The sequence below is a fragment of the Schistocerca gregaria genome, chromosome 8 (assembly GCF_023897955.1).
Source record: "Schistocerca gregaria isolate iqSchGreg1 chromosome 8, iqSchGreg1.2, whole genome shotgun sequence".
In the NCBI taxonomy this organism is placed as follows: Eukaryota; Metazoa; Arthropoda; class Insecta; order Orthoptera; family Acrididae; genus Schistocerca; species Schistocerca gregaria.
Window position 1 is genome coordinate 223,055,774 of NC_064927.1, and position 576,716 is coordinate 223,632,489.

Genomic DNA, 576,716 nt, shown 5'->3' on the forward strand with positions numbered 1-576,716 from the left:
CTTTTAGGCATTTATTCGTGAGTGACATCCTGAAAATTTGAGCAGGGAGAACAAGTACGTAGGACTGTTCAGTTTTAAAAGTTTGTTACTTTTGAAGAAAAATTATGAATTGCTTAATTAATTAATTATCCAGTACAGTATAGCATATTACTGATGTTATAAGGAAAATTGTAAACCAATTTTTGTGTTTTTACGAGTCTCCTGTACATTAAGTCAATGACTTGAAACTGTATGTTACGATACTATGAACTTCCATTCTGTTCTATTCTATTGTTGCTAGTTCATATTTTATCATGTGTTACAGTACTGAATATTGATTTGGACCTATCTAGATTAAACCTATAAGCATGGGTTCCCTTATTCTAAACACTTTCCGTTCCTGGGTTAGATGTTATGTTACTTAAACAATGCTGAACATTCTCAGATGAAATCTCGCATGTAAGATCTTAGTTATCACTGCTGAGACAGTTTCAAGAGTTTACTGAATGTGTTTATATTAGGTCAGAGCACAAACTGGTAGCATTTTTGTTTTGCTTGGTGGTTTTCTGGTTAAAATGGGTTTATTAGTGATGATCATTTTTTTTATTTGTGGTTCACTGTTGCTTTGAGTTTACATATTGTCATCTGGAGGGAGTGATTGGAGCTGTGGATGCTAGAAATTGTAGTGCCAAGTGGAGAACTGAAACATTCCTGACATATCATTCTGTTTGAGTTCAATACAGGCATGACAGCAACATTCAAGAAGACCTTCATAGTTTTATGAAGATCATTTAAACACATTAACCCACAATGGTCCACATCAGTCTGCACGAGAATTGCTTAATATGACAAACTGTGGTAATTCTACTATTGTGCAACAGTTTTCTACAGGGGAGAAGGTTCAAAAATCATGTGTGTGGGTACCGAATGCTTTAAGCCAAGATCACAAAAATCAGCAGCTAGCCATATGTGCATCATTGTTTGCTCGTCATCAATTGGCTCATGAACAGCACCAACGATTCCTAACCTGTATTATTACTGATGATGAGAAATGATGTCTTTACACTCATATAAGGAAAAGAAAGGAATGGTTTAGTGGCAACTCCCTGTAAAAAGACCTGCTTGCATCCACAAAAGATAATGTTAGGCATCTAGTGGGACAGCAATGGTGTGGTGTACTAAAAATTCTCCTCGAGGTGTAACCATCACTACTGACATTTGTTGTCAACAACTGAGACGTCTTGCAGATGCAGTGCAAGGACACCGGCCAAGAAGAGTGCGTGAGGTGATGCTACTCTGCAGTAACTCCTGTCTGCATTGAGCTATTCTGACAAACTATACAGTGCTTGTGATGGAAAATAATTCTTCACCCACCTTATTCAGCTGATCTTGTGTCTTCAGATTTTCACCTTTTCCGCTCTTTATCAAACAATCATCAAGGATCTTCCTTTCTGGATGAAAATGCACTCCAAACATGGCTCGATGAGTTTTCTGCCTTGTAACCACATCATTTCTACTTTTGAAATTGAAAAGTTACCCTCCCATTGGCAGGGTGTTGAAAATAGTGAAGGGGAACATGTATAGTTAAAGACAGCTTGCTACTTACCATAAAGAAGGCACATCAATTTGCGGACAGGCACAGTTAAAAGACACTTACATAAGAATCTGGACATTTCAGGCCGAGATGCTGTAGTTGGTAGCCATGTGTGCTTGTGGTGTGCTTGGTTGTGAGTGTGGATGGTGTGTATCTCTCTCTTACTGATGAAGGTTGTGGCCAAAAGCTTTATGTAAGTGTCTTTTATTGTGCCTCTCTGCAACCCGCCGTGTCTTCTTTATGGTAAGTAGCAATCTGCCTTTTTCTACTTTGTTGATATTCCACATGGAATTTCTATTGTTTGAAAGAGAATATATTATTGATGACTTAAGTCTCTATTGTTGGCATCTGTTGTGTTTACTAAACTTATAGAAAAATGTTGTGAACTTGTGCACCAGTCCAGCAGTTGCCAAAATCAACATATTCAACAATTTTTGAACACAGATAGCACTGTCTTTTGTACTGTCTGTTGCTGATTACTTGGGCAAACTTTTAAGTAGGGAAGTATTGTATGACTAATGTTGCCGAACAAACAAAAGCTTGTGACAGAGGGAGGAGAATAACCCCCAAACACCACATACTTTTTCTGTAGGCTCTAATTTTTTTCTCAGATTGTTTTTCAAATTAAAACATATCATCAAAAGGAAATGATTCAATTTCAGCCATATTGTGAACAGTTTCTGAATACCACATGGAAAATGACACAAAATGTTTCTAGCAGTCAGACATAGTTGAATCCTGCAACAGAGGGCTAAAATGGTTACTGCCTCCTTGGAAGTGTGGTAATGACACAGCACACAGTCATTCTCAAAACTTGGAGACTGCGTCTTATAATCTGTACTCAATCAGAATTCAAGTATATTAAAATCCCTAAAAAAGTTTTCTGATTCTGGCATTACTTGCCCTCACTCTTAAAATACTGTAAATTTTTTTTTCTTACATCTTCGTCTGATGAAATGGACAGAATACAAGATTACCTCTATAGTTTATATTTAAAAAATAAGGAAAAAAGATTAGAGTGTAACATCCAATTAACAGCAAGGTTATTGGAGTATATATTTGGAAATGGAGTGGTCATGAAAATTTTAGAGAAGAAAAGATGTTTTATTGATATTCTTTTTGTACCTTTAATGAAGTGTTTTTTGTAGTCTTCTTGATACTAATGCCATTAATTATTGATAATTGACAGCAAAAATGCCTAAGTTACATGAGTCTGTGGCGATGATAGTGATGTGATTGATACCAAAAACAAGACTATGGCATAAAATGTGTTTTCTGTTTTTCTCAAGACTGTTATCTTTCCTGTTTTGTATTCCTTTAATAGCGGAGTGTGGACACACTGCTATGCATGTGTTTTTCTGTATCGGCATATTTAGTGAGCTAGAAAAGTGTTTCAGTCTCTTTATTGTTGTGTGTGTACTTTGTATGAAAAGTATACCTGAAGTAACCACAAGTGGTGACCCTGAGCTGAACAGTTTACCTTTTACGTGTACAGAGACACATATGTGCACCATTATGGAGTCCATCATCTCCATTAAAGAAGAGCTTCAGGCCTCACAACAGGTAATCAACTATGACGTCAGCTCCAGCCATCGACAATCATATTCATGTGGGCATCAGGAATTCAGAAAATTCCACTTTTCTGGCCAACCGATTCAAAAGTGTGGTTCATGCAACTCGTCGCCATTTTTGGCTCCCACAACATCTACACTCCTGGAAATGGAAAAAAGAACACATTGACACCGGTGTGTCACACCCACCATACTTGCTCCGGACACTGCGAGAGGGCTGTACAAGCAATGATCACACGCACGGCACAGCGGACACACCAGGAACCGCGGTGTTGGCCGTCGAATGGCGCTACCTGCGCAGCATTTGTGCACCGCCGCCGTCAGTGTCAGCCAGTTTGCCGTGGCATACGGAGCTCCATCACAGTCTTTAACACTGGTAGCATGCCATGACAGTGTGGACGTGAACCGTATGTGCAGTTGACGGACTTTGAGCGAGGGCGTATAGTGGGCATGCGGGAGGCCGGGTGGACATACCACCGAATTGCTCAACACGTGGGGCGTGAGGTCTCCACAGTACATCGATGTTGTCGCCAGTGGTCGACGGGAGGTGCACGTGGCCGTCGACCTGGGACCGGACCGCAGCGACGCACAGATGCACGCCAAGACCGTAGGATCCTACGCAGTGCCGTAGGGGACCGCACCGCCACTTCCAAGCGAATTAGGGACACTGTTGCTCCTGGGGTATCGGCGAAGACGATTCGCAACCGTCTCCATGAAGCTGGGCTACAGTCCCGCACACCGTTAGGCCGTCTTCCGCTCACGCCCCAACATCGTGCAGCCCGCCTCCAGTGGTGTTGCGACAGGCGTGAATGGAGGGACGAATGGAGACGTGTCGTCTTCAGCGATGAGAGTCGCTTCTGCCTTGGTGCCAATGATGGTCGTATGCGTGTTTGGCGCCGTGCAGGTGAGCGCCACAATCAGGACTGCATACAACCGAGTCACACAGGGCCAACACCCGGCATCATGGTGTGGGGAGCGATCTCCTACACTGGCCGTACACCTCTGGTGATCGTCGAGGGGACACTGAATAGTGCACGGTACATCCAAACCGTCATCGAACCCATCGTTCTACCATTCCTAGAACGGCAAGGGAACTTGCTGTTCCAACAGGAAAATGCACGTCCGCATGTATCCCGTGCCACCCAAAGTGCTGTAGAAGGTGTAAGTCAACTACCCTGGCCAGCAAGATCTCCGGATCTGTCCCCCATTGAGCATGTTTGGGACTGGATGAAGCGTCGTCTCACGCGGTCTGCACGTCCAGCACGAACGCTGGTCCAACTGAGGCGCCAGGTGGAAATGGCATGGCAAGCCGTTCCACAGGACTACATCCAGCATCTCTACGATCGTCTCCATGGGAGAATAGCAGCCTGCATTGCTGCGAAAGGTGGATATACACTGTACTAGTGCCGACATTGTGCATGCTCTGTTGCCTGTGGTTCTGTCAGTGTGATCATGTGAGCATGTGTATCTGACCCCAGGAATGTGTCAATAAAGTTTCCCCTTCCTGGGACAATGAATTCACTGTGTTCTTATTTCAATTTCCAGTAGTGTATTAGATAATGGAAAAATTTACTCCTCCAAATTGCAACTGGACCTCATGGTTTGTAAACAGCTGGCTGGTGTGTTTGAAAAACAATCTTTTGCTGTTCTTCAGTGCACTGTCTTGCAATGTTTTGTGCTGACCCCAGAATCACACATGTACAAAAAATCATGGAGAGTGAGGCAGTAACTGGTACTTGCCCCTCCCAAGTGCTCCCTCACTATGTTCACTGTTAGGACAAGGCTTGCTATCTGAGCAATCACTGAAGCTTTTTTGGTTCCAGTGTTTGTCTCCATATGTCCGGGCAATATTGTTAGCTTTTCCCATCCTTCTCATTAGTGGCCTAACATGGAAAACAGATTTTGTGATGATTGCTTATACAGCTCCAACTTTGTCTCAAGTGAAATCTGAGGTTATTGCTGATAACCCCATACCAAGCATTGCAGTCTCAGTTGTTTCAAGCAACACTGTTTCTCCACCAGTGCCCACTCTGATGATGGAGCTGTCGTATGGGCCATCTCATCACTGAACTTGCCCGTCTTAACACCAGGTTGCAGTGACAGGAAGATGCTGTTCATCTGCCTCGTAATGACAGCCAGGCATGCAGATGGTGCTAGTTTCATAAACATTTTGACAAATCATCTCAACTTTGTACCAAACTATGCATTTACCCAAACTTCCTAGGTGAGTGCCAGTTGGCACGCGTATTTGTGAGCTCATTTAAAGCATCTGCAACAATAGAACTGTACCCATGACAATGGGATCACAGAGACATTTTGCAATGGACAAGCATGCTGGGGAAACTTTGTTAGTGCATTCAGGGTCTGAAATTAGTGTTTATCTCAAGTCACATACTGTGCGCCATATTAGCCTTACCCTGAAGGTAAGGAACTGTGGCGGGGGCAGATATTAAGTAATTGGCCATGCAGACATTTTTCAGTGCAACACTGCATTGTTCTCACGCAAGCTAACACTGGCACTCTGTATGTCATTACTGCAAGCTTGTATTTCAGGTATATGAGCCGCAAGCATGTGGCAACTCTCCTGAAGTTTTATTACGTCAGTGAAAGTATAAGTCAGCATTATCTTATGTGCCATATGTGTGTGTGGTCTTTATCAATATGGAAACAGTTGATGTGGTACGGCTGGGTTGATTGTCGTGGACATCTTCAAGTGGTGGAACCCGGCGGCATCACTCATAATGCAGTTTGATGTAGCAGAGATAGGAGGAGAGCATGACAGTTTAGCAGACATTAATGCACTAAATCTGATGCGACAGAAAAATGATGCAAAAAGTCAGTGCCTAAGATTGCACCTTTGACATCAGCAAACAAACATCCTGGTGGATTGTATCTTACCACTGAAATTCAAAATCAACTGCACTGTTCCAAATGTAACAATGTGGGAACTGTCTTACAACAACAGTGTTGGAGTGCCTTTGATAGAGAACTGCTTGCAATTTTTCTGCCATCAAGCATTTCAGACTTTGGCTTGAAGAGCACATATTCACAGGTTTGGTGATCATATATTACTCATGCTGTTTCAGTGAATTCCTGACCTCAGCTCACCACGTCAATCCAGTCACACGGATTTCAGTGTGCAGTTCACCACTGAGATCCAGCACATTGCCACCATGCCAACATTGTGGCTGACTAACTGTTATGGGATTGTGCATCACTCACCGCCATTGACTGGGGTGCCATGACCATTGATCAAGAATCTGACCCTCTCCTCCTGCAGTATCTTCAGTATACATCATACAATGGATTGCATCTGTAGCTCCTTCCTCTGCAAGGTTCTGAATGAGGAGATTTTATTGCAGACCTATGCCCTTCAGTCCAAAAACAGGGGGGCTGATTGTGACGATTATAGCAATGTGGTCATCCACTGGAAGCAAGACTACTGCATTAAGTATATTATCTTTTCTGTTTTGTATTCTTTGAGATGTGGAGTGTGGACAGTCTGTTATGTGGATGCTCTTTGTGGTGTTGTTTCCTTATCAATGTGTTTAGTGAACAATAAAAATGTTTCAGTTTCCAAACTGTTGTTTGTGTACTTTGTATGAATAGTATACCTCAAGTACCCACAAGCCAAACACACATGTTAATTAGTTCATTTCATGTTCTAGTGAAACATTTTTACAATTAATTGTAATGGTGTGAAATAAGCCATTTTATATTTACATAACACATTTTTGTGTAAATAAGACTAGATTCTGACTTATCATTTAAAGTATTTTTTTTATTAAAAGGTCAGAGAAAGACAAAAGCATACCAACTTCAAGAGGACCATGCTCAATAAAACACTGCAGTTTCAATTAAATCTTCAGGTTGACAATAGCTTTGCTTCTTTCTTTTTTCTTTAATGTGCAATATTATGCCTTCCTTTTCTACTACATGTAATGTATTTCATGTAACATCCCCAAAATATTTTGTCTTTATAAGACAAAATGAGGTGTGCAAAAAGGGATTAACTTCATATATTACACACATAATATCACATATTCTGAAAAATAATAAACAGTAGATTTTCTGAGTTAAACAGCTATTCTGAAAATATTGAGATTGTATGTTTCCATTTGTTTTCAGCTTGTGTATTGAATCAATGAACTGCCAAAATCAAAATCAATAGAATTATCTAACCTACCCCTGCTTACTGCTTCACACACACACACACACACACACACACACACAAATGGTGGTAATCATACTCTCTCACTTTGTCTTTGAATTGTGGGCAGTAGTTCTTTTCTTCATTGTGTTCTGGTAGAAGCATTAGACAATATGGTTCAGGGCCACTAGAGGTTAACAGAAGTGACAGTTCCAAGTGATAGTAAATTGTAAAAAGAAATGTTTCTGAATGGTATTTATAAGAATTTTAATAGTAATAATTTTTTAAAAAAGTCTACAATTTTACAAAATTTTCATACAATACACATATTCTATGAAGCAGTGAATTATTTACATTTTAAATAATGAGTTTCAGCAACAGGACAATGTACCTGAAATAAATAACTTTCACAAAGTTCAAAATTTTGGATTGTCTGGTGCCAGATAGCATTAGTATAGTAACTATCAATCAATCAACTAATGTGTTTATGAGCAGTATTGAATTCAACATAGTGCACAAATGCACTCAAATACTTTTCAAACCATTTATTATTTTAAATGATAAATTATTACATCCTGATTCAACAGCAAGAGAGATCAAAAATAATTCTTTCATTCGTACATGGAACAATACATTTACAAGTGTTTTCCAGTTCTTTGTTGACTGCCAACAGTAGGTGACACCAAATAGTACTTCCTAATTTTGTCTTTATAATGATGGATGTACATAGGATTTAAATTACTTTGTCCATTATCATGTAACAAAATTGATTAATGAACAATTAAAAGATCTTTATACATATGAGAATGTCTAACATCAGCCTTATAACAAATAACATGAAAAATAAAATAAATGACTATTATGGTAACAGAAAGTAGCTAGCAAAAGGCCAGCACATACAAACTAGTAAAACTGATGAACACACATTTTCTGTACATGTGAATGATGACTGAGGAGTGAATTATGCATATCCTTGCAAAATGTATATTGGCATTTTAGAAATAATTCACCAGATGGAAGATACTCCTTTAATTAGTTCATTGGTAATTGTTTTGTGGTAGTTTTCTAGTGTTTTTTTCCCCACATTATATTCCCTGGACAAACATTTCTGTTTTAATCTAGATGATCTGTAATATTCGGGAGTAGATGTTGTGAATGACAAAACGAGCCTCGCAGTTTTCATAAAAAGTGATACTATTGATTGGTATATAACAGATTTGATTATCGTAGGACAGGTTAATAGCTCGTTATTCTTCCTGCAGACCATACATGAATGTTTTATACAATGGAAAGTCACACAAATTTATATATACATTACTCATAATATTAAGAAATAAATGTATGTCAGAATTAATAACATTAAATTGTAAGCACGATAGTAAAGCACATAACATTGAGGGAATTAATCCCTTAATGTGAATGGTAATTATCAAACTTTATTTCAAAAATACTGTTCATTAGACAGTTCACAGAATCTTCAATTAGGAACCTGATGAGAGTGATGAGAAGATGAAACATGTACTGTTGAGCCACATGTATGGTTTGGCAGTGTAGAGCTGCAGGAGGATAAATCAGTATTAACCATTCTGTGTAATTTGGCAGACACAGCAGTGGGGGAACCAAAAGAAATCTTCGTAGAGCTGATTACCACTTCCTTCTAAGGCCACCAATTTCTTCTGGACATACTGTTGCTGACAGCGAGACGTGTAACCATTGGGTATGGTACAAAGACCATTGCACTGGTTTGACCTGAAAAATGAAAGTTTCATCAGATATATCTGTCTTAGGTGAATTAATGAAGACTGTAGTTCTCTACAGTGAAGTTTTTATCTGTGACAAAACAGACAGTGTGTCAGAACAGAACATAAAGTCAGGCCCTCGCCTTTAGCTAGCTGTACTCCTACTCAGTGAGCTATCTTGACATGTCCTCTTGTCTCCCTCAGAATTCCAAACTGTTAGTTAAATTCCTTGTGTATTCCAATCTCCACTACTGGCATGCAGTTTTAATTTTGCCAAACTTTTACTTTAGTGTGTATTTCCCTACGGAGTGGAGGATCAATTCCTGACATTTAATGTTTCTTCAGTATAAGTATAGCAAATATAAAAGGGTTATTAACTGAGATTCACGTTGTTTTTAAACTCCATTAAAAAATAATAATAATAAAAAAAACAATTCTCATAGAAAAAATTTAAAAAATCAATTAACATAATTCTTAAAATTTCAGTGGCATCATACTTAAATTTTACTGAGAACTATTTTAGAACATCATGAAATATTTAGACAAATATGTTAATATGTTTCCATTTAGACTGGACCAACATGGTCTTTCTGTTAGAATGTACACTGAAGTGCCAAAGAAACTGGTATAGGCATGTGTATTCAAATACAGAAATACATAAACAGGCAGAATATGGCACTGCAGTTGACAACACCTATATAAGACGGCAAGTTTCTGGCACAGTTGCAAGATCACTTACTGTTGCTACAGTGGCAGGTTATCAAGATTTAAGTGATTTTGAACATGGTGTTATAATCTGTGCATGAGTGATGGGACACAGCATCTCTGAGGAAGTGATGAAGCGGGGATTTTCCCATACGACCATTTCACGAGTGTACTGTGAATATCAGGAATCCAATAAAAAATCAAATCTCCAACACTGGTGCAGCCGGGAAAAGATCTTACAAGAACAGGACCAGTGATAACTGAAGAGAATCGTTCAACATGACAGAAGTGCAACCCTTTTGCAAATTGCTGCATATTTCAGTGCTGAGCCATTAAATAGCATCAGCATGTGAACCATTCAATGAAACATTATTGATATGGGCTTTTGGAGCCGAAGGACCACTCGTATAGCCTTGATGACTGCATGGCACAAAGCTTTACTCTTTGCCTGGGCCCATCAATATCGACATTAGACTGTTGGTGGCTGGAAACATTGCCTGGTCAGCCGAGTCTCATTTCAAATTGTATCAAGTGGATGGACATGGAAGGGTACGGAGACAACCTGTTGAATCCGTGGATCCTGCATGCCAGCAGGGGACTTTTCAAGCTGGTGGAAGCTCTGTAGTGGTGTGGGTTGTCTGAAGTTGGAGTGATGTGTGACCCCTGATGTGTTTAGATACAACTCTGACAGGTGACACGACAGATACGTAAGCATCCTGCCTGATCAACTGCATCCATTCATGTCCATTGTGCATTCCGACAAACTTGGGCAACTCCAGGAGGACAATGTGACACATGTCTAGAATTGCTGGAGAGTGGCTCCGGAAACACTCTTCTGAGGCAGGTGTACCAGTTTTGTTGGTGCTTCAGAGTATATTCCATAATTGGAAACTCTATTAACAAATGAATTGTTCTGATGTTAAAATTATAATTTCTTAAAAACTGCATTATACTGAGATGTTCATATTAATTTGCATAATATTTAATGGTTCAGAATTTACATTGCATACTGAAGGTGCAGAATGTTTATGGCTTCAATCTGTTCAATTTATGTTTTTTGTCTCATGCATAAAAGATCAGTAGAAAATAGAGCGTTAGCAATATGTATTATGTTTAGGAGGCAAAATGGGAAATGTGTTAGAGATTACAGAAAAGATAATCTTTTTGCGAAGGATGATGTCCCTGCCCAAAGCTGAGACTTACACACAGGTCTCCGTACCCACAAGCTGGGTGTAACGATCATCCACCTCATTGAGGTTCACCACATACATCCAGTTTCCCTGGTTGTTCATGGCAGCTTTGGGCATGACAAATTGCTTTGTGGTTGGGCAAAGTTGATCCTGAGAACCACTGCCACTCTGACGGCGAGATCTTGATCCACTTCTTGCTGCATTGTTTCTGCTGGTGGTGCCACTGCTGCTACTGCCAGTTCCAGGTGAAGTGGCTGTTGCCTCTGCTTTGGAATTGGATCTTGCATATCTGAAAATGCCATGTTAAAGATTTCATGAGTGGTAATTTTCATAAATAATAATTAACAGCATATTCCCACTGTGCCTAGTTACACAGATCCATACAATCTATTTCCTAATCCCAAAGAATTTTATTTTCATTTATGTATTACAAATTCTATGAATCCATATAGTGATAAATCACGTGGATGTGGAATGAGTCAGTTTACATCTTTATAGATGTACAAGAAACATTAATACAATGACAAAAGTGTTGCAATCTGATGACATAAGCTTAAAGGGTGAACAAAAATTAAATAGATATAGTTCAGATAAACATGACATGAACTACTGAAAATAAATTTGGTATGGAAGAAAGAAAATCCATACACTGATCATCTTAGGCAGTGAAGACAAATTACAGCTAACATAATATAAACAGGGACTAGAATATAAAAATAGAAAATACAATAACAAATTACAAAGACAGTCATTGATTAGGCCTACTCTGCAGATACTCACCCAGAGAGTAGAAGGACTTATCCATAAGGTATTTGCTTAATTTCACTTAAAATGTAGGTGGGGAATTAATATGGGCTTTGATAGCAGATGGAAGAGAATTGAAGAGTTTTGTGGCAGAATAATGAACATCTTTTTGTATGATACTTAGCTGTTCTAGGTCTCTGTGTAAATTATTTTTAGAGGTTGTATTGTGATTATGGTATGCACGATTGGATGTAAAAAGAGAATGGTTATTCAAGACAAAAATCATCAAAGAAAATAAGTTCTGATATGTGGTTGTTAACATTTGGAACTTACAGAACAGGCCTCTGCAAGAATATCTTGGATGAATGCCACTCATGATTCTAAATAAGGTGCACTAGCATTTTTTTCAGCATTAAAATATGCAGAAAATGAGTTCTGGATGGCACAAGGACAACAGACTTGTACAGGTTTAACCAACAGATGATTTCCAAAGATGTGATATCTTTTCATTGTGATATAAGAAAGAATTCAATATTTCTTATGACAGCCATGTCAAACATTATAGACACAGAATTACCGAGGAACAAGGAATGGGAATGATTTAAACGGTGAAAGATACAATTCATGAGTTTTTGCAAGTTTGAGTTCATTGTTTCCAGACTGCCTGGTATTTGTATGGATAAATCCACTATAGCTGTTTTGTCATTAATGTTATGATAAGGCAACTGACAATGGACTAATTGTGTGTGGAAACAATGCCATTCATTCATTTCACTTCATTCAGGTCATGTAATTGTGGTGCATCTTTTTCGTATAATGTTTTTTTATAGTCAATGATGAGCGTTACTTGTGCTAATATTTTATAAATTGCAGGTTTAAATATTTGTACCTTTCAGAGAAGACCATGTGACAAATATATGGATCCAGAACTAAATTTTCACTCTGCAGAGAAGTGTGTGCTGATATGAAACTTCCTGGCAGATTAAAACTGTGTGCCGAAATGAGACTTGAACTCAGGACCTATGCCTTTTGCGGGCAAGTGCTCTACCAACTGAGTTACCCAAGCAAACTTGTGACGCATTGTCACAGCTTTAATTCTGCCATTTCTTGCTCGTGTAGGGCAAAGGTCATGAGTTCGAGTCTCATTCCAGCACACAGTTTTAATCTGCCAGTAAGTTTCAAATATGTGGATGTAAATTACTGCCAGAGTCAGCTCAGTACATGCACTGCCTCCTTTCCAATCAAAGGCATGAGGAAAAACTTAACAGAAAAACCTCTGTTATCTCATGGGTGCCAGCCAGTCCTACGTCTTGATCCCAATATGCAACATTCTTGTTGATATGATGCCCATTACTTAACAAAGAGGAATTGCATAATGAATAGTTCTAGTGACCATTCCTGGTTTAACTTCCTCACTTTACTTTGAAACTGTGCCAGTACTATGGAATTAATGGGTTTCACTGTAAATGGAGCAATATGAGTTTAATCTCAAATAAGGAAAGTTGTCTTTCTGCTGACAGCATAGGCCGTATGCAGATTGTATGCGTGTTGTCTTTTCCCCTGCTCCTATGATGCAAGAACTGGTGCATAGAGTGTACGTTTAGTGGTTTTTCTTTTGTTCATGTATTATACTATGTAGGTGTGATATGACCAAGAAAACTACATGTTGAGTTAAATTGGGATTTTTTTAAATTCATGGACTAGGAGGAACATGAGCATGTGTAACAAAATTACCTTGCCCTTAAATTCATATCTCCTGTGATTATAGGTGTGAGAGCAAGTCTTTTTTAGGCTTTCCCAGGTGGAATGCTTTAAAAGCCATCCCGATAAATGAATTGTCACACAAAAAAGAAGTATGTTTGAATCAATGTAACATGATTCATCTGAATATTACAGGACTAAAAACTAAAATTAATGAATTTCGTATATGTGTGCATGATACAGAATGTCGAGAATAGAATGCTAAGTAAAAAAAAGTAGTTGTGTATGTGAAAAATCACAACAAGTTCAAATATATGGAAACCAGTACTGTCTGCTTAGGTCATCACCTGGGTGCCTGTACTTGTGAACTTTGGTTGCCAGTGACGTCTTTTATAGTTATTATAATTTATAAATCCCCATTGGAAAACTTAAAAATATGATGAGGAAGATTTGAGTTATTTTTATGCCAGCTGGCAGACAAAAGAAAGGAAGTGATAGTATGTGGGATTTTAATATTAATTTTCTGAAAGATTCAGATAAAAGAAATTATTTGGAAATGTAACTTAACATTTGTGATCTTGAGTTCAGTTATTAATTTTCCCATTGGCATTACGCATGAAATCAGTACACTAGCAGACAATATTTTTGTAGCTGATCATTTAATTATATAAATGTTTATCCAGAAGTGAATGGCCTCTTTGACATCGACGCACATTTGTTGTCATTGTGGTCTTCAGTTCTGAGACTGGTTTGTGCGTCTCTCCATGTTACTCATTCCAGTGCAAGCCTCTTCCTGTCTCCTTAACTACTGCAACTATAGCCATTTGAGCCTACTCTCAATATTCATCCCTTGGTCTCCCTCTTCAGTTTTTAGCTTTTAGCCCCCCCCCCCCCCTCTCTCTCTCTCTCTCTCTCTCTCTCTCTCTCTCTCTCTCTCTCTCTCTCTCTCTCTCTCTCTCTCTCTCTCCCCCTCCCCTTCAGTACCAAATTTATGATCCCTTGATGGCTCAAGATATGTCCTATCAACTAATCTTTAGTTTTAGTCAAGATGGTCCATATATTATATTGTTCTCCAATTTCATTCTTTACCTCCTTATCAGTTACTCGATCTATCCATGCGATCTTCAGCATTCATATGTGGCACTATGTTTAAAAGGCTTCTATTCTTTTCATTTCTGAACTGTTTGTCATACATGTCACACATTTGTACAAGGCAAACTTTCACATAAATACCTTCAGAAAAGTGTTCCTAACACTTAAATCTAGATTAGCTGTTAACAGACTCCTCTTTTGAGAAATACTCTTTTTCGTTATAGCCAGATTGCATTATCATCCTCTCTACTTCAACCATCATCAGGTATTTTTATTTCCAGATAACAGAACTAATCGATTGGTTTTAATGTCTCATTTTATCATTTTATAAACTAATTCCTTCAGCATTGCGTGATCTGGCTACATTCCATTGCCCTCGTTTTACATGTCGATGTTTATCTTATAACATCTTTTCAAGACACTATCCATTCTAATCAGCTGCTCTTCCAAGTCCTTTGTGATCTATGGCAGAATTACAATATCTTCAGAAAATCTCAGTTTTTATATTTTCTTCCAGAACTATAATTTCCTCTTTAATTTCCCCTTGGTTTCCTTTACTGCTTGCTCAATATGCAGATTAAATAACATCAGGGATAGCTACAACCCTGTCTCACTTCTTTCTCAACTACTTATTCCCTGTCATGTCCTTCAGCTCTTGCAAAAAAAGGGGGCCATTGTACATATCTTACCTGATAACAGTGATGTGATATGGAAAACAAAGTAATTAATGAAGAGACAACAGAAAGTTTCAAGGAAGCCTTGTGGGAAGCTGATGGAGGGATATGCATAACATGACAAATGTTGATTCTAAATTTATCATATTATAGGTGAATTTTTATAAATCTTAAACAGCTGCTTTCCAAAGAAAAAATAATGTGTGGTGCTGACAAGAAATGAAATAGCATTAGATTCCAAAATAAATCAAAATATCATGTGCTCTGGAAAGGAAATTGTATGAAATTGTTAAGACAGATGGAAAGTGGGACTGATTTTATATTGCAAGAGTTATTGTGCCGTCTTAAGGAAAGTGATTAAAAACATGCTTTGTAATGTCTGCAATTAGTAACCCAGTTAACAAATAAATCTATGTGGGCAATAGTAAAAAGAAAAACTAGGAAATCAGTTAAAGAAAAGAAAACAGAAAAATAATGAATGATAGCAGTCAGATAGCAATAACTAATTCCTGGAAATATCTCAGATCACCGTCATGAACAGTTCAAGGGATAAAGCAATAAAAGTTATACCACATAGGCTACATATGGCGAACCACAATCAGCCCATGCTATGCAGAAGAAGTTAAGAATGTATAAGGCGCAGTAAACTGGAAATGAGATGGATGAATAAAGTAAGTAAACTGTTTATTATTTGAAAGTAATCACCATAATTATTAATTTACTTATTCCACTGTGAGTCAAGAGTGTCATGGCCTTCATAGAAAAATGTTTGCATTGCCTATGTTAGTATGATTGTACTCAGGCATGCACCTCTTTGTCTGAAGCAAACTGGCTGCAATGAATCTTGTTCTTCAGGGTTTCAAAAATATGGAAATGGCATGGGGAGATATTGAGGATGTGTAAGGTCTTCCAAACAGCCCTGTTCTCTCCCCACGCAATTCCTATATTTTTGGAGCCATGAAGAACGGCATTCATTACCATCCATTTCCTTCAGATGGTACATGCCTAGCTACTGCCGTAGTTCCATTGCACTGTCTTGTCTTACTTTGGAATCATGGTGATTACTTTTGAAATAATAAACAGTGTAGCTTACTTACTCTTTTCCACCTGTCTAATTTTAATTTGACAGCCCCTTATAATCCAGCCATTGAAATCAAGTGTGCGATTATGAGAGACAGAGATTGAACATAATTTAGGATAAGAATATCACTTTAAAAAACAATAGCATAAGAGAATAATTTAAACTGTCAGCATGTTGCCAAATTTTTCACTGAGAAAGTGTACTATAATTGTAAAACTGACTCATTCTATATGTATGAGAGGTGAGTGGCATATGATCCACAGAACATGGAAATAACTAATTCCATAACTTAATTTACAGGCAGTTTAGTTCGTGTATAACCTACTGATGGGCTGTGCTGCAGTGCCGGTATGCAGATATGATGCAGTGAGGAAGAGGTTACTGAATTGCAGGTAAGTTAAAACTTATTATTGCCGTTTTATGATTCCTCAGTTTTACTGTCGCGCATCATCTTTGACCACATTACAGTTACTTTGATATGGAAGCTTTAAACAACCAGCAAACAAAGCTATCTGAATGGACATCCAGTTTTTTCAAAAAATTATGATTGGAAATTCTCCCTAGGGGATATTGAAGCACCAGGCAAGACTTAAGTGTGCTTGAAATTCATGTCCTCTTACGGTCCTAGCATCCTTTTTTCGTAGCTCATAGCTGGGGTTTCTTGTCAGAAAATTCGACACACATTCAGCTTCACGGCTGCTCCAGCGCTTACGATTAGGCAATCCCTTCGACACCTCTCACGTGAGGTTTGCCTGCTTCAGGCTCCACATGGTGTGGCAGCAGTGTTGAACGTTGTCAAGAACGTCGTCCTGTTCTCATCGCACCGCGAACTGTCGTTTTCGACGGCGAAGTGTGAGAAAAATCATCACCCCATGGCAAGGCGTGGTTTCATCGACGTACTTTATGCCTCCCTCTGTGGTCGTTTCGCGCCGATTCTGAACGGAAGTGTGTCTCAAATGTTTTCCTCGACCACCCATAGGAAATCCGCGTAATTTCAACGCTGGGTGTCGCGGTTCTGACCTACATCATGGAAGCGTCAAAAGAAGGTGTGAAATGTGCCTAAGAGGGCGGGTGATGATTTTCCCATCGTGCGACACGTCTACGATGGCTTTGGGTAGAATTGTGGTGTAATTTGGTGCCAGTGTGGCAACTCACGTTACAGCTGGGTGAGCTTCTGACCTCTGGCCTTTTCTTGCATATTTCGATACTTTGCTGTTGACAGTGTCGCCGAGCCAAAGGGTGACGTCACAGGGCGCCAAGCATCTGTACAATTACAAAGAAAGGTTGTAGGCACCTTTGAGCCAAACTTCAAAGTTGTGTGTTGGAATTGGAGGCAATTACGGGATTTGGAAACAGTGATACTTTAATTTTGTTTCGCAGTGTAAATATTGAACGTGTGGAGGCCTCTTATTTACTGGAGGTGTCGGGAAAGATGCAGACACGATGGCCCGAAAGCAGAGATTTGCGGACACTGTCAGCTCGAGGAAAGGCTTCCGTCGTGCGGAGGGATCAGTGCCCGAACTACCAGCGCAGGTGGTGTCCACGAATCTCCAGCAAACCCTGCTGTCCGCGTATCTCTGGTATTCGTTTCAGGTATACTGGGCGCAAATTTCACAGATTTTTGTAAGAATGCAAAATTTTACTGGGTAGAAATTTCATATATTTGAAGAAATTACCCACTCACACAGAGAAGCGTATACTTAAAATTCTCACTTGACACGTTCAGGCCGTTGCTGCGAAGTGTTTCTCGCTGTGGGGCGACGCATGTACCCGTGTTTTCCTTAATCGCGCTACTTTTCATATTTCTCACCGTGTGGCGGTGGTTGTATTCAAACGTCGTAGACTATTATTTTAATATACTGAAATTTGATTTTGAAACTGGCATAAATGAAGTATTCGTGCGGCACGCGTTTCTCAACCATGTACAATAATGATATGCATCTAGTGACTAACAACTGAATCCTAAAACGGCAACTAATTTTAAAAGAATTTTGAGGGTGTAGTTTTCCTGCGCAGTAACTAAAAAATATACTTAGATAGGCAGCAATATCTTAAAATGTGCTTAATACGAGGGTCACTCCAAAAGAAATGTACACTGTTTTTGTAAAAATACAGTTTTCATTCTGCATGTGTGAAAGTTTTACAGTGTGTAGATACATCCTTCCCGCTTGTTTTCAAACTTAGTTCAACCTGTTCCCGTGAGTGGCACCGTCACAGCATGTCTTCAAGATGGCTGCTACACTTGACGTTCGTCAGAAGCAACGTGCTGTCATAGAATTCCTGAGCTGTTGAAACGAGATAGTGGGAAACATCCACAAGAGGTTGAAAAAGGTGTATGGAGATGCTGCTGTCGATCGCACTACAGTTAGTCGGTGGGCAAGCAGGTTACGTGATGAAAGCGGGCACGGCAATATTGAGGATTGTCCTCGCAGCAGCAGGCCTTGTACTGCACACACTCCAGACAGTATGCAGAGTGTTAACGAATTGGTGACTGCTGACAGACGCATCCCAGTGAACGAATTGTCACGCTACGTTGGGATGGGGGAAGGAAGTGTTTGCAATATACTGAAAGTTTAAAAAGGTTTGTGCCAAGTGGGTTCCCAGGATGTTGACAGTGGCTCATAAAGAAACAAGAAAAACAGTATGCAGCAAACTTTTGGAACAGTACGAGTATGGTGGAGATAAATTTCTTGGAAGAATTGTGACAGGTGATGAAACATGGCTTCATAATTTTTCACCAGAGACGAAGAGGCAATCAATGGTGTGGCATCATGCAAATTCACCCAAGAAAAAAATTCAAAACCACACCTTTTGCTGGAAAAGTTATGGCTGTGGCGTTTTTCAGTTCCGAAGGACTCTTGCTTGTGGACATCATGCCAAGTGGAGCCACCATAAATTCTGATGCATATGTGACGACACTGAAGAAACTTCTAGCTTGACTGAGTCGTGTTCAACCACATCGGCAAAAGCAGGATATTTTGCTGTTGCACGACAATGCAGTGCCACATGTCAGTCAAAAAACCATGGAAGCGATCACAAAACTCGGACGGACAACACTGAAACACCTACCTTACAGTCCTGACCTGGCTCCATGTGACTATCATCTCGTTGGGAAACTGAAAGACTCTCTTCGTGGAACAAGGTTTGAAGATGATGACTCCCTTGTACACTCTGTCAAACCGTGGCTCCAATAGGTTGGTCCAGAATTTTACCGTGCGGGTATACAGGCGCTGGTTCCAAGATGGCGAAATGCAGTTGAGAGGGATGGAAATTATGTGGAGAAATGAAAATACTGTTCCTAAGGGATGTATCTACACACTGTAAAACTTTCAAACATGTAGAATAAAAGACGGATTAAAAAATAGTGTGCATTTCTTCTGGAGTGGCCCTCATATTAGTTAACATTAGTTGATGCTGGTGAGCCGGCCGGGGTGGCCGAGCGGTTCTAGGCGCTACAGCATGGATGTGTCTGATGTCCTTAGGTTTAAGTAGTTCTAAGTTCTAGGGGACTGATGACCTCAGATGTTAAGTCCCGTAGTGCTCAGAGCCATTTTTTTTATGCTGGTGAATTCGGTCGTGAGCTTAGTAAAGTTTGCTGCTTGCACTTGGAGCAGAGCGGTAAGTAGCGTCGTCACTACTGGGTTTGAGGGTGTGAGAGGGAGAATGTTCTTTCCTTCTTCCAGTGCTGACAACTGGCAGGTGGTGCTACTCGTACCCATCAGCTACTGTGTTACATATTTCAATCGTAAGTTACATGCATTCGTGAATGCGCATTATTGAGACTGTCATCTTTGAACACTGTACATATTTTTAGCAAGGAATACGAAATTAAATTTGAGTAAAGCTATTGCAATACGACGAGAAATCAGAAGAAAAATGACATTAAAAACACTGAATAAACATTTGTGATCGTGTCATCTATTGCATAGTGCATTTAAATGTAAGTATGATTTCAATTATTAGTCAGCCTTGACGGCTCAAACGTACTAATTTCATTAGGTTTCCAATTAATAATAAGACAGGCCCATATGCGGCCATAGTTGCTGCCACATAATGTCAGCAATGTAACGGTCCTTGGGGAAGAACGTTTGATGACCACTGTTTTAACGTTTTGAGAGAGTACATAAAATAGTTTTTCTCTAAATTAATCACAAATTATGTTAAATCTCATTTGTTCAGAAAGCAGACGAATCACACAAAATTGTATTCACAGCTGTTTGCCGCACTTGGGTGTTAAGTAAGACACCATACGTTTGTGTACTGCTGGTACAATAATTGGTATAGTCGAGCGTGAGCCACAGGTAATACAAGCTGCCCGATGGGAGGATCTAGCGCAGTGACCGTCAAACGTCTTTGCTCAGCAGCCAATACTGACATTGCGATGCGGCACCTCGGACCGCATATGTGCCGAGTTTATTATTAATTGGTAACCTACATAAATTAGTATGTTGTGAACACCCAGCAGACAAGCTGTAGTCAGGCCGCGAAAAGTTGGCCGCCGACCGCGCTGTACTTATCGCTAAAAGTTGGCGCCACTCGGAAAAGTTCGACTGCTTTCAGCTTCATGTTGTTGCCATCCTCAATGATCCCAGAGTTGTGACACTGTAATATTTATCTGACGAAGTGTTATTGTGTTGTCTGTGTAAGCGGATGATTAATTAAGAAATTGTCTTCTTTTTCTTCTTACTCTTCTTCTTCTTCTTCTTCTTCTTGTTCTTCTCCTCGTGGCGTTTCTTAGCCTTTTCAAGTTTCCTCCATTCTGCCCTCTCCAGTATCTATCCTAAGGACACGTCCAAGCCAGGTTGTTCTCCGAATTTTTGGTGTTTCCAGAAACCATTGTTATCCTGAACTGCCCCATAGATCTTGCGCAGAATCCTGCTTCCAAAAATGCTGAGCTGCTGCTCATCAGTACTTCTTTGTGTCCATGTTTCCCATCCGTACGTTACAACAGTAACATAATTGTAATTATCTTTGAAGGGACTATGGAAAATTGGAAATTGGAAACTTGTGCTAAGGTCTTATGGGACCAAACTGCTGAGGTTATCGGTCCTTAAGCTTACGCACTACTTAAACTAACTTACTATAACGACAACACACACACCCATGCCCGAGGGAGGACTCGAACCTCTGACGGAGGGAGCCGAGCGGAGATTGACAAGGCGCCCTAGACCGCGCTGCTACCCCGCGCCGCATTGGACTATGCAATATCAGACACGATCACATATGTTTGCTAACTGTTTTGAACGTTTCTTCTACTCATTGCGTTTTATTGCAACAGCCTTCGTTAATTTAATGTTCCTTACTGCAAATAAGTGCCGCATTTGAAAATGATTGTGTCTGTAACGCGCGTTCACGAATCGATGTTAGTTCTGTGTCAAAATTTATACCGTACCGAAGTCCGAAGCGACTGGAAAAAAGCACATGCGACTTCTGTGTACAAAAAGGGCAAAAGAACGAACGCGCAAAATTACAGACCAATGTCCCTAACTTTAGCCTACTGCAGAATCCTTGAAAATATTCTCAGTTTGAATGTAATCAATTTTCTTGAGACCGAGAAACTTATGTCCAGGAATGAGCATGGTTTTAGAAAGCATCGCTTACGCTTTTCTCGCGTGATACTCTGCGAACTATGGATGAAGGGTAAGATCCAATATTTCTAGATTTCGGGAAAGCGTTTGACACGGTGCTATTCCTGGCTGTTAAAGAAGGTACAAGCCTATGGAACAGGTTCGCACACTTCTTAACTCACAGAATCCAGCATGTTGTCCTCGACGGCGAGTGTTCATCAGAGGAGTGCCCCAGGGAAGTGTGACAGAACCGCAGTTTTTCTCTATCTGTGGTTCTTTGCTGATGATGCTGTTGGGTACCGTGAGGTGTCAGAATTGTGTGACTGTAGGAGCATACAAGATGAATTAGACAAAATTTCCAGTTGCTGTGATGAATGGCAGCTGGTTCCAAATGTAGGAGAATGCAAATTAATACGGATGAGTAGGAAAAGCAAACGCGTAATTTTCGGATACAGCATTAGTAGTGTCGTGCTAAACATAGTCACGGCGTTTAAATATCTGGGCGTAACGTTGCGAAGCGATATGAAACGAAACGAGAACGTGAGGATTGTGGTAGCGAAAGCGAACGGCCGACTTCTGTTCATTGGAAGAATTTTAGGAATGGTTCAATTGCTCTGAGCACTATGGGACTTAACATGTGAGGTCATCAGACAGCTAAACTTATAACTACTTAAACCGAACTAACCTAAGGACATCACACACCGGCGGCCGATGTTGGCCGAGCGGCTCTGAGCGCTTCAGTCTGAAACCGCGCGACCTCTACGGTCGCAGGTTCGAATCCTTCCTCGGGCAAGGATGTGTGTGATGTCCTTAGGTTAGTTAGGTTTAAGTAGTTCTAAGTTCTAGGGGACTGATAACCTTAGATGTTAAGTCCTATAGTGCTCAGGGCCATTTGAGCCACATCACACACTTCCATGCCCGAGGCAGAATTCGAACCTGCGACCGTAGCAGCAGCGCGGTTCCGGACTGTAGCGCTTGGAACCGCTCAGCCACAGCAGCCGGCGAAGAATTTTAGGGAAGTGTGGTTCATCTTTAAAAAAATATGACTCTGACCACTATGGGACTTAACATCTATGGTCATCAGTCCCCTAGAACTTAGAACTACTTAAACCCAACTAAGCTAAGGACATCACACAACACCCAGTCATCACGAGGCAGAGAAAATCCCTGATCCCGCCGGGAACCGAACCAGGGAACCCGGCTGTGGGAAGCGAGAACGCTACCGCACGACCACGAGCTGCGGACTCATCTTTAAAGATGACTGCATATAGGATGATAGCGTCACCCTTTCTTGAGTACCGTTGGAGTATTTGAGATCCGTACCAGGTCGGATTCGAGGAGGACATCGAAAGAATTCAGAGGCAGGTTGCTAGATTTGTTACTGGTAGGTTCGAACGACACGAAAGTGTTACGGAGATGCTTCGGGAACGAAAACGGGAACCCCTGGAGGGGAAGCGACATTCTTTTCGAGGAACACCATTGAGGACATATACAACACCAGCATTTGAAGTCGACTGCAGAACGTTTCTGTTGCCTCCAATATACACTACTGGCCATTAAAATTGCAACACCATGAAGAAATGCAGATGATAAACGGGTATTCATTGGACACATATATTATACTAGAACTGACATGTGATTGCATTTTCACGCAATTTGGGTGCATAGACCCTGTGAAATCAGTACCCAGAACAACCACCTCAGGCCGTAATAACGGCCTTGATACGCCTGGACATTGAGTCAAACGAAGCTTGGATGGCGTGTACAGCTGCCCATGCAGCTTCAACACGATACCACAGGTCATCAAAAGTAGTGACTGGCGTATAGTTACGAGCCAGTTGCTCAGCCACCATTGACCAGACGTGTTCAACTGGTGAGAGATCTGGAGAATGTGCTGGCCAGGGCAGCAGTCGAACATTTTCTGTATCCAGTAAGGCCCCTACAGGACGTGCAACATACGGTCGTGCGCTATCCTGCTGAAATATAGGGTTTCGCAGCAATCGAATGAAGGGTATAGCCACGGGTCGTAACACATCTGAAATGTAACGTCCTCTGTTCAAAGTGCCGTCAATGCGAACAAGAGGTGACCGAGACGTGTAACCAATGGCACCCCATACCATCACGCCGGGTGATACGCCAGTATGGCGATGATGAATACACGCTTCCAATGTGCGTTCACCGCGATGTCGCCAAACACAGATGCGACCATCATGATGCTGTAAACAGAACCTGGATTCATCCGAAAAAATGACGTTTTGCCATTCGTGCACCCAGGTTCGTCGTTGAGTACACCATCGCAGGCGCTCCTGTCTGTGATGCAGCGTCAAGGGTAGCCGCAGCCATGGTCTCCGAGCTGTTAGTCCATGTTGCTGCAAACCTCGTTTAACTGTTCGTGCAGATGGTTGTCGTCTTGCAAACGTTCCCGCCTGTTGACTCAGGGATCGAGACGTGGCTGCACAATCCGTTACAGCCATGCTGATGATACAAGGCCGTTGGGATCCAGCACGGCGTTCCGTATTACCTTTTTGAACCCACCGATTCCGTATTCTGCTAACAATCATTGGATCTCGATCAACGCGAGCAGCAATGTCGCGATACGATAAACCGCAATCGCAATAGGCTACAATCCGACCGTTATCAAAGACGGAAACGTGATGGTACGCATATCTCCTCCTTACACGAGGCATCACAACAACGTTTCACGAGGCAACGCCGGTCAATTGCTGTTTGTGTATGAGAAATCGATTGGAAACTTTCCTCATGTCAGCACGTTGTAGGTGTCGCCACCGGCGCCAACCTTGTGTGAATGCTCTGAAAAGTCATCGTCGTGTAACTATTTTAATGGCCAGTAGTGTATGTTTCGCGTAGGGGCCACGAAGATAAGATGCGAGATATTAGGGCTCATACGGAGGCACATATACAGTCGTTTTACCCGTGTTGTATTTGCGACTGGAACATGAAAGGAGATGACTGGCAGGGGTACGGAGTATCCTTCGCCACGCACCGGAAGGTGGATTGCAGAATATCGATGTAAATGTAGATGTAGACTGGTACGACCCACGCAGTCCCGCGAGTTACCGACAATGGAAGACACGTAGTAAAACATTCCCACTGTTGCAGCCTCTAAACCAGCAGTGGCCAAGCTACTTACCCCTCTGCCCTGAAGTAAGCGGCCAGTTTTACTTAGCCCACGACCGAGTTCACTAATGTCAGTTAAAATAAGCACATCTTTCAATATTACTGTCTCTGTAAGCATCTATTCTTCTTACTGAGCAGAAAAACTGGACTTTTAATAAGCTCTTAACGTTAGCTGATGTTTTTGGATTAGGTTGTAAATTGCTAGATACATATTACACTACTGACCATTAAAATTGCTGCACCACGAAGATGACGTGCTACAGACGCGAAATTTAACCGACTGGAAGAAGATGCAGTCATATGCAAATGATTAGCTTTTCAGAGCATTCACACAAGGTTGGCGTCGGTGCCGACACCTACAACGTGCTGACATGAGGAACGTTTCCTACCGATTTCTCATACACAAACAGCAGTCGACCAGCGTTGTCTGGTGAAACGTTGTTGTGATGCCTCCTGTAAGGAGGAGAAATGCGTACCATCACGTTTCCGACTTTGATAAAGGTCGGATTGTAGGCTATCGCGATTGCGGTCTATCGTATCGCGACATTGCTGCTCGCGTTGGTCGAGATCCAATGACTGTTAGCAGAATATGGAATCGGTGGGTTCAAGAGGGTAATACGGAACGTCGTGCTGGATCCCAACGGCCTCGTATCACTGTCAGTCGAGATCACAGGCATTATATCCGCATGGCTGTAACAGATGGTGCAGCTACGTCTCGATGCCTGAGTCAACTTATGGGGACGTTTGCAAGACAACAACCACATGCACGAACAGTTCGACGACGTTTGCAGCAGTATGGACTATCAACTCGGAGATCAAGGCTGCAGTTACCCTTGACGCTGCATCACAGACAGGAGCGCCTGCTATGGTGTACTCAACGACGAACCTGGGTGTACGAATGCCAAAACGTCATTTTTTCGGATGAATCCACGTTCTGTTTCCAGCATCATGATGGTCGCATCCGTGTTTGGAAGCGTGTATTCGTCATCGCTATACTGACGTCCCACCCGGTGTGATGGTATGGGGTGCCATTGCTTACATGTCTCGGTCACCTCTTATTCGCATTGACGGCACTTTGAACAGTGAACGTTACATTTCAGATGTGTTACGACCTGTGGCTCCACGCTTCATTCTATCCACGCAAAACCCTACATTTCAGCAGGATAATGCACGACCGCATGTTGCAGGTCCCGTACGGGCCCTTCTGGATACAGAAAATGTTCGACTGCTGGCCTGGCCAGCACGTTCTTCAGATCTCTCACCAGTTGAAAACGTCTGGTCAATGGTGGGCGAGCAACTGGCTCGTCACAATACGCCACTCACTACTCTTGAAGAACTGTGGTATCGTGTTGAAGCTGCACGGGCAGCTGTACTTGTACACGCCATCGAAGCTCTATTTGATTCAATGCCCAGGCGTATCAAGGCTATTATTACGGCCAGAGGTGGTCGTTCTGGGTACTTATTTCTCAGGATCTATGCACCCAAATAGCGTGAAAACGTAATCACATGTTAGTTCTAGTATAATATATTTGTCCAATGAATACCCGTTTATCATCTGCATTTCTTCTTGGTGTAGCAATTTTAATAGCAAGTAGCGTATTATAAAATACAGCTGAAATGTGCGGGCAACAGGAATACCCGATACGGGCCGCAGTTTGACGACCACTGGTCCAGAAGGAGTCACCGTTGGTACACGCCAGCGTAGAGGAATGAGAACTGTTGACTACCCCTGGAACACTGACCTTGCCCACCACTCGTGGGGCGCGGGCGGCGGCGGTGGTGGCGGCGGCTCGTAGTGCGCGACGGGGACAGGCACGTGCGCGGGCTGCAGCAGCGCCGTGGTGTAGAGGTAGGGCGTCGCCAGCAGCTTGTAGCGGCGGTCGGGGTAGGGCCCCGAGGCGTTGCCCGGGCCGGCGGCTCCGGCGGGCGTGACCAGCTGAAGCGGCAGGTAGGAAAGCGCGGGCACCGGGCCGTACGGGTAGCCGCGCGGCGGCGGGCCGTAGGGCGGCGGCGGCGGCGCGGGCCTGCGGGCAGCGGGCGCCGCGTCCCTCTTACTGCGGCGCGGCGGGCGCGTTACAACACAGCCATCACACAGCACAGCACAGGGCGTCCGGTCGCGTCGCTTCTGTCGTCGCGCTCAGTCACTACCAGTGTCCCGATTTCTAGCCAAGTCGGCCTCTACTATAGGGCGAGGCAGAAAGAACTACCCGGTTTGAGAGGCAGCGTGCAGAATGATGGGGGACACGACTTTGAATAGTGCCATACGTGCCGTTTTCAGTGTAGGCCAAGGCTCCATCAGATGAACATCGCGTTTTTGTTGTTTCGAACTGGCAGATCGCCAGTGCCTTCCGCATTCCCTACGCTCTCGGTCTACGAGACCCTGTTCCTATTTAGAAAATCATATATCCGTGGGTTTAGAATTTTCGAGACACAGATTCTGCATTGAAACGTACACCTGAAGGTCGACGACGTACTGCCACAGTCCTTGAAAATGTTCTGCACTGAGAGGCTCAGTTCAACAATCTCCCCGACGTTCTGCTAGAAAGCACGCGTTAGCCTTACAATTATCTGATCGAACTGTGAGGAGAATCTTGCATCGAGATTTGAAAACGCATCCCTAGAAGACTGTGTTGGTTCAAGAAATGGAACCTCGACAGTGCCCTTTTACATGATGATGTTTGGTTAGTGGGGCGCTCAATTGCGCGGTATCAGCGCCCGTACAAATTCCCAACCTTTGCTCAGCCTGATCTCGCCACTTTTCATGAATGATGATGAATACAACACAATCACCCGGTCATCTCGAGGCAATCATACCGATAAAATATTCTGTGTTTGCGACACGTTTTTTTGCTGGTCGTTCTCTCACGTATCTTTCGCTTTCTTCTTGATCCCTTGCGTAGCGTGTTACGGAGTGTTGACGCATATTATTTCATGAATGAAAAGTAATGCCTCCAACTTCGTTAAATGGGTTTAGATGGGAATATTTTAATAAATCAAACGCAGAAATAATCCTTAGAATGCAATCTTTAATTACCAATATTCAATTTCCACATAATCACCAGCCAATTGGATACATTTCTGCCTACGATGAACATGTTTTCTGCAGCCGTCACGGAAGAAGTCGATATTCTGTTTCCGGAACCACAATCTCACAGTTCTCTCAACGTCTTCATCAGAAGCATAATGATGTTCCATGATTGACGGGAGAAAGTCGTCACCTTCATTCTCGTAACGCGAGAGGAGTTCCTGGCAATTTTCAAGTCTGTGCGCTTTCATTTCAGAAGTCAGCATCCGGGGTACCTATCGTGCACAGAGCTTCCGATAGCAAAACAAAGCAATAATGTGACCCACACGTTGTTGTGAAATGCCGACTACGCTTGCAATTTGTCTCTGAGTGATACGACGGTCGTCCTGAATCAATCTGTCAACATTTTGTTCGTGAAACTCGGTAGTTGCTGTCACAGGACGTACAACTCTGTTTGTCACGCAGGTCAGATGTTCCCGCCTCATCATCTTTAAACTTACTCGCCCAACGACGCACACTCACATCAACACCATCACCATAACTGGTTTTATTCTCTGATGACTCTCCATTGGGATCTCACCTTCTGCTGTCAAGAATTCAAAGACTCCACGTTGCTTAAATCGCATTGACCGACAGTCTGCGCACGGTTCCATACGTTACACTGTAACAACACAACCGTTCAGTGCTAAGGCTTCCCGCCAACTGTAGCTGTAGAGAAGAGGCTACGGGTCCAGCCAGTACCTGCCGCATACCAATGCTGCCAACTGTTGAAGAGCTTCGAAGGTGGACGCATTACTTTTCAGTCAACCCTCGTATTTACAAATCGTATTAAATGGAATTTGTAGTTATGCTGTTTCTGCTGTTACAGGGAATTTGGGATCATATACGCAGGAAATTTGCGAATCATACATACAGGGAATTTGGAGATTTGTTGTTCGGCTATCATGATACTTTTTAAATGCTATCGTAGCCCCTCTCGTGCCACAGATCCCAGCGGCGAAGAGGACGCCTTTATGCAGCTGCAGGTTAAATGCGCTGGTAAGGCGATTTGCGGTATGCGGGGCTCAGGCACAAAACTACCGCAATAATAATGATAATAATAATAAGCGTCTGTACTGGTCAGGGCGTCATTTAAGTTTCGCGGAAAGGGAGGTAACAACAAAAGTGGAGGAATACATAGCGCAGTGTTTACTTGAGTGTTAAATTTACGATGAACAGAGTATAGTACGAGGCAGTCGTGACTACTGACGGTAAGTCATGGAAATGAAGGAGTAGTCGATTGTATGGAATCAGCACAGTAAGATGGGCCGACGTGGAGGTGTAACAGTATGGTGGAAATGAGTTATCGTGCTTGAACATGTCCTGATCACACCGTAAAAGTGGCTGCCCGATTTGTGATGTACCTAGCGGATTGTGCGAAGTTTCAACAAGGAATGGTGTACCACTCGTAGCCATGTATCACGGCTTAAAAACAATTGTCGAAAAAAGATAGTAGCCAAATATTGGCACCGGAGAAGTGCGTCACGCCTTGTCAATCACAGTCGATTCCAAACCCGATAGGGAGTGTTGCTGCAGTGAATGCAGGCCCATCTCAACCAATTTCCGAGTGAACACTGCGAAGGGAACTGCAGACAATGGGCATCTGGAGTCGGGTACCTCGCAAAAGGTCATTGCTTAAGCGGCGCATGAAGATTCACTTCTCCAGTGGACAAAATAACACAGAAACTGGACAGTAGCTGGCTGGGTGCGTGTAGTGTGGTCCAACGACACACCATTTTGCCCCTCTTTAAATGATGCGAGGCGTTGACTGCACAGACGGCGTATTGATGCTATTAACCAGCAGTGTACGGAATGCGTAGTTCAGATTGCAGGTTATTCTGTGCTCTTGTGACGGTATTACTCGTACCATGACTTGCCCCTACGCATTAAGATGACGGTGAACATGGACCAAGACATGTGCTTCAAAATTCTCCGTGACCAATTGTTGCCCTTTCTTCTAAAGCTCGATGATGAGTATGTTGTGGAGATTCCCGTTTTCCACTACTATGACAACTGTTGTGCTCACAGGGGTGCCTAGCACATTCCTGATTTACGAACACTCAGCCATTTTATGCCATTGCCCCAATCCCTCTGATAAATTACTCGATCTTAATATCCAAGGACCCGTCTAGGGCTATTTGGAACAGCGGGTGAAACGTAGCAATCAAAATCCCCGCATTTTCCCATCTCTAAATACTATAATCATCAGTGAGTGGCTTGAGTTGAGTATGACACACGTGAACCAACTTGTGAACTCTCTTTTCAGCGATTTGAACCCATTATCAAAAGCTAGAGGTGGTACTACAGGGTATTAGCCTGAAATCTCCTGAAAGTGACTAGCTTTTTATTTGCTCTATTTACCTCTGTAAGCGCCCTGGTCTTTCTTATGTCATTTTCGTGATGTCTACGCGACGCAAACGATAGTCGCAGCGTAAAGATCGCCAAAAATTTTCCTAACTAGGTTACGCGAGAGCAACGTTGGCTTTCTTCGAGATTCCCAATTAAATTCTCGAGGACGTCTCTTACAGTTTAGTATGGACTTTACTGACATGTTAAGATTTTAACAGCGCGTCTCTGAATTCTTCTAAGTCTGCTGTAATGCCGACCCGATAGACTCCAAATGGTCACATTAACGTCGTGACTCTGATTTCCGCCACTGATGATGTGCAGTTACTCGGAACTCTTTCGACAAATATACCTCTCCCATTCACCTTATCTGCTACGGACGTTACGTATTGTCCCTGTTTCATATCACTTCTTAATATTACTCCTAAATATTCAAGCGATGTGAGGTTCTCCAGATGTTCACAGCTAATATTCGGGTCTCTCTCTTTGTTATGGGCATTACGTTGCAAATATCCACACTTAAAGCACGCTCCCATTCATAGCAAAAACTGAAAAATTTGTCCAAGTCTTTGTGCATTTCCTTACGATCGTCTTTGGTGATGTATATAAATCTGTTCTTCAGACGACACTTAACCATGAGTGGCGGAGCCAATATTATATACAAATTTTATTACTATTACATTCCTGGATGTTGAAAGTGACAAACAATCGTCGCTATCCCTTCGTATGATTCCGACATAGTGTGCTTGTATCATTATGGTTATTGAACGAGATGTATGTGCGAGAAAGTAATCTTTATAGGTCTGTCAATTTTAAGAGTATATCTTTCTTGAGGATTATCTCTAAATCGAATTTGATAATACTGAACCGGAGAAAAGATGATCTGCAAGCTTTCTCCTTTGCAGATGATTTGCACTTGTTTGGAATCTTCGAATGAGCTTTATTCTGGCACGTGCTTTCTGTACAACTACATCTTCTAAATTGTCCCCAGTGGTTATTAGATTGAATATCTGAGGGTGTGTGTGTGTCACGAAGATCCTCTCATAAAAGGTTTCTGTCAGCTACGTTCTTCAGTAAAGTCACCAAGAAAACACTACCCGGTGAAACGAAGGGGGCTCTAAAACAACGTACTCTATTGACGTTCTTGTGAAACTGTTCCTGTATGATTAACAGGTTTGTACGTGAAATGTAAACAAATCGTGTGGACTAGTTCAAGTATCATCATTTTATAACGCTGGTTCAACAAGCGGGGTTTATGATGAAACTATGCCTGTCAGATCACATTTGGCCTAGTTTGCCATGCGTGCAATTTCATTTGCTACCCTCACTTCATTTTTCCTCACAGAAAGCGTCGCAGTTCATATTGCTCCAATAGCAGCTGCACTGCATTCTCCGTGTTCATCATTAGTACATCCAACCGCCAACAACAGAAAGAAGAGATGTAGGCTAATCATCTGAAATTCTCGCATTTCCTCGTAACTTTTCCAAAATTTAATTTTTTATGTGAGGGCTATATTAGAATTTTACGGCCTCGTTCTGACAAGAAGAACTGAGCACTCCATATCACGATTGAAGTCCCAAGTTCAAAGAAACTCATTTGCTTCTTGCTCTGGAGTCAATAACAAACATCAATCCTTTGGATACGTTTTTAAAATTTTTTGTCTGATGTCAGTGCGGTTATTTTAACGCTGTGGTTTGTGAAAAGCTTCTCCATAAGGACAGTTATTTCTTGACGGTCAATTTTGGCCTTTTGCTTTTCCGTTGTGAATGTGCAGCAATGGCAACTTCAGCTACATTAGATAACTACGAACCTTGACCGGCACCCGACAGCAGGCATTACTGTGACCTCCATTTAGATGAGTCGCTATGATGTTGTCCTACACCTACTCACAGGCTACGTCGGACCTTCAGTGTACATTTTAAATTCGCTATCTCTGAATATTCAGACTGCGTGGAGATCTAGCGGCTTTACAATACTCGCTGGCAGTCATAGTTGATTTACAATGGGTGTCATACGATGTGGGCCTGTTTGATAACATTAAGTTTTTTCTCATCAGTGTTTTCTCACAGTCTTTTTTAATTGTTGTTTTACTCATACTGGACAAAGTCTGCCCTCAATAAACAATTAGGAAAAAAAACAGAAGCTCAAGTGGTGGGTGGAGGAATTGGGGTACATATGCGAAGTTTCACTAAGTTGTGTTTGCTCTGTTGCGAGCGACCTAACTGGCACTTTAGTAGTAATAATTTTCTATATATTATGCTGTAACCTACTCGTTTTATGCGGCCACTTTCCAATTGCCTTTCTTCTATTTTCATTTAAAATAATGAGGCTAGTGTGATGAATGAAGTAATTTTTTCGTTCCTCAAACCGCGATTGCATTTCACATTCTTTCTCTTGAACTTATCACTTTAATTGCTGTTCTGAAATTTTCACAGCAGTTGCCTGACCGTTGACAGTTATGCCGCATACAGGCCCCTCAAAATTTTAATAATTTATATCTTAGTGCGCCCGTAATAGAGCAAGTACAACTTCGTACAATTTCACATATCTACCGCAATTCATCTACCACATGAGCTTCCATATTTTTTGTTCACTATTTATTTGGGGCAATCATTCTATATTCTCGAGACTGTCTAGCAGAGATCTTAGTTTAAAATAGATGCGCAATTCCCCATGTGATGGCTATGTCTTCCGCGTCGTCATATACAGTACTCCATGCAGTCAGTAATGTTAGCACGTAAGTTGTATGTAAGTAATACAGGAGAGGGTGTTTAGTGATACGTTATGTCATGGTAAATAATTAGTAACGTCAAACAAGACACATTTAAAGCAGTAATGTTTTATCAAAGAATTTAGCTACGTTTGATGTAGAGCTGTACACACACACATATATATACAGACAGTTTATCAAAGAATTCACCTTTGTTATGCATAAAGAGAAAAACAGATTAATTTGAAATGAGTGAGACTAATACTGTTGTACACGTTATAGTACAGGCAATTTTACTTGCGTTACGCATAAGATTTGAAAAGAGAAATTACATTCACAAAGGTGCTAACGCACCTGTACAAACATCTACATAGCACACATATATTACAAAATGAGATATGAGTTGTAAGCAAGGGTAGAGAGGAGATATTCATAATTACGATACCTGTAATTGAAGTCATCACGTGATTCATCAAGGAGTAACGTATTATAGTCGTAAGCCCATTGTTCTATCAGGTAACGGATCAGCTGCCTGCAACAAAGGAATATAATACACGACTTAAATTAGAAGACTGTTAGTGAAAATTTATAATAATTTTGTGTGATTTACGTAACTATATTGCCCATCCCCATTTATATATAATTTTATTCTCTAGTCATGGTATGTTTATTAGCCATCTGCAGACAAGCGATGTCTCTGGTTATGTACGTAATTATCTGAAAATCACCCGCTTCGCTTGATCTTCTTTTGCATTTATTTTCTGAATTCGAAAAAGATGTGCAGTTAATCACCTCATTTGTATAGCAGATCTCGTATTCAAAGTGTATTATGATAAACTACATTAGATGTTTTGCTTAGGGTGCAAAGATGAAAACGTTTTGTGAGTATTCAACAAGCGAACACGCTATGTATTGTTGTCTGTAAGAGAAACACGATGTTATTAAATTCATTCTGCAGTATTGGAATATTTGTCATTTTGCTATTGATATACGTACTAAAAACTGGAGCCTTTTTAAACTAAATCGTTAGTTAGTTGAAACGAATGGAACGAATGATGACTTTCCTTTTCCTTTTCTGGTTGATACTTCCGGCTCTATGATGTTTAGAAACCTTTTTGCAATCGCATACCGGGTACATTAAGCGAACATAAGTATTTTGTTGGAGAGTTTAAGCTTTCTCCTTGGTTCATCATTGTAGCAATGTATTTAAATTTTTGTTATGTGCTGAACTCAATGATCTTTTTGTTACACCATCTCATTTTAAAAAGTTACAGTGAATAACAAAACGGAGCATCAGTTTTTTTTAAAAAAAAGCTTTAAATAAAACTGGAATTAATTTTTCGTAGGAAGAAGGCCTAATTTTACAAAAAGGTTTAAAGTACAATGTAGCTCCTAGGCTAAGAGACTCTCCAATAATAGATGACTTTGTGCTTGACCTTCAAATTGGCCTAAACAGTGTTAAAGTAGATAAGGCCCACAAGTTAGGCTAGCTCATGAATATAACATCATAAAAAAAGAAATGGCAGTGAAGAGTAGCATTTGCACCAGAGAAAAGAAAGTGATTCATAATATCAATCGTAAACTGAAAAATAATGAAGCTTTTATAACTAAAGCCGATAAGTGCAATACAATTGTCGTCGCCTATAAAAATGAGTATGTAGATAAAACGTTATAATTTTTGAGGAAAATGGCATCACCGAAATTAGTGCAAATCTCATCTTTAACCTGCAAAGAGAAATTCGGAAGTGTTTAATAATACTAAAAACATGTTCGGAAAATGGGTAATGAATATGAATCCAAAGCTTCTCGTTTTAAGAAGCCAGTTTAAGCTTCGTAAATAGCATAGGAAGTGTTCACCAGACGTAGCTAGGCACTTACAAGGTAAACTCAAGGAATTTTTTACATTTGACAACGATTTTCCTTTAAAATAGGCAAGATCTGATTAGTAAAATGAAAACGCTCCAATGCACTCCTCGTACTAGGTTGGTATCCTTTGATATTACAAGTCTGTACACGAGCGTTCCTATTGACGTGACACTTATTGCTCCATAGAAAATTAATCAGATGCAAATTACAGAACTGATGAAGTTATTAAAGGTAAAGTAAAACAATTATTTTACTTTTAACAGTAGATTGTATGTTCAATCCTTTGACCTTGCGATGGCTAGTCCCTCAGGTGGCATACTAGCTGTAAGTACGATATTATGCGCGTTAATTTTCACGTTTGATGGAACTGACCAAGAATTAGATTTATTATTTAATACCTTTAACGGCTTCCTCCAGAAAATTAAATGTGCAAAAGAAATTCAAAATGAGAAAGGTGGTCTCAATTTCCTTGATCTGAAACTGCGCATACAGAATGACAGTGTCACTTTTGATATTCATCGTAAGACAACCTACTCTGATAATATTATTCCATCAGATTCTTTCTACCCACAGGGTAATAAAGTTGCGCTTTTTCGTTCAGCAACAAATCGTGCTTTAGCAAAGCCACTTTCCCCGTAAGATTTTCAGAAAGAAATTAATTTGATTAATACTACTGATGACACAAATGGTTATAAACAAGACATAGTCGACCAGATACTTAGTAACAAAAGTGCAAATAAAAAATTTTCGACACTAGATGATAAACTGAAGTGGAATGAAGAGGAAATGACAAGTTCATTTCGATTCCACTTATACTAATATGTCCTACAGGACTGGCCGTCTTCCGACTGGAAAATATGGTTGTAAAGTTAGCTTCTCTACTAACAATAGTTTGAAGAAAAATTTAGTACATACATTAAAAACAGGACAAGATCCTTTCACAAATTCAGGCGTCTATTAAAACGTCTGTAAAGACTGCCCTAGCTGTTGTATAGGGGAGACTCGTAGAGCTATTAAAGCCAGATTAAGGAGCACCTGTTGAGTAAAAAAGGGAGAAATGTTCATAATTTTTCTTTTGTTGAACATTTACATATTTCACCGTTATCCGAGGGAATTATAAGAAACCGTAATTTTACGTATGGAAATAAAAGGCTGGAAACTGAATTTATTAGAAGAACTTGAAATTTATAAACATCTTGCTAAGAGAGACGGTAACATTTTGAACGATCTGTTGCAACTCGCGAGTAAGCATTTCCTTTATGGCTTTAAACCGCTGTTCACGGTTACATAACACGTGTTCACAGGTCACCGCTAACATCGGCGGATGTGCCGTTTTCCTCAAAATACTTCCCCTCTACTGTTGATCTAGTTACATTTCATATCACTGGGTTCCATTTTTGGTGGCCTTTTCAGTACAAATTGTTGCAGTTGGTAGTCCAAAAAATTATATTCTGTAATATAGTTTACATTTTTTTTCTGTGAAAGCCTCCGTACAGTTAAGTAGAAGATTCTCATTTTTAGGTTGTAATGTAACTTTGTCCATTTCATTCTCTCCTTCACCTTTTTTATTACAGATGTTGTAATAGAATTCTTCTGCACGCTAAGTTTACGTGCAGTATCACTCTGTCACATAAATGGTTTACAGATAATTTTAGTTTTAATGTATACCTCAAAATATTACTTTAATTATTGGCCTTATATAAGAGATGGTCAACGTAAAATTATGTTATTTAACACCGACAAGACGCAGTGCTTACGCGCATGTACAAAGCGCTCAATGCATTCCAATTTTTCCTTATCGCTTAAGCTTCCATGATGTTAAGAGGAAGTCCTTTTTAGTGACTTTATTATACCTCATATTTGCTCTTTTTACCCCTCGTATTTGTAACAATAGTCCTTTATAAATAGAACTATGTCTTCTGCACGCTGAATTATACGTACAGCATTACAGTGTCAGTCAATGTATTAGAGATTTTATACGTAATGTATTCCCTTAAATTTATTGCATTATTAGTAGCTTTGTATAAGAAATTTTCTTTCTTACTTTAATGTGAAATGCTGTTACTTAACACAAGCCAGGCATAGTTCTTACGCGCTTGTATTTAGCGTTCTCTGCATCCCTATTTTTCCTTATCCACTGTTAGTCTTACAGGTGCAGGGATACCTGTGTCTCTCAGACATTGCAAAATTCTGCAGAACGGCTTATAAGAGGGCATTCTGCGCTGTGGATACTTTTCAGCGTAGAGGCAGAGGCTCTCAGGCTACGTCCATTTACTAAATCATAGCAGAATAACTTATCCGCCATTTCACTTGTCGAGTAGTAGGCTTCCAATAGTGGTCGAAGAGAGAAAATGTAAGTGTAGTACACCAATTATAGGTATAACCAGCGCAATAACAATAAACACGTAACTGAATCTGTCTTTGGAAGAAGGTAAAATACCATGACACGTACCCATTGTTGACAGTGCTGTGCAATAAGGCACACAAACACGGCGAAAACTAAAATAGACTACAACACGACTCTAACCACAAAACTGACTGAAGACCAGCTAAAAGTAGGTAGAGCACTGTGAGCAAATGGCTCTGAGCACTATGGGACTTAACATCTAAGGTCATTAGTCCCCTAGATCTTCGAACTACTTAAACCTAACTAACCTAAGGACATCACACAACACCCAGCCATCACGAGGCAGAGAAAATCCCTGACCCCGCCGGGAATCGAACCCGGGAACCCGGGCGTGGGAAGCGAGAACGCTACCGCACGACCACGAGATGCGGGCTATGCGATTTATTTGTCAACGGTTAACGGTACATCGCTGGCGCCCTTGTCTGATTGTAATTGTGGTTGTATTTTACTTTACATTTGATTACAATACAACGTTCAGTGGAAGCCAGAGATCAAGGCACCGAAGGACAAAACGGTGAAAATTTTATCGTGACCTTTTTGAATGTTGCTACCTTCGTATTTTCATAAATAACTTTATGCGGCCCATGGAAAACTTATATCAGGAGGCTGGGACCGGAGTTTGGAACACGATGCTACAGAGTATAAACGTATTTTGTGGATGGAGCTTATCGTTGGTGAACTGCACATCTAAATACGATCGTTGACTTAAAGTAGAGCCCTGAAAAAAGTGTGAACTCATATGATGCTCGGTGCCAGTCCGAGCGCTTCACCGCTTCAGTCATATTATCTGCTCCTTGTGTAAATGTATATTCAACAACTTTCAAAACGATGTTTATGATTGATACTAGTTCACATTTTAGGCGGCGATCGAGAGAGCCGACATGCACTGTTGAGCCAAAACATTATGCCTATTGCCCACACAGAGAGACTGATCACCATCTAGTGAAGCTGCGGGTATTTTACTCGGCGAGGAAAATATATAAGTGGAGGGGGTATGAATGGGGAATCATTCTAGCGACGGTGCACACCGCAAATGGGGTAATCCACTGGCATAAACGACGTTGACGAAGGGCAGTTTGTTAAGGGCTGGCGCTCGAGAACGAGCATCTCGGAAACGGCGAAGGCGGTCGGCTGTTCGTGTATTGCTGTCGTGAGCAACCGTGGAAAGTGATATAAGAATGTGAAACTATGAGCAGACGATAAGATGCTGCAGGTACACAAGTTGTCGCAGAACGAGGTGGTCAGTGTCTTGGCCACCCTGTGCAGCAGTGTAGGCGGTAATCTGTGGCAGATCTGACGACGCGGTACAATGCCGGTTCAGCCACACGAGTTGCTGAACACTCTATTCAGCCAACATTACTGAACATGGAGCTGGGTATCTTATCACCCTCTCCATGTTCCCACGTCGACTCAAAGTCATTGTCGATTACGACTGTACCTTGGTTAGTGGGGTCGCCTGGTCGGATGAATTGCGTTTATTGTTGCATCAAATCGATGATTGTCCGCATATGCCATTATTCAGAAGAACAGCTGCTCGAAATATGTACTGCACCATGGACACACTTCGATGAGTTAGTATTGTGCTATTGGGGGATAATTCACCCGGACATCTACGAGATCTGTTTTAGTAAGAGAAGCCACCGTGACAGCTGTGGACAACGTGAAAGTTTGCTGCGGATCATCTGCATCGTTACATGCTTGATGTTTTCCAGACGAATAACTGTCCACCTCATAAATTACGCTAAAAAATCTGAGGAGCGTGGTGTCTTGGACGCCAAATCTGCCTTCTCTGAACATGGTGGAAAATATCTGGGACGCTATAGGGCACCATCTCCGCATCCACAAAGCACCGGCCTGTAATTTACGATATAAGCATAATCTGTATGTAGACACCTGGTCCCTCACATCTCAAGGAAATTACGACAGACTTGTCGAATTCATGCCACGCAGGATCACCACTGTATTCCGTTCCAAAGGTACATCAGCACGCTATTAAGCAAGAGATCATAATGTTTTAGCTAATCAGTGTGTTTTGTCCGAGGTACACCGTTACCAGATGGAAGTAGCGCCTACAGCGTAGATAAATGTAGCAGCGCAACTGCTGCGCGGGTTGCCTCATCGCACGGCGTTCCGTTGCAGCTGGGCTGTTCATTTACACTCAGTGCCTCGTATAAAACGGAAAGCAAAAGAAGCAAGGAGAAGTTAACTAGAAAACAATAGCATTACAGTTTCAGGCGAAATAAGCCTACTGAATCAAAGTTTGGCCGCAGGAATATACACTTGGTCCCGATAGTCTACAAAATGTTTGTTTCAAGGGCTAGGCCATAAAACTGTCAAATGCGTTTCTAAATAAACGCTTGTAAAATGAATGTTTTATAGAAGGCTAGTATCTACTGGAATCAAAGAATGTCTCCTGAGAATCGTAGCATGAAGGTGACTGATATGAAAGTTCAGACTTCAAAAACTTAATGAAGGGTTCTCTGTTAATTTTTTTAATGCGTGTAATTTCTAATCTCTGAGGGCATCTAGAAAGCTACACCACTCTCTCATGCCACAATCCTTGAGATACTACTTGGCGGTCGCGAATGGATATGACGTCGGATTGCATGAATAAACCGAAAATATTTCAGGAAGACGTGCACAGATTGCGCCTGGTTCATATAGCAGGTTCCGTAGTGCTACAGATGTCCTATGGAATAGCGTGCTTTCATTTCACGAATGGCGAAGAAAAAGTGGAAAACTTTTCTTTAAAAACGTTCTGTCAGTACTGAGAGCCGCACAATGTCTGTAGTGAAATTTAAGAGATTGCGGCACATACGGAAGCACACAGATATCCATTCTTTACACATATTATTTGTAAATGGAATGACAAACGGGACAGTAAGGACGTAAGATTTGGCTTTAACGACCCTTAGCACATAGTGGTACTTTGCCCAAAAAGCTGGCCAAAATTCCACTTTCCAAATGGGAGTAATTGCCGGATGCATAACTTCTTGCGATAGTGTGACAGATAGGGTACTGCCTAGGCAGTGTGTTGTTTGCTTATTGCGTAGTGATACGCGGCAGAGCTAGTTTGTATTTACGTCGCACTTACAGTGCATTTGAAGCTTCTCTACTATCATGAAATAGCTCTGTGGTGGTGAGTGTGTTAAAGTTTATTTTCACTTGAATTGAAGTGAAATGCAACATGGATTCCGAAGATTCTGGCATGTAACGTTATTTAGAATTATTTTCATTCGTATTATTTACTACTTTTTATTAGTAATTGTTCTTTTTGTTATAGTTTAGGGTGTTTCCTGCACATTTCTTAATACAGTGAGATAGTAAAATCATTCCTCTACCAGAAATTTTAAAAAAAGAGCCGCTGAATACAACAGATTGATTTTGTACTATCTTTTTACGTTAATGAATTGCCAGTTATAAAAAATGCAATCTCCGAAAGGAATTCTGAGGCAATTTGTTTTTATCCGAGATTCTTCTAAAGTCAAAATTACAAGAAAAGTCCTGTCTGTCCTTATCAAGAGATGTTTCGAGAAAAGTTTGTAAAAAGATTGAACTTTATGGGAAATTATATTTTATCAGATCCTACCTTCCCTGATGAAGAAAAGAAAGGTTTTAAATACAACTTGTCTTATGTAAAGTTACAATTAAAGAAACAATGGCTTGCTTCACACAAAGTCGAAAGTACCTTCTTAAAAAACAACCATAATTGGCTGCAAAGTACCATAAAATTCCATGTTGCAAAATTCGAGTTGGTAGGCCATCGAAGTCGTAGAGTTAAGCGAGCGTAGTAAAGGGAGTAAAACACAGCTATTGAAAACAATTTTGGAATCGCAGAATTAACGAGTCCTAGTCAAGTGGTAGCTCTGAGAATCTGGAAATTTTAAGGTTCCAAAGTGTTTAAAGATATTACTTCATCTCTCACACGAAGAGCTAAATTAAGACAAGTATTATATCAGGGTTGTGGAGACTTAAAAGCAGAAAAACGGCTTTCATTTATCCAAGCCTTGTCAATCTGTTTGGAGGCCCCGCTGATAAGGGAAGAATACTAAATAATCCGAACAGCTGATAAGAAGGTCTGTCTCTGTTGCAGAATCTTTCGAGAGGCTAAATAGCAGTGCTGCCCTGTGACTGAATCTTATCAGGTAACTGCCACATGTGCGGAGATTCAACTTCAAGCCTTGCTTAATCATACACGTGAGTGATTAATATTATATCTGGCAGAGGCTTCAAATGACGTTCCCAATGATGACATAAATGCATTGGAACTTATCTATAAATGGGATTATGATGATTCATAGCAAATTCAGTTTAAACAAAAATTTGAAAACAATCACTAGTATGATGTGAACGTAGTTCAGTCACCTTTAGCGCCTCTCCAACTTATTAGTAGCACGGATAGAGACATTATTGTTTGAAATAATTCTACACCATTATCTCTTCGCTATTGCAGACCAGTAAGAATTAAATTTATTCATTAAGCAGCTGATGTTACTGATAAAGTAATTGTTTATATCAGTAGGCAAATTGGAACATTACAAGAACCGAAAATTGCACGAACAGGGGTGATTTAGCCACGAAACACGCATTGCTGAATACTGTGGTAGATGCAGAGGTATTCAACACAACATCAGAGTCAGCATCGACAACGAGATGATACATTTGCAAGGCTTCAATGACTTTCCAAAAACCAAAGCAGCCAATACAGTTATTGAGTTCGGCCTGCCTATACTCCATGCTTGAATTAGATTTTTCGAATTTTCTTGCATTTTACTATAAACTAAACATCAAGAAGTGGCAAATCTTTTCAAAAGAGGAAAAGAAACTTGTGCAACAGAGAAACAAAATCAGACAAGTAACGTTTAAAAATCGATTGGCATTAAATGAAGAGGTCCCTAAGCAATGCTGTGGGAATAGAAATTAAGGAAATGCGAGTAGAAGATTTTTTGAGGACCCTGAAATCTCAGCAGAAATAACAGATGTAGATCTGAACCTCATCTATCGTTTCAGGGTTGTTCTAGAATCTATTTCCCCGTGGACATAAGACAGAGATAGACAAATTTTCTTCTTTTACTGTTAAAACAGCAAGACTGTATGCTGATTTATATCCATGGTGTCCTTTGTCTCCCACTGCATTCAAGATTCTGGTGCCTGGCCCAAATGTCGCTGAACATGCCCTCCTACGCGTAGGCAGTTTATCAGAAGAAGCAGCCGAGCCTTACAACAAGTACTTCCGTTTGAACCTTACAACAGGTACTCTCGTTTGAACAGACAAACGTTTGCCAGGAAATTCTCACGTGAAGAATGCAATCTGGAAATAATAAATAGGCTACTACTAACATCTGATTCATTAATAACAGATACGAATCCGAAGTCAAATAAAACCAGTAAATCTTCCTTAAAAGAATCATTATATTTTGCTGGTTTTAGACGCAAGATAATTAGGCAGCTCCTTCGAGCTCAAAATTGTGGTGAAGAGGAGTCCCCAATAGGAACAGACTGCTTATATGAACAAGACTGGGGGGCAACATCTGAATAATACATAGTGTTGTAGCTAAGAAATAAGTAATCTAATAAAAAAACCATAATTTTGTTTTATTTCACGTTATAAAATGTGTAAACACAGTATTAGCCTTCAGATATGTTCTCTAAGGTCTTACAGTACAGAAAAAAATCAAATACTAATTTTGACCAACTTTTTGCATGAAATACCCTTGTGTGTGTTGCCCATAAATTCATCAGAAGTTGAACAGTAGTTTGTATTGGGGAAGGAATTCGGTTGTGTCCTTGTAAAGGAAACTTCTCCACATTCTTCCTAAGCGACTTAAGAAAATTATAGATAAACTAAATCTGTATGGCTGGATGGGGATTCTAACAGCGAACACTAGTCCAGTATGTTACCAATGCGTCACCTCGCTCGATTATCTGCGCAACCTCCAAGAGGCACCCGTTACTAATGCTTCCTAAAAAAGTTTTTGTGTTGAAGACTCAGTTTTCTTGTGAAGTTCATGAACAGGAGTTAAGAGAACGTAGACTGTGTATTTAATTGGGTAAAAGAAAGGTAGCGGTGTCATCAATCTGAAGACTGGTTTGAAACCACAGTGCTTTACTAGATATGGTCCTGTTAGAGTTGACGTGGCGTTGCCTTCCTCCGCCCTGACTTACACTGCAGGGGGCCCGTACAATTTAGAGACGGAGCCCGAACCAAGAGTCATGGCTGTAGGTGAAAGAAGTGATGAGTGACACAAAAATCCTACAACTGACAAGGTCTAGAACTCGACACCTTTATGTTCACAGTCTGGCATTTTATCAGTGAGCCACTAAGCCAAACACGTATTTGGGTGGAATTTGTTCATTTACAACCACCATTGCAAAAATATAGTGAATGATATAATAGGATTCCCCGAAAAATTTCATTGTAGCTTTCTGAAGTAATTTACTATAGTTCTCGCGACAGTAATTAGATTATGAAATAACGTGTGCTCTAATTGGGCCTGCAACACACATACACTGTGCATATTTCCCACTGCCGAGCTACGTATAGCTTCCCTTCTCGGAAGTGAATTAATTGTGGCGTTCCAGTCTTGCTGGTAGGAGTAAGTTGTATCAGATGGTTCAAATGGCTCTGAGCACTATGGGACTTAACATCTGAGGTCGTCAGTCCCCTAGAACTTAATACTACTTAAACCTAACTAACCTAAGGACATCACACACATCCATGCCCGAGGCAGGATTCGAACCTGCGACCGTAGCAGCAGCGCGGTTCCGGACTGAAGCGCCTAGAACCTCTCGGTCACCGCGGCCGGCTAAACCATTAGGAATATGGAGTTTGCCCAGAAGTAGTTTCTGTTCAGAATAAACAATACTGTCACTTCTTAAAGTATCTGCCCTCTTGATTAACCTTGTAAGTTTGGACGTTTTACGCCCACATATTATAGCATTTTTCGTGTGGATCATATCGACATGTAACTATTCTTGCAGTGCATCTCTGAATTCGTTCGATGTCTGTTGTTATGTCAACTGTATCAGGACACCAGATACGGAAGCGATATTGTATAATTGGTCGCAATAGCGTCTTGTACCCGAGTACTCGATATCGTTTATAGATCCACTGCACCTTCCCAGAAACGTTTCGAAATACCTAAGTCTCCTATTTGCCGTACCTAAAGTGATTTTTAGCATTAGCCCCATTTACAGTAGCAGTGTACTCTTCCAGAACGCTTCCAACAAATGCCTTCTACCCACTTTCCTTAAAAATGATTATACGTGATTGTCCCTGTCCATATCGCTTCTTATGTGATATGCTCACGATGTTTACTACTAACCACGTTATGGGATATCATCAGCTTCTTTCTCTTTATTATATAATTTGTCTTAGATTTACCCGTATTAAAAGAGAGCTGCCTATCGTCACGTTAAGTGAAAATTATGTCTAACCCGTATTGTCGAATAGGACAACGATTGTCCAATGACGGTCCTATTCTACGTACAACAGTATAGTCAGAGAACAATTTTACGGTGTTTCTAATCATATCTGATAAATCGTCTATGTATATTAAAAACATTAGAACTCTCTATTACTCTTTCTTGGCTCACACCCGTTGTCACTACCGTATCTGTGGAACACCCGCTATGCAGTACAACGTACTGGATTGTGTTAATCAGATATTCCTCGAGCCAATCAGCATTTGCGAAGATACTCCATATGATCGTGTCTTGCAATACACGATATAACCCCTTTGTTGCTATTCCCAAGGGGCAGTCTGTGAGTCACCATCGGAATACCAATTCTCAATTTCTTTAGTATCCAGAGTCATCTGTAAAAAGAGGAACAAATAATATATTGTCGAAGAAATCTTTCCAGTCAACCAACCAGAAAATATGACTGTGCTGTTATGCACTAGCAACTGAAACTACAGTAGCAGCAGCAACGACGACGATAGCAATAAAAACAGTAACAACAACGATTAACCAAACTCGTGATCAGGCCATCACCATACACCGAGGTGACAGAAGTCAGGGGATAGCGTTATCTACATATACAGATGGCAGTAGTATCGTGTGCACAAGGTATGAAAAAGCAGTGCATTGGCGGAGCTGTCATTTGTACTCAGGTGATTCATGTGAAAAGGTTTCCGACGTAATTACGGCCGCTCGACGGAAATTAACAGGTTTCGAATGCAGAATGATAATTGGAGCTAGACGCATGGGACATTCCATTTGGTAAATCGTTACAGAACTCAATGTTCCGAGACCCATAACGTCAAGAGTGTGCCGAGAATACCAAATTTGAGGCATTACCACGGAAAACGCAATGGCCCACGGCCTTCACTTAACGATTGAGAGCAGCGGCGGTTTCGTAAGTTGTCAGTGCTAACAGACAAGCAACACTGCTTGAAATAACGACAGAAATCAATGTGGGACGTACGGCGAACGTATACTTTAGGACAGTGCGGTGAAATTTGACCTTAGTGGACTATGTCAGCAGAAGGCAGATGCGAGTGCCTTTGCTAACAGCATGACATACCTTGCAGCGCCTAACCTGGGCTCGTGACCATATCTATTGGACCCTAGACGAATAGAAAACAATGGCCTGGTCAGATGAGTCCCGGTTTCAGTTGGTAAAAACTGATGATAGGGTTCGAGTGTGGCACAGACCGCACGAAGCTATGGACCCAAGACTGTGCAAGCTAGTGGTGGCTCCATAATAGTGGGACTGTGTTTACGTGGAATTGACTGAATCCTCTGGTCCAGCTGATCAGATTATTGACTAGAAATGGCTATGTTCGGCTACTTGGAAACCACATGCAGCTGTTCGTGGACCTCATATTCTGAAACAGCGATGGAATTTTTATGGATGACAATGCACCATGTCACCGAGCGAATGATTGGTCCACCAGTATCGCCCGATATGACGATATGAATTTCATCGATCAGTTTTGGGCCATAATCGAGAGGTCAGGTCGTACACAGAGTCCTGCATCATACTAGGAGGTATCTCGTGACTTTTGTCACCTCAGTGTATCAAATCACACTTATGAATGTTAGGCCAGATTCACCCAAGAAGGCATGTGAAGTTCACAGAGCAATATAATCAGCACTTCCTCAGGAGAATCTTGAAAGTGTAATGGCAAAACAAATAATATATTCGCAGCTCAAACACGGACATCGAAAACAAGAAGGACAGTTGAAACGTTACGGAGACTTTCTGAAATCTTAGTTTAAAGAGTGCAAAAATCGACAATGCCAACTGGGAAGCTGCTGACCCCGGTCGTCTGAAGTGACAACGGACCGCTTACGATGTCTCACAATACTTCGAACAACAGTTGAGAAGACTAATATCGGAGAAAGCGGAACAGAAGGAAAGAGCGAGAACATTTCATGACAGACAATCTGTAGCAACTCGTACTTGGCGTGGACGGAATGGGTTCTCTTCGTAGTAGAAAAAGGGATTCCAGGGATGGTCTCCTCACCCACTCGCAAACTCATAAAGGACAATGAATCTAGCTGAATACAAAAATTCGCGTTAGCGAATCAATGCCTACGATTATATATGACAGATTTAAACCTTTCACTACAATTTTTCTCGGTGTGGAAGACATTAATATGTGGTTACTTCAGTTAATATCATAGTCAAACTTAACAACATGAGAAAAATATTTTCCGTTATTTTGTTTTCAAACGCGGGGAGGGTATCTACCTCCGGGGTTTCAGAACATGATTACGCACGAACTACAAGATATGGAAAACAGACACAAATAAATGGATAGAGCATTTCACCATATTTTTAACCCACATTACAGGAGTTCAATTGGACACTGTTTGTAACGCCGCGAACGTCATCACACACGTACAGTTCACTGATATGAGCCGCGCGGGGTAGCCTTGCCGCGGTTCGCGCGGCTCCCCTCGTCGGAGGTTCGAGTCCTCCCTCGGGCATCGGTGTGTCTGTTGTCATTAGCGTAAGTTAGTTTAAGTTAGATTAAGTAGTGTGTAAGCTTAGGGGCCGATGACCTCAGTCTGGTCCCATAAGACCTTACCACAAATTTCCAAATTTTCATTGATATGATTTGTGCGGGAAGACACGAGAGCAGCCGACTTTGCAAATCAGTTCGTTAGGTTGCCAATATACAAGAGTGAAGTAACTCTAGCGGTAGAGCCCCAACAATGAAATCTAAAGGAAGCGCAGCCTACAGGGGTAATCTGTAATTATAAGAATTCTACAAATTCTTAGCACGCTTAGCTCTACCAGTCGGACATTGTTACAGAGGAGTGACGTGCAGCACAGTCCCAGTGGTTCTCCGATAACCTTTCGTGGGACGCGTACATTCCAATGGTAGTGATAGGGCTGAGATAATATAAGAGACACTCAACTGAAAAGGAGGGAGATGGAAAAAGATCAGTAAACTTTATTATTTCAAAAGTAATCGCCATAACTGTTAATATATTTATCCCGCCTTCATGGAAAAATATCTGCGGTTTCCAGTGGAGCCACGATTGTATCAAGAGCTAAACCTCTTCCTGCTAAGCAAATCGACGACCACGAATGTCTTCGTCCAGGGCACCCAAAATATGGAAATCGCATTGGAAGAAATTGGGACTGTATGGTGGATGTGTAAGGGCTTCCAAGTGAAACTTCTGCAGCGTAGTCGAAACAACCTTGGGAACATATGGACCGGCCCACAAGTTTCGCTGGGAAGCCCTTACACATCCTAATACAGTCCCTATCTTTACCCATGCGATTTCCATATTTTTTGAGGCCGTGAAGAAAGACATTCGTGGCTCCAGAGTTGCTCCGGACAATAATGGTTCCACAGGTAACATGAGCCACACCATAGATAACAGCATAATGGTAAGACAAAGATCTAGCAACCAGATTTTAAATTGTCGGACATTTTCAGGGGCAGATGTGGAATTTGGCCACAATTTATTGGTTATAAACTGTAGATTAAAACTTAAGAAACTGCAAAAAGGCAGGAATTTAAGGAGATGGGACCTGGATAAACCGAAAGAACCGGAGGTTGAAGAGTGTTTCAGAGAGAGTAGTAAGGAACAATTGACAAGAACAGGAGTAAGAAATACAGTGGAAGAAGAACGTGTAGCTTTGAGAGATAAAATAGTGAAGGCAGCAGTGGATCATGTAGATAGTAGGTAAAAAAAAAAAAAACACAAAAAAAACGAGAGCTAGCAGCAATCCTTGTGTAACAGGAGAGATATTAAATTTAACCGACGAAAAGAGAAAATATAAAAATGTAGTAAATGAGACAGGCGAAAAGGAATACAAACGTCTCAAAAATTAGATTGACAGAAAGTGCAAAATGGCTAAGCAAGGATGGATAGAAGACAAATGTTAGGAGGTAGAGACATATATCACTATGGCTTAGATAGATACTGCCTACAGGAAAATTAAAGAGACCTTTGGAGAAAAGAGGACCATGAATATCAAGAGCTCAGATGGAAAACCAGTCCTAAGGAAAGCGGAGAAAACAGAAAGATGGAAGGAATATATAGAGGGTCTACACAAGGGCGATGTACTTGAGGGCAATATTACGGAAATGGAAGAGGTCGTAGATGAAGATGGAGTGGGAGATGATATACTGCGAAAAGAGTTTGACAGAGCACTGAAAGACCTAAGTCGAAATAACGCCCCGGGAGTAGTAAACATTTCATTAGAACTACTGATAGCCTTGGGAGAGCCAGCCATGACAAAACTATTCCATCTGGTGAGAAAGACGTATGAAGCAGGCGAAATACCCCAATACTTCAAGAAGAATATAATAATTCCAATCCCAAAGAAAGCAGGTGTTGACAGGTGTGAAAATTACCGAACTGTAAGTTAATAAGTGATGACTGCAAAATACTGTCACGAGTTCTTTACAGACGAATGGAAAAACTGCTAGAAATCGACTTCGATGAAAATCAGTTTAGATTCCGTGGAAATGATGGAAAACGCGAGGTAATACTGACACTACGAATTATCTTAGAAGATAGATTAAGGAAAGGCAAATCTACGTTTCTAGCATTTGTAGACATAGAGGAAGCTTTTGTCAATGTAGACTGGATTACTCTCTTTCAAATTCTGAAGGTGGCAGGGGTAAAATACAGGAAGTGGAAGGCTATTTACAATTTGTACAGAAAGTCAATGGCGGTTCAAAAATGGCTCTGAGCACTATGGGACTCAACTGCTGTGGTCATTAGTCCCCTAGAACTTAGAACTACTTAAACCTAACTGACCTAAGGACATCACACACGTCCATGCCCGAGGCAGGATTCGAACCTGCGACGGTAGCAGTCACACGGTTCCGGACTGCGCGCCTAGAACCGCGAGACCACCGCGGTCATAAGAGTCGAGTGGCACGAAAGGGAAGTAGTGGTTGAGAAGGGATGAGACTGGATTGTAGCCTATCCCCTATGTTACTGAATCTGTATATTGAGTAAGCGGTAAAGGAAACAAAAGCAAAATTTGGAGTAAGAATTAAAATCCATGGAGAAGAAATAAAAACTTTGAGGTTTGCCGACGATATTGTAATTCTGTGAGAGGCAGCAGAGAGCCTGTAAGAGCAGCTTAACGCAATGGACAGTGTCTTGAAAGGGGGATATAAGATGAGCATCAACAAAAGCAAAACGAGGATATTGGAATGTAGTCGAATTAAATCAGGTGATTCTGAGGGAATTGGATTAGGAAATGAGACACTTAAAGTAGTAGATGAGGTTTGCTATTTGAGGAGCAAAATAACTGATGATGGTCGAATTAGGATATAAAAATGTAGTGTGGCTGTGGAAAAGAAAGCGTTTCTGAAGAAGAGAAATTTGTTAAGTGTCGGGAACTCTTTTCTGAAATGATCTGTATGTATTGTAGCCATGTACGGAAGTGAAACATTTACGATTAACTGTTTAGAAAAGAAGAGCATAGAAGCTTTCGAAATGTGGTGCTAGAGAAGAATGCTGAAGACTGGATGGGTAGATCACGTAACTAATTAAGAAGTACTGAATAGAATTGGGGAGAAGAGGAATTTGTGGCTCAACTTGACTAGAAGAAGAGATTGATTGGTAGGACGCGTTTTGAGGTATCAAGGGATCACAAATTTAGTACTGGAGGGAAGTGTGGAGGGTAAAAATCGTAGAGGGAGACCAAGAGATGAATACACTAAGCTGATTCAGAAGGAAGTATGTTGCAGTAGTTATTCGGAGATGAAGAGGCTTGCACAGGATAGAGTAGCTGCTTCAAACCAATCTCTGGACTGAAGACCACAACAACAACAGCTAACAACAAACATTTTTCCAAAAAGGCATTGAGCGCCTTGTCTCACAATGGGATTAGTGTCTTAACAGTCATGGCGATTACTTTTGAAATAATAAACATTGTTCTTCCTTTTTCAGTGTTTCTGGTTTTTATTGGGCTGCCCGTTATGCACTGAAAAGAAGTGGTAGACCATGCTACAGTGTTTCAGTATGTCTGGCGAAAACTGGTGCAACTGGACCACAGAGCTGGTGGTTGGTCTGATGACTAGGCATAGGCTGGGCCCAGCTCGTGAACGCGGCGGCAGCAGCAGCCGTCACGGCTTCTGGGAAACGGACAGGCTGCCTTTCACTGAGGGGGCGGCAGTCGCGTGCCGTGCCGGCCGGCGTTCCGAGAACCTGCCGCACCGGGAGACCGTAAATCCAATCGCTGACTGACACAATGCGCAACACTCGAATCGAGTCAGCACTGCGTGACACCCAGTTCAGGACGCGCGGCGCATCAGTGTTTCACAGCTTTTATTTCAAACTTCAGTCATCAGACGTCTATCCGATGATACTGATTTGTCTCGAGTGGTAGTGTCGGAAGGTTAGGTTTAATTTCGAGGGTACGTCAGGAAGAAACGATCAGTAGTGCATTCTTGCTGTGCAGATTGACTTTGTGTCACCAGTTTTCTCACTAGTTTAACGGGACCAGCCACGAATTTCTTTCCTGTTCCAGTCCCTTCATCTCACAGTAGTGTACCAAACGTTCTCAAATATTTGTTCGATGAATTCCAGATTCTGCCTCCCCTGCAGTTTTTATCCTCTAAAGTCGCTCAACTTCCATAAAAGCTATTTCTTGGTGTATTAACACATTTCCTCTCATATTATCCCTGCTTCTTGTTAATGTTTTCCACATATTCCTGTCTTTGCCGTTTCTGTAGACAGTCTCATATTTTTTTAGACCACCTAATATTCAACATCCTTCTACAGCACCACTTCTCAAACGCTTCGATTCTCTTCTTTTCGGGTTCTCCTCACTGTTCATGAATTGCTTCCATACAATGCTGTGTTCGAACTGTACATTCTCAGAAATTACTTTCTCAAATTAATTCAGATTTTTGACGCTATTAGACTCGTTTTTGTGATGAATGCCCTCTTTGCCTGTGCTAATTTACTTTTTGTGACCTCCTTGTTTCGTCCACCTTGGGTTATTTGGCTTCCATGGTAGCAAAATACCTTCACTTCGTTTACTTCGTGGTACTCAGTTTCGATGTTAAGTTTATTGTTAATCTCATTTCTGCTACTTCTCATTATTTTCGCCTTTCTTCGGTTTACTCTCTTTCAAATTCTGAAATTGTAAAATACAGGGAGCGAAAGGTTATTTACAATTTGTACTGAAAGCAGATGGCAGTTATAAGAGTTTGGGGACATGAAAGGGAATCAGTGGCTGGGAAGGGAGTGAGACAGGGTTGTAGCTTCTCCCCGATACTATTCAATCTGTATATTGAGCATACAGTGAAGGAAACAAAAGAAAAATTCGGAGTAGGTATTAATATCCATGGAGAAGGAATAAAAACTTTGAGGTTCGCCAATGACATTGCAATTCTGTCGGAGACAGCAAAGGACTTGGAAGAACAGTTGAACGGAATGGCAGTGTCTTGAAAGGAGGGTATAAGATGAACGTCAACAAAAGCAAAACGAGGATAGTGGAATGTAGTCGAATTAAGTCGGGTTATGCTGCGGGAATTAGATTAGGAAATGAGACACTTAAAGTAGTAGAGGAGTTTTGCTATTTGGGGAGCAAAATAACTGATGATGGTCGAAGTAGAGAGAATATAAAATGTAGACTGGCCATGGCAAGGAAAGCGTTTCTGAAGAAGAGAAATTTGTTAACATCAAGTATAGATGTAAGTGTCAAGAAGCTCGCTGATGTGCGGCAATTGAGTAGCCAACACAGAGCACAGCGAATGACTGCAGCACTGACATTTCTGACGCGTTATCAGGCAGATGGAAATGAATTTCTTGATGAAATTGTTATTGGTAATGAAACGTGAGTATCTTACTTTATCTCAGACACTAAGCTCTAATCATTTGAGTGGAGTCATACGTCATCGTCGAAAAACGGCGAGGACTCAAAGAAATTCTGCCAAAACAAAAACGCAAAGCGACCTTTTCTTTGTGAGATCGTGAGGGTATTCCCATGGTGGATTTCCTGCTGAATGGCACTGGTATCAATGCAGATCGACATTGTGACGGCCTGCGAAAATTACGGCGTGCAATCCAAAATCGCAGGCGTGGAATGCCCTCTCGGGGTATTAGTTTTCTTCGCGGCAATGTCCGTCCTCGCACTGCTGTTAGGACCAGAGGTCTGCCGGTTGAGTTTGGGAGGGAAACTGTTCATGCGACAGTCCGAAGCATACTACTAGTGATTTCTACCTTCTCGTAAGGTTCGAATTGTTAGTTGGCGGGAAACATTTTGGAAGTGAGGACGAAGTCAAGAATGTAGTGAATACTGGCTTACTATACCGGCGGCACTGACTATGATACAGAAATTATAAAGTTCACGGCCCGATGTGGCAAATGCTTAACGGAGGTGATATGTAGAGAAATAAACTAAGTTTCAATTTTAGTTTTGTCCATAGCTGCATGGAAGCGAGGTCGTTGGTGTAGCTTAATAATTTAAGAGAAAATTTCATCTCAAGCGTGGTTGAGCCGGTGTATTCTCTTAAATTGGTAAGTAATGTATCTTCTGTTGGTAAAAATTATTTCTTGAATACTCTTGAATGCATTATGGCCAAATGATCGTTACTTTGTAACATACAGTATTATTCCTGGCCACCCGTGTGTTGTAGCCCTGTCCGCATTCGTAGTCGTCTTGGTCAGTTTCCAACTACAAGGGGAAGGCGCTGCTTCTTCGGTCTGAAGACGATGGACCGGTCTCTCCTTAATCCTTCTAAACTGGTGGTGGTCGGAGTTGAGTTGGTTGATTTCAAGAGCGAGAAATTTTCCATGACGATCGATGTTTTGCAACATATTTGGCAGTAAGGAGCACATTACTGAAGCTCTGTAGGCGGTATTGGGAAATGGCCAATGAAATAATCTCACGTGGTGCTCCCGATTCTGACTGATTGCCTGGCAGGTCAAGGGCGAAATAATTTCGTGGAGTGTTTCGGGAGGTCGCGTAATCTAGGAGTCGAGCGGCAGCACTCTTATGGTCTAGATATACATCTACATCTACATGACTAATCTGTAATTCACATTTAAGTGCCTGGCAGAGGATTCTTCGAAACACCTTCAGACTATTTCTCTACCGTTCCACCCTTCATGAGAGTGTGGGAAATATGAACGCTTAAATATTTCTGTACGAGCTCTGTTTTCTCTTATTTTATTACGATAATCATTTCTCTCTCTGAAGGCTGGCGTCAGTACATTTGTATCGCATTCAGAGGAGAAAGTTGGCAATTGAAATTTCGTGAAAAATCTTGCCTTAGAGAAAAGTACCTTTGTTTTAATGATTGCCACCCCAACAAGCGATCATATCCGTGACACTCACTCAGCTTTACCGCGATGATACAAAACGAGCTACACTTCTTTTGACTTTTTCGATGCCCTTCCTCAATCCTGTCTGGTAAGAATCCAATACCGCACAACAATTCTAGCAGAGGACGGACAAGCGTAGTGTAGACAGTCTCTTTAATAGATCTGTTGCATCTTCTAGGCGTCCTGCCAATAAAACGCAGTCTTTGGCATGTCTTCCCCACAACATTGTATAAGGGATCGTTCCAATTCAAGTTGTTCATAACTGTAATTCCAAGGTATTTAGTTGAACTGACAGACTTCGTATGTGTGTAACTTACCGTGTAACCGAAATTTAACGTACTTCTTTTCGTACTCATGTGGATTACCTCACACCTTTTCTTATCCACCCACCGACACACACACACACACACACACACACACACACACACACACACACACACACACACACACACAAAATATATAATCATTATGCAGTTAGATTTTATCTTCTGATGACTTTACTAGACAGTAACTGGTTTGGACCTTCTCGTGACTTTAGTAGACGGTAAATTGCAGCATCATCTGCCAACAAACAGTCTAAGAGAGATGCTCAGATTGTCTCGTAAACCGTTCATATAGACTTGGAACAGAAGTATGCTTGTAACACGTTCTTGGGGGACGCCAAATATCATTTTCGTTTTACTCTATAATTTTCCATCCATTACTACATACTTTGACCTCTTCCACGAAATCCCGAATCTAGTCACACAACTGAAGCGATACTCTATATGCATGCAATTGGACTGGAAGGCGGTCGTGAAGAACAGTATCAAAAGATTTCTGTAAATATAGAAATATGGAATCAGTCTCGGATTCCCAGTAGGTAGCACTCATTACGTTATGTAAATAAAGAGCTAGTTGTGTTTCACAAGAAAGGCATTTTCTGAATCCGTGTTGCCTGTGTGTTAATAGACCTCTTTGTTCGAGGTAATTCGTAATGTTCGAACATTGCATATGCTTCAAAATCCTACTGTAAATCGATTTCAGTGAAACGGTTATACTGTTCATCGGATTACTTCTGTTTCCTTTTTTGAGTATTAGTGTGACCTGTGCAACAACTGTGGAAGTCTGGTACCCTCTGGGGTGGAAGTGGTGTTTCCGCGTTGTATTTCAGAAGTGAGAAGACGGTAATCCTCCGTGTTCAGCAGTGTTGTTTTATACAGTGAGAGATTGCGAAGGTGCGTTTCCGTGCGCAAGCATGGATTTTCGGGTTGAGTTATTCCGGTTTTCTAGGCGACTTTTGCCTCTGAGTGGGTGTGCAGACGTTCAGTGAACAGAGACATCGTTTTAGATTGTGGCGCCAAGTAGCTAGCTGGACGGTGGGGTTTGTTAACGAGACGAAGTTGTGGAGGTTTCCCTTGACTCCAATCAATTAAATTCCTCTCCGTAGAAATCTGAGTGGGCTATTTTTGTGTCGCTCTTCGCCTGTTGACTTTGAACTGTATTCCTGTAATGTTGTTGTGAAGATTATCGGCGGAAGTTGCTAGCAACCACTTGGAGTCAGTGTATAATCTACCACCGGTGAACGTATTCCACGCCAGTGGCCACATCTCGTAATCTTTCTGAAAGTGGTGAAGCTGCTGCAGAGCTTTTTACAAGGGGCGTTTAATGAGTAATGCAACACATTTTCTTTCTAGGCATATTCAAAAATGCGGAAATTGTGGCACATTTGGAAAATTCCTGCTTGAGCGCCCGTAGCTCCCCCGACAGGTGGCAGCAATATACGTGCTCTTCAAAATGGCACCTGTGAAGGAGGGGCGTTCCGTGCAGGAAACTGTATTTTAGTTTTTTTTGCGGAAAAGAGCGTCGCAGATACTCATAGGCGCTGGCAGAATGTCTTCGGAGACCTTACAGTAAACAAAAGCACGGTGAGCCGTTGGACGAGGCATCTGTTGTCACCATAACGAGGTCTGCAAACCTGTCCGATCTCGCGCATTCCAGCCTGTCGTACGCAGCCGAGATACACTTACCCAGGAAATTGAAGAAACATCTTCAACTTGTTCGTCGCCACAAAGTTGCAAACTAACCTCTCCATGAGAATGCAAGGCCTCGCACAAATCGGCACACCCGAGAGGAGCTCACAGAACTTCATGGACCGTTCTTCCTCTTTCACCCTACAGCTCGCATCTCTCACCTTCTGATTTCCATCTGTTCGGTCCATTGAAGGATACACTCCGCGAGAAGGAGTACGCCGATGATGGGGAGGTTCATTGCAGGAAGACGTTGGCTCCGACGCCCACCAATAGAGCGGCACAATGCGGGCATACTTGCTCTTCCAGTAAGGTGGAGAACGTCCGTCACACTGAACGGAGCTTATGCTGAAAAATAGGATTTTGTAGCAAAAAGAGTGGGGGATAATATGGTCTATCGGAATCCTGAATAAAAACAACGTGCTTTAAGAAAAAATATGTCTTGCGATACTTATTGGACGACCCCCGTAACTATTATTTTTGAAGTCGTGTCTCCCGGGTGAGGCGAGGCTGGCGTCCCAAATTTATAAACATTTCCGATTATATATGCGGAGCAATACGTCTCATATTCGGCAGCCAGAAAGTATTCTTCTGTAATTTGTTGACAACACCGGGAAATGAGATGAAACCGTTTTCTCGTTCCTTGATCCTTATTTCCAGTACACATTATTGATGTGTTGCTGGAACAAATCACATCGCTTAAATGTCTCAGCGTGTCATAACGAAGCGACATGAGGTATGACCTACTTAAGAGTACTGCTGAGTGTTTAGGAAAGAAGGAAATAATGTTAGGGGTTTAACGTTCCGTCGACAACAAGGTAATTAGAGACGAAACACAAGCTCGTTCCGTATCAAGGATGGGGAAAGAAATGCGCCGCGCCCTTTCAAAGCAACCATCCAGGAGTTTGCCTGGAGAGATTTTGGGAAGTTACGGAAAACCTAAATCTGGATGGTCGGACGTGGGTTTGAACCGTAATCCTCCAGAATGCAAGTCCGATGAGCTAACCACTGCGCCATCTCGCTCGGCGCTCAGTGTTTGAGTACTTCACCAAAAGAGCAGATAGAAGGGATTTAAGAGGCTAGATTTATTCAGTTAATACGAGAACTTTGTGGAGATGTTAAGCAGTTTTACATGGAAATATTTGGAATGAGGCGCCTTTCTATTCACTAATCGTTCTTGACAAATTTAAAGAACCAATGATTTAAATAATGAAATCTGCACCGGCTACGTAATTTTTATGGTTAGCACAACGCGTTTCGAGAATTCATTTTCAAGTGCATTTGTGTGCTCGAATATGTTTGGTGACGTTTTCACATGTCATTTTCTGCCTCTCTTACGTGTTTTTAAGTTGCAATCGGAAAATCGGATCGGACAAAATGAATCTCCGAATGTTTTTAAATCTTAGTTAGAAATGGTATTCTTGTTTCTCTGCTTTTAGGTATTCTGCCTCCTCCGTTACACAGAAAATCACACTTACGCAAATCATCACTTACACTGTTTGTTTACGAAACATGCTACAAAAATATTACGACGCCATGCTTTCACAAAGAGTTTGTACACATTCAGAGGTGTAACAGTGTTTTTGGATTATACCTATATAAGGTTGTCAGTTATAACATGTATTTTTACCTCAAATGGGTCAAATGGTTCAAATGGCTCTGAGTACTATGGGACTCAACTGCTGTGGTCATTAGTCCCCTAGAACTTAGAACTACTTAAACCTAACTAACCTAAGGATATCACACACATCCATGCCCGAGACAGGATTCGAACCTGCGACCGTAGCAGTCGCACGGTTCCGGACTGCGCGCCTAGAACCGCGAGACCACCGCGGCCGGCACCACTAATGAGTACTGAATTGTCGATTACTTTTTTTTGCCTAGTGAGGAAATGTGCATACTTATGAAGATTACTGCAGTTATTATATGCAGGAGAAAGATTTGAAATATTAATTGATTCAATATCTAGTTTGTCACTGAGAATTTTTCTCCTTGCTTTTTGTAGTGCATAATAATTTCGAGCTTCTCCATTAAATTCATTGTGTAAAATTTTTGGAAGTGGTGAAGTATTCTAAGATCTTCTTCCATGTTTTCGAAGGGTGTCCAGTGTTTTTTTTATATGTGTTGCTATTCCTGATTTTGTAAATTGGTTGTGTGCGTAACAGTTGATGTGTTCAGTGCATCTAATCTGAAAATTCCTGCCGGTTTGTTCTAAGCAGTAACTGTTGCAAGTTTTACATGTTATTTTATTTCGTGAGTCTGATAATTTACCGTTTTTATTGTTTAAAGTGTGGACTAATTTCTGTTGTGGTTTCTTTTTATGTGACGTAAGTAGGTTTGCTATTTTTTGAGAAATGTTACCTACTTATACTAGCCATACATTTGACTGGATTATTGTCATTTTCACGATTTTGAACTTATATATTACTTTTATTGCCTGGCTAGCCACTAATAGCATTTATAAACACTCACAGGTTCATTTTATCCGATTTTCCGATTGCAGTCTAACCTCGAAATGACGCAAGAGAGGGAGAAAATCACACATGCAAACACCGCCTAACATATTCCTGTAAACAAATGCATAAATGCACTTGAAAATAAGAATAAATTCTCGAAACGCGTTGTGCTAAGTATAAAAAAAATAAGTAACTGGTGCAGTTTTCATTATTTAAATTATTAATAACACAGTTGCAGGCTTTCCTGATAAATCGAATGTGATGAACGAAACTGAAGAACCAACATTCAAGACTAACAATGGAACGATTCTATTGTCACCACGAAGGGAGTCGTAGCGCAGTGGTTACCACGTTGGGCTCGCATTCGGGAGGAGAGAGATTCGAAGCTCTATCCGGCCATTCAATTTTAGGTTATTTATATTTTCCATAAACCGCGTAAGGTAAATGCCGATATAGTTCCTCTGAAAATGACACAGGCAATTTCTTTCCCATCTTTCATCCAGCTCGTAAGTAATATGAGAATAGCAGTTACACTTCTACCATTTACAGGAAGTGCTAGCAATAATGCGTAAAACAGTGATAGTGGGAACGCTGTGACATCACTAAATGGAAGTTATGCAAGCTTCAACTCCTGCTGATTTCGGATCTCACGTTGTGTTGGACACATGGACACGCCATCGTTGTACGGTCTAACCTCATTTTCCTATGCATATTTGTAGCCTGTTCTACCAGAGACGAGATGTTCAATAGTCGCAATAGACATAGTTGACGAAACAAAACTTTACGACTAATGTCCGTGCCGAATTTGAATTATGCCTGTGGCATGTGACGCATTGAGGAAAGTATATAACCGGAGCAGAGACGTAAGGGGAATCATTCTAGCGACGATACGGGCCGCAAATAAGGAAAACCATTGACAAAAGCGACTTTGACGAAGGGCATATAGTTATGGTCGTTCGCATGGGAACTTATATTTTCGAAATGGTGTACCTGATCGGCGCACTACTGGTCAAATGTTGCAGTCGTGAGGTTCTGTGGAAAGTATGAAATGATAATGAAATCAAGACCCTAAGCTGTCGACAGGCGTTGATATACACCAACGGGGACCATTGGAAATGTGTGTCCCGACCGGTACTCGAAACTGGGATCTCTTGCTTACATGACAGATGCTCTATCCATCTGAGCCAGCGAGGGCTCAGAGGATAGTGCGACTGCAGGAATTTATCCCTTGCACGCTCCTCGTGAGACCCACATTTCCAACTTACTGTCCACACACTACATTCGTAGTGCCCTTGCCCATTACACTCTTTAATCGCGGCAGACAATCTGTCGTAAAGAACAGATATCATCTTCCTATCTATGGAAAGTGGTTGAAAGACGGTGAGAACATTAGTAGATGACAAGGTGTTGGACGTCCACCCCTCATCACAGAACGTGGAGATTGGAGGCTTGCCCGCTCTGCACAGCAGGATAGGCGGCGATCTGTGTCAGATCCTCAGGCAGAGTACGGTGCTGATGAGGGCACAAGTGTTTTGGAGCACACTGTTCAGCGCACATTTGTTAATACGGGATCGTGCATTAGACGACTCGTACTTGTTTCCAGGTTGACCCAACAGCATTGTCAATTACAAATGCAGCGGGCACAGGATCATCGAGATTTGAGCGTGGATCAATGGAAAGGCGTCACCTTATGTAACGATCGCCTTTTTTGTTATACCAGGTTGATGATCGTGGCCAGATACGTTCTCATCCAGCCAAAGGCTGCTCGAAACGTGCACCGCCCCACAGCAGCAGGCCGATGGGGCAGTACAGTAAGGTGACAAAAGTCATGGGATACCTCCTAATATAGTGTCCGCCCTTTTTTGCCCGCCGTAGCATAGCAACTCGACGCGGCATGCACTCAACAAGTCGTTGCACTTGCCCTGTGGAAACCTTTAATAATGTTGCCACTATATCCGTCCACCATGGCAAAAGTACTGCCAGTGCAGGATATTGTGCACAAACTGACTTCTAGATTATGTTCCGCGAATATTCGATGGGTTTCATGCCGGGCGATCTGGATGGCGAAATCTTTCGCTCGAATGGTTTAGAATGTTATTCAAACCAATTGCGAACAATTTGGTCTGGTGACATGGAGCATTGTCACACACAAAAACTATCACTGTCTGGAAACATGAAGTCCACGAATGGCTGCAAATGGTCTCCAAGTAGCCAAACATAACCGTTCCCAGTGAATGATCGGTTCAGTTGGACCACGTAAACACAGCCCACATTATTATGGAGCTACCACCAAACTGCACAGTTCCTCATTTACAACACAGGTCTATGGCTTCGTAGGGTGTGCGCCACACTCGAAGCCTAACATCAGCTCTTACCAACTGAGATCGGAACTCAACAGACCAGGCCACGGTTTCCCAGTCGTCTACGATCCAACTGAAATGGTCACGAGGCCAGGAGAGGTGCTGCAGTCGATGTCGTGCTTTTAGCAAAAGCACTCGCATCAGTCGTCTGCTGCCATAGCCCGTCAACGCCAAATTTCGTTGCAATGTCGTAACATATGGTTCTTCGTACATCCCACATTGATTTCTGTGGTTATATCACACAGTGTTACTTATCTGTTAGCACTGTCAAGTCGACGCATACGCCGCTGCTGTCGGTCGTTAAGCGAGGGCCGTCGGCGACTGCATTGTCCGTGCTGGGAGGTAATGCCTGAGATTTGGTATCCTCGGTGTGCTGGCATAAGGTGTCGCCACCATACCGGTTGGCAAAGATGAAATGCGAAGATCGATAGTAGACGCTGGGTCAAACACGCCGATCACGAGAGAGGCCAGAGACACAGTCTCAGGCAACAGACCACCAACGCCCTCTCGACAGCATGTATTTAGGCCACCGCCGCTGACCGGAGAGCTTCACTGACTCACTAACGCTTATTCCAGTTTGGCATCTGTCAGTTCGTCATAGAGCGCGCTCAGTTCACGTCACAGGCTACAACAGTACATAGCGACCAGATTAGTGACTATAGCGGGACTTGTACTTTCCCAACAATGAGACTAAAGTCTGTATTGGCAAGATTACCTATATTGTCTGAAGCGGACTGTTGCTGATGAGCTTGTAACACAACAAATGGACTCTATTCAAGTTAAGTATCCAGTACAATTACAACTGTGTCGTTAGAAACGATGAAGAATCCTGGATCGGACAAATGCCTGTATGAAATTGGTCATAACCTTTTCAAAGGAAAAATCCTCAGAATTCGGCTTAACCGATGTGGAGAAAGCACGGGAAACCTAAATCTGGCTGTACCCATGGAGATTTGAACCTCGTTCCTCCCTAATGAGAGTCCATTTTCTCAACATCTACACCACTTCGCTCAGTTCTACAATGAAGGTTACAGTTTGACATGAATAATTTCTGTGATGAACGTAGTGAAAGTGGCGGATGAAGTCGAGCGAACTCGGCAGACCTTTTCCATGTACATGAGCTTCGCTCTTGTGACCCAGTTCGGGTCTCCGAAGGTCGTTTCTATTACCAAAAAACCTTGACGTTTATTACCAACTCAACTGCTGGCCAAAGAAAAACTGAAAGAAGAAATTTCGCCTGCAGATTGCCTATATTTTCAGTTGGCGTTCCCACATGCTTCGAAAAGTCACCTAGCATATTCTTGATCATATTAACATATGCTAAATCAAATCCTTCTTTTTCGAGGGTGTCTCGATATAGATTTCATTTTAAATTGAATTAAAAAGTTAATCTATGAAACACAGACAAAGTTTAAATGATATTCGTTGCTCCATTATCTGCAGAGTATGTGACTATCATAGATCGAGACAAAAATGGCAATTAGAGGACAATGAAACAAAAAACAAATATTCTTATTAAACACAGGTCTGGAAAATAGCTGTTTCCCTGATACGATCTATGTACAAATGCAACATTATTAATGTCTAATGCTACAATTTGAATGATGATTCTTATGGTAAAAGGATTTTTGTGTGATACACGCATGATGATACATCGTCCGGGAATGCGTAGCACGAATCTTCGACAACAAGTGTATCGGTCGTCTCCAGCCAACACCGTGGTCTCCCAGGTCCCCGACTTGAAACCGTTGGACTTCTTTTTGTGTGTGGGGATATTTAAAAGCTTTGCAGTATTCTAGTTTAGCCCTGTTGATAGTGTCAATGAACTCTAGGAGCGCATTGTGGGTGGTTGCCAATGCATTCGGAACACGCGTGGGATTTTTGGATGTGTACTGGCATCGATCAGGAGACACGCAAAAGCCTGTCTCCACATGAACGGTCGCCGTATGGAGCACTTGCTGTAATTGTGTTCAAGTACTCAGTCGTAGTATGACGTACCGGGAAAACCACTGGTTTCGGACCTATGTTTATGACGATTATTTGCTTGTTTCATTATTTGCTTGTTTCATTGTGCTCTGTCGCATCTTTCTTGTGTACCTCCAATGACCAGACACCCCGTATACTCGTTCACGATTTACAAGCGGTGCATCGTGCAGTAGTCATTTCTAAAACCAACTTGTCCCTTTGCCTAATTCAACTCCGTAAGGATAAAAACTTTAGCGTATCGTAGGTGTCGAGAGCATTAGAGATGGAACACTAACTTGCTAGAAAAATTCTGGTGTACAGAAGTAGCCTGACCTGTTTAAGAAACTATCCCGGTATTCCCCTGAAGTAATTTAGAAAAACACGAAATCACATTTGTTGTACAAAAGCTGTACGTACCTAGTACCTAAGAACGCACAACCCTGCCGCTTATCTATTTGCAAATCGATATGTGATGATACCAATAAGGTTTCTTTTGAGTTGTGGACCATGATATTTCATCAACGGTAAACGACGCTTCGGCGTGAAACAAAGATCATTGCCAAGTTCTCACTTACCTCTCTTCCAGGAGCCATTGTCAAGGTGCGTCTCTCTTCCAAGGGCACAGCCATGCTGCCACTGACCGTTGTTTGAAGGACCAACATCAAGGTGCAACTTGCCAATGGCATTCAACCGAGCTCGAAACGTCGGTAACGTTCGGTTCAGAAAACTGAAGAATTTATTTGTACAGACACCGCCAGTGAACAGATAAATTGATAGATCTCCTGTCACAATGTCTCTATAATGACTGAGAAATAAATTGTGTTTCATCACAATCCGTTCCGATGAGCACGCAGCACTTTACAGATATTACCGCAATACTTTGCTCTTTGCCGCGTTTGCGGTACAAACCGATTCGCACAGAAAGTTCGAATGCCTCAAAAAATTGTATATTTAAAATTCCAAACAAATTCCCAAAAACAAACTTCTTTCAGCGGATTCAGATAACAGAAGCTATTGTACAATCACTGATCATGTATTTCATTCTCCAGAATCACCTGAGGTACAGGACATTTATCAATGACAAGAAATTACAGAAATACCTGCAGATTTTTCGATAAAAATTCTTCGTCGAATTTTATTTTTCATTAAGTAATTCCTCTATAGGAAACGAGAGCAATTTAGTTTATTTTTTATCAAACCTTTTATGCTTAATTCAGTCTGTACGAGTAAATAAAGACTGCCTCACAGCTTACGTGTCTGCCTTGGCAGAATATATTTAAACGCAAGACAATACGCTAACCATCCTCGTCACACGTCGGGCTGCATACATGTGTATTCGTGAGAGGCCACAAACTGCTTTGTCCTCCAAAAGACACGGGTCTCAGCCTGCATTGAAGAGTGCCGAGGTGCCTACGACTCAGGCACAACATACAATGCCGATACAAAAATTAGTATACCCTTATAGAAGTTTCCAATTCACTCATTATTTATTGTTGCAGCATGCGTGTGGAGTACATGAAATGATTACATTCACAGATCAATTGCACAAGCGGTTCCGAGGCACGAGGTATCGACCATGCTGAAACACCGTTATTGGTATGCGGTGTAGCCTACTCGGTTGCAACGCAGGCGCTAACTTTGGCATCCAGCCGATAGTAAATGTGCTGAATACTGTGCTGGGATATGTTATTCCAGGCCTGCTCCTGTTCATGTAGTTCTGTAAGAGTTGTTGGTTGACGGGTCTCACGAGTTACTTCTCGCCCAATCAAATCCCTTACGTACTCGGCTGGAGACAAGTCCGGAGATCGTGCTTGCACGCCCTGCAGAGCACGTTAAGTTTTACGTTCAGTGTGTGGGCGAGCATTGTCCTGTTGGAACAATACGTCACCCACCTGTTGCAAGAACGGCAAAAGAACGAGTATAACAACATTCTGGACGTACCTAGTGCTGGTTAGCATCTCTGAGTTGTAGCTTATCGCACCCCAGAGCATAAGGCCTGGGACGAAGGCAGTATGTCTTGGACTCTATGAGAGAGCTCTCTATGAGACAGCGCTCACCAGGTCTACTTCGTGTGCATACACGACCATCACTTGTGTGCAGACAGAATCTACTTTCATTGGTGAAGACCACAGCGTGCCATTCTATCTTCCAAGTGTACCTCTGACAGCACCAGTCGAGCCATGAAAGTCGATGCTGTGGCGTGAGAGGAAGACGAGCTAGAGGCGTCCGTGCCCGTATTCTGACTGCTAATACCTGGTTCGCAACAGTTCGTGTTGACACGTCAGGATTCACAAACTCGCTTATCTGTGCTGTGGTAGCTGTACGATCCTCCACTGCTGCTCTTACAATACGACGATCCTGGAGGGCGTCTGTACTGGGTGGACATCCAGAACCTTGTCTTTGGGTGTGAGAATATTCACGTGATTACAGATACCACCAACGTTGTACAACGCAGCACGTCCAAATTGTGTAGCAATTCTCCGAAAGGACCGTCCGCCACTCGGAAGGCCGTGATTTGACCTCTTTCAAACTCGCTCAGTTGGCTGTAGGAAGTAGGAGTGCGTCTTCCTAGCATGGTTGCCCTCTTGCTTCACACATTTTCACCGCACTGTGCCTTGTGGCTGTGAGCATTCACTGTTAAAAGGTTGACACAGATGGCGCTGTGGTAGCTACGCCACTGTGCTATCTGTTGGCGGACGATGTTGAAACCATTATCAATATGTCTACTATCCCCCATGTGGCATACGTCGTCATTGGATCAAAATCAACGTCGTCTTTCCAGGTGTACTATTTTTTTTCATTTCAGGCAGTGGAGTTCAGGACTGTGTTACACATCCACCTTTGTAATTCAAACAGTTCCGAAGTGGACATCCAATTGCCCAGTGAGGATATAAGCAGATACACCGCTATTCTAGGCCAGTTAGTTAGTTAGACAGAACCTCAAGTCAGCTCCAGACTCATCTAAAGTCGCCACCAAGAAAGCCAAACTATACAATTATACTAATAAAAAAATAAACCTTGAATAATTAATAATCCTCATACATCATCGCAGATTTCGGGCCCATTCTTAATGTATGATTCGCTCATGGAGTTATCGTCGGATGATTAGTTTTATTTCGAAGTTCCCCGAAAACTAAATGCAAAATAACATCTACTTACAAATTCACTGAGAAAATAGACAGTAATAAACAGATTCCTGACATGTTAAGGAACAGAGTTCCTGAATACTATTTCTGATGCGAATATTTTGAAAGAATTTAATTATTTGCTAAAGATGGGAGCAACCTCTATGTTCAGATGAATAATTCAAAGGGCTCTTGTTATTCCTCGAGGATGTGGTTTGATAGAAAGACGACCGTCTTTTGATGGTTGGCGCCAACACAGGATATGAAACCTCCGTGGAGATCGCGCGTTTTCACTTCTTCAGGTGTCATCGGGCAGTCTTGGCCACTGCCCCTCCAGCAGTTGTTATTGGCACTGTTTGATGAGGTTGAAAGCTCAACAGAATGTGGACATTACAAGGTTATAAAACTTGAGAACGCTATCGCCTTAGCCGCAGTTTGTCAGATTCTCTGCAGACCAACAAGCAAAACGTCTCAGACGTGAAAGCGCTGTGCTCTTGGCTGTTGCCGCCTGCAGTCCGCCTCTTCGTTACTTTACGCAGAAGGTATGTCACACGAGTATAGCCGGTCACCAGTTACACTCGTGGCGCGACCCCCGGTATTACTATGAGACGACACTCACTGCCATACGATAAGTAGTCATCCAACCATCCCGCTTTTGTCACCTCGATCGTTACCTCATGAGTTCATAACTGTCTCTAACATGCTAGGATTCTCAGGTGAACTCAGTTGTCTCCGTTGCTTTGATAATCCACGTGTCCTTTAATTCCTTTTGCTAATTATATACACTACTGGCCATTAAAATTGCTACACCAAGAAGAAATGCAGATGATAAACGGGTATTCATTGGACAAATATATTATACTAGAACTGACATGTGATTACATTTACACACAATTTGGGTGCATAGATCCTGAGAAATCAGTACCCAGAACAACCACCTGTGGCCGTAATAACGGCCTTGATACACCTGGACATTGAGTCAAACAGAGCTTGGATTGCGTGTACAACTGCCCATGCAGCTTCAACACGATACCACAGGTCATCAGGAGTAGTGACTGGCGTATAGTTACGAGCCAGTTGCTCGGCCACCATTGACCAGACGTGTTCAACTGGTGAGAGATCTGGAGAATATGCTGGCCAGGGCAGCAGTCTAACATGTTCAGTATCCAGAAAGGCCTGTACAGGACCTGCAACATGCTGTCGTGCATTATCCTGCTGAAATGTAGGGTTTCGCAGGGATCGAATGCAGGGTAGAGCCATAGGTCGTAACACATCTGAAATGTAACGTCCTCTGTTCAAAGTGCCGTCAATGCGAACAAGAGGTGACCGAGGCGTGTATCCAATGGCATCCCAAACCATCAGGCCAGGTGATTCGCCAGTATGGCGATGACGAATACATGCTTTCAATGTGCGTTCACTGCAATGTCACCAAACACGGATGCGACCATCATGATGCTGTAAACAGAACCTGGATTCATCCGAAAAGATGACGTTTTGTCATTCGTGCACCTTGGTTCGTCGTTGAGTACACCAACGCAGGCGTTCCAGTCTGTGATGCAGCGTCAAGGCTAACCGCAGCCATGGTCTCCGAACTGATAGTCCGTGCTGCTGCAAACGTCGTCGAACTGTTCGTGCAGATGGTCGTCGTCTTGCAAACGTCCCCATCTGTTGACTGACGAATCGAGACGTGGCTGCACGATCCGTTACAGCCATGCGGATAAAATGCCTGTCATCTCGACTGCTAGTGATACGAGGCCGTTGGGATCCAGCACGGCGTTCCGTATTACCCTCCTGAACCCACCGATTCCATATTCTGCTAACAGTCATAGGATCCCGACCAACACGAGCAGCAGTGTCGCGATACGATAAACCACAATAGCGATAGGCTACAATCCGACCTTTATCAAAGTCGGAAACGTTATGGTACACATTTCTCTTCCTTATACGAGGCATTACAACAACGTTTTCCCAGGCAACGCCGGTCAACTGCTGTTTGTGTATGAGAAATCGGTTGGAAACTTTCCTCATGTCAGCACGTTGTAGGTGTCGTCACCGGCGCCAAACTTGTGTGAATGCTCTGAAAAGCTAAAATTTACATATCACAGCATCTTCTTCCTGTCGGTTAGATTTCGCTTCTGTAGCACGTCATCTTCGTGGTGGAGCAATTTTAATGGCTAGTAGTGTATGCTGATTCCCTTCGTTCACTGATTGCTATCTTGCATGTAAGTAATGTTAAATGGTCAGTGAAGGTTGTTTTCGGTTATGTGTTTATGAATTTTAGTAGAACAAATTTTGCTGCTAAACTTTAATGTTTTATTAGTAGTGTTGAATCCCCTGTCCACCTTCGTCAGTCTCCTAATCAATCCCGTGTAATTAGGAACAATGTTGATTGCTTTTCGCAGTCGATACAGAGTTAGATATCAATAAGCTCTCTTTCTCTCTCGGCCTCAGTCTTCTGACTAGTTTGATGCGATCCGCCGCGAATTCCACTCCTGCGCCAACCTCATTATTCGGAGTAGTACTTGCACCCCATGTCTTGTAAGATTTGTTGAATGTATTCCATTCCCTGTCTCCCACCACAGTTTTTCCCTTATACACTTCCATCAAGTACCATGGAGGTTAGTCTCTGATACCTTAACAAATGTGTTATCATCCTGTTACTTCTTCTTGTCAGTGTTTCCCATATGTCCTCTCTTCACTGATTCTGCGCAGAACCTTCTTATTCTTTGTCTTATCACTCCACCCAATTTTCAACATTCTCATGTATCACCACATTTCAGATGGTGTTCTGTTCCTGTTTTCCCATTGTCCACGGTTCACTGCCATACAATGCCCTGCTCCAAACGCACATCCTCATAAATTTCTTCCAAAATTAAGGCCTATGTTTGATACCAGTAATCTTCTCCTGGTCAGTTGTGTTAGTCTGCTTTTTGAGTCCCCCCCCCCCCCCCCTGTCCAAGTTGCTGCGGCCCGGAAATTCTGTGGCGATCAGTTTACAACCGGCTGCCTAGCGATTAGGACAGTGGGAGCGGGGTTACACAAGGTGACGCAGCAGCTTCGTGAAATTTTTAAAAATGTGATCGTTTTACGAACTGATTTGTTAGTTTTATGTTTTTCCGACTTGTTTGGTAGCTACAAAAAAGTAGCGACAGCTTCGTACATATTGTGAAAAATGGTACAGTGGCTTTCATCCGAATTCAGTCACTTCGCTATTCCTACTAGTGTGCGGTATATTTCCACATAGGCATTTAACAAACAAATGATATTACAGTAAATAAAAATGCTTTTTCATAATAAATATCAACTACGGCATTTAATTTCTCAAGTGACAAAAGAATACAATCTTTTTTTAAATAATATTTCACAGTTTTCAACCATAGTGTGTAATATCTAGTGACAACGTAATTGTTCTTAAACCCAGAAATAATTTGGAGATAAATACTTCATGGGATAACCCTCTCTTTTATTATCGCATTCAAGCGCTCTTGCATGTTCAAAACGATTTTTGCAGTATACCCAAGCCCAATTAGTTCGCGTTTATCTTCTTTTGCAGATCTTCTTTCAAATATAATGTAATTCTTCCGGCCCCTTTTTCCATCCAAATTCTGTATCGGGTTAAGGTCGGGTGACTGAGATAGTGTCTGAATAACTTTAGGACATCTGTAAATAAACCTTTCTTTCACAAGATAGGATGTGTGTTTAAGTTCATTAGCTCAGGAAAATTTGAGTTTAGCTTTAATCCCCAAAGTTTCTTCACTCCTGTGCAAATTTTACTTCGTGATGTTGGGACGTATCTTCCAGTTTCGCGTGATGTCAATAATAGTAATCTCTCGCACAGTTCCACACTCCGCCCACCTTTTTTTACAGTACGTTACAAATGTTTAGCCTGTAACTCATAATCTGGCTTTCCGCTCACCATGCTACTTCCGCCTGTTTAAAAGACGTTGAATTTGTTCTCATTGTTAAATATAATATGTGACCTATTGTTAACGTGGTCGCCTGAGTCCTGAAGCATTTTGCGTCGGTCCATTTTGTTCACCGAGCGAGGCGGCGCAGTTGTTAAGTTGTTAGCACACTGACTCGCATGCAGGAGGACGACAATTCAAACTCGGCATCCAGCCATCCTGGTTTAGGTTTTCCGTGATTTCCTTAAATCGCTTCAGGCAAATGCCGGGATGGTTTCTTTGAAAGGGCACGGCTGACTTCCTTCCCAAATCCGATGGGTCCTATGTCCTCGCTGTTTGGCCCCCAAAGCCAAATCAACCTACCAACCAACATTTTGTTCACGCATGGCTTTTTCTTCGTCACTCTTGCGTTGTGCCCTTCTTCTTTAATAACCCTACCGACAGCTGATTTACTTATCTGCTTTCCACGTTTATGCAGCAGCTGAATTGTGACGGACTTAGTCGAGCAATTCGCTTAATCTCTCTTATGATTTACCGCCTTAATTTTTCCATTTAGTTTTCCTGCCTCCTCTTTCTTTTAGAGACGGGTTTTAAGTTATCAGCCTTATCAAAATGTCTTGTGATATCCCCAACCGCACTTCTTAGTATATTCAACATAGTAGAAATACTTCTGTGACTGCAACCCTTTGCACGGCGAAACATGACAAGTTATCATCCTTGAAAGGTTGCGTAAGTGTACTTGCATCCTATTGCGACCGTTTAGAGTACGCGACAACACAGAATAACCACAAGGGAATCGACAGGGAGAAAGGAGTCTATAATACCACACAGCGCGCGTTATATAAGAAAACTGAAGTCATCCTCATAGGTGACCGAATAAATGAGATTCAATCCTTTAAGACCCTTCCAATTAATTATTTTCAAAAATACTTTTATTAAAATTTTGTGGTAATTGAAAGACGCAGTGTTATTTGAAAGCATTCTGTCTTGTGACCAAAAGCATTTTTGTGTACGTTTGATATTTAATCACTCAACTGACATCGAAAATTATTACAAACAGTGTGTGACCCAACATTAATGACCGCATATGCACACAAATTTTCGATTTCTTTCTGCAAGGTGGGTAGATTACAGCAGATGATATGGCTCAAATGGTTCTGAGCACTATGGGACTTAACTTCTGAATTCGTCACTCCCCTAGAACTTAGAACTACTTAAACCCAACCTAATGACATCACACACATCCATGCCCGAGACAGGATTCGAACCTGCGACCGTAGCGGTCGCGCGATTCCAGACTGAAGCGCCTAGAACCGTTCTGCCACCCCGGCCGGCCAGATGACATGTAGGGCCTACATAGGTGTCTATTGTAGAATATCGTGGCGTTTGGAAAAGTCTAGAGAACATCTACACTCAGAAATAAAGAATGTTGGACTGACTTACGTGAAACCGTAACCACGCTTTCCTCATTGGCTGCTAGGACGTCTTCAGTATCGCGCACTTGCGAAAGATGCTTGCGCACCAACTGTGGAAACCAGAACGACAGAAACACGAAAGGTGAGCGTTGCTGCGGCGATTATCATGTACACGTTAAGAGATTGTGGCTTTGAGAGCCCCTAATGAGATGCGGACGCAGCGCGAGGAGGAAGGTTGCGGGACGACTGGTGAGAGCAGTGGCGAGATGCCAGCGGCGACTCCCCGCGCTAAACTGCATGTCCGCGCGGAGAAAGTGCGGTAAAGCACGCGTCACTTTCCTCGCCTCCGCCTATACGCACGGCGCCCCGCTTCCCACGTCACCTGCTCGCTTCGTCATGGCCGAATTCTGGACTGCTTTTATTCGTGGCGTATAAGCGACGTCAGCGCAGCAACTACTGTGGCGGCTTGACCTTACACTGTAAACAACAGACGAGCATTCGACCAGTCAGTTGTGATCAGGCAATTTTAATTAGTGGGAGAATGACCGCAATGTGTCGACGTAGTGTCGCAAAACGCAGTGGAGCGACGTCTATTTAATTGAGGATTGAAAATGTCCTCGCCGGCCGGAGTGGCCGAGCGGTTCTAGGCGCTTCAATTTGGAACCGCATGACTGCTACGGTCGCAGGTTCGAATCCTGCCTCGGGCATGGATGTGTGTGATGTCCTTAGGTTAGTTAGGTTTAAGTAGTTCTAAGTTCTAGGGGACTGATGACCTCAGATGTTAAGTCCCATAGTGTTCAGAGCCATTTGAACTACTTGAATTTTGAAAATGTCCTCAAGAATGTTTTGGTGAGGAGGAAAGTGTGTGAAAACCTCTATCGCACGCCTTGACTCCAGGGAAAAAAAGAAACAGCTCGTGGGCGTTTATAGTGACTTGATTGAAATGAAAATGCGGATGATTCTTTTCCGGAAAAAAGTTATGACAGGTAATGGTGAAACTTTATGTGTGTTATTGGGTAGGGTCTGCCTTTAGCAAAACACAAATTTTGTTTTTTAACCGAAACATGTTCACTGCAGTTGCAGCATCTTCAATGGGCTTTTATTTTCCATCTGCTAGAGATAAAGAGTGTTCTTTGCTGTTTGCATACATGTAGCTATTAGTTCTTAAATGGTAACTACAGATATTTGAAAAAACACATAAATTATGAATTCATACCTTTTTACCACTTGGTGTGGGTTTTCTGATGTGTTGTGTTGTGTTTCTACAGTGACCGTTTTGCTCAACAGTTTGTCATCTGCAGCCACTTATACCTTAAAGTATATAAATTGTTTAAGCCAAAATTACGATTTGAAAACTTGTTACTTCTGTGCCTGAAAGTCTATCTTCATAATGTTTCACTTACATTTTCTTTTTATTAATCTTCATCACTGTCAAACACTATATATTGAGTTGCCACTGTCACTGTTTCAATGTAAAAACAAACATGGCGGGCAGTGGAACAGTTTGAAGATATAAAAACAAGATGGCTGACAGTGGAACATCTGAAGGTGTTCTTGGCGGCTGAGTCTTTCACAGGTGTCTGTGATTTTGTGTGTGTTTGGGGGGGGGGGGGGGGCTGTGTTGATGGGGGAGAGGAGGGGCGAGGTCTCTATAGGTTGGTCTTGTCCAATAGTACTTTGAGCAGAGAACAGAGTACCACTGCAGAGAGCTGTGTATTCATTTATTACTTGTTTGCCTTCCACTATGGCTATTTGTATCTGATAATTTTCTTCAATTATTAGTTTTTGTGGGCGGCTGTTGCTGTATTTTAGAATTTTCAAATCCGTATTGATGTTTGTTGGGTGCTGTTTCTTGTCCATGAGGTGTTCAGTAAATATGGAATGACAGCTGTTAGTTTTTAATGCTCTTCTGTGTTCTGTGTATCTGGTATTAAAGTTTCTACTTGTCTGCCCTATATAAAGTGCTTTGCAGTCCTGGCATGTTAGTTGGCAAATACCAGATGTGTTGCGTTTGTTGTTATCAATACTCACCTTCCACAAGAACGACAAAGGGCAGGATGGGTCTTTGAAGGTTCGCCAAGGCGGAAGTAGGTGCGACTTCAACAGCAACCCCGAAACAGTTTTTCAAACAGTTTCACATGATTATATTGTACTCAACTGCAGGGAGACTATGTTAAAAAAATCATTTTAACTGTAATTTTGTCTTTTCTCAATTTATGATTAATTCAGTCTCGAAACTTTTTTGACTGATGGGGCACACTCGCTCTACGCTGGTGGGCTGTAAAGTAACCATTTTCAGCAACACTGAGTTTGCTGGCTTACTACATTACCCGCATCGAACACCTGTTACATTCTACAGACTGTGCAAACTTTATTTATTTGCACTGAAGTGACAAAAGTCATGGTATACCTCCTAATATCGGGCTGGACTTGCTTTTGCCCGGCATAATGCAGGCTCGACGTGGCATGGACTCAACAAGCCGTTGGAAGTCCCCTGCAGACATACTGAGCCCTGCTGCCTCTTTAGCCGTCCATAACTGCGAAAGTGCTATCGGTGCACAATATTGTGCACGAACTGACCTCTTCATTATGTCCAATAAATGTTTGATGGGATTCATGTCGGACGATCTGGGTGGCCAAATCATTCGCACCGATGACATGACACAGTCCATTCCATGTAAACACCGCCTACACCATTATGGAACCACCACCAGTTTGCACAGTTCCTTGTTGCCAACTTGGGTCCATGGCTTCATAGGGTATGCACCACATTCTTACTAATTGAAATCGGGATCATCTGACCAGGTCATTTTTTTCCAGTCATCTACGGTCCAACGGATATGGCCACGAGCCCAGGAGCAGCGCTGCAGGCGATGTCGTGCTTGTTAGCAAAGGTATTCGCGTCAGTCATTTGCTGTCATAGCCCATCGACGCCAAATTTCGCTGGATTTTCCTAACAGATACGTTCATCGTACATCCCAAATTGATTTCTGCAGTTATTTCACGCATTGTTGCTTGCACTGTAACTCTACACAACAGCCGTTGCTCTCGATCGTTAAGTGAAGGTCGCCGGCCACTGCGTTGTCCGCGGTGAGAGGTATTGCCTGAAATTTGTTCTTCTCGGCAGACTCTTGGCACTGTGGATCTCGGAATATTGAATTTCATGACGATTTCCGAGATGAAATGTCCCATACGTCTGGCTCCAACTACCATTCCTCGTTCAAAGTCTGTTAATTCCAGTAGTGCGACATTAATCACGTCGGAAACCTTTTCACGTGAGTCTCCAGAGTACATATGACATCTCCGGCAATGCACTGCCGTTTTATACTTTGTGTACGCGATATTACCGCCATTTGTGTTTGTACATATTGCTATCCCATGACTTTCATCTTCTCAGTGTATTTGTCTGTCATGTTCCGTAGGACAACGCAAGCTACAGCTGCTTGTTCATGGAACGAGCTAGTAGATAATTTTTTGACCCCCAGTGATTGCTGCACTACATTTCGGGCGTGCAGCCGCATAAATTCCATATTTTCTACTAATATCCCGGCCGTATACCGTTCGGCCGTATACAGTTCGGCCATCTCCAAGTAAGCATAAAGACTTACACTACAGCACTCGAACTCGTCGAAAATTTTACCTGGGTTCAGAACAGTTTTATCACTTGCATCTATAGATGTTCGTGGAGTTACCCTACAACTCATTGAACTGTGTAGATGGTATGGCATAGGCAAATCAGATTTTCTTTGTGTGGTGGCCACATCGATACATAGTGCAAAGCTTTGTCGTGTTGAGACGTCTTCACAGTAAGAAACTGTTATTCGAAGCTCCGTCGTTAATATGGCGGGCAAAGATCTGGATGACGCTGCTATAATGAATGTATGTAAATGATTGAACTTTGCACCCACGCCGTCTTCGGGCCAGTTACAGTGTCGAACGCCCGCGGCGTTTTGCGTGCTTCCGCTGCAGTTCACCTTGCTCATCGTTTCCCGCTCAATGGAGAAGTCTGCAGTTCTGACTCGATTGTCATTTGGTCCATATTCGCAGGACTGCCTGCACATGGATGCCACGTGTGGGGTATCCTGCGACGCAGGCTATTTGGCAACGGTTTATAACAGCTGATGAGTCGCGGGACGATCGTCGTAGTGCCGATGTTCGCTGTCGACTCGGAGGCTGTCTCCGATGCCCGACGACCTTGCATTGCAACGCCACTTTGTTTTGTCTTATAGTCAGCAGAGTATATTTTTGACAGGGCTATTCTCCGTCTCTAAGTGCTAGCATGTAGAACGACAACGTACGTTGTTACTGGTAAATTCACCGTTGGCGCAAGTTATATTTGGGTTATATTTTTTTTTATTTTTGGATTTCAGGTAATGACAAATACATTTAGTCTCTCAAGCGATCATTGTTCAACGATTGCACGACCGGTTCTTTGGCAATAACCTAGTCAAAGTCTCGACCCATTCGTCTTCCTTCAGCAGTCAACGTTATATAAATTTTGTCATCCCAACTCACTTCGCCATGCGCGACAAGGTCAAGGTCGACAAAATGTTCAAATGTGTGTGAAACCCTATGGGACTTAACTGCTAAGGTCATCAGTCCCTAAGCTTACACACCTCGTAACCTAAATTAACCTAAGGACAAACACACACACACACCCATGCCCGAGGGAGGACTCGAACCTCCGAGGGGACCATCCGCCATGACTGCAGCGCCCGAGACCGCTCGGCTAATCCCGCGCGGCGGTCAAGGTCGAGTCGCAACGTTGGAAAAACCTCGGCGTCACTTCTGCCATTTCGTCAAGCCAGTGGGCCACTTTCTTGGTCGTGATTCACCAACCAGACGGTGTCATGGACATCTACGGCCATTTGAAATAGACACAACATGCAATGTATCGCAGACTCGTATCCAGTTCCACGGCTGGAATAGTTGTCGGCAAAGTTATCAGGAGACCAGTATTTATCAGACGTCGATTTGCACGACGCATACCTGCAATTGCCGTTGGATGCCGCTTCTCAGAATTTCATAGTGGTCAACGACCCCTCTGAGTCCCACCAGTGTAATCACTTGCCCTTTGGAATTACGTCTGCGCCAGCAATTAATGAACTTTATATGGAGCAGTTGATTCATGACATTGCCTGTTGCATAAACTACCTCGATGACATCTGGGTCACACATTCTACACGACAGGAGCAAAGTACTGGCAGAACTAGACGAGTAACTGAACGAGAATGACACAGGAAATGAAATTCGAACAGAATTGTGTAACATATTCCCTGATTAGGCAAACTAAATGAAGCATATTTAGCTCTGATACACAAATGTTAATTTTACTCCTTGTTTTTTCAGAGTGCCTTTACTATAGTACAAATGTTGAACTATGTTCTTTGTTTACGTATTTGCAGTAAATACTTAAAAAATCTGAATGACGCATTATGGATCCATCCTAATCATGTTCGTTAATAACGCTGTTGAGATGAATACAAGTATCCATCGACGCCAAAACTCTTGTGCCTACTCTTCGAAACAATTTAATGTATAAAACAACACACGTAATCCGAAAATAGAGCTTGTAAGTGTGTCGTGCTATGTTAAACCTTAGAAATAACATAGCTTGTAACACAGGGTAGTAATAATGAACATGCCTTAATTTTGGGTGACTCTTCTAGGAACATACGCCTTCGAAATTTTAACAGTTAATCGTAGATGACACGAGAGAAATTAAACAATGGAGTAACGCAGTCACAGACGTGACCGGATGATCGAACTTCAGCGCTGCGGATAGTATGCAGTGGTAGTTCTGCAGAAGATGGAGAAAGTAGATTGCACGCCAAGAGGAAAAGAAAACAGAGTGACGTCGTGAATGTAAAAATACAGCAACAAGCAAGCTGACCGAAAAGAATGTAGGAACTGGCGCCAGTTTGGATTGCAACGCTCCGATACAGGATGTGGCCCTGGCAAGTGACCAACCTGTGCTCTTGTCTCATTATCCTGCATCAGTATTGCTCACACTGTGACTGAATGGACGTTCGAGGTGATGCTAAGCCAGAGTTTCATCAGATTACACCTGTAACCGCTGAGCCGTTGAAAACTGACAAATAGTTCTCACTGGTACAATTACCATTACACTACAAGAGGCAGGGCATTCAATGATGCGTGATTTCTCACCAGTTCACTACTTTCATTTGTACAAAGATATCACTGATTACTGTAGAATAATGTTATAATAGTAACTATGTTGCAAGAAATCCGTGGTGGTCAGATTGTCAGCATTTGAATGTTTGTGTTGTGATGTACGGTGATGAAAGCCCGCTGAGCAGCTGGTCCTTTTCTTGCTGCAGGACAGCAGAATGTCGGTTAGTTTCTTGTTGAAAGGAAAAGTACAGCAATGCCTGTTCATTGTACAGAAAGGCTAAGGTCTGATTTTGTACCCCGGTTATACTGTTATAATATTTCATTCTGGGTTCAGCATCAGAAAATAATTTCGTGTTTGACCAACTCAATCTTATCCTATTCCTAAGATTTTGGTGTTTGTTGTGCTGGATGGTAGAAAGATAATTAGAGAGCGACGCTTAATTTGGGCTTTGAAATTAGTTAACTTTTTCAAGAGTGACATTCTGGCATTCGTTAACAACTCCACTGGTGGGTTAGTTTATAAAATTAATTTTGATGCTGCTAGTCACGATTTTTATTTATTTATTTCTTGCACGACGCGCTTCAGGAAACGATTTCCACTTTGAAGTTTGTTTATACATGTACGTGTTATGGGATTTGTGCGCGATGTTTTAGGCATGTGAGATGCTGTTTTATTGTGTTGCATTTACTGTAATAACATGTAGCCGTACACAATTTTGTTATAAATAATGGATCTTGATAAATAGTTGATGGCGAATTTGTAGAAGATCTTCTTACTTACGGATGCACTGTAGTTCATTTATGCAAAAAATCACACACATTAAACGTCACTCACTCAATTTACGGTGCACTGTAACCCTTAAAAACAGCAAATGTACGATAAGAAACAATCAAAAAGATAGTTTATGTACAGTTAATAGAGAGAGTACTACAGATCTTCCACAGAGTATGTACACTCTTCATTCATGCAGACAGCATTTTTCGCAGTTAATGTGAATCGTTATATGCTTATGTATTAGTTATAAACATACTTATGCCTGGATATTACAATTTTATTGCTTACTTAGGGATAATACAGGGTGTTTCAAAATGAATATACGGTTTTTAAGGCTTTGTAGGACATATTACATTCACCATAGGAGTATAAGTAATACACCAAATGAAAGAGAAACACAAACAGTTACAATTATTCATTGTGAACACCGATCACACATCGAATCGATACGCGAGCTGTTAGCCGCGCGGATTGGCCGCGCGGTTTGACGCGCCATGTGACGGTTGCTCGGCCCTTCCCGCCGGAGGTTCGAGTCCTCCCTCTGGCATGGGTGTATGTATTGTTCTTAGCATAATTTAATTTAGTTTAAGTGTTGTGTAAGTCTAGGAACCGATGACCTCAGCAGTTTGGCCCCTTAGAAATTCACACACATTCGAACATTTTGCGAGCTGTTCCGAAACCTTGATCAATTTGTCAGGAGCAACTGTTGCAATAACACTGGTGTCGGAGGCACATACACGTGGTCGCGTCAGATCGTGTGTGAACGTTGAGGTCATGCATAAAATGCTGTGTCAACCGGCCCCTTGCGCCCAATCCACCGATCGGATACAACGTCGTTTAACCAGTTGAGCACTGAGTTATGCCAGCACACAATCTTGCTCCCAAATAAAGATGTGTTGTTCAGCTTCTTCCCATTGAGGCACGGGCCATGTCTGTAGCACATCAAGATAAGAAACATCAGTTACAGTTGATTCACCGGAAAAGAGAGGCCAATAAACTTTCCGTCGAGATATTTCTTGGGGCTAAGCGTGAAAGACTCGCGCTCGTTCAACACGTTTATCAGTCACTCTTTGCTTCCATATTCTTCCCATGGCGCACAGGTATATAAACAAAACTGTATGCGTTGCTCTTTCATTTGGTGTATTATTTACAACCGTAAGTTGAACGTAATAAATGCTACAACGTCTTAAAAGCGGTATGTTCATTTTGGAACACCCTGTATTAAAGCAAGCGAAGAAATTCACAGACTCACTTTCAGTTTTTCATTAAATATTTTTTGTTCATATTTTTCGTGATGTACATACAGGTTGTAACGGATATAAGTGCAGATATTTTTATACGAGGTAACTTAATATATACACACATCAGAGTGCTAGTTGTTTTTTTCTCTGCGTCGAACGGTTTTCCCTCAAACACTTCACAAACTTTACTACCTGATGTTTTGTGCACAGCTGTAACGGGCACTACGTAGTGGACTACTCCTGTCGGTATAGAATAGCCGTTCTGCGTACACGCATCCACGCTGCAGCTCCTGACATGTCGCCCAGCGGGAAATAAACAAATAAACATTAATGCCTTGCTCTTATCACATATGCTTTGAGCTACTACCTAACCTAAAAACATAGAATTCGTAATAACTATAACTATTAGCCTGCAAATGAAATAAATAGTCTGTATCGGCACCTGCACGGTCAGCAAGATGGAATGATGACTGAAAGGGCCAATGTTCGATTCCCAGGCGAGCCGGAAATCTTCTCTCCACTTGGGAACTGGTTGGTGTGTTGTCTTCATGTTTGTGTCGTCGTAACTGACAAGGAACTCGTCTCCAACATGCTGTTGCATCGTTTTTCCGTTATTGAAATGGTTGAATGGGGTGAACCAAAAGTCAATAAATTGAAATAAAAATTACATAAACACTGATGTAATGTTCTTCAGTTCACTGTCCTCAGTAACCAGTAGAAATATCTACCCTTATACCCTTCACATCCTTTAGATCTCCAGGTCTTCTAAAACATCCGTTTCATGACCTTAATTTAGTCGGTAGTGTATTTTTTACATTTCACTCTACTTTTCAAATGGGTGTCCTGGATTCCGAATATGTGTGGATGTTACTGATGTTGTGAACTGAATGGTGCGTCCAATTAGGCCGATTCCTTTTGTCGGTCCGCATCAGAGAGCAAAAATACTCAGGAGAACTTTAGAATGTATTGTATGAGAGATCTCTTTACGGGAAAATGTTACTATTTCCAAGTTTCGTTCGACAAGGCCGTAACATTTTTGTAATGATTGACAAGAATACTGAGAAACTGAGTGATGTGCCTAATTTTATCGATTATTTTCGGTAGTCCGTCCACTAGAGGCCCAAAGAACTCGAACGATCTTTAGAATGTATTGTGTGAAAGACCTGTGGGCAGAAATGCTACTGTTGTCAAGATTTTTCATCCTTCGAACTCTTCTCTGAGATGACTGTGAGATTCATTCACTCCCATATTGTCATTGCTGGTTTCTGAGCTGGATATACCATTTCGAATTTTCGACGAGGAAAATGGTAATTTCTGGCACGCGCCGGCAGGATATTGTTGTCTATCGAGAGGTTACTTATAACGTTCAGCACGGAAGTTCTCCAGTGCTACCAGACGGAAGAAACTGTAACAATTTCTGAGAAACTTCATAAGGATTAACGTCGGCTGCCAGCAGTACGAAATATGCTCGTAATTGATTGTTTTCGTGGCGATAGCGTTTTAACAAATTTCCGTTATCCTAAAGACCTATCACAGAAGTTTTGAGCGAATATAAGCTTATCTTTTTTCCAATTTTTGCCAGTCAGTTTGCATTTTTTAAAATCGAAAATAGTCTGCTGCTAATCACACAACGAATAATGGAATTAAAGAAACCTACATATTACCCCTTTTCCACTTTTTTTGTTGCATAAGGGCGGCGACACAGAGGCGCACGAACTCTAGAAGACATGCCCACCCTCCCCTTCCCCCATTTCTCGTTTCCGCCCAGCTCAAGGAAACCCCGCTCCCCATAAGTGTTAAACAGGATTAAATCTTTGAGTCCTGTAGACATACAAACACTCTCACGTCCATGGAAACTTCCACAAACTATTCTGTCGCAGTTGGGGAGCATTGTTGAAGGAACAACGAGTATCATTGTAGTCATCCAGAGAAAATACAACTTTCGTTTCTTTGGGAATGAAGTGAGTCAAGGACATCGATAGAAGAATAATTTTTGTCACCCATTTAGCTAATAAAAGTACTTCGTTTTTTTGTTGATGGCTGGTGCTATCAGCTCAGTTATTCTCCCAATTCTCGAGCATTGGTTGGCAAATGTTGGATGGTGCGGTAGAGAACTACATCAGAAAAACACAAAACAATGTTCTTTGTAAAGGACTACTCAACAACATGACCGATCGAGATGGTGGGTCGCAGATCTCTGAGCGGAAGGCAAAAGTAGGTACTGGGCAACACGGTTGTCTCCTTACTCTTTAGAAACAGGCCTGAGGCATTGCCCACTGCTGTTAGTGTGTCTAACCCAACACGGGACACTTCGTCTATTGGCACTAGGGACGATCTTCCTGAAAGGTCTGGACAAGAGCAGGGGGTGGGATTGCTTGTCATTACGAACTCCAATATTAGTCAGGTGACTGAGCCCCTAAGGGGAATACCGTACAAGTCAGGCTAAGAAGGCCAGTGTCCAATCTGTTTTCAGAATGATGTGTTCACTCTGCAGCGGACTGTGCGCTGATGTGAAACTTGCTGACAGATTAAAACCGTGTGCCGGACCGGGATTCGAACTTGGGACCTTTGTTCAAATGACTCAAATGGCTCTGAGCACTACGGGACTTAACATCTGAGGTCATCAGTCCCCTATAACTTAGAACTACTTAAACCTAACTAGCCTAAGGACATCACATACTTCCATGCCCAAGGCAGGATTCGAACCTGCGACCGTAGCGGTCGCGCGGTTCCAGACTGGAGCGCCTAGAACCACTCGGCCACACCGGCAAGTGCTCTACCATCTGAGCTACCCAAGGACGACTGATCGGTTAGAAGAGAAGGGGCTTTCGTCCGAGATTTCTGTCGGCAGTGACTGAGCGCACTGGGTGGAACTGGCTGCAAATTGTGGTCCATGCGGGTACTAATGACGTCTGCCGCGTCGGTTGAGAAGTCATCCTCGGTTCCTACAGGAGTGTGGCTGCTTTTGTGAAAACAGCTAGCGGCAGATTTCACGATCAGGGCACGTCTTAACAGGTCAGGTGGGCACTACGCGAAGGAAGCAGCTACAAGTATAGTAGAGTACGTGTGAATTGGACATACGGTTTTTTTTAGAACAAAGAAATCCCTCCACAGGTCGAATAAGATATGTCCTAGTTTCAGACAAGGAAGAATATCAGCCCTATTAATTAAGGAGTGTGACATTCGTCATAGCAAATCGGAGAAAGAAAATGTTAATATAGTATTAGCTAGCTCCAGAAGCTTCTGTGGAAAGGTTCCAGAGCCAGTCTCGTTTATAAATGGCTATAATGCCCTCATACTACTGGCAACAGAAAACTGGGCGAAGCTAGATGTTAACACCACTGAAGTCATGAACTCCGATTGCAATGTCGCAAATACAGCCGGGACGCCGGTAGTAGAGTCGTGTTTATAGTCGTAAATAATGCAGTAATGGCTAGTAAGATTAGTACAGATTCCGAATGCGAAAAAATGTGCATGAAGATTAGTGTCACATATGGGTGAAACCTGGTAATCAGATGGTTTTGCCGACCCCCTGCCGCAAGAGTAGTGATAGTAGAACATTTGATGGAAACCTTGGAGAAGTTTGCGCATAAATTTTCTGGTCAGATTACAGTATTTGGGAGAGATTTGAACTTACCAGCTATAAACTGGTAGATGGATGGATGATTTGAGGGAGGAGACCAAACAGCGAGGTCATCGATCCCATCGGGTTTTGGAAGGATGGCGAAGGAAGTCGACCGTGCCCTTTCAAAGAAACCATACCGGCATATGCCTGAAGCATTCTCGGAAAACCTAAGTCAGGATGGTCGGTCGCGGGTTTGAACCGTCGTCCTCCCGAATGCGAGTCCAGTGTGCTACTCACTGTGCCACCTCGCTCGGTAGACCTGTAAATGTAAGTGATTTCGGCGGGTAGTAGGTATACGGAATCGTGTGAATTGTTGCAAATGCCTTATCCAAAAATTAATTAGAACATTTAATCAGAGAACAAACTCGTTAATGTCACATGTTAGAAACCATGATTAAAAACAGAGCTGAATATTTCGACTCAGTTAACGTATAATAGGAAATCGGCTCACAGAATACGGTGGTGATTAAAAATGCAGAGAAATTTGGGAAGATATTTCTGCCTAGTAAGTGATGCAGGAAACAAGATTTCAGGTTACTTGAGCATTTGACATGAAATGTTATCTCTGAGACTAAAAATGTTGAGTATAAACCGACAAGGTTGAAGAGTATTTTACAATATAAGAGTATTGTAAAATACGCCTTAAGGAGATATATGCCGAGGAAAGCTGTGAAGGTTTGGAAAGACAATCAGAAACTGAATGAAACCAAAATTAGCGAAAGGAATGCCACGCATGTAGCATTCAACCAACTGCTTTAAAGTAATATTCTATGTATCTATCTTACAGAAAATCCAAATTAATTTGGGTTCTATGCTAAATCAGTAAACGGATCAAAACCATTTGTCCAGACACACTGTGAACAAATTGGCATCGAAATGGAGGATGCCAAAGAAAAGGCTGAAACACTAAATTTCTTTTTCCAAAATTGTTTCATTGTAGGAGGTCGTACTGCGGTTCCCACATTAAACGCCAGAATGACAGATATTCAAATAAGTGACAACGGAGTCGAAAATCAGCTGAGTTCATTTAACAGAGGAAAAGCGACTTGACTTGATAGGACATGTATACGATTGTGCATAGAGAATAAGAAAGAATTTGCTTCTTGTCTAGTAGCAGCGCACTATAGGTCGTTGGGGGAGCGTAGCTTTCCCAGCGGTACGAAAATTGCGCAGGTCGTTCTTCTTTTCGAGAGGAGTTGTCGAAAAGACGCACAAAATGAAGCCCTGTATTGCTAATGTCAATGAAAGAAAGGTACATGCTTGAAGGGTGATAGTAAAGATCATTCCGAACGGAAAACTTTGTATGGGGATATGCCCTATTCCGAATAGTTTCCGAGATAGGACACGTTTAACGTACATTGTTATTTATTTTCTGTGTTATTCAGTACATTGTCATTGTTTACAAAGTATCACTGTAGTCTAGAGGAAATCGTGACCAACAATTTGATATAGGACCCTTTCGGTCTATGGAAAACTACCTCAAACTGGCCTAAAAAACTACCTAAGCTAAGCGCATGCACGTCGCCCGAAGTTTTAAGTATTCTCTCGCTCTCTTCGCGCACAAACTATTGGCCCTAGAGAAAAAGTGAATAGGACCTTTTTTTAGGAAATTTAATGTAGTTAAACTTTTTACTGTGATACGCTTTCGCTAGAGGTCGCGGTTTTCGAGTTATTCAAGAAAACGTAAAAAACTGATGTTAAAGGTGTTATCTCACGTAAACCATTCGGAATATGGTGTTTTTCCACAAGAAGTTTTTGTCCAGAATAAACAATACTGTCACTTCTTAAAGTATCGTGTCTCCTGATTAATCTTGTGTTATATGTTCGGACGTTTTACGCACACATATTATGACATTTCTGGGACAGAAGCCAGATCGCTCTCTTCATCCACGAGACCCAGAAGGCAGTAAATAACGACACCCAGGTCGATGTCGTTTTATTGACTATCAGAGGGCGTTCTATACAGTTCCATACTCTTGACCATTGAACAAAATACCAGCCTACTGAATATCGGTTCGGCTTTGTGGTAAATTGAAGAATTTCTAGCATAGAGAACGAAGTATATCAAACTTAGGGAGATAAATCTTCAGATATAACTACTGCTTCGGGCGTACCCCAAAGCAATATAAATGACCTTGCGGATAACGTCGAGCGTGCAATGAGGTTATATCGTATACACAGGTGCCGAAATGCTTTAAAATTGGTGAGAAATACAAGAAGACCTGCAGAAGATCGACGCTTGGTGCAGGAAATGGCAATTGATCCCCAGCATATACAAATGTAACGTAATGCGTGTAAATAGGAAGAAAGACCCGTTACTGTAAGATCACAGTCGCTAGAAGCAGTCACACTAATCAAATATCTGATAATATGCGTTCGAAGCTACTTAAAATGGAATTACTAATCGCAAGAACGGCAGATGTCAGATTGACATTACTGGAAGAATCCGAAGGAGGTAGCTTACAAAACTCTCGTTAGACTAATCCCTGAATAGTGCTCAACTATCTGGGATCCATACGGATTGAATTAATAGAGGAAATAGAGAATATACAAAGAAGAGCAGCCCCTTTCGTTACAGGTTCATTTAGCAACTGCGAAAGAGTCACGGAGATGCTCAGCCAACTCTACAGACGCTACTAGGTACGTGTTGTGCATCACAATGTGGTTTAGGGTTAAAATTCAGAGAGTACCTTCCTGGAAGAGTCAACCAATATATTTGCTCTTCCTATGTATATCTCACGCATGTAGATTCGACTTCACACGGAGGCTTATCAAGAACCTTTCTTGTCGCAGACCAGTTGTGATTGGAACAGTCAAGGGGGAAGGCGACAATGGTCACGAAGTACCCACCGGCACACAACAAATGATGGCTTGCGGATTGTGCTTGTCGATGTAGATGTACATGCAAAACACTAAGACGGAGCAATGACTAGGAAAGTAACATAACAAATTAAATTTGAGATGGCGCTGAAGGAAATCTGTAATACCCCTATTTATTATAAAACTGGATGTTTGTTTGTATGTTTCATATTTTCTTAAAAATCACTTGTTCGATTTCATCCAAACTTGGTACAATATCAGTTACTGTATGGAAAGAACCATTGTGGGGGTACGGATCACGCACCTTTCAAATGGGTGAGGGCGGGGGTGAAAAAGCAGTGCAGCACACAATGTGCGGACACCCAGACTCTAGTCGTTCCGTGTGAGAGAACGAGAGCACTTAGTGACGTGCAACAAACTTTACATATATTTTCAAACCCTTACGAGGCTTTTTTCACTCACACCTCCCCCAAAAACATAAAAGAAAAAGTTTATCCTTTACTACGTTTCTGCTGTTCGTACAGTGAAGCTGTCTCATTAGACATGGTCTTTTATTTATTGCTTCTTTAGTAACAACTCTATTCGCAACTTACTTTGCATATAGTGTCAACATATATCACTGGATGTACTTGCAAAACTGTAACATTTTACGACGCACAGTTCAGGAGACTAACGTCGTAAGGATTGAGCTGCGTGAAAACGAAACTGCACGTTGAATCGCTAGAGGTTCAGGTGAAATATGTAAAATATATGCGAAACATATGGACATAATGTGTATGCAGGCAATTCCTGGATCTATTTTTACCAAACTTGGTACACGTATTACTTATTATTTGGAAAGAAATACTGAGGGGTTAAGAACGAGGAACCTTCTATTAGGGTGTGATGCGATATGTGGAGGGAGAAGGGGGGAGGGGGTGAGGGAGAGACGAACAGACAGACAGGTGGAAGAAGGAGATGGGCACAAATATAGGGAAGGATGAGATGTGCAGAGAGAGGGAAAGGGATAATGGACAGAGAGAGAGGGAAGAGGAAACTGAGAAGAGGAAATGGATAGAGAAAGGGAAGAGGAGATGGTCAGAGAAAGGGAGAGGAGTAGATGGACAGAGAATGGATAGAAAAGGAAACGGATAGAGAGTAGGGTATGAAGTGGATAGAGAAAAAGGGGAAGAGGAGATGGACAGAGAGTAGGAAGTGGAAGGGGGATAGAGACAAGGGGAGAATGAGGTGGAAAAAGAGGGGAGAACGAGAAGATTGACAGAGGGAGGGGGAAGAAGGAGATGGACTATTAGAATTGGAATAAATACATACCCAGGCAACGCCGGCAACACAGAGATAATAGTAAAGCAGTTTCTAAGGCTATCAGTTCCTGGAAATAAATGGCATTGCCATATGTTATATATTTCTCTGTGATTTAGCCAACGCACTTTGTTGCAGTTGCAAAGATATATTTGGACAAGTGTGTTTGTTTGCGCTAAGGCAATGACCTGTTACTGGTGGACTGTTGGTTTTATCCTGGTGTTTCGCACTTCACTTTGTTGTGTGTTTCTTTTTCTGTCTGAAGGTGAGTTTGAAGTTGCCGAGATAGCGGACCTTGACGACCGTTTGCTAATCAACGAGAACTATTGACGCACAACAGTGAGCGCGCAGCACTGTGTCGACAGCGTCTCCGCAGTGCATGAATGATAGTTTTATACATTAGTTCTAGAAAGGCTGACTAACAAATGAGACCAAGTGGAATGTCTTTGCAACTAATAGCGCGTAGCTTGTCTTTTTGATGTATCAAAACATTAAGGGATAGAAACAGTAATTTCTGAGAGTGAGTTGGAGGTAGAACACCTCTTATGTTAAGTAAAGTCGTTGTTGACGGGTTATTCAGCCGTCTAACTAGAAAGACTTTCGTTCTTCGCCCACAGTGCTAATGGAAATGGAGCTTCATAGACCGCTTTTGAAGCTAAGCGTGACAAAGAAGCTGAGATAAAAAAAAAAAACCGTGTACTCTGCGAGAGAAAGTTTGCTAAGCTTCAGGAGACCAATAACAGGATAAATAGTAGGATAAAAAAGAACAGCAGGCTATAGTTAAAGAAGTAAGGAAGGATTGCTCAAAAGCATTCCGTGAAAGACGTTGTTACAGCTTGTCACGGTGCTAAGACGTCACCAATTGCAACAAACAGCGTCCGAGACAGACATAGTTTTTGCGAAAGAGATTGAGCACTTTTAGCGTAAATAGATGCGAAGATTGGAACCATTATTTGTAAGAGGGCACGATAATCTCGTGGTAGACGGTTTAACGTTAAAAGACACAAGGAGAAGATGAAGTGAAATAACGTGCTGTAAAAACGAGAGAGAGAGTGAGTGCTTGTCGGAGTAATCATTACGTAGGAGTACATTATACATAATTAGTGTCGCCTCTACAACTTCAACGAGTGACTGGCAGGGATATTGTGTGTATATCTTGTCCCATAGCTTTTGGAGTACTCTGTGTCAGTAACGTCCATCTCCGACTCTTTAAAGAACCCAATTTTCATGTATAAAACAACTTCAGACGACTGATTACTGTAAGAACGAGTTAGTGTGTTAAATGTTTGACGTCAAACGTGCAAAACCTTTATGGTTTTGAGCTATTCGTCAACAGAGTAATCAAAAAGTTTAGAAAAGGTTTGAAATAATTTTTGAGGTTTGTTGGAAATTGCTAAGTACTGTCATTGTCAAACTCTGGATGGGTGTAGTCTACGTAATTTGCACTCAGTTTCAAGAAAAGTTAGTTTTTCGCACACCTCATTGTTTATGACGTCGTATCTTCTGAACTGTATGTCATAGGATAATATAATTTTGCAGGTACATTCAGTGGTATGTGTGAATACTATCTGCAATGCGTGTTACGAACAGAGTTTTGAGTAGTAGCAAATAAGTAATAGACTAAAACATCGTGCCTAATGCTGAGTTTTTGCCGGATGAATAGCGAAAAATGTAGTATGCGATAAATTTTTTTGTTTAATAACTTTGTGAGGATGTCAGCGACAAAAAGTTTCAAAAAGATTTGAAATGTGTGAAGTAGGTTGGAGTCGCTAAGTGCCCTCATTCTCCAATACTGGAAGGGTATGTCCTGAGTAGATAGCGGACCATGAGTTGCACTGTCTCAAGGTGTATACACGGTTTACAACTTTAATATATGTCGTATTGTGTTAAAGCTTTAACGTGCGATTATGTATCTTAATGACTAGATTATGGTAGATTTTTAAATAAAATAAAAAGAAAAGCGTTGCCATCAGTTCTTGACCCCTTAAGAGGAGTGATGGCAGCGTACAGTTTCTGAGCAAAAAACATAGCACATTATCTCAATGTGACACTGTTGATAATATGCTCGTAGAGATAGTGCTGTAACACTCGGCGCCCACGTTACCTGCCGGTGCTTTTCAAGAGAAGGCTGTATGCTGGCAGCGCGTTTCAGCCTCTTCCTTCTCTCTATCGTCATCGACAACGTAGACGTGACACTGAACTCTGCTCGCATACAGAACAGTAACCTACGCTAGACAGTTAAAACACTAGCTCTTCATCAAGGGAACGTGAAATGTTGCTCACATGAGATGACTGACGACTAGGCGGCTTAAAATCCTTCCAGGGATATTCCAGCCAACATTTCCATACGACTTTGCCTACAGTTACTTTCCGACTTGGCGCGGGCACATTGAAGATAGGCGCTATTGGTTCCACACGTACGTCAGATAGTCACAGATTTTTAACCACTACCTCGAAAATAGAACGGTTTAATATTTTGTTTGTTTATATGTACTTGGCCGTAGTCCTCGTACACAATGAAATCCGCGCGCCATAATACTGTAGCACGCCACTAGAAGAGCCAGACACATGGGTTGGATGAAAAGTGGTGGCAGCATTGTTATGATTCATACCAGACGTTATTGGCAGACTTGCACCGTATTACATGTCTTCAAAATAACCGCCCAGCATCTAGATCATTTTCCCCGTCACAGATGGAATGCGTCGCCCATCGTCAGCGCGTCCATCTCTGTCGATATATCGCAAGGACCTTCCTATGGCACGGATGTTGTCTTCTCTTGTGTTGTAACATATGACACGAATAGGTTCCATTATTTTGACGAACAGGTCGTGATCGCACGGGCTCATATCTGATGAATATGGTGGATGTTCCAGTATCTTCCATCCCGACGTACCGGTAGCTCCTGCGGGAGGAAGGTGATGTCGCAAGAAATTGCACTGCTAGGCTGCAGTGGCCGTCTGTTAGGGCGCTTGAACTAGCCTCCCACACTTTCAGACAGTACGCACTGCAACGGACTCAAACACTGCTGTCGCCGCTCCCTGCACTACTTCAACTGACGACTTGGTCTCATCTACAGACAGCGAGCATGCCATTTGGCGAACATCTTTCATGTTACAACAGTGTTTCCATTACTTTTTAAGCTACGTTAGTAAAATGGCGCAGCTCGATGATAAAGTGGGGTATTGTGCAGTAATTCTTTTCCTGCGTTTGAAGAACATCGCTGCAACAACCCATGCTGAGTTGGTGGAAATTTACGGCAGCAATCCACTGTCGTATTCCAGGGTGACAAGGTGCTACAGACAGTGTTGTCGCGTAAGTCTGAACGACGAAGAATCGGGAATCGCGAGAGAAATGGAGACCATGGTGCTCGATGGCCGGTAGCGAAGAAATGTAAATCAGCCATGAACCAGTTTTGAACATCTTGAACGGGATTTTGGATATGACAAAAGTTGTCGCCCGCCGAGCTTCGCGATTGCTCACACCCAATCAAATCGGCCGCCGATCCGAGGCTGCAGAATAAAAACTGCAGTTTTGTCATGCCAATCCAGATGAAGCTTTTAGCCACCGTGGACGAGATCTGAATGCGCCATTGCGACTCCGTACAGAAGAGCAACGCGAGCGTTGGGAACATGTGTATTCATCACGACCGAAAATGGCTAAGACACAACCATTATGTCAAGGTGATCATGAGTGTTTTTGGGACTGCCATGGTGTGGTGATAACAGATCGTGCCCCTAAAGGGTAAATCGTCACGGGTGTGTTTTCGCTCGAGCTCATTTTGTACAGGATACAATCAAACCTGTTGATTGTTTGGGCTATCGAAATTTGCTTCATGCTCCCAGTATTCTCCTGACATGGTACCCAGTGACCTCTCGGATGAAAACTATTTCGTAGCAGTCGTTATAGGATCACAACGAGGTTATTTTCGAGATGGGACGTCTCCCGTACAGCCTAAATAAAGACTTCTACAAGCAAGGTTTTCGCCAAGCCATCGTTTGTTTTTGGGGAAAATGAATAGCATTAAAGGGTGGATATGCAGAGAATATGTTGACTGGAATACTCTCTTTCAAATTCTGAAGGTAGCAGGGGTAAAATACAGGGAGCGAAAGGCTATTTACAATTTGTACAGAAACCAGATGGCAGTTATAAGAGTCGAGGGACATAAAAGAGAAGTGGTTGGGAAGAGAGTGAGACAGGGTTGTAGCCTGTCCCCGATGTTATTCAATCTGTATATTGAGCAAGCAGTAAAGGAAACAAGAGAAAAATTCGGAGTAGGTATTAAAATCCATGGAAAAGAAATAAAAACTTTGATGTTCGCCGATTACATTGTAATTCTTTAAGAGACAGCAATTGACTTGGAAGAGCAGTTGAACGGAATGGATAGTGTCTTGAAAGGAGGATATAAGATGAACACCAACAAAAGCAAAACGAGGATAATGGAACGTAGTCAAATTAAGTCGGGTGATGCTCAGGGAATTAGATTAGGAAATTAGACACTTGAAGTATAAAAGAGTTTTGCTATTTGGGGAGCAAAATAACTGATGATGGTCGAAGTAGAGAGGATATAAAATGTAGACTAGCAATGGCAAGAAAGGCGTTTCTGAAGAACAGAAATTTGTTAACATCGAGGATAGATTTAAGTGTCAGGAAGGCGTTTCTGAAAGTATTTGTATGGAGAGTAGCCATGTATGGAAGTGAAACATGGACGATAAATAGTTTGGATAAGAAGAGAATAGAAGCTTTTGAGATGTGGTGCTACAGAAGAATGCTGAAGATTAGATGGGTAGATCACATAACTAATGAGGTACTGAATAGGATTGGGGAGAAGAGAAGTTTGTGGCACAACTTGACTAGAAGAAGGGATCGGTTGGTAGGACATGTTCTGAGGCATCAAGGGATCACAAATTTAGCATTGGAGGGCAGCGTGGAGGGTAAAAATCGAAGAGGGAGACCAAGAGATGAATACACTAAGCAGATTCAGAAGGATGTAGGTTGTAGTAGTTACCGGGAGATGAAGAAGCTTGCACAGGATAGAGTAGCATGGAGAGCTGCATCAAACCAGTTTCAGGACTGAAGCCCACAACAACAACATGCAGAGAAGGACTGACATCGCTACCAAGGTCCGTTGCGGCAGCTCGGTTTTTTCGAGGTGGCAATTAAAACCTTATGACTACCCCGCACGTGAGTTGCGTCACGTGACTCTGTGGTGCGAATCGAGAAACCGTTCCTGTACTGGGTACATGGGCCTTCACGAGTCCTCCGCGGTAGTGGGCGGCTGGCGGCTATCGGGTTCATAGGTCGCTGCCCCGAGCGTGGCCCGCGGCGGCGAGGCCGCCGTATGAAAGCGAATGGTGTACGCGGGCCGGTATAGGTAGGTAGTCCCGAGCTTTCTCCGCCACATCTGGGTCAGCCTCGGGCACGCACTGCCCATCTGCCGACGCACTGCCCTCCGAGTCTGCGGGCCGCTCCTGCCACTAGGTCAGCTGTCTGCTAATATTAGACATGACTACTTTCATCACAGTCGTCTACAACTGTGTTGCTGTTGTTGTTGTTTTTGTCTTCAGTCGGAAGACTGGTCTGATATAGCTGTCCTCGTTTGAGTGTCGTACTGTAGACTATATCCATTTGAATCTTTTTACTGTAGTCAAGCTCTGGTCTCTCTTTACAATAACTCCCTACCGGTCTCTCAATCTAGACTCCATTACCAAATTTGCTATTGCTTGATGGCTCAGCGTGTGCCCTATCAATTGGCCTGTTCCCTTAATCATATTGTGCTATAAATTTCTGTTTTTTCCCAGTTGATTTCGTACCTCAGAAATGGTTGTTCGATCTTCTGTAAAATCAATTTCAAAAGCTTCGTATCTTCGCAAACGTCGATGTCACCTGACATTTTAATTAATTGCTGAATAATTAAAACTGTTATATAGGAAAAGAAATCCATCCTGAACCCGATCTCATTTTTATGCAGAAGTCTGATAAGATAAACTCCGTTTAATTTCTGGGAAGCGGACGCCACAGCAATGTCAGTAGCGTCAAAAGACAAGAGAGGCGCGACAAAAGAACAGAGGCGAGAGTACTAAATGTGAGAGTCACGACGGTGAATGGTACGAGAGTGTTATACAAACATTGAGATATACTGAGATAATACGACAGAACACTGAGGGCTCAAGACGGGTGTGACAATTGAGCAAGAAAATTATTGAACATTTTTTTACTTTAAAAACGTGGTGGACAACGTGAAACAATGTGGCGCAGTCAGTGGTAATAGTATATGATAACAGTAGGTGCCAGAAACAAACTGGAAAATTTCATTAACCAAGATTCAAGTTTGCCTGTCACAGATTCTCTCAGTAACTTTTCCTGGCAGTCGGGTAAGAAAAATCACGTGAACAGATACAAAAAATTCTACATCTTCATCTACACATATACTCCGCTAGCCACCAAGCGGTGTGTGGCGGAAGACAGAATTCGCGCCGAAGTCATATTTGCCCCCCTGTGTTCCACTCGCGGATCGCGCGAGGAAAAACGACTGAACGCCTCAATACGAGCTATAATTTCCCTTATTTTTGAATGGTGATCATTGCGCTATTTGAAAGTTGGAGGTTGTAATATACGCTCTACATCCTCGATGAAGATAGGATTCGTAATTTAGTGAGCAGCCCCTTCCGTTTAGCGCGTCGTCTATCTGCAAGTGTGTCCCAGATCAAACTTTCTATGAGATCTGTAACGCTCTCGCGATGGCTAAATGTACCAGTATTGAATCCTGCCGCTCTTGTTTGGACCTTGTCAATCTCTTGAATCAGACCCAACTGGTAAGGGTCCCACACAGACGAACAATAGGAATGGACGAACTAACGTATTATAAGCTATTTCCTTTGTTGAAGGACTGCATCGCTTCAGGATTTTACAAATAAACCGCAATCTAGAGTTTTCCTTACCCGTTACTTGCGTAAGCTGATCATTCCATTTGAGATCGTTTCGAGTAGTCACACCTAGATACCTGACGGATGTTACCGCTTCCAAAGACTGGGTATTTATTTTATACTCTTACATTAATAGAGATTTTCACCAAGTTATACGCAGTAGGTTACACTTACTGATATTGAGAGAACTGCCAGTCATTACACCACGTATTTATTTTTTGCAAATCCTTATTGATTTATTCACAACTTCCGTGTGATACTACTTTCCTGTAGACTACAGCATCATCGGCAAACAGTCTAATGTCGCTGTCAATACCTTTAACCAGATCGTTGATGTAAATCGTAAAAAGCAGTGGACCTATTACGCTGCCCTGGGGCACACCTGAAGTTACGCTTGTTTCTGTTGAAGTCACCCCGTTCAGGACGACGTACTGCTCCCTGTCTGTTAGAAAACTTTCTATCCAAACGCATATGTCATCGGATAGACCGTAAGCGTGCACGTTTTGGAGCAAGAGACAGCGCGGAACTGAGTCGAAAGCCTTTAGAAAGTCAAGGAATATGGCATCATCCTGGGAGCCGGTATCTAGAGCCTTTTGTATATCACGCACAAAAAGGGCCAGCTGTGTCTCGCATGACTGCTGGTTTCTGCAGATGAACTTCTCAGAGTCTAGAAAGGTCATTATGTCTGAACACAAAATGTGTTACATGATTCAACTAAGCATATGAAAACTAACACTTGACAGCTCATAAACGATTTAATAAAATAACGTCACATTGTATATGTCGACACATTCCAGGATTTTTACTGGTGGAATACGTAGGTTCCCATGCCACGGCAAAATAAAAGCCCAAACTTTATGCTTGCGTTCTCTTGCTGTCTGAATCTATAAATAACCATTTCCTGCGCGCCCATCTCTGCTATCCTTGTCCCATATTATAGTCATCTCGGCCAGTTTCCATTTGATGGGAAAAGTGTTTTTGTCCGGCATGAAGATGATGCGCCAGTCTTACTCTAATCCTCTTGAATGGCTAACGTCCCGTCGAAAGCAAGAAACGAACAATTAAATGACTATTTTGGGGTGCAAGAAGGAGTCATGTGTCCTCTGGAGCAGAGCTAGAATTTTCCTAGTGTACTTCAGAAGTTGGGAGAAGGTTATCCTTTCGTGGGCAACCGTGTTATTTCTTGCAGTACGGAAATTTGATAGTATCCAAAAGTGCGGTCCTGTTAGTGTGTGTCAGTAATCCTGCGCAGACGCTCAATTAGCAGAGACCTCAAATTAGGTTGTGCAGGGAAGTAGCTAGTTGTACGATGGTCTTTGGAGAACGATTCGGACTTGAGGTGGTTTTCGTTGAATCCTTTATATTCGTGTCGACGGAAATTTTAGTGTAATATTTTTGTGTGATTTTCCTGTTGATTTTGGACTATAATCCTGTTTTATTGTTGTCGTTATTATCGGCCGGAGTTGCTAGCGATCACTTGCTGACTGCGGTGAACATTTTCCGGTCCGGTGGTCGAATCTCGGAATGTTTCCTAAAAGTAGATAATAACCGGTGAGAGGTTTAACCAAGTCAGCGGATCAATCCGGGGCTAGCGATCGTTATTTAGAATGACAGATAATGTAGCAGAGCAAATGTTTAATTCGGTCCGCCAATAATCGTTGCCGGCTAAACCCGCTGAGCAGTACATCGCGTAATCTGACTCGCGCGCCGCCACGGACGCTCTGAGATACGAATTAAGGGAACATTTCAGATTGTCCATCATCCACATTTTGCTTCTATACGAGGCGAGGCTACAGACCAGACAAATAACTTCAAAAAAGACTTCCTAACACTTACATTTTCTTCGGTGTTATCATTTCTTTCTTTAACGACATTATATATTATGCTACAAGACCGTGGCGCCACTGTGTCCGATTATATTATTGATTAAGGATCTATTTCGAAGTTCAGGCCCACCCAATGATCATCTTCCTTTAAGGGGAAAGGATTTCTTTGTTCCTTTTAATGATGGAAGTGTAGTTTTCTGGCTCCTAAATTCCTCAGAATATATTAGAACTGTGCATTTGCGCGATCACCTCGATCAAAGTATTTGATGTGTAAAAAAGTTCACGGTGGACTTGGTACTTCAAACTCGATTAAAATCCAAAGAAGGACGAAGAGTTATTTGTCTTCTTGGCTGAATGCCAACGGAATACTACCGCTGTCCTCAATGCTACAGATTGCCGTAAAACTATGTCTATTACTGAGAGATAGTATATACCGGTTCTTAAACAGTATCTCACAATTGTACTGAGCTACAGTAGAACACAGTGACGCTTCTGCAGAACTCTAGCCTCATCGACGAACTGTAGAATTTGGCTCCAAGAAAATCTGGGCCACCCAGGTTGTACGTATGCTTAAACTAACAAAATGGCGTACCGCTGTGACCAATTGTTAGCGTTATCGGTTCTTCTACATTCAGGCTGACAAAATATTGTTGACATCTGTATTTGGCCACCGTGTTAAGAACTCAGAATCGTTTATACATATTATAAAGCAGATGACGGTGGGCCCAAATGAAGACGTGGTATACCGGTTTCTGAAGGTATCAGTAGAAGATACATTAAAACTATTGTCCGCTCATTTCTCCCACGAAATTTTAAAATTATTTCGACAGACCTCAACGATCAGTTATTTTTTGCACTATGGAAATTATTATGAGACGATTAATAAAATTTCCATTAATTTGTCACTGTCACCCGCCATAGCTAATTTTTAATGGAGGATTTCGAAGAAGTTTCACCATGCCGATACACTGTGAGACTCTGCAGTAATTATCCACCATACGAACGGTATCCATCCAGCCATAAGATATACAGCAGAGATGGAGAAGCACGGGAAGTTGCTTTCTTAGATGTGTCAGTCAGAAGGAAAGCAGATGTACGACGCCACAGTTCTTGTATCGAAGATCGACGCATGGAGACCTACTGTATATGTCAACGGGTGCAGGTTTCATCATCCGGGTCATCCTAATACAGAGAGGCAGGACTATCTCGCCTCAGGTATTAGTCATCTAACGGCGATGTTCAGAAGGAATGGGTATTCTGTCGTTGATATTAAGTTAAGACTGTCGAGGAAAGCAATACACGATGTCATTCAGCCAAGTCAGGAATACCATCACATAGCACTACTTCCACCCTACGGTACAACAACTAGCAAGACACAGTCCTAAGCAGGCAAAGAATTAGACCAGTCTTCTGGCCTTCCAGAAAAGTTGCAGAAATGTTGCAACCTATTAAGATTCAGCCTGAGACTACGAGAATTTTATAATATTCCTTGGCATATTCCACTTTACGGTACAACAACTAGCAAGACACAGTCCTAAGCAGGCAAAGAATTAGACCAGTCTTCTGGCCTCCCAGAAAAGTTGCAGAAATGTTGCAACCTATTAAAGATTCAACCTGAGACTACAAGAATTTTATAATATTCCTTGCGAGTGTGTCAGCCGTTACGTACGCCAATTTGTAAGAACTACTGCTGATCGCTGTGTTAAACATGTGCTTCACCTTGAGTATAAGAATTTTTAAAAACCAGCAGTAGCCGAGCACAGTCTGCTAAACAGACACGAGATTATGTTTGAACAGACTAGAATTATAGCTCATATATCAAACTGTTAGGACTCTGATCAGGGAAACAGCGGAATGTAGACTGTAAGGTGTGAGGACGGGGCGTGAGTCGTGCTTGGGTAGCTCAGATGGTAGAGCACTTGCCCGCGAAAGGCAAAGGTCCTGAGTTCGAGTCTCGGTCTGGCAAACAGTTTTAATCTGCCAGGCAGTTTCATTTGTAAGGTAACAACTTCAATAGAGACTCTGACTATGCACTTAGCAACAAATGGAAGATAAAGGAAGAACACCGAGGAAGACTTCTCATAGGTTTCTGCCTGATGAAAGTTGTAGCAGTGCAAGAGACGCTGGACATTGTGAGGTAACAGGCGAGTTGTGGCGCCCTGAAATAATCTATGTTCGGAGTTGAGGCGCCTGCACAGGGCACAGGACGCTCGTCAAAGCCGCGGCTCGTTAGCAACTGCGTGATGCCACACAACAGCTGGACTATGTGGTGCCGAACGTTAGCCCGGGTCCAGCGAGCGCGTGGCAGGGAATTCCATGGTGACGCTGTGTCGATGAAGGAGACAAGCTGGGAGTGCCAAAGATGGCGGACTTGGTAAAACCATCATGGCCGACATTTCACAGTTCGTATAGAAATTAATAGTAGCCAGATGAATCATGATACCTCAAAAAGAAACATGTACATTACTATTATTTGCAGAACGATTCTGATGATGTAATCAGATTTTTAATATTTTTATTAGTTTACAGTTTAGTATCTACAGTAAATTATACAAGTAACACCCAGCAACGAATTTCCAAAATATAAACGCTACATCCGATTTTGTCGATCGCTGTGTCTTTAGAAAACTATTAGTGTAAACCTAAATTGGTGTGAATTACAGGCATGTAACTTGAATAGTACATGAGTTATTGGAGGTCAGAGTGGCCGATTACTATCGATCGCGTCAGGCCATAAGTACTTCGCAGTTACGGTTGAAGCATGATTATAAATATATTTATTTATCTATGTCTTTGTTTATTTCCGATGTATACTATTGATGAAGAAATTGGTTAAATATTTACTGTGTTTTAGAAAGCACAGAGACATTAGGCTAATGGCCTACCTTTTGTCCTATTCCTTTGATATATGTTTATTTCATTTGTTTATGTATCTAAAAATGTGTGTTAGAGCGTGTTTATGGTCCACTCATAGGAATATTTATTTAATTTCAAGTTATTTAAATGTAAATCCAGTACTTCGAACGTGTTTCATTATATTTGTTTGGGTGCGTTGGCATGAGGACATGGCGCGAGCGCTCTAGCCAATCACAGCGCTCGTGAATGGGGAGACTGGATGGAAGCGAGTTCGGGTGAAGAGTTTGGCACGGGACACGGGAAGTGCGGGACGTGAAGGTGCGACGCACGGTCGTGGGAAAGACTTGGTGTGTGGAGCGGTTTGCGCGTAGTCGCGGCAGGTAGAAATACTTCGGAGTGCCGACTCGTGCACTTGTGAGATTTCCGTGGCTCCTACAGTGAAGGCGTAGTGTGCGTTTAGAAGAGAATATCTCGCGAGCTATGTTGTTGTTCATAGCTAATTACGTGAAGTAGGAATCTATTGTTTCCCTGTTATTCAACTTTTATTTAACTGCTTGACCATCGACACCAGTAAGTGTTTTGCAGAAATATACCGCATTCTCAAAAGTACTTCTACTATTGTATTCATCATTTAAAGACGTTAACATAGTACCTGCAGATTTTATTTAATTGCAATTTTTCATTTATAAATTTATATGTTACATTCATAATTCGGAATTACCGAGTGATAGAAACCTTCGACCATACGTTTCATGTGTGTTCTTATCGTAAACTGTAGACTCAGCAATATTTAGCCTGTAATGCGCCAACTACGTATCCCAGCCAATAGATAACGAAACCAGCCAAAACTTTTAATATTTCAACGTTGAGTCGGAGGGTACGTAGCTGAGGGCCACCAACATCAATTCATTTCCTATTGTCTGAAAGCCCACAACATCAGTGCAAACGCATTCTGTGGATGAAGGACGCAACCTCAGCATGCACCATGTCCGTGACGTTATCTAGCCACTCAAATGTAGTCCTCTGAGCGTCGAAGTGGGGGCCTTTCTACTTTACGACAGTCAGACTTAGCTCTTAGCGACAATGATGGAGGCAGTCATCGAAAGCTTGGAATTTTATCCGAATTTGAAGTTACCCAAGAATATTTTATCCAAGAAATAGTATTTGTAGTTGTGTTCTATGTGTGAATTTTTCTCCGGTGCCTTCATAAGCTAAGCGCTCCACGTAACATGTGGAATGCTAATGTTAAAACCATCTTCTGACTGAATCATTTCAAACTCTTATAACTGCAGTGTGTGTTGTAAACTGTGGTTAATGTGGAGAGTGAGACATTCTCTTTATGTTCTTATAGGTTTGTCGCTGAATCAGACTTTCAGCTAAGCGTTGTATTTTAGCGGTTCGCCTTGTGGCCATCTATGGCTGAAATGGTGTACTGTTTTTTGCTCTTACTGTAACAACCATCCGTGACATTATTTCATCGAAAGGATGGCCGTCAATTGGACAACTGGCGTATCATAAGTACAGTTGAATCTGACACGAATTCTACGAGTTAATATCACAGGATGCCTCCGAAGAAAGTATCTTGTAATAATGCGGCTAGACATGGTATGTTTCTTTCATATTTGTAAGCACCTGCTCGTCATGACGATGTGTATACGCATAACAGACCTACAGCGTCATGGCCTCGTGGAGTATTTGCTAGATTACGAGATAAAAGTTAAGCTTTGAAATAAATGTCTAATCCTAGGGCAGGGGAGCAGAGAACTACGAGAAAACAGGAAAATGTGTATACACATTTTCCGTCCGTAAAAAACCCGTAAACTGTCTCTTCATGTTTGGCTAATCGTCCTACAGATCGGTGACGATTAGGACGTTGCGGACGCTTTAAGGAACACGTGTTAATTTAGCGCTTGGGAGCTGCGGTTCGTTCCCCAGCGACATGGCAGCAGTGGTCTTGGGTGTCGGCAGCTCATCTGAATACAATTGCTGCCTGCGGTAGCCAGCTGCCTCTTCCTCTGTCTGTACAGCCATTTACCGCCTCGTCTGTCACTGGTAGGAAAGCCTTTGGAGCACCTAGATTCTTAACGTTAATGTCAAAGTTGTTCACAAGTTGTCTTATCTTTCCTGTTTCATGTCTTCAGATATCCTGATGCCTACAAGGTAGGCCACTGCATGATTTACATGTGACTTGCAGTAGCCAATTTTTCGTGCCAGATGGAGATCGTTGTTCGAAACCTGCAGCAAATAAATAAATTGTTCTAATGCACCCGTGTGTCATGAGTTTCCTGAAAGCATTTAGGGTGTTTCAGAGTCATTGCCTCAACCGCTTAGGGGCGATAAATCACATTATGGGGAAAAACTTTCGTTAGAGACAAATTGTTCGCTTCCCGACGACGCTAGGTGTCCTTTAGTACGTGCCAGCGCTGGGACAATGAATTTCTACAGAATTAGGATGTTCTTTTAACTAGGTGTTGTGCATTGTAGCCCAGTAAATTGGTAGAGCGATTTGCAGTAAGAAAACCTTAAGAAAGAGTGTGTGCAAGTGGAGTAAGATACAGGGTGTATATAAAGTCCGGGAACATTTTCAATTATTTATTGCAAAAGAACCAAACATTGTACAAGTATCATACATATGTCATTTTGAAGAGAAACTCTGAAAGTTTTTTTTTTCATGTACCGCCACAGTTTAGTTTGGTAATTTGGCGATAGTCAGCGCTAGTCGCAAACATGGCGAGTTCAGATGCGGAGCGAGCTTTCCGTGTGTTGGAGTTCGACAAAAGCAAGTGTGCTACAGCTGTTCAACGGAAATTTCGAATCAAGTACGGTAAGAAGCCACCAACACGGAAAGCCATTTACCACTGGCACAACAAATTCTTACGACGGGTTGCTTGTGCCCGCCAAAGAGAAGCGGACGTCTCTGTGTGAGTGAAGTGAATGTGGAGCAAGAACGAGAGACATTCGTGAGGAGTCTAAAGAAATCGGTGCGTCGTGCATCCCGTGACCTCTAAATGGCTCCAATGACAGTGTGGGAAGTCCTGCGACAGAAGATGTCTATGAAATCATTCAAATTGGAGCTAGTGCAGAAGCTCAATGATGATGACAAAGACAAGAGTTTTGAGTTTTGTTCGTAGTTGCAACACGTGAATGAGGATGGGGATGACATTGTTGATCGCTTAATTTTTGGCGACGAAGCCACTATTCACACTAATGGGAAATTGAACAGGCGTAATCGTCGAATCTGGGTTACAAACCATCTACACTAATGCATTGAATTTCAGCGTGATATCCCCAAGGTAAATGTGTTTTGTGCCTTGTCACGTCTAAAGCTGTACGGTCCATTCTTCTTCGCCGAGAGCACTGTTACTGGATATTCCTAATTGGACATGTTGCAGCAATGACTTATGCCTCAAATGCAATAGGACTCTCCATTCGTCTTTCAGCAGGATGGGGCTACACCCCTTTTCATCGTGAAGTTCGTGGGTACCTAAATACGGAGCTTCCTTATCGATGGATCGGCCGTGCTACAGAAAGGGACAGCTATTTCATGAAATGGCCTCCCAGATCCCCAGATCTCACTCCGTGTCATTTTCTTTTGTGGGGACACATTAAAGATGTAGTGTATGTACCGCCTCTACCACGTGATGTAGCAGAGCTCCGGGAGAGAATACGGGAAGCGACTGTCACAATCGACGATGCCATGCTGGGACGAGTATGGCAAGAATTCGATTACCGTAATGACGTCCGTCAGGTCACTCATGGTTCCCATACCGTCACTGACAAAAGTTGTACCGCATGATGTAATCTATCATCTCTAGACGTTTGATGCAAAGAAATAAGTAGAGGTCTAATTACTACCACTACCGTATTTGTCGATCAAACGAAACTATATGGTTGCAGAGGTATTTTCAAACTTCGAACACCTGTGATGTATATGTGCAGATTTAAGCGACAAATGAAAATTTGTACGTAGGCCGGGATTCGATCTCAGATCTGTTACTCACTAGGCAGGTGCACTAACCGCTATGCCACTCAGGCACAGTGGCTTTGCCCAATGTACGGTCTACCCTAGCATGGCCCCCTCCTCAATACAAATTCCCATTCACGCCTCGGCCTTCTACGTATTCGCCCTAAACATGAACAACATTGCGAAGGCTCTCGAAGTGTATTGGAAAAGCATTCAGCATCGAACGAATGGAAACACAGGCATAAGTGCTTTAATCAAATGAAACTATGTGATTCCAGAGTCCTTTTCAAATCTCAAACATCTGTGACGTATACAGGCAGATTTAAGGGACAATGAAGACTTGTAACAAGGTCAGGGTTCGAACCCGGGTCTCCTGCTTTGCATGTTTTTCGAGTTCAGGGGGAATACTAAGGGGGGTGAGGCATGAATGGGGATTTGGAGTGAGGAGGGAGGCATGCTAGGGTGGCCCATGGAGCTATGCAAAGCCAGAGTGACGGGGTGGTGTAGTAGTTCGCGCATCTGCCTCGTGAGCAAGACACCTGTATTCGAATCAGACCCAGCCTTTGTACAAACTTTCATTCGTCGATTGAGTGGATGACATTGGAAGTTCACTGAGGCTTTTTGCGGATGATGCTGTGGTATATCGAGAGGTTGTAACAATGGAAAATTGTACTGTAATTCAGGAGGATCTGCAGCGAATTGACGCATGGTGCAGGGAATGGCAATTGAATCTCAATGTAGACAAGTGTAATGTGCTGCGAATACAAAGAAAGATAGTTCCCTTATCATTTAGCTACAAAATAGCACGTCAGCAACTGGAAGCAGTTAATTCCATAAATTATATGAAGTACGCATTAGTAGTGATTTAAAATGGAATGACCATATAAAGTTGATCGTCGGTAAAGCAGATGCCAGACTGAGATTCATTGGAAGAATCCTAAGGAAATACAATCCGAAAACAAGGGAAGTAGGTTACAGTACACTTGTTCGCCCACTGCTTGAATACTGCTCAGCAGTGTGGGATCCGTACCAGATAGGGTTGATACAAGAGAGAGAGAAGATCCAACGGAGAGCAGCGCGCTTCGTTACAGGATCATTTAGTAATCGCGAAAGCGTTACGGAGATGATAGATAAACTCCAGTGGAAGACTCTGCAGGAGAGACGCTCAGTAGCTCGGTACGGGCTTTTGTTAAAGTTTCGAGAACGTACCTTCACCGAAGAGTCAAGCAGTACATTGCTCCCTCCTACGTATATCTCGCGAAGAGATCATGAGGATAAAATCAGAGAGGTTAGAGCCCACACAGAAACATACCGACAATCCTTCTTTCCACGAACAATACGAGACTGGAATAGAAGGGAGAACCGATAGAGGTACTCAGGGTACCCTCCGCCACACACAGTCAGGTGGCTTGCGGAGTATGGATGTAGATGTAGGTGTAGATGCATGTATACGTCGCATTTATTAAGTCTCTCTCGTGAAGTGAGTGCCACGTGTGTCTGGAAAAGAGAACAGGTCAATTCTATTTACAAAATTGATAAAAGAATTGATGCACAGAATTATAGAAGAATACCGCTGGCATAGGTCTCTTGTAGGATCCTATATTTTAAGTTCGAACGTTTTAAGTACCTAAAAGAAAAGTAGCATCCCTCAAAGAATCTGCATGTGTTCAGTACTAGTGTTAAACTCAAATAGCTGAAGTCACACATGATACCTAGCAGGCAAGAGATGCAGCAAAACAGGTAGATTCCGTCTTCCTACATTTCAGAAATTCGCTCGACAGTGTACTACATTATCAAATGATAACTAAAATACGATCCTACTAAATATCTTCTTAGAAATCACTCTTGCTTAGAGCTGTAAAACTACCGTAGGCTACCGTAAGTAAGCGTAAACTACGATAGTTTTCCTAGTAACCTCCTTCAGTGAAGATCGTAACTGCGTTACCTGGACATTATGTGTGTTGCATATCTATCGGGCATTGCCTCATTTCGATTTCTTTGTCTGCGTGTACGATCACTGTCTTACTAGCTTCTCCGAGATCACTGTCTTACTAGGTTCTCCGAGAAACAAGAAACGATGAGCCGTCTAGAAACTGAGTGAGGATATATAAAGGGCTGCGTAACGTACGGAATATTTTTGTTCTACATTATCCTCCTGTCTGTTACTAAAAATAAGTATTTACAGCAAAATGGAAATTGTCAATGATTAGCTCTGGTTTTATTCATAAACTGTTGATTTGTAACGTGAAACAGAGGGATGCAGTAGTAAAAATAAAAATGTAGAGATTTATGAAATAGCGTTAGAAAAAGCAGTTTCCTCCACAGGAAGATAAAATAAAAACAAAGCGCAAAACAAAAACATTTATAACATCGATTCAACTACTTTGTCGAGCTTATATAAAAGATGTTTCTGTTATTCATAAATAACATATCAATAATAATAGGGAATTCTTGCCCTTGCTTATGATCAAGAACGTTCTACTAAACCAAAAAATAGCAAAAATTATAAAGATTTCTTGTTTTAGCATATGTCAACTTTGCTTGTATCAGAAATAAATGTTTTGGTCACATAAAGCTGTGGAAGTTACACGATCATCTAGTTTTTATTACTTATATTTTGCGAGGCTATAAAGTACTCAGCGGACTAATACTGAACGAAATGCAGTTCTGATTATGTACAAAACGAACAAACAAGAAATAAACAGTAGTCGTTGGACGCCCCCCCCTTTTCGCTTATAAATTCATTCATATTTATTTCCCTACCAGTGCTACCTATACTACGGGTAATCCTACCATTTATTACATCATTCATGCATTGTACCAGAACTAATGGTAGAGCTCAAATCTAGAGTTTCCCGAAGAATGTTTAACTAATAGAACCCAATACGTTATACGAAACAGAGAATGTTCAAGTGGAACGAAGTTAACATCGTGTATACCCCAAGAAAGTGTAGTGACGCCGCTGATGCAGCTAATATTCGTAACAGACTTAGCAGGTACGGTCAGAACATCATCAAATTAACGTGTATATGAAGGTTGTCACGGCCTGTCAGTGCAACAAAACCTTCCAGTGTGAAGGGTAGGAAATCTTTTTATTGGATTCCCGCCATTATGTTAACTGTTCTTTCAGATTTTAAAAGCAGTCTTGCGGCTGGCATAAAGACTTCATACCAAAAGTGTTCATGTCAGACGAGACACATAGAAGCAAGCGTACTTTGTGCCTAGATTTTCCTCGGAAAATAGTGATGGGACCGTCATTCTTCATCATTTGTATAAATAACCAGGGGGATAACATCGCCAGCTCTGTAAGGCTGTTGCCGTATTCAGTTCGACCTATCGAAACCTGCCCCGAAATTTTTTGTATAGGTTGAATGTACCGAAAGAAACACAGCGTCAAAAATTTAGCTCCCAAGACACACTGCAAGTGTTTTTAAAAATATGTTGAAATTTGCCAAATTCATAGGTCGCAAGGCGGTAGGAGAAACGTACACCCCCGCCGTAGCTGCAGCAGGAAGCGCATGCGGAACACGGCGGGCACATGGCCTTGGTTGACGGCACATCGAGAAACAGATTAACACAGGACTACGCCATTGTAATTTATATAGCGAAATTCAGTTTCTGTTGATAGTTTCTCTGAGACAGTTGTTCACAATTAGTGTTCTCTCGAATTTGCAACTCATTTAATGTCCATAACCATTAGCAGTTGTCTTTGAGGTATCACTAAATGTTAAAAAAGCAAATCAAACTAAATTAATTTAGTTTTGTTTGCGGTTTCTTGGTATATGCGTGCTTATAGCACCTGTCTTTGTGCAGGCTGCAGAGTATCACATGAATGTGGAATCCAGTTATTGTTTTCAACCTCGCAATGTTGAAACACAAAGAATGTGGTATGAATCTAAATCAACTACTTCTCCTGAAGTCCAACGTATGTTTTATTTATCAGTTAATTTCTTGGACATTTCTTTAGAAACTGTAGAAATAGAAGAAACAGAAAAGAACTTAGATGATTCCATGAATTGTCGTCCTAACGATAATTTTTGTGCCAATTAAAGTCCTGAACAAAAAATAGAATGCTTTTCAAGCTCAAAGAAAACAATTAAGTGCACAGCTTCCAGTGAGAAAGAAAAGGCTGTAAATACTTTGGTTAAACGAGGGAGTGAGAAATGCATAAACTTAAGCAATGTGCAAAGTCGATTTATTTTTGAAAAAACTGAAAAAGACTTGTATAAATGGTAGAAATATTTACCGGCGGCACGAAATGTGCACCATCTCAAAAGTGTTAAAGAAAAACTATTCGCAAGATTTAGAACTGCTCGTGTATGTGAGTGCCCCGTTACCGAAGGAAATCTATGAAACTGGATGCTCCGAATTACAAATGAGATGAACATTACTGATTTCCAGGCATCCTAGAACTAGTTAAATAGAATCAGGAAATTTTACGGAAAAGGAAGTCGCAAAATTGCCAAACTTATCTGAAGTAAATGTGTAGGGGAGATGTCATTAACAGGTGATATTACAGGGAAATTCATAGCTGAAGTGAAACGAAGCTTTTTGTTATCCCCAAAAACTGCGTATAAAGCCGATCAGTCAGATATCGTGCAAATCACTCTTTATAATTTTTGGCGAAAAAATGACAGTCACTTGTTCAGTCGATGAATTCTATGACACATCCATATACAATGCCAGTGGTAAGCATCAACAGATTATTGGCTCAACACAAGTGGCTCTGAGCACTATGGGACTTAACTGCTGTGGTCATCAGTCCCCTAGAACTTAGAACTACTTAAACCTAACTAACCTAAGGACATCACACAACACCCAGCCATCACGAGGCAGAGAAAATCCCTGACCCCGCCGGGAATCGAACCCGGGAACCCGGGCGCGGGAGGCGAGAACGCTACCACACGACCACGAGATGCGGGCGCTTAACACAAGTCTTGTAATCAACGTAACGAAGTCTGGAAAATTAAGCGAGATTAATTTTGAATGTTACATCCTAATCGCCTCCTTATCATTTGCGTAAAATTATTTATTGCTTTTGAAGGTCGCCTGGTTTGGACGTAATGACACCTCGTCTATAGGAGGACGATGAAATATAAATCGGATACCACTCGGAGCCAATAATGTGCTTCAGCCTATGAATAAAAAAAATAGGTTTCACAGTGTAAAGCATTTATCAGAAAACTATCTGACCATGTAAGTGCGATAATACCACTCGACAATTTCCAGTGTGAAATGATGCATGAATCGTATTGTGCATCACAGAAAGCTACATCCTTGAAAGGTAGGTAGCTTCGTAGTACAAGTCAAGAAGCACATTCTCTCTTCCCCATACGTTTCTGGAGAAGTGTCTGATGATCATAGAGTGATAGCGAAATCAGAGAAATTATAGCTTTCATGGAAGTTGTTTTCTTATCACCCAATGCGTGACTGAATTAGTCTTGATGAAGTGGCCCACAAAGATGAAAAGTAGAGGCTGATGCAAGTATTTGGACCTGCAAATTTATTACTGGCTATAAATTTGTGAGTTTAGAAAGGATATAAGTAACGGAATTTCACTAATCGTGGGTTTAGAGTATATTAGCAAGAATACGTAATTAAACTGGGGGTGGACATGATGCAAAACTTAGTACATAGATCTGAAACCTCTGGCAGGAACATGACTCTAACCTGGTTGGACATCGAGTCAAATGTTGTAACATTCCATGAGGCTTCAACTGTATGCCAGAGTTTTCCAGTTGTAGTGCCTGTCGAGTGCTGACTTGCCAGTGTTTCGACAATCCATGACCAGATGTTCTGAATGGATGAGAGATTTCGATAACGTGGTAGCCAGGGCAACTCTCTAACACCACCTGTGAATCGAGATCGAGCTGGACAGCACGGCCAACATGTGCTCGTACGTTACCTTGTTAGAATATAAGGTAACGGAGACCTCGAAGACAGGGCACAGCCATCCGTCTTAAGACGTCAGAAACGCAACGCGTGCTGTCCAAACTGCTGGCTGTGCGAACCGTAGATGATAGTGTTGTGTACCCAATGTCACCCTATACCACCAAGCCAACTGCTGGGCGGGTATGACGATAACGAATGCAGTCTCTTCACATTCGTACTCCTCGGAGTCTCCATGTACATAACGTCCATTGTAATGCTGTACCCAGATACAGGACGCCTCTGGAAAGCTGACGTGATGCCGCTCTTGTGTCCTGTGTCGTTGGGCGTACTTCCATCCGCAAGCCGCCTCCTGCTGCAGGATCAAGGGAAGCCTTAACAATTGACGCCATGCTGACAGTGTGTGGCGCTCCAGTCGTTGTCGCATTGCACGCGTGGATATTGCAAACAAATCCATTTTCTGATTTGAGGTAAGTGATCTGACATGTGACTGCACGATCTTCGTGGCAGAGCATACAATGTGTATCCTCTCAGGCGCTAGTTACGTGAGATCCTGAACACATCAATTCCATACAGACATGGCAGTCGTCGTATCCCAACCAACACGATCATCAACATTGAGATACTACAAATTGCAGTGTAGGTAGATCATGATCCAGCTGCTGTCGAATCCGACACTTAGTGTAGACGTTGTCCTCCTTACAAGAAGAAAAACACCATTTTCTCGCAAACAAACCAATATTCAAATGCAGTTTCCAAATGGTAAATCTACTGTGTAATGTTTCCTTAAATACAGAAAGTAGATGGCGTTACTTGTATGTACTTCATGCAGTTTCTCTGAAATGCAAATGATTTGCACATCCAAGAATAAACACTTAATGCTAATTTTACGTTGTGGCATCATGTACAATACCACCTCACGCGTGTGATAACCAATGAACCGCGCCCTCCGAGCCACGCCTCCAGCGGCTCCGCACCACGAATGCCCTCCGCGCCGCGATTTGGAACGCAGCCACATCCCACTCGCTGTCGGAGCCACTTCGCTACGTGACGAAACGCATCGCTGCCTAGTCGTGGCTCCAGCACCATCGTTTGTGCTTTAGTTCAGAGAGCCTCTTCCTAGTTGCAATGAGTCTTCATGTACTTGGAGAAACAAGCTTTTCTACAACGCCAGTTGCCACACCACTTTGTAGCCTACGAAGTCGTACACAGCAGAGGTTTGTTGCAAAACGCCTTCAAGGTGTCGCAGTTGTAATGATCAGCATGTAACATACCATTTCCGGGCCGCTCCCGTCGGTATGGGGCCTATTCTCCGGCCTTAAGATAATGCACCGGCCTCCCCATAAGTGGCTAAATATGTGATGGTCCGAGCCGGACCTGTTGTTTTCAAAGGCGATGATGGCCGTTGTTTCTTAACACATTTTGGCAATTAAAGTGCCGAAAATGTTGGCTGGAGGCAGCGCCTTAGGCCAGTACTGTGAGCGATAGCGGCATGTGCCTAAGTGAAGCAAGTTGCCAACAAGGCACTGTACAAGCTGGTCGTGGCTTCGTAATGGAGTGGGCTGTGTTTACATGAAATGACCTGCGTTCTCAGGTCCAACTGAATCGATCATTGTCTGGAAATAGGTATGTTCGGCAACCTGGAGACCATTTGCAGCCATTCGTAGACTTCATGTTCACGAACAACCAATAATTTTTATGGATGACAATGTGCCCTGTCACTGGGCCACAATTGTTGGCGATTGGTTTGAAGAATATCTGGATAATTCGAGTGAATGTTTTGGCCACCCAGATCGTCCAACATGAATCCCATCGTGCATTTACGGGACATATTCGAGAGGTCAGTTCGTACACAAAATCCTGCACCGGCAACAGCTGGAAGACTATAGAGGCAGCATGACTCAATATTTTTGCAGGAGACTTCCTATGACTTGTTGAGTCCATGAGTTGCCGGACCACAACTGGAGAAAGGACCTCCGTCGCTATATTAGGAGGTAGACTTGTAATAGATCGGTAAATATGCGGCCCCAGATTTCGCAGGATTCTGGAACAGAAATTGTGTTCGAATATTATGAATTACCTCGAAGAATACGGTCTATTGACACACGGTCAACATGGGTTTAGAAAACATCGTTCTTGTGAAACACAACTAGCTCTTTATCCGCATGAAGTGTTGAGTGCTATTGATAAGGGATTTCAGATCGATTCCGTATATCTGGATTTCCAGAGGGCTTTTGACACTGTACCACACAAGCGGCTTATAGAAAAACTGCGTGCTTATGGAATATCGTCTCAGTTATGTTACCGGATTTGCGACTTCCTGTCAGAGAGGTCACAGTTCGTAGTAACTGACGGAAAGTCATAGAGTAAAACAGAAGTGATTTCTGGCGTTCCCCCAAGGTTGAGTTATAGGCCCTTTGCTGTTCCTTATCTATATAAACGACTTGGGACACAATCTGAGGAGCCGTCTTACGTTCTTTGCAGATGACACTGTCGTTTATGGAGTAATAAAGTCATCAGAAGATCAAAACAAATTGCAAAACGATTTAGAAAAGAATGGTGCGAAAAGTGGCAGTTGGCCCTAAATAATGAAAAGTTTGAGGTCATCAAGATGAGTGCTAAAAAGAATCCGTTAAACTTCGGTTACACGATAAATCAGTCAAATATAAAGGCCTTAAATTCAACTAAATACCTCGGAATTACAATTACGAACAACGTAAATTGGAAGGAACGCATAGAAAATGTGGGGAAGGCTAACCAAAGACTGCGTTTTATTGGCAGGACACTTAGAAAATGTAACAGATCTACTACTCAGATTGCCTACACTACGCTTGTCCATTCTTTTGGAATACTGCTGCGTGGTGTGGGACTGGCGGAGTGCATCGAAAAAGTTCAAAGAAGGGCAGCACGTTTTGTATTATCGCGAAATATGGGATAGAGAATCATTGAAATGACACAGGATTTGGGCTAGACATCATTAAAAGAAAGGCGTTTTTCGTTGCAACGGAATCTTCTCACGAAATTCCAATCACCATTTTTCTCCTCCGAATGCGAAAATATTTTGATGACACCGACCTACATAGGGAGAAACGATCACCACGATAAAACAAGGGAAATCAAAGCTCGTAAGGGAAGATATAGGTGTTCGTTCTTTCCACGCGCTGTACGAGATTGGAATAATAGAGAATTGTGAAGGTGGTTCGATGACCCCTCTGCCAGGCACTTAATTGTGATTTGCAGAGTATCCATGTAGATGTAGAGACCAGTAGTAGCTCTTGAGCAGAGCAGTTTGACAACGATTGGATGAGGAGGATGTCTACGGGCAATAAATTACGTAATTTGTTTCACGAGCCTCCGCACGGCGCACTCTATCCCTGGCCACGAGTGAGCTTCGCGCTGTGCTTCGGAATCTCCTATAGCCGACAGATTAGAAGGAGCGTTTCTAGGTGTGTTAGTACGGTACCTTCGTATTCATCTTGTCGTTCTGATTTCAAAATTCAATCATTTGGTTATGTCACAATGACAATTATTGGCTACCTTCGTGGCGTTGAACTTTATTCTGTGTGTATAGTGCATGAAAGCATCAAGTGAGGCGGACTAGCGATACTCACGTGGGGTAGTGGTCGATCTTCTCGCAGAAGGTGGCGCCCGGCTTGGCGCAGGACGGCGTCTTGCCGGGAGGCGCGGGCAGGAAGGGGTAGCTGCGGCATCCGCCGTAGTGGTCGCACTGGGGGCTCGACGCCAGCGGGGTTGCCGCCAGCAGCACGCACAAAACCTGCAACCCAGCCCGGCACTGCACTAACTCGACACACCCTTTGCTTATGGAAAACTTTTAATACACTGCAGAAGAAAAACGCGACACTCTTAAGGAGAAAGACAAGGTAATTTTATTCACAAGTGAGATGTCATTGTAGGACTGTACAGAATAATAACGACATGTTACAGTAAAGGGTGTCCAAAGAATCGTACTAGTACACAGTGTATCGCCCTCCAGCTGCAACACAGAGGTGTAGTCTCGCATGCAAACGATCGCAAATATGCCGAATGGTATCCTGCAATTGATTGTCCCAGGCGTCTTGCGCCTTTTCTTGCGGTTCGGCACTGGTTGCTACAGGCCCCGGAGAACGAGCAAGTTCTTGCATAATCATGTTTCAACGTGTTCAATTGGCGACAGATCTGGTCATCTTCTTGGCCAGGGCACATCACGTAGAGCAAGTTGCGTCGCAACAGCCGTATGTGGGCGTGCATTGTCCTGCTGATAAAGTATATCATCTTCCTGTCGAAGAAATGGCCGTAGCATGGGGACAACACCGTTTGCACTGGTTGCTTTACTCTGGAAAAGCACCAAATGCAACCGCGAGCTGTAACTAACGGTTCCCCACACCATGAAGCCTCGTGTAGGACTTGTGGGTCGTGGGCGAATGCACTCTGGAAAGAGACACCTCACCAGTTCTACGCCAAATACGTGTACATCAATCAATCGTAAACAGACGGAAGTACTCTCATCACTAAAGACGATAGAGCACAATTCCACTCTCCAGTCAGATCTTTCACGTCATCAGATTTGCCATTCTTGCTGGTGTCAATGGTAATCTGCCCAAAGATACAAATGATCTTAAGCCTGCTGCAAGCACCAAGTTCCCAATGTTCGCTGATGACACAGCATGCGCAACGGATAGTTGGGTTTTGTCCCTGGATGATGTTCGGTCGGCCACTGATTCTCGCACAGTGCTACGCGGACGTCCAGAACCTGGTCTTTAGGTGTGAGGTTGATCCACAGACCACCATCAAAAGCAGCGGCACGCTACCAGTACTCTGTGCTAAATATGTGCAGCAATGCATAAATGCCGCTCGGGATTAGCCGAGCGGTCTGAGGCGCTGCACTCATGGACTGTGCGGCTGGTCCCGACGGAGGTTCGAGTCCTCCCTCGGGCATGGGTGTGTGTGTTCGTCCTTAGGATAATCTAGGTTAAGTAGTGTGTAAGCTTAGGGACTGGTGATCTTAGCAATTAAGTCCCATTAGATTTCACAGACTTTTTTTGAACAATCCATAGATACGTCATTCCATCTTCCAGAGGCCCACAGTGCGTCGCTTAGCAACAGGAGTATGTACGTACTGGTGGGGCATAGTTTTACCCGCGAATGAATGCTGCAAACTTTGTTCATCTTCAAACTCGGTGCAGTTACTGCCTATAGACTCAAAACAGCGGGTGCAGACTGGCTTCTTAAGCACCTTCTGATCGCCGATGACCGTCGCAAGTGAATCTCTAACATAAGAACTCTTCAGTATGCATATGTTATACCCTGGTGCCACTGAACACAGTCCTTGAGAGTGCTGTATTTTTTCCCCGGCAGTTTATATCATTTCCTTGTCATCACGAGTGCCAGCCCAGTCCGCTATTATACTCTCCACGAGCAGTTTTCATTTGGAAGGTGAGGGTGTTTTATTTGAGCTGGTCTTTTCCAGAATTCTCCTAAATGGCTAATAGTTGGAGCCGAATACTCTCATTTATCGTTCAGTAACTTCTCGAGTTTGGCTTGTGGGTTCCAACATCATTGGCAGAGAAACTTACGAAAGTCCTCCCGGGAGGAAGCACGATACGGGAGCTCCAGAAGCGAGAGCAGGAAAGGGTGAACGTAAATGCCTACGTGATGCTCCTGATTCTGACTGATTGTAAAGCTTCAGAGTTAAATAACTTTGTGGAGCGGTTTGGAAGAGATCGGGGATCAGTCAGCAGTCCTCGTGGAGCGTTCAAGTAGTGTGCGCCCTGGTGTGAAAGTGGAGTTTAAATGGTATATTTCAGAAGTGGAGAGAAGGTGATCCTTCGTGATAAGGAGGGAGAGATTATTATTTAACGTCCCGTCGGCACTGAGATCATTAGAGACAGAACACAACCTCTGATTAGGGAAGGATGAAGAGGGAAGTCGGCCGTACCCTTTTAAAGGAACCATCCAGGCATTTGCCTGCAGCGGTTTAGTAGGAAAATCATGGAAAACCTAAATCTGGATGGATGGACGCCGGTTTGAACCGTTGTCCTGCCAAATGCGAGTCCAGTGTGCTAAACACTCCGCCACCTCACTCGGTCCTCCGTGGTCAGTCGAGTTATGTCTTCCAGTGCAGAAAGCTGAGAGAACTGGCAAGGGCGTTCCCCGCATGTGCGTGTGGATTGCTCAACTGTTTTACAATTTCGGTGAGTGCTGTTTTTTGGTAGGTGTGCTGACGCTCAATAGGCGTCAAATGAGAGGCGAAACTCGAACTTTCGATGACTACCAATCGTCGTCATAGTCGTGACTAAACAAAATGGCCAGCGTCGGGACAGTGTTTCCGGAATCCGCGGAGAGTCCTAGCTATTCGAATATCTAGGAAACAAAGCAGTCGCAAGGCGGCACCACACTCACCGTCACGTTTTAAGGACCTTAAAATCTGAAACTTTCTGGTACATTAAAACCGTGTGTCGGACCGCGAATCGAACCCGGGGCCTTTGCCTTTAGCAGCCAAGCGCTCTGCCGAGTGAGCTTCCTAAGCATTACTCACGAATCGTCCTCACAGTGTTACTTTCCCCAGTACCGCATATCCTAACATTCAAACTCCTTAAGCATCCTCCTGTTCCCAAGCAGTAGCTAAACCATATCTCTGCCATTTTCTTTCTTCCATGAGTCCTTCTTCTGGAAGTTGGGAGATGAGATAGCTGTGAGAGTAGAGCGTGAGCAGTGCTTGGACAGCTCAATTAGTGGAGCACTTGCCCGCAAAAGGCACAGATTCTCGGTTCGAGTCCCGGTCCGGCACACAGCTTTAATCTGCCAGGAAATTTCGTAACAGCGCACCATCCGCTGCAGAGAGAAAAATCCAATTAGGAAAATTTATTTATTAATGACCTTTTTATTCTGAAATGTTCCAATCGTTTCCTGTTTTAAATTATTGGATGTAACCAAATTGTCTTATGACTTACATTGGAGTAGCAACGAGTGATGTGATGTTTTCCTAAACCCCTTAAGACAAATGCTGCAAAGATTCCTGTCAACAAGCGCCAAGCGATTTCTTTTGCCATCCTTAGCCATCCTATTTAATTCTACGTTCTTTATGGTCCCCGATGCCACAGGGTGTTACCTCTCAACATCTCTACTTTGCAACATGAATCTTACGTTTTTCGCAGAATGACTGGAACAAAATGCCTTACAATCAGTGATCACGCTTTGCAGACCATAGGAAAACGCTACTTTCTGAAAATGTATACAAAAGCTGTGGTATAAAGTCCATATTAAATCGAAAAGCACAGCTGCAGTAAGTAGCAGTGGAACACAATGATACCAGGGCGTTTTCTATCTGATGATACGTCTTCCACCTTACGCGTGAAATTATGTTCCTGAAAAGTTTTCCGTCGGACATTGACCGAAGATGCCAATTTTGTTGCAAGTATGAAACCTGTCACTGCGGTTCAAATGCTTCTGAGCACTATGGGACTTAACTTCTGAGGTCATCAGTCCTATAGAACTTAGAACTACTTAAACCTCACTAACCTAAGGACATCAGACACATCCATGCCCGAGGCAGGATTCGAACCTGCGACCGTCCGGTCGCGCGGTTCTAGACTGAAGCGCTAAGAGCCGCTCGACCACATCGGCCGGCCCCGTCACTGTGGCTTAGCACTCTCAGCTGCAAATGCTTGCGCTGACTACAAGTTGCGGTTTGCGGTTAACCCGCCAGTAAGCTACACGGGATGAGGTCTTTGTAGTCTGATCACTTTGCTGTTCTCAACAAGAGAAAGAAAGAACCGAATAACTCCAACAATTATTAACGTATAATTGAGATTTCACAGCAGTCTGTTCAAACTGCTGTGCGGAAACCAGCGGCACTGCAAGCCGCTTTGATATACAGGTTATTTAGAAAAAAGTATCCGAAGTTCTTGTATAAGAAAGTGCTGGTCAAAGCAGCTGTAAATTTTACTTCAGTCTAGAGCGGTGCAAACAGCCAGATAACGGAAATCTTGCGCAGTGGGACAGTGTTATGGTAATTCAAATATTAAGGGAAAGTAAATTTCTGGAGGGCGACATCACTAACACTGTCTGACCAATCATACAGAAATTATGGTGTCTTAATTATTTTCATTTTGCTTTATTAATGACTCTCTTATTCTGAAATATGTGGAATTGACTGATATAACGGGAAACAGGTATGCTGTTGGTAAATTTTGGAATTGTTATACGTCTGTGATAGGACCTTTTGGTCTGTTAATCAGTTGAAAGAATAAAACGGAAGCAGGCGTCAGGAAATGTCAAGCGATGGCATTAGGATTTCAAGTGCTCTTTGTAGTAAAGTTATATGTGTGATGGTGACGGCGTCTTGAAGGAATGGCGTTCATTTTCCAGCAAGGTAGAACAAAAAGTGAAAGGAACATGTGTAAAAAAGTGCTAGGGTCTTATCGAATTTTTGTATCTGCGGCGGAGACAGAAAAGGTCGCAGTTCCGGGTTCTGTTAGCGGCTTGCAGGAATAATTCCGTCACGTGTATTTGAAAATGCCTGTTATATGGTTGGTAGTTGGCCAAAGCAATGATTTTCGGTCTACGACGATTCTGTAGCAGATGCAGTATTGCCATTTCCGAAACCTAACAAACACCTCTTAATTTGATGAATAAAAATCAAACAAAGTGCGAAATGAAAGGTGGGTTGCGGAACTAATGACCAGAATGAAAAAAAAAAATTAATACAAATGCGCAATGCTTCTAAGAATTAGTTTTCGCGATGGAATTTTTATGCTGTGTGTTACTGGACGATCAGTGTATAAATCATTTACAAGTATTTTGTACGTTGCTCCTGATAGGTCTCTGACTGCAGAATAAGAGCACACTTTAGAAGCTCAAGAAGCTTCCGAAATTGAAGACGAAATTATCGGAAAAGCTATTAGTTCTACGGATTCATCTTTTGCGGGGAGTTCTTTGTCTAACATTCCTTTACTGCAATTGCGCCCCCAGCTAAAACATGTTTTTCTGTTTGTTTTTACTTGTTTCTAATTATTTGCATGCGTGCTAGACTGCGTATGTTTGCTTGCGTTTTATTGAGCCAATATACTGATTACTTGTTTTTTTCCGCGGCGTACTCCATCAGGCATACAGTAGGCAGCTCAGAGGAATGTGCCTTCCATCCCCAAGAAGTCGAGAGCTCGCAAGAAAAATGTGTTTGGGGGATGTGCCTGTGAAGGCGGAACCAGTGTGTTGGTGGGCAAAGGAGCAGGAGTATAAACAGTAGACATTTACCACAAGGAACTTTCACTTATTTTGCGCCGGCCGCGGTGGTCTCGCGGTTCTAGGCGCGCAGTCCGGAACCGTGCGACTGCTACGGTCGCAGGTTCGAATCCTGCCTCGGGCATGGACGTGCATGATGTCCTTAGGTTAGTTAGGTTTAAGTAGTTGTAAGTTCTAGGGGACTAACGACCACAGCAGTTGAGTCCCATAGTGCTCAGAGCCATTTGAACCATTTGAACTTATTTTGCGTTTTGTTTTTCATAATTGTGTGAACAGTGTAGCCATAAGAATTCATTAACGACAATGACAAATATTAAAATCGCTATAAAATGTCATTTTTTTGTGTGAGCTTCCCAATTGCGTGTTACTGAGGACGTTGAGCTCCAGAAATGTGAGAAAACAAGTACCAGTGACTATAAAATTCGTGACCGACGTAGCGCAATACCTACAAGTAACTTCTTCCACCACTGATTGGGCAGTTTAAGGATGTTTTAGGAGCCTTATCTGTGGGCGTGGACAAAAATACGACTGCGTAATGGTGGCCAACTTCAGGTCTTTATTCGCGACTGACAAAAATGGCCTCGATTAAACCCGCCCATCGTCCGATTGCAAACTCTATAGCGCGTTGCTGGGACCCCTGAAGAACTGGAACTTCCTGCCACCTTAAAGTTGTTTACTGAACCTTGTCTTTCGCGGACAATGCTTTAACCTTCTGAACTATCCAAGCACAACACACGGGCTATGCTGACAGTTTTACATCTACCAGAACTTGGCCTACATTCCAAACTTCAAAAACCTCTCTTGGGGACCAAGGTCTCTGAGAACGAAGGGTATTACGGAATTTTTTTTTTATCTGTAGCCTTTGCAGACGAATCTTTCTCTCTGAAGCGGAGTATGCACTGTTTTGTACTTTCTCGCCAAACCTGGACTCGAATTGGGAGCACGTGGGTGAGCACTGAATTGTACTGAAGACGTAGCAAGATAGGCCCCTGCAAAGAGCGTAGGTACAGAGGGGGAGCAATAAACTTAGAGAGAGAGAGAGAAAAAAAACTGTAAGAACTAACTAGCAGTACGTGAATTCTTCTACCTCCTGCCTCCGAGAAGAAGCCATTCCCTTGACCCACGATTATAAAAACACACTGCTGTCGCCGTCTCATTGCTCCACTCTTATTTCGTCCAAGCATTCTGTTTCTGGCTAGGGTTGCTACCTCACATTTGTTCTAATTCTGACTGCGTTCGAAGGCGATCCATGCAAGCTGAGGAAGGGGGAGGGAGGGGGGTTGTAGATCCTGAACAGTTGATCAGATGGTGTACAGAACATGCTACGGACAGATCCGTGTGGAGGATTATGCAACTGTCCGGACTTTTTATTTGTCTCGATAAATTTGATTGGCAACAGATTTTAATAAATATTATTTAAAACCTACTAAATGGACACTGACACGTAGGTACTTCTGTTCGTTTTATATTAAAGGAACGGTAGCAAACACGGTTAAACGCTCTCCAATAAACGTCATATTTTCTACACTTCATGATTGAGAGCAATAAGAAGGCACCGACAATCGACATGAACGTCTCTATAACGCTCTTTCACAAATCCTTGTTACTTTCCTATGTAATTTACATCGTAGCTGTTGATCCGTACGAGGCTCACGCGTGCTGATCTTTAAGGCTGTCTTATCGTCGACTGACTGCATGTGGCCGGAAAATAATCCGATTTTAGCAGAATGTCCGGGGTTTTCGAAGTCTGTGTCCGGCTTCGGCAACTTAAATGATGTCAGGCATATGTTCGACCGAAGGTTTTTTTCCCGATTTCTAGCAAGTGGGGACTGGAGCAGATCGCCACGTTTGAGGAAGCAAGTGGAAACGATAGCGAGGATACGTGACTTCCTCCAGCCAGTACTTTCGCTGCTCTCAAGATTTGGTTTGTACGATCTCCCGTGTAAATAAAAAAGAAATTAAAAAATTAATGTTCTCTGAATAATTGATAAATTACGTGAATTATTAGCCGATGCCCGTACAGATACCATTTTCATCTTACAATAATTTGAACCCTCGTGTAAACAAATGAATACTCTGCCATTGTTCATTGCCTGCATTGCTCAAGCATCAAGTGTTGCAAGATCATAGGTCCTTTTCTAAAAATTTCTCTTGTGCTTGGAATTCTGGCATATACGAAAGCACCGAAAACCTAAGTCTATTTGCTGGTCATTGTGCTAAATGTTTAAGCCATGTCGTTCTTGTATCAAATCCCACTGGATAGTCGGCTTCGCTGCGCCTGCCAGTCGTGTTCGTATGAACGTATCGTTCGTACACCAGTATCTGATCGCATAACAAAATTGAAGAAAGATTGTTTTTAGGGTTTCGGTGATGGGGGAGGTACATTTGACAGTTCTTCGAGATGCGTAGGGTCACTTCCATACGGCTCTGCTCCGAGGCATGTTCTGTATACTATCGGATGAAAAGCACAAGGACACCCCTATGTGATGAGGAATGGATAGTTGGACCCGGCCAGTATAAAACAAGTCGGTAAACATTCTGTTGTCAGTAAAGGAACAGTAACAGCAGAATGGTGAATCAGGAAAGCTCAGTGACATCGAACGTGGACTAATCACCGGATGTCACCGGAGTAACAAATCCATCAGGGACCTCTTCAGCCTTTCTAAAGCGGGCCAAGTCAACTGCTGACGTTGTGATTATGAAGTGGGAATGCGAAGGAGGAACCATACGTAAACCAAGAACAGGTAGACCACATGTGCCAACGGAAAGGGAATGTAGACCATTCTGGAAGGTGGCTGCAAAAAATCGCGTGAAATCAGAGGAAGGAGGCAGTCCTGAGTTACAACGTGCTATCTGCAGTCGCGGAAGTGCTATTACTATTCCTCGGTAGTTAAAAAGAAAGGGGTCCAGTGGTCGAGCAGCTCCTCGTAAGCCGCACGTTTCTGTAGTCGGTGCTAAGCGATGCTTGAGGTAGTGTAAAGAGCCGACGCCACTGGGCAATGAAAGACAGCAGTGGTTTGGGTTCATGCATGAAACATGCTATAGCTTGTGGTAAGGCGATGCAAGGCATTGGAGAGGAGGAGGCCTCGACACGCTACCTGCCATCATGTGTGGTGCCAAGAGTGAAGTATGGAGGAGGTGGCGGTACGGTATGCGAATGTTGTTCGTGGCTAGGGAATGGTCCCCTTGCTTCGGTTAAGAAAACGACAAATGCAGAAGGATATGGTCACATTCTACCGTATTGTATGCTGCGTAGAGTAGAGGAACATTTCGGAGACGATGATTGTATCAGCATGACATTGCACCCTATCATAAAGCAGCATGTTTGAGGCAACGCTTTGTGGACTGGTCTACTCCGAGTCCCTACCCTAACCCAGTGGGACAACTTGAGATGAGCTGAAGCCTTAACTTCGCTCCAGAACCCAGCGTACAATATCAGTGCCTTCTCTGGTATTGGTCTTGAGGAGGAATGGGCTGCCAGTCTTCCATAGACATTCAGACACATCATCTAAGTAGAGTATAAGTCGTTAGGAAGGCAAAGTGTGTCCGAATACTTTTGGTCAGGCATTGTATGTGTTATACTGGTAAACCGTTTCTGGTTGTTGGCTGGAAAATACACTTGATAAATGAAAACGCTCTCAGGGCAGTCGAAGTGAGCCTGGGATGCGCTTTCGCCGGAAGCGGCGGGTAGAGGCATGCACTCCGCCACGCGCCAGCTGACAAAGACAAGAGTGCCGCGGGCTGAACTACCGGCGGTCTGTCAGCAGCATACCTGCGCGAGTCCGAGAGCTGCGATAAGGACACGGCGCTCCCAGCGAGGCCGGGCCCGTGCCGTACCCTTCACTCTTACACCGCACGGCGTAAATGGACCGGCAAGCCGAAGGAGACAAAATGCCAGATCCGTACGGAATGCAGGCCGGACAACAGCCTGTCGCCCCAGGCACTGTTCGTCACAGAATTTAGGCTTACCTCCTCTGCCGTACTGAACGGCTAGGTTTCTACATCTACACTGATCAGCCAGAACAGTATGGCACTTACCTAATAGGCGCTATGTTCACCTTTGGCACGGATGAAAGCGGCGACCCGTAGTGGCATGGAAGCAATGAGGCCTTGGTAGGTCGCTGGAAGGAATTGTCTCCACGTCTGCACACACAAGTCACTTAATTCCCGTAAATTGGGGGAGAGGGCGATGAGCTCTGACGCCACTTTCAATCGTATTATATTGGGTTCAAATTTGGGAGTTGGGGGCAACATATCAATTGGAACTCGCCACTGTGTTCCTCGAACCACACCATCACACTCCTGGCCTTGTGACATGGCGCTTTACCTTGTTGAAAAAACATGATCGTCATGAAGGGCTGCACGTGATGTGCAACCAGTGTACGATACTTCTTGCCGGTTGTGGTGCCTTTTACGAGCTTCACTTGATCCATGGATGCCCACGTGAATGTTTTCTAGAGCATCATGGAGCCGCCGTCAGCTTGTCTCCGTCTCACCGTACATGTGTCAAGGACCTTTTACCCTGGAAAACGACGGATTCTCTCCCTCCCACGGCTTGAAGAGCGTATCGGGATTCATCAGACCATGCAACGCTCAATCACTGTGCCAGTGTCCTGTGCCGATGGTCATATGCCCATTTCAGTCGTAGTTGTCGATGTCGTCGTGTTAACATTGACACATGTATGGGTCGATGGCTGTGGAGGTCCATCGTTAGGAGTGTGCGGTGCACTTTGTTCAGACACACCTGTACTCTGCTCAGCATTAAAGTCTGATGTGATTTCCGCCACAGTTCGCCGCCTGTTCTGTTTCGCCATTTCGCCCAGCCTGCGACGTCCGACGTCTGTAATGGGGGGTGACTGGCCTACCCCCACGTCTGGGCGTGGTTTCACCTTGGTTTCGCCACCTGTTGAAGACACTCACCAAGCACTCCTCGAACACCCGACAAGTCGTGCAGTTTCGAAACGCTCGTGCGGAGCTTCTGGCTCGTCAGAATCTGCCCTATGTCAAATTCAAATAGATCGCGCGCCTTCCCCATTTTACACACGGACATCGTACTCAGTGATGCTACATATACCGTGCTTGTTCTGACTAGCTGTCATTCCTCACCAGGTGACCCTGCTATCGCCTGGACAAGTTTATATCGATAGTAGGTCGGTGGTCATAGTGTTCTGGCAAATAAAATCAAAATTTTCTCCGTTTAATAACAGACATTATGAATTTTTTTTCTCTTTTACGTATCTCCCAAAGAACTAATGAACCTGTCAGTACCACATGCCCGCTTAGACTCATGACGTACTTAAAATGGCGGACATAAACAGCTCATTGAAATCCGACATGTGTAAAATATGCGTCATAATTAGAATTAACATTCTTCCATTTCACATTATATTTATTGGCTTCGCCGATTGAAAACCGCTGACACTTTTCAACCTAACGTAGATCTCAGACTTCGCTACCGATCAGATTGTCATCCACCACAATCTAAATTTAAAAAAAAATGTGTATTGGTAAACTAATATCGACAGTGGTCAGTGGTATGCCTCATTGTGCGTGTATGACATCACATGAAACAGCATCATTACTAAGCAGTAGAAAGCCTACGTCCATTATCGGAAGATTCAATATATTCTCTATCAGTTTACCCTATTGCCGGGCCCAGTGTAGGAATATTATGTTAGAGACAGTTTAGCAGAATGAAACTGAATTTCCTGCGTTAGAAAGATACTGGGCTAAGGAAGACAAAATTCCGTTGATGTGATAGGTATCTGGATATTGTTAGCAGTAATGGTCGTGTGTCAGTGCTCTCACAGGAAACATCCTAGGCTTTATAAGTGCAAACTGATATAGCTGTTTCATATAGGTAGCTGTTTGCTGTGCTTTCCTTTGAAGAAAGTCATAGTGGAGCAGCTCACAGAGTTTCCCTGTTGACCATAAAGACTATTGAAAGTATGAACTGTGCAATTCAAGACATCGGGTAAATCTTACCAGAATCATAAGTTTATGTACAGCAGTACGGAAGAAGGCATGTGCTCATGACTGAATTGTACTTGTGTTTGTCGTGTCACACTGTAAGCCATTCTTTCATACGTACCGAATACTCCGGGAACAACGATTTACTGGCGTACATTTGATTCATGTCTGAAAATTGAACTGCTGGTGTTCCATAAGTTTCCAGTCAGCTCATTTCATCGATTAGAACCTTGCGTGATGCAGTTGTAGAACGGAGCAAAGGTGCTAGAATCCCCATTCTACTATTCCTTTCAGTATTCCTTTTGTTGTAACCTAATCCGCCAGAAATGTCGTCAGAGTGAAAGTATCTATGGATAGTGTTGCGAATAATACCAAGATTGTTTGCTTCTGTAGCTACAGATCTGGCAGCTATATCTCGTTCTCTTGAGCACATTTGCTCTTGTCCCGGCGCGTAATTTCTGCTGTGTACTGACTCACTGAGCAGCCTACAAGTTATCAACCGGTGCTACCCTCGCCATCCTCTGGTAGCGTCCATCCAGCAGTCCATCTATGCCCTGGAACGGTCCCGTCGTTCAGTGGTGTTCATGTGGACCCCTGGACACGTCGGAATCCCATGCAACGGACTTGCCGACAGACTGGCCAAACAGGCGACGCTGAAAGCGCTTCTGGAGATGGGCATCTCCAAAGCTGACCTGCGTTCTCTCTTACGGCGCAGGGTTTTCGGGCTTTGGGAGACGGAATGGCATAACAGTAAGCACAAAAAGCCGCGTATCATTAAGGAGACGACAAATGTGTGCCAGTCTTCCATGCGCCTGTCTCCAAGGGAATAAGTTGTCCTCTGCCGGCTCCGCATTGGCCATACATGGCTAACGCATGGTCACCTACTCCGTCGCGAGGACCCACCTATGTGTCGCTGTGACTCCCAAATGATAGTCGTCCACCTCTTGTTAGACTGTCCACTTTTAGCCGCTCTTCGGCGGACTTCTAACTTTCCCAGCTCCCTACCTTCGGTGTTGGGTGACGATGCCCCAGCAGCAGCTTTAGTTTTAAGTTTTATCCGTGAGAGAGGGTTTTATACTTCTATGTGGGCTTTAGCGCTTGGCCATTGTCCCTCTGTGTCCTTCACCCTAGTACTTTTCGGGTGGAAATTTTAATGTGTTGCAGAGTGGCTGGCTTCTCCTTTTTATTCTCGTAGTCGACCAGCCACTGTAATCTGCTTTCTTGTTTCACTCTCTTCTGTTTCTAGCATCTCTGTTGTTTTCTTGTCCTCTTTTGTTCCTTTTAGGGTTCGTTGCTTTTCCTTCGTTCTTGTGGTTTTTCCGTTCTTTCGGTTTTGTGTTATATGTCTCGACCGTTTTATTCTCACACTTGGGGCATTGTTTTATTAGGAACAACGGACCGATGACCTCGTAGCTTGGTCCATTCCCCCACTCTTTTAAACCAACCAACCAACCTTCTGCAGCTGCCGCTCGTATCTACTATGTACTATCGCTTTTTCTGCTTCGAGGGTAGTAGTTAAAGTTGAAAATCGTAGGTATTAAAAAATGCGTTACTTTCCACCAGAAATCCAAGTGCTGTCACGAAATATGAAAGGTAGGATGTTTCATTGAGTAAAGCAATGAAAGGAGGCCTATACTCCAGCGCTATTGAGCTTGTCTAGCTCTTTTGTTTTTATACTCATCATCGATTCGATCAGTCTTCTCAAGGAAGAAAAATTGGACGCCTCCGAATGTGGAATTAGGCAATTCCAAGTATTAACCTTCCTACTGTACTTACCACGTTCATCTCTTCCATGTCACACGTGAAAACTCGTCTAAGACACAGTAGTGTCCTGACACCGGCTTATACTACGGCGAAGCACAGACAAACACATTTTTTGATGGTAGAGTAAGAATTTTGCATTAAGGTAATCTTCCACCATATTCTTCAAATTATAGCAACAAGAGAAGCACACTGTTCTCGAATTATCATACGAAACTGAATTTATTCTTGTCAATGAACCGTATTGTTGTTATATTGCTCAGTTCGCTATTGAGGAGCCAAGGATGGAAGAAAGAGACAGATATTTACAAAAATTTGCGCTACAGAGCACAGAGTTTCTTCCTTCATGTTCTTAAAATATCGTTATTGTTAAAATTATTGTTAGAGGTTTCTGGGTGCTCGATGTTTGGTCCTCAACGCCTCTGCCGTTGAAACATTTATACGTGACTATAATAGTAGTGAATGTGTGTTACATAAAGTCGGAGATTTGTAACGCTTATTAATAGATTTAATAATATTAAGAACACTGCTCATTTACGATTTACTATCTGTTTCGTTTCAATGAAATGGGGAACGAAGAAATGTCAGAGTTTAACGTCTATTTGACTGGGAACTTGATAGAAACGAAGCACTAACCCGGAAGTATGAGATTACAGCATTAGTGGTTAGCATTTTCATCACGACACATTGTTTAAATGATCAGGGCTAATGCTAAGAAAGAATCTGCAATGGAAAGAACGCTTGAAACTGTAGCAAGGAAGGCGAATGGTAAACTTTGATCTGTTGGAACTGTCCTGGGAAAACGCAAGGCATTTGTAAAATAAATTGCAACAAAGACGCTGCTGCGACCAATTCTAGAACATCGTTCCACCGTTTGGAGCCTTTATCAGGGAAACATGACAGTGGACACCAGAGGAATTCAAAGACGAGCTGCTGAGGTCGTAACAGATCGGAATAGCGTATGTGAAAGTGGAACAGAGTTGCTCGCAAAGCTTAATTGAGAATAGTTGGAAGGAGGCAACATTTTTCTTGCTAAACCTGGTTGGCTACATTTACAGAACCGGTATTACAGGAAGACTGCGAGAGTTCTGCAGGCACTACTGTATGTCTTGCTTAGGAATACTGAGGATAAGGCAAGAGAAATTAGAGTCAAATAGGAAGTGATTTTATACTATCTCAATATGAGAAGGAACAATATATATAGAATATTTAAAAAATAATTTATATTCCTAGAGAAGGTAGCATTTGTCATAACTAGAAAAAAAGTTCCTACAAGTATATGTCCAGAAAGTAATACCTGTTGACGTATGAGCCGCTGAAGAACCGCAGTTCACAGCCTGCATTTTATTTACAGATGACTCAGAATTCACAAGAGGTGGCTGTTACCACAATGCCCACGCGTGGGCAGATGCAGGTTCTTGAGCAGTAACGGAGGTGAGGAATAAGCATCACTTCAGTATCGATGTGTGGGCAGGGACTGTCGGTGAGAGATTCATATAGCCTACACTTTGCCAAGGAGATTAGCAGGTGCTGTATACATCTATTTCTGGATGATGAATTACTAGCGCTATTGGAGAATGTTACTCTAGCAGAAAAACAATGACTATGAATTTTGCACGACTGGGCACCACTGCATCTTTTACGTATCGTGCAACAGTACCTCACCGCTACGTTTCACGAGCGATAGTTGATTAGGAGTTCCCATAGCATGGTCTCCCGGTTCACCGGACCTAAATCTGTATGATTTCTGCTTATGGGGACGTTTAAAGATATCGGTGTATGGCCAACTCATTGACGTTACAGGAGCGTGTGGGAATGCTTATAACGCAAACCGAATGGAGTCATGTGTATTTGAAAGAGCGGGTCATTCTCTGCGAAGAAAGATATGTCAAGTTGTGTGGTACCTATACTTAGCTACGCTTCTTCGTAGCGACAGATGGGAATGAAGGACAGATTGGCCCATATCCCAATACATATCGGCTTCCGGACACATCATTATAGAAACTTTTCTTCAAGCTACAATGCCTTAGTAAGACATTTTTCACTCTGTACCTGACGCTGCTTGATACATACGTTTCTCCACATTTCCTCATATATACTCTTGCATGATGCAAAGTGCACAGCGCTTCAATTCGTGCGTGTGTGTGTGTGTGTGTGTGTGTGTGTGTGTGTGTGTGTGTGCCCCTGTCTATGTCGTGTATTAACCTCCTCTTCTCGATAAAAATACAGACAGCTGCTAGCCTTTCTGCGTAGTCATTCAAGGAGAAAGCCGATGATGTACGAATAATCGTGGCCCGATGCCGGAGATAAAGCCGGTATTCACGACGACTTATTCGGAAAGAACTTCTGAGAACCTCTGCGCGTATAAACTCTTGGTAATTCCAATTTACAAAGTACACAGCACATCTGTTGTATATCTATTCCCCTTCTGTAGATCTTTGTAACCGTGAGATAATATTTTTACTTCGATAAATTTCATTCATTCTTAGAGCAATTTTCTCTGCCAGGACGCAATACCGACACTGTGGACTGTCTGGATATCCAACTGTAAGACTTGCGGTTGCTTACTCTTCCACACTGGCTGCCACTTTTAGATCTTTCCTCGGTAAAATAATCGGCTGTATGAGTAATGATCACATCACGGTGATGTAATTTTGCGGGAGCGCTCACGTCATCCTTGTCGAATACAGAAGGTTCTTTTTGTTTTCGTACGAAATGAACGCCCCATGGACGAAAACCTGCTGAGGACAGAGAGGAACTATGACAGCTCTGTACAATGAACCGTTTCGAAACTCATTTCAACTGCGAATTTTCAGACTTATTCCTTTCTTCTTCTTCTTCTTCTTCTCTCTCTCTCTCTCTCTCTCTCTCTCTTTTTTTCTATAGAAAGTGGCTGAGAACGTAGTTCCGACTGTTTCCTGGGCGAAACATTACCTCTGCTTTTCCTCTTTGATGATGATATCTCTGTTAAATAATGGCTGCTGTTTCATCTTGAGCACTAAAAACCATATATTTTTAGAGATACGGTGATACTATGGCCACTCACAATTTCAAACACATATACCGTTTTTGGATTTGAACTTATCCTTCGATGGCAGCGTATATTTTTGTGAGAAATACATAATGTAATAAGTGTTACATAACTCAATTTAACCCTAAAAATAACCAAATACGGCCCCCATAGATATAATGGATGACGAAAGAAAGAAAACCAGGCGATTACAACCACCAATACCTGATACTCTAGGATAAAATAAACGTTTATCAGATTTAGAGATCGACTATGACGGGAGACACAGGACCGCACGAGTTTTGATTACCGCCGCAGACTGTCATCTCTCATTGTCCAAAGGCTTTTTGACTTCCTTAGTTTTGCACTAACAACTATCTGTGATTGCTGTCCGCAGAAAGGCGTCCTTGAAAGATGAGGTAGCAATTCTTAGTAAAGTAGTCCACTTGTTGTACAAACAGTTAGCTGAAACTTTAGGGTATGACAACCAGTACCTGACAAGGCTTCAAAATGTTGAATACGCAATGAACATCAAATAAGTTCCCAAATCGCACAGTCTGTCAGCTGCATCTACGTAATAGCAGCGCCAGCTGGAATAGTAAAATTACAGTTACAGATTGCATTATTTGACAGACACTGAGGTTACGGAACACGTAGATATGGAAAAAATGTTTGATTTCTTAATTGTCTATCTTTTTCCATATCCCCCTTGGAATGTATGTTCATCACAGACGAGTGTATTGTTAGGAGCACCCCAGGGAAATTTGACAGTACCGTTTATTCTCCGTATACTTACTCGATCTGTCGGATAGAGCGAGCAGCAACGTGACTGTTTGCAGATGATGATGTAGTATACGTGAAAGTGTCGTCGTTGAGTGCCGACAGCAGGATACAGGATGACTTGGGCAGAATTTCTCTTTGATGAGATGAGTAGGAGCTTGTTCTAAATGTAGGAAAATGTAAGATAATGCAGATGATTAGGAAAGCGATCCTCTAATATCCGAACAGATAATATTAGTGAAGTGTTGGCTGACACAGTCACGTAAATTGAATATCTACGCGCAACGTTGAAAAGCGATATGAAATGCACGTTAGGTCGGTTCTAGGGAAGGTGAATGATCGACATCTATTTATTATGATAATTCTGGTAAAGAAATAAGAAACTGAAGCTAGATTTGTTACTGGTAGGTTTGACAAACAAGTAAGTGATACAGAAATGCTTCGTGAACCCAAATGGGATTCCCTGGAGGGAAGACGACGTTCACTGTAGAATAGGAAAGGGAATGATTAGTACAACGTACTCTCCACCATGCACCGTATGGTGGCTCGTGAGGTGTATGCAGATGTAGTAGATATGTTGCCCCGATCTGACAGCTTGATTATTTTGACAAGTGGAAGTGAACTCTTATGTATTTACACGAAAAGTTGGTCGGTGTTCGGAGTAGCTCGCCAGAGTACACTAGTCATTGAATATTTTCAAATGCTTTAGCGGAAAAATATGGAGAGCTGACATGATCCATCTCCCACAGTTTTAAAGCGCATTTGTTCGATCACGTGTAGATTATGACAGCGTGGTCTATGGATAGCGCGAATGTTCTAAGTCAAGATGTTAGACGCTGTGCACGATGAGGGCATTTGGATATCGACTGAAGACTTTCGAATCAGTCCAGTTCAGAGTCTGTGTGCAGAGGCTGATGAACCACGACTCTGGATTCGGCAAGTATCCATTTGGCTCGACAGGCATTGAAAATCTCTGCGTCACCTCAGTCACTGGCATTTAATGCAATGGTCCAACCAAACTTTGAAAAGCTGTTCAGGAATGGCCCCATGCAACCAAGCCATTCGGGATAGGTGCTACTGACGGTCTCAAGGTCCTGCATCTCTCAGATCTCCGGATATGCAACCAGGGATGTAACGCGTTGCCGCCCTGGTGTCTTCAGAGACGCAAAGTGATTTTAAGCTTGACGCGGTACAAAAAAAGGTTTATGCTCCAGATTAGGTTTCTTACAACTTTGTTTTATTCAATTTTAAGTACGTACTGCATTTTTATCGTTGCTTATACAGATGGATCCCAGCAAGAGGATGTCCTCGGTTGTTCCACTGTTTTGCCTGGTGGCGTTTTCAAAGTGAGTCTTCCGGAACAATTTACAAATTATTATGTGATGTGCAGTTGTGTTGCATTTTGATGGCACTGCAGAGGATTCACAGACATCACCGTACAACGTTTCTTGTCTGCTCTAAATGGTTCAAATGGCTCTGAGCGCTATGGGGCTTAACATCTGAGGTCATCAGTCCCCTAGAACTTAGAACTACTTAAACCTAACTAACCTAAGGAGATCACGCACATCCATGCTCGAGGCAGGATTCGAACTTGCGACCGTAGCGGTCGCGCGGTTCCAGACTGAAGTGCCTAGAACCACTCGGCCACAATGGCCGGCTTGTCTGCTCCAACTAGCTTAGTGCACTACAAGCATTTCATCAAATGTATCCAGTAGACCAGCTGATTCAGCTTATTCATGACTCCTTACAGCGTCTCCAGCACCGTGGGAAGGAGGTGTTCTTTTTCTGGGTACCTGCACACATGGGGATGCAGGGAAACGACATGGCTGACAAAGCAGTCTAGGGAACATGTCGGGATGGTGATGTCCGTGAATGTCCCATCCAATTGGACGCCTTATCTCGTTTCCTGATAGACGCATTATGTGTCAGTGCGAGGCTGAATGGCTGAAGGTGACAGAAAACAAATTGCGGTCGCTCAAATCGACCACACCGCTGGAAGGAGCTTCTGCTTACGAGGCTGCGCATCAGACATACATCTTTAACACATGGCTTCCTCCTCCAGCGGGAGTGTGCACCACTCTGTCAGGTTTATGGTGTGTCACTTTCAGTTCAGGATATTTTGGCAACGTGGTGTCTAATATACTGATATAAGGGCAGCCCTCAAGTCGCGATGGAGATCTGCCCACCATCCTCGCCGATACTGATACCAGTGTTACGAGAGTGATGAAAAGTTGTGAACTCTCAGGCGTCATCCCTAAATTAGTGGAGAAGGGAGGCAGGCTTTAATGCATTATAAACTGCTCCGCATGTGGAGGACAGCGTTCGTCCCCACCCATGAGATCGACATGTTGACGTTTCGTCAGGGGGCTGCTGTCCTAAAATCATCATCATAATCATCACCATCATCATCATCATCATCATCATGAGAGTAGAGCAATTCCGCTGAATCACGCCTCTGGCTCGTCGCGCGGAACGTTCACGAATGCGGTCAGTGTGCTAGTGTTTCTCTGCCGCAGTCAGTGTAGGCTTACTGCGGTGCCAAGCTTTGTATTCGAGGCGGCGGAGCGCCATACCGTCGCGCGCTTCGCATTCATACTGGTAATACGCGACTCCATTCGGTGCACGGTCGTCCATATCCGGCGTTGCAGCATTCATAATGACGAGATGTTTGCACCAGGGCGGTAGAGCGATGCGCGCAGTGAGACTTGTCTTCCGACACTGGTAGAACAAGAGAGCATATAGAAGAATAATCAGCGGATCTGTCGTATCACGCAAGCTAAAGTGATAATTCCACGATCCTGTTTTCTTTGAAGCATCACAGTTTTTATCCACAAGGGGACCTTAGGAACTAACCTTTTTTTAATCATGGTTACAGGATTTTTTTAAATCAGTGCCAAGACATTAATCTTCTAAAGCACTACGATACACTTCTCAAATGTCCTGGAGAAATAGTCTTTGAAAAATTCCGAACACTACTATGGAAAAAGAGTCGAATTTTTTTTTAGCAGATGCGTCTTTGCTTGTATGCGTAGCGTTCTAGTCTTGTGGGCAACAGGTCGATGGTTCATTTCTTGCTAGCTGCAACGAACTTTTTTAGTTTTGTTAATTCTGAATTAATTGTTAAAGTAAAAATGTTAACTAAGAAATAGTTAATCACAAGTGTCTAGCAAAAATACCAATTTTATTTTTAATTTACAACCACGTGAAAATGCAAGTATTTATAATAAATTAAAATTTGGCACAGAAACGAGAAACAACAGAATTTAACCCTTTTTCAATTTTGGAGATAACGAATAAATACAAATGTAACAAAACATTGAAATTTTTTTTTGTAAAATCATTAGACGAAAAGTAAGAAATAGAATAAATTAGAGAAACATCTGGCTTGCCTTTATGATTGATCGAAATAATATACAACAAATGAGGTGCCGATTGAGGATTTTAAGTTCAATGTTTCAATTCAGAATCAGAATTTTAAAGAATACCGGAGACATAAATGGTAGAAATCTGTGTATGCCGTACAGCAGGAGAAATCACGGCGTACTGTTCCGCCAGTCAAGTATCTTCTAGCACTTATTAAAATTCTAAGATTATAAGTTAAACATTGAACTTCAAACTCTCCATCGCCACCTCTTTTGGCGTACGTGATTTCGAACATCATTCAAAGCCTGTGAAATATTTCTCTTATCTATTTTATTTCTTACCTTCAGAAAAATCGTTGCATAAAAGATTTGGTCGTTTTTTCAAATTCTTTTATTTTCAATTTTTGTTCAGAAACAAAGCAATGAGAAGTTTCATATCAGCTCACACTCGACTGCAGAGTGAAAATCTCATTCTGGAAACATCCTCCAGGCTGTGGTTAAGCCATGTCTTCGCGATATCCTTTCTTCCAGGAGTGATTGTTCTGCAAGGTTCGCAGGAGAGCTTCTGTGAAGTTTGACGGTAGGAGACGAGGTACTGGCGGAATTAAAGCTGTGGGAACGGGGCGTGAGTCTTGTTTGGGTAGCTCAGTTGGTAGAGCACTTGCCCGCGAAAGGCAAAGGTCCCGAGTTCGAGTTTCGGTCCGGCACAAAGTTTTAATCTGCCAGGAAGTTTCAAAGCAATGAGAAGATAAACTTCTTGACACCTTTTGGGCACCTTATTTGATTTCCTAGTGTGTTCCGTTCTCTAAATGTAACGACTTTAATACCTGATTCGAAGGAAGCCGTTTTACAGTTAAATATCACGACAATAGTGCTCCCCTTTAGCTGAGTGGTCAGCTCGTTTGATTGCCAAGTAGCGGGGCCAGGTTCGATTCCCGACATTCGAGAGTCGTTTTCACTATGTAGAGTGTCATCTGTAATTGAACTATGGCAATAAAATATCTGCAAAAGGTGAAAAATGTGCCAGTCATTCAACACACAACACTTTTGACACACTAAAGATCAGTGTTGGATACCGAGTATGGTCGCACACTATCAGTGTTGATGCCTGCCGAGGAGGAAGAGGAGGAGATTAGTGTTTAACGATCCCTCGACAGCGAGGTCATTAGAGGCGAAGTATAAGCTCCGTTTAGAGAAGGAAGGAGAAGGAAAACGTCCGCGCCCTTTGTAAGGAACCATTATGGCCTTTGCCTTAAGCAATTTAGGAAAATCACAGACAACTAAAATCAAGTTGGCCGGGTGCGGGTTTGAACCTTCGTCCTCCAGAATACGAGTCCATGTGCTAACCACGCCGTTACCACCCTCAGTGCCTGTCGAAATTATCGATACAGAACCACAATATGGAAATATTTCTTGCAAAACTGTGGGGTTCTTTGGTATTCTACGTTCTTTCAATAAGTAGAGACGAAGGTTATAACGCTCGTCTCTAAATTGTGACTTGTCAAAGAATGGAACACGGTTGAATTCGGAGCGCCCCATCCTAGAAGCTCAGGTGGTGCAAGACAGTCTCCACAAAGGGGCCTATTGATAGTTAAGCTTTATACTACGAGTAATAATGCTGTTCGCAAATTTAATTGCAGTTGAGTTGCTGACTATCAAGTTTACCTACGTGCCGCCAGCAAGAGGCAGACATCGTTTTAGTGAGATTGTTTGTGGATGACATTGAGCAGATCCGCAATGATGGAATTACAATTTTAGATTTCTTCAGTGGCAGTAATCAAGCCGAGATTAGTCAGTTTCAACCCGGCAGTGGTTCGCCATACCACAGATTTCTGTAACACGCGAAGCTTGAACTTTTGAGTTTTCATGTTACTGAAGCGATTGCCGGAAACAAGTCTTGCGACTCATGGGAACGAATTCTTGAGCAATACCGCAGTTGTTAGTCACATTGATCTGGCGAGGTGAATGGAACTGCCTTTCTCCTCTTCCTTTAGCAACACTGAACGGTCGCCTCTCAGACACATTACACCCTGCAGTGAACTGCAGGGTATAGATGTAGACGTCGCCATAACGGAAACGGCTGATGTGTGCCGGGGTTTCTCGAGATAAGGCGTTTGGAGTGATGTGATATACAGCTTACTAGCGGTGACGGATGCCGACATGTAGCATCATTAGCGGCTAGTACAGTGACGTTACAGAGCAAAAACAAGTGTGGCGCTCCGATACCTGTCGAGTGGAGCACCGAGGGCGGCATAGCGGCTTGTAGCCGCATTGCGCCACGTCCGTTCACGGCGGGAATGCGCCGTTTCCTGAGTAGCGCTAAAGTATCTAGCTGTCCTTCCTGGAGGCCGACGGCGCCGACGTCTTACGTTCCTCTGTAATGTCAACATTTCCTATGGGCTCAGCTTCAATATTTTCTGATAACAGCCTAGCATTTGTTGTTGCCCAATACCTAAATCAAGTATCCAATTCGCAGGACGCCCCATTGGTTCTCCTGCTATTTCTGGCACTGACAGCAACTTTCACCACTTTGGCAAAACTTGACATGCTTGCGATCCTTATTTGTAGAAAATACACCAGTTTTCCATCTGTCGATAACGGTTTTTATTCTTTCAAACTAATTCGTCTAGGGCAGTGTCGTCAGCCTTCAGACCATGTCTCGTAGTTACACAGTGCCCGGTCTTAGTGAATTACTATTAGGGTACCCCGTTAGTCTAAAAAGTTTCGAGACTGGCTTAGCAAAAAATAGAGAAACGTTAAAATAGTGGCTTTAATGCTACAGCTGTTCTATACGCTGAGGTGACAAAAGAGATGAGATACCTCAAGTGGTTCAGTTGGCTCTGAGCACTATGGGGCTTAACTTCTGAGGTCATCAGTCCCCTACAACTTAGAACTACTTAAACCTAACTAACCTAAGGGCGTCACACACATCCATTACCGAGGCAAGATTCGAACCTGCGACCGTAGCGGTCTACATCTACATCTACATTTATACTCCGCAAGCCACCCAACGGTGTGTGGCGGAGGGCACTTTACACGCCACAATCATTACCTCCATTTTCTGTTCCAGTCGCGTATGGTTCGCGGGAAGAACGACTGTCTGAAAGCCTCCATGCTCGCTCGAATCTCTCTAATTTTTCATTCGTGATCTCCTCGGGAGGTATAAGTAGGGGGAAGCAATATGTTCGATACCTCATCCAGAAACGCACCCTCTCGAAACCTGGCGAGCAAGCTACACCGCGATGCAGAGCGCCTCTCTTGCAGAGTCTGCCACTTGAGTTTGCTAAACATCTCCGTAACGCTATCACGGTTACCAAATAACCCTGTGACGAAACGCGCAGCTCTTCTTTGGATCTTCTCTATATCCTCCGTCAACCCGATCTGGTACGTATCCCACACTGAGGAGCAATACTCAAGTATAGGTCGAACGAGTATTTTGTAAGCCACCTCCTTTGTTGATGGACTACATTTTCTAAGGACTCTCCTAATAAATCTCAACCTGGCACCCGCCTTACCAACAATTAATTGTATATGATCATTCCACTTCAAATCGTTCCGCACGCTTACTCCCAGATATTTTACAGAAGTAACTGCTACCAGTGTTTGTTCCACTATCATATAATCATAATATAAAGGATCCTTCTTTCTATGTATTCACAATACATTACATTTGTCTATGTTAGGGGTCAGTTGGCACTCCCTGCACCAAGTGCCTATCCGCTGCAGATCTTCCTGCATTTCACTACAATTTTCTAATGCTGCAACTTCTCTGTATACTACAGCATCATCCGCGAAAAGCCGCATGGAACTTCCGACACTATCTACTAGGTCATTTATATATATTGTGAAAAGCAATGGTCCCATAACACTCCCCTGTGGCACGCCAGAGGTTACTTTAACGTCTGTAGATGTCTCTCCATTGATAACAACATGCTGTGTTCTGTTTGCTAAAAACTCTTCAATCCAGCCACATAGCTGGTCTGATATTTCGTATGCTCTTACTTTGTTTATCAAGCGACAGTGCGGAACTGTATCGAACGCCTTCCGGAAGACAAGGAAAATGGCATCTACCTGGGAGCCTGTATCTAATACTTTCTGGGTCTCATGAACAAATAAAGCGAGTTGGGTCTCACACGATCGCTGTTTCCGGAATCCATGTTGATTCCTACAGAGTAGATTCTGGGTTTCCGAAAACGACATGATACGCGAGCAAAAATCATGTTCTAAAATTCTACGACAGATCGACGTCAGAGATATAGGTTCCAGACTGTAGCGCCTTGAACCGCTCGGCCACTCCGGCCGGCTACCTCCTAATATCGTGTCGGACCTCGTATTGCCCGGCGTAGTGCAGCAGCTTCAGGTAGCATGGACTCAACAAGCTGTCGGAAGTCCCCTTCAGAAATATGGATCCATGCTGACTGTATAGCCGCCCATAACTGCGAAAGTGTTATCGGTGCAAGATTTTGTGCACGAACTGGCCTCTTGATTTTGTCCCACAGAAGTTCGATGGGATTCACGTCGGGCGATGTGGGTAGCCATATCATTTGCTCGAACTGCCTAGAATGTTCTTAGAACCAATCGTGAACAATCGTGACCCGGTGACATGGAGCATTGTCATCCATAAAAATCCATCACTGTATGAAAACATGAAGTCCGTCAATGGCTTCAAGAGGTCTCCAAATAGCCGAACATAATCATTCCCAATCAATTATCGGTTCAGTTAGACAAGAGGACCCAGTTAATTCCATGTAAACACAGCCCCTACCATTACGGAGCCACCATCAGCTTGCAGAGTGTCTTGTTGTCAACTTGGGTCCATGGCCTTGTGGGTCTGTGCCACACTCAAACTCTACCATCAACACTTACCAAATGAAATTGCGACTCATCTGACCAGGCCACGATTTTCCAGTCGTCTAGGGTTCATCAGATATCATCACGAGCCCGGGACAGGCTCTGCTGGCCATGTCGTGTTATTAGCAAAGTCATACCAGTCGGTCGTCTGCCTCCATAGCCCATTAACACCAAATTTCGCCACTCTGTCATAACGAATACGTCCCACGTTGATTTCTGTGGCTAGTTCATGCAGTGTTGCTTACTGTTCGCAGTGACAACTCCATGCAAACGCGCTGCTCCCGGTCGTTAAGTGAAGGTCGTCGGCCATTACGTTGCCCGTGGTGAGAGGTGCTGACTGAAATTCGATATTCTCGGCAGACTATTTGACAGTGTGGCTCTCAATATATTGAATTCCCTAACGATTTCCAAAATGCAATGTCCCATGCGTCTGGCTTCAACTACACTCCTGGCCATTAAAATTGCTACACCAAGAAGAAATGCAGGTGATAAACGGGTATTCATTGGACAAATATATTATACTAGAACTGACATGTGATTACATTTTCACCCAATTTGGGTGCATAGATACTGGGAAATCAGTACCCAGAACAACTATCTCTGGTCGTAATAACGACCTTGCTACGTTTGGGCATTGAGTCAAACAGAGCTTGGGTCGCGTGCACCGGTACAGCTGCCCATGCAGCTTCAACACGATACCACAGTTCATCAAGAGTAGTGACTGGAGTATTGTGACGAGCCAGTTGCTCGGCCACCATTGACCAAACGTTTTCAATTGATGAGAGATCTGGAGAATGTGCTGGCCAGGGCAGCAGTCGAACATTTTCTAGATCTAGAAGGGCCCGTACAGGACCTCCAACATGCGATCGTGCATTATCCTGCTGAAATGTAGGGTTTCGCAGCAATGGAATGAAGGGTATAGCCACGGGTCGTAAGACATCTGAAATGTAACGTCCACTTTTCAGAGTGCCGTCAATGCGAACAAGAGGTGACCAAGACGTGTAACCAATGCCAACCCATACCATCACGCCGAGTGATACGCCGAATACACACTTCCAATGTGCGTTTACTGCGATGTCGCCAAACACGGATGCGACCATCATGATGCTGTAAACAGAACCTGGATTCATCCGAAAAAATGACGTTTTGCCATTCGGGCACCCAAGTTCGTCGTTGAGTACACCATCGGAGGCGCTCCTGTTTGTGATGCAGCGACAAGGGTAACCGCAGCCATGGGCTCCGAGCTGATAGTCCATGCTGCTGCAAACGTCGTCGAACTGTTCGTGCAGATAGTTGTTGTCTTGCAGACGTCCCCATCTGTTGACTCAGGGATCGAGACGTGGCTGCATGCCATGCGGATAAGATGCCTGTCATCTCGAATGCTAGTGATACGAGGCCGTTGGGATCCATCACTGCGTTCTGTATTACCCTTCTGAACCCACCGATTCTATATTGTGCTGACAGTCATTGGATCTCGACCAACGCGAGCAACAATGTCGCGATAGGATAAGCCGCAACTGCGGAAACGTGATGGTACACATTTCTCCTCTTTACACGAGGCATCACAACAACGTTTCACCAGGCAACGCCGGTCAACTGCTGTTTGTGTATGAGAAATCGGTTGGAAACTTTCTTCATGTCAGCACGTTTTAGGTGTCGCCACCGGCACCAATCTTGTGTGAATGCTCTGAAAAGCTAATCATTTGCATATCTCAGCATCTTCTTCCTGTCGGTTAAATTTTGCGTCTGTATCACGTCCTCTTCGTGGGGTAGCAATTTTAATGGCCAGTAGTGTACCAATCAGCATTGAAGAGTCTATTAATTCGCACCGTGCGGACGTAATCACGTTGAAAACCTTTTTCACATGAATCACATGAGTACAAATGACAGGTATTGCCTTTTATACCTTGTGTACGCTATACTACTGCCATCCGAAAATGTGTATATCGCTATCCTTCAGTGCATACCCCCCCCCCCCCCCTCTCTCTCTCTCTCTCTCTCTCTCACACACACACACACACACACACCACTCACACACGCACTTGAGTATGGTGCACGAAACGTTCATACAACCACGTGAAACTGTCAGAAAAGTTCTTCTTTGGTAGGCTGTTCAGTTCAAGTGTAAGATTGGCTTCAATGTCGGCTATGTTATCTAAGCGTTGACCCTTCACGTGAATTTCTGTATTTTGGCCTTTTGTGGTACGTTATTACTGATAACACAAAGTCCCTCACCCGTAATATTTTTTCCCAAAAGAGTTGTTAGCCCTTTACATTTCCATCAAGTCGCGTCAGACATCCATGCGTCGTTAGTTTTGTTTGGCTTCAAGGCTTGTGGTACAAACTTTGCACACACTTCTCTTTTTCAAAACATTCTGAAGATTATCTTGAACTTAATTCAGAGATGTTGCTCTACGGCGATTTGTGACAACAACGGTTGAGACACTACTGTTTCCCTGGCGTTTATTCAAAGGAATAACTAGGAAACTCAAATTTCGACTCATGAAACAAAATAGACTTTTCAGCGGTAAGGTGAATTAGAATATAGGCGATAATTTAAATAGTGGGCACGTAATTAACTTTAACTGTTGTTGGTTAGCTACCTGTTAGCAATACCACACTACTAACGATTTTTGTTAATAATTAGCCCAAATACTACACTCAAGCTAATATAGGTTCTATTATTTCATGAAGGCGTGAAACAGTGGATAGAGGAGAGAGGTAAAACATTTCTTTAAAGTCGTTGGAACTTATTGATCACATTACGGAATCATCGAATAGCTCATTCTCAGTCTGATAAGCTAAGGTGATACTATAGAAACGAGGGGCGCTTAACTTCGTGAGGAAAATTGAGGAAGGACCTGAACGGAAAGTAGCGGGATCAATTTGGGAAAGGCAACAGTAGCTACAAGGAGAGCAATGTCCGAACCCCACGTCCGTCCGTGGAAGACACAGCAATTAGTGAGCACGTCGGGCCCATTAGGCCCCCACATGGTGCTTCATGGTTATGACCTGCCGGCCGGGGTGGCCAAGTGGTTCTAGGCGCTACAGTCTTGAACAGCGCGACCGTTATGGTCGCAGGTTCGAATCCTGCCTCGGGCATGGATGTGTGTACTATCCTTATGTTAGTTAGGTTTAAGTAGTACTAAGTTATAGGGGACTTATGACCTCAGAAGTTGAGTCCCATAGTGCTCAGAGCCATTTTTAGTTATGAGCTGACAATAAATTGATGGATGTTACAACCAAGAAGAAACATCCGAACGACTTTTTTGGAGCACGCGTGCTGACTTAACACTTTTCCAATGAGGAGGCAGAAATTCCTTGTATTTGCTATTGTGTAAGCTGTTTGTCCTATAGTTCATTCCCACGTTAGGATACGCTGCGAGAAATAGTACCTCTTCCCAAAGAAGTTAAATTGTTTTGTTCTTACGTCAGTTGATGAGAATTTCACTGTGTGCAAACTTTTCGGAAGTGGAAGTTGTTTTTAATAATAAGACACAAAGGCCATGTCCACATCCTTCCAGAAAAAAATAACGAAAACAGATCTTGCCGATTGTAAATCGGCGAGGCGGGCTATGTTTTAGTGTGCGGGACACAAAAAGAGATGTAGTTTTTCCATTCTGTCTGTGTAAACTGGAACGCTTCAGAATCGTGTGTCACGATTACTGGCGTACAATAGCCCCTGCCACTGTCTCTGTAGCAAACATGTTTTTAATGCGTCAAGGTAAGACCTAGTCTCAGGTCATTAGTGAAAGCTTTGCCGTTCCCCGCGTATCTGTCCTCTAGCAGTTCCGAGGTCATTTACCACTGCTCAGTACGTGTCACCGGATCTTCTCTAATTTTATGTTAATTCTGGGCCAGGCTATGTTTCGAGGACTGCATTCATCGTAATGATGTGTTGTCGGAAGAAAGGTGGCTTCCAAACAACTGTGTGAGGTGAAACACTTGTCCAGTAGACTGATGTCGCACTTATCTGAATTTGTTGGTTCGTAAAATTAGTTTCAGAAAAGATTATCCGCTGCAAAGAGTTGTTTAAGGTTTGTAAACATTAATTATTTATGAACTGTTTTCTTTTGAAGTCAGTTTCGAGATTGCGCTTGAAGCTTCATTAATGTGTCATGCAAGTATTATAGATGTGTAAGGACAACAGCGTTGGCTGCATACAATTTCTGTTTACGCAATTCTGTACTAAGGGACAGTTAGGTACTAAAATAACATAAACAGTACAAAGGAAGAAAATTGATCCGTATTTATTAGTTCAAAAAATTAATTTGAGTGTAAAAATAATAATCTATTATGTTAAAAATAAATAATTTACTATTGTGATTACTTGGTGCAGTAAAACTGTATCGTGAAAATTTTGCAAGCAATGGTTAGCAGTATTCTTGTCGGTAGTGGAATACTTGGTGTTTCAGCCTAGTGACCGATTTTAAGGTCAATGAAGATATGTGCACAAGGAATAGCCATAAGCAATTTCCGGCATTTTCTGATTTTTTTTGGCGTGTGATGTGAGGTTGTAATTTGCGCGACATTTGTAAATACGTTTAGTTCTATACCTTTAAATGCTGCACTCTAGGCCTATAGTAAAACTGTTTCGCAGATATCGTTAATTCTTCAGTTATAAAATTTCATGATGAGTAACAGTCCATATATTTTAGAAACTAGTTACATAGCGTGTGAACGTTTGAGCTATTCTTCGTCAGCCGGGATCCAACTTCTATCTGGAAACGGTAAAAATTTTTTACTCTGAACATGTGATATTTACAATGAACTGAGTTTCTTTAGTGTTCCAACAATTTTACCTGCCTTTAATACCGAAATTTGTGTTATTTTTCAGTATCTTCTATTTCAAAAAATATTTCATTTGTAATTTGTTTTCGTTAATTCTTCAATGTGATTTAATTTCACTTACTGAGTATTGGAATATTGTAGAGTAATATTGTAACAGACAGACTATAAAATGCATTATTTGCAAGACTTTCGTGACTGCAAATTGCAATACATTATTTCTTACTAGGTACGTGACGATGTTGTACATTGGGACAAGTTTTTCGCATTTGGAAAAACCTTAATTTTCTGGAGTACTTTTTGTAATTTCACAAAAAGACTGCAGCACATTAAAATGATTAACTTCTATCACAAAGGTGACTGAAAACGAAAGTTTCAGATGTCTCCCTTAATGTCTGCTAACAACATATTCAATTAGATATATAAGTTTTTGAGAAAATGTCGAAATTGTAGTTAAGCACTCATCGACGACTGTGCAAGTAACTCGGATAACTTGTGAACTAGTAGACAGTTGTCGAAACTAATACACACGCGCAGTGTGTCACTTATTAGTCCGTACGACTGCCGAGCATTGTGTGTGGAGCTCGGTTAGTTGGAGAATGTGTATCGCAGGGCACCAGTGTACCATAATGTGATTTAAATTAGTTGGAATCTGACGTTTAAGGTCCAAAGATGTGACGTCGTTGCGACAAACACTGTCTGCAGGCAGTCAACACAGAGATCCTCTCCCCTCCCCGATATAAAATCGCTTAGAAGTTCTGTCTCTTACCAAAACCACGTAAAAATACTGAAGTTCTTTAATGGTGTATATCTGCACAATGTTTATAAGAATCCATAAAAGTGTGCTATAAATATCTACAGCTACATCCATACTCCGCCAGCCACCTGACGGTGTGTGGCGGAGGATCGAGCGAGGTGGCGCCGTGGTCAGCACACTGGACTCGCATTCTGGAGGACGACGGTTCAAACCCGCGTCCGGCTATCCTGATTTAGGTTTTCTGTGATTTCCCTAAATCGCTTCAGGCAAATGTCGGGATGGTTCCTTTGAAATGGCACGCCCGACTTCCTTCCCTAATCCGATGGGACCGATGACCTCGCTGTTTGGTCCCCACCCCCAAATGAACCAACCAACCAACATGGAGAGAGGCTACCACGATGAACAATTTCCGTTGACTCATGTTCCTTGCAAGTGAACCACGTAAGTAGGTGATCCTGTTGTTTGTATTTGAACGATGGTTCTGATGATGGCTAACGCCGAAACGCGTAAAATGGATTAATAAATGAAGGAATAATGGATTCTAGTTTTGCCTGCATCACAGTTCTTCATCTGCAACCAATTCAGCAAATTGCAGACTGCATAAATTGTTTATAAGAATGTAAAAATACGGTCTTCATTTCAGTGAGCGTCAGAGTTATGTTAGTGTTTTTTTCTTATCTGGAAGCAGCTTCAAATTGCAAGGTCATATCTCGAAAACTAATGCACTCAATAAAATACTCACTCAGCAGTGGAAACTTCTAAAGTTGCTTGTCGAACTGCCAGTGACACGTTAAGTTTCGGAAGAAGTCTTTTTTGTAATTTTGTCAAAAACGAGGGCCGGCTCAAGTGGCCAGGCGGTTCTAGGCGCTACAGTCTGGAGCCGAGCGATCGCTACGGTTGCAGGTTCGAATCCTGCCTCGGGCGTGGATGTGTGTGATGTTCATAGGTTAGTTAGGTTTAAGTAGTTCTAAGTTTAAGGCGACTGATGACCTCAGAAGTTACGTTGCATAGTGCACAGAGCCATTTGAACCATTTTTTCAAAAACTAGCATGAAATTCACGTACGAGGGGCGTTCAATAAGTAATACAACCCATTTTTTCTCGGCCAGTTTCGGCTAAAAAAATGCAGAATTTGCTGTGTGGGACAGTGGCATATGTCCGCTCCAAATGCTATACCTTCATGAAGTCTCGACGGGTGGCGGCCGCTACATGTAGCCTTCAAAGTGGTGTCTGTAACGGACTTGCGATCTAAACAAAGAACTGTCAGTGTTTTTGGCGGAAAATCTGAGCATCGCAGTTGTTCATAGGCGCTTGTAGAATGTCCACGGAGATCTGGCAGTTGTTGTAAGTCGAGTTGTTGGGCGAGGCACCTCTCGTACTCGCAACAAGGTCGCGTAAACCTGTAGTGTCTCGCGCTCGTGCTGACTGGCCGCACACAACCGTGACTCCTGAAACTTGCGGACAGTCTCATTCGAGATTATCTACAGATCACCTTCAGATACCTCGCTGGTCGACTGGACGTTTCTGTTTACAGTGCCGACACACTCATCCGTCAGCACGGATTCCCCAAGGTGTATGCCCATTGGGTTTCTCACCGCCTAATAGAAGGCCATAAAGAGCAACGAAGGACCGTATGTGCGGAGTTTCTAGTTCAGAAAGCAGTACTTGGATGACGGGAAGGTTATTGATGCAGCAAGACGTTGGCTCCGACGTCAGCTTTAGAGTGGTATTACGCCACACAGGCCCTCTCAGTAAGGCTGCGTAAGGCCGTCTCATTGAACGGAGATTATGCTGAAAAATGGGGTATTGTAGCCAAAACAGTGGGAAATAATATGGTGTATTGAAATCCTGAATAAAACCAACTTGATTTCAGAAAAAAAATTTGCATGACTTACTAAACGCCATTCGTATGATATAGGTGACTTTTTTTCGCCCCCTCCTATGAACAGGTGCTTATAGTCCCCCTGTGCCCCAGTTTCTACTACTTTCATCGCACAACATAAAGCACGCGAAGTTACAACTCCTACTAAACAGCTCGCTGAGAACTGGAGGCACAAAGCTTTGCGCAGCAGCCGTACAGAAATGCCCGTACCACCCCCAATGGTTTACTTCTGGCGGCAGCAATCTAGCCCGCTAGTTGTCAGATGCCAACTATTTTAAGCCGGACTATAAGCCGGGAGCAAGTGTCCAAAGTGACGACGAGATGCACGATTAACGACATGGACATGAATGGTGGCAGAAACACAATCCTTAATAACAAGAGTCGCTGAACTTCGAATACGGTTACCGAAAGGAGCCATAACGTCAATGCGGTAGAATGTACCTTAGAATTCAGTCAGTAGCTTGAACAACCTCTTTCTATAAAACGTGCTGGCTAAACCGAACGTCTGTATGTAACCCGGTGACAACGTCTGATCACCTAAATATTTCAAAAACATGTTACCGTGACGTAGGTTATGTAGAGAGCGACGGTCTTATCTACAACAACGGGTCAACATTGTGTAAGTGACTTATATTGAAGTTTATACGGGGTCACTTCAGAAATTAAGTCACATGTTATTACAGCAGGCCAAGGGACTTTTATTGAATGCTGCACTACACTTCAAATCGAAACGGATACATAACACTGTATTTCAGCATAGTCACCAAGTCTCTGTATAATATGGTCGGAACGTTCTGCCGCTTCCACGACGACAGCGATCCGTTTCTTGGTTATGGAGCCATTTGAGAACCGCTGTGTGAACGTCATCATCGTTGGAAAATCTGTTTCTCCTCAGATGTTCTTTCAGCTTGCCGAAAAGATACAAATTGGTTGGTGCTGGACTTCGCGATCAACATCACATACATGTGTGCGGTCTTGGTCAAATTGTTGGTACCATTCCCTAAGGCTGGACGCGGTATTGCATGTGGTCTATATGTCGCCAGAATTTCTCGGTGAAACAGCTAGCAACTTACACGTTTTGTCCACAAGAATCGCACGCTCCCGCATATTCAAGTTTTGAGTACGTTTCCAGTAGCCGCGCCACTTTATTCCCACGCTGTGACGCATCTGTTATCCGTACGGCGGAGAAATGTGTCTACAGGAAGCCTGGAAGATGCATTCTCTTCTAACAATTTGCCACTCTTGTTGACTTAAAGTGACTACATGTGTAACATACTTTCTGAAGTCCCTGTGTGCCTTGAATAATCAGTTCTCTTAGCTTTGTGTATGTATGAGTGTCCGCTTCACCGAATTGTCTTCGTGTCGTATCACGGTCGTAAGCTATGTCGATATTTTAGGGAAGCAAATTTATTGTACTGCATAAGTATTACACCTTAAGAAGATTATCATATAACTAGAAAACAGTGCCCCAATGTAAACTTTTGGCTGTGTTGGGCCGCGGTTTGAGGACGACGTGGATAAATTTGAGTACTTCTCTCATCAGACTGAACACCCAGTATTGACGTTATGTATAATACGTGTAGATAAGTGAATTCAGGACGCATGTTGCCCTGCATACAATCACTGGCGAAGTAAATGCTGCGCTGGTTGTCGAATGGAACAGAATATCCGTATGAACTAACACATGGAACAGAATGTCCGTATGAACTAACACAAACTTTGTACATTCATCTAGCGTAGAATCACAGCCGTTCAACAGGATGAAGAAATTAAACGTTATTGCTTAGGTATTGTAAGTTATCTGTCAGTGTGAATGATATTATAAATTGTTCGTTTGCTTGGCCTGAACCGACGTCGAGCTGTTTCCAGACAGCATTTTTCGGACAACGTACTCCCGAGATACACTCATAGGGATTGGACAAAGATATGAGAACACTCACTTCGTGTATGAATATGAATGCAGATGCTCTTCAAGCCCGCAGTTCGCGCTGGTGTATTTGATTACTAAAGGCATCTCTGCAATGTGAGCAGTACGTTGCAAGCATCAGACGAGGTTTGAACAGTGTTCTGTAAATTTGTGTGTGAATTATTCCGCACGTAATTGCGTCTGAAAGAGGGCATTTGCTCGTATGGAGTGTGCTTTCGTAACCAGTATTTGGAGTTTGAAGTGCGAATCTAATCGAATATTGGTGCTGCGTGGGGAGAAAGCTGAAAACGCAGATGAAAGTGTGTGGTAAGTGACCAAGACAAACGGTTATGGAAGACGACAGCTACAGAAGTCACTGTGGAATTGATTGTCGCACTCGCCAACCCTGTCAGCACCAAACAACAGGAAGGAAGCTCCGTGTGCAGGAACTACAGGGTGAGCTGGAATTACAAAACCATTCATCAGTGATGTAAATACCCGTAACAGGAAAACGTGGTGGCGAATCGTGTTAGTCTTAGCCGCACACTGTCTCAAGCAGCACGTGCCGGGAGTGAAAGACAGCGGGGCGTCCGATGATGATTTGGCAGCCATATCGTGGTATTCCAAGGGTTCCATGGTTACGCTGGAAGGTCATGTGATCATTTTGGCTGATTAGGTCCGTCCCATGGTACAGTGTTTGTTTGTCAATGGTGATGCTGTGTTCCAAGCGACAGGGCCTCTGTTCACATAGCTGGCATTGCCCGGACTGGTTTTGTGAGAACGAAAGTGAATTGTGGCATCTCCCCTAGCGACCAGATTCAGAAGATTACAGAATTATTTATCCTTTGTTGTCTATTTTGGGGACAATAGTGCGTAATCGCTGTCGAGCTCCACCTCGTTACATGAGTTCGCCACTATTTTTCAGGAAAAATGTGACATAAGATTCCCTTGAAAATCACGCAGGACTTTTAGTTATCCATTCCGAGATGACTGGAAGCTGTATTGAATGACAACGGTTTTTCTATGGAGTATCAGGCATGATAATACATTGTTTTTGGTGTTTGCATATTTTTGTTCACACCTGTATAACTGTAATGACTTGCGTAACCAGGAGACCCCGACTGGGATTGTTCGGCTGTCTGGGGCAAGTCTTTATTTGTCGGCACTACCGAGACTTGAGTGTCGATGTAGACGAGATAAAATGGATGGTGAGGCCAAAAAAAAAATGATAACATCCGAGTGCAGAAAATCTCCGACCCGGCCGAGAAACGAACCTGGGACCCCACTATTTAGAAGGAGCAGCACCAACCACTAGACCACGAACTGTGGACGACTTAACTGTAATGAAAACGGGTTATTGAAATTAAACAGTTCATGATAAACATTGCGCTTATTATGTCTTAAGTTAATGAAAAAGTTCCTACTCCGAACTTAAGTCCACTTGGAGTACATGCAAAGGGACATTATTCACATTTTTACTCGATTTAGACAACGCCCTTTCAAATTCTATTCGACTGCCGCAAACAAATACGAGGGACGTTCGGTAAGTAACACAACACATTTTTGCTCTGAGAGCAGGTTTATTTTATTCAGGATTCCAATATACCACATCATTCCTCACTCATTTGGCTACTAAATCTTATTTTTCCACATAATCTCCGCCCAATGCGAAGGAATTACGCCACCTTACTAAGAGGTCCTCTATGCCCGCATGTATCACTCTACTGGTCGACGTCGGGGTCAACATCTTGCTGCATGAATAACCTCCCTATCATCCATGTCCTGCTTCTCACGGAGTGATTCTTGATTGGGCCAAACAGATAGAAGTCTGAAGGTGCGAGTTCCGGGCTGTACGATGGATGAGGAACAACAGTCCAGTGAAGTTTTGTGAGCACCTTTAGGGTGGGCAGACTTGTGTGTGTCCCTGATTTGTCATCGAGAAGGAGAAGTTCGTTTGCACTTTTGTGAAGTCTTTCTTCATTTTCCCGAGGCTGTGTACTGCCGCCCAATACACGTGAGATCGGGTAGGTTTGCGTGATCTTGTTGCGATGATGACAGACGCCTCAATAAACGACTCGCCGTGCTTTTGTTCACCGCCAGGTCTCCGTAAACATTCTACAGTTGCCTACGAATATCTGCGATGCTCTGGTTTTCCACCAAGAGAAACACAGTGACAGTTCTGCGCTTGGCTTGGCATGCACCTCAGTTACAGACAACACTCATAGAGCCGCCACCTACTGGAACTTCATCAAACTATAGAGGCTGGAGAGGGAATAGTTCACGATGTCTCGCAACAAATCCCAAATTCTTTCAACCGAAGCTGGCCGACAAAGAAGTCTTGCATTACTTATTGAACGCCCTTATACATTCTTGTATATTGCACAGTAATAATGACTAACAAAGTAATAATGATTAACAAACGGAGGCCGCATCCCGACACGTACTTCACTCCAAGAGTCTGTGTCGCAGACCAACTGCTGCCATGCTTTTTGCAGGCGCCAAATGCTCACGCAAGTCCCTACCGGACGAGGCAACCCAGTACCACTCGTGATCTTGGGCCCAGCAGAGATGGATACGCTTGGAGTCAGTACACCGTAGCGGCACCGATATCTGTGCCAATACCGGTACAGTGTTTTCATTTCAAAGTCACCGTTAAAGGCGTGAAGTATATTTGCTGTACCGTGTTTACTTATAGGTGTAAGATGTAAATTCCTGGTCTCCCATGTGTACTAGACCCGTTCTTGTTGTTGTCTCCGTAGCTGGTTTCAGGTTCCAGTGGAGAGGATTTTTTGTTCGGTCTGAAGAAAATAGGTCGTTTTTCCATATTCCTCCTAAATGGGTGGTTGTAGGAGCCGACTCTGCTGATTTTAAGGGCGATTAATTTCCCCAGAACGACCGATGATTCCAACATTCATTGTGGAGTGAGCTGTCAAGGACCTCCCAGTAAGCAGCACCTTACAGAAGCGCTATAAGTGAGAGAAGCAAATGGCCAATGAGAATGCCTACATTCTGCTATTGGTTGTGACTGGCTGAAAGACCTAATGCTAAAAAATAATTGCTTGATAATAATTTGGAGCTTGCGAAATCGAGGAGTTGCCCGGCAGCCCTCGTGAGATGGAGGGACTTGTCTGCCGCCTGGCGTGCAAGTAGGGTTTTCATTGTCTGGTGTACATCCCTCGTGATCTAACAAATTACTTAGTACGGTACGGAGGACTGAGAATCCGATGTGCATTCCCAGACATGGATGTGGAATTGCACTTAGCACTTTCCTGTTTGCCTCGGCAAGTGTTGCTGATTAGTGAATGTGGACTTGTTCGGTGAAGAGAGAACCTTAGAGCGGAACATTGGGCCATTAACTAGATGGGGAAGGTGAGACATTAAAGTGACGGTCGGGGCTAGGGTTAATTAATGTCAATGAAATTTATTTCTTTCAATAGGGAAATTTTGAGAGTGTTGTTTTGTGCTACTCTTCCGCTACTGACTTTGAAATATATTCCTGTTGTGTTGTTATGGCGCATGTCAACGTCAATTACGAGTAGCCAGTTGAAGGCGGTGAACATATTTGAGTCCAGTGGTCGTATCTATGAATGTTTTCTAAAAGTACAGGGCTGCTATGATTGGTCAATACGTTTCCAATATTCTGTATTTTCCAAGGTATTACATGTAGCAGCATGACTGATGCGTGAATGGAACCGTAAACTCACCGAGTTTGCAGTGTGCCGACCAATTGGCGTTACAGGTGCAGCGGCTTGACAAAATTGCGATAAAGCAAGAACAGAATTTTTATGTGTGGGAGTTCGCGAGATGATTTTCTGTTAATAAAACGGAGCGTCATTCAGAAGAAATTATGGAAACGAAGCACTATGCAACCAGAGCATTGTGCGGTGGTTTCGACAAAACAGAAAAATACCAATCGATAAAGCGTACTAGATACAACCGTGGAGAGGATAAGAGAAAGTTTCGTATGCAGCCCAAAATAATCAACTGCCTGCAAAAGCCACGAACTCCGAGTTCCGAAGGAAACTGTATGGAAGAAACTTCGTGGCAGATTAAAACTCTGTGCCGGACCGAGACTCGAATTCGGTCCCGGCAAACAGTTTTAATCTGCCAGGAAGTTTCAAATCAGCGTACACTCCGCTGCAGAGTGAAAATTTCATTCTGTGTGGAAGATTTTGCGACGGCGGTTACATTTCAAAACGTACCGTCTGCAGGTCGTGCAACAATTAAAACCGGAATATTTTTGGCCGGCGCCTTGAGTTTTGCATCACAGTGCAGGAAGCAGCTGAGGATGAACATTTCGCCTCCAAGCCGACATTGAGCGACGAAGCAACCTTCCATTTACCTGGAAGGTTAATCGCCACAATGTGAGAGGGTGGGGCGCTTGAAATTGCCTCGAAAATGTGGTGCATGAATGAGACTCACCGGAGGTTAACTTTTTCCGTGCAGTGTCACAGAGGTAGCCGTAGTACTCGATTTTCTTCTGTGAGAAGACTGTGACGGTTACCTTTTACCTTGATATGTTGCAGCTGTGGTTGTTTACACAACTGACTGCTGATTCCGAGAATTTCATCTTCTAACAAGACGGGCATCCCCTCATTGGCGCCTCGATATTCGTCGCTATCTAAACGACGGATTTCCGCATAGCTGGATTGGGTGCCACGAAGTCTCCTGGCCTAATGCGTTTTGACTTTGTCCTTTGGAGGTACATTCGGGAACGTGTTCACCTACTCCAGGTATCAAGAACACTGGATCAGCTCAGAGATCAGGTCAAAGCTGTTGCGATGACCATTAGCAGGGTGTTGCTGCGTAATATTGGAACGAATTTGAGTACCGCTTAGAATGTGTCGTGTGACACGAGGGGCATACACACAACATTTGTTCAGTGCAAAATGCAGGCATGGTCAGTTTGCGATTCTATTTATGGATCAATCATATTTGTACATTTAATACTTTGGAACATTTAGATCTCTGAAGACGAACGTGTCGTTTATAGTAGCCTTGTAGTCAGACAGCTACAAGGCTTTTAATTATTGACTTAGCAGTTGTAAATTGTAACACTATATCGCTGGTTAAAGCGAGTCTGTCGAACCTTGTTTAGACTGGTTTTACATGTGTTGCAGTGCAGCAAATTAATCCGAGACCACTAATAAACATTTCCAATCCTGTCGGGCAGTACGTTACGTAATTTATCTCGCTCGTCCTCACCGCCAAGAAGACGTGGACTCTTGTTCACGGCCGTCAGTGTGACTTCAGGCGACGCCGCTGAAGCTTAGATGTCCGCGTCGTACACAAGATTTTGAAGTTAGCCACGCTGGTTAAATTATTAAGCAGAGGGATCTGAAGTCCTCCTTCACGTTGAATAAGTTAAGAAGCAGAGGAATTTGACGTGGATGTCATCCATCAGTGAATAGTGTAAACAGTAATTTAAGTATTACCTGTTTATACTGTATGTATATTTAGTTTATGAAACAGTGAACTGATGTAACAAAGCAAGCGCGGAAGTCGCTTGGGCGCCGCTTGGAGTATTGTGTAGCGCATAGCCGCACGTATGCGTTGTGAACCACGAAAGATGTTCATGGCCCATTGGGTAATGAATGTGTGGCTGATGGCGACGGGCAATGAAAGCCGTCCCGGCAGCCAGACGGTGTTGCGAAACAGACCGACCTGCAGAGCACAGCTTGCACCCACTCGACCCGAATAGGCGCGGTCGCGTCTTACATCGCTCACTGGTCGTTTCCACCTGGCACAAAGCTTGCAGAGTTACAGCGTTTCCTCTTTGTGCTAACCTGACGTTGCCCAACGATGCCCGTAGTATAATAAGTCTCCAGCTAATCTGTGACTCTTGTCCTCACTCTGAAGACATTTTTGGAAACCAATATACAACGCCCTTTTGAGCGCTAAAGATTTATTTTAAATTTAATTCTAGTAACTGCCGGAAATAAGATAGCGATGGTTCCTATACATAAAAGTGACCACATAGGCGATAGGAAGAGTAATTGCACGCTTCTGCTGAAAATGAAACACAGTTCAAATCTCATATCCTGTCGCTACCTTTGTAAACGAGGCATCATGACTAAATGGACGAACGAGGGTAAAAAAAAATCTGCTTTGTTAATGGAATCATCCCATTATTCGCCTAAAACTATTTAAGGAGAAAACATGAGACAAACTGTCTGAACCGCGCTCTCCACAATACAAATCCAATACGCCTAACCTCGCTCTAACCAATCACGTTGACGGTAGTTTGCGGTTGCCTCCTTTCGACGCAAGGATACTCCAATGTAAATGAGGGAAACGAACAAATGTGCAGCTTGTCGTTTTTCAGGTACGCAAGGTGTCGCCGAAAGGGGCTATAACTTCACGTACGAGTAAAAATCATAGAATCAGTAAGGAATAGAACCCCGACTCATACTAAGCTGTCAAGCTATAAGTTACAACTGCGATAACAGTACATTAAATAAATTTTTGTTGGAAAGGGAGTATTCGTATTTTAATGAAAAGTCGACCGAGCATTTAAGTTTGTACGCACTGCGCACTGAGACGTGTGTGTGTGCGTGTGTGTGTGAGAGACAGAGAGAGAGAGAGAGAGAGAGAGAGAGAGAGAGAGAGAGAGAGAGAGAGAGAGGTGAACGGAGTATTTCACACGCGCTTTTTGAGTTTTTTTAACTGCACGTATTTCGTTAAACTGTCATATTATGGTGGTTGTTTCTATTCGTCGAGCCCCGAGGACAAAAACTAACCAACCAGTAACCTCATGTGATGGATAAGATGCGTTGAAATCGAAATATGGCAGCTGTATTTTTGATTTCACGCGATTTCCTTTAACTTCTGCAGGTTACTACCATGTCACTTCTTTCTGCAAGGCCACTGTTGAGTGTTCATCAAGGTAGTGTTTCCGTAGGTAGTGGACGTTCAACGAAAAAAAAAGAAAGAAAGAAAAGAGACTGCGCGATTCATTAAGAAAAATTAGAGGCACTGAAGAGTGCACCAACGAAAGTTAGAGGTAACCTGAATATTAAATTAACCAGGAAGTATAACTCTGAGTTTCTGCGCGGTAACTGACAGCGAGCGGGTTGGACTTCATCCGGCAGGAGCACACGAATGGCACATATACTGTCAGTGTCGGCTTCCACGCGGCTGACACTTACGCTGCTTGGAGTCTTCTGCCTGCCGGTTTTCTAGTACGAAACTTTTTCTCGTGCAAAAATTTCGCCTCTTTCAAGAGAAAACATAATCACTGTCCTATTTAAAACAAGATCTTTGACATTACAGTGAAGTACATCACATGTGACTTTCAGAATTTTTACGTGGTTTTTGCAGGAGGCAGAGATTTTAAACTTCGTACTTGTTACACGATTGATACGAGCGTGACTCAAATGAAAACCTTAAATTTGTAATAACAAATCGAAATTTCGCGCCGTTATCCTGTAAGTTAGTAAGCGTGCTACAAACAGCGTTCAGAATGCCCTGTAGGTGGCTGCATAGTGCAGATGCACACATACCATCGCAGTATCAGTATAAAGATGGGACGCGTTAAGTGGCCGAGGGGCTTTAGGCGCTTCAGTGTGGAACTGCGCGACCGCTACATTCGCAGGTTCGAATCCTGCCTCGGGCATGGATGTGTGTGATGTTCTTAGGTTAGTTAGGTTTAAGTAGTTCTAAGTTCTAGGGGACTGATGACCTTGGCATATGTCCCATAGTGCTCAGAGCCATTTGAATTATTTATAAAGATGGCCGCCCCACTTGCGACTTGCACCAGGGAAGAACAGCGTTCTGTAATTCGATTTTTTGCGCAGTGAAGATGTGAAACCTATTGAAATTCATCGACGAATGAAGGTTCAGTACGGTGATGCAAGTTCGTCACAGCAACAAGTCTACGAATGGAAAAAAAAGTGGTTCAAATGGCTCTGACCACTATGGGACTTAACTTCTGAGGTCATCAGTTCCCTAGAACTTAGAACCACTTAAACCTAATTAACCTAGGGACATCACACACATTCATGCCCAAGGCAGGATTCGAACGTGCGACCGTAGCGGTCGCGCGGTCCCAGACTGTAGCGCCCAGAACCGCTCGGCCACTCTTTCCATCAGTCCAGGTCAGGCACAACTAGTTGTGACTCAACAGAACATTGCAGCAGTTGAAGCCATAGTGAAGGAAAACCGCCGAGTGACACTGAATGACAATGCAGCGTATTTAGTTCTGATAAAGAGGTACGCCACGCGGTGCATAAGTGGTTGCGCGGACTACCAAAAGAATTTTTTCTAAAGGAATTTATGCAGTACGTAAGCGCTGGAGGACCTGATTTGAGCGTGGGTGTGATTATTTTGAAAATTGATACAGTTTTGAACCACTTCTGCACAATAAATAATATTTAAAAAGTATTTAAGGTTTTCATTTGACTCGCCCTCGTAGTGGCAGAATTGAAGTTGTGTGAGTGTGAGTGTGAAATCTTATGGGACTGAACTGCTAAGGTCACCAGTCCCTAAGCTTACACACTACTTAACCTAAATTATCCTAACACAGCCATGCCCGAGGGGGGACTCGCGAATCTCCGCCGGGATCAGCCGCACAGTCCATGACTGCAGCGCCCTAGACCGCTCGGCTAATCCCGCGCGGCAGAATTGAAGTTTTTCCGAAGTTTCTGCATAGATACGGAACTTTACCCCGTGTAATTTGTCTTCCGCGACGCATATCGGCTGGAGCACCTGAATTCAGACGCGTCGGCGGATATGGCACCGCGCGATGCCGAGGAGGCGCTGACGAAACGAACGTTTCGATATCTCGGTTGGGTTATGTTGCAGAGTAACGAGCTTCCATCGCCGTGTTTATTAAGGCTCCTGACAACGCCATCTGAAAGCCAGCGTAGGCAGCTCGACAACATGTACTGCAATCACAAATCATCAGCAGTGCTACAGTTAGCTGCTCCGGAGATTTCACTTTTCATTAGCAGAGCCCTCGTGCTCTATTTGCGTTGCCCGTAGCGTACTGTGTGCGGCGGCCGCCCCGAGGGGTGAAAGCTGAGTTTCTCCGCGGCAATCTGCCGGGATGAGAGCGCAGACGGGCTAACGAGCGGCGCGGGCGGCTGTCGCAGCCCTGGATTACGCGTTGAGTAACAGCGGCCGGCGGGCGGCAACGGCGGGCGCGCCTTCCCGGGACTGCTGGCGCGGTACCGGGGCGCGACGCGCGGCGAAAGTCTCGCCAGGGGCGTGGTGGCCGCACCCCGCCTGCATTTCATTGTCGTGTGCCGGGAAAGACTGGTCTGCAATAAGACCGATCATGTTCAAGGACGCTGGGCGCGCCCTCATACAGCTAGAGGCGGGAACACTAACGCACTTAGGAGCGTTGTCGAAACTGATCGTTTTGCTAGTTCAATTGTTACGGCATTAGGAGATATAATATTGCGTGGGCTTCCTGACCACCAAATCTTTGAACACCGTACATTCCCGGTAAATGTTATTGTGACACTGTCCTCCTTCCCCATATGCGTCTTTTCAGGTGTGCATGCGGCCCTGATTTCCTTTTTATTGATGGCAATGCGCGATCGCATCGAACTGCTCATGAGGAGAACCTCTTGGGACGGGAGGTCATTCGGCGAAAGGACTCGTCTATTCATTCCCAAGACTTAAATCCCGTCGAGGACGTGCGGGGTGCTTTTGGCCGACGCATTGCAGTACGTCTGCGTATATCAACGACTGTTCAGCAGTTGTCAATCTCGCTGGTGGAGGAATGGGACGCCCTACAACATAAATTCCTTGCCAGCCATGGGGCCCTTTGCAGAGAATATACTGTCCGTCCGTGGCTCTCACACACCCTTTTTAGAATAATGTCCTGCTTTTTGTTATATCCAGGGGACCTTCATAAGTCAAGGTGAATTCAGTGTAATTATTGCCTTCGAATAAAATTTCTGTTCGTCTCATTACGTATTTCTTTCAGTTTCTGTACTGAACTAAACTGTAGCGCTCCTTTCCATGTGTGACCCAAGTTTCATTGTGCTTTCGTGTTAAGTTTTGCAGCACCAATGTATTATTAAAGACTTCAGAGTTCTTTTCCAAGGCGCTAGTTATTACTTTGAAATGAATGAATGAATGGAACGTTGGTAGGCAAATCTTTATAGGGATACTTTAGGGAGTACTATGTGGCGATGTGAGCCTGTGCGTTGTCATAGTGACATTCATGGCCGGCCGAAGTGGCCGAGCGGTTGTAGGCGCTTCAGTCTGGAACCGCGCTACCGCTACAGTCGCAGGTTCGAATGCTGCCTCGGGCATGGATATGTGTGATGTCCTTAGGTTAGTTAGGTTTAAGTAGTTCTAAGTTCTAGGGGAGTGATGACCTCAGATGTTAAGTATCATAGTGCTCAGAGCCATTTGAACTATTTGATATTCATAGCCGCGCGGGATTAGCCGAGGGGTCTTAGGGGCTGCAGTCATGAATTGTGCGGCTGGTCGCGGCGGAGGTTCGAGTGCTCCCTCGGGCACGGTTGTGTGTGATTGTCCTTAGGGTGTAAGGTTAGGTACTGATGAACTTAGCAGTTAAGTCTCATGAGATTTCACACACATTTGACATTTTTGATATTCATGGTGGCGAGTACGCAAGTTGGTATCTCCGAGTGGCGAGTGTTACTTCCAAGAAGTCAGCATCAGGACTGGGTTGCGCCCTTCGTATAATAACATAGATTATGGCTCAGGGTCGCCGTTTGCGCTAGCGATCGTTCAGTGCACTTTTAGTGAATTTGGAAGCGACTTGCAATAGGTCTCGTCGCCTTTGACCAGCAGTATCAATATAGCTGTATAACGTCTCTCTGCGGCCGTTCTGCAAAATTCGCAGTGATTGTATCATTACCTCTGATTCGCCAACTCAGATTTTTCATGTCAATCGAATTATTTGTTCAGCCCTATATTTTCCTCTCAATAGAATCACTCATTTGCCAAGAAATGTTTGCTCTAAATTATTCGAGTGCAGTAGTTACGTGACACTTCTCTGCGCTTCTGCACCCTCATGCTGACAGTGTGAGCATTGTTGTCATGGGTCTGCCGTCCGATCCCTCGCGCCACGACAGCAATGCTCCTGGAGCTCATTGTCTGCTGAGACGCTTTCTTTTCTACCTCGACGCTTACCCTCTACACCTTCATATATTCTGGGTAATCTTCATCGCCAGAAAATTGGCCATTGCAGGCGTTATCTGGGAAACTGCCAGAAAGAATATTTAAATCACGATCATAAGTGTTGCTTCAACAGTGAAATCTGGAGTCATCCTTAAGCACCGTATCTTACTGTGGTACCTTACCGACTAGCCCCCTAAGATCTTCTTCATACTTATACAGCTTTAAAAACAGGGCCCGGGACACAATTAGTAACTAAAAATAACACTCGTTATTGTTGTTAAAAATTATGAATCAATATTTATCAGTTGACATTTGCAGTTGATAATAAATACAGAATTCAAATAAATATAAAAAAACTTGTACTACTGAGATAGAACCAGCGACTGCCGAACACAGTCAGCTAGTGGCAAATGTGCCAGGATTATAGAGGGCAAGAGTTGTAGTCTCTATGACTGCCATTATGGCAGGAAGTGGCGCGCAGTTGTGATCAGCCGAACGCCCGAAGGCCCTAGTAAGATAGTGTTAACAGAACATGCATTTATTATTCAAAAAATGTTCAAATGTGTGTGAATTCCTAAGGGCCCAAGCTGCTGAGGTTACTGGTCCCTAGAGTTACATACTGCACTACTAGCCATAAAAATTGCTACACCACGAAGATGACGTGCTACATTCGCGAAATTTAACGACAGGAAGAAAATGCTGTGATATGTAAGTGATGAGCTTTTCAGAGCATTCACACAAGGTTGGCGCCGATGGCGACACCTACAAGGTTCTGACACGAGGAAAGTTTCAAAGCGATCTCTCATACACAAACAGCAGTTGACCGGCGTTGCCTGATGAAACGTCGTTGTGATGCCTCGTGTAAGGAGGAGAAATGCATACCATCACGTTTCCGACTTTGATAGAGGTCGGATTGTAGCCTAACGAGATTGCGATTTATCGAATCGGGACATTGCTGCTCGCGTTGGTCGAGATCCAATGACTGTTAGCAGAATATGGAATCGGTGGGTTCAGGAGGGTCATACGGAACGTCGTGATGGATCGCAACGGCCTCGTATCACTAGCAGTAGAGATGACAGGCATCTTATCCGCATGGCTGTAACGGATCGTGCAGCCACGTCTCGATTCCTGAGTCAACAATTGGGGACGTTTGCAAGAAAACAACCATCTGCACGAACAGTTCGACGACGTTTTGCAGCAGCTCGGACTATCAGCTCGGAGACCATGGCTGCGGTTACCCTTGACGCTGCATCTCAGACAGGAGCGCCTGCGATGGTGTACTCGACAACGAACCTGGGTGCACGAATGGCAAATCGTCATTTTTTCGGATGAATCCAGGTTCTGTTTACAGCAACATGATGGTCGCATCCGTGTTTGGCGACATCGCGGTGAACTCACATTGGAAGCGTGTATTCGTCATCGCCATACTGGCGTATCACCCGGCGTGATGGTATGGGGTGCCATTGGTTACACGTCTATGTCACCTCTTGTTCGCACTGACGGCACTTTGAACAGTGGACGTTACATTTCAGATGTGTTACGACCCGTGGCTCTACCCTTAATTTGATCCCTGCGAAACCCTATATTTCAGCAGGATAATGCACGACCGCATGTTGCAGGTCCCGTACAGGCCTTTCTGGATACAGAAAATGTTCGACTGCTGCCCTGGCCAGCACACTCTCCAGATGTCTCACCAATTGAAAACGTGTGGTCAATGGTGGCCGAGCAACTGGCCAGTCACTACTCTTGATGAACAGCGGTATCGTGTTGAAGCTACATGGGCAACTGTATCTGTACACGCCATCCAAGCTCAGTTTGACTCATTGCCCAGGCGTATCAAGGCCGTTATTGTGGTCAGAGGTGGTTGTCCTGGGTACTGATTTATCAGGATCTATGCACCCAAATTGCGTGAAAATGTAATCACATGTCAGTTCTAGTATAATACATTCGTCCAATGAATAGCCGTTTATCATATGAATTTCTTCTTGGTGTGGCAATTTTAATGGCCAGTAGTGTACTTAAACTAACTTATGCTAAGAACAACACATACACCCATGCCCGACGGAGGACTCGAGGTCGCGCAATCCGTGACATGGCGCTTCTAACCGCGCGGTGCGTTTATTATTCATGGATACAGAAACGTCTTCCTTCGCGGGTTCCAGTAGCCGAGCGAGCGAAAGGACGCTACCCACGCACATATATGCTACTGCCTGCACTGCACGTCTCGGCGTGTCAGTTATCAGTTGTCCGTAGTGATGGTGGGGAGGGAGGGAGGAGGGGGGGGGAGGCTGCACACGAAATGGGCACCGGAGACTGCAAATCGAACGCACTGCGGATGTTTGCTCGCGTGATGCTTTGGCCAGCAGCACAGCTAGAGGATTGCAAGGTTGCTCTCGTTGACGACGTAGACGGCGCCCCGGAAAGGCATCCAACTGCTCTGCGCAAGGTGTCTATAGTCATGAAGAGTGACCTCCCGGCCACCTCGCGAGACACGGCCGGCAAGGCCAGTGTCTACTTGTTGACACAGGCGAGTGGGTAGCAGCTACTATGTTTGTCCCGGGATGATGGTAGTTCGGCGTGTACCATCAGCTAGGCCTCCAGATCGCCTGCTGGTGGGAGCCACGTAAGTCTTCTCATTAGTGAAGGCAAAAATGAGGTGGCAGCAAGCGACAAATGCCGAGTCCTCAGGCAGGGGTGGGTTTCGCATCATAGGTCGAAGTCATCGAGGTGGACTGTGGATGGGGTGTCACAAGTTCCACCTCCGAATTGATTGGCTACGAACCGAGGACTGCGCCTTAAATGTCAGAATATTTGCACTGGTCCGTCGATGCCAATGACATTATCGTGTGGCAAGTATGATTGAATGTGGTCTAGTTTTTTGAAACGGTCTGATCTGTGCACCACACCGCAGTGTCCCAACTCCAACGTTATGCTCCCATCTGTGAGGTCACTCTGCAGCACTAGCACTTTGGTCATCCAGTTTGGTTAGTGTGAGGCAAGTAGCTCGGTGGTGTGCCCATGCTACATGTAGACTATATGCTTTACTAGTAACGTATGAAAACTTGTGCTGGACCGGGTATCGAACCTCGACTTTCCGCTTTTCATGAGCATTTGACTTAACCGCTATGGCTATCCGTGCACAACATGCGGCCATATCAAGCTTCCACATGCCCTAGTGTGTACTTCCCATAGTGCTCGCATACAAATCATATGATTCCCGCACAGGGAGAGACATTGTTTTTGTTCGTCAGATTGCCTTGCTTTGGCATGAAATACAGTAGGGCAGCGGGAAATCCGGATTCGAGTCCTGGTCCGGCACCAGTTTTCATCATCGCCAGTAAATCGTATAGCCTATGTACAGTCTTATTCGCAATATGCGAATACATTTCATAGCTTAATTCAGCTGTCAATAGTCAGCAGTGTCTTTTCCTTTGGAAACTGTAAAGTACAGACACTGCCCTACTGCATTCTATACGCAAATCGGCTTTTCTTCCTTATTGGTAATTTTATATAGAGATATTACATACTAGCCTCCCTAGCCTGCATTGGCTTCAACTCTGGGTCTGGCGTTGGCGCCGACCAGGTATATCTTTATATTTTTTCGTACCTGTCCGAAATATCCCTCTGTAGAAAAAAAATAAAAAAATGGTCGAAATGTTTCATACATGAAAATTTTTGTATCTTGAGAGAAATCAAGGTATACCATAAGGTTCAATTGTGGGCCCACTTCTATTCCTGATCAAGAAGTGAGTATAAATTTGAAAACTGAATACATCACGGAATAATGTAGACAGAGAGGTAAAAATTCACCCACATGCTTGGAATGACATGGGGTTTTATTAGAAAAAAAATACGAAAGTTCAAAAATGTCCGACAGATGGCGCTTCATCTGATTAGAATAGCAATAATTAGCATAACAAAGTTAGACAAACTAAAGATGATGTTCTTTACAGGAAATGCTCAATACGTCCACCATCATTCCTCAACAATAGCTGTAGCCGAGGAATGATGTTGTGAACAGCACTGTATAGCATCTTCGGAGTTATGGTGAGGCATTGGCGTCGGATGTTGTCCTTCAGCATCCCTAGAGATGTCGGTCGATCACGATAAACTTGCGACTTCAGGTAACCCCAAAGCCAATAATCGCACGGAATGAGGTTTGGGAACCTGACGATCATCACCAAACGAAGCGTGCAAGAGATCTTTCACGCGTTTAGCAATCTTTTTTTTTTTTTTTTTTTTTTGGTTCTAATAAAACCCCATGTCATTCCAAGCATGTGTGTCAATGTTTACCTCTCTATCTACATTATTCCGTGGTTTATTAAGTTTTCAAATTTATACTGACTTTTTGATCACCCGGTATGTGAAAGACCTTCCGCCTAGCGTTCATCAAGCAGAAATGGTACTTTTTGCAGACGATACTAGTGTTACAGTAAGTGCCAAAAACTCATTAGATCTCCACTTTTGTCGCCCACCGGCAGATTCGTGCAGTCTGTGTGGCGACGCTTGTGTGCCTGGCTGCTGGCAGTCGCCGGTCAGTGGCCTTGGCGGAGCCTTCGGCGCGAGCAGGCCAGGCTGTTACGCTATCGCGGCTGCGGCTGAGGAGCCGGTGAATGCTGTCGCGGCCGCTCACCGGCGCGGCGTCGGCGTCGGCGTCTCGCGTCACGTGACCTCTGCTGCCGGCGGCCGGCGGCCGCTCTCGCTGCCAGACCTGCCTCCGCACGCCTTTCCACGCGCCACATTGGAACGTCATTAACGCAACGCATGAGCGGCCACCCGACGATCCGCCCACCAGATAGTGAGAGTAGGCGCGGCCGTGCCGGGCTCAGGGCTGCCACAATCTCTGCGACGCCGGCCGCCCCACATACGGCGCCGATCAGCTTTGTCCTATAAGGAGACGTCGACTGCCACCTCGCACAAGCTTTTGTCACCCGTCTGGGGCTCGGCCTGTCGCTCTATTCACCGACGTAAGAGGAGAGGCCTTGTCCCCGGAGAAACGTAGCAATTGGCTACACGAGCAGTGCTATTATGTGCGTCTTTTTTTACATGTGATTCCGACAACACTAAGGCCACTGTCGACCGAGCGTTCACTCACGTAAGCAACAGCTTCGGCCAAACACATTACGTGTTCTCTTTCCAAATTCAGGTGTCGCTATGTGCCTTCGCGGCTTTTGTTACGACTCGACGTCTTGCCTGTTGGCTTTCCTGTCGGAATCTTGGGTCTACGCTTCTTTAGTGATTTATCCAGAGCAAATGGTTGCCATTGTCAAAGATGCACTGTTAATTGCTGGTGACTGATTGTAGTCGAGCCCGCGACCAGAGATTATATGTACTTGCAGTGATAACGTCCGAAGGCGTTACTCTATTACCAATGTGGTTCTCCCCTTGTTATCTGCAAATGAAGAAAGATAGGCGCTGGACTTAGCAACAAGTAAACCTTAATTGTGAGACGGGTACGTCGACGTCACCTTCGTCACGTGGAGCTGTGGTGAGCAACAGATCGATGACTACGTAAGACATATGAACAATCTCGATGCCAACACAGATTTACTATGAAGATATGAAAGGATCAACGGCTATCCTTTCTAGATGCACTGGTTACAAAGAATGGTGCGCACATGGGCCTCAGAATGTATCGAACCCGGACACATACGAACAATGTCTGCACGAATTTTTAAATTACCACCAGAGTGACAGAAGAGATATGATTAATACGCTTGTAATGAGAATAAGACGAATATAAGAGCTGCAGCACTTCGGACATGAGATGCAACACATGGAACGTTATTTGTGGAACAACAGCTATTCCACCAGCGATACAGAAACCAAACAGCCCGTGACGTGACACATCAGAAGAAGAAAGATGGTTACACTCTTCCTGTCATATATCCCCAGGATGACAGACATAATCGGTCGCATATTGCGCAAAACATGGAGTATGTACTACCGGGTGTTCCGAGTCCTACAGTCTGGGCTGTATACATGGCAGGAGGCTGAAATATCGTAGAGATGTTCATTAATCGGTGTGCTTGCGGAGCATGCTGAAGATAAAAGAAAAAAAAGAGAAATAGTTCCACATTCTGTCACCAGGGAAAATATGGCACTGCAAGCAGTCAGAACGTGGTGTGGATGCAGGAAAATGGGAGGAATAATCAAACATATGCTAAAGGTGGTTTTGGCACGTTAATTAGGATGGGGTCACAAGTTACAACATGTAGTAAATATGGTTTCCGGGCTCAGCAACATGCTGCATCCACAACGCGACACAGTCGGCAGCTGATCACAGTGTATCCACTGCAATCGGAGCGATATATTGTCGTACGCTATCCTTCAGATCAGGAAGAGTCCCAATACATTCGTCACAAACACGATCTTTCAGATATTCCCACAGACAGGAGTCACGTGGACGTAGATCGGAGGATATCGAAGGCCACACACCTTAAGACTGCCTACAGATGATGCGGTTATTACCGAAGGTTCTACATCTACATCTATATGGGTACTCTGCAGTTCACACTTAAGTGCCTGGCAGAAGGTTCATCGAAACATTTTCATACCACTTCTCTACCATTCCACTCTCGAATTGCGCGTGGGAAAAAGGAACACCTAAATCTTTCCGTTTGAGCTCTGATTTTTCTTATTTTAGTATGATGAGCATTTCTCCCTACGTAGGTGGCTGACAACAAATTATTTTCGCATTCGCAAGAGAAAGATGGTGATTGCAATTTCGTAAATAGATCTCGCCGCAAAGAAAATCGCCTTTGATTCAGTGACTGCCACCCCAACTCACGTATCATATCAGTGACACTCTCACCCTCTTGCGGGATAACATGAAACGAGCTGCCGTTCGTTGCTCTTTTTCGATATCCTCCGTCAATCCTACCTGGTAAGGATCCCATACCGCGCAGCAATATTCCAGCAAAGGACGGAGAAGTGTAATGTAGGCTCTCTCTTTAGTGGGTCTTTCGCATCTTTGTTCTGCTAACACCAGGAATATCTTTCATCTAATAAGCAGCATGTGGTGTCACTCCATCTTGCATGAAAACAGTCGTGTGGACACAATTGCCTTCTTGTAGAGCTTGAATGACGCGTGGAGGTCCTTATGACGATCAGATGACGTTGTACACCTTACGACGTACCATCTTCTCGATAAAAAACGGACCGAGAATGCCACGTAAGCTGATAGCAGTGGATGTTCCTTCAGATGTGGCGGAGTGACGACAGTTCTATGCATTCTGGAACCATGCAGAGCAAAATGTGGTTCATCTGCCGAAAAAATATTCCCCAACCACATTTCATTATGAATATTGTTGGGATGCGCGCAAAATGTGAACTGTTGACCAGGGGAGAGACAGTTCACCTGAAGTCTCAAGCATTGGCTGTTGCATGTGTTGCACGGTTGGCTATAGCTACAGGAACTCCATCAACAACTGCCACGGGAATGAGCTGCCTCTCTCTTTCTGCTGGACCACCTAATTCACATATTTCTTCAAATTTCTTATATTCTTTAGCCAATTTATTTACATGCGCTCTCTTGCCAGCTTTTTCTGTCGACGATATTCCCGCAATGGAGCGCTGCTACTGCTGACGTTCTGATAAAACAACTTTGCTAGCAGTGCACCGACTATTTTCTCAATAGCCATTGCGTTTCATATGGCAAATTTCATAAGCGTCTTACACCAACAGTAACTTCATAAAAGAAATCAACACGTGTCGCCAAGCGACAAACAGCATACTGAGATCAAAACAGGAAAAATGTCACATTCTGACTGTTTACAGCGTGGAAGTTTTTGTTATTTCTTTTTAGCATATTCCACGAGCGCATTGATTAATGAATATACCTACGATTTTTCAGCGTCTTGCGATGTATACATCTCCCACTGCAGCACTCGGAAGACCGTCAGTTTAATTATAACCACCTGGTATATTCAAATCGACCAAGAAGATCACAGCGTCTTAGATCGGCAAAGGACAAAAGGGATCCACTCGCAAATTCGGGAGTATTCCGCAAATTGTGTATACGCGGAAAAAGTCTTTTGGAATGACCGAACGATCTGTCAGTAGCAAGATCATCAAACATAAACGGTACCACAACTTGGGATGGGCGGAGCAATCGGCTATGGGGATTCACGCTCTGTATGAGCCCGTTCCCATTATAGAAGTTGTCAAAGTGCAGGTTCTCGCTGTGTCGAAGAGCTGCCTCGCCCGTTTGGTGAGAGAAGCCATAGAAGCTTACGAAAATGACAATACTTTTAACAAGAAAGAACGAAGCCTTGAGATAAACGGATCCCGTGCTGCAGTAAACGATTGCTACAGGTAAGGAGGTTCACAGCGGTAATGACGAGGGAAAGGCCGTCGGACGTTGGCACGACAGGTGCATGTAATCGCGGGTTGCGGTCTCGATCTCAGTATGCCACTGGCGCCACTGGCAATGGAAGGTGAATCTTTGACAATGCCAGGCACGCGTGCTGGCGAAACTTCATTAAACAAGTGTCGGCAGGAGATCGCGAAACGAAAGCGAACGGACGATACGTGTACTTCATGTGACTTCATAACTTCTGGGGACTCACTGCTTGTGCTGCTCCTTTGTGGCTCATAGTGACGTTCTGCTGTTAATGAGACTGACGTGCTGGCTTCATGTTTTGCATATTTCATTTGCTCTTGGAACTTTACTAATACTGCTTCTCTGACAAAAGAGCTCAGAATCTAACTTATGGATGCCACCGCAATTTCTGCGATCCCTCAACACGACTATGGACGTTATAGACAGCTGTTGGTTGCCCCGCGTTTTTAGAAAGGTGGCGCGCGGAAGACGTTGAGCTCCTATGTGGCAGGGCAGTCGTTGAAATATCTGGCCAACCACTCTAATTTAGAATTTTCCTGGTCCCCTTAAATTATTCTACGCCATTGCTCTGATGGTTCCTTTGAGAAGGATGCGGTCTGTTAACTTTCCTATCCCTCCTCAGTCCCAGCTTGTTCTCCTTCTAGAACGAACACTTTGTCGACGAGACGTAAAACTCCACCCTCTCTTTGTTTCCTCATCCCTCCAAACTTGCGCAGTGGCATCAAAGACAAATCGGGGTTTAATTCGTAAACCGACCGTCTTCTTTTAGAATACTACTGCGCGGTGTGGTATCCTTACCACATAGGATTGACAGAGTACACCGAAAAAGTTCAAAGAAGGGCAGCACGTTTTGTATTATCGCGAAATGATACAGGATTTGGTGTGGACATCATTAAAACAAAGGCGTTTTTCGTTGCGACGGAATCTTCTCACGAAATTTCGATCACCAACTTTCTCCTCCGAAAGCGAAAATATTTTTTTGACATTGACCTACATAGGGAGAAACGAATGGCATGTTAAAATAAGGGGAATTAAAGCACGTACGGAAAGATATAGGTGTTCTTTCTGTCCGCGCGCTTTACGAGATTGGAATAATACAGAATTGTGAAGGTGGTTCGATGAACCCTCTGCCGGTCACTTAAATGTGATTTGCAGAATATACATATAGATGTTACCAGATCATTTTATAACTAAAGTAGAACAAGATATACACGGGAGGCAAATTTTTGCCTATAAACTGATGAAACACTTCATAGAACGGAGAAATTCAAGGCAGAAATAAATATAATTAGCGAAGATTGGGGGGAAAGAATTTTATAGAAAACTGTGCAAGATAGAGAAAACAGAATTGAAAGATAGGGAGGGGATCACATTACCTAATAGTACACAGAACTTCAAGTAGTTTTAAAAAGTATGAAAAATAGGAAAGCATATGGACCAGGAGGTATTAATATGGAACTCTTTAAAATAAGCTGCTCCCTTTTGTGATTTTTAGGTTATTACCTTTTCTTAGTGAATGAGAGCACTGATATAAAATCCCCAGCGTCTTGGAAGTTGTCAAAAGCGATATTAGTTTTTTAAAAGGTCAAAGAAACAATTATCAGAATTATAGAGGAATAAGCCTCTTAAACTCAGCCCATAAAACATTTCAAAAATAATCAGTTATAGCTCAAGAACCATAACAGAGACTCTCGTATTAGAATGCCGATGTGTATTCGGGAAAGGCCGTTCATGTAATGATAACATATTTACCATAAAAAGAATTTTAAAGAAACGACGAGTATTGTTTTCCTAAACACGCTTATAGGTTTTACTGACTTCGAAAAATCTTTTGACAGTGTTAATAGAAAGAACCTAGGGGACATAATGATTAAAGCTGGATATGCTAGACATCTTACTGATGCTATAAGAAGTTTATACATGAACACAAAAATAATAATAAAAGTTGGTAATAATGAAACTGAAGAAATCATTACCAATAACGGACTCAAACAGGTCTGTAGCCAGTCACCAACCTTATTTAATGTATATATAAATGATGTGATAAGAAAGTGGAGACAGGAAATAAATATGTATATACAGAGTAGTAGAGGTAAGTATGTTAATGTCATCATGTAGGCAGATGATGTTACCATTTTGGAAGAAAGGAAAGATTAGTTACAGAAAGCAGTTTATAAATTACATCAGTTAGGGAAAAGAGAATGTAACTTGCGAGTATCAACAAAAAAACTAAAATCATGGCTCTTCATGGGATACATCTCACACGCTAAAAAATAATAACAGATAGTACAACATTTCAGCAGGTCTCCAACATTAATTTTTTTAGGATGCGTCGTAAGCTATGACATGGACAAGAAAATAGAAAATAAGATTAACAAGTACCAGTTAATACTTGGAGTGATAAACAAAACATTCGAGAACAGAATACGGAAGGAAACAAAATTAAAATTTTATAAAATCACGGCTACACCTGTATTGCTACATGGAAGTGAGTCATAGATCCCTAAATACGCGAGGAAAGTAAACTACAGCATAAATGAGACTTTTAGCACAGTGAGAGGAGGTACAAGGGAAGACTGTATAAAAAATGAAGACATTAGAAATGAACTAGATACTTATAATATTAAAAAAAATTATATAATGAAACACTATGGAAACATTGTCTACAAACAATGAGTACAGAGAGAATCCCACGTCTGACCATGCTGTACTTGCCAAGAGGAAGATGGGACGGAGGAAGAGACGAAATGAGGTGGGAGTGAAACGTGAAGGCAGAACAGGCACATGTGCCTAAGCCTTAATGTGCAGAAGAAGAAGAAGAAGAAGAAGAAGAAGAATTCGTAAATGTACATACTGAGCTATGCTACAGTACCTACAGTCAATTACTACAGATGTTCTATCTGCTTTACGTCACACTTGTTTACGATACATGTCAACTACGCTCTTTTGGAAGAGGGAATATTTGTAGTCGTCCCACTGATTATTTACCTACCGTAGCTACTGACAAGAAAATGATCTTTCCTTCTGTGCACTACTCACATGGCATCCCTTACAACCTCAGAAAAACAACTCATAATCCAGTGTATGTGTGCATGCTGTACACACCGCCTGCTCAGTTCCCCTTAAAAGCAGTAACTAAGAGTGCGGAAGATTCCCCAACGTCCAGCCCAGGGCTGATGGACTGGTTTTTCCCTAGTCCGTTTAAAGTTATGGTCGGAGCCTAATATGCACGTGTTAGGTGAAATTAGTCATTATTTTCCTTTTAGTCTCTTCATTGTTCAAATTTTCTCATTTGGAGCGCTGAAGTTAGTATCGTCAATAAAGTGCACCAGATCTGTTGCTACGATGGGAGTCCGATAAGTAATGCAACACTTTTTTCCGTTAAAAATTCCAGATTTTTATGTGGAACATCGTGGAATGTTCCCGCTTCAGCCCCTACAGTTTCATGAAGTTCCGACAGATGGTGGCACTATGCGTAGCCTTCAAAATTGCGTCTGTGACGGCGGTGCGTTCCAAGCACGGGGCTGTCATTGAGTTTCTTCTGGCGGAAAACCAGAGCATCGCAGACATTCTTAGGCGCTTGCACAATGTCCACAGAGACCTTGCAGTGAACAATAGCACGGCGAGTCGTTGGACGCAAACACTTCACTGCACAACTGGACGTACTGGTCTGTACTCATACACTCGTCCAACAGTTGGGATACTGAAAAGTATATGCCCGCTACATTTCTCGCGACCAACAGAAGACCAAAAGGAGCAACGAAGGACCATCTGAGCGGATTGCTTGCGCGTTATGAGGCCGATCGTGACAATTTTTTGTCGAACATCGTTACAGGCGATGAAACATGGGTTCATCACTTTGAACCAGAAACGAAATGGCAATCCGAGGAGTAGCGCTATATCCCCTCTCGTCTGAAGAAAAACTTCAAAGTCGCACTCTCAGCCGGTTAAGTCTTGGCGACGGCCTTCTGGGACTTGTGAGAGGTTATTATGTTCGATGTCCTTTCTCATCGTGCAGTGATCAACTCTGAAGTGAATGGTGCTACCCTAGGGAAATCGAAGAAACGACTTCAGAGTGTTAATCGCCGCAATCACGCAAACTAACTTCTCCACGACAACGCAAGGCCTCACACAAGTCTACGCACGCGAGAGGAGCTTAGAAAACTTAATGGGACTGTTCTTCCTCAATCACACTACAGCCCGCGTCTCGCACCTTACGACTTCCATCAATTTGTCTCAGTGAAGGATGTACTCCGTTGTAATCAGTGTGTGAATGATGGGGAGTTCATAGATGCAGCAAGACGTTGGTCCGACGTCTACCAGTATAGTTATACCATGCGACCATACAGGTCCTCTAAACAAGGTGACATAAGGTCGTTGCATTGAACGGAGATTATGTTGAAAAATAGGGTTTTGGAGTCAGAAGAGTGAAGAATAATGTGGGATACTGGAATCCTAAATAAAACTAACCTGCTTTCAGAAAGTGGTGTTGCATTACTTATTGAACGCCCGTCGTATCTGCATTTCGTGTGTTAGATATAATACTCTACTAACCAAAGTTGAATTCCATTTTAACAGTTTAATCAGTGTTTCACCTGGACGCTTTCCTTGCCGTCTTGTGCGCTAACAAACGAGTTGAATTCACTTAAGCGACAGAACATGGTAACACGCTGAACAATACGCCAGTCTTAGCGGAAAAATCGGACGTCAGACCCCGTTCGACCTTCTTGGTTCAATTTGTTTTGGCTTACAATTCGATACTGCGTTCCGTCTGTAGTGACACAGGCATCGACTGGATGACAGTCCCTAATCTTGCCTTTTTCTTGTTTTAAGTATTATACTGACATTAGTAAACTGGCACCTGCGGCCTCAACCTTAATTTCCCCAAGCGTTGTCTTTATTCGACGCACACTACTTACACTTTTCTTCTCTACGTTTGCTTATTTCGTTGTATAGTTTGTAGCTAGTTAATTCTGTCCCTATGAGTCACAGCATAAAAAAGTATTATAAGGAACGTGAGTCATTCTTACGTCAGAGAGCAATAAGCGCTTATTCAAAGCTAAAGTAGAAGTGACTAACGCGACGTGCCATTCTAACTTGCCGGCTCGTTTATTTCATTTTATTCTTTCTCTTACTGCTTCACGTTATTTTGTCGCGAATGTTATTGTCTTTTATAGTGTCATTGCAGACATAATGGCTTTGCGCTTATTAATTAAAACCTCTAAAAACCATTTCAAAAATACTGTATTATTTTATAGGTAATGCATGGTTATGTTCCTTTTTCTAACACGGAGTTCCTGAGAAATGTCTAAATAGTGTAGGAACAAAGTTAACTGAATTCTACTTCGCAACCCAAGTCATGGAATGAGTGCTCTACTGAAATGCCATGTTTTACTTTCATGTTTTAATATGTGTATCTTAGCTATGCTTATGATAGTCTTATAATGTGGAAACGAGGTTATACGATGAACATCAACAAAAATTTTAAAAAAGGCAATAAATTTTAGTCGAATCAAATGAGGTTATGTGAAGTGAGACTTAAAGCAGTACGTGAGTTTTGCTGTTTGGGCAGCAAAATAGATGCTGATAGCAGAAACAGAGTGGATATCGAATGCAGTGACTACAGCACGATAACCAGGTTTGAAATAGAGGAAAATATTAACATCTGATACAAATATAAGTGTTAGGAAGTCTTTTCTGGAGGTTTCAAGTGTAGCCTTGTATGGAAGATGAACGGGGACGATAAGCAATTCAGGCAAGAAGAGAATAAAAGTCTTTGAAATGTGGTACTACAGAATAATGCCGAAGGTTAGTTGGGTAGAACATGTAACTAATGAGGAAGCACTAAATAGAGCTAGAGAGGAAAGAAATTTATAGCAAAACTTGGCTAAAAGAAGTATACGTTGATAGGAGACATCGTCGATTCGGTAATGGAGGGAAGTATAGGCAGTAAAAATTGTAGGGGAGGCGTAGGCATAAATACAGTAAGTAGATTCAAATGATGTAGGTTGACGGAATTATGCAGATATGAAGAGGCTTGCACCGGCACAGTGTGGAGAGCTGCATCAAACCAGTCTTCAGAATGAAAACAACCGCAATAAAAACAACAACAGTCTTCTAAAACGTTCACGGCAAGTGCCAATACGCAACAGTTTCAATTACTATAATGATGACTATTTCACATATCGTGTTAGTTTTTCATATGATTTACGTTTTGTAAGAGAAAAAGCAAACGAATAAGAAAGCATTGTTTGAGTTTCTAAGATGTAAGAGTGACGGAGGTATTCCTGTGTTCTCATAGACTGATTTTACGCTGTCGGTACATGAAGAAACGCTGCGGTTTATCTTGGAAGCGTGTGATCAACCTCAACACACGCTACAATATGAATTATGATTACAGCTTAATGTGGCATCGACGACAAGGTCATTGAAGAGGAGGCTCAAGCATTGATTAGAGAAGGACAGGGAAGGCAATTATCCTTACCCTGTCACAGGAACCACGGAAAACTGGATAGGCGGATAGAGATTTTGACCGCCATCGTCCCTAATCCGGCTAAGTCAAGTACTGATATGTACTACATTTCATACATCACACAGGACATCTTTAAAAACTCTGCAAATTCTGCCTCTATGGAGGAAATGAATGATGCAAAATTATTACCGGATTTGACACTGTTGCCGAATGCTGCCGGAACACCTTTATCCCCCGCCCCATCTTCCCCTCCCTAACCTCCCCTCTTCTCCCCTTCTACCGCCATCTCCCGACCATCTCCCGCCCATCCCTCCAGGAATGGAATTTACGTATCCAAACAATCTGCACGTGGTGTTAACGATGTGAAAGTGTGCGAAAGATTTCTGGATGTTTGCGAATCGTGTAACTGAGGCGGGACGTGTCCACCGGCCCGGTATTCATGTATGCCACATTACTAACACTGGATCCATTAATTGTTAAGGACACAAATAATTCATAGAATCAGCCGTAGCAATACCTATTAAAAGCAAAAACACTGGATATCCATTCAGTAAAGCAGAAGGAGAGCTTAAGTCAGTCCTTCTGGTTCAGAAATCGCCTGACTTGGATCTAATGGACAAAATAGAGACTTTTGTACATGACAAAATGTAACGAGAAAAAATCCTGAATGACAAGTTCGATGGCGAAGCTATTTATTTTCTTCAAATGGTTTTGTCTTATTTAATAAATATAACGAATCCATAAATTCTTTTACAATCCTTTTCAAATATTTAATTCGCTTTTAATGACTATAGCTAGTCTGGAACCGCACGACCGCTACGGTCACAGGTCCGAATCCTGCCTCGGGCATGGATGTGTGTGATGTCCTTAGGTTAGTTAGGTTTAAGTACTTCAAAGTTCTAGGGGACTGATGACCTCAGATGTTAAGTCCCATAGTGCTCAGGGCCATTTGAACCATTTGACTATAGCTGCAGATTAAAGATATTATGTTACAAAAGTAGCAAAAACTAAATGTAAAGCCATACTTTTTATCTAAAAATAAGTATTCTTATTACTAATAACAGCTATTAGCAAAAGCTATATTTAAACGAAAGAATGCAATGAAAAACCACCTTTGACTGTATCTTGATGCTTTGGAAAGCAGTACTATCACAATATTTTTGTACCACATTTACATTAATCGCAAACAAACAGTGCAAATACTGTATGTCGAATGTGTGTGAATTTCAGCCTGATGAAGAAGACAAAGCACTTGTAAGCAGAGCTACAAAAATACAGTTTTATGACATTATCATCTATTTTTGCAAGATAATACTGTTTCTATTACTCTAAATCCTTTTAAAACATAAGAAGACAGCTAAAGGGAAAGAGTGACAGAACAGCACACACACAAACATCATTTTTGGTAATGTGAACTCTCGCAGCACCTGAAAATGAAAATAAATTCTTGCAATTCATAGCCCTATGTATGAAGAAACGGAACTACTGCAGTAACTTCATCGTTTAAATCATTTTTGGAATGCATGCTAGAATACCAAACTCAAACTGAACTTAGACCTTTTTCCACAAAACTGCCTACTGCAAAAAATGGAATAGTTGCTTCCCCAGCCTTCCCCAACGTGAGTTCCTTCTACGCCGCTGATGACCCGTTGTCGGTGGACGTTAAATCGTAATCTGGCTTCCTTTCCTTTCAAAGAAAACGGTGCCTTATTTTTACAGTATCGGAGCGCCGCACACACGAAGATCAGTAACAGCTCTATCGGTACAGTAGGAGCGGTACTCGCGCGTGATCGTGCTCTCTCTCTCTCTCTCTCTCTCTCTCTCTCTCTGCTTGTGTGTGTGTGTGTGTGTGTGTGTGTGTGTGTGTGTGTGTGTGTGTGTGTGTGTGCCTGTGTGAGCGCAGAGCGATGCGTGAATGGCGATCACGACGCGACATTGAACTGGCGCGTGGCGCGTGCCGTATCGGTCCCTGATCGCGCTCGCGGAAGACAAAGGCTTGCTAAGGACCGAGCAATTTGCCCCCTGCGGGCACATTGCATAAGCAAACGGTGGGCACGTTTCTGCCGCCACGCAGCAATAAGACAGGGTCCAGTTTGATGCTCTGTACACAACTCTATGTGCTGAAGTTCTCTTGTGGTCGTTACCATGTACAACTGCATTTGAGCTATCCTGCAAGAGCACCGTGATTTCCATATTGATACTCCCTCAACACATTTAAGTCAAATTTCTGTGAAGAATGAGAAAGTGGAAAGGGGACACATTGTTGATACATTGGACGGTCTGAATACACGCGCTTTGTGTTGTGCGCTGGAAGACACACATCTATGGAAAACTCAGAAGGAGGAGGCATGGAGGACGCTGGTGGCGTGTGTGCTGAGAATCCTGCCTGACCGTTGAATACAAAATATGTTAGTTTATGGTGGTTACACGAAAAGATATGAACTGCATATTAAATAACTTCAAACGGCAACAAATAAACTGAGTGTAAGAATGAGATTTTCACTCTGCAGCGGAGTGTGCGCTGATATGAAACTTCCTGACAGATTAAAACTGTGTGCCGGACCGGGACTCGAACACGGGACCTTTGCCTTTCGCGGGCAAGTGCTCTACCAATTTTTTTTTAATCTCATTTTTTTAGCTTTTGTTCGTTGCATCTGCTCGGGGCGGCCGTCGTAAGACATCCGTTTAAGTTCGTTGTTGATCAATTAGCTCAGTTTTTTTATTACAGAGGGCTGCTAACCCTCTGACCGAACACGCTGAGCTACCGTGCCGGCGTCAACTGAGCTACCCAAGCACGACTCACGCCCCGTCATCACAGCTTTACTTCTGCCAGTACCTCGTCTCCTACCTTCCAAACTTTGCAGAAGCTCTCCTGCGAACCTCGCAGAAAGTCCAAATTAAGCGAAAGATGAGGTACTGACCAGCTCCTTTGCAAGGTGTAAGCAGAACTACATGCTGCTCCTGAGGTATCTTTAAATCAATGAAAAAACTCGGTGTCTAACCGGCATTGAAACACCGACGTCACGATCTCTCGCGCTTTGCCAGTAAACCACCGACCCCGTGGCGTTCGGTGTAGCCGCACGGGCAACTGAGGCCGCGTTTGGGCATTGCAGCACGTGCTGCGCCGCCGTGTAACAAGTCGCGGCGCGGCGGCCACAGGGCCCGCGGCGGAGAAGGCGCTCGGCGCGGCCTGTCCTTGCTCGCCGCTACCCGGATTCGAGAGCCGGCGCGGCGCGGCGCTGCTCAGCCCGGCGGTGTGACGTGGGCCCGGGCCGGGAGCGGTGGGCACGGCCGGAACCCGGCGCCTCGCCGCGCCTCACGCACCGCCGTGACGCAACCGCAGCAGCAGCAGCGTCCGCACTCGGCCGACGACCCTGCCGCGAGCTGCACCGGCTGCGCTCTGCCCGCCCCCTATAAATCGCCGGCTGCCGTCCCATTACATAACACGCCAGCCACGGAAGCTGCAACTCGCTGCTCCGACTGACAGCTCGTAGTGGGGCGCTTCCATTCTGACATTCTCCATTCCTTTTCCTCTACAGAGTAGCTTATCGTTTCTGAACCTTGTGGCACCCAGAGTAAATTATTCTTCTTAGCACGTTATTTTAAACTGCGAACAACCGCAGCCAAATTTCCACGTTTTGGATGAAATAATCCGCAATAATATCAGAATTGGGCCCGACTTGATGCAAAACACCTTGTTATTTGTTTACTTATTTATTTCCCTGGGAAATAAATAAGTAAACCAATACCCTGGGAAATAAATATGTAAACCAATTATTATAATATATTATAATTACAATTATGGCCCCTGTTGTCCCATTTAACATTTGTCCCACGAACTCTTCAGCTACTATCATACTTTCGGACTTGTTCAAAGTGGCATTCGTTAGTGACGGATCCTGTATACCTACATCTACACACATACTCCGCACGCCACCGTATTGTTTGTGGTGGAGTGTAACTTGCACCACTGCTAGTCATTATTATTCCCGTTCAACTCGCAAACAGAGCGAGGGAAAAGCGACTGTCTATATGCCAGTGTAGGAGCCCTAATTTCTCTTATCTTCGTGGTCCTTACGCGAAATGTACACCATAAAAATTGCTACACCACGAAGATGACGAGCTCAGGCGCGAAATTTAACCATCAGGAAGGAGATGCTGTGATATGCAAATGATTAGCTTTTCAGAGCATTCACACAAGGTTGGCGCCGGTGGCGACACCTACAACGTGCTGACATGAGGAAAGTTTACAACCGATTTCTCATACACAAACAGCAGTTGACCGGCGTTGTCTGGTGAAACGTTGCTGTGATGTCTCGTGTAAGCGCGAAATTTAACCATCAGGAAGGAGATGCTGTGATATGCAAATGATTAGCTTTTCAGAGCATTCACACAAGGTTGGCGCCGGTGGCGACACCTACAACGTGCTGACATGAGGAAAGTTTACAACCGATTTCTCATACACAAACAGCAGTTGACCGGCGTTGCCTGTGATGTCTCGTGGAAGGAGGAGATATGCGTACCATCACGTTTCCGATTTTGATAAAGGTCGGATCGTAGCCTATCGCGATTGCGGTTATCGTATCGCGACATTGCTGCTCGCGTTGGTCGAGATCCAATGACTATTAGCAGAATATGGAAACGGTGGGTTCAGGAGGGTAATACGGAAAGCAGTGCTGGATCCCAACGGCCTCGTATCACTAGCAGTCGAGATCACAGGCATCTAATCCGCATGGTTGTAACGGATCGTGCAGCCACGTCTCGATCCCTGAGTCAACAGATGGGGACGTTTTCAAGACAACAACCATCTGCAGGAACAGTTCGACGACGTTTGCAGCAGCATGGACTATCAGCTCGGAGACCGTGGCTGCGGTTGCCCTTGACGCTGCACCACGCAGACTGGAGCTCCTGCGATGATGTACTCAACGACGAACCTGGGTGCACGAATGGCAAAACGTCATAGTTTTGGATGAATCCAGGTTCTGTTTACAGCAACATGATGGTCGCATCCGTGTTTGAGCAGCACTCAAGAATGGATCCCACTATTGTTCTATACGCGGTCTCCTTTACAGATGAACCACACTTTCCTAAAATTCTCCTAATAAACCGAAGCTGACTTTCCCTGCTACAACCTGTACGTACCCGTTCCGTTTCGTATCGGTTCGCAACGTACGCCTCGGTATTTTATCGTCGTGTCTGTATCAAGGAGCACACTGCTAATGCTGGTTTGAGCGTGCGACATTGTTTTTTCTACTCATCTACATTTTTCTACGTTTAGAGCTAGCAGCTGTTCATCACACAAACAAGAAAGCCTAAGATAAGGTGTATCCTGCTATAGCCACTCAACGACGATACCTTCTTGCACACCACACTGTTATCAGCAAACAGCCGCAAACTGTTGCCCACCCTGCCCCTCAGATCATTTATGTATATAGAGAATAACTGCGCTCGTATCACACTTTTCTAGGGCATTTCGAACGATAACTTGTCTCTGATCAACACTCGCCGTCCAGGCCAAGGTATATGTCTGTCTCTTATGTTATTCACCTCTGTTGTCGCTTCAGTGATATTTTTAATCACACCACGTCTCAGCAGATGGCAGACCCATGTCTCCCTTCTGTTTTGTATAAGGGGTAGACAAACGAGAACGAGACATGCAAAAAATTAAGTACACTGTATTACTTCGAATGTTATCACCATGACTTAATATATTTTTCCCAGTGTGACTCTAGAAGGTCAGTACACACCTGAAAAAAAAAGAAAGAAAAGAGAGAGAGAGAGAGAGAGAGAGAGAGAGAGAGAGTGAGAGAGTGAGAGAGTGAGTGAGTGAGTGAGAGAGAGAGAGAGAGAGAGAGAGAGAGAGAGAGAATTGACGGCCTCGAATGTCGTTCCTCAGGGCTCTAAAAAATATGAAAATGGCGTGGGAAGAGGTCGGTGCTATTCGGAGGATGTGTAAGGGCTTCCCAGCGAAACTTCTACAATTAGTCGAAGAAACTTGGCAACACAATGCTAGCCCATATGTTGCTGAGGTTCTTTCGACTATACTGCAGAACTTTCGCTGGGAAGCCTTCACACATCCTCTGTTTAGTTCCAATCTCTCCGCATGCGATTTCTGTATTTTTTGGAACTCTCAGGAAAGAAAATCGTGACCGCCATGACGGCATTGACAATCTTTTCTTTTAGCAGGCCGTACTGTCCATACTCGGTAAGCTACTCAGGAAAAATCGTAGTAACCGTTGAGGCAATCATTCCATAGGCGCAGCAGGTTGAAAATACCCAGTTGGTAAAACATTTTGTCCTGCTACGTGAAGAATTCTGTAACTGCTTGCTGCGCAGTACCGTCCGACAGAAATTGTCAATCCTTCAACAGATTTGATAAGGCACCGAAGGGATGATATTCGTATGGGGAGATATCAGCAATACAGCACGGGTGCTCGAGAGTCTCCCACTCAAGTCTCCCTATTGAGGCTGGCCCCCAGATCGACCAGCGTCTTCTGTCAAGTCGAGACTAGAACAGAACTTGGCGCAGTAGAGATACTGTCCCGTACACATTCTCCATTCTCCGATGAATGTTTACCGGTGCTTGTTCTCCGGCGGCCTAGGAAAGAAATATTTGGTAATAGCGTCGCCATAGTTCACGTTTCCTCATATTCTGCACGTATGCCGGAAAGACACGAATGCCACACTAATCCCTTACCAACACGGTCGCAGGTTCGAATCCTGCCTGGGGCATGGACGTGTGTGATGTTCTTAGGTTAGTTAGGTTTAAGTAGTTCTATTAGGGAACTGATGACCTCAGAAGTTAAGTCCCATAGTGCTCAGAGCCATCTGAACCTTACCAACATGTCGGTGCTTATACAGTCGCATTGGAGTCGCATTACATTACATATACGCTGGAGCAGCGCCCTCAACGGTTATGGCGATTGCTTTTGACATAATAAACGGTTTACTTACTTATTTCTATCTGTCTCGTTTTCCTTAACTAATTTATAGGCAGAGTAAATTAACACTGCCACAGTCAAAAATGTTCAAATGGCTCTGAGCACTATGAGACTTAACTTCGGAGGTCATCGGTCCCCTAGAACTGAGAAATACTTAAACCTAACTAAAACATCCATGCCCGAGGCAGGGTTCGAACCTGCGACCGCAGTGGTCACGCGGTTCCAGACTGTAGCGCCTAGAACCGCTCGGCCGGCCTGCCACAGTCCTGATGAAATTTTCGTTTCAGTGTACCTAATCGAATAATCAGACAAATAGTTCACTCATGTTGCTGTTGTATTGTTGTTGTTGTTGTTGTTGTTGTCGTTGTCTACAGGAAAGTGTCGTCCATGAGCAATCTTAAGAAAATGCAGGACGACTTGCACAAAACTTCTACACACTGTAATGAATGGCAGTATTTCACTGTGGATGACTAAAACATAATACCCGTAAATAATAAACCTATATGAGATTAGTGGCGACCATCTGAACCATCTCAGATTACATGAATATTTATGACTAATATTAAGAAGAGAGATGAAATAGGGCTAAAACGCCGAATGGAAGGCTTAGGTTTATTGAAAGGGATCTCTGACAGCAGCACGTCCGTAAAGGAAATCACATAGAAGACCACAGTGCGACAAGATTAAGCGTACTTTACTAGAATCTGAATTCCTTGTCAGTTGCGCAGAGCTGAAGGAATCGAAACAATTCAGAACTCGCTGCTAGAACCTTAACAGATCAGTATAGCCAGAGAACTCAGGGAACTTCATTTAGGAATATTCCAGATAAATACAGAGTTGTGCGCTGTTGGGTTTGATTTTGTTTCAAAAGCCCAGTTGGCTTACACCACCGAAATAAATTGAATGTACACACATCAAAAAAAGTTTTGCATCACCCCGGTTCCCAGAACTCCTGAAGACAGACGTTGACTGTGGATATTGCATCACAGACACAGTCCCTTTGACTGTTCAGAGGTGTCACTAAACCCGCCCAAAGATGTAAACAACCATGCATGAGCAGCGCCTATTAGGCGGAGGGTGTCAGACAGCCGATCAGCTCTAGTCATCCCACCAGTAACGAGGTACACGGCTCTTGTCTGTATTTCAAGCATGCCTAGGCGGTCAATAACGCGGGTCGATCGCGTCCGCATTGTTACTTTGTGACAGGAAGGGCTCTCAACAAGGGAAGTGTCCAGGCGTCTCGGAGTGAACCAAAGCGGTGTTGTTCGGTCATGGAGGAAATACAGAGAGACAGGCGCTTTCGATGGCATGTCTCGCTCAGGCCGCCCAAGGGCTACTACTGCAGTGGATGACGGCTACCTATGGATTATGGCTCGGAGGAATCCTGACAGCAACGCCACCATATTGAATAATGCTTTCCGTGCAGCCACAGGACGTCGTCTTACAGCTCATACTGTTTGCAATAGGCTGGATGATGCGTAACTTGACTCCCGATGTCCATGGCGAGATCCATCTTTGCATCCACGACACCATGCATCGCGGTACGGATGGGCCCAACAACATGCCGAATGGAGCGCTCAGGCTTGTCATCACGTTCTCTTCACCGATGAGTGTCGTGTATGCCTTCAACCAGACAATCGTCGGTGACGTGTTTGGAGGCAACCCGGTCAGGCTGAACACCTTAGACACACTGTCCAGCGATTGCAGCAAGGTGGAGCTTTCCTGCTGTTTTGAGGTGGCATTATGTGCGGCCCGAGTAAGCCGCCGGTGGTCATGGAAGGCGCCGTAACGGCTGTACGATACGTTAATGTCATCCTCCGACCGATAGTGCAACCATATGGGCAGCATATGGGAGAGGCATCCGTCTTCATGGACGACAGTTCGCGCGCCCATCGTGCACACCTTGTGAATTACTTCCTTCAGGATTACGACATCTTCCTACTAGAGTGGCCAGCATGTTCTCCAGACTTGAACCTTATTGAACATGCCTGGGATAGATTGAAAAGGGCTGTTTATGGACGTCGTGACTCACCAACCACTCTGAGGGATCTACGCCGAATCGCCGTTGAGGAGTGGGACTATCTCGACCAACAGTGTCTTGATGAACTTGCGGATAGTAAGCCACGACGAATACAGGCGTGCATCAATGCAAGAGGACGTGCTACTGGGTATTAGAGGTACCGGTGTGTACAGCAATCTGGACCACTGCCTCTGAAGGTCTCTCTGTATAGTGGTGCAACATGTCATGTGTGGTTTTCATGAGCAGTAAAAAGAGCGGAAATGATGTTTATGTTGATCTCTATTCCAGTTTTATGTACAGGTTCCGAAACTCTCATAACCGAGGTGACGCAAAAAAATTTATTGATGTGTGTTTATTAAAAAAAAAATTAAGTTATGGGAAAGGAAATGAAAACTTTGGTGTTTGCCGATGATATCGTAATGTTTCCAGAGACTTTAATGACTTCGAAAAGCAGTTTAAGGGAATGAATTGCGTCTTAAGATGATGTTAGGAGAACATCAACAAAAGGCAAACGAGGATAACAAAAACTAGTAGAGTTTTTCCAAATTTCTAAGCCAGAATACACTCTTCCATTGAGGGGAATATTGTAACTTTAGTAAAAATCGGGTTGTGCATCTCTTAGATATAGGTTCATTAAAAACTGAGACATCATACAGCTTACTATGTACCAGAATTATCAAGATCTTTCAATGATATTCTGACATGATGAAATATTTTCCATAGTTACATGCTAAAAATGATGATCAGCGAGACGATTAAAAGTGCGAACTCGAGAGCAACAGAGACAAAATAACGTTCATAAGCTGATTATTTCGAGAAATTCTCCTTCTGTGATATGGAAAGATCAAGTAATTGTTTGAAAATAAAATTAAGTAGTACGTTTTTGCAGCAAATACACGGGTACACGTTCTTTAGCTCCATACGTTTTAGTCGTGTTTGATGAAATACGAATCGCGCGACATTGAAAACAAGCAGTTGCAAGTTTCAATTGCATTCCTATATGATGACGGCGAAACAGGTTCCCCAGTCAGCTGACACAGCCGCGCTAGTAGACGTAAACACTAATGGAATTTACCGGCTGCATTTTTCCGCATCTCATGCCTACCTCGTAGAAACCGCCCTTTACATGGAAATCAGTCATTATGTAACTAATAAAAAGCCGCTTAGGAAGCAGTCTTTCTTTCATCAGGAAATAATCTCTCACTTGCATTCCATTTGCTGCGGAAACGTGGCATACTAGGAAGAAATGATGCAGATGCAGGCACCATTTTGTAGCTGGTTAAACCATCACTTTGAACTACATCTTGACGCCTAACTTCTGGTCTGGAGAATACATATCGCCGTTCAAGCATCCTGGCTAGAGATTCGCAGGATTTCCCAAATACTGAATACTGGGATGGCTACTTCAACAATGTCACAAACTGTTAGGTGTCTCTTCCGTCCTAGTCATAATCGCCGGCGCCGAAACTGCGTTATGAACTAACTTGCCGTATTTCTCTCTGTATCGCCAGTGCAGTAGTCTATGAAGCGATTTTTCAACCTCTCTGATCGGCATATACAGTATTCATGTAAGCGAAGCGATTTTTCAACCTCTCTGATCGGCATATACAGTATTCATGTAAGCTTTGGTCATGACTGCATCAGTGTTCAGAATACAGCGTACGCTGCTGTTTCAGTTCACTCCTGAAACGTGCAGAAGATCGGTTCGTGGTAATGAACCTAAATGTTGTATACTGTCTAACATGAAGAGTATATCTAATTAATACTGTGCTGATATTGATTCCTTATTGATGGCTTATGAACCTAAATGTTCGAATCCTTTGGAAATACTTCAAGTGTTTTAAACGCCTCAGTGGAGATGGCACAGTGGTATCGACTTGAATTTGGGAAGACGACGGTTCATATCTCCGTCCGGCCATGTGGATTTATAATTATTACCTAGCATTTTTAAGGCGGAGGGAAGCGATCTCAAATATATTTTTATATATAAAAGATCTTCAAAAATTATTTAAAATTTTAATTGACTGGATCGCAATTACTGTAACCGTATGTGAAACGGATAAAACATAGCATCTGAATAGCAGGAAACATTCCCATTAAAAATATGTAAAATGGACATTTATATGCCACCGCGGAATCTCGAGAACGAGATATGTGCATTAGAAATAAACTACATCAATAGAAGAACAACTTCTAAACCAATCTGGATGAAATTGCACGAAGTTTAATGGTACTCTGTATACGCCATCTATCAAGTATAAGACGTGTACTGCATCGTAAAGATCAAATCCATAGTTTTTTATCTTACACTTTGCGCATTTTCATCCATCATGATTCAGAAGCTCTTTTTGCTTTTCTATTGATATGGTCAGTTTTTCTTGAACACATCTCGTTCGTGAGACTCATCTTATGTATTTTTGATGGAAAAGCTTCTTGTTATTTAGATTCTGTGTTTTATCCGTTTCACATACGTTACACTAATTTCTCACTAAACTGGATCTCAAAATAGTTGATTTTTTTCCAACACCAACTAATCGTCTAATTAATCTTATAAAATTGCGGACAACGCCATTAAAATTTTTAAAATAATTCTTAAAAATATTTTATATACAAAAAATTTAGATTTAGGTTTTCAATGATGTCTCTAAATCGCTTAAGGCAAATGTTGGGGTGGTTCGTTTGAAAGGGTACAGTCGATTCCCTATCCCACTTACCCGCAAGTTAGTGGGGGGAGATGTTCGATCTGTTGGGTTAAAACGTGTGTGGATAAAGATCCTACGTCAAGATCGGCGACTTTCTTTACTTATTACCGGTTTCGTCTCATTACTGAGCCATCTTCAGATTAGTCTAAAATAGCACCTTTATTTTCACAAGTCCGTCCTGATCACGTAGGATAATGATAGCGGACGATAAAAGTGCTATAAGTAAAATGATCATACACAGACATCATGTCTTCAATTGATTAGTCTAAAATGTTGTTCGGTGTGTGACACTCATTACACATCGTGGTATGTTTTACAGGTAATTCGCCCTAGTTAAATAAAAAATCCTAAAGCGAAAATCGCAGTTGGTTATGTAAATTGACAACGTTAATCACTAATGAAATCGGCACTGTAACAACGTCTGATTAGTGATTAAAATGTTCAATTTTCATAACCAACTAAGATTTTTCACTTTCAGATTTTTATGGGCACTGTAACAACATTTGGTTTGTGATTAACATTGTCAGTTTATGTAACTAAGATTTTCATTTTGCGATTTTTTATTTAAGTAGAGCGACTTAACTCAAAAAAATACGACGATGTGTAATAAGTGTCGCACACTGAACAACATTTTAGATTGATTTGAGGATGTCTCGTCAGTGAGCCGAAACCGGTAATCACTAAAGAAAATTTGTGATCTTGACGCAGGATTTTTATGCACAATGTTTTAATTATCTTGCATCGAGTCTTGCACACAGCAACAGGGACATTGACTCAGCTATGCTGTATCAATTGTTATGCCATGCGTTCGTTGGTCGTTTCTTGGTTCAAATGGATCTGAGCACTATGGGACTTAACATCTGAGGTCATCAGTCCCCTAGAACTTAGAACTACTTTAATCTAACTAACCTAAGGACATCACACACATCCATGCCCGAGGCAGGATTCGAACCTGCGACCCTAGCGGTCGCCGGTTCCAAACTGTAGCGCCTAGAACCGCTTGGCCACCGCGGCCGGCCTCGTGTCTGTCAGCAGTTTTATTAACATACCACTGATTGGTTTTCCCGTTTTCTACAACACAGTATTTCAAGCCAATGCGAATTTTATGTATAAAAATCATTCTCTTCTTTTTCTTTTTTTTTTTAAATAAGCTTAATTTTACAACGAAAAAATTTAACACTACCGCTAGCACTATTTCACTCGGTTATTAGTAAATAATAAGAAAATTGTTATAACCGAGACCAATAAATTGCAGAACAATACCGCTTATTCAGTGCTATAATACCGGCATCTATTTTAACCAGTCTGTTTTTCCGATCCCTAATCTAGTCGCACAGTTAGACGATACCACAGCGAAGAATTGCGCGATGAGATAGGCTCCAGCGCTGTTTGATGAACCAGAGAGAAGCTGGGAAATGTACAGGAACCAGTGTGAGGGTCAGTACAGGGAGACGCGGTCAGCGGCGGCGGTGAGTCGCGCCCTTCCTGGTGCGACTGCGACCCACGCAGTGGCAGCGGAGCGGTGCTTTGGTCGGGCTTCGCCTTGGGCTTTACGGCGGGGCGGCAGGGCGGGGTGTCCCGCGGCCTTGGGCCGGATTGCAGCCGGTATCTGCATGGATCTGGGCCACGGGCCGCAAGGACGGCTGCGCAGCAGCAGCGCCGGCGCTCGCGGGGTGGCAGGGGGGGGGAGGGGGGGGGGGGAGCGGGTGCGGTGGAAGGGGGGGGGGGGGGGGGAGAGGTTCATTCGCAGCTGGAAGCGCCGCCGCGCCGCACTCGGAAGCTGCGCCGCGTCCGGGCTGTCATACAGCTTATCGCTATCCTGGTCATATGCTCATAGCGAGCCGCGGTGTGCGAAACTCAGTACCCCAGCCATCAGCCTTTTTGATGGCTTTAGCTGGTCATCGCGCGACGGTTCTGTCTGAGTAAATGTCTTCGTGCATGACATCAGGGCAGACACATCATCTAGTACGGAGCGGAAACTGAGTGTCCTTTTGTTTGTAATTCATTCAAAACTACGATTTTATTCCGATCTTTGTGACATTTTGCGTACTTTACCTTCAAGACAAGAGGAAGACCACAGTCTACTTAAGATTTTATAATGTTACTTAAAGTCCGTCTTGATTTTATGTGACGTCGCATGTGAAAATTGCTGGATTTGGACGGGTTACTCCTGTAACTGAAATATCAGATCTGAAGATGGTTCTGAATGAACCGAAACCGGTCATACGAATAAAAAAAATTGCAGTCAAGACGGACTTTAAGTAACATTATAAAATCACTGATCGCTGTTATCCCATAAGACATTATGTCTGTTTTTGCAAAATACTTAAGACTTCGTAATCTGACTCGAAACATATACATGTCATATGTAAAGGGCTCGCGCGGTCTAACGCACGGCTTTCTGGGCGGGAAGGAGCGCCTGGTCCCCGGCACGCATCCGCCCTTCTGATTTGTGTCGAGGTCCGGTGAACCGGCCAGTCTGTAGATGGTTTTTAATCGGTTTTCCATCTGCCTCGGCGAATGCAAGCTGGTTCCCCTTATTCCGCCTTAGTTGCACTATGTCGGCGATTGCTGCGCAAACAAGTTCGCCACGTACGCGTACAGAACCATTACTCTGCCACGCAAACATAGGGGTTACACTCGACTGGTGTGAGTCGTCCCGGGGGGAGGGGGGGGGGGGGGGGCGGTCCACCGGGGTCCGAACCCCACAATAACCCTGGATTCGGTGTGGGGCGGCGGAGGGGTGAAGTGGACTGCGATAGTCGTCGTAGGGTTGTGGACCACTGCGGCTGCGGCGGGGACGGAGCCTCTCCGTCGTTTCTAGGTCCCCGGTTAACATACAAAACAATACGTACATATGCAAAGGGGAAAGGTTGTTACTAAAATCTCTAAAAGTTTTTACCAAAATCTCTAAAAGTTCCTGGCCGGTTTACTTCAGATTTCTGTTCGATCACCTAATGAATATTTGGGCGGACTTAGGCTATATTTATTTTTTAATATTCACTATATGCTTATGTGCAAAGGAGACACATTGTTACGCCATCTCGAAAAGTACTTGACCAGTTTATTTCCAATGTCTGTATTCAGATGAAACAATGAAGAAAATAATTGAAAAATTAAGTGCCTAACAAACGAAATATATCGTATACACCGTAATTCCTATCGCGAAAATAAGTTACAGCTGCAGTAACCGCCTTGGAGAGAGTACCATCAGGCGTCACTAGATCGCGGGACGAGCGAAAGCTCGAGAATTTGACATAAACACGATTGCAAAGCCTTATTTGTTGATTAGTTGGCGTTGTTTCATATGACATATATCCTAGAAGATATAGTAGTCCGTGGTTCACAGTTATTTTTATTATCAAAATCCACAGTGCCATACAAACGCTAAGGCACGTCCTGGATGTACACTCGTGCTCATAAATTCAAAAAATGCTGATACATGGCGAAACAGCGATCTGGTGGCCGGTTTGCGGGTTTAATTCACCTCGGGGTATGACCATGCGGTGCATTTGACCTGCGGTCGTTGCACGGTGGTGCTGGCAGCAGTCCCACATACGCAGAAGTGTGTTGGTGCATGTCACAGTACGGTGCAGCGAATAAGTGAGCAGACGTTTTCAGACGTGATAATCGTGACTGTGTGTTGAAAATGGCTCAAAGAATACACATTGATGACGTTATGAGGTGTAGAATACTAGGGAGTTTGGAGACTGGTCAAACACAGCAGGTCGTAGCACGGAGCGTCCGTGTGCCACAAAGTGTGATCAAGATTATGGAAACGATTCCAGCAGACATTAAACGTGTCTAGGCGCTACAGTACGGGACGTTCACAGTGTACAACACCACAAGATGACCGATATCTCACCATCAGTGCCCGCAGACGGCTACGGAGTACTGCAGGTAGCCTTTCTAGGGACCCTACAGCAGCCACTGGAACAGTTGTCTCCAGACACACAGTCTACAGGCGACTGAACAGACATGGCTTATTCGCCAGGATACCTGAAATGTGCACTCCGCTGACCCCTGGGCACAGGAGAGTCCGTAAAGCCTGGTGTCAAGAACACAGTACACGCTCTTTGGAACAGTGGTTCCAGGTTATGTTCACGGACGAGTAAAGGTGTAGTCTGAACAGTGATTCTCACCGGGTTTTCAATCTGGCGTGAACCAGGAACTAGATACCAATCCCTTAATGTCCTTGAAAGGGACCTGTATGGAGGTCGGTGTTTGATGGTGTGGGGTGGGACTATGATTGGTGCACGTACACCCCAGCATGTCTTTGACAGAGGAACTGTAAAAGGTCAGGTGTATCGGGACGTCATTTTGCACCAGTATGTCCGCCTTTTCAGGGGTGCAGTGGGTCCCACCTTCATCGTGATGGCCGCTCCGAGTTGCCATCGTGGAGGAGCATGTCTGGAATGCTCTCGGTCGACGTATCGCTGCACGTCTTCAAACCCCTACGACACTTCAGGTGCTCCAACAGGCACTGGTGTAAGAATGGGAGGCTATACCCCAGCAGCTGCTCGACCACATGATCCAGAGTATCCCAACCCGTTGTGCGTCCTGTGTACTTGTGCATGGTGATCGTATCCCATATTGATGTCGGGGTACATGCGCAGGAAATAGTGGCGTTTCGTAGCACATGTGTTTCGGGACGGTTTTCTCAACTTATCACCAATACCGTGGACTTACATATCTGAGTCGTGTGTGTTCCCTATGTGCCTATGCTATTAGAGCCAGTTTTTTGTAGTACCACATTCTGTGTCACCACATTCTTCAGTTATTCTTAATTTATGAGCATGAGTTTATTACCAACAAAAGTCACTATATCGCAGGCCGATAGAAAGACCGAACAGAACCTGAGAGTTTCCAAACTGTGACATAAATTGTTTGAATAGTTCGAGTCGTGACCAAATACAGCTCTAGTTGATACAATGAAATCTCGGCTGAAACAACAGAAGACGAAGTCTTCAAAACCACAATGAGATAGTTATTGCAAAATTTAACAACAGATGGCTTAAAATCTTTTCATACAAGTGATGTCACACTACGTTGACATCATGTTGTTGTTGTGGTCTTCAGTCCAAATACTGATTTAATGTAGCTCTCCATGCTACTCTATCCTGTGCAAGCCTCTTCATCTCCGAGTAACTACTGCAACCGACATCCCTCTGAATCTGTTTACTGTATTCGTCTCTTGGTGTCTACAATTTTCACCCCACACGCTTCCCTCCAGTACTGAATTGGTGGTCCCTTGATGCCTCAGAATGTGTCCTACTAGCCAGTCTCTCCTTCTGGTGATGTTGTACCACAAATTTCTCTTCTCCCCAATTCTATTCATACCTCATCATTAGTTACGAGCTGTATCCATATAATCTTCAACATTCTTCTGAAGAACCATATTTCAAAAACTCTATTCTCTTTTTGTATAAACTGTTTATTGTCCATGTTTAACTTCCATACATAGCTACACGCCATACAAATATTTTCAGGAAGGACTTCCTGACACTTAAATATCTCTTCTTCCCACTGCCAGTCACAATTTTATATCCGTTGACACCTAGTGATTCAAATATGTCCTTCGATTTCAAGCGACTGCAGTTTCACATGTGGATTGAATTCGCTACGAGTATCAACAAGGCACAGGACGAATCACTTTGTATGCTTACCGAGCAACACTGGGCACTACGGTTAGTAAGATATACATGCAAAGCAGGAAGTTGGAGTCACAGGTTTCAGCCAAACTACTCAAATCTCTTGGCGTAAATCACATTTGTGCAGAAAAATCGTACAGTGTGGACTGGAAATCTCCTCAAATCTTGCGTTTGACACGTGTTGTTCAGTCTATAGCCTCTTGTCTTTCCGTGCACACAGAAATATGAACTGGCCCATACGCGTCACTGTTTTAGAGCATTCATTGCCGAATTTATTGAAATTTGTACACGATTAGGCAAACATTTCGACCACATTGTTAATAGCGAGTTAGTCTTAAAGCGATACTGTGTAGTATGGATTCGACAAGAGTCGTGTATTTTCAGGAAGGTACGTGATACCAGGTGCCAGCTCTCCGGTCACGCTGTTCCCGTAAATAACGGGCCGGTAGTTTGTGGGCGGACAGCTTGCACCCGACAGCGTCCCAGATGTGTTCCATCCATCAATGTGAGCATGCTCCCCAAACCACTGTGGCTCGCCTCTGGCATTCTGTAACGAACAGCTATATTGCCGGAAGATTCCATCGCTGTCAAGGAAGACATGAAGCCTGGAAGAGTTGCGCAGACAAAAATTTTTACGTAGTTCAGTGCAGGCTGCTGAACATGGACCTCTGCAGCTGTGAACGGTATGCTCTCAAACGCTTGTCCCTACAACAGTATTCTACTCTGTCGTCATACATGCCACAAATTGTCAGCTATTCTGCTTTAAAGAGCGGCAAGAATACAAGATCCACGGTTTTTAATGATACGTGGACGTCCAACACTCATTTTTTCACCATTCTTCAACCAATTTTCAAACATCCATAAGACAGTAACAGGCGAACTGTCGATCACCTTCGCCATTTCCGAGATGTCCCTCCCAAGGCGCCAGATCAGTTCTTTGCAAAAACTGCATATGTCAGTGAACTTCTTTGCAGCCCGCATCGTCGCTTGAACGAATCCCCAAACGTATCTTCTCTGCTCCGCCTTGGACAAAAATATGGAAGCAAAAAATGCATGCCTCAATATAACTGGAGATTCTAGCCAAGCCTGCAAATTACGTCATACGTATTAATGTCCTCAATATGTTTGCCCATATGTTTGGTAGTTCAATAGCTACGTTTCAAGAGGTGTCGTATCGAAGATTTACATTTTCTGGCTCAAGATGTGTCGTATCGAAAATATACACCGCAAATAGGCAAAGCGGACAAACATCCTCCGTTACCTTATAACGGGAATGGAAGTGCTTCTTGAGGGATTGTGGCAGACCATCATTGAAAAGAATTCTGACGAAAAATAAGAGGACGATGGCTGCAAAGTCACTACACAACTGAATTGGCGCACTCGCAAACACTGTCAGCACCAAAACAATACAAACGGAACCCTATAAATAGCACTGCAAGCGAGCTAGAATACCAGAACCACTCATCAGTCATACAAAAGGTTGCTAACAGGAAAATGTGGTGCCGTAAAACCTCGACTGTCCAACAATGGAAGAAAGCCATTAGGTCGGATGAGTCTTGCTGCACACTGTTTTCAACTTCTGGCCGAGTTTATGTCCCACGAGTGAAAAATGGTGGAGTTTCGCTGATTATCTGAGCAGCCATGTCGTGGTTTTCCATGGACCCCATGACCACTCTACAAGGTCCCCTTACTGCCAAGGAATATTTGACCATTTTGTCTGATCAGGTGCATCACATGGTACATGTTTGTTCCCTAACGGTGATGCTGTATTCCGATGAGGGGACTCCTGCTTACAGAACTCGCATCGTCCATGACTGATTATGTGGGCAGGGGAATGAATTGCCCACTTCACTTGGCCACTACAGCGACCAGATCTCAATCTGATTGAGCCTTTGAGGTCTACTTTGGAGGGAATCGCTCTGCACCTGCGTCATAGTTACGCGAACGTGACACCACTTTGCAGGACCGATGGTAAAAGATTCACTTGAAAACCACAACTGGGAAGTGTTTTGAATGTCAACGGTTTTCCTACACCGCATTAGGCACGTCAGTGTGTTGGGTTTTTTGTGCTTACAGATTTTTGTCAACCGTCTGCACCTTACCGTGCACGCAACACCACCATACCACATCCAGTTACAGACAGTGGGCATAACGTTTTAGCAATCGCACATGGAAAAATATGAGCAAGGTACGTAGCAAACAGGTCAACAAGGCACTGTTACAATTATTTTACAGAGAATTTAAGAGAAGTTGACCGAGCGGCAAACAGCGAAATGACACTAAAAAGATTGGTCGCGGACTGTCTACAGCAAAAATTTAAGCAAATTGACACAGTCAGTTCGATCTGGTGTCTGTGACAATCAAATATAAGCCAAGTTCGCTGTGTTCTGACCTCCTGTGCTTCCTGATCGAATTACCGAGACCCAACAGAAACGCTGTTGAGAATGAAACTGGACAACTAATGGTGGTTGTTGTTGTTGGTGGTGGTGGTTAGTGTTTAGAATGAAACTGGACAACTAATGGTGGTTGTTGTTGTTGTTGGTGGTGGTGGTTAGTGTTTAACGTCCCGTCGACAACGAGGTCATTAGAGACAGAGCGCAAGCTCGGGTTAGGGAAGGATTGGGAAAGAAATCGGCCGTGCCCTTTCAAAGGAACCATCCCTGGACAACCAATGTCAGAAGAAATGCAATATTAGGAGTTACGGGAGACAACAAATATTTGTATGTTTCCATGACTATTTACAAATAATCTCCCCAGTCGCCATGTTTGCCCTGTAACTTGCGAAGTAAATTAATATGTAAAACCTCTTTTTGCAAACACGAACCACAGAAGAATACCGTACATCGCGAGTTAGTGTGTTGATCTACAATATTCTTTGTGGGCGCATTGGTGCTTGTCGCTGAAATTTCTTTTCTAGACCGACATTTGGCGAGAAAGCTGTAGATCGAAAGTGTATTATGTGGACGCACGAAATTTGCGACGACTATCGTATCCACAGACATTGACGCAGATATCTGCACAAGCAGATCGTTGCCTGTTGACTGGCATTTACTGCATCTTGTGAGGAAACCTTGTACTGTCTAACGTGACTAGACAGTCTAGAGGCGGGAGTAAAGTGTTCGAACAAATTCTCGTCAATGAGGTCGACGAAGAAGGTGTGCAGCCGGCGTAATGTTCGTGACCTGCAAATCACGTGTTAATGTAATGGGTGTAATCTAAACTTCCTCATGGTATAATACGCCGTGAGAATAAATTCGTACGTCATTGTTGGCTGGGAAATCACGAGGGTCAGGTTCACCCTCATAATTAGAAAGGTTTTTCTTCTTTCTTGCACACTGGCCCCTTTCATTCACAGTGTGTAGCAGTTGTGTAAGTGTTTAGCATATAAAGCATAGTGCATGTGGAGGATAGCGTAGTGGTTATATTTCCGAGGACGACGAATAAGAGAGCGAGTAAGCTGCTGGTTGATAGCCTCCTACAAAGGCATCCACGTCACCGATGAGGTGGACGTTCCCATGCGCCGTGCGGATGGCCAACAGCAGTGCCCCATACTCTGGTTTTTTCTTTTTTTTTTAAGGCTCTGTCGAAATAGGCGGGAACAGGGAATGCAACAACACTCTCGTTCTTATTACTTATCAAATGTCTGTATGAAAGATTGTTTCAGGCAAAAAAAAAAAAAAAAAAAAAAAAAGGAGATGATGCTTTCGGGTGAGTTGCCGCAACATTAATGGTTATGGAGGCTGTCAATCCAGTGTGGAAAAAACCGATTCGTCCATCTCATCTTCGTTTCCTACGAGCATCCTCTAGCAGGCACCTCATGTTTAAGCTGACATTACGTCTCACACCTAGCGAGGTGGCGCAGTGGTTAGCACACTAGGCTAGTATTCGAAAGGACAACGGTTCAAACCCTGGTCTGGCCATCCTGATTTAGGTTTTCCGTGATTTCCCTAGATCACTTCAGGCAAATGTCGGGATGGTTCCTTGAAAGAGCACGGCGTATTTCCTTCCCCATCCTTCCCTAATCCTATGGGACCTCGCTGTTTGGTCCTCCCCCAAACCAACCAACCAATCAGTTACGTCTCACCATTGTCTTCTAATGATAGATATGTGTAGTTGACTTTGCAGGTGTTTTTACGCATAACCTCGGGACGCAGTGTTAAAGCACAACAACACTACTTTCGGTATTTCTAATGTCAGGAGTGTTGTATAACGCAGATGAAAATTGTTGTGTGTATCTCACGCACAGTACTTCACATATTATCTGTTTTAGCTTTCATAACGCAGGCTTTTTCCATGTGCGGTAGCAGTTTGTTTTCAATGAAATATTTTTTTTGAATATATATTTATACACTCCTGGAAATTGAAATAAGAACACCATGAATTAATTGTCCCAGGAAGGGGAAACTTTATTGACACATTCCTGGGGTCAGATACATCACATGATCACTCTGACAGAACCACAGGCACATAGACACAGGCAACAGAGCATGCACAATGTCGGCACTAGTACAGTGTATATCCACCTTTCGCAGCAATGCAGGCTGCTATTCTCCCATAGAGACGATCGTAGAGATGCTGGATGTAGTCCTGTGGAACGGCTTGCCATGCCATTTCCACCTGGCGCCTCAGTTGGACCAGCGTTCGTGCTGGACGTGCAGACCGCATGAGACGACACTTCATCCAGTCCCAAACATGCTTAATGGGGGACAGATCCGGAGATCTTGCTGGCCAGGGTAGTTGACTTACACCTTCTAGAGCACGTTGGGTCGCACGGGATACATGCGGACGTGCATTGTCCTGTTGGAACAGCAAGTTCCCTTGCCGGTCTAGGAATGGTAGAACGATGGGTTCGATGACGGTTTGGATGTACCGTGCACTATTCAGTGTCCCCTCGACGATCACCAGAGGTGTACGGCCAGTGTAGGAGATCGCTCCCCACACCATGATGCCGGGTGTTGGCCCTGTGTGCCTCGGTCGTATGCAGTCCTGATTGAGGCGCTCACCTGCACGGCGCCAAACACGCATACGACCATCATTGGCACCAAGGCAGAAGCGACTCTCATCGCTGAAGACGACACGTCTCCATTCGTCCCTCCATTCACGCCTGTCGCGACACCACTGGAGGCGGGCTGCACGATGTTGGGGAGTGAGCGGAAGACGACCTAACGGTGTGCGGGACCGTAGCCCAGCTTCATGGAGACGGTTGCGAATGGTCCTCGCCGATACCCCAGGAGCAACAGTGTCCCTAATTTGCTGGGAAGTGGCGGTGCGGTCCCCTACGGCACTGCGTAGGATCCTACGGTCTTGGCGTGCATCCGTGCGTCGCTGCGGTCCGGTCCCAGGTCGACGGGCACGTGCACCTTCCGCCGACCACTGGTGACAACATCGATGTACTGTGGAGACCTCACGCCCTACGTGTTGAGCAATTCGGTGGTACGTCCACCCGGCCTCCCGCATGCCCACTATACGCCCTCGCTCAAAGTCCGTCAACTGCACATACGGTTCACGTCCACGCTGTCGTGGCATGCTACCAGTGATAAAGACTGCGATGGAGCTCCGTATGCCACGGCAAACTGGCTGACACTGACGGCGGCGGTGCACAAATGGTGCGCAGTTAGCGCCATTCGACGGCCAACACCGCGGTTCCTGGTGTGTCCGCTGTGCCGTGCGTGTGATCATTGTTTGTACAGCCCTCTCGCAGTGTCCGGAGCAAGTATGGTGGGTCTGACACACCCGTGTCAATGTGTTCTTTTTTCCATTTCCAGGAGTGTATTTAAGGAAATTCGTATCTTATCTGATCCTTTTGTATGAGTCAGTGTCTTTTTATATTATAAGATAAAGCAGTTACTCTGAAGAAAATTACTTCGTTAATCCTAGTGTGAATTAATCCAATATTTATTTCTGTCACTGTCACAATTTTTCCACTCGAACGGTACTCTGCGAGGAAACAGTGTAAGGAAATTATTATAATCATCATTGGGTTGTCTACCTTGCGGCAGGTTTTGACTGCATAGCCCTCCATGCTTCTATGTCTTCTGCCTTCCTTTTCATTCTTTGGTATCCTCCCTCTGGCTTGCTGACATCATCCAGCATCTGGAACCTCCTTCTGCCCTTCCCTCTCTGTCTCGTAAAGAAACCTTCAGTTGTCTCTACTAGAGGGCAATCTCTTCTTAGATTGTGCCCTATCCAGTTTAGTTTCCTGTTCTTCACCGTAAGCAGCCTCCTGCGTTCTTCTCCAAATCTCCTCAGCACTTCTTCATTCCTGGCCTTATCAGTCCAGCTGATTTTCTCCATTCTACGCCATATCCACATTTCACAGGCTTCAGTTCTCTTCTCAACCTGCTTTCTCAAAGTCCACGGTCCTGCTCCACACAAGACCACACTCTATATTAAGCACTTAACCAGTCACTTCCTTAATTCCTTGTGTAAGGGGGGTAGGAAGTCAAACGGGCCGATTTCGAGAAGGAGAGGCACCACAGGACATTTTAATTTGCACTGTCTATACTTTCACAAATAAATTCATAAAACTTTGACAGCACGACCAGGAAGGATTCAGGATTCACACTCATTGCAGTGGAAATTCAAAAAACAGGAAAAAATAATATTTTTTAAATGTGAAATTTCATGATTTCATGCTAACAAAGTTTTATGAATTTATTTGTAAAAGTAGACAGTGTAAATTAAAATGTCCTGTGGTGACTCTCTTGCTCCAAGTCGGCCCGTTTCACATCCTACCCCCTTAAACAACAAGTTAGGAGTCTTCTCTACTTTTGAAATGCCTTTTTCGCCAGAACCATTCTCACTTTGATATCTTCTTTAATCCAACTTCCCAAATACTTGAATGCTTTTACCTGTTCTATGATTTCTGACCCTAACTTAATTTTCGCTTTTCTTTTCTTTAGGCCTATGACCATGCTTTTATTTTTATTTTTATTGATTTTCATATCGTTTGCTGCACAGGTTTTATTCAGGTCATTTAGCATTTGAGTCAGCGTCTCTTGATTTGCTGCGGGGGTCGCCATGTAATGTGAAATCTTATACATTCAATTTTCCTCCCACCTATCCTAATATCGATTGTCCCATCCAAACAGCTTTCCAGTACTTCTTCGAGATAGATGTTACATAGGATCGCTGAGAGACAACATCCCTGTCTAACACCTATCCAAATCTTGCTGTCTTCAGAGATCCCATTACCTATTCGTACCCGACCTTTCTGATTCAGGTACAGATTTGCGATCAATCTTCTCTCCTTACACTTTACTCCCTTCTTTTTCAAGATATCGAACAGGTTATCCCAATAAACTCTATCAATGGCCTTTTCGAGGTCTATGAAGACAGCGTACACTTCTTTGCACTTTTCTATGTATCTTTCGCCGATGGTTCTTAGATGTCCAATGGCATCTCATGTTCCCTTTCCCGTTATGGAACCATATTGTTCTTCAATAAGTGTCTTCTCCCGCGTTCCATATAGCCTCCTATTCAGAATTCGAAGAACGACTTTTGCTGCCTGCGATATTTTTGGGATTATTAGTCTTTGGGATTGGGACCATTATACTCACGAGAAAGTCTTCTGGCCATTCCCCTTTGTTTTAGATGTAGATGAAAAGAGAGGTGAACTCATTTTCACCTGTTTCTTCTAAACTCTTTAAGATTTCTGCTGGAAGTAATCTACACCTCCCGCTTTGTTGTTTTCAAGTTCTCCCAATGCCTTATTTACCTCTGAACCTAGGCTAAAATCTGCTTTTTCATCTTCATTTACTGATTCTTCCTTCTCAATCTGCAGATCGGAAAGTCTTATATATTGTTATATAAAGGCAAAAAATTTTTCTAATAAAATAAAATAAATGTCGTGTGACTAGGGCCTCTCGTCGGGTAGACCGTTCGCCGGGTGCAAGTCTTTCGATTTGACGCCACTTCGGTGACATGCGCGTCGATGGGGATGAAACGATGATGATTAGGACAACACAACACCCAGTTCCTGAGCGGAGAAAATCTCCGACCCAGCCGGGAATCGTGCCCGGGCCCTTAGAATCGACATTCTGTCGCGCTGACCACTCTGCTATCAGGGCGGACATTTTTCTAATTATTTACACTTATAGAATCGCAGTGTACGTCATACAATCAGCAACAGGTGCAGTGACCTACTGACAAGACTTTTTTATTTTATTTCGTGTATCATTCTGGTGTGAAACGCACAACTTCACGACAACGCTTCAATGTACGTTTGCTAATTATGACATCTACAATATTAGAAATTATAAGTTCTTATAGTATGAATAATTGCACAGTATTTTTGAACAGATTTATTTATGCAGTGTGTGACAAAAAATTTGTAAAGTGAAATGCAGCATCAGAGGACTTTATTATTGTTCCCTGTCTCTATCTATAGAAACCATAAAACTGTAAAACCGTCGTGTCTGTTTTTCTGCTGGAACAGACTGATCTCCAAAACTATCAGACGAATTTTCATAGTGTTTTCACAGGTAGGTTGAGCGAAGCTTGGGCAACATATAGGTTTTATTTCATCAAAAGCGGATCACAAGAACAAAGATATCGTAATTTTTATTTAATCAAAATCGTAACACGAAAAAGAGATAGCGTAATTTAAAGTTGTAAGAGTCTACTTTGCTTAGTAGTTAGGATGATTATTAGTTCTTTGGTGTAGTACGCCGTCACTAACGTAAACGGTGCTCTTACTTTTTTTTTTACCTCAGTGGCCGAAGTATTTTCGGAAGTTCACTTCAGTGACAGAATTAAATGACACAATCTTATTTTGACGAATACAAATTGACATTGAGTTTACCTAATTAGGACATACGGATTTACTGGTTTCGCTTTGTGTATTAAAAACTTAACGAAATTAAATTACTTCTTCCAACAGATTTCATTTGTATTTGACTTCTTGGCTAGGGAAAGCGAATTTATTGACGAAGTGTTTCTATATGCGTTCCCTTTCTATCGACTGAGGCACGGAAGCCTTCAGCAACGGTGCGCAAAAGCCCTTCTTTAACTTCCGATGCGAAGCACAGGCCTATGCGTAGTTAATAACTAATTTCGTTTTGTAGTGTACCAGCGTCATCCATGCTTCAATACTGATTCCAAATGCAAGCCATAATATTTTAAACTGTCTTATACACTAGAGTTATTTTGCTGTAGTGTAGCATTATTCTTTAGTTGCTCCAGGTCAGATGAATGTCGGTATAAGTACTGCACTGAAGCATTACTACAGCTGCAAGCGAATCTAATTGGCTTTTTCATCTTATGACGCGTTATGTCGTAGTGTATAGCCGAATTCCGTCCAGAAATTCAGCGAACGCACGCAAGCCTGTTGCTAGGAGCTACAGCAAGTAGGACAGTTGTGGGGAGAGTGACCGTCTGCTATTATGTTGCGTAGAGTCTGTCTTCACACGCACAGCTACGAGCCGCGACTATTTCAGCGCGTCTCACGTTATTGCAAGTGTTGTCTGCTTAACATATTACGCCGTCCGACAAGCCGTTTTGCCTACAACGTGATATTTTATTCATGCGCCACGCTCACTACGACGCAAATTGCTCTTATATTAAAGGCAACAGCCTTTTCGAGCGTTTACTTCAGGGGAAGTGGATGTTTGTTTGCTTGTCTCGCTTTCTTTTGGAGATTATAAACTCTCAGGGGCGTTGTTTCACCCAAGTGCCGTGACAAATTCTCAGAAATAATCTGCACCGCAGACACAAGCAGCTTTCTCCGTGTGACAGCTGTGTGAATATTATTTTGTGACTGTCGCTGCGCATATGGAGTGACTAACGGAGCTACTCTCAAGGTGAGGTTGTTCTGATTACTACATTTTTCGCAATTGGTCTCCAACGCGCTTTGTCTCCTGGAGCAAAGGCGCAGCACACATTATTCCTCGTTGGAGGACTGGCGTTACACTTCGGCTCAAAGTTTATCTAAATGCGTTTCCGTCGCACCATACTTACACAGAGCAATATGCATTTAAAGATTTCTTATTACAGTTGTCCCAAATACGTAACATCGTCAACATGATAGAGAAAGACGTGGTCAAGGCACCTTCACTAAGGACTTGGTCATAAAGGTAATGACATACTTCTTAACACATACTGGTTAGTAGTAGACCTTGGCTTTTTTAGAGTTTTGCATTGTATCATTTTTTTCTATTTAGTTCTTTGAGTTATTCTAGTCTTCTACCAGTGCTTAATGTCCTAGACAGGACGCACTGCTCTGGTACTTTACTGTTTTTCCCTTCCATTCCTTATCATGGCCGGCCGGAGTGGCTGTGCGGTTCTAAGCGCTACAATCTGGAACCGAGAGACCGCTACGGTCACAGATTCGAATCCTGCCTCGGGCATGGATGTGTGTGATGTCCTTAGGTCAGTTAGGTTTAATTAGTTCTAAGTTCTGGGCGACTGATGACCTCAGAAGTTAAGTCGCATAGTGCTCAGAACCATTTGAACCTTATCATGACATTTGAGAAATCTAGGCGTATCCTCCTCCAGTGTATGGGAAAATCTCCCGATACCCCGCTGAACATATCGAAAGTAGTGACTTAGTGCTATTCAAGATGAGCAGCGTTTATATCACTGTTAAGGCATTCACAACTGCGTTTTCCGTCTCTTGACTTCATCACTTCAGGCTACTAATGGGGCCGTCCGTTTCAGTAGTCAACAGCCAATTACTTTTCGCCTCCTTATCACTCACTGAGGAATCTCAAATGAGCATACCAAGGATGGGACGTTAGATCGTAATCTGCCTTCCTTTCTTTTCATGGAACACGCTCCTTGTCACTCCGTTTCACGTACGACGGGTAGTCATAAAGTTTAAATTATCAAATAGAAAAATAAAAATCAAGAGAAGTGGGAGTAGGACACGCGAACCGAGGGTTCGGTACACACTTAATTACGTGCATACATAGTTTATCCGTCGTGGAAATCGAGAATCTACACGAATTTCACCTGTCATCGATATCGATATAGGCAACGTATGCGTCTGCCCACTACTGAGGAAAACGGGTCTTAACAGACGCAAGCGGACAGACAGACAGTCGGATTTAAAAAAGAAAAAATATTGTGATATAATTGCAAATTAGCAATTTTCTTTTGCGTGTATCAAAATATGTGACATAAATAGCTGTATCTTTTGATTGCATTGACTTAGAATGTTAAATTTCTTGCACTGCCAAGTGACAATATGTCACAGCAAGTGACATTAATTTCAACAAGATACGTCCACCTTTCCTGAGAAAAAGGGTTCGTAAGAGTCGGACAGACAGAAAGTCGGATCAGAAATGGAAAAAAATGTTTTGTGTGATATAATTACAAATTAACAATTTGTACTGGGAGACCTTTATTCTTTCACAATTTTATGATGCTAGTTCAACGGGAAGTACACAATAGGTTTTGACGAGTGCGTCTGGGAGTATCAAAATATGTGACGTGAAAGGGCGTATCTTTTGATTACATTGATTTAGAATGTTAAATTTTTTACACCGCCAATTACGGTAGACCTTAATGTGCGACATAAATTTCAAATTGATATCTATATCCGTTCCTGAGGAAAAGGTTTTTAACAATCGGACACACAGACGGACAAAAAATTGATCCTATAAGTCTTCAGCTCGTGGTCGCTCGATAGCGTTCTCGATTCCCGTTCTCGGGTTCGATATCCGGCGGGGTCAGGGATTTTCTCTGCCTCGTGATGACTGGGTGTTGTGTGATGTCCTTAGGTTAGTTAGGTTTAAGTAGTTCTAAGTTCTAGGGGACTGATGACCATAGGTTAAGTCACTTTAGCGCTCAGAGCCATTTGAAACCTTTTTTTTTTTTTTGATCGTGTAAGGATTTCGTTTTTACCAGTTGAGGCAGGAACCCTAAAAAATAAAGTTATGTAGTATTTTTTTTTTATTTTCCAGAAATAAATTTCACTTTCTGCGACATATGCCTTTCGCGGGCAAGGCAAGTACTTTACCGAGGGAGGTAATCATGCACGACTCACAAACCCCCTCACAACTGTACTTCCGCCAGTACATCTTCTTGTTAGCCGTAGCGTAGCGGAATTGTTTCCAGACGGAATTTCCACTTTGCAGCGGAGTGCGCCGATCTGAAACTTCTTCAGTTTTTAGTTTGTTTACAGGTTTACGTCTACATTCCTGGTACACACGGAAATCTCTGCACCACAGTACCATAGCAGGCTGTTACAGAATTCAAAACAAAATGACGCAGCCCATCTCCGCTTATAAAGTATAAGGAACCGCTTAAGACAATGCTGTGATGAATTATATCCTTCTTGGCAGTTATAGTGTGCACAAGAACGGATATTCCCTTTATCGAATTTGAGTTTGTCTCTGAGAAGAGTGTTATATGCGGAGGTGGACAAAAATATGGAATCAGTGCGAGAAGTGCGTGCTCTAACACAAATACAGACGCTAGCCGAGCTGCGAGCTACGCTGTTTTATTTGACCACGAATGGGTCCTTTGTAACGTTCTGAATACGTTGCAAGTGTCAGTCGTGGCTAGAACAGTGTTCTGTATTGTTGTGACTGCATTAAATTGGAGTTAAGTGAATTCTAATGATGGAAAATCGTTGATGTTCTTATGGTGGTTGCTTCCGTAACCGAGGTAGTCACAGTGTTTGGTGCTTCAAGAGGCACCATATCGAAGATTTGTACAGAACACAGAGCGCGAAAACATCATCCGCTATGTCACAACGCGAATGAAATTGTGTGCTGAGTGATCTCGAACCCTGTCAGCATCAAAACTCCAATGGAACTCCATAAGCAGGAAACTGGGGGCGAGGTGGAATTCCAGAACTGCTCATCGTAGACGCAAATGCTCGTAACAGGCAAATGGTGTGCCGAATCCATGAAACCTGGGCTGTGGAGCAATGGAAGACTTTCATTTGATCGGATGAGTCTTGTTTTACACTGTTTCTAAGTTATGGCGGAGTTAAGGTTCCAGGAGTGAAACATGGTCGCATTGCTGCCAACGATTATGCGACTATTTTGGCTCATCAGGTCCATGCCATGGTACAATGTTTGGCTAATTGGTTCAAATGGCTCTAAGCACTATGGGACTTATCATTTGAGGTCATCAGTCCCCTAGACTTAGAACTATGTAAACCTAACCAACGTAAGGACATCACACACACCCATGCCTAAGGCAGGATTCGAACCTGCGACCGCAGCAGCCGCGTAGCCGCAGCGGCCGGCAGCAATGTTTGCACTCCAGTGGTCCAAGATAACAGGGCCCCTGTTCACAAAGCTTGTGAGCACGATGATGAATTATCCCATCCCCTCTGGTCAAGATAGGCACCAGGTCTCAATAGAATTGAGCCTTTGTGGTCTACTTTGGATAGAAGGATGCGTGTTCGCTGTCCACTATTTCCTAGGAACAACGGTATAAGATACCCTTGAAAATCGCAAAGTACCTGTATTTATCCATTCTGAAACGACTGGAAGTTTTTTTGGATTTTCTACACCCAATTATCATGGTAATGGGATGTGGTTTTGGTGTTTCTGCATTCTTGTCCATGCTCTGTACTTCGGCGACAGAGACATCATTCTATCCCTTGCTACTCTACCGGTGAATGGTACGCAGGATGAATGATTCTCGGTGTCCCTATGTATAAGCCATAATTTCTCATTGTATGATGAAGGAAGTAGTACGTTTCTCGACCCGTTTTGGGACGTGAACCCTTGATATTTGGTGCGTAAGGCTTTCCGCATTGTACACTACTAGCCATTAAAATTGCTACACCAAGAAGAAATGCAGATGATAAACGGATATTCATTGAACAAATATATTATACTAGAACTGACATGTGATTACATTTTCACGCAATTTGGGTGCATAGATCCTGAGAAATCAGTACCCAGAACAACCATCTCTGGCCGCTATAACGGCCTTGATACGCCTGGGCACTGAGTCAAAAGGAACTTGGATGGAGTGTACAGGTACAGCTGCCCATGCAGCTTCAACACGATACCACAGTTCATCAAGAATAGTGAGTGCCGTCTTTCGACGAGCCAGTTGCTCGGCCACCATTGACCAGACGTTTTCGATTGGTGACAGATCTGTCCAGGGCAGCAGTCGAACATTTTCTGTATTCAGAAAGGCCCGTACATGACCTGCAACATGCGGTCGTGCATTGTACGGCTGAAATGTAGGGTTTCCCAGGGATCGAATCAAGGGTACAGCAACGGGCCGTAACGCATCTGAAATGTAACGTCCACTGTTCAAAGTGCCGTCAATGCGAACAAGAGGTGACAGAGACGTGTAACCAGTAGCACCCCATACCATCACGCCCGGTGATTCGCCAGTGTGGCGATGACGAAATACACGCTTCCAATGTGCGTTCACCGCGATGTCGCCAAACACGGATGCGACCATCACGATGCTGTAAACAGAACCTGGATTCATCCGAAAAAATGACGTTTTGCCATTTCTGCACCCATGTTCGTCGTCAAGTACACCATCGCAGGCGCCCCTGTCTGTTATGCAGCGTCAAGGGTAACCGCAGCCATGGTCTCCGAGCTGATAGTCCATGCTGCTGCAAACGTCGTCGAACTGTTCGTGCAGATGGTTGTTGTCTTGCAAACGTCCCCATCTGTTGACTCAGGGATCGAGGCGTGGCTGCACGATGCGTTAGAGCCATGCGGATAAGACGCCTGTCACCTCGACTGCTAGTGATTCGAGGCCGTTGGCATCCATCACTGCATTCCGTATTATCCTCCTGAACCCACCAATTCCATACTCTGCTAACAGTCATTGGATCTCGACCAACGCGAGCAGCAATGTCGCGCTACGATAAACCGCAATCGCGATAGGCTATAATCTGACTTTTATCAAAGTCAGAAACGTGATGGTACGCATTTCTTCTCCTTACACGAGGCATCACAACAACGTTTCACGATCAACTGCTGTTTGTGTATGAGAAAACGGTTGGAAACTTTCCTCATGTCAGCACGTTTAGATGTCGCCACCGGCGCCAACGTTGTGTGAATGCTCGGAAAAGTTAATGATTTGCAAATTACAGCATCCTCTTCCTGTCGGTTTAATTTCGCGTCTGTAGCACGTCTTCTTCGTTGTGTAGCAATTTTAATGGCCAGTAGTGTACAACACCTTTCCCGTAGCGTCTCCCGTTAAAGTCTATTGAGAATCTCTGTGATTCTCTCCCGCTGACTGAACAAACCCGTCATGAATTGTCAGGCCTTCTTTGTTCTTTTCCGTAAGGGTCCAAGAGTTCCGAACAACAGAAGGATAGATCGAACGAGGGACCCATTATGATTTCTCTTTTCTGTGGATTACAGTTCCTTGGGAGTCTTCCAAAATACTAGTGTCTGGCATTTACCTCCCGCACCACTATATTTATGTGACTGGTCCACATTAAATCAGTCCATTTATATAATCCAAGATACTTGACAATTTTTGACAGCTTCCAGTAACTGACTAAGTAAACTATATCAGATGCTTTCGTCTACATATTCACGCGATTTTCATTACATTTGTTTTTTTTTAGAGTCAGTTGCAAATCTTTACGCAAAACATTGATCTCGGCAGATCTCCCTGCATGGCGTCACAAGTTTCTAACGATGTTACATCCCACACAGGTCCGTCGTCTGCGAATTCTCTCGTAGGGCAACAGACTTTTCACCACGCCATTGCTATTGGATGAGGCGACAAAACGTTCTCTCAAATAATATATGACTTATTAAAAATATATGTTATTTCTTTTCACCTCGACATGGAATATTTACTGACTAATAAAATAAAAATGGACACGTTTTCGCAACTTTATTTATAAACAAGATACTCTGACTGACAAAAAAGGAAAGCACGCAAAAGGCATGGTCGAATGTCAGTGTAGCTTCGTACGTTCGTACGTACGTGTACACACACACACACACACACACACACACACACACACACACACACACACACACCGTCGGCGGATATGAGAATGATTTAAATTCCATTTTTCTCTGACTGGTAGAAGCACCACCGAAGTGTAGTAGTGTTGTTCGTATTTAGTGTTGTTACCAGGCGAAGTAAGGTATACAGAGTGTCCTAGTAGGAATGGTCAATATTCAGGGATATGACAAGAACGAACATTTAAAGGAAAAAGTCTAGTGAGCTTGGGTTCTAAAATGCGTACCGTAAGAGCTATGAGCGTTACTTCATATTCGATAGTGTGTAACAAATCTCTGCTACTGCAAAGCTATTTGCTTTCCATTTTTTGTGAGATGGCAGTATCCATAAAAACAAGAAAACAAGAAAAAATTGCCCACTAAAATGGTTTCTAAAATTCCTATATTTATAAATATGAGTACTTATTCAGTAGAAGTAGCTCTTAAAATGTGTACCCTTCACATCTGTGGCTGCCATCCGAGAACAATTATTTGGTCATCTGCAATTTCATACCGGTAAGTGGGTTCAAACTGCCAAGCTGTTCTGTTAATTGACTTGATTTTGTAATCACTGAAATAACACCACATACCCTGAATGCGATTTTCACTCTGCAGCGGAGTGTGCGCTGATATGAAACCCTGGCAGATTTAAACTGTGTGCCGGACCGAGACTCGAACTCGGGACCTTTGCCTGTGAGGACGGGGCTTGGGTTTCTCAGATGGTACGGCAGTTGCCCGCGAAAGGCAAAGGTCCCGAGTACGAGTCTCGGTGCGGCACACAGTTTAAATCTTCCAGGAAGTTTCACCACATACCCAGTCAATCTGTCAAGTCTCATCTCACTTTCTCGTCCTGTTCTGGATGCTTCGCTCTTAGCCAGTGTAGATGCTCAAACTTTGGTTTCTTAATGTTTTGTGTTGGAATAGCAGACCTGTTTGAGACAAATTTAGTGATATAGTTCTTTTGTCTGATTCACAAGAAACTGCACAAAAAATACAGTGTTCGTGCAGTTGTTACAGCCATTTAAATGCTGCGCCGCCAGGAAGATTACGCCACAATTCACGGAAACCACCGTCGACGAGTCAAGCGATGCGTGATGTTTACAGCGTTCTTGTCGGAGAGTGGCGTTAACTACCAGGCCGTCAACCGTTCAAATAGCTGCAACAACTGCACGAAGAGACTTATATTGTTTAGTTTTTCTGCGTAATTTCTTGTCAGTACTGCAAAAGAGCTGTATCACTCAATTTGTACCATACATGTCTGCAGTCCCGGGTGAAAGATAACAGAGTTGCATGGTATGAAGTAAAGTTTGTGGCTGTATATCGATGAATAATGATGTTTCGGAAGCTGACTGGTTTTTCCTCTTATGAGCCCTGGTCACTATTGGAAAAGAGATAACAGCTATTGTAATGTGTCAAATACTGTAAGGGGCAGCAAAATATAAATGAGACAGACAAAAAAGGTACGTAAACTGTTTAATACACTCCTGGAAATGGAAAAAAGAACACATTGACACCGGTGTGTCAGACCCACCATACTTGCTCCGGACACTGCGAGAGGGCTGTACAAGCAATGATCACACGCACGGCACAGCGGACACACCAGGAACCGCGGTGTAGGCCGTCGAATGGCGCTAGCTGCGCAGCATTTGTGCACCGCCGCCGTCAGTGTCAGCCAGTTTGCCGTGGCATACGGAGCTCCATCGCAGTCTTTAACACTGGTAGCATGCCGCGACAGCGTGGACGTGAACCGTATGTGCAGTTGACGGACTTTGAGCGAGGGCGTATAGTGGGCATGCGGGAGGCCGGGTGGACGTACCGCCGAATTGCTCAACACGTGGGGCGTGAGGTCTCCACAGTACATCGCTGTTGTCGCCAGTGGTCGGCGGAAGGTGCACGTGCCCATCGACTTGGGACCGGACCGCAGCGACGCACAGATGCACGCCAAGACCGTAGGATCCTACGCAGTGCCGTAGGGGACCGCACCGCCACTTCCCAGCAAATTAGGGACACTGTTGCTCCTGGGGTATCGGTGAGGACCATTCGCAACCGTCTCCATGAAGCTGGGCTACGGTCCCGCACACCGTTAGGCCGTCTTCCACTCACGCCCCAACATCGTGCAGCCCGCCTCCAGTGGTGTCGCGACAGGCGTGAATGGAGGGACGAATGGAGACGTGTCGTCTTCAGCGATGAGAGTCGCTTCTGCCTTGGTGCCAATGATGGTCGTATGCGTGTTTGGCGCCGTGCAGGTGAGCGCCACAATCAGGACTGCATACGACCGAGGCACACAGGCATCATGGTGTAGGGAGCGATCTCCTACACTGGCCGTACACCTCTGGTGATCGTCGAGGGGACACTGAATAGTGCACGGTACATCCAAACCGTCATCGAACCCATCGTTCTACCATTCCTAGACCGGCAAGGGAACTTGCTGTTCCAACAGGACAATGCACGTCCGCATGTATCCTGTGCCACCCAACGTGCTGTAGAAGGTGTAAGTCAACTACCCTGGCCAGCAAGATCTCCGGGTCTGTCCCCCATTGAGCATGTTTGGGACTGGATGAAGCGTCGTCTTACGCGGTCTGCACGTCCAGCACGAACGCTGGTCCAACTGAGGCGCCAGGTGGAAATGGCATGGCAAGCCGTTCCACAGGACTACATCCAGCATCTCTACGATCGTGTCCATGGGAGAATAGCAGCCTGCATTGGTGCGAAAGGTGGATATACACTGTACTAGTGCCGACATTGTGCATGCTCTGTTGCCTGTGTCTATGTGCCTGTGGTTCTGTCAGAGTGATCATGTGATGTATCTGACCCCAGGAATGTGTCAATAAAGTTTCCCCTTCCTGGGACAATGAATTCACGGTGTTCTTATTTCAATTTCCAGGAGTGTAGTTCAAAGGCAGTCGCAATAGCTGTCAATATATTTATCACACCGTGAGACAAGACGATCAGTGCCTTCATGGAAAAATGTCTGCGATTACCTACAGAACCGTGATTGTAATCAAGCATGTCCACCTGTTCGTCCGCCCACACGTGGTCAAGATTGTTTAGTGTACACTGCAGAACTTTCGCTGGGAAGCCGTAACATATCCTCCATACACATTGGATCTCTTCCCATGTATTTTGAGCCCTGAAGAAAGAAATTCCTTGACGTTGATTTGCATCAGACGAAGAGCTGTAACGCTCGCGTGCAGTCATCGTTATGTAGGCATCCGCAAATATTTTTCCGTGTCTTGACTCAATGAGTTTACTCGCTTTTTTTCCATCTGTTTCGTTTTCATTTGACTGTCGCATATATTTCCAGGTGGAAAGTTTAGACGCCTCACCTTGAGTATACGTATCGTGAAGTCACAAACACGGCATGAACACGAAATCTGGTATCTACTGTTTTCTGGTCCTCACTGACGAATAGAGCAAGCTTAGTTTCAAAAGATTAGTACTTGTGGAAACCACGCTGGTTTCTACACAGTAGTTGTCCGATTTCCAGGAAAGCCGTCACGTGTCAGCACAGTAGATAGTCCGATAATCCCCACACGAAAGTAAGCAGGAGATTGCTAGCTTTTAACCACTCCAACGAAAGACAGAGTTTCACGTACGAGATAAGTGGTAGCGAGAAATAAACAGCCTTGGTATGCGAGGAAAGCGGTGGGAAGCACCTCCAGACGCGTAGGTTTCGCGTTGGCTGGGAACAGCATAACGCAGCCAAGTAGCGACGCAGTGTGACCTGGTGGACTAGCACGGCTTGCAGTTTGTCTGCGAACATGCAACAGGTCGACGTCTACGACACGCACAATTTTTCATACGCTCACAATCGCTACTACCATGGCTTACGCTATTATTAGACTGAACGGGTACAGGTCGTACACTGACGGAAACATATTTCAAGACACGAAGGAGCAGCTTGAGCATCCGGCCTATAGCTCAGATCCGTCGCCTTGCGACTCCATGTGTTTGTTCTGCTAAAAAATCCTGTCAAAGCGAAGCGCTTGAATTCGGTCGATGAACTGAAGGACGCAGAGGATGAATGGCTTCTGTCGCAGCCACAGGAATTCTGGGAACAGGGAATCCCTCGGCTCGTGAAACAGTGGGATAGTTGTGCTCAGACGTCTGGTGACTGCTTTTGAATAAAGACTTCAATTACATCCACAGTGTTGTTTCGTACCTTTTCTTTCGAACACCCCTCATAGCACAGAATCACTTTTATAGTCAAGTTGTGTTCCTTGTTCGGTTCAATGCCTCCTCATTAGTCGTTCAATCTGTTCACCCAATCTTCAACATTCTTATGTAGCAGCACTTTTCGTAAGCTTCTGTTCAGTTTTTGTGCGAACTGCTTATTGTATACGTTTCACTTTCGTGCAGGGCTACACGCCAGAAAAATACCTCCGGAAAAGGCTTGTTCACTATTAAACTTGTGTTCAATGTTAACGAATTTCAAAAAAACCTTTTCCTTGCTTTTTCCAGCCTGCACTTTGTGTCCTTTCTTCTTCGGCCATCATCAGTTATTTTACTGTTCAAATAGCTAAACTTTTCTACTACTTTTAGGATCTTATTCCTATGTCTAATACCCCAGAATCGCCTGATTGAATGGGACTACATTCCGTAACCTTGTTTTACTTTTGTTGATGTTCGTATTATAACTTCTTTCCAATATACTGTCCATTGCCGCGCGAGATTAGCCGAGCGGTCGTGGACTGTGCGGCTGGTCCCGGCGGAGGTTCAAGTCCTCCTTCGGGCATGGCTGTGTGTAAGCTTAAGGACTGATTACCTTGGTAGTTAAGTCCCATAAGATTTGACAGACACACACTGCCCATTCCGTTCAACTGCTCCTCTAAGTTCTTTACAATGTCACCAGCTGATCTCACAAGGCTACAGTCCTCTCTCACCCTCTTCTTAACCACTTATTCCCCTTTATGTCCTGCGATTCGTCTAACTACAGTCTGATTCCTGCACAAATTGTATATAACCCTTCGGTCTCTTTATCTTATGCCACCTATATTTAGAATGTCAAAAAGTGTATTCCATTCAACATTGTCAACAGTTTTCTTTAAATCTATAATGCTTTATTTAAACTTTGGTTTGAATCTCTTCAGGCTAAGTCGTAGGGTCAGTAGTGCTTCGTATGTTCTCGCATCTCTCTAGAAACCAAACTTATCTTCTCTGGGATTGGTTTCTACCAGTTTTTCCATTCTTCTTGAGTTTACACATGGCAGCACCTGCCTTCTTTGGAATTAGAGTTGTTGCATTCTTTTTGAAGTCTGAGAGTGTTTTGGTCTCACATATCTTGAATCCTAGATGGAATAGTTTTATGATAATTTGCTTTCCCGAGGTTCTTAATAATACTGGGGGAATATGTTCTACTAGAGGGCAGGTCTTTCGTCTATCCTGTGACGGTAATGAAAATGAAATGGAGGTGTATATGACGTATAGCCAATGACATATATCTTATTGGCTTCGAAGACATAATAAATGGCGGAAGTATGGTCTAATGGAAGGTAGATATCCGATATCATAAAAAGTGCAGAAGCAACATGAATCCATATGGCTGAATACCGCAGCGCGGAGAAGTCTGGAGAAGACTGACCCGTGCGATATCGATAGCATATTTCAGTGTACGTTTTCTTAACTGGCGAGCAAGTGTGTACTTTACTCGACGACGGGGGCAGTTAGCGCAACGCCGCTTAAGCAGATCGGTCGAGCTCGCCGAGCCAGTCGAGTGCCAAAGTGATTTGTGACATTATCACCGGTGATGGGCTACGCGTGGTACATTGCCACATCACTCTATGCATGGCTGAGTAGGGAATTTCTTCTTGGCTCCTTTTTTCTTCCCGTGCGTTTTCTGCACTATATGATTGAGAAGTATTTGCAGAGCTTTCACGATGTTAAAACTTTAGAATGCATCAGTGACAGATGCTAGGAAGTGCGGGTTTCAGGGGTGGCAGGAAAAGGGGATTGGGGGAGGGGAGGGGGGGGATGGCGTCGTACCACACAGGTAAGAGGGCGTGTGTCCGCGACCGCCACCTTCGGCCCGGAGTGGGGCGACCTTGCCAAAGTGGCTGTTCGCCAGCGCTGCGTCTTCTCGCTCTCTCGTCGCGAGGAAACGCACGGTGAGAAAAGCCGCAGCTCGCTTTCGGCCTCTGATTTCCATGTACAGTAACGTTGCTTTCACCTCTGACAAGCCGCGCTAGGGTGCGTGAACCGCAGTTTACGTGCCGGCTCAAGCTCTCCGTCGCTGGGCCCGGTTCTGTCACTGGGCCTTTCACGTTGGCCCGAATTCCACTTTAATCTTCCAGGAGCCGTTTCTCACGGCTTTTCGACGCAAGAAATACTTGTCTTAATGATTTGTTTGTATCCGAAAGTTGCGGCCTGCTTTCATCACGTTCGTGTGAGATACGCACAGACCCGGGAACGGGTCTAGTGCGGTGATAGGGGGTTTCACAGTTACTGTCTGCCCACTGATTCGGAAATGGAACTTGCTTCACTCTCACGCTTAACGTGCCACAAATATCTATCGTCTCATTTCTGAAATATAATAACAATAACTTGTTTATATTAGTGCTTATTACGTCACTTTAGTATGGCTTCAAAGCACATTCCTTTAAAATTTCTTAGCTTCGGCACGTGCCCACACAGCCATCTCATTAGTACACTACTGGCAATTAAAATTGCTACACCAAGAAGGTGACGTGCTACAGTCGCGAAATTTAACTGACAGGAAGAAGATGCTATGATATGCAAATGATCAGCTTTTCAGAGCATTCACACAAGGTTGGCGCCGGTGGAGACACCTACAACGTGCTAACATGAGGAAAGTTTCCAACCGATTTCTCATACACAAACAGCAGTTGACCGGCGTTGCCTGGTGAAACGTTGTTGTGATACCTCGAGTAAGGAGGAGAAATGCATACCATCACGTTTCCGACTCTGATAAAGAACGGAATGTAGCCTATCGCGATTGCGGTTTATCGTACCGCGACATTGCTGCTCGCGTTGGTCGAGATCCAATGACTCTTAGCAGAAAATGGAATCGGTGGGTTCAGGAGGGCAATACGAAACGCCGCGCTGGATACCAATGGCCTCTTATCACTAGCAGTCGAAGTAACAGGCATCTTATCCGCGTGGTTGTAACGGATCATGGAGCCACGTCTCAATCCCTGGGTCAACAAATAGGGACATTTGCAAGACAACAACCATCTGCACGAACAGTTCGACGACGTTTGCAGCAGCATGGACTACCAGCTCGGAGACCATGGCTGCGGTTACCCTTGACGCTGCATCACAGACAGGAGCGCCTGCGATGGTGTACTCAACGACGAACCTGGGTGCACGAATGACAAAACGTCATTTTTTCGGATGAATCCAGTTTCTGTTTACAGCATCATGATGGTCGCATCCGTGTTTGGTGACATCGCGGTGAACGCACATTGGAAGCGTGTATTCGTCATCGCCATACTGTCGTATCACCCGGCGTGATGGTATGGGGTGCCATTGGTAACACGTCTCGGTCACCTCTTGTTCGCATTGATGGCACTTTGAACAGTGGACGTTACATTTCAGATGTGTTACCACCCGTGGCTCTACCCTTCAATCGATTCCTGCGAAACCCTACATTTCAGCAGGACAATGCACGACCGCATGTTGCATGTCCTGTACGGGCCTTTCTGAATACAGAAAATGTCCGACTGCTGCCCATGCCAGCACATTCTCTAGATCTCTCACCAATTGAAAACGTATGGTCAATGGTGACCGAGCAACTGGCTCGTCACAATACGCCAGTCACTATTCTTGATGAACTGTGGTATCGTGTTGAAGCTGCAAGAGCAGGTGTACCTGTACACGCCATCCAATCTCTGTTTGACAATGCCCAGGCGTATCAAGGATGTTATTACGGCCAGAGGTGGTTGTTTTGGGTACTGATTTGCCAGGATCTAGGCACCCAAATTGCGTGAAAATATGATCACATGTCAGTTCTAGTATAATGTATTTGTCCAATGAATACTCGTTTATCATCTGCATTTCTTCTTGGTGCAGTAATTTTAATGGCCAGTAGTGTATAAAGTCAATTACGACGATGCGAACGTAGGGACAAAACAACACCCAGTCCCAGAGCAAAGAAAGTCTCTGACTCACCCGCGAATCGGTGCCAGGTCTCTTTGGTGAGAAATCCTCTGCACTGATCGCGCAGCTGCCGAAGCGGACCTTCCAAAAAAATTGTTTTTCAGGGAAATGCAGCGTCTGATAGGTATTCGTCCAAAAATTCGAGAGACCATATTTCGTACAATTCATTTAAGAACCTTGATAGCAACAAACTCCACACTTTTGACAACGTCATAATTTTAACGTTGTGCATTCCCAGTAATTCGTTTACATAGTAATACCGTTGTGGATACAAGTCTGTAGACTGGTTTACGCGATCTTGTAAACCAGGGAATGCTGGTATTTTCAGTCCTTGTCTACGGTTGGGAAGCCGGCCTTTCTTTTATTTTTTTTAGGATTCCGTACAGTGGTAAAAGCGGAACGCTTACAGGATCTCTTTACTGTCTGTCCATCTGTTAAGACACTTTTTTCTCAGGAACTGGTAGAGATATCGAGTTGAAATTTATGTCAAATACTAAAATTTACAATCCCCCGGCGGTTTGAAAAATTTAAACTTCTAAGAATATAGCTATTTATGTCACATTTTTTGATATTCGTGTACTCACTCCTCAGAACTGCAGCGTACTTACCGTTGACCTAGAATCATGAAATTTGAGAAGAAGCAAGTTTCACAGTAGAACATATTTCTTACATTCGTCCCTCAGGCCGATTCAGGCTGCTATCTAAGTGAGTTGCAAGAACTTCCATAGTAGAAAGGGTGCTTCAGATACCTCAACGACGAGATATTCTTGCATTGCTAACCTCTTGTTTTGTTGGCAGAGATGCCGACAGAAACGAACAAAAGATTTTCGAAGGCAAGAACTTTCTGTTGGCCAACTTCTTATATACAACAGGGATTTAAAAGAGAAAGCTCTGTGATCAACAATATAAAAATTTCGCGGGTTGTGTTGTATATGCCACTGTTTCTTCAGCACCACAATTTCGGCCTGTTCACACAGACCGATAGAAAGAAGAGTTGCGACAGCCGGATGTTATTGGCTGCGCGTCAATGGCGCCTTGGGGAAGGAGAAAGGTGGAGCAGCTGTCTCGTGGCGACACACAGCCTGGGAGCCGCTGACTCATCGTCTGGTGAATCACTGGCTCCGCGTGTCAACGCTCTGGATCACCACCCGTTCCCGCCCACGAATCTGGCAAACCTGTCACATACCGAGAATTGGTGCCAACTCTGTCCTTGAGAGAGCCACCATTGCTCACTTCGTCTGATGATAAGTGTGCAATTTTGGAATGATTACAGCTTCTGGGAACGGGATAGTGATACTCTTTACGTAACCCACATGAATAAAACCCTGATCTTCTTCTCGTTTTCTTTCTTTCTTTATTAGTACAATAGACTGACAATAATGAAGAACTTTTCATTGGAAGACAGGTAAGTGTTCTGCACTGTCAGTGTATCTGTGATCGTTATGGGGATGTGTTGACGTAACTCGCGTGTAAGGTCTTTTACAAGACTCACAAGGGCAAGTTGTGGGTCCTCGCTTAAGTGGCTCACTATGTATCGAGCTACTGTATCGAATATCATAAAAGCTTCAATTGATCCAATTTAAAATTTCGTAACCTAGACACGATAGCGCGAGGAAAATTAAACTTATCCACAGCAAGAAGACTGTTGTCACGAAATTAATTACTTGGCTTCGTATACAGAACGCAGTCCCAATAAATTCAATGCAACGTGGTTTACATAAAATCCACGATAGAGTTGCTATTACCTAACATGACGTATACCGTTTGAATAGGAATAAGCTTACTTCTTACATTGAGCAGAGTGACTAAATCCTGGCATAGCTATCAACAGAGATACAATGCAATCCAAAGAAGTACCACTTTGGACTGCATTGCCTCTGCACTTTTGGGATGCGGTATTGCTCCAGCTCTTTTGAATGTTTGTGCACTTTTGTAGTTATTGATGTCTGAGGCTTTATTATTATTATTATTATTATTATTAATTATTATTATTATTACAATACAATTGTAGAATGAGGTCTGCCTATGTAATGTGGCTCTCGCTGAGGAAATATCGAAATTATCTTCCGCTACATGCTAGACACTTAACACCCATTAGGTGAGAGATATTATATTATACCGTATGTTTTGTTTTGGAAGTTTTGACTATCTGTTGTTGGACACACGATGCCGCAGCACCTGATATGTAACAACACATCAAGCTGAGATCAGACGGTAATAAGCAATTGTAGGTCGTTTATTTCCCACATTAAACCATGTAGCAAACATAATTTATAGCTTCTGAAACTGTAAAATTCTTATGCTCCTTACGTTACTCGTAATTGTTACGCACTGCACAGTTCCGTCAATAGTTCTCCTAAAACATGCCACATAAAAGTAAAAAGAAAAGTACATTTCGCATTTGGCCGACTTGACCCTACCTTGTTTCTGAACATGCAGGACGCAGATAAATTTAGTTGTTGTAGTAGGTACTACGTATTCTACTCTTAACAGCTTCTCCCATAAAGACACTTGCTTGTATCTTTTCTCGCTTTATTAGTCTCAGACAAAGCTAAACTAGTACCCTGATCTAGAATAAAGTGTTCATGAAGAGAGGACAGGTCCCATCCTGAAAAACACCTCGTATTACTTTCTTAGACGCATCGGCGGTCTGAGCGCATGCATTGTCCTCAGAACATGACAGTAGATCTTTTCTTTAGATGTAGTTCTTGTGAATTCTACTATATTGTTCAGATACATAATAGAAATTAATATTTTATGGGAAAAGATCTGTCCAGTAACTCGTGTTATACTAATTGCAGTTTTCACATCATGCAGTGGCTGTTGTTCTAAATGATGGGGACTTTCAGGACTGCATAGTCGATTGTTCTGACAATTCACGTACCTCGATGCTCGCAGCAATGCTTGATCAGAAAAAAAAGCGTTTCAAGCTCAACTTTTCGTTATGCACAGACTGCAATAGCCAGTTGAAGCACTGACGTCGAGCAGCAAAATTTAAATTGGTCGGTCGAAACACTACCGTTACATTGTAGACTATCATTTTGATTCAGCGCACAGCAGTGTGAGCAGATTTTAGTGATAAACAGCGTAACTATTTTCTCAAACGTCTTTGTAATGGCGTCCCTAGCTCGTCTTGTTCTGGTAAAGCGATAAACCACCTGCCACAGTCTTAGAACCAGGCCAGAGCGTAACCTACGATCGAAGCTAACCGAGTCAGCCGCGCAGCTGGCTGCTTACGAGATTATACACTAAAATTAGAGTGTTAGGGTTCCTTAAAGTAGGACACGACGGTTCGTCCACTCCCCTTGACAGACAGGGATAATACGATTCTTTGTTATCTCGTTGTTAGCACCACGTCAGAACCTGTATCAAATGAAAGCAAAAGAAGGAGCAGGACTGCCAACTAGAGGTGGATTCAAACTAGTGGCGCGGGCCGCCTGTATTGAGCGTGACGTAATGACGGTGCGGAGTGTGACGTCACATGTGCGTGTCTTATTTGAATGCTGTTGTGTTTTTTAATGATTTTGAAAAAAAAACCTTATCGGTCTGCCATCGAAATATTAGGACAAAAGATACTTTCTACTGATGAGGAACTCATTCATTTCAACGAAGTACATGAAGGTCTGTTCTGTGAAGTCAAGATTTTTCCCATGATGAGGATAACGAAGCAGCAGGAAAGAAGGCAAAAGCCGGAGACATTCCGTTGGAGTCAAAAATGAAAATAGTGAGACTGGAAAAAGAACACGCCAGATGGTGGTTCAAAACCTACAAAGTTCGTGCAACTATACGTGTTTTTGGCTTTCAAATGACACATATGTGAAATAATATGATAAGTGTTAAAAAAATATGCATTTAAAAAAACTGAGGGGAATTCAATGAAGCGAATAACCGATTACGGAGTTCGAACGTTAACTACTTGACCGTTGCCAACTCGTGCTCAGAATCGCAACATATTCGACGTGTAAAACTTCTCTTGCGATTTTCTCGAAATTGCCGTAGTAGTTTGCCTTATTGCTTGCTCATTATGTTACCCAAATTAACTACTAAAATTGTTCAAAATCTGAAATAAATCGGTGATCCGAACATCGTGGCCTCCCTTGTAAATACATCACTGAGGTATGGGCACGAACTAACTCACGGGAACCAGAACTGCAACTGGAAAACTTAGCACTCGAAGAAGTGTTCCCTGCTACGCAGGCTAACTTTTCAGCATGACACCGTCTTCTCTGACGGCACGTGGCGCATGACACGGCCAGATCTCCCCACAGTGGTCCCTGGGTTGGCTTAAACAGTCACTCTTCAAGAAACGGCGGCCCCCTAGTCTCTCGCGTCCGTATGGAGGCGTGGTTTTGTGGTGCGGCCAGCGACCTCTTGCCGATGCCTGGCGAGGTACGCGGGGTCCGTAGCTCTCACTGCACTTCCTGTCTATCTAGGTTTATACTTGATGTTGTGCGCCTCCCGGCTGTCTGGGTTTATACGTGATGTCCCCGCGTGGCTGCTACGGGCCGAGCGAGCGTCGCCTAGTTTGACCCGCGCATCGTAACTGTCGAGGGGGTTGCGGGTGGTGCCCCTGGTCACCATGGCAGTCGTCATGTGTGATTTGGATGAGTGGTACACAGTGAGGTGACAAACGTCACGGGGTGGTGATATCCACATATCGCGTACACAATGTATAGAAGGGCAGTGCATTGGCGGAGATGTAAAATGAAGTGATGCACGTGAGGTGGTTTCTGGCTTGATTATGGCCGCACGACGGGAATTAACAGACTTTGAACGCGAAGTGGTAGTTGGAATTATATGCACGGGGCATTCTATTTCGAAAATCGTTAGGGAATTCGATATTCCTACACCCACAGTGTCAAGAGTGTGCCGAGACCACCAAATTTCAGGAGTTACCTCTCACCACGGACAGTGCTGCGGCCGACGGCGTTCACTTAACAGACGAGAACAACGGGGTTTACGCAGAGTTTTCAGTGTGAACAAACAAACAAACATCACTGCGTGAAGTAGCGACATGAGTCAATGTGCGACGAAAGTACCCGTTAGGACAGTGTGGCGAAATTTGACGTTAATGCGCTATGGCAAGCAAACGACCGATACGAGTGACGACATCGGCTTGAGCTCGTCTCCTGGGCTGGTGATCGTATCGGTTGAACCATAGAAGACTGTAAAACCGTGGCATGGTCAGATGAGTTCCGATTTCAATTGGTAAGAACTGATGTTAGGGTTAGAGTTTGGCGCAGACCCCACGAAGCCGTGGACTCAAGTTGTCAACAAGGCACTGTGCGAGCTGGTTGTGGCTCTATAACGGTGTGGGCTGTGTTTATATAAAATTGACCGGGTCCTCTGATACAACTGAACCGGTCACTGACTGGAAATGTTTATGTTCGGCAACTTCATTTGCAGCCACTTAATGGCCCTCATGTTCCTAAATAACGATGTTATGTCAGCAGAAAAAATGGCTCTGAGCACTATGCGACTTAACTTCTAAGGTCATCAGTCCCCGAGAACTTAGAACTAATTAAACCTAACTAACCTAAGGTCATTACACACATCCATGTCCGAGGCAGGATTCGAACCAGCGACCGGAGCGGTCTCGCGGTTCCAGACTGTAGCGCCTAGAACCGCTCGGTATGTCAGCAGACCACAGTTGTTCTCGATTGGTTTGAAGAACATTCTGGACTGTTTGAGCGAATGATTTGGCCATCCAGATCGACCAACATGTATCCCATCGAACATTTATGGGACGTAATCGAAAGATCAGTACGTGCACAACATCCTGTACCGGAAACCGTTTCGAAGTTATGGCCAACTATAGAGGCAGCATGGCTCACTATTTCTGTAGGGGACTTACTACAGCTTATGAAGACTTTGGATTGGCTGATATTTGGTAGCGATGAATACATGTGTTACGGCGCATAAAAATACCCCAGTGGGTAAATGTCCGTTGTCAAGACACTGTCCTCATTACGGCATGCTGCAATTCAGTACAAACGAAATGAGTTCAGGCTTACAGTAAGTCTTTACATCAGTGACATGCCGCGGGTGTGGTGCAGGCAGAATATGCACTGCATCTCCGGCATGTCATTGATGTAAAACTTACTGTAGGCCTGATACCATTTGGTTTGCATTCGCCTGCACCACAGGCCGTAATAAGGACACCACGCCACCGCGCAGTGTTTTTTAAAATCTTGACATGGGACATTTACCCTCTGGGACATTTTTATGCGCGGTAACTCATGTACCCATCGCTACCAAATATCAGCCAATCCGAAGATGCCTAAATAAATGTGAAACGCGTCACTGGGAAGTAACAAAAAAATTTAGCACTGAAACCAAGACTGCTTGGTTCTTCAGATCACACATACTGGTTGCTGCATCAATCTCGGTATTAAATGGAAAAAGTCGTTGAGTCCTTGCCACTTGGAGTTGCTGCGCTACACCGGCCAAAAGGAGGTTCGAAACGATATTAGGAGTTATACCATGGCTTTGTCACCTCATTGTGTATAGGCCGTTTTGATGACGTCATGATCGAAGATAGAAGAGAGTGCGTTCAACGGTAGGTACAATATTTTAAGGTAAAATCTTGTAGGTTGTCAGGCCACTTCAGGTTCCTCTTCAGCTACATTCAAAATTTTCGAGAGAGGAGGGGCAAATTTTGCACGAGGAGTAAGTGTCGCGCAGGCAGTGCGCGATGTCGAATCACTTATCCCTGTTCCCTGTAAGACGTCGAAATGTTGAGTGCAGAGCCTGCGCGTGACTTCAGCGCCAGCCTGGAACTGCAGCGCTGGCCCGTCCCACGCAGTGGCAGTCTGGCAGACCAGACAGCGGGAGCGGCGGATGGAGCAGAACGACTCGCGGTGGTCACTGTTGCCGTCCCCGTCGCTGCTGCCGCGGGATTTCCAGATCGCCACAGGGAAGTTTGCGAGCGTGAGCCAATTACAGCCTTACCCGCTGCTTGCCGAGAAAAAGGAACAGCGAGGTTCGCGCCTCGCGCCGGGCAAAAAGACAGCGCTAGTAGCGTCTCCGAACAACCACCATACCTCCTCAAACTGCTTTCAGTGCTCTACCTTAATTGACTCAATTGCCACTCAAAGTCTTCCACTTCGTTTAGGGACAAGAGTTGTAGCCGAAACACCGACAACGCTTTAGCATGTCGAGATGATTTTTCGAAGAGAATCTTCAGTCGGGCATGCATAGTTTGGCTCGTGTGGAACATCGGCGTTTGAGAACGGTGAAATATGTTCGAAAATTCAAAAAATATCGTATAATACACAGACGATAAAATTAATCCTTATTGCCATTGTAGAAACTACGGATGAATTCGCACTCGGTTTTATTTTCAGTTGTAAGCAAAATGTGACTATAATTAGCGATAAACTTACGAGTATTTTCAAAATTCCGAACGTCACTGGGTGAAAACGGAACTACTATGGGATCATTTTGTCGCCCGTCTGTCAAGACTCATTTTTCTCAGTAACGAACAGAGATATCAAGTTGAAATTTACGTCAAATACTAAGGTATACGGTCCGCTGGCGGTGCAACAAATTTAAGCTGTCAGTGAAGTCAAAAGATCGGCCATTTATGCCACATAATTTCATACTCGCAAACTCACTCATAAAAACCTGTAGATGAACTATCTATACAGAATGATTCAAAAAGAAATAACAGATTTAAGTTGCTTATTCGAGACAAACTATGAAAGACAGAGAAACAGTGCGCGTGTCACTGGATCGAGGAAGATTCAAGATTTTATGTTCACACAGAAACTGTGCCACACACTCATCATGATCACCATGCTTTGCTCGAGAAACATCGAAACGGTAGTCCATTTCACTCCAAACTCGAATCAACAGGTCCCTGTTTATTGAATCGACAGCTTCAACAATTCGATTTCTCACCTCTTGAAAAGTACTGTCATAGGTGGCGCAAAGATTCTCGTCTTTTATGTAGCCCCACAGAAAAAATTCGCAAGTTACGAGATTCGCTGACCTGGGGTGCTAAAAGCAATGAACAAGATCTTGCTCATCGCGTCTTCCAACCCAACGTTGTGAGACGGTGTTGTTCACGCCGCACCTAAGGGTCAAAGTGAGGCGGGGCGGCGTCATGCATGAAAATGAAATCTTCGTGAAGTTGAGGAGAAAAACAAATTACAGCATATCTGGACATGACATTCCCGTCACAGTTTCCTTCGCAAAGAAGGAAGGTCGAGAAACTTTATGCACAGAAACAGCACAAAACACATTCAGTTTCGGTGAGTCTCCTTTCTGTTCGACGACGGCGCTAAGATCCTGTGACTCCAAAATTTTTACATTATGGTGGTTCACTTTATCCGCTAGATGAAACGTCGATTCGTCCGAAAACATGAGTCTTTCGGAAAAAAAATGCCCTCTACCATATCCTGGAGAAATGAAACGCAAAATTTGTACATTCTGTTACGATCGCCGGGACGCAGTTGCTGCAGTAACTGCGACTTTTAACTTTCATATGCAGACGTCGTTTCAATACACGCTACACCGTTGTTTGAGGAAACTGAAGTTCCTAGCCTACCGGTCTCTTGGACTTCAGAGGGTTCCGTGATGACGGATCTCGGATGCGCTCGACATTTTCAATAGCAATGCGAGGCCGACTAGTGCTCTTCCCTTATTGAACTCACTTCCAAGAATTTCGTATACCAGTCATAAATCTGTTTTTGCAGAGACGGCGTATTGCTGAATCGACGGTACAATGCACGTTGCACTTAAGCAACAGAAAATAATTTCTCTTGTGGTGTAGCCACCATGTTGCTACAAACAAATAACAGAGCAGTTGTGTCAAAACTTTGACACTTCCTCTATCCAGTGACAGGCGCAGTGTGGTTCTGTCTTTTGTAGGTTATATGGAATAAACAAATGAAATATGTTCTTTCTTTTTGAAACTCCCGGTATACATGATTAGGTTTGTACGGAACCCTCAGAACGCGAGTCACACTCACACTTGTACGGTTTTTCGTTAACAAGTGAAACTTTTCTAATATTAACATTTTGCGTTTCAATATCTTTTTAATAATTTTACTGTCATTATTTTTATTGCATTATCTTTACGCATAATCTACGAATAAATATACGTGCATATATCGCAAAAATCATTCTCTGCCGCTCTTGGGTGGTAGCGCTGTGCGCCATTGTAATCGTCTCGCCCAGTTTCCAACTGCAGAGAGAAGGCGTTTTCGTTCGACTAAAAGAAGATAGACTACTCTTTCCGTAATCCTCCCAAGTGGGTGGCGGTCGGAGCTACCTAGGATGACTTCAAGTTTTCCCTCTGACGACCATCCTTTTTCAGAGAAACTTATGATAGTCCTCCCAGCGGCTAATAAAATCTCTATTAGCGGGAGCAGTAAATATGCAATGAAAATACCTACATTCCGTTCCTGATTCAGACTGATTGTAAGATCTAAATGAAAGACAATTTCCTTGAGCTCGGCTACCAAATTGGGCAGTCGGCTGACAGCTTTCGTGGGGTATAGAATTTGTGTGCCCTCAGTAGCATACTTCAGAAATCGTCAGAATTCGTGACCAATAAAAGTATCTATTGCGGTACGGAAGGCTGAGACAATCCTAAGTGCGTTCCCGGGCGCGGACGTGCCATTCTGCTTATACACATTTCCATTTTCCACAGAGGGTTTTGCGTGGTCTTGTTCACTAAAAAATGAGACCTTAGAGCAGTGCATGCAGCTATTAGCCAGCTGGAGGTGGTACTGGATGAAAGCGACGAGCTTCATTAGGGTTAATTAGTCTCAAAAAATTTCATTAGTATGTGTGCAAATCTGAGAGTGATGTTTTTGTGTGGTTTTCTTTCTTATTGACTTTGAACTGTATTCCTGTATTCTGGTCGTGCTCATTATCGGCGAGAGTTGCTGCATGCCAGATGGAGGCGGTGCGGGGAACATATTCCTAGTTTAGTTGTCGGATCTCGGAATCTCTCCGGAAAGTAATTAGATACCTGCAAGCCGCTTGTTGTCCATAGCTCAACAAGGGTGCTGCATCGTCAGCAGTGAGCCCATGTTCTGGTTTTCCGCCTGATACTGTTCTGATGCGGTGTGGATAGTAGTTGCATTACAGTGTGCAAGTGAAATGGCACAACAGCTCGAAACGCACCCAGGGGTGAAGAACGCGGCGCAGTATGATTATTGTGGGAAAAACGTTTAAATTGCATACTGACTCACCGTGAAATTCCGGCGGTATATTGACCAAATGCAGTACCCTGTCCAGAAATAATGAAATGGCACCAACATTTTGACCAAGGTCGCACAAACATAGGTGATGCCGAAAGAGAAATGCAGGCCTTGTACGAGATGATTTCAATATCATCAGCAAGCTGAAATAATATCTGGAGGCGAAAGAGACTTTACAACGCTGAGAACGTACTCACTGCACAGCGGTTCTCGAATGATTACGTGAGAAAGGAGCCGATTTCTATCGAGGAATTGGATTCGACCGTAGTTTGCAGAAGCTTGATGACTCTGATGAGAATTAGTGTCATGTATTTGTGTCACTTTGGTGTGAAGAAAACACTTACTTGTCCTGTCGTAATAATGAGTAGCTTACTTTTTGAAGATTCTACATAATAATTGACTTTAGAGTATTGAGAAGTTTAGCTCTATCTCAAGGACCAAAGCGAGACTGGCGTAACTTATTTATACCATTTTACATGTGTAGCAGTGTAGAAACTTAATCCAGGTCAGCCCATAAATGTTCGTGATTAGCCTACGACGCGTTATACCGCGCTGTACACTTCACGCTCTGCACATCGCCAAGAATGCGTTGGTCCTGGCCGCAGGTGTGATTTCGCGCGAAGCTATTGAATCACCGAGCAACGGACGTACGCATCTCATTCTTTTAGTTCGTCCTCACTTTTATTTTTAGGTTATTTGCACATTTTCCAATTCTAAGTCCAGCGATATTCTGTCAAACCATCAAAGGGAGTAAACCAAAACGGACGGAAGCACATCATGTGAATATGCTGCCATTTTCGTATATTTTGTTCCATGGACATCTTGTTCTAGGCAATTAAGTTTTCGTGAAGTGCTGCTAAAGTAGTGTGTTTTTATACAGCTATACATTCGACAGCTACTTGTGAAATGGAGAGGTAAACATCAATACAAAGATGTGACAGACGTCATGGAATACCTTGTAATATTTTGTCGGACCTCTTTTTTTCCGGCGTATTGCAGCAACCCGCCTTGGCATGGACTCAAGAAGTCGTTGGAAGTCCTCTGCAGAACTACTGAGCCATGCTGCCTCTATACCCGTCCATGATTACGAGGTGTTGCTGGTGCAGGATTTTGTGAACGAACTGACCTCTCGATCATGTTCCATAAGCACTTGATGGGATTTACATCGGGAGATCTGTGTGGCTAAACCATTCTCTCGAATTGTCCAGAATATTCTTCAAACCAATCGCCAACAATTGTGTCTCGGTGAATGACGCATTGTCACCAATAAGAATTCCATGGTTGTTTGGGTACATGAAGTCTGAATACCTGCGTAATGTCTCTTAGTAGCCGATCATAATTATTTCCAGTCAATGATCTGTTCAGTTGTACCAACGCTCCCAGTCCAATCCATGTAAGCACAGCCCACAGCATTACAGATCCACCACCATCTTGTACAGTACCTTGTTGACAACTTGAGTCCATGACTTCGTGGAGTCTGCGCCTCACTCTAACCCTACTATCAGCTCTTACCAACTGAAACCGGGACTCATAGGACCAGGCCACGGTTTTGCCGTCGTCTAGGATCCAACCGATATGATCACGAGCCCTGGAGAGACACTGCAGGCGATGTCGTGCTTTAACCAAAGTCACTGGCGTCGGTCGTCTGCTGCCATAGACCGCTAACCCCAAATCTCGCCGCATTATCCTGACAGATACGTTCGTCGTACGTCCAACATTGATTTCTGAGGTTATTTCACGCAGTGTTGCTTGTGTGTTAGCAACGACCACGCATCTGCTCTCAGTCGTTAAGTGAAGGCAGTCGGTCACTGCATTGTCTATGGTGAGAGATAACCCCTAAAATTTGGTATTCTCGGCACACTCTTGACATGTGGGCAAATGAATCTCCCAACGATTTTGGAAATGGGATGTCCTATGCTTCTGGCTCCAACTACCATTCCTCGTTCGAAGTCTGTTAATTCCCGTCGTGCGGCCATAATCACAATGGAAACCTTCTCAGGCCCCCGACAGTGCACTGCCTTTTTATACCTTGTGTACGCAGTACTACAGCCATCTGTATTTGTGAATATTGCTATCCCATGAATTTTGTTACCTCAGTGTTGTCTGAGTAGGAATACGCCACCTTTTTTCAGAGTATGGACGTTTTATAAGATAGCTATCAGTATAAACCTTCCACTTACACACGAAGAAATGTACATGGTCTGTATTTTTATCTTCGTCCTTTAGGATTCCCTGGGGGCCGGTCGCTGTGACCGAGTGGTTCTAGGCGCTTCAGTACGGGACTGAGCTGCTGCTACGGTCGCAGGTTCGTATCCTGCCTCGAGAATGGATGTATGTCATGTCCTTAGGATAGTTTGGTTCAAGTAGTTCGAAGTTTAGGGGACTGATGACCTCAGATGATAAGTCCCATAGTACTTAGAGCCATATGAACCATTTTTGATTCCCTGGGTCTTATATCTTTGTGCAAAGGAAGAAATTCTCCTTGCTCATTGTCATCAGTAAACTATATTTCATTCTTAGTATCCTCCAAAACACAGTCACTTGCACTGTTCCTTTCTGTGATCTTCCGGAGGTTCAGTGATAATGTTTTAGCTATCGCGTCAGAAAAGATAAAGTTACAGAATTCATTTTTCTTAGTTTGAAAATACATGTGTGGACTCCTTGTACATTTTGAAACCCCTCACTTTAGTACCGTAGCATGCCGCTAGAGACAAGAAAATGGCCAAGCCCGTTGTTGAAGTGCAGTATCGCGTGGTAATTCTTTTGAGGCAGAAAGGTCCCCAATTAAGACATTTGCACTGCGCCCATTTTTTGGTCCCACAAGCGACGTGTTACTGTACTATGTGCCGTAGGTTTCCGTGTTCACTAGGACATATACCAGCAAACAAACAAAAAATTATTAATAACTTTATTTTATTCGAGGTTTTAATTAAAAATTTGGACGAGGAACATTCAAGCAGTAATACAACACTTTTTTTTCTGAAAGCAGTTTGATTTTATTCATGATTCCAGTGTACTATATTATTCCCCGCTGTTTTGGTTACAAAACCCTGTTTTTCAACATGATAGCGATTAAATGCGTCGGCCTTACGCCATCTTGTTTGGAGGACTGTACGTCGCGTCTCCTTTCGAGTGCAGGCTTTGCGTTGTCGTGCAGAAGGAATAGATTTTTTTGGGGGGGGGGGAGGGGGGGGGGCGACGAATACGCTAAAGTCGTTTCCTCAATTCCCTGGGGGTAGCGCAACAATACACTTCAAGGTCGATCGTTGCAGCATGTGGGAGAACATCAAGCAGAGTAATCCCTTGAGAGTCCCAGAAGACCGTCGCAACTACTACCGGCTGAGAGAGTGGATTTGAATATTTTCTTCAGAAAAAAAGGCGGTGAGGCGCCATTCCAAGGATTGCTGTTTTGTTTCCGATTCGTAGTGGTGATGTGACGATGTTCGACAAAAATTCTCACGATCAGCCTCGTAACACGCCAGCAATTCAGTACAATTATCCTTCTTGCTCCTTCAGGTGCTCTAGGCAGCGCAGAACCCAGCGGGTCGACACCCTTGAGTAACCCAACTGGTGGACGGGCGTGTCAGCACTAGCAACAGACGTCCAGTTGAGCAGCGACGTATTTGATTGTGATGCGTCGATCAGCTCCAACGAGAGTGTCCGCACGTTCCAACATTGTAGGAGACACAGCAATGTGCGGCTCGCCAGCACGCGGGAGATCGAGTAGATTTTGCTCGACCTTGTTTCAATGATGACAGACGCCTCGGCCAACGACTCATGTGTTTTCGTGCATTGTCCGGACTCCACAGACATTCTGCAAGTGCCTATTTCAGTTACGATGCTCTAGTTTTCCGCCAAAAGAAGGTCAATGAGAGCTTTGTATAGAACGCCCCTCTGTTGCAGGTGCAATTTTGAAGGCTACGCATAGAGCCACCACCGGAACTTCGGAAACTATAGGGACTTAAGGGGGAATATTCCACGACGTCTCACAGCAAATTCCTCCTTTTTTCAACTGCAATTGGCTGAGAAAAAAAAAAGGGTTCGGAAACTATAGGGACTTAAGGGGGAATATTCCACGACGTCCCACAGCAAATTCCTCCTTTTTACAACTGCAATTGGCTGAGAAAAAAAAAAGTGTGTTGCCTTACTTATTGAACGGGCTTCGTATCCACCTCTTATAGAAGCAAAAACAGCTCGAAAATGATATGATGTTTTCCACACGTATAAGACATCTAGCGCTACCTAGTGATCGAAGTTGCTAGTACACGACGAGTAGTGTTGGACAGTCTGCGACCGCAGGTCAGACGGAAAAAAAGTTACGAAACAAGCGTGCAGGCGTGCCTTTGTTTTTGGTGTACGCTCAGGTGTCGGTAACTAAGAATGATGTGACAAGCTTTTTGTTGATAAACGAAGGGGAGTAGTGAGAGTGATTTACATACGAAAGAAGTCGAAGGCCGACGGGTAGTAGAATGGCGCGCACCGTAGCCGGTAGAGAAAAGGAAGTGTCTTTCTGGAGCTGCGATTGTGTGTGGTGGCGTGCGCGACTGGTGCCGCTCTCGCTGTCGGCTGATTTATTGGGCGGTAGACGCGAGACGGCCGGCGGTGAGGGGAGGAAAGGCGCGAGTGGGAGCCGGCAGGGCCGCGAGCTGGCCTTGGCGGCGCAGCGGACAGCGGGTGACGTCTGCGACAGGCGGCAGCAGGGGCCCGAGGCCAGCCAGGGCGTGGCCGAGCCCCACGCCGCGAACAATGGCGGATAAAAGCACTGTTAGCCGCGCTGTCAACGAACGACCCGGCTCCGGGCGGCACCTGCCGCCGCGCCTCTTCCGCGGTCACCTGCCCCTGTACCGAGCCGGGCTTCCGCACGCAGCACGGGGCCCGCGAGGAATACGAGCCCCGCAGCGTTCTTATGACGTCACGCTAGTCGCCTTGTCAGCACAATTCGCGAACGCTGGAGCTGCGGGAAATCAATATGTAACACGAAAGGTACCCACTACAGGACTTAACTTTGGCGTGTGCTGTCGAGTGCTTGCGTGCATTTAAACGAGCAATCGAGAGTTATTAAACTCGTCTAAAATACATACTCGCTCCTCGCCACTCATAAGATCTGCAGTGTCACGAGCTCTGACGTTCACGCCACGGTCTGTCTTTCTCGTGGGCCTCGGCCACCACTCGCATCTCCAGCCGTGTGGCGTGACTCGAGTAGTAACATCTCGTTTGCTGGCCATCCGTGAGTGCTCTTCATGACATGAAGTAAAAACATCTAGAAAACGTACCCCAAGAGGTATGAGCATTTCTTTTTCTTCGATACTGTGGACTAAATCCCTCCTCATACAAGCTCTTTTTTTCCTGTACTTTCAGAGGTGGTAGTATGAACCAAAAGAAGGAGAAAATGATAGTAGACATGGGATTTAAATTGCATACTTTAATAGCTATGAGCACTTGTTCAGTACATCTACTACATCTACATTTATTCTGCACAAGCCACCCAACGGTGTGTGGCGGAGAGCACTTTACGTGCCACTGTCATTACCTCCCTTTCCCATTCCATTCGCGTATGGTTAGCGGAAGGAACGACTGCCGGAAAGCCTCCATGAGCGCTCGAATCTCTCTAATTTTATATTCGCGATCTCCTCGGGAGGTATAAGTAGGGGGAAGCAATATATTCGATACCTCATCCAGAAACGCACCCTCTCGAAACCTGGACAGCAAGCAACACTGCAATGCAGAGCGCCTCTCTTGCAGAGTCTGCCACTTGAGTTTGCTAAACATCTCCGTAACGCTATCACGCTTACCATGTAACCCTTTGACGAAACGCGCCGCTCTTCTTTGGATCTTCTCTATCTCCTCTGTCAACCCGACCTGGTACGGATCCCACACTGATGAGCAATAGTCAAGTATAGGTCGAACAAGTGTTTTGTAAGCCACCTCCTTTGTTGATGGACTACATTTTCTAAGGACTCTTCCAATGAATCTCAACCTGGCACCCACCTTACCAACAATTAAATTTATATGATCATTCCAATTGAAATTGTTCATACGCATACTCCCAGATATTTTGCAGAAGTAACTGCTACCATTGTCTGTTCCGCTATCATATAATCATACAATAAAGGATCCTTCTTTCTATGTATTCGCAATACATTACATTTGTATACGTTAAGGGTCAGTTGCCACTCCCTGCACCAAGTGCCTATCCGCTGCAGATCTTCCTGCATTTCGCTGCAATTTTCTAATGCTGCAACTTCTCTGTATACTACAGCATCATCCGCGAAAAGCTGCATGGAGCTTTCGACGGTATCTACTAGACGACATATGTTCCACATAACTCTTAAAATGTGCATTTTACAGCTCATGTTAACGTACTTTGTTTTGACCCTTTGAGCCCCAAAAATATAAAGAAAATATATAATTTTAAACTTTTTCACAATATCATAGTAAGCAACGAATACAAGAAGAAATTGGTAAAATGTAAACAATCAGTTGTTTAAGGCAGGTGGTTTCACTTTGGAGCCACTAGGACATGCAGTTTTCAGCCACCTATCATTCCATCTAGCATATTCGAAAAGAATTCTTGTTTTTCCTAGAAACAAACCCACATATCTAAATTTTCATGAACGCATAATGCCTAACAGGTTTACAGTCCACAATAATAAGCAAAAGTAGGTCTAAAATTTAATAAATTGGGTGTCAAAACTGCCTACTTCCTCGGTGGTTTCATTTCGAAACCACTCATAAAAACAATAATACAAAATCAAATTTTCGTTGCAATAACTTTTTATATTCTTACTTCACTGTCAATGATATTCTCAATATGGTCACGGTGAAAAAAAGAAAAAAAGAATCAAATACGCATATCACTGTCACAATCTCCTGCAATCACACACCTTAATCTGCAGGCTCACTGTTAGGAGCGCCTGCCTCAATGCACTGCATTCTTAGAAGTACTTCAGCGTTCCACTAGATGTCTTCTGTCTTGCAACAACATCGATGGTTTTATACTAAACGCCAGGCACTCCGAAACAATATTAATAAAGTAGTGGTTTCAGTCAGAAATCACTGGCACTAAAAGGGTTAAATAAAAATTTGGAAAGCAAATAGTTTTTAGTTCACAGTATCGAAGATGAAGTAGTGCTCGTAGCTCTCAGGGTATGCATTTTAGAGCCAGTGATTAATAGACGTCGTTTGCTTCGAGTAGTCGTTCCGTCATTCCTGTTGGGGTGCCTGTATACTCGGGAAGCCAATTCACGATATGTGGCGGAGAGACCTTTGTGCACCAGTGTGCGCTCTCGGAACTTTAACAGTAAACCACACCGTGGTACTGAACACCTATCTTGCTCTATCCGCCACTGGAGATGGCTGAGCATTCCTGTGACGCATTCGCGCTTACTAAATAAATCTGTTCTTCTTTGGACGTTCTCTATTTCCTCTCTCAGTCCTATCCGGTACGGATTTCTAGACTGACGAGCAGTATTCAAGTATTGGCCGAACAAGTGTTTTGTAAGCTACAGCTTCTATTATTGGACAACACTTTCTAAGGATTCTTCGAGTGACTCTCAGTCTGGCTTCTGCCCTTCCCGTGATTAGTTCTATATGGTCGGTGCAATTCATATCTCTACGTACGCAAATTCCTAAGTTCTTTACGGAAGTATATGTCTCTGGCGATTGTTCAGTTGTCGTGTAATCATACAAAGTGTCTCAAAAGTTAACATTTGAAATGGCACTATTTCATGGAATAATGTAGGCAGGGAGGTAAAAGTTGACATACTTGACTGAAATTACATGTACTTTTATGGAAACAGAAAAGAAGTACAAAAACAACCAACACATGGAGCTGGACAGAAACACGTTACTGACGCCGGATGAGAATCATATACAAAATGAGCTGCAGAGAGAGAGAGAGAGTGGGACCGGCCTTTGTGACCGTGCGGTTCTAGGCGCTTCAGTCCGAAACCGCGCTGCTACATCGGTCGCAGGTTCGAATCCTGCCTCGGGCATGGATGTGTGTGATGCCTTTAGGTTAGTTAGGTTTAAGTAGTTCTAAGTCTAGGGGACTGATGAACTCAGATGTTAAGTCCCATAGTGCCTAGAGCCATTTGAACCATGTTGAACCATTCAAATCTATACTCTATATTAACAAATATCTCTTCTTCAGAAAAGCTTTTCTTGCTATTGCCAGTTTACATTTTATATCCTCCCTACTTCAACCATCATCAGTTATTTTGCTTCTTTTCCTGGTGATCAGCTTCTTTCAGTGAAATAAATGCTGCACCTGCGACGACTGCTAAACCATCTCCTTCCCTCACAATATCGTCCGGTGATGCTGTAACTGAAACCCTAATTTATAACAACAACAAAAAGTGAGTAACGTCGGCAAACTATCAGAGCCAACTGCAGTTCCACGTGGCCGAATCCCTTGGCCCCAAGCCCATCGTCTGGAGCAGACGGGAAGCCGAAACCCGATGCATTGGCGATAAACGTTCGGCCGAATCCAGTCTCAGTCGTTCGTTAGCCTTCGTCGGCCTAGTGTGTATCCGGTTTTAGGGCCAAACAAAACATGAACTTCTCACAAAAAACAACGAAGAGCCTGCTGAGTAATTTTTCTTATATACAGAATGTAGATTGTATTGCTTCTGCGTCGGTTGTGCATTTGGGCTGAGCCGTTAATCATTTGCATATCCATGCACGTAATACACTTCATGCACAGTTTGTCGTTGGTTGCATGTTGCATTCATAGGGTTCGATTTTAATAGCCTACTTAATGCTACGAAAGGCTTTATATAAATCAACTGGTATTATTTTCTGAATGTCTTAAGTTTCGTTTGCTAATTATCTACGTTTCTGAATCATATCTTGAACTATACGAAATCTTGGGATCCTTTTACAACTCTGTCCCAGTTGTTAGTTCCTGTTTTGTCTTCAATGTAGTTTTAATATTTGTAATTGTTTCACTCATCGTACTTCCATGGGATCTGGTCGTGAACATTATTTTCTCGTTTACGAGGTGTGTTCAAATGGTTCAAATGGCTCTGAGCACTTTGGGACTTAACGCCTATGGTCATCAGTCCCCTAGAACTTAGAACTACTTAAACCTAACTAACCTAAGGACAGCACACATCACCCAGCCATCACGAGGCAGAGAAAATCCCTGACCCCGGCGGAAATCGAACCCGGGAGCCCGGGCGTGGGAAGCGAGAACGCTACCGCACGAGGTGTGCTCAAAAAATATCGGGAATTTTGTAATTTGGCGGATTGTATTAGTCCGATTTGTATGATGTTTTGTTATTGTGATGGTAAATATGTCTGAAACCAATCTGTACACGGATAGCCATATGGGATGTTTAGTTTCTCGTCAGTTGTCAAGAAGGTTACATGTGTTCGCTAAAGAGTGGCGATTACTGACTTGTTTTTTAAAAAAAAGGACGAATAAAATTGTATTAAATTTGGCTATAACAATGGAATAAAATTTTACGAAGTCTTAGAAATGTCGAATCAGGGATTTATGGTTGGTGGAAGAGTTTCCAAGATGGCCGTGAAGAATTTGAAGGTGTCGAAGATTCCGTTTGCCGGAGCAAATGGCTCTGAGCACTATGTGACTCAACATCTGAGGTCATCAGTCCCCTAGAACTTAGAACTACTTAAACCTAACTAACCTAAGGACATCACACACGTCCATGCCCGAAGCAGGATTCGAACCTGCGACCGTAGCGGTTTGCGGTTCCAGACTGAAGCGCCTAGAACCGCTCGGTCACACAGCCGGCGCCGCAGCACATCATCAACCGATGACAACATGTAAAAAATGAAAGAAATGATTATGAACGATCGTCAGTTCACAATGAGAGAAGTTCGTGATGATGTTGGAATATCAACTGGGTCGTGCCATAAAATCCTTTCGGGTATTTTGAGTATGAAACTGTAACACATCGTGTTACGAACCCTCCCAAGAAGGTGACGAGCAGTGATGAGCGCGTGGGCTGGCGTGCAAGGACAGAAACAAGGGATGAATCAACAACTAATTAATGAATGTTTAATCAGGTGACAAACTCGGCCGGCCGGGGTGGCCAAGCGATTCTAGGCGCTTCAGTCTGGAACCGCGCGACGGCGATGGTCGCAGGTTCGAATCCCGCCTCGGGCATGACGAACAAACCTCGGCTCTATCCATAATTTGCATATGAATTTTATTTAGAAGTATCTAAAGATTCAATCGTGAATTAAAGCAGATAAATAATAACAGAAACGAAAGAAACCTTGAAATAGTGATTCGTACAGAGGAACCGAGATCAGTAAACAGAACGGCTGCCGTCATTGTAAGAGGAATTATTAAATTATTCAAAATGACGGCGGCTGTTAAAAAGATTCAACTTTAAGCGGAGTGTCTTCTTCGTCTTGAGACACGCACGAACACAGGACATCGCATCGTCCCAGCGGTCGAGGCTTTGGCAAAAAGGAAGGGGCAGGACTATGGCTCAGCAGGCGGCAGCTAGCCGCTTGACCAATCAACAGGGTGGCATCGGAACTATTTTTTTCACCTGTAGACACACTAATGTGAGGACCGACCACCTAAGAAAACAGCTGAGCATCGCCGCTACAGCCCATTCTGGAACGTCTTCTTGATTGGTCCACCAGCTACCGTCTCGCCCGCGACCGCCAGTTGCCCATACGTACGCTCCGCCATGCGTCGGTAAAGCTTAACGGTCCGTGACTTCGGGCACAGGCTTGTAATGATGCTCGGGTTCGAGTGCCATTTCTGTCATTTGGCAATCGCGAGTATTTCGCGACACTATAGGAGAGTAGCATCGCCAGCATGGGGTAAGGTTCATAAAATTCTGCCCCCCCCCCCCCCAGCCACCCCACCCTTTTATTACCGAAACCTTGATCTAATAGTTCAGGATGCTCACTCTCAATTATTCTAAGTTCAACTTTTGTAGCTATAGGTGAGTGCTATTTCTACATGTTCTACATGTACGTCAGTGGAGGCAGCCGTCTGTTAAGGGTACGTTGTTCTGTGCTAACTTTCGAATATCTCTCTTTGTGCTCGTTTCTAAATCTTTCATTTGTGTTGCGATTTCTACCATCTTCCCCTAATATCCATTCAAATCAGTGTCTCCCTGCAAATAGGGTCGTATTCCATGCTTTCCCATAGTCTGATACTGGGCGGAATAATAACAAGAGATCTCGATGTTTATCTCGCCCACTAACTAGGCCGAGCTCTTCTCATCCAGGCCGCCTGGAACAGGAGAACTGTGGCAGTCAGTTTAGATGTTGTAGCGCAAAACGCGTGGCAGCAAAATTTATGCCAAAAGTGTTAAATTCGAGCAAAAACCGCGGCAATGGGAGTTGCTTAGGGGTCGCTAAGCGTTGCCAACAACGTTGCAGAACTATTGAAATGTCATGACAGGCGACGAACGATGGATCGTCCCAGAGGAGGCATCCTGGATTGCCAAGACCGAGAAAGCTCGGCAAACGCGGTCAGTTGTGTTCTGCCCATTGATTTCTTCGATTTTGATGACAAAGTACTTGCCAAAAGGTAAAAAGATCAATAAGCAGTACTATGTACAAATAGTTCACCGTTTGCGGGAAGAAATCATCAGAAAAAAGCCCCGATCTGTAGCGAAACAATTTATGGATTGTGCACCACGAAAATACAGCTGTCCACTATTCACTGCTTGCTATTCACTCTTCACTGCTTGCTCGTGAATTACTCGTGAAAAGTAACACTGTAAGTAACATTCGCCATATATGGCCGCATGTGACTTTTTCTGTTTCCAAAAATAAAGAGAACCTCAAAGGGCAGCCACTTTACAAGCTTAGAGAGGATTAAAAGCGCATTACTGAAACAACTAACTGCTATCCCAAAGATCGAGATCCAGAAATGTTTCGGGGAGTGGAAGCAGCGCTGATATAAGTGTATAATATCGAATGGAAACTACTTGGATGGAGATAACATTAATGTCCATGAATAAATAGAATTATTTACAAAAAGTGAAAATTCCCGATACTTTTTGGACGGACGTCGTATGCGTTAGAAACCTACATAGTTGTATTGATGCCGAGTAAATGTCCTTAGAAGTGCTAATGCGGTATGACTGCTGTGTACAAGCGCGATAATGAAGACTGTGGTTACCCTTCACCGAGAAGTACTTACCTACGTGTTCCAAAAGCGGTGGCTATAGCCCTGTCACAAACATTAACAGACGTTTTAATAACGTCTGCTGCCAAATGATCAGAGAAATCGATTATAAATGCAGCGAATTCGACCCTGGTGGCCCGGTGATCCATCAACTGCTGTCGAGCTAGTGACAGTCCAATGGGGAATGGGTTTATTAGTTTGTCTGAGGAGAACGGCGAGTGGGAAGCTGAGTCCGTCGTTGATGCATATTAATGAGACGTATGTCTGCTGGTGCAATGCTTGACTTCCAGACGACGAAATAGCTGCAGAGTCCTGTGGGACTAGTGTAAGAGGCTGAAATGTATCTTCTGCTCTTCAAATCACGAAGTTACTAAAGATTCGCTGCCGCCGTTCATGTGCACCACAAGCACAGCGGAGCGGGCGTCGTGTGTGTGTGTGTGTGTGTGTGTGTGTGTGTGTGTGTGTGTGTGTGTGTGTGTGTGTGTGTGTGTGACGTCAGTGAAGAAAACAGTCGGCGGACTCTGATAACTTGCTGCACTCCTACTACTTGTGAAATAGTTTTGATCTGTTGTAGGACACAACATATTCTCAGCTCAAATATAAAGAAGTACTATTATCTCGAACAGAAACACGTAGTAAGGATTCCGATCATGTGGAACCAAATTTGAGCATTTCTCATATGCTTTGAAGCCACGGATCACGGAAATCAGATGGATACAATATTTCTTGGCTATCGAAAGGGCATTTCATTTGGTACCATGCCGACGTTTATCGAGCAGGCTATTATTATACGGAGTACAGAACAAAATTTGTCGGCCTCTGTGGCCGTGCGGTTCTAGGCGCTTCAGTCCGGAACCCCGCTGCTGCAAAGGTCGCAGGTTCGAATCCTGCCTCGGGCATGGATGTGTGTGATGTCCTTAGATTAGTTAGGTTTAAGTAGTTTAAGTTCTAGGGGACTGATAACCTCAGATGTTAAGTCCCATAGTACTTAGAGCCATTTGAACCATTTTTTTGAAAAGTTTTCTGACTCGGTCGAGGATGTGGTAGGTAGAAATATTATGGAAAGACTGCAGAAGTGGAAGTAGCTTCTGTCGTGGCCCTCGTAAGGGTATAGGGGCCCTTGTTGTTCATCTTGTTTATTGGACTTTGTAGACAATATTAATTGTAGCCTCATATTTTTCAGATATTGCAGTTCTCTATAATGAAGTAGAGTCTGAATAACGCTGTGTGTTATCATATTCCTCTTTCCATTCCTCCACCTGTTTCTCATCGACCATTCCTGTTAATACTCATAATTGAAAACCTACTTCTCCGTAAACGCTGATTAGTGTTGTATCATGTACGAATATAATCTGCGTGTATCGTTTTTTTACCTGTATTATTGTCATTTTTGTTTTCTAGATGTAGTATAACATACTTACCGTAGTATATTCATTATAAAAGATGTAGATCACTTGGTTAATGTACATGTACATCTACATCTATCAAAAGCCATGCCATCTATCGGTGTGCGCAGGAATTACGTTGTGTACCAGTACCCCCCCCCCCCCCCCCAAACCCCCCTACGCCCCGTCCTTTTGTTCCAGCTGTGTTTGGTTCGCGGTCAGAAAGGTTGCTGGTAAATCTTCTTGTGGACTGGAATCTCTCTAATTTTATCTTCATGGCCTTTTCGCGAGATATGCGTAGGAGGAAGCAATATATTGGTTGACACTCTTTAGGAATGTAAGCTCTCGGAACGTTAACAATAGACCACATCGTGGTGTGCAGAATGTCCGTTAGACGAAAGAGGGGGGGGGGGGGGGGGGTGTGATGTACTAATACTGCCAGGTTACATAAATAACTAAAGCTGCAGATATGTCAATCACATCTTAATGAGTTTTGAAAATTGTGCAGATATTGGCAAGTCGCTGTAAATGTATAGAAATATAAAATTTTGCTCTTCACAAAACGAAAACAAATGTAATATCCTACGACCACAATATAAATGAGCTACAGTTAGAATCAGTTGACTCATACAAACGCCTGGGCATTAAAAATTGTCATGCCATGAAACGGAATCATCTTGGCAGACTTCTGGTCATTGTCAGGATACTGCAAAAATGCAGACAGCTAAGAAGAAGGATTAAAAATCAGTTGCGGGTCCCATCTTGAAGTACTGCTCAAGTGATGGGACCCATATCAAATAGAATTTACAGGGAATACTGAATGTATATTAAGAACGGCTGTACCAATGGTCACTGGTTTGTCTGACTCGCGGAAGGTCGTCATGGAAATGCCGAAATACCAAAGTTGGTTGACTCCTGAACACAGACTGCAGTTAGCCCACGAAAGCGTACTTACAAAATTTCAAGAACCAGTATTAAATGAAGAATCTAAAGACAGCCTTCATCCCCCTACGTATCGCTCCCGTAGAGACCGTGCGTCAAGGTTACAGCACCCAGAGAGGCATTTAAGCACCCCTTCTTCCCGCGCTTCATACGCCATTGGAACTGGAAGGAACCCATATATGTGATGCAATGTGAAGTATCCTCTGCCATGCTCTTCACAGTGGTTTGCAGAAATTTACATGTAGATTTACATATATATTAGAACCGAGAGCCTCATTTACACTCGCAGATAACGTCACAATTATTTCTTCCCTGTCCGCTTCCATTAGCAGAGTGTTCAGAGCGGCGGAATGCCACGCCAAGGGGCCCAGGAGATTTTCTCCGCTCAGGGACTGGGTGTTGTGTTGTGGCGTCGAATGCAATAAGTACTTGTCCTCGGCAGCCGAACTTCCCCGAATGGGGGACTCCAGGCCCACAATGCCGTACGCTCATTTCCATTGAACCCCTGCTTACAAACCTATAGCAATCTGATTGCACTATGATTCCTGATCTGACTACTGCACCAGAGATTATACATCACAAGCAGTCTCGTCTTAATCTCGTGACTGGTTCCATGTATCGTCCTTAAGATGCATAATCGAGCGAGGTCGCGCGGTAGTTAGCGCTTTTAATACCGTCACTCGTCGTAAGACGGACTGACTAGGTAACAAGAATGTGCCCTCGTCATGAGCCTGTTATATGTTGGAACAATGAAAGTGTGCTCTCACTACAAGGCGTATCATATGAGGGACCACTGAAAGCGTGCCCTCACTATGATGCTCCTTGTATGATAGAACAGTGAAAACTTACTCTAACTGCAAGGCCTGTCAAATGACTACGCAGTGAAAAAATGCTGTCAGTACGAGACCTGTCATATTACAGACCACTGAAAGTGTGCCCTCATTTCAAGGCCCCTCATGTGACGGAATAGTGAATATGTGCCTTCAATATGAGGCCCATAATATGATAGAACAGTAAAATAGTGTTCTCACCACAATGGCCATCATATAAGGATCACTGGAAGTGCAATCTCACTTTTAGGTTCATCATTCGTCAGAACAGTGGAAGTGTGCTCTCACTACCAGACTGGCTATACGAGTTAATATTGAAACTGTACCCTGACTTTGAAGATCCACATGTGACAGTACACAAGCAGCATATGAGTGTGTGTGTGCAGGATCTCCTCATAAACCCATGGATCAATTTCAACCAAATTTTGCACACAAATAATATATCATGAGTATCAGCACTCCAGGGATTAGAAACTCCTAGGTCAAATAGGAGTCCAACTATGGGCAAAAAAAGAAGAAGAAGAAAAAAAACGTTCAGCCTTCGGTATGTAGGCTGCCCGGCACGCCAAGCAAGTTGTGTGGAAGTAGCATCGGCCTTCTTCGTCGACCTGTTTTGTAGAGGCTACATGTGCAGATGGTTGTGGATGGGGGAACGCTGGGATCGATAAAGGGGGGGGGGGGCAGGGCGAGATGGACAGAGAGAGAGAGAGGGGAGGATGAGTTGGATAGAGAGAGCGTGTAGGAGAAGGAGATGGACAGATAGAGACGTGAGGACAAACGGAGAGAAGGGAGGAAGGGATGTGCAGAGGGAGGGTCCGAGAGAGGGAGGAGTAGATGGACAGAGAGGGGCGGAAGGACATAGAGAGAGGCAGGGGAAAGGAAGATATGGTCGAAGAGAGGGGCTGGAGGAGATGAACGAACAGAGGGATATGTGGAGGTAAAGAGCTAAAGTGGGGAGATAGACAGATAGAGGTGGCAGTACGAGGTTAAGACACTGTACTCACTGGAGGTATTGCATAAACCTGCAACACAGTATGTATCCCAAAAACGTACTACAAATCGACATCAGTGACATAGGCCTTCTGTTTCCTTTCTTGTGTATTGGTATATGCAACTTTCCAGGAACGGCTCTTTCGTCGAACGGGTGTTTGTATATGGTTTCTAAAAAAGGCCCTCTTTCATCAGCATACTCTGAAAGGGAGCTAACTGGCATACAATCTGGACTGGCAGACTTCCCTTTATCAACTGACTGGCATGGATAGAGTGCGTTGTGGTTGGGGATGATCAGTTTACAACAATCGATGTGTAGGCTGAAGCATGATTCCGGCAGCGATGAGGAGTTGACTGCTCGGCATGCAGACGGGACGCCAGCTGCTTACAGAGGGACCAGCCGTCGCGAGGATGGAAGCTCTCGACAGCTGGCGCGGCTGAAGATGACCTTCGCCAACGTCTCGCGGTTCCGCTGCCTGAGCTTCTGTGAGCAGCGTGCGGAATCATTGACCAGTGGCACGCGCCGACGTTCAAAGCTGGCAACTCTGAATTCGACAGAATGACTACCTCTCCCGTTGCTAACATGCAGGACGCGGCTCATATTGTTCTTTTATTTGAGATGACGAGCCTGTCGCCTCATGGGAATTCAGTAGGGCTAGAAATGTTAAGAGCCAATACTGCTCGTTAAGCTGGATTCTTTCAAATCTGGAGGCTGTACAGCTCAATATCTAATTACTGAGCATTCCAAAACTAAAATACCGATTACAAACGACTATAAACATTCAGTACATAGCAATAAATCAATAGGAATTACATACTTTGTTGGTAGTCGATGTGACTCCCTTAAGTCTCAAAGACAACGTCTAACGGATAACCCTTTTCACGCTATATGGTGCGAAGCATAAGTGGAGTCACCGACACGAGCGCATTAAAAATGTCCATTTTGAGTTCTGGAATTCTTTTCCGACAAGGACGCACATACACATGATTTTTCACATAAGACCATAAAAAGACATCCATGGGCATAAGAGGTATATTTTCAGAAGATGGTGCCCCATGGCTCATAAGTATGTGAAAAATATCGTGTATAACTTGCACCTTTAATTCTTATCTATCTTTACTCTTAATTACAGCTCTGATGTAGACAGTTCCGAAACGTCGTTACAAATAATAAATCAAGCGATCTATACGTGTTAATAACTGACGCTAGTTGTACCCCTTCTAGACAAAAAAAAAAAACAATGTGGATGATGCAATTGGACGACCTTGTGTCCTGTAATGTTGGTCGCATTGCAGAAAAGCAGAAAATGAATTACACGATGCGGTAATACAAGAAAACGTAGTAGTTGCGTTCGGAAAGTACCAGATCTCCAAGCGCTAATAGAAGGCACTGACGCTCAAATCGTTATAGGGACTGAAAGCTGGCAAACACCGGAGGTAAGTTCAGCCGAAATTTTTGCGATGGTCCTAACGGTGTTAAGGTAGAATAGGCTAAACGCAGTTGGCGGTGGCGTCTTTATTGCTATTAGAAGTTGTTTATCTTGTAGCGAAAGTGAAGTAGATAGTTCATGTGAGCTAGTATGGATTAAAGGTCATTATTGGCAACCACAATAAAATAATAATTGGATCCTTTTACCGACCTCTCAACTCCGATGGTACAGTTGCTGAAAGATTCAAAGAAAACGTGAATCTAATTTCAGACACGTACCCGACTCATACAATTGTAGTTGGTGGTGACTTCAATTTACTCTCGATATTCTGGCAAAAATACGTGTTTAAATCCGAAGGTACGCATATAACATCATCCGAAATTGTGCTAAACGCATCCTCTGAAAATTATTTCGAGCAATTAGGTCATGAGCCCACTCGAATAGTAAACGGTTGTAACAACACACTTGATCTCTTAGCAACAAAAACAAATAAAATTTAAGTTGACGCCTTTCTGAGACAGACGAAAAAGCATACCAAATTCAAACGAACGCAAAATCTCCAAGATTGGCGATCTTTTACAGAAGTTCGAAATTAAGCGTAGACTTCACTGCGAGATGGTTATAGTAGTTTTACAACGAAACCTAGCACAAAATCCAAAGAGAATCTGGTTGTATGTAAAATATGCTAGCGGCAAGACAATGCCTCCTCTGCGCGATGGCAATGGAGATACTATCGATGACAGTGCTGCTAAAGCAGAGTTACTAAACACAACTTTCCGAAATTCCTTCACCAAAGAAGACTAAGTAAATATTCCAGATTTCAAATCAAGAACAGTTGCCAACAAGAGTAATTTAGAACTAGATATCCTCAGAGTAGTGAAGTAACTTAAATCAATTAATAAAAGCAAGTCTTCCGGTCCAGATTGTATACCAATTAGGTTCCTTTCAGGGTACGCTGATGAAATAGCTGCATACTTAACAATCACATACAACCGCTTGCTTGACGAAAGATCCATACCCATTGACTGTACATTTGCACAGGTGACACCAATATTTAAGAAAGGCAATAGGAGTAGTACATTAAATTACAGGCCCTTATCATCAACGTCGGTATGCAGTAGGATTTTGGAACATGTATTATGTTCGAACATTATGAATTACCTCGAAGACAACGGTCTATTATCACACAGTGAACACGGATTTAGAAAACATCGTTCTTGTGAAACACAGTTAGCTCTTTACTCATCTAGTGTTCACTGTTGACAAGAATTTCAAATTGATTCCGTATTTCTAGATTTTCAGAAGGCTTTTGACACTGTACCTCACAAGAGGTTTAGAACCAAATTGCAGGCTTATGGAATATGATGTGCGACTGGATTCGCGATTTACTGTCAGACAGGTTCGTAGTAATTAACGGACTCTTCCCGTAAAGTATAAGTGATTTCTGGCGTTCCCCAAGATAGTGTTATAGACCCTCTGTTGTTGCTTATCTATTAAAAACGATTTAGGAGACAATTTGAGTAGCCGTCTTTGGTTGTTTGCAGAGTATGCTGTCGTTTATCGTATAGTAAAGTCATCAGAAGATCAAAACAAATTGCAAAACGATTTAGAAAAAATATCTGTACGGTGCGAAAATTGGCAAATTGACTTTAAATAATGAAACGTCTGAGGTGATCCACATGATTCTAAAAGCAATCCGTTAAACTTCGGTTGGAAATCTAAAGGCCCTAAATTCGACGAAATAGCTAGAAATTACAGTTACGAACAACTTAAATTGGAAACAGTGCGTAGAAAATGTGGGTAAGGCGAACCAAAGACTGCGATTTACTGGCAGAACACTTAGAAGGAGCAACAGGTCTACCAAAGAGAGCGCCTACACACCGCTTGTCCGTCCTCTTTTGGAGTACTGCTGCGCGATGTGAGGTCCTTACTAGATTGGATTAACCGAGTACATCGAGAAAGTTCAAAGAAGAGCAGCAGATTTTGTACTATCGAGAAATAGGGAAGACGTGATACAGGATTTGGTGTTAACATCATAAAAAAAGGCGTTTCTCGTTGCGGTGGGATCTGCTCACGAAATTTCAATCATCAGCTTTCTACTCCGAATGCGAAGATAATTTGTTGACGCCGATCTACATAGGGAGAAACGATCTTCATAATAAAATAAGTTAAATAAGAGCTTGCAGGAAAATATATGTGTTCGTTATTCCCGAGCGCTGTTGGAGAGTTTAATAATAGAGTATTATTGTAAGGTGGTTCGATGAACCATCTACCAGTGTGATTTGCAGAGTATCCACGTAGACGTAGATGTACTGAGTTCTTACTCAGAAGTATCAAGTTTTAAAAAACAGTCTGGCTACACTCATTTGGGTAAGAGTTTTTTTAACTAAGCGTAGGCAGATACTGGATTCACTCCTTACGCTAGGCGACTACCGGATTATTTTTCTTTCTTTAGGAAAGCGTTTCTCAAGAAGAGAAATTTGTTAACATCGAGTACAGATTTGTCAGGAAGTCGTTTCTGAAAGTATTTGTGTGGAGTGTAGTCATGCATGGAAATGAAACGTGGACGATAAATAGTATAGACAAGAAGAGAATAGCAGCTTTCGAAATATGGTGCTACAGAAGAATGCTGAAGATTATATGGGTAGATCACATAACTAATGAGGAGGTATTGAATAGAACTGGAGAGAAGAGAAATTTGTGGCACAACTTGGCTAGATGGAGAGATTGGTTGGTAGGTCATATTCTGAGGCATCAAGGTATCTCCAACTTAGTATTGGAGGGCAGCGTCGAGGGTAAGAATCGTAGAGGGAGACCAAGAGTTGAATGCACTAAACAGATTCAGAAGGATGTAGGTTGCAGTAGGTACTGGGAGATGATGAAGCTTGCACAAGATAGAGTAGCATGGAGAGTTGCATCAAATCAGTCTCTAGACTGCAGACCACAACAACAACAACAACAACAATCTCAGTTACAAGTATTGTTACAGAAACATCGTTAGGGACAATAACTGACTACAGGCTCCCTTTATTCACCGTCGGGTCTTTGGAGAACCTGCTTCGCGAAACACTCAATGATTAGATGGGTGAAGATATTTCCTGCTGATCTCAGCATCCAGATGTCCGAGAATCTCAGTAGGGCAAACTCCCCGAAGACGATTATTTATCAGCAATCTGCATAATTGACTGTGTAGCGTGTCCTGTCCTATTTTCGCCGACATGGTTCCAAATACACTAGTCTGCAAAACCTTAGAACGAAAGAAACTACACATTATGTGTCATTGCTAAGTAACATAGCTCTATGAAACTTTGGCCATACACAAGAAAACTGCTAAAGTAAAGTACAGAAGGTAACTGAAAGAAATACGCAATCAGCCGAACAAAAATAACACTTTCATTCAAACAACAATTTCACTGAAGTCACAGTTATTTATGACGGTCCAGTCGGTAATACAAAAGGCGGGACATGGTTCTTAATACGGTGTCTCATAACCGCGGATGTGTGACAATTCATGCTCTGCAACGTGCTCCCAAGCCTGTCAAGGAGTTATGGTAGGGCGTTCCATTTCTCCAGCAGCGCGGTTAACAATTGCTGGTTGGTCGCTTCTTCACGTGGACGTCTCCCTAACGCACAATGGAATGGAGCGGGCGGCCGGTGCAATCGTCGAATATCTTTTCGTTCCAAGAGCTCCTCCATTTGCTCAGATCGATGCGGCCGCGTATTCACAAAAATGAAGTCAGAGCCGAATGCATCCCCGAATTTACGCACGTGGGTAAGGAATACAGCGCCACTACGACGTTGGCCGGTGGGTGGGCCGTGTTCAACCATCTGGAGATCAGTATGTCCATGCAACATTATGCTTCCCAGCACCTTAACATCTGTACCACCAAAACGGTGCTCGACAATGTTTCTGGGTGCACAATGTGTTCCCCCCTTTCGCCATATGAGGCTATGTGCAGAATTGTCGACCTTCGTCGTTTTGGTGGTCCGAGTGATACAGCGTGGAGAGGCATACTGTTGCGTGGGTGTGCTGACCACCAGATCTTTCGACACGTACACACAATGCGCGAACTCATCGAAGTGGAGGAACTCCTGTAACGAGAGAATGTTCCGCGAATGAACTGGTCTGCCAGTTCCCCCGACTTGAATCCCACCGAGCACGTATGAGATGCGTTGGGAAGACGTATTGCAGCACGTCTTAACGCAACAACAGACCATCTAGCAGTTGTCAAACGCGCTGCTGGAGGAATACCACGTCCTATCACAAGAACTCTTTACCAACCTTGTGTCCACCATGGGAGCACGTTTCAGGGCATGAATTGCACACGTAGTGATCGCACATCCTATCAAGAAACATGTCGCGCCATTTGTATTGTCCAGGGGACCTTCATAAATTGCGGTGACTCCAGGGAAATTATTGGTTCAATGGCTCTGAGCACTGTGGGTCTTAACAACATCTGAGGTCATCAGACCCCTAGAACTTAGAACTACTAACTAACCTAAGGACATCACACAAATCCATGCCCGAGACAGGATTCGAACCCTCGACGGTAGCGGTCTCACGGTTTCAGATTGTAGCGCCTAGAGCCACTCGGCCACACCGGCCGGCGGAAATTATTGTCTTTCAATAAAAGTCTCAGTTCTGTTCGGCTCATTGTGTATTTTTTTTTTTTTTACTTACCTTTCTGCACTATACTTTAGCAGCTCTTTCTAAGTATGTTCCAAGTTTCATGGAGTTATGTTACGTGGCAGTAACACCGAACGCGAAGTTTTGCACACCGGTGTATCCGGCCGCGACTATAGCGTGAGCACTTTAGTAGTTTCATTGGTATACACCGGATCACTGGTGTTTAACGTCCCAACCTCATCATATCGTCAGATGTACCGATTTTCGCGGGTTGTTCCGATTCTTAGGAGTGTCGTGACCCATCCCGCTTAAGTTAAATGTCCCGACGTTTGGGCACTGCTAATAGTTCGAAATATAACGCATATTCAGTTCAGAAGTGACCGAGTACACGTATACGTTATATGCAAGAAAGAAAGCGGTGCGCAGGACGCGACGATCTGCCGATGAACACTAGGAACGCGTCAGCGCATGCCCGAACTTTACGTTTCAGAAATACTCAGCCGCGTGGCTAGCATTATTGTGTTATTAACGCCATGCCGCTGTTTTCTAAGTATATGCAGCTAGCAGAGGCCGGCGATTCCATCATTTCTTGATGTGTCCTGACATTAATAGCGCCAGAATATCTGACAGACTTCGCGGCTGAAGTCCAAAGATCCGGTTTTCTTACCGCTCGTGCGCACACAGCCAATCGAAGTGACGGAAAACGTCCGAGGTTGGGCGACGAGAAAAAACTACGTTCACAAATAATCAAACTGTAAATTATGCCTATTAAATGGCAATTATTGATATTTAAACAATTTACTGACTTATGTTGAAGCTCGTCGAAAATTTATTACCAGCCTGTAGTTGATAGTATTGATAAACAGAACAGCATTTCTGCGTTCAGTTGTACGAGTGTACCAACTTTGTACCTAATATCTTCTAAGGAATAACTAAAAATTTACATCATTTTTTAATGTTGCGATTTTTGGTCCTTCAAAACGTCGATTTTTTTAAACCACCAGTCGTTATGTTCCAATTTTTTGCAAATTCGATCTGGTAACATTACGTCGTCACGAATAGACAAAGATGGAGAACTGAAGTGGCCATAATGTGGACCATGTTGGCATTCGTTTTGAAGGATTCAAAGGAAACCCTAGAAAACCGAATAATGCTGAAAGAGGTTGGTCAGACGGGAATTTGAACGCAGTTTACCACGAATTCAAATCTTTGTCCCATTGTTAACCATATGGCCCATGAAATCTCCGAAATGCTACCGAGTGGTGCCCACATGCTCATAGTTGCACATTGTTTCGTGCAAGTGCGTTTGAAAATGAGCTCAAACGGACGTCGGTAAGTGTTCTGCCGTATCCCTTACACACAATTGGCACAGTTCGAGGCCCATTTTCTCATGCAGAGGGAGATGTTTCAGCATGCAGCAGGCGCCTCGAATAGTCCGATATACTAGCATATAAAGTAGGTGGCGACGTGCGCCGAGACAAACGCATGCGCGGAATCCCTCGGCCTTGACGCCCGCGCACACGTGACTTGAATCTGCCTTCCTGTCGAACAGCAACATTATTGTTCTACTGGAAAAGGACATTTCGCTCACAAGTCGACTAACGACCGTAATGAACGAAGCTTACGCATAAAGAGGCCTTTACAATGGCGTTGGCACTATATTATTGGAGCATTTTAGAAGTCTTCGAACAGCTGTATGCGTAGGAAAAAGCAAAGTAAATATTACTAAAGTTATTTAAAGTTCGTCCTTTCATCTGCTAAAAAATGGGTCTTTGTAGCACCATTAGAGTTTTGTTTCGTCGGTTTAATACGTCGTCAGTGGTAGCACTTTTACTGATCACTAGAAGTGTCGCATGTTGCTAATTTTCCAGATATTCTGCGATGGAAACTGACGTGTTTGGCCTAATTTCACGGTGTTGTGCAACACTACACATTTCTAGACGTGAAACACAGCACCTAGATAATTTGATTACCTTCACCTGGAGTAAAAGCAGGCGCGTTTCGTTATCAAAACGTAAACAAACATTAGTAATGCTATATTTCGTTGTATTTAACGTCAAGATCTGTGTTATGCTGCACACCAACGTGAAATCAGGGCGAAACATCAGTGCCCACCCCATTATGACTGGTAAATTTGGTATCATGCGACTCTGCTAGACGTAAACGGAAATCAGAAAAAAATACTTCCACTGACAATGTTTTAAGTCTGCTAAATGAAACGCATATGGTAAATATAGATTTTTTAAAAGATTTAATAACTGTAAAGCAACAACGGACACTACGGTCTCATATATAATAATGATTGCTTGTGGATCAGTGGCTGGATGCATATATTTCAATTGAGCATCATAAGAAAGTAAAGACTGATAGAACCCACTTATCTACGCACGAAAATTTCAGTGGCCGACCAGGATTCGATCCCACGACCTTTTGGTTTCCAAGCACACGCTTTAATACTAGACCTCCAGGGGCCCGTCACTCACACAAATGAAGAAAGTATAAATTCTGTATGCATAGTTATTTCCACGCATTTGGTCACTTCTGTGTTGTGTGAAACTGTCTTGACAGCGTGTTTTCACTGTCTTCAGATGGTTCAAATGGCTCTTAGCACTAAGAGACCTAACATCTGAGGTCATCAGCCCCTAGACTTAGAACTACATAAACCTGACAAACCTAAGGACATCACACACATCCATGCCCGAGGCAGGATTCGAACCTGCGACCGTAGCAGCCTCTTGGCGCCGGACTGAAGCGCCTAGAACCGCTCGACCACAGCTGCCGGCAAGAAGATAGTAATAAACTCTATACACTTTGGCAAAAGTAAATTGTAGCCAATGGAGATTATATTGATGGTTAAGGGAGATATATGAAATATCGCTTTTGGGCTGCTGAAGAGCAAGTGTAGTTCGTGAAAGACCCCTTCACTCTCCATATGTTACTATGTGGTGCGCCGAAGCAACAACGGACACTATGGCCTCATACATACAAATTCTGTGGCCGACCTGGCGGTGTAACTGGGCCTTTTCTATGAGGGCGACTTGTACACATGCTGAATACTTCCTTTCTGCAACACAGCGCAAATGCAGGCTTGGCAGTTGTGACAAACATTTTTCCTGGAGGCCTCATTTTGTGGACGTGCAGGGACCACACAGATCACCAGACTTGTCCACTGGTAACTAGTTTTGTGGGTTTTTTGAAAGATCGTATCTATGTTAACTAACATGAAAGCTTAATGCAGTTGAAAGCTGCCAGTTAAGAGGAAGTGGGATTGATTGACCAACGCTAATTGGACAGAGCCGTGATTAGTTTTGGACAATTTGAATTCGAGAAAAATAGCCGCTACTTGCAAGACGTAATATACCGTAAATGGCCATTAAATCAAACCGGAGAAGTTAACATTTGATTGTGCAAAAGTGTTTTCTTTTTCTTTATTTGTAAACTGTACGTTTCCCGTATGTCATCTTGTACCTGATGTGGCAACTGTTCGTACGTCTATTTTGAAACCGGGAGGAGTGCCTGTGGGACAGCGTTACGCTGTGAGCTCCGGTAGCCGAACGTTTTGAGTGAGCGCGGCCCTAGGCGTGGTTTCCGAGAGCAGTGAGCGGCCATACGCTGTCCGCGGCCTTGGGTTCGAGCCCCGACAGCGACCCGCAGTCAGGGCCGGGCGGGGCCGCGCCCCTGCCTCCGTATCGCCGCTACATCGCTTGTTCTTTCTTAATTCCTCGCCGCCTGCCTTTCCAGTATTTATCCCTCCACGATCCTAGATTTGAGCTGAGCCGCCGTGTGTTTCATTCGTCATAAAACACTTATTACTCCCTATAGTTCACCAAGTAGATACATAAAAAATATTCACTCATATTGGTCTTCCTGCCACCTTTTACTGAGAGATAGATCTATTTTGCGGTGCTTTCCTAAATGTCGTCCACGAAGAGCAGACTGGAATTGGTAATCGCGCCTTGATATAATTTTTTCCACTCTCCTCTGGCCTGCTGCAGCAACAGTGGTTCCATGTTTCAAATGAAAGACAGTCCCGGATGAAATGTTTATTGACTAATAGCGCGGTCTTAGCGTATCATCAGATTAACTGCAAAACGTGACAACGTAATTATTACGTGAAAGTTTTGATTCGCCAGTCTACCTAAACCATTTCAGAAGAAGAACAAACAAATGGTGCGAGCAAAACGGCAGCAGAATTAGAAACCGTGCTGGCAATCACCTTAGTCAATATCAAAACGAAGGGTGAAAATTCGGTTGAAGCGTGAAGCAATTGTCAAATTGAGGATAAAAACCATGAAACGATGAAGTGACCATGCAGGAACGAAGAACCACGAAATACACCCTGAGCCGAGTATTCAGGATAAGGGAGGCAATAAAGACACTCAGCACGTGTAACAAACGGTGTAGGTAGGTCCACGTTCACTGGCTCGCGTCTCACTAATACTGTAGCCGATGAGGAGTGTGTTGAGTCGTGAAGGTCGCTGAGCCAAGTGAGGTAAAGGTGGAGTTTGATGGGAAGGGCCGTGTGGCGGCGGTGGAAGTGTCGCTAACATGAATACACGACTTATGTTGGCTGATCAAATTGAAATAATAAGTTAAACAAGAGGAAGTAATATAAAATCAAGAAGTTAAGTACTGAGCCTATAAAAATAAGTTCCTTTCCAGTGGTTCCACAGAGTGCATAAGATCGAAGCATCAGTGAAGCTGAAACTATCTAGCTGTCAAGAATAACTTTACAAGAACACACACATAGATTGTAAAAGTGTAAGTAATAAAATTTATTTTAATCTATTTATTTAAGCGTATGGTTAGGAAATCGTATGGCTGGAAATAATAACAAGTCGCAGCGTTAGAATTAAGGTTTCTTGAGTTAAGAAAATATGGGAAAATGCAAGGTGCTTGTATATATTACGAAAAGATGTCAACAGCTTTGGTCGCATCCGCATTAGGAGAGGCGCAGATAGTGCATGAATGTGATTGCTATTGTGGGCCGGCCGGTGTGGCCGAACGGTTCTAGGCATAACATACAACCGTTAGCCCTTAATGGACGCCAAATAAAATAGAAGCACCTACACAAAATGGAACACAATTCCTGTCGTTTTTGACAAAACACAAAATAATGTAAAGAAAAAATGAATTACTTCCAGAAATAGAAAGGTATATCATACATATGCTTCCTCACTGGAATCATCAGTCACACACCTAACTCTCAATACTGTTTTATGCCCACCACGTATGCATGAATTGCAATTGGCACAAAATTCATTTCCCTTTCTGTCCTTCGAAGGATCACAAAAGTAACACCTTCTTCGTTTTGTATACAAATTCTGATTATGTGTGACAGTAGATTGTTCCTCTTTTTTTCCTAGCGCCTTGGCAGCTGTTAAATGAAGACCTTTCGAAATACGTAGGTTGGGCACCGTTTTGCCCATTACGGGTTTCTTCAAAACCAACTCAAGTCTTTTAGGAACATGGCCCTTGCACGTTCTCGGAATGAATCTTGATTCGTATTAAATTTAAATAAAACTTAACTCTCCAGAGCTACGATGTCTAATTTTCCGAAGTTATCAGTGTCCACCTTCGGTTTTTCCGGTTCATAGTCTTGTCTTTGCAAAGTTTGTCCAACACGCCCACTCCACTAGATTACTGAGTTCAATAATCGGGGCTTGCTTGACTCATCGCTGATTGTTCCACTGTGGTGCACTGTGGACATTAGAAAAACTTTTTTATTCTTTGCAGGTGTTAAAGAAACCAACATTTTGTTGCCCTGATAAACGAACTTTACAGTTCCAGCTGGGGCGGTTGACAACATGGATAGTGGTATCCCACGCTTATTTGCACGTAGTATACCGACCAACGGCGGTCCATCACAATCTGTCCTCGATCAAACTCAGATAATCGCACGCCTTCCCCATTCTACACACGGAGAGCACGATCACTGATACTACATACTCCATGCGTATGTCTGACTAGTAGTCATTCCTCGCCGGCCGGAGTGGTTTGTGCGGTTATAGGCGCTGCAGCCTGGAGCCGAGCGACCGCTGCGGTCGCAGGTTCGAATCCTGCCTCGGCCATGGATGTGTGTGATGTCCTTAGGTTAGTTAGGTTTAATTGGTTCAAGTTGTTGGAGACTGATGACCTGAGAAGTTAAGTCGCATAGTTCTCAGAGCCATTTAGTCATTCCTCGCAAGGTGACACTGCTATCGCCTGGTTTAATATCTACAGAAGGTTGGTGGTCTTAATGTTCTGATTAATGAGTGTACAATCTGTATGTTAGAACTGATGCGCAGCAGATTTCTCGTTCAAAAATCACATTTGAATGTTCCTTGTTTGTGAAAAGGTCATGAAATGCCTCGTGTAAGAAGAATAAACGTGTACCAGCACACGTCTGGAATCGCTCGTGCTGGCTGGGACTGCCATGCGAATATGGAGTCGATGATTTCACGAGGGCCTTCCTTAATGGTATCCAAGAACTCAGCGGCAGCAGGGACTAGGACAAGAGATGACATATATATTGTTGGCTCGGGGGTGAAGGATCGTACAGACAGGTCACCAACCTTGATTCAAGAAACGGTCTTATTTGCAGCAAGACAAGTACCCACACTCGACACTAGTCACAGCGGTGGTCGTATTTTCGGACGAATGACAGTTCTCCGTGCAACACATCGATGGGCGTATCTGTGTGTGGAGACTGCATTCGACATCATCATGCGGGTCCATCATCTGGCGTGCTGATTTCGCGTACCAGTGGGGGTACTACAGAGTCGTTTCTTCTTTTCTTAGCCGTCAATTTGGACAGTAGCCATTAAACGACTGAAAAGTTACAGCTCGGGGCTGTGCCCTCTATTCGAGGTTTCTGTGACGTTATCTTTCGGCAAGATAGCCCAATACTGCATATTGTTAGTGCTGTCCTCACCTACCTCGATACAGAGAGCATTTGTCGCTCTGATCATCACATTCTCCAGATTTCTCTCGTACTGAAGACATCGGGCTATGGACTGCCGAGAGGCCGGCCGGAGTGGCCGAGAGGTTCTAGGCGCTACAGTCTGGAACCGCGCGACCGCTACGGTCGCAGGTTCGAATCCTGATTCGGCCATGGATGTGTATGATGTCCTTAGGTTAGTTAGGTTTAAGTAGTCCACGTACAATGGCTAAAGTGAGCCTGCCTTTCCCGTGATCAAAAGTATCATTAATGTCAATACTAAAATTAAGTCTACAACCACAGAAAACACATGGTCCGTCGACAACTGCAGTAGCAGCAACATTCTTCACTGGAATACGGTTCTTCTTGTCCCCAGCTGTTGTAGCAAACTTTATGTTCTCGATGTTTTTATAAACTGTTTGCTTAGAACGGCGACGAAATCTCCTGTAAGGCATCGTGGCGGCGTTCAATGCAGTTGCCTGTGCAGCAGCAGCAGCAGCAGCGCGAAGGAGCCTCTGCGCGGCTCTTGCTCGCTTATATAATATATGCAGTAGCTTGGACTTAGAAAATTTTCACGGTGCCAGCGGATCGTAATCCCGGACGCGCATAGTGGGTGTTTTAGAGTATGCGCGTCCGCTGGCGCCGTTCTAAGCAAACAGTGTATAAAACCATCGAGAACATCGAGTTGCCACAACAGCTGGGGACAAGAAGAACCGTATTCCAGTGAAGAGTGTTGCTGATACTGCACTTGTCGACGGACCATGTGTTTTTTGTGGTTGTAGACTTAATTTTAGTATTGACATTAATGATACTTTTGATCACGGGAATGGTTGGCTCATTGTAGCCATTCTACGTGGAGGTTCTGAGTACCTGGACTTGAAAGTTTTGTTGATAGAGACATTATTGCCTATCGCATCTACCATATGGCAGAACTTGCTAATAAAGACTTTGGTAAATCTGCTTATAACTCGCCTTCTGCGTTGTCTTTGTATACTCGTAATAAGAGAAAAATATTTGTAAATGAGTCTGTATTCATTTGGGTTAAGCAGTTAAGTCCCATAGTGCTCAGAGCCATTTTTTGAACTGCCGAGAAAGGCACACTGCCATTCGCCAGCTAGTACGGTTGCTGAAATCCAGTATACAGTCGAAACAGCACGGAATGATGTACTCTTACCTGTCGTCCAACTCAGTTCGACTCGATATCCAACCGTGTTATTATCGTTGTTGCTGAGAGCTGGCGGCTCTGTGTACTAAATTTCGCGCACTGCCACCTACAAATTTAGTCAAGTATTCTTCTTACTACAGTGGATACTTACTTGCAATCCTACGTGGTGTGGTAGTTTTAATGACCAGCACTTAACATTAATTATTTGTTGCTCGAGAACAAGGACGTAAGAATTGCTATCGGTATATCCGCCTCTCTCTCGGCTGAAACACGAGCTGGCTTTGTCAGGGTGCAATAAAGCACCGCTGCGAGGTAAACAAATACGGCAGTTGTCGCCAGCGGGCGCCGTCGCCTTCGCGCACGACTTGCCTCTTGGCAGTGGAGCAGTAGCTGTAGGGGCGCGGGCGCACCGCGGCCTTGCCGTCCCAAGGACGCGTCGCGGCGTGGTGTGGCGTGGCGTGGCGTGGCGTGGAAGCCGCCAGCGCCCACAGGGACGGCCCGGCGCTGCGCGACGCGCTGCTACCGCGTACCGCGCCAGCCTACTTCTGCCATCTGCCACCAGCGTCAGCGCTGCGCTCGTCAATCGACGTGGTTCAAATGGCTCTGAGCACTATGGGACTCAACATCTGAGGTCAACAGTCCCCTAGAACTGAGAACTACTTAAACATAACTAACCTTAGGACATCACACACATCCATGCCCGAGGCAGGATTCGAACCTGCGACCCTAGCGGTCACGTGGTTCCGGACTGAAGTGCATAGAACCACACGGCCACCGCGGCCGGCTCATCAATCGACTGGTGGTCGTTCGCTGCAGCAGTGTTCGCCTGACAAGCTAGAAAGCCGGAACACGTAGAGTACGGCCGATTTATTCCCAAGGCAGCCCCGGGTTCCCGGGTTCGATTCCCGGCGGGGTCGGGGATTTTCTCTGCCTCGTGATGATTGAGTGTTGTCTGACGTCCTTAGGTTAGTTAGGTTTAAGTAGTTCTAAGTTCTAGGGGACTGAACCCAAGGCAGCCAACTCGATTACACACGCATAAATATTACATCCGCATATACAGGGTGAGTCGCGTAAGACGTAACACCCCCCATTATTCCGGGGGGGGGATTGCACGTATCGACAAGTGGTGTCGTTTCATTTTTCGTCACAATCCTCTACATTGACCGTCTGTCACGATAACTTGACACATACCTGGTCCGCATTGTGCCGCGGAGCTGTCTTGGTAATAAATCGGCCGTACTCTACGTGTTCCGGCTTACTAGCTTGTCATGCGAACACTGCTGCAGCGAACGACCACCAGTCGACTATGCGGCACATACTTTGGTACATGCACAATAATCACAACGTTTATATTGACCGAGATAATGAGGCAAGTACATGTTTTTTAAATGGGATGCTGTACTTTTTTTTACCATCATTCGAACGCTCTGTAAAAGACGCGTATAGTGATGTAACGCATGTTGCTATTGTGATTCAAACTTCGCTCAAAAGACGCTGGGAAATATTGTACGATTGAAGGTCGAGGCGGTCGGAAGCGGCTGCAGACTGTAAACACGCCTCGCGCGACCCGCAGGCCGACTTGCCGTACCCTATGCAGCATGCACGGCCTACGCTACGAAGGTAAATCCTCATCCGACCTCTTTTAAGCAAAGCTTGAATCACAATAGCAATATGCGTTACATGACTATACGCGTCTTTTTCAGAGCGTTTGAATGATGGTAAAAAAGTATAGCGTCCCATTTAAAAAAAAAAAAAAACATGTACTTGCCTCATTATCTCGGTCAATATAAACGTTGTGATTACTGTGCATGTACCAACGTATGTGCCCCATAGTCCGCTATGATTCGCCGAAAACCGCATGCCGATGCGTGCAATCGCCCTCCCCCCCCCCCCCCCCTGGAATAAAGGGGGTGTTACGTCTTGCGCGACTCACCCTTTATATTGAGCATGTCACTGTGAATTATATGGCAGGCGGTGCTTCGTACCAATATTAGCGATTTTCTGATCATTGTATTTTTCTTCTTAGAGACCCACATCCTACACGAACACTGATTATTAGTAGCGCGATCCGTAATTTGTCCATTACTTTTTTGACTAGCGACTCTGTGCCCACTCCAGACCATTGGCTTTTGTTCTACAGCCACCATAATTTTTTACTTTCTGGACCACGTGTGCCATCAATCTTGAAGGTTTGGATAAAAATATGAAAACACCGCCAGAAATGCATATTAAAACATAAATGCAGATGCTAGCCAAGCCTGCAGGTTGTACTGTTGTTTTTGATCACGAGCGGCTCCTGTCCAGTGCCCTCTATACGTTGTACGCGTCAGTCGTGGTCGGAACAGTGTTCTGTGTAGGTCTGAGCAAGGTGACTTCGAACGTGGGCAAATTGTAGGCATGGTGGCTGCTCCGTAAGCGTCTTTTGTTTCAAGAGGCACCACATACAGGGAAAGCGGAAAAAACGTCCGCCAAGTCACAACGCGGACCAGGTGTGTGTCAATTTATCGTGACAGACGGTCAGTGAAGAGTATTGTGACGAAAAATGAAGCGACAGCAGCTTCAAACGTGACTGCAGAACTGAATCTCGCACTCGCGAATCGTGTCAGCACGAAAAACAACATGAAAGGAGTTCAACAATCAGGAAATTTCAGTGCTAGGTGAAATACCAAAACCACTCATCAATGATTGAAATGACCGTAAAGGAAAACATGGTGCGGAAGCTGTAAAAGCCGGACTATGGCGGTGTGGAAGAATGTCATTTAGTTGGATGAAACTTGTTTCACACCGATTCCAACTTTTGGCCGAGTATTTGAAGAGGATTGTGTCGAAAAATAAGAATGCAACATGGCGGCGGTTTGATGATGATTTGGGCATCCATGTCATAATATTCCATGGGCCCCGTGACTGCTCTGCAAGGTCACATTACTGCTCAGGATTACGTGCTCATTTTGGCTGATAAGTGCATCCCATGGTACAGTGTTTGTTCCCCAATGGTGATATTGCGTTTCAAGATGACCTAGCCCCCGTCGTCCAGTACTCCTGGCTATTAGTCACCACATCTCAATATTACTGATCCTTTGTGGTCTACTTTGGAGAGAAGGTATTAGGCATTGTGTCGTGTTTTGTTTACCCCCTCCATTAGTTGCAAAATATGGCAAAGGTATTCGAGTTTTCTTCCCCTGGTGGTATTGAAGGTTTCTAAATCTTTGTATTTCTGACTATCTGCCCACGACATATTTCATATCCTTCGATACACATCAATTCAAATGCCTTTAAATTTGTACGTAATACTACGATAAGTGACTACAACTTAACTCCATACTGAACAAGTTCCATCGAAGTTGCCGAGTCACGACTTGTGAGAACTTCCTTCCTTTTCTGGAAAGAATTTATGGCCTGATCAATTCCTCAGCGAATTTCCTGATTTGACACTCCAAATATTTATATAATGATATCCTTCCCATCTTACCATTACGGAGAGCAAGAGTGCCCTGAATTTCATCTTGCTTTCTGCCGACAACCGTATAATAGTCTTCTTGACTTTTCAACGTAACCCCATGGTGTTGCTCTTTTCAGTAGGGATGTTTAGTAGTTCTTGCATATCTTTCAGCTTGGTTGCAAGTGAGACAGTGTCATCGGTATATCTGATGTTATCGGTGGTAACCTCATTAATTACCTCTTCCTGACACTTTGCATCAAGAGCATCTCGGCTAATCTTCTCGGAACAGGCATTGAAAAGGAATGGGTAGAGTGTGCAGTCCTGGTGAACTATCATAATCGATACTTCTTCCGACAGCAAACTATGGACATACACATCCACACTAAGTCGTAGTACCCGTCTTCATATTTTGTTCTTTTATACTGACCGTTCCGGGAAGGGAAACTGATTCCACGTGCTCCGTTTCTACAATATTCAACTGCCGTTGTTGTTGTTGTTGTTGTTGTGGTATTCCGTCCATAGAGTTGTTTCAAACAGCTCTCTACGCTACCCTGTCCTGGGCAAGTCTCTTTATCTCTGAATAACTACTGCATCTTACATCCTTCTGATTCATCTCTTGGTCTTACTCTATAATATTTCCCCACATTTCCTTCCAGTACTAAACTGGTATCCGTAGATGTCTCAGTCTCCTATCAACCGATCCTTTCTTCCAGTCATGTTGCGCCACAAATTTCTAGTCTCCCCAATTCTGTTCAGTTTTTTATCGTCAGTTATATGATCTACCTATATAATTTTCTGCGGCACCACATTTCAAAAGCTTATATTCTCTTCTTGTCTAAACTGTTTATCGTTCATGTTTCACTTTCATACATGGCTAACACTTAAATCTATATTCGATGATTTATTTCTCTTCTTCATAATGCTTTTCTTTATATTGCCAGTCTACATTTTACATCCTCTTTACTTCAGCAATCGTCAGTTATTTTCTGCCCAAACCGAAAAATTCATCCACAGCTTTAAGTGTCACGTTTCCTACTCTGATTCTCCCAACATCACCTGATTTAATTTGGCTACATTCCATAATCCTAGGTTTGCTTTTGTTGATGATCACCTTTTATCCTCCTTTCAAGACACTGTCCACTCCGTTCAACTGCTCTTTCAAGTTCTTTGCAGTCTCTGACAGAATTACAATGTCATCCGCAAGTCTCAGTTTTGATTTCTTCTCACTGAACTTTAATTCCTACTCTAAATTTTTCTTTAGTATCGTTTACTGTTTGCTCAATGTACAAATGCCTAACAGTGGGGATAGCCTATAGCCCTGTCTCACTCCTTTCTCAACCACTGCTTACCCGCGACTCTTATAACTGCCATCCGGTTTCTGTACAAGTGGTTAATAGCCTTTCGCTCCCCGCATTTTACCCCTGCTATCTTCATAATTTCAAAGAGAGTATTCCAGTCAACATTGTCAAAAGCTTTCTTTAAGTATAGAAATTCTGTAAACGTAGGCTTGTCTTTCCACAAATTATCTTCTAAGATAAGCTGTAGGGTTGGTATTGCATCGTATCTTCCTGCATTTCTCCGAAATCCAGACTGATGTTCTCGGACGTCGGTTTTTACCAGTTTTTCCATTCCTCTGTAAGGAATTCGTGTTAGTATTTTCAACTGTGACTTAACTAGAGTCAGAATATTCTGAAATAATATTCTGAGCTTACCGCTACAAGGTCTGTATTTTGGAAGCAGAACACGTGATATCATTAGTGTGAAACAAAGTCTAGATATATTCGTGCTATGTTGTTCTGCAAGTCTCGTGTGGCTGTGTCCATGACCAAAATCAACAATAATATTGAGAGGCTGCTGACCATGACGTAGCCAAAATGCCTGTGGAAAGTTGCTGATTGGATCCACTAAACAACAGCTTTACACCAATAAAATGATTTTGAGTGCTAGGCTGCGTCATTACACAACACAAAAACAATCTATACATCCTCGCCCCTAAGCGGCAAGTGGCTGACAGGGTTCACGAGTACGACGTTTTTTAGTTTTTCATTGTCTCTTGTAGCGTGCAATTCATTGAAGTCACTGCCTTGAATTTCCCGGAAAGATAGTAAGGAAAAAAAAATTATTACACCTCAAAAGACGACGATGATTCTGATCCGATGAAAGCATATGCTACATGTGGGATTACAGATGTACTGATAATGGTTTTAGCGTCTTCCCCAAGAGATAACATAGTGGAATAGCTACCAGAGCCCCATCTGTATCTGCCCTTTTATAGGGGACGCTCACAGCCAGAAGCGTCAGTGTGATGCAGTTTGAAAGCAGGCAACCTTGCCACGGAGACGCACTCTCGGCTTCAACTGAGCGATTTTGAAAGTGGTCAAATTGTGGCCTTCCGATTTGCGGGATAGTCCTTTCGGAAAATTGCCACACAAGTTGAACATGGAACGGTCAGCTGTGCAGCGATGCTGGTAGAAGTGGTTACATGAACATTATCACGCCCGTAGACGAGGTTCTGGACGTCCACGCAGCATAGACGCCCGCCAGGATCGTCGTACTTTAGGGGCAGCAGTGGCAGAGCGTACAGCTACCACAGCGCAGATGAGAGGGCATGCGAGCCCAGATGTGGCAACACACACCATTAGCCCGTCTTCCACTCTCGCCACAACAACGGCGTGCACGGTTGACTGGTGTCGTCAGGGGTCACTGAAAATGGGATAGCTAGCCGTGGTCTTCAGGATGAAAGCAGATTCTGTCTGCTCGCAAGTGGCGGTCGTTTAAGAGTACGACGCAGACCTGGCGAGCGCTGCCTCGTAGAGTGCATTCGTCCAACACACACTGGCCCCATTCCACGATAAGCTACAATTCTCATTCACCTTTTATGTTTGTGGAGGGGGCGTTAACGAGCGCTCAGTACGCGCAAACCCTTTCTTTTGCCGTTAGTTCAACAGGGAGGTAATGTGTTCCTCCAATAGGATAACGTTCGCCCACACACTGGCCATGAAGCTCATCGTGCTCTGCAAGACATGCATCAACTTCCCTGGCCGGCATGATCTCCGGACTTGTGTCCAATCGAGCACTTGTAGGGATGAGTTGGGACGAGAAGTGGCTGATCCGGCTCGTCAACCAACGACTCGTACAGAACTACGTGGTATAGCGTATCTCGGGGCAATATTCGCCATCTGTGCAGTCGACTCGAAGCCAGAGTCAGTGCCTGCATTGCCACGCATGGAGGCTGCACCATGTACTAATACCGGTGTTTCAGCATGGGTCGATGCCTGATAACTAATAACCGCCTCTGTTGTTGATCTGTTAATGTAATCATTTCATGTACTCGGTATTCATTATTGCAACAATAAATCTTGAGTGAATATGAAGCCTCTAAACGGATGGTCCAAAATGGTTCAAATGGCTCTGAGCACTATGGGATATAACTTCTGAGGTCATCAGTCCCCTAGAACTACTTAAACGTAACTAACCTAAGGACGTCACACACATCCATGCCCGAGGCAGCATTCGAACCTGCGACCGTAGCGGTCTCGCGGTTTCAGACTCTAGCGCCTAGAACCGCTCGGCCACTGCGGCCGGCGTAAACGGATGTGATAACTTTTTTGCGGGAGTGTTCTGCGGCTGAACAGCAAACGAAAAAGAATGAGCTTACTTGAAGAACTTAAAATTTGTTCCCACATATATGCATCCCCTAATGATATCCTAAACGACCTGAGTCATCCAACAAAACTTGTTTGAGGAATTTACAGAACTTGCCTATACAGCCACAAACTTGCAGGGCGACCCAGTGAAGTCGTCATCGTTCTTCCTTTATTACTTATAAATGTGATTCAGACATCGAGTCAAATATGTAACTTTAACTCTTTTATGAAAATTGTTACGGCCACGAAAACTGACAACGACCGAAAAAGCGGTACTCTGTCCACATGCCCCACCGTATCCGCATCCGGCGACGCCTAAGGGCTGAGGATGAGACGGTGGCCGGTCAGTACAATTCACCTTTCCTGTTCATCCAGTGTCTGGTATTTATGTAAAACATACTATATTATTTTTATTTTATCCAGTTCGTTGTCAATGTCGTAACGATGTACTGACTGTAGATTCCAATATGTATTATGCTATCTGATGCTAGGTGAAAGCCCCTGTCGCGTATTAGCGTAAATAGAAATGCATAAAAAAGTGTGATTGCTCTGTTTCCTAAAATAATATAATCCGCAGCCTCGGAGCTTAACCACCAATAAAGTGGATAAATTAATAATGTCGATCGCCCTGTTGATCAGCAAGGGCGTAATCCATCGTCAATTTCTATCCGATGGAGATGGGGAAGACGATGAAAACCGTGCCACTGACTGTCGCCTGACCTCCGTACCGTATTGGTAGCAACAGGTCTCATCTCTATAAAACTGAGGATATCCGACAACGCGTGAGCATGGTGCTTCGAGCGATTTCACGAGAAGCGTTTGCTGACAGTTCCCAACAGCCTTACAACTGGTGTCAGATGAGTGTTGTAGCTCACTGTGATTACTTTGGAGGCCAGTACAGGTATTTTGTTTGTACCTTGTTTCCTTCAGGTTCTGAGACCATTCGCCGAACTTTTGTGCTATTGAGGAGCTCACATAAATTTTTCTATATAATTTTGTTTCTTAGTTTCTAAATTTAGTTTTAGGTGGTTCTTCAGATGCTCATTTTCTCCACTAGAAGGCCACTACACGATCTGTTTCAAGGTATATAGTAGTTTAGTGCTTACTTACGACTGTGAGAAGAAAGTCGGTTTCAGATCTAAATTGCCTGTCGGATTAACGAGCATTGGTCCCGTACACTGGTTGGCAATAATGTGCTAAATGAAGGGATTACCATTTCTGTTTATGCGAGTTCGGAGAATGTTATTCAGATCGGTCTCAGAGACACAAGACTAGAACACAAATACAGAGAATTAAGTCCGCATGAAACATACGTAGACGACGCACTAGAAATGTTTCCCCTTAGATTTAGATTACCTTGTAGCCTCAGAAAGAGGTTTTGGTCATGGAAACAATGGAAGAATATCCATGATGAGTGAACCCTAAAACTGGGCGATAAAGCCTGAAAAAAAAAGAACCAGATAAAATTTTCTTTTATGAAGCCAATATAACTCATGTTTAGTTGTTACTGTTTCAATAGCTTGTGACTACTGACAGCAGAGTATTATTTCTAAGGAGACTATAAATATCTTTTTCGTGCGCCGTATGTCCTCATCAAGGAGAAGTCTAGATGTATTGCCACCATACAGTTTAGTATTAAACCGCACGAATTAGACAAAGCTGTCACAGAAGAACACGGTTTCTACGGGCTGCAGGAGGAGGAGATCAGTGTTTAACGTCCCGTCGACAACGAGGTCATTAGGGACGGAGCGCAAGCTCGGGTGAGGGAAGGATGGGGAAGGAAATCGGCCGTGCCCTTTCAAAGGAACCATCCCGGCATTTGCCTGAAGTGATTTAGGGAAATCACGGAAAACCTAAATCAGGATGGCCGGAGACGGGATTGAACCGTCGTCCTCCCGAATGCGAGTCCAGTGTGCTAACCACTGCGCCACCTCGCTCGGTCTACGGGCTGCACTTCAGGGTAAGCAGCTATACTGAAACGCGCCGTTGTAGGCGTCTTCAACACATTAACATCCAGACCGCGGTAGTTACTGTGTAGTACAGTGAATTTAGGTACCCGCCAATTACTTTTTATTGATTTATGCGTTTGAATATAGTACGACACATGGAGCGAATGCTTATTAATATTTAATTACAAATAATTTACAAAATGCTATTACGGGAACGGTGATTTATGAGCTCGCATATAGGGAGCGCGGTCGAGACCTGACCTTGGCTGGCGTTGTCCCGGAACTGACGCTATCTTGATTCTGCTGATAGCCTACATCGTAACCTCAGAACATGACTCATACAGAGATTATGAAAACAGCCTCATGTATTTCGAAGAACATTTGCATAAACCGGTTTATTGGAGTACGAACGTGAATTTAAATACGTTTATTACAGGTATCCGTGTTCACCAAGTACTCTAATAGGTTCAACATTTTGTGTGTTTTTTCTGATAACTCTTTCTGCTTCCCATACTTAATGAGTGAAATGCGGGATAGAAGAAGAACTGTATCGACTTCCACGTTGCATGTTGGAGAAGGACTAACTCCATTGGATGAACAGAATGAGTGACGAAACAACGGACTGGAGTTCTCATCCTGTTGAGATCAACAACAGGGAGCACTGCTGAGAGCCACTTGCAATAGAAGTACAGTACTTATTGATACCACTCCTCAATTTGTAAGCCTTGGAAATAATTCAAGGGTCGTAAGGCAGATGTATTTGTCGAGCACGCAATGCCGTCAAACATTGCTCTACGAATGAGTGTTTAGAGCTGTAAAGAATCTTCAGAAAAGTGAAAGGACAATATAACGAAGATAGTTTACTCTCCATATGGAGATACACCGAAAGCACATAAAGATTTCTAAAATCGAAGGCTCTTATACTTTGTTACCAGCATGGGAAGCTGCATCGAACCAGTCCTCGGAGCGAGTACCACGAAATTAACAACAAAACTTTATTAACAGTTACCTGCCGCAGAGCTCATCAAAATGTCAAGTTATCATGGAGAACTTTTTTCGTCACTTCATTCGATTAAAAGAAATACAACTCTCAAGCAATTACACTCCTCTAAACAATTTCTTTATCGTGTTGTTGCATAATATTGAATCAAATGATATTATACTGTTCGTTCATGAGAGAATGAGAGACTACCGATGTAGTGTAGGCGAAAGACATGTTTATCACAACTTTGAAAAAATAATACCCTTATCGTTTCACCTGTTACAAGGTGATGGGATGGGCTCGCATTTGCTAAAAGCCAGCTTCAAATTCCTGTGGCATTACCCCAGGTTTCGATTTTCTGCGATTTTCCTTAATCACTTAAGATGAAATACGGGTATTACATTCGATAAGACCAGGTCCGACATCTTTCCCTATTGTACAAGTGAACTATTGCTCAGTTCCTTATTAGTTCTATGTTCAGGAGATGTTAAGAAAAATGAACAGTCATCGGCTTTCACCATCTCTCTCCTCTCATTGTCATCACACAACACAAACATAGCACTGCACTATACATGCATCCATTACACTCCCACTCCACAGCTGCACATACGTACGACACAATTATCACACATCTGCAAGGATAGGAGGAAGAATATCCTTTCCGACTAGACGGCTGAATCCACCCATTGGATATTGCAGCCAACAATACCTTGGACATTTAATTTTTAAAGTCACTTTTGTCTTAGGTTTTTGACAACGTCATATTCACGAGAACATACTCTGTAATACGTATATGAACAGGTCTCGAGTTGAGCAAGTGATCGAATAAAAAATACAGGGTGTTACCTAAAAACAAAATTACAAAACGCACTCAGTCTGGGTAATATCCTCCTGACATCAAAACACCATTTGCTTGATACTTTTTTTTTTTTTTTTTTTTGCTTCCGGACAAAAAGTTATTCGGGGCATTCGGAATAAACGGCTCCCAGTGTCCTGCTCAGTTGCAGTGGTGCTTATTTCACGGGTAATTCTATTGGGGCTAGGACTAGGAATCACATTGTGTCTGTGTGAGCCAATCTGATTTGCTGCCGAATTACGTTTTCTTATTAAGTAACGCAAAATGGTTTTATATTAAACACGAGTAAAGACTGAAGTGAAACTCCCGGAAAGATTCATTGGTATCTGTGATTTGTCCACCACGCTTTTATATCGGGGACCCCAGATGTGAAGATTACTGTAAATGTAGCTTGGTCGTCACTGATGATTCGAAAATTTTATAAGGTATCACCGGTGAATTTCCGTGCCGAAGTTCTTATCATATTTCGCTGCTTTTACGTTTCAGCATCGTTTCTGAAAGTCTGTCCCAACGCCACAGTATCTCGATAAAAGCACAGACTACTAAGATCTGGATTCTGCTTTACATACGTTGTCACAGTTCTAGCATCAGCAACTTCTGAAGCCAACGTCGTTAATAGACGATAGTTACGTTCGATCCGGAAGTAAGTACTTCGAGTCCTGATGGTCTAAAAGGGAGGTGCTGGCGGAGGCATGTGGTTTGTAACCAGAATTATAGTTGGAGTCACGAACGATGGCAATCGAGTTTAGGTTTGTTCCGCACACCTTCGTCACCCAATGTCTGGCAGCCAGTGAGCGTTCAGTAGTGTTCTGGGCTCTCCGTTGTGAATGTCAGAAGCGATGCATTGTACGTGATCTTGGCGGGTTATTCAGAGAGCTTTTTATACAGTTTGTTGCTAGTTGTCGTCGCTTGTGGCGGTGGTATGCGACCAATTCTGCTTAAGCAAGCGAGAGACACAATTTTCAGGATACAAGCTTTCTTGAAGCGCAACGCACGTGTGCGCGCGTACCGCAACTGTTGCTTGGAACCGACGACACTTGCATCCATCTGAGATAAAGCCCAGACCTTGAAAGGAGTTTATTTCATCTTTCTTCATCAGGTCAAAAAGCATTTTACAACTAAGTTCACATAAATATTACTTTTTTTAAAACAACCGTTTTCGACAAACTTTGCTATCATCTTCAGATCTTAAAAAATCTTTTTGCTATGAAACGTGTTCTTTATGAATTGGACCTCACGCCAAATTGTAATGTAGACAAAAATCAGTGCATGCAACTTTGTGTGAGGTCAAACGTAATTACAATGCCTATTTTTTAGTTGAATTTATGGTCTTTAGATTTATCGTGTAACCGAATTTTAACGAATTCCTTTTAGCACACATGTGGTCGGCTCTGTACTCGCCTGTTCGTCGGTGCCGTTTGTGCCTATAACAGTCTAACACCCTGTATACTGCGCAGTCTACATTACGGTGTGCGGCGGAGGATACTTTTGCTACCAATACCTTTTGCCCCCTTTTCCTTTTACGAATGGCGTAAGGGAAGAGCGATTTTCAGTAAAGCGTACGAGCTGTAATTTGTACGTGGGGGGTGATGAGCACTGCCACGTATATGAGTGTGTTTGCCCTTTGCCATTGTCACCGCGCAATTGTCCGGTGAGAGTAGCGCGGCGGACTTTCGCCGCTCGGCGCGCGGCAGACGAGAAACCCGATGTCGCGGCCACGCTGGATCCTGCAGCTGCCCCGCGTGACCCGCGAGGCGCGGCGCGAGCAGGAGCGCGCTGACCTTCTGGGAGTCGCCGGCAGCCACCAGCCGAGTCAACGGCGCTAAATATTCAGATGTATTCGCCGAGCGCAGCGGAGCCTTGGTGCCCGTGGCGCTGCTCGCTCGCGCCTTGGCTCTCCTGACCTACATCGCGGGTCGCTACGCCTATCGCTGCAGCCACGTGCTCTTCCACCCGGTCCACAAACACACGGCAGCGGAGCTACCCCAGCACTGTTGGTAATCCTGTTCTGGGAATACCGGTCTCCGCCCCACCCACCCTGCCCCTGATTCTTCAATGAATCCAACTACCGTGTGTAAAACGACTCCTTTCTAAGAAAAGCTAGTTTTTCACGCATCTCAAAGTTTATTGTGTCATATCTCCTGAAGGATATATCGTAGAAAAATATCATTTTTTTGATGCATTCAGTGGCATACGTAGATATTGTCCGTAAAATGTGTGTGTGTATATATGTTTTTTTCTGGGGTGGGGGGGGGGGGGGAGGGGTGGAGAGTGCGAGAAAAAATGATGTCGAGGTTTCCTAGAAGTCGCAAAAGTACTCAAAGTACTCTCATTTTCAAATACTTGATTAATATAATCTAGTCCGCAGCTCGTGGTCGTGCGGTAGCGTTCTCGCTTCCCGCGCCCGGGTTCCCGGGTTCGATTCCCGGCGGGGTCAGGGATTTTCTCTGCCTCGTGATGGCTGGGTGTTGTGTGATGTCCTTAGGTTAGTTAGGTTTAAGTAGTTCTAAGTTCTAGGGGACTGATGACCATAGATGTTGAGTCCCATAGTGCTCAGAGCCATTTGAACCATTTGATTAATATAATCTAGATATTCTGCATGCCATGATTTACGGTGTCTCAAGGCATACATTCAGTATTCAATTTTAATACTCGACTAATTCATCGTAAGTTATACTTGTTACTGTGTAGATTATAGCAGCATTTTAAATTCTTAACCTTAAATACTGAAAATCTAATTTCGAGACTACAGTGTGTGTTGTTAAGAAGAACGATGCAATTCATACATGTCCGAAGCAACAGTACATCGTTCTTCTTAACAACATAGGAACTAAAATATCGCATTTATACACCGATACAGGGCAGCGACTGTCAATTAAAATGTTCTCCCCTGTACGAGAATTACGTGGTGTGTGCACGAGTACAGGTCGTGGAATGACGACATACAAATTTTTGGTGTGGCCCTGGGCCGTGCACGAAGAGCCAAAGCTGTTAAGGCGACCGTTCCAGTAAAGCGGGAAATTCGGGTTCGAGTCCCGGCCCGACACAAATTTTCATTGTTGTCGTTCTCTTATACAGTTGGTGGTTCTTCGTATTCACGATTGCTAACACATTTCATGAAAATCAAAGCCAGATAGGAAACCTTCAACTGGGACCGGCTAATCAGGTGAACGTTTTGGCTGTTTATGGTAGAATCGGCAAAAGAATGTCCCTGATGGCTGGTGGCAAGTTGTCACCTTTCAGTTGCAAAGCGCTAAACATTAGTCGTCTATACAGCTGCGGCAACACTAATGGTTTGCTGCAGAGACATATCCAAAATAGCGTTGCGTTATTAGTTGATAAATACACGCGAAGCAACCGCGCCACGCCCACTGCAGCTGTCAGGAATCTTGTTCCGCCAACTCTTCTTTAGTACGAGCAATACACAGGTTATTTCAAAATTACACCGGCAGAATTTGAGGGGAAGTAGAAAGCCTCTTCAGGAAAAAAAATGAAGATAGTAACCCGTGTCCGGAAACCTCATCCAACGACGCTACAGAGCGTCCAGATTATATGAGCCGGCGCTTCTATATGTATATAAGTACAGGGTTATTCCATAATGATATTACAGACCTTTATAGATGATGGAGAAGTATGAATGTATAATTCGAAGTAAGGAACCCTGGTCCAGGAACGAACGAGTGTAAATTTATAACTGAAAATCGTTGTAATATCTCTGACAGTGGAATAAATGTGTTGGTACCGTTGTTGCTAAGATTGCAGTGTGAGGAACTTTCACATGTGGTAGTATGGACCAAAACAAGAAAAAAATGTCGAGTAAACAAGGGCTCTAAAGTGCGTACCTTAAGAACAATGAGTACTTGTTCAACAGAGGAAATGCGTTTCGCAGCAACGAAGATGAACAAGTGCTCATATTTCTTGAGATATGCATTTTAGAGTCCATGTTCATTTCATTTTTTTCTTGTTTGGGTCCGTACTACCACGTCTGAGAGTTCCCCACTCTACGGTCTTAGTAACAACAGTACCGGTACATGTAATCTAATGTCAGAGGTATTACAAAGATTTTCGCTTATAACTTTCGACTCGTTCGTTTCCGGACCAGGCTCCCTTACCTCAAATCCATCATCCTTGGAAGTCTGTAACATGAACACGTAATAACCCTGTGCTTATATACATATACAGCAGCCTTCTCATTTAACTTCTATGATTTGTAGCGTCGTTGGATGATGTTTCCGGACACGGGTTCCTATACTCATTCTGTTTCTCAAGACACCTTCTACATCACCTCGAAGTTTGTAGGTGTAATGTTGAAACACTTTGTGTAACAGATATCCCGCCAATGTAATCGTCAGGTACACGGCTGTGAGCTGTTGACTGCCGAAAGGGGACACAGCCGGTGAGGCAAATCACTGGGGGACAAATTGGAAAGTAACCTTCATGCGTAGCAGGAGGCGTTGGGAATATAGTAAGGGGGCGAGAAGCATTACAGGAAATACAGCGCGAAGAATTATCGGGTCATATGCCTGCAACACAGAATATGGAAAGGTAAACAAAAATACATAGGTAGCATTAAAGGGTGTGGTAGCATTAAAGGGATGCTAGCACAAATGCACAAATGCTAATTTTACAAAAACGGGAGATAAGATCGTCCTTTAGACCTGAAGATCTGACCACGTGTTGTATTAGCAGGACGCAGAAATAAAATACATGGAATACTAACTTTTCAAAAAAGAAGTTTATAGGCAAAAATTAGTTGAAGGGTTTTTCAGGATACAGTAACAGGCTGTCAAATGCTCTCTCTGTTGCACAACGAACTAGACAGTTAAGAAGTTAGTTGACGTGAAATTCCTGGTCGCTAATTGTATAAGTTTTGGGAAACGACAGAAACCATCGGAAAGAAGTAATCGAGCCGAAGACATTATTGTACTGCGCAGTACTTGCCAACTTGTGAACTTCATGACTCTGCAACACCACACGATATTGTCGGAACCAGGAAGCACATTAGAGTGCTCTGCCAGCCATGTGTTCGCTGAGCATACACGTAGAAACTTAGTCGAAAAAATACCTTGCACTTTCGCTTCAAAGGTGTAGTACGTAACTCAAAGAAAATGTTGTGAGGAAGGCGAACCAAAGACTGTGGTTTATTGGCAGAACACTTAGAAGATGCAACAGATCCTACCTTACCAGGTAGGATTAACGAAGTACATTGAGAAAGTTCAAAGAGGAATCGCGGGGAGAGTGCCACGGGCATGATACAGGATTTGGTGTGGACATCATTGAAACAAAGGCCTTCTCGTTGCGGAGAGATCTCACGAAATTTCAATCACCAATTTTCTCCTCCGAATGCGAAAATATTTTGATGACGCCGACTTTCATAGGGAGAAACGGTAACCAGAATAAAACAATAGGAAGTAGAGCTCGTACGGGAAGATATAGGTGTTCGTTTCTTTCGCGCACTGTTCGGGAGTGGAATAATAGACGGTTATTGTGAAGGTGGTTTGATGAACTCGCTGCTAGGCACTTAGGTGTGATCTGCAAAGTAGTCATGTGGCTATCCATGAGCAGAATGACACAATCAAATAATCCTGGTAAACATAGCTCTCTAAACTAATGGTTTCCCCGATACGACTGAGTACACAACTTATAACAGAGTTCCTGAGAATCCAAACTGCAGATATGCACCTTAGGACAAACGAGACATGATCACCATTCATGTCTCCTCACTGATGCCCCTAGATGTTCAAAAATCACCGGCTGTTGTGATTGTAGTAACTCAAAACTACTATCAATTCAGTCCAAACATCTACGGTAGCCCGCATCTCGTGGTCGTGCGGTAGCGTTCTCGCTTCCCACGCCCGGGTTCCCGGGTTCGATTCCCGGCGGGGTCAGGGATTTTCTCTGCCTCGTGATGGCTGGGTGTTGTGTGATGTCCTTAGGTTAGTTAGGTTTAAGTAGTTCTAAGTTCTAGGGGACTGATGACCTAAGATGTTAAGTCCCATAGTGCTCGGAGCCATTTGAACCATTTGAACCATCTACGGTAGCCCAAAAATGTTTCCCTGGTATCGTTCCTGAATGGTAGCCATCGCACGGTAAAAGTGTTAAATACTTGTCTGATAGAACGGCACTATAACATAGATATGCTATTGCAATAAGAAATAACAAATAACATTTATTGTTGGTAAATGGTTGATTACTACAAAAAATCTCCACTATTCTCTTATAGATACCAATTATCTGAAACTCCGCTCAAAAATCGTGTTTTAACCAGGGGTAATATCACTATTTTGGACATTACGAATAGTGAGTACCAAAAGGTGAAAACTGAGGTTGGTAATCTCTATTTTTCGTGTTACATTGCCCATTTTCAAGCGCTACAACTAAACCATTGTTACATAGAAACACGTAGCGGTTCAGCTGCTTTCTATTTTTACTGTAAACTATGAACGAACTGTTAAGTTTTCACCCTACATTAAGTCGCAAATTAGTTGTGGCTCCTCCAGTTTTTCATCTTTTAAAACACATGAGCATTGTATGTCAGTGATGGTGTACATCATAAAGGCTTCCAGACTAGGGATGATGCAGTTCTGTAATACAACTGATCTCGAAAAAACACAGAAACTACCATACAGACCAGATTGGGCAAGTCTTTTACACTGCACGTAGACGAGTATCGTCTAACACGTCATGCCACATGGTAACAGGTACATTATTATCTCAGCAATGCAATAACAATTCTTATGCTGTGTTTCTCTTGCTCGATACTATCGGCATTATTATTAAAATAGCACTCACTGTTTTTTCCGTTTTCTCTGACAACACAGTATTTCAAAGCTACGAGTATCTTACGCATAAAAATTACTCGTTCTTTAAAAAAGAAGTTACACTACTGGCCATTAAAATTGCTACACCACGAAGATGACGTGCTACAGATGCGAAATTTAACCAACAGGAATAAGATGCTTTGATATGCAAATGATTAGCTTTTCAGATCACACAAGTTTGGCGCCGGTGGCGGCATCTACAACGTGCTGACATGAGGAAAGTTTCCAACCGATTTCTCATACACAAACAACAGTTGACCGGTGTTGCCTGGTGAAACATTGTTGTGATGCCTCGTGTAAGGAGAAGAAATGCGTACCATCACGTTTCTGACTTTGATAAAGGTCGGATCGTAGCCTATCGCGATTGCGGTTAATCGTATCGCGACATTGCTACTCGCGTTGGTCGAGATCCAATGACTGTTAGCAGAATATGGAATCGGTGGGTTCAGGAGGGTAATACGGAATGCAGTGATGGATGCCAACGGCCTCGTATGACTAGCAGTCTAGATGACAGGCATCTTATCGTGCAGCCACGTCTCGATCCCTGAGTCAACAGATGGGGACGTTTGCAACACAACAACCATCTGCACGAATAGTTCGACGACGACGACGTTTGGAGCAGCATGTACGAACCTGGGCGCACGAATGGCAAAACATCATTTTTTCGGATGAATCCAGGTTCTGTTTACAGCATCATGATGGTCGCATCTGTGTTTTGCGACATCGCGGTGAACGCACATTGGAAGCGTGTATTCGTCGTCGCCATAGTGGCGTATCACCCGGCGTGATGGTATGGGGTACCATTGGTTACACGTCTCGGTCACCTCTTGTTCGCATTGACGGCACTTTGAACAGTGGGCGTTACAATTCAGATGTGTTACGACCCGGGGCTCTACCCTTCATTCGATCCCTGCGAAACCCTACATTTCAGTAGGATAATGCACGACCGCATATTGCAGGTCCTGTACGTGCCTTTCTGGATACAGAAAAGTTCGACTGCTGCCCTGGCCAGCACATTCTCCAGATCTCTCACCAACAGAAAACGTCTGGTCAATGGTGGCCGAGCAACTGGCTCGTCACAATACGCCAGTCACTACTCTTGATGAACTGTGGTATCGTGTTGGAGCTGCACACGTCATCCAAGCTTTGTTTGACTCAATGCCCAGGCGTATCAAGGCCGTTATTACGGCCATAGGTGGTTGTTCTGGGTACTGATTTCTCAGGATCTATGCACCCAAATTGCGTGAAAATGTGATCACATGTCAGTTCTAGTATAATATATTTGTCCAGTGAATATCCGTTTATCATCTGCATTCCTTCTTGGTGTAGCAATTTTAATGGCCAGTAGTGTAATTCAAAAACGATAAATTTTAGCACTCCTGCTATGGCCAATTGATATTTCGGGTTTTTATTATCTTATTAGTAAAAAATGAAATATCTGTTAGAAACGAGACCAAACAAGTACCGAAAAATACCGTTTATTCAGAACTGAAATACCGTTGTCGGTTTTAACCAGTCTGTTTTTTCCACCCCTACTTCAGAGTACTGTATTGAGCTAATTGGTTGCGCTGAAGTTAACTGTCTGATTGACGGTTCGGAACTGCCTGAGTGACTGCAGCATGTCGTGGTTTGAGCCTGTCAGTGAAAAAAAATCCATGTCCACCATCACGAGTGAAATCCTCCACACTTTAGAGTGTACCCTACTGGCTGTCCCCCAATATCGCCGGACGTTCGACGCACCGGCAGAAATGACCAGTGGTTGTGTCTGTGTGGTGGCTGCCTCTCGTGGTATCTGTTGCCCATCTCGTTTGGTACACAACACAAAAATGTTTCAAATACATTGACAACCATCTACAATGCATTCATACAATTCATCGACACTAACAACGGGCCTCGAACACATCAAAGCTTTTAAATTTCCCAACATAAAAAAATTCCAAGGGCTCAATTCGGGAGACCTGGAAGGCCATGGAATTGACGAGCTGTGACCAATACTGTTGTTATCGAAGATTCGTGTTGTACATTCCCGAACAGCCACGTGAAAGTGTGCCGATGCACCTTCATGGATGTACCACATATCCTGTCACCAATAGGAACTTTATACGGAAGGTAGTCCCACACATTAACACTGTTGTGCCATAGAGATGACTGCACTTCTGCAGACGTCATAACAGGGAAACCATTTGTTTCCGGATCAATGTTTTCTAGGATTATTTGCTTGTTTCATTGTTCTATAAGTGCCCCTTTCGTTCATACCCACAATAATCGGACACCCTGTGGATGGAGTTTGTTTGGCATTACGCTGGAGGATAGCAACGAACAACCTGGGAACATTATACATGGATGGCATGGCTGGCGAATGTACAGACCAAAGAATCAAAGGAACACGTCTCTCTTCGAGAAGGACTTGCACATTTTCCGGTGTAAATGTCTGAGCATAATATTGCTAACACAATAACTGAACTGATACTCCAGTATTTCCATTCTTTTCGGATATGTTGATTAAAATTTCTTCTTCTTGTGAGCTTAGTTTCAGCACAGAAAACAGTCGTTCTTGTAGAATGGCGTTCGTAGAGGATAGCTATCGGGTGTGTCTAATGTTGCTGGAATCTTACACGTGGAGATCGCAGTAGAGCATACGCAGTGGACGGGCACTTGCAGGTTATTGCCATCTTTTAGGCTGTGAGGAAGGCTGAATCACTGGCTTGACTGAAAGGGAGCACAATAACGGAAGATGGTGCAGACTGAAGGTTGTATTGGAATGACAGCAAATCGTGTGGTGACGAGATGGACTGAGGACAAAAGTGTGGCAAGAAGAGTAGGTACGGTCCTTCCAGGAGGTCTACACTCTGACAGGACGTAGGGTTGGCTTCTGGCTGTGACGAATTGATGAATGACAACAGCTGAATTCAGAGTGGAGTCTACAGGCAGAGTGTCATCACGAACCGTCAGGAGCAGGTTAATGGAAGCTCTGCTGAGATCTCGAGTTGGCATGCGTTGTCTATCGCTGACACCGTGCCACACTTTATAGAAACTGGCATAGCTTATGTCTAGCGTCAACTGGGACGTTCGTGAAATTCTTTTATGTAAAGCGATGAGTCGCTCTTCGATCTGTGACGGTCAAAGCGACACCAGTGTGTCCACCGACACAGCGATTCTCAATACCCATACCTCTTCAACTGCTGGATTCATGATGTTGGCAACTATTGGGTTTCACTATACGACTGATTTAGTATTTTTTGGAAGGAGGCTAAATGCTCGTCCGTATCTGCCAAGACTGGAATGATAAACATATTTGCCGGTGACTCACTCTTCTCAACAACTTGAGCTTGCTGACATTGCGTCTCGCGCTAGCAACCATTATGATAATTGTACCCACCTTCATACTTAATTTTATGGCTCTTCACTACAAGATTTTCGTTTTCTTCATCCGGATAGCCGTGCATGTTAAAGCTCCGCTTCTGGGACTGGGAAGTGCAACGGCACGGGATCAAATCTTCACGACAGATTGAAGACGAGGGTCAATGTTCCGAGCATCCTGGACGTGGTTTTTAGGCGGTATTCGACATCTCCGTAGGTGAATACCGCATTGGTACCCACGTCCCACCCCGCAAATACAATGACGGAAAAAATGCAGCACCAAAAATAAGTGATGTAGAGTAATTAAATTTCGGGAATACATTTGTCTAGCTAGCGTATTTAAGTGGTTAATATGGTAAGATCAAATGTTAATGTAAGCCGAGTAAAACCATTGCAAATGTGAAATATTGGTAAATTAATAACCGGTGCACTCGTCAAAATGTTGAGCGGAGGCATGCGTAGTGTTGTACAGGTGACAGATGCCAGCTTGTGGGACGAAATTCCGTGGCTGCGGCACTTGGCCTATCCATGCGAAGACGGTTAATGCTGTTCGAGGATGACACTAGAGTTGTCGTCCTATGATGTCTGTATGTGCTCGACTAAAGAGAGATCTGGTGCCCTAGGAGGCCAAAGCAACATGTCGACACTGTGTGGAGCACGTTGGGTCACAATGGCGTTATGTGGGCGAGTGTTATACTGTAGAAAAACTCCTACTGGTATGTTGTTCATGAATGGCATCGCAACATGTCCAGTCACATGACTGACGTACAAATTTGCAGTCATGATGGGTGGGATACCCACGAGAGGGCCCCTGCTGTAATACGAATTCGTATCGGAGACGCAAGTCCAGGTGTAGGTCCAGTGTGTATAGCATGCAGACTGCTTGGTTGCAGGCCCTCAACTGGCCTCCTAACCAACACACGGCCATCAGTGGTACAGAGGCAGAGCCAGCTTTCATCAGAAAGCACGACAGACCTCCATTGTGCCCTGCAATGAGCTCTCGCTTGACACCACTGAAGTCGCAAATGGCGATGGTTTGGGGTCAGTGGAAAGCACGCTACAGGCATCAGGCTCGGAGCTGTCCTTGAAGTAACCGATCTGTAACGGTTCGTTGTGTCACTTTGGTTCCAACTGACGCTCATACTGCTGCTGCAGTAGGACACGCCAGAGTCAATCGCCTTCCCTCTCGGTAGAGCCACCTGGCCCGCCAGGAGCACAGTCTTCTTGCAACCGTGCATTCTCGAGACCACCGCTGCCAGCAATGATGTACACAGCCTACGCTCCTACCAAGCCTTTCTGTAATATCGCAGAAGGAACGCCTAGCTTCTCGTAGCTCTATTACACGACCCCGTTCAAACTCAGTGAGCTACTGATAATTTCTCGCCTTAAAGGCATTCTTGACTAACATCAGCTCATCACATACAATCTCAAAGGTAAGCAATGCTCATGAGCGTAACAGCCTGTATTTAATGCAAACACGATCTGCATCCTCATAGTGGCACAACCAGCGCGACTGGCACGAAATTTGAATAGACGTCATCTTTCAATTGTAGAAACATTCCTACCACCTTTCATTCATTTCGCGCAATTCGTGCCTGGTAACGCGATTTTATCCGTCATTGTATTTAGAAAACTGTCACACGAATAACACAACACGCAGACAGATGGGACACACATACTACGTTTTGAGGGGTGATAGGCTGGCGACAGAAAGGGCATCCTGCCACCACTTAAAGTAACCACGCCACGTTCGTTGGTAACCGTGCTGACACAGCGCCGATGCGGGGCAAAGACACAGGAAAAAGAAGCACTTTGTTTTACACATAGTCAGGGTTTGGATTTATTCTAGCAGTTCTTCTTGGTTACTAGCGTCAGAGCAGTTCTTAGTACTGCTCGCCGTGTCGTTAACAGCAACAAAAGATGCTGTTGCACGGAGCTGGCATTCGTTCGAAACGTGGGAGGAGGTAAGTAGGCACTACGGCGAGTGACAGAACGTGGCTGCGACTTTTGTCGTGAGAGCGTTAGCTATTAGGTTGCCGGAGCGGAACGGCAGCTCGTCCGGGAAATCTGGGGTTCCACGCGGGGAATTGGCGGTTTTCCCGGGGGGCGGCGAGGCCTCACGGCCCGCCCCACGTCACCAGCACTCTTTGCCGCCGCCATGTGCCGAGTCACTGGCAGCTCGACGTCACGGATGATTCACGTGACCCGTGCGATCGGGAAAAACCCTGCAACGGTTACTTCGTGGCATTAACCTCACGGACACAAATGTGCACTGGTGCACTAGAGTTCATAGTAGAGAGCAAGGCCGTTGGAGGCTCTGATTGTGTGTTGGGAGAGCGAATATGCTTGTCTCTCCGTATGTTTAGTATGAGTTTCCTGTCTAGTTAGTGCCCACGCATTTCGTATGATTCACCTGCTTGATTTGTGTTTATATATTTGTAATTCGGTGTTGTCAGAGAGAGACTAGGTTTTCCCTCCATGTATTTAATATAAACTGCTCGTATAGTCTGTGTTATATCAGTTAGGCTCTATAAGTGCTCCTCCTTGCTACAAGAAAGAGTGATGGTAATTTTTTCAGCAAAAATTGCCTGTCTCTATGAGAATGGTATAATCTATAGTTTATTATCAAGCAATAGTGTGCAAATTAATAAACATGCAGCTGCACAGCAACGATTTTGAATTTCTTAAGTCTGACTTTTTATAATATTTTCGATGCGCACCGAAATTTCACTGAAGTAAATATGGATGGCTCAAGGGGATATCCTTGGCCGTTCAGTAGTCTTCCTTGACCGCGACTTCAGGTATCGACTCCTCGATCAGTTTAAGTTTCTTGAGGGCTGATCTGTGAGCGGTAATGCAGATATTGGAGCGGATGAGACGTCACCGGAGCAAAAACATTTTTATCTGCTCCAATTACTTAGTGCCCTACAACCACTGCAGCAAATGTACCCAACAGGCAAAATGATGCATTTAATACAGAACAAACTGTTCGTTCTTCAAAGCCAGAGGAAGTATGTATCATTCTGCTGGATAGTATTTTTAAAGGGACTTTTATTGTTATTAATTTTTGTCACACTAATGACATAAAATAAATGACAAAAAAGGTAACAAAAATAAACGTACAAATTGGTAGTTATTTAAAAAACAAGTATTTCGATTTCGCTCATGAGCGGTCTTTCAATTTTCGTATTCCTCATCTTTGTGCGTTGGTGGTATTCACAGATGGAGGCTCATTGTAGCTGAGTGTTCCTGGAAGGCAGGCTTCGTGTAGAGGGACGCCTCATTTGTCCGGCTGCTGCATCTTTCCTCCTTCCCAGGTGTCTTGCTGCGTCCTCATGTGGACAGGAGCCCGTCGGTTTCCTGTTATTAAGCAGTTTGTTGACTGGCGTGGGTGGTGATGTTCGTCACAGTTTTTTGAAGGATTTGTGTAATTCTATGATTAGGAAAGCCATAACGATTTCTACATAGTTTGGTATTTCCCTTTTTTTCGTGTTGGTTCCATAGATAAATTAGAAATTTTAATTCCTCGGTTTGTCGCAGATAGAAGGTGGCGTGCGTTATTTGGGCGACTATCCGTGTGCTAGCCTATCTCTTGCGGGCAAGGTCTGGTGCCGTGATTATTGTTGCGTGAAAATGATACGCCTTGGTCTGCTGATTTGGGTCAGTATATGTTTTCTCGTCTTCCAGTGCTCGACGAAAAATCTTGAACGCCAGAGAGTCTACTTCACTGCGCGTGTTGGAGACTTCTGTTCGTGTCAAGTGTATGCTTGCTATTTTTCCACTGGTAGGTATTGTCATGTAAGAATTCACGAAAATGAGCTACCAGACAGTGAGGGAGCCATTCAGCTGAGGGAAGAGCAGTGGCAAGGCATGAAGGGCGATATGCAGGTGTCGGTAAACGTCAGAACGTTGCCCATTAATGCATGGCTTCCACTAGAGTGGTAAGATCCCCGAATCTGTGACGCCTGTGGTGCATGATTGGGCAAAAGGCACTTTTTAATGGAGCGCACCTTATATTTGGATCAGTGGGCAGCGGCTAATGTAAGTGGGAAGCTGTCCCCGTTTCAGCTAATGATGGACGAGTATTACAAAGCTACTGGATTGCTGTGCATCGTCCAAACTCCCATTTAAAGTATCAGACTGGAGATTTTAGTGTTGCAGAGTAGCTGGGTCATCTCTTTTTCTCTGTAGCAACCAACCAGCCACATGTATGTGTCATCTATCACCTTTTTATTATAACTGTCTCTTCAGAATAGTTTTTTTAAGTTAAGTCATTTCAACCATACTTTAGTACTGGCGTAAAGCAACTCGAGACCGCGGGCTCGAATGATCCTGTCATTGTCAGCCTCGATTTTAAGTTTTTTAAATCTGAGCGTATCTAGCTTGGCTGCAGGTAGAATCCAGACAGGTTAATATTGCATCTTCAGACAGGAATTACTCGCAGTTATGTTACAACGATGACGACCGTTGGTTGTATCACGTTAAATATCCGTGATAAGCATCCATATCATGCGTGAGCCGGTGGAGACTACTCTGTTTTCCACTACAGTTCTACTACTAGTTCCGCATCGCTGTGTATTATTAGAGACCAGTGCAGCCTTCCGTGCTAACAAACACAAAGCGTTGTTCACTTCCATTTCTGCACACTCACTACAGTTAACACCTTCAGTATTCGGTGTTACGTACGCTGACGGTCCCCATTTTCGTTATCACACGCTGTTATCCAAAATAACTGCCGTTTACATCACACATAAGGTTTCCACAGGCATCAGGAGTCTTTACGTCTCCAGAGTTTTCCGCAACTGCAGCTGCTACAGGCTGCATGGCGTGGGATTTCCAAAGAGACGGGAGTGCTCGATAAGATCTCACAAATGTTCACTGAATTAAAGTACGGGGATTCGTGGGACAGGTAAGTAGTCTGAAATCTTGATTGTACTTTTCCAGCCGTTATGCGAACACTGCTGGCCCTGTGACATAGAACATTATTTTGAGGTAGTATGACATCATCAGGATGCTTGAAATTGCAGTATGTTTGCCAGACTCCTTGTGCTTTTGCAAGGTTACGTCCCCTCCTCTCTAACGCCACATGCAGCCAAAACCTTCACCTAGGAAATGCTATCAGAAGTCTAAAGCACTGGAATCCTTACGTTTTTCTGAACCACACAAATATACACCATCATCATCAGCATCATCATATCAAGGAATCGGTTTTATTTTTAAACATTTTTAAAAGGCGATTGTCAATAGCCGATAGATACACTGTAAGACAAAAAGAAGGTGACGCATCACGAAGGAATTTTAGGAATCGGGCGGAAGTCTGTAGATGTCATGTAAATGTACAGATAAACAGATGATTACAGTTGCAGAAAAAGTGGATGATTTATTCAATGGAAAGAGCTTCAAAAAAAGCGAGCAGTTCAAAATGTGTTGGTCTCGATCTGGCTCTTATGCAATTCCTACGAAGGGATTACCCATTCGGGTAATCCTCTCTTAGTGAGTCGTATTTTATAAAGTTCATTGACCGCAAGCTGTCTATAAATCTTATGAGTCGAAACATTATGACCATTTGCTTAACAGGGCGTTGTCTACCATTGGAACGTAATGCACCAGCGATTCTGTCTGGTAGGTTTCCGGAAGTATGTAACACCATATGTCTACGCACAGATCACGCAATTCGCGAAAATTACGGATCGGTGATTTGTGGAGGAGGAGATGGCGGCCTATAGCGCCGTAGACGTGTTCCATGGGTTCACATCAGGGGAACTGCCTGTACGAGGCATCTTCACGAGTTCATTATCGCGCTCGTCAAACCGCTGTAGCACGATTCTGCCCTTGTGACATTGGCATTTATTCTGCCGATGTGGTGAAAATGACGGAGATTCCAGCTCCTATTTCACATTTATCTCTTTTCCCGCAGCAAAGCACAGGAACATTTTCTGAATGAAATCCGGATCTCTTTGCACAATTTTTTCACCTATTTTGTTAAGAAGGCTTTCACGGAAGTTGCCAATTGTTGTTTCGCTGTTTCCAAGATCACGATCCGGCAGATGAAATCTTTTGGTTCCACTGCCTTTATTGCTGTTTCATCAGATACATTGTGTAGTGAACACAAATCTCATTTACAGAAACAAATCGAAGCAGAACACCATTTGTAAAACGGTCCGAAAATTGCTGAGTAATTCGTTTACACATTTGCTTGTTTCAGTGGTAAATGTTCAATGGCTCAAAGCATTATGGGACTTAACATCTGAGGTCATCACTCCCCTAGACTTAGAACTACTTAAATCTAACTAACCTAAGGACATCACACACATCCATGCCCGAGGCAGGATTCGAACCTGCGACAGTAGCAGCAGCGCGGTTCCGGCCTAAAGCACCTAGAACCGCTCGGCCAAAGCGGCCGGCTTTAGCTTTAAACAGGTATGACATCCATCATGCATCAGACATTGTCAAAGTAAATCCAAGGTGTAATACGTGCCTTTTTTCTGCCAATGTGCCTGTGATGCTACGTTTGTTATGTACTCTTAATCACCCATCGTCGAATACCGCTCCATCTCTTATTGCGGTTTTAAGACGTCCTTCTCATCAATCGTATTAAGAAACATATAGAATAGTTTGAATTCGACTGTCAGTTTGATTGGTGTTGAAAATAAACGAATAGCCATTCCATAAAACGTCACCACGAGGAAGTGTGATTGGCTTCACTGAATCTTTTCTACATTTCCTGTTAATCCAACTTTGTATGGCTTCCAGGTCCTTGAACAATACTGCAGAATTTCCAGAATAATTTTTCACTTTATAGTGGAGTATGTGCTGATTTTACACTTCCCAGAAGATCAAAACTGTGTGCCCCGTCCTCACGACTTTACTTCCACCAATATCTCTTCTTATACATAACAGAATTCACAAAAGCTCTGCTGGATACGTTGCGGTACACTTCTTTCAGGGGTACTAGTCATGCAGGGCGTGCAGGAGAACTTCTATGAAGTTTATTGGGTTGGGGAGGAGTGACTAGCTATGAGAACTGGCGGTCAGTTGCATACGGATAGCTTGGTCGATACTGAACTTGTCCGCTGTAGGCAGAAGTCAAGGATTGAAATAGGAGTATTACGGTTCTTCCTATCCTCCTCCCCCCCTCCCTCCACCCCAGTACCCCCCCCCCCCTCTCCCTCCACCCCAGCACCCCCACCCCTACTCCGACCCCTCACCCTAAGAACATTGAGAACGTCACATTATAAACTTAGAGAACATTATGCTTTAATTTTCTTTCTTTCTTCCTAGGAGGATTACTTCAAGGAGCTCATGGCTAATTTACTTCCATGTCTTGTCGAACACAGCTAACATCACGTCTTTAGAGACTAGGACGTCACGACGTTGACAGATTGTCTTTCTTGGGGAGATTTACAGTGGAAATCATAGGTATACACGCGAGGAGTTGCTTTTATTGTAATGGCTAGAAAACTTCCGCCATACGCCAGTCCGATGTTTATGCTCCGAAACACGATTAAGCAGAGGATTTATGAATATGAAACGTGTTCCCGTGCTCGGGATAGACGGCTAACGTTAAATGTAGGGTACAGAATAAACGGTCGAGATTCCACAAAAACTGACTGCTTTCCCAAGCCAGATACTGTTCCCACGGGCGCATGCTGGTCTTTCCCGCCGCGTCTTTGCACAATCAGGCTGAGTGCCCTCGTTTCCTCGTGCGGTCGTTCACCTTAATTTGGAGTAAAATAGGGCGTTCACTACAGTGGTGCAATGTGATCAGTGGAATTCATTTAAACGTTATCCGTGTCCACCGTTTCCTTCAAAATTACGCTTCAGATAAGTTAAATCTATGTACAAACGACATTGACTCTGTTCTCCTGTCTATATCTCCATATACTCTCGTACGTGGTTACTCAGAGTTTCACATTTAAGTGTTTGCAAAGGTTCGACGAGCCACTTTTAAATAATCTCGACCGTTTCTCTCCCGAATAACACGTGGGAAAAATGAATACCTAAATCTTTCCGTGCGATCTCTGATTTCTCTTCTTTTATACCGACAGCCATTCTCCCTATATAACTGGGAATAAACAAATATTTTTGCATTCGGAGGAGAAAGCTGGTGAATGTAACTTTATGCACTTTTCTCGCCGCAACGAAAAACGCCTTTGCTTTAAGGATTCATATCGGTGACTCTCTCTCCCCTATTTCGTGATAATACAAAACAAGCTGCCATCTTTGAACATTTTCGGTCCCCTCCATCAGTTCAATCTGATTAGGATCCCATATCGCGCATCAGTCCCCTAGTAGGGGGCAGAAAAGCGTAGTGTAGGCAATCTCTTTAGTAGATTTGTTGCAGCTTCTAAGTGCTCTACCTATAAATCGCAGTCTTTGGATCGCTTTCCCAATTTAATTAATCTTTCATTGCAATCTATGTATTTCGTTGAACAGACACTCTTTAAATTTGTGTGATTTATCATCTAAACTAAAATTAACAATGCTTTATTAGTACTCACGAAGAAAACCACCCACTTTTTGTTTTTCAGGGTCAACTGGCACTTTTCGTACCATGCCGATATGTTGTTGTTTTGGTCTTCAGTCCTGAGACTGGTTTGATGCAGCTCTCCATGCTACTCTATCCTGTGCAAGCTTCTTCATCTCCCAGTACCTACTGCAGCCTACGTCCTTCTGAATCTGCTTAGTGTATTCATCTCTTGGTCCCCTCTACGATTTTTACCCTCAAGGCTGCCCTCCAATACTAAAATGGTGATCCCTCGATGTCTCAGAACATGTCCTAACAACCGACCTCTTCTTCTAGTCAAGTTGTGCCACAAACTCCTCCCCAATCCTATTCAATACTTCCTCATTAGTAATGCGATCTACCCATCTAATCTTCAGCATTCTTCTGTAGCGCCACATTTAGAAAGCTTCTATTCTCTTCTTGTCCAGACTATTTATCGTCAATGTTTCACTTCCATACATGGCTACACTCCATACAAATACTTTCAGAAATGACTTCCTGACACTTAAATCTATACTCGATTTTACAAATTTCTCTTCTTCAGAAATGCTTTCCTTGCCATTGCCAGTCTACATTTTATATCCTCTCTATTTCGACCATCATCAGTTATTTTGCTACCCAAATAGCAAAACTACTTTAACCACTTTAAGTGTCTCATTTCCTAATCTAATTCCCTCAGCATCACCTGACTTAATTCGATTACATTCCATTATCGTCGTTTTGCTTTTGTTGATGTTCATCTTATATACTCCTCTCAAGACACTGTCCATTCCATTCAACTGCTCTTCCAAGTCCTTTGCTGTCTCTGACAGAATTACAATGTCATCGGCGAACCTCAAAGTTTTTATTTCTTCTCCATGGATTTTAATACCTACTCCGAATTTTTCTTTCGTTTCCTTTACTGCTTGCTCAATATACAGATTGAATAACATCGGTGAGAGGCTACAACCCTGTCTCACTCCTTTCCCAACCACTGCTTCCCTTTCATGCCCCTCGACTCTTATTACTGCCATCTGGTTTCTGTACAAATTATAAATAGCCTTTCGCTCCCTGTACTTTACCCCTGCCACCTTCAGAATTTGAAAGAGTTATTCCAATCTACATTGTCAAAAGCTTTCTCTAAGTCTACAAATGTTAGAAATGTAGGTTTGCCTTTCCTTAATCATTCTTCTAAGATGAGTCGTAGGGTCAGTATTGCCTCACGTGTTCCAGTATTTCTACTGAATCCAAACTGATCTTCCCCGAGGTCGGGTTCCATTAGTTTCTCCATTCGTCTGTAAAGAATTCGCGTTAGTATTTTGCAGCTATGGCTTATTAAACTGATAGTTCGGTAATTTTCACATCTGTCAACACCTGCTTTCTTTGGGATTTGAATTATTATATTTTTCTTGAAGTCTGAGGGTATTTCGCCTGTGTCATACATCTTGCTCATCAGGTGGTAGAGTTTTGTCAGGATTGGCTCTCCCAAGGCCGTCAGTAGTTCCAATGGAATGTTGTCTACTCCGGGGTGCTTGTTTCGACTCTGGTTGCCTAAATTATTTTATAATTCGTTTTGATCTTCTGGCGGCGTTACTAGATGGTAAACGACAGTACCATCTGCAATCTTAAGATAGTTGCTCAAATTGTCTCCAAAATCGTTTGTATGGATTAGGAATAGCAGAAGGCTTCTAAAGTTTCGTTGGATAATCGTAGGTATCATTTCTGTTTCACTTAGTAACTTCCTGCCAGTTACTATGGATTGTGGATTGTGACCTTGCTAATGGAGAACACAAATCAAGTCGCACAGCTCGCACGCAGTTTAGCGTAAAATATACAGGTGTGACTTACGCGTGCAGAACACGACAGTGTCTGCCAGAAGTAAGAAATCGTGCCACAGAGGAGCCAGCATTCCAGTTGTGGCAACAAGACGAGGTAATCAAATTACGGCTCATCACTGATCCCCTTCCCGAATCATAGAGTTGCAATGGGGCTAATCAAATCGTCGATTGAAGTTGTCTACAAATTTACGGATAATGCTACAGGCCATTTCCACTTACTTTTACTATTGTGAATTCTGTCAACATGAGATTTGTACGGTGATAAATTTACTAGAGTGGACGAAAAAATCTTCGTTTCGAATGTTAATAAACGTCCACCTACGTTCGCTGTAATAACCGCAGTAGCTGAAAGACAAATTGAACTCGTGCTGTAGGATCAAAACAAGTATTCTCAATCATTTGTGTACTCCTCTCTTGCACCATACAGATCAAAAGAACATTACTATGCTTGTGTGAGGATTCGAATTACGTATTTCGGTTCGATGCTGGCGTCACGTGGAATGATGTGTTGAGATAAATTGGAAGTTTTCAAAAGTGTATAAATGTGAACTCAAAATGTTATTTCCACCCTTTGTTACGTAAAGTACCATCAAAGAGAAAGCTAGTGGTGGAGTATGGTCTCAGATGTGCGACTGGATTCATGATTGTCAATGAGAAAGGTCACTGTTTATAGTAACTGATATGAAATCGTTGTGTGAAACAGAAGTGATATCTTATGTTGCCCAAGAAAGTGTTTTAGGTTCTCTTCTGTTTCTAATTTATAGTCGGCCGCGGTGGTCTCGCGGTTCTAGGCGCGCAGTCCGGAACCGTGCGACTGCTACGGCGCAGGTTCTAATCCTGTCTCGGGCATGGATGTGTGTGGTGTCCTTAGGTTAGTTAGGTTTAAGTAGTTCTAAGTTCTATGGGACTGATGACCACAGCAGTTGAGTCCCATAGCGCTCAGAGCCATTTGAACCTAATTTATATAAACGATTTAAGAGACAATCTCAGCAGCTCTCTCCGATTGTTTGCAGGTGATAATGTCATCTGAATGTCATAACGAATAGCAAAACGATTTAGAAAAACGTATGTAAGGTACCAAAACGGCAACTGACCCAAAACAATACATACAGTAACGTCCTGTACCTAAATACTAACATAATATACTAGGTCTCGGTTACACGATAATTTACGTAAATTGAAGGCTTGTCGATTCAACTAGGATTACAGTTACGTACAACTTAAACTGGAACCATCTAACAGAAAATGTTGTGGGGGAAGGCGACTGACAACTGCACTTTATTTGCAGAACACTTAGAAGATGCAACAGGTCTACTGAAGAGACTGCCTACACTAGCTTTCTTCATCCTCTTCTGGAGCATAGCTGCGCGTTATGGGATCTTTATCTGATAGGGATGATGGAGGGCATCGAAAAATTTCAAATAAGGTCAGCTCATTTTGTACTGTCCCGAAATAATGGCGAGAGCGTCACTCGTATGATACTCGAGTTGGGGTGGCAATAATTAGTCATTTTCCACTGCAGCGAGATTATTATCGGCAACGTTTCCCTCGATTTGCTCGAGGATGATCTGAACCCATGTTGACTGACTATGAGAAACCAGACACCGTCAAGTTTCAGTGGGAGAGACTGGGCGAATGAGACTTTGGCATGACAGAGACATGCTTAGATGATTGACATTTCCTGGTTGCGTTGAAGGCCGGCCGGGGTGGCCGAGCGGTTATAGGCGCTACAGTAGCAGGTTCGAATCCTGCCTCTGGCATGGATGTGTGTGATGTCCTTAGGTTTAAGCAGTTCTAAGTTCTAGGGGACTCATGACCTCAGAGGTTAAGTCCCATAATGCTCAGAACCATTTGAACCTTTTTTTCTGTGGAAGTATGCGTGCCGAGTCTATTGGCACTATCTTTGCTGACATGTGATACACGAAAAAGATATTCGTGGAGCTAATTTCACTATTGTCGCGAATAAGAAATGTGTTGTGTCGAAAATTAAAGCTACGTTTGGCAACCAAACGTAAGTTTGAATACAATCTAAGGTAGCTACAGTAGGACGACTGAGCTCGCAATTTGTAAATTGTATCTTACAATGGAATTGATCAGCCGTTTCCGTTTTCTAAACGAATTTTTGTTGAAGATGTCAATTGGCACATCACTTAGACCAATGTATCATGAGTTAACACAACAGAGGATACTCCATTTAGGTACTCAAGATGGAACGGCTGCTGAGCAGCTTGGGGCAAAGAAGTTAGTTGCCTACTACATATTTCGCTTAAGCAAATTTCTTGAAAACAAAAATCGTTACCGAAGACAGTTGACGAAACAGTTCATTTACACACGGATGTTGAGGAATTTATGGTGTTAGCAAGTCCTTGAATAGGTTACGTCATTGTTTTTCGTACCGCGAAGGCCACAGTATCACATGGACGAGAACTGCGATCTAAATTTAAAGTTCTTACTGGTTGTAAATTGGCTCCAAGCACTATGGTACTTAACATCTGAGGTCATCAGTCCCCTAGACTTAGAACTACGTAAACCTAACTAACCTAAGGACATCACACACATCCATGCCCGAGGCAGGATTAGAACCTGCGACCGTAGCAGCCGCGTTGGTTCTTACTGGTGTGGACATACTTTTGCTGAAACTTGGCGGTTTTGGCGGCTTCCAAGATAGCACCTGTGAAAGTTTGGAGGATCTAAATAGCAAATTACAAAATCAGAATGAAAGTAAATATGAATAATCCAAAAAAATGATATTGAGAAGAAAAAGGGAGAAGGCCAAAGTGACGATAGACGAGCAACAATTGTAGCAGGTCGTAAAATGTAAATATCTCGGAAATGTTATTGCGAAGGACCTAAAAAGTGACTCAGACAGAAGCTCAAGATTGGCTACAGCCAAGGAAGCTTTCAACGCAAAGAGGAAACTGGTACATGGGCCACTGAATAAAAATTGAGGGAAATATTGTTCCATAAAATTTGGGCGTGCAGCCGATACACGTCCGAAGTTTTACGGAAGAGTCTTTACTCTGCGATTACAAGAAAATATTGCCCAAATGCTATATATTAAGCGCAGTTCTACACGGTGCAGAGACCTGGACATAGCGAAAATATGAAGAAAGAAGGCCGGAAATGTGGCTGTGAAGAAAAATAGAGGATGAGGAACGAGACCTGGACATAGCGAAAATATGAAGAAAGAAGGCTGGAAATGTGGCTGTGAAGAAAAATAGAGGATGAGGAACAAGTATATATCCAAGACATCAGAAAGGAAAGAAAGAAACTTTGACTAGGTCACTTGTTCAGACACCATTGGTTAATCTAGTGAGGAGCTGATGGGATGAGGATGGTAAAGGGAAAGAGAAGGAGAAGGAAAACTAAAGGACAATGTTAGAGAGGAAAGTGATATGTAAGTGGAACTAAAGAGAAAAGTCAAGTATAATGTCTGGGCTTGACACAGAATAGAGGAATGACTATGATGGCTAACAAAATTGTTGATCATCTGGTAAAAGAAGCGAGGTAAGAAGCTCCAGGAGAATCAGTTTTCATACAAATCACCGTTTGGGGGAAAAATAACCAAAAGTGTGGTACCGTATAGAGATTGTGGGGCCCCACCAAATTTGGCAATGCACATCGATACCACAGACATTATCGATGCCTCGCTGCAATCCACAATGATGAATAGCAGAAGCTGAAGAAGACACAAGCTCTCTCATGGCACAGCAGCAACCTCACGCAGATGTAAATACAGACCCGAGCGCTAACGCCCTCTGCCCAGTCTGCGACCTCAGCTGAAGTAGTCAACATCGTTAAGCAGGACTAAAGTGTTATTTGCGTCTCATATGAAAATGTACTTTTGTAAATGTTGAACATTGGATCCAAAACAACAGTTATAATTGCATGCATCAAGTGTTGTTTTTGAGGTATCGCATACCGATACCATCTCACGAGTGTCTCAAAGTTGGCGTCAGAATAGCAAATTTCCGTCAGAGGCCGATAACAGTCGTCCGGGATCCAGTGGACCCAATGATGCACGTCTGCTAAGCCACACCTCGTGGCTCCGTACCACGAGCGCCCCGTGTCCCTGCGGTATAGGACAGTTAGCGGCAGCCACTCTGTCACTCGCACTGGGAGCAACTTCGCAACATGGTGCTATGCAGACGACACCTTGTTGCAGCTCCGACATCAATGCTTGTACCTTAGTTCCGAGGGTCTCCTGCTTGTTGACACTGAAATTGGAGTACTCTGTTTCTTGCTGCATTATTTGCAATGAGCCTTCATACGCTTGAAGAAATACAAGTCAGTTAAATCTTCCATTTACTGTGTTAACTTCTTCAATGATCATTTATGTTCCTGTCCTGTTGTGTTCGAAGTTGTAAACAACAGTTTAATAATCATGGCAGGTGGGTCAAATGACTGAGAACTATGCGACTTAACTTCTGAGGTCATCAGCCGCTTAGAACTTAGAACTAATTAAACCTAACCAACCTAAGGACATCACTCGCATCCATAACCCGAGGTAGGATTCGAACCTGTGACCGTAGCGGTCGCTCGATTCCAGACTGTAGCGCCTAGAACCGCACGGCCACTCCGGCCGACCAATGGCAGGTATAAATTATCAATCACACCTGTGGCAACGGATGTACCGAATTAAGCAAATCTTTTTATTCATTCATGTAATAAAACTGTGTTCTGCCATGCGGCAGGTGTTGTCATGGGGGAAGCCTTGTCAGAGAGGTCCACCGCATGAGCGTCTAGGGAAGTGATTCCGGTAGTGGTTTCCCATTGCCTTCCTCTAATGATGATGAAATGATAATGAGGACAACTCCCAGTCCCTGAGCTGATAAAATCGCTGACGCAGCCTGGAATCGAACCCGGGCCTCTAGGCGTGACAAATGGTTCAAATGGCTCTGAGCCATTAGAACTACTTAAACCTAACTAACCTAAGGACATCACACACAACAATACCCGAGGAAGGAACCTGGGACCGCAGCGGTCGCGCGGTTCCAGACTGTAGCGCCTAGAACCGCTCTGCCACCCAGGCGTGACAGAGCGCCGCGCTGACCACTTAGCTATCGGGGCGGATATGTAATAAAGTGAAGTAATATTTCATTTGTCGTAGTTCCATTGAAGCATCTCTCAGAGCAATCAAGGGACTCACAGTTATGGCCGGACGAATGTGCTCTGTTCATGTCATAGTATAAAGAATAGCGTCGAAACGCCATAAGGTCATGCAGAAACCTGGAGAATGGGGCAACAGAACTGATACATGGTAATGGAAAATTAATAGATGGACAGGCAGTGGGACACAGACAGCAGAGGAACGGTGCAGAATGGAGCTGTCAATCAGCGCGTTGAGAATAAAGGGTCAGCGGGAGAGAAACGAGTCAATAGACGGAAGGACGAAGGAGAAGTCACGACGAGTTAGGTTCTCTTCGGCGAGCGGTCCCCCCTGCAGGGCACGCTAAAAAGCGTCGCAATCGGGGACAATGGGGCGGCACTTGAGGAGAGGAAGTGTGGGAAATGGTGCGGCCAGACGCTGGATAATTGTCCGCCACGGCCGGCGGGCAGGAAGCACGCGCTAGCGCCACGGCAAGGGCGCCGCGCCACGCACAAAGGCCCGCCCGCCGCAGCCGTGAAATCGCCTCCCGCCGCTCGCCACGCGATACCGCTGTCCGCGCTCCTAGTCGCTCTTCCAGCCGCACTCCACTCCGCTACACCGCAGTGACAGCCGCGGGCCGAGGCAGTCTGGCAGGCGCAATGCTTCCTGACGTCCCGAGAGCGTTTAGCGCAATACCACGCATGAGATTATTAGCGGAAGTACAATCGCATGGGGTATCGAGCGACATTTGTGACTGGACTGAGGAGTTCTTGTTAGGAAGGACGAAGCACGTTAATAAGTCACAGCTGCAAAATACTAACGCGAATTCTTTACAGACGAATGGAAAAACTGATAGAAGCCGACCTCGGGGAAGATCAGTTTGGATTCCGTAGAAATACTGGAACACGTGAGGCAATACTGACCTTACGACTTATCTTAGAAGAAAGATTAAGGAAAGGCAAACCTACTTTTCTAGCATTTGTAGACTTAGAGAAAGCTTTTGACAATGTTGACTGGAACACTCTCTTTCAAATTCTAAAGGTGGCAGGGGTAAAATACAGGGAGCGAAAGTCTATTTACAATTTTTACAGAAACCAGATGGCAGTTATAAGAGTCAATGGACATGAAAGGGAAGCAGTGGTTGGGAAGGGAGTGAGACAGGGTTGTAGCCTGTCCCCGATGTTATTCACTCTGTATATTGAGCAAGCAATAAAGAAAACAAAATAAAAGTTCGGAGTAGGTATTAAAATCCATGGAGAAGAAATAAAAACGTTGAGGTTAACCGATGACATTGTCATTCTGTCAGAGACAACAAAGGACTTGGAGGAGCAGTTGAACGGAATGGACAGTATCTTGAAAGGAGGATATAAGATGAACATCAACAGAAGCAAAACGAGGATAATGGAATGTAGTCGAATTAAGTCAGGTGATGCTGAGGGAATTAGATTAGGAAATTAGACACTTAAAGTAGTAAAGGAGTTTTGCTATTTGGGTTGCAAAATAACTGATGATGGTCGAAGTAGAGAGGGTATAAAATGTAGACTGGCAATGGCAAGGAAAGCGTTACTGAAGAAGAGAAATTTGTTAACATAGAGTATAGATTTAAATGTCAGGAAGTCATTTCTGAAAGTATTTGTATGGAGTGTAGCCATGTATGGAAGTGAAACATGGACGATAAATAGTTTGGACGAGAATAGAAACTTTCGAAATGTGGTGCTACAGAAGAATGCTGAAGATTAGATGGGTAGATCACGTAACTAATGAGGAGGTATTGAATAGGATTGGGGAGAAGAGAATTTTGTGGCACAACTTGACTAGAAGAAGGGTTCGGTTGGTAGGACATGTTTTGAGGCATCAAGGGATCACCAATTTAGTATTGGAGGGTAGCGTGGAGGGTAAAAATCGGAGAGGGAGACCAAGAGATGAATATACTAAGCAGATTCAGAATGATGTAGGTTGCAGTAGGTACTGGGAGATGAAGCTTGCACAGGATAGAGTAGCATGGAGAGCTGCATCAAACCAGTCTCTGGACTGAAGACCACAACAACAACATGGGGAAATGAACAAAACTTTTTGCTGTCGCATGCTGAACTCCTTTTCGAGCCACTGGGTTGTAAAGCTCGTTTTACCTCTAGTGTCTTACATATGGACATCATTGTTCTTCTCAAACTGTGATTGATTATTTATGACAAATTTCACTAGCGAGTATGTGTTTTGTGAATGCGCCATTAAATTGCTTGATCCCTTGAAGAGGTACCTACTTGAAGTCCGCTGGTGAACACTACACATTATTCTAACTGCTCGCTTTTGTGCAGTTGAGTGATGAGTTACCACAGCAAATTATTCCGTAAAACATTATTGAGTGGAAATATGCAAAATATTTCAGGAAGTTGATATGTACATTTTTTCCCAATCTATTTTACTTGTTGAACGGTAAGTGGAAGGTATATATATATATTTTTTTTCTACCTTTCTAACATTGTCTGACGTAGTCACTACAACCTTTTGCATTCTGTTTGTTGACTATAATTCAAATCAGGTGTGCATATAGCCATCAATTCCATAGAACTTAAGTTTTTATGTGAGAGTAACATGAAACGCCTTAGGAAGGTCAAAAAAAAGTTCAAAAGTGTGTGAAATCGTGTGGGACTTAACTGCTAAGGTCATCAGTCCCTGAGCTTAGACACTACTTAACCTAAGTTATCCTAAGGGCAAACACACACACCCATGCCCGAGGCAGGACTCTAACCTACTCCGGGACCAGCCGCACAGTCCATGACTGCATCGCCCTAGACCGCTCGGCTAATCCGGCGCGGCGGAAAATCACAAAAAAATAACAACTGGGGATATATTATTATTTAAGGTTTGTAATATTTGGTAAGTGAACGAAGACCTCAGTCCAGCAATTCTTCCGGAATCCAAACTGTTCTTGGAGAAAGTGTCAATAGCAACCTCCGACTTTTTGCAGATGATGCAGTTATCTACAATCTATGCTGTTTGAAAAAAGCTCCACTAATACAGTTGGAACTAGATAAGATTCTAAACTGGTGCAAAGACTAGTAACTTGCTGTAATTTCTCAGAAAAATGGTATGTGGATAAGGAGAAGAGCGACAAAAACATCCTGGACTGAAAGAAAATCTAACAAAAAAATAATAAATGAGATTAACGGGAGGATGACATTGATTAACCATATACAGAGAAGAAAAACTAAATTAATTGCTCGCTTCGAGGTAACATTTTCATAAAGAACATCTTAGACGGAAAATTCATAGAAAAATATCGAGAGGCAGGCATAGAGCATCCAGATTATACAGGATCTTCAGTAGAATGAATTGCAGCAACCACGACCAAATGGTAAACATTGTTAGGGACAGAATAAGATGGCTACAACAACAAGGCGTTGTCGTTAATGTCTCATGATATTATAATATTCCAAACAGTGAAATATAATAGTTGCTTGTCTACTCTCACCAGTTGTCAAGTCTGTATCATGAAGATAAACTATTCAATTTCAACTTAAACTATGTTCATTATATGGGATATAAAATACGTCTGTAAATACTCAGCTTCTCTGGCTAAATGTCTAACGCCAAAGGCCAGTTAAATAAAAAGTAATAATTAAAAATAAAATATGTCAGTATTGGTATAATATGTTCATAAATCAATTAAAGGGAAAGGTGTTGGTGGTAGAAGATGTTTTGTGACAGGATTGTACAATTCTTACAACGTAAGAGGAACACGAAGAATTTGTTCACTCACCATCACCAGCTAGTGTCCACCGAGGAGAGTGCAGCAGAACGGCGCGGTAGCTTTGTGGAGAATACGTGAAATGTCTGTGTAGTTCCTGGTAGTATACAACCGTCTCAACACGACGAAATCTAAAAGCTGTTTTAGAAATAAGAACAGAAACCATCCAATACTGTTATGCGCCAAGAATAATGTCAAGGGATCACCTGCGATAGAATCTCTATCAGTGGTGCCGATTTCTCTACACCGACCTTGTGGGATTCGTTTGACGCCTGAAAAAGAATGTGGAGCAGCTAGGTATCAATGTGTATCTCAGGCAGGCAATCTCAGGGATGCGACAGTGAAAGGTATCACGTAAACTTCTCACATAATGCCGAGGGCAATTTGAGTGCTGTGCGCCTATGCAGTATCGGGACAGTATTCTCCAGCCTATTGTCCAAGCCTATAATCAACTTTTCGGCGGCGGATCCGTCTTTCAAAGGAATAATAATACACCGTTTCGCAAAACTTAGGGACGTGGTAGATGAAGTAACACAACATTATATTCGCGGTGGAAAAAAATGAAAATGCAGGAGCATGTTGCCAGAGATTTCCCAGTAGTGCATAGAAAAATGGTTCTGACAAGGCGCGAAGTCAGTGTGACTACAGCGCCAAATAAGGCTCGTCCCGCAACACGACGCAGTGTAAAGATTTTTCAGAAAACTGTCTGACTATATAATTTCCGATACATATTTGTCATTTCCGTTTTAGCAGCGGAACAATGTTATTAAACTTCAGTCGTTTGTGCATTGTCAGTTTGCAGCACCACCTTTTACGACTTTCATCATGTATACTTGCTGTGCAGTGCAATAGTCACAATAACGGGGATGATTGCTTCTTACTCTATTTCAGTTCCGCCTAAATAAAATCAGTAATTACTGTGAAGTGCCTGAATGCACTAATTTTTCTTTTATTAGGCGTACCAAGTGTAAGGAAAACGTTTTCGTCATCCAGTATACATTTCGTATTTTTGTGACTACTACGCGAAATAAATAAGGAACTATTTCATTCTTAGTAAAATATAAATTACTCAAAAATTATCATAAGAACTTTGCTACGGAACTGTTATAAAATACTTCGTGTCAACAAACTGAAATCTCGACTGATGTAAGTTGTCTGTAACATAACATCACACACTTCGTTGCTTTTATTTCCTCTGCTAGTCACTTGTGTAACAATTAAAGCTGCAGCAGTATAGCTGTCAATATCAGCTGCATGTTATTAGATAAATTAATGAACTGAAACAATTTTTGTATGGTTTAATGTTTAAATTAGCGTGTATTCACTTTGTACTTCTCGCTACGCGGAGCTACGTTGTCTTATTACGGCTGAATCTGTGTGTTCGCTGCACAAACCGCTGTGACGAGTCGTTTTTCGTGCAGAAAAAATGAGTAACTTCAACATTTTTTTAAATAATTGCAGTGGGCCTTAGCAGCTAAACTTTTGGCCATGCTTTTCTTTCTGTGTATGTTTCTACCTTTCGGATCGGGCCATTCCCTTGTGAGTTTCGCATCAGTGGTACTTTGAAACACAGTGCTGATTTCTGTACAGAAACTTTTCCGTCTCAAGAAATTTTATCAAATTTGAACTCATCTACATCGATACTCTGCAAATCACATTTAAGTTCATGGCAGAGGGTTCATCAAACCACCTTCACAATTCACTATTATTTCAATCCCGTATGGCGCGCGACAAGAATGAACACCTATATCTTTCCGTACGAGCTCTTTTTTTCCCTTATTTTACCGTGGTGATCGTTCCTCCCTATGCAGGTCGGAGTCAACAAAATATTTTCGCATTCGGAGGGGAAACTTAGTGATTGGAATTTCGTGAGAAGATTCCGTCGCATCGAAAAACGCCTTTCTTTTAATGATGTCCAGACCAAATTATGTATCTTTCTGTGACGCACTCTCCCATATTTCGATATAATATAAAACGTGCTGCTCTTCTTTGAACTTTTTCGATGTACTCCGTCAGTCCTATCTGGTAAGGATCCCACACCGCGCAGCAGTATTCTAAAAGAGGACGGACAAGCGTAGTGTAGGCAGTCTCCTTAGTAGTCTAAGTATGTTACATTTTCTAAGTGTCCTGCCAATAAAGGCACTCAGAATGTGTTCAAAAAGTATGCAGCAGAACGATATTGAGAATGTTGGTGTATAATTTCGTGGGTCCGTTCTTTTATCCTTCATATATGTAGAGGAGAGAGATACGCTTTCTTCAAGTCGCTTGGGACGCTATTGTCGGTATCTGTATAGAGACAGGGATTAGTGATCATGATGTCATCTGAGTTCGAAGGTAACTATAGTTGATAAATCATTTAAGGCTAGGAGAGCAATAGGCAGTTGGGGGAATTAGACTGTAGCTTGTACCACTGGCGGCCAAATTCAGTTGAAAAAATGCAAATTTTGTTGTGGCACCTCATGGAATATTTCTACTTCAGCCCCTATATTTTCATTTAATTCTGATAGGTGGCGGCGCTATACGTGGACTTAAAACGGCGCATGTAACGGAGATGCGCTCCGAACAGTTGAGTTCCCCTTGGTGGAAATCCAGAGCATCGAAGATATTCATAGTCACTTGCAGAATGTCTACTCACAAGACCTGTCAGTGAACAACAGCCCGGAGAGTCGTTGGGCAAGGCGCCTGTCATCAGCCCAACAAGGTCGCGGAAACCTGTCCGATCTCCCGCTTGCCGACTGGCCGCACACAGCTGTGACTCCTGGGATGCTGGAACGTGCAGAGACTCGCGTTCGACTTTCTGTACGCCTATCCTTGTGATCGATGGTCCGTGAGATTTCAACTATTCACTTACGTAATAAAATGATACACCTACAGCCGGCGTTTTCGTGTTATTATATTATACGGCAGCGAGAGTCAGTTGGTAGTTGGTTGCAGACACACATACCTGACACAGAATTCTTCAGAAGGCAGTTCATAGATGTTGGTCACTGATGGGACTCTGTAAACGATCGGAGTTCGCCCCCTCAGCATCAGCTAAGGCGTGAAGATGGTGTACTAGAGTCACTGAGACTTCAATGCCATATAATAAAATAACATCAAAACGACGGTTACACTTATTTCATTCGAGGTGAACGACGAATCACCTCGCTGCTCAACTGGACGTCTCTGTTGGTGGTGCTGACACAATCGTCCACCATTCGGGTTATTTAAAGGCGTGTATTCGCTGGGTTCCTCGCCGCATAACAGACGACGATCTGTGCAGAGTTGCTTGCGCGTTACGATGTTGAAAGGGACAGTCTATGTCTACCATCGTCACAGCCGATGAAACATGGGTTTCTTACTTTGAACCGGAAGCAAAACGGCAATTCATGAAGTGGAGCCATATCATCTCTTATTCGAAGAAAAAGTTCAAAGCCGCTCCCTCAACCGGTAAAATCATGGGGACGGTCTTCTGGGACTCTGAAGGGGTTATTTTGTTGGATGTCCTCCGTTATGGCGGAACGATCAACTCTGAAGTCTACTAAGCTTCCCTAAAGAAACGCCTTCAGCGGGCTTTTCGTCACAAAAATTTAAACGAATTTCTCCTTCTTGTGACAATGCAAGGTCTCACACAAGTCAGTGCACCCGAAAGAAGCTGAATAACTTTGTCGCAATGTTTTTCCTCATCAACCGTACAGCACGGATCTTGTTCCTTTCGGCTTCCACCCGGTTGGCACAAAGAAGGATGGAGTCCGCGGAAGCATTAGATGAATGATGGGGAGGTTATTGGTGCAGGAAGACGTTACTTCCGACACCGACTAGTAGAGTGGTGGCGTGCGGGCATACAGGCTCTGCCAGTAAGGTGGCGCAAGGCAGTCACATTGAACGGAGATTACTTTGAAAAAAGGCTTTGTAGGCAAACGAGTGAGGAATAATATGGTGTATTGGAATCCTGAATAAAACCAACCTGCTTTCAGCAAAAAAGTCTGTTGGATTCCGTACTGAACAGCCTTCGTATGTGCCCGCTTTAAACTGTGTGACGTGTTCAGACGCAATGAAATTGTCATTAAGAAAGTAATGCTGTGTGTTGCATCTTTTTTGCGGAGCTGCTCGTTGTCATTTTGTTGAATGCACTGCTGCACTTGTATCCAGATGATATTCACTGAAGTTCCATCCCAGTATAGTTCATCCACATTTTGTAGTATCTTCATATAATGAACGCTGTTGCCGCTCTGTATTACTGGAAGGCGAGAGAATGCTTAACGAATCAGATATGATTAGGATCCCTATCAATCACAATAGACTGAGAACTGGAGAGCTTGCTACTGCCTCTGCCGAATTTTGAGCTATGAAGTATGTCCGTTGCTCTTTTTGTAGAATTAATAGTAATTCTATTCATCCCTGGATCACCGTAACAAGGATACTGGGTATGTACTGGTATTAAAGTTAAAAAAGAACAGAATGCTTATATACAGACATATACATGTTTACTTTTTTAGTTCGACAAGAATGGGACAGGTAGTCAGGTGCTACAAACTGTTCTGGTATTTTCCTGAAGTATTTTAGCGAAAGCACGGAGAACGTAAAACAGGACGGTGGAATGAAGATTGGAGCCTCCATCGTCCCTAACACAATTCTAGGTTTTAGAAAACGGTGCAATTTCGTTACGTTTGTCCCTAGTGTACAATAACACTGTAACAGTAAATAACCGAATAACGTAGGAAGCTAGTGCTACTTTGTTCATTCATTTATCAATACTGATCACCACACATACCACACACATTATTTCATAGTGCGACAGCAAGAGTACACACACTATCAGCTAACGTCAGGGACATAGCTAGAATGTTTCGTTTCCGATATGGGTACCGCAACTTGCCATTTGCTTACCTGAAAAACTGAGTGATCCGTTCCACTAAAGTGAGAGATTGAACTAAGAAAGAGCATGAGATGTTAGCGTTATCCATTGCAGAGCTTTGGTGTAATATTTCCAAGAAAAGGAAAGAGAAAAAGCGGTGCCTTCACATGACTGATCAGTTATTTTCAAACCATTAGTTAACATTTTAATAGCATCTTGCCCATGCATCTGAACAGTTATCGTAAACGTGTTGTTAATGTCTAATGCTCTACGTTTGGAGATCTGATGAATATTACAGCAAGTGACAATAAAATAATTCAGTAATCCCTAACAGATATTAAAAATAATTCTATAATGCCTTTGCTTTTACAGTCCACAGTTATTACTTTAATAATCGGTGCCAGAAGTTTGCCCTCTCATATGCTCCAGAAATTATGTGGTACAAATTTAAAATACGCCTAATGCCGTTACCGTGAAAGCTCTTCCGCTAGTGACGGAATACGCAACAAGGGCTGAAGTCGCCTTGAGGGCAGTTTCCGCCAGAGCCGGGCGCCGCGTCCCTGGCCTCCTTAAAAGTGCGTCTCATTGTCGATTAAAGCATTGCCGTACGCCGGAAGTACGCTGACACTCACCCTGCTCCGCCAGCGGCACGTGGTTTGGCTGAGGGGGGCACGCCTCACCACCGGAAACTACGATCACGTTCAACTGAACGGCTGTCTATCTCTCCATATACGCAGGTTCCAGATAGGGGACCGGCTCCGTTGTTCTGTACAGATGTAGCTGTCCAGCTTCACGCCTTCCTATGGTTTCTCAACTGGACTAGTTGATACAAAACTTAGCGGAGAACACCGATTTATATTTTGTTGATTTTCATTGTTCGCCACCGTTAGCATTCCTGTTTCTACTGTAATTTATTTACTGATCATTAACTGTTTTTTCTCACCCGGACAAATCTTATTAGTCGGTCTTGATTACTGCTGATTAGGCATTTTTGCATTATAATTTGAGGAGCTGGTCGCATGAATAATTTATGAGCTAATAATATTAAACACACTGCAGCCTAAGGTCTCCGTAGCTTCTGAACTTTATAGCAGATATGACGAACAGTATCCATTCAGCTGTGAGCTAAGATGCCGTTGAAACCCACCCTGTCTGTGACGTGATCATAAACATGTATTTTTGATTCCAAAAATGATTCCCCTTTCGTCACTGCTCCGCCTGTATACTTTCCGTATTGCGTCGTGCCACCTCGCGATGGCCATTCGTCATAATGTCTATCAGCAGTGTAAACTCTTTCTGATATTCGTACTTGCTTTAATTGCCGTTCGTCTCACGGTTGGAAGAAGAATAGGCCTAGTAAGATTAGATTTGGTGGTAAAACCATAGCAGTTACATCGTTTATTGTAAGAGTACGTCAGAGACGTACCTTCCTTAACTTTTATAAATTGTTCGGGTACTTATCTTAGAGCGAAATCAATTGTACTTAGAGAATGATTCAACAGATGCAGCAACCATTCGCGACCATTATCTTCATAAATTTAACCTTGCTTAACGTAGCTATCAAAGCCAGTGCGAGCTCATCATCAAAATTTAACGTTTAGGTACACTGAAGTGACAAAGTCACGAGATACCGATATGCACATATACAGATGACGGTAGCATCGCGTACTAAAGGTTTAAGACGGCAGTGCATCGGCGGAGCTGTCATATGTAATCAGGTTATTTATGTCAAATGGTGTCCAACGCGATTACGGCTGCTCGACGCGAATTAAGAGAATTAAGAGACTTTCGACGTGGAACGGGAGTTGAAGCTTGGCCCGAGGGATATTCCATTTCGAAAATCCTTAGGGGGTGTTTAGAGATTCTCAGTGTCAAGAGTATACTGAGAATACCACATTTAGGGCATTTCATGTCACTACGGCCTTCAGTTAACGACCGATAGCAGCGGCGTTTGCGTAGAGTTGTTAGTATTAACAGACAAGCTACACAGTGTGAAATTACCATAGAAATCAATGTTGGACGCACGACGAATGTATCAGCTAAGACACTGTAGCGAAATTTAGCGTTAATGGTCTATAGCATCAGACGACCGACGCGAGAGCCTTTGCTAATGGTACATCGCCTGCAGCGTCTATTTTTGGCTCGTAACCGTATCCGTTGGACCCTAGATGTCTGGAAAACCGTGACTTCGTCAAATGAATCCCGATTTTTAAGAGCTGATGATATGATTCCAGCGTGTCCCAGACCCTACGAAGCCAGGCTGCCAACAAGGCACTGTGCAAGCGTGTGGTGGCTCCATAATGGTGTGGTCTGTGTTTATATGGAATGGACTAAGTAACGCCTCCAAATTTAATGCTACAGCCCTTACACTTTTTAATAAAACAAATTTTATTAATATTCTACATCCTATTTTTCACGTCTAACCATTTATTTCTCAACATAGACTCCCTGGCTACGAACACAGTTCTCTCAACGAGATACCAGTTTGCTGATACCGTCAGCATGGAATGTCTGACATTGTTGAAGGAACCGTAACTTCACCTATGCTTTCACCGCTTCCTCACTATTAAAGTGAAGTCGTTAAAGACGTTCTTTAAGTTCTCGAAAAAGATGAAATTCTTATGGATGCAAGTCGGTACTGTATGGAGGATGCTCGCTGACAGTGAACCCAAAGCGTCGGATTGTTGCAAATGTTTCAGAGTAGCGCAGCGCTCACCGTACACAACTTTCATCCTTCTGTGGACTTCTATTGGTTGCTAGAAACTGGATTATATCACGCAGGTTCTAACGCTCCGTCATAGTTACGTTAGGCACCACCATGTTATACGATGCAATTGGGAGTTTTCTAGCGGCAGAGGTTGCAACTTGTGTCAGCGAAGCGGAGAAGTCGACCGGATAATATGCATGGCATGTAACACTGATTTTGAGAAAATTCGCAGCCATTACTTCCCACCATTCAGCACACCCTCGTATATATTGGGTTGGTGAATAAGTTTGTAGCGTCTTTCCATAAGTTTAAAAAACAACACACACGCACAACAGATACTTCAGTCATGAATAATACACTAATCAAAAATGTTTTGCATCATCCCGGGTCCCAGAACTCCTGAAGATAGACGTTGACTGTGGATACTGTATCACAAACACAGTCCATGTGACTGTTGAGAGATGTCAAACCCGCCCAAAGATGTAAACATGAACAGCGCCTATTAGACGGACGGGGTCCGACAGTTTCAGTCATCAGTCATCTGTTTCCACCAGGAAGGAGGTCCACAGCTCGTGTTGTCTGTTGTTCAACCAAAGCTAGACGGTCAATACCGCGGTTCGATCTTGTCCTCGTTGTTACTTTGTGCCAGGACGGGCTCTCAACAAGGTAAGTGTCCAGGCTTCTCGCAGTGAACCAAAGCGATGTTGTTCGGACATGGAGAGATAGAGAGAGACTGGAACTGTCGATGACATGCTTCGCTCAGGCAAACATAGGGGTACTACTGCAATGGATGACCGCTACCTACTGATTACGGTCTGGAGGAACCCTGACAGCAACGCTACCATGTTGAGTAATGCTTTTCGTGCAGTGACAAGACGTAGTGTAACGACTCAAACTGTGTGCAATAGGCTGTATGATGCACAACTTTACTCGCGACGTCCCTGAAGAAGTCCATCTTTGCAACCACGATACCATGCAGCGCGGTACAGATGGGCACAACAACATGCCGAATGGATAATTCAGGATTGCATCACGTTCTTTTTACCGATTAGTGTTGCATTTGCCTTCAACCAGAAAATCGTCGGAGACGTGTTTTGAGGTAAACGCGTTAGGTTGAACGCCTTAGACACACTGTCCAGCGAGTGCAGCAAGGTGGAGGTTCCCTGCTGTTTTGGGGTCGCATTATGTGGGGCCGTCGCACGCCGCTGGTGGTCATGGAAGGCTGCGTAAAGGATGTTCGATACGTAATGCCATCCTCCGACCGAGAGTGCAATCATAACGGCAGCATACTGGCGAGGCATTCGTCTTCACGGACGACAATTTGCGCTCCCACTGTGTACATCATGTGAATGGCTTCTTTCAGGATAACGCCATCGCTCGACTAGAGTGGTCAGTATGTTCTCCAGACATGAACCCTGTCGAACATGCCTGGGATATATTGAAAAGGGCTGTTTATGGACGACGTTACCTACCAACTACTGCGAGGGATCTTTCGAATCTCCTTTGAGGAGTGGAACAATCTGGACCAACAGTGCCATGATGAACTTTTGGATAGTACCCCACGACGAATACAGGAATGAATCAATGCAAGAGGACGTGCTACAGGGCATTAGTGGTACCAGTGTGTACAGCAATCTGTACCACCATCTTTGAAGGTCTCGCTGTACGGTGATACAACATGGAATGTCTGATTTTCACGAGCAATAAAAAGGGCGTAAATGATGTTTCTGTTGATCTCTATTCCAATTTTCTGTACAGGTTCCAGATCTCTCGAAACCGAGGTGGTACAAAACGTTTTTTGATGTGTGTATATTCTCTTTCGCTATTTACAAGTCAATTCTGTCAGAGACGGCAAAGGACTTGGAAGAGCAGATGAACGGAATGGACAGTGTCTTGAAAGGAGGATATAAGATGAACATCAACAAAAGCAAAACGAGGGTAATGGAATGTAGTCAAATTAAATCGGGTGATGCTGAGGGAATAGATTAGGAAATGAGACACTTAAAGTAGTAAAGGAGTTTTGCTATTTAGGAAGTAAAATAACTGATGATGGTCGAAGTAGAGAGGATATAAAATGTAGACTGGCAATGGCAAGGAAAGCATTTCTGAAGAAGAGAAATTTGTTAACATCGAATATAGATTTAAGTGTCAGGAAGTCATTTCTGAAAATATTTGTTTGGAGTGTAGCCATGTATGGAAGTGAAACATGGACGATAACTAGTTTGGACAAGAAGAGAATAGAAGCTTTCGAAATGTGGTGCTACAGAAGAATACTGAAGATAAGGTGGATAGATCACGTAACTAATGAGGAGGTATTGAATAGGATTGGGGAGAAGAGAAGTTTGTGGCACAACTTGACTAGAAGAAGGGATCGGTTGGTAGGACATGTTTTGAGGCATCAAGGGATCACAAATTTAGCATTGGAGGGCAGTGTGGAGGGTAAAAATCGTAGAGGGAGACCGAGAGATGAGTACACTAAGCAGATTCAGAAGGATGTAGGTTGTAGTAGGTACTGGGAGATGAAGCAGCTTGCACAGGATAGAGTAGCATGGAGAGCTGCATCAAACCAGTCTCAGGACTGAAGACAACAACAACAACATTTACAAGTCTGCCAAAGCTGGGGTTACTTTTGGATTCTGCGACTGTAGAAATCACTTGGTTGTAAAGAGAAGATCTCGTCTAACCCTCTTCTGAGTTCATTTTCATCCGAAAAGGAAGACCCTTGAAGGTTATTCGGCAAGGAGTGGTAAAAACTAAAATCTAAGAGCGCTATATCAGATAAATAAGGTGTGTGCGGAATGAATTCCGAACCCAGCTCCTGTATAATGTTTCTCGTCAGTCTGTCAGAATGCGGGCGGACGTTATCGTGGAATAACATCACTTCACGCAGGATTCTTGGTCGTTGTTCTTTGATTGCATCTGTAAGACATCTCAGTTTACGACAATAAATGTCATCGGGGAAGCAATTCGTAGTACACCACGCCATCGCTGTTCTACCAGATGGAAAACATTATTTTGCGTGGATGTCTTTGTACTGGGAGTTGCCGCTTTGTCTGGGCTCAGCCATTCCTTCCTTTTCCTTATGTTAGCGTAAACGCACCATGTCTCACCACCAGTAACGGTACGGGATAGGAAAACTGTCCTACTGATAAAACGCAATTTTTGATTCGTCTTCTCCACAATATTTTCTACACGGTGGCTCAATTTTAAGTTTTTCGTAATTGTAATCCCTAGGTATTTGGTGGAATGGACAAATTTAAATATAGTGACGTATCGCAAGCGAAATTTAAAAGAACTGTTTTGGTATTGATGATGTGGAGAACCTCACTTTTTGTCTTTGTATGTCCATCCCTCTGATTGTCACTTTTGGCTCCAAGCAGGTAAGTTGTTTAAATTATTTTGTAACTCGTTCTGTTGTGTTCGCCACAAGACAAGGTACGCAGACATAGACAGAGAGGGCAACAAGGCTGGCTACCAAATAGGCGCAACGCAACTGTGATCAGACGCCCTGGAGGGCACACACAACTTGGACCACGTAATTGTTCCTCTTACATCACGAAAATAGTTTCCAAATGAACATCCGGCTGCGAATCTCAGATGCAAAAGTTCGCATGGCTACATTCAATGTGTATCAACAGTTATTTCGACAGTTTCTACACCGTCTCTTAAGGTAGCAACAAGACATTTCTACAATCGACGCCAGGGGAGCCTAACAGGACTGCCAGTTATATTAGTCAACGTTCACTGGATTCAGTACAAGACCAGTATTCAGAAATAAATCTATGCAAGTGAAGATTTCCACACCCTCATCATACTAAAGTTTCTTAATATATGATTGATATTAATAAATTATTGTAAACTAGCTTAGCGCCCGATGATTCACTTGCGTAGACCGTATGGTCTTCACAGATTTTTTGTTGGTCTTTAAGTCATTTTTTATGTTGTTTACAAACTGCAACAGCTACTAAACTTCACACGGTAATTAAGTCTCTAAAAGCATGGTCTTTTCCGAATTGACCAAAAACCGTTTCTGGTAGCTCGAGTCACAGGTATTTCTTAATCCTGCCTTTTGAGTTTTTTTGGTGAATTTTACATAAAAGCTTCCACCCGTGACACGTATTTACTCAGAAGCGAAATACAAATTTTCATACATTTAGGTTCTAAAAATATTTTAATGTATCGAAATATTTTCATAAATATTTCCATCCTCTATTTCGTTCCCTTACGGGTTGTATTCCCCACCCCCCCCCCTTCCCCCCGGCCCAAAAAAGGCACTGAAAGACGTATTTGTTTTTATTTCTACCGAGAAACCAAATACAGATTTTCAGAGATTTAGTTCTCTCGTAATAGAATGCTTCTATGAAAACTTTTATCCCTCTTTTACCCCGCCGGCCGCTGTGGTCTCGCGGTTCTAGGCGCTCAGTCCGGAACCGCGTGACTGCTACGGTCGTAGGTTCGAATCCTGCCTCGGGCATGGGTGTGTGTGATGTCCTTAAGTTAGTTAGGTTTAAGTAGTTGTAAGTTCTAAGGGACTGATGACCATAGATGTTAAGTCCCATAGTGCTCAGAGCCATTTGAACCATTTTCTTTTACCCCCTTATGGACTGAATTTCCAAAGACACTGGAACACGTATTTTTTTTATTTCTAACCGAGAAGTCAAATACCAATTTTCATACATTTATCTTTACAAATGCTTTATTAGTAATTTAAAAATAATTAATTTTCGAAAAATACCTCTCACCCAGTATTTCACTCCCATTGTGTTTGAATTTGCAAAGATGCTGAAGCACATTTTTTTAAAATTTATGATAGAGAAACCAAACACCAGTTTTCGTACTTCTAGCTTCAAATTTGCTTTAATAGCGGCGTATCTTCAAAATCATTTAATACGCTACTTCACCCCTTAGAAGGGAATCTCGAAAAATCCCTTCTTAAAGGATGCGTGCAATATAAGATCAACACCCTCTCCATATTAAAAGTTTCTGTCGGTATCTGTTTGGGCTGAGCGGTGATGACCCATTCAGTCAGTCAGAACATTGCCTTTTATATTCAAGAGATTGTTGCTAATCTTTGATGCTATATTGTCTGCCTTAGTGTGCTTAAACCTATGCTGCCCTGCGACGAGACTGTGTAATGGGTGCGTGCAAACGAATCACCTTAATAACCGCAAAAATGGTTCAAATGGCTCTGAGCACTATGGGACTTAACTGAGGTCATCAGTCCCCTAGAACTTAGAACTACTTAAACCTAAGTAACCTAAGGACATCACACACATCCATGCCCGAGGCAGGATTCGAACCTGCGACCGTAGCAGTCGCGCGGTTTCAGACTGTAGCGCCTAGAACCGCTAGACCACCGCGGCCGGCAAATAACAGCAACTTCTTTCGGTGGTAATAGATTCTCTTCGTAGCGTCTTTTATGTCGACCCTAAAAATATTTGGGGAATACAACACCTTCGGACCTTCTGATGGATTTACTAGACGACAAGATCATCTGCAAATAATCTAAGAATGCTGTTCCGATTGTGTCCTATGTAGATTAAGATTAGCAGCGGGCCTATAGCGCTTCCTTGGGGATACTCAGATATAACTTCTATTTCACTCGTTGACTACTCTTCATTTCTGGCAGGAAATCGCGAACCCCCTCGTACAGCTGAGACTAAGCTAACTAGAAGCACTACGCCGATACATCCTACATCATCATCATCTTCTTCTTCTTTTCCTTTTGTATTTTGCCCGTTGCTCTACAGGGTCGGCAGTGTTGTATATCAGTTTTGAGAGGGTTACAGGAATTTTGTTGCTGGGTTGCTTCGCTAACGACATTACACCTCCCAGGAAGGCTTCCGTGTAAACCATCTGTCTGCGCCACTTGTGAATCTCATGTTCAAGTGTGATAGCGTTTTGTAAGAGTTTCCGCAGTGTGTAACTGAGGCAGGATGTGGGTACAAGCCCGGTATTTACCTAGCGGGATGTCGGAAACCGCCTTAAACCACATCCAGGCTGGCCGGGTCACCAGCTCTCGTTATTAATCCGTGAGTATTACACTTAATACAGCCGTGCAAAGGGTATAGAATCAGAGCGGGAGATTGAACAAATTTACTCTTACATTCTGAAACCTAGTGATACCAACCAAACTTTGCCTTTTTCAAGAGGCGGTTGGACACGTTATTTGTGAGGTAAACAGTGAGTGTTACACGCTTTAGCGACGGCCTCGGCGTTAACCACCATTCTGCGCAGTCTCCCTTGCAAGCGGTGCTTGGCAGAACCCTGTACGGATAGACGGCAGCTACGGGAGGCGCCCTTGAGCTGCTACGCGGAAGTCTGCCGGCTGTCAATCGAGCAGCGCAGCGCCACCGGGTTGTTGGCTGTGCGAGGTCGTTCGCTGCCACACTGTCAACAGCTCGCGGACCCGTGCCGCCTCGCCGGGAAGCAGGGATCGGCACACCCCACCACAAGTGGCCCGTCTGCGTTACCGAGGCCGTTCCCAGTGCGCGACAAGTGGGGTGCTGCCCCGCTCCCGTACAAAAAAAAATTAGCTTCACAAACCGTACTCCAGCCACAGACAAACGTTATCAGTCCCGTAGGAGTCTGAAGCACGAAACTAAGTAGTGGCATGTGTAGGCAGAACCATTTCTCTTGAAATCTCTAAACCATTCCAGCATTTTCCGTAAATTTAGTACCTACGCCTATATTACACAAGCCACTATCCTCTGTATTTAATTAATTAATTTATTTTTTTGCGAATTCGCGGGAACGACTGCTGGAATCTCTTCGCGTGAACTCGAATGTCTGTGATTCTACCTTCATAGTCTTTTCTCGAGTTATCCGTAGGAAGGAGAAATATATTGGCTAACTCTACTAGGTGGAAACGTACGATCACGAAATTTTAACAATAAAGTGCACAATGATACAGAACGCCTCTCTTGTAGCGTCTGCCACTGGGGTCGACTGAGCACCTCGGTGACGCTTGCGCGCTTTCTGAATGAACATGCGACGAAACACCCTGCTCTTCTTTCCATCTTCCCTATATTTTCTCTCAATCCTATCCGCTGTAGATCCGAGACTAATGACCAATATTCGGATATTTATCGATGGTTTTGTAAACTACCTCCTTCGAAGATGGACTACACTTCCTGAGGAGTCTTCCAATGCGTGTCCACCTGACACCTGCCCTACTTGCGTTTAGTTTTACTTCGTCGTTCCACGTTACATCGCTGTGTACGCATACTCCCAGATATTTGATTGATGTGGCTCCTTCCAGCGATTGTCCCACAATAGTGTAATGTTCCGATGATGGATCTTTCTGCCTATTTATGCGGAAAACATTCCATATATATATATATAAAATGTGTGTGCATGCGGCAGCATGCGCACCTAATATGTTCCCGAAAGCTGGACATGGCAACGGGATTTTCCGGCGCTCATATCTCGGGTTTTATTGTCGACAAAATGGTAAGGTCAAGTATTTTGGATAGACCTTGAACTGGAGACCATTTGCATACCCAACAGAAGGATCGTCTTCGTGTCAATACCTTTCAGTACAGGGTTGAAGTATGAATATTACACATTTCCTCCTGTTTAGGCAGGGGGAGAAAATCGGTTGGTTCTTTTTCCATTTAATGTGGTCTACGGTGGGCTGCATGAGACTTATGGAGGCACCATTAGTTCGTGGGCGGTTCCTCGAAGATCCTCACTATATTTATCAGCGCACCAAAACCCAATAGATGTTGAAGAACCTTGAACATTTTATTGTTATCTTTATTCCTTTCCGAGATACAGAGGTTCAAAGTTAACCACTTCTACACATAAAATTCCGTATGAGGCGAAATCTAATTAATAAATAACCGCAGCAAATTGCTCAAATGTTAACGGTGTATTCTCTGGGCATGTATCTGGAAGACCGTCACTTCCTTTTCAAAAACCTTTAGCCGTTACCGAGAAACACCTCAAAAACTTGTTTTTTGTTGGATTCCAAAAACCCAGCTGCGGATTCCGAGACGGCTATGCACAGAAAATGGCTCTAATTTTTCCGATATATTGCTAAGATCTCGATCACGAAAATCTTTGAAAATTTTCTTGATATCTTTATCCGTTTCCGAATTACAGTGGTGCGGAGATACCATACTTGTACATGTAAAAACACACAAAAAACCCGATGTGAAGCGGAAAGTGACGTAGCACGGAGACGTATGCTGTGAAGAGTCTCTCCTCTATCATCTTAGAACGCCATGTTGTAGTACTGAAGCACATACAGATTATTATTATTATTATTATTATTATTACCATTTTGCTGGTACAATCCGGTCTGAGTTGTAAATTAGTTTTGCGTTGCTTCAGTTTCACATAAGTAAACTATATAAATTTTCCTGGCCAATACATTTATTTTCAAATGACCTCATCCTATCCTCCATAGCATCTTCAAAAGTTTTCCCAAAAATTTTGGCATGCGAACATATTCGCGGTTTTTTATGCTGAAGGAGAAGAGGACAGTGGCAGTGACAGTGACAAAGAGTCGGAATAGTAATAAATGCTGAAGACAGCAGACAGTGGTTATATTATAGAAAGAGTGAAGGAGACGGTAGCTGTGTGTGTGTGTGTGTGTGTGTGTGTGTGTGTGTGTGTGTGTGTGTGTGCGAGAGAGAGAGAGAGAGAGAGAGAGAGAGAGAGAGAGAGAGGGGGGGGGGGGGGGCGGGCAGTGGCAGTGGAGCATAGTAGACAATGACAGAACAGTGCAAAGGAGACAGTATCAGGCATAAAAAATAAAGAGAAAGAGAAAGTGGATGACTTTAGTAGTAGGACAGAACGAAGGGGGCTGTGGCCGTGACACAGAAAAAATGACAGACACAAAGAGACAATGACAATGAGCTGGGCTGAATGAGTGAGTGAGTGAGAATGGGCAACTGGGAGTGGATAAATGTGAGCCATTTACAGCGATGGACTAGTTGGTATGAATGAGTTACAGTGAGGGGACCTTGTGGGAGACTAAGGTGAATTGCATAGTTCGGGTTCGATTCCCGGCGGGGTCAGGAATTTTCTATGCCTCGTGATGGCTGGGTGTTGTGTGATGTCCTTAGGTTAGTTAGGTTTAAGTAGTTCTAAGTTCTAGGGGACTGATGACCATAGATGTTAAGTCCCATAGTGCTCAGAGCCATTTGTACCATTTGCATAGTTAGAAAAGCACGAATTTGTGGAATGCCAAAATTTTTGAGGAAATTTTTAGAGGTACTGAGGAAGCATGGGGCAGCTGGTATCCCACTTTTCTGTCAGTCTTTTGAAGAAATAGGGACATATTCGCATTTTTGGTGCTCCGACAGGAGCATCTTTCCGCTGGTATATCTTGTACGCTGTGAAAAGCGTTAGTCCAAAACATTGTCTCTGGGGTAAGCATGAAGTTACTTTCAAGTCTGAAGTCAAGAATTTCAGCGTTCACCGAAATTAATATGGGATCCCTTCCTAGCTTAGACATTAGGAACGCTGTTGCCCGTTAAACACACGTTTGGTATTCACTTTTATCTTGTACTACCGTCTGCAAGAAGTTTGTCGATGAGGACACCGACTCCAGCTTTCTTTGTTACGTGGCACAGTCATTTGCTCGTATTCGAGTATCACTCACTTTCGTATCAAAACGTACGTAATATTTATTATACTGAATGTGATAAGAATTTGCAGCTTGAGACACCATCAATAGTAGTTGGAAACTACTGGTAATAAACGGAATGTAGCAAGAAACTGGAAAACGTGGTAAAGAGAAAAATAAACTTTTTATAGCGTAATGATGCTATACAATAGGACATCAGATTACAGTCTACAACTGTCAATACAGTTGTCTCGGATTTACTACAACCGGTTACACAGATATGCACAAAATTTTCTTAATTTTTAATAGAATTAAGGGAATACGTGTATCAACGTCCAGTACGTTAAATCTATCTTAATACAGACGGTAGTTGTGGTCTTTCTGTTTTGCTTGGGATTTTCCCTTTCAATGTAGCAACAATTAAAATCCTTCGCCATCTGTTGACTATGTTATGTGTTACAGCGTCAGGTTTCCCTCAGAAGAAAGTGAGTACCGGTGTCCTACTGTTTTCTGTTGGGGTGCACAGATAGCAGTTATGATTTGTGGACTTTGTATCCAACTAAGAACCGACATTTTAATGCAGTGCAAGTTGCAAGACCGGAGTTAGATCAGAAAAGAATGGACTTTAGTCGTGTTACTGCAGACGCCAATGCTTCTCCTTGTGTTATCCATAGGTTGTGGACACACCCAGGGAGGCAGGTAAGCACACAAGGCGAGTTGGACAAGGTTGCCGACGCGTTACAACCCCACGTGAAGAGTGCTAATTGGCCATCTCTGCTTTGCGGTGTCGTACAGTTACCGCGAGAGCACTGAAACACTATCTCAGAAGGACCGCGAGAGCCGCTGTGTCCGATCAGACTGTAAGGAACAGGTTACGAGAAAGGACCGTGCTATCTGAACCTCCGCTTGATACAACGACTAGCAGCTTGTCGTTAGTTCTCCCGTTCCCATGTCAACTGGCAACCTCGTCACTGCCAGATGAGTCCAGATGTCCTCTTAGCAAGGCATTTTGTCCATGATCCTTTACCGCCAGGCAGCACATCAAAAAAATACTGCTGGACCACGGGGTGTCTGCTGCATACGATGGGGGCTCTAAATTCCTTCACATGTCGGGGCCTATTTGGCAGACGTCAGCAGGGATGAATTGCGAAGCTTGGACATTAAAGTAATGGAATGCCGGCGGTCCGTTCCGACCTAACCCCGTCGGGCCTATGTGGGACATGCTTCACAGACGTGTTTCTGGTCGTCGCGTTCCACCACAGTCTCTCCGAGAACTCTCATTGAACGACTGAGACAGATATCACAGGGTGACCTCTGTAGACTTAAACCGAGTGTGCTGCATAGGTGTCAAATAGTGATAAACGCTCACGGAGGGCATATTCCTTATGGAAGCTCTCAAAGTCCATTGAAAAGCACCCAGCATGGCGAGATTAATGATTATTTCCACTTTGTTTTCGTCGCCTATTTGATATTTCAGTTCTTTTTATGCAAAAGATCGAAGGTGTAATGATGTTTTGATGTGTACTTCATTTGTAAAAAGATTAATGTCTAATCTGATAACACAACTAGTCCCCAATTATTGACCAGTGAAGTATGTTAGTAAAATGGTTCAAATGACTAAGGACTGTGGCTTAGAACTACCTAAACCTAACTAACCTAAGAACATCACATACATCCATGCCCGAGGCAGGATTCGAACCTGCGAGCGTAGCAGCAGCGCGGTTCCGGACTGAGGTGCCTAGAACCACTAGGCCACAGCGGCCGGCAGGAGTATATTAGACACCCAAAGTCGTGTTCCCCTATTTTTTTTTTTAACAGTGTACTTTCAACTTATGCTATTGTTGCCGAGTTAAGTTTGGGATTAGCCTCTCACACACTGACAAATGGTAGTTTTCTGTCATAGGACTTCGTAGTGTAGGACACGTGTCGATTGCTTCTTGTAACACGCTATGCGTCATCACTTGCAAACAGTTTTCTTTTCATTTCTTATGTGGCACCGTAATTTTTGCTAGGTAGCAACCTCCGCGAGAAGTTCATTTCTCTCCAAAAGGGCGTTAGACAAACGAAACTGTCACACGCACCGCTTAGTAATAATAGATTAATGCAATTTTATAGCAAGGTACTGCTGCTCCAAAAATAATGTTTAAAGCAAAAATAATCTTGTGTTCATAGTCTGAGACCAGAGTTATTTTGTAATTTCACGATACGAAAGTGCTGTTTTTTACTCAACTATTCTTACGGCTGTACATGATTCCCAACCTTCACATTTTGTGAACAACATTCAAAACAGGCACTGTACTGCTTTGCATAAGGGAATTATAGGAATTCGTTTGCAAGTAAGAAGTCAGTTAACAGCTCAAGATGAAAGAAAGGAAAAGCACGGGGCAGTTTTCGTAACATACAGCGTCGTGACTTACGAAGATGTAACAGTAGACGAAGAAATTTTCTGAGTATTACGGTTACGTTCACTTACAGACGGCTACGCCAACAGGAATTCTCTTGCTATTTTAGCTCCTATAGCTAAGACTGTGGTCTCACGACACAGGTAATGGTGGAGACACTGAAGCGGTCTTCTTTCAGTGAGGCTAAAAAGTCTGAATTCTCGAAGTAGTGTTAATAGTTCCATATATCGTGATATTCTGTACCTTACTCGCTCACTTCTGGCAAAGCGTTGATGGCAACAGTGGGACTATCTACTACAGTGTCTTATCCCCCAACACAGCAGGTTTAGTGTTGCTTGAGCCACAAGGAATGTACCGAGGCAAGCCTAATACGATTCTCATCGGTCAGTTAATGATTCATTCGATAAGCTGCGGCTAGTAACGCGATAACTCAGCAGTGTTGGGACATAAGCAACCGGCGACAGCGCGTCACGACTGAAACGACGTAATTTGGAAACTGCCCGCCGGCTTCCAGCCGGAGTAAATGGTGCGGAAGATATCAGATCGTTCCGAGCTGGGAGCATGCCCGCTGAGTGCTGAATGATCTGAAACGCTCGATTGTAGACTGGGTGCGCCACGTGCTGTGTGAAAGTCACTGGCAAAACCCCAGACCCCCTAAAACGGTTTTCATCGACTCTTACGCCTTCCATTGTTTCTCCTATTGACTGTAATTTAGGTGCAAAGAACAGCCCGTAAACGACCTAGCCTGTCTAACGTCTGTCACTCGCTTATCAGTAGCCCCCACCCACTTCATTGCCACTGATTTTAGCATATAATGTTTAGTTGGACGAGTGTTGAATGTGGAAAATTACTCGAAGGAAAAGAAAAACCAACTTTGTGAATGCTGCTAATGCGGTAATCTAGCCTGCCAATCTTAGCCAAATTATGATCCACATCACGAACAGCGAATAATCCGAACACTCTAATTACGTGGAAAACGAGACCTACACAGAAATCCACTTTCGCTGCCACCACTCAAGATTGTTAATGAAATCTGTAATAATTTAAGTGATATATGATTAATTTTGTTTACAGTGTGTTTGTAACTAAACTGGAACTAATGCTTTTGTAGATGTATTTATACACATCATTCCGTTTAACTTACATTCTACTGGTCTAACATTTTAACAAGCATTGCTGTAGGCACTTTTTTGGCTGCAGGTGAAATTAGAATGGATCTTAAAATCTCAAATATTAAGAAAAAATCGTGTACAAGAAAATCAGCATCATAATTTGTGGTAAATATGTTTTTCACACACGTTTACAAACAGGAAGAGCAGACAGGCAGAAGAGTGACCAAATTAGACAATTTTTTGACACTGTTCGATAAGGTGAGGTTAATGATACACTCTACGGACGTGTTTTCAAGAATAAAGTTATGAGTAGTGTCCAAAAGCAACGGAATCTTGGAAAATGGCAGACGCATAAAGTAGCAGTGTTTTGTTAACAGACAGTATGTGGAAATCACATACGAGGGCTGGAATTTTAATAGTGGCAACTATTTATTTAAGGCTCATACAAAATAGATAGGCGTTTCAAAGTTTTACCGACTTTCAGAGTAGTCACCAGCATTGTGTATAATCCGTTGCCAACGATGTAGAAGTTGTAGGATACTCTTAGCAGTGCCAGTTTTGTTGACAGTTGGAGCGGCGCGGTCTGTTTCCTGACGAATTTGTAGCAGTTATGAAGCGAATGCCGTGAAGTGTTTCCTTCAGTTTAGATATCGAGTTGAACTTTGCAGGACTTAAGTCAGGGGAGCGCAGTAGATGGTATGGCACTTAACAGCCCCATCAGTAAAACAAATCAGTAACAGCTTGCACTGTACGTGCATGAGCATTGTCCTACAAAATGATGGTCAGGTCCTCTCTCTAAGCTGGTCGTAGCTCGTGTTCCAAAAATGAACAGCTTAGAAACAGAAGTGATGACACTTTCTGCAGGACCTGACCATCATTTTGCACATCAATCCTCAAGCACGTACAGTGCAAGCTGTTACTGATTTGTTTGACTGATGGGACTGTTAAGTGCTATCCCATCTACTGCACTCCACTGACTTAAGCCCTCGTAGATTCCACTCTATTTCTAAACTGAAGGAAACACTTCACGGCATTCGCTTCAGATCTGCTACAAATTCGTCGGGCAATAGACCGCACTGTTCGAGCTGTCAACACAACTGGCACTCTCAAGAGTATCCTACGACTTCCAAATCGCTGGCAACGGGTTATAGACAATGCTGGTGACTACTTTGAAACACGTATCTATTATGTACGAGCTGCAAATCAATAGTTGCCACTATAAGTTCCGACCCTTGTACTTGTCGTTTAGTGTAGCAGCAGATTTACTCGATGTCGATAATTACAGTCACTGACGGTAAGGCTTATATAGTCAGATAAGTGTTCTACAGTTTAATAACTTTACCGGTGTTTTGACCACACTTTTTTATTATTTCACGAAAAAATGCAAATTGGAGATGAATATTTTGGTAAGTCGTAGAAAGTTTCTTGTTGTGGTATCGTCGTTGTCAAGAGCTGGTGACAATGTCGATAAAAATCGTTTAGGGACAACAAGCAATGGCGAAAGTGCACGACTGCCTAGATTCGCTACAATTAGAGGATCGACCACAACATTTACAACGACCTGTTGATCCATGGCAGACAGCGAACGCGAAAGCAGATTGCCGTGCAGTTAAAAATTATGCTTAGAAACGAATGCACAGAGTTCAGTACGTAGATCATGAAGCATCAGTTGGTCCAATACGCTATTTATTTAATCTATAGAATTTACAATTAAATAAATAGCACATTTGGACACCCGGTGCATCATAAGCTCCTGAATGGCGTGGTACAGCTGCACTACGGCTTGACAACAAATAATGTGCTGGTTATTTCAGGACACCTTTACATTCAGTAGGCCACAATAATCTTTGACATCCATTGCTTATAAGACGCTAGAAGAAAAATGCCAGATGTCGCTTTCATTTTAAACACGTGAGACGAGTTGTTAAATGACGTTTGCGTAGTGACTGGTTCAAAGCCTTTAAATTCTGTGATGAGCTGCGACATTAAGAAAAGCTACAATGAGTTACTGAGCGAACTGATAACCTACGGTTTTGGCTCAAGTTTAATTAGGATGCGTAATTGCATTGGCAATGCGTCACGAGCTTGTGAGATAGCGTAAGGCAGGCGGTGACGCGATCGAGTTGTAACAGAGAGCAGTTGGACGGCGCAGGTACTCACGGTGGCGAGGTGTCCCGCGGAGGTCGGCATGGCTGCGCTGCACTACCCACACTTTCACCGCTGCGCCGGGGCGGGCACTGGCGCGCGGCTCGCGCCGTGGCGCTTATATTTTAAAATCGCGCTTTCGGCTCGGCTCGGCGCCGCTCGGCCGAGCGCGGCTCGCCTGCACGCGACCGCCTGCGCCTGCACACACGACGCTGCGCCGGCCTGCGGAGTGGGGACACTCCCCCCTTCTCAGCCACTACCTGTCGCGCGGCGCTAATAGCTTTGCCGCACTGTGCTGCTCCTCGTACCGCAAGTGCAAACATACTCATACGGACGAAAGTGTTGTAGTCGTCAGTACGAAGCCTAAGCTCTCCACTTTAGTCTGTCCTGCCTAACTACTGCAACCTACGTCCACTTGAGCCTGTCTTCTGTAATCTACTTCATCATTGTCAGTCTTACTTAACAAAGACGATGCAAAAAGTAGTGTTGAATAATTTTAAACAATGTTGATGGAGAGAAAATAGAAATGTCTGTCGTGAAATCGCGAAATGAATCCCACAGGGTGCAAGACTGGGTCCATCTCCACGTTAGTCTGTCCTACATCTACGTCTACATTTATATTCCGCAAGCCACCCAACGGTGTGTGGCGGAGGACACTGTATGTGCCACTGTCATTACCTCTCTTCCCTATTCCAGTCGCGTATGGTTCGCGGGAACAACGAGTGCCGGAAAGCCTCCGTGCGCGCTCGAATCTCTAATTGTACATTCGTGATCTCCTCGGGAGGTATAAGTAGTGGGAAGCAATATATTCGATACCTCATCCAGAAACGCACAATCTCGAAACCTGAGAAGCAAGCTAAATCGCGATGCAGAGCGCCTCTCTTGCAGAGTCTGCCACTTGAGTTTGCTGAACATCTCCGTAACAGTACCACGCTTACCAAATAACCCTGTGTTGAAACGCGCGGCTCTTCTTTGAATCTTCTCTATATTTTCTGTCAATCCGGCTTGGTGCAGATCCCACACTGATGAGCAATACTCAAGTATAGGTCGAACGAGTGTTTTGTAAGCCATCTCCTTTGTTGATGGACTACATTTTCTAAGGACTCTCCCAATGAATCTCAACCTGGCACCCGCCTTACCAACAATTAATTTTATATGATCATTCCACTTCGAATCGTTCCGTACGCATACTCCCAGATATTTTAAAGAAGTAACTGCTGCTAGTGTTAGTTCTGCTATCATATAACCATACGATAAAGGATCCCTCTTTCTATGTATTCTATGTATTCGGCGTGTCTCATTCCAGACGAGTGTGGTAGAGCAGAGATGGTGTACACGTATGTGGAGACAATGTTGAACAGTGTTTGACCGACCTTGTGTAACTGTGGAAGTCTCATTTCTGTCTAACTACTGCAACCTATTTCCATCTGAACCTGTCTCCTGATATCTATTTCATCATTGTCAGTCATACTTAACAAAATCGATGCAAAAAGAAGTATTGAGTAATTTAACAATGTTGATGGAGAGGAAATATAAATAGGTGTCGTGAAATCGCGAAGCGAGTCCCACAGGGTTCAAGACTGGCTCCACTCCTATTCCTTACACAGGGCATTCCATTTATTTCAATCACCCTAAATAACTTTTTGTCCAGAAGCGACGTGTATTTATTTACTCAGTATCATGCCCATAGGATTCTATAAATTTACAGTTTCGGACAAGGAAACAAGAAATTTATACATACATACACACTTTTAAAGTTAAATTGTGGGCTGGGTGTTGTGTTGTCCTCGTCATCATTTCATCCTCACCACCGGCACGCAAGTCGTCCAGTGTGGCGTCGACTGAAATAAGACTTGCTCTCGACGGTCGAAGTTCCCCGGATGGGGCCTCCCGGCCAACCCCTTTCTCTGCCCCGACTAGAACTGCTGTCTGTCCACCATGGAAAAGATACCAACCGACTGATAGGGTTGCTGTCCACGTGGTGTTGATGCCCCAAGCAGACCATTGTGACATCTGGCTAACAGTACCACACCACACCAGTTTCTCAAGACACTCACTTCTGGTTGTGTCAAGAATTCACTTGTTAGTCTCTGGGCAGAAACTGACAACACCTTGACACAATCAGTCCACTACTACTGCGCCAGTCTGACACCTAGTGATGCACCACATGTGCACCACAGAAAATGATACTGGTTTCAGTTGGTGCAGCTAACTGACCACTTCACCGAGCATCCATTTTAGCCTCTCGGCCAAGGTAGCACTCCCAGTAATCATGAGGCTGCAGTGTCCAACCCCTCATATCTGTAGCGTCACACTCCACTCAAAATGTCTCTGGAAGTGAAGAAAGCAACAGTGTTGTCCGACATGGCACATTCTCCCACCCAAAAATTTTTGCCTGTTCCGCTTCCAGCAGATGAGACAAGAAGTCTGCACTAAATCAGGTTGAAAATAGCAAGGCAATCACATTCATGGATGGCTACTGCATGCCATGCTTTCATATCACATTACACAATCAGGCACCTTAAAAGCTCTCATTATACAATTAGTCACATTAACCAAGGCATTATACAGTCATATACATTATTATATTAAAAGTGTTAGTCCCTGGTCTTGCCTTCACAGTCTAGCCACACAAAACGGCAACACTTTCTGTTATGCCAACAATAAATAACACACAACCAGAACCTTGCAACTAGCCATGATTACTGCGCTACTATGCTCGTAAGAAACCCTGTCCAAACATATACCTAGTGGGGTTGCTCTGCCTATCCCACATGGAAAACACAGTTACTCCTCCCAAATACATACCACTATGCTAGTCCACCACACATGGTACAAACCTGATCTCCTTGACAACAACAGACAACACAACATCGCGGCAAAAGCACATACTGCTTGGCTCAAGACAGTGGTCCATACATTTGGCCTTAGTTGAATGACTCAACTTCCAGAAAACAGAAAATGCAGCATAAGTCCCCCTGAAGCATGACGAACTGGAAAAGAGAACTAATTGAGCCCTAACAATGTCCCACCATCAACTGCACTGCCTCAACTATGATGTGATGAACCTGTTGGGATTGCTCTGATACCGCATTAGCAACGGGTAGCCCATGAACAGCCAGCATCCACGACAGCTACTCCTGTGCAGCCACGTCAAACCCAGCATGAATCTGGCTATCTTGACTGAAACGGCAGACAAAAAAGCAAGGCACAACTACTATCGGACCACGCCCACACCAACACAATGCATAACTACATTCTGCTACCGATTACAGCGTGGGATTTAGGCTGAGAATTGTGCTAACATGTAGCTCAGTTAAAAAATTATTTTATTAGCATCAACAGAATATAAATACACCTTCACTGAAACAAAATATTTCTATAGTCCATGCAGATCGTTAAGTAGAGCTGCACACAATCAACACAAAAATGTCTTGCAATAAGTAAAAGAATAAAATTCAATTTTATCCTAATATACATAATTGGGTAACAATTTTAACAATTTACATCGCCATGACCAGTCATCATATCTAAGACAAGTTCAGAAGAAAACCGTAAGATGCCAAAACAATTTTTGACTTAACTAGGATAATAGCACACTACTATACAGGGCGTTACAAAAAGGTATGGCCAAACTTTCACGAATCATTCCTCACACACAAATAAAGAAAAGATGTTAGGTGGACATGTGTCCGGAAACGCTTAATTTTCTTGTTAGAGCTCATTTTAGTTTCGTCAGTATGTACTGTACTTCCTCGATTCACCGCCAGTTGGCCCAATTGAAGGAAGGTAATGTTGACTTCGGTGCTTGTGTTGACATGCGACTCGTTGCTCTACAGTACTGTGAACGTTTGGGCAGGCATTGTTGGTGATGTCTTGATTGGGCCCCATGTTCTTCCACCTACGCTCAATGGAGCACGTTATCATGATTTCATACGGGATACTCTACCTGTGCTGCTAGAACATGTGCCTTTACAAGTACGACACAACATGTGGTTCATGCACGATGAAGCTCCTGCACATTTCATTCGAAGTGTTCGTACGCTTCTGAACAACAGATTCGGTGACCGATGGATTGGTAGAGACGGACCAATTCCATGGCCTCCACTCTCTCCTGACCTCAACCCTCTTGACTTTCATTTATGGGGGCATTTGAAAGCTCTTGTCTACGCAATCCCGGTATCAAATGTAGAGACTCTTCGCGCTCGTGTTGTGGACGGCTGTGATACAACACGCCATTCTCCAGGGTTGCATCAGCGCATCAGGGATTCCATGCGACGGAGGGTGGATACATGTATCCTCGCTAACGGAGTACATTTTGAACATTTCCTGCAACAAAGTGTTTGAAGTCACGCTGGTACGTTCTGTTGTTGTGTGTTTCCTTTCCATGATTCATGTGGTTTGAAGAAAAGTAATAAAATGAGCTCTAACATGGTAAGTAAGCGTTTCCGGACCCATGTTCACATAACATATTTTCTTTCTTTGTGTGTGAGGAATGTTTCCTGAAAGTTAGGCCCTACCTTTTTGTAACACCTTGTATATTGGTCTACTCCTATTACTATCACCAGACAGATACCACAACAAGCTACATGCAACGATCTACTAAACTACCTACACATATATCTTAATAAATTCTCATACAACACCACAGTTGATGACTCACATAGAACAAGTACCAAGTTGAATTCACTGTAGTGGTGCTCTTGACGTAGGTAAACAATATATCTTAGGAGAATAAGTTAATCATGCTCACTTCATGTAAGAACTGCTATTGCTCACAATGCAACCACTTGCACTCCTTCGTGCCGTCAATAAACAACCACAACCTGTCACGTGACACCCATGAACATCTGTGCAGAATTTGTGTAACAGACACACCCAATGCACCACTCAAATACTATACTGTATCCATCGTTCGGTCACCAGCGTGCAATGTCAGCTGCAGCAGCTTTCAGGTAGTGCTCCTCTTGACACGCAGAAGCCCCTTTCTCTGCCTCGACTGAGATCAGTCTTCATCTACCCGGGAAAAGACATGAACCACTCCACCATGCTGTTGTGTTCCCACAGCAGCCACACGCAAAGCAGACAGTAGTGACGTCTGGCTGACAATCAATAACACAGCACTCCAATTTCTTGATGCCGTTACTCTTGGCTCTGCCAAGGACTCACTTGTTTTTCTACCTGCAGCGACACACAACACCTTCAAGCCCAGTCCACACTTCAACTGCTGCGATACACTGCAGGCTTACTGCTTCCACTGCAGCGACGGCGCTGACCTCCAGAAGACGCTACTGGTTTCACTTGTTGCAGCTGACTGACTATTATGCCTACTATCCTTCCCCAGACCTGGGTGGGAAACTTTTAACTATGGCTGCTGTCAGTTCAGCCACAGTGGCGCTCCCGGCACGCCCACGCAGCCTGCTATCTCGCAGCTCCAACGTGACTCTCCACCCGAAATGATCCTCTGGAGGCAGGAAAACCAACCGTGCCGTTCGACTTTGCACTGAATACTTTCAGATATAACGATGGCATTGTAATGAGAAAGGCTCATAGCTCTGAAAATCACAGGGCTCTTTTCCCATTTTTACGATAGCAATTACTTGTTTTTTCCCCATATTTTTGAATAATGGTCCGTTTTAAGCGGTTTCTATGGAATCCTACAAATATCTCCGTGCTGTTGGTCCGAATTTCTCCATCTGTTATATTCGTTCGTCGTGTAATTCAACTGCTTTCTTATTATTACATTGTTGTATAGCTTTTTCAGCTCTTTATCGCAAAATATTGTTGAGAGCTTACTCGTTCCTAGATGTTCTTACCCCTGAATCTTATGCCCAATTTGTCTGTTTTACCATTTTCGCTAAGTCCAGGGATGTAATTTGTATGGCATTCTCGTGGAATAGATTTGTGAGATGACTCCCGAATGGCTGTTACATAATTATCATATGCATCAGGACGAGGAATTATTTTCAATAAAAGGCATTGTTTTCACACACAAATGAACAAAAAATAAAAACTTTTCTATATGTGAGTGCTGCTAGTGTCACGTCACGGCGTATATTATTTTCTACAGACTGCCGACCAGATCTGCAATCTAGCTGCGTCGCCCACCAATACTCAGCTTTTCTGAACTCTACTGTCTGCCAGCGCGCATCAGTCCCATGGGGTATCATCAGTAACAAGACGCCAATGCAGGAACTTGACACTGCGTTCAGACATAGGTTTTATTGATACTGACACACCGTTGTTTCTAATTTTTGATCTGATGACGACAGCAGCGGAAACTAAGTTATAAATATAGACATACATTAAGGGAATTCATGGTTTTATTCACAAAATGCACGAAGTGTTCAGACCGTTCACAACTCTATTATGTTTTAAATATTTCTGTCAGTTGTTTTCATTATATACTTCTTAATCACTACGTTGGCGACACACACTTTTCCCTGTTACAAATTTCTGTTTGACGTTTTCTTCAACAAGTGATAAGTAACGAAGCTGTAAGTTTTGAAGGACATATTGCCCCAGGATCTAATCATGCAGAAATGCTTCGTAGGTGTCACTTTGATTACATAAAGGTAACCACCTAACTTCTGTGGTTGTACACAACGAAGAGCAATTCCTAATGGAGTCAGCTTCCTGCTCCAATTCGTAGGATGTGTTAGCTAGTTAAAAAGTGACACTGGCTGCAAGAGCCAGAAATGCAAGTCACTTCATCTGTACACAACTACTTCAAATTACGTTCGCAACAACGTCTTTACTCTAATTTATTGATATTATCCATTTCATAGTTATCAGAACTTGGTTTAAGAGTCATGAAAGAAGGTTGTATACTTGAAAGAGACCTGGGCAAACAGGAATATTTCAGACTGATTATATAATGGTGATAAAAATATTTAGAAACCAGATTTTAAGGGGACACGCCCCTGAACGGGCTGCATTTTTAGCATTATCTTCACCCTCATAGTGCAGTTGATGAGTAAATGAGTGATAGCTCAAAATTCTTACACACAATTAGGGTCATTAGTCAGACCATTTCCCAAAACAATCATTGAGATATTTATTATATTTTGGTACTGACAACAATATTTATAATAGTATAAAAAACGGAGCACTATTTCACTGCGGTACTATTTTCTTTGGAACCACTGAGTGCACAGCTTGGAAAAAGAGAATACAGACAAAATTCACGTAAGTGTTTTATGACTCCAATTTCCTTCCCTAATGCTGATCTGTGAAAAATACAAATAATTTATTTAACTACTACAGAAATAGCTCAAGTATCACCGACGTCATCATCATGCTATAAACTTTTCAGGAGGTAGTAGGCAAGGGAAAGGAGGTCATTCTAAACACCTGTACCAATTTTTGTGAGTTTAACTTCAAACATTTAGGAGAAAAGTGTACTTGAATGGTGAAAATCCAAGTTTTCGGTATATCGCAAAAGAAGATTTATAGATTTAATAACTTACCACTATGCTCGTGTAGAACATTCCAGCTGCATACTCCAGTTGTCCTCCTGTTTCCTTATCCTCCATACTCTTCATTCTTTTCTTTATCCTTGACTCCTTGGTATCAGCTTCTGCAGCTGTCTCTGCTTCGGTTACCCGCAGCTTATCAATAGAAGTTAGATCTGAAGTCCTATTCCTTCCCGTCTGGATGTTCAATTTCTTCATAACACTGATCCTTGAAATTGCACCCTCATTGAATGTAATTATTGCATCCATTACACCAATTTTCAGCACTGACAGCCCAACAAATCCAGTTTTGGGTATTTTATCCCATATAAAGCTTTTGGATCTTTTATTCTGCACCTAAAATCTTCCCCTTTTAGACACAAACCATGTTGTGGGGTTTCATCTGTTAAAACTGCGAAACCATGTCGCCCAAGCAGGTCGTCTCATGTTGCCCAAATCTCCTACATTTCTCCTTATTGCTAGTCCATAATATTGAGTCAAAGAAACAATTTTACTCTTTGTAATACGATCTGGACCACTTATGTGTTTTCTGTCTGACAGAGTTTTTCCTCTCAAGTCTTTACATAATTTTCCCAGCCGAGCTCCCATTCTTTTTTGGACGTGCCCAACACATCCAAGCTTTCCTATCAGAGTGTCCCCATATGGTCTGTTATTAACAACAGTAGTGTGTCCCTTACAGTCTCCATACCCCACACCACGGCTGACCTCTGACCTTATAAAAATGTTTAGAACTCCATTTTTCCACTTAAGTCATCGAAGTTCTTTACACAAACATGGGTCCCAATAAATTTACTTGAACAACCCTGGCAGTGCTTTGTTAGACATTCATAATCTAGTATCAGTTTCAATAAATGTAGCAGTTACAACCCCATTCAGAGAAGTATGACCTCTCTTCTGCTAAGACCTATCAAATGCTGCTACGATGTCTGTATTCTCAGACAAGCCTACTGCTTCTTCTGGTGCTCTTTACATTCAATGTTCACTTACACCACATAAAGCATTATGTATTAATTTATTGTATCTGTCAAACCTCAGTGGAAGTGGAGGAAAATCCACCACTGCACAAAAAGCCTTGGTAGCTCTCCTTCCCCTTCCAATAAAACGATTGGATAAGAAAGCTGAATATTTACACTGTAAAGTCGACTATTAGTTACTGGCGATGTCATACCATCACTGTGCATCTTATACGAGTTTCAGGCAGTCAGTAACCGACTTGAAAGATCCTTTCTTGCTGAAATGTCCTCAGAAGCGTCAATCTTATCTTCACAATTGTAGTACTTACATTTCACAGCACTCTTCAAAAGTCTTGACAGCGTATTTAGTTTCACAATAACATTTCCATCGCGATTGCTGCTCACAATACTACTAGGCTTGTTCATATTTCATTCAGAAAGCTAAAGTTTACGTCTAGAAGCACTGACTGTAAACACAGTTTCCACGGGCGACTTTTGAAGCAACTGATGTGTATTATTCGGTTGTGTTTGCAACTGATTGCCGCGAAACTTTCGTTTGGGGCTAAATTTCCTTACTCTAGGCAACTGTAGCACAGGAAACACACATACAGAAATAAAACAACACACAATAACTACAAAACCACACGGGTATGAAATTCAGAAATCATATGTTCTCCGATCTTTGTTTACATTCGAACCATAGCCTTCTAGACATGCCTGTACTTTGGTTCCGGAAATCAATGCCTTCTAGAATACACCTGTGTAAACGGTCCGTAACTAATGGCGGAAAAAACAGAAGAACAAAATAATGCATCACGTATTCCGACGCACTTCAAACTGGCAAACGGGCGTGGCCCCTGTGCAACATTACGTTCAACCTCAATTTTAGAACGAGCGGAAAATGATAATGTCCATAAACTACACACTTCTGAAATCAGCATCAAATGATCTTTTCTATAGACAAAGAATTTTTTCAAATTTTTAGTCATTTTCACGAGCATGTCTCCATTTCCAGGTGCAGAGTCTCGGACAGCAGTAGGATACCAACCTGACTGTGGCCCTCTGTATGGCCCGACAACCAAGAGTTTCGCTCTGCGGTGAAATTATTTTCGTAGCACGACCCTTCGGTTGTCATCCGCTGCTGCCTTACAGCACAGTGGTACGTAGACTATATTTTGCGCCCTGTTTTGTTGCCCTTCATAGCAAGCCATCCTGGGCTAACATTTCAGCAGGATAACGTCCGCCTATACACGGCGAGAGTTTCTACTGCTTGTTATGGTGGTTACCAAACCACGCCTTGGACAGCTAGATCACCAGATCTCTCCCCAATTGAGAAAATTTCCAGAAGTATGGGCAGGTCCCACCAACTGGTCGGAATTTTGACGATGTAACGTGCCACCAGGACAATATTTGGCACAATATCCCTGGGGAGGACATTCAACAACTTTATCCATCAATGCCAAGCCGAGTAACTGGTTGCATAAGGGCCAGAGATGGACCAGCTCTGTTTGTAAAGCTCTTTCTGTTGAATAAATCACCCTATTTTTCTGAAATTGTAATCATTTGATTGTCTGGACATGTACACGTACGTGCTACTTGGATAATCCCTTCGTGGAACTTCGATTTTTTCTTTTTATTTCTTTTCTTAGAGTGTATAACATTTACGTTGTCCAGTTGGGCTCCTTTGAGCGGCGAGTGTTGATAAATCCCGATGCTGTTGATGCTGTAATGGGGCAAGCTAGTTATACTGTGGAACTAACTGTTGATACACTCTGTTTGAGTGGATCCACGCGTCTGCTTATACCGGCGGTTGGCGAATGGATGTTATTTTTGAAACTATTTGCGTAATATAAGGCGAGATTATAACATAAACCGTGGTGTGTGCGCCCTCTTTGGAAACTGACCGTAACGATGCTGTGTTTCACTGGGGGCTGAATTCAATACGGCAACCGGTTTCAGGGACGCTTCTGATCTGCAGAACTTTAAGCCCTTTCTTTCTTCTTCTTCTTCGTCTGTCACGCATTAGACTTAGCTGGGCCTTCTTGCAGCTACATGTGGTCCTTACATCGTTTTGATGGTCTTTTAGTCCATCTTTCACCTTGCGGAATATATTGCCAAAAAAACAGCGGCAATATTTTCTCCTCCATTCGCAACAGACGCGATGTCTGTTTTTACCTTTTTCCGATTTACGTAACGTATTTTCAATTCCTTCGTTATATCTGTGTTTCTTTTACAAATCTAACTTCGTTTATGTTGCTATATTCCTGAGAAATTTAATTTTATTGGCTTGTACTCTCATTTTAGTTTTTGTCGATGTTAAAGATTCACTGCCATGCAGTAATTGGTACCAATATATTTAATAAAATTTGAGATGAGGTTCTGTTCTTACTTTATTCTGGTGAGACCTTCTAATTGTACCGTTTACGTAATTTAATTTCTCATTTTCGTTTTTGTTTTTGGTTTATGTTTTCTCTGTACGTTGGCATGGCCCCGAAAATTTTAAATTTATCTACTTGCCTCATGATCTTACTTTCTATTACTATTTGTATCCTTACTGAGGTTTCCCGCAGAAAGGCATATTATTCTTTTAATAATTCTGGGAAGTGCAGAAACAGGCTAAAGCGGCATAGTTTCTTCGAGAAGTATACGATGTGGAGGAAAATGTTTGAAAGGTTTCGCTGCTTTAAAAGCATGCTAACACCAAGGCGTGCATGAGTGCATTGCTGTGAGTTCAAAGGTAATATCGCATGCTACTGAAGATGAGCGAAATAAAATCACCGGTAATTTGTAGCTATAACGAGCCAAAGTTGTTTTCAACCTGGAGGCTGTATTGAACACTGCAGCGACTGACGAGATACGACCCTGTTGGAGGTGGCGTGCGCTTTGCCATTATACAGTCTATGAATTCTGACTTACGCTCCTGGAAATTGAAATAAGAACACCGTGAATGCATTGTCCCAGGAAGGGGAAACTTTATTGACACATTCCTGGGGTCAGATACATCACATGATCACACTGACAAAACCACAGGCACATAGACACAGGCAACAGAGCATGCACAATGTCGGCACTAGTACAGTGTATATCCACCTTTCGCAGCAATGCACGCTGCTATTCTCCCATGGAGACGATCGTAGAGATGCTGGATGTAGTCCTGTGGAACGGCTTGCCATGCCATTTCCACCTGGCGCCTCAGTTGGACCAGCGTTGGTGCTGGATGTGCAGACCGCGTGAGACGACGCTTCATCCAGTCCCAAACATGCTCAATGGGGGACAGATCCGGAGATATTGCTGGCCAGGGTAGTTGACTTACACCTTCTAGAGCACGTTGGGTGGCACGGGATACATGCGGACGTGCATTGTCCTGTTGGAACAGCAAGTTCCCTTGCCGGTCTAGGAATGGTAGAGCGATGGGTTCGATGACGGTTTGGATGTACCGTGCACTATTCAGTGTCCCCTCGACGATCACCAGAGGTGTACGGCCAGTGTAGGAGATCGCTCCCCACACCATGATGCCGGGTGTTGGCCCTGTGTGCCTCGGTCGTATGCAGTCCTGATTGTGGCGCTCACCTGCACGGCGCCAAACACGCATACGACCATCATTGGCACCAAGGCAGAAGCGACTCTCATCGCTGAAGACGACAAGTCTCCATTCGTCCCTTCATTCACGCGTGTCGCGACACCACTGGAGGCGGGCTGCACGATGTTGGGGCGTGAGCGGAAGACGGCCTAACGGTGTGCGGGACCGTAGCCCAGCTTCATGTAGACGGTTGCGAATGGTCCTCGCCGATACCCCTGGAGCAACAGTGTCCCTAATTTGCTGGGAAGTGGCGGTGCGGTCCCCTACGGCACTGCGTAGGATCCTACGGTCTTGGCGTGCATCCGTGCGTCGCTGCGGTCCGGTCCCAGATCGACGGGCATGTGCACCTCCCGCCGACCACTGGCGACAACATCGATGTACTGTGGAGACCTCACGCCCCACGTGTTGAGCAATTCGGCGGTACGTCCACCCGGCCTCCCGCATGCCCACTATATGCCCTCGCTCAAAGTCCGTCAACTGCACATACGGTTCACGTCCACGCTGTCGCGGCATGCTACCAGTGTTAAAGACTGCGATGGAGCTCCGTATGCCACGGCAAACTGGCTGACACTGACGGCGGCGGTGCACAAATGCTGCGCAGCTAGCGCCATTCGACGGCCAACACCGCGGTTCCTGGTGTGTCCGCTGTGCCGTGCGTGTGATCATTGCTTGTACAGCCCTCTCGCAGTGTCCGGAGCAAGTATGGTGGGTCTGACACACCGGTGTCAATGTGTTCTTTTTTCCATTTCCAGGAGTGTATTCAAATGTTTATGTAGGGTCTGTATCTTAATGGGAGAGAAGAGATATGGTGGTACTTTTCAGGTACAGAAAGCGTTACCAGAGACAAAAAAGCGGTAATTAACACACAAATCGCAGACCTAATCGGCGGTCGAACGTTTGTATAGTGTGTCACGTACTCACACGGCCATACTGAGCTAACGCGCCGTCTCTACTCATCTCACTATCTACGAGTGACTTCAGTAATACCATTTTTCACTCAAAAATCCGATTAATTTTTAGAATGCTTTAGTTCCCACAATGATGCTCCATATAATCAGGGAAAATTCCTTAGTAAGGAGCTGATCAGCCATCGTTTGAAATGAAATTTGTCGCATACGTATCCTCATTTCATTAAATTAATGAATTTATCGTACCAGACGAAAATACACTCATCGGTACAAGGGCGAGTTTTTTGATTTCCTCTGGGATGCGATCGAATTGATAATATAGAACATAATATTTTTAGTTCACTTTATTACACCATAGATAATGAGACTTACTTAACTTTGTACAGTCGATTTCCACAGGATTGTGATGCGTAATTGCAACTGCTTCTGACCGTTAATGTATCGGTTGGTGGAGACAAAATACAAGTCTCTCACTCAGAGTACGCTTAACAATAACTTTCACTTAGAGTTCGGTCTAATACACTGATCACACAACTGGCATACTAGAAGACAACGCCGTCGTCTTAGTAGGCGATCGTGGGCTGTGGCTGAGCGGTGCTCTGCTCGGGCGTAAGTAGAGGAGCCTTTACGGTGGCGTAGCGAAATGTTTGTGCGAGCAGTTACGCCGGTGCCGCCCATTCGTCGTTGCGGCTTGAGCGACTATCTTCTCTTGTGGTTGCGTTATGAGGTACCAACCTTGCTTTGGTGCCTCGCTCTTTGGGCGGTTAAATTCATATCATTTTTTCTATAGGCGCTGGTTTCTTCCCTATGGCGTGCATGACATAATACCTATGAGTTATTGTAAAAAATTAAGAAATAAACCGTTATGTGGTGATTACATTGATTAATTTGTCTGTTCCTTTGACTTTTATGGAGAGTCAGTTATTTTAAAGGCGAGTCATCATGTTCAAAGAGATGATGTAGCATACATACGTGAGGAGAACTGTAGATAACTTGCTATCTTCTATGATCTCTTACATAATTTTTTGTTTGAATATTCGTCATAGATTCTTTAAATCAACGGCCACTAAATAGTGCAAATAAAACTAAATGTCGGCCGTTGTGGCCGAGCGGTTCTAGGCGCATCAGTCCGGAACCGCGCTGCTGCTACGGTCGCAGGTTCGAATCCTGCCTCGGGCATGGATGTGTCTGAAGTCCTTAGGTTAGTTAGGTTTAAGTAGTTCTAAGTTCTAGGGGACTGATGACCTCAGATGTTAAGTCCCATAGTGCTCAGAGCCATTTGAACCATTTTTTTAAAAAACTAAATGATTCCTTTCTCTCCAGATTCTCATCTGATTGTGCTGTTCTAATGCATAACCAAGGAAATTAATTTCACCACATATTGTATTGTGCCATATAAACAAACACAACGTTCCATAATCAGTCCACGATAACGCTACTGTCGACAGGATTTAGCATTAACAAAATAAGCATTATGATAAAGAGATGATCGAGGAGAGCGAGTGAAACAGCTCTCCACTGACTGGGAAACGAGACGTTTTCCAGGTAGCAACTTTCGACATGTAATTCGTTTTCCCCTTGCAATAAATACTTTCCCTTCTTTGCATCCATGTTAGGAGATAGTTCCTCAAGATATCTCCGAGTGCATCCTTTCGATCTTCCAACAGCTGCGTATTGACTCTTTCTATCGTTTTCTTGTGCCCCTACGATACAGATTTCTTTGTTTTATTTAGGACAACCGCGTTTCTAGAGTGACATTTGCTTCACATTTCTCTTACACCCTAAATCGCCATTCCCAACTTTCCAGGTCTCCAGTTTGTTCCGAAAATCCAGGACATACTTTTCGCTATGTCCTCCTCATCGTTGCTTTCTGTGCTGAAGTTCAGCTCGACGTGGGGTACTACATTGTGCTCCTATGCAATGAGAAAGCTACTCGAAAATGCCTTGTGTGTTTCAGAAAGCAGATAATCTGCACTGTAATAGCAGCTGCGGTTCCTACAAGCTACAGCTCCAGAATATTAACGAAGAGTGGTTTCCCTCCGTACCGGATTACTCGGATTTCTAGCGCGTTCCAGATTTCTCTACTTCCTTACGTACACATCACGGCAGATCTTTAACCGTCTTATGTTTATCTATTTAATTCTTAATGTTCCAAGATTATCTGGAACTAAAGCAACACAGTCACGTATATTGTCACTACAAATACACAATTTGACTGTAAATTTGAGTCCGCAGCTCGTGGTGTCGCGGTCGCGTTGGTGCTTCCCGAACACGGGGTCCCGAGTTCTATTCCCGACGGGGTCAGGGATTTCACCTGCCTCGAGTTGACTGGGTGTTTTTGTTGTCTTCATCATTTCATCATCATTCATGAAAGTGGCGAGGTTGGGCTGAGCAAAGGTTGGGAATTTGTATGCGTGCTGATAACCGCGCAGTTGAGCGCCCCACAAACCAAACATCATCATCATGTAAATATGCGGGCAACACAATGTAGTGCGGATTTGAACACTAGGTGTCACTAGAGGCAGAGCCGTTAGTATAAAGCAACGCGGGAAGTACTGTTTTGTCAGTAGAGAATCAGTAGCAGCAGAATGGGCCGGTCGGCAGAGCTCAGTGTCTTCGAACGTGAACTAATCACTGGATGTCTCGTAAAAAATCTGTCAGAGAAATTTCAGTCTTTGTAAAGCTGCCCAAGTCGATTGTTGATGACGTAAATAGTGAAGCGAAAACGAGAAGGAACAGCCACAGCTAAAACAAGACCAGTCAGTACTCATTACTTACGAACAAGGATTGTCGGGATTTGCCGAGGATAGTGCTAAAACAGCTCATGTAATCAGCGTAAGGAAGAGCTCCTGGTCATGGATTGTGCGGCTGGTCCCGGCGGAGGTTCGAGTCATTCCTCGGGCATGGCTGTGTGTGTTTGCCATTAGGATAATTTAGGTTAAGTAGTGTGTAAGCTTAGGGGCTGATGATCTTAGCAGTTAAGTCCCATAAGATTTCACACACATTTGAAGAGCTCCTGAGTATCAAACTGCTGCCAGCAGTTCATCTAGCAAAATTACTGTACGTAGGTACTTAAAAAGAATGGTTGCAATGGTCGAGCAGCTCCTCATAAGCCAAAGATTTCTGTAGTCAGGGATAAGCGACGCTTGAAGTGGTGTAAAGAGCGATGCCATTGGACAGTGAACGATTGGAAACGAGTGACTTGGGGTGATGGATGACACTAAATCCGATGGAAGGGTTTGGATTTGGTGAATTCCAGAATTTAACATGCCATCGTGCATAGTACCAACAGAGAAGCACGGAGGACATGATGTTGTGGAACGGGCGTGTCCTTAGTAGTTAGGCTGCGCTTAAGAAAACACTAAATGCAGAAGAACATGAACACATTTTACAACACTGTGTACTGTGTGCAGTAGAGGAACAGTTCGGGCACGATGACTGTTTGTATTAAAATGTCAGTGCAGCCTGTCATAAAGCAGCAACATTTGATAACTGGGGTAGGCTAGGGACACGCAAGTTGTCGAAATGGCGTCGAATAAAAAGATTTGCACCAGGTCATTAGCCACATGAAATTATCATAATTATATATGAGACAGTAATGTTCCTGTAATGGACTGGCCTGCCCAGAGTCCCAGCCCAGAGGACCGTTCTTTGGGATGAGTTAGAACGTCGAATTCGCTCCAGACACCAGCGTCCAACATCATTTTCTATCGTTTCGACTTTTGTGGAAGAATGGGCTACCATTCCTCCACAGACACTAAAATACCTCATTAAATGTGTCCCCAGTGAAGTTCAAGCCGTCATAGAGGCAAAGGATGAACATACCACATATTAATGTCCACTAATAGCGATCTGGATACTATTGATAAGATGGGGTACTTCACAAAGTTCCATCTTTAGCATGCTAGGCGTTTATCTCTAACATTATCCAATTCTGTTAGAAACTTACGAAAATCAGGTGTTGATCTCTTAAATAAGCCTATTCTCATAGATGCCTATTCTGAACTGAAGCCGAAGAAAAGTGTATTAATTTGTGAACAATCTACATTTACGTCCTTACTCCACGAGACTTCATATACCGTAGGCGGAGAGTATATAGTGTACTAGTATAATTTTTCCCTCTCCTTCCCATTGTATTCGCGGATGAAACACGGGGAGATCGGATGTCGGAACAATTCTTTAATTTCTGCGTCGTGGACGCTACGCGTGACGTGTGTAGTAGTACGATGTACGTTTCTTAAACTGGTTTGCAACGTGGGCTTTCGGGATTTTGAGATTAGGCCCTCCGTGATGTTCAACGTCTTTATTGTAGCTTGTCCCACGACAGTTCGCTGACCGTTTTAATGACACACGCCTGCTGGCTAAACAAACGTGTGACGAATCGCGCATCTCTTCTTTGAATATTTTCTGTTTACATGATTAATCTAATGGTCTAGTGTTCTCCGACTATAGTTTGTTTTTTATTTTACGTCCACGTGAGAGAATGTTGTATTTCCTTTCAAATAAATGTACGTTATCTAAACATTTATAGAAAATTATTGTATATATGTATGTACGTTCCACAACTCCTTAACCACTGAATCGACTTCGACTAATCTTGGTGTACAAGTCACTTATTAACTCCTTTCCTAAGATGTGTGTTTGTGAAAAGGTGGTGACACTCCAGTATAACTCACGGATGTCTGGATCAGTTTCAACCAAATCTTGTGCATACATGACTCTTTATTCCTGTTATTTATGTAATTATAAAAATAAAAATACTACATGGATGATGTGCAGTGGCTTAGGAGATTAAAAATGCTGTGTGGGTACTATACCGTAGCGTAAGAAGTAGTTACCTACATTCTGTCAACGGACTAATCAAACAGGATGGAAAAGCAGAAAAACTCTCAGGGCAACTTCTCGCCACTGGGGTGGGGAACTGCCCTTAAAATGCGAAGTAATCAGCGGAATGATCAGCGGCACAGTATGGAAATGTCAATTTAAACCACTGCGTTAAAGACACATAATGTGTATCCACAGGACATGGGGCCTGTGACTGAAAAAATTCTATGATGGTCTCTCCATTGCTAAAAGATTCCATATTAGCGCCCTATTCGAACATCCGTGAGGAGAATGGCAAATGGTAGGTGATCATGAAAGAGTATGAATGATAAGATTCGCTGGTGACATGTTATCGTCGGTGGAAGCGAAAGAATATGCGGTAGTATCAACAGCAGCAGAAAATGGTGTTACTGGAGTAGGACTCGTTATGAGCAGAAAGATAGGGCATAGGGAGGGCTACTTTGAGCAACAGAGCGATAGTATTAATCTCAGTTACAGTCGATAGAAAACTAGCGACAACAACCATAGTTCAAGTGTACATGCCGACGTCACACGCAGAAGATGAACAGAGGTGATATATGAAAATATTAAACATGTAATTCGTTATTTAAAGGAAATGAAAATGTGATAATCATGAGTGATTGCAACTCTGTAACGAGTAAGAAATGGTAGAAGGAGCACAGAAGAATATGGACTCAGTGGTAGGAACGAGGGAGCAGAAAGACTAATAGAGTTTTGCAATTAGCTGCAAATTGTAATACCAAAAACACTCCAGATATCGTAAGCGGGGTTTTATACTTAGAAAAGGCCTGGAAAATGGGCACATACCATCTGGATTATATCATGTTCAAACAGAAATTCTGAAATCAGTTGTTGGATTGTAAGAATTACCCAGGAGCATATACAGACTGAGGCGACAATTTAGTAATCATGAAAAGGAGGTTGAGGTTTAAGAGAATCGTCAGGAAGAGTCAACGTGGAAAGAAGTGGGATTCCGAAGTACTAAGGAATGATGATGTACGTTTGAGGTTTGCTAAGGCTGCAGATAATGAGACAGTGAATGCCGCAGTAGCGAGTTCAGTTGAAGAGGAGTGTAAATCTCTAAAAAGGACGATCATAGAAATTGGACATACATATTGCTGAATAGGAAGGTAACGTCGAAGACAGTTTACGTCACAGACGATATAGTTTCATTGACCGACGAAGAAAGGAATGGCAAATATGCTCAGGAGAAGGCAGGAATACTGCAATATTAGTCACTTAGAAATGAAGAAAACAGGAAGTGCAGAGAAACTAAGGCGAAATGGCTGCAAGAATAATGTGAAGAAAAATGGAAACAGTAATGGTCGTCAGAATGACTGATTCGGCACATAGAAAAGTCAAAACAACCTTCCCATGAAACTAAAAGCAAAGGATTCAACATTAAGTGTGGCAGAAGCAGAACTGGGAGTCGATGTGGATGAGATAGGTAATCCAGCATTATAGTCGGGTTTAGAAGACTTGCGATCAAACAAGGCGAAACGAATACAGACAATTACTTCGGAATTTGTGAAATCATTGGAGAAGTGGCAACCGAACGACTATTCAACTCTAGGAAAAATCCCGATGATAGCAAGGTCGGATAAGTGCGGAAGCTTTCGCACAATCAGTTTAACAGCACATGTATCCAAATGACTGACAAGAAAATCTGTTAGATGAAGATCACTTTAGCGTTAGGAAAGGTAAAGGCAGCAGAGAGGCAGTTCCAACGTTGGTCTTGATGGTGGAAGCAAGACACCTTTGGTGTCTTCCGAAGAGTAATGTGCCAAAGTAAGGTAGGTTCCTCGCAACGCAACCACAAGTGAATACACTCGCTGTCAGAAGCATCGAAGAATGAACGACGCTGGAAATGCCACCTCAGAAGTGTCTTACTCGATCATCGACGAAGACGACAGCATCGTTTTTCTACTAGGCCAACAGTGCGATCATTGAATTACTCAAAATTCTACATAAAAGTTACTGTCAATTATACTTCGTGTAAAGAGACTTCTATCTTACCAGTATCAAGTGATATGGTAACGTTCAGTGACATTTATGAACCCTCATGACATTCCTGTGGAAATGGATTATACCAAAGTTAAGTAATTAATTTTGTCTATATTCATATTTATGTGGTTCATGGTGTGGGTTCCTGTAGTCATGTCCTAGTTCATGAACCACGGGCAACGTATGAGTGGCCAAGTAAGTGGTCCCGACAGTCGGGATACCAGTTACTTTGGAATAAGGCTGGGCATCTCGGTCATATTCTGAGTCGTGGTCACCTTTGTGCTCATACGGCAAAGACTACCAAATCCACCGGTTAGTCCCTCAACCGTTAGGGGTAAAACTCAATGGGACTCGGGGCAAGTAAGGCTAGCAACCTGCTTGCCCGATACTTTAAATATGATGCTGGCAACAATCAGAGCAAAATGCCTCGGACCTTTGGAGGTGACGGAGTCCCACCTCTAACTGACAAACCAGGGACTCTTAAGATACGACTTGGCAAACAAATGGTAATGAGATGGGGAGCTATTAATATCAATGGGGGCTACTCTGTGAAGAAGGTAGAGCTGGCAGGGGCTGCAAGTAAGATGGGGCTGGACGTTTTAGCTGTTAGTGACATTCGGGTAAGGGGTGAGAAAGAAGAGGAAGTGGGAGAATACAAGGTCTACCTGTCAGGAGTCAGAGCAGGAATAGCACAATGGGGTGTAGGGCTTTACATCAGGAAAGAAATGGAATCCAGCGTAGTTGCAGTAAGGTATATAAACGAACGACTGATGTGGATAGATTTGACAGTGCCTAACAAGAAAATTAGGATTGTGTCAGTATATTCGCATTGTGAAGGGACAGATCAAGATAAGATAGATAGTTTTTATGAGGCATTCAGTGATGTAGTTGTTAGAGTAAAGGACAAGGACAGTGTTCTGCTCATGGGTGATTTTAATGCCAGGATTGTAAATCAAACAGAAGGGTATGAAAAGGTTATGGGTAAATTTGGAGAGGATATGAAGGCCAACAGGAACGGAAAACAACTCTTGGATTTCTGTGCCAGTATGGGTTTACTAATCACAAACTCCTTTTTTAAACATAAGAACATTCACCGGTATACTTGGGAAGGCAGGGGAACCAGATCTGTCATTGACTATATAATAACAGATCAGGAATTCAGGAAGGCTGTGAGGGACACACGTGTATTCAGGGGATTCTTTGATGACACTAATCATTATTTAATCTGCAGTGAAATTGGGATTGTGAGGCCGAAAGTGCAGGAGGTCAGGTCTATATGTAGGAGGATAAGAGTGGAGAAACTTCAGGATAAGGAAATCAGGCACAAGTACATAACAGCGATCTCAGAAAGGTACCAGTCAGTTGAATGTAGTCAATTACAGTCATTGGAAAATGAATGGACAAGGTACAGGGACACAGTACTAGAAGTGGCTAAAGAATGTCTTGGAACAGTAGTGTGTAAAAGTAGGATGAAGCAAACAGCTTGGTGGAATGACACAATCAGGGAAGCCTGTAAAAGGATAAAGAAGGCGTATCAAAAATGGATACATACTAGAACTCAGGTAGACAGAGAAAGTTATGTTGAAGAAAGAAACAAAGCCAAACAGATAATTGCAGCATCCAAGAAGAAATCTTGGGAAGACTTTGGAAACAGGTTGGAGACTACGGGTCAAGCTGCTGGAAAACCATTCTGGAGTGTAATTAGCAGTCATCGAAAGGAAGGTAAGAAGGAAATGACAAGTATTTTGGACAGGTCAGGAAAACTTCTGGTGAATCCTGTGGATGCCTTGGGCAGATGGAGGGAATATTTTGAAGAGTTGCTAAATGTAGGTGAAAATACGATCAGCAATGTTTCAGATTTCGAGGTGGAATGGGATAGGAATGATGACGGAAATAGGATCACATTTGAGGAAGTGGAGAAAATGGTCAATAGACTGCGGTGCAATAAAGCAGCTGGGGTGGATGAAATTAAGTCGGAACTCATCAAAACAGTGGAATGTCAGGTCTTAAATAGCTACACAGGATAATTGAAATGGCCTGGGAGTCGGGACAGGTTCCATCAGACTGGACAAAAGCAGTAATCACACCAATCTTTAAACATGGAAACAGAAAAGATTGTAACAACTACAGAGGTGTCTCTTTAATCAGCGTTGTGGGTAAAATCTTCTCAGGTATTGTTGAAAGGAAAGTGCTAGTATTAGTTGAGGACAAATTGGATGAAAATCAGTGTGGGTTTAGGCCTCTTAGAGGTTGTCAGGACCAGATCTTTAGCTTACGGCAAATAATGGAGAAGTGTCATGAGTGGATCAGGGAATTGCATCTATGCTTTATAGATCTAGAAAAGGCATATGACCGGGTTCCTAGGAGGAAGTTATTGTTTGTTCTAAGAGATTATGGAATAGGAGGCAAACTTTTGCAAGCAATTAAAGGTCTTTACATGGATAGTCAGGCAGCAGTTAGAGTTGGCGGTAAATTAAGTTCATGGTTCAGAGTAGTTTCAGGGGTAAGACAAGGCTGCAACCTGTCGCCACTGTTGTTCATATTATTTATGGATCATATGTTGAAAACAATAGACTGGCCGGGTGAGATCAAGATATGTGAACACAAAATAAGCAGTCTTGCATATGCGGACGACTTAGTTGTGATGACAGATTCGATTGAAAGTTTGCAAAGTAATATTTCAGTGCTAGATCATAAATGTAAGGACTATGGTATGAAGATTAACATCTCCAAAACGAAAGTAATGTCAGTGGGAAAGAAATATAAACGGATTGAGTGCCAAATAGGAGGAACAAAGTTAGAACAGGTGGACGGTTTCAAGTACTTAGGATGCATATTCTCACAGGATGGCAACATAGTGAAAGAAGTGGAAGCGAGGTGTAGCAAAGCTAATGCAGTGAACGCGCAGCTACGATCTACTCTCTTCTGCAAGAAGGAAGTCAGTACCAACACTAAGTTATCTGTGCACCGTTCAATCTTTCGACCAACTTTGTTGTATGGGAGCGAAACCTGGGTGGATTCTGGCTACCTTATCAACAAGGTTGAGGTTACGGATATTAAAGTAGCTAGGATGATTGCAGGTACTAGTAGATGGGAACAATGGCAGGAGGGTGTCCACAATGAGGAAATCAAAGAAAAACTGGGAATGAACTCTATAGATGTAGCAGTCAGGGCGAACAGGCTTAGATGGTGGGGTCATGTTACACGCATGGGAGAAGCAAGGTTACCCAAGAGACTCATGGGTTCAGCAGTAGAGGGTAGGAGGAGTCGGGGCAGATCAAGGAGAAGGTACCTGGATTCGGTTAAGAATGATTTTGAAGTAAAAAGTTTAACATCAGAAGAGGCACAAATGTTAGCACTGAATGGGGGACCATGGAGGAATTTTATAAGGGGGCTATGCTTCAGACTGAACGCTGAAAGGCATAATCAGTCTTAAATGATGATGATGATGATTCATATTTATGCATTATACTATCCATTCCCCCCCCCCCCCCCCCCCCCCCCCCCCCCCGACTAAAAGTAAAGAAAACACCACCGTAGCGACGTGTGTATTTTTGTCCTGTGTAACAAAAAACACTTAATAGGATTTGTAAACTTGGAAAAAGGGATCTAGAGCGTAAAATTGTGCAAGATGTCCGAAATTCTCAGAAAAATGGGTATAAGCTCCAGGAAAGGACGGATAATATACAATATATGTAAGAACCAAGAGGGAAAACTAAGAATAGAATTCTAAGCGCTCAAATTAAATGTGATTTAAGACAAGGTGCAGCATTTTTCTCCCACTGTTCAATCTGTACATCGAAGAAGGAATGATGAAATAAAAGACAGGTTCAGAAGTGAAAGAATATGAATGACAGGATTCGCTGATGATAATGCTATCATCAGTGGAATCGGCAAGAATTACAGGACGTACTGAACGAAATGAATCGTCAGTATCAAACAGTGGCCGCAATTTGATAAAGTTATTTCAGAGAATGTACGTTTGGGGCACTGAATTAAATGGCACGAATCATTGACTGTGGGGAGGGCTAAGAAAAGCAGAGTAGAAGTGTTTGAGGCGTGATGCTATAGCAGGATGTTGAAAATGAGGTTAACTGGTAAGATATGGAATGAGGAAGTTCTCCGCAGAATCAGAGAAGAAAGAAACATATGGGAACACTCAGAAGAAGGGATAGGATGACAGGATACATCTTAAGACATCAGGGAATAACTACCATGTTACAAAAGGGATAGAAACTGTAGGGGGAGACAGAGGTTGGAATGCATCCAACAAATAATTGATTGCTGTGTCTGTGAGGGAATGAGGGGCATAGGACAATACTGATAACTCAGTCACTATGACTTATGTTTCTTTTTATTAATTTATATTCTTGATCACAGCTATGAACCGTTACAAATGAAATTACGTTTATGCGAATCATTATGACACTCTATTTATTTTTGATTTTTTCTATTCTGAATATTGAGCTACGTTTACAATAGCATATTATTATTCTTCTTGTCCGTCTGTTTCTGCCAATATCACTCTATCATTTAGGTGGCTAGCATTAGAGACTCTACATGTAGGTGTCCTACTCTGTCGGCTGTTCCGTCGTTTTGATAGAAGAAGGAGGCAAAGGTTATATAATTTGTTCTAATTATTTTAAAAGTTATCTTCAGTACCTGGTGTTATTAGAACTGCATACACTATTACTGCAATAAGAACAACGCAGTTATTGTAAATATAAAAAGGCCGTATTACTTCTACCGTCTCCTGGATTTTTGACAGCTAATACTGGTACTACCACCGGTTACTGACACTAATACTTTGGAAACTGGAAATTTGTGGTGAGGTCTAATGGGACCAGAGATCATCGGTCCCTAAGCCTACACACTACTTAATCTAGCTTTCGCTTTGGATCACACACCCTTGCCCGAGGGAGGAATCGAACCTCCGACGGGGGGAGCCGCACGGACCGCGACAAGGCGCCCTAGACCCCACGGCTACCCTGCGCGGCATACTAATACTTATGCTACAATTACTTACGATAATATTATGATCGTTGACTTTCAGACTACATTTAAATACACTGAAGCGCCAAAGAAAATGGTATAGGTATGCGTGTCCAAATACAGAGACATTTAAACAGGCTGAATATGGCGCTGCGGTCGGCAACGCATATATAAGACAACAAATATTTGGAGCATTTTTTAGATCGGTTACTGCTGCTACAATGGCAGGCTATTAAGATTTAAGTGAGTTTTAACATTTTGTTGTAATCGGCACACGAGCGATGGCACACAGCATCTCCGAGGTAGCGATGAAGTTGGGATTTTCACAAGTGTCCCTCGCATCACCCCACTTAAATAGACAGTGGTTTCGCCCTTCCACCACGTAGCTTACGACCACAGCGGCCACGATCGGTGCAAGACGCTATTTCAGTACAATCACTGTAGGCCAACGAGTTCATTTCTTCGTCACTTCTGCTGACGAGCGAGGGTGCAGCTTTCCGAGCCACAGGTTGTAAGTCTGTATAGAAAACGCTTCATTATCGCGTAGAATGACCTTTCTGGAGACCGAAAAGTCTTGTGTGCGAATCAGCATGGACTCCGCAAATAACGGTCTCGTGCACCCAAAGTCGCTCTCTTTTCCCGCGACACACACAAGGCAGTAGGTCTCGGCGTCCAGGTTCATGCCCTGTTCCTTGACTTCCGTAAGCGTTCGATACAGTTCCGCACTTCTGCCTAATGAAAAAAAAAAAAAAAGACGCGACCGTATTGAATATCAGGCCAGCTGTGTGCTAGATTGAAAACACGCGATCTAGTGTAACATAACATATGATTCTCAGCGGAAAGAAGTCTTCAGTCGTAAAAGTAAATTCGGGGGGGGGGGGGGGGGGGGGTACCCTTAGGCAGTCTTACAGTTGCATTACTTTTCAAAATAAATAGAAATAACCTAGCGGACAAGGTCAGAAATTCCATAAGGCTTTTGGCCGAACCAATTGTATGTACGTAAGTCACAATGCTAGAAATGGGAGAAGACCTTGCAAAGGATCGAGGCTTGGCGGAGGGATTGCCAGTTGACCCTCATCGTAATAAGGCGCTGCAGTCACGGACTGTGCGGCTGGTCCCGGCGAAGGTTCGAGTCCTCCCTCGGGCATGAGTGTGTGTGTTTGTTCTTAGCATAATTTAGGTTCAGTAGTGTTTAAGCTTAGGGACTGATGACCTTAGCAGTTAAGTCCCATAGGATTTCACACACATTTGAACATGTTTTTGAACCCTCAACGTAAACAAATGTATCAGTGGAAGCTGTCACACCAGTAAAACGTCTAGGAATAAGCGTACATAGTGATTTGAAGGCCACCTGAAAGTAACCAAAGGTAAGGCAGATGCCAAACTGAGATTCCTGGAAGCACCGTCAGGAAGTATAATCTATACACGAAGGAGGTAGCTTACAAAATTCGTTCTAACAATGCTTGAAGATTGAGTCTCAGTATACGATCCATACCAGATAGGATTGATGGAGAAAACTGAGAAGATCCAAAGAAGAGCAGAAGTTTCGTTACAGATTCATTAAGTAAGCGCGAAAGCATCACGAAGATCCTCAGCCAACTCCCACACACACTGCAAATGTGTCGTTCAGCAGCACGGTGATGTTTACTGTTAAAATTACGAAAGCGTACGTTCTTAGAATAAAAACAACGAATATGTTGCTTCCTCCTGTGTACACTGGGATGACATACCTCCTTTTGCCTGGTGTAGTGCAGCAGCTGAGCATGGCATGGACTCAACAAAATTCAAATGGCTCTGAGCACTATGGGACTCAACTGCTGTGGTCATTAGTCCCCTAGAACTTAGAACTACTTAAACCTAACTAACCTAAGGACATCACACACATCCATGCCCGAGGCAGGATTCGAACCTGCGACCGTAGCAGTCGCACGGTTCCGGACTGCGCGCCTAGAACCGCGAGACCACCGCGGCCGGCTGGACTCAACAGTCGTTGGAATTCCCCTGCAGAAATATTCAGCCATGTTACCTCTATAGCCCTCTGTAATTGCGAAAATGTTACCGGTGGGTCCATTACGGAGCCGCCACCAGCTTGCACAGTGTCTTGTTAGGAACTTAGGTCTATGATTTCGTGGAGTCTGCGCCACGCTCGAACCCTATCATCGACTCTTACCAACTAAAATCGGGACTCATATGACCAGGCCACGGTTTTTAATCATTTAGGGTCCAGCCGATATGGTCACGAGTCCAGGATAGGCGCTGCTGTTAGCTAAGTCACTCGCGTCGGTCGCCTTCTGCCGTACCCATTAACGCCAAATTTGGCCGTACCGTCCTAAAGGATGCGTTCGTCGTATATCCCATATTTATCTCTCCGGTTATTTCATACAGTGCTGCTTGACTGTTAGCACTGAGAACTCTACGCAAACGTCGCTGCTCTAAACTGTTAAGTGAAGGCCGTCGGCCACTGCGTTATCCGTGGTCAGAGGTAGCGCCCGAAATTCTTAATACACTCTTCACGGTGTGGATTTCATAATATTGAATTCCTTAACTATTTCCGAAATTGAATGTCCCATGCATCTCGCTCGAACTATCATTCCGCGTTCAAAGTCTATTAATTCCCACTGTGCGGCCAAAATAACGTCGGAAACCTTTTCGCATGAACCATCTAAGTACAAATGGCTGCTCCGCCAATGTAACGCCCTTTTATTCTTTGTGTACGCAATACTATCGCCATCTGTATGTGCATACCGCTGTCTCACGACTTTTATCATTTCAGTGTATATCTCTAGCAAATAACATGAACCTAAAATTAAAGAAATTTGAGATTCTACAAAGGCTTACTAATAATCATCCTTCCCGCGACTGGGACAGGGAAGGGGGAAACGACAGTGTGTAAAAAGTACCCTACACAACACACTGTAAGATGGCTTGTGTAGTGCGGATGTAGATGTAGACGCAGTCCAGTGTAGCCCACATGCTGGCACGTGCTTTACAAACGCTCTCTCCCGAGCGGTACGTTCGCGGCGCCTTCCATACATACCGCCACCATTAAGCATCCTTTGCACAGTACTCGACGACTCACTGCGAACTTTAGTTAGAGTGAGGCGCTGTCCATTCTTACCGTTAATGACCTCGTTGTCGACGAGACTCTAAACCCTCCCCTCGCCTCCCCCCCCCCCCCTCCCTCATTCACTCTTCCCTATTCCCTATTCCTGCGAGATTAGAAGTGTTAAGTACTGTCTGACATGACTTTACTGCTGGGCACTCTGGTGTCAGGGCTTGTTAACGCGAAAGCTATGCCAGTGCCGAGTGAGAAGAAACTGCAGGTACATCATTTTCAGTGCATTAGAGGGATTGGGAGAATATATAAGTGAACGTATCGCATGATTGCAAGTTGTAATAAGAGTAATATTACTTACCAACAGTGGTAGTTACTGGATATTGTGTATCAAATCTTAAATGATTATTTTGTCAGTTGTATCGGTAGATTCTGTTAGAGTGTCGGCAGAACGACCCCATGAATCGCCATGTAGGATGATCTAATGTTGCGGTCACTTTCTTTGCCACTACTTTTTAGTCCAACCACTTCTACAAACATCTCTTGTGTCTGATTCTCCAAACCACAAGATGTCAGCATTCTTCTTCACTATTTTTACCGTCTCCAGGCGCTTCAGCTCAAATCTCTACAGCTAACGTTTATGCAGCATTGTGTCGGTCTCTTTAGCATTTTATATAAAAGATTCCTGGTATTTATTTTCGGCAGTTGTTTAATTATAGCGCATTTTGTTTGTATTGTAAATAGGTCACAGTTATAAGTGATTAAATGCCGAGCAGAATGCCTGTTTTTCTTTAAGATACTATCCACGGTGCACATTGGCTTCCGTTTATTTGGACTAAAAGTTTATAATACTGCCTTTCTGCTTGCTGTTTTATTCTTTATGGCAGTTAGGAAGGGAAGAGTGCAACCACGGCCCCTATGATGGTTGATTGAAACGTATCTGCAACTGTAATATGTTTATACGTAGAATACTCTTAGGTATCACTTGAAATTCTGACTAAATTTTTCAATCATTTAATCGCAGATCGATTACATCGCTACCACAGAGCTGAACCGAATGAAACTCTTTTCTGATTCCAAAGAGCAGCTATCGAGTCTCAGTCAGGGGTATGATATAAATCAGCCATGTGTAAATGTTTCCAGTAGCGTTCGAGGCAAATGATTTAAAACGGGCAACTGCGTACTGTACCCGCGACATAAAATAACCCTACTTTATGGCGGTACTAAATGAAGTTTAAACAGCTACACAGCAATTGGAGAATTATGGTTCCTGTAAGTGGTCGGTAAATCTTGCGACATGAAAACAATGGCGAAAGACAAGTTTATTTTTCTCATTTCTTTTTTCTGCTTTAGCTATAACAGTCTGTCGGAGACTAGATAATCAGGAAAATTAACGAACCCCCTTTTTAATAAAAGTACCTACCACAACCTAATGATAAAGAAGAGAACTCTAAATACGTCGTGAGTAACTAACAGTTGTAAACTCTGCTACGTGTTTACTGTGATTCAGAGGCCAAACAAATCGGTAGTTGTGTATTTATTCCAGGCTTCCCTTCATTACATGAATACGAAGGATGAAACCGATTAATTGACGTCTGATACTAAGTCATAAAACTTTTTTTTTCAAATGCAGTCCAGCCTACGAGAGATCTTTCTGAGGAGCTCACGAACTTGGATTATGCATGTAGAATAAGTTTGACAGTTGGCTGTTGGTCGGATATGCCACATAACGCGAAACGATTGCGTCGATTTTTTGTCTAACGTGGTTGGAAACACAGCAGTGATGGCTGGTCTGTGATTGTGTACACGTGAAGCGAGCGTCTGTAAGGATGAACGGGTATTTAGACGGCAGTTCGGACGTCACGCACCTCTTCGGGGCTAGTCAGGAGTTTGTTCGAACTGTCAGGCCCAGAGAATCTGTCATCTGCAGCGCTAGTGCGAGTGGCTCGGATATTACAAAGCTAACATAAATCATTGCAGAAATCTAGCCAATACTTGCACATTAGCAGGGAACAGTCTATGGAAACGACTGTAGTGGAGCTCGTACGAACGTCACTTGCTAAAGGAAAAAAAAGTAGCCTAAAAATGACATCAGAAGTAGGTGTTTTGTGAGAATGCTATGACAAAGGAACGGGCGAGAGTTTGCGGGCACAGTATGAATAATGATGCAACATTTTGTTTATGAGGGAAAGTCTGCATCTAGTCAGTACCAGGATATGGAGAATGAAACAATACAGGGAAAGTCAACATCTAGTCAGTACCAGGATATGGAGAACGAAAAAATACCGATAGATACAACGTGGCAGTCTAAAAGTGAATGTGTATTGTGCCGTTTCCGTAGGACGTGCGCTTGGTCCAATTTCCTTCGTTACGAGATTTATGTAACGACGACAGACGAAGGCTCAAGGTCTCACTGTCAAAAAAGACGGAACCCTTACATATTGACAAATGAACGTCCGAGGGCATTTAAATCGACTGCTGCTGCTCTGTGGACTAGCCGCTCATAGGTTACAAACAACACCACAATATCTTCGCACATTCGTTGCATCTTCAAGGGTATAATTAATGTAGCTGAAAAGACCACAGTGAAGATCGCATCAGGACTGCCTGGAAGTCCTTGGCGAGTATGGCGTGGTTTACCATGTTAAACACGACCAAAATACCATACGCTTCTAAGGACAGTGTAGAACATTTATTATCTTTGACCCAGTGATAAGACACACTTATAACCAGTTTTGGTATAAATGGTGTGTGTTTGGAGCTCTCCATCCGTAATTTGAAGCATAGTCAACATTTGTAATTTCTTTGAATATAGCTCCTTTGTTTTCTTTGATTGCTTTCATTCTATCTAATATATAAACATGAATATCTGTTTATTCGTAATCTGTGTGTTCCTATTTCATTCATAAGACGGCGATGAAACTTTGGTGAGTTGTTGTATGCAAGGACGCGAAAATTTCTGTAAGGATAAGAAAGACCTACCTCCCACAGGGCCGAAGGTGGAAAGGAGGCGACGTGGAAGCTTAACTCAGGAACGACTGAAACACTTTCACTTAAATCAAGTACGCACATGACTCCTTATATTGTCAAGTCCCATAGTGCTCAGAGCTATTTGAACCATTTTGAATTCCTTATATTGTGGGGGTAATGTACACCAAACATCATTAGTGGTGATGGTAAGAAAACATTACGTGTAAAAATATTCGTTAACGACCTGTATTAGTGTCGACTCCAGAGTTTACGACATCGTTGGACTTATTGATGATTCCATATTACGTTGTACCCTAGCGCTGGCGACTGGGAAAAGGGGGGGGGGGGGAGGGAGGGAGGGGAGGAGAGGTGGTGTTCCAATAGAGCAACGTATCAAACGTATCACCATATCTCTGTAACGTCTGGAGGAATTTCTACCAAAATTGAGACACGTATCACTTGCTAAAATTAGTGTGGCAGTGAGGTACGCTAGCACCACTATGACTGAGGGTTTCAAGTGAAAAGGCATGACGCAATAGCATAACCCAGCAACGCCTGGAGCAATTTCAGCCAAATTTGATATATACAAGACTCACTGTTTGTATAAAAATATTGATGAACTAGGGCACTCCACTACCACTACGGGTGGGTGTGATGATGAAAAGACATAACATGTAGAAACATCTGTGACCGAACTGTTAGTATTTCTTCCCTGTAATTAGTTGACTAGGAATTCTTTAGAAGTATACAATTAATCTTATTTACATTGCCCAGTGCATCAAACGCTTCGTGAGCACGATGATTGCGGCAATCCAATAACTTTGTAATCGTGTTTCGGGGATAAATATCATGCAAGACGGATGAAAACTTCCGACACATTTAACGTTTTCTCTACAATCGCTCGGTGTAAAACAGCTGGGAATGAGACAGTTGGCAGCGAAAGTCCTTTTTCTCGAAACAATATTTATATAATGGGAGAATTACACGTTTTCTCATAATTCAGATTAACCCGTAGTGCGAAAATCGCTGGAGTACAGCCGAAATATGTGTACAAATATGTGTGATACATGTTAAATGTATGTGAAAATATGTGTCATGTGTGTAGGCGGGCGAAGTCGCATGCAAAAAGCTAAATTTACACGTAAATGTGTTACTTTGTATACGTATACCTACTCACAAAGAAAAAAAAGGCATTGCAATGAATGCCGGACGCAGCTAATGCCGAAGAAATTATGGCCAGAGTCAAAAACCGTCCCTGTAAATGTCTGACAACTTAAAATGTAGTTTCGAAATCACTATCTTACGGTTATGTAGTCAGTCTGAAACCATCCTCCGTTCTCAGGTCTCTTCCACATGTACAACCTTCTTTCAGAACGCTTAAAGCATATGTTAGCGATAATTAAATCATGCTCTGCACATAATTCTGCCAGGCGTCTTCCTCTTTCATTTCTTTTATCCAGTCCATGTTTTACAATTTTTCCTTTTCGTTCTTTTCTACTACCGAATTCCAGCGGCCCATCACAATTGTATTTTCGTCTTCCAACTATCTGAATAAAGAATAATAATGCTGCAAGACAGAAAAAGTCTCCCACTCCATGATAGATTTATAATTCTGGCCAACCAAAGGGTTTACACATAGAAACACAGAGAAGCGCGCATCCTACAGAAATAATTATTGTCAGCCAATCCTTTTCTAGGAGTTTAAACGAACATTCTTTTGTGGTACGACCACAGAGAAATGACTAGTGTCACGCTTACCCATTCTGACGGCTAGACCTGACTTCACGGGTTACCTTTCCAAAAGGATTCCTTCCAGCGTCTCGCTCAACAGAGTTTTACAGCAGATAGGCTAGCCCCTGAGACACCTGCTAAGATGGGCAAACTGAATTCTTCGTCTGCTACCTTCTCTGGAGGACAGGTTTCAGCTCTGGACATGTCTATGATCCCTCCAGGTCCTTCTAAGTAAACTTCGAAGTTGTTCGAGCCAACTGGAAAGAGCTCTCAGGGTTGCAGAAAATAACAGTTCCCCTCGCTGTAATAGAAAGGGAGGAAGAGAATAAGTAACTAGCTGAACAATCACTGGTAGTATTGAATATTCAGCAATTATGATGCATAAATATTAAAGGATCGGCTAGACTGACTATAGAGGTGTGCATATTACATTATAAAATATGTGGCATAACAGTTTGGGGATACGCTGCTACATAACTCTTTCGGCAGATAACCCTTTGTAATGGCTGCACCTCTGTTGCAAGTGTTCATTTACATACATAAACAACCCACTAGGGTAAGATCCATGATTATTGGGGTGAAGATATAAGCGTAGCCTTACAAAATTGTGTCATCTACAGCCGCCCCGTGATTTCGACATACTTGCGAACAAAAAAATCTATCGCCATAACTAATGCACAAAGTCCCACTTTTCCATCATGAAAGCAAACTTTCGGGTAATTCTTGTTCCAGGGTTCCTTAATCAGGACACTTCTTTTAAATGGGCATGTGAAGAACAAGAAGTGTTTTTCAGCTGTGTTAGAATTGTGATTGTCGATCGTCACCATTGATTATCACAGTATTTTATGCTTCAAATGGCTCTGAGCACTATGGGACTCAACTGCTGTGGTCATTAGTCCCCTATAACTTAGAACTACTTAAACCTAACTAACCTAAGGACATCACACACATCCATGCCCGAGGCAGGATTCGAACCTGCGACCGTAGCAGTCGCACGGTTCCGGACTGCGCGCCTAGAACCGCGAGACCACCGCGGCCGGCGCAGTATTTTATAAAGATGTTTTTTCACATTATTATACAACCCCTTAATGGCCATCTTGCCTTCATCACGAATGACACATTACAAAGCGTAATAACCATGATGAAACTGAACGAATTTGGTGTCCCTGTCTGGGACATAATGAAGGTTTTCCTTACTCATTATAGGAATGATCCTTTCACATGACGTTTCCTGAGATTCTTATACCCTTGCCAACAAAGATGTTTCCAATGATATTTGTATCCGATCGCTCTTAATTATCTTCTAAGCTTTTGTTAACGTCAGCAATGGTATAAATGTTCTTACCAGGTATAACTATTTTGACTCCATTTCATTGGCTAATGATAAGCTAAAGTATAAATTGTGAGTCCAGAACGATGTAAACATTACATTGAAAGTGAAACATGGAATCTTGTACGAAACGTATGAGTTTTGTGGAAAGCCATCATAAGACATATGAATATGCACATGTTTGAACAGCATTTAGGAATAGTGAAAACTGACTGTTTTCCATGTTTTTTAAAAAATTTTTTTTGTGACGTCTCATTCAGTTTTTGCTCGGTGTGGCGTGTACCTACATTTCAAGCTACTTATTTGCATTATTATATCAGTTTATTCCTGAGCACAGATTAACGTCACATTATACATATTCCTTATGTATCATCACACCCTCTCGTATTTTCCAACTGCTACTCAAAGTGGTGATCAGTCTCTAGGTCTCTTAAACATCCCGTGTGTGTTATAAGTTCTCCCAGTGGCACCTACAAATCTGACAGTTAATTCCTTAGTTATACCCATTGAAATCCTGTTAACAAATAATTATTTCACGAAGAAAGTAATTGTAAGCATTTTTCAATCCGGTGTTCAGGAAACGTAGCCCTCATACGATAATTGTCTTGTATGCTCATATAATATTGTGCTCCATCATGTTATAAATGCTTTTCCTCAAAGAGTGGCAAGAACAATGCAAGTCAAGCATGTAATTATGCATACTTTATTAAAAATAATGTACGAAATTAATACTATCAGTCCACCTTGGCTTTCCACGGGTAGCAGTATCTATCTATAGCTGGATACTTGTATGGTGAAGGGTTATTAAATTTTATACACAGATTTTCCTCTGTTAGTGAAACTCACGTCAAAATCCCAACAGTAGTTTCTGAGATTAGGTTTCACCCTCAGACAGAAAAATGTGGTGGTAGATTTCAATTTATATTACACTATGTGATCAAATGTATCCGGACACCTGGCTGGCGGAAAATGACTTACAAGTTCGTGACGCCCTCCATCGGTAATGATGGAATTCAGTATGGTGTTGGCCCACCCTTAGCCTTGATGACAGCTTCCACTCTCACAGGCATACGCTTCAATCAGGTATTGGAAGGTTTCGTGGGGAATGGCAGCCAATTCTTCACGGAGTGCTGCACTGAGGAGAGGTATCGATATCGGTCGCTGAGGTCTGGCACGAAGTAGGCGTTCCAAAACATCCGAAAGGTGTTCTATAGGATGCAGGTCAGGACTCTGTGCAGGCCAGTCCATTACAGGGACGTTTTTTTCATTGTAACAACTCCGCCACCGGCCGTGCATTATGAACAGTGCTCGATCGTGTTAAAAAGAAGCAATCGCCATCCCCGAATTGCTCTTCAACAGCGAGAACAATGTGCTTAAAACATCATTGTAGGCCTGTGCTGTGATAGTGCCATGAAAAACAACAAGGGGTACAAGCTCTCTCCACAAGTAACACGACCACACAATAACACCACCGCCTCCGAATTTTACTGTTGGCACTACACACGATGGCAGGTAACGTTCACCGAGCATTCGCCATATCCACACCCTGCCATCGGATCGCCACATTATGTACCGTGATTCGTCACTATACACAACATTTTGCCACTCCTTACACGAAGCGGGGCGTCATTTGCTATTTACCGGCGTGATGTGTGGATTATGAGCAGCCGCTCGACCATGAAATCCTGTCATAGTACTTGCAGTGTATACTGAAGGAGTTTGGACTTCCTGTGTGGTGGTCTGGATAGATGCCTGCCTATTACACATTACGACCCTCTTCAATTGTCGACGATCTCTGTCAGTCAACAGATATGGTCGGCCTGTACGCTTTTGTGCTGTACGTATCCCGTCACGTTTTCACTTCAGTGTCACATCGGAAACAGTGGACCTAGGGATGTTTAGGAGTGTCGAAAACTCGCGTACAGACGTGTGACACGAGTGGCATCCAATCACCTGACCACGTTCGAAGTTCGTGAGTCCCGCGGAGCGCCCCATTCTGTTCTCTCACGATGTCTAATGACTACTGAGGTCACTGATATGGAATTCTTGGCAGTAGGTGGCAGCACAGTGCACCTAATATGAAAAATGTATGTTTCTGGTGATGTCCGGATACTTTTGATCACATAGTATACATGTAGAATATATGTACAGAACCTGGTCAAGCTTCACTGCTCTCTGAACCTTCAGTGACTGTGTACGTAACTGCCTTTGTTTGCTAGAAACGGTCTATTCTGTACCTGACCACCTTGTAGCTTCCATCGTTGTCACGAGATGTCATTCCAAGCGCCAATTAAATATGTAACACATAAGGACACATATATTACACACACATCACTTCTATAACTATAAATTTATATACACAAACCTTCCTCATGAATCAGTCAATCTATTAGTGAAAACTGTATCCAAATCCCTTCAGAAGCTGCTGAGGTAATCCTTTTCACATGGGCTGAAATCGCGATAAGATAGTTTAATGCATAATATGTACAGATGACGAACAACACATCCTCCAGCAGCTGTTGAAATAAACTGGCTAGGACACACCATAGAGCTGCCTCAACGTATTAACCTACCTTATTTTCCTTGTACAGAATGGTTGTGGTTATCCCCAACATTTTGCATCTGTCCTTGCGCATGTGTGTTCATCGACATCTCACTTCAGAAATCATCGTTATTACCGCCACCTCCATCTCGCCGTCGCCATCGCTGGCGCTGCCGTCGCCGTTACAGTCGTCTCACCATCGTTACAGTCGCCTCGCCGCCTCAGACTTCGTCACCGCTATCTTCATCTGTTGTCATCCTCATGACATCATCCTGGACATTGATGCAGTCATCCCCCAGCATCTCGGCGACGCTCTGTCACTGATAATCATCATCAACTATCTGTCTCTGTCTCCTTTTCTCACAATAGACGCTACAACAACCTTTTTGCTTTATGTCATCCCTTAAACTGCTCCAACTGTCACTATGTGGAACACTTCCTTTGGTCCAGCAACCTATGACCCCTCCCAAAGTCCGATCTCCATCTGTAGTCACTTCTTTTGCTTACCCAACTATTCTGAAGACCCCTTCAATATCTTCTACCGTTTCGGTTGACTGTCCCCACTTCTGATTTACCCCACATCGACCACTTCCCTTGCAACACCAGCGAAAATAACGTCTCAGCTTCCTATTGAGGCAATGCCGGGAACCACAATAATGTGCACCCTTTCCCAACATAACAACGATAACTTCATCCCTAATGAAACGTTCCTCCAACTCAGTCACACCCTCTAAACCTCTCCCTATATTGTCAGCTACACAGAGAATCCGCTTTTCCTGACCAGAGGTGTAAATGCAGTTGGCCACAACAAGAACATTCCTGCTGAGTCTCAAGCCTTACTCAATAATCCCACTGACTGTCTTATTCTTAGCCTCATCTTCAAAATCCTAACTGTTACCTGTATTACTATCTACATTCAGCCTAATAATCCCATCTGCTACAATTTCTTCATTCACATCCATCATACCTTTTCCATCTATATTATTGCCGCTGATCTAAAAAATCATAGTAGATCCCCTGCGGAAATCCAGTGGTAGCATCAGTTTACAGACTCACTCCTAGGTAACATTATCCCCATTCCATAGTGGTCTCATCCTGAAATCAATGCCACCCCAGATATCAATCAACCTAGCATCTCCCAACCTTCTTGGATGCCTCAGTTTAGAGATCCTCGATCCAATCACAAGTAACCACATACCTGTTGTCCTACCTCCATCCCAAAGTTATCTATGACTGCTCCCATGCCAACTGGAATGCCTACTGGGAATCCCCAGATTGGAAGCGACCTCCTAAACTTCCAGCAACCTGCTGACATCCGCCATGCCACTGCATTTCTGCAGCAGACCTTGTCAGACACCACATCTGACCCCATCCGTACCATGGCTATACATACTCATCATGCCATTCTCCCACCAGAAGCTCAACTCCTTCGCTAAGAATCTCGTAATTGACACTTCTCCTTCTTAAGGACTCGTAACCAGGATACTCTCACACGCCACCAACATAGAGAAATATCAGGAATTTACTCAGTGCTAACAAACCGCGGAACTAGGGCCAGACATGCGCCAGACTCAACGCTGCATTCCCCAGTAATTATTATAAATACTGGAGAGCATTTCACCGACTCTCTGGTCGTCATTCCGTTCCTCTTTACCCACTCCACCAATCCCTGAAGACCCTCACTTTCATTACCCTATATTCATGCCATTCACGAGTGCACAAATACCACTGTCCCACCGCTAGCTCCCAGCTTTCAATATATGGACAACATACAACAAATAGAATTAAACATCCCAATCATAGCACATGACACAAAACAGGTTGCTGCTGTTGTTTTGGTCTTCAGTCCTGAGACTGGTTTGATGCAGCTCTCCATGCTACTCTATCCTGTGCAAGCTTCTTCATCTCCCAGTACCTACTGCAGCCTACGTCCTTCTGAATCTGCTTAGTGTATTCATCTCTTGGTCTCCCTCTACGATTTTTACCCTTAAGGCTGCCCTCCAATACTAAAATGGTGATCCCTCGGTGTCTCAGAACATGTCCTAACATCCGACCTCTTCTTCTAGTCAAGTTGTGCCACAAGCTCCTCTTCTCCCCAATTCTATTCAATACCTCCACATTAGTTATGTGATCTACCCATCTAATCTTCAGCAGTCTTCTGTAGCACCACATTTCGAAAGCTTCTATTCTCTTCTTGACCAAACTATTTATTGTCCATGTTTCACTTCCATACATGGCTACACTCCATACAAATACTTTCAGAAACGACTTCCTGACATTCAAATCTATACTCGATGTTAACAAATTTTTGTTCTTCAGAAACGCTCTCCTTGCCATTGCTAGTCTACATTTTATTTCCTCTTTACTTCGACCATCATCAGTTATTTTGCTCCCCAAATAGCAAAACTCCTTTACTACTTTAAGTGTCTCATTTCCTAATCTAATTCCCTCAGCATCACCCGACTTAATTCGACTACATTCCATTATCCTCGTTTTGCTTTTGTTGATGTTCGTCTCATACCCTCCTTTCGATACACTGTCCATTCCGTTCAGCTGCGCTTCCAAGTCCTTTGATGTCTCTGACAGAATTACAATGTCATCGGTGAACCTCAAAGTTTTTATTTTTTTTCCATGGATTTTAATACCTACTCCGAATTTTTCTTTCGTTTCCTTTACTGCTTGCTCAATATACAGATTGAATAACATCGGGGAGAGGCTACAACCCTGTCTCACTCCCATTCCAACCACTGCTTCTTTTTCATGTCCCTCGAGTCTTATAACTGCCATCTGCTTTCTGTACAAATTGTAAATAGCCTTTCGCTCCCTGTACTTTACCCCTGCCATCTTCAGAATTTGAAAGAGAGTATTCCAATCAACATTGTCAAAAGCTTTCTCTAAGTCTACAAAATAGGTACTGCACAAAAAAAGGCAACAGATCTCCCAGTCACGATCTCGTTACCTATTGAACCTCAATGAATATGAAAACTTTAAAAATCCTAGTTTTCCTCAATTGTGTAAAACCCCTATAGATACCTTTTCCTGCTCCCCCACCTGCCTCACCTCTGTTTTTAGCAAGGTCCCCGAATCTATCCTCTCCCGACACACGACGCTGAACTGACAGCAGTCAGTCGTGGGTCGGCTCAGCTTGCTCCATGGAAGTCCACCTGCCGTTCTGGAGTCTGAAGATGATCCTTAAGGATTGAAACCGGTGACTCCGATTAAAAGAAATTTGCGATCTGGACTGTTTTTTAATTATCATATTAATATAAGATCGCTGATAATGTTTTCAACCATTTTAAAAAAAGATCTACGTATTTAGAGGATCGTTCGAGGTGACAGACAAACCACGTGCATATGCTTTTTACCTAGTATACGCAAAGCCAAAGAAAAATGCGTAATTATGAACATTGTTGAAATTTTATAAAATCAGCTTAACATCAACAGAGGAACCCACATAAATATCCGTCAATTGCCAATTGACTTCATTATTTAGTGTGTGCTCAGGAATGTTTGTTTCATTTTCATCTGAAATAAACTGTGTGCGGAGTGTGTTAGGTATAACATAGATATCATGAATTGCATCCAGTAGAGACCTAACCTGTTCAACTTGACCCCTAGAACAAAAGTCACCATTATTTATTTCATCTTTTTTCCCATCAACACTGCTTTTCCAGTAAACTTACTGTCATGCTGTATTATGTGAAGACTATATAGACTTTATCACTTTAGTCACACTAGGCCTATTGCTAATTGAATAAATATTAATGAAAACACACACTGCAATAAATATCAAATGTTAGTTAAGATAAAAAACTAAATCTGGATTTCCAGGGTGTCTTCAAACTACTCTCTTAATCTGTGACTAAATGCGACAAGTTATAAAAAAATGAATTTCAATGTTTATTATTTGCAAATTATATGATTTTCCTGGAACTTCTTAACTTGTGAAACATACTTGCATTGAAAATACCATTAGAATTTTTTGTATTATTTAAGCTGCTTGTTCTACTGTGACAGAATGAGACAGTAAGAAATACAGTGTTTTATTTCATTAAAAGGCATGTTTACATTAAGGCATAACAATTAATTTAAATATATTAGTAACAGAAGTACTAAATAATTTCTTTTATAAAAATAGAGAAAATTAATTTCAACTTACCGTAGAAAATGCTTTCCTAAACCATTTTTCAAGAGCTCCCTTTCTTACTAGCAGATACCTAAGTATTACATATGCAGTTGCAAAGGAATTACTTTGATCCAATATGTATTTGATATTGTGTAGGCAACTTGAACTTTGCTGCAACAATTTTACTTATATGGATTATTAAAATTAGTTTGCTTTTCCTTTTGGTGAGATGGCTCTTAATCCCTTTTTAAAGGTAGGTTTTCCCCATAATACTGTGATTAGCTTTGCCAATCTGGTAATTACTTCACTTCCAGTTGATTAAAATCTGTAATCTTTTTATGATGATGTATGTTCTCACTTGAGAATATAAAGTTTGGATGCTATTTATTTGTGACATTATGGTAGCCTGGTAAATGGTGACATTATTGTTGTCGTAATGAAAGAGAGGGAGAATGAAAATTGTGTACGGGATTTTGAAAAATAAAGGTTGGACTATATAAAGTAGCCACATTAAGACAGGCCACTAAATATACAGATAAATTTGATTCAAGCCCACCTATATGTTTGGTGTCGTCGTATTATACAGAGGTGCAGGTCCACGGCAACTGAGGTTACTGTAATGTTGCGTTACGAACGCTTTTTATTTTGGACGTTAGCTCAAAAAAATGCACGCCCACGTGCGCACACACACACACACACACACACACACACACACACACACACACACACCATTTAAAATTTCAAGGTGGTCCACGTCAGTTTTGTCGACCATCAAATTATTTCAATACTGATGCATAGCCGGCCGCTGTGACCGAGCGGTTCAAGGCGCTTCAGTCCGGAACGCCGCTGCTGTTACGGTCGCAGGTTCGAATCCTGCCTCGGGCATGGATGTGTGTGATGTCCTTAGGTTAGTTAGGTTTAAGTGGTTCTAAGTCTAGGGGACTGATGACCTCAGATGTTATGTCCCATAGTGCTTAGAGCCATTTGATGCATGCATTATGTGTCAGTCTCCCCTTGACGCTGCTTACCACAAAGTGCTCGTCTTTCAGCTGGGGTAGCTTCCTTGCACAGAATGGCTTGCCACACTATCACAACGTCAAGCAAGGCGTATACTACACTCCCTGATCAAAGGCATTCAGACACCTGTTAATGGACGTTAATAGCAGGTTGTCTGCCCTTAACCTTTATGAGGGCTTGAAGTCTACTGGTGATACTGAATATATTGACTGAATGTCTGTTAAAGAATGGCAGCCCGTACTTCTACAAAAGCCAAAATCAGAGAAGGCAGCGATCCTGGACGCTGGGGTCTGTAGCGAAATCGACGTTTTAATTCATCCCAAAGGTGTTCCATTGACTCTGGTCATGCTAGCCTGTCTCATAAACGTTATTGCCCACAAAACCAAGATGCGTTGTCATGCAGATGCAATTCTCGTTTCCTAACTGTTCCTCTACTCTAAGCAGTATACAACGCTGTAAAATGTGTTCACATCCTCTAGCGTAAAAAGCGGACCACAGTCTAACCAGGAAAAACCCGCATACTGTAACACCACCTCATCCGTGCTTCACAGTTGGCAGTACATACACTCCTGGAAATGGAAAAAAGAACACATTGACACCGGTGTGTCAGACCCACCATACTTGCTCCGGACACTGCGAGAGGGCTGTACAAGCAATGATCACACGCACGGCACAGCGGACACACCAGGAACCGCGGTGTTGGCCATCGAATGGCGCTAGCTGCGCAGCATTTGTGCACCGCCGCCGTCAGTGTCAGCCACCTCGCCGTGGCATACGGAGCTCCATCGCAGTCTTTAACACTGGTAGCATGCCGCGACAGCGTGGACGTGAACCGTATGTGCAGTTGACGGACTTTGAGCGAGGGCGTATAGTGGGCATGCGGGAGGCCGGGTGGACGTACCGCCGAATTGCTCAACACGTGGGGCGTGAGGTCTCCACAGTACATCGATGTTGTCGCCAGTGGTCGGCGGAAGGTGCACGTGCCCGTCGACCTGGGACCGGACCGCAGCGACGCACGGATGCACGCCAAGACCGTAGGATCCTACGCAGTGCCGTAGGGGATCGCACCGCCACTTACCAGCAAATTAGGGACACTGTTCCTCCTGGGGTATCGGCGAGGACCATTCGCAACCGTCTCCATGAATCTGGGCTACGGTCCCGCACACCGTTAGGCTGTCTTCCGCTCACGCCCCAACATCGTGCAGCCCGCCTCCAGTGGTGTCGCGACAGGCGTGAATGGAGGGACGAATGGAGACGTGTCGTCTTCAGCGATGAGAGTCGCTTCTGCCTTGGTGCCAATGATGGTCGTATGCGTGTTTGGCGCCGGCATCATGGTGTGGGGAGCGATCTCCTACACTGGCCGTACACCTCTGGTGATCGTCGAGGGGACACTGAATAGTGCACGGTACATCCAAACCGTCATCGAACCCATCGTTCTACCATTCCTAGACCGGCAAGGGAACTTGCTGTTCCAACAGGACAATGCACGTCCGCATGTATCCCGTGCCACCCAACGTGCTCTAGAAGGTGTAAGTCAACTACCCTGGCCAGCAAGATCTCCTGATCCGACCCCCATTGAGCATGTTTGGGACTGGATGAAGCGTCGTCTCACGCGGTCTGCACGTCCAGCACGAACGCTGGTCCAACTGAGGCGCCAGGTGGAAATGGCATGGCAAGCCGTTCCACAGGACTACATCCAGCATCTCTACGATCGTCTCCATGGGAGAATAGCAGCCTGCATTGCTGCGAAAGGTGGATATACACTGTACTAGTGCCGACATTGTGCATGCTCTGTTGCCTGTGTCTATGTGCCTGTGGTTCTGTCAGTGTGATCATGTGATGTATCTGACCCCAGGAATGTGTCAATAAAGCTTCCCCTTCCTGGGACAATGAATTCACGGTGTTCTTATTTCAATTTCCAGCAGTGTATGATGGCAAGTAATGTTCTCCAGGTGTAGGCAAACACATATCGTCCCATCAGTATAAAGTGATTCATCGCACCAAATCACTCGTTTCGAGTCATCCAGTGTCCATTGGCGTCGCTACGTCACCTCAAGTGCCATTTAGCATTCACTACAGAAATGTGTGGGTTATGAGGAGCTGCTTGATGTTGTGACCCATTCTTTTAAACTCCCTGATTGTATTCGTTATGCTAGCTGGATTGCTGACAGCACTTTAGCACTCACGAGTGATTCTTTCGCTGATTTGACGCGATTTTTTACAACGACCCTCCGCAATTCTCCACGGTCCTTGTCCGTCACTACAGGAGGTCTGTCCAGTCCTGGTTTGGCTGTGGCTGCACGTTTACGTTTCCGCTTCACAATCGCATCACCATCAGTCGATTTGGATAGCTTTAGAAGGGTTGAAATATCACTAATGTGATTCGTATTCACATGACGTCCAATAATTAGTCCCCGTTTGAAGTCACTGGGCTCTCCTGAAAGACCCATTCTTCTGCTGTTCTTCTCTCTTGACAACACTGCACTTCCCGCCTCCTGTAATAGAGGCACCGTCCGGCCTCTCGTGACACCCAGTCGACAGTTCCGTACTACACAGAAATTTACGTGTTATTTTAATCACATAGTGCCTGTTGTGCAATGGCAAGTAGCCTTTGTCTTGCACTTCAGTGGTTTTCACGCAAAAGGTGTAAATTCATTAACCTTTGTATGTCAACTACAACATAATTGTATTGAAAGTCAAATCGTTTTGCATCAACTTACATACAGCGGACGCTGCGTCACAGATCTTCCGAGATGTTAGTGCATTGTACTGTTTTCAGTTTGCTGGAAGTGAAAGGCAGAACAATAAAAGCGCACAGGGATCTCGCAGTGCTGGCAACTGCTGACCGTTCCGGTAGAGCTGCCACTGCCAAGGCGCCTCGCCCGGGACACACCCTGCTCCCGGGTAATAAACGGCGCTACGCGCCTGCGCGGGCGCCTCGTGAAGCAGTACAGATTTACGGATCAGGGACACGGCCATTTCGCTTGCTTTGTCAGCGCACTGCTCCACGCACTTCGAATGACTCTGATACCAAGGTGTGGGTCACACGATAATCGCGTCGTAAGCCGCAACACTGCTGTACAAAAGCAGATCTCCGTCAGTTCTGTATGGCTGTTCTTAATAATTCAGTGGAACGGGAAGTCACATCGGTCAGTTCTTCAACTTTGTGTTCTTTTATTCACAAATGCCATGATCCAGTTTGCCAGATACGTTACAATAATTTCGGCTCTAATGACTCATCGTGAAAACTAAAAGTCTATGTTTTGTTACGGAAGTAACGTGTCAGGTCGTGATTAAGCACTTACTATGGTCACTTAAAATCAACAAAATACCACATTTTTTTTAAAGAGACGAAGCCCGTTAATCGTTTCTTCAAACTACAATCAAGTCAGTAAAAGAGTGTAAATGTGAGTGCCAACTCTCACATTTGTCGGGAGAAAGAAACTGCACTGTATCGCAGTATGTACATAAACGATTTGTAACCAAAACATTGAGACGGTAATTCTGATGCTACGATATTATGCTGCTTACTGTATCTGCAAACCAACTGGCTATAAGTGGGAATGAGAAAATTCTTGTTCCAAATTCTATTAGTAATGAGGCACTACGTTTTGTTTGTGATTATACAAGTATAGAAATACAGAAGTAAGTTTTCAACTAGCAGAACTGTAGTCAAGAAAACCTATATGTCATACACTCTAAATTTTTGAACTCCGGAGGAAACCAATACCTCGCAAAAAGACCATAAGCCACCTACTAACACATGTTTGAAACACTCATTGAAGATACTCCCGGCAGAGCTGAAGTTGTCGTAAAGCCGAAGGACAGAGCACATAATAACGGCCACTGGACTCTTTTGATCAGGTAGTGTATTTTGATTTCTTTCCATTCCACTATCGATTGGAGCACAGGAAGAATGACTGTTTGAATGCGCATGCTGTAATTGTTCCAATACTAAATCTCCCTCCTGGAAGGCAAGCAGGAATCTAGAATTGGAGAGGTGTCAATGGACTGCCTGCTTGGTGGCTTTTACGACTACGTTACAGATTGTCTCTGCAGAGGTGCATTTTTATAATTCTCAATAAAGGTCCGTGGATGCCATCGAGGGTTTAACAAAAGTGGAAGATGTTAGAGCGACAGTTTAACATTTTATTCAAGCATATGTCAATGTCATACCACCCTGTGATCACGCCACACGAGGGTGAGTGCGGAATATGTGGCCTCGAAAAGCATAAGCATTCTTTGCTGTATTGGATCACATTCAGATTTCTTCGAATGGTTTTGAATGGTCCTTAGTGGTTACAGTCTGAACGAAGGAACAGAAATTGCGATCGCGCTGTGACCGGAAGGGGTGTGATCTCATTCAATGGCTATGCAGAACACTTGAAACGTTCTTGAGTATGAGTAGCTGTTCGAACGTTGTTTCGATCCCTCCTGTGACATGATCACGAAAGGAGGGCGGGGAGGGGGGGGGGAGAGGAGAGTTTGCAACATTAACATTAACACCTCCTTTGCCCCCATGATCGTGTCACAGCAGGGCTGGAAAAGCATAAACGCCATTTTCTGCTTCGGGTCACGATCAAATTTCGTCGAATGGTTTTGAATGATCCCTGTATTCAAGAGAAAATACCGCGGTCGCACTACACCTCAGACACGTCAGATCAATTTCAATGGATTGCATCTCCGCGATGACCTTAGAGTAGGGTTTAAGAGCCCAGGGAATGGCAACTGACGGTTTCAAGAACGTCGTCGTCTTGCTCATCGCACTCCGAACTGCAGTTTCTGATGGCGAAGTGTGTGGGAATCAACGTCACATGCAGAGTGGCTGTTTCATTTAGGCCACTCCTTGAAGTCTTTTCCTGTCGATTCTGAGCGGCGATGTGTCTTAAATGCTTTTCTTAGCCACACATAAGAAAACCGCTTGATTTCAACGTCGGGCATCGTGGTTCTGATCTTCATCACAGTAGCGTAAAAGTGAGGGGTAAAATTTGGGTACGTGGGTGAGAGAGGCTGTGACGACCTTTCCATCGCGTGACACGTTCAATGTGGCGTTGGGCGAAATTGTGGTAAAATTTGATGCCAATAGAACATCATTTACACGTCACATGAACTTTCGAGCACGGGCCTTTTTTTCGCATGTGTCGAAACCTTTCCGTTTGAAGCGTCTTCGAGGTCGAGGTTTACATCGGAGGGCGCCACGCTTGTGCACCACTACAGAGGAAAGTTGTACGCACCTCTGAGCCAAATTTCACACTTCTGCTTCGCAATGGGATACAACGGAGTTTCGAAAAAGTGATCTTTTAACTGTGTAGTGCTGTTTAGCTATACTTGAGTAGATGACCTTTTTGACACCTCTTGTCTACTAACAGCTGTCCGTAAAATATTTCACTTTTCCCTTAAATCACTAATTAAAGTGTCCTTAATATCCCGTATTACTTTCAAATAATTAAACATATTTTTAGAAAGTTGACCTAACGTTGGTCCATTTTGCACTCTTCGTTTGGCTATGATAATTGGTACAAACATTTCCCTGAGATCACCGAGTAAATTTTTCTTGATTGTCCTGATTGTTTACAGACAATTAAATCTAAAACTAAACCTCATGCTGATCAATTCGGTATCTCATTTGCCCATGTCCCACGCATCACTTGGATATAAGTGTTCCAACAAGCATCCACCGTGTAATATCTAGCGAGTCTCGTTTACGTTCCTCAAAAACACTTGGCCGAAAACATTAAAATTTGAATAACATTTTTCCGCGATCATAAAAGAAAAGAAAATTAAAACACCTTGGTCATGAGTTCTAGTCTTACTTTAAGATCGTCCCGGTCCGTGTTCTCTTGATCAGCCACTAATACCAAAAGCGTCCAGTTGACGGACACCAGCAGAAGTGTCGTTGGACATTCTTGGTATACATAGCAGGTGAAGAGGATACGGTCTGGTGCGCGATTGCGGAGTGTTGTAGCCAAGGACAGAAAAGTCATCCGAAAATTGGATAATAGTAAATCCTTTATAGCTCATATAACAAAAAGAACAAAGAGTCTTGTAAACCTGAGCTCTAAAATGCATACTTTACGAGCTATGAGCGCTTGTTGATCTTCGTTACTGTGAAACACGTCTCTTCTATTTGCAAAATCTGCTCATGGCTCTTAAGGTATGCATTTTAGAGTTCACTTTTATTGAAATTTTTTTGCTTGTTTTGGGTCATATTGCCTCCTCCATACGTACGAAAGTCAAAGAGCTTGCAGTAGAAGAGATGTATTTCACAGTGTCTTGGCTTGTGGGCCACGTTGTGGAAACAGAGTCTAACGGAGGGCCGCATCCTTTAAAATGATTGCATCCACTGGTTAACGTCGCATTTCAGAAAAGGTGTAAATTTTACCTTAAAAGCAAGAAATATAACTTAAATAAAGTAGTTGTAGTTTTAATAAATTTATTTATTGTGCTGATGTCGTATAATAGCCCCAAGCACATTTGATTTTAGAACCATTTTAATGAGATAAATATATTCTATTACACTTTTCTACAATTTTTCCCAAATCGACACAGAGATTTGTTGCTGATATTCTCATCACAGCCTGGAACTTAATGCCTGGCAAGAAGCATCAAGGGGCCTACACTTACTCTAGGCCCAAAATAGAAAATAATTTCCCAGCAAACTTCCTCATAGATAGAAATTTTTCAGCAGCCAAAGACTTGTAAAAGTACACTATTGTTACAGCATGAAATATGTCTTTTACGGCGTGATCTGACTGTCTGTCAAGAAGCAAATGGAAAATGCCTTTACGGTCGCACCATTCAGCCACTGCGCAGAGTATCAACTTTGTTTCTGCGAGCAGTATCTACACTGCGCAGTGCGCATGTGTATTGATGTGGTCGTCCCAGTGGAAATCACCGGTCGCGCGTGGGAGGGAAATCTCGGTTCAAGGCTGATTTCTCTGGCTGTCTTGGAGGGCCACACAAAAGCTCGCATGTGGCCGCGGGGCGCTTTTTGCCAGTCCCTACCTTAAGGTTTGTTTTTAGACATTTAGACGTTTCTTTCTTCCTTATACGTGAGATATCCATTCCTAAAGTTTTGCCGTCGAGTTCTGAAGCACATTATGGAATCAGAGTGCGAATCTACTAGGACCCGGAATCTTAGTCAACTAACAGAATGCTACCCGTGATTAAATGCTGTGTAAATGTATTTTTTGTGTTTCTGACAAACACGTAAACAAAATGGCTGTCCAAATAACTATTTCTGATCGAGTTAGACTTGCGCAAGGTGGAGGAGGAAAACGATTTCAAGGAGACACGCCAGATTGGGCACGAAATCCGTTAATAGACTTGGCACGCATTTGCTGCGCCTGGGTGCGTTTACGCGACACAGCTACAAGGAGAGGCCGCGAAGCTTTTACATCTTTGTTGGACCGTCCAAGTCTCTGAATAAATACCGACCGTCTTGCTAGGAAGAGAAATCCAGTATCTTTGTCAAGTGAAGCAGTCTTCTGAGTTAGAAGGTTTTTTCTACTGCATCTGCTTATGCGTCCACAAGCTATAATACTATACAGTGTCTTCGTACCCATATTACCGATTTTTTGCTCTATCCTATACCCAAATTATGCGTAATGACGTTAAAAACTTTCAGGGATGATGGATAAGGGTAAACACATCAATTTGTGTTAAGGGGTACTGCCAGGAACCGACCGAGTCGTAAGGTATATAAGCGAAAATCGAAGTGATACCTCTCACAGGGCAATATATATATGGGTACAGTTGTTGCGCAGACTGTGGAATGGGCAACTTTCAGAGGTGATAATGTGGAGAAAACAAGAAAAAATGTCTAGTAAACATGTGTCCTAAAACGCGTACTTTGAGACCTATGAGCACTTCTTCATCTTCACTACTTTGAAACGTAAAGTCTTAAGATATGCGTTTTAGAGTCCACGTTTATGGAACACTTTTTCTTGTTTTGCTCCACACTACCAATTCTGAAAATTTTCAACTCTAAAACTCCACGCAACAACACTACCAGTACATATATCCCACTGTCAGAGGTATCAGAAAAAATTTCTCTAATAACTGTCGACTAGGTCGTGTCCGGACCAAGGTCGCTTATCACAAATTCATACATTTACCCTTCTACATCAGTCCTGAAACTTTTTAACGTCATCACGGTATCATCCTTTATAGACCAATACCTTTGTACCTCTGTAGGCAGCCTAATGTCTTATATTTTGTGGTAAGTTCCTATGGGATCGAACTGCTGAGGTCATCGGTCCCTAGGCTTATACATTACTTAATCTAACTTAAACGAACTTACAGGCAACACACACACCTTTGACCGAGGGAGGACTCGAACCTTCCTGCGCTGCGACGCGGGGGGGAGGGGGGGGGGCGTTCTGGGTAAGTGGTGGTGTGAGGAAGGGTATCCAATCACAAGCTGCCACGAACAATGCTGCAACCCATATATCAATGCTCACCCCATAGTCACAATCGACTGGAGAAAAGTACAGGTGACTCCTGTATAAAATAAGGGCAAAATAACAAGCCTGCAGAATTACAGGCTAATATCCTTAACATCGTTTTGCTGCAGAATTCTAGAACATATTCTGACATCGAATATAATAAATTTCCTAGAGATCGAAAAAGCTTGTGTCCCCGAATCAGCGCGGTTTTAGCAAGCACAGATCGTACGTCACATGATATAGTGCGAAATGTCCATGAAGGGCAATAAGCAGATTCAATATTTCTACTTTTCCGAAAGGCGTTTGAGACGTTGCCTCACTGCAGACTGTTGACGAAGGTTTGACCATATGGAATTAGTTCCCACATACGTTAGTGGCTTGAACACTCCTTAAACAGCAGAACGCAGTGTGTTGACGTCGACGGCGAGTGTTCATCAGAGACAAGGATATCGTCAGGAGCGCCCCAGGGAACTGTGACACATAAATGCCTGAATACATAAATGACCTGACACTCAGGGTGGGCAGCAACCAGCGGGTGTTTGCTGATGGTGCTGTGGTGTACGGGAAGGTGTCCAAGATGGTTCAAATGGCTCTAAGCACTATGGGACTTAACAAAAAAAAAAAAAAAAATGGTTCAAATGGCTCGAGCACTATGGGACTCTACTGCTGTGGTCATTAGTTTCCTAGAACTTAGAACTACTTAAACCTAACTAACCTAAGGACATCACACACATCCATGCTGGAGGCAGGATTCGAACCTGCGACCGTAGCAGTCGCACGGTTCCAGACTGCGCGCCTAGAACCGCGAGACCACCGCGGCCGGCTGGGACTTAACAGCTGAGGTCATCAGGCCCCTAGACTTAGAACTGCTTAAACCTAATTAACCGAAGGACGTCACACACATCCATGCCCAAGGCAGGATTCGAACCTGCGACCGTAGCAGCCGCGTCGTTCCGGACTGAAGGTGTCAAAGATGTCACTGCAGAGTGATACTAAATGATTTAGACAAAATGCCTAATTTCTGTGATGAATGATAGCTTGTTCTGAATGCAGCAAAATGTAAATCAAGGCGGATGATTAGGAAAAACAAACCCGTTATGTCAGGATACATCTCGTCTTTTAAATAACTGGTCGTAGCGTTGCAAAGCGATATGAAAAGGAACGAACATGTGAGAACTGTGGCAAGAAGGCGAATAGTCGACTTCGGTTTATTGAAAGAATTTTAGGAAAGATTGGTTCACCTGTAAAGGAGACCGCTTATAGGACGCTGGTGCAAAGGAAAAAGAAGAAAAAGTGTAAGTCTTGCATGCACCTACCTTGCCACTCATCTTATGCGTTCCTCCGATTTCGTATCAGTTTAAATGATGCATGCATGCATGTTTGAAGAGAGCTGCATTTATTATACCGAAAGGAAATTCTCTCGTCGTCGTTCTGCACTTTCTTGCGATCAGCCGACCTGACTACTTTCCTGTAGACAACAGCTGCTTACTATTCTATAAAATGTTTATACAATTCTTGTTGAACATTCGTAGACCTGTATAATTTAGGGGGTTCTATTAATTTTTTAAGCGAGTTAGATATTTGTCATGATATCAGGTATCTTCATAGCTAGGATACCGGTCTACATGGTGATAGAAAGTTGAAAGGGTTTCGAAAATCTAGAAAGACGGCTAGATTACTATAGTCTTGGGTCCCGGAATCTTTCTGAATCTTGCTAAATAACTATGGGCCATTAATCATTGATTTTACTGGCCATTAATCATTCACTTTGTGGCAGAGAGAAGCTTACCCTCCCTCTCGGCTCAATGTGTAGCTATCGACTCTTTTACACTAGTGTAGCAATGCTGAGGATTAATCCAAGTACTCCAGTGAATGTATCAGAATAAATCTGCGGCGCTGTACGACGTGCTATTTATGTCGTTTGCCGCACATCACAAAGACTGCGTAGATTCTGCAGTTGCGACTTTGCACGACGCCTCGGAAGTTCCGACGCCCGGACGAAAGGAACGATCTGTCTGGACAAGGTTTGCTTATACACTGCCGCGAGGGATTACTTCCTCGATCCTTTCTTGACGAGGCTGTAACTACACTGATTATTCCCTCTTTAACGAAGTGTTTTCATTAAAAGATGAAATAAATACATCGTGTTTCAAAGATATTCTTCAGATTTCACAAGGCTATATATTCTACCCGAGTAAAAGCTCATGACAAATTGACTTACGCGTTACAGCGGAGTCAATACGACAGGAAGCGCTTATTGTTTGAAACTAATTAACCTTTGCAACTGAACAGAAACAAGAGTCAATCCTAGTGCAGCTAGTAACCAGCATATTCCCCTCCACAGTGTTATTATAGATGGCAAGCGCCTGTTCACAATTGTACTGCGAATGCAGAGCTTACAATGGGGCAAGTCGTACTCTGGTGGTGCATCGAGACGGAACACACAGATTTTAATTGTCCAGCCAGTTGGTGTCTTCTAGAGTTGTCCCTGCGCAGAAGCAGCTCACATAGGTTCGTATATATGTCCTTCTTGAAGTGAGGTTCAAAGAAACTTACTAACGAGCGTGTTAGGGCTCTCAACGCTACAAAATGAGGAAACTAATTTAAATAGGGACTCTAGTGACGCAACAGTGTATGAATAGCATAGCAGATAAAGCCACACACAGCTAAGAAATGATGTACTAATGCTGAACTACAACTTTGCACATAATATGGATCAAATATGTAACAATGTCAGTCCGAAACACTTCACATAATTTACAGTCACATAAGAAAATAAATTTCGTACTTACACTGTATGTTGTGTGCAACTTTGTAGACAATCGTAACGAGAGGTGGGCGAGAGAGTGAAGTGGCATCTGTCGTCGTAGGAAAGCTGGACAGGAACAGAAATGATGTGCAAACAACTCAATAAACAGAAGATTTATTTAACTTGTATTCCTCCAAGCATACGAAGACTCATTACCAAACAGCAGCAAGAATTGGAGTCCAGCTCACATAGCATGTTGGATGAGGCTAGCTGTACTGAGTCAAGAGGCTCCAAGCGCAAGTGGGCTGAGTGGCTGCCTCCGACTGCCCTACATTGTGGCGTCACAGGGCGCTCGTGGTATGGAGCCACTGGAAGTGTGGCTCAGCGGGCGTGCACCATTGGATCTGCCAGATCCCAGGCGACCGCTATTGACATTTAATGGAAACCTGCAATTCCGTTGCCAACTGTGACGCCTATGGGGTGGTATCGCTACGTGGCTGAACCGTTAATTTACTTTCAAAATCTTTTCTTATGGAATTTACTTTGTTTACTAGCGATTCATCAAGAACATTAACACATTCGATCACACTAGGCGAGCGTGGAAGTAGTTGCCAGGGAGTAACTGATGAAAATGAAATTACCTTTAACAAATTGGAATTTTATTCATAAAAGCCTTTTCAAAAACAGATTTAAAATTTATAAGCAGGAAAGCACCCTCGAAATATCAAGTAACAATTTTATTTAGAAGCAGAAAGCACAATATTGACAGTATGAGCCTTCGGGCTGAGAAGCTTGCCGCTTCCTTTCAACACGGCCGTAGTCACGACTGCTCACAACAACCTCTGAAAGACTACACTGGTGCAAATCTGCAACACACCAGATTATTTCAAACTAAAAAACACATTAACTATGCACCCCGTAAGAGGGATGGAAATGGTACAGACACTCACACTAAGAAATTATTTGCCACAGAAAGTGCAATTTGTTTTTTAAAAGGACTCTTATGGTGCAAGGGTGGCAACTTTATAAAAATGACTATTTAAATAAATCCACGAAATTCAGACTTACATAAAATGTACATGTTCTACATTACACATATACCGCCTCGCAAGATGATAGGCAAGATAAAAACATATTTCAGGAATTCGGCCTTTACACCTTCATTCTATAAATTCGATAACACCGAATCCGACAAACATGACAGAGGCAGCTATTAACGTATAGTCTACTGACAGGGGGATTACTGAGCAACCCGATCCGCAGATTGCTCTAACCCTCCCCAACTCCACAAGGGAAAAACGGACGACCCAATTCACAAATAACCACCTTCCCGCGGGTGGGCAAACGGAGAAGAATGGTGAGACGACCCCAAACAAAGCGGCTAGTGACCTTACCAAGGAAACAAGTAGAATTTAACAAGTAAATGAAACATCTCCAATCACTTAACTTCTAATAAACGGCGATTTCTGGCGAAGACCTGGCGCAGCACCTCCAACACTCTCCCGAACCGTCGCCTGTCAGCCACTTCAACGGACGCAGGAAGGCGCGCCGATCTCCCGTCTCAAGGCGTCGCAGCTCGCCCCGGCCAGCCAACAGCGACTCAAAGCAAGGCGTCGGCGCTCGTTGGTGACGTCACGTCAGTTAGGCACGGCGAACGCCAGGTCTGTTGCAGGCAGAAACGCCTGGGCGCGCTTATCACTATAAATCTCTTATTTTTGGACAAAATGTTTGGTATTGTTTTGGATTCTGCAGTTTTATTTAGATGAAAGATTTTCTTACTATCGTAAAGCTACAAATGAAGATCATAGTTCTGTATTACTGAATCCTGTCGAAACAAACGTAGATCAATATGAGCAGATGCTTTGCCCCACTGCAAGCTTCGGAAATTTTACATTCAAGTAACTATATTTACTTGATCCATTTTGTTACCAAAACTTACCCCAAACCCCTTACAATTAACTCGTTTCTTTTATTTATTTTCGTTGAGTGTAGGAGAAGGTCGTCGGAAGAGAAGGACGGCCGAAAGCCACACTGGGTAACGGGAAGGAGGCGGTGCTGGCGGAGATGCTGGTGGATGCGTCAGGTGAGGATATATTCCAGGACCTTGTTGAAGACCGATATAAGGCTGATGGGATGGTAGGAAGAGGCGGCGGACGGCGGTTTGCCAGGTTTAAGGAACATCAGGATATGGGAGGTTTTCCACAGGTCGGGAGTAAATTGTAGAACCTGGCCAAGGTTGAGAGGAAAGAGACAGGAGCTTCACAAAGGTGGTAGGTGACACGATCGTGACCAGGAGTGGTGTTGCGTTTTGTGCGGAGTGTAGCAATGAGATCCTGTGTACTGATAGGGGCATTGAGTTCCGTGTGTGCAATGTTGTCCAAGTACTGGAAACCAGGTGGGAGGGGAGGGACAGAGGTGTCAGTTCAATCGCGGACATCCGGGAAGAGGGAGTAATCGAACTGGGGATCATCGGGGATGGAAAAGACATCAGACAGGTAGGAGGCAAAGTAATTGGCCTTACTAAGGGTGTCAGGGAAGGGGTGATCATCATGGAGAGGAGGATAGTAGGGGGAGGGCTTAGTTCCGGTAAGGCGACGGAAGGCTGACCAGAACTTGGACGAGTTGATAGGTAGGGTAGCAGTTAAACGGGTGCATGTCTGTCGCCAGTCCCGGTGTTTCCTGGCCGCGAGCAAATTACGAATGTGTCGCTGGAGTTGCTGGTGGCGTCATAGTGTGTCCGGGTCACACGTGTGGAGAAAGGCACGGTAGAGACGGCGGGATTCACGGAGGAGAAGGACAGCCTGTGGGGGTAAGGTAGGACGGTGGGGGTGGATAGCGACAATAGGGACGTGGGCCTCCACGGCCTCAGACAAGGTCTGCTGGAGAAAGGAGGCGGCATGGGTTACATCGTCAGGGTGGTGGTAGGTGAAGGGGTGGCTATCGACCTGGATGGAGAGGGTATCCCGGTAGGCATTCCAGTTGGCACGGGAATAGTCATGGATGTACTTAGGGGGAGGGTCATTACGAGGGTCAGGGTGGGGGCGACGACCGTCTGAAATGGTGAGGAGGACAGGGAGATGGTCGCTACCAATAGGCTCCAGGACATCCACCGTTATGCGGCCAAGGAGGTTGGCGGAGGAATGGACAACATCAGGAGTGCAGTTGGATTCGGGACGGGTGGTCTGGGGGATGGGGATGAGGTCGCCTTGAAGGGAGGAGAGGAACCGATGCCACCGCCGTAACTGGGCGGCGGAACGACTGTGGATGTTGAGGTCGGCGGCGATCACGTAGGAGGAGAAGGTACGGTCAACGTGGGAGAGGAAGTCGAAGGGAATAGGGGCGTTAGGGCGGACATAGATGGTGGCGCAGGTAACGGAAAAACCGGGGAAGAAGAGACTAAGGATCAGGTGTTTGGTGGGGTCGGGAAGGAGAGTTTAGAGCCAAACAGGGATCTGGCGGTGGTGACCAATGGCAACTCCGCCACGCGCAATCAGGAGGGGATTATCAGAACCATGAAGGAGGTAGGGCAAAGTGTGGACGGTGTGGTGGGGTTGGAGGATGGTCTTATTGAGGAGGAAGGCGTCCATGCAGTAGGTGGCAAGGGTGTGCAGGAAAAGGTTCTTGTTGGCGAGAAGGGAGTGGATGTTGTTGAAAAGGATATGGTGCTGTCGCACCATGACAGGGATTTAGACAAGGGTGTCAAGACGGGAGAAGGTGACATTGGCCTGGTTGTTGGAGTAGGTGGCGTACATTTTCAGGTGGAAAACGGAAAGGGCGGCGAGGGATACCTGTTGGAGGGTGTGGAGGGACTGGAGATTGGGGTACTGCCTGAGAAAGTGGGCTTGCCTACAATGTGGGCAGATGGGGGCCTCGCGGCACTCTGATGTAGTGTGTGCATTATACTGCACGCACATTTGGCAGTGGAGGGATTGAGGAGGGGAACGGGAAGGGTCAACTTGGTAGCAGCAGTGAAACAGAAGGGCACCCTCCTTCAGGAGCTGGTCAATGGAGGGGGTGTGTTTGGAAAAGACCCGCATAAGGCGGGTGGGGCCAGTGGAGTTATGGATGCGGCGAACTGCCCGCACCTCCAGATGGGGATGTGCCTTGAGCTCCGCCAACACCTCCTCCTCCGTGACCGCCGTACTAAGCCGAGTGATCACGGCGATGAGGGTCGGCAGGCGACGCGGGGTTTGGGGTGGGCAGGAGGGAGACGGGGAAGGAGCAGGTGTGAGGGAGGCATTAGGGCCAAAGCAGGTGACAGGGATGCGGGAAAGGAGGTCCGTGTGGAGGGTAGGGCTGGGGGAGGAGATGAGCACCGAATCACGGCGAGGAGTGAGGAGGGAGATGGGGCACCAAAAAAATGCTGGCAAAGGAAGAGGGTGAGGTTCCAGGCTTCAAGAAAGGAGGGATCAGGACGGGAGAGGAGGTAGCAGTAGGAGGAGGGCGTGGAGGAGGAGGAGGAGGAGGAGGAGGAGGAGGAGGGGGCAGGTGGGGAGACATCCATGGCATCATGGGTTGGGGAAGGAGGACGATGCAGCGCCTTTTTGGGAGTAGAGGAGGCAGGGGTGCCACTGGGGCGCTTGACGGCGGCAGAGGAGGTGTGGGTGATGGGAGCGACTGGAATGTGGCGGAGAGTGACAGATCCCGGTGCTGGAGTCAGCACCGGAGATGGTGAGGGCGATGGCAAAGGCGAAGGTGAAGATGATGACGAAGAAGGCGAAGGGGAGAGTTGAGCATGAGCCGTAGCTCTCCAGGCAACCACCCTAGCGGGGGTCGCAGAAACTTAAGGAGCGGAGGGAAGGAGGGGAGGGAAGGGATCAGAGGAGGCACGGGAGGAAGGAGCCGGGGATGGGCTGACAAATAGGGAGTGAGATGGGAGAGTGAGGAGTGGGGGGATGGACTGAGGGGGGAGTCATGTGGCACACCATGTGATAATGGTGGCAGTGGCGGAAGGGGAGGTGTGGATGATGGCAGTGGTGGTAGCTGTAGAAGAGGTGGTGGGGTTTGACATTATGATGAGAGGAAAAACATAGGACAAGACAAGGATGCAAACGAGAGACAGGCAGTGCGATGAGAGACACAGAGTAGAAGGTGGCGGAGAATGACGAAGGACGGAGGAGACTGGGGCCGAAGCTCCACTCGGCTGTCGCTGGCGGTGGGGGCGACTCGGCTGGCTGGTCGGTGGGGACGCCTCCACTGCTGCTGCTGCTGCCGCTGGAGGCAGCTAGGGCCACTGCTGGCTGCTGGCTGCGAGCTGCGACCGGCGCTGGCGGGGACCGGCGCTGGCTGCTGGGTGCGGGCGGGGGGCTGCGCGTTGCGGGCTGCTGGCTGCTGGCGGGGACCGCTGCTGGCTGCGGGCTGCGGGTGAGGACCGCTGCTGGCTGCTCGCTGCTGGCGGGGACCCCTGCTGGCTGGACTGCTGCACGTCGACGGGCTCTCTGGCTGGCTGGAACCTGCAACACCTATCGCTTCGATTGGTACCGTAACAGCACAATCGAAGGGCAGTATTCAAACGAATTACCGCCAGAGATGCAACTGCCGAGCTGATAGCGTCCCTTAAATGCACATGAACAGGTAACCTTTCCACTTTCCCACCAGAGGGCGACACCAAAGCTCAGATTGCCACAGCGGCGCCACCGCCAGAAACGGAGGGCGACTGCTTCACACAACGCGCTGCGCCGCGCTCTTCAGATAGCAATTTTTTTTACCACGGCTCAGTGGCACCATACATACAGTGACTCTGCATTGCTCGCAGAGATACAGTTAATTGACTTAACGACACAGACCACTCCCTACTAAGATGTTAAATGTGCGGCCTACCGCCTACACCCTACCGTGCAGCCACTGTAACCAGGCGCATTCAGTCGGCTCTGTCCCAGACTCAGCTACTATAATCAGCCAGAAACATTTCGCTCAGTGGACATTGTTGGCATACCAGAGGCGCACGAAGTGCGCCGTCTGTATTACGTAATACTAGAGTTATTCAAAGAAAAATAGTAATGAAACAGATACAAATATTATATGTATCAGCTTGTTATTGAGGATCGCTGTGATAATTGTCAATAAAGTCGGAATATATCATAGAAATATTAGTAAATGTAACTCAATTTGCCATATCATACTTTATCTAACATTTACTTTCTGAATCAATAAGTGAGGCTTGGGAGTGAATACAATGGCTCGCAGATGCGTAAATGTCGCAGTTACGAAACAAAAAGATTTTTACGTTGCCACCAATTGTACGTGATCGGTTTTTATGGTTTCCAGTAGGGTCCACGTCTGTTCAGCTGCTCGTCTATTACCCATAGTGCATCGCGCCGAGGTGGTTGACATCACAGCAACAATTCGTGTTCTCTGTTTCAACAGTGCAGTTCAGATTTTTATCAAGATTACGGCGTTGCACTATCTACCCACAGCGCCATTACGTGACGGTATGTGACTTTTTGTGTTGGCATTTGTGAAAGACATGCCTCCCTTTCCAACATCTCTGTGTGAACTGCGACGTCCCTACTGCGGCAACAATGAATGCAGTAGCTCCATAAATGCTACTAAAGGAAATCACGGATATGACTATCTTCTGGTTGCGCCTCATGCACTTAGTGGAGGACAAACTAAACATTTGTGAAAGGTAACCGAAAACTTTGATCCTAAATGTAATTGTAAACCCCAAGGTTATATGTGCTTGTAAAAGAGTACCCTTGTCATATTGGATAGTTCCTTTCAAAATAAAAACTTCGACATCCTTAGCGTAAGTTACATTGATCACAATTTTCTATCATTATTCACATACAAGAAATAATGTTCTGAAATCGGTAGAATGCTTTTGAAGCACCATGTGTACCTGATTCTCCCCAACCAAAGATACCCAATCAGGGTAAAGTCAGAACTACTGAAATACAAGATTTATGGTAGAGGGATTAAATAGTATGCACGTGAATGGAAAATTAACAATAATATTTCCACAATAATAGATAATTTGTATTACTTATTGTGTCATCAGTCTAGAAGCTCTTTTTGCTCAATCTATTTGAAACTCCATTCAAAACGTTACTCACCAAACCAAGGTACCCAATGAATTTCGTTTTGAAACATGATTTATTTTCTCGTGACTTAGTGGTAAGCTAAAACGGATCATATTTTGGCCTAAAAGTTACACAAATTCCGTACACTCAGAAGAATAGTGGATAACATATAAGAGAGTATCAGTGCAAACCAAGGTGCCTAGAAACTCGACAAATGATAAGGTTGCTGAATGATTGACAACCTCCACACATACTGAGCAGTTATAATTAAAGTACAGCTATTCACTGTACGTTGTTATTATCGTATGGCAGCGATACTTGGTAGATGCGTTAATGCAGAACTGATTTACGCCATAAAACAAAGTAGTTCCAGTTGTGGCCACCAGGTGCAAATCTGGTTCTGTATAATGTTTATATGAGGGTATGATATCCATGCTGTCATCTGACGAGCCATAACATAAGTGAACAGTACGACTATCGATAAGACAGACTGTCCTCTGTTAGTGAAACTGTTTTATGTGAACGGCAGCAATTACTGTGCTGCATTGAGAGAGTGTCACTGATGGAAAGCTCTGAGGAGAGTCCCGACTTCATTAAATGGTCTAAATATGATGACAATGAAATTCGAAAACAAGGATGAGCCTAGTGTGGCACCGGGAAGATGGAGGCGTCCAATCCCAGTGGAAGTTATTGAGGAAGTTGCTGTCACTGCAACTGATCTGCAGCATGTGTACGGGGTAGTGCTAGTGCTCGTGCAGTTTCACGAGAGTTGTTCATCCCATGACCAACAGTACGGAAAGTTTTACGATCTGTTTTGCACTGTACAAGATCCAAATGGTACAGCAACTTGCTAATCCACAGCAACATTCTGAATTTTCTCTTTGATTTCTGGTACGAATCGTTGTTGATAACATGTGGGTGGAGGATATTCTATGAAGTGATGAGGGAGATTTTACAGTACAAGGAGCAGTAAATACTAAGATCTGCAGAATTCTGGACTCTGTAAAAATAACGTGTTGTGCGCGAAAAGGGTTATTTGGTAACCGTGATAGCGTTACGGAGATGTTTAACAAACTCAAGTGGCAAACTCTGCAAGAGAGGCGCTCTGCATCGCGGTGTAGCTTGGAGGAGGAGGAGATTAGTGTTTAACGTCCCGTCGACAACGAGGTCATTAGAGACGGGGCGCAAGCTCAGGTTAGGGAAGGACAGGGAAGGAAATCGGCCGTGCCCTTTCAAAGGAACCATCCCGGCATTTGCCTGAAAGGATTTAGGGAAATCACGGAAAACCTAAATCAGGATGGCTGGAGACGGGATTGAACCGTCGTCCTCCCGAATGCGAGTCCAGTGTGCTAACCACTGCGCCACCTCGCTCGGTCGGTGTAGCTTGCTCGCCAGGTTTCGAGAGGGTGCGTTTCTGGATGAGGTATCGAATATATTGCTTCCCCCTACTTATACCTCCCGAGGAGATCACGAATGTAAAATTAGAGAGGTTAGAGCGCGCACGGAGGCTTTCAGACAGTCGTTCTTCCTGCGAACCATACGAGACTGGAACAGGAAAGAGAGGTAATGACAGTGGCACGTAAAGTGCCCTCCGCCACACACCGTTGGGTGGCTTGCGGAGTATAAATGTAGATGTAGATGTAGATGTAGAAAAGCCATTGCAGTCGCCATATGTGACTGCGTGATGTAGACTCACAAGCACTTTTATTCTCGGTCCGTTCTTCTTTTGAAGAGAAGACACGCAGAGGGCCTGTCATACGATGACATCTGCACGTTGTCGAGACCTTTTTGCGCAACATCTGATTCCTTCTTTGGTAGAGCGCAAATGTGAGGAAATCACTGTTGTCGTGCAGTACACGTCAACACCTCACGGCCGGGCGGGGTGTCCAAGCTGGTTCTATGCGCTTTAGTCCGGAACCGCGCGACCGCTACGGTCGCAGGTTCGAATCCTGCCTCGGGCATGGATGTGTGTGATGTCCTTAGGTTTAAGTAGTTCTAAGTTCTAGGGGACTGATGGCCTCAGATTGCCATTTTTTCAACACCTCAGGTCCATCGCCTAGTGAAAGCTGTGCTTAATGCAACCTTGCAAGAACGTGTTATCTCCACATATTTTCCAAATGCACGACCTACAAGATAACATGATCTGAATATATGTTATATATAAAACAATGCGTTTACCACGGGCAGGTTCTGTCTGTACCTGATCTGAAGGCCAGTATACAGATTCCACCGGAACTGCTGACAGAAGTGGCCGAGCGGTTCTAGGCGCTTCAGTCCGGAATCGCGCTGCTGCTACGGTCGCAGGTTCGAATCCTGCCTCGGGCATGGATGTGTGTGATGTCCTTAGTTTAGTTAGCTTTAAGTAGTTCTAAGTCTGGGGGACTGATGACCTCAGATGCTTAGTCCCATAGTGCTCAGAGCCATTTGAACCATTTTGGTGCGAGAATCTTTGATCACGTTGTTTTGCGGATGTAGTATCTCATTGATATCTCTGGTGCTCATGTTGAACAAACTGTAGTTCATAATATTCGTAAAATCAAAATTCTATCATTCTCACTTGTCTGAACTTTTCTGCCCATGTCCTGTTCCTAGACTTTTACTACATATGGAGACATTGCTATATGTCTTTCTCGCATTTACAGCGAGAGATTTACATCTGGTAACCAAAATTGGAACTATTTTTTCATCGTAAATCGGTTCTGCATTAATACATTAGAATATCTAAAAGTTTCGCAGTCATACGATGGCTACAGCCAACACTGGACCTTTGTGAGTACCTGCACTTTAATTATAACCTTCTGGTATTATAAAACTGGATGTAAGTATGTATGTACATATGTACGCACGTATGTTCCACGTCTCCTCGCAAACCATTGGACCGATTTTAATTAAATTAGCTGCACATATCACTTAATGTCTGGAACGAATAGCTGTGGAGATAACAACCACCTACATGTCAAAGGAGTGGGGCAGGTGAGAAATAGAATTGTAGCCGATGACGCCCGAATAACCAAACTTCATTCATAAAGTATATCAGAAAGAGAGCGGTTAGTGATTTGCAACGAACTTTACAAATAATTCCAAATCTCTGCGAAACTTCTTCACGCTGATAGCTCCCAAAAAAGTATGTAAGGAAACTATGTTCCATACGAACTTCCAGCATGCTGCAATAAATGCAGATCAGCAACTACTGTTAACCAACACAACGAACACCAAGCCAAAGTTGCAAATATCACTTTTTTTATTTACTCGATGACTAGTTTCGGGCTGGGACCCATTTTCAAGTCATCATAAAAGTGGTCAAAATGGTATTTCCGAAAATTTCCAAGGCCATGTCAAAAACTATTCATTTGCACTTAGCAATGCATGTATGTTTTAGATATGGTTTTTGAATTTTTGGAAATACTGTTTTAGGTATGGTGATTTGATAATGGGTACCGGCCCAAAACTAGTCATCGAGTAAATAAAAAAGTAAAATTTGCAACTTTGGCTGGTTTTTCGTTGTACTGAAAAAGTTTATCGCTTATTACATTTTCGCTGTTCGTACAGTAAAAACCGCCGCATGAAGCATGACGTTTTAATTTACAACTTCTCTAATACTAACGTCACTCGTGACACATTTTTGCAGACGATATTCACGGATACCACTGAATGTCCCAAGTAAAATATATCATTGCACGACATGCATTATAGGAGATATGACGTCATAAAGTCCGCCCCCGGTAGCTGAATGGTCAGCGCGACAGAATGTCAATCCAAAGGGCCCGGGTTCGATTCCCGGCTGGGTCAGAGGTTTTCTGCGCTCAGGGACTGGGTTTTGTGTTGTCCTTATCATGATCATTTTATCCCCATCGACAAGCAAGTCGCCGAAGTGGCGTCAAATCGAAAGACTTGCACCAGGCGGACGGTCTTTCCGACGGGAGGCCCTCGTCACGCGACATTATTATTATACGTCATAAACACTGAAGTGCGTGAAAATGAAACTGCAACGGGAATTTCGCTAGAAATACAGGTAAAATATGTTCAAATATCTGTGAAGTATTTTAAAACATGTGTGAAATGTATTTGAGATGCGCATACACAAGCAAAGCCACAGAAAGAAAGCTCATTCTAGACCACTGGAACGATTTCAGTCACATTTGGTTCGCATATTAGTTACAATACGGAAAGAAATACTGTCGGTGTAACAATATCCAGCCTTCTATTGAATTGAGGTAATAACGTGAAGAGAGAAGGGAAGTGGAGGAGGTAGACGGAGACAGGACTGTGAAGAACACAGACAGGGCAGGGCCAGAAAGAGGAGAGAAGAGGAAATGGACGAAGAACAGACAAAGGAGGAGATGGACAAAGGAGACGGGGAGGAAGAGCTGAGAGTGGGGAGGAAGAGATGAGGAAAGAGTGGAGGAGGAGACGGACAGAAAGAGGGGAGAGGAGAACATGGACAGAGGGAGAAAGATCAGAGAGGGAGGATCCGATGGACAGTGGACAGAGAGAGGGGCAGGAGGAATGAACTTAGACAGGGGGGAGGAAGAGTTGAACTAATTGTAATTAATACATACCCAGGAAACGCTGGGTACTCAGCTTTGTAAGTTCGTAAATTGTTTGTCTATTTGATCTATACGCACTGAGTGAGCAGCTGCTAATTTCAGCTGCATATTACTTAAAGTCTCTGAAGAAGTTAAAATAACAGAGAGTCAAGTCGGTAAGCAAAACTGATCTAGTGACTGTTCAAGAAACGAATTGACGCAAAGAACCAAATGGGGTGCAAACGCCGGTACTGAGCCAACGATGATACACTGCCGCAAGAATGATTCTCGTTTTCAGTTTAAAGTGTAAGTTGCATCGTGAACAGGAAACAAAATTGTATGATGGAGAAACAAACAAAACTGTATAAAATTTCGCAGTCAGTAATGACTAGTGCATAACATTATGTGCTAGCAGAACTGAGCATAAAACTAAATGAAGAGATTTTCTTTTGTTACACAAGGAAAAGGAAATGACTGTCTCTGCTGTTAAATGATGGCTAATAGAGGAGATGTGATATACAGATATATCCGCTGTAGCGTTGCTACGGGTATAAAGCAAAATTTAATAGGTCGTAATGGTACAACCACAAGTATACATTCTCAAGGACATGCACTTGGTGACACTTAACGATCCTTTTATATAGTCTATGCTTTGAAAGATCGAAACGTGATTAATAATTTACGGGTACAGAAAGACTAGCGTAATATTGTAGTAGTTGACAACTGCTATGAATATCAGTAATAACTGAGCCCAGAGCAACATTCACTCCGAAGATATTGTTCACGATAAGCGCATTATTAACAAAGAAATTCTTGTAAATGCATCTACACAAGAGTTTGGCTCTTAGTCATTAACTGACCATCAGCGCTTGGATATTAACTCAAATTAATGTTACACAATAAAAGAAGGTTATTATAATGTGAAGACGACTTCGAACGTACCCATCTGAGAGTCGTGCGTGCTAAATCGCTGCTTCCGCGACGGGTAGATGCGCCTGCCCATGATTGCTGTGTACATAAACGAGGAGGGTCGGAGTGCTGGCCAGTCTTTATGTGGTTTGTACGCGGTTTCCCACATTCCAGTAGGTTGCGACTCAGTTACACGATTCACGAACATTTAGAAAACTTTCGCTGACTTTCTCGTGAATAACAATAAACGCAGACAGTTGGGGTGCACTTGTTCTGTCCCAGGGGGTAACGGCGAGGGAACGGGAACGGCATCCGGTCACCACGTAAACTTATCCTGGCAAATCCGTTAATAACCATATCGATAATGCACCCATGCCGGAGAAAAGCACAACTAAAAGAGGAAGAACTTGACAGTACTGAAGAAAAAGTGCTATACCAAAGCTGATGGGTGAGATTTTCTGAAGATTACTCGCTGTACTGCATATTATCTTGGCAATCTGGAACTCTATGTATCAGTTAATATCATCAATAAGAGTGCGTTGAAATGGTTGAAGTGGTCCAAATCATAATTTCCTGGCCTCACAAAAATCCTGATGCAATTACCATTTGTTTAAGAATTCCTGAATCTATCATTATGGTGAAGTTTCACCACAGAGCTTTCTGTAAATGCTACAAACGGCCTTAAATAAGTAATGTAACATTCTTTTTTTCGTGGCCGATTCCGGCTGCAAAAATAATTTGTATCTTCCCACTTCATGTCCTACAGTTTCATGAAGTTCGGAAGATGGCGGCGCTATACGTAGCCTTCAAAATGGCGTCTGTAACGGAGATGCGTTCCAAGCAGAGAGCTTTCATTGAGTATCATTTGGCGGAAAACCAGAGTATCGCAGGTATTTACAGGCGATTGTGGAATGTCTATGGAAACTTAGCAGTGAGCAAAAGCACCGTGAGTCGTTTGGCGAGGTGTCTGTCATCATCCCAACAGTGTGACGCAAATCCTTCCTATTCCCCACTTGGCGGCAGGCTACACACAGTTCTGATAGCTGTAGTGTTGGAACGTGCGGACACTCTCATTCGAGGTGATCGACGGATCAAAATCAAACATATCGCTGCTGAACTGGATGTCTCTGTTGGTAGTGCTTACACTCTCGCCCACAGTTTGGGGTACTAAAAAGTGTGTGCTCCCTGGGTACCTCGCCGCCAACAAGAGAGAGCAACGAAGGACTATCTGTTCAAAAATGGCTCTCAGCACTATGGGACTTAACATCTGCGGTCATCAGTCCCCTGGACTTAGAACTACTTAAACCTAACTAACCTAAGGATATCACACACACCCATTCCCGAGGCACGAATCGAACCTGTGACCTTAGCGGTCGTGCGGTTCCAGACTGAAGCGCCTAGAACCGCTCGGCCTCATCGGCCGGCGAAGGGCTATCTGTGTGGAATTGTTTGCACGTTAAGAGGTTGATCGTGGCAATATTTTGTTTAAAATCGTCACAGGCGATGAAACATTGGTTCAGCACTTCGTACTGGAAACAAAACGGCAATCCATAGGGTGGCGCTACAACATCCCTTCTTCGAAGAAAAAGTTCAAAGCTGAGTCCTCTGTCGGTAAAGTCTCGGCGACGGTTATTCTGTTTTATGTCCTCCTTCATGGTGCAACGATCAACTCTGAACTGTACTGTCGTACCCTCAGGAAATTGAAGAAACGATTTGAGCGTGTTCGTCGCCACAAAACTGCAAACGAACTTCTCCTTCTCAATGACAACGCAGGGCCTCACGCAATTCGACGCAGCGGAGAAGAGCTCACAGAACTTCATTGGACTGCTGTTACTCACCTGTCCTATAGCCCGTATCTCGCACATTCAGACTTCTATCTGTTTGGAGGATCACTCCGCAGAAGACAGTACGTGGATGATTGGGAGGTTACTGACGCAGCAAGACGTTGGCTTCGACGTCGGCCACTAAACTGGTACCATGCAGGCAAAATGTGGTCCCACTGAATGGAGATTATGAGGAAAAACAGAGTTTTGGAACAAACAGACTGGGGAATAATATGGTGTACTGGAACCCGAAATAATATCAACCTGCTTTCAAAAAAATGGTGTGTTGCTTTATTACACACTTGGTAGTTAGTACTGAGTTTCAGAATTTAACAATATGTGGTGTTGTTTTAGGCCAATTAAATCGGAGAGTGCAGTAAAATAGAGGCGAATAAACCCTTAATCGAGCGGTTCTAGGCGCTACAGTCTGGAACCGCGCGACCGCTAAGGTCGCAGGTTCGAATCCTGCCTCGGGCATGGATGTGTGTGATGTCCTTAGGTTAGTTAGCTTTAAGTAGTTCTAAGACATAAAACAGAATAACCGTCTCCGAGACTTTACCGACAGAGGACTCAGCTTTGAACTTTTTCTTCGAAGAAGGGATGTTGTAGCGCCACCCTATGGATTGCCGTTTTGTTTCCAGTACGAAGTGGTGAACCAACGTTTCATCGCCTGTGACGATTTTAAACAAAGCTTTCGAAATGTGGTTCTACAGAAGAATGCTGAAGATTAGATGGGTAGATCACATAACTAATGAGGAAGTGTTGAACAGGGTTGGGGAGAAGAGAAGTTTGTGGCACAACTTGACCAGAAGAAGGGATCGGTTGGTAGGACATGTTCTGAGGCATCAAGGGATCACCAATTTAGTATTGGAGGGCAGCGTGGAGGGTAAAAATCGTAGAGGGAGACCAAGAGATGAATACACTAAGCAGATTCAGAAGGATGTAGGTTGCAGTAGGTACTGGGAGATGAAGAAGCTTTCACAGGATAGAGTAGCATGGAGAGCTGCATCAAACCAGTCTCTGGACTGAAGACCACAACAACAACAACAACAACAAGTTCTATGGGACTGATGACCTCAGAAGTTAAGTCCCATAGTGCTCAGAACCATTTGAACCATTTGAAACCCTTAATGGAAGGTACACATTTCATAACTAATTTATGGACTTACATTAATTACGTAAGTATTACCAATGTACTTGCTACATAGGTCCTTGAAGGGTCAGATATAGTTAACTGTATTAACTTGTGTAAATTAAAATGCAAATCAGTCAACTGCCGCGCCAAAGTGGATACACCAGTTCCCGTCAGATCACCGAAGTTGAGCACCATCGGGCGTTGACAATTTTCCCTTCGCCTTTCCGGCCGAGGGGCAGGAGGGTTAGTGGCGTTAAGTTCCATATCATCAGTCTTTGCGCCAGTGTCTTCGGGGTCTCCCAGCCATTCACGCCGTACCTCGTTGTTTTTTTTTATAACTGACTTCAAATTCACAAGTTTCTTTTATTTCAATTTAACTGTGATTCATCTGATTACATTTCCGTACGTTACACATTTCACTTTTCTGCATGCCGGAACAGAAAGAGTTCCTTCTATACCCTGCAGTCTCTTTTCGCAACGAGCGTGAGAACAGATCATGGAGAGGAACATTTAATGTGACCAGACACCGAATCCATGTTGCGAACTGTTGTCCTCGATTTTCGCATCCAGAGAACAAGTGGTTCACGTCCTTCATGTTTCCACATTCACAAAGCGGTGACTCACCATAAATGCTGTGTAGATATCGGCGGTTGTATGCATGTGTGAAGCTCAGTCATGTTATAGTGGATCGAACTGCTGTAGTGATATACATGACAGAAGTTTTGTTGACGATGTAGAATTTCTCACATTGTTCATAGTACCCATTTAAGTAGATAAAAGGGTGGCATGTTCTTTTTAATCAGAAATCTTTCCGTCAGACAATTCAGTGTCAAATCGTACAAGTCTTTGATCAGTTTGTCCTTTTATGATTCGTGAAGACGGGGTTAGGCAAAGACACAAGCAAAGAAGAAGAAAGTTGGTTTACTACTCTAAGATGCGTACCCTACATGCATCGTATGTATATCTAGAGATTTCGAAACCAGATTTCAAACTGCAAAAGATCCCAGGCACAGATGTGCACTCTGGTCATAAATCATTGGTTATGAACTGCAGATTACAAGAGAAGAAACTGCAGAATGTTAGGAAACTTAAGAGGCAGATTCTGAACAAAGCGAAAGAACTAGACGTTATTGAGAGTTTCAGAGGCAACATTAGGTATCGATTGACTGAATGAGACGAAATAGTAAAGGCAGCAGGAGTCAAAGAGACAAAAAGTCAAGGCCTGGTAGAAGTTCTTCGATAACACACGAGACTGAATTTAACTGACGAAAGGAGGAGTATAATACTGCACCAAATGAAGCAGGATATACGGACTACAGACGTTTAAAAATGCATTTCATAATAAGTGCAAAACGGCTAAGCAGGAATGGCTAGAGGAGAAACGCAAGGCTGTTGAGGCATGCATGACTAGGGGAAAGGTAGATGTGACCTATAACAAAATTAAACAGACTTCTGCAGGAAAGAGCAGCAGTTGAATGAATATCAAGAGCTTAGATGCAAAGCCAATTTTAACCGAAGCAGAAAAAGCTGAAAATTGGAATGAACCCAATAGTGTAGAAAGGAAAGAAGAAGTATATAAAGGCTGGATGCGAGAAAAAATTGATAATGCACTGAAAGACCTCAGTCGAAGCCCATGTGGTATGCAAAATATATGAGACTTCAGTGGTTCCAGCTCCAAAGAGGAAATGCACTGACGAGAACTCTCGGTTTAATAAGTCATAGCTGCAAATAACTGATACGAATTATTTAGAGAAGAAAGGAAAAACTGTTATAAAGTGACCTCAGGGAAGACCAGTTTGGATTCCGGAGAAATGTAGGAGAGGCACTACTGACGCTGCAACTTATCTTAGAAGACAAGTTGAAGAAAGCCAAATCTACGTTCTATCATTTCTATATTTAGAAAAAAGCTTTTGAGAATGCTGACTAAAATAGAATAGAAACCAGACAGTAATTATAAGACACCAGGACATGAAAGAGACGTAGTAGTTGGGAAAGGAGTGAAACACGGCTGTAGCCTACCCAGCCGCCCTCCCCCCCCCCCCCCCCCGCCCCTCCTGTTATTCAACCTGTATATTTAGCAAGCAGTAAAGTAAAGAGAAGAAATAAATACTTAGAGATTTGTTGATGACATTGTAATTCTGGTAATTCTGACAGAGACTGCAATGGACTTGGAAGATCAGTTGAATAGGATTGATGTTGTTGTTGTGGTCTTCAGTCCTGAGACTGGTTTGATACAGCTATCCATGCTACTCTATCCTGTGCAAGCCTCTTCATTCTCCCAGTACCTACTGCAACCTACATCCTTCTGAATCTGTTCAGTGTATTCACCTCTTGGTCTCCGTCTACGATTATTACCCTCAAGGCTGCCCTCCAATGCTAAATTGGTGATCCCTTGATGCCTCAGAATATGTCCTACCAACCGATCCCTTCTTCTACTCAAGTTGTGCCACAAACTCCTCCTCTTCCCAATTCTATTCAATACCTCCTCATTAGTTATGTGATCTACCCATCTGAACTTCAGCATTCTTCTGTAGCACCACATTTCGAAATCTTCTATTCTCTTCTTGTCCAAACTATTTACTGTCCATGTTTCACTTCCATACATGGCTACACTCCATACAAATACTTTCAGGAACGACTTCCTGACACTTAAATCTGTACTCAATGTTAACAAATTTCTCTTCTTCATAAACGCTTTCCTTGCCATTGCCAGTCTACATTTTTATATCCTCTCTACTTCGACAATCATCAGTTATTTTTCTCCCCAAATAGCAAAACTACTTTACCACTTTTAGTGTCTCGTTTCCTAATATAATTCCCTCAGCATCACCCGACTTAATTTTATTACATTCCATTATCGTCGTTTTGCTTTTGTTGATGTTCATCTCATACCCTCCTTTCGAGACACTGTCCATTCCGTTCAGCTGCTCTTCCAAGTCCTTTGCTGTCTCTGACAGAATGACAATGTCATCGGCGAACCTCAAAGTTTTTATTTCTTCTCCATGGACTTTAATACCTACTCCGAATTTTTCTTTTGTTTCCTTTACTGCTTGCTCAATATACAGATTGAATAACATCGGGGAGAGGCTACAACCCTGTCCCACTCCCTTCCCAACCACTGCCTCCCTTTCATGCCCCTCATCTCTTATAACTGCCATCTGGTTTCTGTACAAATTGTAAATAGCCTTTCGCTCCCTGTATTATACCCTTGCCACCTTCAGAATTTGAAAGAGAGTATTCCAGTCAACATTGTCAAAAGCTTTCTCTAAGTCTACAAATGCTAGAAACGAAGGTTTGCCTTTCCTTAATCTAGCTACTAAGATAAGTCGTAGGGTTAGTATTGCCTCACGTGTTCCAATATTTCTACGGAATCCAAACTGATCTTCCCCGAGGTCGGCTTCTACCAGTTTTCCATTTGTCTGTAAAGAATTCGCGTTAATATTTTGCATCCGTGACTTATTAAACTGATTGTTCGGTAATTTTCACATCTGTCAACACCTGCTTTCTTTGGGATTGGAATTATTATATTCTTCTTGAAGTCTGAGGGTATTTCGCCTGTCTCATACATCTTGCTCACCAGATGGTAGAGTTTTGTCAGGACTGGCTCTCCCAAGGCAGTCAGTAGTTCTAATAGAATGTTGTCTACTCCCGAGGCCTTGTTTCGACTCAGGTCTTTCAGTGCTCTGTCAAACTCTTCACGCAGTATCGCATCTCGCATTTCATTTTCATCTACATCCTCTTCCATTTCTATGATGTTGTCCTCAAGTACATCGCCCTTGTATAGACCCTCTATATACTCCTTCCACCTTTCTGCCTTCCCTTCTTTGCTTAGAACTGGGCTGCCATCTGAGCTCTTGATATTCCTACAAGTGGTTATCTTATCTCCAAAGGTCTCTTTAATTTTCCTGTAGGCAGTATCTATCTTACCCGTAGTGAGATAAGCCTCTACATCCTTGCATTCGTCCTCTATCCATCCCTGCTTAGCCATTTTGCACTTCCTGTCGATCTCATTTTTGAGACGTTTGTATTCCTTTTTGCCTGTTTCATTTGTTGCATTTTTATATTTTCTTATTTCATCAATTAAATTCAGTATTTCTTCTGTTACCCAAGGATTTCTACTATCCCTAGTATTTTTACCTAGTAGATCCTCTGCTCCAAGTAGGGTTCTAAAAATTTCTACCATGGAGACATAGCTACATATTGCGTGTGAATGACGTGTGTAGCCAGCTCCTTGCTTTGAAACGAATGTCTTGTGTGTTATTGAAGAGGCAGTGTCTTACATCGGACACGCGTCGTCGGTGCCGACCTCCTGAGCGGATCTTGGAATTACGACGTAATGAGGCGCTTTGCCGTGAAGTGAACGACGTACGGTGGGCGTCGCAGCCGGCTTCCGGCCGTTACTTCGATGCGAGGCTCGGCCCGCTTCCTTCCTCATTCGATCGCTCGCAGAGGGTGACGACACGGAGGCGGGAAATGCACAGGGGCAGGCGTCCTTGCATTGTGCACTTCCCATCCCGCACACAGCCGCTCGGTTCTCGGAAACTCGTGAAAGCTGCCGGCCACGCCCGCCGCTGCACTCGCGGGTGCCTTCCGAAACGGGGAACGCGGCCTCGTCAAGGTTCAAAACGCCCTCGGCCCGCTCTGCACTTCCGCGTCGCGAGGGAACTCCGTTATGGAGAATGACTGGTGTGCTGACGCGGCCACACGACGTCAGGCGACCAGGATGCACTCTCTAGGAGACTGTCTGTGAAACGTATGTTTCGGCCAGCAACCCTTGTTGCCGCTCTCCAAGCCGGTTTCTGCGAACTGTGCTCTTCTTTCAGCGTAACTGTTGCATCCCACATCGACGATCTGCCTTATGGGAAGTTGTAAGGACGCATTTAAGTCGAGACATATATTTAAAACACACACTACCAAAACATGAAGGCGCAGCATAATTTTCGTGTGCACGTTCATTAATTTCAGTTGATAATTCAGTTTGAGGTATTTTCAGGTATGTACCAATGGAGCTGTAGAAGTAACAACTGAAGCCATCTATTGATAGCGTAGGGGACTTTGGCGCAGATGTTGCTATATTCATGTCCGAGAAAAGTAATAATTGTAGATATTGTTATTTTTATAATTCAATTTTTAAAACGCTTAACAACACAAAACAGTAGAATTTGAAATAAAGTGAAACTCAAGTATGTGAAAGAGCCGGCCAAGATGGCCGAGCGGTTCTAGGGGCTACAGTCTGGAACCGCGCGACCGCTACGGTCGCAGGTTCGAATCCTGCCTCAGGCATTGATGTGTGTGATGTCCTTAGGTTAGTTAGGTTTAACTAGTTCTAAGCTCCAGGAGAGTGATGACCTCAGAAGTTAAGTCCCATAGTGCTCAGAGCCATTTGAGCCACTTGAATCTTAAGGGAACCGCACTGACTAGGCAGAGACTTTATATTCTGTAACAGCATTGAGAACTAGAGTAGCGCTCTGTGGCAGTCGTCGTTGTGCGTGTTTTGAGCACAGCTGCGTATGTCTGTGATGTTCAACGAAAAGCGTGCGGCAAAACAATATAATATGGTTACATGCTGAAACGCCGAAGAAGTTGGCCACTATGAAATAATTAATGTAACATTTCAACAGAAGGAATTATGAAGAATGCGAGAAGTGTATATCTGCCACTGAGCCCCGCCAATATCTGTCAAAGTACTACATTTTTTGTAAAGTTCAGTTTCACTATGACCCATTTTTTTGTATTCTGCTATTCAAGAATTAAATACGACATAGAGATCTTGTTCCTCTTATTGATTATTTTACAATCCATCACCATAAAGGTATTTTGATTCCTAATGTAAGTTTGGCACTAAAATGCTGAATAGTAATGCCACCGAATTTTTTACGTGAAAACTCTTAAAGCTTTTAAAATAAAAAAAACTTTATTAACATTACTCGAAGTGATGCAACATATTTTCCTGAAAGAAGGTTGGTTTTACTCAGAATTCCAATACACCACAATATACTCCACTATTTTGGCTACTTTTCAGCACAATCTCCGTTCAATGCAACGGCCTTACGCCATCTTACTGGGCCGGACTATATCCCACATGCTACCACTCTGGTGCTCGACGTCTGAACCAGTGTCTTACAGCATTAATGAACTCGCCATCATCTATTGCGCCAAACATATAGAAGTCGGAAGGTGTGAGGTCCCGGCTGTAGGGTGAATGAGAAGGAATAATGCAGTGACGTTTCGCGAGCTGCTCTCGGGTGTGCAGATTTGTGTTAGACCTTGCGTTACCATGGAGGAGTTCAGTTGAATTTTTGTGACGACGAACACGTACAAGTCGTTCCTTCAGTTTCCTCAGAGTAGCGCACTATACTTCAGAGTTGATCGGTGCTCCACGATGGAGGACAGCAAACAGAATACTCCTTCAGAGCCCCGAAAGACCATCGCCATTTCTTTACCGGCTGAGAGTGCAGTTTTGAACTTTTTCTTCAGAGGAGAGGTATTGTATTGTATGTTAACCGGGGACCTAGAAACGACGGAGAGGCTCCGTCCCCGCCGCACCCGCAGTGATACACAACCCCACGACGACTACCACAGTCCAAATGGTTCAAATGGCTCTGAGCACAATGGAACTTAAACATCTGAGGTCATCAGTCCTCTAGAACTTAGAACTACTTAAACCTGACTAACCTAAGGACATCACACACATCCATGTGCGAGGCACGATTCGAACCTGGGACCGTAGCAGCAGCGCGGTTTCAAAGTAAAGCGCCTAGAACCGCTCGGCCACCGCGATCGGCTAACGCAGTCCACTTCACCCTTCCGCCGCCCCTTACCGAACCACTCTTTCAGGGTTATTGTGCGGTTCGGCCCCCGGTGGATGCCCCTCTCTCCACGCCCCCCCCCCCCCCCCCCCCGAGCCACGAGGGACCGTCTCACCCCAGTCACCCCAGACGAGTGCAACCCCTATGTTTGCGTGGTAGAACTTGTTTGCGCAGTAATAGCCGTCATAGTGGAGTTGAGGCGGAATAAGGGGAACCAGCCCGCATTCGCCGAGGCATATGGAAAATCGCCTAAAAACCATCCACATACTAGCCGGCTCTCCGGACCTCGACACAAGTCCGCCGGGAGGATTCGTGCCGGTCACCAGGCTCTCCTTCCCAATCCGGAAAGCCGTGCGTTAGACCGTACGGCTATCTGGGCGGGCTTCAGAGGAGAGGTGGTGCGGCGCAACTCTATGGACTGCCGTTTTGATTCCGGTTGGAAGTGATAAACCCATATTTCATCGCCTGTCACTCTGTTCGACAAAAAGAAAATTGTCACAATCAGCCTCGTAACGCACACGCAGCTCCGTAGATGGTCCTCTGTTGCTCTTTACGGCCTTCTGTTTGGCGGCGAGGAGGACGGCGGGCACACCTTTGAATATCGCAATTGGTGGACACTCAACAGACGTCCAGTTGAGCAGCGAGGTGTTTGAGTGTGATCCGTCGACTGCCTCGAATGAGAGTGTACGCGCTTCCCAAGATTGCACGCAGCTGTGTGCGGCCGGCCGGGACGCGGGAAATCGGACACGCCTGCGCGGCCTTGTTGCGATGTTGACAGACGCATCACCCAACGACTCATACTGCCTTTCTTCACTGCAGACATCCGGAGACATTCTTCAAGCGCCTGTAAATATCTGCAGTATTGTGGTTTTCCGGAAAAGAAACTCAATGACAGCTATCTGCTTGTAACGCACCTCCATTACAGACGGTTTCGGAATTCCGGAAACTATAGGATCTTGCATAGATATTCCACGACGTCCTGCAACAAATGCCCCATTTTTTAACCGAAACTGGACAAAAAAAGTGTAGCGTTACTAATTGAACGCCCTTCGTACATAAGTTTACATATTTGCAGCGTGTAACTCGCCGGTATGTAACGTAACCATGTCGGCGGATGAGAAACAGCTTGCTGTAATCGAGTTTCGGATTCGAAGAGTTCGTCCACACGTGGAGCACTCTCCCCTTCAGCATGACATGCCTGACAACACACGAGCGCTGCGACGCCTGCAGCAATCTGATGCCTTGGGTTCACTCTCATCGATCGTTCTCCATACAGTTCCGATTTGACTCCATCCGACTGGTATCTGTTTCCAAAACTTAGGAGACACCTTCGAGGACTTGCAGTGCAAGCTAGGGATGGGAAAAATCGACCACTTAAAAAAAATACCGGTAATTTAATTCTGAGTAACACGTATTTTTTTAAATTTATTTTTTGCTTCTAATCGAGTAAATTAGTCTAAATATCTATTAGCCTTAGCAGTAATGCTAAAACTTTTCGTTTTTAATTAAACATTTTTTAAAAGTGGAGTAATTCTTATTCGTAAAATGTGCACTGGTTTTAAGTATTGCATTATAATGGAAAAAAGGGGAAGCAATCAGTGCTATCTTAATAACAATTCCAAAAGAAACGAGCAACAAACACAAGCCATAAGAGAGCTTACAGTGTGTCATGGCTTGGTGTGTGTATACGTGCAGTGTCCTAGACTTATCCCTCCTGGTGTACACGGTAGTTTCTCGCTGCTGTCGCCAGACATCAGTTATTTTGCAGAATGGCACCAACCCTAGTCTGGAAGTATTTCTGAGAAGTGACGTAGCAAGGAACCACAATCTTTCATTTGATTTGAAACATTAATGATTTGTCTGTCAACCCTCGAAATTAAAAAAGAGGAGGTATGCCTAAGACATCATCCGAAATTGTGCTAAGCGCATTCTCTATAAATTATTTCAAGCAGTTAGTTCATGAGCCCACGCGAATATTAAACGGCTGTGAAAACACACTTGACCTCTTAACAAGAATTAGTGACGAGCATCAAAAACGGATACAGGGATTAGCGAACACAGGGTTGTCGTAACGAGACAGTATTGTAACCCCCAAATCTCCAAAAATAAACGAAAAATATACCTATTCAAAAGAGCAGATAAAAATTCACTTGACGCCTTTCTGAGAGACAATTTCCTCTCCTTCCAAGTTAATAATGTAACTGTAGACCAGATATGGCTTGACTTCAAAGAAATAGTATCGGCAGCAACTGAGAGATTTATATTAAATAAATTAACAAACGACGGAGCTGATCCCGCATGGTGTACAAAACGGGTCATAACGCTGTTGCAAGAACAACGAAAAAAACATGCCAAATTCAAACAGACGTAAAATCTGCAAGATTGGCGATCTTATAGAGAAGCTCGAAATTTACCGCGGACTTCAAGGCAAGATACTTATAATAGTTTCCACAACGAAACTTTGTCTCGAAACATGGCAGAAAATCAAAGAGATTCTGGTCGTATATGAAGTATGCTAGCTGTAACACACAATTAATTCCTTCTCTGCGCGAATACTATCGAAGACAGTGGTGCCAAATCAGAGTTACTAAACACAACATTCCGAAATGCCTTCAACAAAGAAGAAGAAGAAGTAAATATTCCAGAATTCGAATCAAGAACAGCTGCCAACATGAGTAACGTAGAAGTAGATGACCTCGGAGTAGTGAAGCAACTTGAATCACTTAATAAAAGCAAGTCTTCTGAACCAGACTGTACAACAATTAGGTTACTTTCAGAGGATGCTGATACAATACCTCCATACTTAACAATCACATACAACCGTTCGCTTGACGAAAGATCCGTGCCCACAGACTGGAAAGTTGAACAGGTCATACCAAAATTCAAGAAAGGTGGTAGGTATAATCCAATAAATTATGTGCCCACGTCATTAACGTCGATATGCAGCGGGATTTTGGAACATATATTGTGTTCGAACATCATGAATTACTTCGAAGAAAACGGTCTATTGACACATAGTCAACACGGATTTAGAAAACATCGTTCTTGTGAAACACCACAAACACTTTACTCGCACGAAGTGCTGAGCGCTATCGACAAGGAATTTCAAACGGATTCCGTATTTCTGGATTTTCGGAAGGCTTTTGTCACTGTATCGCACAAACAGCTTGTAATCAAATTGCGTGCTTATGGAATATCGTCTCAGTTATGTGACTGGATTCGTGATTTCCTGTCAGAGAGGTCGCAGTTCGTAGAAATTGACAGAAAGTCATGAGCAAAATAGAAGTGATTTCTGACGCTCCGTAAGGTAGTGTTATTGGCCCTTTGCTGTTCCTTGACTATATAAACGATTTGGGAGACAATCTGAACAGTCGTCTTAGGTTGTTTCCAGATGATGCTGTCGTTTATCGTGTACTAAAGTGATCAGAAGATCAAAACAAATTGAAAAACGATTTAGAAAAGATATCTGTATGGTGCGAAAATTGGCATTGACCCTAAATTACGAAAAGGGTGAGATCATCCACATAAGTGCTAAAAAGAATCCGATAAACTTCGGTTTCACGATAACTCAGTCAAATTTAAAGGCCACAAATTCAACTAAATACCTAGGAATTACAATCACGAACAACGTCAATTGGAAGGAACACATAGAAAGTTTTGTAGGGAATGCTGACCACTGACTTCGTTTTATTGGCAGGACACTTAGAAAATGCAACAGATCTACGAAAGAAACGCTTGTCCGTCCTCCGAATGCGAAAATATTTTGTTGACGCCCATAGAGAGTACCGTCCACCATGACAAAATAAAGGAGATCAGAGCTTGCACGGAAAGATATAGATGTTCTTTCTTCCTGTGCGCAATAAGATATTGAAATAATACAGAATTGTGAAGGTGGTTCGATGTACCCTCTGCCAGGCACTTAAATGTGATTTGCAGAGTATCCATGTAGATGTAGATGTAGATGTAGATGTAGATGTAGAAAGGTAGTTATGGTAACAGTACTAAATTAAAGACTTGACAAAATTTCATTTATAGTATGCAGTAAAAATATGCTGCCTGTGTCCATATCATAAACCTCCCCCTGCTTGTAACCCTCAGGACCGGACAATATAGCACGAAAAACAGAGTTCTTCAACCTTAGCATTCGTCCTATAGCACTGAATATTCGTAATACCCAAATGGTGATATGATCCCAGATTACAACATGATTTTTGAGCTGAGTTTCAAAAAATTAGAATCAGTAGGAGGATTCTGGTGATTGTAATCTTACAAGACTTAACAGTTTCCGAGAAATGTAGCTAACGATGGAGGACTAAGTTTTCCTTTATTTGCCTATTTAATTTAATATTTTGATTCCATATATCCTGAAACTGAGAGATTCTAAATTTTTTAGTCTTTGCTCGATTTCTACATTTATTACAGAAAATAATAGGAATAAAAAACCGACAACCGGTTATATCAGATGTTGTGGTTGACAGGAGAGCCAACCGTGTTCCTAAAGGAGGCCGAAATGCACGCGTTGTAGCTCACGCAGGCTGGCGTGAGGTCTGGAACATGACAAGGGAAATAGAATTGAGAAAAACGGACGTAGCTGGTGGAATACTTAACTTTAATCCATTAATGGAGAACGTCGCTCTTTATGGTACATGATTCACAATATCAATAGAAACTTATCATGACGCCTTGCTAGGTCGTAGCAAATAACGTAGCTGAAGGCTATGCTAACTGTCGTCTCGGCAAATGAGAGCGTAATTTGCCAGTGAACCATCGCTAGCAAAGTCGGCTGTATAACTGAGGCGAGTGCTAGGAAGTCTCTATAGACCTGCCGTGTAGCGGCGCTCGGTCTGCAATCATTGATAGTGGCGACACGCAGGTCCGACGTATACTACCGGACCGCGGCCGATTTAAAGGCTACCACCTAGCAAGTGTGGTGTCTGGCGGTGACACCACATCAGAAACCAGTTATCCTTAGCGGTCTTACAGTCAGTAATGCAACAACAGGGTTATGACCCCACTCTGCGTTGTTGCCAGATTTATTCAAGATTTCGGATTCGTGATGGCGGCGATAGATACGGCAATGTCGCAATCACATCATGGCGGGAAGTTCAAATTTTGGCGGATAAATAGCTCAGTTAGGCTACCGCCACTAACCGAAAGCCCTCCCCTCCCCAACTCCAAGAAAACGGTGGGAAGTTCAAATTTTGGTGGTGAAAAAAGGGCACTTGGGCCACCTCCACTAACCTAAGAAAATGGCGCGAAAAAGGTGACTGGGGCTACCTCCACTAACATAAGTCATCCGACTGCAACCTCTTCATTATAAATGGCAGGAGAAGGACTCTGCCTGTGCTGGGCTGCTGGAGAGAGGAAGGGGTGTACTTTATTTATTTTGGAAAAAATTATTTACAGATAGATTTCACATAGTTTATTTATTACAAAGATACAAAACACTCGCTGTGACATGATTGGGGTCACTATACACAGCCTACAAACCTGAAAACAACTCGTAAATTACCGAAATAATGCTCTACACACATGTACAGACATGCAGACAACTCGTAAATTGCATAACACAACCTACAGATCTGTTCACAAAATAATGCAACACGTACGTCCACTATGCGTAAAATTGTCAAAATAACACATATATAATGCTCTGCCAACACGCTCACAACGCTTAAACAACCGAAAATAATGTAGTGCACCAACAGTCATTGCATGTAAAATCGTTTTCGAACTATAGTCTCATTGCACGTAAAAATCGTTTTCCACCTACGTTAAAAAGTTCGACCGCAACATATCAACAAACTGTTACAAAAAGAGCTTCCAACATGTGCACATGCTGACATCACCGACTCTGGAGGCGAGCCACTGCCAGAGAGACAAACGTAGGGGCGCGAGCTATTGCTGCCGCTTACAGCCAGCATGTGAAAGTTGCGTCTATTTTCGAATATACAGTTAGAATTCTTCGAGTGTTCAAAAACTGTTCAAATGGCTCTGAGCACTATGGGACTTAACATCTGAGGTCATCAGTCCCCTAGAACTCAGAACTACTTAAACCTAACTAACCTAAGGACATCACACACATCCATACCCGAGCCAGGATTCGAACCTGCGATCGCAGCGGTAGCGCGGTTCCAGACTAAAGCGCCTAGAACCGCTCGGCCACAGCGGCCGGCCTTCGAGTGTTATACTGGCGTCACCTGTCTATGTAAATAAGAGCAAAGTCGCACTCTGGACATGCACGTGTTCACCTAACCACCGTAGATGAGGCATAGCTGCATGTCCAGCTCCGAGAGAGATGTTTGCACAGTGGCTCACCCTCGTGGATGCAGCTAAAAGGTTCTCAATGTTATACTGACATCACATGTCTATGTAAATAACAGCCAAATCTCCCTCTGAACGTGGTATAGAAATCTGTTGCAATGCTTCCCAGAATAGTACAGGTTTCATTCTCCCTAGCGATCCTAATGGGACAGCCAACCCCCTTGCAAGATGCCTCCGGCCATGTATGTGTTTACCCATCCACCATGCGTACGTGCCGGTCCAACGCAGGCCTAATTGCCAAGCGAGAGTTGTCTGTGTAGCAACTCACCCATGCAGGTGCATCTAAAAGGTTCTCATACTGGTGTCACATGTCTATGTATATAAGAACGAAGTCTACCTTTCAGAAATATTGAAGTGCCATAGAAATAGTTAATGGTCACTTTTGTAGAACCTTTCGTGGTGTCTCAGCTTGTATGCACGGAAATTCTTGTCCTAACAGGAGTTGTTCACGAAAATAGCCCAGAATAACGCCAATTCCATTCTTCCTGATGGTTCTAACAACGCACCACCTTAGTTATGAAACTGAAGCCTCGATTTTGTGTCTAAGATACGACAGGCGGATGGAGTACATCCCATAAATCGCCATTCGTGAATAGAAACGTGCGAAACAGGATGGTCACGTTTCATCACACATAAGATGGATGTCCTCTGATGACCTGGAGATTTGCTGTTAATGATCGCAAGTAGACAGTGCTCTGAGTCACACAGAGAACACGTGGTTGTATATGAGTTGAACACAGGCTATGTTACACAATTGATGTATCCTGACAGGACAACGAAAAAAAAAAATAGTCAAATAACCTGCAGCAGCATCTGCCTCAACCTTTAGAATGCATCATCAGTCCACAATTAAATCATACCTCGGTACAGCTCCACCTCAACTAATCACCCCACCAACTCTCTGTCATCCTTTAACGCAGATTAATGTTAGTTTAGAGGCAGATGGTTTTCTGTTTTCCTAGAAAGTGTCAAATAGAGTAGTCAACTCGCGTGTATCACTATTACCTCAATGGACACACAGTAGAATGTTTCCTCGATGGAAAAAAAAGTGACTGTTTCCCCATTTCCCGGAGCTTCAATGTCAACGATTCCTCTATCTCTCCCATACTTGTTCCCATGTACGAGGGTCGGTCAAAAAGTAATGCCTCCCATTTTTTTTCTACTTAAAAAAATTAAGTTAAGTGAAAAATTTGAATTTGGCGCCATTCCTCAAACCTTCTGCAATACACTGCAGTATTAACTTTCTGTGTCAACAGGTGGCAGCACAGCAGAAGTTTGTAAGATGGCCGACATCGATGTTCGTTTGAGACAGCGTTGTGTGATTGAATTCTTGAATGCAGAAGGTGAAACGCCCATACGCATTCATGAAAGACTGAAGAAGGTGTATGGTGTTGTGACAGTGGATGTCAGCACTGTTAGACGATGGGTTCGTCGTTGTAAGGAAGCTGAAGAGCAAACACCGTTGACTGACGAAAAGCGGAGCGGCAGGCCGGTGAGTGCAGTGACTCCACACAACATTCAGCAAGTTGATGACATCATTCGTGGTGACCGTTGGGTGACTGCAGATGAAGTGTGTCGCATTATTTCTCTTAGTAAAGGCAGTGTGATCACGATTATTAAACAATTGGGGTACTCAAAAGTTTGTGCACGGTGGGTTCCAAGAATGTTAACCGATCCGAATAAAGAGGCAAGGAAAACAATAGCCTCCCAACACTTGCAGCGCTTCCGTTTGGAGGGAGATGAGTTTCTGAAAAAAATTGTGACCGGGGTCGAAACATGGGTGCATTTTTTTGAACCCGAATCAAAGAGGCAGTCAATGGAGTGGCGTCACACAAGCTCGCCGAGGAAGAAAAAATTCAAAACTGTGCGATCGGCAGGGAAAGTTATGGCAACAGTTTTCTGGGATACATAGGGTGTGATTCTGGTTGATTTTTTGGAGCAGGGATGCACAATAAATTCTGTTCAATACGTCACAACCCTCAAAAAACTTAAAGCACGTCTTCAGCGAGTTCGCCCAACAAAATCAATGGCAGATGTTCTTTTTTTGCATGACAATGCAAGACCACACACCAGTCGTCACACCTCTGACGAGATTGTCAAAATTGGATGGGAAGTTTTGCCTCATCCCCCATACAGCCCTCACCTGGCACCATCAGACTTCCATCTGTTCGGGCCACTAAAAGAAGCTCATCGTGGGATTCATTTTGAAGATGAGGAGGCCGTCAAAACATCCGTGCGTCAATGGCTTAGGAAGCAGAGCTGTGATTTTTACCGTGCTGGGATACATGCCCTTGTTCAAAGATGGACCAAAACTGTAGAGATGGGCGGAGATTACATTGAAAAATGACAAAATGATCCTCAATGTTGTGGTTTTCAACCTATATAATTGCATTTAAATTTCCTGACAATTAAACATAGAAAAAAAAGAAGGAGGCATTACTTTTTGACTGACCCTCGTACAACTTGTTATACACCAACCACAAGACACCCAAGTACTTCCTCAATTTCCCTGCATTTCAATGTATTTTCCCTCAATTTATACGTATATTCTGTCTGTTGATTTTATGTCAGTTCTACCCATTTGATCGCAACATCTGTGTTGTAAAATTGCCTGTAAATGTAGTACAGCTACCAACTTAGTGCAACTGCATTATTTTTCTGATGGGGTGGCGTAGTATAGCACTGTACTAGAATGCATCCAGTCGCCTCCATCCACATATTCCACATTAGCAGTGCGTGTGCAGAAAGTGTAGCACTAGCGATCTGAAAAGACTGTATACATTTCTTACGACCTCAGTCAGCACACTATCTGCTGTTTTTGATCATTCTCAATCAAACATCACCTATAACTCAGTGGATATATCGCAGAACCTCTGAAATGGCATCGAGACAGAATGTGTTACAAATACTGAAGGAATATCTAGCGGCAGCATGAGGGAGCTGCAAATGCTGGCTTCATACCACGTTCCTTATCTGAATCACTTCCTAAATTCGGTGATTTTATTACGAGCTTACACCGTCGGCGGCATGTAACCGCACTTTCTGTCTTTTAATATACACTCTGGCGTCCACTGTCCGCATTCAGTGCCACAGTATTTGTCTGCAAAAATCACTTCATTTGGAGGTAATGCAATACCTCGATTTATAGAGCCAGTATAGCTTTTCACATGGATATTCGTGAGCACCTGTAGAAACAAGACCGCTTGTGACAGTAACATGGTCGCTTCGATCGTGTTTTTCTGTTAACATCTGGCAGCGTGTAAGAGATTATGCCTCTCTTTCTAAGACACAGTGGTACCACTCGCAGGAAAAACTTGTGAGACATATACACCTATCGCTGATTTTCACTTAGTATTGTTTCGTATCGGCAGCAATCAGTTACTGGCGAAGTATTATACTTAGTAGTAGGGGATGCGTGATAAGTTCGCCTTGAATAGCAGGCTTCTAAATTGTGTGTGTTCCAACATGTGCAAATAAAATGACTATGTCCAAGCGTAAGGAAGATATGGTTTTTACTTTAATTAGTTTGATAGCAAAGGGAAAAGTATGTCAAGTCATAAGAATGCTGCAGATATTTCTATTTCCAGTCACAGCCGTCAGCAGGGTGTATTAATGATCCTTCACTCATTGTCAAATGTCATCCAATTGAGACCGCAATCGTAATACTTAATTGTAAATATAGCGACCAAAAAACGTGTGTGGCCGGTTTCCTAGGACGATTCCGTATGGGGGTGCATGGCGCACATGGTGGTGACCTGTGGTGGCTAACGGCAGGAGCTGTCCGAATGGAGAGGTCTGCTGTGTTGGCTTACAGGAATGTACCTCACCTAACTTCGTCTTTTAGCCGGCTGAATATCCAACTAATACTCACTATATGTTGGACAGCATTCGTGTTAACGGGGAAATTTGGAAAGATCCATATGGACGTGTGACCATTATTCCCTCCCATGTAAATTGTCTAGTTGACTGCTTCTGCACATTTCCCGTCTTTATTTGGTTGAGAGAACATTGATAGTGGTGTGCGCACCTAGCAGGTGAAAGACAGGTGGAAGACATGTTTGCTGGTTCTCTAGACATGAGAAACACCTTAGCTGACTGTAAATTACAAGGATGATTTGGAATATGTTATGTCATCGACGTCAGCATTCGCGAGTGGAAATATCAATTTCCTATATTATTTCGGCTTTTCATGTAAAGACGGGATACGTTTCTAGTTACTCAGTGGTTTACAGCACGCTGCACCTCGCAAAAGTTTCGGGTTTCTAGAGAAATAATTTCCAGTCTAAATTTTCGGATTTATACTGTGGAAGCGATTGGTAGCATACTGCTATGTGCTTGATATCGAAAAGTATCGCGCAAATGGTATGATATTCTGGTAAACCATGTGAAAATACGTATGTTCTTGCAGTCCCAGAGTCTGGAGATGGATGTAGCAAGCGATCAGGTCGGGGCTAGAAATAGTAACACCTTTGTGCCAAGGGGAACCGACACTGACTTTGTGCAACAGTTTGGTGGGTGACTTTGGTACGCTGAGGGTGCTGTGGTCACGCCTCAGGGGCAGATGACTTGTGACTGTTGGTTGCAGTGGATGACCACCTGACCTCACAGGAAATATCGCCGCGATGAGTATATACGATGTGTCTGCTTATACCGTCTATCTTTGAGGCATATACACTCCTGGAAATGGAAAAAAGAACACATTGACACCGGTGTGTCAGACCCACCATACTTGCTCCGGACACTGCGAGAGGGCTGTACAAGCAATGATCACACGCACGGCACAGCGGACACACCAGGAACCGCGGTGTTGGCCGTCGAATGGCGCTAGCTACGCAGCATTTGTGCACCGCCGCCGTCAGTGTCAGCCAGTTTGCCGTGGCATACGGAGCTCCATCGCAGTCTAACACTGGTAGCATGCCGCGACAGCGTGGACGTGAACCGTATGTGTAGTTGACGGACTTTGAGCGAGGGCGTATAGTGGGCATGTGGGAGGCCGGGTGGACGTACCACCGAATTGCTCAACACGTGAGGGCGTGAGGTCTCCACAGTACATCGATGTTGTCACCAGTGGTCGGCGGAAGGTGCACGTGCCCGTCGACCTGGGACCGGACCGCAGCGACGCACGGATGCACGCCAAGACCGTAGGATCCTACGCAGTGCCGTAGCGGACCGCACCGCCACTTACCAGCAAATTAGGGACACTGTTGCTCCTGGGGTATCGGCGAGGACCATTCGCAACCGTCTCCATGAAGCTGGGCTACGGTCCCGCACACCGTTAGGCCGTCTTCCGCTCACGCTCCAACATCGTGCAGCCCGCCTCCAGGGGTGTCGCGACAGGCGTGAATGGAGGGACGAATGGAGACGTGTCGTCTTCAGCGATGAGATTCGCTTCTGCCTTGGTGCCAATGATGGTCGTATGCGTGTTTGGCGCCGTGCAGATGAGCGCCACAATCAGGACTGCATACGACCGAGGCACACAGGGCCAACACCCGGCATCATGGTGTGGGGAGCGATCTCCAACACTGGCCGTACACCTCTGGTGATCGTCGAGGGGACACTGAATAGTGCACGGTACATCCAAACCGTCATCGAACCCATCGTTCTACCATTCCTAGACCGGCGAGGGAACTTGCTGTTCCAACAGGACAATGCACGTCCGCATGTATCCCGTGCCACCCAACGTGCTCTAGAAGGTGTAAGTCAACTACCCTGGCCAGCAAGATCTCCGGATCTGTCACCCATTTAGCATGTTTGGGACTGGATGAAGCGTCGTCTTACGCGGTCTGCACGTCCAGCACGAACGCTGGTCCAACTGAGGCGCCAGTTGGAAATGGAATGGCAAGCCGTTCCACAGGACTACATCCAGCATCTCTACGATCGTCTCCATGGGAGAATAGCAGCCTGCATTGCTGCGAAAGGTGGATATACACTGTACTAGGGCCGACATTGTGCATGCTCTGTTGCCTGTGTCTATGTGCCTGTGGTTCTGTCAATGTGATCATGTGATGTATCTGACCCCAGGAATGTGTCAATAAAGTTTCCCCTTCCTGGGACAATGAATTCACGGTGTTCTTATTTCAATTTCCAGGAATGTATATTCCAGTTCTGGCAGTTGATAGCTATATGCATAATGCAAAAGGAGCGATTTTGTCTGGCGCAGGTTACGAATTGCATGTTTACTACATCGACACAGTATGTGGTGATGTATTACTGGGTTAGAGATTTGTTTCAAGCCATAATATTCAAGCTTCCATCCTCACTGACAAAATGGTTCAAATGGCTCTGAGCACTATGGGACTTAACATCTGTGGTCATCAGTCCCCTAGAACTTAGAACTATTTAAACCTAAGTAACCTAAGGACATCACACACATCCATACCCGAGCCAGGATTCGAAAGCGCCTAGAACCGCTCGGCCACAGCGGCCGGCCTTCGAGTGTTATACTGGCGTCACCTGTCTATGTAAATAAGAGCAAAGTCGCACTCTGGACATGCACGTGTTCACCTAACCACCGTGGATGAGGCATAGCTGCATGTCCAGCTCCGAGAGAGATGTTTGCACAGTGGCTCACCCTCGTGGATGCAGCTAAAAGGTTCTCAATGTTATACTGACATCACATGTCTATGTAAATAACAGCCAAATCTCCCTCTGAACGTGGTATAGAAATCTGTTGCAATGCTTCCCAGAATAGTACAGGTTTCATTCTCCCTAGCGATCCTAATGGCAGACAGTGCTCCCTCATTGGCAGCAGAAGCAGTTTGGCGGGTAAATTCAGTAAGTGCCAATCAGAATGCTCCATTCATTCACAAGACATCCTTTGACTGGGACATAGGACACTTCAGGAAGGGTAACACATGATACCTCGTTAGGACCATCAGGAAGATGCAATCGATGTTATTCTGGGCTATTTTCGCGAACAGGTCCTGTTAGGACAAGAATTTCCTTGCATATAAGCTGAGACATCACGATAGCTCCTACAAAAGGGAAGTTAACTATTTCTGTGACACTTTACCAATTTCGAGAAAGGACTTATAAGTAATGGATGGGCTGCCCCTTAGGATTGCGCGAAAGATTGCAATTGGTGTTATTCTGGGCTATTTTCGTGAACAAGTCCTGTTAGGACAAGAATTTCCATGCATATAAGCTGATACACCATGAAAGCTCCTACAAAACTGACTGTTAACTATTTCTATGGCACTTTACTATTTCCGAGAGGTAGACTTAGCTCTTATATACATAGACATGTGATGTCAGTATAACATTCAGAACATTTGAGCTGCGCCTGCACAGGTGAGTCGCTATGCAGACATCTCTCAACTGACAATTAGGCCTGTGCTGGACCAGCAGGTACGCATGGTGCATGGGTAAACAGATATGTGGCCAGAGGCGTCTCGCAAGGGGGATAGCTGTCCCATTAGGATAGCTAGGGGGAATGAACCCTGTATTATTCTGGGAGCATTCCAACAGATTTCTAAACCGCGTCCACAGGGAGATTTGCTGTCATTTATATAGACATGTGATGTCAGTATAACATTGAGAACCTTTTAGTTGCATCTGCGAGGGTGAGCCACTGTGCAAACGTCTCTCTCGGCAATGGACATGCAGCTATGCCTCAACCACGGTGATTAGGTGCAAACGTGAATGTCCAGAGTGAGACTTTGCTCTTATTTACATAGACATGTGATGTCAGTATAACACTCGAAGAATTCTAACTGTATATCCGAAAATAGACGCGACTTTCACCTGCTGGTTGTAAGCAGCAGCAGTGTGAGAGCAATGGCTTGCACCCCTGAATTTGTGTCCCTGGCTGTGGCTCGCCTCGCCTCAGTTGGACTCGGACCTCATGGTGAATACACTTAATGAAGCTGCTGCCTATGACAACTCAAATTGTTTAAATAAACATTGCATGCAAAATAAAGACTTACATTCACCCTATCCAGCAGCCCAGCACAGATAGAGTCCTCCTCCTGCCATTTACAATGAAGAGGTTGTAGTTGGATGACTTAGGTTAGTGGACGTAGCCCAAGTGACATTTTTTCAACACCAAAATTTGAACTTCCCCTTCCCCATAGGAGGGGAGGGCTTTCGGTTAGTGGTAGTAGCCTAATTGAACTGTTTCCCCACTTAAATTTGAACTTCCCGCCATGATGTCATTGCGACATTGCCATATCTATCACCGCGATCTTGGAGCCACATCTTCAATAAATTTCGCAACAATGCAGCGTTGGGTCATAACCCTGTGGTTCCACTACTGATTATGTTGAGAATTAAATATGCACACTTGAAGAATCGAGCTGTAGAATAATAATAATATTTGTTTTATTTAAAAAGGTTTGTGGCATTTTCAGCATGTGCTCGTATAAAGTTGTTTTACAAACGCACTTTACTGTTACTGCAGTAAACAAATAGGCTCGCTAGCTACACAGTATCATTTGTAGCAATATCAATATTGCTTAATTCATGAACGGTAATATAGTTTGTGTCTATGATGTGTGAATGTTTACCATATTTAGCACGGCACTTGGTTACTATGTGATGCAGTGAAACCTATTATATCATTAGCAAACCTACATCAACCTTCGAATTATCGTTAACGTTTATCTTGTTGCTAATTTCAAACTATTAGTGTGTGTACGTAAATGTGAAATATTGTCATAGCGTGTATTTAAAATTTAGTTATAACATGGGGTTGGGTAGTACGATGTTCACATCTTTTAATGAAGCAGGATAAGTAAATAGGGTTATAAGGCGTATTAAAAAAGTAACGGAAATTTGTGACTTCACGTGTTATGTTAGTACAATTTGCGCAGTTTTTTCGTCGTTGCGTTGGTAAACACGTCTTGATAGTATCTATGCATTTGCTATGTTTTCCACAGATGCGTTTCACAGCCGTCATACACATAGAAGGCGCTACATAGCAAGATTAACTACAGAGAGGCGCAACATAGTTATTTTCAGAAGCCGCAGAAGTCGCACACTATACGTACTACGTAGGTTTCCAGTAGAATTGTGCTCTACTAAATATGGGGTTCGGTAGTTTTGGTACAGTACGCAAATGTAGTAAATGGTAAGATTACTGGTAGTTTTGGTAGCATTGGTAAGGAAAGAAACATAAATGAATGTGTGTCAAAATATGGAGCCATTGATTTCTCTTTGTTTTTGTTTGTTGTTCCGCATATAATTAGAAACGCACATCGTTGGTCCATTGTGTATTTTATATGCTTGCAGAATGTAAATTACATTTTATAAGTAATAGAAATTAGTTGATCGTGTAACTTCTGCGCTTTTATGTAACCGAAGCAATTACTTCTGATGCAAGTACAGTTTACACGTACAAACATAAAAAATATGTATAATTATTGTTGTTGGTTTATACTCAGTAGGAAGTTCGTAATTATGATCAAAGGCAAGACGTTCCCATTACTGACAAGTAATAGAAACGCGTTTCACATAAGCTCGATGAAGTGCTTAAGCAATGCTGATATGTCTTCTTTTTCGTTTTATTTCATTTTTGCCCCTTTTTTGGGACAATATTCCCCTGTTCACATTACAAATCAACAATTTGAGTAAATCCTGAACTAAACACTGACAGTTTCAATTTTGGTGTAAATACTGTTCATTTTAAGTAACAGACAGTAGAATAACTGTGAAGAACAAAGATGTTCCGTAGGTTCTACACGATTCGCGGCTTACAGTTTATAAAGAAATCTAGTGGGACATTGATCGCATATGCAAACAAAGCGATCGAAATGAGGTAACGCCCCAATGGGTATCAACACACCTAATGTACAGGTAACGCAGTTACAATCTTAGCAATGTTACAAGGAAAACTACAGTACTCTAGTCTTACTTACAGCAGAATACAGTGGTTATACAACTGTAGTCCTAAGCGATATCCATCCGCCAAACGTGGATAGAAGCTGAAGCACAGCTCCCTGCTGTTATAACAGCGTCATCACACAACATCCAACAGTACCTTCACTTTGCAACAGGACCGTGTCTGCAGCCGCCGCCAAGAAGAGCGAAACTGGTCAGTCTATTAGTGATCGTACTTATCGTTCACTGTTTTAGCAATAGACCAGAATTAAAGTCAGTTAAGTGCAAGTGATCTTCTCTCTATAGCGACCCACCAGCTTCATATCAAAGTTAGTGTTATATTTTTTTTAATAAATTGTTTTTAATAGTTGGTAATCTGTGTTGCTGTATAATTATTTTTAGCTGTGGCCTGAGTCTATTTGGCCCCGCGACTAGGCTATGCACTGATGAGCCAAAACATTTGACCATTGCCCAACGCGACGTTGCATGCCGCCTGGTGGCGTTGCGGGCACATGACGCGGTAACAGAAGTATGTAAGTGGAGCAGACAAGGGATCATCATAGCGAACGTTTCGGCTGAAAATGGGGAAATCCATGGAGTTTAAGCAACTTTGACAAGGGGCAGACTATTATTATACAGAGCCTGTGAACGAATGTCCCGAAAATGGCGAAGCTGGTCGAATGTGCAAGTGCTACTGTCGTGAGCGTCCACGGAAAGATGTAAAAGGAAAATGAAGCTATCTCTATGCGCTATGTGGTTGGGTCCACGACTCTACACAGAACGTGGAGTTAGGAGGCTTGTCTGCTCCGTAAAGTAAGTGAGATGGTGGTCTGTGGAATCTCTGCTGAAAGGGCACAGTGCTGGTGCGTGCGCAAGTAGTTCAGAGCACACCGTTTGTTGGCTACTGTTGAACATGGAGCTCCGCAGCAGACGACTCCAACGTGTTCACATATAGATCTAATCGTATCGTCAATTATGATTGCAGTAGACACGAGAACATCGGGATTCGACCGTGGATCAATGGAAACAAGATAGTTCTTCCGGTGAATAGCATTTTTTCTACACTACGTCGATGATCGTCTCCACAAACGCCCTCGTCGAGACGAACGGCGGCTCGAATGGTGCAGCGTGCCGCAGACGCAAGCTGGCGGAAGCAGTGTTATGCTATGGGAGACATTCTCCTGCACTTGCATTGGACTTGTGGTAGTAATGAAGACACGCTGACAGTTGCACACCAGCTGCATCCCTTCATGCATGATGTCTTCCCCGACGGCGATGTCATCTATCAGCAGTGTAATTGTCCATGTCTCGGAGCCAGAACCGTGCTACAGTGGTTTGAGGAACATTCTAGTGGTGGTAGTAAGTTCTTATGGGACCAAACTTCTGAGGTCATCGGCCCTTAGGCTTACACACTACGTAATTTGATTTAAACTAACTTACGCTAAGGACAACACTCGCACCCATGCCCGAGGGAGAACTCCAACATCCTACGGGGAGGGGGGGGGGGGGGGGCGCGAACCGTGGCAAGGCGCCTGAGACCGCGCGTCCACCCCACGCGGCCCATTATAAGTCCACGTTGATGTCTTGGCGACCAAATTCGCCTGGTCGCTATCGGGAGCCATCACCGGGTATTCAAATCAGCGGCTTGTTATTTACGCGAATTACTTGAGCTGTGCGTAGACATCTAATGCCGCATATCTCCACAAACCTACCAGCAAACAATCGGATCCCTGATACACAGAATGATATATTTACTTCCAAAGATGGACAAACAATCTGCTAACCAGGTGGTCAAAATGTTTTGGCTCATTAACAGTAACTACTTTCGGTGGTTAGGGCTTCTCTTCCTGCCACTTATTTCCGTTTCACGCCAATTGCATTTGCTAAATACAACATAAGAACCTGGCGACGAGGGAAAACGGAATACAGGAATAGTGTTAGACAAATCGGATATTTAGTCTATTGTCAGCTGCCGACACGTGTTTTGGTATTACCAGCGATTTGTATTAAATTTCGCTAGAAGAACGAAATTAACTGTCGCAGAGTCTCAGAAATGTTAAACATTGCTTTTTTTTGAGAATGTTATAAACAAAACTAGGAACTAGCAATGGAACAAGTTTTTCGAAGAGGGCAATGAAGACAATGATGATGACGAGCGCCCTTGGATGTTTTTTTCGGATGTTAATGGTTTTGTTTGTTTGTTTCTTTGTGTATTTACATCATGCTCCATTACATACTGCTTGTATTACGTGTGTGTGTGTGTGTGTGTGTGTGTGTGTGTGTGTGTCCAGTGTAAGATTTGTGTTGTATGACGATGAGAGAAGGGAAAGGATGAAAGCTGGTGCCGGCACCCAGCCTACTCCGCGTGAGTAGCACTAATGGGGTCGTCATGCTTAACGTCCACATCCGGCGGACGTATCGCCATCAACAGTGTCACTTACCCTCGCTTCATGAGAAACTGCGGAGAGATTTGATATTTCAACCAGGACGTTGGCGCAAAGTCTGGTGATCAGAAACATTATGCCACCACCTCTCCTGCCCTTTCCGTCCAAATAGTTTCAGTGGAAATTTTTTCCACAACCACAATTGGAATCAGATTGCTGCTGCATGGATGTTATGGCTATAAAATATGTGACAAAAAACTTGTTCCAGAATTGTCGAATTTCGAACAAAAATAGCGACGAATGCAAGTTGCTCTCAGGAAGTCACTAAATGAAAACAACAATGATGCGTGACAACTGACACGTCCCGGAACAGAGGATGAAACACGTGTTTATGGATATGACGTCCAAACTAAGATTCAAACGTCCCAGAGGTGGCATTCCGGACACCCCAGACCGATAAAGAAGCGTCAGGTGCCATCAGATGTAAAGGTTATCCTCACTGTGTTCCTCGCAGAGCACCATGAATTCTTGCCCCTAGGTCGAAGATAAATAAGAACTACTTAAATGTTCAACGGCGTTTGCCTGAAGCAGTCAGAAACATATTCCCGACTGCACCACGATAATATACTCGTTCCTACACCTTGCTTGTTTGTGATCTTTTTGATCAGAAACAAGATTGTATTGGTGCCGCAGCTTCATATTAGCCCGATAAGGCCCCACGTGACTATTTTTGCTCTCCAAAATAAACCGGAAAGGGCCGTCATTTTAGAAGCACAAGTAACTTTAAAAACACGTCGTGGAGAGAGCTAACAGCTGTCCTAAAAGACTAAGTACAAGAAGTTTTTCGGGATCGCAAAAATTACTGACGTAAGAGAATAATATCTAATGGGGAAAATTTTGAAGAGGACAACATTCATGTAGGCGAAGGAAAGTGTTTCCAAAACACAAAAATCTCCGTCTGCGGCTGCGACTCTTTCTTTCCACCTACACTTCTATCAGAGCTTACGGCAGTAAAACATCTGCGATTAATTATGTTCAGTTACTAGATTTTTTAAGTCATTCACTGTAGGTCGGCTTTATAGTTTACTCTATCCTCCGATTTTCAACAGTCTCCAGCAAAATCACATTTGAAAGTCTTCTGATCCTTTTATTTTTGTCTCCCCACTGTTCAAGATTTACATTAATAAAGAACTTTACTTCAAACGTAGATTTTCACCAATGTTTTACTGTTTTCAGTTTTTTATATTTTTTGGTGTTATAAGGTGTTTCCTTTTTCAGAAAACCCGTTTGTCTTGGGCAGTCCTTGGTACTGTGTCTTTCAGACATATAACTTCTTTACCTGTTCTGCATCTGACACAGCAAAATTCACCGATGTCTTTAAGAGTCTTTTCTTTAAGTGTAACATGTAGCCGTTGCAAGTGTACCGCTTACCTCAGTCACGGCGCTGTATCCTTCCCTTGACCGTTGGTTCTTTTTTAACAACAGCACGGCTGGTGCGGATGACAGACGTTGTTTGAGTGAACCACGTGGAGTTTGTCGAGGCTGGGTCCGAAGTACGGACACGAGACGCGTGGTGGCGTCAAAGATATGAAAATAGCTGTATGACAGTTAATTAACATGGAACAGACGAAATGATATTACTAATCATGTACTTAGGCTGTTTCTTACGTTTATTACATCACAAAGCTGAAAGAACTGTCCCTGGTAAAGGACTTACGTGTATGAAAGGTAGAAATGCAATTTCAGCAGTGTGTCTATAAGAGCCGAAATCATAGCGACTGATACTTGGTAATACATACCATAGCTGTCTTGAAGCTATTCGTCCACGAGACTCAGAGGGCCATAAACACGGGTTCACAGGTAGATACCGCGTTTCTTGACTTCCGCAAGGCTTTCGATACAGTTCCCCACAGTCGTTTAATGAACAAAGTAAGAGCATATGGACTATCAGACCAATTGTGTGATTGGATTGAAGAGTTCCTAGATAACAGAACGCAGCATGTCATTCTCAATGGAGAGAAGTCTTCCGAAGTAAGAGTGATTTCAGGTGTGCCGCAGGGGAGTCTCATAGGACCGTTGCTATTCACAATATACATAAATGACCTTGTGGATGACATCGGAAGTTCACTGAGGCTTTTTGCAGATGATGCTGTGGTGTATCGAGAGGTTGTAACAATGGAAAATTGTACTGAAATGCAGAAGGATCTGCAGCGAATTGGTGCATTGTGAAGGGAATGGCAACTCAATCTCAATGTAGACAAGTGTAATGTGCTGCGAATACATAGAAAGATAGATCCCTTATCATTTAGCTACAGAATAGCAGGTCAGCAACTGGAAGCAGTTAATTCCATAAATTATCTGGGAGTACGCATTAGTAGTGATTTAAAATGGAATGATCATATAAAGTTGATCGTTGGTAAATCAGATGCCAGACTGAGGTTCATTGGAAGGATCCTGAGGAAATGCAATCCGAAAACAAAGGAAGTAGGTTACAGTACACTTGTTCGCCCACTGCTTGAATACTGCTCGGCAGTGTGAGATCTGTACCAGATAGGGTTGATAGAAGAGATAGAGAAGATCCAACGGAGAGCAGCGCGCTTCGTTACAGGATCATTTAGTAATTGCGGAAGTGCTGCGGAGATGATAGATAAACTCCAGTGGAAGAATCTGCAGGAGAGACGCTCAGTAGCTCGGTACGGGCTTTTGTTAAAGTTTCGAGAACATACCTTCACCGAAGAGTCAAGCAGTATATTGCTCCCTTCTACGTATATTTCGCGAAGAGACCATGAGGATAAAATCAGAGAGATTAGAGCCCACACAGAAGCATACCGACAATCCTTCTTTCCACGAACAATACGAGACTGGAATGGAAAACCGATAGAGGTACTCAAGGTACCCTCCGCCACACACCGTCAGGTGGCTTCCGGAGTATGGATGTAGATGTAGATGTAGAAACTTGTCTTAAACCGTCGTAATTTAATACTTTCCCAGTCATGAATAGTACGTACTTGTGCTAATGATTTTAACTCAGGTCGTGTTGGTTAAGGACACACAATCATACTTAAAAGCGATTTCGGCCAATGGATGTGAAATTTTCTACTAATTAAACACTCCGATTGCCCAAAAGTAATCAAACTGTGATTAGAATTGACTAGTAGGGAGTTTGTTCGATGCTGCATGCGCAGCTGTTGCGCGCACCACATCCTTAAGTTTCTTTACACTTACGTCAATATTACAGCACCTCTAATGGAATGTCAGTCGATTAGGAGAAGTTGTTCATAACATGCATTATTCATTTCTTCAAATGGTGTCCTCCTGTTTTCAATAATTCTACAGGAGTATTTATGGTCCAAGTTATTGACAATTCTTCATATTAGCAATTCCACTCTTTGCTTCTTCTACCGTAAAGGTCATATTCCGAACAGTTCCTTCAGTCTTAACGTCTTCTTCTCTTGTCTACTGGGTTTATTTTCATTAGAAGATCTGTATAACGCTTTTTCCAGTCCCTTAAAAAATTAAGTTGGCTACTACTTTGTCTACTGTTGTCTTCCTCATACCAATAATGTTGTCCACATTTCTGTCCTTTGTCATCTGCTTACATTACATGGTTTCCGTTTTCAAGAAAGAGTACAGAAAAGACGATAACTGCCGCAGAGGCATTTGTGTGAAGTGCTCGACTAGCCGCTTATTTGGCAAAATGGTATACGAGAAAATAAGGCAGAATGTTGGCCACCGTGTTGGGGAAGACCAGAGTGGGTTCATACAGAACAGATCCTGTCTATGTAATATCTTCATTTTACAACATCCGATGGAGAAATATATGACAGTAGACAGGGAATTACACATTGCCTCTGTAGAGTTTATCAAATGCTTTGACACAGTTCCTAGAGCGAAACTGTGGGGAGTTCTGACAGATATAGTTGAGGATGACAATCTTTTATGGATTATTATTGACATGTACAGAGATAGTAAGGCACAGACTAAAAGAGGGTCAAAATTATGAGAATCTGTTAATGCCAAAAAAGGGCTGAAACGAAGTTATAGTATGTGATCCAGCTTGTTAAATTTACGAGCGGAAGTGGCTCTCCGAAGATGGAAGATCAGCCGTGGAAGAATGGGAATCATTGTTAATGAAGTGCAGCTATTTTAGTTAGTTTCTCTGATGATCAAGGCATTTTATCACAAGATGAATACAACCTCGAGTTCATGGTACGACATTTACATCAGGAATATCACAAATGGGAACTACAAAGGAGTCTAACAAAACCAGAACATTTGGTAGTCAACAGTGACACTAGACTTGACGTTCACGTTAGTGAGGATGCAGTCACGGGACAGGTAGAAAAGTTCAAATATCTAGTAGCACATATGATATTGACAAAAATGGATCGAGTAATACAGAAGTAAAATACAGAATACAACAAAGCAGAGAAGTAACATGGTGTATGAATTCTTTTTGATGGGACAATAACATTTCTAAGAGCAATAAGAAAATATGGGTAGGCTTTGCCCCATGTTATGGATCAGAAACATGAATTTCAAACACTGACCTTAAAAGAAGACTAACAGCTCTGGAAATGGATTATTTACGAAGGAGCGACTGAAGATCAAGAATATAGAAAAATCTAATAAGTGTTAGAACGAGGGCAAATGAGGCACTGATAGACAAAATTGAAAGAAATTATTAAATTTGTGTGGGTTTTTATTGAGAATGCCAGGTCATCAGTAGCCACAGAAAACTTTTTTATGGAAATAACCCGAGAGACATAAGCTTGGTAGACCACAACGTTCTTGGAATGACCACATCATCAAAATAACGGAGCATCGCGGTACGCAAGTAGGATGCCCTGAATAGAGAGGCTCTGCAGAAGATAACGGAATACAGCAAATTTTGTTATTAATTGTTAATAATGATATTACAGCCATCAGCTGGCACTTTCCCATTTCATTAAATATCCCACTCAGTTCATGTTCACTTTCGGTAACCACTACCGTGTCATCATCGAAACATCTAATCCACGACAGACAACTCCCATACCGTGATAGTCGTTTTAACTCCTTCATTTTGTCATCACACAGATCATCAGTAACTCAGTAATCCTGATGACAGGACAGTTCTGATGAAACGCATTATATCATAAATCGTGTGGGTAGGACGTAGGATCTTGTTGGACTGGAGTGGTGTGTCTATGTTACGGATGAGAACAGTCATTTAAAATATTGTGGGATGGGCTGAACGTGTTACGTCAAGCTCAGTCAGTAAGGAACCATAAAATGAAGTAGGAACTAGAACTCAGATTCAAACATGTCTTGTAGCCATCAAAATGTATAATGCCGGAACGCAGTTGAATTTTGATGGAGCAGAATAATGGTTCTCCCGAAAATTTCAGCTCGTACAGGGCATGAGCTAGTACTGTGACGCGTGTGTGCAGTGTGGCCATAGCATGGGATGACCACCACCTTGTTTAGCGTGGCCATAGAGAGTAAAAGGCCTCATCCACAGTCTTACACTTCTGCAGCTGGTGTGGATTTGTGTTTTCGATGGAGGTCGCTGCCTCCTAAGGGCAGTCGAATTGCCAAGGCGTGAAACGAAATAATAATTATTATTTTTACTGCTGTTCATTGTTACTTGTTTCGACATCTGTCGCAGAAAATATGACTGAGTAGTCATCGTCCAGTTGATAAAAAGGCAATAGATGAATGTCAGAGTTATAGTGTTTGATGATTGTCATACACTCTTATTATTGTATTACAATTGTAAGCGTAAGTCTGAAGCGACAGAAGTATTTCCTGACTTTTTTTTATTTTAGTCTCATTGCAGGAAAACAAGTAAATAACAATAATGCTTATACAGCCCAGCCAGGTGAAGTGTTCGTTTGACAGTGTCAGAATACTGTAATCTGGAAGGAACCAGACGGAGGTTTTCGTGTTCTCGAGTCAAATGTAACATGAACCTTCCACACTGCGTATAGCTATCCTCTCCAGGAAGGAAGTACAAAAGAATAACGAAAAAAGACATCACGGGCATATGGATTGCCACGTAGTTTCACATTATACCATTAACCAGTTCCTCTCCTAATTACTTTCTCAAAGATTCTAGAAAAGCTCATATGTACAAGAATTTTAAGATATCTAGGTAGATGTATTTTCAGCAAAAGACAGTTCGGTTTTCTAAAGGGTCTGTCAGCCGAATACGCAATATATGCTTTTATAAATGAAGTTCTGCGGTCTCTAAATTATTTTGTGATTGACACTGTGAGCCACAAAATACTATTACAGAAAGCTAACTTTTTAGTAACAAGTGGTGTAGCATATACGTGGCTACGGTCATATCTGAAAGCTAGGAAGCAGAAAGTAGCACTAGCAGTAAATTTTGTACTGTGAGCATCCACAGTTGCAGAAATGTACTATGATGAGAAAGTCCGCTTCAGCTGCATGATAAATATTTACTTATATCCAACTACTCTGAAGAGCCACAGAAACTGGTACGCCGCGCGGGATTAGCTGAGCGGTCTGGGGCGCTGCAGTCATGGACTGTGCGGCTTGTCCCGGCAGACTTTCGAGTCCTCCATCGGGCATGGGCGTGTGTGTTTGTCCTTAGAATAATTTAGATTAAGTAGTGTGTAAGCTTAGGGACTAATGATTTACCAGTTAAGTCACATAAGATTTCACACACATTTTTTTGAAACTGGTACACCTGCCTAACATCGTGTAGGGCCCCCGTGAGCATGCAGAAGTGCCCAACACGACGTGGCATGGACTCGATTAAAGTCTGGTGATGGAGGGAACTGACGCCATGAACCCTGCAGGGCTGCCCATAAATCCGTAAGAGTACGAGGAGGTGGAGATCTCTTCTGAACAGCACGTTGCACGGCATCCCAGATATGCTCAATACTGTTCGTTTCCGGGGAATTTGGTGGCCAGCGAAAGTGTTTAAACTCAGAAGAGTGTTCTTGGAGCCACTCTGTAGCAATTCTGGACGTGTCGGGTGTCGAATTGTCCTGCTGAAATTGCCCAAGTCCGTCGCAGTACATAATGGACAAGAATGGATACAGGTGATCAGACAGGATCCTTACATACACATCACCTGCCAGAGTCGTATCTAGACGTATCAAGGGTCCCACATCACTCCAACTACACACGCCACATATCATTATAGTGCCTCCGCCAGCTTGAACAGTCCCCTACTGACATGCAGGGTTCTTGGATTCATGAGGTTGTCTCCATACCCGTACACGTCCATCCGCTCGATACGATATGACACGAGACTCGTCCGACCAGGCAAAATGTTTCCAGTCATCAACAGTCCAGTTTCGATGTTGACGAGCTTAAGCGAGGGCGCAAAGCTTTGTGTCGTGCAGTCATCAATGGTACACGAGCGGACCTTTGGCTCCGAAAGCCCATATCGATGATGTTTCAGTGAATGGTTCGCACGTTGACACTTGTTGAGGGCCCAAGATTGAAATCTGCAGAAATTTTCTGAAGGGTTGCACGTCTGTCACGTTGAACGATTTGTTTCAGTCGTCGTTGGTCCCTTTCTTCCAGGATCTTTTTCCGGCCGCAGCGATGTCGGAGATTTGATATTTTACCGGATTCCTGATATTCACGGTACACTCGTGAAATGGTCGTACAGGTAAATCCCCACTTCATGTTTACTGCGGTGATGCTGTGTCCCATCGCTCGTGCGTCGACTACAACACGACGTTCAAACTCACTTAAGTCTTAATAACCAGCCATTGTAGCAGCAGTAACCGATCTGACAACTGCGCCAGACACTTATATAAGCGTTGCCGACCGCGGCGCCATATTGTGCCTGTTTACATATCTCTGTATTTGAAAACGCATACCAGTGTCTTTGGCGCTTCCGTGTAGTTTCACGGGTTTAGAGCCACGTTTTCAGGGTTACTTCTGTATGCCTTCGTTACTTATCGTACAATGATACAGGCTCTGCTTTTGTGAGATTTATTTTACCTTACCATGTGAACGTAGAGTGCATGACGTAACATCATTTGTTTTATACTTCTACAGTCTATCTGGTTTATCACTTTATTGTTGTTCTTGAGCCTCTGTATCGGGATGGTGTTCGCTGCATTCTGTGGTATTTTAATTGGACTACCGATTTCTGTTACCGTTTGAAATAAATTATGAAATAAATGTGACTACATAATTTTTCTATACAGTTTCGTGCACAATTAAACTATATTTTTAACCGAAACAGAATCTTTATACGCGATGCTCTTGTTTATACACAGACGATTCCCTGAAGATGTGGTGGCTCTGACGCCGCGAAACGAGTTGAATCATAAATAAATACTTACCATACAGCTAAAGCGGTTTTTTAAATCATGATGTAAACAGAATTAGACAATATAGACGATATTTATGGTGAGCGGACTACTTCATAATGGAGAAGCATCAAATGTGGAGTGCCACAAGGATCAATTCTTCGTCGTTTACTGTTCCTGATATTTGTAAATGACTTACCACAATTTACAAAACTACAGTGCTATTTTACTATTTTTGCAGATGAAACCAACATTATGACTGACGGTCATACGTGTAAAAACCTTTACGGATCTATTAAAATATTTTCGTTGATTTAGTGAAATAAATTAGTCTCAATGAGCTCTCGTTACACATTAATAAAACTAACTGTATAGAGGCAAACTATACACAAACAAACGATGGCAAAGAAAGAGCTTCTACCACAAAAATATTAAAACTAGCTATATATAATTTGCTGCAACTGGCAGAACTAACTGCAAAATGTGCCATATATACATCAGAAATAGCTGAAACAGTGAAGTTGCTGAGCGTTATGATTGATTCCAGAGTAAACTAGTCTCTCATATAATAAAGATAGACAGGGGACTGAGCTAATCGATATTTGTCTTGCATAATATCTTTGGGATTGAGAAATTAAACACAATGAAAGCATCATACTTCCATTTTCTGATAATTTATGTAATTATATTTTCGAGAAACCAATCACTAGCAAAGAGAATATTCTTCGCCCCAAAACGAGCTGTAAAAATAATTAGTGGTGCAGACTGTAAATCTAATTGCAGACGCCTTTCCCGACAACTAAAAATTCTTACTATTACTTCTCAATATATATTTTCGCTTATGTCTTTCATTAGTAAAATACCGAATGGTATTAAAGAAATAGTGATCGTCACGAATACAACATAACGAGAAAGCATGATTTCCAAAATGACTGTAAAAAACTGACGATGGTACCGAAGGGTATGCAGTACACTGACAGTCCAGTTTATAGTGCTCTGCCTCCAGATATTAAATGTAACTTTGATAAGAACACCACGTTTATGGTGCCTCTGAGACAATTTCTTCTGGAATGATCTTTTTACAGTTTGGGAAATCCCAATGAAAAACCACCTAGAATTATAAAATTCATGTTCAGTGTAATATAATGTAAGATTAAACAATCATAAAGATAGTCATGTAACATACATAATTCTTTTTAATGGTTTCCTCCTTATTTTTCACTTGCTTTGTCTACTCTATGGTGTAATCTGTCATCTATAATGCAAACATGATCTAATATTGCTTTTGCATTTCTGTAACGTTAGTATGTTTGAATTGATTTATTCAGAAAGGGCACACAAATTGTCATACAATGTAAAAAAAATAAAAAAATAAAAAAAATGCACTAACAAAAATCTTCGTCAGATTATCACAGATGGATCAATTGAGTAAGAAACAAATAAATAATAAAAGAAAACAAGTCTGACTCTTCACTTACCAGGGCTACATAACTTTATCAATAATGGGAGGCGTTTTTATAAATATTTCTAAAACCGCAGTTGGAACCTGAAATAATTACACGCAAACAACATCAATTTTCTGCTTTAGTCGCTCTTGTTATAAGTCCACTAACTGTTTCAATAGTCGTACTCTCATCAGCATTCCGTTTGCGTATTGCACTGTATTTGTGGCATGCAAGCGTAACTTGTTTGTAGCAGACAGTGTTGAAAGAAGAAGGTCATATATCGTCTAGAATGCGTAACAGAATACAGACGCTCGCGACTGTTTCTGTTTTATTATGCGTACAAGGTGACACATAACCAACCATCTTGTCTGACTGCTGCCTGCCAGACACGTCACAAGTGAATACCGCAACTGCAATCCAACAAGTACACAGAATGAAACGCATGGTGACGATACCTGGTGCATCGAAACGCACAGTGGACTTCACAAAGGAGTTACTAAGATAGGTAACAAATGATATTAATGTCTTAGTTTATCGACTCAGAAACACTCCCTCCTCACCCCTCTTCCCCCCAAAACATCATTCAAAGAAATCGAACTCTCATCTATAAGACATCCGCTTCGCACATCACAATGTTTATAAAGTCCTACCTCCTGACTAATTGCCGTACAATGATACAATTTTGCAAGTACATTCAGTGGTATGTGTGAATATTGACTGCAAAATTTGTTGCAAATATAGAATTAGTAGAAATAAGTATTAAGTTAAAACGTCATCGCTGATGCTACAGTTCTACTGCATGAACAGCTGCAAAGTAGTAAGCGGTAAACTTTTATTGTATCCGTTATTTTGTGAGGACATCAGCGAGAAAAAGCTTCGAAAAGGTTTGGAATCATGTGTCAAGTTCAGTGGAAGACGCTAAGTTCTCTCTGTCTCGAATACTGAAATAATACGGTACGGGTAAATCGCACCTCATGCGTTACACTGCCTGAAAAATATAAAAACTTTATAACTTTAATACTTGACTTCCTGTGATAACCTCTACCGAACGATTATAGTTCTTCATGCGTAGATAAAGCGGCAATTTACTTTTTAAATCTGGTCAACAGTTGTATGAATTACTGAAAATCTAATTTTTTTAAACCCTGAAATCCGTTCGATAGATAACCTGGGTCCAGATGTTTGTCGACCGTTTTATCCGTTTAGTAATATAGCTTGCTGCCATAGAGTCCGCCTCCGTAGCGTAGCGGTAGCGTTATCGCTTGCACGCAGGGGGCCGGGTTTCGATTCCCGGCAGGGGACTAGGTGTTGCTGTGTCCTTCGTCACCATTTTCATTATCATTGACCCGCAAGTGGCCGAAGTGGCGTCAAATAAAAAGGACTTGCAATACGGCATCCGAACATCCCCGAATGGAGACTGCCGGCCAACAATGCCATACGATCATTTCCATTTTGCTGCCATAGAAAGTATTCCGTCGTTTATTTGTTTGAGGGATTTAGTACGCGCAGTCCTATTGGAGATAATACGTCTTTGCCTTCATCTGACCTTTGAACTGACACCAGTTATAAGGGTGCTGCTTAGCATCGCTGGCATCAACAAATTACTGCCAGAGGTGAGAGAAGTCAGAAGTGACAGACAAAAACCTAGTACCGGCTAGGGTTCGAACAGCACTCGGGTTTAGCACTCACTCAGTGAGCCACACAACCACGCTATTTGGCAGAAAAATAAACAATGTTGAACTCCAATAAATGAGTTTAGAAAACATTTATTTATTTATTTTCTTACACCTTCTTTTTGGTTTAAACATGAATTAAATGTACATTGTCTATTACACGAGACGCGTTCAATGAGTACCGCAAAACTTTTTTTCCGGAAATAGGTCGGTTTTATTCCCGATTCCAGCACACCAAATTATTTCCCCCCAGTTTGGCTTCTAAACCCCATTTTTCAACATAATCTTCGTTCAATGCGGCGGCCTTACGCCATCTTACAGGAAAGACCTGTATACCCGCGTGGCACCACTCTGTTGGTCGATGTCGGAGCCAGTGTCTCGATGAATCAGTGACCTACAGCCACGTGCTGCTATCCCGGAGTGCAGGCTTCATTGGGTTAAGCAGATCGAAGGTGAAATGGGCGAGATCGTGGATGCAGAGTGGATGAGGAAGAACGGGTCAATGAAGCTTTGTGAGTTCCTCTCTCGTGTGCACCGACTTGTGTGAGTAGTAGAGAAGGAAGAGGTCGTTTGCATTTTTGTGGCAACGAACACGCTCAAGTCGTTTTTTCAATGCAAAATTGATCGTTGCACCATGATGAAGGACACCAAATAGACGACCGTCGCCATTACTTCCCCAGATGAGGGTGTGGGTTCTAATTTTTTCTTCGGGGGAGAGGTGGTGTGTCGACACCCAATGGATGGATGGGTCCTCTGGTTCAACTGACCGGATCATTGACCGTAAGTGGTAGTGCTGGGCTACTTGGAGACGATTTGTAGCCATTCGTGGACTTCATGCTCCCAAACAACTGTGGAATTTTTATGAATGACAATACGCCATAGGGCCACTATTGTTGGGACTGGTTTGAGTAACATTCTGGACAATTCGAGCTAATGATCTTGCCGTCCAGATCGTCTGACCTGAATCCCATCGAACATTTGTGGATCAGAATCGGGAGGTCAGTTCGTGCACAAACTCCTTCAGCGGCAACACTTTCGCAGTTATGAACGGCTGTAAGAGTGGCATGGCTCATTATTCAAAGAGCTTGTTGAGTCAATGCCACGTTGAGTTGCTGCACTACGTCGGTCAAAAGATGTTCTGACATGATTACTATGAGGCATCCGTTGACTTTCGTCAGTGAATATTGGAGCTTGCTCCCGTCCTGTTTTGGTAAGTAGGAGGTTTACAAGGAAGATTATGGACATATAATTGTAACTCCAGAATCGCTTCTCGAATCAATTACCTCTATCATAGTCCGACAAAATTGTCTAACTCTTCAATGTGTGTTGATATTTCATCACTGTATTGCAAGTACAGACTAAATAAACCAACTGGTGTCCGCAGTAATAACTTTGACTACTATTATGCGCTCATCACACACCTGAAATCAGGTTTACTTTTGATCCACTGTTGAGTGCTACTGCTGCTGCCATTGGCCGTCTACAATCTAGATGACTTGCGCTGTTATTGACGTGTTAGAGATCCGAGTACGGTTCTTGCACACAGATTACCTCAAATTTCTGTTGTTCTAACTTCTTCCGTAATTCAGGTAGCACCGCCACACAACGCGTTGCATTCAGCTGTGCTATTGGTGACGACTGAACGATGGGTGATGGAGGTGAAGATAAAAAAAGCGGTATGATTTTGTATGATCAAACGCCACGCGTCAATGTGTGTCTACGGATTGCTTGTGTAGTTGTTGTTAAATTCCATTCTTTTTCACTCTTTTAGTTTATCCTTAAAGCTTGTTTGCGCACGTCGGTTCACTGCTTTTAGCTAAATTGTGTCTTTTAATTCGGGATAAGGGAATGTAACAAAATTTCCCATGGGATATTCCACATGCAGTTCTCAAGGCAATGTTTAGAGTTTGTTTAGAAAACAGTTTTCCAAATTAGTGGTGCTAAACACGATAAATAATACGAGGAACATCCACTAAGTGATGTAACACATATCTTTTTCTGAAAGCAGATTGGTTTTATTCTGGACTCCAATACACCATACAATTGCCCACCATTTTGGCTATAAAATTCTGTTTTTCGGCATAATCTCCATTCAGTGCGACGGCCTTGCGCCACATTATTGAGAGGGCCCGTATGCTCGCTTGGTACCACTTCACTGGTCGACGTCGGAGCCAACGTCTTGCTGCATCAATAACCTCCCCATCATCCACGTACTGCTTCCCTCAGAGTGCTTTCTTTATTGGGCGAAACAGATGGAAGTTGTAGATCCAGAGTGTAGGGTGGACGAGGAAGAACAGTCCAGTGAAGTTTTGTGTGCTTCTTTCGGGTGTGCGACTTGTGTGAGGTATTGCGTTATAATGGAAAAGGACAAGTTCGTTTGCATTTTTGTGGTGACGAACACGCTGAAATCGTTTTTTAATTTCCTGAGAGTAGCACAGTACAGTTCACAGTTGATCGTTGCACTATGAGAAAGGGCATCAAACCTCTTTCAGAGTCCCAGAAGACCGTCGCTATGACTTTGCCGATCGGGGGTTCGGTTTCGAACTTTTTCTTCAGAGGACAGGCCATGTGGGGTCACTCCACGGAATTACGTTTCTTGTTCTAAGAGATGAACCCATGTTTCACCCCCTGTGACAATGTTAGGGAAAAACTGACACCGTCAGCTTTGCAAAGCGCAAGCAGTTCCGCACATATGGCCCTTCGTTGATCTTTATGGTCTTCCATTACGCGAGAGGAAACCAGTGGGCACACATCTCGTGTGAGAGTGTCCGCACGTTCCAACATTTCAGGAGCACAGTTGTGTTTGCGGCCGGCTGGCACGCAGGGGATCGGACATCTTTGCGCGACCCTGTTGCGATGATGACAGACGCCTCGTCCAGCGACTCACCGAGCTTTTGTTGCCAAGTTTCCGTAACATTCTGGAAGCACCTATGCATATCTGTGACGCTATGGTTTTTCACCAAACGATACACAATTACCGCTCTCTGGTTGGAACGCACCTCCATTACAGGCGCCATTTTCAACGGCACGTATAGCGCCGCCACTTATCCGAACATCATAAAACTATAGGGACTGAAACGGGAATATTCCCAGATATATCACAATAAATTCCGAATTTTTTCAACCGAAATTGGCCGAGAAAAAAATGTGTTGAATTACTTATTGAAATTCTTTTGCATCTCTTCCCAAGTCATTAGTATTTCAGTCGTGAAATCTCGCAACATGTCATTAAAGACAACCTGTATCAAAAGAGAGAAGTGTTGCGGATATGAGCAATTACGTAAAAGCAATAGCGGATGCAATCAATACCCGCAACGTGATCAGTTGTAACTGAGAGACGGTAAGAATTTCCAGGAAACAGAAGAAAATGAGGTTAACAGTGTTATTAAATAATTTAGACAGAGCGAGGACACGGCTACTCTGCAGAGAGACGAAAGGAAATGAATTAAAATGTGTTCATTTAGACAGAAAGACTCAGCGAAGGAAATACGCCGGTCTCCACAAACAGGAATACAGAACAGCTCCATTAGGAGGCAGCTACTTCTAGGAACAGCTGCGCCGGTCTCTTTTACAGTTGTCTACCATAACTACTTGCAGAAACGTAACGAACAATCAAGGTTGAAACGTCATACTTCTTGGAATAACGTCAGCGAAGCAATTTGCTCTCTTGCTTATTTCACAGTAGTGTGAATACACAACATACATCACATCTATTTACACAATCAAAGTACATAATGCCTACAAGCCACAGGTATTTTAAACACGCGCCGTTTATCTTCCTTGGAATCTGTTTCCAGATACTTTACTTAAATACAGTGTCTCACTATAAGCTTGTTGCAGTAAAACAATTACATAGCTACTTGACCGTTTCGGCGAATAAAATAAACTTCTGTTCCTAACCTTCGGTTTATCTGTATTTATATCGAATAATTTATTAAATTATTTGTCGGTTTAGGGTCCATAGACCCAAATGCAACATTAATAAATAAGATGACACTAGTAAATTAAAAATTACTTCACATGCTCAACATAAAGCACACTAAAAGTTTAAAATATATGACTGGATCCATTCTTGACCTTAATATACTGACAGAAAAAATCGATACTCCAAGAAGGAATTTTTTGTGGGTTCTCTCATAATGAACATAATCTAAATAATTTCATTCAGGTACAGGAAAAATGTCAAAATTATGGTAAAATTTCACCTTAAACATAGAAGAGCTGATACTAACAAATAGCATCATAATAATAATACAAATTTGTTATATGTACATACAATCAAATCTAACACTTAATTACCTCTTTCTGAAATTATCATTTTATACTCTCTGAATTTGTCTATTGAATAGTATCATTTGTCCCACGGAATATGCTGTAGTCTCCTTTTTAAAATTTCTGACTTCATATTAAATATGTTTTTGCCCTTTAACTTGTTACATGTTGTCATCACCATTTACTGTGGAGTCCGTGCATATAATTTCAACTGCAACTGGTGTGTGAATAGAATAAAATTATTTCTATTTCTCTTGTATGTGTGGTTAAAATGATTCTCCTCAAATAATTTTTGTCCGCTGTGTAGGAAGATCATAATTTTATAAATGTATATGGAGGGAACAGTTAGGATTTGTAGTCCCCGAAATAATGAGCGACAAGACTCTGATTGCTGTGCGGTACACTTGTATCTGACAATTTTATTTTGCAGTTTCAGTATTCGAGATAAACTGCTTGAACTCCCCCAGAAAATTATGCATTATCCAATAACAGATTCAAAATAACTATAAAAGCAATTTTTCGTGTACTCAAGTCAGTGGAATTAGCTAGTAATTTCATTGCAAATGCAAAACTTAATAGTTTTTTTGATAGGAAGTCAATATGTGTATTCTAGCTTACTTTCTTGTTCTAGGAATATCACCGTGTCAACTCCTTGTTGGATTTTAAGTTCCACACATTTTGACTGTTTGGTTTTTAAATGTACCATATGGGTTTTTGCAATGTTCAGTTTCAACCCATTTAACTGAAATCAGTTTTCTGAGGTATCCAGTGTGCTTACGAGGGAGCTCGAAATTTTTTATGCTTTGTCAGCTTCATTAAAACGGAAGTATCGACTGCAAACAGAACTGATGGGGAATTTATATTCATGGGTAAGTCATTTAAGAAGAATAGGAACAGGATTGGCCACAAAATGGAGCCTTGAGGAACACCTTATGATACTCTAGTCCATTTAGAACAATAACTCAGTGCATCTGAAGTGACAGTTTCCTATTTGTTTTCTGTTGTGTAAGTGAAATGCGAGCTGATTTAGAACAGTGTCCTTTATCCTGTATTTGTCTAATTTGTAGCTAAATAAGTAAAATGCTTTTGTGACATGACAGAAGGTACCCACAACTTTACTCCTGTGATCCAATGATTTGCATATCTTGTCAATAAAGTTTTGCAGTGCATCGAGTGTGTTTTTCCTGGTTGAAACCCAAAACGGTTATTTATAATAATGTATTTTTTTACAGTAAAATTTTTGATTTGGTTCTAAACATTCATGGTGGTGTCTGATTGTACTATATCGTGTCTCCCTACCACTTTCGCGCAACGACGCTCTGAGCGTGTTTTTTAGGGAATTAACTAGTTTGAATCTGGGACCTGCTGCTGGTAAGGAGACGCCAGACCACACATGACATGTAGAATTCAGAAGAGTTCAGTGAGACTAGCGATGATATAACCAAATACTAAATGATCTCAGCGTCAGCTCCACTGCACTCCCTGTAAAATAATCTTAATACTAACTAAATTTAGTGGAAAGGGTTCAAGGCTTTCCTATTTTTAGTTAGCTGGTAAAATAACGTCGAAAAAGCAGTTAAGTTTACCATTGGAAATTTTATTCTACTCACAAAACATCGTTTATAAATTGCACTATTGATAAAAGGAAATGTTTTAATACAGGATGGTAAAAACCAACTGCGTTCAACGAAAATGTGAACGAATATTCCCTAAATGGGTTTCCAAGTTCTACAATCGATCGAAGGATGACCTATGCCATATCACATCTATAATCTAGGTTTAAATTAAGTTTCACAAAAGAGAAAACTATAAAAATGGTTTACAGTGACCCTCAATTATCTTTAATTACTTATTTAACCTGTCGTAAATTACAGTGGCTGATGGGGCTTCTCAATAACTATAAAATAGAAAAATCATCGCGTTTCAGATCTTTACTTCAAGTGGCAAATGTGAACACCATGAGTTTTAATTAACGATCGACACTAGTATTACGCAAAAAGGGGGTGTAACAGATGAGACTTCTGCAGGTCTGAGTGAAGCCTTATGTGCTCAAAAATGCGGCATCGCGTGCGTTCATTACCTTGTCGGTGTTTAGGCAGCGTCAGGGTGGCAGCGGCCGGCGCAGCAGCCATCCAGCTCGCCGTCTCGGAACCAACTCTCTCTTAACTTCTCCTTACTACAATTTACCGAAGTTAGTTTAAAAAAAACTATCTGGCTATGTTTTCATCTGACCAATCAGGGTCTCAATGTTAACCTTAAGCTCCACCTACAAAAATTCTGTCTATCCAATGAGAAACGTTATAGTTTTCGTGGTGGGGCAATGTTTTTAAAGTTTGCAACGTAACAGAGACGCTAAAAAGTCTCACGCTAAAACCTGCAGCTAGTTTGGTTCTTTTAGCGTTATCGTAAGATCTATACTGCTCTTCTGGAGGGCTCTATCTTTTAACATGGGCTGGGGAGTGATCCTAATGTAACAGACACGCGAAAAAGTCTCACCCTAAAACTTGCGGGTGGTAGTGACCCTTTTTGTGTTATCGTAAGATCTATACTGCTTTTCTGGAGGGCTCTAGCTTTTAACATGGGCTGGGGGTGATCCTTGACGTACCTGAGACGCGAAAAAGCCTCACACTAAAACGTGCGGGTTGTATAGTCGTACAGGTAGGCTCGCGGCGTGGGTGCCCAACCCCTCCCTTATCTAGCTTAACACGGTTCTGCTCTCGGCTTCTGTCCTCGTTTCTCCCCTCGGAACTACGTCTGCCTCACGGTGGGAAGGTACGACATGCATTTAGGCATTCTTGTGTTAGTCTGTGGTATTCCATTTGCTCACTCGTTACTCGTATTACTTTGGTTAATTTAATGTCACGATTTATTCCGAGCTATGTGACATACTACTGGATTTGCTTATCATGTCAGGGTTTTCATGTAAAGTGTTGGATTTGCCTGACACTTTACATGGTTTGCAGCTACTTTCTATAACACTTTTGATAGGACTGGAAGAACAGAAATAGGACGATAGTTTCTCATGTCTTCCTTTTCGTGAACAGAGGTCTGACTTCGACATACATCAAAAACTCAGGGAAGCATCCCTGTTAAAAGAGTTTTTGAATATTTTAGGTAGGGGAGGTGCTATTATTTCACACACTGTTTTAATCACTTTAGAGAGTATCTCATCCCACATAGCAGAGTGTTTATATTTTAATAACACCCAAAACATGAACATTCACAACCGCAAGAAACTTCTTTTTTAATGAGGTTACCGGTTTCCATCTGCTGTAGACCATTCTCACACTGAAACGCGTAAATACAATAAAACTAGAGAGATGTAGTAGTATATAAAATACACTCCTGGAAATGGAAAAAAGAACACATTGACACCGGTGCGTCAGACCCACCATACTTGCTCCGGACACTGCGAGAGGGCTGTACAAGCAATGATCACACGCACGGCACAGCGGACACACCAGGAACCGCGGTGTTGGCCGTCGAATGGCGCTAGCTGCGCAGCATTTGTGCACCGCCGCCGTCAGTGTCAGCCAGTTTGCCGTGGCATACGGAGCTCCATCGCAGTCTTTAACACTGGTAGCATGCCGCGACAGCGTGGACGTGAACCGTATGTGCAGTTGACGGACTTTGAGCGAGGACGTATAGTGGGCATTCGGGAGGCCGGGTGGACGTACCGCCGAATTGCTCAACAAGTGGGGCGTGAGGTCTCCACAATACATCGATGTTGTCGCCAGTGGTCGGCGGAAGGTGCACGTGCCCGTCGACCTGGGACCGGACCGCAGCGACGCACGGATGCACGCCAAGACCGTAGGATCCTACGCAGTGCCGTAGGGGACCGCACCGCCACTTCCCAGCAAATTAGGGACACTGTTGCTCCTGGGGTATCGGCGAGGACCATTCGCAACCGTCTCCATGAAGCTGGGCTAGGATCCCGCACACCGTTGGGCCGTCTTCCGCTCACGCCCCAACATCGTGCAGCCCGCCTCCAGTGGTGTCGCGACAGGCGTGAATGGAGAGACGAATGGAGACGTGTCGTCTTCAGCGATGAGACTCGCTTCTGCCTTGGTGCCAATGATGGTCGTATGCGTGTTTGGCGCCGTGCAGGTGAGCGCCACAATCAGGACTGCATACGACCGAGGCACACAGGGCCAACACCCGGCATCATGGTGTGGGGAGCGATCTCCTACACTGGCCGTACACCTCAGGTGATCGTCGAGGGGACACTGAATAGTGCACGGTACATCCAAACCGTCATCGAACCCATCGTTCTACCATTCCTAGACCGGCAAGGGAACTTGCTGTTCCAACAGGACCATGCACGTCCGCATGTATCCCGTGCCACCCAACGTGCTCTAGAAGGTGTAAGTCAACTACCCTGGCCAGCAAGATCTCCGGATCTGTCCCCCATTGAGCAAGTTTGGGACTGGATGAAGCGTCGTCTCACGCGGTCTGCACGTCCAGCACGAACGCTGGTCCAACTGAGGCGCCAGGTGGAAATGGCATGGCAAGCCGTTCCACAGGACTACATCCAGCATCTCTACGATCGTCTCCATGGGAGAACAGCAGCCTGCATTGCTGCGAAAGGTGGATATACACTGTACTAGTGCCGACATTGTGCATGCTCTGTTGCCTGTGTCTATGTGCCTGTGGTTCTGTCAGTGTGATCATGTGATGTATCTGACCCCAGGAATGTGTCAATAAAGTTTCCCCTTCCTGGGACAATGAATTCACGGGGTTCTTATTTCAATTTCCAGGAGTGTACATCTTACATAACAAATAAAAAAAGAAGAAATTATACCCATTATCGTAGACGGTGGCTGTGAACGGAGCAGGCGCTTTGACTCCACGAAAGCTAACGGATAAGGAGATTAATGCAGATGTTGCTTAAATAGGCGATGCTCCGCGCACTGCACACTGAATTACATCAGTGACAGCCATTCAGGCATATAGGATGTGCAACGGTTGTTACAGTAAAGGACATACAAAATGGTCATACGAAAGCTAACAGCAGATGAAGAATAGGTGCCTTATACAAAGTAAGAGCTATAAACAGGGTTACGTTAGTCTGTGATAAAAAAAATACGAGTAAATATAAAAGTGATAACCGATCATAATCCGTTATAAGAACACCGATAGTTATGTGTAGGAATTTATCATAAACTCGTGTATTGTACGGCAGCAAAGGTGGCGGTTAGGCGACGGTAAAGGTTCCCATTAAGACGGCGGCGAAATTATATCGATATGCGCCATCCAGCAGGAGAGTATCTGACTGCTGTAACAGCGGCTGGATGTCAAATACGTACTAGCATGCAGGTCGACATGTAGAAACGCGTGCATGTGATTGCGTATTGCTCTTAGATCGTAATGCCATTGAATATACTGCTTGACCGACGCCTTTATTTATTACTGAAGCGGCGCGGAGGTGGCGTTGTGCACGTTTCGCAGGAGCCGATTTCACAGCTCCGACAGCGACTAGTTGTCATCAACTATTAGCATGCAAGTAAGACGAATGTTGCAAAATGTATCAAATCCCCTCGATCCCGTTAACCAAGTAATTAACAAGATAACAGATAAAGTATAATTCCTAAAGCATGAAAAAGAAACAAGTATGTTAGCCCCCAATGAAATTGATTATTTCGTAAATTGCAACACTGTGACAACATCTTGCTACTCTCAACAGAAAAAATTACACAAGTTACATACATAAGCCAAATTTTTGGCAAATTGATAAACTGTTCAAAAACATCAATTTAACAATAACATTTACTACTTACCAGTAACCTTTCACAGAATAGACGGAAACATACAACTGGAAACTGAAATAATGCCTATCTTAATTCCGGTGTTTATAAAATATTACGTAAAAATTTCGACAAACAGTGCATTAGCCAGACAGCTAGGAACTTCTCTACTCGTTATGAGGAACACACTTGAGGTACATCTTGTAGTAAATCAGTATTTGGCCAACACCTAACACATCACAATCATTCAGAAGGATCTATAATGAATAACTGAAAAATCGTTCACAATGCACGTAAAGGACTGTTACTTAACACATTAAAAGGGATAAAAATTTATGCTCATTACAAAAATAAACCCTCATCCATACTCAACGAGCAACTAGACTTCAGAGAAAGATATTTCTATGATCATTTTGAAGAATGTTCCTGCTCTTCCGTTCCTTTTTATTCTTTTACTTTTTATGGAATGTCTTCATGACTGTAATAAACTGTGCTCTTTATTCTAAACGCCTTAATGCTTATGTTTTATACTTTTTTATGAGTAGGCCCAGTTTGCGGGCAGTGTATCATTTCATGCAGTATGATGATTGTACCCTACGCTAACTAAAGAACGCTGTCTTACTGCAGTTCGTATTTATTCGTCTTTTATTTCTCCAAATAATAATTGTAACTTCACGCTTATTGCTACTTTATAGACTTTTAATGACTGTAAACAACTACAGTCACAGTATCGTTTAACTTTTGACTGCGTATGCATCTTTTTATGTTTATTACTATTTAGATGGGTCCATGATGTATCGTAGTGTTGTAACCTGTATTACTGTACATGACCACGCCGTCCCCATGGGAACCTCAAGCGTCGCCCAACCGCCATGTTTGCTGCCATACAATATACGAGTTTACGATAACTCCACAGATAACTATCGATGTTCGCATAACAATTATGATTGGTTATTTCTTTGATTTGTATTTTTATCACAGACTAACGTAATGCTGTTTATAGCAGTTACTTTATATAATGCACCAGTTTCTTCATCTGTTATTAGCTTTCGTGTGACAATTTTGTATGTTCCGTTTGGCGTCCTGTATTCCTGATTAGATGTCGCTGATAATTCGGTGTGAAGTGGGAGGAGCATCGCGTTTTTAAGCAACAGCTGCGTTGCTCTCCTTAGCCGTTAGCGTACGTGGAAGTCGAAGCGCCTGCTTCTTTCACAGCCACGTATAATTTCTTCTTTTTTTATTTGTTATGTAAGATGTATTTTATATATTACTAAATTTTACGTATTTTAGTGTGACGTAAAGATGATCTAAAACAGATAGAAACCGGTAACCTCATAAAAAAGATGTTTCTTGCTGTTGTGACTGTTCATGTTCATTTTCAAGTAATAAAAAACCGCTGTACTCCAAGAGAACTGTTCACAAAAATTACAGAAAAACATCAATTTTATCCTTCTCTGGCACTATAAATAGCAACTAATACCACATTTCGGTCCCTCAGCTCAATACAGCAGCTTTCATTTATACACTCTTCATTCAAATATTGAAGTTATTTCTTATTTTATATTTTGTATCAGAATGAGTAATTATGCAAGAGCTTCCACGATTTCTCTCCTCTTCAAAAACTGTTGGTTAATTCGAAATTTTCAATTTTATTAAGAATTTTAATGTTTTCGAATGTAAGCCAAATCTCATTGAGGCAAATTACTTTGATGTTTCTACTTTCAGATCGAATAATCTGTGATTCGTCCACCTTATGACTTTTGTTTGAAAACTCAGCACTAAGATCGTTTATATTCAATTGCATTATGTACGGACATTCTTTCCTATTTATGGTGTCAAGCATACCCTTTCTTGCGTGCCGTTTCGATCTTGCGGTTTTCGTTACTAAACACTGTATCTCATTCCCATCATTTCTTATGTTTCCACTATTTTTGAGAATATTACATGTATCAGTGAACGTTTTACTAAGAATTTTGGATCGTAACCTATTTAAATGAAGACTGTCTTTAGCCTAACATTTAGTGCTTAAGAACTTATTCAGATTTATGAACACATCTCCTAGATCGTTACAGTTTTCGTTTAAATCATGGTTTGTTCTCTCTCTATATATCAATCACTGACTGATATTCTATAGATAATACCACTCACTATAATTCTAGACGTTCCGTAGATGTTACTGGCATTCGAAGTAAGTTTCTTGTTTCACTTACAATTTCCTCTTCAATCTTGCTTCTACGATGAAGACTCCTTGGCAATCCTTCCGAGATTTCTCTGCTGAACCATCCTGTGATCTATGTGTAGTGCAAAAGTGTTTCTTCAACTGGTGGGTCTTGATTCCTGGACTAACGTCTATTGTGGAATTTTACAGTCCAAATCCTTCAGCAGAGGATCGCCTATAACAAGAAATTCACTATGTTCGGTCAGGTTTTCGTTATTGAGACGTTTCGAATTCTTTTTACTGTGTGTTACACTTGTCCACTCGTATTTATTTTTGGTTATTGAGACTTCCGCCTCAGTTTCTTCCGTAGCTGCAGCATCCTCGTTGTTTGAGCAAATAACTGTACCATTTCCGCCCGTTTTTGATGTTATTTCCGTCTATCGCCTAAGCTGTTTTCGAAAAACATTTTTTCCCGCGTATCGGGTCACAATTTTATTGCTTCTGAACTGATAATTCTGCTTTTAAAGTGTCAATTCCGCTAAGAAGCGACTTAATAATTTCTTCCTGCGAACTCACTGTGGAAGCTTGTTATGTGTTTTCGTCCTGCAAACAGTCAAGGCATGACCAGTGCATATCATCGCTAATAAATTTTAAGCATATTTTCGCACACCCTTCATGCAACTAGAAGTTGCACTTCACACATAGGATTTATTTTGTAACCCGTTTCTGACACTTTTTACACGCTCGACAGTTTAACTTTTGCCTGTTTACGAGCGGTGTGTCACTGCACTTTTCATTGGGCGCCATCTTGTGTAATACTAAGCTATGCGACATACATGAAAGTTGGTAGACTGAAACATCCCCTTAGAAATATTAATGAATGACTGTGCTGATAAACCTCTTACATTATTTGATTTTCAAACAGCTGAGCAGAACTAAACGTACTCAGCCATTTCGCTCTTTACCTATTCAGATCAACACTAAACTAACACACAATATTTTTAGCGCAACGCAATCTGACTTTCAAAAATCCCTACAAAAGAATGGCCCTGACTAACAATATCCTATACCTTTCTTGAATCACTTACCTCACAAACATCTTCGTTACTCGAACTACTGCAACACAGTGAGCGCCACAACTGCCAGCTAAATAAAAGATTGTAACTACTGAAGGCATTAACTACTGATAGGCATAGTCAGCAAATGAAAGATTCTGATAGAGAACAAACAATGTATTTACCTTAACAATGTTGCAGAGTCATCATATATATATATCAGTTCATGATACCCAATATTACAAATTTACTCTTTCTGATGAACACGTCCAGATCGTCCGCTCTGAAAATTCTGCAATTTCTCTCCCCACATCCACCACTGTTGGCGGCTCACATCCAACTGCCCAACGCTACAATGGCGAATATCCACACAATGCCAACCAGCCACAGACTGCACACTGCACAGCCAGTGATTTTCATACAGAGCGTTAGGTGACATTACCAATTATAAAAACCTAAACAGACTACTTACAAGGCTTATTTCTACACCTCTAAGATGATGTCCATTCGTATTTCGCACCAATCGCGTAAGAGTGAAGCTAGTGGCGCCATAATGACGATGAAAATTCCGTTTGTTTGAAATACACGATGTAACGGACGTGAGCGTTAGTTATCATTGGGATTGGACCTGGTGAGTTGGTGTTAGTCAAGAATATCTTTAAGACGACAACGGTGCCATTATCAACACCTCACTGAGTTTGAGCGAGATCGGGTAATAAGGCAACGAGAAGCCGGATGTTCCTTCTGCGATACTGCGGAAAGACTTGGCAAGAATTTAGCCACTGTGCATAACTGATGGCAGCGTTGGTCAGGAGAATGTACGCTCGCAGGATGACCGGGCTCCAGACTGTCACGTGACACTAGCCGAGAGGGAGCACCATCGTGTTCAGCATATGTCTCTGGCGCATTGTACTGCATCTGCAGTAGCAGTTGGCATGACAGTGACACAACGGACTGTTACAAATCGATTACTTCAAGGATAGCTCCGAGCCAGACGCCCTGTAGCGCGCCTTTCACCGACCCCAAACCACCGCCATTTGCGGTTTCAGCTCTGTCAAGCGAGAGCTCATTGGAGGACAGGGTGGAGGTCTCCAGGTTGAAATTTTCACTCTGCAGCGGAGTGTGCGCTGTTATGAAACTTCCTGGCAGATTAAAAATGTGTGCCGGACCAAGACTCGAAGTCGAGGGCTTTGCCTTTCGCGGGCAAGTGCTCTACCATCTGAGCTACCCAGGCACGACTCACGACCCGTTCTCATAGCTTTCATTCCGCCAGTACCTCGTTTCCTCCGTTCCGAGCTTCACAGAAGCTCTCGTGCCAACCTAGCAGAAATAGCACTCCTGGAAGAAAAGATATTGCGAAGACATGGCTTTGCCACAGCCTGCTGGGGTGTTCCCAAAACGAAAGAATGAAAAGTTGCAGAGTGAAGATTTTATTCTGGAAAGATCCCCCACGCTGTGGCTAAGTCATGTCTCCGCAATATCCTGTCTTCCAGGAGTGCTAGTTCTGCAAGGTCTGCAGGAGAGCTTCTGTGAAGTTTGGAAGGTAGGAGACAACGTACTCGCAGTATTAAAGCTGTGAGGATGGATCGTGAGTCGTTCATGGGTAGCTCAGATGGTAGAGCACTTGCCCTCGTAAGGCGAAGGTCTCGAGTTCGAGTCTGGCTTCGGCACACAGTTTTAGTCTGCCAGGAAGTTTCAGGATGGAGGTGTGTTGCGTGTTCTGATGAAAATTGGTTCTGCCTCAATGCAAGTGATGTCCATGTGTTGATTAGAAGGTCAGTTGAGGGCCTGGAGCCAGCCTGTCTACATGCTAGACACACTGTACATACGCCTTGAATTATAGTCTGGGATACCGTTTCGCATAACATCAGGAATGTGACTTAATTAAAATTTTTTTTATCCTTAAATGTTATTAAATATGGCACAATACTATTGAAGGGTATAGAGATGTCTTACGCAGCAGACAGACAGACACAGACACCAAGACGTGACACGAAGCCTGTCATTGGCGTAAAACCTAACAGGCATATTCAAACGCAAGTCTTTCATGTTACTACATAAAATCTTATATAACTATATTTAAAACTAAATAAGAGTGTTAGGTTTTATTTTAGAGAAAAAACTGCTAAATGTTTGTACTACTCTGATCCACTAAAGGACCTAAATTATTTATGTAAAAAAAAAGTAGGGTTTCTTAGTGGCGTGAGCCGAGAAGTGGACACGAAACTGGATCGTTTGTGAGGGAAGCAAGCAGTAGACGTGGTGGCTTGCCACGTGGGCGAGATACGAGCCACCGGTAGCAGGCAGCAAGGGGTCTTCTGCCCGATCTCGCGAAGAGGAACGCAGCATCCAGGTTCACCTGATCCCGCCATCATATGCCACGGATCAGACGCCGTTCTGGAGATCCATCCAAAATTATTAGCTAAGGAGAATCCTGGAGATACGGGAAGATTTCAGTTAGATTACATAATGGTAGGGCAAGAATCGGAAATCAAATACTGGATTTTAAGCATACCCAGGACCAGATAGAGACTCTGATCACAATTTAGTAATGATGAAGAGCAGGTTGAAATTTAAGAAACTAGCCGGGGAGAATCAATGCGCAAGGAAGTGGGATACGGCAATAGTAAGAAATTAAGAAAAGTTTTGAAGCTATAGATACTGCGATAGTAAATAACTCAGTTGGCATTTCAGTTGAAGGGGAATGGACATCTCTAAAAGGGGCAGTTGGAAAGAAAATCATAGACAGAAGGAAGGTAGCTCCAAAGAAACTATGGATAACAGAATAAATACTTCAGTTGATCAACGAAAGAAGAAAGTACCTAATTATTCAGGGAAAATCGGAAGTACAGTAATACCACTTAGGAATGAAATAAACAGGAAGGGCAGGGAAGCTAAGTCGACATTACTGCATGAAAAATGTGGAATCTAAATAGCAATGACTGTCGGGTGATATACGGCATATAGCATTGTCAAACAACCTTCGGTGAAATTAAAAGCAAGATAAGCAAGACGGCAACATTAAGAGTGGAGTGGGAATTCCACTGTTAAACGCAGAGGAGAGAGCGGATAGATGGAAAGAGTACTTTGAAATCTTCTATGAGAGAGAGGCCTTATCTGCTGATTTGATAGAAGAAGAAAAGCAGGTGTCGATAGGGAAGAGATACGGGAATCATTATTAGAATCTGAATTTAAAACAATTTGGCAGACTTAAGATGAAATGAGGCAGAAGAGATGGGTAACACAGAAATTTCAAAATCATTGGGTGAATTGGCAACAAAAGGACCACTCACGTCGTTGTGTAGGATGTATGAGACTGGTGCTATACCAGCAGACTTTCGGAAAAACTTCGTCCACACAATATTGAAGAGTGCAAGAGTCGACAAGTGCGACAATTATCGCACAGTCTGCTTAACAGCTCATGCATCCAAGTTGCTGACAAGAAAAATATAGCGGGCCGCTGTGGCCGAGCGGATCTAGGCGCTTCAGTCTGGAGCCGCGCGACCACTACTGTCGCGGGTTCGAATCCTACTTCGGGCATAGATGTGTGTGATATCCTTAGGTTAGGTTAGTTAAGTTTAAGTAGTTCTAAAGTTCTAGGGGACTCATGACATCAGATGTTAAGTCCCATAATGCTCAGAGCCATTTGAGCCATTTTGAATAATATATAGAAGAACGGAAAAAAATTGAGGATGTGTTACATGATTATCAGTTAGAATTTACGGAATCTAAAAGGACCGGAGAGCCAGTTTTGACGGAAGAAAGACTGATGAAAAATGAAGACACGTTCATATGATTTGTCGGCCTGGAAAAAAATGGAGCAAGATGTTTGAAATTCAGAGAAGTACAGGGATAAGCCATAGGGAAGGAGGAGTAACACACAACAGGAACAAGAACCAAGAGGGAACAATGAGAATGGAAGATCAATAACGAAATGCTCGGTTTAAAAAGAGTGTAAGACAGGGATGCAACCTTTCGCATCTGCTGTTAGCTCGTTGTAAGCAATGATGGATATAAAAGAAAGGCTCAAGAGTGGTATTAAAATTCAAGGTGAAAGAGTGTAAAAGAATTACAAGATCTGTTGAATGGAATAAATAATCTAATTACAACAGAATATGGTATGAGAGCAAGTCGAAAAAACACGAAAGTAATGAGAAGTAGCAGAAATGAGAAAAGCGAGAAACTTAATATCAGAAGTAGATGAAATTAAGGAATTCTGACACCTAAGCAGCAAAGGAGGACATAAAAAGCAGACTAGCTCTGACAAAAAAGGCATTTTTGGCCAAGAGAAGTCTGCTAGTATCAAACACAGACTTTAATTTGAAAAAGAAATTTCTGGAAATATAGGTTTGGAGCACAGCATTATGTGATAGTGAAACATGGAGTCCGAGAAAACCAGAACAGAAGAGAACCGAAGCATTTGAGATGAGGTGTTACAGAAGAATGTTCAAAATTACGTCGTCTGATACGGTAACGAATGAGGAGGTTTTCCTAAGAATCGCTGAGGGAGGGAACATAATAGAAAACACTGACAACGAAAAGGAACAGAATAGTAGGACATTGGTAAGACGTTAGGGAATAAGTGACGCGCTGCTAGAGGGAACTGTAGAGGTAAAAACTGTAGGGAAAGAATAAATAAATCCTCTAGTGACCTTCAAAGCAGTCACCAGCATTGTTTATGGCCCGTTGACAGCGATGTGGACGTCGTAGGATACTCTTAGCAGTGCCGGTGCTCGCACTGTCAACACAACTGGCACTGCTAAGAGTATCCTACGACTTACACATCGCTGGCAACGGGCTACGCAGAATGCTAGTGACTACTTTGAAGGTCTGTAAAACTTTGAAACACGTATCTGTTTTGTACGAGCTGTAAATAAATAGTTTACACTATTAAAGTATTAACGTTCCAACCCTCGTATATATATATACGCTCGTGCAGATTTGATTACTTGGCACGGTTGGAAACCCGATAACTTTTTATTCAGAAATTTATTATTTCTGGAAAGTCATTGCGCACTGGTGATCACTGACCTCCATATCTTTGGAAGAAGTACACTCATTGGTCAACTTTTTTGTGAATTTCTTTTCCTCGCTCGTCTTTTCAGAAGTGCATTCAGCCATTTTTATGGGTGACAATGCGGAACCGCATTGAATATGTCAGGTGGAGGATCTCTCGGAACCAGAGGATATTCGACGAAAGGACTGGCCTGCCCATTCGCCCTTCTAAAACCTTATCGAGCACGTGTGGGGAGAGGTATTGTAGCACGTCCACATGCAACGACGACTATCCAGCACTTGTCAACCACTCTAATGGAGGAATAGAACGGCATGCCACGAGTATTCCGTAGGCCGGTATTACGCTATCATACAATCCTGGAAATTGAAATAAGAACACCGTGAATTCATTGTCCCAGGAAGGGGAAACTTTATTGACACATTCCTGGGGTCAGATACATCACATGATCACACTGACAGAACCACAGGCACATAGACACAGGCAACAGAGCATGCACAATGTCGGCACTAGTACAGTGTATATCCACCTTTCGCAGCAATGCAGGCTGCTATTCTCCCATGGAGACGATCGTAGAGATGCTGGATGTAGTCCTGTGGAACGGCTTGCCATGCCATTTCCACCTGGCGCCTCAGTTGGACCAGCGTTCGTGCTGGACGTGCAGACCGCGTGAGACTACGCTTCATCCAGTCCCAAACATGCTCAATGGGGGACAGATCCGGAGATCTTGCTGGCCAGGGTAGTTGACTTACACCTTCTAGAGCACGTTGGGTGGCACAGGATACATGCGGACGTGCATTGTCCTGTTGGAACAGCAAGTTCCCTTGCCGGTCTAGGAATGGTAGAACGATGGGTTTGATGACGGTTTGGATGTACCGTGCACTATTCAGTGTCCCCTCGACGATCACCAGAGGTGTACGGCCAGTGTAGGAGATCGCTCCCCACACCATGATGCCGGGTGTTGGCCCTGTGTGCCTCGGTCGTATGCAGTCCTGATTGTGGCGCTCACCTGCACGGCGCCAAACACGCATGCGACCATCATTGGCACCAAGGCAGAAGCGACTCTCATCGCTGAAGACGACACGTCTCCATTCGTCCCTCCATTCACGCCTGTCGCGACACCACTGGAGGCGGGGTGCACGATGTTGGGGCGTGAGCGGAAGACGGCCTAACGGTGTGAGGGACCATAGCCCAGCTTCATGGAGACGGTTCCGAATGGTCCTCGCCGATACCCCAGGAGCAACAGTGTCCCTAATTTGCTGGGAAGTGGCGGTGCGGTCCCCTACGGCACTGCGTAGGATCCTACGGTCTTGGCGTGCATCCGTGCGTCGCTGCGGTCCGGTCCCAGGTCGACGGGCACGTGCACCTTCCGCCGACCACTGGCGACAACATCGATGTACTGTGGAGACCTCAAGCCCCACGTGTTGAGCAATTCGGCGGTACGTCCACCCGGCCTCCCGCATGCCCACTATACGCCCTCGCTCAAAGTCCGTCAACTGCACATACGGTTCACGTCCACGCTGTCGCGGCATGCTACCAGTGTTAAAGACTGCGATGGAGCTCCGTATGCCACGGCAAACTGGCTGACACTGACGGCGGCGGTGCACAAATGCTGCGCAGCTAGCGCCATTCGACGGCCAACACCGCGGTTCCTGGTGTGTCCGCTGTGCCGTGTGTGTGATCATTGCTTGTACAACCCTTTCGCAGTGTCCGGAGCAAGTATGGTGGGTCTGACACACCGGTGTCAATGTGTTCTTTTTTCCATTTCCAGCAGTGTATTTCTTTGACCATACAAATATATGATCAAATATTCGTCAAATTTGTTTGACGTGGTGCTGAAAAAGGGGTATTACACTCTCATATTTTTCTTCAAAGTTCAAGATGGCTGACAACTTGTTATGCGTAGCAGTTGCATGTACCACAATTGCACTGTGTGCGCATTTGGAAGAGAAGCGGAGGGAAAAAAAGAAACGTACTTGGGTGAAGCCGTGGGTTTTACGATGAGACGTTAAAAGCATTCAACCAATTTGTTACGTGTGTTTCTAGTGGAGGACGTCAAGTCATACATAAATTACTTAAGAATGGATGAGCATACATTTCAGTGTTTCCTCAGTGAAGTGTCTCGTCGTATCACAAAGCACAACACTCACTTAAGAACTACCATATCTGCAGAAGACAGGCTCATAGTAATACTCCGATTCCTTGCTACAGGAGAGAATTACGCTAGCTTACGGTACATCACTCTAATACCACAGTGCACATTAACTAAACTAATACATGAAACATGTGAAGCACTTTATAAAGCACTAAAGGTCCAATATCTGAAAACAATAAATGTTCAATACATTTTATGTGCATTATGAACTATTTTTATTGTAAATCAAAGTAATAATTACATTTTGTGTCCCAGAACTACAACATTAATAGAAATGTATGAAGCTGATGAGGGGCTTTACAGTGTGAGGCATCTTGAGTACAAAAATAGATTAAGAAGACTGGAGAGATCAGAATGAAATAAGTATGTCGATACGTACTTCTGCTTTCTCGTCAGAGTAGCTTGAGCGGAGGCCATTAATTTTCTTTTTTATGTTGTCAACCTTGCACCAGGGCCGTATCTCACGGCTAATGAGCTCCGCAATTTTTTGTGACTCACGCTGTAAAGCGCATCAGCTTCATACATTTCTATTCATTTGTAGTTGACGGCACACACGACAACCATGTGGGCACACTACTGGTGACAGAACGCTGCATCGATGCTAGCGCTCCAAGTGGTAACATTTCACATTGCAGTGACCAGAAGACAAGCGACTTTTATGATCAAATCTACAATGAGGCTCTAGATTTGATCATATTTATTTGACAACAGGCGAGATTTGACAAAGTTCCGTATTACTCCATCAAATTTCTTTGACATGAATATTTGACATATCAGCTTTGACAAAAAAGTATGATAGTGTAATACCAGCCTTACCAACGTTGTGACGAACATCGAAACATGTTGTAACATCGCAAAGCGAGCGTCGCCGTCCGTAGTGGTCGCACACACTAATAATAACCATGTCTCGCTGTTTGTAATGTCTACAGGACCACCACGAAGGGCAGCGACTTCAGTGTAATATTGTCTTTGAATGAAAGTGTCGTTTCTGTTTTTCTCGTTGCGTATACCTTTGAGTTACCTTATGTACTGTGCTAAAGCAGTTCCTTGTATGTATGATCAAGTTTCATCAAGCTATGTTACTTGTCAGTGAAACAACATGTGAAAGTTACTTCAGTCTTTAAATTTTGTACGTGAATGTAAATTAGTGATCTGTCCCCATCGCAAACATTCCTCTGGAATATTCGGCGGACAGAGAAACCATCGCAATTAGGGAACTGTGCTACATCATATCGGCGAAATCAATGCTATGAAGACGTCTCGATTTTTTGACTACAAAGAAATGTGACAAGCACAATTTATGGCAATATACTTCACTTCCTGAATTAACCTTTGCTTGGTTAACTGTCATTGTTATAGCTTTCTACCGCAATGTCAGTTACTAGTTTTGTTCTCAATATTTCTGTTGTAAAGCTAATAAAGAATTTATTTTTCATATCATTCATGTATATATGGACTTCGTTTTTTCCCGCGAAGTTGAGAGTCGTCTTTCAGCATTGTTGGCCGAGGCATTATGTTCAGAGCTCAGGTTAATGTGGAATGTAGCAACGTTTACTTTGCGATAAGTCAGATTCACCCGCTGTGACGAAATGTAATCAAGAGTAGGGAAGACTCAATACCGTAACAAAAACGAAGTCCAGTTACCAAAAGATAGCTGCGACCGCCGGTCGGGGTGGCCGAGAGGTTCTAGGCGCTACAGTCTGGAATCGCGCGACCGCTACGGTCGCAGGTTCGAATCCTACCTCGGGCATGGATGTGTGTGATGTCCTTAGGTTAGCTAGGTTTAAGTAGTTCTAAGTTCTAGGGGACTGATGTGCTCTGAAGTTGAATCCCTTAGTGCTCAGAGCCATTTGAACCATTTAAAATTGCTGCGACCAGAAGGAAAAGCCAGTTTTTGTGTCGCACAGTGATTGGTGCATTATAGGCTTGCGATTTAAATATCACGAGTGTAAGCAAATATTGCAACACTCGCGGCCACAGGCAGATTCCACGCCCTCTTGGCAATGTCTAACTTGTGAGACAAATTGCGTTAAGTACTGCTTCACAGATATAATGGGCGGACCGGATAAATCTTCTTCACTGCTGTTCATATAAAGACAGTCCAATGGTCGCCAGCCTTAGTTTGACCCGCAAGACAGGTTCAACTTCGTACTGCTCAATGACTAAGAGCCCTGTAGCAAACCAGCCACTGCCAGAAACAATCTGAGATCAGACTACTGAACTGAAATTTGCACGCCACTAGCAGTCCAATATAGCACCTTCAGCTGCCTCGTAACAACTTCCGCCGATAATGTAGTTCAGTCAACAGGTAAAGACTCACACAAAACACGACACTCAAATTTCTACGGAAGAAAACATTACTTATCAGCTTCAATGAATACGTCGTCAAGTCCGTATTGTTCAAGAAACACCACCGACCAGCTAGCTTCTTGGCTCCAGAAGAAAATTTGAGGTCTCTACCTGTCGAGCGTTTTCTCACCCTCCGGAATGACTCTATCCGAAATTCACGCCCCCTCACGGGAATGCACTTTCGCACTCTCTCGATTTGCCGTACGGCAGCAAACAACTCTGCTGAACGTGAACAATCACTACGCAAGAACCACCAGTGTACCAGAGAGCTCACGCCACGTACTCCAAACGACGGTTGCCGTGATTTCGCAGTTCAGCGAAGCCACTACATGATCTAACACACAGCCCTTCTAGCCAGTCAGCATCAGGAGCAGGATGTGGGCATAGGTCATTTTGTGGTATTGGTTATAGCGCTTTTGTACATTTAAGCGCAAATCGAGACGCATATAGCACGCGTGGACAGCGCGACGTGCTCGTTCCACACGTGCCGTGCGGTCTTGCACATATTGAGACACATATACATTCTTTGCACGCTGTCGCTGCGCTGATAGAATCGGAGCGTTTGCCCTGTAATCTTTCTCAAACGATTTTACAAAAACTATTGGGTATAAAAGTTAGATTTTTATTTTACTTGCAGTTTTAGATACCAGTTTCTTAGTGAAGTACATCTGCTCGGTACTGGACATACTTATTGTAATTTTGGCGTTTAAGTGAGAGGCTTTGCGAAATTCATGAAGTTTGCAATGAATAGGGGACGCTACAGTTTTGCTTTTGTTGCTTATTACATTATACGTTGCTACGTATGAAAATTACTGAATGTGTTGAAATTTTCATTAGATTTATCATGAGGTCTCTGTTTCCAATCTTGAGAAAATGGATTTTATGTATCGCGTTCACTTTCGATATCACGTGCGTGAGAATGAAATTTTCATAATATCCCTTATATCTCATAAACCGGCCGAGAAGTCTATATGAGATTTTGACAAATGATAGCATCCAAGGACGAAAGTATTTTGCCAAATGGTTAATACATATAACTTCTTATCTATGGCGATAGAGAAAATGTTATAGTTTCTCCTTTATTTTTTTCAATCCAGTAGTGTAATTTTGAACAGTCATCAACAACCATAGAAAAGATAATTTCCGAGTATGAGAATAACATGAAATTTCTTCTCATATGTTATTGAAAACCGACACAGTGAGCTTCTCCGTAAGCTATTGACTCCTATGGTCGCCAATTGCTTGTTTAATGAGACACTCTATTTCAGAATTCTGTCCACAATATCTGCTGCAGGTTGCGTTTGTGCAAATCAGTCTGTGTTTCGACAAAAGAAGCACAATTAAACCTGGGAACAAGAGAAATGTAGCCACTACTCTTAATGCTGATGATTCTTCGAATGAGAAAATGTTAACAATTCACACAAAAATAAATCGCCAATTTTGCTGCGATTTTGATTGACTCCCCGTAACTCGTCGTATTTTTAACACTGAACGACTGGAATGGAAACTTACCAAAGGGTTTCATTCCTGTTCTTCATTGGAGAGATATTAAAATAACGGCGAACGAGCCCTTCAGTGGGAGTGGCGCGGACATGACAGACGATGGTTACTCACCTACGGCTCGCTAAATTGGCAATGTACGATTGGCGAATACAATAGTTGTTATTGAGAAAAGTAAACCATTGATCTATCACACAACACGATGGTCAGTGTACTACCAGTAGCTGAGAATAATGCGTGCAACAGGAATGTGGAACATAGACAGGTGCGCCTTCAGTGGGGAAGAGTTCACGTCGTTCGAAAAGACCTTGTGATCAATGTAGGCCTGCCTTGTCAGCAATAGATTTCAGTTAGTAAAATACATCATACCACCAGTCTCTTGCAGGACACTCATACTTTCGGAATAATACCGACCACATTCTTAATTTGTGTAGGCTGTTGAATAATTAATTTATTCATGTTGTTACCCTGTGTGTAACCACTAAATTGCTTTTTCTCGTCCTTACAATTTAAAAAATTCACTCGTGGGAGTTTCTCGGCTGTTGCTAGCTCACAGTGAAAATGTAGTGTACGCATGCATGTAGTATAATGTCTTTTATTCCATCCATATCCTAGTAATCAGAGAAGAACTTATATACGTCATATCTTGGACGCTTTTTGTACCTGGAGCACGAAGGGGATACACCTGTAGAAATCCCCACTTCCCGAATTCTTGTAGTAGATCACACAGATAAGCTGACATAAAAGCGGCACGTAGACAACCTTCTTCCACTGTGTATTTAAAATTTCCTGCCTTGCTTCTCGATCAGACTATTTCATAATATTCCTTGCAATTACACTCCCGAACAATGAATTGTCTGTCCCTTCTTGCAAACCGAAGAAATAGTGGAGACTGAAGATATAATATCACTGGCTATTAGCTCACCAATTATTGAATTCTGCATTGTCTTTGACAAAATAAAACAATAACGAAACAAAACAGCAAAACTATACAGATTTAAATAATGAAAAATATAATGTACTAATGAAAAAAAAAAGAACTGGCATATTCTGCGGAAGAAAAAGCGGAACTCATGGCCCTCTCACTTGCAGCGTCATTCACACCGAACCTGGATCCTTTAGATCCAGTGTTCACACTTGCGACCGGCCAGGCGGTTACACGCATCTTGGCCCAACCATCGCGCAACGACATCCGACAGGCTAGCGCAGCTGAAGTCGTCAAATGGGCCATCATGCACACCATAGCTATGAAGGCACCTGGTCACGATGGCATCCAAATCCGTGTCCTCCAGGAGTTCACGGATACAGCAGTAGACTACCTTACAAACATCACGAATGCCATCCTTAAACACCAACACTTCTCCGCCTTTTGGAAGACGGCCAAGTTCCTGATGTTCAGGAAGCCTGGGAAAGACAACTCCCTCCCACAAAATTGCCGACCCATGAGTCTGCTGAGCGCGCTCAGCAAGATCGTTGAGAAGGTAATACTAAAACGACTTACTAGGCATTGCATTCCAGCGACACCCTGACGCCGGAGCAATTCGGCTTCAGGAATCACCACTCGATAAATTAACTACTCCTCCGCGTCGCTGAATGCTACACAAACAAAGCAACTGGGACAGTGTTCCTGGACATCGAAAAGGCCTTCGACTCTCTGTGGCACAACGGCCTCATACGCAAACTCAGCGACGCAGGGCTCCCCAACGGGCTCGTCCGTCTCATACACTCATATCTCAGGCCGAGCGGTTCTAGGCGCTTCAGTCCGGAACCGCGCGACTGCTACGCTCGCCGGTTCGAATCCTGCTTCCGGCATGAATGTGTGTGATGTCCTTAGGTTAGTTAAGTTTAAGTACTTCTAGGGGACTGATGACCTCAGGTGTTAAGTCACATAGTGCTCAGAGTCATTTGAACCACTTTTGAACCCATATCTCACGGACAGGACTTTCAGCACCGACGTGCACGGTGAATAATCAACACGAGATAGTATTCAGGCTGGAGTACCCCAAGAAAGCATCCTAGGACCCATACTGTTTAACCTCTACATTAATGACCTTCCAGCTACACGCAACACGATTGTGGTAATATACGCGGATGACACTGCCATCCTCGCGCAAGATTGGAAACCGTCTAACATTAACTCACGACTACAGACTGCACTCAGAGTGGCAGAGCCTTGATTGGTGGAAAGGCGCGTTAGAGTAAACGTCGACAAGTGCGAAGCCATTCTGTTCAGTAGAAGACCGAAACTACTGCGCAAACATCAACACTGCAACCCAATAACACTACATGCACGCCCATTGCGTTTCCGTGAGTAGGTCAGATACCTGGACCGGAAACTACTCTGGGGGGACCACATCCAGCACGTGATCAACAAAGCGAACGCGAGGCTCAAAGAACTCTATCATATGCTTAACAGGCGTAGCACACTGAATAGGAAGGTGTCCAGGTCCATGTACACCAACTTATTATACCTCTGATGACGTATGCTGCTCCTGTCCTCCGGAGATACGCTGCGCCCACACGCCTGCGCCGTCTGCAGTTCATACAGAACAAAATACTCACAATCACAAGTAATGCTCCGCGCTACACACGCACCGCGGATCTTCACCGGGAATATTGGCTAGATACCCTCTTGCAGGTACATATTCCAAAACCTCTCCACAGAAACACGAGACACTCGCATAACCCGTTTATTCTTTCTCTGTGGAACTACGACCACAACTGTAGATGGTAACATAATAGACCAAAGACACTATTATCAAGGAACTAGACATCTATTGTTCATAGCACGCTAACACGACAGCACTAGCGAGCCCCTGCGACACAGCTACTACTGGCAACCCCAGATGCTCAACCCGCCGAAAAACAAGCAATCGCAGGGAAGTTGTGTTGTACCCAACACGCAAACCAGCTACACACACACACACCCTACACTGGGCGCTGATTTATGGCCGATCGCCCTCTAATGTATGACGACCTCGTATTGTTACAGGGACGAAGCAGCTGCAGCAGGCCCAGGAGAACTCATAGGAGCCCAGCTGCAGCGCCCGCACTTACCCATCTACAACGAGCACCGGCAACGACAAAGGTAACGATGTACGATACCTCGCACTAACATAACCTCATCTTGGTATGCACTGTCGCAGCTAGCAAGCCACTACTGCCCTTACTACCGGTCCTACTGTCGCTCAGGTTTTGTTCTCCCTTAGCGCTTGCATTGGCACTTTTTTCCCTCTGTCCTTACAAACCGCTACCATTCAATCGCTTTCATCCACTTTCTGTCTCCTGATGGACCATGTCAATGAGTTATCCTACCCAGACGTATGGACAACATCACAGCCCGTATTCTGTGACTTCTAATTCGAAAACTAACATGTTATACGGAGGTGACAGTATAACTTTTGGTTTGGTCACCATGTCGGCATGGGCGTGGAGAGGTCCAATCTTACATAATGCGTCACGTTCGCGCGGTCGCACTTGAATCTTTTAACCCTTTCATGGATAAAATTCATTTTTTACAAATTTTTAAAATATTAAGGTGATAGCAATTTCTTTTCAGTCCCATTATTAAATTTTCACCACCAAAATATTTTTTAAGTTCTCCATTTTTTCACAACAGGAAGTGGGACACACATGTCCCATGAACCGACGCAAGATACCTTTTGTGCTGACTGACTGATTTTGTAATTTTTTTTAGCCATAAACAGTATTTTGCAGAGAATAAAATAACTACAAATTATACATGCATGTAATCTTTTTATTTGTGTAGACACAGTGGAAAAAATATTCATTACATTTCGGTTTTCATGATACATGATCAATACTTACAAAACTTTACATACCACGAAACTTGGAAAAACATGGTATGGCACAGCGTGGTAGACCACAAGCAGTGCAAACAACTTTTGTTCTCTTCTGTTTAGAGTTTGTGCTGCAGAATCTGCATCGCTTCCTAGTGCCACTGTCTTTCGGTACATGTTTGCTTACGTTCACGAGCCGGACGTCATCTGGCACACTAGAGACTCCTCTCTTTGCTAGGAAGAAAGTGGGCATTGATCCGCTCTTCCTATTTCAAACCGTTAAATAACTTTACAAATAATGTCTACCGGGACACATGTGTCGCACTAATTTCATTTCGATTATAAGATAGTACAGTCGCTGAGAAGTACATTCCACACTGTATTTGTACTAAAAGATGATTATTAAGTTAATAATAAGATGAATTACTTACGTCAGACATCGCTGGAAAGTGAGAAATGATGAAAACTGAAAATGACACAAATAAGTGGCGTTGCAGCGGCCGTATATACACGCCAGTCAACAGAAGTAGCCTTTGCAGTGCAGTCCCGATTTTTTTCTTAGGCTCAGTACAGTCGTCCCTAGATGCAGCTCAGTGCAGAGCTGGGTAACATACGTCCCGACACTCGAACTGGCGCTCAAAGTTAGTGGGACATATATGAACCATCAAACACGAAAGGGTTAAGTTATAAAAATGCGCGCTGCCCTCCACCGCGCTACACGCGCCATGTGATTCTCAATTTGCTCTTAGCCTAAGGAGTTGTTTCCTTCCCGGGCGTTCAGTATTGGAGAACACCAGCCTTCTTGGTAAAATTACACTCCCTTGCTATAAGCCTCGTAGGCTCCGATCACCACTATTTTGGAGGATTACGGGAAAACCTGCCCATCAACTCCAGACTGAAGAAAATCCCCATTTTCTAGTTACCGCAAAAGGGCCGTGCAGGCTAGACGACACAGACAGGACGAAGACCCGGTGTGGCCAGGAAATGGCATGTTACAAAACGCGATTCTGAAGATCTGTTTAATTTTGTCTGAAAGTATAGTCAAGTGGTAAGCTTGCTGTTCAACATATCATTAAATTCACCATCAAGCTGAAAGGCAGCAGGAGATGTCTAATGTGTCAAAAAGCGATTCCCAACGGCATTTTAAGGACAGTGTAGAAGATGTTACCGGCATTTTAAGGACAGTGTAGAAGATGTTACCTGGTAGCTAGAGAAGACAGACGTTGTAATAAGAGTGTCAAATCTGCTAAGATATTTTGTGTATTAGATATGAATAAACAATGATGCCGTTATCTTCATCCCTCTCCTTCCCCAAGGACGTCAATACATTATCGTAAATATCCCGACATCTTGCAAGGTAATAGTCTCAAGCAACAAAATATCACTATATGCATTATTAAATTGCAGATTATAGGGCGCCAAGATTGTTTTCTCCCATAACAAAGTTACCTCCGTCTTTAAGATAATTTATGAAATGGTAGTCCCTGAAAAACTGCGTTGTCAGTTAACCACGTCTCAGAAACTGATGTTACAAAGTCACGTCGAGACAGAAGCTATATAACCATTTCATTTCTTTCCAGTGCTCTGTATAGCCCATAGCTTATTATGTTAATTGGAAGTTGAGCCCCTTCACTGTTAAATACAAGTGTTTGTACAGTTCATGGTGCCGTCTTTTTGTGTTCTATTAGTAGTTTTTTAAAGCATATTGTGTTCCCACTATGCTCTTTATCAATCCTTTTATCCGACTGAGAAATGGGACCAAATTGTCTCGGACTAAGCATTTATTATATACTGGTATTTTTCATCTGTAGGAATTAATTTTTTCTGTTCTGTTGGTGCCTTTGCAGTGATGTTGGGTGATGCGGCTCGGAGTTCGATTTACGCGTGGCAGTAGATCTAAATTGTTAAGTTGGCATATGGCAGTTGACAGCACACAACTGGCATATCGAGGTCGTCTCTAACACTGCACACTTACTACGTTGAAACATAGACATTTATAACATTTTGTAACTGGAGGAAGGTGGGGTAGAACCAAATATGACAAGCACTGTAAGGAGATACATTACGGAGGTCCCAAAATATGAATGGTAGAGAACAACTGGGAAATGGGCGAAAGCATGTGTAATTACAGCTGTGTTAGACACGAAGCACCTTTTTTTTTTTTTTTTTTTAGTCAGGGGACCAAGACTGTATATATTTTGCAATACGTACCTTTTTTTTAGTTCTGTGTCAATACCACATATAATTTTCTGCTTTTGTGTCATGTATGCTGAAACATAGATTTCAAGCCGGTTTTTTTAAATTTTTCAAGCAACGGTAATATTGAAAGTAGCCTATTGTTAATGAATATGTCGATATCCTCCTGGTAAGATGACCTACGTGAAAGCTATTTATTATTTGGGGGGGGGGGGGGGCATGTATCTTGACTGAGTGTGCTAATGAAAGAGTTTTACTATTTCAAATATATGGAAAGGTACTAAGAATCCTGTTACTGTTACAGTCTATTAAAGAATCAATACAAGGGTCGCCATATGCCTGAGCATCAATGATTAATATAATACAAAGGCTGACCAGAAACTATGTGTCATGTAAAAGAAGATTTATACCACACAACTATCATTGGAAACAATGGCCCACACATGTAAGCATGGCTGATCTCCTTGGCTAGCTTATGTTCAGATGACTTAGGATCAATTAACTAACGAAATGATACGCAGAAGAATTCGATTATCACACACGAAGATTCACACAGATAGGAAAAGCTAGACATGATGAACGTCTTTGTCCAAAATAAATAGATATACATGAAGTATTAAACTGTGTCAGCAAAGTATTGCGAAACACACTGTCGAAGAGGCTTTACTTCCAGCGATAGGTTCTGAATAGACTTTAAATAACGTGGCAGGAATAAGAGCGTCACCTATGGTATTACGGAGAGTTTATACTGTGCGTGCACTGGAATTCGTACGTGCACCAGGCGAGTTAACAACCAAGTCAATGGTAACTCATGATTCCCTGCAATAAACTTTCCATCCCGAAACGCAAAGAATTGAAATGAGAAGATGAAAATCACCAATATGTCTGTGAAATGATTCTAAATTGGTCGTAAGGTTCGTAAATTAGATTAGATAAGATTAGATTTACTTTCATTCCAAATGATCCGTAGTGAGGAGGTCCTCCAGGATGTGGAACATGTCACAAAAACAACAATACATGACAAATATTTACAACTAAAACAAATAGGCTAATGTACCATTCCACAGGTCCCAAGTGGAGTGATCGTCATTTTTTAATGACGACTATATGAAAGTCATTTTACAAATACTGATGCACTGAATTTAAAATAAAAAAGTTTTTATTTATTTATAAGGTAATAAACATGTAATACGACTACTATAATACTTATTTACAATGAACACATTACTGCACTGAAATGGTGCAGAAGTTAGATTGTACTTAGACACACACACACACACACACACACACACACATATATATATATATATATATATATATATATATATATATATATATATATATATATATATATATATATATATACTTTAAATCCTTGTGAAGATTATTCTTATTTCTAGTATTGATTCTATGAATTGAGCTGTTGGTTTGAAAAAGTGATATTTTTTCATTAAGGAATAGATATATTGCGAAGCAGTAGTTAGAATCCCTAGTTCCCTAAACAGGCTTCTGCAGGATGTTCTTGAGTTCGCACCACATATAACTCTTACTGCACGTTTTTGCGCCCGGAAAACTTTAGCTTGGCTTGATTAATTACCCCAAAAAATAATCCCATATGACATTATGGAATGAAAGTAAGCATAGTATGCCAGCTTTTTCATTTTATATTCCCTATGTCGGACAAAATTCACATTGCAAACAGAGATTTGTTAAGACGCTTCAGCAGTTCTGTGGTGTGCTCCTTCCAGTTGAATTTGTTATCAAGCTGTAATCCCAAGAATTAAACACTGTCCACTTATTCTATCTTCTTGTCATCGTATGTTAGACATACAATCGTGGGACACCCTTTACAAGTTCTGAACTGCAAGTAGTGTGTTTTTTTCAAAGTTTAGTGACAAAGAATTGGCTAGGAACAAGTGATTAATGTCCACAAATATTTTACTAGCTGATCTTTCTACGCTTGATTTGCTATTTATTGGAATGTTTGTATCATCTGCAAACAAATCGAACTTAGCATCTGGTAATGTTACTGATGAAAGTTCATTGATATACACAAGAAAAAGTAACAGCCCCAAAATGGAACCTTGTGGGACCCCACGTGTAATTAGTCCCCAGTTGGATGATGCCTGATAGCTTGACACATGTCTCTTTCCTAATAACACCCAGAGATATAAGATTTGAACCATTTTGCAGCATTTCCTGTTACACTATAATACTCTAATTTACTTAAAAGGATATTGTGATTTACACAGTCAAATGCCTTTGACAGATCACAAAATATACCAGTTGCCTGCATTTTCACACGAGGCCCATCTCAACTGAATTACTACATTGCAGCGCGAACAGTCACCATTTTAGCTGCAGCCTCGGATCCCGAACGAAGACCAGCTGCTCTCCCTCGATCTTAGAACCAAGAAGCTGATGTTCTCTGCCGATCTCTAGAACAGGTTGTTCCTCATATTTGTCGTTTCTCTAGCTCTGTCGTCCCGACAAAAATATTTGTACCAAGAACTCTTTCAGCCGACCAGGATCCATGCTTATTTGTTTGATGTATTGTACAGAGAAAATTTTCAACACGAATTCCTTCCTCTTGTTTTATGAGCTTCAGAGATATCTACCCCAATGAATAGTCTTGCCGTCAGCCTTTGAGACACGAGCAAATGCTCATTTCTTCTACTATCAAGAATATTTTTTGAAACTGTCTTAACTCTTGCCACAGTTTTGGTAAACACATTTGGCGTCGGTATGTCTACCGGGAACATAATTTCCTACTTAATAATTGACTGTCAGTTTCCTACTGGCGCCAGTATGTTACCTAGGGGTGCACACAGTCATCAGTTTCTGAGCTGTTTTTTCGGGTCGGAAGCCCTGCGTCTGCAGGAGATATGTCTCCATCCCCGTGCATACCGCTGAGAACGGACCATGACAAATCCCTACTGAGCTTGTAAAGTGACCACCTCGGGCGCCGCCTGCCAGTTCTGCCTTGCCTGAGACCGGCCGGAGTGGCCCAGCGGTTCTAGGCGCTACAGCCTGGAAACGCACGACCGCTACGATCACAGGTTCGAATCCTGCCTCGGGCATGGATGATGTCCTTAGGTTAGTTAGGTTTAAGTAGTTCTAAGTTCTAGGAGACTGATTACCTCAGAAGTTAAGTCCCATAGTGCTCGCAGCCATTTGAACCATTTGAACCTTGCTTGAGGGACACAAGGAGATTCATCTTTTCTTTAACGGTGTACGACTCGCAAGTGAAACTTGGTCGTCCTAACATTACCTCATAAGAATCATAAACTATTATTTCTATTAAGTCTGAATTGCTGGTTCCTTAAGGAGTATCAAATTTTCTATATGGATTTTACTAAAGGAGCTAATTACAAGGGTGGCTGCAATTCTTTCTGCTCTGTTCACGCTTAAATTACTGTTGGAAACACATATTAATGAAATTTTAACTACAGCAGATTGATGCCTCGGTCAATAATCAAGTGGTGAGACACATGTCAGCATCTTACCATGTTCCTTTTATTAATCTACCATTATGTCGCTTGTTATCAGAATGTATTTTCATATTAGTTTTATTAGGAAGGAAGTGATGGGTGTGAACTCAGACTATTATTTATCAAACATGCAAGCCTAAATAAAACAGACATCTTTCTTCAGAGATATTCGCTATTTTCGCAAGCATTTAGTAAGCGGTAAGGGCCAATGAACAGTTAAGCAAAGCGAAAAGATATGCGAGGGATATGATAGATCTCTCCCCATGAACCATGGACCTTGACGTTGGTGGGGAGGCTTGCGTGCCTCAACGATACAGATAGCCGTACCGTAGGTGCAACCACAACGGAGGGGTATCTGTTGAGAGGCCTTACAAAGTGTGGTTCCTGAAGAGGGGCAGCAGCCTTTTCAGTAGTTGCAGGGGCAACAGTCTGGATGATTGACTGATCTGGCCTTGTAACACTAACCAAAACGGCCTTGCTGTGCTGGTACTGCGAACGGCTGAAAGCAAGGGGAAACTACAGCCGTAATTTTTCCCGAGGGCATGCAGCTTTACAGTATGATTAAATGATGATCGCGTCCTGTTTCGTAAAATATTCCGGAGGTAAAATAAGCCCCTCATTCGGATTCCGGGCGGGGACTACTCAGGAGGACGTCGTTATCAGGAGAAAGGAAACTGGCGTCCTACGGATCGGAGCGTGGAATGTCAGATCCCTTAATCGGGCAATTAGGTTAGAAAATTTAAAAAGGGAAATGGATAGGTTAAAGTTAGATATAGTGGGAATTAGTGGAGTTCGGTGGCAGGAGGAACAAGCCTTTTGCTCCGGTGAATACAGGGTTATAAATACAAAATGAAATAGGGGTAATGCAGGAGTAGGTTTAATATTGAATAAAAACATAGGAGTGCGGGTAAGCGACTACAAACAGCATAGTGAACGCATTATTGTGGCCAAGATAGACACAAAGCCCACGTCCACTACAGTAGTACAAGTTTATATGCCAACTGGCTCTCTGCAGATGACGAAGAAATTGATGGAATGTATGATGAGATAAAAGAAATTATTCAGGTAGTGAAGGGAGACGAAAATTTAATAGTCATGGGTGACTGGAATTCGACAGTAGCAAAAGGAAGAGAAGGAAACGTAGTAGGTGAATATGGATTTGGGCTTAGAAATGAAAGAGGAAGCCGCGTGGTAGAATTTTGCACAGAGCTTAACTTAATCATAGCTAACAATTGGTTCAAGAATCATGAAAGAAGGTTGTATGCGTGGAAGAACCCTTGAGATACTAAAAGGTTTCAGATAGATTATATAACGGTAAGACAGAGAAGTGGAAGAGGATGTAGATGAAAATGAAATGCGAGATGCGATACTGCGTGAAGAGTTTGACAGAGCACTGAAAGACCTGAGTCGAAACAAGGCCTCGGGAGTAGACAACATTCTATTAGAACTACTGACTGCCTTGGGAGAGCCAGTCCTGACAAAACTCTACCATCTGGTGAGCAAGATGTATGAGACAGGCGAAATACCCTCAGACTTCAAGAAGAATATAATAATTCCAATCCCAAAGAAAGCAGGTGTTGACAGATGTGAAAATTACCGAACAATCAGTTTAATAAGTCACGGATGCAAAATATTAACGCGAATTCTTTACAGACAAATGGAAAAACTGGTAGAAGCCGACCTCGGGGAAGATCAGTTTGGATTCCGTAGAAATATTGGAACACGTGAGGCAATACTAACCCTACGACTTATCTTAGTAGCTAGATTAAGGAAAGGCAAACCTTCGTTTCTAGCATTTGTAGACTTAGAGAAAGCTTTTGACAATGTTGACTGGAATACTCTCTTTCAAATTCTGAAGGTGGCAGGGGTAAAATACAGGGAGCGAAAGGCTATTTACAATTTGTACAGAAACCAGATGGCAGTTATAAGAGTCGAGGGACATGAAAGGGAAGCAGTGGTTGGGAAGGGAGTGCGACAGGTTTGTAGCCTCTCCCCGATGCTATTCAATCTGTATACTGAACAGGCAGTAAAGGAAACAAAAGTTCGGAGTAGGTATTAAAATCCATGGAGAAGAAATAAAATCTTTGATGTTCGCCGATGACATTGTAATTCTGTCAGAGACAGCAAAGGACTTGGAAGAGCAGTTGAACGGAATGGACAGTGTCTTGAAAGGAGGTTATAAGATGAACAAAAGCAAAACAAGGATAATGGAATGTAGTCGAATTAAGTCGGGTGATGCTGAGGGAATTAGATCAGGAAATGAGACACTTAAAGTACTAAAGGAGTTTCGCTATTTGGTAAGCAAAATAACTGATGATGGTCGAAGTAGAGAGGATATAAACTGTAGACTGGCAATGGTTAAGGAAAGCGTTTCTGAAGAAGAGAAATTTGATAACATCGAGTATTGATTTAAGATTTAGGAAGTCGTTTCTGAAAGTATTTGTGTGAAGTGTAGCCATGTGTGGAAGTGAAACGTGGACGATAAATAGTTTCGACAAGATGAGAATATAAGCTTTCGAAATATGGTGCTACAGAAGAATGTTGAAGATTAGATTGGTAGATCACATTGTGGTGTCACCGTCAGACACCCCACTTGCTAAGTGGTAGCCTCTAAACCTGCCGCCGTCTGGTAGTATACGTCGGACCCGCGTGTCGCCAATATCAGTGATTGCTGACCGAGCGCCGCCACACGGCAGGTCTAGAGAGACTTCCTAGCACTCGCCCAGTTGTACAACCGACGTTGCTAACGATGGTTCACTGCCTACTTACGTTCTCCTTTGCCGAGAATATAGTTTAGAATAGCCTTTAGCTACGTCATTTGGTACGACCTAGGAAGGCGCCATTATCAGTTACTATTGATATTGTGAACTACGTACCGTCAAGAGCGACGTTCGTCATTAATGGATTAAAATTAAGTATTCCACCAGCTACGTCCGTTGTTTCTAAATTCTAATTTCCTTGTCGTGTTCCAGACCTCACGCCAGCCTGCGTGAGCTAAATCGCGTGCCTTTCGGCCTCCTCTAGTAACACGGTGTTGACTCTCCTGCCAACCACAACATTGGTGACGAGGCAAAACCGTGTTCTTATCGATATTGCCTTGATTTACTTGTGTAATGGCTTCGCCACAATCTCCAGATGTACTGTCCGAATTTTATCGCTTACAGAATCAGCAGACGCAGGCATTACTGGATGCCCTTGGACAGCTCGTCCAGGGTCAACGTGCAATGCAAAACGATGCGGCAGCCGCCGCTTCACCGCTAACGCAGCCACAACACGCTGTTGCACCCACTTTTCGAATTGTTGATGCTGCATTGGAAAGCTGGACGGAGTGGTCACGACAATTTGGATTCTATCTCGCCGCCTACAGAATTCAAGGTAACGAGCGGCAGCCATTTTTGTTGTGCTCGGTCGGCGTACAAAGGTACCGTGTGATAGTCAAATTATTTCCCCGACGCGACGTAGCAACTCTGTCCTACGAAGAAATTTTGTCTGCATTAGATGCATATTTCAAACAATCAGCCAATGTAGTTGCCAAACGGTATGCTTTCTTTCGTACAAAACGTACGGCAGGTCAGACTAATCGGGAGTAGGTTGCAACCTTGCAAGGCTTTACTAGGGATTGTGCTTTTGAGTGTCAATGTGGACTCCCTTATTCAGACTCTATGGTACGTGATGCAATTGCACAGAACGTTTCTGATGTTCGTAGTCAATCCCTTCCTTCAACAAGTGATAGACATATTGGATCGGCAGGAATCATTTGAAACTTCGCCAGCAGTGTGTCAGGTTAACCGGCCCGCCGGGCGAGCTGCACGGAGCAGTAAACAACCCTCGCGCCGCTGCCGCCAGGCTCTCAGCCACGTGTGCCGCGCCGGCAAGCAAATGCAGTGATCAAATCATGCCCGCGGTGTGCTACTAAACATTCGGGTGAGAATTGCCCGTCACGCCAAGCTATTTCATTTTATTGTAATAAAATGACATGTTCAGAGTGTTTGCCAGAAAGAGCTCAGATCGGAAGCTCAAAACCGTTCCAGGCCCTTTGCTTCTTGCCGGAATCGGAATCTAACCAAAGATACTGTGGCTCGCGAAACTTCCCCCATGGAAATTCATGTAGTTCATTCCACTCCGCGCAGTGCCACTCTCTCTAACAGTGACTGTGTTCGTCCCAAAAATAGTGTGCGTCGACTTCGCGGAACTCCCGTCAAGTCGCAAGTGATTATGTGCCAGTATCAGTTCGCGTTGCACCAGACAGCCGCTCTTGTCGTCACCAGGGCAATAAACTTTTTGTGGACTTGGACATTAACGCAAAGTGGTACAATTCCAGCTCGATGCCGGGGCTGCAGATTCACTGATCAATCAAAAAAAAAAAAAAAAAAAAAAAAAAAAGGCTATGAACACTATGGGACTTAACATCTATGGTCATCAGTCCCCTAGAACTTAGAGCTACTTAAACCTAACTAACCTAAGGACATCACACACATCCATGCCCGAGGCAGGATTCGAACCTGCGACCGTAGCAGTCACGCGGTTCCGGACTGAGCGCCTTAACCGCGAGACCACCGCGGCCGGCACTGATCGATCAAGACACAAACTGCTGGGCACACCTCCCTTGCGTGCCGCAAATGTTAAGTTAACTAGCTATTCAGGTCAAGAACTCCCTGTGTTAGGACAGTGCAGCCTTCTTGCAACATACAAAGGACAAACAAAACTTGTGTCATTTTACGTCCTTTGTTCTTCTTCTGCAGTGAACTTGTTTGGTTTCGATTTATTTCAGTTGTTTAACTTGTCTATAGTAAATCAGGTCCTATCAGTGAACCAGACTGTGCCTTCAGACAGTGTTTCTCGTCTATGTGAAGAATTTGCAGACAATTTTGCACTGGGCCTTGGTTGCGCTAAGAACTATAAAGCACATTTGGAACTGAAAGTAAACGCACAACCGAAAATTTTCAGAGCGTGCAATGTTCCCCACGCATTTCGTGATGAGGTCGCAAAAACATTACACGATTTGGAATCACAAGGTGTAATTGAACGTGTGCAGGCTTCTCTCTGGGCATCACTCTTAGTAATTTTGCCAAAACCTTCCGGAAAGATGAGACTTTGTGTGGACTTCAAGGCAACAGTGAATCCACAACTAGTGGTTGCAACTTTTCCTTTACCCCGGCCGGAAGATCTTTTTGACAAACTGTGCCCGGGTAAATATTTTTCGAAGTTGGACCTGGCAGATGCGTACTTGCAAATACCGGTGGACGAAGAATCCCGGCGCGTTTTGGTGGTTATCGCGCATCTTGGTTTGTATCGATTCAAACGACTGCCATTCGGGTGTGCATCCGCCCCTGCATTGTTTCAGCAATATCTACAAACTGTTTGTGCGTCGGTCCCTACTGCAGCAAATTATCTGGACGATATTGTGATCTCCGGAAAGACGGAAGAAGAACATTTGGCCAATCTCAGAATATTATTTCAGGTCTTGCGGCAAAATGGTGTTCGCTTGCGGAGGGACAAATGTATGTTTTTTGTTCGGGACTTGCCATACTTGGGACATGTACTCAATGCCCAAGGCATACATCCAAGTCCAACACACCTCCGTGCCATACAATACTTGCCTTCACCGCAGAATTTGAAGCAGCTACAGACTGTGCTGGGAAAAATAAATCACTACCACGCTGTGTGCCGCATGCCATTTCCATTCCAGCTCCGCTTCATCGCTTACGCCGTAAGGGTGTTCCGTTCGTCTGGACGACGGAATGCGAACGCGCCTTTCGCCGGTTGAAATCGGCGTTGCTTTCCAATACTTGCCTTACGCCATTCGATCCCCAGAAGCCCCTCTTGTTGATGGTGGATGCATCGGATTTCAGGATCGGTGCTGTGCTTGCGCACAAAGATGGATCGCACGATCGCCCTATTGCCTTTGCGTCCAAATTGCTCTCGTCTCCTCAAAGAAATTATTCACAGATCGAGAAAGAAGCATTGGCTCTCGTATTTGGTGTTACAAAGTTTCATGATTTCTTGTATGGTCGTCACTTTACCATAATCACAGACCACAAAACTTTGACATCGCTTTTTCATCCGACCAAGCCTGTACCTCCACGTACAGCGCAGAAATTCATTCGCTGGTCTATTTTCCTCTCGCAGTACCGCTACGATATCTTGTGTCGGTCCACTGCTAGCAGTACCGCTACGATATCTTGTGTCGGTCCACTGCTAAGCGCCGGCCGCGGTGGTCTCGCGGTTCTAGGCGCGCAGTCCGGAACCGTGGGACTGCTACGGTCGCAGGTTCGAATCCTGCCTCGGGCATGGATGTGTGTGATGTCCTTAGGTTAGTTGGGTTTAAGTAGTTCTAAGTTCTAGGGGACTGATGACCACAGCAGTTGAGTCCCATAGTGCTCAGAGCCATTTGAACCATCCACTGCTAAGCACGGAAACGGCGATGCGTTGTCCCGCTTGCCTGCTGCTGCGGATAGGGCATTCGATTCCTCCGAACTTGCTTGCATGTTCATTGATGCGGAAATCGATGACGTGGTCGAATCGTTTCCGATTGATTTTCGTCGTGTAGCCACAGCCACAGCTGCCGACCCTGTCCTTGCTCCCGTTCTGCGTTTTGTTGCTACGCAATGGCCCTTGTCAAAGTCACGGATCGGGGACCCGTTGGTTCGCCGATTTTTTGCTCACAAGGAGAGACTTTTTGTACGACGTGGTGTTTTGCTGTTGCGTTCTGATAATGATCAGTCCAGGGTCGTGGTACCACGTCTGTCTTACAGCTTCTCCACCAAGGACATTGGGGTATAGTGAGAACGAAACAACTTGCTCGTCAGCACTGTACTTGGTTCGGAATCGATGCCGCGATTACGAATATGTGCTCTTCTTGCATGGTGTGTGCCGAACAACAATCAGCACCACCGCGGAAATTCTTTGCATGGCCAAAAGCCACTTCCCCTTGGCAACGCTTACACATCTATTTTGCTGGTCCATTCTGGAATGCTCGATGTTTGGTTGTGGTAGATTCATTCAGTAATTTTCCTTTTGTTGTCCGGATGTCTTCTACGACGTCATCTGCCACCATCCAAGCGTTATACGCTATCTTTTGCATTCAAGGTCTTCCACAGACTATGTTTCCGACAATGGCCCACAATTCATGTCCGCAGGATTTCAGTCATTCTGCAAGGCCAATGGTATTCAACATATGACGTCCGCGCCGTTTTCACCACAGTCAAACGGTGCCGCTGAACGATTGGTCGGGACTTTAAAGTCACAGATGTTGAAGTTAAGAGTCGCATTCTCGGGAGGACGCGTTATTGCTCTTTCTGTCCTCGTATCGCTCTCAGCCCCGAGATGGTCGCTCGCCGGCTGAGTTGCTCCACGGTCGCCCTCATCGAACCTTGATGTCTTTGCTACATCCGCCGCATCAGGTTCCTGTGCAGCGGCAGACACCTGTTTTAGCTCCAGGCGACGTTGTCTACTTATGCCACAACCGTACGCCGATTTGCGGGGGAGGAATGTGGTGTCACCGCCAGACACCACACTTGCTAGGTGGTAGCCTTTAAATCGGCCGCCGTCCGGTAGTATACGTCGGACCCGCGTGTCGCCACTATCAGTTATTGCAGATCGCCGCCACACGGTAGGTCTAGAGACTTCCTAGCACTCGCCCAGTTGTACAGCCGACTTTGCTAGCGATGGTTCACTGCCTACTTACGTTCTCCTTTGCCGAGAATATAGTTTAGCATAGCCTTTAGCTACGTCATTTGCTACGTCCCAGCAAGGCGCCATTATCAGTTACTATTGATATTGTGAACTATGTACCGTCAAGAGCGACGTTCGTCATTAATGGATTAAAGTTAAGTATTCCGCCAGCTACGTCCGTTTTTCTAAATCCTAATTTCCTTGTCCTGTTCCAGACCTCACGCCAGCCTGCGTGAGCTAAAACGCGTGCCTTTCGGCCTCCTCTAGTAACACGGTGTTGACTCTCCTGCCAACCACAACACACATAACTGAGGATGTATTGAATAGAATTGGGGAGAAGAGGAGTTTGTGGCACAACTTGACTAGAAGAAGGGATCGGTTCTGAGGCATCAAGGGATCACCAATTTAGCACTGGAGAGCAGCGTGGAGGGTAAAAGTCGGAGACCAAGGGTTGAGTACACTAAACAGATTCAGAAGGATGTAGGTTGCAGTAGGTACTGGGAGATGAAGAAGCTTGCACAGGATAGAGTAGCATGGAGAGATGCATCAAACCAGTCTCAGGACTAAAGACCACAACAACATGATAGATCTCAGTGTAACGGATAGAAAATAGATTTGAAGCCTTGGCACTGTTAATTTAAAAACTAATTATATTCCTACTTTTTTCTCATCAGTATTCTAACTTGTTTGATGCGGCCCGCCACGATCCCTCTCCTGTGCTAACCTCTTCATCTCAGGGTAGCACTTGCAACCTACGTCCTCAATTATTTGCTGGATATATTCCAACCTCTGTCTTCCTCTACAGTTTTTGCCCTCTACCGCTCCCTCTAGTACCATGGAAGTCATTCCCTCATGTCTTAACAGATGTCCAATCATCCCATCCCTTCTTACCGGTATTTTCCTCTGAAATTCTGCGTAGAACCACCTCACTCATTATCTTATCGGTCCACGTAATTTTCAACATTCGTCTGTAGCACCACATCGCAAGTGCTTAGATTCTCTTCTGTCTAGGTTGTTCCACAGTCCATGTTTCACTGTCATACAACGCTGTACTCCAGACATTCCTTCTCAGAAGTTTCTTCCTGAAATTAAGGCCTGATATTTGATATTAGTATACTTCTCTTGGCCAGGAATGCCTGTTTTGTCATTGCTAGTCTGCTTTTGACGTCCTCCATGCTCCATCATTTGTTATTTTACTGCCTAGGTAGCAGAATTCCTTAAATTCATCTACTTCGCAACCGTCAATCTTTATGTTAATTTTCTCGCTGTTCTCATTTCTGCTACTTTTTATTACCTTCGTCTATCTTCGATTCACTTTCAATCCATACTCTGTTCATTCCGTTCAGCAGATCATGTAATTATTCTTCACTTTCAAATGGTTCAAATGGCTCCACTATAGAACTACTTAATCCTAACTGACCTAAGTACATCGCACACATCCATGCCCAAGGCAGGATTCGAACCTGCGACCGTAGTAGCAGCGCGGTTGCGGATTCGAGCGCGTAGAACCGCTCGGCCACAGCGGCCATCTCTTCACTTTTACGCAGGACAGCAATGTCATCAGCGAATCGTATCACTGATATCCTTTCACCTTGAATTATAATTCCACTCCTGTGCTTTTATTTTGTTTCCATCATTGCTTCCCCAATGTACAGATTGAACAATAGGAGCGAAAGACTGCATCCTCATCTTACACCCTTTTTAATATGAGCACTTCGTTATTGGTCGTGCACTCTTATTATTGCCTCTTGCCTGTTGTACAAATTGGATATGACACGTCTCTCCCTATAGCTTACCCTTTCTTTTTCAGAATTTCGAGCATCTTGCACCATTTTACATTGTCGAACGCTTTTTCCAGGTCGACAAATCCTATGAACGTGTCTTGATTTTTCTTTACTCTTGCTTCCATTATTAACCCCAACGTCAGAATTGCCTCTCTCGTGCCTTTTCTTTTCCTAAAGGCAAACTGATCGTCATCTAGCGCATACTCAGTTTTCTTTTCCATTCTTCTGTATATTATTCTTGTAAACATGGACTGTTAAGCTGATTGTGCGACAATTCTTGCAGTTGTCAGCTCTTGCCGTCTTAGGAATTGAGTGGATGATGCTTTTCCGAAAGTCAGATGGTATGTCGCTAGACTCCTACATTCTGCACTCCAACGTGAATAGTCATTTTGTTGCCACTTCCCCCAGTGATTTTAGAAACTGTGATGGAGTGTTATCTATCCCTTCTGCCTTGTTTGATCTTAAGTCCTCCAAAGTTCTTTTAAACTCGGATTCTAATACTGGATCGCCTATCTTTTCTAAATCGAGTCCTGTTTCTTCTTCTACCATATCAGGCAAATCTTCCTCCTCATAGAGGCTTGCAATCTATTATTTCCATCTATCCGCTCTCTCCTCGGCATTTAATAGTGGAATTCCCGTTGCACTCTTAATGTTACTACCTTAGCTTTTAATGTCAGCGAAGGTTGTTTTGAATTACCTCTATGCTGTGACTGTCCTTCCGACCGTCATTTCTTTTTCGATGTCTTCACATTTTTTCTGCAGCCATTTCGTCTTAGTTTCCCCGCCCTTCCTATTTATTTCATTCCTCATCGACTTGTATTTCTGTATTCCTGAGTTTCCCGGAACCGTTTTGTACTTCCTCCTTTCATCGATCAATTGAAGTATTTCTTCTGTTACCCACGGTTTCTTCGCAGTTACCTTCTTTGTACTTATGTTTTCCTTCTCAACTTCTGTGATGGCCATTTTGAGAGATGTCCATTCCTCTTCAACTGTACTGCCTACTGAGCTATTCCTTATTTCTGTATCTCAAGCGTTAAAGAACTTCAAACGTATCTCGTTATTCCTTGGTACGAGTACTTCCGTATCTCCCTTCTTCACGTATTGATTATTTCTGACTAATGTCTTAAATTTCAGCTTACTCTTCATCACTACTATATTGTGATCTATGTCTGCTCCTGAGTACGCCTTACAATACAGTATCTGATTTCGGAATGTCTGTCTGACCATGATGTAATCTAACTGAAATCTTCCGTATCACCCGGCCTTTTCCAAGTATACCTCCTCCTCTTGTTATTCTTAAACCTCTGTTCAATTACTAGCTGAAACTTGTTACAGAACTCAATTATTCTCTCGTTTCTTATCCCAAGCCCATATTATCCCGTAACTTTTTCTTTTTCTCCTTGCCCTATAACTGCATTCTCGTCTCCAGTGACTATTTGATTTTCATATCCCTTTACATACCGTGTGACCCTTTCAATATCCTCATACACTTTCTCTATCTCTTCATCTTCAACTTGCGCCGTCGACACGTATACCTGAACTATCGTTGTCGGTGTTGATTTGCTGTCGATTCTGATTAGAACAACCCAGTCACTGAACTGTTCACAGCAACACGCTCTCTGCCCTACCTTCCCATTCATAACAAATCCTACTCCCGTAATACGATTTTCTGCTGTTGTTCATATTACCCTATACTCATCAGACCGGAAATCCTTGTCTTCTTTCCACTTCACTTCACTGACCTCTTCTGTATCTAGATTGAGCCTTTTCATTTCTATTTTCAGATTTTCTAGTTTCCCTACCACGTTCAAGCTTCTGACATTCCAAGCCCCGACTCGTATAATGTAATTTCCTTGATTATTCAACCTTCACCTTGGCGGTCCCTTGCCGGAGATCCGAATAGAGGACTATTCCGGAATCTTTTGCCAGTGGAGAGATCATCATGATAGTTCTTTAGTTATAGGCCACATGTCCTGTGGATACACATTACGTGTCTTTAATGCAGTGGTTTCCGTTACCTTCTGCATCCTCATGCCGTTGATCATTGCTGATTCTTCCGCCTTTCCTACTGCTATCTTAATTTTCACACTTTTATTCTTTCGTACAGTAGCCTACCTATGACCATGAGATACACATTGCTTGACCAAAAGAAGTGAAGCACCGTCAAGGGGAAGAGCAAACAAAACGAAACTTCTCACATTGAGGGGGTGTATGATGTTACTTCAGATATTACAAAATCCCTATCTGTTCTGGACGCTTGCACTGTCTCCGTTCGTAAGCGTGTCATCAATCCGTTGTATCCTCTCCTGTGCTGGCCCATAACTGTAAGTGGTCTCCACTGTCCTGTATACTGGCAATGGGACGGTGTTGACGTCCTGGCTGATCCCACACATGTTTTGTCGGGGACAGATCTGCAGATATAGATAGCCACAAGAGTACCTCAATATCACGCAGTTCATTGAGGAATGTGGTATGTGTGGGCGCACGTTAACTTGTAAAATGGCAGTTGGATACTGTCGCGTGAGAGGTAATGTCTGAGGACTTAGGATGTCCATGACATACCATTGTTTCCTCAGAGTACCCTCAATCACTACCAGTTGTGACAAAGTCATCATGGTGCCTCGGCATACCTTGATGCCAAGAGTAACACCGCTGTGCCTCCCCAAAAGAATGGGACCATTCCCCATGTCTTTGCCTCGCTCCCTGACAATGGTCATCCAGGGTAGTGCAAAATCGCGGTCTATTATTGAACACAGTACGACGCTATCCATCAGCAGTCCATGCCTTCCGGTCCTGGCACCGCTCCAAACGCCGCCGTTTGTGTTGTTCCGTTAATGGCAGCACACGCATGGGTTTGTAATTCCCTAGCCTGGCTGCTGCAAGCCTCCAACCGATGGTGCAGTATGATGCACAGTGTTACACGAAACCCATTGTTTGTTCTTTGATGGCAGAAGCAGAGATGGAATTGTAGCGATGCAAGGGGTACCAAATTAGTCATAAAAGTCCGTAAATTACTCAACTGATAGTATTTGTCAGTACAGGTATTTCGTTCATTCCAAGCAACTATCAATTCCTGAGATCAGCGTCCAGACACGAGTTGACAGTAATCTAAATCCGTTTTAGCAGACTAATAGTTTCTTTCACGGGATAAAATTTTATTCTTTATGAAATAGGAGTTCTTGAAGTTTATTTAGAATAGGAAATGTTCAATTAGTAACAGCATGCCATAATTTATCTGTTTAATATAAAGGTGATTTGAGTATTGTGTGCATGTAAAAAGTGTGAATTTATGTGCGGCTTTTACTCTTAGACGAGTTACCACTTAGAGTGCTAAAAGTGCGCGTGTACAGTTCGCTGACCTGTACACTGAATTTCATTTTGGGATTTTGAGCCGAATAGAGACGAATCTAGTTTCATTTAGACTTTACGTGAGATAGACACATCAGGTTATTACAAAAAGTCGTTTAGCCGATCAGGGAAAATTGAAACCTGCGCGCTCGATTTGAAACACGTTACATGTTAGCGCGTGATTGAGCTTTCCGTTAAATCGCGTAAGATAATTGCAAACGTGCTTGGGCTTAATGCACGAAGTTTGAAATTACTTTTCGAGGCAAATACTGATTTTTTGATAAAAAACGAACCGAAAATTTATTCAAAATATCGAAGTTCTGTTTGAATTAGGACACATATCACCTTGTTGATCATGTTGCTTAGCAACGTTGTTGTTGTTGTGGTCTTAAGTCCTGAGACTGGTTTGGTGCAGCTCTCCATCCTACTCTATCCTGTGCAAGCTTCTTCATCTCCCAATACTTACTGCAACCTACATCCTTCTGAATCTGCTTAGTGTATTCATCTCTTGGTCTCCCTCTACGATTTTTACCCTCCACGCTGCCCTCCAATGCTAAATTTGTGATCCCTTGATGCCTCAGAACATGTCCTACCAACCGATCCCTTCTTCTAGTCAAGTTGTGCCACAAACTCCCCTTCTCCCCGATTCTCTTCAATACGTCCTAATTAGTTATGTGATCTATCCTTCTAATCTTCAGCATTCTTCTGTAGCACCACATTTCGAAAGCTTCTATTCTCTTCTTGTCCAAACTATTTATCGTCCGTGTTTCACTTCCATACGTGGCTACACTCCATACAAATACTTTCAGATACGTGCTTTGCAACACTGTAATGCAAATCAATTCATTCATTGGAACGATTTGCGACGTAATAAGTCCCGTTACAAATGAAAACTGTTACACGAAATTTGCTGATCGAATGAGAGTATAAGAGTGTTATTATCCAGAAATGCCAATAAACCAGCGGTTTCAAAAGTTAAATTACCAACTGTTGTGTAACTTACTTGATATTGCATTTCACTGACGAACACTATTCTTATTGATAAATCAACATTAATTGCAAATAGATTTTGAATACTCACCAACACTGCCAAGCAGCAGTTCACATCACAACCAGTAATAAATGCCAATATAACTAAACGGACATTACTTCATTAAAACAGAGCAATCAGCTTCCGATTGTAGGATAAACTGTACCAGGAGGAATTATTAAAATCTTGTGGAAGTGTAATAAGGTTTATCTGAACACTTCTATCATACATTACTATTTCACATTAATTCACATTAACGGTGATAAGTGTATGGTTTGATGACGAGTATGCATGCCATCACGTTCCCTTGCAATTGAATATCGGGTCACTGTCAATCCAGATGGTGCACATATCCCGATGTCACATGATTCGATAAGCCCACCAAATGGAGACCCACAATTAGGCCCTTTCAAACTGTCACATGCTGATAACGATATATCACAGACGTACGCAGCATCTCGGCCTCCTTTTCAATGATCACTCAACATCTGAAGCAGTTCACTCTCTTTATATATACTACTACGGCTGATAACAAAGAACAAGAAAGACACGAATGCACTCTGGTGGCAGTTCTATCCCTCTGAAGACACATTCACATTTGATATGCGACCATATCTGTGGGAAGCTTTAGCTTTTTGTCGGGCAGTGTATGTGCACAACGCTGCCCGTTTTACAAAAAACACAAACAAAACGCTGTGCCTCGTTAGAGAAAGATAAACTTTTTATTAGTTTATTTGGTGTTCATATGCTGCCACAGTATTTCAATATTTCAGAAAGTACTGCTATTAAATGTATTTATTCGCCACGATCATGATTACAGCCCGATATGCGATATTCTAGTGATCTATATTACAAGTTCCCGTTGTAAGTTGCCTTCTAAAGACTGCCAGAGACGACAAAAATTTGATTTCAATATTTCGTATAATGTTTGCTCGAATTTGAAAAAATTAAAATGCTGTCATAATTCTTTCATTAACTCAGTATGACAAGTGTTAAAGTTAGAACCTGTGTGTACAGAGAGGTCAGAAACAGTCTGAAAAGCTTGCAGGGGTACTGCAGGGTTTGCACTGACAAAAAAATGTTAATTAAAAAAATCGATATGTTGCGGTGTTTCCGAGTTTATTAGTACTGAAGTTAACGAATAAGGCCGTTGCGCGCCCAAATTCAAGTGGTTCGCCAGAATAGCGTAGATGTTAGCACAGGAGCCTGATTAGCCTTTGGCTGGAGTGTGATCCTTACTATCGTCCTATGTCCAATTTTCGTACGGTTTTGTTGTTTAGTTTTAGAAAAGTAAACAAGAACATGTTTGGCGCTACCGTCTCTGGCGGGCCGCTTGAATTTGCGCTTGCAACGGACAGATTGCCTAAATTCAATGCTAATTAACTCGGAAACGGCGCAAATATCAATTTTTTTCTCTAAAGTTATTTCTCTGCACAACCTACCCTACAACTCTCTTACAAGCTTTTCAGACCCTTTCTGATCATCCAGTATGTATCTTGAAGCAGCGTTACATGACGCGCAAATTACGTATATTATATTTGTCAAGTATTTGAGAATTAGAGCACTCATCGACTTACAACCAACTTTATGCATAATTTCAAGCCTTCGAGAAACTGTTGCTTTTCTGACACACACCAAAAAGAAAGGAATTAAAGGAACAAAATTTGTCACTTACTACAATTTTACTGTTATTTATTTACTATTAATTTTATTTTGTAACCACTATCCTTATACACTACTGGATATACCTGCAAAATTATGTCATTTCACTTAGTTCAGGAGAGTATTCGATTCTTTAAAGAATCGGTGTGCGGTGTAACTGATAACTCATTAAGAAGTTATCCATGGAAGACACAAAGTCTGTAAAAGAGTCCGCAATCATTTATTGGCACTTTATTTTTACCAGTCCGTCTTGATCACATAGATTTCTAACACATTATTACCGGTTTCGGCATACTGCCATCTTCAGATGATTAAAATATTCTGATGTAAATCATGTACTCCATGTTTAACTTGATGATGATTTTCATCAGAATATTTTAATCATCTGAAGATGGCAGTATGCCGAAACCGGTAACAAAGTGTAACAAATCTGTGTGATCAAGACGGACTTGTAAAAATAAAGTCACTAAGAAGTGTCAATGTTTTGCAAACGTGACCCATTAAACTAATGGTTCAGTAGTATCTACAATTAATAGCACCTGTCTATTTGGGAACTGTAATTATTACGTTCTTCCTGCAGTCTGACAGTATTTCTGCCGTGTGATATATCTTGCATGCCATGTAGAACAATTTTGTCATGGATGGCTCCCTAAAAGACCTCAATAATTTCGAGATAAGTCATCTACTCCAAGGGCCTTGTTTGGACTGTCGTCTTTTTGTCAGATCTGTCTCGCAGTATCATATTTCTCCTCTCATCTTAGCTCCATCCTCTTCTCTTTTAGCAATATTGTATTTAAGGTCGCTTTTTTGGCATAAATCTTCTACATACTTCTTCACTCTTTCAAAAATGGTTCAAATGGCTCTGAGCACTATTGGACTTAACTTCTGAGGTCATCAGTCCTCTAGACATAAAACTACTTAAACCTAACTAACCTAAGGACATCACACACACCCATGCCAGAGGCAGGATTCGAACCTGCGACCGAAGCGGTCGCGCGGTCCCAGACTGTAGCGTCTAGAACCGCTCGGCAACTCCGGCCGGCTCACTCTTTCAATCTCTCTTCTTTGCTGTGTACTGGTTTGACTTCTGAGATCTTAATATTTAAATGCATACGTAAAAATAACATTCAGAGCGTGATTTTAATCGCTTATGTTGTTCTTCTACTTGTTTAGAACTCCGTTTTGTCGTAACTTTAACGTGTATTAATAATGTAGCCATAAATTAATATTCCCATTGTTAAGTTACGTACAATACTACTTTTTTTGGCTCTCTGTGTGCTGTACACCTGTGTTAAGCTCTTGTGTTTTTTATTTTTGTGACCTCGTGTAGTATTATTCCTTTCAGGCCTTCTAAAATAAGTCTCTGTTGGTTGTTATTTTTCTTATCTATACGCCGTGCTTGTCGTAATTTTAGAAGTATAGATTTAAGACGCGTACAACGCCACAGTCGATAGTTTGAACACTTGTTGCGATATACTTGTAGTTCTCCGTCTGATTACTTTGGTTCGTACATATTTCTGTGTGATTTATTGTGTTTTTACATAGTAGGACATGGATAAGGTTTTTGTTTGTTCTGAGCGGACACTAGGTGGATTATCCGCTGTCCGGACCACGGTTGACAAGTTTCATTGTGCTGACCTAAGCACAGCAACATTGGGGCACCTATGACGAAAGATGTTCACCATTTTGCTGCTGGAGTTAGCTGGAAAGCGCGATGGTACTGTGAGTTCCGACGTGAAACGTCTGATCAGTTTGTACTCATTACAGGGTGAGTGACAGACATTGATGGATTCGCGTATCTTTTGTCAAACGGCTACACACTTATCCTTAGCGATACACTAAGTCATCAAAAGTATCCGGACACACCCAAAAACTTACGTTTTTCATACTAGGTGCTTTATGCTGCCATCTACTGCCAGGTACTACACATCAACTACCTCAGTAGTCATTAGACATCGTGAGAGAGCAGAATGGGGCGCTCCGCTGATGTCACGGACTTCGAACGTGGTCAGGTGATTGGATGTCCTTGTGTCATACGTCTGTGCTAGAGATTTCCACACTCCTAAACATCCCTAGGTCCATTGTTTCCGATGTGATAGTGACGTGGAAACGTGAAGGGACACGTACAGCACAAATCGAACAGACCGACCTCGTCTGTTGACTGACAGAGACCGACGACAGTTGAATGGGGTCGTAATGTGTAATAAGCAGACATCTATCCAGATCCTCTCACAGGAATTCCAAATTGCATGAGGATCCCCTGCAAGTACTATGACAGTTAGGCGGGATGTGAGAAAACTTGGACTTCATGGTCGAGAATCTACTCATAAGGCACACATCACGCCGGTAAATGCCAAGCGACGCCTCGCTTGGTGTGAGGGGCTTAGACATTGGACGATTGAACAGTGGAAAAACGTTGTGTGGAGTGAAGAATCACCGTACACAATGTGGCGATCCGATGGCAGAGTAAAATTCGGAGGCGGTGGTGTTATTGTGTGGCTGCGTTTTTCATGGAGGGGGCTTACACCCATTGTTGTTTTACGTGGCACTACGACTACACAGGCCTACATTGACGTTTTAAGCACCTTCTTGCTTCCCATTGTTGAAGAGCAAGTCGCTGATGGCGATTGCATCTTTCATCACGATCGAGCACCTGTTCATAATGCATGGCCTGTGGCGAAGTGGTTACACGACAACAGCTTGGGAAGTTTTGGAACGCAGACTTCGTGCCAGACCTCAGCGACCGACATCGATACCGCTCCTCAGTGCAGCACTGTGTGAAGAATGGGCTTCCATTCCCCAAGAAATCTTCCAGCGCCTGACTGAATGTATGCCTGTAAGAGTGGAAGCTGTCATAAAGGCTAAGCGTGAGCCAACATCATATTGAATTCCAACATTACCAATGGAGGGCGCCACGAACTTAAAAGTTATTTTCAGCCAGGTGTCCGGAAACTTTTGATCACATAGTGTAGGTACGATGTGCTACCCGGTGTTGATAACACATCTTTTAGGCCTGTTTCCGATTGTCCTGCCAAGTCTGGTTTTTCCTACATCAAGCCTGAAACAGATGGAGCCCTTGAAGGAAATAGACAGTTCGCGAAGAAAGCCCAGTGTGTACTCGATATGTTGCAGGGAAATCTTGTCCGAGAAATGGAGGAGGCTGTGCCAGCCACTTTTGGATTCACTGGGTAAAGCTTTCTGCAGATAGTGGCTCATGTCAGCAACTCTCGGTTCGTTTAGGTGGCTGGGTGAGTTTGCGAAAGTAGCTACCATCATACACAGAGTGCAAGCACAGCTCACCATTTACAGCATCGTACCCAGAGTCAAACACAGCGTGCTTGTTAGGCGATTCTGTGATGATCTCGAATAAGGGTTTCTCGGCATTATACGTTGGGGTTTCTTAAGTTAGAGGATTCCCATCATAGGTTCAAGATGAATTACGTGCCGTAATCGGAAAAAGCTGTCACATTAGTCTCAGAAAAGAACGTTCGCTCAGCTACATTGACACACTTACTACGCAAGTCACCGTACGGGTGTATCCGTATCAGTATTAGTCGTTTCCTTTCCTGTTCCACTCGCAGATAGAGTGAAGGAAAAGCAACTGTTTGAATTCCTCCGTATGGGCCCCAGTTTCTCGTTTCTCATTTTAGTGGACCTTACAGGAAGTACATTTTCGTGACAGTAGGATCGTTCTGTATTCAGTTTCAAATGTAGATTCCCTAAATTTCCTCAATAGTGTTCCTCGAAAAGAATTCCCGAAGCACCTCTGTAACAACTGCGGGCTGTTCGGTGCAGATCAGTATGATAAAACCGTAATTTGCTATAGGTGTTAAGGTCCCAGAACTTTTCCTGCTTATTAAAGGTATATTTTTGATCATATGCTGTATATTACTAGGATAGTTTACGAACTAGTGGCAGTGGCAAGGAACTGGATGATATGCTGTCTGACAAAAAAAATGAAGCGCCGAGAAGACATGGTCTGATGTGAATGTAAGTTCGTACACGTACACACTATCGGCTTGAATGTAAGCGATTATAGTTACAGTTCCCTGTGAAAGGTAGAACGGCCACCAGCATGCAAGAGTTTTCTTCGTTGTGTTACCAGGCCTGGTAGGACATATAAGGGACGTAAACAGCGTCAGATGTTGAGAGATTACTGTGAAGCAAAAGGAGATGCCGTGTACTCGAGTGAAACAGGCAACAGCGTCATCGACACGTTGCAGAATGTGAGGGCAAGCATGCTCAGCGCCAAGATACCTCTCAGATACGGGTGACCACCACAAGGGAGCACCGCCATATTGTGTACCAAGCAGATCATAACCCCTTCACATCTGCGCCTACTATCCAAGAAGAAGAAATGGACTCCTAGCAACGTTCTGTGTCGTCATTGGTTGGAGGCTAGCAGCAGTTGGACTAGGTAATGAACGTCCATGCTTAGCATGCCATTAACATCACAGTTCAAAGAGGAAGTAATGGATTCCGCAGCATTCTGTGCCATCTCGCATCATTGTTCAGAGACTAGCAGCAGCTAGACTAGGCGATTACCACCCCATGCTTAGGCAGGTGTTAACATCACATCTGAAAGAGATGCATTTGGAGTCTTGCTGCGACCAAGAAGCATGGACTGCTGATGAACAGCAGTTCTACATTACACCGGATGCCCATCGTTAGCGATTATGGCAGCAACCTGGGAAGACAGCCCATTCTTCCACTGCTTTGGATAGAAAGCAGTTTTATGCTGACACCGCGATGCGGGGAGGCATCGGATATGACTTAAGGTCACGGCTGTTAGCGACTGAGCGAACTCTGACGGCATAACAGTATGTCATGGACATTCTGCTTCCTCATGTGTTGTGGTCCCATTTTTCAGCAGGACAATGCTCATCCACACATGGCACGTGTCTCTGTGAACTGTCTGCATGATGCTGAGGTATTCCCGTGGCCAACTATATCTGCAGATCGATCCCCGATAGAATATGTTTGAAACCAGCTCGAACGTCGACGCCGTCCTATTGCCATTACGCAGGGCATTAAGAGGACCATTTACAACGGTTGTAGTATAGCTTGCTTCGGCAGACAGTAAATCGGCTTTACGATACCCTTCTGAAACGAATCAGTGCATGCTTCCAGACCAGAGGGGGTACAATGTCGTACTGATAATTGGGTTCATACTGCCAAGATGTTTATAAATCTGACTCTTATTTGTAATTACTGAAATAACATTACATGCCTTTTGAGACGGTAAAGTTTCATTTCGCTTCCTCCTCCCCTTCTGGATCCTTCACTTTTTTGGTCTGAATCCCTTAACGACATTACTGATTCCGGTTGTAAAATAACGTAGGTGAAGTTAAGCATCAAAGGTTGGTCAGATACGGTAATCGGGTGTGTTTACAAAACACGAGACTGAGGACCTGCAGTGGGAGAGCACTCCAGAGGACTTGGAGCAGATCGCGAATAAGTTGTCTGATCATACTGTTTTAATGAGGGAAGACTTCAACTAGTCAGCTACAGAATGGAAGAAATATGCGATTGAAACTGTGTCGCCGGCAGGGATTTTGTGTGAGATTGTTCTTAGTGCCTAGTATAAAAATTAGTTTTAGCAAATAGTGAGAGAACCGACTTGTAAGGATAATGTTCAAATGGTTCAAATGGCTCTGAACACTATGGCACTTAACATCTGAGGTCATCAGTCCCCTAGACTTGGAACTATTTAAATCTAACTAACCTAAGGACATCACACATCCATGCCCGGGGCAGGATTCGAACTCGCGACCGTAGCAGCAGCGCGGTTCCGGACTGAAGCGCCTAGAACCACTCGGCCACAACGGCCGGCTAAGGATAATGTCTTAGACTTTCTGGTAATGAGCAAACACAATGTTTTAGAATCGCCGTACATGGAGAAGGGTATCAGTAATCATAAGGCTGTTACAGCACTAATTGCTATAAGTGTTAGAAGGAAAGTTAAGAAAGGCAGGAAAATATTTCTGCTGAGCACTAGCGACAAGAAACAAATTGCAAAGTATCTGAGTAATCATCATCAAATATCGAGCTCTGGGCACGAAAATCTGGATCAAAAATGGATACAATTCGAAAGCATTCTACATAGGCTTGGAACAGTGTGTGTCGAGCAAGGTTGTTGGGTGTGGGAAAGACGGGCCTTGGGGCAGCAGCCGTGTTAGAAAGTTTAGCATCCGTACAAAGCGTGACAGCGTTGCGAACTGTACTAACGTAAATTGTACGAGCCGACGCTGGCTCTACAACAAGCTGTGAGCTGAACCCCGGAAGAGGGAACGAAACGTGACGTGCGACTCAATATACGGGGGAGCAGAGAGTGCGAACATTGCGTAGAGACGAAGGACGGAGATAAGGACAAACTCGACCAACGCGAACGGCAGTCACCAGCACGCGGAAAATAGAGCACGTCGTGAGACGTGAGACTTGAGATCAGCGTAAGAAATGCGTGTCGGGCCTATCGCCACTGAAAAGTAAAACCCTGAGTCAGCGGCTCTGCACATAGGATATATATGTAGCTATGGAGTGTATAGCCTGTTGCGCATGTTCTCAACATCAAACCGAGCTAGTCACTTGATTTTGGGTCGACGTTGTTTGCCTACATTTCGTGGTAATAGTGAAATTACAATATTACATGTATTCGCCTTGTTTTATATACATTTCTGTGTGTCTGAGTACCAGGAACAGCTATGGTGCTGTAGTGTCGTTGCTACGGATATGAAGAGAAATATGTCAAATTAAGACTAGTTACTTTTCAAAAATATGTACAGCAAATGTATCATTGTAAATGTATTGATATGAGACACTTCATATGCTTGAAGAATATCGAGATACGGTATTATTAAGTATTGTACTGTGTCTTTGTAACGTAATTAATTAGAACAGAGATTCGGCGGCATGAATAAATGTAATAGAAAACGTAAAAAATATTGTTGGGTGTCACATCTTCCCGTAACCGAAAGAACGGCAAATATAGTGGAATCTGAGCTATCACACAGCGGCGAAAAAGCAAAATACTCTTGCTCCTCACATCTTTTAGGTCCCAAGTATCAAATATTTTAAGATGCTATAAAACACATATACAAATTTTCACGGTACTTCTGGAGGTGATCTATCTGTACCAGCAAAGTAACGTCACCTCAGATATGCAAAGTACTGTGGGGCTCAAATGCGCATTCCAAAATCACGTAATATCCTGCAGGAGACGCTGCGGATGGAATTCTCGTTTTTCTCATCCGAATGCACACTTCATAGATAATTACACGTTACGTCCCCCGTGACAGTGTGCTGTACTACTCCGCTTCGATTGCCACACCAGGTCATCCGCATCCATATCGATGTCCGCTGGCGGGAATACTACAAGATGGTGGTTGTTAGTGTTTAACGTCCCATCGACAACGAGGTCATTAGAGACGGAGCGCAAGCTCGGGTTAGGGAAGGATTGGGAAGGAAATCGGCCGTGCCCTTTCAAAGGAACCATCCCGGCATTTGCCTGAAACGATTTAGGGAAATCACGGAAAATCTAAATCTGGATGGCCGGAGACAGGATTGAACCGTCGTCCTCCCGAATGCGAGTCCAGTGTAATACTAAAAGAAAGTAGTACGATAGCAACGACAGCTTCATTATAGATCCAAACGAAATGAGATTCGTGGACAAAAAAAAAAAACTGAACGAAGCCAAAATGAGTGTAAGAAGAGTAATGCGGGAAGCGTTCAGTGAATTTGAGAGTTAAATTTTGCTGATCTATATGGCCAAGAAGTCTAAGAAGTTTTGATCCTTCATGAAATCAGTCATCGAACGGAGATGGTCTATTCAATCATTTAATGATCATATTACACCAAAACGTACGATGACAGAGACTGAATTCGATCTCCGGAATTGTAGCACTGCGGAAGATCTTATTGGGGTTTCCTCTTTAGGTTATCGTACGTATGTTAGCAAATTCTGACACGGAAACAAGAGATCGTGGAAGAGAAAATCAACTGAAACTCCTCAGCAATGGAATGGCATATAGATTGGATTAGATACCTGTGGGATTTAACAGATTATACGAAAGAGCTTGCTTCTGCTATCGCAGAAGTTTACCTTAAGTCTGAAACTTCTGAGTCTTTACTTATTTTTGTCATTTAAACAATGACCTACGTAATTTTTCCTGACAAAGACAACTCAAACTTAACCTATTAATTTATTACCCACAATTTACAAGCCCTAATCTGACTGCTATATAGTGACATGTCTTCAAATAATTTACATAAAAAATGGCCCTGAATTGCAAGAAATCCTAACAATTTTTCGTAACTCACTTACCTCACAAAACATCATGGTAACACGAACTACAGTAATTACAGCAAGCAGCAACTATAGCCAGCTAAATAAAAAGATTCTAACTACTATAGACTAACTACCGGGAGGCATATGGTTAGCAAAAGAAAGATTTTGTTGAAGAGCAAACAATCTATTTAGACGATTTCACCTTAGTTATGTTACATGCAGTTCCAAAAATTATATAGTTGTCAATAATTCCACTACCCGGACATTAGGAACTACATCCATCGTCATCTTACAATGCATGTCCTACCAACACTGTGTCTCCACTAAGAAACCTATGGCCAAACCCTTCTCTATCCGCTGGCTAACTGTTAGTCTGTCCACCGCAGAATCTCTTGCCGAGGGCGCAGAGCGCTGTCAGCGATATTAATACAGTCTAGAGCACTGTCAACATACAATCAGACTACTTACAAGTCGGTGGAATAACGAAAAGTACTAAACGATTGAAAAATAACGCAAGTATATCCCATGTTCAAGAACTGTCGCCTGACACATGCATAAGATTATAGGGCTATACAGTCTACACAGCTGTCTTCAACCTGTTGAATAATTATGAATAATATTTCTCGCTCACTTAATATTCCGGGGGTACCCGTATTGCGTTATTGTGTGCAATATGTATAAATCTTCTAGTGGCTAACGTCCGAACCTCCTGTTGTCTGCAGGAAGGTAGCAACGTCATAAGACTTCCAAAATGAGAAAGGTACGGAGACGACCGATGATTGGTACAGGACTGGCTGTTGATATTGAACACATTGTGCATACGTAGGTGATGAGATCCACTGGAGCCCAATTACAGTATTGACGATAAATAGCTGAAGACAGTAACAACCGTGAAATACGTAAGAGTTTCCGTCCGTAGCGATGGTTCGACAACATTAATCATACGTAAGCAGATTCCACAGGTACTGTATGGTCTTCAAAGGAACTTTATACCATTATTTCCATAAAGTAGTCGCAAGTTCGGGTAACGAAGATTGAGATGGATAGCGATCAAGCAATCTTCTCTCCAAAGTAGGACACAAAGGATCAGTAATATTAAGAACTGGTAACTGTGGCGGCCAGGGAAGATGAGACAGTTGATCCTTCTGCTTATAAAACCAGCCCTGGTCAATTGGAGCCGTGTGATTAGGGGCCCTGTCTTCTTGGAACACAGCATCACCATTTGGAAACAAACACTGTATCATGGAATGGACCCAATCAGTGAAAATGGTCACATAATCTTTGGCAGTAATGCGACCGTGCGCAGCAACCATGGGGCACAAGAAATAGGAAGATATGGCTGCCAAAATCATTATCGAACCCAAGCCATATTTCATTGTCGGAACGTAAACTCAGCCAAAAGATGGAACCACTGCGAAGCAAGACTTGCCCCACTATATGACTTTATTGTGTTACTTCATTGTCCATGTTTTATGGCTTCGGAACCACGTTTCCCGGTTACAGGGGTAACCATCAGTGACGAGTAGCTTCTGAATTCCAGCTCGCCTTGCAATTCACCGAGCGAGGAGGCACAGAGGCTAGCACACTGGACTCGCATTCGGGAAGACGACGGTTCAAACACAACGCCATCCTGATTTAGGTTTCCCACGATTCCCTAAATCGCTTCAGGCAAATGCCGGAATGGTATCTTTGAAAGGGCACGCATGATTCCCTCCCCTATCTTTTCCTAATCCAATGGGACCAAAGACCTCGCTGTTTGGTCCCCTCCTCCGAATCAACCAACCAATCAACCGCCTTGCAATTCCCCACTTATTCGTGGTGACAGCCTGCGAGTGCGATATTCAGTTCTGCAGTGGCTTCTGCAGCTGTCGTCGTCTTCTTTTTCGTCACAACCCTCTTCAATCATCGTCTGTTACGACCTATCAAAACACACCTTCGTCCGTTTTGTGACATACTGGATGATGTTTTGCTGCTTTCCCTGCCTGCGGTAATGGTGTAAATGTACGATATGGCGCCTCTTGAAACGCCAAACACTTCGGTTAGGCTCGCTACGGAAGCACCAACCATACGAGCACCATCGATTTGATCCGGTCCGAATTCACTTTTCTCTGACATAATGTACTCAGAACCATACAGACCACTCTCCTGACCACGACTCATACTTGAAACATGTTGAAGACGTACCACTGGTGCCGTTTGTGGTCGAATACGACATTGCAACCTGGGGGCTTGTCTACTTTCGTCTCGGTAGGCCGGTATGGCAGCTCAGCGTGTTCGGTCAGAGGGTTAGCTACCCTCTGTAATAGAAAAAAACCTGAATGAACGGAACAACGAAGAACCTGAACGGGTGTCATCGGACGTCCGCCCCGAACCAATTCAACGAACAATATAGAAAAAAAAGTAGCTGCGCTTTCAACGTCATCGATTGCTAACCTAAGGGGCCCGGGTTCGGTTTTCGGCTGGGTCGGAGATTTTCTTTGCTCGATGACAGAGTGTCGTGGTGTTGTGTTATCCTTACGTTTGCGTCATCAGATATGACATTCCACTGTTGAGGTGGCTGTACGGGCACTTCCCGAAAGCCAATAAATTGAGAAATACCTGCGTTTGTGTTGACGCATTCATTTCCCTCGGTATTCCCATATTTTTGTCCAGCCCCTGTAGTATATCCACGAAAGAGGGGGCTCACAGGCTTAGAGAGATTCTTAGGTTTTCCTCGTCGGTTCCGATATTTGGAAGGTTGAACTAGTGGAAATATAGAAGATCCAACTAAGAGCAGATATAAGAGAGGCGTTGTGCATCACGAAGACTTTTGCTGTTGAAATTCTGGAAGAAGAGGCGGATAACATATCTTCAAATTATTTCTTCCCACACACGCCTCTAGAAATGAACACGATGAAAAAAAATTACAGTACATGCACTCAAAAAATAAGTTTCTTCAGTCAGCGTTTAGTTGTTGATTACATATATAAGAAAAGGTAACATTTGCTTTGTTTCACAAACTACCTTAAAACACTATGAAAGAAAGAGTTGAGCGTGCTGATATGTTGTGCTGTACCATTCCAGCTTATTAAATTGGTTGAATCTTAAATGTTTGAGACAGACGTACAAATGAAGCTACCAAGCCTACCCGTGTCGCGGTCAGAATGCAGATCCAACGGAATTGGTGGGAAATAGCTCGGTACGCCACAAGCGACGATAACACGGTTTGTTGTAACTTCCTGCCACAGTCTTGTCCGTATAACCGTCTGTAGCTACTTCACGGAAGAATCAGCTAAACGCGCGCAAAGGTCGTGCAATATCAATCATCGTACTGGAAGGTGCTAGAAAAACATTCAAAATATAGAGTGACTTACTCGGCGAGTGTTATTGGGACAGTGGGAATGAATGCCGCGGGCTGTAACGTGTGTTACACATGTCAGTGATGGTCATTGTTACAATAATAGTGTGCGTACGGAAAGTGACGGTCCTTCAAAAACATGAATGCTATACTTTCAAAAAACTGCATTTGAAGAGTTGTTCCAAGGTAGAACTTCGCAAACCGTAGCCCTGTCACCAAAAATTTGTGTGGTCACAGAATTTATTTGAAACATCATACTACGAATTCCTCTTCTGTGCCAATCTGTTCGTTTAAAAGTATATTTAAACAGGTCCTGTAGTTCTTCCCAATTTTCAGCGAGGTTAGCAACGTCGTCAGCGAGTCTTATCATTGACATCCTTGCACTTTGAATTTTAATTCCATTTATGAACCTTACTTTTGATATAATAATAGTAGTAATAATAATAATAATAATAATAAAGATACCGATATGTATGTTTCGCAGTTTATCATCTCCACGACATAAGACAAAAAAGAACATCCTCTGCATCACCGGATTGGCTCGAAACTTAGTGAAACACCAATAATTACTGTCTCCTAACAAGACGTGTAGTTACTGCGGAGTCCCAGGTAAAATTTTGTCACTCCCGAAGGGAAATAATGAGTCTGGATCAGTCGTATGTGGTGCTGATCTTGCCCAGACTGCTTCCAACATATTCTCAGACATGTTCTGGAAGATTGAGACGGCACACGGAGCTCACCTTGTCATCCTCTAACTCATACTGTTGGAGCTAAAGCTGTCAAAAAATGTTCAGATGAGTGTGAATTCCTAAGAGACCAAACTGCTGAGGTCATCGGTCCCTAGACGTACACACTACTTAAACTAACTTTAACTTATGCTAAGAACAACACACACGTCCATGCCCGAGGGAGCAGTCGTACCTCCGGCGGGAGAGGCAGCAGTTAAAGCTGTCGTTCGTACAAGAAAAGAAACACCAACAGCGCCAGAATGCTGCAGAACGAACTGTTCACACTCCCTTGGGCAGTCAAATGATCGTTTCGGATAAGATGGAGGTTCTTGCTGCCACTAGTTCTGCTTCTTGACTGGTTAAGAAACTTTCCTTATCTTTGGAAAAACGTATAAAAATAACTATTCCAGAATGTCACGACTGCGCCCACGCTACTGGCCCCATTTGTAATCAAACTGCAGTCTATGTGAGGTTAGCAGTTGCTTCTTAACGCATCAAAAAATATCGCAATTTTTTTTTAAATTGTACTCACTCTTCACCCCAAATAGCCAACCTTGCACAGTGAAAGGCGATACCTCGGATATTCATAGGAATCTTCTGGCTGAAACGGATTGCTGCCGTACGTGGAAGACTAATGACGTCGTCGCGATTTAGGAAAGGACGTCAGTTATTTTATTCGTGAAGTTAATTAATATTGGTTAATGTAACATAAACGCGATCATCATAGAGTTGTGTCCTCACATCGATAGGCAATCTACATATCAACATGCAATATAATCCACACTCGTAATTAATAAGCTTCTCATACATTATGTAATCAGAGATATAAAAAAAAAAACATGTAATTTGTCTGCACTGTTCGAAGACTCACAGCACGAAATACATGTTTATGGTAACTGCGAAGACTAGAATCCTAGCTGCCTATCCCATCAACACAGAACTTCAATGGTCGCCAGTACGGCCACAATTCTACTCACAGCCAACTCCTATCTCTTTTGCAGTGTTTCGTTCATGACAACACGACGGCGCACTAAGTGATTCTGGCTTTGTATTACATTTTTCTGCTACAAATGTTATTATCCGATTAATTTCAGTAGTACCTTCTAATAACTACGTTGATGAGAGACCCTTTACACTTACGCAAATTTCTATCTATATGTATTGGTAACTAACAATAATGAAGTAGTAAGCTTTGCCGCGCATGCAGCATCCCAGAACCCAAAATGAAATAGGATCGTTCCGCCGGTGCCACTTCAGCTAAAAGAACAAGAACCCTGTTGTGCAGTACACGTGTAGTATTCCTTATTCGTATACGCCAATCAGTACTTTTTAATACTGCCTCATACGGTACGTAGTTTGCTTTACATTACAAAGGCTTTTCGTACAGTAAGGACAATCGGTCGTGAAATGGGAACCTTAGTAAAGACCAGATTAAACTTTGCACACATATGTTGGGTAGTGTCTGTTACTGCCCGTCGATCGTGTCGCGTCGCTCTTTGGAGTTCTAAGTGCACAGTGAGCTCGTAGAAATTCCTAGAAAATAGTGTCGCCCGCCAAGAATGGGTCCTTACAGAGAGATTTCGCCTGATTTCATGCAACCCTACGTAACGTAACTGCCATGAATTTTCTTCTCCATGACGGATCTTAACTGCACACTGCAGGGGCAATGATGGCACTCCTGCAGCGTTTTCGATGGGAAGTGTTTGACCCGATCACGCACAATACAGCCCGGACTTGGCTCCCTCCAATTGTCATCTCTTCTCAGATGAACCGCCGTCTGTGAAGACAACATTATGGCACAGACCAGAGTAGAAAATTGTCGGGAAGCACAGGAGGCTACTTTCTATGATGAGGTTATAGGAAATTCGGTACGACGCTACGACACATGTTTAAGTCGGCGCAGGTACTGTATAGAGAAGTAGCTGGCAGGTGTAGCTAACTGTTCTGATTTTCTCTATGGTTTCCATTTAGCGACCGATCGTTCCTTACTTTCCAAATAGCGCTTGTGCAATGAAGTAATCATGGCTGCAAGAGCAGAAATATTACAAGTATTGTTCAGGTCGTAGCCCATTCACCTTGAATAATACAGGTATTTTCTGTGATCCCTTTAAATCACTTCATGCGATTGTTCGGATGCTTCGTTCGATGAGATCATGCTATAGGTCAGTTCCCATTGTTAACTATTTAGTATCGCCCTCTAACCTTCTTTTCTTCTCAGTTTGGCCAGTCTTCCGAAATTCCTTCACCAAAGAAGACGAAGTAAATATTCCAGAAGTCGTATCAAGAACAGCTGCCAACATGAGTAACATAGAAGTAGATAGTCTAGGAGTAGTGAAACAAATCACTTAACAAACAAAAGTTTTCCGCTAAAGACTGTGTACCAGCTAGGTTCCTTTCAAAGTATGCTTAATAATCATATACAAAGTGATCCATTGATAGTCACCGGGCCAAATATCTCACGAAATAATCATCAGACGAAGAAACTACAAAGAACGAAACTCGTCTAGCTTCAAGGGGGAAACCAGATGGCGCTATGGTTGGCCCGCTAGGTGGCGCTGCCATAGGTCAAACGTATACCAACTGCGATTTTTTAAATAGCAACCCCCATTTTACTACATATTCGTGTAGTGCGTATAGAAATAATATGAATGATTTAGTTGGACCACTTTTTTCGCTTTGTGATGGATGACGCTGGAATAGTCACAAACATATACGTACGTGGTATCACGTAACATTCCGCCAGTGCGGACGATATTTGCTTAGTGATACATTATCCGTGTTAAAATGGACGGTTTACCAATTGCGGAAAAGGTCGATATCGTGTTGATGGATGACTATTGTGTTCAAAATGCCCAAAACGCGTGAGCTACGTATGCTGCTCGGTATCCTGGACGACATCATCCAAGTGTCCGGACCGTTCGCCGGGTAGTTACGTTATTTAAGGAAACAGGAAGTGTTCAGCCACATGTGAAACGTCAACCACGACCTGCAACAAATGATGATGCCCAAGTAGGTGTTTTAGCTGCTGTCGCGGCTAATCCGCACATCAGTAGCAGACAAATTGCGCGAGAATCGGGAATCTCAAAAACGTCGGTGTTGAAAATGCTGCACCAACATCGATTGCACCCGTACCATATTTGTATGCACCAGGAATTGCATGGCGATGACTTTGAACGTCGTGTACAGTTCTGCCACTGGGCACAAGAGAAATTACGGGACGATGACAGATTTTTTTCACGTGTTCTATTTAGCGACGAAATGTCATTCACCAACAGCGGTAACGTAAACCGGCACTATTGGGCAACGGAAAACCTACGATGGCTGCGACAAGTGGAACATCAGCGACCTTGGCGGGTTAATGTATGGTGCGGCATTATGGGAGGAAGGATAATTGGCCCCCATTTTATCGATGGCAATCTAAATGGTGCAATTAATGCTGATATCCTGCGTAATGTTCTAAAAGATCTTTCACTGCATGACAGAATGGCGATGTACTTCCAACATGATGGATGTCCGGCACATAGGTCGCGTCCGGTTGAAGTGGTATTGAATAGCATATTTCATGACAGATGGATTGGTCGTCGAAGCACCATACCATGGCCCGCACGTTCACCGGATCTGACGTCCCCGGATTTCTTTCTGTGGGGAAAGTTGAAGGATATTTGCTATCGTGATCCACCGACAACGCCTGACAAACATGCGTCAGCGCTTTGTCAATGCATGTTCGAACATTACGCAAGGCGAACCACTCTCTGTTGAGAGGAATGTCGTTAGACATATTGCCAAATGCATTGAGGTTGATGGACATAATTTTGACCATTTGTTGCATTAATGTGGTACTTACAGGTAATCACGCTGTAACAGCATGCGTTCTTAGAAATGATAAGTTCACAAAGGTAGATGTATCACGCTGCAGCAACCGAAATAAAATGTTCAAACGTACCTAACTTCTGTATTTTAATTTAAAAAACCTACCTGTTACCAACTGTTCGTCTAAAATTGTGAGCCATATGTTTGCGTCTATTACATCGTCATTTATCATAAAGCGAAAAAAGTGGTCCAACTGAAACTTTCATATTTCATTACGTACTACACAAATATGTAATAAAAATGGGGATTTCTATTTAAAGAAAACGCAGTTGATATCCGTTTGACCTATGGCAACGCCATCTAGCGGGCCAACCGTAGCGCCATCAGGTTTCCTCCTTAAAGCTAGACAAGGTTCGTTCTTTGTAGTTTTTTCATTTGACGATTATTTCGTGAGATATTTGGCCTGGTCACGATCAATGGACCACTCTGTACAACCGTTTGCTCGACGAAAGATCTATATACAAAGACTGGAAAGTTGCACAGCCACTAAATTACAGGCCCATATTATTAATGCCGATATGCAGCAGGATTCTGGAACTTATATTGTGTTCGAACATTGTGAATTACCTCAAAGAAAACGATCTATTCTTGTGAAACACCACTAGCTCTTTACCCACACGAAGTGTTGAGTGCTATTGACAACGGATTTCAAATCGATTCCATATTTCCAGATTTCCAGAAGGCTTTTGACACTGTAATTGCGTGGTTGTTGAATATTGTCTCAGTTATATGACTGGATTCGTGATTTCCTGTCAAAAATGTCAGTTTGTAGTAACTGATGGAAAGTCATCGAGTGAAACAGAAGTGATTTCTGGCGTCGCTCAAGGTAATGTTATAGGCCTTTTGCTGTTCCTTATCCATATAAATGATGTAGGAGACAATCTGAAAAGCCTTGTTTGGTTGATGACGCTGTCGTCTATCATCTAGTTAAGTCATCAGAAGATCAAAACAAATTGCAAAATGTTTTAGAAAGACATCTGTATGGTGCGAAAATTGGCATTTGACTCTAAATAACGAAAAATGTGAGGTCACCCAAGTGAGTGTTAAAATGAATCCGTTGAACTTCGGTTACACGATAAATCAGTCAAATCTAAAGGCCGATAAACTCAACTAAATACCTAGGAATTACAATCACGAACAGTTTAAATTGGAAGGAACACACGGAAAATGTTGTGGGGAAAGCTGACCGAAGACTGCGCTTGATTGGCAGGAAAAGTAATAGATTTACTAAAGAGACACAACGCTTGCCCGTCTTCTTTTAGAATACTACTACGCGTGTGGCTACTTGCCAGATAGGATTGATGAGTACATTGTGAAAGTTCAAAGGAGGACAGCACGTTTTGTATTATTACAAAAGAGGGGAGAGAGTATCACTGAAATGATACAGGATTTGGGGTGGACATCATGGAAACAAAGGCGTAAAGGCGTTTTTCGTTGTGGCGGAGTCTTCTCACGTAATTTCAGTCACCGAGTGCGCAAATTTGTTGTTGACTTCAGCCTAGATAGGGAAAAACGATCAACATAGTAATATAAGGGAAATCAGAGTTCGCACGGAAAGATATAGGTGTTCGTTTCTTGCGCGTGCCGTATGAGATTGGAATAATAGATAATTATTATGAAGGTGGTTTGATGAACTCTCTGCCCGGCACTCAAGTGTGATTTGCAGAGTATTCATGTAGATGTAGATTACTCTAACAGCTGCTTCAGACACTGATGTGGCGTCGCTTCACGTAACACATTCTTTCCGAATGTAAATATTTTGTCTGTCAGTTCATCAAAGAATTACTACGACTCTTCCCTTATATGGCTTTAATAACGTTGATAACAATACACTCATTTGAATTCGGAAGTACAGCGAGTAAATGGAATATAAATTTAATTTAAAGAAAATAATTCTGCTAAAAATAAAAAAAAGAATTGTATGATATGTCAGTCACCATCTCTTTAAACGGTACGTAGTTTTTTTCAGGAATGTAATTGTTAGAAAGACTTTTCTAGAGTGTGGCTTTCTATGGAACTCCAAACAAAATCATAAAATGTTCAAACAGGAGGGGAACAGAAGTTTTGGAATTGTGCTGATACAAAGTAGTACAGAGGACTAAATAGGTTCAAAATGGTTTAAATAGCTCTGAGCACTATGGGACTTTACTTCTAAGGTCATCAGTTCCCTAAAATTTAGAACTACTTAAACCTAACTAACCTAAGGACATCACGCAAACCCCTGCGAGTAAATAGGTAAATCGAGTAAATCGAATTTGGGAGAAAATATATTCATGGCACAACATGATCAATTAAGAGATCTCTTGATAGGGCACATCATGAGGTACAGCAACAACAACGTATCGTGACACAAACTTTCCAGGCGTAATGACCGATGGTATTCTTGCCGGACATATAGACAGAAAAGGTAGTCATCTTGACATGATATTTCAACGGTCCAATTGGCCGCCATCTTGGTGAATATGATGCACAATCTCGCTGAAACTGAGTTTCAACAGAATCGGTAGCTCCTTTACACACCGCGGCCAGCTGAACACGCATGCGCAAGAAGCAGCTCTGCTGTCCTTAAGCACAAGTGAACTAGTAACACAACGGTGCTTCAGACTTCCTTGTTAGTTTTCACGTTGTGTCCTCTGGAAGTACCCTCTTTTAGTTGGTAAGGAACTCAGATGAAACAACTACATTATGTCGTTATCTGATGACGTAGACTTTCAGCAAACCGAGGCAGGGGCTATAGAGAACCCCCTTTCCACCCTATCGCCAATCTTGTTTGGAAGACTTTGAAAACATGGCGCTGAGGACTTGGTTTCTTAAGCCCGCCTGTTTTTGGAGATACGTTAATGATAGCTTGATGGTTTGTCCCATGGGGTTGATGCTTTGAATACTTTTTACATTATCTTATTTGTCTCCATCCAATAACATATTTATGATGGAAGTTGAAAAGACTGGCAAAAATCCATTTCTTGGTGTTTTCTTCACGTGAAAGAACGTGGAGCACAGCGTATATCGTAGGAATTTGACATCTGAAAGTTGTTTATAGGTAGAATAGGTATACTGACAAGCAAATATGTTGCGCTCTTGAGTTCGGACCGCCGGGGAAACCATCAGAGGATACTTATAAATCTACTGCTTTGTTACCTTTGGCTGGGAGTATGTCCTCGAAAGTTTCAAAAATTTTAAGAAGGTATCACATCAAAGGTTTATCTATGGCACGAACTGATATTACCGTCATTCTTGGCTCAATAAAGGTTGTCCTGGGACTGAGGAAAATCAGAGTATACAAAATTCCTTGTCATTGTGTGATAGTTTATATGGGCCAAACTAACCGTAATATTCAGGACCGATTTGTAGAACACCGTCGTCACACTTGTTTGCTGCAGCCAGAGAAATCCACAGAGCAGAACATTGTCTTATTCTGGGACATAAGATTACTCCTGCATCACACTACTGGGAATGTGTTCTAAAATAATCAATTGAAATATGATTATCTGATAACATCATTAATAGAGATAAGGATTTCCATTTAAGTAAGACATTGCAATAGCCTTGCCACAGTGGTAACTGCCTAATATACTGTAGGGCCCCCGTTATTACGCAGAAGTGTCGCAACACGACATGGAATGGAATCGACTGATTTCTGAAGTGGTGCTGGAGGAAAGAAGACACCATGACTCCTGCATGGCTGTCCATAAATCTGTAAGAGTACGAGGGGGGTGGAGATCTCTTCTGAACACCACGTTGCAAGGCATCCCAGATATGCTCAATAATTCTCATGTGTGGGGACTTTCTTCCCCAGCGGAAGTGCTTGAACTCAGGAGAGTGTTTTTGGAGTCACTCTGTAGCAATTCTGGACGCGAGGGGTGTCTCATTGGCCTCCTAGAATTGTCCAAGTCCGTCAGAATGCACAATCGACATGAATACATGCAAATGATCAGACAGGATGCTTACGTACGTGTCACCTGTTAGAGTTGTAACTAGATGTATCACGGGTCCCACATCACACCAACTGCACACGCCCCACACCATTACAGAGCCTCCACCAGCTTGAACAGTCCGCTGCTGACATGCAGGGTCCAGGCATTCATGACGATGTCTCCATACCCGTACACGTCCATCCGCTCGATACAATTTGAAACGATACTGTCGGACTTTTTGTGAACTTTGTTTTTTTTTGGTTCTAATAAAACCCCATGTCATTCCAAGCATGTGCGTCAATTTTTACCTCTCTATCTACATTATTCCATGGTTTATTAAGTTTTCAAATTTATACTTATTTTTTGATCACCCGTTATACTAACTCATCATTTCCACACACACGCACACACACACACACACACACACACACACACACACACACACACACACTTACATACACACGCATACGAGAAACAGATTGCACTTCATAGTTCTAAAGTGTTCCGGGTCAACAAAGTACCGGAAAGGCAAGCAACAAGTCGTTTTCGAACATGTTTACATGTCACCCTCCTCATCTCCGTCCCCATAGTAGTAAAAGTATCTTAGTCCCACGGTACATTTATACAAATAATGAATCATGTGTATACCACCCTTGGTTGAAACTGCTGTTTCGTGATTCACTGTCACAGTATTTTTTTTTTTTTCGAGATGTACGATGTGACTAGATCAGTATAAATAACTTCAGACACCTCCCAGGGGGTGAAATGTCATCGGGACTCTCACCAATGCACCATGGGTCACCGAAATTTATGGATTCTATTCAGTATCGGTTGATATAGAATACTGTTAGATGTCATGGATTTCCATCCCCCATCCTCGCTACGGTATCCATATTAGAAAACTTGGAAAGACGACGTAGATTTTGATCTCATGAAGGCATATACCGCTTAGAGGATAGTAGATGTACTGATAATGGTTTCAACATCGTCCACCAACAGCGCAGTGGCATAGCTGCCAGAGCGCCATCTGTGTCTTCCCTTTAATGGGGCATACTCAGTCAGAAGGGTCAATGTGGTGCAAACGTGTGAAGCGAACAGGCACACATGCTACGGAGATGCACTCAGTTCCTACAGCCGGGTAAATTAGTTTTAAAACGGTCAGATTGTGGTCTTCCGAGTTGCAGGACAGTCGTTTGGGAGAATTGTCACACAGGCTGGACGTGCTGCGTCAGTTTTAGTTTTGCAACGATGTCGGTATCAGTGATCGTACGAAAACACCCGTAGACATGTTTCTGGACATCCACGTACCACAGACGCCCGCCAGGGTCGTCGAATTGTAAGGGCAGCAGTGGCAGATCGTACAGCTTCCACATCATAGACAACAACTACTGCGAACCTGTCATTACCAGTGGGATTACGGGCACATACACACCTTTAGCCCATATTCCCCTTACACTATAGCATCGACGTGCAGCCGGCCGGTGTGGCCGTGCGGTTCTAGGCGCTTCAGTCTGGAACCGCTTGACCGCTACGGTCGCAGGTTCGAATCCTGCCTCGGGCATGGATGTGTGTGATGTCCTTAGGTTAGTTAGGTTTGAGTAGTTCTAAGTTCTAGGGGACTGATGACCTCAGATGTTAAGTCCCATAGTGCTCAGAGCCATTTGAACCATCGACGTGCACGGATCGACTGCCGTCAAAGGGTATCTTGAAAGATGGAATGGCGTGCTGTTTCTTCAGCGACGAAAGCAGATTCTGTCTGCATGCAAATTACTGTCGTTTACCCATACGAAGTAGACCTGGTGAGTGCTCTCTCCTAGAGTGCATTCGTCCAACACACACTGGCACAACCCCAGGCCTCTCGTTCACCTCTGATGTTTTTGAGGGGATGACAAACAGCTCTCGGTACCCACAGAATGTTGTTGCCGTTCTTGCAACAGGAGGGTGATGTGTTGTTCCAACACGCCCGGATTCCCGGGTTCGATTCCCGGCGGGGTCAGGAATTTTCTCTGCCTCGTGATGACTGGGTGTTGTGTGATGTCCTTGGGTTAGTTTGGTTTAAGTAGTTCTAAGTTCTAGGCGACTGATGATCATACATGTTAAGTCGCATAGTGCTCAGAGCCATTTGAACAATTTTTTTTTGTTCCAACAGGATAATGCTCGCCCACAAACTGCCCACGCAAGTCAACGTGCTCTGGAAGACATCCAGCAAGCACGATCTTCGACCTTGTCTCCAATAGAGCACTTGTGGCATATGATGGGACGTGCCGCGCGGGATTAGCCGTGCGGTCTGAGGCGCTGCAATCATGGACTGTGTGGCTGGTCCCGGCGGAGGTTCGAGTCCTCCCTCGGGCAAGGGTGTCTGTGTTTGTCCTTAGGGTAATTTAGATTAAGTCCTCTGTAAGTTTAGAGACTGATGACCTTAGCAAATTAAGTCCCATAAGATTTCACACACATCTGAACATTTTTTATGATGGGATGAGGAGTGCCTCGCGCCACTAGTCAACCAACAACTACGTGAACAGGCCGAGCAGGCATGACATAATGTAAATACATATCCGAGGAGAGTATTTGCCATTTGTAAGGTCTTATGGATGTCAGAATCAACGCCAGCTTTGTCGCCCATGAGGGCTCTTCCACGTACTAAAATCTGAGTAGTTTGATGCGGCATGCCGCGACTTCCTCCCTTGTGCCAAGCTCTTAAGCTCAGAGCAGCTCTTGCAGCTGACCTCGGGCACCTGGCCAGGAACTTAGCACCAATCACACCATCTCCATCTGTGTTTTCTAGCAAATCATCAAAGTGAATCACATTTATTCCTATTACTTTTTCAACTGCAAACAAACCCTTATGTATTTGTTTTAATATCATGTAGCTTAAGAGCAGCAATATGGTTGTCAGTAGTCTGTCTGCTTTGTGATGGATGTCAGTCATGGAAGAAAAAAGAAAAGACAGCCCAGTCAGTTCGCTGAAATATTCAGGATGGAGATAAATAACTTGATAAGATCAGAATAGGGTTGGAAACCTCGACTAGAGGAAAATTTTGCAGATAATCGTGGACAAAAGGGCATGAAGTGACAGCCAATCAGCGACGAACGTACAGATGGGTGAGAACTTAAGCTAACTTGCCCTAAGTTGACTATGCCTAGAGTAACCTCCGATTTGTCGAAGGAAGATAAAGTAACCCCTAACTCAAAACCCAGAATATGCAGTGATTTGATTAGAAGAAAATTAGTGAAAGAGTATTGCATCACAAATGAAGTAGCGATGCCGCGCGGGATTAGCCGAGCGGTCTAGGGCGCTGCAGTCATGGACTGTGCGGCTGGTCCCGGCAGAGATTCGAGTCCTCCCTCGGGCATGGTTGTGTGTGATTGTCCTTAGGGTAATTTAGGTTAAGTAGTGTGTAAGCTTAGGGACTGATGAACTTACCAGTCAAGTCCCATAAGATTTGAACTTTTTTTTCTTTTTTGAAGTTGCGATGCTGTATCAGGGCGTCCATAGAGAAGATATACCGTTGGAGGTGACGTCAAGAAAGGTACAGACTACAGAAGACGCCAGAGGTGGACAAGGCAGAGATGCAGACGCAGGGGAGGCAATAGGGGTGATGTCCAGTTACGTTAAGAAATGATGAGAGAATTAACCGTGTTGTGGCAAAATGATAAAAGTGGAAGATAACGCAGAATACTGAATATACAGGGTGTCCCACTCAAACCTTCCTTATTTCAAAGACTCACGAAAAAAAAACCCAAAGTAGATACAACAATGAAAAATGCACCACATTGTACAGCATCTCAAAGAATTTATTTATTGATTGTCAATACACCTTTACATGTGAACCATTTGTAGCTCGAAGAATATCGAGTCTACATTCAATTTCTTGCCAAGTTCTTTGTAACATTTCCTCTGTTATGTTGCAATCGCGTTAATGATACGATTTCGAAACATAGGAATATCGTCCACTTTGGTCGCATACACGGGGTCCTTCACGAATCCCCACATGAAGAGATCAAGCGACATAATGTCAGGCGAACGTGGTGGCCACACAATGGGTCCTCCATGCGTCTGATCCAACGATTGCGAAATTTCGTATCCAGGAACTTGCGAACAGCCGCTGACCAATTCGGTAGAGCTCCATATTGTTTAAAAACGATGTTGGGTTGCAAGTCTTGTATGTCAGGGTACACAAAGTGCTTCAACATGTCCAGATACACTGACCCATTCACTGTCTATTGCGCAAAGAAGAATGGTTCAACAGTCCTTTCATGCATTAGCCCACACCAGACATTTAGTTTAGGGCTATCACGAATATGTTCAATCACAGCGTGCTGATTTTGCGAACCCCAAATCCGATCATTATGCCTATTAACCCTTCCTGATATATGAAAGGTTGCCTCATCTGAGAATAAACATCTTTCCAGGAAGCTGGAATCCGGATCAATACGATGGAGAATATCTGCAGCAAATTGTTGTCGGTGTGGTTTGTTGTTCGGTGTCAGATGTTGCAGAATTTGCAATTTGTAAGCACACATACGAAGACACTGGTGAACTACACGATGGAATGTTGATTGAGGTACATCAGTTTGCATAGATGCTTGACAAATTGATTTACATGGGCTTGTGAGAAACGTTTGTCTGATGTCCACCAATGTCTCTTCTGAAACTCTGTAACATGCATCGCCAGAGTGTTTCAGAACACTTCCTGTTGCCAGAAACTTCCTATACCATTCCTTAACTGTTTTCACATCAGGTGGATCACATTCATACATACAATGATAATTTCTTTGCACAGTAATCGGCGATTGTGTTTCTGCAAACCACACTGTTGCTTGCGCGCTGCGGTGGGGTCGCCATTTTCACTTCATGCGACCATGCTGCACTCTGGCGACGATACTTCGCACTTCTACCACGGGAAAATAGGTTCTTTGAAATGCTCTACAATGTGGTGTATTTTTCACTGTCGTATCTACTGTGGTTTTTCTCTCCTGGGTCCTTGAAATCAGGGCGGTTTGAGTGGGACATCCTGTAAAAGTACCAGAATAAGTTTAATCTCGACAGAGTGCAACATAAGAAGTGGTGCCTTAGGTAATTACTGTGTAAGATAACAGTGGAAATAATAATTGATAGTACAAAGGGAACGAGCTCTTTTTTTAGTAAATTATTTTGCCTACAAAATTGCCTCAACAATGGTTTGATGCAATTCACCACAACGCCACCACATATCAACATAGCAGAGAAGTGAATTTTATTGCATGAGGGCAGAACATTAGTTTTGTTACATTAATAAAATGTACTCCAGAAATAGCACTGCAGGAACATAGTCGGCATGTGGTACTGAAATGTGCAGTGATGTTACTAATGAAATCTAAAGGTGACCAGTTCCAGCTTTTTCTAATGTATGGACAGCATGAAGGAACACAACAAAGACAGCATTACACAGCATCAGCTTATTGTTAGAATAAAACATAGTTCTAGTTAGACATGCCCCAAAACGTTCGCTTACTATACAAAGTTCGAGCTATCGCCGATTATTGGAAGTCGTTATGGTCATAGAACCGAACCGCTGCATTTCCGACCAATAGTTATCTGCAGAATTTGCTTCGTTTGGCATCTCCTAACCGTTTCTCACCTAATTACGCGGTTATGGATTTCTACTCCGTATGTCATTAGCATTTCGCTCCACGCATTGTTTGCTGGCTGTTATTTCGCTGTTATCATGGTCTGCTTTGAAATTCTCACTCGCTCACGACGGCTTTGCTTTTGCTGACATTTCGTCAAAGTACGATATTCTTACTTTATTGCCTTCCCACTTTCTTCGAAACTACGAGATTTTGACTTTGTGGCCGTTCCGTTGCACTTCATTGTTCGAAGGCTGCGAACCTGTGGACATACTTTCTCTAATCTAAAGTATCTGTACACACCAATGTAACGCGGAATTCACCAGTAGACGCTACGAAAGACGTATCCGGCAGTGTAAAATAAGTACCTGCGGGCATACACTAATTAAAACCATCCGTATACCCTCCATGTAACTCGGTACTGACCAGTAGATGTCACGAAAGACGAATCTGCGTCTAAAAGGAGCAGTAACAGCAGATTGGTCGATCAATAAAGCTCAGTGAATTCGAACATGGACTAGTCATTGGATCCATCAGCAACATTTTAACACTTCTAAAGCTGCCGAAGTCTGCTGTTCCTAAAGTGTGTTTGAAACCTAGCTTTCAAAACCTCGTTTACGGTAGAGGACTGCAGCTCCATTCCCACTTTCAAATATCGAACAAAGCAAGGATGGCTGACATGGTGTTTAGTGTATCTGAGATTGTAAAACAGTTGAGATCCTTAGACGCCAGGAAGGCCCAGACTGTATCCCCGTAAGATTACATGTTGACTGTGCTACAAATATAGCACCATTCTTATCCATCAGCTATGAGAGATCACTGGAACAGCGAAAAGTTCCACGGGACTGGAAGAAGGTCCAGGTCATAGCAATCTATAAAAACGGTAGAAAATCGGATGCACATAATTACCGGCCAATTTCACTGACATCGATTTGTTGTAGAATCATTGAACATCTTTTGTGTTCAGACATAATGACCTTTCTAGACTCTGAGAAGCTCATCTGCAGAAACCAGCACGGTTTAGGAAACAGCAGTCATGCGAGACACAGCTGGCCCTCTTTGTGCATTATATACAAGAGGCTCTAGATACCGGCTGCCAGGTTGATGCCATATTTTGAAACGTCCCCTTAGAATAATTATACATGACTGTGCTTAAACTGACACAGAAATTTTTTTTCTTAGCGCAGCGCGATCTGACTTTCAGTAATCCCTACAAGAGAATGGCCCTGACTAAATTAACCTATACATTTCACAAATCACTTACCTCACAAAAATCTTCGTTATTCGAACTACTGCAATACAGCGAGCGCCACTACTGCCAGCTAAATAAAAGATTCAAACTACGGAAGGCACTAACTACTGATAGGCATAGTTAGCAAATGAAAGATTTTAATAGAGAACATACAATGTATTTACCTTAATAGTCATAATATATATAGCACTTCATGACATCCATTCTTACAAATGTACTGTTTCTGATGGACACACCTCCAGATTATCCATTTTCAGAAATCCGCCATCTCACTTCCCCACATCCACTTCCCCACATCCACCACTGCTGGCGGCTCGCCTCCAACTGCGCAACGCTACGCGCTGTTAACATCCAGCTGCCCTACACTACAATGGCGAGTATTACAACAATGCCAACCAGCCACTGACTGCACACAGCACAGCCAGTGATTTTCATACAGAGCGCTACGTGGCGTTACCAATATAAAAAACCTAAACAGCCTACTTACATAGCTCCCATGCTCCCCACAAAAATTTTACTGATTGTTTTGGGCAGTGGCCAATACAGATTTGGAATTTTTTTTCCATAGTTACAATAACAAAGAAATAAAATGCACACACTTATTGATACAATGTTGATCAAAAGCTAAAATTTTCTCACAGTCCATAAAGACAGTCCTGATCATCCATCACAGTAAAATTGCAGTGTTTTTTTCAAAATCTGAGCAGTAAAAGAAAAGCACACAGAAGTAGTTGATTTCCATGCAGTCTTGAACAAGTAGTGTTGTCCGTCCAACGGAAAGACAGTGCTGACTCTTGACACGCAGACAGGTGATGGACCACAACAGAGCAAACCCACAGCAGAGTCAGTCCAAGTTCAAGAATATTGGTAAGTAGGTCATCACAGAGCAGACTCATTGTAGTCCTGGTAGAGAGTATGGTACTGGTGGACCATCAGAGGTACAGACCCACTGCAGTCCTTGTAGAAATCAAAGGTGTAGACCCACTGTAGTCCTTATAGAGATGGCTAGCAGCCATCCGTTGCGACTGTGCAGGTGCACAATCACCATAGAAGAGTCTTGTTGATAATATAGCAAGTACATGAACCACCACTTGTGCACTCACAATTTTTTTTTCTGAAATGTCCTTAGAATCAGCAATACTGTTATCCAGTCCCTTGCTGAATTATTAACACACGTGCAAACACTATCAGTCCCTACTTGTCACATATACTCCATATACTATGACCAACAGAAATGTGTGCAGTGAAATGTAACTCACAAGTTACTTAATTTGATGAACTGGTGTCAATTACAATTTTATAACATAAGAATACAATAACAAAGGTACAAAATACATCATTAAAGAACATAACAATACAGATAACATTTGTAGTAAAACAGGCTTTACAAAAGAATAGAAATAAGCATGTACATCAGTGTTACAGGAATTATTACATAAGTACATACATAAAAGATGAGAATAACTTTTCAAACATCAACTTCACACATGAGCAACAAAACAGAACAGATAAATAACGTCTAAACATCTTTACAAAGTAAATAACATAGTATTAGAAAAATTCTACAACATAACTCTTATCAGCTAAACACACAAAGACAGGAAAAACACAAATACACAAGGGAACACAAACACACAGCGGAATAATACAAAAGGAAAGTACAGGGTTTGTCTTACTGCAGTATTTTGCAAACAAAACGTTCTTTACTTCTTGGAGATCTCCCTTCATTCATCATTATTTCCAAAAGTCGTATCTATAATTGCTTTCTGTATTTTATTCATATTTCTTTCAAAATAATTTTTTCTCGGTGTACAATACTCATTTTGGCCCAAGTCTTTTTCATATAACTTCTCAATGCATTTCTTCCAATACATCACAACTTGTTCTCTCATATAGCCTACCCCATCTTAAGCTAACTTAAATCTACTGAGCTCAGATGCTAAACTAAGGGACGAGGCAATGCAGCAGCACAAAACAATTAATACAAACAGCAATAACAAGAAAATGGAAATTGGCAAAGCAAGCAGCAGTAAATGTAATAACTTATATCTAAACATGACAAAGCTCAAGCAGAAAAAATATAACAGTAAAACTGGCCATCTCTAATACCTATGTCACATCTTAACACTAGAGTGATGCATCTCCTTGATTTATCTATGAAACAAGTTACCCAGTCATTGACAAAAATTATGTATGCAATTACTGTAAAGGGAAATGTCTTTTTGTGCTCCCTCGTTTTTTTGGAAGTAGATCATAAAATGGGTATTTACTGGATCTTAATATTGTTCAAAAGTCATATTATATATAGCAGTTCATGACATCGATTCTTACAAATGTACTGTTTCTGATGGACACACCTCCGGATTATCCATTCTCAAAAATCCGCCATCTCACTTCCCCACATCCACCACTGTTGGCGGCTCGCCTCCAACTGCGCAACGCTACGTGCTGTTAACATCCAGCAGCCCAACACTACAATGGCGAGTATTACAACAATGCCAACCAGCCACTGACTGCACACAGCACAGCCAGTGATTTTCATACAGAGCGCTACGTGGCGTTACCAATATAAACAGCCTACTTACAATTTCTCGACTTTCGCAAGGCGTTCGACTCAGTTCCACACTGTCGCTTGCTCCAAAAAGTGCGCGCTTACGGTCTATCCGATGAAATATGCGGTTGGATAGAAAGTTTTCTAACAGATAGGGAGCAGTACGTCGTCCTGAATGGATTGACTTCAACAAAAACAAGCGTATCTTCAGATGTGCACCAGGGCAGCATAATAGGTCCGCTGCTTTTTACGATTTATATAAATGATCTGGTTGATGGTATTGATAGCGGCATTAGACTGTTTGCCGATGATGCTGTAGTCTACAGGGAAGTAGTATCACACGAAAGTTGTGAACAAATCAATGGGGATTTGTACAAAATAAATGTGTGGTGTAATGGCTGGCAGTTATCTCTCAATGTTAGTAAGTGTAACCTACTGCGTATAACAAGGCGAAAATACCCATTAATGTACGAGTACAAAATAAATGCCCAGTCTTTGGAAGCGGTAACATCCGTCAAATATCTGGGTGTGACTATTCAAAATGATCTCAAACGGAATGATCAGATTAAACAAGTAACGAGTAAGGCAAACTCTAGATTGTGGTTTATTGGTAGAATCCTGAAGCGACGCAGTCCAACAAAGGAAATACTCGTAGCTTATGTCTTATGTATTATTGTTCGTCTGTATGGGAGCCTTACCAGTTGGGTCACATTCAAGAGATCGAGAAGGTCCAAACAAGTGTGGAAGGATTCGTGACTGGTACATTTAGCCATTGCGAGGGCGTTACAAATCTCATTGAATGTTTGGACACACTTGCAGATAGATGGAGCGCTAAGTGGAAGGGGCTGCTCATTAAATTCCGAAATTCGGATGTAAAGCATATATTATTACCTCCCACTTTCAAATCGCGCAATGATCACCATTCAAAGATATGGGAAAGTAGAGGTCGTACTGAGGCGTTCAGACAGTCGTTTTTCCTTCGCGCGATCCGTGAGTGGAACAGGGGGGGGGGGGGGGGGGGGAGGAGGAGTATGACTTCGGCGCGAATTGTGCCCTCCGCCACACACCGCTTGTTGGCTAGCGGAGTACACATATGTAGATGTAGAAACAGAAATGCCAAGGAATAAACGCCAAACGGACACCGGATAACCTCATGAACTGTGGTATCAGCCGAAGGAGTCACTCTTGAGTTCCAATTCGCCACCAGCAGTCCAGCTAACACAATGACTGCGCGTAGAGAGTTCAGGAGAATGGGATACAAAGGTCGAGCAGCTTCTCATAAGCCACACATTTCTGTAGTCAGTGCTTAGACCCCCTTGGGTGGTCAACGAGTGGAGCCACTGGAGAGTGAACGACTCGAAACGAGTGACTTGGAGTGACGAATCGCGCAACCCCCTGTGTGAGTTCGATGGAAGTGTTTTTCTGTGGCGAATTCCTGGAGAACGGCGCTGGAGTTTCAATATGGCGGTGGGTTTCGTGGTTATGGGGTCGTACTGTCCTTGCGCTTAAGGAAACTCTAAATTCGGAAAGATATGAGCACGTTTCGCAGTAGAGGAAGAGTTCGAGCTGGAAGACTGTCTCTACCCGCATGACAAGGCAAGCTGTCATAAATCAACATCCGTGCGGCACTTGTTTGTGGAGAATAACATTCCTGAAATGGAGTAGGCTGCCAGGAGTCCCGACCTGAATCCAATGGAACGTCTTTGGGATGAGTTAGAGCGTCGGCGTTGCTCCAGCTCACAGCGTCCAACGTCATTACCTCTCTGGTTTCAGCTCTTGAGGAATAATGGGCTGCCATTCATCTACAGAGATTGAGACATCCCATCAAAAGTGTCCCCAGAAGAGTTCAAGACTTCATAAAGGCGAAAAGTGTCCACTTTGGACGAGGTGGTGTAGCTCAAGGCGCACTCGTTCCCGCGTCTCGGCACGGCGGCCTTCGTGCGCACGTGGACGTCGCAGCCCGCGAAGCGACACGACGCCCTGTCGCAGCGGCCGGCGAGGCCACGGCGGCGCCGGCATCCATAATGCAGTAGCGGCGGCGGGCGGCGGAGGGCGCCAGCGCGGGCGTCCGAAACGCCGCCTCCGCCGGCCGGGAGCGGCCGCCTCTTCCCACGACGGCTGGCTGCGCCATCGCTCTGCCGGCCGAGTCCATCCGAGGCCCCTGCCAACGCCGCAGCTGCCGCCGCCGCCGCCCGTCAGTCAACCGGCGACGTTTCGCAACCGAGCCGGCCGTGCGTAAAATTGAAACAGAGGCTTCCGGTAAACACGTCGGCCTGACCAGCGGCTGTGTACAAAACCCCATCGAAGATCACTTTTCGCCTTATGTCTCCACATCTACATCTACCTAAATACTTCGCAAGCCATTTCACTGTGGATATCCGATGGTGCATCTTACCTATATTGGTACAAGGTCTGTTCTTTTTTTTTTTCAGTCTCCGATCGGTCACAAAATTGAAACTAAACAACAGTGAAAGTCAACACTGTTTTATTTGCAACACTTAAGATACACCTTCCACTTCTCCTTTGCATAGTCGCCGCTCTGACTTCTTGTCGTTGTGCGATACCAACTTTCCAGTATTCTTGTCATACAAGGTAGCACCTGTTATTTATCTACGCTGGTCTTCAGCTCGTTATCTGTGCCAAAAATTCTATCCTCATACCTAACGGTTCATGTGTGCGAAGAGACGGTAATCGGAGGGAACCAAGTATGGAACCATCCACGAATTACGTCACACGTTAAGGGGGAGGGAGCGGATCAACGAAGTGTCCAATCGTGTGATTAGGGGCGGCGGGACACACGAGTCATAAGCTTCGTCAGGTTACACGTAAAAAGTTCTGCTCCGTTTCGTATCACAACTCTAAGCTTCAAATCTAACGAAAAACTTCAAATCAAATGTTCAAATGTGTGTGAAATCTTATTGGACTTAACTGCTAAGGTCATCAGTCCCTAAGCTTACATACTACTTAACCTAAATTATCCTAAGGACAGACACACACACCCATGCCCGAGGGAGGACTCGAACCTCCGCCAGGACCAGCCGCACAGTCCATGACTGCAGCGCCTTAGACCGCTGGGCTAACCCCGCGCGGCCGAAAAACTTCAGAACATTACCAATTCTGTCATTATTATTTGCTAAGGTTTAAATCTGTATCACTTTTTTGCACGTGGCGGCCGCGCGATGTGAATATTTATTGTACACGCTCGTGTACCTACGGTGCCGCGCGTCGCCCATCTTTACTCATATGCTTTTGACGCTTTGAAAGGAACCGTCACCGCCCTGATTTCGTCTGTGTTGAATTGTTTGTATCATTCAGTCGATGCTTGACTATCGCTGAGTGATGGACGTGTTTTCATTTGATATACTATTTGTGATTTTCAGTTAATCTAACAAATTTAAAATGTGTGAAAAAAAGTGATTTGGGTTTCTTTACCGCATGCTATACACATCACAAAAGTTTTGCATCACCAGGTTCCCAGAACTCCTGAAGATACACGCTGACTGTGGATATTGCATCACAGACACAGTCCCTTTGACTGTTCAGAGATGTCACTAAACCTGCCCAAGGATGTAAACAACTATGCATGAGCAGCGCCTATTAGACGGGGGGTGGAGGGGGGGGGGGGATCCGACAGCCGATCAGTTACAGTCATTCTTCCAGCAACGAGGTACAGGGCTCGTGTTGTCTGTAGTACAACCATGCCTAGACGGTTCGATCGCGTCAGCGTTGTTACTTTGTTCCAGGAAGGGCTCGCAACAAGGGAAGTGTCCAGGCGTCTTGGAGTGAACCACGGCGATGTTGTACGGACATGGAGGAGATACAGAAGACAGGAATTGTAGATGAGATGCCTCGCTCAGGCCGCCCAAGGTCTAAGACTGCAGTGGATGACTGCTACCTACGGATTATGGCTCCTAGGAACCCTGACAGCAACGCCACCATGTTGAATAACGCTTTTCGTGCAGCCACAGGACGTCGTGTTACGACTCAGACTGTGTGCAATAGGCTGCATGATACGCAACTTCAATACCGACGTCCATGACGAAGTCCATCTTTGCAGACAAGACACCCTGCAGCGCGTTGCAGATGGACCCAACAACATACCGAATTCACCGCTCAGGATAAGCATGACGTTCTCTTCACCGATGAGTGTCACATATGCCTTCAACCAGACAATCGTCGGAGACGCGTTTGGAGGCAACCCGGTCAGGCTAAACGCCTTAGACACACTATACAGCGAGTGCAGCTAGCTGGAGGTTCCCTGCTGTTTTGGGTTGGCATTATATGGGGCCGACATACGCCGCTGTTGGTCGTGAAAGGCGCCGTAACGGCTGTACGATATGTGAATGCGATACTCCGACCGATAGTGCAATCGCACCGACAGCATATTGGCGAGGAATTCGTCTTCACGGACGACAATTCGCGCCCCAATCGTGCACGTCTTGTGAATGACTTCCTTCAGGATAACGACATCGCTCGACTAGCCAGCATGTTCTCCAGACATGAACCCTATGGAACATGCATGGGATAGATTGAAAAGGGCTGTTTATGGACGACGTGACCCACCAACCACTCTGAGGGATCTAGGCCGAATCGCTATTGAAGAGTGGGACAATCTGGACCAACAGTGCCTTGATGAACTTGTGGATAGTGTGCCACGACGAATACAGGCATGCATCAGTGCAAGAAGACGTGCTACTGGGTATCAGAGGTACCGGTGTGTTCAGGGGTCACAGAAAGAGGTTTGGGGAGGACTCCAGAAATGCCCCCTATGGAGTGTGATCAAACACTTCCGAAGCGGGCACGTGGTGTATGGTTATGATAAAACAGTGGGTCCAGAATAAACACCGTTAGCAAGTACAAAGAACTTTTATTGACTGCAGTTCATAGTGTAGCTAGGCAGGCACGCATCACTTTGTTGGGTCTGGATGGGGCTGATAAGCGAGTGCTGCTGAGCCAGCGCCTCACGCAGATGAGTCTGGCAGCCTCTGTAGACCATGGTCATTAATGTCAGTGGCGTGTAGCGCTGCAAAGGCGTCCCACTCAGAAAACGCCCCCTCTGCTCTGCAGGCAGCCGCTATGCCGACGTGTGGAGTTTGCTGTGTATGAGGTACAGCCTGCTGCCCTCGGATAGCAGTCGGCCGGCGGCTGGCGCTGTGGTGCCAAATCTTCCTACACTACTGGCCATTAAAATTGCTACACCACGAAAATGTGTGCTAGCGACAGGAAGAAGATGATGTGATATGCAAATGATTAGCTTTCCAGAGCATTCACACAAGGTTGGTGCCGGTGGCGACACCTACAACGTGCTGACATGAGGAAAGTTTCCAACCGATTTCTCATACACAAACAGCAGTTGACCGGCGTTGCCTGGTGATACGTTGATGTGATGCCTCGTGTGAGGAGGAGAAATGCGTACCATCACGTTTCCGACTTCGGTCAAGGTCGGATTGTAGCCTATCGCGATTGCGGTTTATCGTATCGCGACATTATTGCTCGCGTTGGCGAGATCCAATTACTATTAGCAGAATATGGAATGGGTGGGTCCAGGAGGGTAATACGGAACGCCATGCTGGATCCCAACGGCCTCACATCACTAGGAGTCGAGATGAGAGCTATTTTATCCGCACGGCTGTAACGAATCGTGCAGTCACGTTTCGATCCCTGAGTCAACAGATGGGGACCTCTGCAAGACAAAAACCATCTGTACGAACAGTTCGACGACGTTTGCAGCAGCATGGTCTATCAGCTCGGAGACCATGGCTGCGGTTACCTTGACGCTGCATCACAGACAGGTACTCAACGACGACGTGGAAGCACGAATGGCAAAACGTCATTGTTTCGGATGAATTCAGATTCTGTATACAGCATCATGATGGTCGCATCCGTTTTTGGTGACATCGCGGTGAACGCACATTGGAAGCGTGTAGTCGTCATCGCCATACTGGCGTATCACCCGGCGTGATGGTATGGGGTGCCATTGGTTACACTTCTCGGTCACCTCTTGTTCGCATTGACGGCACTTTGAACAGTGGACGTTACATTTCAGATGTGTTACGACCCGTGGCTCTACCTTTCATTCGATCCCTGCGAGACCCTACATTTCAGCAGGATAATGCACGACCGTATGTTGCAGGTCTAGTACGGGCATTTTTGGATACAGAAAATGTTCGACTGCTGCCCTGGCCAGCACATTTTCGAGATCTCTGACCAACTGAAAACGTCTGGTCAATGATGGCTGAGGCAACTGGCTCGTCACAATACGCCAGTCACTACTCTTTTGAACTGTGGTATATTATATTTGCCCAATGAACACCCGTTTATCATCTGCATTTCTTCTTGAGGTAGCAACTTTAATGGCCAGTAGTGTATAATCCGTTCATCATAAGAATAAACTGATGTAAACAAACATTAACGCGATGATTGGTCAGAAGCCGTAGCACGCGTACACTGGTGTTCTTACGCAAAAAATGGTTCAAATGGCTCTGAGCACTATGGGACTTAACATCTTAGGTCATCAGTCCCCTAGAACTTAGAACTACTTAAACCTAACCAACCTAAGGACATCACACACATCCATGCCCGAGGCAGGACTCGAACCTGCGACAGTAGCAGTCGCGCGGTTCCAGACTGCGCGCCTAGAACCGCGAGACCAGTTCCTACGCACTTGGAAGTAAGTCCTACTTATGTATTAGATACACAGGGTGTACCTAAAGTCCGGCAACACTTTCAATTATTTATTGCACAAGGACCAAACATTGTTCATATTTCATACATATGTCATTTTGAAAGAAACCCTGAAAGCTTTTTTCATGTATACCGCCACAGCGTAGTTTGGTAATTTGCTGATAGTCAGCAGTAGTTGCAAACATGGCGAGCTCAGGTGCGGAGCGAGCTTTCTGTGTGTTGGAGTTCGACAAAAACCAGTATGCTACATCTGTTCAACGGTTGTTTAGAAACAAATACGGTAAGAAGCAACCAACAAGGAAGGCCATTTACCACTGGCACAACACATTCGTTACGACGGGTTGCTTGTGCCTGGCAAAGGGAAGCGGACGTACCAGTGTGAGTGAAGTGAATGTAGTCATTGAGCTTCTGCCCTAGCTCCAATTTGAATGGTTTCATAGACGGTTTCTATCGCGGGACTTACCACACTGTCATTGGAGCCATTTTGAGTTCACGGGATGCACGACGCACCGATTTCTTTGGACTCCTTATGAATGTCTCTCGTACGCGCTCCACATTCACTTCACTCACACTGGACGTCCGCTTCTCTTTGCTGGGCACGAGCAACCCGTCATAACGAATTTGTCGTTCCAGTGGTAAACGGCATTCCTTGTTGGTGTCATCTTACCTTACTTGTTCAAAACATCCGTTGAACAGCTGTAGCACACTTGTTTTTGTCGAATTCCAACACACAGAAAGTTCGCTCCACAGCTGAACTCGCCATGTTTGCTTCTAGTGCTGACTATCGGCAGATTACCAAACTACGTTGTGGCGCTATATATGCAAAAACTTTCAGGGTTTCTGTTCAAAATGACATATGTATATCTGAAGAATGTTTGGTTCTTGTACAACAAATAATTGAGTGTTCCCGGACTTTATGTACACCCTGTAGTATTACTAAGTTAGGTTAAATGAAACTATAATATATTCAAATATGTTAACAGCAATCAACGTTTTTGTTAATCACGCTTTAGCTACATAGCTTTTATTTCAAAAATCGTATACAGTCACAGCCTCTGCAGCGTTTTGCTCTGTATGCCGCGCTGTTAACGCACGGTATGAAAATGGCTGAGGCTGGTTTCTATTCCGCAGTGAAACACGTGTGTGGAATACGGTTAAAAAGAGCAGAGAAATAGGTTGTTTTTAATGTTTTTCATAAATTTACGGAGATAATCGGCTTCGAAGTTTTCCCATTGACCGTATGTAATACAGTTGAAACGTAATCTCATATCGTACATGTAGCGCATTCGATAGCGTAACGGGTTGTAAACCAAATGTAGTTGATGGTTCGTCGGTTGAAAACTTCCCGCTATAATTTTTTATCTCGTTCAATTTGACGTCCTACATCTCGTAATTATAAAACGCATCATTATTTTTTACCAATAATGCACGTCTTCTTGTTTCTAATTATATATTGGATGCGAATTTCCTGTTTTCATTTCAAATACAAATTCTCAATGATCGATGTTTTATGAAAAACTGTTAATAAAAGTTGCTTAAATTAAGAAAAAGTAACAATTTTCATTTTTAAGGCAAAAATGAAAATTCAAATCCTCGTTTTTTGGACTATGCCCATCGTTTTACATCACAGAGACAGGTAAGTATCGTAGAAACATGAAAAACAATGGTTTTCACAGCATCGAGCACATCATACTCGTACAAATGCTGCATTTTTATATTTGATACTGTACCATTACAATATGAACGCAACAGAACTGATCTGGAGCCAAGTTGTTCAATTTGGCCCGAGAAGTAACAAGACTGTTAAGCTGCCAGAAGTACTGGAACTAACGCACACAGCTTTTTCACATGTCACTGTCGAACGCTGGCACGATACAGAACGGCTCGTCATAAAAGAAGAGGAAATGCGGCGTCTATTATTGATAGACTCGTTATCAACGTAGCGGGTGACACTTTCAGAACTGAAATGTATTTCTCTGTTTCGAATAAGGAAGGAGATAAGAGATTGCCAGACTACTGACTGTAATTAATACCCACAGTGGCTTCAGTATTCAACAGTACGGCGAAATCCCTGCACTATGCTTTTGCATTACACACAGCTCGCTCGTAAAAATTGCCCTGTGTTTAAGTTGGAAATTTTAATTTCTCTTGTTTGTAATTAGAATACTATGTCAGATGAGAACGAGTGCATTTCATGCTTTCCCCTGGTCACCTAAGAAGCGCGGAAGTGCTGGAGTTTCTCCGAATATTATTTCACTCTCTTTAAAAATTAAATGACATTCGAAGCTCCACAACGGCAACATCTTCCCCGCGTGTTTAACCGTATTTGGCTCCTGGGTGACTTCCCATCTCAGTGGAGGGATAGCATCGTGGTTCCTGTCCTTAAGCCTGGTAAGAACCCCCTGTTAGTCAAAAGCTATCGACCAATTAGTCTGACAAACGTTATTTGCAAGTTACCTGAACGGATCGTAGCCCGTCGGCTCAGTTGGGTCCTCGAATCTCGGGATCTATTGTCCTCTTACCAGTGTGGCTTCCGAGAGGGACAGTCTCCGATCGGTCATTTACTTCGCTGGAAATCCGCAGTTAGGCAGGCTTTCTCTTAGTACCGCCATTTGGTTGCAGTATTTTTCGACCTTCGTAAGGCCTATGACACGGCTCGGCGCCATCACAACTTACTTACACTTCATCAGTGGGGTCTTCGGGGCCCACTCCGATTTTTATCCGCCAGTTCCTGTTCCATCGGTCGTTCAGGGTTCGGGTTGGTACTCTTTAAAGTTCTCCACGGGCCCAGGAGAATGGCATCCCACAGGGTTTTGTATTGAGTGTACTTCTGTTCCTCGTTGCTATCGATGGACTTGTGGCCTTTGTGGGTCCTTTGGTCCCCCCTGCTCTGTATGTGGATGATTTCTGCATTTGGGTTAGTTCCTCTTCAATGACCTCTGCAGAGCAGCAGCTCCAGGGAGCTACACGACGTGCCTCTCCATGGACCCTCTCACACGGGTTTCAATTCTCTCCTTTAAAATCGCGGGTGGTCCACTTCTGTCGCCGTACTGCGATCTACCCCGATCTGGAGCTCTATCTCGATGCACAACGATTACGTGTGGCCCCACAGTTTCGTTTCCTCGGTCTTCTTTTCGACAAAAGGTCACTTGGCTGCCTCGTATCAGACTTCCGAATGCAGGATGTTTCTGTAAACTCAATGTCCTTCGCTTCCTTGCCCATACATCTTGGGGTGCGGACCGCTCCATCCTTCTCCGCCTTTATCGGGATTTGGTGCTGTCTCGCTTGGACTATGGTCGTCAAGTTTATGGTTCGGCTGCTCCTTCCACACTGCATCTGCTGGATCCAGTCCACAATCGTGGTACCCGTTCGGGCATCAGTGCCTTCCCTACTAGCCCTGTTGATAGCCTCCAGGTTGAAGCTGGGATCCCCTCCCCCCCACCCCCTTTCTTTTCGGCGGTCCTAGCTTCTGGTTTCTTATGCAATCGCTGTCCGTTCGTCTCCTACTCATCCTTCATATTCTGTCCTGTTCCCAGACCATGGACGTCACCCACCTGATTCCCGCCCTCGGGCGGGTTTACCTGTTGGGCTCTGCCTTGCGTTTCTTCGCCGTGATTTTCAGCTTCCTTCTTTGTCCTGTCACCCAAGCTCCCTCCCCAACCCCCCCCCCCCTCCCCCCCCCTGGTTAGTTCCTCGGCCCCGAATTCGGATGGATCTCCGCCGAGGTCCGAAAGATTCCATTCCCCGATGGTGTCCCGTTGTTTCTTCCGCCGAATTTTATGGGAGTTTCGGGATGCTGTTGTTTTTTACACCGATGGCTCTAAATCTGCTCGTCGTGTGGGATATGCCTTCACGTCCTCTGTTGGTACGGAAAATCATCTCCTGCCACCTACACATGGGGTGTTTACTGCGACATTGATAGCAATTTCCGAGGCCCTTATGGCTATTGACTGGTGTTTTTCCCACCATCCCTTGGTCTCGGCCATCCATGACCATCTCGCTCATATTCACTGTGCTGATTGTTCTGTTGACTTCCTTTGGGTCCCTGGCCATGTGGTTATACCAGGTAATGAGCCTGCTGATCGTTTGGCTGGGGAGCACTCACTCACCCCCCGTTCTCTGTAACCGCTCCTGCAGCGGATTTACAGCTTCACATCAAATCCCACTTCGCACAATCATGGGCCAACTCTTGGTAGACTACCTCCCTGTCTAATAAACTTCGTGCGATTAAGGTGACACCAGTCCCTTAGCGTTCTTCCTTCCGCCTCTCCCGAAAGGCCCCAACCACCCTGCGTCGTATCCACATCGGCCATACCAGGCTGACCCATGGTTTTCGTTTGCGTAATGAGCCACCCCCACCTAGTCGTTGTGGAGCCTTCCACTCAGTAGCTGTCTGAATGGACAACATTTGAAACAAGGGACTGATGACGTTGCTGTTTGGTCCCTTTAACCACAATCAACCAACCAACCACTTCGCCGGTAGTACCCCTCGCCCTTCTCGCAGACTGACGCATACGTCCAAGGTCGGCAGTCCATGAGGAGGACGCAGCGGCTCTCCCTCTGGTTGGCACGGCAGTTTTCACCACTCTATTGATCCCACCATCTTCGGCGTATCTGTCCACATTTTCGTCACCTTCTGGCAATGGAGGGATATGACACTCCCGAGCTCAATCGGTTTTGTTAAAGTTAAACGGAACCTCCCACCCCGTGTCCCAGCGGAAACTTAGGCACTTATGGTGAACTCATTCAGATTGTGGTCACTTGTTGTGATCTGATCTAGGACTCTCCAATATTGCCAGTAACACTGGGCGTTGACAGAGTAACATCTATATTGGTTCCAATTCCACCTCCACCCCAATAGATTGGGGGATTCCCACGTCTGTTTGCAACAACTAGTTGTTAGGCCATTATTAGTTCTTCAGCTCTCTCACCACTTGCACCTCAAATGCCGCTGAACCAAAGGGTGGATTTAGAATGCATATTAGAAATTATGAAGATCTTGAGCCCCGCAACACCGTGGTGACTCGTGTGAAGTCATCTATCTTCAAAGTTACCTCCACATTGGAAGTACATATTTACGATGTAAAAGAGACCCGCAGGCGATGGAAGCTCCACGACGTTGCAGTGGTTGTCTGACAGTTGTAACAGGGCTGTGACCCATGAAGACTTGCTAGCTACAATTAGAGCTGCTTTTGGCTCATCCCTGATGCTAATTACCTGCCAAGTGGCAGCCATAAAGGAAATTTGCCCAGCTTGGGAGTACGGCTCCTGCGGGCAGATTGCATCCAGCCTCCACTCCCCCTCTAACATTCGCAGCTCCTGCATCCCCAAACGACTATTATGTGTATTTATTTGTCCAATGTTTATTTCGGGAAACATTATGGAAAATAGGTGTGCACGTTTCATTCCGGCCAGATCTTTTTCCAGTCTAGTGCAATGCGCCCATTTGCTAGTACAGACTGTATATAGATTTCGTCTAAGCGGAACCTTTCGTCTGTTCTATCAAAAACCTTTTTAACGAGGTCACGCAGGGCTCTGACGTCAGTGGGGAGATTCATCGACTTTAACTGTATTCTGTACACAGCCACCACTGTTGACAAGGTGACCTTCCTTCCGTATTTATGTCCTACGCCAACGACACCTCTTAGAGCAGTTGTCAGGACAGCCGGCTGCGCCTAGCGCGACAGCTGCATGGCGTGCTCCAGATTGGGATGTACCCTTCTTGGGTCTGCACCCGAAGCTCTCATTTGCGGCACTTTCTGTATTGGCATCGTGCTGGTTACGGTGCTGTCTTGAATTAGTCGGCGTGACCCATGTGCACAGGTAGAGCACTGTTGATTGTGGCAGCACGCTTGCGGTTATCTGACATTTCGCTGCCCTGAATTATCACTGGCCGGCCAACTGCCTCTGGTCGCCCCACATGTCTCTCGGCTTCCTCTATCTGGTTGTGCTCCCGGTTGTGGGAGGAGGAGGCACCTGGAGTAGCCTGAGCAACTGGTTCAGTCTGCATGCAGGCGTCCACCATTATTCGGGCTCTCATTTCCAACAGCGACTTCAGAAAATCTTTGGACTTGCATACCCTCTTAGCATCTCTCCCCCCTTTTACTCCGGGACTTCCTTGTCTTAACTACCGTGGTCACGGTGATGGCCTCAGTCATAATCAGTTCGGGATATCAACCGTTGTTCTATTATTTTTTATGTTGGGCAGTTTCTCCCAGTTGCACCGCAGGTTCTTTTGCCTCTGCACCTACATGGAATGCAAACACTTGATTTCTTGTAATCTTTTCTTATGTGACCCTCAGCTCCGCACTTAGAGCATGCTGCGTTTCTGCTACAGTGCTTATGAACATGATCAACGTCTCTACAGTTATGGTAACGACGTACCACGAGGTAGTCTTTTACGTTTATGGCATGGAAGCCAATATATACCTTGCCCATAGTCGTTAATTTTTCCACAAAGCACCAGAGACCTCGACAACGTGATGAACAACATCTCGGTCCCTATTTCCTGTCCTACACCTTAACTTAAAGTCCTTCATGAAAGTATTTAAGTCCATATAGTCTAGGTTCTGGCGATACAAAGCCTCACATAACTCCTCGTCCTTTAAGGACGTTGGGACATCATACAAGATAACCAATGGGTAACGCTTTAGGGGGGAGGGGGGGGGTTCATATTTAACGGCCTTACACAAGTTTTGACTACCTAACAATTTGTTCTTATCCTCTTCAGTGGCAACATCAATTTTAATCTTTTCTCTTGCCGTGCTGACTGTGGTCGCAAAAATTTCCTTAACCTTTTTAACGTCTTGGCTGTTCATGGGTCTCAGAAAGACCGCTGGGTCTGGCCGTTTGGAAACCTAAGCTATCGTTTCTTTGGTTGACTGGACCTTCGGTGCTGCTTGTGCCGCTACGCCCCTGTTTTCGCGGGTTGCTTTCGTAACCTTCGTTTTCTTTCTCTAATTCTTTAATGCGGCCTTCAAGCTTCCCATTGGCAATTTCATTTGGCCAGTTCATTTTTAATGGCCCGGGGTGTGTCCTGACTGATTTTCCCGTTTTTTATGCTTCGATCAAGGATCTGCGTGATCCTTGTGTAGCCGGGCGTAGTGACCGAGAGGTTCTAGGCACTTCAGTCTGGAACCGTGCGACTGCTACGGTCGCAGGTTGGAATCTTGCCTCGGGCATGGATGTGTGTGATTTCCTTAGGTTAGTTAGGTTTAAGTAGTTCTAAGTTCTAGGGGACTGATGACCTCAGATGTTAAGTCCCGTAGTGCTCAGAGCCATTTCGACCCTTATATGCCTACTCTTTACGTCATCCTCCATTGCCTGACTCAGGTCATCTTGTGGCGAGGGATCGGCTAGCATAGAAGCCCTCACGGGCGCACCGGGATCGCTTGTGTCACCTGTAGCCATCATGAGTAGCTGGCAAGCGAAAAAGTTGAGAGTCATGTCTCTTACCCAGTGCTGGCTCCTCTGGCATGGGGGCGGGAACTACCTGCAGTTCGGCCATCGGCCTCGCCCCTAGACCAAGGACCCCTCAGAGCTGCCGGGTTCAACATGCCGTCTCCAGCGCACTGTCCCCAGTACCTTATCGCCGCCGATTTCACTCGTCTCACATCGGCAAGCGCACCCCGCACTCCGGAGAAGCGGATGCAACTCTCGCCCTTCGTCCACAACTAGCCTGAGTTTCCACCTTGCGGCCAGGGACCGACTCCTACTCAGGTGATGGCTCGATCACCCAGTCATTCTGGGGTCTGGACCCATCTAACCTCACCTGGGCTGTGTTACCACCTCCTGGGCATGGCGGAACACTCCTCGGAAGACAAGAGCCGCGGCGAGGTATTCTTGCCGACTTGGGACAATATCCCACGACGACAAACCAGGCCACCGGCAGCAGAGACACAGATGTTGGCGTGCCCCTGCATTCTAGTGAGTAGCGGCTCCAGGTAGGCGCTGCACGTCGCAGCCGAGGCCAGCAACGCGCCGCACCCGCCCTACATCCGCAGCTCGACCCAGGAGGGACACACGTGTCCCTTTTCGACGGAGCTCCCCCCTGCGCCACGCACCCTTTGCTTTCGCCTTGGGTTGGGGGCGTCTAACGTCCTAACATCACTAAAGTTTAAATTCATTCCTTGACACTCGACAACTCTCAGCATTCAACGCAGCTCGGAAATGTAGAAAGATGTTGGCCTGGGGCTTATGCTGTGGAGTTTGATATCAACGAGGCGGTGCGGCACTCAAACCCGAGTTACGTTCCTCGGAGAGCCTTCACACGCACTCGGGGATCATGACCGACCATGTCTCATCCACCGCTTTTGATGATTCACGGTGGGCCAGTGCGGATGAGTGAGGATTGCTAACGTCATGCACGGAAGGCCCTTCCCGTGTTAGCTTCACCCCATCCACGGGGCCTATTGAGCGCCAGGGCCACGTCAAGACATGAGATAGGACGTTGTGCTCCCTGTCCCACTCAGGTTCCTCTGAGCCACAAGAGCACTGCAGAATAAATCCGAAGATTTCCGGGGAGATGCCGTGGCGTCGGGCTTCATCTCACCCGCGGTCACGATCGGAACCCAGTCGCTCTTAGCGAAACAAATTACGCGGCTACTGCTATGATTATTGGAGATCACAGCTGAATTGTCTGCACTACTATACTTACATTACAGTCGTAATAAGGGCGGTGAGACCCAAATGATTACCTCCGACTCATGAGATGGGGTGAAACTTGTCAGTGCTGAAAAATAATGATTTATCCCCTGTAGGTAATGCAAACGTGCAAGGTACAGTCACGTTAGCGTGGCCAGAGCACGTTTTCTGTCGCCTTTTGTTGTCTCTAAGCTGCCGAATTCACGAGTACTTTCATAATACTTAGAGTTCATAATACAATGCCATTAAGTGTCTCAGAATTCATGTCAATCTAAATGATTAGGAATAGGCCTAGCTCCCGTGGAATTAACCGAGTTTTCTTATCGACGAGTGTTCACTCATAATGGATCCGTAGTGGTAGTAGAATATCTTTAAAATGTCCGCTCCCGGTAGCTGAGTGGTCAGTGCGACAGAATGACAATCGTAAGGGTCCGGGTTGAATTCCCGGCTGGGTCGGAGATTTTCTCCGCTCAGGGACTGGGTGTTGTCCTAATCATCATCATTTCATCCCCACCGACATGCAAAACGCCGAAGTGGTGTCAGATCGAAAGACTTGCACCCGCCGAACGGTCTACCCGACGGAAGGCCCTAGTCACAAGACTATGACGATCTTTTAAATACTGACTGCAGATGTTTGTAGGATGAAGGAGCAGCAAACCAAACAAACGTTACATTAACGTTGGGAGATATGATTATGTGACATTGCCACCAGCTCAGGCAGAAATACGAAAGGGGCAGTAAAATGGAAACAAGACACATGGAAAAAAGTAACTGCATTATTTCAAAAGGGATGGCCACAATTGTTTATACATACTAAATGTCTTCTTCCAAAGCTGTTTCACAGAGGAAGACTGCACTGTAGTTCCTTCTCTAGATTGTCACACAGATGACAAAATGGCAGATATCGAAATAGACGACAGAGGGTGATAGAGAAAGAATTAAAATCGCTCAAAAGAGGAAAGCCGCTGGACCTGATGGGATACCAGTTCGATTTTACACAGAGTACACGAAGGAACTTGCCCCCCTTTTTGCAGCGGTGTACCGTAGGTCTCTAGAAGAGCGAAGCGTTCCAAAGGATTGGAAAAGGGCACAGGTCATTCCCGTTTTCAAGAAGGGACGTCGAACAGATGTGCAGAACTATAGACCTATATCTCTAACGTCGATCAGTTGTAGAATTTTGGAACATGTATTATGTTCGAGTATAATGACTTTTCAGGAGACTAGAAATCTACTCTGTAGGAATCAGCATGGGTTTCGAAAAAGACGGTCGTGTGAAACCCGGCTCGCGCTATTCATCCACGAGACTCAGAGGGCCATAGACACTGGTTCACAGGTAGATGCCGTGTTTCTTGACTTCCGCAAGGCGTTTGACACAGTTCCCCACAGTCGTTTAATGAACGAAGTAAGAGCATACGGACTATCAGACCAATAGTGTGATTGGGTTGAGGAGTTCCTAGATAAGACCGTTGCTATTCACAATATACATAAATGATCTGGTGGATGACATCGGAAGTTCACTGAGGCTTCTTGCGGATGATGCTGTGGTGTATCGAGAGGTTGCAACAATGAAAAATTGTACTGAAATGCAGGAGGATCTGCAGCGAATTGATGCATGGTGCAGGGAGTGGCAATTCAATCTCAATGTAGACAAGTATAATATGCTGCGAATACATAGAAAGATAGATCCCTTATCATTTAGCTACAAAATAGCAGGTCAGCAACTGGAAGCAGTTAATTCCATTAATTATTTGGGGGTACGCATTAGGAGTGATTTAAAATGGAATGATCATATAAAGTTGATTGTCGGTAAAGCATATGCCAGACTGAGATTCATTGGAAGAATCCTAAGGAAATGCAATCCGAAAACAAAGGAAGTAGATTACAGTTCGCTTGTTCGCCCACTGCTTGAATACTGCTGAACAGTGTGGGATCCGTACCAGCTAGGGTTGATAGAAGAGATAGAGAAGATCCAACGGAGAGCAGCGCGCTTCGTTACAGGATCATTTAGTAATCGCGAAAGCGTTACGGAGATGATAAACTCCAGTGGAAGACTCTGCAGGAGAGACGCTCAGTAGCTCGGTACGGTCTTTTGTTAAAGTTTCGAGAACATACCTTCACCGAAGAGTCAAGCAGTATATTGCTCCCTCCTTCGTATATCTCGCGAACTGACCATGAGGATAAAATCAAAGAGATTAGAGCCCACACAGAAGCATACCGACAGTCCTTCTTTCCACGAACAATACGAGACTGGAATAGAAGGGAGAACCGATAGAGGTACTCAGGGTACCCTCCGCCACACACCGTCAGGTGGCTTGCGGAGTATGGATGTAGATGTAGATGTACATTTATACCGCAATTCGAAAAGTTCGTCAGTGGTTTCAGGGGAAAATGTTTGCGAGTGTTTACGGAATCGTGATACTACCCAGGCATGCACCTCTTCGTCCGAAGTAAATCGACGTACCGCTGTGCGTTAATTATGTGTGGAGTCCCAGAAACTGGCGTTCTACGGATCGGAGCGTGGAATGTCAGATCCCTTAATCGGGCAGGTAGGTTAGAAAATTTAAAAAGGGGAATGGATAGATTAAAGTTAGATATAGTGGGAATTAGTGAAGTTCGGTGGCAGGAGGAACAAGACTTCTGGTCAGGTGACTACAGGGTTATAAACACAAAATCAAATAGGGGTAATGCAGGAGTAGGTTTAATAATGAATAGGAAAATAGGAATGCGGGTAAGCTACTACAAACAGCATAGTGAACGCATTATTGTGGCCAAGATAGATACGAAGCCCACACCTACTACAGTAGTACAAGTTTATATGCCAACTAGCTCTGCAGGTGATGAAGAAATTGAAGAAATGTACGATGAAATAAAAGAAATTATTCATATAGTGAAGGGAGACGAAAATTGAATAGTAATGGGTGACTGGAATTCGAGTGTAGGAAAAGGGAGAGAAGGAAACATAGTAGGTGAATATGGATTGGGGCTAAGAAATGAAAGAGGAAGCCGCCTAGTAGAATTTTGCACAGAGCACAACTTAATCATAGCTAACACTTGGTTTAAGAATCATGAAAGAAGGTTGTATACGTGGAAGAACCCTGGAGATACTAAAAGGTATCAGATAGATTATATAATGGTAAGACAGAGATTTAGGAACCAGGTTTTAAGTTGTAAGACATTTCCAGGGGCAGATGTGGACTCTGACCACAATCTATTGGTTATGACCTGTAGATTAAAACTGAAGAAACTGCAAAAATGTGGGAAATTAAGGAGATGGGATCTGGATAAACTGAAAGAATCAGAGGTTGTACAGAGTTTCAGGGAGAGCATAAGGGAACAATTGACAGGAATAGGGGAAAGAAATACAGTAGAAGAAGAATGGGTAGCTCTGAGGGATGAAGTAGTGAAGGCAGCAGAGGATAAAGTAGGTACAAAGACGAGGGCTGCTAGAAATCCTTGGGTAACAGAAGAAATATTGAATTTAATTGATGAAAGGAGAAAATATAAAAATACAGTAAATGAAGCAGGCAAAAAGGAATACAAACGTCTCAAAAATGAGATCGACAGGAAGTGCAAAATGGCTAAGCAGGGATGGCTAGAGGACAAATGTAAGGATGTAGAAGCTTATCTCAGTAGGGGTAAGATAGATACTGCCTACAGGAAAATTAAAGAGACCTTTGGAGAGAAGAGAACCACGTGTATGAATATCAAGAGCTCAGATGGCAGCCCAGTTCTAAGCAAAGAAGGGAAGGCAGAAAGGTGGAAGGAGAATATAGAAGGTTTATACTAGGGCGATGTACTTGAGGACAATATTATGGAAATGGAAGAGGATGTAGATGACGACGAAATGGGAGATACGATACTGCGTGAAGAGTTTGACAGAGCACTGAAAGACCTGAGTCGAAACAAGGCCCCCGGAGTAGACAACATTCCATTAGAACTACTGACGGCCTTCGGAGAGCGAGTCCTGACACAACTCTACCAGCTGGTGAGCAAGATGTATGAGACAGGCGAAATACCCTCAGACTTCAAGAAGAATATAATAATTCCAATCCCAAAGAAAGCAGGTGCTGACAGATGTGAAAATTACCGAACTATCAGTTTAATAAGCCACGGCTGCAAAATACTAACGCGAATTCTTTACAGACGAATGGAAAAACTGGTAGATGTAGACCTCGGGGAGGATCAGTTTGGATTCCGTCGAAATGTTGGAACGCGTGAGGCAATACTGACCTTACGACTTATCTTAGAAGAAAGATTAAGAAAAGGCAAACCTACGTTTCTAGCATTTGTAGACTTAGAGAAAGCTTTTGACAATGTTGACTGGAATACTCTTTTTCAAATTCTAAAGGTGGCAGGGGTAAAATACAGGGAGCGAAAGGCTATTTATAATTTGTACAGAAACCAGATGGCAGTCACAAGAGTCGAGGGGCATGAAAGGGAAGCAGTGGTTGGGAAAGGATTGAGACAGGGTTGTAGCCTCTCCCCGATGTTATTCAATCTGTATATTGAGCAAGCAGTAAAGGAAACAAAAGAAAAATTCGGAGTAGGTATTAAAATTCATGGAGAAGAAATAAAAACTTTGAGGTTCGCCGATGACATTGTAATTCTGTCAGAGACGGCAAAGGACTTGGAAGAGCAGTTGAACGGAATGGACAGTGTCTTGAAAGGAGGATATAAGATGAACATTAACAAAAGCAAAACGAGGATAATGGAATGTAGTCAAATTAAATCGGGTGATGCTGAGGGAATTAGATTAGGAAATGAGACACTTAAAGTAGTAAAGGAGTTTTGCTATTTAGGAAGTAAAATAACTGATGATGGTCGAAGTAGAGAGGATATAAAATGTAGACTGGCAATGGCAAGGAAAGCGTTTCTCAAGAAGAGAAATTTGTTAACATCGAATATAGATTTATGTATCAGGAAGTCGTTTCTGAAAGTATTTGTTTTGAGTGTAGCCATGTATGGAAGTGAAACATGGACGATAACTAGTTTGGACTAGAAGAGAATAGAAGCTTTCGAAATGTGGTGCTACAGAAGAATACTGAAGATAAGGTGGATAGATCACGTAACTAATGAGGAGGTATTGAATAGGATTGGGGAGAAGAGAAGTTTGTGGCACAACTTGACTAGAAGAAGGGATCGGTTGGTAGGACATGTTTTGAGGCATCACGGGATCACAAATTTAGTATTGGAGGGCAGCGTGGAGGGTAAAAATCGTAGAGGGAGACCGAGAGATGAGTACACTAAGCAGATTCAGAAGGATGTTGGTTGCAGTAGGTACTGGGAGATGAAGCAGCTTGCACAGGATAGAGTGGCATGGAGAGCTGCATCAAACCAGTCTCAGGACTGAAGACAACAACAACAACAACAACAACCGAGGCATGGTGGAAAGTGGTTGTGATTCTCTGCCTTCTTCGTCTTCCGGTCCTCTGCTGGTGGAGAACTTCAGGTCTTTGCCTAGTGTGTGAGATCTGTGATCTGTAACTTATGGTGAACTAAATGCCAGAGGCAGTTTCCAACAATACCGACAGTAGAACTGCATTTCATCTCTAACATATCTTGTGTCATGGGGGTGAACTTACTCGTCCTGTGTCGGCCGTCCGATGTTTGACAATTTCTGCACGCACAGCGGAGTGCCTTTGAGTCAAATTTGTTTCGCCAGACCTTCGAACGGGTGCACCTAACACTGAAGTCTGCCGGAATTTCAGGGTCCTCATAGGGAAGTTTCCCGCGTTCTAATAATCAGGACACCAGTCCGCCTAGTTGGCAACTTTTCGTGGACGAGCCAGAACGTTATAGCTGCCGCAGCACGCCGCTCCTCGCCCATAGCGTGCCATTTTCTGTTGCCACCTGAATCAAAGGGTAAAGTATCGCTGCACCGGCGTAGGATGGAATTGGGCATCACAGTGGATTCGTGCAAACGAAGTCAGATCACGTTGTGAAAGGGATTAATTCAGGGCAGAATTTGTACAGCTTCCACCCCAATCAATGCTTTGCCAATCAAGCACTATCCCTTTTCTGGTTTCTGTTTGTCATTTTTTGTAGATTTATTAGCTCTTTGTAGTTATAAAAAGACTAATAAAATACTTGTCATTCTTTTTGTGAACTTAAATACGCCATTGTTCTCATTGAAAATAAATGATAGTGTGGCATTGATGGCCGGTATGTTCCATTCGGTTTCGGCCTCCAAGCGCAAGTCTTACTTCATTCCGCGCCACATTGGAAAAGTTACGGCCGATGATGAGGATGAAATGATAATGAGGACAACACAACATCCAGTCCACGAGCGGAGAAAATCACCGACCCGGCCGGGTATGGAACCTGTTCAAATGGTTCAAATCGGTCTAAGCACTATGGGACATCTGAGGTCCCCTAGACGTAGAACTACGTAAACCTAACTAACCTAAGGACATCACACACATCCATGCCCGAGGCAGGATTCGAACCTGCGACCGTAGCAGCCGCGTGGTTCCGGACTGAAGCGCCTAGACCCGCTCGATCACAGCGGCCGGCAATCGAAGCTGTGTCCAGCGCATTGGAGTCTAGCATGTTACCACCCAGCTAAGCAGACGTACATTGTTCTCATTCATATTCCATCAACTATTGTGGTGATATATGGGTACACCAGCAATTCAAAGTTGAATATTATTAAATTAGTTAATTTGATTATTAATTTGATGCCTAAAAGTGACCGCAGACATAGGCAATAAAAGTTTCACTAATTTCGTATACAAAAATTAAGGGTATAGCTCACGATTTGAAGGTTATTGAGAAGATAAGACTCTTTTTTAAAGTAAAGATCGTAACATTTAGCATCCCTCGGACATATATTTATGGTTATAGCTAGCGATGGCTTGCAACTGTCGACCCTTGACCAGGATCTCGAATCGCCGGACTTTTGTGAGGTAGTTAGTGCGGTACCATGCGGAACAGGTGCGTGGTTTTCTTTTTCTTCAAAATGAGACTATGATGCACAGACAACATTAAGACTTGGTTTTGGTGCAGTGCGTTGTATCTCAGTAATTTTTAGTGTGTTGTAGTCATTTTATTTCAATGTAGATGTTGTCTGTGTCATCTGTTTTTGTTACTCGTCGTCTTTTCAGTGACTTCCGCGTTACTTGTTGGCTGATAGTGTGTCGTTGCTAGCAATGTTACACAAACTTCTGCAGAGCAGATTTGTTTATGGGGGCGTGTACGTCATTTTAGAGTAGGTTTTCTTTGAAGGGATTAGGCATTATTAGGAAGAAAGTCAGAGCAGAGTTGTAGCGCGTGATGCATTAGAGTCGGAAACTTGCGGAAGTAGCAAGTGATTCAAATACTAGCGAGAAGTAAAGGTCGCGTGTGTAGTGAGAAAAGCTGCGCTCTATTGCCATTCAAAATGGAGCACGAGCGAGCCATTGCTTCTGAACAAGATAGAACGGAAAAAGTTCATTGAAATCATTCTGAAAACAGGGCACAAAGGTCAGTTGCGGAAATGAAAGTCAAAACGATATCGAGGTGTCAGGTCATGTGCTTTCTGTAAATACAGAGGGAGGTACAGTAAGGGAAAGTAACAGTCCGATTTCGTGGGCAAGGCATCATAGAGTAGTTGAATGCGTGCGTGTCCTAGAGGAAATGTTATTGGAACTACGCAGTTAGAATCGATAATTTAATTTATGCAAGAGGCAGAGAACAGACGTTAGGAGGAGGAAAAACAGAGGAAGGAATGGGAAGAAAATACAATAGGAAGAAGACCAGAAACAGGAGATCCTCATTAATTAAGGATATTCAGAAGCGACGAGACAAGTAGGAAAAGAGACAGGACGAAGTAATGAAAGAGAAGAAGAAAACTCAAAGGAGGCCAGATGAATTTGTTGTAAACGTAAATCATGTCAGGAATGAAGTTAACTTTCTAAAAGCAGAAGTTGAAGACATTAGGAAAACGCCAGATGAGACGTAGGAAGTGCGGGTAGAGTCCAGACGTCAGCTGGGACAGCGAGATTAGTAGCACGAGATACACGGAAAAATGCTCAAATTTCGCGAGACCAGGCACCGCTGGCAAAAGTAGAAGTGAACGCATCCATGAAGGCTATTTCTGCTCTTAAAAAAGGGACAGAGAGTAGCTGAAAAAACACAAGAATAAATGTTAAAAATCCCTACGCAAAAGAGTAAGCTGGTGGATAAGATGAGACAAATACGCAAACGGGTCGCTCATCTACAAATTCAGTCAGAAGAAACAGCACGTCGCCGTGAGTTCGTTGGTCACCAAGAATGTCAAACACAAATATTGCAACCCACCCTGGAGCCATGTCCAAGGCACAAGTCGATATACGGCAGAAGCGCCCGCCTAACGGGATACGGCGCTCGGCCGAGCTCGTGTAGTTAGTGGCGCCTAGTACACAAAGTATCTTGCCGGACCACAATTGCTCGCGACCCAGACGCACGGATACATTACTCCATATCTCTGACGACACGAGATGAGGGTGCAATAGTGTTCAGGGATCGGCAGACCTTGAAAACTTGGGAGCACGCGCGCCGGGATTTAGAGAAAGTCTATTGGCGCAAAATTATGAATATTTCGACTTAAAACATTTTCTCTCAGTTGAAAAGTTTCAGGTCTACAAAGAGAACCACAATTAATTACACAACAACTCATGAATTGATCAGTATGATAGGCTTCTACGCGAGCCACGGCCACAAGTATAAAAATTGGAATTTGTGTGCGGATACCTTGAAGGTCCAATAGCAGATCACTTACGTAGCATTGCGCCAAGCTGCCGCAGTTACGGCGAATTCAGAAAGGCTTTCCTAAATACTTTATGGCTACAGGACACTATAGAAAGGATTAAATAGGAGATTATGTTAGGGAAGGATTACGAATCATCGGGATACCGCAGTCCGGCAGAGTTTCCCGAGATGCTTGTCAAGAGGAACCGTGTAGCGAGAAGGAGATAATACGACAATACTACACTGACGTACCAGTAGCTCCTAATTGGCAAATGTAATGTAGAGTCAGTCAACAGCGCTCTACGAGAATTAGATTTCGTCAGGGAAGCACGAAACGCAAGGGCCCGAAATTCGCAAGGTGCGCATGGAGGAAATAATGACGGGAAAATACAAACAGGGCAACAAGAAACCAATATTAAGGTCAAGGCTTTAATAATGAGCCTCAGTGGAATGATAGAAGCAAAACGGGGGGCGCATGGCGGTAACTTTTGCGAAAACGAAAATAGCAACAGGGGAGAAATGCAAAATTCTAACCACTACATGCAGCCGGCCTTGGAACTCAGGGCGAAATATGTGAAACTAAGTCTTTAATTGTTTTTATCATTTAAACATTGACTTACAGAATTTTCCTTGGCAAAGACAACTGAAACTTCACTTATTCATTTATTATCGACAGTATACAAGCCCAATGCAATCAAGCTGCTATACAGTGACAACATGAATTCCAATAATTAACAGAAAAGAAGGCCCTAAATTGCAGGAAATCCTAGCAATAATAAAAATCCAAAAAATATGATATTAAAGAAATAAGAAACTACCTCCAACTCTGTTAATTGTCTAAACTCATTTCAGTCACGAAGCGTGAGAGTGGAAAACCCATTTTTTATATAAGTCACTTACCTCACAGAAAATCTTCAAAAGAAGAACTACAGCAATTACAGCAAGCAGCAACTGCAGCCAGCTAAATAAAAAGATTCTAACTACTATAGACTCTACCTACTAGGAGCTATATGGATGACAAAAAAATGATTTTGTTGAAGAGCAAACAATATTTAGAAAATTTTACCTTATTCATGTGGCATCCAGCTCCAAAAATTATATGGTGTTAATAATTCCACTGCCCAAACATTACCAATCAAACATACGTCATCATACATTTCCTTGCGGCTCACTTTACAATGCATGTCCTACCAACACAGAGTCTCCACTAAGATAGAACATGTTCATACACTTCTCTATCGACTTGCTAGCTGCTAGTCCGTTCAGCCACAGAATCTCTTGCCGAGGGTGCAGAGCGCTGATTACACATAAACATGCTACTTAAAAGGAATAATTGAGAGATTGGTAGGCGAAGTCCGCAACTTGATCACCAGAACGACATAGTGGAAATCAGACCACAGAGCCCATCAAACAAATAGCAGGGGTCCACGCACGAATTGACAGTCGGCCGCTGTGGCCTCGTTATCTCATTAAGTTAGTGTTAAGAAACATTTGTTTCCGATTAATTTACGTAATCATTTAGTGCTGTTCTTTATTTGTTCGCATTTGCACTTTTTGGAGGACTGATTATTATAAATAGCGCATTAAATCCACTCCTGTGATACCAGACCAATGACTTTGGCGTTCGTAGTTTTCTCTCCAGCATTTGAACTTTGATAATTTACCGCAAATTTGTGACGAACTGGTATCTTGTCATGTTTCACAGATAAAAATTTATTTCGTGGATAGGAATGTGCCGAACATCTCGGGTTTATGACAAAACTGGTTGGTTCGACACTTGAACATTACTGTATTAGAAGCTTGTCACGTCACAGCAAAGGTATCGGTTGGAACAACGTGAAAATTGCATTTTTGGTTCAGAAATAATTGCACAAATCTTGGAGCACAATTTTTCTCAGAGTCCACCTTGGAATGTATAAATGGTTTCGTTTTTTCCGTTGTGTGCATCGGCAGTGAGGAGTATGCACGGTCTCTTTCGGCATTCGGAGTAAGGAGGCGATAGTGGTGCCACAGAAGTTCAGTTTTGATCAGATAGTGGATGTTGGCGTGATTTGGATCATGCCAGCGATACAGATGGGGTTATCTTGCGAGATGGACATGGATTGTCCACGACAGAGGCGTGTTGACGTTCGAGTACGATTATTTTTTCATTGTGGTTCAATTGGGGTTATCGTTAATGGAGTGATGTGTTCACGTTGGTGGTTTTTTCGAGTTGAGTTAAACTTATCGATAATCGCCTGTGTTTCGTTATTTTTCGTCTGTGGTTATCACTTATGGGTTATAGCCAGTAGTGCGATGATGTTCGCCTTGTATTTCGACTGCGGATCGCCAGCGCCAGAGGTGCGCCTTCAGCAAAGTTTTGTATTACGTGGTGTGAGCAAGTGGAGTTCGAATCACAGTAGTAAATTTGTAGATGGATAGGAAGGGAATGGCGAATGGGACCAGATAAAATAGAAGATAAAAGTCCTTCTGCACTAAAAATTATTAAAAAGACCTGTTATTTTTATGTGATTGCAGCAGCTGTTAATTCATGATATCTGTACGTCGACTTTTGGGAGTTATTGTCAGTTTCAGATACAAAGGTGAATTCATGCCGATTTCTGATCTATGCTGACGGCACAGAGAGGAGTGTACAGATAGTCTTCAACCCAGATTCTGCGGCAGATATCCGCATCAGCGTCACCATCCAGTAAGTTGGCATCATGTTAAGTCCAGATTAGCGTAATTTGGAATATGTTAGAGGTAGCTAAACTTGGTAATGGGTAGAATAATTAGAAGTATGAATGTGTAAGCTGTGCCCCCTTAGACCACTGGGGTGCTTGAGTGGTATTGGGAAACTAACTTAACACTGACATACACAACAGCAACACAGCTTCACAACTAGAAAATGATAAGTTTATGTATTTTAAATTACTGATTAATTACTGACGATTGTTAAAGTATTTAAATGAAGGAACCAGTAAGGCACTTTTCCGTTAATAGTATTGTAAAATTTAATGACCATCAGTTCATATTTTTGTTATGATTTTCTATGTGTGTGTTTTTGTATCAAATCCACCGGTTAGTCCCTCAGCCGTTAGGGGTAAAACCCAATGGGACTCGGGGCAAGTAAGGCTAGCAACCTGCTTCCCTGGTACTTTAAATATGATGCTGGCAACAATCAGAGCAAAATGCCTCTCACCTTTGGACGTGACGCAGTCCCACCTCTAACTGACAAACCAGGGACTCCTAACGTACGACTTGGCAAACAAATGGTAATGAGTTGGGGAGCTACTAATATCAATGGGGGCTACTCTGGGAAGAAGGTAGAGCTGGCAGAGGCTGCAAGTAATATGGGGCTGGAAGTTTTAGCTGTTAGTGACATTCGAGTAAGGGGTGAGAAAGAAGAGGAAGTAGGAGAATACAAGGTCTACATGTCAGGAGTCAAAGCAGGAATAACACAGTGGGGTGTAGGGCTTTACATCAGGAAAGAAATGGAACCTAGCGTAGTTGCAATACGGTATGTAAACGAACGACTGATTTGGTTAGATTTGACAGTGTCTAGCAAGAGAAAATTAGGATTGTGTCAGTATATTCGCATTGTGAAGGGACAGATCAAGATAAGATGGATAGTTTTTATGAGGCACTCAGTGATGTAGTTGTTAGAGTAAAGGACAAGGACAGTGTTTTGCTCGTGGGTGATTTTAACGCCAGGATTGGAAATCGAACAGAGGGGTATGAAAAGGTTATGGGTAAATTTGGAGAGGATATGGAGGCCAACAGGAACGGAAAACAACTCTTGGATTTCTGTGCCAGTATGAGCTTAGTAATCACAAACTCCTTTTTTAAACATAAGAACATTCACCGGTATACTTGGGAAGGCAGGGGAACCAGATCTGTCATTGACTATATAATAACAGATCAGGAATTCAGGAAGGCTGTGAGGGACACACGTGTATTCAGGGGATTCTGTGATGACACTGATCATTATTTAATTTGCAGTGAAACTGGGATGGTGAGGCCGAAAGTGCAGGAGGTCAGGTCCATATGTAGGGGGATAAGAGTGGAGAAACTTCAGGATAATAAAATCAGGCACAAGTACATAACAGCGATCTCAGAAAGGTACCAGTTAGTTGAATGTAGTCAACTACAGTCATTGGAAAAGGAATGGACAAGGTACAGGGACACAGTACTAGAAGTGGCTAAAGAATGTCTTGGAACAGTAGTTTGTAAAAGTAGGATGAAACTAACAGCTTGGTGGAATGACACAGTCAAGGCAGCCTGTAAAAGGAAAAAGAAGGCGTATCAAAAATGGCTACATATTGGAACTCAGGTAGACAGAGAAAGTTACGTTGAAGAACGAAACAAAGCCAAACAGATAATTGCAGCATCCAAGAAGAAATCTTGGGTAGACTTTGGAAACAGGTTGGAGACCTTGGGTCAAGCTGCTGGAAAACCATTCTGTAGTGTAATTAGCAGTCTTCGAAAGGGAGGTAAGAAGGAAATGACAAGTATTTTGGACAGGTCAGGAAAACTGCTGGTGAATCCTGTGGATGCCTTGGGCAGATGGAGGGAATATTGTAAAGAGTTGCTCAATGTAGGTGAAACTGCGATCAGTAATGTTCCAGATTCCGAGGTAGAATGGGATAGGAATGATGATGGAAATAGGATCACATTTGAGGAAGTGGAGAAAATGGTCAATAGATTGCAGTGCAATAAAGCAGCTGGGGTGGATGAAATTAAGCCAGAACTCATCAAATACAGTGGTATGTCAGGTCTTAAATGGCTACACAGGATAATTGAAATGGCCTGGCAGTCGGGACAGGTTCCATCAGACTGGACAAAAGCAGTAATCACACCAATCTTTAAACATGGAAACAGGAAAGATTGTAACAACTACAGAGGTATCTCTTTAATCAGCGTTGTGGGTAAAATCTTCTCAGGTATTGTTGAAAGGAAAGTGCGATCATTAGTTGAGGACAAATTGGATGAAAATCAGTGTGGGTTTAGGCCTCTTAGAGGTTGTCAGGACCAGATCTTTAGCTTGCGGCAAATAATGAAGTGTTATGAGTGGAACAGGGAACTGTATCTATGCTTTATAGATCTAGAAAAGGCATATGACTGGGTCCCTAGGAGGAAGTTAGTGTCTGTTCTACGAGATTATGGAATAGGAGGTAAACTTTTGCAAGCGATTAAAGGTCTTTACATGGATAGTCGGCAGCAGTTAGAGTTGACGGTAAATTGACTTCATGGTTCAGAGTAGTTTCAGGGGTAAGACAAGGCTGCAACCTGTCTCCACTGTTGTTCATATTATTTATGGATCATATGTTGAAAACAATAGACTGGCTGGGTGAGATCAAGATATGTGAACACAAAATAAGCAGTCTTGCATATGCGGATGACTAAGTTGTGATGGCAGATTCGAATGAAAGTTTGCAAAGCAATATTTCAGAGCTAGATCAGAAATGTAAGGACTATAGTATGAAGATTAGCATCTCCAAAACGAAAGTAACGTCAAAGGGAAAGAAATATAAACCGGTTGAGTGCCAAATAGAAGGAACAAAGTTAGAACAGATGGACGGTTTCAAGTACTTAGGATGCATATTCTCACAGGATGGCAACATAGTGAAAGAACTGGAAGCAATGTGTAGCAAAGCCAATGCAGTGAGCGCTCAGCTACGATCTACTCTCTTCTGCAAGAAGGAAGTCAGTACCAAGACTAAGTTATCTGTGCAGCGTTCAATCTTTCGACCAGTTTTGTTGTATGGGAGCGAAAGCTGGGTGGATTCAGGTTACCTTATCAACAAGGTTGAGGTTACGGATATGAAAGTAGCTAGGATGATTGCAGGTACTAGTAGATGGGAACAATGGCAGGAGGGTGTCCACAATGAGGAAATCAAAGAAAAACTGCGAATGAACTCTATAGATGTAGCAGTCAGCGCGAACAGGCTTAGATGGTGGGGTCATGTTACACGCTTGGGAGAAGCAAGGTTACCCAAGAGACTCATGGTTTCAGCAGTAGAGGGTAGATGGAGTCGGAGCAGACCAAGGAGAAGGTACCTGGATTCGGTTAAGAATGATTTTGAAGTAATAGGTTTAACATCAGAAGAGGCACCAATGTTAGCACTGAATAGGGGATCGTGGAGGAATTTTATAAGGGGGGCTATGCTTCAGACTGAACACTGAAAGGCATAATCAGTCTTAAATGATGACGATGATGGTGTTTTGGAAACATTCATTGTTCAACAGGTCACTAAAACAAGAACTAAGAATTATGCAGAGGACTACGGCGTTGAAAACAGCGAGCGAGCAGTAGATCGTGGAGTATTGGTCAACCTATGCAACAGCGATAGTGTGTGGCATGGATTCTACAGGTGCTTAGTAGTTTTCCGGAGGTATTTTGCCGGTGGTTTGAGGATATAGAGCTAATGTCCGATAGCATCCCAGATGTTTACGACATTGTAGTGCCTGCGTTGTTTAGAAGTACGACGCAAATTAAAGGTTGTAGATACGTGGTTGACGACATAATGGAGGTTTGGGTCTGGCCGTGAGTCATGCTCGAACAGCCCAATGCTACGGCAACTGTTCGGAATAATTAGAAATCCGGGTTCGATCTCCTGTCCGACACAAATTTTCATTGTAGCCATTCCGTTATACATCTGATGGCTGTCCACGTTCGGAACTGCGAATAAATTTTATGTAACGCAGATTTGTTCCACCGGGCTGGGCTCAGACGAATTTGATCGAAAAGACGTCAACGCGAGTTCACCACTGTACCACTTGTGAGAGTGTTGGTTATTCATCGCCGTCGCGGAAGGCATCAAGAAGTTGGTCCGTAGAAACGTTCACGGAGTCCACTGTTATCATGGCGTCTTTGATTACTAGCGTAGATCCCATGGAATCCCAGGTATGCCTTCCACTGCATAAAACTGCCCCCACCGTCTCGCGACCGCGGCACGATGCATTTCTCAAGCAGCCGTTCGGCTGAGTGATACCGTATCGGGACATTACCACCAACCTGGTGTAACAATGAAAGTATTCATCCGACCGGGGGTACGTTTCCATAAGTAGTTCAATCTCCATGATCCTGTCGTAAGAGCAATCATAATTGACACGGTCGTTGGTTTATCGTGGGAACAAGGACGGATTGTCTACTGCAAAACCACATGTTCTATTATGTACACTGAATACTGTACACTGATTTCATCTATGTACACTGAATAGCGTACACCGATATACTCGTGCCTGTGCCAATATTGTAGATTTTCGTCAGATCTGACAGAATACAGCCGATCATGCTCTTTTCTATTTATTGGGTTTCATGAAGCGCCCATACACCCAATTAAACAGTGGGTTGTCGTTTCTGACGATGCGAACGTAAAGACAATACAACACACAGTCTAGGAGCGGAGAAAATCTACAACCCGGCCAGGAATCTAACCCTGGCAAGCCGCCGCGCTGACAGCTCATCTAATGAAGCGAACCGTGTCATGCTTTCCAAGTGGGCAAGCCTCTTATATCCACGTTGTGTCATGAAGCAGTGACGTCCATCATTTTGTGTCCTATTCATGATTTCACCGTACTTCAAACCACATTCCACAGATGCTCGCGTCAGTGCGACGCGAACAGCCGATCACCTTCGCTGTTTCCGAGATGCTAGTTTCCAGAAGCAGGGGAATAACCTGCAGCCCTTTATAAAAAATTGCTTATATTAGTGAATTATCCGATTCGCTGCCCGTACCGTCGAAGAAATCATTCCTCCCTATACGTCTCTGCTTCGCTTATACAGGGTGTTCCAGGAGGAATGGTAGTAATCAGGGGAACAATAACACACATTTGAAGCAAAAGACTTCATATGGACATATGCCTTATTCCAAATGGTTTCCGAGGTAGAAAGCATTTAATTTGACTTTTGTACGTTTTCCTCTAGTTTTCGAAGAGGGTGAGATAGTGTTCAAAATCACGCGCCACACGATTGCGTTGTAGTTTTTGTAGGCCAATTTGACGTAGTTTCCGGACTTGATAGACCAGACTTGTCCTGCATCAAACTGTTCGTCTCGGCTTCTTCTACATTACAATGAAAATGTACTGAATAACACAGAAAATAGATACCAAAGTACATTAAATGCGTTTTATCTCTGAAACCATTCGGAACGGGGCATAAGCCCATAGGAAGCTTTTTGCGTCAAATAATCGTTCCTTTCGCACCCCAGAACGTCAACCATTCTTCCTGGTACACCCTGTATACTTGTCTCACCGCGTCACGTGCTCGCAGCGCCGCCGCGTGTCACTTAATAACGTGGTGGGTAGTGGTCATAACGTGTTGGTTCATCAGTGTAGAGTGGATGAGTGTGATTTATAACGGATAGGCATTAACTGGCCAATTGGAGAAAAGAAAACTTTCATTAATAATATAAGTTGTGTCAAATCTTTCGCGTCAAACTGAAGCATGTGATAGTCGGACAAAAATCGATTGTATTCAGATAGGGAACCAGTGGTCGGAAATGCATATTTGTTGTGTTACACTACGCACACGACATAACAACAACGTAGCCCTTAGTAAATGTTGAAAGTGACAACCGCTAGTCCCAATTCATATATTGCAATGGCACTAGCAGTTCTTCCGCACCATCCCAAAGATACCGGGTGGAACAGGCAGCGGGTCATAAATAACGTACACCCCTGACCACTAAACAGACATACTGTACACAATTTAGCTACTAACACATGTGCCATGTGACGAGCGCATGCATCCCACCGGCTCATTCCCTGTGCTGCAGGCACAGCGCAATTCTTGGTGTCAGTTGTCCACAGCTTGTGATGTGTCCATGGTGAAGTGTGTTACTGTGTACAGTGCATGACGTGTAGTCAAAGATGGAACGTTACTCATCACGAGAGTTAGCAGGCATGCATTTAATGAACGCTGGGGAAGGATGTAGTGCCTGTAAAGAAGCAAGAGCAGCACCAATGTACAGAGAATGCTTTCCTAACAGGCATTATCCAAATGGGACAGAGTTTATCTCCATGGATACCAACTTACGAGAGACGGGGATGTTTACACTGCGGAGAGGTTCTCGCCAAAGACATATCCGAACACCAGAATATGAGGAGACGGAGCGTAATGGATGTGACCTGTAATTGTTGTTGTTTTTCTGTTTTCGCATCATGCGATTGTCCGTGTCGATTTCCAGCTCTTGAAAAAGTCCCTGAAAAGCTTCGATAACATCTTTACAACGTTCAGCCAAAATAATATGTCTTAGGTGTTCAGGCAAATTAATTAAGCAAGTGCGAATAAGTTCCGAGGAGCTGTACGCGTTTGACAAATACTGATTCTTGTGTAACATATCTTCAAAATATTTTACAGGGCTGGAAAATTCAGACTGTTCAACATGCTTCATTATAATGTTGTGTTTTACTCGATCTTGTGTAGCCTGAGCCCAATATGCAGACAGGAAGGTGAACCCCACGACTGCTACGGTCGCATGTTCGAACCCTGCCTCAGGCATGGATGTGTGTGACGTCCTTAGGTTAGTTACGTTTAAGTAGTTCTAAGTTCTAGGGGACTGATGACCTCAGATGTTAAGTCCCATAGTGCTCAGAGCCATTTGAACCTAACACTGACTGTATTTGTTAAGGCACACTTTTACTGTTGGTAACAAGGCGATCTTCGGATGTAACCCCGCTACATGGAAACCAGTCCGTTTCCAGGCTATTAACGAATTGTAATTGAAGAATCAGATAAGGAGTTTACTTTAGCTGCGTTCATAATGATTCAAAGATCCTACTATCGGAATGTAAAACACACGCCGCCTTCAACTGCTTCGTGGTATTTATGTATGAAAGTCTTCAGAAGGATAAAGTTCAAACTCATTAGGCCGCAGAAACAACGTCCTTCAAGTCTGCACAGATGTAAGTGTAGTTTTTTGGCTGCAGTTAGACCTCGTTATTCCGTCTCCTTCATTAACCACCGCCTCAAGCTACCTAATTGCTCCACCGTCAGATACGAGGCATCAGCCTACTCGAACATTTGTACACACTCTAAAACCTAGCACTCGGATAGAATACTGGCAGAAAGGATGAAAGGAAAAATTTAGTAAGGCTAGGAGCGTGGAAATAATGTCAATTACATAAGAAAGGCGATAACTCGGGGTACAGTAGTTAGGGCGGGACTACTGTCTTATTATACAATAACGGAAAAAGTCGCAACACCAGAAACTAATTGTTGTAGAATAATGAAGTTTCGGGAATATATTCGTCAAGGTAACATATGTAAGCGATTAACATTGCAACACACAGATTGATTTAAGCGCGAGATAAGCAAGTAATTAATCTAGAGGAATTCATTTATTTAGAGAACATATTTCAGTGATTAACATTGCAAGATCACAGGTTAATGTAAGTGCGAGATAAGACATTGCAAATGTGAAACGTTGGTGCATAAATAACGGGTCTAATCGACAGAACGTTGAATACAGGCATGCAAATGTGCAAGCATTATGTTGTACGGTCTCCGGATGTTAGTTTGTGGGATGGAGTTTAATGTCTGTTGCAGTTGTTTGGTCACTACAAGGATACTTATTGCTGTTCACGGATGACGCTGGAGGTCTTTTCCAGTGATTTCCCATGCGTGCTTGATTGGAGATAGACCTGGTGATCGAGCAGGCCATGGCAACATGTCGACAGTTTTGTATAGCATGTTACTTACAGCAGAGGTATGTGGGCAAGCATTATCGTGTTGGAGAACACCTCGTGTAATGCTGTTCATGAATATCAGTAACAGGTCGATCACCAGATTGACATACAAATTTACAGTCAGGGTGCGTGGAATAGCCACGAGAGCGCTCCTGCTCTCATACGAAATCGCACTCCAAGTGTAGGTCCAGTGTGTCTAGCACGCAAACAGGTTGGTTGCTGCCCCTCGTCTAGCCTCCTTCTAATCAACACACGGCCACAACTGGCACAGAGACGGAACCAACTTTCGTCAGAAAACGCAACAAACCTCCACCTTGCCCTCCACTGAGCTCTCGCTTGACACCACTGAAGTCGCAAATGGCGATGGTTTGTGGCCAGTGGGATGCTCGTTGCACGGCGTCTGGCTCGGAGCTGTCCTTGACGTAACACATTCCTAACAGTTCGTTGTGTCACTGTGGTGCAACTGTTGCTCAAACTGGTGCTGCAGATGCAGTACGATGCGTCCAGAGCCATACACCGAACAAACGCTCAATGGTAACAAGCCCTCACGACCATTACAGTGTGTATTTAAAGCAAATGTCATTTGCATCCTCAGTGTGGTGCTACTAGCGTCAGTATTATGCAAGTGGCTCCAAATTTTAATAGGGCATCTTTCAGATGTAGAAATACGCTGTATAGGTACATAAGGAAAATCCCCAACAGGATACAACAAAAATTTAAAACCAATGATAATAATGATTAGAGCGGTCGCTGTAAGCGCCGCAAAAGATGTAATTTGCTACGCCGGAAGGCGAATGACAAATGATAAAACTCCATTCAGTTTTTTTAGCAGTTATTACATAGACTCTGTCTTTAGTTCTCTTGGCGGGAAGACGTATTTCTTGTGATACAATGTGTTGTCTGAATAATAATTCTATGAAAACATAAAGTCTGAGACTTGGTTTTTGTGCAAAATCACGAAATTTTTCTACCGCGCATTATAACAATGTTATGTCAACATAGCTGCCTGCATTAGAAGAGGAAGTCCGATTAAGAATTAATATTGCACACACGGTCAAGAATGATAAATACCTATGGCGGAAAAAGACGAATATAGCCAAGGATACCAGATTCGACGTAAGTTCACGACACCACTGGCTCATAGCTTACGAGATTTGTGAATTAAAAGTGAAAGACAATTTATTCGCTGCAAAACTCATAACAATAAAATATATCAATAGTAAAATTAGTTTATTTGCACACCGCCTACCAACTTTTTTTACGTCGCACATCTCCTTGTTGGTGTTGTGATTTTTGTCGGTCGTTGTAGAAACAACATATAAGGTATTTACTAAGATTATAGCTTCTCGCCTAGAATACCGGATAGAAAAAGTACTTTGAGTTTATCAGGTTCGATTTAGGAGAAACAGATTCACAATGGTCCTGATATTTCATTGAGACGTTGTTGTTGTTGTCTTCAGTCCTGGGACTGGTTTGATGCAGCTCTCCATGCTACTCTATCCTGTGCAAGCTGCTTCATCTCCTGGTACCTACTGCAACCTACATCCTTCTGAATCTGCTTAGTGTATTCATCTCTTGGTCTCCCTCTACGTTTTTTACCCTCCATGCTGCCCTCCAATGCTAAATTTGTGATCCCTTGATGCCTCAAAACATGTCCTACCAACCGATCCCTTCTTCTACTCAAGTTGTGCCACAAACTTCTCTTCTCCCCAATCCTATTCAATACCTCCTCATTAGTTACGTGATCTATCCACCTTATCTTCAGTATTCTTCTGTAGCACCACATTTCGAAAGCTTCTATTCTCTTCTTGTCCAAACTAGTTATCGTCCATGTTTCACTTCCATACATGGCTACACTCCAAACAAATACTTTCAGAAACGACTTCCTGATACATAAATCTATATTCGATGTTAACAAATTTCTCTTCTTGAGAAACGCTTTCCTTGCCATTGCCAGTCTACATTTTATATCCTCTCTACTTCGACCATCATCAGTTATTTTACTTCCTAAATAGCAAAACTCCTTTACTACTTTAAGTGTCTCATTTCCTAATCTAATTCCCTCAGCATCACCCGACTTTATTCGACTACATTCCATTACCCTCGTTTTGCTTTTGTTAATGTTCATCTTATATCCTCCTCTCAAGACACTGTCAATTCCGTTCAACTGCTCTTCCAAGTCCTTTGCCGTCCCTGACAGAATTACAATGTCATCGGCGAACCTCAAAGTTTTTACTTCTTCTCCATGAATTTTAATACCTACTCCGAATTTTTCTTTTGTTTCCTTTACTGCTTACTCAATATACAGATTGAATAACATCGGGGAGAGGCTACAACCCTGTCTCACTCCTTTACCAACCACTGCTTCCCTTTCATGCCCCTCGACTCTTATGACTGCTATCTGATTTCTGCACAAATTGTAAATAGCCTTTCGCTCCCTATATTTTACCCCCGCCACTTTCAGAATTTGAAAGAGAGTATTCCAGTCAACCTTGTCAAAAGCTTTCTCTAAGTCTACAAATGCTAGAAACGTAGGTTTGCCTTTTCTTAATCTTTCTTCTAAGATAAGTCGTAGTTTCAGTATTGCCTCACGTGTTCCAACATTTCTACGGAACCCAAACTGATCCTCCCCGAGGTCCGCATCTACCAGTTTTTCCGTTCGTCTGTAAAGAATTCGCGTTATTATTTTGCAGTCATTGAGACAAGTGTCAGAGAAATTTTATGAATTTGACAAGCGACTGCTTCGATTGTATGTGGATTTTAAATACGCATACCACAGCCTAGACAGGAATGTATGAAAGATTTTAAAATCCTGCTAAAAGTAGTGAAGATGACGGAAGTGACAGTGAAAGTAACAGTTTGCAAGGGCATTACAGAACAAGAGTTGTCTAGATAGTTCCCAGTAGGGAGAATACTCCAACAAGGAAATGTGATCTATGCGCTATGCTTTAACGTAGCACCAGAGAAGGTAATTCGGCATCTGCCAACTAACTCAGGGGGAGCAATGTTTAACCGGCAGATCCAGGTGATGGTGTAGAATTAACTGCAAGGAATGGCAGAGCTTTAAAGGGTAATTATTCGTATCTGCATTAAAAGGAGCGGCGGGGAGTAGGACTGGAAGTGAATATGGGTAAAACACAGTTTTTGACTATGAGAGGTCCTGTAATGGATGAAGGAGTCCTCAGAAAAAACGAGTAGGAAAGAATATCGGAGAGCGGAAGAGTTTAAATTTCTAGGTTAGGTGATAACAGAAGACAACAGGACATCAGTAGAAGTACAAGAAAGCATAGTAAGTGGAAACTGATGCTATTGTTTCTTGCAGAACATATTCAACTTCAGAAATGTTAGCAGGAGTACAAAAATCAAAATGCTAGAGTCTGCTAAAACGTAGTGGCAACACTGCCGTAACGTGGGAGATGCGCCTTCAGTAGTACGCGCTGTCTGTAGCTGGTTGCAGAAATTCAGTTTAAGTAATGGAGTGGGTGGCGACGGCTGTGTTTGACTCGGTTGACGTGTGTACTGTTTAAAAGCGCCGGAGTCCAGCTCAGGCACCCTAACAGTATGCTTATGAAACAAGAAAAACTTGCGTGGCATCTGGTCGGGGCGCACAACAACATTTTCAGGGGCTGCGTGAAGCCATACCGGTACCATGTCGAGACGGGTGAAAGTGTTTCAGGATGGCAGGGATATAACATCGACTGTATTCACCCAATATGAGCACACGCGATTACGAGCTGTTCGCCACAATAGAGGAACCTTCTCGTGGCATTTGCTACAACACAAGAGAAGTTACCATCCGTCCCACAGGGTGGTCCTTGCGAGTCATCGACGGAGATGGAAGAGCTGACGATGTACGACGCTTTCCATCTTTGTGGGGGAAGGTCTGAATTACAGCAGTGTTGTCATTACTTTTTATCCGACGCATTTATGACTATATTAAGGCCTCTGTTAATGTGTATATTGGAAATCAGGGTGTGAGTACAAAGGAAGAAGACTGCCTATTGAGATACGAAAGGATTTTGAGAAAAACGTTTGAGGCAGGGAGAGAGGAAAAAACTTGTAAAATAAGGGCAAACCTTTTAAACAGACGAATATTGTAGTGAAAATCAAGCGACCAAGGACGAGTAAGATGGGCCGATCAAGTACAGAGAATACCAGAAACTGGTAGTGATAAGAAAGTGTTTATAGGAAATCTCCAGAGGTGAAGGAGGAGAACAAGACCCAGGAAAAGACGGCTTGAAGGTACATAGGAGGACCGCAGAGCTATAGGAGGCTAGATCTGGACAAGGAAAGCAATGGGCAGAGAGGAATGGGGACTCGTGACGAAGGGGGTCACTGTTGTACAAGGACTGTAGCACCGACCAGTAAGATTATCGGCAAAAGAAAAAACCAAATGGCACGCTCGTGCACGAAACCACAGTTTCAAATACTTGAAGACGTTTTTATTGATAAAATAACTTTACTGATCCATAAGAATCACAAACTGCAGATGTCGAAAACGTTAAACACATGTAAACACCACTTCAGCCACAAAGAACATACGACTTATCTCCCATACTCAGGAGGTCTGACGGTAAATTCCTACGTCCCGAGAACTACCGATACACCCAAAAAATGTTTAAGTATTCGGTTCTTACCAGCCACGCAGCCTCAGGACCAGCATACAGTCAGTCTCACTGGCCATTTTCTGTCCCGCTAATGGCACCATTCTGGAAAGTGCCGCTTTCTGATAGGACTTATTGCAACTTTACGACGGGCGTCCAACAAGTATTGCAACACTTTTTTTCTGAAAATAAGTTTGCTTTTATTCACGATTCCAACACACCGTATTATTCCCTACTCTTTTAGATATCAATTGCTTTCAACAAAAACATCGTGCAATGCGACGGCCTTACACCACCTTACTGGGGCGGCCTGTATGCCCGCATAGTACCACTTCACTGGCCAACATCGGAGCCAACGGAATCCATCCTCTGTTGGGTCAGGCAGATGGAAGTCGAAGATGCGAGATCCAGGCTGTAGAGTGGATGAGGAAGAACGGTCCAATGAAGTTTTGTGAACTCCTCTGTGTGGGACCTTGCGTTGTCATGGAGAAGCAGAAGTTCGTTTCTATGTTTATGGCACGAAACATGTTGAAGTTGTTTCTACAGTTTCCTGAGGGTGGGACAATACACTTCAGGTTTGATCGTTGGACCATGAGGGAGAACATCGAAGAGAATAACCGCCTAGAAGACGCCGCCTTGTCTTTACGAGCTGAGGGTGCAGCCTTGAATTTTTTCTTCGGAGGAGGGTGGTATGGCGCCACTGCAAAGATTGCCTGTGACACTGTTAGACAAAAAATTGTCACGATTAGCCTCGAACGCGTATGCAATTCTGCACGGATGGTCCTTCGTGGCTCTGTATGGTCTTCTGTTAGACGGCGAGAAACACGGCGGGTGCACACATTTGAGTATCCCAACACTTGGGTAAGCGTGTCAGCACTACCGTTAGAGACGCTTAGTTGTGCAACGAGGAGTGTGACTGTGATCCGCCGATCACCTCGAATGAGAGTGTCAGCACGTTCCAGCACTGCAGTAGTCACAACAGTGTGCGGCCGGCCGGCACGCGGTAGCTGTCAGGTTTGCACTTGCTTGTTGAGATGACGACAGACTACTTATCGTGCTTTCAAACTTCCTGGCAGATTAAAACTGTGTGCCGGACTGAGACTCGAACTCGGGACCTTTGCCTTTCGCGATCAAGTGCTCTACCATCTGAGCTACCCAAGCACAACTCACGACCCGTCCTCACTGCTTCAATTTAGCCAGTACCTCGTCTCCTATCTTCCAAACTTCACAGAAGTTCTTGGGGAACCTTGCAGAATCAGCACTCCTGGAAGAAAGGATATTGCGGAGACATGGCTTAGCCACAGCCTGGGGGATGTTTCCAGAATGTTTTAATCTGCTAGGAAGTTTCATACCAGTGTACAGTCCGCTGCAGAGTGAAAATCTCATTATCGTGCTTTTGTTCTTTGCCAGGTCTCAGTAAATATTCTGCAAGCGCCTGCGAATATCTGCGATGCTTTAGTTTTCCGGGAAAAGAAACTCAATGATAGCTCTCTGCTCGGAACGCACCACTGCCGCTTAACGGAACTTCATGAAACTATAGGTGCTGAACCGGAAATATTTCACAATGTCCCACAAGAAATTCCGAATCTTTTCAAGGTAAATTGGCCGAGAAAAGAAATGCTTTGCATTACTACTGAAACTTGGGAAACTGGCTAGTTATAAGCGCCGACCACGTACCACTTTAGATGAATTAGTAGATTATGGACAAATTCCGAAGTCAATCAGATGCCGAGTGTCGACCCTTGCATCCCTAACAGCCGAGAGGGCGATCAGGGGATGATTTGTTGCGTAATCCTGTTATACTTGCTCGATATTGCGGTACCTTACGACGAATGTAGGAACCATCTCCGAAATCTTGAAACGATACATTGTTGTTCTTCTGCTTCCGCTGAGCCAACCAACAGTCCGCGCCTGGCCTTGCTTCAAAGCGCACGATCATTATACTCTGATAAACAATTTCGAAATGACGTCTTTGCCCTCTTGCGTTATAGACATCACAAGAAGACTACACCCCGGTCGATATTACAGTGCGACCGCTAGTGTAAAAATATTGAGCCTAATGCTATACGTTTCGCCATATTAGAACGTCATGACTCGTCTCCAGTCATTCAGTGGTGTCTTCATTAGTCGCAGACCCGCTTCCTGCGATAAAACGTGTGTCCTGACATGTGGTTATGACTGCTTTGCACAGTCGATAGATGCTGTATAGGCAGTAAACGTCAAAGTCAGCCTGCAGATTGCAAAGAACTTTATTGCCTTTAAAACGCCATCCACAAGCCGCAGAATATGCAGAAGGACGGCTGAGATGTTCACGTGGATCATCTGAGTACGGTTTCTTTTACTTCTACGCCGATGAAACTGCGGAGGAGAACACACACAAGGAATTCATGCGTTTGTTACTGAGAGATTACAATAGGAACGGAATGATGATGTATTGATCAAAAGCTATGTGCTAAGGTGAAGGATCTGTTTGCAAGTAGAAGGCATATTTGCGTGCTTCTTCAGCTTACGTGCTTTTGCTGCACTTATTTTGTTGGTGCATTCCGCTTCTCCTTTTTATTGTTCTGTATCTATAACTACCTTCACTGTAGAGCCTGTCTTTGATCTAGGGTGTTACTATAAATCTTTCAGACTCTTTTTTTAAATGATGTCATATTCTGTAACGCCCGTACATTTATTACAATTTTGATCTTGATCGTTTTCATGTGTTTAAAGCTGTAATCGAGACATACACCAGTGTTAGACATTACAACCCATGAAAAATCTGAACTCAGTATTCCCTGTCCAAGGCTTTCCATCTCCGAATAACGACTGTAACCTACACCCGTTTGATCCTTCTTACTGTACTGATGCCTTGGTCACCCTGTGAAAATCGTACCCCGCCTCCCCCACCCACCTCCCCACCCCCATCCCCAACCGTCGCCTCTTCCTCTACACAAACACAGACACCTTTTGCGCATTACCAAACTGATGATACCTCAAGAATGTGTCCTACGAACTGAAGCTTTCTTTCAGGCAAGTTGCGCCATAAATTTGTTTTGTCTCCAGTTCTATTCAGGACCTTCTCATTAGTTATTCGATCAACTCATCTAATCGTTAGCGTTTTTATGTAGTACCATGTGTCAAAAGCTTTTGTTCTCTTCGTATCTGACCTCCTTGTGGTCCACGATTCACTCCCGTACCAGGCTGCCTTCTAGTCAAATACCCGCAGAAACTTAACAGAAGTCACCAAATTTCTTTTGTCACAAATGCTTTCTTACAACAGTCAATCTCGCTACAACGATCATCATCAGTTATTGTGCTGTCCAAACGGCATATCTCAGCTATTACTTTTAGTGTCTCATTTCCTAATATAATTCTTTCAATGTGACCTGATTTAACTCGGTTACATTTCATTACCCTTGTTTTACTTTTTTTACTCTCTTCAAGACATTATCTATTCTATTCAACTGCTCTTCCAAGTCCTTTAATGTCTCTGACAGAATTACAATATCATCGGCAAAGTTCAAAGTTTTCATTTCTTCCTCTTGTACTTTACCTTCCGGCTTGTCCTTGGTTTTCTTCACTGGTCGGTGAATGTACAGACTGAGTAACATCGGTGATAGGCTTCAATCCTGTCCTGCTCCCTTCTCAATTACTACATCCTTTTCATGCCATTTGACTCTTATAGCTGCACTTTGGTTTCGCACCTTGCATTTGATCCTTGATAACGTCAGAACTTCGAAGAGTGTAGTCAAGCGAAAAACGTCAAAAGCTTTCTTGAAATCTATAAATGCTGTAAACATGTATATTGTCCTAGGATCAGTATTGCCTCACGTATTCCGAATTTGTTCTGAACCCAAACTGATCTTCGTCGAGGTCTGCTTCTACCAGTTATTCCAGTCTTATGTACATAATTCGTGTCAGTATTTTGCTACTATGAATTGTTAAATTGATGGTTCGATAATATTGACACCAACCAGCAACTGCCTTCTGTGGAACATAAGTTATTAAATTTTTGTTGCAGCCTGACGGTATTTCGTCCGTCTGATATATCTTGCGCGCTAGGTGGAGTAGTTTTCTCCTGCCTCGCCCAAGGCTCTCAGTAATTCTAAGGGAGTTGTCCTTTCCAAGAGCCTTGTTTCGACTTACCTCTTTCAGATGTCTATCAGATTCTTCTCGCTGTATTGTATCACCCTTCTCATTTTCGTTTACTTCCTCTTCCCTTTCTACAGAATTGATTTCAGTTTCAGGGCCGTGTCGTTTATTGTGGTGTACGTTACAGTAGTTCTACGGAGCACCAGTCATGTGCTGAAACGACTAGCTTCGGAGTTCCTCGAGGGACTCCCAAATGCCGTTCTCTAGTTGGCTCATTGTTCGCCACCGCAGAGCATCACCTTCGGCGGCTGTTTAGCTGGCTGACCCACGTTCAGGCGCAGCCTTGCACTGGAAGCTTCCGGCGGACGCTGCAGGCGTCGTTGCCAACCCCTGTGATGTAACCTGAATGTAACAGGCCTGCTGCCACCTCTCCAGCTCCTTTGTCACCACGATGCTCCAGCCGAGCACCTACCGTGCCGCTCGACAATCTAGCAACTCCTTCAGAATCCACCATCGCCTTCAACTCATTTTTCTTTTCTTTTCTTTTCACGCTAATTTCCCGCTGATGAAGATGCTGTTTCAATGGAGAAAAGCAATCAGCAAAGAAATTTTCATCTGCCGTAAACAACTTTTACGGTATTCCAGTCGTATGTACATAATTCGTGTTAATATTTTGCTACTATGACTACTAGGGCGTTCAATAAGTAATGTAACACTTTTTTTATGAAAGCAGGTTGATTTATTCTTCTGGCTACAAAATCCTACTTTTCAACGTCATCTCTGTTCAGTGGAACGGCCTTGCGTCACCTTGTGGGGAGGGCCTGTAGCACCACTGTACTGTTCGACGTTAGCATCACTAATCTCCCCATCATACACTTACTGCTTCCCACGGAGTGCGTCCTTCGTTGGGACAGATGGAAGTCGGAAGATGCGAGATCTGGGCTGTAGAATGGACTGCAGAAGAGCAGTGTAATGAAGTTTTGTCAGCTCCTTTCGGGTGCGCAGGCTTGTATGAAGCCTTCCGTTGTGATGGAGAAGGAGAAATTCATTTGAATTTTTATGGCGACGAATACATTGCACAAATCACAGCTGTGTGAGGCCAATCGACAGTAGGGAGATCTGACACGTTAGCACAACCTTGTTTCAATGATAACAGATGCATCGTCCAAAGAATCACCGTACTTTTGTTCACTGCCAGGTCTCCGTACACATTCCCCAAAAGAGACTCAATGACAGCTCTCTGTTTGGATCGCGCCTTCGTTACAGATGCCTTTTCGAAGGATAGGTATAGCGCCGCCACCTATCGGAACATCATGAAACTGTGGGGTCTGAAGCGGAAAATATCGTAATGTCCCACAGCAAATTTCGCATTTTTTCAACCGAAAGAAGTCGAGAAAAAAGCTGCGTTGCTTTACTTATTAAACACCCTTCGTATATTGACACTCAGAGAACATATTTGAAACAGCGTGCACCCTTCCCAATCTCTACAATATGTGATGAATGTTTACGCTGTAGCCATAAATGTTTTCATGCCGTGGTCCCCATAACTTCGACATACATTGCATTTAGTTGTGGCTCACGTCGGCATCAGTGATCCTTAGCTCATACAGTCGGCTGGCGGAGGTGGTGAAGGTTGCTGGCCTCGCTCGCGGGATGCAGACAAAGCTCGCAATTTGCAGCATTGTTCGCAGACCTAGCGGAGGGGCTCAATCAAAGGGTTCGCCTATTCTGTAAGGCTCCTGGCTGCAGATTTCTCGACCTGGCGAAGACTCTACTTGGTAGGTCAGGGGTGCATTAAACAAAGTAAGCAGCTAGTCGGACAACAAAGTGCTTGTGGCGTGCACAAGCGTTTTTTTGTTCTTCTTTAAGTGTAGGCGGCAGTTTGAGATACCTGGATGAACTCACGCCAATCGACCCACAGATAGTGAAATAAGGCGGCGTTCAGAGCAAAGATACTTAGCGTGTCAAAATTTAATCAGCAAATTGTCGAAGCATTCGTAAAAAAGTTACCGCATTTATGACTTCCAGAAAATATTCTCGAGACTGAGTGCTGGCAGAACCCGAAGTAGATAGCCCTGAAATATTAAACGAGTTATGGAAGGTATATCGGAAAGTCAGATTAGATGCCAGAGGATGCGTAGTATTCCTTGCAGTCGGCAAAAATATTGTCTGTAATGAGGTCGGTATTGAGTGTGACTAAGAAGCTATTGGGAGGCGTATAACAAGTCTAGGCGAAATCTAGAAAATTGTTTGATGTTTTTACCGGACACCCGACTCCGCCGTAACAGTTCAGTAAAAGGAAGTCTGTGCTTAGTAGTGTGGAAACATTGCGCTCATTAAATATTTGTTGGAGATAACTTTAACCTACCAAGAATAGATTTGGACTTCTATGGATTCATTGATAATGCCACGGATGGACAGTCTTATGAAATAGTTATGAACAAATTTTTCGAAAACTGTCTTGAGCAGCTAGTTCGACAACCCATGAGCAACGGAAATATTTTAGATCTTGTAGCTACAAGACATTATCTTATTGACAATGCCAGTATACAAGAGACGTTCAGTAAGTGATGCAACAATCTTTTTTCTCGACCAGTTTCGCTTGAAAAAATGAGGAATTTGTTTCGGGACATTGTGGAATATTCCCGCTTCAACGCCTATTGTTTCATGAAGTTCCAGTAGGTGGCGGCGCTATACGTGACTTTCAAAATGGCGTCTGTAGCGTAGGTGCGTTGCAAGCAGAGAGGTTCCTTTAGCAGAAAACCAGAGCATAGGAGATATTCATAGGGACTTGCAGAATGTCTATGGATACCTGAGAGTACCGTATTTACTCGAATCTAAGCCGCACGTGAAAGATGAGACTCGAAATAAAGGAAAAAAAATTCCCGAATCTAAGCTGCACCTGAAATTTGAGACTCGAAATTCAAGGGGAGAGACGTTTTAGGCCGCACCTCCAAATCGAAACAAAGCTGGTCTATTGTAATATGAGACACAATTTAGGTCGAATGAATGACGATACAGCCACAGTAGTTTGGTTCGAGTCGTAAGCTTAGCAGTTAAGCTTTACCAGGTAGCCATTGCTATGTGTCAGGCGCTCCGTCCGTATTTATACGGGTACCCTCCCTTTTTCACGTGCTTCGTCTGGTTTCAATTGATTGCTTGTTTTTCTTTGATCTGATAAGTGCAATTCTCTTTGTTATAAGTATTTACATCATTCTAAGCTGAAAATGCTTTACTGTACTGTGTCATGCATTGTTTGTCGCATTCTGATAATGTGTGCTTACGGCCTGTCGCCGCTCGGGGCTTGGCTTGCTTTTGTGCACGATACCACCGCTTACAATTAAAACATGGAGAAGAATCGTCTCATTAGCGAAACAATGGCAACAGACTGCTATTTGTTGTTACTTACAATGCTGCTTTCTTTGATAATGATAAACAAGAACCAAATAATAGACTGCGGATGATAGATATTCTCAAGGAGAGTTTGATAATCTTTGCAGACGCCTCTTTAGTACATTACATTCTGCACAGAAATTAGTCATCTTACATTTAAAAATCTAGTCGATTGCCGTGCTTCATTTCTGACTGTATCACTATTAGGTATAAGAATAATACGAATATAAACATGACATGATATGTATATCCTTCCGCGTTTGCTGTTGTCTCACTCTAGTTTCGTAGTTTATTTGGAAGACAGGATTTAAATGAGATAGCAGCCAACACGAAAAAATACATGGCAAAATGTTTATATTCGCATTATTCTTGTGGTGAAGAGAATACTACATGTGATTCACAATTCATAAAAGTTCCTATTAGCAACCATCTCTTCTCACACGTAGGAAAAATTCAGAACGTAGAGTTGGCTATATTGACAAACATCCCAAACAGTCTTGCCAGTCGGATTTTCGTAGTTCATTGAAATGCTGCTACATTCGAAGATGAACAATATGGAATTTGTATTTACTTCGTTGGATAATGTAGGAAATGCAATGGTCGAAACTCGGGGCGGAGAAAAAAAGCTCGTCTTCCACCTTTTTTAATGTATTTACTGACGCCGAGGTTTTGGCGCCAGTATTTATCTTCGTGACTGCAAAACATGCCTGTGTAGCGCTACATATATTCGACGGCAGATGTTAATTGTGGCGGCACCTACCAACATTTTGCAGAGTTTCCGCTTACTCTGCACTCGATTCTAAGCCGCAAGCGGTTTTTTGGATTACAAAAACCGGAAGAAAGTGCGGCTTAGTAAATACGGTAAACAAAAAGCACGGTGAGCGATTGAGCAAGGACTCTGTCCTCGTAGCAAGGTCGCACGAATCTGTTCGGTCTCCCACGTGCCGGACGGTCGCACACAGCTGCGAATTCTGCAAGCTTGGAACGTGCAGATACTTTCATTCGAGGTGATCCTCGGGTCACAAACAAACGCCTCCCTGCTCAACTGGATGTTTTTGGTACGCAGATGTGTGCCAGCTGGGTTCCTAGCTTTTTGATTTCAATCGGTGTGACCCAATGATGGATGCACTCAGCGGAAAGCAGCATGTGGGTGATGGAGAGGTTACTGATGCAGCAAGCCTTTAACTTCGACCAATAGATTGATACCGTAAGAGCATAGAGGTCCTCCCAGTAAGGCCGTCGCAATGAACGAAAATTATGTTGTAAAATAGGGTTTTGTAGCCAAAAGAGTGGGGAAAATATAGTGTATTTAAATCCTGAATAAAACCAACCTACTTTCGGTAAAAAATGTGATGTTTTTCTTTTTGAATGCCTCTCGTAGAGACTGGGATTAGTGACGATGATATCGTGGCGAGGATGGGTACTGACGTTAATAAATCCTTCGCGAAGTCTAGCAGAGTTTATATGTTGAAAAAGGTCAGATAAGCAGTTGTTAGCTACCTATTTGGACAATGAATGGACGAAATTTAGTTTCGATTTCATGGACAGAGAAACTGTGGACAAAATTTACAAATCTAGCTCTCGTGAAGTATGTGCCGTCTAACTGGATTAATGATGGGAAAGATCCACCCACCATGTTTCAACAACAAAATTCGGAAAATTCAGAAGAGAGTGTTGCAGGATCGGGTAAGAAAATAAGGCAGAAATGGTAACGAGTGAAAATTATCAAAAATTCTTGCGTCTGCAAAAAAGATCGATGAACGAAGTATACAACTTCCACCGTTATACATTGGGATCTCAACCCAGCACCCGAGAAAATTATGATCCTGCGTTAAATGAGTTAGGGGGTTGATGGCTCCTGGCGAATCACTCGTTGACCAGTCTAATATGGCTAGAATTCTTGCGTTTAAGGAATGCATTAGGATTCACAGATCGGAGTACGGGCGATGTAAAAATAGGCGTCTCTGGCATGAGCAGCAACTGAAAGAGTTGAAAACAAACAAATCGCTAGATCTGGATGGGATTCTGTTTCGGTTTTGTTGAGAGCACTCTTCGGCATTGGCCTCATACGTAACTTGAAATTATCTCGAATTTATCGGTCAGCGCAAAGTCCCAAATGACTATAAAAAGTCATAGGGTAAAAGAACGGACCAGAAAACTGCAGGCCACTACCCTTAACATGGGTTTTCAGCGGAATTCTTTAGCATATTCCAAGTTCGAATCTAAAAAGTTTCTTTGAGACATAAAAGCTTCTGTCCACAAATCAGGACGGATTAAGAAAGCATCACTCGTGCGAAACTCATCTTGCCATTTTCGTGCATGATATCCCGCGAACCAATGGTGAAGGACGAGATGCATATTTCATATTCCTAGATTTCCGGAAAGTTTTCGACACAGTGCAGCACACGGTAGACTATTAACGAACGTCTTAGGGTACGGAATAGGTTCCCAAATATGCGATTGGCTCAAAGACTTCTTAAATAATAGAACCCAGTACGTTTACCTGGACGGAGAGCGTTCGTCAGAGACAAGAGTATCATCAGGGGCGCCCCGGGGAAGTGTGATAGGACTGGTGTTGCTCTCCATCTACATAAACGATCTGAAGGATAGGGTCAGCAACAGTCTGCGACTGTTTGCTGATGCCCCTGTAGTATACGGGAAAATCGTTGAGTGACTGTAGTACGATACAGGATGATTTAGACAAAATTTCTGTTTGATGTAATGAATAGCAGCTAGCTCTAAGCGTAGAAAAATGTAAGCTAATGCAGTTGAGTAAGGTAAAAAATCCCATAACGTTGGAATAAAACATAAGCAGCGCGTTACTTGACTCGGTCAAGTCGGTTAATCATCTAGGCGTAACATTTCAATGCGATATGAAATGGGACGACCATGTGAGGACAGTAGTAAAGAAGGCGAAAGGCCGACTTTGGTTTACTGGGATAATTCTAGGAATGTGTAGCTCATCTATAAAGGAAATATCGTATAGACACTAGTACGACCCATCCTCGAGTACTGTTGGAGTGTTCGTCTTATATAACAGATTGGTTTAAAAAAAAAGTCAGGCAGCACCAGTCGCCCAACACACACACACACAGCAACAGGAAAGGAGCCAATTTTGTGACATTTTAGGAGTTCCTAACCAGGAACGAAATGTATAATTTCAGAAATGGCTCTGAGCACTATGGGACTTAACATCTGAGGTCATCAGTCCCCTAGAACATAGAACTACTTAAACCTAACTAACCTAAGGACATCACACACACTGCCCGAGGCAGGATTCGAACCTGCGACCATAGCGATCGCGCGGTTCCAGACTGAAGCGCCTAGAACCGCTCGGCCACACTGGTGGGCTGTATAGTTTCATCTGTGTATGCGTTGGTTTAGTTTCTTCAGTTAGTGCATGTTAATTTAATATTTAATAGACACAGTTCTGGTATTTTCGTTTGCATCTGAAAGTAAACCGATTCTGTTACATATGACAAGTTCCTAAACAGGAGCGAAATATTTGGTCTCACCTGAGTGCTTTGGTAGTTCAGTTTCTGAATCTCTGCGTGTTAATCTAATTTATTAGACACAGTTTTTGCGTTTTCCTCTGTGTCTGCAATAGAGTTCCGTAGCGCGACTCGATTATCCTTGTTTTTCTGTGTAGTGCAGTTGTCCAGGGTCAGTAGTACAGACACGTACTGTGATTGCTGTGTGCCAATGCGTGCCGAGTTGGTGACACTTCGCTCTCAGCTCCAGACAGTAATGGCTTTGCTTACAAAACTTGAAGCTGCAGTGAGTGACCATCACTGTTGTGGGCCAGCCGGGGGGATCCAACGGCCGTCCAGCACGACTGAGTCCGCAGATCGGTCCGCACCGGTGGCGAGCCCAGTTATTGCTCGCACTGAGGTTGACCCCTCACCTGTGGTCGAATGGGTGGGCGCCTGCGGGCGTGGCAGGCGGCGAAAGACTTCCCAGGGGGCAGCACGTAAGGTCTCCCCAGTCTGACAATCAGGTTCAAGATGCTGTTTGTGGCTGACACTGTCACTCAGCCAGATGCAGTTGCTTGTCCTGTTCCAGAGGAAATCTCTCAGCCTGGAAAAGCCAGAAAATCAGAGGTTGGGATTATTGGTAGTTGGGAGCTCCAGTGTTAGGCGCGTTATGGGGGCCCTTAGGAACATGGCTGCCAAGAAGGGGACGAAAGCTATACTCCGTGTACATACCGGGTGGAGTCATTCCAGACGTTTAACGGGTCCTTCCGGATGCCGTGAAGAGCACAAAGTGCAGCCAACTGCAGGTGATGACTCAAGTCAATACCAATGATGTGTGTCGCTTTGGATCGGAAGAGATTCTCTCTGGTTTCGAGCGGTTAACAGAAATGGTAAAGTCTAGCAGTCTTGCTTGTGAAATGAAAGCAGAGCTCACCATTTGCATCTTAGTCGACGTGACCGATTGTGGACTTCTGGTACAGAATTCCTCGATTTGCGACGTAGGGTGGTTGAGTTTCAAGGTGTGCTCAATAGATCAGCAGACCACTACACGCAGAAGGCGGCTAAACTAGTAGCTGGGGCTGTGTGGGGCAGACTGAGTGTTTGGGTGTTTTTTTTTTTTGTTACAGGGTCGGTGAAATGTAAAAAGGACTTCAGTCTCAAACACAGTAAGAACGTAGATCCAGGAATCATCAGTATAGCAATTGTAAATTGTCTTAGCTGTGTTGGGAAAGTACCAGAGCTCCAAATCCTAATAGAAGGCGCTGATGCTCAAATTGTTATTGACACTGAAAGCTGGCTAAAGCGGAGATAAGTTCAGCGGAAATTTTTGTGAAGAACCTAACGGTGTACAGAAAGGATAGGCTAAACACGGTTTTTGCTGTTAGAAGTAGCTTATCTTGTAGCCGCTGTTAGAAGTAGCTTATCTTGTAGCCGCTGTTAGAAGTAGCTTATCTTGTAGCGAAATTGATGTAGATAGTTCCTGTGAGTTAGTCAATCTTGGCAACAGTAATAATTGGATACTTTTACCAACTTCCAAACTCAAATGATACAACTTCTGAAAGGTTCAAAGAAAACACGTACCCGACAATTATAGTTGGCGGTGACTTTAATTTACCCTCGATATGTTGGCGGAAATATATGTTTAAATCCAGAGGTACGTGTAAAACATCACTCGAAATTGTACTAAACACATTCTCTGGCAATTATTTCGAGTAGCAGTTCATGAGGCCACGCGAATTGTAAACAGTTGTGGAAACACACTTGACCTCTTAGCAACAAATAATCCTAAGTTAATAACAAGCTCAAAACGGGCACAAGGTTTAGTGAACACAGGATTGTCGTAGCGAGACTGAATTCTGAATCCTCCAAAAATAAACGCAAAATATACCTATTCAGAAAAGCAGAAATAATTTCACTTGACTCCTTCTCAAACACGATCTCCACTGGTTTCAAATTAACAATGTAAGTGTAGATCCGATGTGGCTTGAAGGAAATAGTATTGACAACAATTGAGAGAATTATACCAAATAAATTAACAAACGATGGAGCTGATCCCATTTGGTACACAGAACGCATCAGAACACTGTTGCAGAAACACGAAAAAACCGTGCCAAATCTAAACGAATACAAAATCTCCAAGATTGGCGATCTTCTATATAAGCTCGAAATTTTGACGCGGGCTTCAATGCGAGATGCTTATAATAGTTTTAACAAAGAAACTTTTTCTCGAAACCTGGCAGAAAATCCAAAGAGATTCTGGTCGTATGTACAATATTCTAGCGGGGGACACAACAGATCCTTCTGTGCGAGGTAGCAGTGGAAATACTATCGAAGAATTTTCAAAAGCAGAGTTACTAAACACATCCTTCAAAAAGTCCTTCACCAAAGAAGCCGAAGTAAATATTGAGGAATTCGAAACAACAACAACTGTCAACATCACTAACTTAGAAGTAGATATCTTCGGAGTAGTGAAGTAAGTTAAATCACATAGTAAAAGCGTGTCTTCCGGTCCCTGCCTTTCAGAGTATGCTGGTGCGATAATTCCACAATTAACAATCGCATACCCACTCACTCGAGGAAAGATCCGTACCCAAAGACTGTAAAGTTCATAGGTCACGCCAGTATTCAAGAAAGGTAATAGGTGTAATCCACTAAATTATATGCCCATATCATTAACGTCGATATGCAGCAGTATTTTGAAACATATTTTGTGATTGAACCTTATGAATTACCTAGAGGACGACGGTCTATTGACATACAGTCAACACCCATTTAGGAGACATCGTTATTGTGAAATAACTAGCTCTTTACCCCCACGAAGCGTTGTTTGCTATTGACAAGGGATTTCAAATTGACTCCGCATTTTTAGATTTCCAGAAGGTTTTTGACACTGTACCACAAAAGCGGCCTGTAGTGAAAATGCACGTTCATCGACTATCGTCTTAGTTATGTGACTGGATTCGTAATTTTCTCACAGATATCACAATTTGTAGTAATTGATGGAAAGGAACCGAGTAAACCAGAAGTGATTTCTGGCGTTCCCCAAAGTATTGTTACAGGCCCTATGCTGCTCTTTGTTTATACGAGGGCTGTCCAGAAAGTAAGTTACGATCGGTCGCGAAATGGAAACGACTATGAAAATCCGATAAAGATTTGCAAAGATGTGTAGGGCAGTGTCTCTAGTATGACTCTAGGTAGAATTATGTCGCTCTTTTCATTCCTGAGCTCTTAGTGAGCGCGTAAAGATGTTATAGAAAATAGTGCCTCCCGCCAAGTACGAGGGCCTGGTGAGAATTTTCCCCTGAAGCTATGCAACCAACATTACATAACTGTCGTGCGGTTTCTTCTTCAAGACAATTTTCAGCCTCATTCTGCAGGGGCAATGAAGATGTTCCTGCATCGTTTCAATTGGAAATGTTTGGTTACCCACAATACAGCCCGTAATTGTCTCCCACTGAGTTTGAGTTTCATCTCTGCTCAAACGAACCGCTGGCTATGAAGACAACATTTTGGCACAGACAACAAGCTTTAGGCCAGCGTAGAGAATTGGCGGAAAGCACTGGCGCCTGACTTCTATGACGATGGTATTGGAAAGCTGGTACAACGCTACGACGAATGACTGAGTCAGAACGGCGACCACGTAGATAAGTAGCTGAAAGGTGTAGCTAACTGTTACAAATGAAACATTTCTGATTTTCACTGTGATTTTAATCTCGCGATCAATCGTAACTTACTTTCTGGACAGCCCTCGTATAAACGATTCAGGAGACAATATGATCAGCAGTCTTAGGTTGTTTGCGGATGACGCTATCCTTTATCGTCTAGTAAAGTCATCAGAAGATGAAAACAATTTGCCAAATGGTTTAGAAAAGATATCTGTTTGGTGCGAAAATTGGCAACTAACCCTAAATATTGAAAAGTGTGATGTGCTCCACATGAGTGCTAGAATTATTCCGTGGAACTTCGGATACACGATAAATCAGTCAAATCTGAAGGCCATAAATTCAACTAAATACAGTTACGAACAACTTAAACTGGAACGAAAACACAGAAAATACAGTGGGGAAAGCAAACCAACGACTGTGTTTTACTGGGAGAACACTTAGAAGAGGCAACACATCTGCAAAAGAGACTGCATACACTACGCTTGCCCGTCCTCTTTTGAAGTACTGCCGTCTGGTCTGGGATCGTTACCTGATAGTATCAACGGAGCTCATCGCGAAAGTTCAGAGAAGAGCAGCCGGTTTTTAGTATCGCGAAATAAGAGACCTAGTGTCACTGATATGACACCGGATTTGGGGTGGACACCATTGAAACAAAGGCGTTTTCCTTACTGCAGAATCTTCTCACGAAATTTAAACACAAAATTTCTCCTCCGAATTCGAAAATATTTTTCTGACGGTGACCTACGTAGGCAGAAACGAGCATCATAATAAAATAAGGGAAATCAGAGCGCGCACGGAAAGATATAGGTGTTCGTTTTTACAGCGCGCTGTTCGAAATTGGAATAATAGAGAATTATTGTGAAATTGGTTGATGAACCCTATGCTACGCTCTTAAGTGTGATTTTGCAGAGTATCCATGTAGATGTAGAGGTGGACGTAGACATCGACGCATTTCAGAGGTATGCTTGTAGATCTGTTGCTGGTAGGTTCGATCAGCATGCAAGAATTACAGAGATGTTTTGGTAGCTCAAATGGGAACATGGCGCTCTTATCGCGATATAGTATCGAGAAAATTTAGAAGACTGGCTTGTTTGACTGACTGTAGAACGTTTCTGCTGCCTCCGACGTACATTTCGAGTAAGGACCACGAACGCAAGATAAATTAGGGCTTGTACGGAGGAATATAGATAGTCGTTTTGCCCTCACACCTTTTGCGAGTGGAGTGGAAAAGGAGGTGCTAGGTACCCTTCGCCAAGAACCAGTTGGTAGGTTGCGAAGTATATATGTAGATATAGATGTAGATACTCCAAGGTCGATTCCATAGCAAGTAGCCACAACTCTGGTTATGTCTTTCCCGTGATCGCATTACATTCGTTGACCTTTCCGGTGTCCTGAACGATTTTCAGCTACAACCTCGCATTTGGCATCGAACACTATATTCTTACAGCATTGCAAATGTTTGGGAGAACGTCCCTCAATTTTTGCTTAAGTTTGTATGTTGGTGTGGAGGAGGGTTCAGATACTTTAGCTAAAACCGGAGTTATTTTCAGGTGATTCCTCTCTTCCACTATATCGTCTGGCGTGCCACTTCTTTACATATAGAATCTTTTGATTCTCTTTGATAAGTCTACCAGAATAGACTAGGACATAACAAAGAGACTCCGTGATCAGACCCAATGGACAACGTTACGCTGATCGGAAAGCATGGAGTGGTGTAGTGCGCGGAAGAGAACGGAGTAAACATTCTTTAAAATTGATATTAAAAAAAACAGTTATACTCTCATTTCTACGTCGGTATTAAATAAATGCATGTGGTTTGTATAAAGTCTGCTGTGTAACGATCAAGAAGCCAGGTACGATATAACGCAGCCTAAGATTAGAAAATGAAAACCAAACAATTACGCTTACACCTTGAATTTACCTCTCGAACGGGAGTATTTCAGCGCAAATATTCAGCCACTGCACAACTTCTTTTTCTTTTTAGTGGATTCTATTAATCATTGTAGCCCATCCTGTCTCTCCCTACAAATTTTTTCTGTGGGTAACTTCTCATGCTGTATGCATCTTTTTTTCCTTTTCTATGCTTGCTTTTCTCTTATTCACCGTAATTCTTGAAATTAAACTTCTTCAAGATCCAAATAGAAAAGAAGAAGAATATGTGCCTACTATAGGATTGCGATTTTCTTTCTTGTCCAGTAAAGACCATCAGCGCTCCAAGAGCGTCGTCGGTCGTCGTTGAATTCAAAGTAATGTTCCTCGTCACGGCAAACCAAGACAGATGATAAAAAGCTTTTGGAACCGCTCAACGCATTTTCTGTCGCAGCTTTATCGCACGATACAACGTTTTTATTGCAGTTAGGATTGAAAGTTCAATTCGTCCGGAGCGGCTGTAATTAGCGAATAGTGACTTTCATTGTTTAAATCCCCACCCCTATCTGGGATTGACCACGGATCAGGCAGCTCCGTCACAGAGTACTGAAGCAAGATACTTGCCGTACATGTTACCTTACAGTGTTGCCTAACTGTCCATCTTCGAGGTCCAGTTTCTACCAAAAATATGCACGGGGAGAAATTTTGTTTCAGAAATTTTGGTACCGTTAGTATACAAGGAATAGCGCTGTGGCGCCCGACTGATACAGTTTTAGTTCAGCCTGTATGAGGGTGGCGACAAGCTACAGCATCGAAATTTTGTGCCAGGAAAATAGTCACGTCTGGTCGCATGCGCGAGAATTGATGCCGCAAGATCAATGTTCTCACCATATGAAATATTCTGGAAATATTTGTGCTTCGCTCTTGAGGAATCTTGATCAGAGCCGTAAAACTACCGTAGCCCACTGTAGACTATCGTAAGCAAGCGTAGATTACGATAGTTAAGGTTTTACCCTCGTAGCCTGTACGTTAGGTGTGTTGCATACTTATCGGGCGTTACCACGTAACAGTTGCCTTCTTTACGTATGCGATCAATGTCTTACTAAATTCCCCTAGAAACCGTAAGCGGTGAGGAGTAAGGATATATAAAGGGCTGTTAACCTGCGGAATTTTTTTGTATTACACAGTTATCCTGCAGTGTGTTACGTAAAAATAAACGGTATTTATAGCACAATTGATACTGTCAATCTTTAATTTCATTTTTTTTCGAAATTGTTGATTTGTAATCTGAAACAAAATAATAACAGTAATTATATATTTTTTATGTTTGTGCATGAAAACGATACTTGCGTCAAAAGTAATTGCTTTGCTTATATAAAAGCGCAGAAGTTACGGGGTCAACCAGATTTATTACATATAAAATGCAATATATATTCCCTAAGGATATAAAATACACAATGGATTAACCCTGAATGATGTGCGGTTCTAATTATGTGCAAAATAAGCAACCAACAAACAAAAGAAGAAAGAGTATTGGTAGGGAAAGAAATATAAATGAATGTGAAAGAGAGAAACTGGGAGCTGACACTTCCTAGCAGATTAAAACTGTGTGCCGGACCGAGACTCGAACTCGGGACTTTTGCCTTTCACGGGCAAGTGCTCTACCATCTGAGCTACCCAAGTACGACTCACGCCCCGTCCTCACAGCCAGTACCTCGTCTCACTTGCCCGCGAAATCGAAGGTCCTTAATTCGGTCCGGCACACAGTTTTAATCTGCCAGGAAGTTTCATATCAGCGCACACTCCGCTGCAGAGTGAAAATCGCATTCTGAAAACTGGGAGCTGATGACTTGTACCAATATTTCCGGTAATCCTACTATTTACCACGTCATTTTTGTACTGTACCAAACCTGCCTAACCATAATTTTGATAGCAACTCTATGTTTGATAGATCAAGGATAAGGCACAACACTAACTTTAGGTGACAGACAGCAGATAACATCGATCTCGTTTAAGGAACAGTCCCGGTATAATTTTACACAGGTGACGCGACTCGAGATTGTCAGGCAGCGATACGGAGCACCTGCAAAACGTGGAGTCCGCTTTATATCCTGCTGACACTTCCTCGTGTCCGGTATGCGGTCACAATGGATCACCCACAAATGATTGTTGAAAATGTCAATAATTGTGAGTCACGACGACCTCTAAAAGCGGCGGGTAAGTGTCTGCTGGCCGGGAGAATGTTGCGGTGACGGAACCGTGTGGCGATGTAGGCCGCTGGCTGGCGACCGTATGTGCGTGTACGTGGCGCGCTTTATTGCCCGATAAATTAGGCTGACAGGTAACGGGCGTTCATTTGTTTCGCGGGCGCGGGCGCATGCGCGAGCGAGAGAGACCGGACCGCCGACGCGGCCTCACTGCGACCCGTAAACCAGCGCAGACAGGGTGCACGGTCTTGTTCTCACAGGGGAACTACACCACGGGCTCTGACCCATAGGGTATAGGGTGGAGTACAGTGAGCTTCAGGTTCTCAGAACAGAAATTTAGTCGCTGGTATACATTGACTCCAAATGCCACGTGACAATGGTGAGGCATCGGATTTTTTTAAGCGCTTCAGGACCGTATTTCCCAGCAGGCTCTCTAGGTAGGAGATCAGGCACCCACAGCAGAAAGGCTCCTATACAACAAAAATTTCATCATCATCACGCTCCAAAGATTAGATCTTGTATACTCCTGTTTCCGATCTCTATCATCCATCTGTCCATCTCTTAAGACGTCAACCTGGTTATCTCTATCCATTCGGGTGATAAGTAATTATCTTTTCTGGTAACCTATTTTCTGTCATTATATCAACATGATCCTTCAATTTCATTCTGTTCTCTTCTACCTTTTCATTAACCCAAAAGATTTTTAAATATTAATTTACTGTTTCATGCCTTATGTTATACTTTGTATTACAGCCTCTTACATATGTCATGAATTTCATTTCTCCTGATGGTGCACGTGATTTTCCTTTTTTTGTTACTCTCTCACCATATGAAATACTCTGGAAATATTTGAGCTTCTGTCTTAGGGGATCTTGATCAGAGCTGTAAAACTACCGTAGCCCCCTGTAAAACTATTATAAGTAAGAGTAGACTACGGTAGTTAAGGTCTTATCCGCCAGTATGTACAGCCATAACTTTATAGAATTTCCTTTGTGTTTCTTTTCTTGTTTTTGTCCCCAAAGTTCTTTCAATTGTTCCGCGTATAGTTTGATATTTATTATCCTTATTCACTATGTGTGTGTCATACTTTAATATAATACCACATCCTAGGTAACTGAAGTGAAATGCTTCTTGTAAGATTTTCTAAGTTATTATTATTTTCGATTTGACTGGATCCTTTCCTTTGAAATCCATTACCTTTGCCTTATTTGCAGATATAGTTAAGTTGTAATATATTGTGTTTTCGCTCAATCCGCATCTACATCTACATGATTACTCTGCAATTCGTAATTAAGAACCTGGCACAGAGTTCATCGAACCATTTCTACGCTCCTCTACCGTTCCACTCTAAAAGACCTACACCTTTCCGCCCGAGTCCTGATTTCCTTATTTTATTGTTTATAATTACTTCTCAGTGTGTAAGTGAGCGGCAACAAAATATCTTCATACTCATAGGAGAAATTTGCTAACAGAAATTTCATGGGAAGTTTCTGTCGCAGCGAAAAATTCCTTTGTTTTAATGACTGCCACCCCATTTCGTGTATCATATCCTTGCACAGTCTCCCTTAATTCTTTGAACTTTTTCGATGCCCTCTGTCAGTCCTATCTGATGCGGATCCCACACCGCAGAGCAACACTCCAGAAGAGAGCGAACACGTGTAGTGCAAGCCGTCTCTTTAGTAGACCTGTCACATTTTCTAAGTGTTCTGTCAATAAATCTCAGTCATTGATTTTCTTTCCCCAAAACATTATCTGTGTGATCGTTCCAATTTAAGATATTCATAATTATAATTCCTATTACAGCCTGTTTACAGCCTTTAGATTTGTGTCATTAATCGTGTAACTGAAATTTAGCGGATTCTTTTAGTGCTCATGTGGATGACATTACACTTTTGATGATTTAGAGTCAACTGCCACTTTTTTTACCATACAGAATACTTGTACTAATCATTTCACAATTCCTTTTGATCATGCGATGACTTTAAATGACGATAAATGACAGCTTTTTGTAAATTCTTTTCTTCCTAAGTGTATTTCATATTTTCACGTCATAATTAGGTCGTCAATATATATTAAATAAAGTGAGTGATAGACCGCACCCTTGTCGAACACCTTGATTTATTAAAATTTCGCCTGACATTTTCGAAACTGAACTTCTAACCAAAATCTTAGATACGAAAATCTACACCACTTGAAAAAAAAGGGACGCACCGAAGAAGGAAATAAGGAAGGAGGGAACGAACTGACACTTCCAGATTGAGCGTGTATGCCATGTACTCAAATTTACAGAGAACTTTGTAGCGTGAGCTCACTTACCAGTACAACGGTTCACCTCACCTGGGATGGATACATTCTCTGAATGGGTTGGGGTGTCACAGAGCTATCGTATCCTTACTTGACGTACAATGGCCCGCAACTGTTGTATCTGGTCCTTTATATCTTAGATGCTGGTTCTGGGACAGAGACCATATCCGAAGTGGTGGCATATGTTGTGGTTGGCAGGAGAGCCAACCCGTATAACTAAAGGAGGCCGAAATGCACGCGTTTTAGCTCACGCAGGCTGGCGTGAGGTCTGGAACATGACAAGGGAATTAGAATTGAGAAATACGGACGTAGCTGGTGGAATACTTAACTTTAATCCATTCATGGAGAACGTCGCTCTTTATGGTACATGATTCACGATATCAATAGTACGGATACTGGCGCCTTGCTAGGTCGTAGCAAATAACGTAGCTGAAGGCTATGCTAACTATCGTCTCGGCAAATGAGAGCGTAGAAGTCAGTGAACCATCGCTAGCAAAGTCGGCTGTACAACTGGGGCGAGTGCTAGGAAGTCTCTCTAGACCTGCCGTGTGGCGGTGCTCGGTCTGCAATCACTGATAGTGGCGACACGCGGGTCCGACGTATACTACCGGACCGCGGCCAATTTAAAGGCTACCACCTAGCAAGTGTGGTGTCTGGCGGTGACACCACAGCATACATATTATATCGGTCACGCATCTATGGATCTTTCTGGCCATGGAAGTGTCTCAACATGACGCACACAGTTTATAGACACATGTACCTTGTGTGGAAGAGCGCTGTCCTGTGATAACTGACACCACGATACTGTCACGTGAGATGTTCAAGAGTGCGATTAAAATTCAAATTGAGGGATATCAGTGATAAGATTCGCCGATGACATTCCTATCCTCAGTGACAGTGAAGAAGAATTACAGGATCAGTTGAATGGAATAAACAATCTAATGAGGCTTCAATATGGACTGGGAGTAAATCAGTGGAAGAAGAAAGTAATGAGAAATGAGAACAGCGAGAAACTTAATATGTAGTTGGTTCAAATGGCTCTGAGCACTATGGGACTTAACTGCTGAGGTCATCAGTCCCCTAGAACTTAGAACTACTTAAACCTAACTAACCTACGGACATCACACACATCCATGCCCGAGGCAGGATTCGAAACTGCGACCGTAATGGTCGCGCGGTTCCAGACTGTAGCGCCTAGAACCGCTAGGCCACACCAGCCGGCTGTAGTTGGTAATCAAGCAGTAGATTAAATTAATAATGAATCCTGCTTCCTAAGCAGCAAAATATCCCATGACGGACGGAGCAAGGAGGACATAAAAAGCAAACTAGCGAAAAGGGCATTCCTAGACAAGAGAGATATATTAGTACCAAACATAGGCCTTAATCTGAGGAAGAAATTTCTGAGAATGTCCGTTTGGAGCAAAAAATTGTGAAACATGGACTGTGGGATAACCAGGACAGAAGAGAATCGAAGCATTTGAGATGTGGCGCTACAGAAGAATGTTGAATATGAAGGCGACTGATCAGGTAAGGAATATAGAGGTTATTCGCAGAATCGGCGAGGAAAGGAATATGTGGAGAAAACTGATAAGAAGACGGTACAAGGTGATAGAGCATATGTAAAGACGTCAAGGAATAATTTCCATGGTCTAGATGGAGCTATAGAGGAAAAAATGTAGAGGAAGACAGGGACTGGAATGCAGCCAACAAATAATTGAGGACCTAGGTTGGCAGTACAACTCGGAGATGGAAAGCTTGACACAGGAGTGGAATTCGTGGCGGGGCCACAATTAACCAGTCACGAGAGTGACGACTCGAAAAGGTAAGACTCCAGATCAAGTTAAAACATCAGGGGTGACACGTGTGGGAGCGGGCGCAGGATGTCCTCAAACGTAGCTAGCCGTGACACGAAATCATGAAATCATTCCCACTGACTCCCTGTACCGTGACACCAGAAGAAACATCGCTTTGCCTCTCCAACATATTGGAAGAGGTTGGGGTTGGGTTGTTTGGGAAAGGAAACCAGATAGTGAGGGCATCGGTCTCATCGGATTAGGGAAGGACGGGGAAGGAAGTCGGCCGTGTCGTTTCAAAGGAACCATTCCGGCTTTTGCCTGGAGTGATTTAGGGAAATCACGGAAAACCTAAATCAGTATGGCCGGGCGCGGGATTGAACCGTCTTCCTCCCGAATGCGTGTCCAGTGTCTATCCACTGCGAAACATCGGAATAATGTGTTTCTCTTGACACTGTTGCCATACTCGCGGGCAATGGTCATCCGAAGTAAAACAGAACCACGTTTTATCGATAAACACAATGCGATTCTGTTCATCAGCTGTCCATGCTACTCTGTCACATCACAATTCCAAATGCAGCCGTTTGTGTTAAGGACAGCCTACACATGAGACGGTTATTTCCTTGTTCGGCTGATGCTGGTCTCCGACCAGTGATTCGAGTTGACATGCAATGTTGCAAGGAATCTACTGCTTTTTCTCGATGGCAGGCGCAGATGAAAAGGAGTTACGCTGTGCTTGGAGGACAAAACGATCCTAACTTATGGTGGTCGATCGGGCACTGGACGACGAGTATGTCTGCCTTCACGCTCTTATGCAATCCAACATTGGACCACTGCCACATCCAAGAGCCCCGCAGATCTGAATACTGCACATTCGACCAACCGGCCAGATCGAGAACCACAATGAGGCTCCGTTCGAACATTGTCAGGTGCTGGTAACTCTGTTCACACAAGTGCCCGACGTCTTCGAGTTCTTCACAGTGATCATTCAACATCTGAAGCTGTTCGTGCCCCTTATAGACTCTACCAGGCGTGGTAACAACATTAAACACGAACACCACTAATGCACAATGGTACGTATGAGAGAGAACTGCACCTTTGATCATTTACGTACCCGCCGATCTATTTGTACGAAGTTATATTGACGCCTGAATCTGTCTTCTGGGTCCAGAACATTTTCTGTCAGGCATTCTGTGTGGTTGCATTGTATTGCGGAGTCCCTTGCAATCGTAAATGACGTTGACGAAATTATTTTGTATGGTTTTATTCGGCTGATGTTTACAGAGGACAGCCTATATAAACTAAGTCAGCGTACGTCTTTCAAAAGATGCGCACACTGGTATCAAATTATCAATAGTTTTTGGACAGTTGCTTGGCAGTCTAGTTAACAGAACTGCCAAGACTTTTCAAAAAATGATTGACGGAATTTTGTCAGTTTGAATTGAGTGCGATGTAGTGGGAAGCCGATTACGTCCATACCGCATTTAATCCGAATCAGGATCTGTAAAATTTATTACTTCCTGTCTCCAGATGATGTTCTTTGAGCTCTTGAAGCTGGGGGAAAACTTTTTAAAATAACTTTATTCGTTAACAAGAGAATCCGAGGCAGCGTACAACGCATCTTACAATGCGTAGCTTCTGATAGTTTAAATTTTATCATCGCGAATGTGACAGAATTTTCTCATGAAATTTCAGTCACCAACTTTCTCCTCCGATTCCGAAAATATATTCTGTTGGCGCCACCTACATAGGAAGAAATGATTATCATGATAAAATAAGAGAAATCAGAGTTCGCTCAGAAAGATTTTAAGTTCTCGTTTTTCACGCGAGCCATTCGAGAGTGGAACGGTAGAGGAACAGCTTGAAAGTGCTTCCACAAACCCTCTGCCATTCACTTAATTGTGAATTGAAGAGTAATCATGTAAATGTATTTACATGAAGATAAAAAAATAATTTCATAAAGATTAGTTTGTGGAACGTAGACTTACATGGGCGTGAAACTTTGGCGATAAATATTACAGACAAGAGGACAATCGAAGTTTTATAAATACTGTATGAGAGGAGAATGCTGAAAATTACATGTTCAGATCGGGTAACTAATGAAATATTCTGAGGCGAACTGGTGAGGAAAAAGCTATACGTTACAACTTGACGAAGAGGGTTCAAAGAATAGTTAAGGTGACAGTGGAGGGAAGTTGGTGGGCGGGGAAAGAGAAGAGTGAAAATTATAGAGAAAGACCAGGCTCCAGTATAGTAACCAGATTCAAAGGAATGTAGGTTGCGGTAGTTATGCAGAGGTGAAGAGATTCACCCTAGGGTGGAGAACTGTCTCACTACACTTTTCTGACTGAAAACTACAACAACGACAACGTTACCTCTGTTCATCCCATAGCAGTAACGTTTTTGTGTGCTTTCAGATACGCGGTAGTTTCGGGCCAAAGATAAAACCACAGGAACTGGATATCACAAGGAAAACAAAATAACGTTCATGAAAGCCTAGATTGTGTGATTCTCAAAACCATTTTATGCGAAGTGACCATAGTTAATTTCATTATCCAAGCTCGTACAGCTGGGCCATTCCTGTACTTCCGGTAACTATTAACGTTTATTTTGCCTTTCTTCTGCTACTGTAGCAAGTCTCTTCGCGTTTCTGCAGCATAGGAACTGACTTTCACCTCGGGTATGACTTACACGTGTCGATCTCCCAGTTCCACGAACGTTATTTAAACCGCAGATGTATGCGAACAGTTAACACACTACGCCACTTCAAAAATACTACCTCTCTCAGCCCAATAGGATGTGATAATCGTTTAGAGAGACCAAGTGAATCGCTTCCCTTTTTACTTGTGATAACACACAGCGGAATCCACAAATTAGTCCCTCAGTTACTTTAACGCACCCTTCCCAGCGTAAATCACGTGACATGTATGTAGGACTAGACGTTGTTACAGCCACTTGTAGGGTGAGGGCATAACTAAGCTAATTAAGGGACTCTACATTGTACATTATGGAGTGTCTTGTCTCGATATCTAGCACAGCACTTAGGTCCATTTACATTTAACTGTGTTTCTGATGTATTTACTGCCACGCTGTTTCAATCAACACCTGTAACTCAGTAGGTCCGTTAGGTCAGTTGCTAATTGTCTATATCACGTACATTTCTAGTCGAGGACAAACAAGTATTGGTGCAATATGCGAACCACCCAAGGATTTATATGAGCAGCACACCAAAGAAGGTTTCGGCAGTCTGGGCAGCTAATGGTCGGAGCTTATCGTTTCTAAATATAGATTCAACAATGTGCTGAAGCGCTTTTCATTCTGTGAGGATCCAGACGTAAAAACTTCTTTTTCAACGCAAGCCGTACACAATACACGAAGCTACTGATGATCTTCAACTCACATCGATTGCAGTATCAACCATTAAGAAAGGTATTTGCGCAAGGAAGTAGAATGTGCTCAGTACATATATATCTATCAATGAAAAGAAAATCCGGCCGGTGTGGCCGTGCGGTTCTAGGCGCTTCAGTTTGGAACCGCGTGACCGCTACGGTCACAGGTTCGAATCCTGCTTCGGGCATGGATGTGTGTGATGTCCTTAGGTTGGTTAGGTTTAAGTTGTTCTAAGTTCTAGGGGACTGATGACCACAGATGTTACGTCCCATAGTGCTCAGAGCCATTTGAACCATTTGAAAAGAAAATATAAGAGAGGTTCTCCCGCCATAGTGATTGCTTCTTATGCTATATTGGTTACAATCGTATGCCTGTTGTGACACATATAGGGTCATGAGTCTTGAGACAGGAAGTGGACGAACAATGATTACGGCGCAAGGGTTGATGCAAATTAATTACAGATACTTTCAATACCAAGCGTACCTTCTGAGAACATGAAAAAGCCACATCCACGATTTTCATTCCGTCCTCTCCTGACACTAATGTCCAGTGATACAAGTCGGGGATTACGTCATGGTCAGTCAGACCGAGCACTCTTTTCAGCAGAGTGAGAACTCTCCTTACGTGGCCTGCCTGCCAGCAGAACATATATACATTAACATCAGTCTAGATGCACGTCTACTGCAGTGTTCTGCAAGCCACCATACGGTGAGTTGCGAAGAATCCCTTCCCGTTTTTTTTTATTTTTATTTTTTATGGTAAGCAAGGAATCATGACGGATGGTTGCGTTCACGCATGAGGCTTCGAGAAACCAAACGGTTTTCGGATAAAATTGTATGGTGGTATTAAAGAGATTTAGTTAGCCGGCCAGAAAGCCGAGAGCGCTGAGGCCCCGCTTCCAGGACATGGAGAAGCGAGGCAGTCCCGCATCGCATCCCCCCACGGTTAACGGCGGGGAATGGTGAACTGGCCAGCCTGCATATAGTTTTAGGCAGTTTTCCACACCCTTGTAGGTAAATGACGGGATGGCACCCGCTTTCCGACTCAGTTACACAATGGGTGGCCACATCTGAACATGAGATCTACGGTAGACGCAGACAGATGAGGTACACATATTCCTTCCTTGGGAGAGGGGGAAGCATCTGTGTTGTCCTGTGTTGTCAGGGCCGGCGAGAACGGCGGCTCTGAAACAACCAGTGCACTGTTATTTGGTTCCTTTCCACGCCAGTGGTTGTTAAATCCGCTAGAAATAACGGTTTTCTGAAGTAACTGAAATTCAGTTTCCTACTATTTTCTGTGATAAACATACAAATCGTACATAGATCGAAAAACTTTGATTTACTTAGTTTCAAAATACATAGTATCGAAATATTAAATGAAATAGGCAAATAAAAGGAAACTTGTTTCATCCAACGGTTGCTGATTTTCTCGAAATGTGATAAGTGGATGAACATTACAAAAAATCGCCAGTATTCTCCTACTGATTCTAATTTTTTGAAGCTTGGTTAAAAAATCGTTCTGTAATCTGGATCATACCACTGTTTGGGCATTAGGAAAAGTGAGTGCTGAAGGGTGGAAACTGAGGTTGAAGAATACTTTTCGTGTAAATTTGTCCGTTTTCAAGGGCTACAAGCAAATAAATTACGTAGACACAGGCAGCAAATCAGCTATTTTCTATTTTTATGCTATGAATCGTTTGTTATGTTTTTAATTGGTTATTGTTACCATAATTTTCTTCCTCTTTTATTATTTCATAGGAATGGCAGACAAGTTTTTAATCTTTTAAAGCAAATGGAGCATTATACTTCATTGCTACGTCACTTAGTAAAAATATCGCATTTTGTATCTTTTAAAAATACAGGTTCCCTCACACCGAACAAAAAAAAACAACATATAAACATATGTTCGAAAATCCTTCATTTTCAAGTTATTAATGAAAGCTGACCTTCAACGGTCTTTCAGGTACAACCCAAAACTTAACTATTCATCCATCTGACTCACTGTATTCCTCGATATGTTGACGAAAATTCATGTGTAAATCCGGAGGAACGCGTAAAACATCAACCGAAATTGTGCTAAACGCATTCTCTGAAAATTATTTCGAGCAGTTAGTTCATGAGACCACGCGGAATGTAAACAATTGTGAAAACGTGCTTGACTTCTTCGCAAGAAATAATCCTGAGCTAATAAGGAGCGTGATAGGGGTTAGTGAACACAGAGCTGTCATAGCGAGATGATGATGATGATGATGTTTAGTTTGTGGGACGCTCAACTGCGTGAGCATCAGCGCCTGTACGAAGTCCCAATTCTTACACCAATTTTTTTACAGAGTCCAATCTATCCATTGTCACGATGATGATGATGATGATGATGATGATGATGATGATGATGATGATGATGATAAGACTAACACCAGGTCCCCAGGCAGAGAAAATCCCAAACCCGGCCGGGAATCGAATCCGGGATCCCGGGATCCCGTGGTCCAGAGGCAGCAACGCTAGCCACTAGAACATTTGACTCGCGGTATTCTAGATGGAGTTACGTTGCCGGGGAGACTTGTTTATATTCGTCTTACGTCTGTCTTCAACATGTCCGTCAAACATGACAGGTTATTCATCTAGTTAGTATGTAGAAATGCGCAAATGGTTGCGCGAATGGCTGCGCGAAACCTAGTGGAGACGAAGCTGTATCATACAGCGTTTCCAAACCGAGACAGCTGAGTCATCCAACCTTCGCTGCTGTGCGTCGCAGCGTAGCAAAGACGAGATCCGTAGTATCACAGACTATGGATCAAGGGACACCACATGTTGCTCGTACGCCCGATCAGGAAGACCACGTACTAAGGGCTGCCGAAGAGGTACACCGAGCGAGGTGGCGCAGTGGTTAGCACATTGGGTACGCATTCTGGAGGACGACGGTTCAAACCGACGTCTGGCCATCCAAATTTAGGATTTCAGTTATTTTCCTAAATCACACCAGGAAAATAGAGGAAGGGTTCCTTTGAAAGAGCACATCCGATTTCCTTTCTCATCCTTGACACAATCCGAGCTTGTACTCCGTTTCTAAGGAGGGACGTTGACACGAATCTTCCTTCCTTCGAAGACAATAGGCTTGGCATGTGGTGCATCGTCAAGTTCAGAATGTAGGGTACTTCACGAGCAGTTCATGTTCATGTACGCAACGTTTGCAGAGCCTTTTGCCTGCATATCGTCCACCACGGGAGAACTGCCGACGGTTTGTTTCAAAAACTGCCAATCCGTTGTTTGTCTTTTCAGTTTTGTTTGAAAGAAATGTAATAACAAATTTCCACAAATAACACATACGGGCCGTTCGCAATCCTCATGCTACAATACAGACAAAACATCATCATTACTTTAAGATTACAGTGGGGGTTGGAGTTACAGGTGTCTGGGAGACCCATACGTTCTCCCAGCACATCTTACAGATGCTGTCTACAGCGACTTTATTTAGAACATCGTCCAAGACCAACTAGATGATGTGAGAAGTAATATATGATTTGTGTATGATGGAGCTGTAGCACAATTTAGTGTCAGTGTTCGAGATGCACTGGCTGGTATCTACCATGGTCGATGGACAGGTAGAGGAGGACCAGCTCCATGGTCTGCACGTTTCCCCGACCTCAGTCCTTTGGATTGTTACCTCTGGGGACACCTTAAATAATTGGCCTACGCAGCCGACCAGCCGGATGCAGGAACTCTTCATCTACGTGTCACGGAGCCTGCGAAATTATTAAAACAGTCGGGGAGTATTTTATAGGGTGCATGTGTATTTAGAAACAAGAGAAGGACATTTAGAGCATTTATTATGCGTTTATGTGTCGATGAACTCCAATAACATCAGTTGTGAGCTTACATTAATAATTCGAAATCGTAGGATTTTTAAACATACACTCCTGGAAATGGAAAAAAGAACACATTGACACCGGTGTGTCAGACCCACCATACTTGCTCCGGACACTGCGAGAGGGCTGTACAAGCAATGATCACACGCACGGCACAGCGGACACACCAGGAACCGCGGTGTTGGCCGTCGAATGGCGCTAGCTGCGCAGCATTTGTGCACCGCCGCCGTCAGTGTCAGCCAGTTTGCCGTGGCATACGGAGCTCCATCGCAGTCTTTAACACTGGTAGCATGCCACGACAGCGTGGACGTGAACCGTATGTGCAGTTGACTGACTTTGAGCGAGGGCGTATAGTGGGCATGCGGGAGGCCGGGTGGACGTACCACCGAATTGCTCAACACGTGGGGCGTGAGGTCTCCACAGTACATCGATGTTGTCGCCAGTGGTCGGCGGAAGGTGCACGTGCCCGTCGACCTGGGACCGGACCGCAGCGACGCACGGATGCACGCCAAGACCGTAGGATCCTACGCAGTGCCGTAGGGGACCGCACCGCCACTTCCCAGCAAATTAGGGACACTGTTGCTCCTGGGGTATCGGCGAGGACCATTCGCAACCGTCTCCATGAAGCTGGGCTACGATCCCGCACACCGTTAGGCCGTCTTCCGCTCACGCCCCAACATCGTGCAGCCCGCCTCCAGTGGTGTCGCGACAGGCGTGAATGGAGGGACGAATGGAGACGTGTCGTCTTCAGCGATGAGAGTCGCTTCTGCCTTGGTGCCAATGATGGTTGTATGCGTGTTTGGCGCCGTGCAGGTGAGCGCCACAATCAGGACTGCATACGACCGAGGCACACAGGGCCAACACCCGGCATCATGGTGTGGGGAGCGATCTCCTACACTGGCCGTACACCTCTGGTGATCGTCGAGGGGACACTGAATAGTGCACGGTACATCCAAACCGTCATCCAACCCATCGTTCTACCATTCCTAGACCGGCAAGGGAACTTGCTGTTCCAACAGGACAATGCACGTCCGCATGTATCCCGTGCCACCCAACGTGCTCTAGAAGGTGTAAGTCAAGTACCCTGGCCAGCAAGATCTCCGGATCTGTCCCCCATTGAGCATGTTTGGGACTGGATGAAGCGTCGTCTCACGCGGTCTGCACGTCCAGCACGAACGCTGGTCCAACTGAGGCGTCAGGTGGAAATGGCATGGCAAGCCGTTCCACAGGACTACATCCAGCATCTCTACGATCGTGTCCATGGGAGAATAGCAGCCTGCATTGCTGCGAAAGGTGGGTATACACTGTACTAGTGCCGACATTGTGCATGCTCTGTTGCCTGTGTCTATGTGCCTGTGGTTCTGTCAGTGTGATCATGTGATGTATCTGACCCCAGGAATGTGTCAATAAAATTTCCCCTTCCTGGGACAATGAATTCACGGTGTTCTTATTTCAATTGCCAGGAGTGTATTTTTACATAAAATCTTTTTCTTTTTTGTTGTACGGATCCTGCCGCAAAGCTTTTAAAAATACTTTTGAATCACCCTGTGATTTCCAAAAAAATTATGTAAACCAAACTTTAGCTTACGGCACACAGGAGGCAAAGACAGTAGTCACTATACAGTACTTTTCGCTCTTTCATGCGTTATCAAGTACTAACCTAGTACAGGATAAGACGGTAAGTTCTCGAGCTGTCTAGTGAGTCTGTGTTATGTCGCCTATAATAGTTTTTCGTTCCGTACTATTGCTCAAATTACCGAGTATGGCGGTGAAGTGATTAAAGTATAGAGTTTGCATTCTGGAGAATTTGATCAAATTCCTATTAAACATCTTGATTAATGCTTACTACGGTTATTTAAAAAAAAAAACAGGACGGTTGCTTTGAATAGATCCCCATCAATCTCCTTCACCCGTAGGGATCCAGGTGAAAAAATGTAATTACTGAATTGCAGTACAATATTTAGTCATGTCTCTGAGGTGATGATCAAATTCTGATGAGTAAAATAAATAATAATTCATCAAATAAACTCTTAGTTAAAATGAAATTGATATGACTATTGGCTAACGGCGAGTGAAGTGGCCCAGCCGACGGTATAACACTAAACAAACTTTCATGCGGTGTGGAGCCTAGTGGTCTAGTGCTGAAGCGCATGCCTGGAGATCTGAAGTTCGTGAAATCGAATCCCGGTCAGGCAACGGAATAATTCGTGTGCCTTTAACATAGCCTTCGTGCCAAAGTGATGTGAAGATTCGCCAGGATAGGTACTTGGATCGAATTCCACGTTAAAATGCACGTCCGGTACGAATGCTGGTGTAATTTGAAGACACACAAGTATTCGAAGTGGCGTCCAATTGAAAGACTTGTGCCAGTCCGTTCGCTACACGGAATTCTTATTTACCGCTACTGTCACACGGCAAGTCTCTGTTGTTGCGATAGCCTTTCTAAATGGGGATTCGGGTTACCAGATATGTATTGGAATATACTTATCATTTGACGAACAGTTCAAATTATGTGGGACTTCTTTTTTTTTAAATTAGTATTTCTCATTTGACAACCAGACCGTCAGACACAGAATCTCGAATCTGAACGATTAAATCTTGCTTTACCGCAACTAATAACAAAATCGTGAAAACCCATAAACCATCAAGGGGCGTACTGATATGCACTAGAATAGTCAAAATCTGCTTTTATTCCATTCTCGAACTTCGGGAGTAAACAATATGTGCTACATTATCTAGTATATTATTTAAATTAACTTTGTTGGAAATGTGACCTGTCTTACTGTAGTACTTTGTTAGTGAATAGACGGTTCCAGTACTTAATGTCGAAGAGTAAATACTATAAAAATTCACTGTGTTAGGCTTTCAGAATTGTTCAGAACGTAATTTCAACGGTGGACTGAAAGTATCTACTGGATCGGACCTCGAGAACAGGTCTTTAACTTTCTAGATAAAACTTGTTTCACTGGCTGTTACACCCTAACATTCATTACATCTGAATTAGGATGGTGCAAAACGTCATATTCTGGTGTAGTTATAAGGTTTATGTAATTCGAAAACGGATGTCTGAAAATATAAAGGAACATATTTAGAAATGAAACCTTTTCGAAGAAAGAATTGAAATAACGAAAACTGGGAAACCAATTTTCTGGTAACTATAAAAGACGGGTTGTGGATTTAAAGCGATCTATAAAAGGGTCCCGAGAAGAGAGAGTGATTGCTTGAAAGACACATGACTCAAAATTTTTCGGAATCACTGCTCTAAATCGCCGACTTATTTGTAAAAATGAGTCTGATATCGACTGTCTATGACGAGGTCCAGTGTCATAACTGCCACTGATGCAAGATCAGTCTTCTGTTCTCATTATCCTGTTTTATAACTGCTGGAAAAAACAAAAAAATTAGTTAAATAAAAGCTACTTTTCAAGGTCAATTGGAGGATTGTATTGCAGCGAAACACGCTGCAATATGTAAGTTACAACAGCGATCTCTTTCACATTTAATCCTCGCTTGGTCAACGGCAAAATTTAAATCACGTTAACTGTATACTATTGAGGGAGGGAGCTCTTACTTCATTCACTTTCATACTTTATCAGATGAGATCAGACTCGAAATCTGAATTACGTTACCCGGTTGCTGAATAACGTTTCCACTGATGGAATGATAAGGTCCGATATAGCGAAATTCATTGAACATTCCACTTGCACGATGAGGAGATAATCAAGTAAGCCCGCACCTGCGAGCTGAGACCTGCTGACCCATTTCATATTATTGAATGCAGAAAGAGAAAGTTACGGAATCAGTCTAAGAATTATTTTAATATAAAAAAACAATGCCAGAATCTTTGACGGTATTGCTTCAAGAAAACAAACATTCAGGGCGACGCTTGCAGTTAACGCCATCATGAAGAATTTCTCGTCGGAAAGTATGTCATTCTTTACTTGCCATACCTCCTTTGCAAATCCCAGAATGTCTGAAAGCTCATGACAGCCTTCGTTTTTGGTTAAATCCCTCAGTTCTGACGCTTATAGAAATTGTTAAAATCTATGCTCAGCCACTTTTTTAAATGCAAAAGCGCGAAATTTGACGCGTTTCGAAGGAGTAAGCTTTTATCATCAGAAATATTTTTCAAGAGTCACACCAACACGCAAAAAAAGAAATAGGAGTTATCCGCTGAATTACAGACCCATCACCGAAATCGATTAATTTAATCGAAATATTAAATAGTTCTTGGTCACTTCCCTTGTAACAGTGACTTCCTCAAATGTGCGTAAACATAATGCGTGGAGGAAAGAAAATAAACTAAAATGTTACGGGGCATTTAGTTCATGAGTATCGGCAGCGTGGCAGCCAACAGCTTCTCATGTGCATGGTCTGTATATCTGCAGGAAAGACATACTCGGAATGAAAGCCCATAAGAAGCGCGACTGAGTATTTCTTGTGCGTAAGCAGGAAACCAAAGAAACAAGTTATCAAAGATAATGTAAACGAATATGGAGATGCTCGACGTTCAAATTCCCGAGAATAATACCGTAGAATTATGCTTAAAAAAGGCAAGTCTTCCGCTCCAGATTGTATACCAGTGCTAGTTTAAGAGCTACACACTTAGCATTCATATAAACAGCTCGCTCGACGAAAGATCAGTACCTGAAGGCGAGAAAATACCGTAAGTCACACCAACACGCAAAAAAAGAAATAGGAGTTATCCGCTGAATTACAGACCCATCACCGAAATCGATTTGCAATAGGTTTCAGAATATATACTGTGTTCGAGCATTATGAATTACCTCGAATTAAACGATCTGTTGACACACAATTAGCACGAATTCAGAAAATATCGATCGCGTGCAACACATGTAGCTCTTTATTCTCATGAAGTAATGAGTGCTGTCAATAATTTATTCCGTATTTCTGGATTTCCAGAAGGCTTTTGATACCGTTCCTCATAAGCTGCTTCTAATCAGATTGCGTGTCTATGGAATATCGTCTCAGCTGTGCGATTAGGTTCCTAATTTCTTCTCAGAGAGGTCACAGATGAAATTAATCGACGGAAACTCATCGAGTAAAACAAAAGTGATATCTGGCGTCTTCTCTGCTGTTCCTAATCTATATAAATGATTTAGGAGACAATCTCAGCAGACCTATTTAACGTCTAGTAAAGTTATTAAAAGATCAAAACCAGTTGCAATATTATTTGATAAGATTTGTATATGGCGTGAAAAGTAGAAATTGGCCCCAAAATAATGAATAGCGTAAGGTCATCTACATGAATAACAAAAGGAATCCGTAGAATTTGAATTACACGATAAATCGCACAAATCTAAAGGCTGTCTATTCAGAAAAGTACCTGGCGATTACAATTACGAATAACTGAAATTGGGACGATGACATAGATAAAGTTGCAGACGAACAAAAGACAACGATTTATTTGCAGAACACTTAGAAGATGCAACAGCTCCTCTAAAGAGACTGTCAACCTACGTATGACCGTCATCTGCTGAGGTATAGCTGTGCGGTGTAGGACCCTCACTAGTCAGAATTGGGGAAGGACATCGAAAAAGATCAGAAAGCAGCTCGTTTTCTACTGTCGTGAAATAAGGGGAAGAGTGCCACGGATATGATACAAGAATTGGGGTGGCATTCATTAAAACAAGGGCGTTTTTGGCTATTGCACGACCATCTCATAAAATTTCAGTTATCGACTTTCTCCACAGAGTCTGAAAACATTTTGTTGCCGCCCACGTACATAGAGGAAAAAGACCATGCGATTCATTGACAGAACTCGTAGAAAAGGTAACAAGTCTTTTTTCACTACGTTTATCCGCCCTCTTCTGGAGTACTGGTGTGCGGTGTGGGATCCGCATATGATTGAGCTGA

The 576,716-nt window shown here is 43.5% G+C and overlaps 1 protein-coding gene across 6 annotated transcripts; it reads right to left on the reverse strand.

Moving 5' to 3' along the window:
- Nucleotides 1–7,544: 7,544 nt before the first annotated feature.
- Nucleotides 7,545–318,129, reverse strand: LOC126285410 (protein spaetzle 5). 6 transcript variants are annotated; one of them, XM_049984767.1, is made up of 6 exons: nt 317,861–318,129; nt 112,284–112,447; nt 33,492–33,578; nt 26,668–26,979; nt 10,942–11,217; nt 7,545–9,043 (listed from the first exon to the last, which is right to left on the reverse strand). In XM_049984767.1, the coding sequence occupies exons 1-6, from the start codon at nt 317,888–317,890 to the stop codon at nt 8,872–8,874; spliced, it is 1,041 nt and encodes a 346-aa protein (XP_049840724.1). In that variant the 5' UTR covers nt 317,891–318,129; the 3' UTR covers nt 7,545–8,871. The 6 variants fall into 6 exon arrangements, with proteins under 6 accessions (XP_049840724.1, XP_049840726.1, XP_049840723.1 ...); XM_049984769.1 differs by having other exon boundaries at nt 26,668–26,949; nt 317,861–318,040; XM_049984766.1 differs by having other exon boundaries at nt 112,284–112,465; nt 317,861–318,039.
- Nucleotides 318,130–576,716: the final 258,587 nt, after the last annotated feature.

Coding starts and splice junctions, on each gene's coding strand:
- LOC126285410 (XM_049984766.1), bottom strand. CDS start 317,890: ATGCCGACCTCCGCGGGACACCTCGCCACC. Junction 26,980..33,491: donor CGTGATGACTTCAATTACAG/GTATCGTAATTA, acceptor GCCGCGCCGCAG/TAAGAGGGACGCGGCGCCCG. Junction 11,218..26,667: donor CCCCACGAGTGGTGGGCAAG/GTCAGTGTTCCA, acceptor TGGCATTTTCAG/ATATGCAAGATCCAATTCCA.